Consider the following 576,716-nt stretch of genomic DNA (forward strand, 5'->3'; position numbering starts at 1 on the left):
TAAGTCCACTGTGGGTCTTTTCTGCCTCTCTCTGTAAAGCAGCCATTTTAAAAAGGCAAGGGATTGTGTTATCATTTGGATAAATGTCAAATATTCAATACTTACAGTCAAATCCCACCCTTCCCTCTTTCCATCTCTTCCCCCCCTTCATCTGATTCCCCACTCATTAGTAGTCTCCTCTCCCCCCCCATCACTCCATCCCTCCTCATTTCTTAGTCAGATGGGGCTTCGCAAGGCAGAAGGTCAGAGAAATGTCTGTCTTATGTACACACAATCTCTTCGCCTCTCTAGGTCTCTCCCCCTTTTATCACATATTCACACTTTTTTCTATTAAGTCTCAGGTGCAAATGCATATATTATTAAATGTCTCCGTCTTTCCAGATAGTTTCTCTTCCTCCATCCCTCTTTCACTGACTACAGTACACATATAATTATTCATGCTTGAAGTCCCTAAAACAATAATCCTGCAGACATTGTATAAACAGTAAAGATTACAGCTAACAAGCCAGGCTGCAGTATTGAGGTTTTTCACGTGATGTCATGTGAACATTGCTCAAGAGCTGTCCACCATATTGGACCTGATAGAAACACCTGTTGCTAGGAAAAGGTGTTTTCCCCAACTGGTTGGCCACAGTTCCTGGAGGTTGTTGGTTCTCACTGGGTAAACACAGATGGAAAGACAATGCTTCACCAAAAGCCTCCTAGTGATCACTTTGGTTGCTAGCAGACTGCCACGGTTGCCTGTAGTTTTTCATGTTTGTCTGCAAATACTTGCCAGCTACTAGCTGAGAGGCAGTACAACTTGAATAAGTGTGATGCAAACCGGAATTGCAGAAGAGTCACCTTAAAAGCAAAAGTTGCACCTCAGCACAGCAGCCAACATGTTTTTTATGGCACAACTTTTACTTTGAAGGCCAATGGTATCCACTTCCGGTTTGCTTTGCACTTGTCAAAGTTTCACTACAGCTCAAAGAGTAGCTGGAGAGTGTTTGCAGATCCATCATTTTCATTCAAATTAGGATCGCAGCAATATGCTAGCAACCAAAGCAATCACATGAAGGTTTTTGACAACCACTTGAGGAATACACATTTTTCCTTAGCGACAGGTGGTTGCTGGGGTTGTCACAGACCAGTCTGTAGGCCTGTGTGTCTGGGACTTCAACAATCATTTTCCCAGGGATTGTCATCAACCTCCTTCAACCACTAGCAACTGGTTGGGAAATACTAATTTTTCCATCATGACAGGTGGTTGCCCAGTGGTTGCTGACTGGTCTCTAGGCCTGTGTCCGCAAAAAAGCAAGAACAGAATACAGCAGGATTTTGAACTTTTGCAGAAACCTTTGTGAACAAGAACCTGCATATCATTCACCACAAGTGAACATGTAAACGTGTTAGGTATTTTATAGAAAGAAATCTTTTGACTTAAAGGAATTGAAAATGTCATGGATTGGAGAATATTGAACAATGCTTGTAAACTGCCCCTTCACTGAACTGTCCAGGTGATAAAGTTTTATAAAAATCAGTGGTTTAATTTATACATACTTAACAGTGTGGTCATTTCGAGTAATACATGGCTGTTGTTTTATTCAACTTTGGCATTCAGTTGTCCTAAAAGAGACTCTTTGCTGGCTGTTAGTAAATTAACGTCTTCTTTAATATCATATTGAAATACAAATATAACTTGATAACCATACTAGCAAGTCAGCATTACCCTCTTATCTAAATGTGATCCAAGACAACAACAGTCAAAATGCAATACACTGCAAAATTATTAGGGAGTGCTAATGTCTGATTGTATTTTTATTTATTTTTTGCTCTTGTTGTTTCTCATGCCTCTGATTATAAATGAAAGGCAAAGGGAGGTGTTTAGGCAGTAGCCACTACACCTGTTTTGATCATTTTGCAATATCCGGTGATTCTGAATCTCTTATAGCACCCATAAAAACATTTTTTTGCCATTAGAATCCACTTTTGAATCCTGCAGTCCTTGACATTGTATTTTCTCTGTTTTTGTTCAAGTGCAGAGTAACAAGTGGAATCACACCTGTCTGGCTGGCAAAGAGAAAGGTAATTGTACTATGGTCCAAAAAGCATTTGGACTGAGTGAGTGAGTGACAGAAAAGTGAAGAAAAGGTAGGCAGGGGTGTACAGCTGGGTTATATCCACAAACAACATCAACAGCGAGGTAGAATCAATAGTCCTACACTGTGTTTGCTTTCACTGAGACATAAACAGTGTGACCCCCACAATAACCACTGAGATTAGTTGTCACACCCTTGTCAACTTTGTACTCCTTCTGTACAGTGATGATTGGTTGTGATTCTGTGTGTCCTAACATGCGTGTCAACACTGTATGTCATACTTTTTTTTTTTTTTTTTTAATAGTGTTTGAGCTGTCAGTGATCTGTTTCTCACAAACTATTTTATAAACTGAATGCCTCTACATACTGCACTTTTGGGTAAGTCAAAAGCAGTCCGTCTATAAAAAATGGACATATTATAGCCACTGTGGCATCACACACTGATGCCAGAAGTTACCATATGGATGGATGAGCGAGTGGATTGCTAATGTATCAGCTAGCATCTTGGTGAGCAAGCTGCATCTATAACACTAGAATAGAAAATACTGGAATCTCACTGAAGCCAAAGCACAAACGTTTTGGACAGGAAGTCGGTCACAGTAAGCCATATTATTTGACCTGTTATTCCATTAAAATGCTCAGAAAGACACAAAGAAGCAAAAGCACTCATGACACCTGTCAGTTAAAGAAGAAGGTCCCTAACTTTTAGTCTTAACAATATATAAATGGATGACTTATTAAAAAAAAATTCTCCAACCATAAAGATGTTATGAAGGGGGAAACTATTCATAGAGGCCCACATGTTTTGTTTGGTTTTTTTATTCTAGGTTGTAAAGATGTTTCTCAGTGCTGTTTAGTCAGGCATTTTAACATGGGAGTCTTTATGGTTTGACACACTTTTGTAGCGAGCCTCAAGTGGGTATTATGGTAAGCTTTTGGCACATCCGTGTTAGCTTAATTTCTTTAGGCCCTGCGGTTGCTGTCTGTCTCATGCGCACTATAGTTTGATGCCTGTGACTATAAGATGACAATAAATGCAAAGCAAGATAGTTTCCAACACACGTTTTGCAATTATGTTATTTGCAATAATTTTACTATCTGTTGACTTTTTTTTTTCTCTTATCTTATCCTGTTAATGCTCATACTACTTCAAGAACAGTAACATCCATCTTGTTCTCATTTTCAGGTGGACTGAATTCTGATTGTACACATGAACTATCAGGCACTAATACAGTTTGTTCATTTGCAAATTAAAAATTTTACTTTATACAACTTGGCCTAATACTAATTTATATGATGAACAGGACTGATGATCAAAAGGTTTTATGAAATGATGAATCCAAATTTGAAATTTTCTGTTCAAATCATGATCAAGAAAGATACTATACAATAGTGAGTGTCTGCAGCCACTGTCAGGCACAGTGGAGACTCTGTCATGGTTTGGGGCTGCATTTCAGCCAGCGGTGTTGGGGATCTTGTCACAATTAACAGAACTATGAACACTAAAACTACCATCAGATTTTGATCCTCCATTCAATACCACCTGGAAAGCATCTGATTGGTTTTTATGTTTCAGCATGACAATGATCCCAAACACATTGGCCTCCCCAGATGCCGTTTCAATAAAATGTTGCCCCCATTTCTGATTTTCCTAGCAATATATAAAGAAATGAGGGATATTTCTAGACTTTTACACAGCACAGTACAGTATATTAAAAAAAATCAGACCAGGCTTATCATAGATACATTAATGTCCCCCTGAGCTAGATGTGGAGAATTGTATTAATTTAAACAGAGCGTGAGTTACATTTGCATGGGTTGTTTCAGCTGCTCCACTCTAGCTTGCTCATTTTTCATCTCTACGGCTGATAGCTAACTGCTAACACTCAATCAATGATTTCATGGACTGCAACCCCATTTTGTAATTTATTTGACGCATTTTCTTATTTGTTGCAGTGTAGTTTAATAATGGATGGGTGGATACAGTATGTATAGAAACACAATAGGTTGACAGCGCAATCCTTCAAGTCCCATCCCAGGCTTTCTGATAAAACAGAAGTGTCTTGAAGCTAATTGTTCCAATATGGTAACCTACAAGGCTTCCTCTTATTGTAACCTAGCAACAGATTGTTCTGCCATTTCTTTGCTGTGCTCCCTAACTCTGTCTAAATCCTTAAATGTTGTTTCCTCACATTAATGTGCTCTTTATAAACAGCTTCCTCTTTCCAAACATTCATCTGTGAGTGTATGTGTGGTCTTTGTTTGTGTGCATCTGTGTATGAGCACATGCATGTGTGTGTTATCACCAGTAGAGCAGCGAAGTTAATTGGCTTCAGCTGAGAGGAGAAGCAAGACAATAGCTTTAAACACACACATGCAAACACACGTACATGCACTGTCAGAAAAACTCCCATAGAGACATACACCACACACTTTGCTCAGAAAGACACACATACACGCACGCTTCCTGCTGCATAGCTTGGCTGAATCCAAACACTGAAGCGTGTTGTTGTGTCTTTATTTAGACACATGGCTTACATGGGCCACAACAGCACCTGATAATAATGTCTGTATGTGGGTTTATATGAGTGTTTAGTTCCCTGGGGTAGTATGTGAGCCATAAAACAGACTTCATGGTTAAATGGCCAAGGTGCAAGGCAAGAGAAGTTTACCACCCTATTATAGTTTTACTGGCCAATCTGCTAGGTTGCCTACTGAAGGTTTCGATCTATTGATATGCCTTACTAAAAATATAGATAGATAGATAGATAGATAGATAGATAGATAGATAGATAGATAGATAGATAGATAGATAGATAGATAGATAGATAGATAGATAGATAGATAGATAGATAGATAGATAGATAGATAGATAGATAGATGAGAATTCATTCCTGTAAAGCCCAGACATGCTCAAGCACCTGTACCCAAAATCAAATTCTAGACACACACACACACACACACACACACACACACACACACACACACACACACACACACACACACACACACACACACATCCATACTAATCCAGCACCACTGCCTCTTAGGCACTCCTTGGTGGAAAGAGAGAAAAGAAAGAGCCAAGGAGTAAGAAGTGAATTTAGAGTTGAAGTGTTTTGCAGATTGCACACACAATCTCGAGTCTTCCAGTGGAAATGACTTTCAGATTAACTCCTCGCAAGAAAACATTCACCAGCTGTATAACAAACACTGCCTTATTAAAATATTAGGAATTCAAAACAGTGATCGATTTTTACTCATGTTACAGTATGTAATTTGTCAAGGCAAAGTTACATTGGGATGACGCTGGGAAGACACCTGTTCACCATCATGTTTTGAATTTTGAAAGTCTTTAGGCATGGAAAAGCAGAGTTGAAAAAGGCAACTAACCTAGCTCAAAATATGTACTCGTGTCTTCTATTTTTAGAATAAAATAAAAATGCCAGGACAATAATCTCCTCCCTAACGTCAGCAAGACAAAGGAGTTGATAGTGGACTACAGCATAAAGCAGGAGAGGAACTATCACCCCGTTATGATCAGTGGCACCGCAGTGAAAAGAGTAGACAATTTCAAGTACCTTGGAGTTCACATCTCTGAGGACCTGTCATGGTCTTGCCACACCACTGCATTGGCAAAGAAAGCCCGTCAGCGTCTTCATCACCTTAGATGCTTAAGGGACTTCAAACTACCATCCAAGGTGCTTCGTAACTTCTACACCTGCACCATTGAATCGATCATTACGGGAAACATCACAACCTGGTTTGGAAACAGCACCAAGGATGGGCAGGCTCTACAAAGGGTGGTACGTTCAGCTGAGCGCATAATCCGGACTGAGCTTCCTGACCTGCAGTCCATATACAGGAAACGGTGCTGGACAAGGGCCAGGAGGATAGTAAAGGACCCCAGTCATCCCAGTAACTGACTGTTTTCTCTGTTACGATCTGGGAAGCGGTTTCGTACTCTAAAAGCCAAAACAGAGAGGATGAGAAGAAGCTTTTTCCCACAAGCTATTCGATTCCTCAACGAACATAGCATTTAGGACTAATTTACACAACGTCAGACTTATATGTATACGTATGTGTATATATGTGGACATATGTATGTGTATATAAGTATATGCATGTATACTGTTTTTATGTGTATATGTATGTATATGTATAGATTAGTACTTGTGTATTTATTATTATCACATCTGTATAGAATTATGTAGCATCTGCACTACTGTCGCTTTACACACTGGTTCACTTTAAATTGCCCCTTGTAATTATATTGTTAATGTTTACTTAATTTAAGTTGTTCTTTGTAATTATATTGTTAATTTTTCTAATGTTTATATATTTATACTTTTAAATACATTCTATTTCTGTATAATATATTTTTTAACTATTCTGTAGTTTTGTAATCAGGGTGGCGGAGCAGTCACAAAAGCATTTCACTGCCAGTTGCACTGTGTATGACCAGGTATGTGACAAATAAACCTTGATTTGATTTTGATTTGATTTGAAAAATAAAAAACAGAGGTAATGAGAGCATGAATGTGAGTGTGGATGTTGTCTGTCTCTCGGTGTTAGCCCTGCGACAGGCTGGCGACCTGTCCAGGGTGTACCCTGCCTCTCGCCCTATGTCAGCTGGGATATGCTCCAGCCCCCCTGCGACCCTGAACAGGATAAGCGGAAGTGAATGGATGGAAGGATGGAAAACAGAGGTTAAGCAGGGAAAAACTAATTTAAATTTGATTACATTTAATGTAAATATAAATTTGTCTTATCTTGCTACAAGCTCTGCTCAATTTTTATGCATATTGTGGTTTCACTATGCTAAAGGAGGTGTCATATGTAACTTTGAAAGGTTTCTTGATTGCCCTTATTGTTGCTGACCTGGGGTGCTGTCAGTGAGGAGCTGTCCAAGGTGCTACCTTTGTTGGCGCCAGCAGGCAGAAATGTTGCACATTGGAGTACATTGCCAAACAATTTGCTTGTCATTGCACACTCCTGTTTTTCCCTACAATGTGTCACAGATTGCTCAGTGTTGAGTTCAGCTACACCAGATAATGCCAGTCAAGCCAGTTTCTTTTTATGTACTGGAAGGCATATAGTTTCTCTTTAGCTTTTCAGTATGGTCCTCTTTTTGCTGCCTTTTACTTGCAACTGTGTGTCCACAGTAACTTTTCAGTTAGCTCCTATCCTGCTGGCAGTAGTGCTTTGTTGTGTTTTGTTATATTAGTTGTCCTGCTGAGTCAAATATAAAGAGACATTTACCTCTGCCAAGCGTCCTTCATCTCTGAAATTAGGCACAACCTAAACAAAGTTGCAGCATGCTCTTTTTACCACTAGTGCTCTGTTTCACAGTCACTCTACATTCCAAAGCAGACATTTTGTGATGCCAATAGGCAAAAAAGCCAAACCAACGAGTGACTGAGTGAACACCAGCAAAAGCCTGGATGACGTCTAAAAACAAGGAACCTCATAGTCTCATTACTGGCTTCCCAGTGACTTATACTCTTCTTCCTAAACAGCTATAGTTGTCTCCCACACACTTCTAAGAAGAACTAATCATCCGAGAAGAGAACTGAAAAATAAATGACTCCCTCCTGTTCTTTTCCTTTTCCTCAGCAGAGATAACAGGCCATCCTATCCACCTCCACCCTCCTTTTGTGTCTTCAGGAAAGGTTTTACATGCCCTTTGCATAGAACTTAAATCACTCTGCCTGGTGTAACCAGGATTTATCTCAAGAATTTTGAATATAGCAGTTTTATTAAAAAAATTTGCCTTCACAGGAGCACTGAATCATTGTGAGTTAATTGTAGCAACAGAAGAAGAGAAGGGGACAAATGAAAGTAGCAGAAGCATAAAATATTGAAGTCATCACACACACTGCAGTGAATTTGTCTAACAAAATAATTCAGTGACTGTAATTTTAACAAACTCTTAAACTCTTTTTTCACTGGGTTTCATGTGAATGATATTAACTGGCAGTGAAGCTGTAATACAGCAGTCATAATAGAGCAATTGCTTTGCTCTTTCTAAATCAAAATTGATGTAGGCTGATTGAACCCAAGCAAACCTTTAACAAAACAAATGTCAATCACTAAACATATTTGGAGTTTTAATTTGGAGTGATTTCTTTGAGAAGTTTTGGAAGTGTCAAAGTTTATTTTGTGCATAAAGTAAAATTTATGGTTCATGGTTTAAAAAAAATCTAGGGCACTGGTTAAATCGTTTCAAGAAAGTTGAATGTTGTGTTTTATTTATTCTGAAGTAAAATATAAATATTTATACTTAAAGTAGAAATTTGCCTGGATGCTTATGAAGCAATTAGAAGAAAAATATAAAGAAATATATTTATTCAAAGAATTAAATAAGAAACACTTGGTAATAATTTCCGAATTGAAATAAATTTGGTTCAACTTTATTAAGCTTTGAAAGGTCAAGGCAAAATTTACTTGTTTGGTTTAACTATGAAAAGTGCACAAAAGTGTTGGAATCACTTAAAAAGATAAATGTGAGGTGCTCTTTTTGTTCAGTTTATCCTATGTGTTCTTTTAATGCAAAAGTGGCTCGACATGACATTCAGTGCACTTAGTCGGATCAACTGTTTGTATTGATTAGAAAAACAGCCTGCGGCTAAAACCTCCTCATGAACCTTGAGTACTAATCCTAGAGTATGAATTGCTGGCATGCAGGCAGGGAAATCACTACTTGACCAGCATACCCTGGTCTTTCCAGTACTGTATAATATAGATGAGTGCAGTCATAACACCAGTCTGATTATAGTGGCTGTCAAAGGTGTGCTGCATCAAAGCTGAAATCTTTGCTTAGCCACACGTATCATGGGCCCAATTTAGGAAGATATCTGTGGTAGGACAAGATATCTGTGGTAGGACAAGCTCTCGTCATAACCTCACTGACATTTCCTGGAACCGAAACTATTTGAGAACATCTGCTACACATATGCACAGGCCAGAAGTTACTGTGCAAATGCCCCTGCTACCTCCCATCTGTTACTAAATTTGCATCCATCTGCATGACCAGTACATATAGATCCTGCAGTGCTGATTTTCACAGCATAGACTGTAAATATTTTGTTTTGTGTTACCAGATTCATAAAAGATTTAAGCTCAATTTTTTGAAGAGTAGGTCACAAACAGATTTGTTTTTTTGTTTTTTTTTTTTCATTAGAGCATTATTATTAAAGCTGTGTAATGTTGTTCAGTGACTTGGAAATTGTATATTCCTTCCTTTCTACCCTGGCTGAGCTATAATTGATCTAAAGTTTTGTATATATCAGCAGGAAAACAGAGATCTTGTAACGGCTTCTGTTCTAACATCTCTGACTCTCAATCATTTGTAGAGTTGACGTTTATTAAATTGTGCATTGTGTTGTCTGTAAGGTGATTACATTACCCATTTGGTAATGAATCATTGTCTAGGACATTCCGCAGACCAGGTTTAGCCTGCAGGAAAGGAGTGGTTGTTACTGTGACTGAGATTACGGAGCAACTTTAAAGGCCCAACAAGGTGACAGCCCTTTTCGAAAAGCACATTTTATTACTGTCACATTGTCTCTAGTTATATTGTTTCATTGCTTTAAAAGTAGTAATAAATAAAAAAAAAACAGATGATTTCGAATTACTTATCTAAATCTTGACCTTCTTCATCAGACTTCAGGCACGTTTACATAGGTATATGTTATGGCTATGTTTGCAGTGAGAACAAACTTTAAGTATTTGTGATTCCAAAACTGTTCAAGCCCAATTTTAAGCCCCAAATCCTACTGTGTTATGGAAAGCTTCAGTTTACTGCAGCATGGTTTCTTCTCCTTGGGTCTAAGACAAAAAAAAAAGAAAGACTTGAAGAGGATCTTGTCTCACATTTGGCTCCTCTTACAGAATGATAACCACACACACACACAATCACATACACAAACACACACACACACATACACACACCACAAGCCAAGTTAGAACAATATACTGACAGCAAGACTGTGTCCTCTGTGTGTGTGCAGCACAGTAAGTGTGTGTCGGAGGTATTACTGCAGACATGCTTGGGAGGTTTTCATCTGCTGAAGTCTGTTCCCTAAATCCTGCAGAGAGATAGGGGAGGGGAGAAAACAAGAAGGTGAAGCGGAGAAACCCGACAATAGAGAAAGTGAAGAAGAGAGTGCTGGAGAGAGGTGTTTTTAGTGGAATTAGATTGTTCCTGAGTGTGAGTCAGGCTCTCCGCTTCAGCCTAATGGTGATGGATGGTCCACCACTTTGAAACAATGGGACACACATAGATGTACAGCACAGTGAGACATACACACACTTAGAATACATACTTTCCAAAAACCTGCGAGATTTAGCACTGGGTTTGTGTTACTTGATAAGGTTCTTAGCATTGGTTTAAGCTTCAGAAGCTCAATACAAATGAGTCAGTGTTAAAAAGTGAATATGAACATGAATAAAACATTTAAAGGAAATTTTGTGAAAGGGCAATTCTAAAATGATAGACCTTAGTGATATATTTACTATCGATATGTACAGTACAAACACTGGCTCAGGTTCAATTTGCTATAGTTAACAGAATAGTACATGAAAAGCAGAGATTTTCAAAGCCCTATTTTGAAAAAGAAGGAAAAAATTAAATTGTTGAATAAAGTGCTAACAAACAAATAACCATTTTTTTTCCCCCCTCAAGACCCACATTCATATAGAGAGAGTGAGAGCAAATACAGGAGTAAAATATTCAAAATGCACACAAACACAAACCTCACAAAACTGAGCGAGGAAGTTAAATCTTAAATTTATAACAACACAAGTGATACTAGAACAACCCACACCCGCTCTCTAAACCTCACCATAGTTAGCATTAGGCACACGTCAGATGTCCATGTTGCATCACCTAAAGCTAACCTGAATACCAATGGACTGGCTACAGACTTAGAAATGTATTTTGTAAGACATAAATGCCTGCAGCTTATGTTTTCTTTTGTTGTTTTAACCATCAGCATTAATCAATATAATTGAGTCAAAAAGAGTCAGGGTACATATCAGGATATCTGGGAACTGCACAGAAATAGCATAAAACTTCAGGCACAATTACACTGGATTCTTATTTATTTATCATTTGTAAAAATACAGTAAAATGTATTGTTTTAAAATGAAAGCATTTCACATATTTTTTTATTTTTTTTACCAGTGTTTTTCTGTATTTGCCATTTATGGAAATGTCCAAAAGCTTGCATTATAAACAAATAAAAAATACTTACAGTAAATTAACAGGACATTTTCCTGTTCTTTATGGGTTTTTTTTCTTCTTTCTTTTTTTTTTTTTTTTCAGTATATAGTCAATAGTCAAAAATATGAAACGTGCAAAAAATATGCATAAAAATATACAATTAATATTCATATGCTATTTTGTAATATCAATCTCTCTGCACAAGAATAAAGTGGCCTTCTGGATGTGTTAGTGTGTATCTGAGTGAATGATATATAATAAAAAGCTTCGAACAACTTTTCTGTATTACTCACAATAAACTATGTGCCATATACTGGTGATGAGGAGAAATATTTCCAAGCCTGGTTGATAAAAAGCATTTGATTGATAACATTTGATTGATGTTACATTGAAATCACAAGATTTCCACATTACATGACAAAAAAAAAAAAAAAAAAAAGAAATAAAAAGCTTGCCTCTACTGCCTCGGGGAATGGTAATTACAGTATTCAATTACAAAATAATAAAATCGTATGCTTCATACTTCAGGGAAATGTAAACAGATGTCTGCAAGTTGTAATATCCCATTCCCTTTTATGCAGATCATTATGTTAACTGTATATGTATATACGTTAAAGCTACTTTCTATTACCTAAAAGCAAAAAATATATCAAGGGATCATCAAAGTGGTTGGAGTAAGCGTTAAAAAAATATAACTTTACATAAAGAAACTTTCATTCTTTCAATGTGCAGCGTTATCTTATCTCTCTGTCCACTAAACTGTAACAGCTGTCTTAGGTGAGAATGTTTTTTGTATTGTTTTTTCTTTCTTTCTTTGTTTTTTTTCACATAAATAATATTCTTCTCATACAAAATGTTACACTAGTTCTATCCCTTCTCAGTCGATAATTGCACATAATGATACGCCACACTTTGATTCATTCCAATTTCTTTCACACACCCAATGTTTAGTAAAAATGTAAACTTCAAAGGGAATTTTGATATTTCTTAGAGGTCCATTCCTAAGGAATTAATAATTCTTCCACTCCCTGAGGCATGCATACCTTTGATAAAGCATCCGTGAGTGAAGTGACTTGGGTCATATCTCATTGCTGTCTGCAGTGGAGATTCTTTAAAAAAAAAAACCTTTAATGTAAGCTTCTCTTGGTACAAGACATAAAGAGGCTGCTTATGGTGTGTTACATCACATCGCAGCTCTTAGACATTGTTCACTCATTGGCAAGATGGAAAATAAAGTTCAGGTAGGTCTACTAAAATGAAAAGGAGATTATTATTGTTATTTCTAAAGGCAGACGATATGACCCTGTCTGGGGACCTCCCCATCATTTCACATGCATATGTGAAACATCTGAGGAAGGCAGAGCAACAGCAACGCCCTCTTACAGAACAGAGCAGTCTCAAAGGACAACAGACATGACATTGATTAAATCATGAAGAGAGGATGGCGATGGGTTGCAAAACAGCTTGCAGATCCTCAGTAACTGTAGGCAGGGTAAAGCAGCTTCATTATTTGGCTGTGGCTCAGGAGGTAGTGCAGGTCTTTTACTAATTGGAAGGTTGGTAGTTTGATCCCTGGCTGCTCCAGTCTGCATGCCAAAGTATCCTTGGGCAAGATATTGAACCCTGAGTTATTCCTGATGCTTTCATTGGAGTGTGAATGTTAGACAGAAAGCATTTAGATGTAGAAAAAAAAAAGTGCTTGTGTGAATGGGTAGAAGCAAATGTGTTTTTATACAACATAATTTTTTTAATATATTTTCTTGTTATGATTATTTACTTATTTATTTACTTTTTAATCAAGCCTAAATGGTTATCTTGGTGCAGACAGTGGGCTTGACAGACAGCGAAGACTATCTTGGAATAATATGCGTTAATGTTAAAAATATAAAAAGTCCAGTGAAGGATCTTTTCCAGTTTTCACAGTACATAATGTACAAAAAAAACATCATTTAAGTTTTAAAGTTTTTTGCGTTATTTAAACTTTTGAGCTTGAGTATTGTTAATGATGGAAATACTTCAGCAAAGAATTTTTTTTTTTTTTAAAGCCCTAATGAGCTTTGAAAGTATTTTGAAAATATTCTAGTATGATGGTAAAAACTGTGTTGGTAAGTATGTTTTCAGTCCTTCAGTCAGTTAGGGCATGACAGTCACTTCTTCAATCACTGGCATTGATCAAGAAACTGTCGTAGCAGTGGAGTGAGTATCAGAGCAGAAGTGCTCGCAATTTCAGAGCAAGAAGCTAAAAAATGTGGTCACTTTATGGCATGACAAAGAATAAACAAAGAAAAAGGTGACCATAATCTGATTCATGTCACTGCTGTGGGAGTGGGAGGGTTAAATTACTAGAAGCAGTTTTTTTTATGGCTGGGCCTCTGTGGTTCTTGAATTAATATTGATTTATACAATTTTCTTTGGAGGGATCTTTGTAAATAGAGCAATTGAATTTTTTTTCAAGACTATGGAGGTTTGTGAATAGCTAAACACTTATGTAGTGCCTTTTTCTTTTCTTTGCACAGCAAATAACAGTAAGAGTGATTCTCGTCCAAAAAATTATTAATTTACGAAAGCTGTCTCAATTCTACATGTGATGAAATTTGGAAATTGAATATACTTTGTAGAGCTTCACAACCACTAATACATTCTATATTTTCTTGTGTTTTGGTTTTGCTGTTTTAAAGTTCCAAGAGATAGCAAAGCTTTTACTTGCATACCTATACATGCCCTCTAAGTGTGTGCGTGTGTGTCATTTCTCCTTCCAAAGAATAAAGCAGTGTTTCTAGATGACTGTGGATCAATGTCATATCTTCCACAGATGTTAGCAATGGCTGACGTCCTATCTGACACAATGTTTCTACCTGGCAGTGGATTCAAGTGCTCTCCTGACTTCTGTAGATTTTGGCTCATATTCCTATTTTCTTATCTTGTTGACATTGCCTAATTTGTCTGTTGTGCTACTTTGAAAGCACCACGCATGTAAACTTTGAAAGTTTACATTTCGCAGATCAACATAAAGCAACTTTCTCTGCTTTATCTCCTGGTAACATAATCTGCTATTTCTAAGTAGATGATTTTATCTCAAGTCCACCCCTGCATCCCTGTGAAGAAGGCTTTAATCTAAGAAGGCCTCAAGCAGGCCATCTGAGATTTAAAGTAGACTTGTCTTGTTGCTACAGGAGCTTGTCTAAATAAAGGCAAAGCGGTAATACACCCTCCAGCTAACTACAGTCTCTTAAGAGGTTGTCATGTTCAGTACACATTGATTGCTAATTTTATGTCTTCCTCTTATTTGCAGTTTTCCTCTTTTGGCTTCTTGTGTGCTGTTTGTCTCCTGATCGCTTGTTTATTGATCTAACCTGACCGTTGGGTCTGCTAAATAGATACTCACTCTCTCTCACTCACAGAATGGGATGCATGTGATATATTACACACACACACACACACACACACACACACACACACACACACACACACACACACACACACACACACACACGAAGACCCAGAAACTGATAACATGCACAGTGGTCTTTCTGTGAGTCATTTTGCCAGGGGCTAGGAAACGTGGCACCTGCATGCATGTGTGTTTGTTTGTGCAGTTGTGTATGCATGTGAGTGTGTAAATGTGCGTGCCCCATGCAAATGTAAAGTCTGATGATTAATTCCTGTCATTCATTCCCATATTGCCAAAACCCATTCTCTACATCTTGCTCTTTATCTCTCTCTCTCTTTCATACTCATTTGCTCTCATCAGTGCTTCAAGATTCTCCCTGACATTTTTCCCATAATCCTTCAGTACCAGGAAGTTAAGCCCTGCAGGGGCCACACTGACATTTAGGAACTGCTCGCTAAGCAGTATAGCTGAAATGAGGGCCTTTGCATAGGGAGAGACACTGTACATTAATGCGTAGAGACACACTTTAAGCTGTTTTCATACATTCATCCAGAAACCCTCCTCAGTGCATGTGCACACACAACATAAGTACATGAGTAGAAAAACTTAATTATCCATTTATTTGTTCAGCTGATAGTCCACCTAACCATCGCAGCAGCTGCGGGGTCTAATGTCTTTCCTGATGGAAACCGTTAGTCTTCATATTCACTTTATGTATTTCCTCGACTCCTGTCAAAAATGACACTTCTGCTAATAATTTTATGTCAAGAGCAAAAATGCGGATAAATACAAATCAAAAATCATACCTCAATTGTAAATTTGGCCAATTATTCTATTAGCATAATCTGATTCATCTCTAGACCGCTCTAAGTGCTTCGCAGCTTTTTTTCTCAGACCAGTCAATCAAAGTCGAGCACATGTGCATGTATAATTGTTTATACAATGAGAATCGACTCTTCTAATTTCTAATACTTTTGAAGCAGGCTTTATTGAGTTGGATTTTCCTGTGCATCCTGCCCTTGTTCTCTGAAACCTTTGTACCCTCTATCTTTTTGTCAGTCTATTCATTCATCCATCCCTCCAAAATCCCCTCAGCTTTTTAGTTTTACCCTTAAAGCCTTATTAGAGCTCCTCCTGTGTGTATACACATTCAGCTGTCTGTCTCTCATGCTCTCTATCTTGTCTCCTCCCTTCTCTCATCCCTCGCTATCTGCCTTGTATCCTCACACCCCACACCCCCAAAAGCCGCCTCTGGCCATGAAAAGTTTTACAGATGTGAGTTGGCAGACCTTGTGTGGTTGGCTTTCTGTGTGTGTGTGTGTGTGTGTGTGTGTGTGTGTGTGTATGTTGGCAGACCTTGAGACCTGTCAGTGTCTCACTGTGTCAAACAAGGGTGCTGGCATCCTGCCCACCCCTCACCCCCCATTCTTTCTCTCTCTCTCTCTATTTCTCTCTCTCTCTCTCACACACACACACACGCACGCACACACACACACACACACACACACACACACACACACACACACCCACACACACACACTTAGAGACAGTTGAGAAATCCCCGTATAGAAACCTAAACTGGGCACAGATCAGAATATTGCAAAGTAGTCGCTAACTACCCTGCAGACACTGTTCTTTCAGACAGGCAGAGTTGGCCCTAAAAAGCAATTTTGCTGCCTGGCACTTGATTGGATGCGCCATGCATGTCTGCCATATCTGCCTGGAATACATGCCAATCCACCACCAAGTTAACTTGTTGGCCATATTCTGCATTTTTTGCCACTTTAAATAGTTGCTGCTTTCTAATTTGGCCTGAAAGGTAAATTTAGTGGCACTTCCTGTAACCACTGTATGAGTCACAGCTGTTGAGCCAACTTAAAACTAAAGGTTTCAAAATGCTTAGACCAAAGGGCATGTTTGAGTGTTGGTGTCGGAAAACCTTTCCACCCACACCTGCAGGCTTTTTCTGACTTACTGAGCTCACTTGCATTTTAATTCATGTGTTCAGTGACACACTTACTTACTCACAGTTTGCCTGTGATTCCCTAGGGTGCAGCAGTGGGTATGGTAATATTCATAGAAAATGCCTTCTGTCAACTGCTTTTCAGCCTGTACACACACACACACACACACACACACACACACACACACACACACACACACACACACACACACACACACACACACACACACACACACACACACACACATTTCAGTATATACAGTGCTGTATAGATAGATAAACAGATTGATCGATCATGATGCCAGACATGGCTATCTGCTGTTTTGTAAATCCTGTCTGTACATTTTTTTAAATACCAAAGAGCATTTGACCTTTTTGGCCTTAAGCTAACCCAAATCAAACCTGCTGCCTCTCACGGGGGAAAAATGCAATATCTTAAGAATAGAATAGAGGACTAACCACACTATATTGAAACTGCAATCTAAATTTCATTACATCATTTAAATGTTTTCTAATTAAATGTTTTTTTTTAAACAATGAGACAGATAAAGCGGGTGTTTCTTACAGCCCTGCAAAGCTCTGCTCTAAATGCCAAGTGAGCAAAGCCTCAGGTGTTAACCAAAATGTGCTTTCACAGCTGTTCTAGTGGGGCTTTATTAATTTTTGATATGTGGCCTGCGCCTCACTGCCACAAAGAAAGGCATATTTCAAACATTATTAACCTTTCCCCTGTTTGCTGTGTTTCCAGAATTATCTGTCATGTCTTTTGCACTCACATGTGTGTGTATGACACCAGACTGTATTTCCGGGGAAATAACACTGGCGTGCCTCTTCAGTTTTTCAGGTTGTGGATTTTTTTTTTTGTTATTGCATTGAGATCAATGATTATGTTTCTGTGCACGTTAATCAGTTACAGCCATACATAGCTATACACAGACAGAACCCTTTGTTAAGCTATACTTACTGAATTTAGCAGATATTTTGACTGGCTCTTCTTAAAATATGTCATATATGGCAGAAGTCAAATCCCACTCACACAAACTTTTAACATCATGTGACATCTTGACAGTGATGTGACCTTCCACTATGACACAGACAGCTGCCACAGGAAAAATACATTAAAATCATTACGTCCCTTTTACATCAATTTTGCCTTCTGCTGTTGTGTGCATTTTTTTCTTTCTTCTTTCTCTTGAATATCTCTTTTCACAACCCCTTTCTTTGTGTCACTTAATTTATCTAAGTCTGCCTCTTTTTTTCTTGATCTGGCAGCAAGGAGAGCAGATGGCAGTGGTCCACAACTTAGTTAAGTGGCTGATTTTAATGAAAATGGGCGTACACAGAGAAAGAAAGAAACACGAAGAAAGAGGGAGATTAAGAGAGTAAAGATGAAAGCCAAAAGTCCGGAGCAGAGAATTTCATTGTCAACCTCACCTGCTATATTTTAGATAAGGCTCATTGGATAAGGATACCTGAAAATCAAGATGGATAAAATGCTAGTAACATATATGACTTTTTTTTCTTCTTTTGAGGCAGCATAAATGAGTGGTGGTGGAACAAGAATAGATAAGCACTCTTGGTTTTGTAACACGTGAATATGTTAGCAGAAAGAAAGTGGAATACTAAGGTATTTCAACCAATCAACAACCTCGAGAGCTGAAAAATTAAGCAGACGAGGAAGTGCAAAAAAACTGCAGTTCTTCTAACAGTCATTTGAGGCTGCTTTCAAGAGCTAGTCGATCCCCATGGACCATGTTAAAATGCCCAACTTTACAGCATTAAGAAGCATGTTTACAGCCTGGTATGAACACAGTTTTAGCCTCTGTGGATAGTTTCCCTTTTAATAACTGTATTTTGGGTGGTGTTTTTGTTGTTGTTGGGTTTTTTTCTTGTTCTTTTTTTGTTGTTGTTGTTATATAACTTATCTGGAGTTAGGGGCACACTTGATTGATAGGTGTTCAGACACAAACAGCTATAGCCAGTAGGTGTCTGCTAGGATTCCCATCCACTAATTGGAGTCCGAGAACTGGACCTCTCCACCATTGTTGCACACCATGTGTGGAACATTTTTAATGGACTTATCTTGACAAATATAATGGCTTCCTGTGTGGCACAGCACATCCAATTAATCTACTTTATTAGCCCCAATTATAGACAAGATAACATAAGATAAGATATGCTTCATTTATGGCAAAGTTGGGAAATTCTTTTGGTACAGCAATTAAGTTAAGCACAACAAACATCTTACAGTACTATACTAATGTCTGCCTGCCTGTCTGCCCACATGCCTGCCTGTCTCTCTATCCATAAACTCAGGAGTTCAGCAACCAAACTTGACACACCCCAGACACTTATTGGCTACAGTTGCTTGTGTTTCATGAGGGACATCAGGAAATCCCCCCCCCCCCCCCCCCCCCCCCCCCAAAAAAAAAAAAAAAAAAAGTGGTCTCAAACAACCAGGTTGCCTCACAGGAAGAAGGTCATGGGTTTGACTCCATCATCTTTTGCCTTGTGAGAGTTGGGATAGGATCTTACAACAAAAATGATCTTCAATTAAATAAACAGAATTACTATTAAAAATAACTTGAGTGTAAGAGTGTTGAGTGCTATGTGTGTAAGATTTGGTTAAAATGCTACATAAATGTATGGAGTGGCAATTCAGGAGAATCAGGGGCACCAAGGTTAAAAATAATCAAACAAACAAAAAAAAGAGACAAAGATCACCTGATATCAAACATGAATCTTTAAATGTTAACCAGTAAGAAACCTTCTGCCAAGTACTGTATAAGTTCACCAATACACACACACACACACACACACACACACACACACACACACACACACACACACACACACACACACACACACACACACACACACACACAGATATTTACATAATACAAATCTTAATGTGTGGTTATAAGAAGCAGACAATAAAGGAACTGGAAAAGACGAGGAAAAATGTGACTATGATGGAAATACAATCTACTTATCTCCTCATTTCCTCTGCCTTCCAGCTTTTTACTATCAATTTCCTGTTTTCAGGCTGTTTCCGTTTTGTCTCACATCTTAACTCCCTTTTCCCTTCATTTTCTTCATATTAATCTGTTTCGCTCTGTTTCATCCTCTTCACCCACCAGCCCAACTTCTATTGCCTTTTCAGCATTTTTTTTTTATACTGTATACAAAAGTTTAGTGATGTCTGTCTGTGCTGAAAAAAGGAGAGACTTGAGTTACTGTAACTCTCTCTGTCTCCACTTTGAGCACAGTTAAAGGGGTGGGGGGGGAGTGTTAGAAAAGCTTGTCTTGGGTTTCTTTGCCATCAGCTTTCTCAAAAACAGTAATGAACTGGACTGGCTTGCGCTACAGAAGATTACCTTTAAGACATGATACAAGGATGAAGATGTTATGGCCCATTAGATCAGAATAAGGAAGAGAACATGTACAACAGATAAAAACAAGCTTCCTTTGAAACCAAATCTGTTTTCTACGACCACTCCAATTTAGGCCCCATTCATACAGCCCTAGAGATTCTTTGGTGAATCCTTGGCAGCCTTTTTTCACTAGGGAAAATATCTATTCCCCAGCCTATTGGCAAGTGGTTGCCAGAGGTTGCTGGCTGTCTGTGAAATCACAAGCCTAGAGACTGGTCAGTGATCCCCTGGCAAGCACAGGCCTCATGTGTTTTTTTTCCTCATGGGAAAAAAAAATTGTATTCCCTGACAAGTAGTTGCTCACTACTGCGCTACTGCTTTTGGTGTAGCACATTCTTTGCAATCAATTTCCATTGATGTAGCCAATAACCTCCAGCAACAGCTCGTTGAGGAATACGCATTTTCCCCGAGATGCTAGAGGTTGCCGGGGGTGGCAGGCTGTCATAGATCAGTCTCCAGGTCTGTGTGACTGAGGCCTTGCACTTTCAGAAGCTTTCATGGGCTCTTTATTTTAAACAATCTCACACCTTGTTTTGGAAATGTTTTGCAAATCACTGAAGGCTTTTTCATTTGCTATGAGCTCATCTTCCCAAACATATCATTTCAGGCTTGTTCATGCTGCAGAAAAACAATTCAAACTCGATCTCCTGAATGATAAATTAAGCTGCTATAGTCTATGTTTTCACTGTGAAACGACTGTACATTTGAAAGAACATGAGCTAAAACCTAATGTAACATGCAGTAATAAAAAGATAATGTTATAAAATTGACATCGGCACTCATATTATACCTGTTTTACTGTCAGTTTCATTGTGTTTATATGACAGCAACAGATAAAACAGTGGCTACATAAAGGGGAGGTTGTGAGTTAGATATGGATTCAGAATATCTCTGAACACCATCCCAGTTGGCAGTAGCTTTCACTGATGTTTTTGCCTTGGGAGGAGGGTTTGTTGGTAGTTGGCAAACTCTGCACCTGTTGGGCTCTTTGGCATAGCACGTCAAGTAAGTGACTGAAGGTCTTTTACTAGACTGATAGCATGTCATGGATAGGGGTGGAGGTCATTGGCCATTATATCACAGAGTTTTGCTAACATCCTTTCCTCTAACAGTGCCAGTAAGCCCAGGCTCAGAGCTACTGAAGCTTTTTGCAGACCTCATGTGTCCCCTGAGTTGATATTGCCATCACTGCATTAGAAAATGGCACAAAAAGGACACCGGCTGCAGGACTGTGATAGAAAATACATAACATATCATGTATAAGTTAAGACAAAAGAGTCTCCTAAAGGGGATGAGCCTATTTGCTGCTTTAATCTATTTCAGTTATAAATGCAGCTGTCTTTCATTCTCACCTTTAACTTTTACCTTGTGCTTTTTTTATTAATTTTTTTATTTTATTTTGTTCATTTTAGTCAGGTTTGCACACAATCTCTAAGACAAGTTTACACAGTCTCCAGTGAAATTGCTCTCAGCTGGGGGAAGGTTTTTTCAAAGATGTCAATATGAAGACAGGGGAAATCCAGAAATCTTATTTTAAGTCACTCCCCTTTCATGTCAGTCACAATATATGTGCTCTATTTCAAACTCTAATATTAGTTTTATTACCTTGTGTGCCTGAGTTCTGTCTAAGAAATGAAGCAGAAGAAACTTGGTAGATGACCCTGATGTCCTTGATGACTCCAGTGGGAAGGTACAGTAACAAATATCTGTCTAGTTTGCGCTTCCTAAGACCCTTACTTCCTTTTAATGTAACTGGCTGGCCCCAAGTCCTGCATGGTGAGTGTTAAGCCAGGCTGACCACAGCAAGACCATAAGATGGCTTATTGGGGCACGCAATTGGAAGAGGCCAAGGCTCTGCTTCCCAATTGAAACGAAATTCAGAGGAGACCTTGCGCTGTAGTTGGCCTCAATCCATCTTGTGCACATCACTGAGCTTAAAGTGCTCTTAGAGGAGGGCTTATATGGGGGTGGGGGTGGGGTGGGGGTGGGGTAAGATGACGAATCCACTGCCTTTTAATGCATTTTCTTTGTTCATGCATACATGTATGGCCAAAAAAAAAAAAAAAGTATTCATTCAAAAGTATTCATCAAACAGGTATTATATGGACTGACCTTGTGGAGTTAACTTAACTGGCCTGACATTTCCTTTTTCTGAGCTCATACATATGGGACATAAAGGTTCTCACCATACTTAGCCAATAGCTTCATATTTTACATTAGTAATAATCAAAAGACAAAAATATGGTTATTAATAAATAATGAATGCATGTTTTATTAATTCCCGTAAAATTTTGCTAATAACATCAACATATTTTTTTTTCAGAGAATTTTTTTTTTTCATGCTTACAGCAAAGTAAATAAATATGAGATAAATGAATGAATAGAGTGCATAGAGTGCTTTCTGTTATGATAACAAGTCTCTCTTTCAATTCTAGTTGAACAGCATATCCTGGCTTTTATTGTGAGTGCACAGTCTTATTACCTCCATGTACGTGCCGTTCTGTTTGGAAACACGATAGCTCAAAATGTCAAATATTGACAAAACTTTGTAGGGGAGTAGAGTGGTGTTAACAATCCATTCATAATTGTCTTACATCCACCAAGGTCAACTTAATGATTTATTGGTCAAAAACTGACAAAAAGCCTCACAACTTAAAAACTATGATTCTTACAAGTGTGATTTGTCTATTGTCCACAAAACAAAAGTACCATATAAAGATTTAAAATATTATGTCACATTTGACCTCTGACCTCTCCTTCAAGGTCAATAGATTGATCTGTAGGTCAAAGTGATAATAATAATAATGCTATGTAGAGCTAATTAAAACTATGTTTCTTACTGCCATTGCTTATATTGACAACATATAGGCATATAGGGAATCCTATATGGGTATTCTAAAAACATCACAATACTTTGTACCTCTGACCTCTTCTTCTAATATCTTCATTATTTACAAATCAATACCTATTATCCGTTACCTACATGATGTTTGTGTAATCAAAGTAAACCTCTGTCATGCCACCCTTATCTGATTTTTACTGCACTACAAACATCTTAAAATATTTTTTAAAAGTACAAAGAAAACAAAATGAATATAATACAAAATATAACACTATTCCTTAAAAGTAAATACTGCCCAGAGAGTAATGTTTTTATTGAGCTTTATACTTTTATTGTGTGTTTTAGTGTATATTTTTTGTTTTAGTTATTATGTATATTTTGTATAGCATGTCCAACACTTTAATCAACTGGGGCTGTTTCAAAAGTACTTTAGGAATCAGTTTTGACTTGTCTTGACTCCTTGTTTCGCTCCATGGCATCTCTTCCCCACAGCTGTATTTCCTTGATCTTAGCTCCCCAGGAAGCCTCCTCTCTTCTTCCTCTCTTTTTCTTCGATGCCTATTTAAAACTATGGGAAGAGAGGGTGGGGGTGGGAGGCATGATAAAAAAGAAAGTGCACCCTCTCTTAATTCTCAGGTTTACGTAGCAGACCATAATAATAAAATCATCTTGTCCACAGCTGGCCTTAAAATTACCCTTGCTGGTTCCATTGAATTAAGAAAGAATTAACAGAGTGAGTAGCAGCCCGGTGCTGCTAATCAAATGCACTTAACTGATCATCAGCAAGTACGACCAGTTCTGTAAAGCAGAACTGGTGGCAGTTTGCTGATCTGGAGCGCTCAGGCTTATGTTAACACAATGCCAAGGAGGAAAGATCTCAGCAGTGATCTTACAGAAACAATTGTTGCTGCTTTTCAATCTGAGAAGGGTTATATGGCCATATCCAAACAATTTGAAGTCCATCATTCTACAGTGAGAGTCTATTCACAAGTTGAAAATATTCAAGACAGTTGCCAATCTTCCCAGGAGCGGACATCCCAGCAAATTTACCCCAAGGTCAGACTGTGCAGAGAAAGTGCAAATAACCCAAGAGATACATCTCAGCTTCTACTGTACAGGCCTCAGCTGGCATGTTAAATGTAAAAGATCATGACAGTACAAAGAAAAAGACTGAACAAGCATGGCTTGTTTTGATGGGTTACCAGGAGAAAGCCTCTTCTCTCTTAGAACATGGCAGCACAGCTTAGGTTTACAAAGTTGCATCTGAATAAACCAGAAGACTTCTGGAACAATCACCTTTGGACAGATGAGCGCAAAGTGGAGATGTTTGGCCATAATGCGTAGCACCATGTTTCACAAAAAAACAAAAAAACAAAAACATATCAGCACAAACACCTCATACAAATTGACCAGCACAGGGGAAAAGGCCAGAGGACCTGGTCACCTTGCAGTCACAGAGTCAACCATGAACTCCTCTGTATGTGAGTCAAATGTGAGGCCATCTGCCCAACAGCTAAAACCTGGCCAAAATTGTGTCGTGCAACATGACAACGATGTGAAGGACACCAGGAAATCTACAGCAGGATGGCTCAAAAAGCAAAGCATCAAGAGCGCCATAAAGAAGAGTGGGCCGAAATTCCTCCACATGGATGCAAGAGACTGATTGTCATACAGAAAATCTTTGCTCAAGTCATTGTTGCTAAATATGGGTTTATTAACTATTTACTCATGGGGTGTACTTACACACTGCTTCTGCATTTTGGCTACATTAATAAATGATGTCGCAGTGTAATATGTTTTTTATTATGTCCTGATATGTAAAACATTACAATGGAGAGAGAGAGTGTGCTTTTTTTTTTTTTTTTTTTAAACCATGATTGTATTTCCATGTCACATGAGAAAAGAGTACAAGAGCCAGAATAAGTTAGCATAATAAATTTTCCCCATAGTGTATGGTCAGAAAGTAAAGCATGTTTTTTCTTCAAATTATAATGATCATATAGAGTAAAAGAATGTGAACTCGTCCACCTCTATTTAAATCATGTCACAGGAGAATATGTAACAATCAGCCAGAGCCATGATCGCTCATAAAGTATTTTATTAAACAAATTTAACTACAGAAAAAAAAAAAAAAAGAATATACTTTCATTTAGGTAACATCTTTGGTCTTTTCAGTTGTTAAATGTTTAAAAAGTGTAGATGCCATGCCAAACACGTAATGCTTGGACACACACATAGGTCCCTCGGCTTGACATAATAGCTGATATGCTAGATCACGTTCAGACACTGAGTGTGTGTTTGTATGTGAGTGTGTGTTTGCGTGTGATAACAAGTAGAGGACATGCAGCCTGGAGCAATGAATTCCAATAGATATGTACCCGAAGGATACACACATACGTATTATGAAACCACACATACACATTATTCAAATGGTCACACAAACTTTGCAGCTTGCATACAAGCTGGGACCTAAGCAATGTTTTATTCAGAACAATACAGGAGCCTAAAGGAAATGCTAATAACCAACTTTTGGATCTCCTGCATCCTTCAAACCCAGAGATGGATTGATTGTTATGTGAGTTTGTAAGAGTGTTTTTTTCTCCACAGGTCCTTGCATTCCATTATTCAAAACTGAGCCTCAAACACAAATGAAGCATAAAATTCAGACTCTTTGACAATAAATATAAATCCATGACATTACTTGGTAGGGCTTTGGCATTGTTACAGTAGTCAGGTTGTGCTTTGTTTAAGGACACACATTTTTCTCTTAACCTGTGCCACTCTGCTGCTGTCGTCCCTCATAAATATGATAACAGCAAAATCAAAAATAATAAATAAGAATCTTAACCAATGGAGAACAGAAATATGCAGAGAGAAAGCCCTGTCGAGTGACAGGTGACATTTTCCCTCAGTAAAAGAATTCTTATTCTGTGACTGAAGTATGACCTACTCTAGGTTTTCACCTGACTCCATGCAGCTGCTGAGGATGCCCTGTTACATCACCTACTGTGTTCTTGTTGACCCCCCCTACAAGATGCTGTATTCTTGTTTTCGGTTTCAAACATAAAAGTGAAAACAGAAACAGGCATTTTCAATCATATGCATGCGGATGTGAAGTCAAAAAGTTGTGGAGTGACAGACTCCTCACAGAGTGTGCTTTTGTATCTTCATCTGTGTTTTTGTAGTTTTAGCATTAAGGTCAGTACTAGGTTAAACTTAGGCTTATGATCGAGGTTAGGCTGTGGTTGAACTTCAGTGTCAGTCAGTGTCAGGGCTGTGATGATACTAGATTTTATATATATATATATATATATATATATATATATATATATATATATATATATATATATATATATATATATATATATATATATATATATATATATAAGATTCTTTTAGGTAGTGCAACAAAAAACAGACAATATTTCTAGGCGTCTGACGTAGAGCTGCGGTGACTAGCCACTATATAGAGTTGCTGGATAGGCTGCCAATGTTTCTGTCTAGTTGCTGACTTTTCTAAGATTCAATCTGTGACTTTTTCAACATAAATAATCGTGCTATACTGCTAAATTAACATTGTCTATTAACATTTCAGACGGGCAGGATTGATAATGTTTAGCTGCCTACTTAATGAGTGACTGAACCCATAAATTCAGCAGGAAGTTTTTGCACAGGACAAACGCTTTCCCCATAGATTTCTATAGGACCGGAAGTCTTTTTTTTTTTTGGTTCAAACTACAGCTGTCGTCATCTGGTGGTCTTCAGATGGAATGCAGAATGCAGGCACTTCCACAAACTGCAAGGTCGATGTTTTATTGCATCTATGGTTCCTGCCTGTCTGCAGGAGGGCTGTGTGAAGTTGAGGTAAACATGGCATTGATGGTATCTACACTATTGCGAATGAGTATCTAATTGGAGTCATTTTTAGTGGTGATTAGTATCTGAGTATCTTCTTTTTTTTGATAACCCCATAGTTGCTGGCCAGCGAATATATTATAAGCAAGTACCACACACACATTTCCTACAGAGGCATTTATGTCTATATCAATAATCTAATTCAAAAGCTAAGGAGGAATCATGTAACATTTATATTTTCCATTTGAGCACTCAAATATTCGCTTCCTACACACCCAGTAAAAGCACCAAGTAAAACTGACATTGTTTCTCATCGTCAGGTTGTGATCTTAGTGTTTTTATTCCAATTTGCTTGGCCCACAAGCTTGCCGTTAGCAGTGCCTGCAGCTGTGTGCCTTTGATTTGGATGAGGCATGATCCTAATGCCAAGAGGCCATTTCAGGCAAAGTGAAATGTATAATTTTTTCATGCCAATAAATGACAAAAAATTCTTTCAGTTTCCGCAGCAGACATATTTGGGGTGTCCCACTGCAACCTGAACAAATGACTCTGTGTGAAAGTGTGTGCACTTTTCTTCTCTGTATTCATTCTCTATTCACTGACAAAGAAAGTATAATAATCTCAAGAGCTACTATTTCACCACAGCACAGTCACATAAATGGCTAATAATTGTACGTTATGTAAAAATAATCAGATATTTAATTGAAAGACATATATTAAAGAGCTAGAGGTTCCATTATACCACACACTGGAATAACATACAGCTGATACAGTATTTGCTTCTGTAACTTTACATGTTCTCATCTCGCTCTTTGTATGTCCAGACAAACTGAATATTAAACTATTAATATGGGTTACAAAATATTTTACATTGGTTCCGGTGCCTGTGATAGACTGATGGCCTGTCCAGAGTGTGCCTTGCCTTTTTGCTCTATGAATGATGACATAGACTCCATACCCCGTGCAACGCTGAACGGGATAAGCAAAAAACAACAACAACAACAACAAAAACAGATAGATGGATGAGTGGTTCTAGTGCGTTTGTACATCTGTTTACATGATTGTTATTTTTAAAAAAAAATTCTGAGCACAGCAAGAGGAAACAATAGTCAATAATATTCCCCTGTGGATCACTTATCTATAACACACGCCTTATAAAAGCTGTCTTCACATCAGCCATGCATAGCACTCTCAGAAGCATCTACCACTGATCAGAAACCTCAAGACTCTTGAATATTGTTGTGAAGTTTTTGACCACTGCAGCAAACAGCTCTTCATGCCCTTCAGGCTAGTTTCTTCCAGATCTGTATCAGCCACACTTTTTAATCATTTGTCTGAAGAGAAATGCTTTCATTTTAACAAACGCTGAAGTCTGCACCAACTCGGCTGAGCTTTAACTCCACTAATCATACATTAGCACAACTTCACGTTCTGTTTTCATTTCATAAGTTTTCATTTGTAAGAAAATTAACAGTACAGTAGGATTTTTGATTTTCCACTAGGAAGGGCTTGGTGTAGTTATGTCCTTATGTGGCTGAACATTCAGAACATCTTTGAAGTATTCAAGTATACGATGAGCAATGCAAAGCTATATTTGTAAAATTGCCACCCTGAGCAAAATGTGTCACAAAGACTGGAAGCCGATAATATTTGTTGCAAACTCCAGGCCAGAAGTGATCACATCTTTTACTAGTGAGGGGAAAAAAGGTCATGAATCAGAAGATGGCTGGAGAAAGATCAAGGAGGCAATTTATAACCAATGCCAAAAGCCAGCCTTGAATACAGATAGAGGTTATAAAAGCTAGCAACTGAATCTTCCAGCTTAGGTTTTCTTTAGCATGTAAGGGTTTTAGCAAAGCAGCCTGTGCAACAATTAAGATGTATTTTTAAAAAAAATAATTTTTCATATATGGCATCTAGTCCATACAAAGAGATATTTATACTGTCACACTTTTCATGCAATGAGTACGGGGAGTTGTATGTCCTGAATATTTGAGAGTCTAGACCAAAGCTTACATTTGAAGAAGTTTTTAATTATATTAGGATTTGTTAGTCAGGTTCCACTGGCCCTGACAATCTAAGAGATTTTTTCTACTTCCTACCTGTGAGTGTCTTTCAATATCATTTGGGGAAGTTTGTAGGGTAAGTGGGGAAAATGCTACTTTTTTATTATTATCATTATTATTTAAAAAGATCTCTAAATTATGTCAAATGCCTTTGTATAAAAAAAAAAGAAAGAAAAAACAAACAAACAAACAAAAAAAAACAACAACAAAGCAAATCTGCCAGAACTAAAATGTTATTTTGTCTACTCAAAAACAGGTAAACTGCCAACACCATGCCAAATGCTACTGTAACATAAATGCATGTTTTACAATCTAAAACTGTTTTAAAGCTCTGGTCTTTCTCACTATTTTTCAGACACTTTCTGACCTGGCAGTAAGGCTGTCTGGAGTGTTATAGTCAGTTACTTTGTCTCTGGTGCACCAACCTTTGGTCTGACACATGTGTTGGCAGGTGTAACACTGCTTTGTTAAATCAGTGCTGCCTGTTTGAGAGGTTTTCTCTGATGACTTTGCAGTAGGGTACTAGTTTAAAACAGCCAGCTGGTACCACAATTATGCTTCTGCCAGATTATTAATAATTTTCACCTATCTCCTCTATGTCCTCATGGGAAACAGCCACTTCTATTGTGTCAGAAATTCAACAACAATGACAGTCCTTTGTTTTCTAAATTCCAGGAAAGAACCATAACCTGTCCTTTTTTTTTTTTTCAACAGTACAACAACTGAAATATCTATATTCTGTCCCTTTACTTGTGTCTTTGCTTTACCTTTAAGTGACCATCTTGTCTTATTGCTGTACCACACCACAACAGCCCTACTAAGGCCTCAGTCACATGAGCCTAGAAACCTGTTGGCAACCATACCTCAAAAGGGAAAAATTAGTGTTGCCCAACCATTCACAAGTGGTTGCTAAAGATTGCTGGCAGTCACTGTGAATCTGGTTGCTAAAGCCCCATTCACGCAGACCTAGAGACCGGTCAGTGACCCCTCTGGTATCCACTGGTCACAAGGGAAAAGTTGTATTCTCCAGCCGGTTGGCAAGTGGTTGCTGGCAGTCACTACGTGAAAGTGGTCATAAAAAAGTATATTGTGCTTCACCGAAAACTTCATTGTTATAGGTTTGTTTGCTAGCAGGTTGCTGCAGTCAACATTAGTTTGCATGGAAGACAGTGAATGGTCTGCAAACTACTCTCCAAGCAGTAGTGAAACTGTAAACAATGCAATACAAACCAGAAATGGAAACGGAGATTGTTCACCTTCAAACTAAAAGTTCTGCCTTAAAATCCAAAAACAATTGTTTTAAGATCGATATGAGAACCAACAGGCAGCTAGATGTTCTCACCTTCAGGTTCAAGTGAACGCTTGGGCTACAGAATTTTGAGATAGCAGAGCATTACAGCAGTTATGCCATCTTAGTATAAAAATGTGCATTAATTTTTCTATGTCACTCATAGAGAGAAAATGTTGCACTGGTGAAAGAAAATCCAAGTCAAAAATCATACCTATATTCTTGATTATTGGCTTGGGGTAAGTATAAGGGAATTTCAACAAGAGTGAATCCACTTTATATATAAGGCACCAGATATTAAGCTGCTATTTGCAGGTTAGATGCTCTGAAAGCTTTTGTTTTGGCTTAAGTTTTTGGATTTCTTACCTGGAGAAGAAAGACAAAGACTTTTGTTTAGATGGCAAAAACAAGAGAATGCATAAGCTAGACATTTTCTTCAGTTAACAGTGGGAATGACACTCTAAATCTGGAGCAGTTAAAATTTAGTCCAGGACCAGTTCCCTCAAATGACTAGCTGTAAGCTTGCTGTTAGTCAGCTGGTTTAACATTTCCTTTTCTCTAATGGCAAGAGGACATCACAGGCAGTGCAGAAGAGTGTCCACACCTTTTTATATCTATTCCTCCAAATTTAAGGATGTAATGATATTACTGTCTGTCTTTTTCTATTAATGTGTTTCACAACATCAAGCCCAGCTAATTTGCTCATAGTTCTACATTCTCACAGACCAAGAAATTTTGGCTTCCTACTGTGGCTGTTGAAATATGATTTCTCTGGTTTGACTAAATGATCCTAACTATAACTGATAAGTTAGCCTTATTATCAAAGCCTGCAAGCTCTTGCTGAGCAACACATTACTGCTCTGTTTGCAGGTAGGATATCTATATGTGTCCTTAACATTAGCAAGCCCTCTAGTTCTGTAAGTGAGACATCAAACACCCTTTCTTGCACATTTAGCCATATTTGATTACTATTGAAGGCTGCATTCAACACAGACACATTTTTAATAAGGAATCACTCTCTGCATAAATATCTGAGCAAGCACTAGGTTTGAAGAGGCACCTACAGAAAGTGAAGTGGTAAATCCTTATAGCCTGACCCAAGGGTTACCGCTTTTATGACACGTTCAGTATCGGATTGCTCTGCATGTTGAATAAAAGCTGATTTTTTTTTTTTGCCAAGGTATTTTATATTATTTCACAATTTTAAAATACTGCTCTAGTATTTTCTAGATCAATGTGCATGACTTTTTTTTTTACTTCTATAATAGAGCTTGTCCCTTTGATTTTGATTAATATACTGAGAATATACTGTTGTGTTTACCATTGATGAAGCTGAACCGAGTGAGAAGGCTGATATTCAGTGTCTATCTCAAGGACCATTTGACATGATATATGGTTGCTGATAGACAGCCAGTGGCTTTTTCTATGATCAAACTTGTGACCTTTAAGTCATTGGATGGCATCTCAAACCACTAGGTCACCTTGCCGATGTGACTGTAATACTTCTTGAAACCCTAGACCTCCATCTTCTCCCTTGATGTCTCCTTTGCTGAAAAATATGCACTCCAGTTTCCTCTTTAGCATCACATTTATGACACTCTCCATCTTAAACATGGTGCCCTCTTTCCAGTTATTAGACCTTTAAGCTGAGGTGAAGCTGTTTATTGAGTATTTTAAGAAGATGCATTGAGTGGCAGCTTGTATAACAGAAGACAGAATCTGGACTTTGAAGATGTTTAAGGTATTTGTGAACATTGTAGCACAATTCCTTAGGGCTCCTCAGTCTGGTACCCAGGAGTGTCCTCAAGAAAAACCTGGAAGCTGTCTTTGCAAAGTTCTGAAATGCACACATCTAAACATAACTTACATAACTACTAGACTAATACTACTAAACAAAGACTACTTAAAGAAATTAAAAAGTTTGTTTACGAGAGTCCAGGTTGTGATGATGAATAAAGGTGGTCATACCAAATACTGACTATTTCCCATTTTCCTTGCAAAAGATAAAGAAGACTTTTGCACAGCACACTAGAAAAAAAAAATGTTTTTTTCTGCCTGTGGGACAATTCCAAACAGTTTACATGTTGCGAGATTATTTTCTATAGTTGTATCTAGTCTTCTGAGCGCAAAAGAGAAGTAAAAGCTGAATGTCTGTTCTGGATCTTGTAAGATGTGCAAGGCCAGAGGAACTCCAGCAGTGAGTCAGCCATGTCAGGATCCAGTCCCGCGTGACAACACGTCAGGCAACCATGCACCACCATAGTCCCATCATCTGGGTCCAGCCAAGACAGCTAAAGCAGCAAAATAGCAAGGCAGATCCAGCTTTCCTTCTACTCTCTGGCAGCAGCTGTCATTCCTCCTCAACCTATTATTTTTCTCAGTACATTAAAAGCCCTATTGACTGCTACAACAGGCTAAGTGTCGCAAAGGTAGAAGTAGATACTGCCAGATTAAAAAAATTAAGCATAAATCTGAAAAACAAAAACGAGAAACTAGACTCTATTGAAAAGACCAAAATAAAATGCTCCCAATTATTGATGTGTTAAAAGGATTTATTCATTTGCACGTAAAAGCACAGAGCAAGCAGCCTTTGCAAACAGAAATTACATTTCTATGCAAAAAGAGCAGGGAAGTCACACATGCTCACTGAAGGTGCACATGGAGAGACAGACAAATGTTAGGCAACATGTTGAAACAATGGAATCAGAATCACCCTTTGAGGCGACTTTCCTCCGATTGGCTACCCCTCTCAAACGGAAGGTTTGAAAAGTAAGTAAGAGAGGCTGTTGTGCTTACAGCTGGGCTCGTGTGTCTGAGATGACTACAGGGAACTGACGTACTTGAAGGTGTTTACCCGTGTACTTCAAGTTATCCAAGAGACATATTAATACCTGCTGTGAACAGGGATCTTTGTGTGTCTCCATCATGACAACACAATAATAGCACCCAACGCTCAGACTTTTTGTGTGTGTGTGTGTGTGTGTGTGTGTGTGTGTGTGTGTGTGTGTGTGTGTGTGTGTGTGTGTGTGTGTGTGTCTCTTACTGACTTTGTTTCTCTTTTGCCAGGCTGTTCCTTTTCTGTCTGTCACAATATAACACGTATCTTCTCTCTATCTCTGTTTCTCTCTCCAGATAATTCTCATAAGTCCTTGACTCAGACACTCAGACACAGTATTCATTTATGGAGAACAATTTCAAGCCTGCTGTTCTTCAAACAAAAATGTATGTAGAGGTAGATGTCAGAGCAGTGCTTCCTAAGACTGGAAAGCTTTTGTGATTATTTTTTGTTTGTTTGTTTGTCTTTAAAAGACTTTTGTTTGTTTGCAGTTTCAGATTTTTAACAGCAGCCAAAATACCTTAAATTTCTTTAATTTAGACTGAAATTTAATGTCTCTTTCTTAAGTGAGCTAAAATAGACAAAAATGTTAAAGATATTTAAAAAAAAAAATGATACTGTTCTACAGGTGCTACATATTTTTGTATACCGAAGCTGTTCTGGGTCAAATTGAACCTGTATTTACTGAGATTAATTTTAGATCCACCCGTATGGGTCCCATCAAAGAAAATGGTGATTTTAGGAGACAAGTCATATCTGTGTGTATTTTTTTATGGGACATTGGTAAAGGGAGACATTGATACTGTCATGAGAACTGTCTGTGTTTCCACCACATTTGTTGAGAGACAGGTATCTGCTAGTTTTTGAAGGATCACGGGGGAATCACCAAACAGTGAAGAAGTTAAACAGCATAGAGGAATAGGAATAATGAAGGAATAAGCACATAAGGAACAGAGGTCATACAGAGCTTCGAGGGTGCCTTGAGATATGATCCCTTGGAACCTGAAACAGCGAAGCACGGTGGTGGAGTGGTCATATTGTTGCCTCACAGCGAGAAGGTTCCTGGATCAAATCCTGGCTTGGCCAATCCATGTGTGAAGTTTGCATGTTTGAGTCACTCCAAAATACCAGGAATGGGCTTCTCCCTGTGTTAGGTCAATTAATAATTCTAAACCGGCTATGTATGTGAAGTGGCTAAAGTGCTGTAAGAATGTATATTTAAAGTCTGAGTTGTAAATATAAGTGTTTTGAGTGGGTCAGTAAGACTAGAAAAGTGTTAGGTAATGCGAATACATTATGCGCCTATTTGTTGGTGCTTGTGTTTTACACTTGCATGCAGAAACACCCACAATGTAAGAAAATAACTCAACAATAAGCAGAATACATTTATTCTGAGCTGAATGATATTAAAGCAGAGATCAAAAGAGGGGTTTGGGTGGGTGGGTGGGGGGGGGGGGGGGGGTCATGGGATTATAAAGGTGCCTGACCTGCCATTTTAGTGAGTGTGGGAAACACATGTGCAAATCCCATACAGGTTTCCTACCACTGCTTTGAATGCACAGACTAGTTTACAGTAAAAGTGTTAATTAATATTGAATTAATACTGATAATTATGGATATAGAAGTGAGGACAATGTTTCATGGCTGAAATGGTTATAAATAATTATTTAATAAATCCCGTCAGTTCTAAAATGTTGACATTTTTACTTTCAATAAAAAAATCTTAAAATAATTTTAGCTGTTATGGTTTCATCCATTCATTCTCTTCTGCTTATCCTGTTCAGGGTCGCAGGAGCCTATCCCAGCTGTCATAGGGCGAGAGGCAGGGTACACCTTGTACAGGTCGCCAGCCGGTCACAGGGTCAACGACGAGAAACAGACAACCGTTTATGCTCACATTCACACCTATAGGCAATTTAGAAGTCAACAGGGTAACATCATATACATGCAATAAGTTTAGTAGCCCGATAGGCATACAGACTAAAAAGATAACTACAAAAATTTTTTAAAAATCTAATTAAAAAAAAAAAAAAATAGACCCATCTGGTGAACTCTGTGACTCAGTCTGCACCCAAGCTGTTGAAAAACTGCTTTCCATCTGTCAGTGGAAGTACTTTAACTTTTACCATGACTGTTGCTAGGTAACTTCTTGTCCTTTACCTGTTGATTTGTCAAATACAGGTCATCTCAACAAGGTGGTGTCCTTGAGGTTGCCGTTACATGATTGGAAAGATATCTTCTTGGGAGCACAAAATGGATATTTGTAGTTCCAGTAGCACAATGAGTCTAATTTACAGAGCTGCTGCATGACTCATTCAAGGATGCTAAAGCAAAGGAACCTACTGCTGATTAGTTTTCATGCACCTATAATGAGCTTCCTCATTCTACAGGTATATATATTCATATGTATGGAACTGGGTCAGCTTGAATCAGGCTCGGTTTTTCTGTTGAGGCAATGAACAGGGCAAGTATTGTGATAATAATTCTGCAATGTGCCCATACGTTTTGGCATTTGAGACTAGTGTAAGTCAACAAGCGCAATGTTGAAACTGTCATAACGCTGTTTGTCAGGCAGGCGTTTGGACCCCAAACTAGGACTTGCAGAATAGAACTTAACCGGAAAAGCTTTATTTGCTAATCTACTGAGTGGACACAAAATAAATATGTATCACGCTGGTTGTGCGCCAAGAAGACAAACTCATACCGAGAAAACACAGCAGGTGGGAGGCCATCGACGACAACTACAACACAACAAAGAATTGAAGAACGCAGACGATATATACACAAGGGGTAACGAGGGGAGAGGGGAAACAGATGGGGAGAACAGGTGAACAGAATTACACTAACAAGACAAGGGAAGCAAAACTGAACACAAAGCACACGGAACAAGGGACTGGCAAAGTAAAACAGGAAGTGTGTAAACAAGGAAACAGAAATGTAGACTTGACAACATGGGGAGGCAGGCACACAAACACGGGGAACAAAACACATGCAAGAACACAGAGGGAGGAACTAAACTACCCATCAAAAACTGTGAACATGATTAAATACATTTAAATGGAAACAAGGGCGGGAACCAAAAAAACAGGGATCACAAAATAATAAAGCGACAAACCCTAAAAAAAAGTTCTACAGAACGTAAAAACACTGGGTAACCAACCCAGGACCATGACAGAAACAACCCAGAATCAGAATCAACCTTTATTGCCAAGTATTCTCTGAGTATTTTGGTGCATAACAGTGTAATAGACAGGTTAGAGTACAAGCAAAGAACTCAAGGTTCAAGTTCCCTCAGTGTCTGAGAGCAGAAGAATTCAGAGGGCTAGCACTTTTCTTAAACACCTCCAGAAATGCTGGCCCATAACAAATCTACATGATTGCAAAACTTTTCTCTCTCTCAGTGACCTGTCAGCAAGGGTTAAGAAAAGAAATCTCATATCCCCAGTCTAGCCATCTTTCTGGGACACAGACTCTGCCAAGTCAGACGCTGCCTCCCCTGAGGCACCAACTTTTACTTAAATACTGTAACAAACCAAAGAACTGAGATAGGTCAACACCAAACCAACACAAAGCACCAGACAGCAGCAGCAAAGAGAACTTGCTGCACAACAGGTTTATGGTCCTGTGACACAAATCTGAAACCCTTCACATACACACTTAAATGGGACATGCAAGCACGCCTATTTTTGCAGAAAGCGAAAGGAGAAAAAAAAAAAAAAGATTTCCTATTTTTTTCATGATTTTGTCTTAAAAAGAGAACTAAATTGGACTCTGCTAAAGGTGTTTTGCATAACTCACAGTTCAAAACAATCCATATTTATCTCATAAGCCTCAGTTCTTCCACCCTCCCTTTAAGTCTATGAACCTGGTTGTGCTTTCTTTTACTCACATCCCAATTACTTAACCTGAATATGATTTCTCAGACAGTAATATGGATTAGTGGAAAATATTGACAATTTATGACATAATAATCTTTTTTTAATGACAATAAGTATCAGTACTCTCTGACCTCTCTTTTTGGCCAGGATGAAGGGTTTTTTTTTCATGTTATTACACATGCTGTAATGTGAATTAATTTTTTTTTGTGACAGCTAATTCTGTACTGTGTGTGTTTTTTGGGGGGGGGGTTGTTTTTTTTTTTTGCTTACCAAAGGTGATCTGGTTTAAGTACAACAGAATCCTTATGATTCATTTGAGCATGACAAATTCCTACACCAGGCTGGTTTACTATTTAACGTAAAAAACGCGTGAGTGGTGGGGATCTTCTCAACTAATTCTTGGCAAAAAATAGACTATTTCCCAATATGTTAAGCTATTTCTCTAATTGGCATGCATGTGGCGCATTTTGATTGCTTCCACTGCAGAGCTGCTCTTATTTATTCCAGAAAGCCTACAGCCTTTAATTCAACTGAGGTAATTTTTAATAGAGATAAATAAAAAGATTAGATTACTGCTAACCACTCAACAATGCATTTGAGTTTTTGACATGACTGGAATGCACTGTACGCCACTCTCTGTATCTCCCCCTTTCTCTCCTTTGATGATTTTCCTAAATGTGACCTCATTCTTTACTTCATTAAACTGAAAGCTGTAAATTCAGCCCCTCTCATCCCAAACACACATACTGACACATGCACACATTCCCAATTGCTCCTTATTTATCTGGTGTGGCTACTGACAGCTTCTCGGTTGGTGCTGGATTTACAACCCTAAAATGCCCTGCCTGTGTGTGCAAGTTTCGGTGATTGAGGATGTGGTTCTGTCCTGCTCTGATAGTGTAGAGAGGAAAGACATAGTGAAAAGAGGGAATGAGCTATAGATAAATAACCACTTCAGAAGATTTCTCCTTTCCTGCAGGCAGCGTGTGAGACTGAAGAAAGGGTAAAGTAGTATGTGTGTGTGTGTGTGAGAGAGAGAGAGAGAGAGAGAGAGAGAGAGAGAGCACGACAGAAAGGCAGACAGAGAGGTAGATACAGAATAAAAGAGGGAGTATCAGAGCAGGCACTACAATACTTAGATTCAGTCCATCTCACTCAAAATGGCTGCAGACCACAATCTATCACTGCTTTATTAGACTGCACACAAACCAAATGAACAAACACACACACACGCACGCACACACACGTAGACACACACGGTTCAGTTGAGTGCAGTAGATTTCATCCAAATCACTCCCATCTGAAAGTAATGGGAGCCGGTGGCTAAGGGCCATGTCCACTATACCCCTTTAAAACCAGACGCCATTTCAATATCTTATTTCAGGGTTACTGTAGGGTTAGTTAATACTAAGAGAATTGCTCTCAGACTCATTTAAAGTTTAGTTTTATCAGCTCAAAGACTAAAGATAAATGTTGCTTGACGAAGATGCCACTGTGTTTAAGCGTCAAATACTCAAATGCTCAACAAAGCATTCTGGGTGTTAACTTTCAGAGCGAAGAAAATTTCTATGATACTAGACTGTATAGAAAAGATGGACTCTGGGTTTGAAAAGTGAAGCTAATGTGGAAGTGCCATAAACCTGCATTCTTTCTAATGGCCACGAGAAGACGTCTCCTCTGGTTGCAAAAACATGTCGGATTGCATGAAAGCCGATGAGAACATCTACTTTTCCTTAGATTAATGACATTAGTAAACAGTTTAATGTTGGGTTTACAGCCACTTGGATAAGTATTAGGATAGCGGTGCAATTTTTCTAAATTTGCCTCTGTACACCATTTTACAATTACAGCCATTTTCATAGGCTCAAACTGGACAGTGTCATGGCAACATGATGCCTGTTCCCTCGTTATCCCAGATAAATGATCTGGAGTTGATTCCAAGTGTGCCTTTGGTACCCGTTCATTGGAACTCTCATTATGAGGTCCAAAGAGACTGCAGTGCAAATGAAGGAGGCTGTAATTAGGATGAAAAACCAAAATAAACAGTCAGTCATGTCTGCTTTCAAAAACCCAAGATGGAGACTGAAAATATGATCAGAGAGAGGCTACTGAACAGGAAGTGGCTCTGTCCATCTTTTATATCCAGTCTGTGATCTATGGGTAGCTTCCTTTTCATTTAAGATTTTACAGGGTCTCTAATGTACTGTTTTGAAACTGCTTCAGTGCCTACAAAACAATGCCTTGTAAATAAGTATTTGTGTAGACCAGCAGCTATAAATTTTAATCAGTTTTGGTTTTGCACATCCAAGGTTGCCACATTACATGCAGATGGGCGGACAGTTGTGAAATTACTAAAGTCAGCTTTTCAAGAATAAAGAGAAACTGGGCCATTTTTTTTTTAAATCTGTGTTCAAGTCATTGGAGTTACTCAGCAAATAAAGTATTATGATAGCCTTCAACTCATGTACACAATAAACAGAATGTCAGGGCGTCTGTGAAACCTCCTATGAACATTGACTGAATGTTGCACATACGAGGTTTCTGCTAAACACCGACAGTAATGCCATTCCGCCCCTCATCCTCTTTTTCACCTCATGGCATCTGTATCCATCCTCACAATAACCGAGGGTAAAGCTCTTGATATTGTCTGCCATGTGTGAAACTAATCAGAGCCAAAACCTGGTGTGTGCATGTTTTTATGTTCATGTGTGGGTGTCTGTCTGCCTGCAATAGCCACTGGCACCTTGTTGTAAAGTCAATGATGCTGCTTCTTGTTGTACACTACCCCGTTGCACACAGACGGACACACACACACGCACACACACACACACACACTCGTATACAATCTGTCTCACTCCATACACACCCCATGAGCAACATTGCTTGTATACAGGCAGCTGGTGATGAACAAATATTCTCTCTGTTGTGGAGTGTGTGGGCATAAATGCCTGCATAACTGTGCATGTGTTTTTTTTTTTTTTTTTGGAAAACGGGAATAACTCGATCATGTCGACAGCAGCCGCCTTCCCACCCTCCGGCACTGTGGCTCCTGATTGGATATCTCGTTAGTCAATTACCTCATTAGTGCATGTCCCATTGAGGGACCATGCTCCAGTGACAAAAATAATAAATAAATCCATCCTTTTGTTTTGCTTGGATGCTTTTCTTCACAAGATTCCTTACAAATGGGATTCCTATATCCCACATTTGCAGTTAAGCCGTCTGCTCATTTACTGACATGACCGGTTTATGCTAGTCCCACAAGGATTCAAGTCAAATAGTCAGAATGCACATCTGGCAGCATACTGCCCTGAGCACCAGGCCGCCGTGCTGTTCTTGAAAATATCAGCTACATTGAGAGAGATTCCTCTTCATATTAAATGTCTTTGATTCAAACCTGTCACAGTGGACAGGTCCAGTAAGTTGACAGTGTCTTGATGTAAAACAGTATATGTAATCAATGAGGCCACTACATGAGTGTCTCCCTCATGCTAGTTATTATACAGTTTACTTGTCTCTTGAGTAGGGTCAATAAATAGAGAAGAAAAATAAACACAGATGATTTTTCAACAGCTGTGTAAATGCACAGACAAAAGCATCTGGTAATGGGGAGCCCTGTGTTGCTCACTGCCCTTCTGGTGGCGATAATACCTTGGTGTTAAAAGTACAATTGATCTTGAGAATATCAAACTATTGCTGAATCTGTGCTGAGTCTAAATGGATTTGTATAACCTGCATGGCACTTGAAGTTCAGTGATTTTCTGAATGACTATTTTCAGTACTCTTGCACAGTATATTTCAATTTTACGGCATGCGACAGCTATATACACTTTGACCTGTCTGACCGTAATTGTTAATCTCCAGCATAACCCAGCCTTCACTTAGTGTGTAACTGGTTTAATGTGCAAATGTGACACACAAGTCAAACAGTTACAGCATATCCATGATTGCAAAATCAATAAAGGAAAAAAGCCCACTGTGACTGACAATGACTACTTTTTCTTTTTCAAAATCCCAAGTTTAAAAAAGATTATTGCATGAGAGCAGAAGGAAAGCGATGCTATCTCTTGCAGGTTACTAATGAGTTGCCTTTTGCAGCTTTGCTTACTTGTACTGCACTGTGTGCCATTGCTTCACGATAATACAATCATAACAAACTCAATATATAATCTGCATAAAAGGGCTGTTTAAAAAAAATATCTGGCATGTTCCATTGTGCTATTTACAATTGCCATAATAAAGATGGTAAGCAGAGAAGAAAATTGACAACTGCTATAATCTGATGCCAGCTGTTGGTTTCTGGATCCAAATAAACTGGATGTGTCACCTCTAATCATCAAAAACAAACTTTGACTGTGTTCGCAACAATAGCAAAGTAATGAATAAAAACAAATGGGATTTTGAAAGACAACAGTAATATACTGCTCGAAAAAAAATTAAAAGAACATTTTTTAATCAGAGCATCGAGTCACTTAAAATTCTGGGATGTTGATCTGGTCAGTTAAGTAGCAGAGGGGATTGTTAATCAGATTAAGCTGCTTTGGCGGTGATGAAATTAACAACTGGTGCTGCGTCTCCCAGCACACATTCAAGAACATGGAAGAGATTCCAGGAGACAGGCAGCTACTCACTAGTGTGAATGTCTTTGACCAAACAATCAGAAACAGACTTCATCAGGATGGATGATGTCCTCTAGCAGACCCTGTACTCACTGCCCAGCACAGTGGAGCCCGACTGGCATTTGCCATAGAATACCAGAATTGGCAGGTCCACCACTGGTGCCCTGTGCTTTTCACAGACAAGAGCAGGTTCACTCTGAGCACATGTGACAGATGTGAAAGGGAAGAAGCCGTGGAGAACATTATGCTCCCTGTAACATCATTCAGGATGACTGGTTTGGTGGCCTGCCAGTGATGGTCTGGGGAGGTATATCCATGGAGGGACACACAGACCTCTACAGGCTAGGCAACAACACCTGACTGCCATTAGGTATGAACCCATTGTCAGACCTAACAATGGTACAGTGAGTCCTGGGTTCCTCCTGATACACAACAATGCCTTCATATGGTGAGAGTATGCAGGCAGTTCCTGGAGGATGAAGGAATTGATACTATTGACTGGCTCACCTGACCTAAATCCAATAGAGAACCTCTGGGACATTATGTTTCGGTCCATCTGACACCACCAGGGTGCACTTTGGACTGTCCAGGAGCTCAGTGATGCTCTGGTCCAGATCTGGGAGGAGATCCCCCAGGACACCATCTGTCGTCTCATTAGGAGCATGCCCCGACAGTGTCAGGCATGCATACAAGCCATACAAACTGCTGAAAACCATTTTGAGTTGCTGAAATGAAATTTCAGCAAAATGGACTAGCCTGCTGCATCATTTTTTCACTTTGACTTTTGGGGTGTCTTTGAATTCAGCCATGTTGATAAATTCATTTCCATCAAATGATTTGGCATCCTGATGTTCCTCACACTTTACTCAGGCCATATCAGTATAGATATCCAGCATGACTTCTCCCCCATTGAGATCTGATGTGTTTTCAAACTGTTTCTTTAATTTTTTTGAGCAGTGTATATGTCACATCATTTAAACCATTGCTACCGCTCTGAAGGAGAACCTACAGGGATAAATCAGGTTCAGGTCTGTCAACATCCTTGCTTTGAACAAGACAGCGATGCCTCTTCCTGCTCGCAATATATAAGCTCTTCTGGATAAAGCTTAGTATACAGCAGAATAAGTAAAGTATGTAATGTGAATCTTGGTTTCTTGGGTTTCTAGGACATGCTGGAATACATTACATCTGTCTGCTGTGTATGTCTACTTTTTGGGGCAACTGCAAAGAACTACTGAGAAAAGTGAATTACTCATGAAAGTCTCTCTAGCATTTTCTTCCTCCATGCTCTTTCTGTCATATCCCCACCCACCCCACCCACATACACACAAATTCACACACACATTCCTATTTTATTCGTTAGCCAGAAGAACTCCTCCCATCCTCCTCGTGTCTCTTTCTTTCCCCGGACTTTATCTGCGTTTCTCTGACCTGGCTGTTTTTACCTTACCTTCTTCCCTTTCGCCTTTTCACACATTTTCCTTTTCTCGTTTCAGTCCTTTCACTCCTTCTCCTCCACTCCTTTTGACTCTGCTTTTGTTGCACTGCCTCCTTTTCCTTCTTTGCATCTTTTAGGTCATTCTTGCCTTCTTCTCTTCTCTTTTTCACACCCTTACATATCTCCCACCTAACACCTTTCCCTCCATTCTTTCCCTTATACATCCAACTCCTTCTTCCATTCTACTCTCTTTTTCTTTCTCTTCCTTTCTCTTTCTCTCCAGACATGAATCTCACACATAGCTTATTGATTCCTGAAAGCAACGCAGGCGTACAGCTAACGCTGGGCCCAGAAAATGTGCAGACAGAGGACGTGATACATCCATGTAGATGCATATGGACTATATACACACAGAGACTCCCAGAGACTGCAGTTTTGCACTGAATATTGAGATGATGCCAAAATGATTAACATGAGTTATTGTTAGGGAGAAAGGGAGAGAGAAGAAGGGGGGAAAGAATGTGCCTGTAGATGGCAGAAGAGTGCTTCAAGGGAGCGTTTTAGAGCAGATTTCAAACACACACACACACGCACACACACACACACACACACACACGCATTCAGACAGTGTGTGTGTGTGTGTGTTTTCAGATCACTGTCACGTATTCCTGTTAACGGTCACATAGGTGCATGTACATGGCGTCATTTCAGAATAGAGAAACACACATGCACTGCTTACTCAACTCTTCGCCACACACTCAAATGCTGTAGATTACATTAGAGCTGCACTCAAACTGAGAATCAATGATCAGGAAATCAAAAGCACCGTCACTAATTTAATACTATTAATTACCTACTGGGAGAGAATGGCTTGTATTGTTTTTCTGTTTGTGTGTGTGTGTGTGTGTGTGTGTGTGTTTGTGTCATAATGGCAGACACCAGCAGTAGCAGGAACTACACCCACGTTGATGGGTTAATTATATATATATATATATATATATATATATATATATATATATATATATATATATATATATATGTGTGTGTGTGTGTGTGTGTGTGTGTCTGTCTGTGGCTAGTTTTTTTTGTTGTTGCAACCACATTGGAACTATGCAAGATATGATCAGGTAATTTTACAGATATGTAATTTAGGTTATTTAGGTGACAGAAGTGCCACCTGTCCCACATGCTTGTTTTGTCAGTGTGTTTGGTAGTGTTTGCTTGCGTGCGAGTCATTCTGTCTGTCGATGGCTTGTAATGTAATTTGAATTAATTCTGAGAAAACTTTGTAAGGGTGGAGAGTGGGGTCATGTTAACAATCCATTAAAATTTGACTTGTATCCACCAGTCTTTAAGGTCAGCTTAATGGTTTAGTGGTCAAAAATTGACAAAAGGCCTTATAACTTAGAAGCTATGATTCTCACAAGTATGGTCTGTATTGACAACATATAAAGCATCATATAAAGATTTAAAATATGTCACATTTGACCTTTGACTAATGTAAAATAAGGTCAAACTTTCATAATATTTATTTTATATTTCAAACTATGTTTAAAATTCCACTGCCTTTGTTTGTATTGGACACCTTTAGTAAATGATACTTCTAAATATCACATTATAGTTTGCATCCAAATATGTCACATTTGACGTCTGACCTCACTTTTACATTTCACATCTGCCTTTCTTTCAAGTTGACACCAAAATGTGTTATATCTTTAAAGAAAGTATTGTCAAGAGAAGGAGAATGAGCTGCCTAGTTAGTTAGAAACATACATTAGCATAATATTATATTAAAAGCTCAAGTTATTCATGTCCATTTATTGACAAATCAGTACCTACTATCCATTACCTACGCCTACATAATGTCTGCATAATCAAAGTAATGTCATGCTGCCCTTATCTGATTTTTACTGCAATACTAAAATATGTTTATAAAGAGCAACATAAGCAAAATGAATATATACAAAATAGAGTACAATACCCTTAAAAGTAAATACTGCCCAGAGAATGAGCTGACATGGTGGAGTTTTGCACTTCTTGTGTACAGATTTTTTTTTTTTTTTTACACACACACACACACACACACACACACACACACACACACACACACACACACACACACACACACACACACACACACACACACACATTTCCAGATGAGGTTAGTATTAGCATATTACCCCTGGGGCTGCTTCTATTATTAAACATCTTAAATATATGGATATTTCATATATATTTTTAGGAGTAATGCTATCTAGGAAATGTAAGTTTTGAATATTGTCTGAGAAATGATAATTGTGTTTGCAGTTAGATGCCTTGAAAGCCTCTTCTGCAGTAGATTGGCTGTGCATGTGCATGACTCAGCTTAGAGTTGTTGCAACTAAGTTTTACTGGATCTAATAATATTTGATTATCAGATGAAGATAAACAACAAAAAAAAAAAAAAAGATAAGGAAAAGAAAATTTAAGATAAGGAGTATGCTAGAAGACTAAGTGACATGAAAGTTAATAGAAAACAGAAGTCTGGGTTGGAGATTTAGTTTAGTAGCTTCTGTTCTAGGCTCAACCATTCAAAAACTTCAACTACAAGCTGGTCGTTCTCTCAGCTGGTATGGCTTCAAGATCAAGGTCTCACAGCAATCTCAAGTCTGAACACAACCCATTCATAACCTTGGAGGGAAACCACACGCCATGGAGCAGGAAACAGATAGTTGGAGATCAGTTCTGATGTAATTCCTTCGTCTAAACTGTGAATTTTAAAAAATGGATGTATGTGAGAGATAGATAACTACAGATTACATTGAGCTGTTAAAATCCACTTAAGAATAGATCTTTCTCATCATATGCCATGATTTATTGTAGAATCACTAATGCCAGTATACAATGTTCTTTGTCTCTGCCTATTGAAGCTGTGTATATGTACAGCTTTGGTGGTGTTTTGAATAGCAAATTCACTTACACAAACTTTTAAGCTGGATAACTGGCTGATGGAAAACATTTGAGTATAATGAAGCCAGAATGCATTTCACAGCTTGTTCAGATGAATTATGTATATTTGTATCACATCTTAAATGCAGAGTTTTAGAAGTTTGCTGTCAATAACAACAATTTGATCATTTGCCTCTGACTTTTTTTGATACTGTGAAAGAGAGGACAAGAAAACATTTTACTTTACTAATTTACTACTTACTATATATATATATATATATATATATATATATATATATATATATATATATATAGTGGGGAAGATAAGCATTTGATACACTGCCGATTTTGCAAGTTTCCCACCTACAAAGAATGGAGAGGTCTGTAATTTTTCATCGTAGGTACACTTGAACTGTGAGAGACAGAGTGTAAAAAAATCCAGAAAATCACATTGTATGATTTTTAAAGAATCAATTTACATTTTATTGCATGAAATAAGTATTTGATCACCTACCAACCAGCAAGAATTCTGGCTCTCACAGACCTGTTAGTTTTTCTTTCAGAAGCCCTACTATTCTGCACCAATTACCTGTATTATGTGCACCTCTTTGAACTTGTTACCTGTATAAAAGACACCTGTCCACACACTCAATCAATCATACTCCAACCTCTCCACCATGCCCAAGACCAAAGAGCGGTCTAAGGACACAAGAGACAAAATTGTACACCTGCACACGATTGGGATGGGCTACAGGACAGAAGGCAAGCAGCTTAGTGAGAAGGCAACAACTGTTGGCGCAATTATTAGAAAATGGAAGAAAGACAAGATGACTGTCAATCTTCCTCGGTCTGGGGCTCCATCCAAGATCTCACCTCGTGGGTTAAGGATGATTCTGAGAAAAGTCAGGAATCAGCCCAGAACTACACTGGGGGACCTGGTCAATGACCTGAAGAGAGCTGGGACCACAGTCTCAAAGATGACCGTTAGTAACACACTATGCAGTCATGGTTTAAAATCCTGCAGGGCACGTAAGGTCCCCCAGCTCATGCCAGCAAATGTTCAGGCCCATTTGAAGTTTGGCAATGACCACCTGGATGATCCAGAGGAGGCATGGAAGAAGATCGTGTGGTCAGATCAGACCAAAATAGAGCTTTTTATTATCAACTCCACTTGCCCTGTTTGGAGGAAGAAGAAGGATGAGTACAACCTCAAGAACATTGAAGTGGCCCAGCCAGTCTCCAGACCTGAATCCAATAGAAACTCTTTGGAGGGAGCTGAAACTCAATGTTGACCAGCAACAGCCCCGAAACCTGAAAGATCTTGAGAAGATCTGTATGGAAGAGTGGGCAAAAATCCGTGCTGCAGTGTGTGAAACTTGGTCAAGAACTACAGGAAACATATGACTTCTGTAACTGCAAACAAATGTTTCTGTACCAAGTATTAAGTTCTGTTTGAAATAAGTATTGTATCAAATACTTATTTCATGCAATAAAATGCAAATTAATTATTTAAAAATCATACAATGTGATTTTTCTGGATATTTTTTTAGATTCTGTCTCTCACAGTTGAAGTGTACCTACGATGAAAATTACAGACCTCTCCATTCTTTGTAGGTGGGAAAACTTGCAAAATCTGTTTATTTTCCCCACTGTATAAATTTTTTACCCTGGATACACCACCAGTGACACCTAAGCCCAAATTAACATCACCATTTAACCCAACCCCCATGCACTGGGCTGTGGGAGGAAGCTGGAGTACCCAAGTACACAGAGAGAACCCATGCAAGATCATGCAAAGTCCACACAGAAATTCTACCAGCCTGCATTCAAACCCAGGACCTTTTTGCTTTGAGGTGGCAGTGCTAACCACCACATCACTGGTGTAAGTTGGAAATATTATAATTCTTTATGGAAATAATCAGCTTGGTGTAATGTCTTAAGATAAGATAAGATAAGATAACTTTATGACCATTGCACAGTACAAGTGTGAAAGATTTTTAGTGCAAAAATATTGGCTATAAATTTCCCATTATGTCCAAAGGCGGGTTAACAACACTTAATAGGATTAGATTTCCTCTCAGTGAAATGGACAATACTTGTTAATTGGAAGGTGGGGAAATTGGATTCTTTAAATATAGACAGCAGGCTTAAAGATTATTTGGATTTGGTGTCAATGGAGCAAGCAGCATTGGCTCATCAAGATCTACATCCACCCACATAGTGTCTTTGAGCCTGTTAAGTATGAACATAAGGCTGTAACAGAAAATGATATAAGCATATGTAGACTTTATTTTTTTGAATTTTTTTGCCCTTCCCGCCCCTCATCAGATAAAAATGCAAGAAATAAAACTAAATAAATATAATAAAACAAACAAAAAATAAATATAAATAATAAATATAATATAAATACAAAACATTTTTGTACATAAAAATGTTCTAAAATGTTTTCCTACCCTACCTCTTTTTTTTGGGGGGGGGGTGACATAGACTGCATCGACGTGGCATGCCAAATGTGCCTGAAGTGGCACGCTATTTATACCCACTCGCAAAGTATTATGAGGTTATTTGGTAATGTCTTAGTGCATTTACACATTTCCCCTGTGGACTGTGTTAATATAAAGCGGTGGCAAGCAGCTCTGCAAATATAGGATATTGCCTCTAAACATATACAAGGCATTAGCTAAAAGTCTTTTAGATGCCTTCAGGGGCTCAACAGTGTCACTTCAGCCAGCATTAGTTATACTCGAGTATTTCCTTTTATCATTTACGCCAAATGCCCAAGTCTGTAAGTCTTATACTGATTTTATTTCAAATGACAAATGGAGTCGTTGAGTGATGACTATTAGTTCATCATTAGGTGGTCCATGTCACTAATTGTCAGTTTAATTACCTTTTGCTTTAGGATACCTTTCAAGTAGAGTTTTGGGGGTTTTGTTTAGAATCCATTTGGACTTGAGATTCAGTTTTGGTAAGAACCCATTCCCTGACGCCGATGTAAACCAATGAATACTATCCTTTTCACAGAGCTGCAGTGGCAAAGAGTGACACTGAGTCAATTTTAGACTATTATTTCCGACCAAACGCACGTGAATAGAAGCGGGAGCTTACGATGAGCTCTTGAAAGCAGCATCTCTGTACCAGCGCAGAGGGGAGAGACGCACCAACCCGCACACCAGGAGAAAAGACCACAGAACACCGAGCAGAGGGAACGATGCATGTCTCCTACGGTTTCTGACAAGAAGGATTTTTCATGATCCTTTCCTCGTTTGGTTTCCCACCGAGAGAACTTAAAGACTGGCTCAACATCACGAGCAACCTTCGGTTTGACTTGTTTGGTGAGGATAATAAGACGCAGTGACTGTGATGCTTATTTGAAAAGAAGTCAAATGAACGAGAAATGGTGAGATTAATCAATTTCTTTTATTTCAGGGGGCAAAAGCGCAATTTTTTCCCTCGCAATTGTTTTCGAATAAATAAAGAAAGAAAGGAGATGTAGAGGAGGGAAAGAAAAAGAAGCTTTGACACACGCACTGAAGAGAGGAAGATTTTGTGAACAGACACCCTACAAAACAGATATCCGTGTTCATTTCTGAGATACCAGTGGTAAAAAACCAACAAAAACAACTAAACAAGCAAACGAACAAAACACAAGCGAAAAGCAGAGGGTTTTTTCTCTTCTCTCTTTTTTTTTTTTAAGACAAAACGAGAAGAGACATATTATAGGCTACATAACGGCACGGAAGGAGAGGCAAACGCCAGAGAGCCTAATATTTCAGACTGAAGAGGAGATGCAGCTGAAGGGAAGTGTGGATTTGAAGCTCTCCCTCCCTCTCTATCACTTTTCTGCAATGGAACGGGACGGAATAGAGAGATACTGACGACAAGCACCGCTAAAACCTAGCGGAGAGTGGATTTAAAGACAGAGAGACAACCTGTGCGCCCGTCCCTTCCACCCCTCTGCTTCTCTGTTGTTGTTTGTTTCTTCACCCCTTCGGTGGATGTTGACTGAATTTATTTTTTTTTCGGATATGAAGGATTTATCTAGTCTATGTTAGGAGGCGGCAAAGAAAACGCACGCGTCTCCCCTTTCTCTCCCCCTCTCTCTTTCTCTCTCTTCCTCTCTCTCACCCTCTCTCTCTCTCTCTCTCTCTCTCCCTCCGTTTTCTGGATGTGAAGCAGCATGCGGCCCGGTGAGAGCTTAGAGGGCTCGAGCTCGGCTCACGGAAGATGTATTGATGCTAATAATATTACTAATAGCGGCACGGAACGCTGTCTCGCGCACCTCTCGTCGGCTACGGGGAGGATGAAGAGGGTGACGACGAAGAGGAGGATGAGAGGGACGAACGAGAGGATGAGGGACGGAGGAATGACGGTGATGCGCTGTTTTCTGTGGAGTCTCGTTCTCTGCTCGCTCTCATCGCGCGCCCAAGGTAAGGGGATGCGACACCCGCAAACACACACACACACACACAGGCGCGCGCACGCGCACACACACACGCACAGAGTTAATAAGCGGACCCACACGCAGTGACATAAATGTCCTCAGTCACACGCGCACACTTACGGTTTTTTTTTTCTTTTTCTGTTGCAGTCACAAGCGCGCGTGTGTGTAAAGAGGAAAGTGTGGGTGTGCTTATGCGTGTGTGAGGGGTGTCTGCGTGCGCGTGAGGATGTCTGTTAGGTGTCGGTGCAAGAGTGTGAGTTGGGGGGTGCGCGCGTGGTTCGTGCGCGCGTGGATGTATGGTGTGTTGCGGGGCAAAGCAGAGAAACAGGAATTGGCTTACAGGTAGGATGAAGGGAAAGAAGGACAGATGAGTGGAACCGGCAACAGCTTCTCTCTCTTTCCTCGTTTTCTGGTTGCTTCAGTTTGCCTCTCTCTCTCTCTCTCTCTCTCTCTCTCTCTCTCTCTCTCTCTCTCTCTCTCTCCTCTCTCTCCTCTCTCTCTCTCTCTCTCTCATCCTTCTCTTCAATACAGCCATTGAGCTGGTAGCCAATAAATATTCTTGCGGTAGCTCTTGGGCTGTGGCAGCGAACGTGAGTTGCTTATACCAAAGTGTGTGCGGGAGTGTGTTTGTCTGTGTGGGTGTGTGCATGAGTGTGAACGTGAGTTGCTTCTAGTGATGAGGGCCAAGCCTTACACAGCATTTTATTCCCAAACCTCCTCCACCGTGACCATTTCTTTGCCTCTTTTTTTTTTTTTTTGAAACTGCATTTCAGTCAAAAGATGTTATATAATTCTGGTCCCCCCCCCCTTTTTTCCATCTTAGACACTTTCTGTCCTTGTCCTTGCTCTATCTCCCCTACCTCTCTGCTCCTTGTCTCACTTGCTCCCACTCTTTCCTTTCTTGAGTGAAATAAAATGTTAAAATATTCACAGTGTGGCACCCCCTCTCCTGCCTTCTTTGTCTGTCTTTCCCTGCTTTCCATTTTTAGTCTGTCTTTCTGATCCTTTTCAAAAATGCTGTATGAATGCGCACATTCGAGGGAGCTCACACACTCACCCAGGCAAACACAGTCATAGCTGCGTCAGGTGAGGCTTTTGTGGTGTGGAGAGTAAACCGAGTCTTAATCATCGTATCTAGAAGGAAGGATGTTGTAGAAGAAGGAAGAGATGGATAGAGAAGAAGAAGAAGGGAGAGATGGGGTGTAGGGAAGGTGAGCTGATTGACAGAGAGAGGGAGAAATGACAGGAAGGAGGCAGAACAAGTTTAGAGACTCAGGCAGGACCAGGTTTCTAACTACATCTTCCCTCTCTATGGGCTTCTGATAACATCCAGCCAAGGCAGTTTCATAAGAAAATATGGCTTCAGAAAGGCATAGACTGGGGCTGAAAATTGCACAAAAAGGAAAAGGAAACCTCAAAAATCCAGCTCCAGTGGAAGCTACTGAGGAACCGTTTGTCATTGTCATTGTAAAGTCTGTATCATCCTCCAGTGCGGGGAGATTGTGTGTAGGCTGACTGAACAGAAATACTATGGATTTCTACAGCGATTAAGCAAATCGACACAGGGACGGTCTAGACACGTGGTTTTGCACCATCAGCGCCTGCACGTTTGTAGTGTAATGCTAACAAAAACCCAGGAAACTCCAGACTTTTTGTTGCCGATTTCAAAAAGGCTTTTTTTTTTTTGTTATGGTTCACTTTGATGGACAGATGAGAGATTGTGATTTGTAGGGTGCCAACTGCACAAAGGCAAGAAAGGTAGGATTTCCTCAGGCACAGAAGATCTAATTTTAAACCCTTAGGGGCACAGATCCTGGCACTGATCTCCTCGCAGCTGTCAAGCTGGTGATAGACCTCATAGCAGCAGACATTTTGAGGAAACTTCCTGGGATAACTGTTTTATTTAAAGCAGTGTAAAGAGTAGCTTTTGAAAAATGCTAATTCTTATTAGGATCAATCAAATGTCAAAGGTATAGAAGCTGGCAAAGCAAGCAAGCAAATAAAACCTTGTTTAAATGTACAGAGGCTGGAATAAAAAGTAAATAAATGTGTAATTAAATGTCCCCTTGATCCATGCTGACATTTTCAGGACCAAGGCTTTAAAAAGAAGCTGGAAAATTAAAAGCAGCCACCAGCCAAATGCTGTTACATTTTGGCTGTGTATGGCAAATTAGTCTACTCCACCGGCCATTGGCAGGTAACCAATCATTGTATGGACCTGCAATTCTATTCTAAAAAGCAATCTAGAAGGTAAAGTAATGAACAAGGCGGTAATGGATTCACACGCTGCTGTAGCCAGTGGACAAAAACATTAATTTCTCAACTTGCTTAACACATTTGACACAAAGATACAATGCCATTTCCAAAGAAGTAGCATCTTTTGTCATGATGCGGGACTTTAATTGAGGAGTCTGTGTGTGAATCAAAGTCTTTGTGCAATAACAGGAGTTTAAAGAGGCCATTCATGGAGAGAGCTGATTAAAGGTTTCAATACTCCAGCTTCCATCTGTGTATCTGACAGGTTATTATAAAAATGTTACTCTTTCTTTATTTAAAAAAAAAATAAATCACCTCAAATTAAGTTTATTCTTCATGCCATATCCTGAAAATTTGCTGTACTTGTACTCTGCTCTTCTCCTCACCACTTGTCCTTTCTCCATTTCATCTGTTCAGCTCTCCTCCTCCTCCCCTGCTGCTCTGCTCTCCTCTTCTCATCTCCACCTCTCCTCTCACCCCTTCTCCTGTCGCCCGCTCCTCTATTTTTCTCTCCTCTGCTCAGCATTTCTTCTGTGCTCTCAGCTCTCCTCTAGGCTCCCTCTCTTCATTTCATCTGTCAGATTTGTCCTGTGGCTCCAGAGGCTTAATTTACTCACCAAACATACTAAATTGCACATGTGCACATGCACGCAAGGAAAAAACCCACACACATTTTTCACCGTCTCCCAGACCTAAATGTAATCTGGGTTACATTCAACTTGTCAGAATCAAAACGAGAGCAGTGTCCAACCTCTCAACCTGCATGTGTGCAGCAAACTCGCATTTGAGATGCTTTCCAGCAGTGTCACCAAAGATATAACCTTACAGATTTCTGTAATGACAGTATGGATCCCATCAGGACTCAATTTAAAGGACCAATACTGACCAATCATATAGGAGTAATTATCAATTAAACAGCTTCAAGTCATTGGTGGGGTGGGGAATTGTAAACAGTTTCTACTGAAGGCTAGACTCAGGCATGTGACATGCAATTAACCTGTAAGGCTAAAAATAGCTAATTTAATTTATATTGATTAGCCATAGAAAAGTATTCCTTTGTTCTTCCAACATGACTAAATTGAAATTTATCAGTCATCCCCTGGTAGCATCTAGTAATTTAATGGTCGCCATCAGTGTTAAATTGCAGAGGCTCTAAGGCATGGAGAAAAGGTTCACCAGCCAGGCTTTACAACCCATCTCTGGATATCAAAGATTGATTAGAGCAGTCTGCAACCCTGATGCTGATTATAAGTCACTGATTGATGATGTCCATTAATATGTCACAACTAATCATTTATCTCTGTTAGTTTGTGGTTTAGCATTTTGGTCACTATTATGTGCAGCAAGCTATCACTTGATGTTCTATGTTCCATTGATAATATGCCTTATTGGTGAAACTCTCATGGAGAGAACTTTTTGTCCTTCTCTGCTACGCACACTCACACACACATTTGGACTATTAGCAAACTGTGTTCATAATGAGCCAGAGCGGCATGCTCACACTGAACATTAGCACAGCACAGACTTTCTAACACACATTTAATCCCGTGGCTCATGGCTGGTTTCTCAGGGAGGAAGATGTGTCTGTCACAGAGTCAGCCTCTTGATCGTACAAATACTTTTGGCTTGCAGAGACAGAGAGAGGGGAAGATGAGGGGAGGTTTAATGGTAAGAATGTAAAGCAATGGCCAATTTTGGTTTCTTTAACAAAATTCAGTTTATCCCTGAGCTTAGTGATTGGACAGTGTCTCACTTCTCATCTCGCCCTTTTCTATTGTTTTATCTTGACATCATTCTCAACCCTTGTTCCTGAGTCTTTTACTACTTCTAACCATTTTTACTATTATTTTTTTTATCCTTTTTTTTTTCATCCTTTTTTAATGCCATACCTACAGGAATATTCTGATATTCTGATACTGAAACATGACTAAAATCTGAAACGCCAGGAAAAATAAGCAACATGGAGCTTAAATGTTTCATTTTTAATAATTACAACATCTGCTTGCTGTGTGATAGCTGTAGAGAGATCATGCTCTTGTTAATTATCCTGTTTGACAAAAAAAAAACCCCAAAAAACAGCAAATGTGCTAAGTAGAGTGCAGACTTCCACCAAGCAGGTACAGAGTCATTTGTACCCAGTCTACTTTAATGCACTTGTGTGCAGGCTAATAATCCTCACTTGATTTTTTTATTACCCTGAAGTGCCAGACTTACTGTCATTGCCATTTATGTTTGCTTTACTTCATGCCCAATAACCCTGTAATTTATGCTCTCTTAAGTGTTTTCTGCTGATTCCACCTATGCATCAATTTATGTGATTTCTTTGATAGTTAGAACAATATTTAAAGCAGTTATCACTTATAAAACACTGTTAGTGGTAGGACCTTCTTGGCAGAGGTCTGTGTTCTACAGGGTGCAAAAGTGGAGAGGCAGTGATTACACTAGGTAACAAATTCCCACTTTTGTCTTGTCTTTGAGTTCAAACTGTTTTCTTGTTCTGAACACGTAAACAACTAACCTTTTTTCAAGCTGCTTTCTCCTCAAAAAATTGTCTTTAAAATGGTAAAAATGTTCAATTAAACGAAAAAATAACAATAAATTGAAGTATTTTTGTACTGATATATTTGATGCATTCATGTGCTGTGGCAAAAAAAAAAAAAAATAAATAAAAAAAATCATTCTAAAATCCAGAAAAGCAAAGTTTGACAGGAATAATGGACATTTTCTACTTACAATAAAGAGTTAGAAAAAAACTTGCTAATCAAAGACAAACATCTTGTTACACAGTGTTATCATTACTGCTGAGTGTAAATGTCCAAGTGGTTTTGGAGAGCTGCATTGTTTGAACACGAGATTTTTTTTTAGCAGCTTTCACATTAATGTTACTAATCTAAATGTTGGGTTTGCACATTGGTAAGTCAGGTCGAAAGATGAATCAAAATGAAATGGGTACTGCTTTATCTTTTATAACTGTACATCACACCCGTTTGACTGTTATTTGAAGGCACGGGCATGTAAATCTTAACTAGCTAGTCGATTCATGCTGTGATTTCTTCAAATGTGTTAGTGTGCGTGTGTGTCGTGATGCTTTGCTAAGTTGTTTGTGTTAAAGAAGGGGCTTGTGGTGTCTGCTGGCTGTCCGTCACTGTCGACTGTGGAAGAAAATTATTCCATATGCCAGTTTTTGCATCTGCTGTTGACAGTTGACATAGGTACTTGTACTTTTAGCTGGTTCTTGTCAGTGCAAATGTACAGCAAACATAGGAGAGAGAACGGCAAAACGCTTGCATGCCCACTCTGCCTTCAGGGTGTGGAACACTGGCCTTCGCCATTTTTAACATCAAAGTATCATAACGTCATTGCTGTTAACTGTATATCATGCAGCGCTAAGAGTCCTAAATCTCTCAATATTTTCACCAAGGTCTTATATCTGATGGTGAAACGGGCACCATTAATTTCCCCAGAAAGCTTATTTTCATAAGGGAAGTTTCTTTCCCATGAATGTAATCTTGGGATAACTGTCGCCCCTAAACCCAAAAGCCGATGTGAGATTGTGTACCTTTGATATTTTATAACATTAGGAGGGATTGAACTTTCAGTTACAGGTGCCACTTTTCACTGTTTTTTTATTTAAAGCTTATCCCAGCTGTCATAGGGCAAGAGGCAGGGTACACAAAGAGACAGACAACCATTCACAGCTATGGGGAATTTAGAATCACCAATTAACCTAACCCCACTAATTGCATTTCTTTGGACTGTGGGAGGAAACTGGAGTACCTGGAGAAAGCCCATAAACATGGGGAGAACATGCAAATACAGAAAAAGCCAAGGTGGATTTGAACCCAGACCTTCCAGCTGTGAGGCAACAGTGCTAACTACCACACCACCATGCTGCCCGTCTCAGCTTTAATTAAAAAAAAAAAAGTTAGTATTGCAGCATTTGTTCACATCTATATAATGCCCTGGCTTGTACATACCTTTGTATAAACCAGTTTGTTGAAACCTCCATTTTGATCATTTTGATTTGGTCAGCATCGACATTTTTTTTGTCTATATTTGTGACTTAGATATTTGACTGATCCATATTCAGTTGCACTTTTCCCTCCATCCAGCCTCTGTCTTCCCTAATAACCCATTATTCCTTCCTTCTGTATCCTCCTACTGACCTCCACCCATGCTGAATTTGTAATGGCCACCTTTCTTTCATCTCCCACATCTGCCATCGCTCCTCTTACCTCCTTCATCCCGCTTCGATTTTTTTTCTGTTGTCCATTCCTCTTACAGCGCCTATTCTTCCCCTCCTCCCTGAACCCCTATTCTTTGTGAATTTGATATGTGTTGATTATATTAGCTGGGTACTCACATGTTACAGCTGTGTTAATCTTGTGTTTTTTTTCCTCTTAGCTGGGAACACATTTTATTTTCCCCAACACAAATTGCCACCCAAACGGTGTTTTTTTTTTTTATTGTGTAAATTGCTAGAGCCAAATGTGTTCATGTATTTCAGATCTGTGCCTGGTATGCTTTTAGAAATGTCAGATTGCACATATTGAGCTGTCTCTGCTATCAACAGGCTTGTTAAATTGAAAGAAGTGATAATTTTGCCATGCAAATTGGAATAAAGAGAGAGACTGCACTCTGGTTAGCTGTTCCAGCTGTTTTAGGGCCTTGTGAATCTGTAACAGCTTTCTGTATTCCATTCCTGTTTTCCTCCAAGGTCTATTTTTCATTATACATTATACATTGATTATACAGAATGGTAACACAAGTGTAATAAATTCAATCATATTTCTTTGTAATTAAATTGAAAAGTATGGCACCTTCCTATAGAGGTCACCAGTGATAACATTAATAGACTAACAGAACAAATAATGTAGGAAGTATGTTTTTAATTTAACTCTGAATTTCTTTACTTTCTTTCCAAATGAGGAAAAGAAATATGATTACAGGGCAATCAAACTGGAAAAATCTCTGCTTCTCTAATAATTAAAGGGTGACGTTCAGGAGTATGAGATTTCCACACAATCTGGCACTTTGCATGTCTCCATGTCTCTATCTGTCATGCACACACACACTGCAGCATCTTCATTATTTCAAAGATGATTCGAAGTAGACATGACGTGAACATGTTGAGTAGGCAAGAGCACACACACACACACACCCACAGACACACACAGGAACTTATAAATACACAAAAAAATATTGGGCACACCGAGATAGCATGTGTTACCCTAAGGGTGTGACTGCAAACACACAAGTGTGCACACATGCGCAGGGGCAGGAGGCAGATGCATGTACGCACACACACACACAGACTCTCTCTGATGCGTTACAAGAAAGACAGATGAGAAATTAACAAAGACAGACAGTCTTATATCCAGCTGGTGCTCCCTCTTGGTGTGTGTGTGTGTGTTTGTGTGTCTGTGTGTCTGTGTGATGTACTCTAATCTATGTAAAGGAACATGCAATATTGCCATGGTAGAAAAATGTATTTCATTAAAGACGAATGCTTGAAGGAACATGGGGGATGGCATGGGGGAAGAAAAGATGTGTGGATGCATAAACAGCAGTAGGTCAAAGGTTTAGTCCCTGGTGACAGCCAGAGTGTGTCCGTCTCAGACAGTCCTTGAGGAGGATACCAATGCTCTTAATGACTGTCCTATTCTCTGTAGAAAATGCATACAATAGCTGACATGAATTGTCAACAAAAAAGAACATTCAACTTAAACAAGGCCAGATATTGCATTTACTCTAACCAATTTCCATAGTAGAGGGGGGATTTTATTTTTCCCTACAAATAACTAATATTGCATTTTAAAAACAGAAATACTGTGAAAAAAAATTTTCAAGACATGTAAAGTGAAATATTTCAAGTCTATTTGTTGTAATTTGGATGATTAATAATATATTGCAGCTCATGAAAATCAGAAATCCAGTATCTCAAGCTATTAGATTATTTCCTAAGATCAATCAAAAAAGGATTTACAATTTAGAAAACTTTTGAAAATTACATTCATTTTTATACTCAGTATTGGTTGGGGCTACTTTACCATGAATTATTGCATGGAGGTAATCAGATTGTAGCACTGCGGATGTGATACTGAAGCTGCTTTGAAAATGGCTTTGAGCTTGTTTGTATTTTGTATTGGGTATCTCTCATCTTCCTTTTGATGATACTCCATAGATTCTCTGTGTGGTTTAGGTCAGGCGTGTTGGCTGGCCAGTCAAGCACAGTAATAACATGGTCAGCAAACTATTTGGTAGTACTTTTGGCACTGTGAGCAGTTTCTAAGTCCTGCTGGAAAAGAAAATCGGCATCTCCATAAAGCTTGTCAGCAGATGGAAGCATGAAGCACTCTAAAATCTCAGTAGATGATTTCATTGACTTTGGACTTGATACAGCACAATAATCAGCTTCCACCAACTCCAGCCAATGACATGGCACCTCTAATCATCACAGGCTGTGGAAACTTCACACTGTACTTCAAACAGCTTGGATTCTGTGCCTCTCCACTCGTCCTCCAGACTTTAGGACCTTGATTTCCAAATGAAATGCACAATTTACTTTCATCTGAAAAGAGGACTTTGGGCCACTGAGCAACAGTCCAGTTCTTTTTCTCCTTAGCCTAGGTGAGAAACTTCTGATGTTGTCTTTGGCTCAGGAGTGGCTTTATATTAGGAATGCAAGAGTTGGAGCCCCTTTACTGAAGATGGCTTTTGATGCACTGACACCAGCCTCCGTCTACCTCTTGTGAAGTTCTTCGAGTTCTTAAATCAGCTTTTTTTTTTGACAATCATCTCAAGGCTGCAGTCTTCGCTGTTGCTTATGTACCTTTTCTCACCAGTATTTTCCTTTCCAGTCAACTTTCCATTAATATGCTTCAATACAGCACTCTGGCTTGAAAGGTGTTCACTGTACGTGTAATCAATATGAAATATATGAACATTTACTTCTTTAAATGAACTTTTTCATGATATTCAAATCTTTTGAGATGCACTGGCATAAGCCTGTGCATCGTGCCAGAATCTGTGTAATACATTTTAATTTGACACTGATGTGTAGTCGTGACAACATATTGGTTAAGGATTTAAGGGTGCAGTGAAGTGAAATGAAGACAGTTTAGAATGCTCTTGCATTTTCTGTACAGTAGCCTTGTCTCAGAGGTGCCGAAAACAAGTGAGCACTGGCCGTTTAAAACACCAATGTCATGATGCACAGCTTAAAGCGCTTGTCAGAGGCGTTAATCTCGCTGATGGCACTGATTGGCTAATCATTAGGCCTCCTGGGGCGCTTATTAGACTGATGCCATGTAATGTTACAATGCCAGATTAATGAGTCAACTTGGTGGAGCGGACCAATTTGAATGTCTGGACCCAGGCAACCACAACAACGCAGAACGGAAAAGACACAAGTGGGACGGCTGTTCATCATGGTTTAGAAAGAGGCTCTGCAATCACATCGTGTTAATGTTATGCCTACCAAAATAAAACCTGGCGTAAACAGATTTAGTTACAGTCTTGTCACTTTCATGCTTATTTCTGTATTTTGACTATCAGCCAGTTTCTTCACTGCCTTCCGGGTTATTCATCTTGCAGGTAAAAAGGGTGGTGTCAAAGAGCCTTAAAATCGACTAGAAAATCTTTGTAACATCACATTAAACATGAATGCGCTCTTGATTAAGAATTTATCATTCATCACATTTTATGCTATATCTTCAGCTGAAGAAGGCCAGCAAAAGCTGTAAGGTTCTAATGATTAGTTGTACTGTATGTTCAGCCAGTGAACACAGTTGTATGTGTAAATTGTAGTATTTCCATACTAATGACTATGATACAGATAGAACGATTTAGGACATGATTTGCTCTTTGTGATAGCTCAAAATGACCTTTTCTTTTAGATCCACAAAATGAAACAAAAATATTTCTTTTTCTGTTGCAGTTAGAGATTTTTTACACACTCTTAATTCTTTATAGTTCCTTGCCTTGCCTTGTCTAACAATTAATTGCTGAGTTTCTCTCAAACTCAGCAATTAATTGTAATGAATATCAAATTTTAGATAGCCTTGATGTTACACAGAAACATGTAGACAAAGCGAACTGATGTGGTCAAGTTGGAAAAAATGCTGTTTGCTTTAAAAATGCTATTTTAAAAATGGTTTCTCAGTCTCTTACTGATACTTACAGTACGTTTTATAAGGAAAGAGACTTCAGCACTAATAATAAAAATTACTATTGAATTCGATACACTTTGGCAACAGGATCAACACCAACAGTCTCTGCCTCCTCCAGCTGACACAACTTCACACGTCTCTATTTACAGGAATTTCATGAGGTAAGCAAGCTCCTTTTTCAACAACACTGAAGTTCTAAATGGTTATTAGAAATGCTAACCTGACGGATGCACACATTAATGTACTATTAGCAACTACCCAATAGACACATTTGCTGTCTGTTAAATTATCATTATAGGTTAGGTAGCGGTTAGTGGCTATTGCTAATTAATAAAACAACAATGTAATTTTGAAGCTAGGCACCAAACATTATCAGTCCTGCCCGTTATTAGACAGTGTTTATTTAACAGAATAACAATTATTTGTGTCTACAAATGTTTCTCTTAAAGTCTCAGACTGAAGCAGAGGAAAGTCTACCAGCAACTAGACAGAAACAGTTACCTTAATGACTTTGTTTATCAGCAACAAAAATATGGTGCCAAGTCACCAGAAACACAGGAAATAAACAGGGCTGTAGTTAAATACATTTGCAGTATTGCAGTACAGCAACAGTATTGTTCTAATACTTTAAAAAGTTGGAACTATCCTAACCCTTCAACATTTCATAGATTTTTCACATTTGTGTCTTTTTTTTAAATGACAGAAAGTGTTGCACTCATCTTAAATGATCCTCTAGGAAGCATTTGATATTTATCAACTGGAACTGCAATTGGAGACAGAATGGAAATAAATGGCAGGGTTTTTTTGTGAGAGTGTTTAGTCCTGGTATGTGATGACAGTTGTGCCCATATAAGGCTTTAAGCAAACATCATGCACACACCTTACTAAACAAGCACACAATCTCCTGAGCTCATCATCTCATGCTGTTATGCTCATGACGATTGTGTGTTGTTTTTATACTGTTATATTAATTATCTCCTCTGCTCTTAAATAATCCTACAAGATTCTGTATACTGTATTACATGGCATAAAATGAGCAAGAAATATAGTTTATGGGTTATATCTTTAGTGTTATCATTAAGTTGCATTTGCTTGCGTTAGCACTCTCACCTTATCCTGCAGTCTTTTAGGCTAGGAGTCTCAGACCTCTGCAGGTGATGCATTTCTTCTTGAGTGATGATGTATTTCCTGTCTGAGTCTTGCGCCTTAGGAGCCTTTTTGTACTCTTGTTCATTCTGTCTATGTGTGTGTATTTCCCCTGTGCACAAGATGCCTTTGTGTATGTGTGTGTTTTTGCGTGTGCATATGCAAGTGTGTGCTTGTCGGATTTATTCCCAGAGAAGACTCATTTCCCCAGCAGGCCCTGTCAGGCTGTTTCTGGGCGCACTCGGTTCACAGCTGGAGGCAACTGCTGTCACCTGCTTACCTAACATCTCTCCTCTCCTCTCCTCTCCTCCCCTCTCCTGTCCTCTCTTCTCCTCTCCTCTCCTCTCATTTTTTTATTGCTTACCCTCATGTCAGTCATAATATCTGTGAACTATGTATCCCCATGCAACACTCAGATTCATTTTGGTGCAACTTTTCACAAAGCAGCTAAACTGAAGGGAAATTGGTCCCTTAAAATAGGTAATAAATTACTCCAAAGGGACCACAAACCCTAATGTTTGCACTGAGTCCAGAAGTCGAGTTTTACAGCAGTATTTAGTGCAGGCCTTTACTGAAATAGCTTTCTGTAGAGACAAAACCAAGAAAGCTTCATTTGTGCTTCATATGTGTATATATTCCACAGAGACACATGATCCATATATGCATGCACGGAACCCTAACTTCATTAAAAGATTATGTTTGTGCAAAACTGACATTACGTCTAATCAGGAGAAAAATTAAGGTGTATCCGCAGAGAGATGATGCATGAAGCCTTGCCTAGACAATAGCTTAGCAGGGTGTTGCAGTGGAGAGCAGTAAATGTTTTGATCTTTGACCCTTGCCGTCTGTTCCTTTTTCATCCTAACCCTACCCTTCTCTCTGTCTCACTGTCTTCCTCCCTCTTTCATTCAGGGTTACTAGGTCAGACAGAAAGCAGATGCTTAACTGCATGACCACAACCAAACCTGACACCACAACATTCTGGCACCTGTCCCTGTTAAATGTATGTGGCTCCCTGAAAGTTTTTTTTCTTACCTATGTCTTTGTCCTTTTTTTGGATTTCCAGTGAAACCAAAAGCAATTGAAAATAGTTGGATTTAGCACAGTGCATATAATATTTACCTGATATCTCAAATGTTTATGTTGTAAATGCTGTAAATAATTCAACAAGATCTTCACTGATTTTGAATCCACTTGTATGGGAACTTAAGACACAGGGCATTTATTTGCATTCAAAACCATGATCTTTTCCTAAATTTAACCAAAGTGTAGATGGAGCTGTGGGTCTGAAGCCTGGTCTCTGGTGGGAAATTCACGTGTTTTGTAGCACACTATAAAAACTACTGCTCTCAAACACCTATTGTGTATGGTAGATTTTACAAATGTGGAACTTTGCTCCCACTGACCCTGAACGTATGCAATCTAGCACTTAATTTGCACACAAACATTATGTAGAACTTCATTCTTTGCATTGGTTTTTCAAAGGACAGTTTCATGTAATGCCACAGCATACAGCAAACCAGCAAATGTTATAGGTATTCAATAAGCTAAAAATGTCTTTTGTCTTTGGCAAGCTTCCTGTGATACACTTTGTTGCTGTTGTATTTGCTGCCAAAGTTCCTCTAGTTTTTATGTGGTTTTACAAAAAATGAGGATGTAGTTAAGTGCCTCCTTGGCTTGAAAGTCATAGAAAGCAATTTAATCACAATTTTGTTGCTAATAGAAAACCATAACCATATTTTTAGTTAAAAGATCATTCCTTTCACTCTTCAAAAAGTATATTTGACACAACATATCCAATTTTCTTTGCACTAACTTTCAAGCACATTCACCATAGTTTCTTTTTACAATACCAATTCAGAAAATGGGATGCTGAGTAAAATATAAATATAAACAGAATGCAATGATTTGCAGAACTAATAAACCCATATTTTATTCACAGTGGAACATAGACAACATATCTGAGACATTTTATTATTTCGTGAAAAATATTAGCTGATTTCGAATTTGACAACATGTCGCAAAAAAAAGTTGGAACCACAGCAACAAAATACTAGAAAAGTAAATGGTACTAAAAAGAAACAGCCGAAGGAACATTTTGCAACTAATCGGGTTAATTGGCAAAAGGTTAGTGACGTGATTGAATATAAAATGAGACAATTTCTAAGGTGGATGGAAACAGTCTTTATCTTTCAACTCTGAAAATGGGCCAAACTTGATTAACACCGAGGCAGACAACATTGTTCAGAGCATAGGTCCAAACCATTACTCACCGGGATTAGAAATTAAATTGCTGACTGTATCACTAAAACTTATATATCACTAAAAATATGTCTGTATCCTGCAGTGTGGAAACAAAGACAGTCAAACAAAATTTTCAAACTGTTAGGTCCTCTGGGACTCAAAGCTAAAGCCATGAGGATTATTTGGAGGACACCTAAACATCAGAAGTTTTCCCCACAAAGAGTGACCAGTTATTTCATCTGTTCTCAGAATCAAATATGGACTTTTATGTATTTTGGAGATGTGGTTACAGCCATCCGTTCTTTGTTATGGGTGATTTTAATTTAGATTGGGAGGACAAATCCAAGAGAAAAAAATTAAACATTATAATGCATTAATTTAATTTAAGCCAAATGACAAAGGGTGTAACAAGGATTTTAGAAACATGAAGTACACAATTGGATGTGATATTTACAAATATGCCACAAAGAATAAGAACCTGATTACTAGTCTCTCTGATCATAATCTTACTTTGGTAGCAAGGAAGCTGATTAAAAGTAGATTTAATTACTGTAAAGAAAGGTTGGTAAATATTTTTTTATTGTACTCCAAAAGGTAAGCTACCTGCTTTTGATAAAGAAATAAATGATCTAGAATGGAATGATATAATAAACTATAAAGAGCATTTTCACTGATAAAATTAGTTTTGTTAGGGATCGTTTTACTGTAAAGGTTCAGAATAAAAGCAAAAGAAAACATAATTTGCCATGGCTAAATGAAAACCTGTGGAAAATCATGAGCGAGAGGGATGCTGCAATAAAAAGAGCTATTGAATCGGGAAGGGACATAGGCTAATTTTTAAGGGATTGTGGAATAATGTTATTCAATAAATGAGGAAAGCTACATTTTTATATTAATATACTGGATGCTGCGAAAGGGAATAGCAAGATTGTATGGCACCATATTGATACTTTCAGGAGGAAGAAACCATATTTTTCAGGAGATATCCAGCTTAATATTGAGGGGGAACTAATTGACAACAAGGGTAAGATTGTTGCTACTTTTAATCACTTTTTTCTTGACTCTGTAAATGAGCTAAGTCGGAATTTTAGTGATAGTGAATGCAACATTGTCCCTGTAATAACGGTAGATAAGACTTTTGATCTGTCCCCAACAAATATCACAGAAGTGAGTAAAGATATCAGCTCTTTAAAAAGTTCAAAATGTAGGGATGTTTATCATCTTGAAAGTACTAATACTATGGTTTTACCTATAACTCACTTAATTGATCTCTTATTTGAACACAATATTTTCCTAGTGCATGGAAATAGGCAACTATTACCCTATCTTTAAGTCTGGGACTGCCATGAAGCCAGTAATTATAGCCCCATAAGTATATTGCTAACATTATCCAAGGTTGCAGAAAAGGTTGTAGTCAAGTTGACACCTCACCTTGATACTAGCAACTTTGGCCTACACCCAATGCAATCTGATTTTTGATCCAACCACTCCACTGAAACTGCTACACTACATATGATAAAGCAGATAAAATCTCAATAGACAGTTTTTTGGATTTGAAGAAGCCATTTGACAAAGTTAATGTTTTCATATCAAGCCCTCAAATGAATGTCTTCACATCTCTGTGATAGTTCACAATGTGTTTAAGTAGCGTGCTGTCTGATAATGTTAGGTACTTGTCAGGTGTTCCCCAAGGTTTCTGTGTTGGGCCCTCTGTTGTTTAGCCTCTATATCGATGACCTTCCACAAGTGTGTCAATATGCAAATGTATGCACATGCAAAAACTGCAGAGCTTTCAGTGAAGAAATTAACAATTGCAATGGGAAGGCTCATGGAGTGGCTTGACCAGTACTATCTTACTCCTAGTAAGACTAAAGGTATGTTCTCTAAAACAAAACAGTCTGTTAGAACAGACATTTTTATTAAGGATGAGAAGATTGAAGTTGTGAGTGAGTTTAAATATCTTGGTATGATTCTTGATTCAAATCTAAGCTTTAAGTCTCATATAAAGAAATTTATTAAGACTATTAAATGCAATCTTATAAATTTCAGGCACAAGAGGCTGTGTTTCAATGGACCTACATGCATGACATGATCCTTTCCAATATGTCATATTGTATAAAATGTTGGGGACAAGCTGGGGAAAAAGTTACTAAACCACTGGAGTCTCTTTGCAAACAAACTCTAAAAATGATGCACAAAAATCTGTGCAATATTATCACTGTAAGATTCGGGAGAGGCATCATTTAAAGACATTTGAAATTTTTAAATTATTTTCCAATATGTGTTTGGTGTTTAGGATTTTAAATGGTTTGGCTCCTCCTCTACTGCTTCATTTCATTAACTTTGGCCCAGGAGAATCCATAAAATCTACAGGAATATCTTCAACTAAAGAGTGTGTTGTACCCTTTCATTATTCTGCTTTTGGACAATCAGCATTTGCTGTGAATGCCTCAACTCAATGGAATGCTCTGCCCAATATCGTTGAGAACTGCAGCTCTATCAACAGCTGTAAAAACAGACTGAAATATTTGTTTTCAGATTCACAGACTTGTAAACAGTTGTGTGTGTTTATGGGTTTGTGAATGTTTATGTCTTTTTTTATGCAATATCCTATTGTGTGATGTATGTAGCCTGCCAAGGGACTGCTGATGTAAATTAGCTTTAAGCCAACTCTGGTACAAATTGCAGCATTTATATTAATTCTGTACATGGTCCTTTTTTAAATAAATGGAAAGAAAAAAAAAATTGCAACATATATGATTTCGTCTTCTTTTAAAAACACTTCGATGTTGACTTTGACATCGCTCACTTAACCTAACAATATCTTTAAAAGATAAAGAAAAACCTAGTACTGTAAGTAATTTGGTCTCATAGCAACTCTCAGCCTTGCCGTAGTAATCTGCCAGAGGTAATTTACTGTATATCTTCTAGCAAACAAAGGAAGGAAAAGGCTATTCTAAGGAGTAGTCTATGTCCAAATGCCTGGTAGAGGTTGAGCTGAAATTAGTTTCTGAGATCAAAAGAAATAGAACGATAAAAGGATAAAAGGGTTTGAAAGATAAAAGGAACTGAGTCACTGGATCAGAATCACACCTTTGTAGAACTGAAATCAACAGAATTAAAATCCATTCGACCACAAAGAACGCTGGACTCCACATATGTCACGGAGGTCAGTGTGTTCAAAAGATGTTTCTCTCTACTCCACACAATTGATCAGGTTCAGTTTCACCAAAAAAAACTTTCTTCTGCCACTCCAGAGAAGTCATCAAAGCCAGCCTCCACAAAGGATCTCTGCTCAGTTTTATGTCTGAAGTAAAAATGTTTGCCGTGTGTGTAGTTTGCTACTTAGTTCATGATTTTTTTTTTTTTTTTGTTGAAGTTATCAGAGATAATAAGTGAAGATATCAGGTACAAAACCAACTCAAAGGTTGTTGGAATTTCTTTTATGTTCCATATCTGTTCATTTATTATTTATGAGACTAGGTTGTATGGACTACTTATTATGCATGCTGGCTGACATCAAAGTTTAGAGGTAGCATTTGCTAAAAGTCAAATGTGAGCAAATTCTGCCTGCATGGGAAACAAGCCAGCTGACCAGTTTGTTCTGATCTCAGAACCACTTCAGCTGTAAATTAAAGGAGTAAGCATACTAAATAAGAGCTCCCTTTATTTGCAGACTTTCGACCAATAAAGGACTTTTTGCAATAGACATTGCAATATCACGAATAAAAGCAAAGTGAGCTCTGATTAAGTGTTCAGATATTTACAACTTGAAGAAAACCACAATCACCAAAGTTTATTTATTGTAATTAATTTGATGCCCTTTGCATGTGCATGTAGTGTTTCACTTAAATGACTGTTCCCTTTAAGCCTTCATGCTAGTCTGGTTAAGCCATTAACCTTGCTCTGCAGTTCATTTTATGTTTTCAATTACAGTTGAATGTACAAGCCAGTTGTTGTCCCACATAATGAAATTGAATAGGATTATGGATTATATGGATTACATCCATTAATTTGTTCATTTATCCTCCAGATGTGGGTAAGACAGTCTTAATTGGAGTTTGAGGAATTTTGGAAGCATGATATGCCTCACCATTTAGACAAGATGATCTCATAAAAAAAACCCACAGATCAAACCAAAGTCATATTTCTTGCTAGCACTCTGCCATTTGTGGAGGGTGACATGTTGACTGATGACTTGTTTTAGATGCAAAAAGAGATTGTTTTTATTCATATTGAGAAGAAGTGGTCTGGTGTTGCCATAAAAAGGCTGAGTATGGGGATTTATGTGTTGGCCATGTAGTTCTTACTAATCTGTCCACTATGGTCATGAGGGGTAGTAACTCAAATTAATGATATGTATTACCTTGAGACAGTCATAGTAATTTGTATAGAGCAGTGCAGTTTCAGATTTTATCATACTTCAGCTTTTTCATCCTTACATTTCATATAATTCCTTCTTATGGAGAGCAGAGCTGTAGATATTTAAACATTCTAATATATGTTTAAATCTATGTCGTATTTGTAAACAGCTGTTTTAATTTCTTTTTATGTAGAGTACAAAATATTTTTTCTGAGCAAAAGAAACAACACAGACACCAAATTTAAGTCTTAAATTGATAACAACAGAGCTATATTTTTCATTTTGTTTGTGCATATACTGTAGAAACACTTGACTCTGCACTTAGAGGAATATGGAATTGATACAAACACAAAAATAATGAACAGAAAAATAATTCCAAGTAGAAAAATAAAAAAAATAAAAATCTTTGAACAAATTCTATGCAACTCAGTGTATGGCCTGATTTTCCATGATAGAGATGAGATTATAAAAGCATTTTGCTGAACTGCTGAACTACTTTGGAAATAAACAATTCGTATCAGTGTAACAACACTGTTTATTCCTCTTACTACTATTTGTGGTCAAATGGGATTCCAGAGGCTTACGTAGTCTGGATACTAAAGACAGTTGCAACAATTTTTGAGCGATAACACAGTTTGACATGCATAAAACAATATTTTGCACCAACAAGGTTATCCCCAAAGAGCTATTGGCTGAAAAGTTGGCATACCTCAGCATGACGTGCGGTCCGTCCTTGAAAAAACTGAGGAAACTGGAAAAGTGGAGCACAAAAGAAGACATGTCAGGCCTAAAAAAAAAACTATTTAAAGCACATGAACAGTATCTGAAAGTTATGTCCTTGAAAAACAAGAAAAATATCCAGCAAAAACCTGACACAGGGCCTGAGTGATGCATCTACTGTTCACCTCATCAGCCTCATCAGAAATGGCCTCATTGGACAGGTAGCTGTCAAGAAGCCATTCTTAAGGGAGGGAAACAGGGAGAAAAGGCTGAAGTATGCCCAATTACACAAGAACTGAACTGAAAAATCATTGGCAACAAATCATTTTGGCGTGATGAATCCAAATTTGAAATTTTTGTTTCAGTCTTTGTCAATATATATGAAGGAGGTAAGAAGAGAGGTACAACAGTGAGCAGTGGAGGCTCTGCCATGGTTTAGGGCTGCAATTCAGTCAGTGGTGTTGTGGATCTTGTCAAAATTTATGGACTTATAAATGCAGAAAAGTACCACGAGATTTTGATCCACCACACCATACCTTGTGGAAAATGTGTGATGTGCATCGACTTCATTTTTTTCAGTATGACGATGAACCCAAACACACTGCCAATGCAGTAAAAACATACTGTACCTAGATAGAAAAATACAATTCAGTTCAATTTTATTTATATTGCACCAAATCATAACAATGAATCACATCAAGGTGCTTTATATTGTGATATAAAGACCATACGATAATTACAGAATTATTGTATGGTCAGTTACAACGAAATTCAAGGATTGGCCTCCCTGTACCTCAACATTATCGAAACATTGTTGGATCATTTTGATGGAATGAATCAAAAGGCAACTAAAATCCAATGAAGACCACCACCTTTTTTCAAAATTTTCACTTTGTCAATATAATATATTGTTCATTAATATATTATTTATATTATCATATAAGTAATAGAGCCATTAACATATTACTTGTATATTTAAAATATATTCTAAGTATATTTCCATGTCAGAGACAAATATTTTTATAATATATTTCATCCATCATGTGAAAAGCCATCTGAAGCTTTAGTTACTATATATAAACAGAAAATAAGGAAATTTGTGTTTGGTCACATTTCTTTTTTGAGTCTGTCTTCCTTTAAAAAAACAACCTCATAGGTAATTTTTGCAGGCACGTTTTATTACCAATACCTTTTAAAATAAAATTAATCAACTTCTAGTGGGTGTCCATGAAAGGGCGTGCGAATAACATGTTTGGTTTGGAAATTCTGAAGAAATATGTACATTTCAATTTTCTGAAAAGTCTGTGAGGACCAAATGACATTAGATGCAACCAAAATGCTAAAACAATACATAAATAGACTGGTTCCTTTATAACGCTTTTCTACTGTACTTTGATTCAATTCAGTTTTATTTATATAGAAATCACAACAAACAGTCGCCTCAAGGTTATTTATATTGTAAGGTAAAGACCGTACGATAATTACAGAGAAAACCCAATAATCAAAACAACCCCCTACGAGCATTACTTGGCAAAGAAAAAACTTATACCATTGGAAAGCCTGTTTGTTTCCCCTTAAATGGGGCCACATTTGTAAGGAAAATGCATTTGTGGGCTGTGCCCATGAAAACCTTACCAAATGTTCTCTGTCAGTGCCAAACAGTTTATTCTGCTATTGACGTTTGTTTGGTGTTGTTTATTGGATGATTGAAGTCTGAAGAAACAAGACATATTTGTAATTTAAGAATTTATTAATTTAACAAAGAGGGGCCTCAGTAACGTGGAAGAGCCATACACAGCCACAGCACCTGGCACCTCCTCCTCATGCTGGTCACCAGCTTGGTCATACAGTACACTGCTGAGTGATTCTATCCCATTCTTCAACCAGCATTTGTCACAAGTTAGCCAACGTGGTTGTATTGGCCTTCTGGCACGTACAGCACACCCAAGCTGATCCCACAAGTGTTCAATGGGGATGAGGTCAGGACTTTAGGCAAGCGATTCCATCCTCTCCACTCCCAATTCTGTAAGTAGTCTCTGATAAAGCTGCTCTGTCGGGGCCAGTGCTGTCATGTTGGAGGATGGCATTTGGTTCCAGACTGTGGAGATATTGTAGTTGCAGAATCTCATCTCAATCTCTCTGCACTGAGTTTGCCTCCAATGAATACAAGCCTGATTGTCAGCACCTGGGGTACTGGAAGTTCAAAACATGAGTGAATAGCAGAAAAAGCTGTTTGGCATTAGCAGAGGAGATTTTCAAGTTTCTGGGCACAACCCACATACTCAACTCTGCTGCTCAACCCACAAATGCATTTTCCTTACAAATGTGACACCATTTAATGGGAAATAAACAGGCTCAAAATATATAATAATAATAAGCAAACAAAAGCATGTTTCATATAACTAAAAAAAAAAAAACACTGACAGGTTATTTTGACATTTATTATCATTTATTTTCAAGTACATTTTGGTGCTAATACCTACAAACTTACGCTTTCACGTTCTTGAATGTATAACTTTTGTTGCCCTATATACTTTTTACTTAAAGGTGCTGAGTATATTTCCCACTACTGAAAACATCCACAATCCCACTTTGATGAGAAAATTATTTTAACTGAAACAATGGATTATGGATAGACAACTAGATTTACTCTAAGCCTTATCAAACAGAGCTGTCCACAGTTCCCTTTATTTTTCCTTCTTTTCCTAAACCGATCACATCCTGTACTGCAGGATAAACCTCAGTGATTCTGGCTGTGCAGGGCCCTGGCAGTGCTGCCGGACCTTCTCAGCCAGGCAGAGAGACATGGATAGAAGGTCTTTGTCCATTATGATTTTCACTTTGTAAACACAATCATGTACAGTCTGAACAGGCTTCTGTAATAATTACATGTTGTTAACATAGAACTATAAGCCCATTTATGGCTAAAATGAGTCCAAATCAAAGAGTGGAAAACAAAATGAAAAGTGAATAAGCTTAAATTAAAACAACAACTAAAAACAAAAAACAAAACCAAAACGGAAAGAAAAAAAAATACAACACTGCTTCTCAAAACAGGGGTAATTGAGCATTATTGATCAAATTAGATACAAATGTACATGTCTATTCAGCGTAACATACTGCAGTTTCCAGCTAATCAAGAGTCCAACAAGCCCTCTGACACGTCTAAGTTTTTAATAAAATTTATAAAGGGGCCCCAAATCTTCTCAAAAAGAAATTGTTTAGATTTCCTAATATATACTATTCTTTCCAGTGGCAAATTAGATAACATCTGTTTTAACCACTGGATGGCACTGGGCCTGTTGACATTCTTCCAAGCCAAAGCTATACATTCTTTTGCAGATAACAGGCTTATATCTATAAAGGTACATTCTGTTTAATTAAATTTGTGCTTCTCAGGATATATAGCTAGTAGAAACAATTTAGGATCCAGTGTAATTTGCTTTGACAGAATTTTTTCAATTATATCTCTCACCTCCTTCCAAAATATTGATTTGACTACATTCCCAAATACAGTGTATTAGAGTCCCTTTAGAACTGCACAACGATAAATAAGTACAACGATAACATCTGGGATGTTATCGTTGTACTTATTTAAATGTACAGGTGTAACATACACGCGCATTAACCATTTATATTGTAGTATTCTAAGACGACTATTTATGGACATTGTGTGGACTTTAGCACAGGCCCTTTCCCATTCCTGTTCACTGATATTTGATGACAAGTCCTCATTCCACGTCACGAGTTTATTACTTGAATTTTCTAGTGAGTAAAGGATCAGTACTTTATAAAAGTCCGAAATAATGCCCTTTCTTGATTTGTTCCTAGTCATTAATTTTTCTAGTGGTGTAAGGGGAGGCTTGTTGAGATTGCTGTGACTTGCTTTGACAAAGCTTCTCAGTTGAAGAAATTTAAAATAATGCTTTTTGTTAAGCCTAAATTTAGATTGTAACTCTCCAAAGGACCATAATATATCAGAATTTGATGGGTAAAGGTCACCAATCCTTTTTAATCCTGCCAATGCCCATAACTTGAAAGTGCCACCTGCCCTTCCTGGAGTAAACCACTGGTTGCCCCATATTGGACTAAATTGTGACAAGCTGTTTGGCTCCATGAGGTAGTTTCTAACATCATGCCAGACTTTTATCATGTTTTTCAGAATAGGATTTGTGATTTGTTTCTGTAATTTTTTTGCTGTGTCAGAATATATGAATAGAGGAAGGGTTAAATTTAAGTTGTGGGATTCCATTTCTACCCAGTGTGGGTTATCTTTATCTGCAAAATAAACATGATAGTCCTCAGTTGTGTGGCCCAGTAGTATAATTTAAAGTTGGGGCACTTTAATTCCCCTCTGTTGAATGGTAGGTAAAGTAGGGAGAGGCGTAGCCTGGGTCTTCCATTGTTCCACATAAAGCCCAAAATGGATTTTTTAAGCCAAATAAATAGTTCAGGAGGAGGCGGCAGGGGGATACTTTGAAAGAAGTATAATAACTTTGGGGCAGCACGGTGGCGTAGTGGTTAGCACTGCTCCCTCACAGTTAGAATACCATCTGGAAGGCCTGGGTTCGATTCCACCTTGGCCCAGGCCTCTCCCTCTCTCTGTGTGGAGTTTGCATGTTCTCCCCATGCTTGCGTGGGTTTCCTCCGGGTACTCCGGTTTCCTCCCACATTCCAAAGACATGCACTTACTGGGGTTAGGTTAATTGGCTAATCTAAATTGACCATAGGTGTGAATGTGAGTGTGAAAGGTCGTCTGTCCCTCTGTGTTGGCCCTGCAACAGGCTGGCGACCTGTTCAAGGTGTACCCTGCCTCTCGCCCTATGACAGCTGGGATAGGCTCCAGCCCCCTGCGACCCTTAACAGGATGTGCGGAAGCGAATGGATGGATGGATAATAACTTTGGTAGTATACTCATTTTCAGGACATTTGTTCTTCCCAATATAGATATAGGCAGGGTTGTCCAGTTGTTGATTAAAGCGGTTATTGTTTTCGTTAAGTGCTCGTAGTTAAATTGGACAATCTGTTCCAGTTCTGGGAAAATCTTAACACTTAGATAGTCAAAATTTGCCACTACTTTAAATTGCATAACCTCCCTGATATATTCTATATTCAAAAACAACTCTATTAAGTATTATTTACTTTGTAGCCTGAGACTCTCCCAAACTCTTGGATCACTTCCATTACTGCCGGGACTGACTTCTTTAAATCTGACAGAAACAAGATGACATCATCTGCAAATAAAGAGATTTTGTGTTCAGAGTGTCACACTGTGATCCCTGCAATTTGTAGATGCAGACGGATGGCTGTTGCCAGCGGCTCGATTGCTAATGTGAATAATAAGGGAGAGAGTGGGCATCCCTGGCGACAACCCTTTTTGATTTTAATTGGCTTTGAGAGTATTTTGTTTTATATAATTTCTGCTGTTGGATTATTATATAATATTTTAACCCATAATAAAGTTACTTCCACAGCCCATCCTGTCCAGAATGTTGAAAAGATAAGGCCATTCTACCCTATCGAAAGCCTTCTCTGCATCCAATGAGAGAAGAGCTGTGTCACTAGCATTTTTTTTGGACCAAATAATATTCAGAACCCTTCTAATATTGTGGTATCCTTGCCTCCCCATGATAAACCCGTTCTGATCCTTATTTATTATATCTGGTAGTATTTTTTGCAACCGTTTTGCCAATAGTTTGCAGATGATTTTGAGATTGGAGTTGAGTAAACTAATAGGTCTCAGGTTTTCACAATTATTAGGGGGTTTACCCAGCTTTGGCAGCAGAGTAATTAGAGCCTGATTCATGGAGGGGGGCAGGATACCTTTTTTAAATGATTCTATAAACATGTCTACTAGAGGTGTCAATAGTTTGTCCTTAAATTTTTTATAAAGGTCGATGGGGATACCATCAGGTCCTGCTTGCTTACCTGAGCTCATTCCATCAATAGCCTGTGCTATTTCCTCTTTATTTATTCCTGCATTTAAATCATCCCTACTATCATCTGAAAGATATGTAGCCCGTTCGAAAACTTGTCTAGTTCCATCTGGTTGAAATTTTGTTGGGTGTCATATAATTTCTGATAGTAATCTTTAAAAGCGTTATTAATTTCCCTAGGGTCTGTTAGGGTTTTATCCTGTGTTACAATTGATGTGACCGATGTTGTTGTTTCAAGCTGTTTGATTTGCCAGGCTAAGAGTGTTCCAGCTTTATCTCCCTGTTCGTAAAATGATTGTTTTAATCTTAAGAGACTGGATGCTGCTCTGGAACTGGACTGCTTATCATATTCTGCTCTTAAAGGCAGCAGTTCTCTTTTCAGCTCTGTATCATTTGTTTGGAAAACTCTCTCCTGAGTAATCTTTATTTTATTTCCAGCCGCAGCCTATCCAACTTAGCTTTCTTGGATTTGTTGCCGGTGTAGCTAATAATATGTCCTCTAAGAAATTGCTTTAAAGGCATCCCATCTAATGCCTGCTGTTGTTTGATTCGTATTCAACTGAAAGAACTCATCGATCTGTAGTCCAATATATTTGACAAAATCATCATCCTGCAACCATTTATGTTGGAATCGCCACCTAGGGGGGTCCCTGATTAGTTTCTCATCACTGTAGGTAAGGCAGCATGGTGCGTGGTCTGAGATTACTATGTTATCATACGTACAGTTTTGAATTTTGGATATTAATTCTGATGAGATTAAAAAATAATCTATTCTTGAGTAAGTCTTAAATGTTGCCGAGTAACATGAGTAGGTCTTAGTTTGATGGTGGAGTTCCCTAAAGATGTCCAACAGTCTAAGATCTTTCATAAACCTCTGTATAGTTATTCTACAGTTATTATGCGTCAGATCTGATCCTGTGGATCTATCCATTTCTGGATTAAGGGTACAATTAAAGTCACCGGCAATCACAAAGTGCCCTGGCAGTGCTGAGAGTGAGAGGAATAAATCCTGAAAGAACTCAGAATCATTTGTGTTAGGACCGTATACATTGACCAGGTTAATATTTTCTAATAATAAGGAGCCCTGAACTATCAAGTATCTACCCCTCTTATCTTTAGTAACATTGTTTACCTGAAATGGGACAGATTCGTGAATAAGAGTCATAATGCCTCTTCCACGAGATGTGAATGCAGATGTAAATATATTACCCCGCCACCTCCTCCTGACCCGCCTCTCATCCTCCTCCATGAGATGTGTCTCCTGCAGAAATATTATTTGGGAGTTAAAGTCTTGCAGTTTATTCATGACTTGTTTAACCTTCTTTAAGCGTTGTAGGCCCCTGCAGTTCCACGTAACCATTTTAAGAATTACAAAAATTATTTTAGTAATTCTTGCACTAAAAGTGCAAGAAATAAAGAGGAAATGTTTACCCCATGAAAAACAAGAAATTCTCCTTGAGAAGCTTAAATAGAACAAAACTCCCAACAAACCCCCTGGACCCCAACTGTCCCCCGTTACCCTTCCTTGTGGGTCTAATTATTAGATTTTTAATCATAGAATAAAAAACTAAGAGAAGGGGGAAGCAGGGCAAGGCAGACACAAAATCCAACAGAAATTTTTGGCTCAACAACAAAGGTGGCAGCCTTAGGCATGCAGTATAAAAGCACTGCAAAAATAGCACAGAAAGAGGGAATATTTCCCCATATACTGCCTGTCATATTACTAGGGGATCTAAATATGATGAGGGCTAAATGAACTGTAAACTTTAGCACAATGTGGTTCAAATTGGACATTACAGATCATCTGTTTTTGCTATACCACAGTGCTATGGCTAAATGTTTGACCCCTGTGAGTAAATCACATTTATTTTAGCTGAACAAGTGAACTGTATGCTGGTGTTTCCCCAAAACAAATGTGCAAGTAGGTTCGGTCAACAAAAACAGACCTGATGTTTGTATGGGGTTTTTCAACTGAGTGAAAACCCAGACATATTATTGGTACACCATAAAATTGCCACAATAACTTTTGAACTGCTTGAGTTTTAAAGTAATGGCTTTCATAGGATGCAGAACTTGAGCCACATTAAGTAGTGACTCGCATCACTGCTGTAAAGTAACTTTAGCGAAATTTAGCTGAATTTAACTATAGCACCACTGACATGCAATGAATCTTGAGATAGGGTGAGTCGTAAAGGCTCCACCCAGAAAACCTTTAAATCCAAGGACGCATTTTTGGGCCGCCTTCGTCGTATACCTGTGATGTATCAGCCTCAGAATGCAGCCTGTCTTTTTACACAGCTTGTGTACTTGCTGAAAGAATCAACTCCACACCAAAGCAACAGTTTTGACTAGATCAGTGTTAGCCCCGTGGCCCGACTTTGATGGGTGAGAATAACAGATAGCATAAAATCACTGCAGCACAGGAACCATGAAATAATTAATTAAGTAGTAATAAAAATAAAAGAAAAAAATGTGAAAATTGAGTGACAACGTCAGCAACAATGTTAATGATGGAATGATGATTTCTCATGAGGAATTTGAACACTGGGTGAACTCAGCCTTGGAGATGGCATTTTGAAAGGCTGTCTTATTGTCTTGCAGGCCTTGAGTAATAGTGAGAACAAGCTGTCACATTTGGTTTTACAGAGAAGGTGTTTTCTTTTGCTTTTGGAAATGTTATGTTGCTGCTGATGTGCAGCCACTCAGCTTAATACACTATGATAGAGTGTCAAGTGAGCATGAGCTCTAGACTACTGCTGCCTGAACTGCAAACTTCTGAGAATCTGTTGGCAAACACAACATTTTTATCACCGTGCTTTGGTAGGTTACAACACACAGAAAGATGATGGGATTTAATTTAGTGCTTCATAAAAAAGTGAATCTCTTTTAGGCTTCTGATTGACAGACAGGCACAGATAATTCCTCACTATTTTTACTGTGTCTGAACACATAAATGTGCTGGCTTATTATTCTCCTGCAATACTGAGCATGAAACAGTACATTACAGGCAGGTTTCTCATAAAACTAGGTACATTTTCAGTCCATCATTTTTAGTCCATCAAATTGAAAGAAGCTCAGGTATAGCCTTTTTAATGATTGTCATCCAATGTTGGTTTGCTTGTTTGAGTGATATTACACTTTTGTTTTTGTTTTGATTGCAAATTGGGTGAAGCCCAACAAAAATAACTGAGAATTTCTGAAATCCCCTTTCAGATTGTTCCTATATGCTACCTGTTTGCTAATCACTTAGCAAAACTATAAAAACCAGAGGCTACCATGTGAGTGCATATGTAGAAGAAACTTCTGAAATCCTTAAAAGCCCCTTCATGCAAAATTAGAAATGACAGAAATAGTTTTCAAAAACTATTGAAAATGTTGAATGTGGGGCTAGATGAAATGTTAATACGGTTATACATCAGGCAATAATACATTTGCAAATCTCATTTAAAAATTTCAGTTGAAATAAATATAAAATATATAGCTGTAGGTTTCATCAGTCCAATTTGGTCTGGATTGAAGTAAATTGACCATTGACTGGTTGTTGTTGTCTGTGCCCTTGGGGGCAAGAGTTATGAAAAAGAACACCAGGGGATATAGGTGTAGAAAGTACTAAGTACTGATGTAACTATGGTGGAAACAGTGGGAAGCTGAAATTATAATCACACCTCCTCTTCACAGCTCAGTGGGCTTTCAGGAACCTGCAACGATCACATTTAATACACACACATACACATTCAGAAACTCATATACCCATGTAGAAAGCAGCTGGTAGTCTGTCTGTATAAACACACACACACACACACAAACAAACACAGAGCTCCTAATAAAGTGATATGGCTGCTCAATTTGTGGACATTATCCCAGTGTCTTCTGCAGTTTGATTCCAAATTGCCAGTGGAAGTCAATATTTCATATTTGATTGTAATGTTACTTATTAGCATTGCAGAATTAATTCTTTTTTATTTATGCAATAATACAGTTGTTGCCAAAATTCCCTAGACTTCTGCAAGCACGAACATGCATAAAGGTTAGCACAAATTTCTGCCTTCTCACAGTCTGAACTAAGAGTTTTTAGCCACATCATATTTGTCAAATATGTTCAATTTGATTCAATTCAATTTTATTTATATAGCGCCAAATCACAACAAACAGTCGCCTCAAGGCCCTTTATATTGAAAAGGTAAAAACCCTAAAATAATTACAGAGAAAATCCAACAGTCAAAACGACCCCCTATGAGCAAGCAGTTGGCAACAGTGGGAAGGAAAAACTCCCTTTTAACAGGAAGAAACCTCCAGCAGAACCAGGCTCAGGGAGGGGCAGTCATTCACCGTGACCGGTTGAGGCTGAGGGGAGAGAAAAGACATGCTGTGGAAGACAGCCAGAGATTAATCATAACTAATGATTAAATGCAGAGTGGGGTATAAACAGAGTAAAAAGAGGTGAATGAAAAGAAACAATCAGTGCATCATGGGAACCCCCCAGCAGCCTAGGCCTATAACAGCATAACTAAGGGATGGTTCAGGGTCACCTGATCCAGCCCTAACTATAAGCTTTATCATAAAGGAAAGTTTTAAGTCTAATCTTAAAAATAGAGAGGGTGTTTGTCTCCTGAATCCAAACTGGGAGCTGGTTCCACAGAAGAGGGGCCTGAAAGCTGAAGGCTCTGCCTCCCATTCTACTCTTATGTATCCTAGGAACCACAAATAAGCCAGCAGTCTGAGAGCAAAGTGCTCAGTTGGGGTGATACAGTACTATAAGGTCTTAAGATAAGATGGGGCCTGATTTTTCAAGACCTTGTATGTGAGAAGAAGAATTTTAAATTCTGGATATTACAGGGAGCCAATGAAGAGAAGCCAATATGGGAGAAATATGCTCTCAGTACTCTAGCTGCAGCATTTTGGATCAGCTGAAGGCTTTTCAGGGAGCTTTTAGGACAGCCTGATAATAATGAATTACAATAATCCAGCCAAGAACTAATAAATGCATGAATTAGCTTTTCAGCATCACTCTGAAAAAGGATGTTTCAGAGTGATGCTGAAAAGCTAATTCAAATATGTAGGACTGCTTTTTTGCAGTCCTACATATTTGTTTAATATGTACATTGAAGGACATATCCTGGCCAAAAATGACTCCCAAGATTTCTCAAAGTGTTACTGGAGGCCAAAGTAATGCCATCCAGAGTAAGTGTCTAATTCAACACCACGTGTCTAAGATTTGTGGGGCCAAGCACAAGAACTTAAGGTTTATCTGAATTGAGAAGCATGAAATTAGAGGTCATCCAGGCCTTTATGTCTTTAAGACAGTCCTGCAGTTTAAATATGTAAGGCCTTATAATTAAAAATCACCTCAATCAGAAATGCTGTGTATTTTATAGACTCACTAAGTATTAAAATTGTTTTTGCACCTATTTTCATCTAAAATGTTGTAGATGTTGTGTTGAATCAGGACACCAGTTCTTCCAGCTCTTTTTTGCATCCAATAATTCTAACAATGTCATCAGCAAATTATATGTGGGTGACTGTTGCTCTGCAATGGTAATGGTGCCTATTAGGTCTTCCAGGGCTTGGAGTGGTGGCCCGAGGCCTGGAGTGGTGGCCTAGGGGAGAAGAAGAGGGTTCATCACTGAGAGGACCCTGGTTCAAATCCTCGGGCTGCATCACTGTGGGTCCTGAGCAAGCCCCCCCCCCCCCCCCCCCCCCCCCCCCCCCCCCCCCCCCCCCCCCCCCCCCCCCCCCCCCCCCCCCCCCCCCCCCCCCCCCCCCCCCCCCCCCCCCCCCCCCCCCCCCCCCCCCCCCCCCCCCCCCCCCCCCCCCCCCCCAGGTTGCTCCCCGGGCGCCCTTTGCCTGCCCCCTGCTCCATGCTGTGCTGTGTGTACTACATACTCCATGTGTGTGATGGGTTAAATGCAGAAAATGAATTTCACTGCATGTATGTGACAAATAAAGCTCTTTCTCTTCTGTATTGTTTCCAAAAATATGTTGAAAAGTGTAGGTGAGAGGAGACGGCTTTACAGGGCACCAATTGAGGTGTAGAACTTGGTACTCTACTGGTGGACTTGCTGAAGAGCTGTTGAATGGTGGTAATCGGAATATTGCCCATGTTGTGCTTCTTCACTGTGGCCCATGGGGCCCCATGCTGCACCCTTTCAAATACCTGGAAGTTTGTGAAGATGTGGAAAATTTTCTGTCGGTGCCATAGGTTTTTCTCATGTAGACCACCAAGGTTGAAAATTTGTTTCATGGTGTTTGTCCCTTTTTTGAACAATCCCTGCTCTTCTTTGAAGATTTTCTCTGCCTGTCCTTTCAACCTGTTAAGGATCTTCAACATCACTTTCATTGTGTAGCTGATAAGACTTATGGTCCTGTAATTTGCACACTGCAGGAGGTTCCCTTTCTTGTGCAGAGTGATAATAATGGACTAAGTCCAAGATGTTGGCTACTCTCCTGTCTGCCAGATCTTATTGCAGATAACAGTGAGAATGTTAATCACTGCTTCTCCTCCATTTCTTAAAAGTTCTGCTGGAACATTATCAAAACCTGCAGTTGTCCGCTTTTACAGCATTCTTATTGCTGCCTCAACTTCTTGTAACATTGGGAAGTCATCCTATTTTGTGAATTCTTGCCTCCCCAGCACTTCTCCTAGTTGTCTGGAAGTTGTAGAACTCTGCACAGTATTATGTTCATCTTTTCCTCATCTTTTCATCTTTTCTTCCTTCTTCCCGATAGCTTCTTTGGTGTTCCAATCACTGTGGAAAATCAGGACATCATGCTTGTCAACTCCGTTGATGATACTGTAGCTCAAAGTGTACCATAAAACTCATCCACTTGATCATCATTATAGTCTGAGGTTGAGTAGTATGCTTGGATTGCCATTAATTTGAATTGGCTTGTATGCAGTAAGCTGGACACCAGTCTACTCGATGCATAGGTCAATGTACAGAAATGTTTTGTAGCCTATGACATTCTTGATGTTTTTGTGTGCAAGAAATGTAACCCCATTTGTGCAGAGTCCCAATGTGTTCAGAATGCACTTTGGGTAAGTTCTTTCAGTTTATCCATTTGCATCAGTGTCCCAGTGTTCCACATTCCTACTTTCACTGTGTCACTTCCATGGATCTCCTGTGCATGGCATCCACCAGTAGCATACTTTTTGTGTCCAGTCTGACAGGAGACAGATGGTGCAGGTGATGTCAGATCTGGCATAGACGTGTCTTGGGCAAGTCCTACTTGCTGGCATTGATCCCACCCTTAGCTTGACCACAGTTGATTTCCCTCCATACCTGGTGTTCTGCCCCGGTCATCAACACGTGGTTGTTAAATTCTTACGAGCCCTTCAGTAGCTTCAACAGGGAAGGTTAATCACCTAGTGGTGCCACTAGGTGGTGTCAATGGAGTGATGCATGGAGATCATTAGAAAATGGATGAGAACTAGTGTTTCTGTCCATCCAACTTACAAGTAGGTACAGCTGCTAGAAAACAAAAGTACTATCTCTATCCAGAGGCTAATATATATCTGAGTTGCTATTAACCTAAACCATTGAAAATTACAAAATACTTAGATGAGTTAATGGGTACTGCTATTTTCAACTGCATTTATCTGCATCTTACCAGCTTATTGCTGGTGGTATTTACCCAAAATTATAATTTACCATTTATTTAGCAGGTAAACTTGATAAGTCAAACAATGGAAAATGGAAATGGAAAATCTCATGGAAAGTCATAAGAGGTTTAAGTAACTGTGGACACATGCACCAACACTAAATTTTTCTGTATTTATAATTTAACAGACCATGTCAGGCAAATAATTTTATGTTAACATGATGAAACTATGCAAGTTTAAATGTACCGATCTTGAAAATATACAGTGTAGATACAGGCATATATTTAGCTAAAATGTGTTATATTACTCGCAGAAGATCTGCATAGTGATTCTTGCCTATGGTGGATGATGTCTGAAAATGAAAGAAAAAAATAATAATTTTAATCTTAAAATCCTTTTTTTTTTAAAAACATTTAAACATTTTTTTAAAAATGAACCTTAAATTATTAAAGACTGAAAAATGAACTCAGTAGTATTAGTTGTTACTATGTCACCCCTAATGTGGTGCGTTCCAAAGACAGAGTTTAGTATTGATTTTGTGTAAAAGTTGAGTGTGTGGCTACTTGTGAAGGTGTATGTGCAGCATGCATTTGTGTGTATGTGTGGATATCTGTTTGTGTGTGTCAGTCAGGTGGTTTATCTCAGCTTTGTGAGAGAGGCAGCAAATCTCCCTGTAATTACAATCTGAACAGCCCTGACATTTTACCAAGACTCCCCCAGGTGTGCGCATGAGCTAGTGTCTATGTCTGTGTGTGCACGTGTGTTTGAGTATGTGCTGAAGGCCTTTTGTCTTGTGGGGCTGAAACAGCTGGGTGCTCCTCGCTAATTAACGAGGAACCTCATAATTACTGTTAACTGGCCTACTATAGCTGACAGAGAGTATGTGTGAGAGAGAGAGAGCGCGACAGGGAGAGAGACACAGAACGATAGAAACCTCGAGGAGGATTGTTTACATAGGCAAATATTTCTTCAATGTCAGCTTACTTAAAGAGCTGTCAAAGTGCGCTTAAGTAGGAACACGGTGAAAAAATATTAGCCATAAAAATTACTTTCATTAATTCTCTGAATATAAAACTTCAAACTAATGTGGTGCACAAGGTATTAGCTGAATACTGCTGCCAATCTTAGATGGGTTATCATGACCCTAAGCCCCCTCTTGTTTAAATGTTCTTGGGCCTAAAAGTCCTGCAGTGTTTGCACCTCCATAAGAAAGATATTGTTCAGTGATTTCCTATCAAGCAACATATAAAAGCAGTCATCTTTTTTCATCATCAGCATCACTAAAATATAACATAGGCTGTATACAACTAGACTTCTCCTTTTAAGTAGACTAACAAAATTACATCCCATATAAATTCACTGATACAGCTACGATTCTTCATTGGTTGTTTGTAGCTGCCCTTTTTCTTCAGTCTAATCTTTTGTTCAGTAAAATGACTGAGATTGAGAAAATGAGAAATTTAAAAGACTCAATCATAATTATTCCCAGTGAGTATTTTTATGATAGCAAACGATCCCGTTAAGTGCAGTTATATAAGTGTGCCTACTGTAGAATCAAAACACATTGATGTGAACAAAAGATCTCTATTGGCAAACAGACAATAGCAATGCTATTGAGAAGAATAGGAGATGAAAAGAAAGAAGCCTCAGATACAGAGGAAAACCAGTAAGAACATAGATTATTTTTGTTACTCCCGAGGCTAAATGTCAGTGCTGCCACATTGTTTTCATCACTCAAAAAATATTGCTAGCTTTCACTGTGTATGTATGTGTGTTTTTATACATGGTTGTGATGAACATTTAAGGCCATGTTTTATGTCTCACTGTCTCTATTTGCTTCCTTGAGGAAGAGTTTTAAACACTACCTTGAAAGGTCAAGTAGATCAGTTAAGAGACGACACACACACACACACAAATACACACACACATACACACACACACACACACACACACACACACACACACACACATGCAGAGATTACATGACCTGGAAAACTAGAGACCATCTAGGCAACTCTAAGCATCTATGCACTAATGTAGTTATGATCTGATTAGTTTTTTCAGAGTTTCAAGTGACTCAACTTTTCTCTTATATAAAGTTTATATACTTACATATAGAAGATGCACATGTCAAAAGGCAAACCTTGCATATTGATTTCAGTACTCAGATTAATCCAACGGTCATGATCTCTCTGGTTACTGTAAATCAGTGAGAATGCCTAATCATCAGTGACATCATGTAAGCTGGATATGTCTCTGTGTTGATTTTTTTTCTAAATGATTTGCTTGAGGTCTAAGCAGTTGGCTATTGATCTATGTGTACTATATGTGTGTGTGTGCGTGTGTGTGCATAATGGTCATGTCACGCTATGTTGATTTTCATGTCAGACAGCAGCGTTCTCTTCTCACTCCATTACTTCCCATTCTGTTGCTGTTTGTGTATGTATGCTTGTGTGTGTCTGTCTGTGATTTCTTGTCCAGAACAGTTCTTGTACTTTTTTTTTTTTTCTTCTAGGCTCACAGCTGTTTAATTGTTCCTTTACCCGAGCTTGCAGATATCAACACACATACACAGTGAGGTAAATGAAATGCCAAAAATACTCCTCCACACCATTTTGCAAGCGGACTCTGCACTGTCACAAGAGAGTTGCAGAAACTGCTGAATTAAAATGGTTCCAAAACAAAAACAAGCAACTGCGTTCAAAACCTCGTAGTCATATAAGTACTGACAGATGGAATCTGTTACACTGTATTGTAGCTGTTTAAGCACAAAATGTCACACGTTCTTTCTTATGCAACCGTTCCCTCAAGAGGAGCTGAAGATGACAACTCCACACATTCATCAGGGGTAGCGCTAAAATGCATCCATGCAACCCCAAATTTTGGAACTAGAAGTTCACCTCAGAAAATGTCTAATAAATTGTAAGTGGACGTGTGGTAGATGCATGTTTATCAACCTTCCAAAACCACTAAACATCCACACCATTCCAGATGCAGGAATTTTGCCTACGCTTACATAGGAAAACATCCACTTTCAGACAATTCATCCGTCAGTTGGCAATGACAGTCATATAACATTGTAATGTATGGCCCAGTGTGTTTAGACAACACCCTATAATGTCCTGTCAGCTTCTTCCCACTGGAAAAACCTAAACCTCAAATCTAGGAAGTAGTTCATGCATGTAGGCACATAACCATAGCATCAGGATGTCTGGCCTGGAAACAGGGTTGTTTGTATATCGGGTTTGTGGTAGAAAAAAATGGCGACCAAACAAGACTGTTGGGGACTTTTTGCGTTCAGCCAAATGGCTAAAAAATCAAGGTTTGTACACCTTAGCCTATGACTAAAAATCAAAGAATTCCGTTACTACATATTTAAGAAAAAAAATCCCATACTGAAATAATGCAACATCATTTCCTTCCCCACCACTCCCATGCCAAGCCTCCCCCCTAAGTCCCTAGCATTTCCAGATAGTCAGTAGTGGCATTAGGCTTTCATTGAATATATCACTGAAGGAGAGAGGGTGGTGACTTCTGATGCACTTACAGTCAAAAACACTGTGAGTGCAAGTTTATGGTGACCAAGGTTTTTCTGTTATTTTAACCAACACAAAACAGTACAATTACATGTATGCTGAGTGGCGCTTCAAAAGGATGTTTGCTGTAATCAGAATTGTTATTTATATCAGTGTTTGACTGTATTATTTTAGCAAGATGATCTCTATCTCACTCTCCACTCTGCCAGTAATGCCTAGCTATGGTTGTTGTTGAGCTGTGAAATATTAACAAGAAGGTATCACTGCTGCTTGCCAGTGTTGTTATGTTGTTCTTAATAATATAAAAAATTCATTAGACACCTGTATTTCTTTCATTGCTTTATTTCAAAACATATTTGTTTTCAAGGCACCTTCTTCAGTTTACCTTGGACACAGCCAGAAAATCTCCACTATGCACAGCACAGTTTTGCGTATGAGTATTCTCTGGTTATGCTTTTGGCCTCAGGTTGCCTAGGAAAATTTGGCCTCATGTAATTTTGGTTTGGACTCATGAGAAGGTAAGCTCTACCACTGTTCATCACAGGAAAAAATACCATAGTCTGCTTTAACCCTGTGAGGTCTAAGTCACCTCATGAAGTTAATGACAGAAACAGAAGTCCACCTGGTGCTATTTTTGATTGAAGATAAACACAGTGTAAGTCTGGAGTTTGTACAATCACATCCACCCTAATCACCTCATGTCTGCTCCAATGCAGTTCAAACATATCAGTCCTTTTCACCTCACGTTAACCAGGCTGACTGATGAAATGATCACCACGGGTTGTAGAAAATTCAACATAGCAACAAACAGCATTAAACCAGCAGAACAGAGTTTCCAGTCTTCTAATAATGTGCATAAGTTGCCAATTACAGTGTTAGCTTGCATTTATTTTTTTGGTTGTGAAATCTCTGCAGTGCGCACGACTGTGCTGTCATGCACACTGAGCACGCTGGAGACTCTGTGGTGGCTGCCACTCACTCTTAACCGGTCAGCTCACCAGGCACATCTTCTACACCTGCGCATATGGACTGAAATATTGTAAATATGCAATCTGGAAATGAAGCCAGTGACAGCTTTTGCATAATCATTACACTGCATATGCTCATTACGAGTCCTAATCATTATGCAGGCCAAGATCACCATAAAAAAAAACTCAAATGAATAAATAGTGTTCACCTATCAAAGTTGGGCCATACCACTGATTGTAGAGCAATCAGTCTGACTTATGCTCTCCTGTTTACAGTGTAAGGTGGTTGTAGGAACCACTTCCTGACTGCAAAGTAGTTAAGAGCTTGATGTTTAATGACTTAAAGACTACACTGATATAGTGTTTAACATCAAGGATTTGATTTCGTGAGTTTTCAGGTAATTATTTTTAGAGTTGGTTCATAACATTAGCTCAGTGAGCTCATTTCATTACTTTATTTAATAGATTTATTTAAATGGCTTACATCTGTGACAGAGAAAATAGAGATGTTTCAGCAAAATGCTGTCACAGAGTCCAGTGAGTTGATCCTTTACTCATTGTCTCAGGATGACATCCCCGCCACCACCAGTCTCCTACCTTTGTACATCCAGTGCCTTTCAGGAGTTCTTTTGTGATGAAATATTGTAATTTACTTTCACGGGGAACCTTCTTTCCCTTTCCCAGCCTTGACTACTTTCTCTTCACTTAGTGGTTGACTACACAGAATGCCTTTCAGCAGTCCCTAGACAATAGGAGTGAACTTCCTCTGCTCAGCTGAGCATTATACCTGTAGGTGGAGAGAGCAGTAGCAACAGACTGAAATACATTTTTTTGTCTTTGGTCAAGGCAAAGCAAGAGTCCCACAGCTTACAAATCAATGTGTCTCAGCAGTATTCACATCTGGGAATTCTAATGTCAAAGGAATAATGTTGTCTGTGCTTCCATTTGTTTGTTTGGTGAGCATCAAAGAAAATTTTAAATTCTGAAGAGACTGACAACAAAGTCTTATGTTAACCTCATGTCTTCAGTAGTTAATAGAATCTCACCTTTCACTGTACTTAATTGGAAATTTCTCTCTGTAATATACAAGGTGTGATCAAAAGGTTCTGAGAACAGCTGCATAAAGCCTTATTTAATTTGGGAGATTCCACATTCAAGGTCGTTGTTTCATTCACCTCTGGAACATTTTCAGTGTGGCTGCTATTTTTAGAGCTCTTTGTGGAAATCTCGTTATGTCCCCTTGCACTTGAGCCTATGTGATGTACATGGATTTTCCTCCAGTGTCTCAAAACAATTATCCTTCAACTTGATTTTCTTTTTTCTTTTTTTCTTTTTTTTTTTTTAATGGAGTGAACTGGCACACTGGCATGCACCACAGCTCAGATTATTTCCTCTGACTGGTCTCCCTCAGAAGCCTCAGGATATTACAGTCCACATTGATGTCACACCCTGGGAAACAATTGACAGTACATAATATGGTAAATACTGGAAAAAGAAAATAGGCATCCTTCAAGTCTGTCTTCTCAAACTGTGGGCTCTTCAACTGAAAACTGCTAACAACTGCTCAGCCATATCCCAGACTCAGCTCACTTTCCCAATAATAATCCTTCACAAGTTCAGTTATGGCACACACACAAGAAGTGGTCAGCACTTCCAAGGAATGATTTAAAAATAAAAGTTGTTGAAGCTGCCTGGATATTCCCAAGAAGATGACCATGAATGTTTTACTAAGGCGAGGTTTTTTTATTTTCATGGTCCTTTTCTCAAAAATCTTTTTATCACACCTCATATTAGTGTCCAAATTTATTTAAATATCAGCGCCACTGTAATATATATATAGTAGTGTGCAAAAGTCTTGAGTCGATCCTCATTTCTTTGTCAGTGCTCAAAAAAGTTAAAGGAACATTTTTTAATCTGAGTATAGCAACAAGTCAGTTAAACTTCTGGGATATCAGTCTAGTCAGTTAAGTAGCAGTAATCAGTTTCAGCTGCAACTAGAGGGGCAACAATAAGACAACCCCTAAAACAGGAATAGTTTTACAGGTGGCTGCCCCTCCCTGAGCCTGGTTCTGCTGGAGGTTTCTTCCTGTTCCCTCCCAGTGGCGCTAAGTGCTTGCTCATAGGGGATGGTTTGTTGGCATTTTCTCCGTATTATTGTTGGCTCTTTACCTTACATTATGAAGCACCTTGAGGTGACTGTTATGATTTTCTTCTATTAAAAATCTCATCTCATGGGTCTTAACCCTGTACACATGCACAGAGTCCCATACTGCAAAAAGCCTAGACCTCCTGAACCCTTTCTGTCACTAAACTGTTGAGTTTATTGGTTAGTATCAAAAAAGATTTAGTTAGTTTGTACTGTTGATATCCAATTAGTTACTCCCTTAGCTAGTTAGAATCTAGTATACTATAAAAACTGAGATGGTCAGTTTTAGACAAAGGAAACATGGATAACATATTGATTTTCATGGGTACTCTTGCTTATTGATGAAATTTAAGTCAAAATTACTGATGAGCTTCACAAATGCTGATTATTTGCATAAAGCTGCAGTTAAAATATAATCATACATTAAATATCTATTGTTGTCTTCACTCACTGGCTTTCTGACAGCAGTGAAGGGATCCCAAGGACCTATCCTGGTATCTATACAAAAAGCACTGCTAATATGTAATGATCCCTACACTAAGCCCTTTATCGCAGCAATTAGCTGGATGTCTTTTAACGGCCAGAGTAGAAAAGGGCTTTAGAGGGGGCAGTACAGGTGTGAAGGAGCAGCGTGAATGCAGAGAGGATTCCTTAAATTATTCATTTACTGACTGAATGAGTCAGTGGATTACTGACTGAATGAGCGACATACAAGCTTTTTACCTGCTGGCTGACCAACTGGCTTGACTATTGCAGCAGAAGACTAGCTGGCTGGAAGTGAAACAAAGCAGCTTGCTGATTGTCTAGCTGAATGTGCTTTGCAGAGGATGTGTGTGATACACAAAAGATGGATCCTTCCTTCTTTGGGCTTCTTTGTGGTGAATTTTACCTGTGTGTGTTGGTGTGTATGATGAAGTGTGTGTTTGATATCAAAACAGCTAAAAGGGAAGCTGTTTTCTGAGTGAAAGTATCCATAAGTGCTGGAAACATATGCACATAAACTCAAACACAGTCATTTGATATACCAGGGGACTATATTTAACTGAGAGTGTTTTCTAAACGTGTGTGTTTAAATGTGACACCACATTGCTGTTTCTGTGGATCTGTTTGTTTAGTGTGTGTGTGTGTTTGCTGGAGTGTTTTTATTGTTGCAGACACCTGGTGTTAAAAGAGCTCTAATGCTCTTTCTCCAATCTGACGACAACATCAATGTAAATTGCCCTGGGAGACACATACTTACAAACACACATGAACACAAAAACCCAGCTTGGGGATTTGAAGTGATTTGTTTTCACTCTGCGTCTTGAGGACAGGCAGACACACAAACAACCACCCTGAATAAAACACTGGCAATTTAACCGACACACAGACACAGAGAGACGCAACGCCGCTCGGCGAGCAAGACAAACGGACACAGATAACTTTAACTTAAAGAGAGACACAAAGTGAAAAAAGGCAGGACAAAAGGGTATGTGTGCGTGCGCGTGCGTGTTGTTTAACCAGAGCGCCAGAAAGCTATATTTGTGTGATGGCTGTGAAGTTACTCAGGAGATATAAACACCAAGCATAGCAGATAAGAATGCAGGTTGACTGGTTATCAGTGGGGAGAAAGAAATCTGAGTCAAAGGAAGAGAGGCAGAATACTAGTGTTGTCACTCTGTCAGACATCTGAATGTGCCTTCAGGTTCATATTATTAAGTATTGTAAAAAGGTTATAGTTTTATAAGGGCCTGCCCTTTAATCACTTTCACAAGCTCATGTGGAGAACAGGATTAATTAAATTGTGTGATTTGGATGGAATTTGGTTTGTTTTAAACCTATTCCATGGCAATTTCTATAGGTATTCCCATATCTCAGAGTCATTGTTAATTCCCTTTAATGTGGTCTTGTTTGTAATGCCAGTCAGGGGTACCCAGGGAATTGTTCAAGCCTTCAATCATTTTAGCTTATGGCTGAATACTAAACAGAGAAACAAAGATATTTGTGCTTTAAGGTTATCAAATGATTTCAAATCTCGAGGTTCCACTTCACTCGAAACGGAAATGTACAGGAAGCCCTGCATTGACAGTGGTGTTCGTTTAGCCGGGCTTAATCTGTGCAGTGTGTTTTGCTGGGAAAAAAAAAAAGGATTTTCATATTGCCTTCTGATGTCTTTACTAAAATGAATCTCTAACAAAATCTCAAAATCACGGCTGTCATAGATGATGAGATCAAGAAGACATTTTGAAAAAAAAATACTGTCAAAGAAAATAATTTTAACTACTTCCAAGAGTCTGACAGGACAGAGTGTGAATTTGCGTAATGGAAAGTCCACATGTGGATAACACATATTACTATATTTTCCATTTCATTAGAGGAAGAGAAAAGGCTTTCAGTGATGAGAACCCTCTTGCCATCATTGAAAGCCTTAATGGTATCTCAGAGGAACTTTCTCAACAGCACCAGTTTAAAAGTCTTTCCTATTCTCAAAAAAGCCCTTTTCTCTCAAAAGTAGGGCTGTCCCATATCATACCTTCCATGATAATACCGGTAAAATTTTTGCATGATATAAAAGTGTAAGAATGCAATATAATTTATATAGCAGCACCATGTGTTTATGTTAAGAACCATGACTTTCCCATGACAGTTTAGTACCTAAAAAAGGTTGTACTTTAGCAACTTCCAGCAACGCACTGTACTTTGCAAAATATGCAAGAAAACGATTCCCCGTAAATGTGGTAACAGTAAACATGTTTCACCGCTTGAGGCGACAGCGCACTGTTAAGTAGAGCCAGGCTATGAAGGAGGAAATATTAGCAAATGGTGATGTGTGACCCAAATGTAAACAAGTGACTCAACCAAGCATTGGTAGTTGAACTTGCTAGTTGCACTCTGTGTGTGTGACAGGAAGATCAAACGGTGGAGGGAAATCACTGATGTGGTTACATGATGGAGAAGCAGGTCTATAAGCAGCTGGTTAAAAAGGTACAACATGCCAGGTAGAAAATATTTTGTGTTATGTGACAATATTGTGCAACAGGGTTAAGCAACTTTATTGTTAAACTAAAGTGTTAAGCAGTTATCTTACACAGTTACTTAAATTTCCTAGGGAAAACACTACCCAGGCTATTTTAGTGCTTACATTTGACTTACGTTGTGCCACTGTATATAATGCTGTGTCATTACTATTGCACTATAATGCTGCTGCTGACATGTTGTTTCACTTTTTTAAATTCACACTTCAAATTAGGTAGTGTGTCACCAATGACAGCAGCTCATTGGAAAATAAGTATGGAAAAATGCCCTTCATTTACTTTCACTTATAAATGTTATGTTATAAATGTTGCTGCCTGCAAGCTGCAAGCATCAATAAAATATTGCTCAGTATTATTTTCTATATTATCATAAAGATTATTATCACAAATTTTCTCGAAATATGATGTAATCTTGAGGCTCTATTCCCCACCTCTACTTAAAAGCAGGTCTTTGAATTACATTTGATTCTCATTCATGGCTCAAATTTGGACCGATATGCTTTTGGCTCTGAATTATGAACATTCTCATAGTGGTCTTTTTATGCAAATGTTAATATGTTAATGTTTACAGTTGTTCTGTAAGCATTAGGCAAGCAATTAAGGCTGAAGCAAAGATTTATCAGTTTGATGCTTATCAATGCATTACTTTCAAAATCTATTGATGTTATGCAACATACACAGAATTTTCAGTGCCAGCTTTAACTGACTTTAAATTAGGCTAAAAAAAAAAAAAAAAAAGATTTATTTCTTTGTGACAGAGATCCCTAACACCCCTGACCCTCACACAATTATTCTGTAACACATACTGATCTACACTGTACAATCGTTTTCTAGACAACACAAACTTGAACCCATATTAAACCTTTAAACACAACTAAGCTAATGCCAGAGCAACAGCCCCAGGACTATCAAGCAGACTACAGACAAAAAGGCACCATCTGGGTCAGGTTCAGATTCCAGACGGTCTTGCTGTGAGGCAATGGTGAGCTTTCCTCTGAGCCACCATGAATAATGTGATTTGATCTGTTGTTTAATTATTTAAAGCTGATGTAGAGAGAGAGAGTGAGGGAGAGAGTAGTTTGAAATTTAAAAAAAAAAAGCCTCATATTTAAGTGTGACAAAAAAACAGCCTTTTAAAATACTGTCGCTGTTCTTCTAGCGTTGTTTACATTTTGACTGATTGGATTGTCTTTAAATCGATTGTCTAATTTAACACAGGGAACAACAGGAAGGTCTTTTGAGAGTGGTCCTCATTGATTTTGAGGCAGTGAAACCTCTGACATTGTCAGGTTTCTTACCTCTGGAGTAAAACAGACATCTTGTTTGAACACTGAATCACTGCAAGTGCACTGGATGGCATTATTAATTATCATTAATATTTCAAGACAGAACATAAATATATTTAAGATTTACGCTGCATAATCTTGAATTTTCTAATTAAGGAGAGCCATAAATACACAGTTCATGTTCCTGTTTTTCTTCCTGTCCATCTGTCGACTGGACTTTCCAGTTTTTAACTTGACCAAAGTCACTTCAATAACACAAACACACACACACACATACACACACAGACTCCCCAGTTACATCTTATGCCTCCTGCAATACACTGATAAGGCCGTCTCTGTCTCACTCTCCATGTCTCTCTGATTTTCTTTGTCTCTCTTGCTTTTCTCTGTCTTTTTTTTTTCCATTTTGTGCTGTTTTAGTCCATCTGGCTCTCCTATATATATATATATATATATATATATATATATATATATATATAGATATATCTAGATATATATATATATATATCTGTCCACCTCTCTCGCCCTCCCATCTTTTTTTGTCCAATTCTCTGTCTCTCTCTTTTTATTTTTGTCCCTAAGACTTTCATCTTCTATTTGAAATCATGATTGTTATTTTTCCTTATTTTCCAGGTTTCTCTTTATCCTTGTCTTTCTTTGCTCACAAGATACATAACCATCTCCCTCTATTACCTTCATATCTACAGTATAGTGCAAAACTCACCCCTCATTTCTTTACATTTTGCTAGGAAAATGAGTGCAGACATTTATTGAAATGCGTAAACATACATGGAAATACAGAATATAAGGCAAAAAACAAAAGTTATACAGTTCTAATGAACTTGAAATTCAATATTTGGTATGACAACGTTTATTCTTCAATACAGCACGAACTCTCTTAACCAAGTTTTTTTTAATGTAATTTCTCTAAGTAGTCTTCAGGAATAGTTCTCCAGGCTCCGTGAAGGATATTCAAAGCTCTTCTTTGGATGTTGGCTACCTTTTGTTCTGTTTTCTGTCAAGATGACCCTACAGTGCTTCAATAATGTCGAGGTCTGGGCTCTGGGGAGGCCAATCTATGATCGATGGTGCTCCTTTGTGTGTTCTTTCTATCCAGGTTTGCTTTTACTGCACTGGCAGTGTGCTTGGGATCATTGTCATGCTGAAAAATGAAGTTGTTGCCTATCAGATGCTTTCAAGATGGTACTGCAAGGTGGATCAAAATCTGACAATACTTTTCTGTTTCATTTTTCCATTAATTTTGAAAAGATGTCCAAACACACTGGCTGAAATGCAGACCCAAACCATGACAGAGCCCCCATGGCATTTTACAGATTGCTGTAGACACTCACTGGTACCTCTCTCCTGGTATCCTCTGTATATACTGACAATGATTTGAACCAAAACTTTTAAAGTTGGGTTCATCACGCCATCAGACCTGTTGCCACTGATTTTCAGCTCTTGTGTAATTTGGCATACCTCAGCCTTTTCACCTGCTTTAAGAAAGCCATTAAGAATGGCTTCTTGACAGCCATCCTCCCACTGTGACCATTTCTTATGAGGTGAACAGTAGATGGATCAGCTGAAGGTCCAGATGCATCTCTCAGGTCCTACATCAGGTCTTTGCTGGATTTTTCCTTTTTCTTAAGCACATGACTTTCAGCTACTGTTCATCTGCTCTAGACAACATTTTGGCCTTCTTTATCCCCCCACTTGTCCAGTTTCCCTGCACACCATGCTGAGTTATGCCAATTTTTCCAGTAATAGCTTCTGAAATCAGCTTATTAGTTTTCATAGATTCAACTGAAAACATGGGGACACATTGTATGTTTTTGTGACTGGCAAAACTACCTACTGTAAAGATACAATTTAAAATTGGTTCCTCGCAAAGTTGCCTGATATATGTAGACACAACACTGGTTCATCCCTTGAGTTAGGTGCTTTTTTAATGCTGGAATGAGTCATAGGTTAGTGTTAAGTGGCTGGACACTAATCAAAACAATGTAGGCAACCTTTGTCATAGTAAATAGCACCATAATAGGAACAAGTGATGCATTCATATTCAGCTACATTTCAGACAGTTTGAGCTTGAAGAAGACAAGTTTTTAAAATTTTCAGGCATTTCTTTTTCATTATTCAAGTGCAAAAAAAGCATAATTTACTGAATAACTTGCTTCAAAAATGACTCAATTTATGTTGACTGTGATAATTTTGTCTGTGGGTAGAAAATTGCTGGATCAAATCAAGCCTGCAGTGGGACAATCAGCAGCTTGTCAGTGTGATCACTACCACAATTCAAATGATGCATCTTTCTTGCTATGTGAAGATTGTAACTGTTCTAGTTAATCTTGACTGTGTCTCAGCCAAATGTGTATCTCTCCAAACTCTTGAAGAACACTCTACTGATGGCTGAATTTCAGTACTTTGTTTCTGTTATACTTGAATGACAGAGTCTAATCACTTGGTTTAAATTACGGCATTGGTGTAAAGCCACCTGCTGTAGAAAAGAGAAAAATTTATGGTTACAGAGGGTGTATCTTAGATTTCTTGGACACCATAGCACTCTCTTAAATCCTATTCAATTTTTGTAATATGAGGAAAAAAACTCATTAGATTGAGTGCAAAATAAATTATACAAGCAGCCGCTAATGGACCTCAGCAAATGTAATTCTACCATTAAACTGTAGACACACATCAGTTGTGAAACAAAGACGCGTAAATAACAGGTAGATGGAGTTTCAAGGATAAAGATGCACTGTAGTAGAGTATCATATATTCATATATATTATATATTTTCACAAGGATACAGAGTTGCATGGATACAAATACTGGTATCACATCTTGATCTTACAGTAAATATAAGGAGACTATCAATATTGGAGAATTTCAAAGAAGTGAAATCAGGTAGTTGTGTAACAGAATGTGGGGGGGAAAGAAGGTAATCTAATTTTCTCATTTTATTTGCGAATGCCATCCAGTATAATTTAATCTTGAAAAATGAAAAATAGATTTTGTTTTTCGTGTTATTTTCAGACAATTTATATAAATCTTCATGAAACAAAGAAAGCATGCTATAAGCAAAGAGTCCATGCAAAAATAAACACTAAGACTACCGGGGAAGGAATTAATTTAAAAAATGATTCGATTTTACTGCACATCATAAAGGTAAAATATATCTTGGAATCCACTAATAAACAAAGGTTATACAAACATGTGATTCTAAAATAAAGAAAGTATAAAAAGCAGAGTGCTCACCGTGAAACTGTTTGAACTGGTCATTGCCTCCATCACACAGTTGGTTACAACAAAATAAGAACCACATTTTAATAATTATTGTAAAAGTAGAACATTGAAAATATATCATCTTATCCTCCTCTGCCTCCTCTTCACCAGACCTACAGCCTCTCTCGCTCAGCTGCCGTCTACACTGCTCCATCTCAGTCTGCAGCCCTCCTGAGCTCTGTTCGTCAGGCCTGAAACCCATCTGATTTGAGTGCTCTGCTGTGGATTTCACTCTTTATTTGCTCAGATTAGTTCTCCACACTCTGGACTCTCTGCTCAGTTCAGCTACCGTTCCCCTGCTGTTCCACATAGCCAGCAACCCAATTCTCCAGTCATATGCTCTCCTCCGCTCTATGATGGCTCAACATCCCATCTGTGACCTGTTCAGCCCTGCAGTAATTATTCATCGTTTACTTAACTACAGTATTCTGTATATTAGTCTATCAATCATATCCATCTAGTGCTGGCTCATGTTACAGCAGCCTTCATATTCAAATGTCTGTAAGCAATACATGTGGTATTTTGCACAGATTTCATTGGGGGTCAAAATGACTCCATTTGCGATTTTAGGCATGAGTGGTTGTAATTTTTTTTGTTTGTTTTAATCCCACACATCCTAAAATTCACTATATGATGGATAAATCCATTGTAAGAAAAGTCATGAAATATGAGATGATAGTGTTTTATTTTAACAGAGTCACATGACCCCTTTGTGCAAATTATTGTGTAAAGTGGAAAAACACTGTGGATGGATTGAACAGCAATGGTGCCATAGACTACACTGATTATACTGATCAATGGTGTGTGAATGTCCTGGGTTACTTATGTTTGTATCCATATGTTCACCTCCCTCTGTTTATTCTGATCATCCTAGAGATCCCATTTAAGTTTAACACATTCACACATGAAGTTCATTTAGCTTTCAAATCTTATTGGCTATTTTATACTCTTTTAAACGGTAGTGCAAGCCACAGCAGCTGTTTCCTGAAGAGATGGAGTAAATGAAAATGGGCAAGATGACTCAGCAAACCTCAGCAACCTGATGCACACCTACGCACACATGCTCATGTGTCTTCACGCCCACACAAACGCTGCACGAAAAAAACAAGATACAGACGCATAAATATTTTCAGTGTGTTACTCTACAAACTTTCAGACATCCTCCCCGTCTTGCTCCTCTTTGTCTCTCTCTCTCTCCCACATAAACACACATACACACACCTCCCTTTTTCCACACACAATATGGCTCATGGCACACAGAACAATGAATAGTGCAATGAGTGGCATGTACAGCTTAACTTGGGCTTTGGTGTGTGTGCGTGTCTTTGTGTCTGAGTGTATTTGATGTCAGCAGGGTTGATTCACACTCACTTACCCCCAGACAACTGGAATCATACCACCCGTCTCTTGACGAGCTCACATCAACACACACACACACACACACACACACACACACACATACACACACACACACACACACACACACACACACATACACAAGCACACACACACACACACACACACACACACACACACACACACACACACACACACACACACACACACACAAAGCTAATTAGGAGTCTTCATTATTGTTGGATTATGCTGTTCAGCTCCAGAGCTACAGGCTTTTCTTTATGGGTGCAAAGGAGCTAAGGACTCTTAAGTACATTTAGCAGACTGCTAGTTTGACTTAAATAATGGATTTGTGCACTATCTAACAAAGTGGTGTAGTATTACACATATACAGTTCTTACCTTAGAAATCACGTTTTTATATGGTGGTGGTAGTAGGCTAAGTAAAAGGTAAATGGATATATCTGTAGAAAGACAAATCACATTAGAATTTCCCAGCGCACTGATGGCACCAAGCCACCCTTGCTGGAGATCAAGCCGCTAATCCTGTGGTTGATTCACCCTTCCTCCTGAACCAACTTATAATGCCCAAATGTCTCTTTTCCTAGCTGTGTCTTTCTAGGGCAACTTCAAGCATCCAAGATTAGATACAGTATATGGTATAATCCCTCCACTGGGTTTTAGGTCCACCTGAGGGAAGTATTCAGGAAAAAAAGTTATTAAAATATCTGGTCCACCTTGTTTCACTATTTTGAATATTAAGGAACACTAGGAGCAGTTCCATACATGTTCAAACACAGCAATTTTAAAACATTATAACAACTGTTTTATTTACAAGCTCTTTTTATTTACATGTTTTTTGTCTAATTTTGTCTTTATGCCCCAAAGTTGGTAAAAGCCTACACAGTCTCACCATAATCCACCAGAAGAAAAACATACACCGCGAACATATGGCACATACTATATGGAAACTGGTGTTACGTGTCATTGCTCAAGGGCACTTTGGTAATATTGGGAACTGAACCTTTTCATTATGTTGGCTCTTCTATCCAATCTGCTACACTCAACTGATCCTCTCATGGCTCTCCTTCCCCTCTTAAAACCGCCCTACTCCACTTTGCTTCCCTCATAAAAATCATGAAGTAAAACTTTTTCACATTTCATGATGACAGCATATGTGTGTCTATTTATGTGTGCACATGTGACAGTACACGTTAGTGCAGATGTGTCTGCCTCCGCTCGTGGCTGCCTGGCTGTGTATTTGCGTGGGTGTGTTTGTGTGTATTTTCTAAGTGTATTTTCTTGTGTATGTATTGCTCTTAGTCACGACGCTTCACTTGGCTGGCTTGTTGCTGCCTCCTTACATCATCAGTCCAAAAGATCTTTAAATCTGTACAGCTGCTTCTGATTAAAAAGTGCAATTGCATTTAGTATTATAGTTGGTTACCCCATATGTTTGCTTAGGGAGGGAATCTTGTAAATTGTGGGTATATTTTTCACAAACAAATAAGTTGATAATAGAGAGACACAAATGTAAGTTCAATCAGCCAGTGACCGAAGAAAGTGCTCCAGCTGTGAACACCAGGGCTGGCTGGTTTATATTTGTTAGTATTTTCCTTCTTTGTAGACTATAGCTCCAGTTCACAACAAAAGTCATGTCAAGGCCTTTATATAATAGAGTACAGACCCAAAAATATTAAAGAGAGAACCCCAGTGATTCAAAAATCCCCTATGAGCCAGTACTTGGCAAAAATGGGGATAAAAAAAAAGCACACTTGGAACAGGAATAATACTTTTTTAGAATCACGTTCATGAAGGGCAGCCATCTGCCTCAGCCAGTTGAGGGGAAAGTGGAGACAAAGGATGAGCATGGATGATTACAAACAAAACAACACACCTACAGATAAAAGTATGGTAATGAGTATGCTCTCTTTTAATTTTGAGATTGCACCTATCAGGACATAATAACAAAATAAAAAGAAATCATCTGGTCCTTAGCAAGTCTTAAAATTCAGTCAGTCCAATGTGCACGCTGTCAGTTGTTTTTACATTTCCTGTCTGCCATAAATTTCCCCATATGGCTTGCAGCCGCTCATCCGCACCCCTCTGCAGGATTCTTTGTGTTTGTGTCTTCAAAGTTGCATCTAAACAAACTACAGTCAAAGTGGAGATGTTTGGCCATTTGGTGAAAACCAAACAACATATCAGCACAAACACCTCATACCAACTGCCAAGCATGGTGGTGGAGTGGTAATGATTTTGGAATATTTTGCAGCCACAGGACTTGGGCACCTTGCAGTCATTGAGTTGACCATGAACTCTTCTTTGTACCAAAGTATTCTAGAGTCAAGCGTGAGTCTGTGTGTCTCACAACTAAAGCCTGGGTGAAACTGGACCATGCAACAGGATAATGATCCCAAGCACAGCAGCAAATCTACAACAGAATAACAGAAAAATGTAGAAAGGAATCAAGATGTTGCAATGGCCCAGTTAATGTTTAGATCTCAACCTGATTGAAATGCATTAGTGGGATGTTAAGGGAGCTGTGTATACACAAATGCCTGCAAACATCAGTGAACTGAAGCCACACTGTAAAGAAAAAATGGGCCAAAATTGCTCAACGAGGATGTAAGCGACTGACAGTCATACAGAAAACAAAATAACAACAAAGCAAAAACTTAATTTTTCTCACACTGCTTCTGTATTTTGGCTTAATTTTTGTTAAATAAATAATGAGTCAGTGTAACATGTCATGTGTTGTTGTTCATCTCATTTTTATACACCTACACCTATTTCCTGATATGTAAAACCTTAGAACTGACAGATGGTGTACTTTCTTTGCACTGTGACCATATATTCCTTCCAAATTGCCCTCTAAAAGGATGCTCAAGCTTTCTAAAATGCCACTAAACTGTGTGTGACTTTTCAATATAGAGATCTTCAAACCAGCCCATTATGCAAAACAATGTTTTTATGAAGCAGTGATAAAAACTAAACAGCACCTGGGAAGTCCTGACTTTATGTATCTGCATGACTAACAGTGCAACAAACTCCAGACAGCTATTTTAGTTGTTTTAGTCTACAATGGCTATAATCACAATCAAAATGTGCATGGCAGCCATGCTGTGCAATGTCCAGTATGACAATCAAGATGCTAGCAAAAGTAACAAGTGCTTTGCTTGTGATTATTATATTGCCAGCATGATGTTTTGCGGTTTGATGTGCGTGCTGTAGTGTGGTTTGAAGAAAAACAGCTGGCTGCTTTGTTTGGTTCTACATGGGGGTCTTTAAGATAAATGTGTCGGTGCTGTTTCAGTGAATGAACTGATTAGTCGCTTATCATTGCCAGATTCGGAACTATTTTAATGGTGTTAGTGATGTTTTAACTCCCCGTTTGGCATTAATACCAAATGCATGAAATTTGGAATCCAAGTGTAACACATGCTTGCTTTGTTTAGACGCAGCAGCAAACTCATATGTGTTTTGCTTGTTTGAAAGGCACTGCTCAAAAACTCCATCTGTGATGCAGACTGAAAAGCGTTGGGCTGTTTCTTGCATGATGTACTGAATGCTCATTTAGCCGAGGACATTATAAGATTCACATGAAGGATTGCTTTCCACTGTGGCATAAATCCAAATTTTCACATTTGCTTTAAAGTTGTGGAAAGAATTAAATAAGCCCAGACTACATGCAGAAGTCATTTACTGTATGCACATATGACTTATGGAGTGTGGAAGAATATTGAATCCCAAGTCAAAAATACAATTTAAAACTCTGAAATAGGAATGAACTATTGTCCTGCAAGTATACGTATGCGTGTGGGTGTGTGTGTGTATGTTTCAGTGTTAGAGCCCTAGGTATCAGCTAGCCTAGTTTGAGGTGTCATGCAAACACACAAACATTGAGATAGCATCATTCCTAAGGGGCAAAATTGTGCTGACCAGATGAGTTGTTTTCCTTTCATCTAATGTGTGTGCATGCCTAAGTTGAGGTTTTGGTTGTGGTTGGGGGTATGCAAGTATGATTTTGTTTTTACTCTGTGTGCATGTTGATGGGCCCTATAGGGTCATGGCACTGACTCAGCAATTTAAGAACTTTCATGTGGACTTTGCTGCTGTGAAAATGTGACGAGGACAGGTGCTGCTGGGCTTTCTTTATATGTGACAGGGGAGAGGGGTTTCATTTCACAAACAGAACCTAATAAGTGAAAGTGCTCCTCTTCTATCTTATTTAACTTTAGCTGAATCAGGTTTTCAATAAGCCCTGCTTCACATCTCAGTCTCTTATAATCTATTTGAAACAGTGAATAATATTTTTTTTTTCATTCTCAGAGGTAAGTTTACTAATGAATGGAAACTGAAGAGTTCTGCTAATTTTTCCATTTCATTGTAATCAAATTCTTTTTTTGCCAGAAAGGCAGGAATCGAATGTGCCTTTATTACCAAGTATGTGTGATCCCTTCGTTTCACTGCAGCTTCTTTTTGCTATTTTTTTTGCTGTGAATTTTTTATGAGTCATTAAATTGTAATATTTTCCTGGAAAATCGTATAGTATTACAATGATTCTCTCTAACTTTATTATTCTTTTGCTGCTCTGAGTTTGCTTTAGCTAAAGGAAATGTTTTAACTGTTTATGTAGAGCTGTACAGTGAAATCTTTTATTATTTTATTTTTTTTGTTATTATTTTAAGCCATTCACTAAGAGGCAGGCATTTGAAATTTGGAGCTATGTCTTTTGTATGTAAGAACACTGCGTGTGCGCACTGTGTTTGTGTGTATGTGCTGGTGTTTGTGTGTGTTTCCCTTTCAGGGTCTTTGAAAACTGCAGCTGTGATGAAAGTAGAAAAGAGATGGAAGAGAAATATTCATCTAGCTCTGTCTCCCACCATCCCTCTGTTTGTTTCAGGCCCATTGCCAGACTTTTTTCTGTGTGTTTCACTCTGTTCCCCCTCTTTGTGTCTTCAAGGTAAAAAGCTGCGCCCTCATTATGCATGCTTGTGCATCTGAGCAAGAAAGAAAGGAAGTTTGAGCTTTAGAGTTGTGGACCTGCATGCAGTTATGTTTGTTTGTTTTGTTAGTTTTTTCGGTGTGGTTCTAGACATCAACTGATCTGGACACGGTTCTTTGTATGACTATACACTGGAAATAATTTTTAACCTCGGTTTGTAATGACATGACATTTTCAAAGAAGTGCCTCTTAAGAATTGTTAAATGTGAAGTGAGAGAAATGAAATGCAATATTATAAGCAGAGCATGTAAGAGTGCAGATTAAACTTTGGCATGACAGATACAAGTGAGGGGTTAAAGATGAAGTTATGCTCAGTAAATAGACCAAAGCAAAAGGAAGGAATAAGAGAACCGAGCTGTGGGCACTCTGGGCTGAGACAGACTGGAGAAGACCAAGAGAAAGATAGACAGGGAGAAGAACACAGCACAGTATACTCAAGATAGAGGAGGAAAAATATGGTGGAACAAAAGGGAGACCACAGTACAGTATACTCAGGAGAATGAGACAGTGGGGAAGAAAATGAGGAAGAGAGATGAACTGCTCTGTTTTACACATTTAAACATTAATAACAATCTTCTGGGGGAAAACCATCAAGGTGCTGTCAACATGTTTGAAGGAGACGAGAGATCTTGCAACATGCCTTCTGTTAGTAGTCTCCAGCGACTCAACACAGATTCCACACAGGAAATCAAGTTAAACTCAATACCTAGAGGCTAAGTGATTGATAATAACTGCTCTATGTATATCAAAAGCTAGTACTAGTATTCACAGAGCCTCTATTGGAACATAGACATTGGAAAGAATGGGAGAAGAGGGGAGGCGCAGTGAGAAAACATGCTGATAGGACGCTCATGGGGCCTCATGCATGCACTCATACGTATGTATGCTTTCGTGCTCACATAACAGGACTGACACAAAGATTTTTAACTAAAAAGGATTCAGGTCTTCAGTAAGTTAGAAATCGCTGGCTCTGAATTGCTTGTGTCTTCCAAATATTTTAAGTTGTGTTTAATTGCGTGATTTCAGGTTTGGTTACACAACATGCAAATGTTTTATTTTATCCCATTATTCTGCGTCTCACTGCCATCCTTTCATACTGCTTTTGAGAATAGACCTTTAATTTTTTTTGACACTCTGCTCTCTAACACCTCCGACATTCTTGCGCAAAACTTTGATCCCACTCCTGTCAGTGTGACTGCACACAGAATATTTTTGGGTTTGCAAAGAGTTTTTTTTTTTTTTTTTTTAAAGTATCTTTAGTTGTTTAGTTGCTTTTTTTTTTTTGCTTTTGTTTTTCAAGCTTTCTGAATGCTTTCTGAAGAAAGCATTCAGAAAGATGCTTTCTTCACCCTCGATGCGCTACATTGTCGTGACCAGCTGATATTTTGCTTTTCTTTATAAGCATCTATTCATGTGCATGATATTTTTCAGTTGTTTCTCACAGCCTTTTGCTAGAAATCTGCTTCCTTCCTTTGAAGAACCTTTACTGCATTTACCTCCTCTCCCTCCCCCTCTTCCCCATGCTGCAAAGTTCCCGAACACCATCAGTGCTCCTTAACTTGTTCTACCCCCTATTGTCATTACCTGTGTCTCTCTCTGCATGACCTCAATTCACAGGCAAGCTCACATCTATCGCCTCTCTGTGTCTCTATCTCTGTCTCTTGCCAGGTGTAGCTGTGCTGAGCTTCAGGCTAATGTGTGCGCGCGGCACAATGAGCGCGCGTGTGTGTACAGCTTTATGAAGCATGTTTTTAGTATGTGTGTGCATGCGTTTGCGTTTCTCTCTCTTCCTCTCTGTCCTCAATTTCCTGGCGGCCCTGCCTTTTCTTTTTTTCCTCTCTCTCTCTTCCTTTTGTCTTTTCTTTTTTCACCACATGCATGTGTCTCTCTCACCAGGTATATTTTGTTTTCAGCTTGAGGCTAATGTATGTGTGCAAGAGACAGAGATAGAGAAAGAGAGAGGGAGGGTGCCCTAGTTCTTGCAGTAAAACTAGAGGGGAAATAAAACGAACTGCAATCAAGGCAATAACAGTAAAAATTCTTGAATCGTAAAGAAATGTAAAGAAAAAATAAACCTTGTCTGTGTGTGTGTGTGTGTGTGTGTGTGTGTGTGTGTGTGTGTGTGTGTGTGTGTGTATGTGTGTGCTATGAGGGTCGCTGCCTGTAGTTATGATCTTAATTGTGAAGGAAATGTGGACCACTCCTTCCCAGCTGTCCCTGCTCCTTCAGAAATACTCAATGGCAACTAGCACCCTAGTGGTGCACCAGCAAATGAAAAAAAAAAAACCTCAGATTGCATTAATCAAATGATCTCCTTCCTGGTTTTATTTTGCCTAGTCTGGGAGGTTCCTGTGCTCAATTTCCCTCCATATCTTAAGAGGTTCCCTCGGGCAGACACATCAAACACAGCAAAGACTTGTGAGAAGGGAATGTAATGGAGTCTATTGATGGAAAAGAAAATTAGTACCGAGGCTCCAAGTAAGTCTGTGGAATTGGTGCCCCAATGGCTGCAATCATAATTCATTTATTCAGTATGATTTGTAAAAGGGAAATTCCTCATAGGTTATGTTAGACTTGTGGAACAAGGAAAAAAATAAAAATCCACTTGTGATTGGATATTTTCCAGTTATGAGATGTATCATTTGGCTTCAACAATTAGATTATAAATCCAGGGATATTGAAAGATATTTTAATTCAGATTCTTCACACATACATCCCCTCCCGTCACCTTTTAACACCCACTTGTTACTACCCGCAATGGTAGGCACAAGACCACGTTTGCGACACACAAAAAAAAAACAAATCACACAACCTAAAACTGGAAAACAGGAGTTTCAGGGCTATTTTCAGGCTTCGTTTTTACTTTATTTTATGACTGTTACTTTTCTGTTGTTGTTCGGTTAGGTTTAGACACCAAAACCTTCACATTGTTATACAAATGCAAACTTCCCTTGCTCACAGCAAGCTTCTTTTGTTTTCCTTGGGAACCACAGTTATGCATCCCTCGACAGTGACAACACCAGCAGAGCACATTTTTCTGAAGTCTCGTGTAATCTTTATCAGATATTGAGCCCTACTGAGGGCTTTCTAACTACATGAAGCTTTGAAAAATAATGCTGAAGGGGTACTCAGTGTTTTCAGATATTAACCATGCTAGTCCTGATGCATCCATCACATGTAGTTAGGAATGAAAACAGGTGGCGCAGTGGTTAGCACGGTAACCTTCCCTGGTTCAAATATCCTGACCTGTCGCGATGGTGGTGTGTTTCCTCTGGGTACTTTGGATGCATGTTGGGTTAACTGGAGATTCTAAATTGTTTATGGATGGAAGATAGATAAAGTGCTTCAAGTGTTTAGAATAAAGCGCTGCATGAATATATGATTAAATGTGGCTTGTAGTCTAAAGTGCTCTCAGTAAAGCTCTATATAAATGCTAGTACATTATAGCGTGTTATGCGGTTTGCTTTTATGCTTTCACTGAAAATGGCTAAGCATATATCTGACAGTTACTAAAGTAACCACAAAGCAACCAGATTAAAGAAAAGGCCATTAGCGATGCTAGTAGAAGAGATTTGTATTTCTGGAGTGTGGGAAAGTAAAACTGGAAGGAAAAAGCTGTAATTCCAAAAATTACATGACTGAACATATTTGGGCATCTGAAGTTTGCTTGAATATGTGAGTTTTTAGATTAACATATTCAGAACTTACCTCGAGTTAGATCGAAGGAAATATAAAAGTGTCACATTTTTATTAATTAAAATAAGTGGATGGTTTGCTCGGCATTTAGCATAAAAGCTGGTAACGGAGTCACCACTACCTTGGCCTAAAAGCAGAATGCACAGATTGCAGTTTTCTTGGCTGTGACCTGCTGATATCGATTTTTTGCAGATTCTGTTTTTCTTTCCAAGAATGACAACTGCTAGCATATACAAACAAAAATAAACTTTTCTTCAATGCAAAATATTGTTTCCGTAATAAAATGAATTATTAAGCTTTAAAGACCTTCTCTCAGTGAAACAACTGAAATTAAAGTGCTCTGCTACTGCAAAGAGGCACAAAAATCATAAAGTGAAAATGAGGAGCTGCGCACCCACCTTTGCCTCACATATTTAACTTACTAAACAAAAGCAAGGGCAACAGATTTACATAACAAAACAAATGTCAGTTACTTACATCATTTTTCAGCATGTTTATAAATTCACCAGATAGAAGGAGATCCACGCTTTTCTCTCTTTTTTTGTTCACTTGTCTCCATCATTTTCCTCATAACTGCTTTGATCCTTGTGGCTGCTGGCTTCTGGCTGGCCCTTAGTTCTGGATAGCTTTAGGAACTTTACCTTTGTTGGCTTCTTTAAAATGTCCATGTTCAGCTGGGTGAGGGTGATTTAAATGTCTGATTAGGTTTGTTGCTACGAACCTTTTCGTGGTGGTCCCTCAACGGTTTACTTTGACGGGCTCTGTGCTTTCATTACCAGTGAAGAGCTTCCACGCTAGCCACATGTTATCATGTGGCTCTGAGTGTGCATGTGGCTATTTGTCTGCACAGCTGTGCACGTGTTGCGCATGCAAGAAAGAAACTGGCTGATAATCAAACATGCTTGAGGCTGACGGGGCCGATCACCAGTAAGGATCGAGAACGCTGGAAATTGGCTGATTCTGGCCCCCAGATAGTCAATCAGTGCATCTCTACTCTATACCTTTAGGCTGACTTCTTAATTACTGAGCTTTGGAGGTGTTAGCATGTGATTTTTTTTTAACATATCTGAAAGATGCATCATAAAGAATGGCTTTATTTGAATTGGTGTCACTTTTTTTAAGTACTGAAACTTTAGGAACTAGCTTGCATTCAACATATAGCTTTTTTCCCAAGGGTAATTACTTGTAAAAGAAAAAAAAAAAAGAAAGAAAAACCTTTCTTCTGTCATTTTGTGTTTGTTTTAATTTTAGTAATTAAGATGAATATGTAAGGTAAGATAAGCTACGTTGGTGAGTATGGTTGCCAAATAAAATGATTCAGTAAATATTTGTACTCAGGTATTTCATTGCTAGATGGAAACCAGGAGCCACTGAGATTAATTGGTTTTCCCATGGCAAGAGGTTAATGCACATTCACCACTGGGCTGACAGGGGGACACTGTGAATGATGTAACGCAAAGAAATATTAGCAATCTGGGAAAGCTGCTGTCTCTTCCTCCCCCTCTTTCCTATCTTATCATCTTCTTGTTTCTCCCTCCCCTCTGTGCCTCTCAAGGCTCTCAGTCCCTTTTCTCTCCTCCCATCATTTCCCCCTTCTCTTAGTCCTCATCACATCTGTTTGTCCTCAAATACACTCTCTTCCATCAGTTTTAAACTTATTCTGCTTAGTCAGTCCTTTTTTCATTCATCTTCTTTTGTTCTTTCATCTACCCTTCCCTTCTGTTACTTACTTCATAAAGCTTTTCAATTCCACTCTACTTTCTCCCCTTTTTCCTTACAGTTCTCTTTACTTCTCTCCCTGTGTCTCCCGGAAATGGAGAGAAGGAGAGAGATTGAAGGGAATATGAGATTGAAAAGAGAATAGAAACCTGAAAAGGATGGATTGAAGGGGGGTGGGGGCAGTGAAGAAGAGAGGGAGGGAAAAGCAAGGAGACGATCAAAGAAAAAGGAGACTCCAGAGAGAGTTCCTGAATTAAATAGAAGATTAAATTGAATTAATATTGAATTGAGAGATAGAAAGAAGGAGGGAGGGTGAAGCAGAGGCAGGTGGATGATAAAAAAAAATGGCCCATATAACACATATCAAAGTAACTAGTTAATAAATATATGTTCCATACCAGTGGGAAGATTAATTTATTTCTGTCAGTTTCACTAATGGTATTTGAATTAATATATGCAGCCTGATGAAAACTTTTATACACAGAAAATAATATGTACGCCAACCTTCTTTCACAGACATTATTTTCATTCCTGAACAGAAACTTGGCAGATGATGTAAGCCCCAAAACAGCTTCAGCATAGTAAGGAAAAAATCATAATTACCTACCTACCTACTACTCTGGATATAGAGATGACACAATTTGGTAATATGAGCTTCTTCAGTGAGTATATATGATTGCAGTCAGAGCTGTCATCCATAATGGAATCATAGGCTTTCGTGTATGGTTTCTCTAATTAGAGAAAAAGATGGTACTTTGTGTTGTAAACTAATTTAATGCTCTTCCAGCTGATGTAGTGAAGACTCCTTCAATTAACTCACAAAGTGCCGGATGGTATTTTTTGTATGATGTAAAGACAGCTTTTGAATTCTTTTACATTAGTCGTACTTTAAACATGTTTGCATATTTGAAGTAATTGGAACGGCTTGTTTGGAGGATTTTAATCTTAAACTAAAAATGTTTAGCAAATTCCCGATCAATTTTAGGTGCTGCATTGTCAGCGCAGTGACTGATTGCCAAAACACTTTGGCAACTTTCATGCATTCACCAGCCAAGCTGACATGTTGGCCAGATTTTGGTTGACTCAACATTGTGTTAAATTCAAATTTAACCCTGCAGCTCACAAGTAAAAGTTTTAATCCACAACTCTAAAGGAGCTCCCTTCAGCTCTGCAAACATTTCAGCATCTAGCATTTAGTTAAACAGACGACAACCAAAAACTAACTTGTAGACATACTGGCATGGAAACTAATGGGTCAGACATGTTTGTCAGTATTTGGCACAAAAGCAAATTAAATGATACCGAACCTTGTGCTATAATGTAATAATAAAACAATATTAGTACATGAGACAACAGTACAGGGTAACTTTACCTCACCTAAACAGAAAAATGAGCACAGTCTGGGGTTACAGTGGGATTCAGCAGGTGGGGGAACCCTAAGATCAGTTGTAGTGGCTCAGTGTGGGGTAAAGAATCACAACACAATCATTTCTATTGAGACCTGCAATAGTATTTCTTTGTGTGCCGGCTGTGATCAGCTGTTGCTGCTCTGAGGTTTACTCCTCTTTGTGGATTTACACAACTGAACTGAACAAGATGTAACCTAGTATTTCAGTATCTTAGCTGATTTCCATGTAGTATACTGGATATACTGGCAGTATACTGTTTATACCTAACCTAACCTAACACTGACCATGAGCACCACAGCCATGTGCACCAGTTTACCGCAGAGCTTTAATATAAATTCACCACAGTACAGCAAACTGACCTGTTTATCCTGCACTAAACTGCAGTATTTTCATACAATCTTTAAATAACACAAAGTTAGTCTATCTCAGTTTGTTTTGCAGGATGTTTAACAATATGAAAAAAAAAAACCACATCAGCTTCACATCCAGGATATTTCCAGTTTATCAAATGCCACTGAGCAGTCCTTACCTTTAACTCTAACCTCTCTTCTTCCTCTCCTGTCCTCTTTCTTCCATCTCTGAGCGAACTTCTCTCTCTTTCTTTTCTCTCCCTGGAAATACAGCAGCTGGACCTTTAGCTAGCAGACACACTGTGTGACAAACTGCACACAAACAGTTTGTGTGTTGGCTGACATTTGTTGAGTTGATAGAAACGATGCATTAGAAATTACCTGCCACATGTAGCGCTAGCTAGATGCTCAAGAACCACAACCGCAACTTACGGACAGCTGCACTCGTTCCAGCCCACTGTAACCCCTGAGTACAGCTCTATAAATGATGCATAAATTATATGGTTTTGCCTCTTTCATGTCTTTGTATGCGATAAGCCCTGGGGATACGCCAGTACGATTGCCGCTTATGTGTTATTGTTCCCTCCATTCAGTCTCAGATCGGTAGGATGTTTGAAGGCCCGCAGTGACTGGAAATAAAAGCTTCCCTCAGATGTCTTAAACCTAAAGTAACGAGCCCGTTTTGAAAATGCAATGAGTAGAAAGTACAGATATTTGTGTAACAATGTATTTAGTAAAAGTAACAAGTTGTCAGAAAAATAAATACTCAAGTACAAATACCTGAAAATTCTACTTAAATACAGTAACAAATTATTTGTACTTCATTACTTCCCACCTCTGTAAATATATGTAGGAAGTATGTTTTGCTATGAAGTTAAACATATCAGCTCCAGTTAATGAAGGTTTCAAGCAATAGGACAATTTGATGTGAACAGTTTTTGTGCGTAGGTGTGGTAGTCGCATGAATGGCTAGATTTGATTTCATTCAAGATTTAATTTTTGAGCAACATAAGCAGTTAATCGCCTGTACACCACCCCTGCCAGAGTCTCTAGCGGTAACTAATCAAGCCTTTCCACAATAGCGGCAGTAGACATGAGGTTGGAGAAAGAGCTTCATCATCTGAAAGTTCAGTTTCACTGCCAGACTGGCTGGAACAAAGTAAAATACGTTTGTAACTGTGTGTAACGTCCCCAAGCTTGCTCCTCAACAGCCAAGTGAAAAATACTATCTTTCGTACTTACTGTTTCCTGGAGGTGGACGTGTGTAACTCACAGTGAAAACATTTCCGCACCCTCCGGAGCTTCTTACGGGGCATTTCCCGCAACATCTTAGTTGTCAATCTTGAAGTGATTTGCAATTTTTAAGTCCTTCACAATCAACCACATTGTAAAGTCTTGACTGACAGCAGGAAAACCCTTGAGATGTCAACCTGCCTTGAATAATGGTCTTTATTTTCTGCTTGCCTCATTTGCTTCTCTCTTTCCCACATGAAAATCAGGCATGTAGCCCCCACTCCATTTTTATTTCTGTTACTCTGCGCCTCACATACATGAACACTTTCCTTTGATCCTGTCTATCTTCTCCTCTGTTCATTTGTTGTTCATTTCCATTTCTCTCAGCACCAACTTTCTTGATGACTTTGGGGAACACTGGGAGCATTGGCCATCAGATAAGAATGTCCTTGATCAATATATTCTGTGTGCACGAAAGTACACATAAGCACGCGTCTGCGTGCAAGTCGGCCATTTCTCTGTGGGTCCCGAAGTGTGTACACAGCCTTTTAAGGCATATCTCTTTGGGATCAGCATGTGGCTGAGCACTGAGCTTTTAATACCCTTGCTAAAGCTATAGGCCCCAATGTTCCTCTCCTATCGTCCTCACTCTCTTCTTAATTAAGTTTTTAATACAACTTAAAAACCGTAGAAGGCAACATTACTATTCATGGTAAGAAAGAGGGGAACTAGGTGAGGGAGAAAAGGGGAAGAGGAAGGAGGAGAGCAGAGAAAAGCAGAGCTGAGTGCCGCTGAAAAAGAAAGAAGGGTAGAAAAAGAATGGATGGTGTGTATTTGAGAGAGTTTTCAGTAATACTGATTTAAAGAAGAAGAGTATTTAAAAAAAAATGCTGATGCTTTAAATGCTAAATTAGCTGAGAAAATGTCACACGGTCCCAAAGGCTTGCCTCAGTGGAGATGAGATGGAAATTCTGAATATGTTTCACCGAAGCCGAAAAACTGACTAAGAAACTCAATTTTGAAATGTTAGTTTATCTTATGGGACACAAAAAATAACCATAAGGAAAAATGTATTAAATTAATGCAATAATTTTATATGTACCCAGTGAGTCTGAGATGTAGATAGAAAACAATTTGATTCAGAAGCATCTCTGCTGTTCGGTTAATTTTCACACCTGCAACTTCAGAGTAGGGTTTAATTTATGCACTGTGTTGCATGTATGTAAATAGTGACTCATCTAGTAGGTAGATACAGTATGACCATAAAAAAGTTAATAATGCTACCAGCTACCAAACCAAAACAATTTTGCATGTCTGCATTAAAAAAAGGCATTCCAGATCTTACAGCCCTGTCAGATTAACATCCGGGGAACACCTAGAGCATGTTTTTCAAACCTGGCTGAACAATTTTTGCATCATAGTAGTGCTGAAAGAACTGCCAAGCCAAGCCCCAGCAAAAACCATTACTGGTGAAATAATAATGCTGTAGGTCTGGGTGTATACATTCTGTTGACTCAAATTATTCTCTAGCATTGTTGTGGTTCTGATTCTTTTTCCACTGCTGATGGTAATGATGATTATAAATAATAATGCAAGATGGGCAGAACTGGAAGTAAAATTAGCCCAAATAGCCCCACTTACTTTAGTCATCCATTTAAAGTTGTCCTTTTCACTCTGATTTTATGTCAAATAAGGTTGACAGTAAACATTTAAAATTTGTTTTTTCCATATTTTTTTTTTTTTTTGTTGCTCAAATGTGAATTGAATGTAATTGGACTTTGCATACAAGTTCCAATGAAAACATTTTCTAGGAACAGTGAAAATAACACGCATCGAAATGATGTAGACCACAAATGCAGTACAAACATACGTAGATGGGGAAAAAGTGAACGTAAGTGGCTTTATTTTTGTAAGTACATGCAATTTTTGTCAATTACGGTTTTATAGACTACTGGGCTACATGCACTTTTCATGTAGACACAAATTTCATACAATATGGAAATGGAAAGGGAAGCAGACTTTAAGGGTAAAACATTCCTTTTATGACTACTGGGAGACCAGAATAAACACATAAACCAAACAACACTGTGATAAATAAAACCTTCTTTTAAAAAACTCAACTTTTAAGTTGACCAGCCTGTCACAGAACTAACACAGAGAGACAGACAACCATGCACACTTACATGCATACGGTACCTACAGTATGGGCAATTTAGAATCACCAATTAATCTGACCCCAGTAACTGCATGTCTTTGGACTGTGGGAGAAAACTGGAGTACCCGGAGAAAACCCACGCAAACACAGGGAGAACATACAAACTCCACACAGAAAGGCCCGGGCCAAGGTGGATTTGAACCCAGCACTGTGCTAATAATAATAATAATAATAATAATCTACCAGTAGTGTGGTGTTTACTTATCTACTTTTGTTCTATATTTGTGAACTATGATCTAAAATCATTGCTGAAAAGAGCTGTAAGCTTTGAGCAACTCTTAAGACATTGACTTTATACTAACCCCTGACATTTATCTATAAGAGTGACTCACAGTAAGCACACACACACACACACGCACGCACACACATACACGCACGCGCGCGGACACACACACACACACACACACACACACACACACACACACACATTTGGTCTTTTTAAGGCCTAATGGTCTAATGTGAGCTGTCAGCTGTGGCACACTGTTTTGACTTGTTAGGGATGGTGCTGGAGGGTGGAGAAATTTGTGTGTGTTTTCTTTTAAGTGTAAATTTTTTTGTGGCACTTTTTTGTCTGGAAACTCCGAGGAAATGATGTATGACAAAAACAGATGACAAAACATATCTGTACTTAGAGAGTGTTTGGGATATGTGTGTGTTTATTTAAATTAAACACCAAACACTGTGTAATTGTGTGTGTGTATATATATATATATATATATATATATATATATATATATATATTTATATATATATATATATATATATATATATATATATATATCTTACCCTTTTATCCCATTTCTTTTTTCTGCTATAAACATATTATTACCCATGGCATAATTTTTAGACAATAAGGGGCAATAATCCAAGGTGTACCTACAGTGTTAGCAAGGAAAAGTGAGGCAGAAATCTCAATTTGGCCAAAATATGTCTTCGGCAATTATACTATGAAGCTAACAATATTTGGCATGTCCCCCACATATATAAACAGTAACAGCATTTATAGAATACATACACCCCCACACAAACATAGTTTTGCATGCCTTTAGGGCAGATCATATGAGATTGTTGGTGATTGTTTCAGCGAGAACATAAGTCAGTCACACCCACATACTCTCTCGCTCCCCTTTTTCTAGTATCCTATCTTTTAAGTGCTGCACATTAGATGGGCATCCTAATGAATTCCATTCCTGTAATCCATTCCTATCAGCATTATTTTAATTATATGTTCTGATAAATTAATGTGTACATGGGGAAGTCTTCAGGGAAAATGTATGCATGTTACAGATGTTGTTATACATAAAATGTTAGAATATTGCAATAAAAGGGCCATTAAGGTCGCATGTCTTTAAATCAAATCATTAACAAGACTTTGGATCGTTAACTCTAATTAAGCAAATGAAATCATAAGCAAATATGTAAAATAATCCTTCCATTCTAAGAGCTGCAATGTGGAATCGTAGGCATTACACTACATAGAATACATGTAAACCACGCTCTGATATCACAGGGTGTGTATGTGTGTGGGAGTGGTGAGTGGGTTCAATAGACAGTGAGAAAATATGTGGCAAATCTCAAGGAAGATGGTAAAATCGGAATGTTGGAAGTGTCGGTAAGACACTATCCCACCCTTAAACAACTACCTTCAATTTGCCCGTAAGCAGAACACTTTACCACCAAATGCTTCAGTAAAAGTTTGCAATGCACACCAATTACAGCTGTGGAAAACTCGTGGTTGTACTGGGCAACCCCCAGGTCTGAATATGTTTAGCGATATTAAAACGAAGCAGGGCTTTGCTGTGAAAGGGCAAGCATGTTGAGCCTTGTAAGTTACACTTTAAAAGAAACTGTGAAATTGAGGTCAAAGAAAAAAGTGATACCTGGGTGCAAGGAAAAGTTAACAGCTGTGATTTTGATTTTGCCCTCAGAATACATATTGACTTTTAAGATAGAAGTAGAAGTAGAGTCTTTATCTCTTACTGTCACTTCTTTTAGTCTGTCTCTTGCTGTCTCTTTGGTACTCTCATCATAGCAGACTTACCCTTTGCTATCTCAGTAGCTATCTGTAATGGGCACAACATTCAAAGCAAAGCGGTGGTGTTTGTGTCTGGGTGTTAAGTGACTCGGCATGCCTGGCTCTATGCGCATGTGTATCCATGTAAAATGTCTTTTCGTGGCCTTTCTCTCCCTCGCCTTCTCTTTCGTCTTCTCTCTCTCAGCCCTCCAGAGTAGTCGAAGTTTCCTTCCAGTCAATTGAAGCTGTTTTCATGTCTGGCACCCTGCGCTGCTGCAGGCAATGTTCATGTGTATCTGTATTTAGGGCTAAGGAAGAGTGCATTTTTGTGTGCAAGTTCATGTATTTGTGGGAATAGGCTGCAGTCTCTCTGACAGCACGATGCCTACACAGGATAGGAGGGAAAGAATTTTTACTGTTTATAAATCGACACCAGCATAATTAGTGTGTGTGTGTGTGTGTGTGTGTGTGTGTGTGTGTGTGTGTGTGTGTGTGTGTGATTCAGTAACAGTTAAATTATCCAGTGCAGTATGTGTAGCTTATTAAGCTAGTCATGTGAATCCTAATTTTTCAGAAGATAATTATAATGTATTACTGTGTAGTTAAATAAGCAAATTTTAGGGTGTCTGTGGCTCAGGAAATAAAGGGGGTCACCTACTAACCAAAAAGACAAAATAAGAAGTCCAGAACTGCTTCTGATGTAATGTGTATAATAGAAAAATGCAGTATGACTAGAATAAAGGGCAATATGATTTTGTGTGAGTGTGCCAGTGAGTGGTCCAGTAAGACTAGAAAAGTGCCGCATAAATACGGTCCATTTAAATATACCACAGTCTGTACAAAATCCTAAACCTAACAGTGCAGATGAGAGCACGACCGATTAATACCGATACCAATATTTGCTATTTATCAGTCAATATTCTTTTTTCCTTCAGACACACGAAACACAAACAGATTTCCCAGCATTTGTCATCTGTAGTTATTAATGAGCTCTTACTAAAATAATATGACCTTGGAGCATAAAAATATATATTTTTTATTATTATTACAACCTTTACACTCTGCCCAGATGTGCTCCGATCATCAATCTGATCAGACAAAGCATGAAGCAGAAACAATCCAAGAGTTTGTTAAGGCAAAGAAATGAGATATTCTTCAGTGGCTATTTCAGTCGCCTGATCTCAACCCATTATAGCACGCTTTTCAGTTACTGAAGACAAAACCAAATGAAGAGACCATTAAAGAAAAACAAGAAAGTTAAACAAAAAACATTTTCTACATAATTAGCTTATCTAATTACCCTCATTTTTTTTGTTCAGTTGAATATTGTACCTGTGCTGTTGACATAGTGTCCATGTGCTCAACATTTGTAAACAAACTTTTCTCATGGTTGTTGTTAAACAAGCACCAAACCGAGAGCTTATTTCAAAACAGATGACTTCATTAGCTTTATTGTCTTAAAAAATATGTGTTGTTCAGCATGTTCAGTGTCAGGAGGTGCAAACACCAATGTGGTGCAGTTCATTAGTATTAGTTTAACTGTGACGTTTAAGTTTCTCATTATCAAAAGCTATTTTTGGAGTTATATAATTAATATAGAAATTAAAGAAAAGTGTTTGGTTGTGTCATTAACATGGCTTTAAGTGGAAGAATTTGGAGAGAGATACTCTAGCATGAGTGTAATTTGAACAAATTTCATTAGGATCCACTATAATGGGGAGTTTTACTGTGTATAAATGCTGCTTTTAATTGTTTCAGCTGTAGTGGTTTCAGAGGGGCATTTAGGCATCAAATGAACAACTGTAAATCGTTACCAGCCAACAGCTAGTCGTGTTTGTTTTATTTTTATGTTAATTCTTTTCTGTTTCCTCTATACACTTTCTGTAATAAACTAAATTTGTTTAAAGTAACTTGGTCATATGCATTCAGAAACAGTTTACAAATCTATGTGCTATCTCCTTAATTTACTGTCTATTGAAAATAGATAAGTGATCATATTACTCATATTAACCCATTAAATGTCAAATATTGAATTTTACTCCACTGAGATGAGTTTAATTCCCTTAAAATGCTATTTCAGCAGCTTTTCCTGTGCAAGCAGCATGTCTGAGACAAGATGCTGGATGCACTCAAAACAGGTGTTTTCACATAGGTGTGGTTTTTGACTTAATTAAGTTAATTACATTAATTGGTTAATTAAACACTCAATTACACCATGATCCCCTCCCATATGCCATTACCTTCATTGCACTACACTAAGCCCCGGTCCAAATCCTCCTTGACTTCAAGTGATTCAATGAATGCATCTATCTTCTGGATGGATGGATGGATGAATGAAGTATTTTTTTTTTAAATGCACAGAGGGAGCAATGTTAAATTCCTGGATGGAGAGGTGAAAGAATGAAGAGATGAATCAAACAGAGGGAGGAGTTAACTTTTCATGATAAGCAATCCTGGACCCATTTACTAAAATATTCCATGTGAACATCAGCAGGCAGATTTACTCACCTTTACTCTCTTTTGATGTCACATCTCCCATTCTCTGCCATTTTTAGGTTAATTAAAATGCCCCTGGCTGTGAACATCAACTGTAGTGACTCTGAAAATTATCTCACCTTCCATTTCCCAAGATGACTAAAAACGGTTCAAATAACAGTTTTCCATCCAAGCTTTTATAGGGAAGAGAAGAGAAACAGAAATAAAAGAGACAGCACACGTCAAGCCTGCCTGACACACAGACCATTAACCATCCACTACAGTCACAAGTAGTGTTTTTAATGCTTGAACCTTAATTGCATGACATGTTACTAGTTAAAACACACAGGGAAACACCCATCCATTCATCCCTTTCTGAGTTATATAAACAGCCAAAGTCAAACCACACAGTCACTTCTTATCCTCTCCTTCTCTCTTTTTCCTGATCTTAAACACACACTACCATCCACACACAGACACATGGACCCTCAGGTACACACAGCGGTTCTGGTGTCAGGCACTTGGGTTTATTAATCATATCAACAACAAGTGTAACAATATGATAATTACCCACAGACTTTTTGGTTTGCACATCAGCACTCAAAAAACATACACGCATGCGCGCTGAGGGTCAAAGAGGAGATTAACCCCTCTGTACATATTGCTCAGATGTTGCCCCTTAAAAAAAAAAAAAAACAAAAAAAAAGAAAAATTCTTTCTTTGTGCTTCTGTCAACACACTGCGCTTTTTTAGCCACTATCTCTCACTCTCACACAGACATGCATATGCACTGTCTTACACACTGTTTTCTTGCTCTCACTTTCTCTCTTTTTCTAATACCATTATTGGAACCATCAGCCAGAGTGGTGGCATTTACTGGCCCTGATGCTCCCAGACGCAGACACACAAACGCACGCACGTGCACATGCATACACACATAGTGTCTGTCCGGGCAGGCTGCCCACTGCATGCTAAGCTAATGAGATTGGCATAGTGCCACATTACCAATATCAGGGGCAACCTTCCTTCTCTTACTGGACACACACACATAAATGGACACACACATATACACACGGGCAAGATTCACATTCTGAATCAAACATATGCACTGGCATTGACAGGGATGGGTGATCACAAAAGAAGAGAAACCCAACCACGCTTGCAAAGTTATACCCAAGATGACATTTCTACAGTAAAAACGGAACTGATGGGGATGAAGATGTGAGAGACACAGTTAGGCAGCAGAAGGATAGATGAAAAAAATCCAGAATTGCATGTATTTTGGCATTTTCTTTATTCATTAAACATTATCAAAGCAATTATGCCCCCCAACAAACAAACAAACAAACAAACAAACAAAAACATGTACAATTGGCCAGTTTATATGCCTCTCGCTGATGACAGCTTAAAAAGTTTGCATCATGAGTTGTAGTCTAGAGGTAATAATTGCGTATTAATGTTTAATCTAGTGTAAGCTACTGGGCTGTTTAAAGATATATCCATACTTCCATTATTCCATCTGTCCATGTATTTTCTTCCACTTTTCCAACTAACACGGTTAGACAGGAAACCATTCACACCCACATTTACACCTACGGCCAATTTAGAATCACCAATTATCCTAACACGCATGTCACTGGACTGTGGGAAGCTGGTGTTCCTGCAGAGAATCCATGCAGGCACGGAAAGAACATGCATACAGAATTTTGCACAGAAAAGCCGGTGAATGTCATATTGTCTTTGTTATACAATCATTACTTAAAACTGGATCTCTGGAATGGGGGAGCCACTGAATCTTTTATGTTTTGTGTGTGCGTGTGTGTGTGTGTGTGTGTGTGTGTGTGTGTGTGTGTGTGTGTGTGTGTGTGTGTGTGTGTGTGTGTGTGTGTGTATAACATGTATTTTTCTAGTTTGCGTACTTCTACCTTGAAAACAGCGGTTGGAGATGTCATAAAGAATTTGACTAAACTTGCAATATGGTGCAATTTTTGGAAACTTCAGTCCACAAACAACACCAAAAGTGGAAAGAAATCACTTTGCATTTGCTTCATTGTGCATGAAAGTACTAACATGAAATTTTTATGATATGGTGTCCCAAAAACTATAAAAGTTTAATTCTAAATGATACACTTGTTATGGATACAAAGTGCATTCCAGCTGAGAACAAGAAAACCAATGAGAGAAAACACTGAAAACCTTTTGTGTGTTTATTTGTTGTCTGAATCTTCTAAGGGCCCATGTGAAGCAAACAGAGAAGAGAGGAGAGTGTGTGGTGGTGAAATGCTTAACTTGGACTCTTGGCAAACAAAGCTAGACTGATATTATAGCTCAATAAGAGCAAAAAGAGTTATTGCTTCAGTGGTGTCCCCCAATGTCTTCGAACAGCTACTGAGTATGGCAAATTGTTAAATATTTAGAGGTTCTGCCAGGATTTTGTCAACTTTTGTCTAAAATGGAAACTTTGCAATTCTGCAAATTGAAGTTAAATAAGATAAACTGTGCATAATTGTAATAAATAGAATTTAAAATTTAAAAGGAATCCATTACATGCAAAATACAGATTTTTTGTTGTTAGAGCTGTGCGTCTTTGTAAAACTCATTGTGTGTGTGTGTGTGTGTGTGTGTGTGTGTGTGTGTGTGTGTGTGTGTGTGTGTGAGAGAGAGAGAGAGAGGGAGAGAATGTGCAAGACAGAGAGCACTTGAAGAGGTTTACCAAGGCTTTTTGAAGGTGTCTGTGATGTCTGTCATTCTTTGGCCAGAGCAACAATGCTTTCAGTCAGGCTATTTCATCAAGTCATTAATCATTTACAAAATAAAATAAATGTTTTACTGAGGTCCTTAAAAAAATAAAGAAAAAAAAAACACAAGGGAACATTTGACAGTACATAAGATTGTAATAGAACATGACTTTTTGGTACCCCCCCAAAACAAACAAAAACAAAAACAAACAAACAAACAAACAAACCTGTTATATGTACATGTGTACATGTCATAAGGGTTTACCAGAATCACTTGAAAGCTGTCCAAAAGCCTTGAAAGGGGAAAGCGGGGGTTCTATTCCCACAGTGTATGGTGCAGGTGGAGTGCTGCTGATTTCAACTGGGGATATAGTGCAGTGGAAGGAATAACTTGAGGACCTCCTGAATCCCACTGGCACACCCTTAGAGAAAGCAGTCTGGGGACAAAAGGGGATGACTTGCTCATCAGTGGGGGTGAGGTAACTGAGGTAGTTAAACAACTCCTTAGAGGCAGGGCCCCTGGGGTGGATGAGATACACCCCTGAGTTCCTGAAGGCTCTGGATGTTGTAGGGCTGTCTTGGTTGACATGTTTATGCAACATCGCGTGAAGATCTGGGACAGTACCTCTGGATTGGCAGACTGACATGGTGGTTCCTCCCTTCATGAAGGGGGACCAGAGGGTGTGCTCCAACTATAGGGGGATCACATTCCTCATCCTCCAAGGGAAGGTCTATGCCCAGGTGCTGGAAAGGAGAGTTTGTCCATTAGTTGAACCTTAGATTCAGGAGGAACAAGGTGTTTTTTTGTCCCGGTCACAGAATTCTGGACCAGCTCTTAATCCTCTAAAGAATATTTGAGCGCACGTGGGAGTTTTCCCATCCAGTTTGCATGGGTTTTGTGGACCTGGAGAAGGCATTTGACTGTGCCTCTTGGTAGGGGGTGCTGTGGCAGTATGGGGGTGTCTGGCACATTGTTACAGGCCATTCAATTCCTTTACAACTGCAGTGAGAGCTTGCTCCCTATAGCAATAAATGGGACTTGTTTTTGGTGGGTGTTGGACTTGCTAGGCCTGCCTTTTGTCGTAGAGTTAGTTCATAATTTTTATCTTCATAATTTCTAGGCATAGCCAAGTGGCGGAAGGCTTCCAACTTGATGGCCTCAGAATCTCATCTCTGCTTTTTGCAGATGATGTGGTCCTGTTGGCTTTTTCAGGTGGTGGCCTCCAGCCCACACTGAAGTGGTTGGGAACAGAGTGTGAAGTGGTGGGTTTGAGAATTATCACCTCCAAGTCTGAGGCCATGGTCCTCAGCCAGAAAAGGGTGGAGTTTCTGCCCCAAGTGGAGGAGTTTATCTCTGGGTTCACAAGTGAAGGGAGAGGAAAACGGGAGATTGACTGGTGGATTGGGGTCATGGCTGCAGTGAAGCAGACACTGCACTGGTCTGTCGTGGTGAAGAGGGAGCTGAGTGTAAAAGCAATGCTGTCAATTTACTGATCGATCTGCATCCCTACCTTCACCTATGGTCATAAACTTTGGGTTGTGACTCGAAGAACAAGATCGCAGATACACGTGGCTGAAATGAGCTTCCTCCGAAGGGTGGCTGGCCTCTCCTTTAGTGATAAGGTGAAGAGTGAAATCATTCAAGAGGGGCTCAGAGTAGAGCTGCTACTCCTCCACATCAAAAGGAGCCAGTTAAGGTGGTTTGGGCATCTAACTAGGATGCCACATGGGTAGGCTAGGTTTTCTCTTAGGTGAGGTTCTTTGTTTACTCTTCAAACCCACTGTCTTTCTCATACTCATACCTTCGTGTGACACATTTCTTCTTCCTGTATGATTTCTCTTTTATGCTTAACAATAAAAACTTCTCACCTCTTTTCTTGCCCTCATTTCTTTTGTTTTCTTTAAACATTTCTCCCCCAGTTCTTTCCATGGTCTTTGTATCACTTAACTTTTTTTGCGCTCCCACTTGGCAGTCCAACCTTCTGCCTGTTGCTAAGGTTACCAGACAGTAAGGGAGGTAAGGAAGAAAAATAAGCGAGGAAAGTAGGAAGAAGAGAGAGTGAGAACGACTTAAGAGGGATGAGAGACACTCTGTGGGTGCGTGCATGTGTGTGTGTGAGCGTGCGTGTGTGTGTGTGTGTGTACGTAAAATGAAGAGAGCGTTATGGAACTGATGTCACAGCGTGGGCTTATTCTTTTTATTTAGATTAAACAATCGTGACAGTTAAAATAACAAACTCTAAAACTTTACTGTTGTAGAAAAGACACTGAGCCATCAACTTTAGTTTAAAAAAGGAAACACTCCTGTGCCCTGAATAAACTTTAATTCAATAAGGAGAGATCATTAGGGGAAATTGAACAAGATTTATTGATAATTCAAATAGCTGTTTGGCGATTAGACTCTGACGGCCCATTGAAGCTGAAGGGAATCCCAGTAGAGATAGGAAATAGGCAGAACCCCTTGGAGTCTAGACGCTAGTGGTGTGAAGACCAAGATGGAGGCTTGGAAGGAGCTCTTAGGTGGTGAAAGGGAGGTGGTGGGTTGCATGAATGAATCTGGAAGGGAAAATGACAGATAACCAATGATATTTGAGATACACTGAGCGGAGGCTGATTGGCTCAAGGAAGGCGGGCAGAAAGATGATTGGACTAGAAGAGATGAGGTCAGCATTGCATTTGACAGCACGGGAAAGTGGAGGTGATGTCAAAAAGGGAAAAGGCAAAACACCTGGGAAAGAATGTGGATGAGCGATTTCAGATCTTCCTTATTAAACTCACGCCTAAGCTTCATTATGTGTTCACCTGCTTAACTTTCCTAGATTCCCATCATTGCAATTTTTTCTTTATTAAGCAAACAGTAAAATTGCTTCAATCAATGGAAGTCCAATTGAGCAGTTTTTTTTTTTTGTATGCGCCTGAAAAACTGCCCAAAGACCATCAGTGGATTATTATTAATATTTATTTATTTATTTATTGGTAGTGGGCACGTATGTTTGCTGTCCAAGGTCCTGATTTTTTTCTTCACAATCCTTTGATTTGTTAATATATGATTTCTTTATGTATTTGCTAGAAGTAAAAAAAAGAAGATAAAACCTGCAAATCATCTTTGCTCTAAAAGATCTGAAGTCATCATCAGCTTATAGTGCTTAGCAAATTTATTAGACCACCACCCACTCTAAGGTTTATGCCACAGCTGCCTTAAATTAACAGTACTGGTAATTACCAAAATACATTTGTGTGTGTGTGTGTGTTTCTGCAATGGTTAATCCACCAGCATGCAAAAGTTCTTTAACAAAAATGATATTTTTCTAATTGTTTTGATTTTTTTTTTATTTTAAATCACTTTATTATTTTTTTTAAATAAAATGTCAAATTACTTGTTATTTGCTTATTGCTGTACAGAAAAATTTGTTTTAGTGGTTGAATGGTATGCTTGATTCATTTCAGATTTCCCAGAGTACTCTGGTGTGCCAGCTCAAAGTTGGCTATGTAAATGTGAATTAAGTTTGTTATTTGCCTAATAAATAACAATATATTTTTGGGGTTTTAAACAAATCTTAGCCAGATTTCTAAAATATTTGTCTTTCCTTGTTTTTACGACAGATGTCCAATAAGTTTGTTATACCCTGTAAAGGTGCATTCATTTTCTTTTTGCCAGATCATCAATTTATTGACTATTTGTTTTAGCTCTTTGTATTCCATATGTTTTACCCATACCATATGTTGGGATTTCAGTCTTGTTTAGGGTCCAGGGTTGGCAATTGCCTTTCATTATTGTTTATGTAGATATTTCTGTGTTATGTGAGCACTGTATGGCTGGATTTGGGCACAGTACAGAAATATATAATTTAGTATACTTCAGGCTAACCATCAATACAGAGGCAATTACAGAACAGTTTATCCACAGAGTAGAAAACTCTATCATTTTAAAGGGTCACGTCAACAATCTTACCTGTAATGAGCCTTCAAAAATGTTCTCTATATGACTATTGAAAAACTTTTTACTTATCTTTTTTTCAAATTTGACAGAAGAATCATCATAGTAATCTCATAGTAATCAAATAGCTCCTTTAGTTAAGGTTTGACAAAATACCCTATTGGGTCTGTGAAAAGTAATATCCATTTTAAACCCCCCATTCTTAAAAAATCAAAACACTATAAATGAAGCTATCCTGCCCCCTGACGCTACAGTGTAAACTGTTCTTAATTGAAGTGCACTGACAAATCCCTGGATTAGGATTTTAAAACAAGCATGCAACTTCAGAACTTTCTCTAGTCCTCAGGTGTTTGTGGCCCCACTGATGTGAATCTTGAGTTCAAAATAACTGAATGGGTTAGTATTCCTCACTGGATGACTCTATTTTTCTACACTGGAGGATCTGAGGTAAAAACATAATTTCCCAACAGAGATCAATATTGTTGAATACTTCTCTGAGTTTGTAATGAGCTTCCCAAGGTAGAGGTTCCTGAGGTAACTAAATTTGATCCACACCAACAAATTGTTTATTTTATGTCACTGCACTCTACTCATTAACCATATCACTGTCACAATATACCCCCAACAGTCAAAAGGGTTCAGTCTTGTGAATTAATCACTGAAATAATCAATTTCAAGTCTTGACTGCTTTTGATCAATCAAAGTTGCAATGAGTTGGTTTTACCCATAGTATGTGAATGGTGCCGATATAGTCTCAACAGATGGCCCCCTCTAATTAAAACTATTTTTGCTGTCTGCAACCACAGTTCAGTTGTCATCTTGTTAGCCCAAATAATGATTTATAGAAATATAGGCTGCAAGTATAAGGTCAGTATGTCAGCTGTTAAAGTACAGTAGGGATGTACTTAAAAAAGACTGGCAGATCTGAATTTGTGCCTCAGAGATCACAGTGAGGATTTGTATGTTAAACCCATAATGGACACGAACTGATCTATTTTTATTTCTGAATATTCTATAGCTTACCTCCTTTATTAGTTCATATAAAATAATCAGAAAAAAGGGAGAATGATAAAATCAGGTACAATTTGTGTTATCATGATGTTCACACTAAAATGATCTTTGTCATTTTTTCTTTTTTTCTTTTTTTATAATTGTGTTAATCCAAGAAGTGTTCAAAATGTCATAATTGTGCTTCTCTCCAATATGGTAATCCTGCTGGAGATACTTTCACAGTTTTGGAAACCTCCAGCATTCTTTTTAGGGCTTTCAAATCATTGCCAGGTTTGAGCAAGAACACCAAATATAAATCCTGAGGGGGGCAGGGGGGGATTATGGAAAGCAGTAGTGTGGCCTAATTACACTTTTAAGTTGCCAAGAAAGATTTCAGAAATAGACGCAAATATCAGAAGATAATGGAAATGCCTGTCTCAAAAAGCAACTGCTGAAAAGAGGTTGAGGATTACAAAAAATATATATATTTTTCCTCCATATTTCTGGAATATAAAAGGAGATTGTAGGTAGTGTAGGAATTTGCATCTCAGTTAGAGCATCCACGGGCCCTGCTGAACTGCCCTCTAGAGCAATACTGAATCCCCATTCAGTTTCACTTCAATGTCAGCCTTATTTAACATGCTGTGGCCATCGATATGAATGTGTTTTCTCCTCTGTACATGACAATCTAAGAGACAATCTAAGAAGTAATTGGACAATGGTTACATTAGAGAGGATTATGGTTGTCAGAAACAGAGTTCCACCATTTGCTGCAGTGTTTTGTAATTGCAGCAGATGTTCAGTGTTGTTAGCTTGGCATCAAATGTGTTTTTTCTTGTGAAGTACAAAGTGTCCTAACCTCAGTCTTCTACCACTGTTCTGTTTGCAGAGATATGTTGCTGGTCTTAATTTTTGATGTGTTATTTTAGCTTTTTCATTTTAATGCACTTCACTGACATCCATATTCGGCCATTGTTATTTTAGGAGGTTCTGTTCATTTTGCATAGAAATTTATTTCGCATTTCTGTGACTATTAAATGCAAGAAGGAGGCAGGTCACATGAATTGTGTTGAATTTTCTGTCATTGTTCATTAATTTATTTTATTTTTGTCAGATGTAGGAAAAAAGTTGTTTAAAGAGCTAGTCCAAGGTGCTGTTGCTGTAGCATTTTACAGAATAGGTTTAGTTTATGAGTTTCTCCTTAAGCTAAACAGCGGGTTCAGAATGTGGCAATGATGTCAACCATAGACAAATGCTCATAGAGAGTGGATAATGATAATTCCTAAGACACTATGGTGGCACCAGTGGCAATTTTGTTGTCATATGGCAAAAAGACACAGCTGTAAGCCCTAAAGACAACTAATTTGGTCTCAAGCCAAAATTTTATGAGCCCACAAAGACATGATATTGGACCAACAATTCACAATTTGAATTTTCTGGTAATGACTTTCAAGATTATTGGAGGGCCAAACTCATTGTTGCGCTCCTCAAACCATTCCTGAACTATTTTTTCTCGGTGGCAGGGTGCATTATCCTGCTGAAAAAAGCCACGGCCACCAGGAAATACACTTTCCATGAAAGGGTGTACATGGGCTGCAACAATGCTTAGGTAGGTGGTACGTGTCAGAGTAGCATCCACATGGATGGCAGGAGCCAAGGTTTCCCAGCAGAACATTGCCCAAAGCATCACACTGCCTCTGCCTGCTTCCCTTCTTCCCATAGTGCATCCTGGCCAGATGTTCCCCAGATAAGTGATACACATGCACCCAGCCATCTACATTATGTAAAAGAAAATGTGATTCATCAGCCCAGTGGTCTAGTTCTGATGCTCATATGCCCATTGTTGGTGCTCTCTTTGGTGGACAGGGGTCTGGTCTTAGGCTATGTAGCTCCATACACATCAAACTGCAATGCACTGTGTATTCTGACACCTTTCTATCAGAACCAGCATTACATTTTTCAGCAATTGAGTTGCTGCCAGATGATTGGTCGATTCTGACACTACCATTGATGCAGCAGAACCTGAGGCTCATCAGATATTTCCATTAACAAGTAATATTTACTTCTGCTCTTCCTCCCAGGCACACACCAACCCCTGTTTTTGCTTGTTTGCTCAACATCCAAGCCATATTATTACACCCTATAAATTATAACGGTTTCATATATCACTTTAGTGAGCATACCATTTTTTTTCTCTTTTATATCCAAAGTGGTGTTCATTGTTTCAAATACAGGGTTGTTAGTAGTTGTTTGTCTAACTACCAGCTAGGATGCAAAATCTAAATTGGTAGTCAGTCAAACGTCATGCAACAGTGAACACCAGATACATCAGAAAATTACCATATACTCCAGCCGCCCTCAGTACAACTTGTTGACTGCTATCAGTGTGTTTGCAAATAAGACCACCCCTTTGACAAAGCTAGTTATGAGTCACCTACCAGGTGAGAATGTGCAGAGCCCTGTGGATTTTATGGACACTGCCTGGAAAAAGTAAAGTGTGGCCCTCAAATACCGGTCGACATGCTTTAGCACTTCCACATATGCATTAAACATTATGCTGAACCACTATTCCCCGTTTCACGATTCTATTATAATGGCACAATACACAGGATTTATATTAACTCTAGATTCTACACTACTTTTGCCTCACTAAAATGCATGAAAGTTGAAGGATAAATTTAGTGTTTCTGCAGAATCTGAAGGGAGTTAGATTTTCCCTCCCTCATCTTTTCAGCATATGACTAAAAAGTTTCAGAGTGGTTGAATGAGATTGCATGTCTTGCCATGGCTGTATTAGACTTTAATATCTTACTAAAGGATTCTGAGGTAGTACTTATTGGCAATGGGTGCACCAATGCTTTTACTCTGAAGAATCTATTAAAGTCTAGAGAATACTATACAGTGAACACAGCCTAATTTTCTTTGTGTAAAGGCCAATTATTTTTTTCAGTTTTCGGAAATTAATATTATAGCCTGAAGGAGTGCAAATATTGTAGCTTGTGACTAGGCCATAATTCACATGCATGTTGCTTTTACCTTTGTTGAGATAGTCCACTTAGAATGGCTTAAGGGCTTTTTACTGTCAATTTTGCACAAATTTTGTGTCAGGGTTCCCAATTCTGGTACTGAAATGATTTACTGATAGATCCTGATAATAATAATCAGGAAACCCGCAACATCTTACAGTTGTAAACCAATTTTATCAGATCACCAAACAATAAAGTGTATGCCTCATTATCAACTTCAATAACTCAACAAGGGCTGGAACAGCAAATCAAACAGAGGTAGAAATGTGTCCCTTGATGCTGGCATCAATACAAATCAGGAGTCATGAAGCTGGTGTACCACATGCTTGCCTCTGGGATGGTCTAATAAAGATTCTAACAAAAACCAAAACAAACACAAAATCAATTAATTAATTGTCAGCAGTTTGTGCCCACCCCCCGCCGCCCACACGCACACACACATATAGACTTTCAAAAAACAAAAGAAAACATGAAACCACAAGGCCTCATTTCAACAAGCAGCGTTCAATGAATATTCATGTGAATATGTCCTTGCAGTGATTTGTGATGCATTTTTGCTGTTGAGAATTAGCTAGGTGAATCCAAACGGTGTTGCTTGAAGTAGCGATCTCATACAAGACAAGTTTGAGCTTTATGATTCAGTGACCATACAACAGACTGCAGCCTTTTAAAATATTTTTTTCAAACTCAATGTATGTGGAACTAAAACAGTTTAAATTTGTTACATTTATTGCTACATAAATGCATCAGTACTATGTTAAACGTGTGCACGAACCCCCCTCTCTTATATAACTGATGATTACTCAGCTACGACTTGAGACTCCTTTCACTTAAGAAATGCTTCGTTTCACAACAGCATAGTGAGAAAGAGAAGTATGCGTGTGAAAGAGAGCCTGAGGAAAACAGTGTGAGTTTAACACAGGATTGCCAGTCTCAACAACTAAAACCTTTGTGTGAACATAACTGTGTCAACCCTCTCACTGTCTTAGAAGACACCCTATCCTACTTTGGAGGGTAAATGGCCGACATGGGAGGGTCGTCAGATTTCCACACTCCACACTGTGGAGGCGTTTTCAACATCTTGCATTTCTGTGTAAAAGGAGATCGTTTACACTTTACTTTTCGAAAATGAAAACGATAAAACGACACCATTTCCACTTATACAACCCCAATTCCAAACTAGAAGGGCATTCAGTAGAGCGCATACTTCACCCCGTAAAGAATATTTTACAAAATCCTGGATCCAGATTGTTATCCAGATCACCACCAAAATTTCAACTGTTCTGTGTACCACCCCCAACAACTCCAGTACTTTTCATCAAAATCCATTCATAATTTTTCTTGTTATCCTACTAAGAGACAAATAGACAGACAGACCGACAAGACAGAAAACATAACCTCCCTCCACCCGTTGGTGGGTGAGGTAAAAAGTTGGGACACAATGTAAAATGTCAATAAAAGCAGAATGCAGTGATTTGCATATCTCATAAAACCATAATTAATTCACAACGGAACACAGAAAGCATATCAAATCTTGAAACAGACATTTTAATAGTTCATGAAAAAAAAATTGTCTCATTTGTTTAATTTTACAGCTGCAACATGTCTCAGAAAAGTTGTGTAGCAACCCCTCTTCTTTTAACAACAGACAATAAATGTCTGGGAACTGAGGAGACCAGCTGCTGGTCTTTTGGGAGAGGAATGTTGTCCCATTCTTGTCTGATATGAGATTCTAGCTGCTTAACAGTCTCTGTTGTGTTTTTTTTTTTTTGTTTTGTTTTGTTTTGTTTTTTTCATGATGCACCAAATGTTTTCAATAGGTGAAAGGTCTGGACTGGAGGCTGGCCAGTTCAGCATCAGGGCTCTCGCAGTATTGATTTTCAGCCTTGTCTCTTGTCCACAGAGATTACTTCAGATTCTGTGAGTGTTTTGATGATATTATGTACTGTAGATAATAATGCATTCAAAATCTTTGCAATTTTACTTTGAGGAACATTATTCTGAAATTGTTCCGCAATTTGTAGATGCTTTTTTTTTTTCTTTCTTTTTTTTGGCAGCTTGGTGAACCTCTGGCCATCTTTACTTTTGAGAAACTCACTAACATGCTCTCTTTATATCAGTCGTGTTACTGACCTATTGTCAATTAACCTAATTAGTTGCAAAACATTTATTAATAGTAAAATGCCTCCGTTAATATTTTTTCCATGTTCTGTTGAAAATCAATGATGGGTTGCATTCTTTTTTTTTTACATTTTACAAAGCATCTCAACCTTTTTGTGAATTGGGGTTATACAGTATATGTGCCTTGCCTGGATTCCCCACCTACTATTTTCCTTGAGCCAGTTCATGAAGATGACAAAAATAAAGGTAGTCATAAAGGGATATGAGACTGTGTGCATTTTATAATTTTTCTCTTTGAAAGAACAGCCAAATTCAAAACTTCATGTGTCTGTATTGTCTATGAATGGGTAATAATGATGTACCTCTTTTTAGATGTTTTGCTAACCTTCTTCTTACTGTATTTGTTGATATCGTAAGGGGTTATCATGATTGTAATGAGTCTAGAGATGTGCACGACTAGTCGACTAGACGAACTAATCGGGGGTATTGTCACTAGTTGGTACCAGACGTATACTGTAGTCGGTTAGCCTAATTGTTAAGATTTTAATTGATGGGTGTCGTAAATGGTTGTCCTAAATGTTATGCAGCCATCTGCCACCAGAGAGAGCTGCAGCCTTGACAGCCTCCTAGACAAATAACTGTTAATCTTGGCCTGCTATTTTTATCAGGTCTAATATCGTTAGTTATTTTTGAAGTTTTACAACCTGAAACGCACTTCCCGAGAAACAGACTCATTTCCTTGCGTGCATTTCCGGGTACTTCCCCCAGGTCTGTACAAAGAAGTGGAAAAAAAATTGAGGGACGAATGTATTTGCACCTTAAAAAAAGACTCACCACAGCAAATAGTAGGACTCAGGAGGGGAAAAATGGTTCTCCTACTTATGTTTCTGCATGTAAAATACCGGGACAAGACCAAAAGGTAATTAACACACGCAATGCACCTGCACAAGCATAAATGCGGCAAAAACATCGGCTATCGAAAGAGAATGGCTGGATGAATGTTTTGTATTGTGGTTTTAGTATCATTTTAGATTTTAACTTTTATTGAGATGCGTGTCATGAATTGTAGAACAAGCATCGTTCATAATACGTGGCACAATGCGCCACACTGAATATTAATTAAGCATATTTTAATGATGTAAACATCGTTTGCAGTAACGCATATTTCACATATTTAACATCATTTTTTTTCTTCGTTGTCTCTTTGGAGTATAACGTGCAGTGTTCATAATGCATGATGCGCGGTGCTACGGTTTCAGATGATTTTATTTAGGCAGTTTTTGAAATTGTCCTAAAATTTAACTTGACGTGTTGCTTAGTTTAGTCATTTTAGTCGACTAATAAATTAGTAGCCAGGAACATCCCTAGTGTTTATAGAACTGCATTATGCCAATGTTTACCTGACGAGGAGGTCATATGGAAAAAAAAAAAAAAAAAGATGAAATTAATAATTCTTAATGAATAACTTTTGTAATGGTCATATGATTTTTAAAAGTTGTGAAAGTGACAATGTAATCCTACCTAATTTGTAATCCTAATTTGAAAAATGGCAATTAAAAATGTTTATTTTCATATATAATCTGATAGCTGTGTTTCTGACTTGGCTGAGATGTTTGCTGAAATTGTTTAGGCTACACAAAACATAGTTTAAGTTAGCAACTATTCTACATGTTATATACTTTTAGATATATAACTGGATAACAGGAATTTTTTAGTTAAGAGTAGTTAACTATAGAAAAATGGTTTATGTTTTTTTATATTTATATATATATATATATATATATATATATCAAATGTAAATTAATAAGAACCTTACCAGGAAAATACGCTAAATAAGAGGAAATGTTTGGCCTGCTGCAATGTCCATTCTGCTCCACCTCTCTGTATACACAGTATTTATTCACAACTGAAAATGAAATCGTAATCCTGGGAATGAGTCCCCTAAGTGGTACCTAAGCCCCTTTCAGACATGCACTCCTTTCCATTAATGTGATGGCATATGAATGTGCCATCTTCATGTCTGAAAAAAGCAGGCTGGTCACACTACACTTTAGTTGATGCTGAAAATAGTGGTTGTTGAAGTACTCCATGAATGGCATCCCTTTATTAAGAAATTAATAAAGCCAGTAATGTTATGCATCCTATGACTGAAAACTACCATTGGAAGTCCAGCAGTGGCGTCAAGTAAAATTTCCAGCTGTTGCCATATGGAAGATGATGGATAGGAAAAGGAGGTGAAACGTGTCTGATTTGAATCTGATTTGTTCTTGCGGTTTTTGCAGGGAATACAGCAACTTTCTAGTAAGAAGGAGGAACGGGAGAAAAGACTCTTAGTGTGTGTTTGCATGGACGACCTCATTAGTCACATTGGAGATGATGACACTTAGCAGACACAAATCAATAGTAAACCCCTAAGACAGCAGCTCTCTCCCCATTTCTCTCTGTCTCATTAATTCTTTGTGCTGTTATTTACCTGCCTATCAGCAAGAGATTTATAAAAGCACATCATATGATGTCTATATGTTTGCATTTTTATACATGCATGCAAGAGGTTTGTTAGATAAGCTAGTTTAAATTATCTAAGTCTTATCTAAGTCTCATTAGATAAGCTGACACATCATATGATGTCTATGTTTGCATTTCTACACATGCATGCAAGAGGCTCATTAGATAAGCTGGTTTAAAACACAGTGACCAACACAATAAATACAGTATTAATCTTTACAGGGGAAAAGCCAAGTAGTCATTCAGTGTCTCACTGTCTCACTCCCTCCCTGCCTCACTAGCACACACTCAAGGTTGTATTTACCAAAAACAGTTCTTTGATTAAAATTCTTAGCCCACTCTCTTTGACCCACTTTCTTAGAAAGCAGTTTTTTCTTAATTTATCAGGGAATGTGAGTATTTGCGTATTCCCACTGGCTCCTGTCCTCACCTCTTACTGTTCCTTTCCCCTTCCCTTACTCCAGTGCGATTGCGTAATGCCAGAGTTTCTCTAAGCCGCTATTTAGCCAGCATGCTGCAATCGGAAACATACACACATATTATTGCTTATCACTGTACTACAATATTAATGGTCATTTGCAGTGCACACTGCTAATAGAAAAGAGCAGAATAGATGTTCATCTTCATTTTACTAAAAACATTATGAAAGATTGACATGACAATCTGGGAATCACAAATTAAAATCTATGGGTGAATTCAGAACCTGCAAAGACAAAGGGTAGAAGTATAAGTTCCAGGTTAGGAAAAAAGCCTTTTAAAACTTTACTTCAGGGCAATGTCAAACATTTTAAGCAGTGCTGATTGTCTTTGGCTGATGATTCTGGACCATAGTATAAAAGATGGATGTAGATATTGTGACGTCATCCATTTGTCTTTGAATTTCTGTTTTGAAGCCTCGATGTGACCGTTTTCACCATTGCCATCTTGGTGTTTTGAAACCACATGTGAGAAGCAAGGGGTAGATTTGACTGTGAAACAACCTTTCCTGGGTAATCCTCTTTTGTGAAACTTTCTGAAACCATAATTTGCAAAATGGAGTTAATGTTTTTTTTCAGTATGACCTGGCAGTAGCAACTGAGCCCATAAACTGATTGGGAAAGTCTTCACAGAGTTTAAGTCTGATGGCAGTTTTCCCACAGACGTCTATAAGGGAAAAGTATTTTTGAATCCAGAAGTATTGTTCCCTGACGGCCATTAAAAAGAATGCAAGTTTTAGGTACTTTTATCCTGTCTGTGTTCTAACCATGCAGTTTCTAAGTGAATGATGACCATTGAAATTAAAGTTTGTTTAGATAATGCTTTAAAGGAACTGTCCTAGTAACCACCCAGAGATGACAAAGATTTCTGTCAAATGGTCATATCTGCTTTTAGCAAAGATGCTAAGATTTTCGTTGGGAGTGACAGGATTAGAAATGAGTCAGCTCGGGTTGAGCGGTTTGGAGACAAAATTAGAGAGGCAAGGCTGAGATGTTTTGGACATGTGCAGAGGAGGGATATGTATATTGGAGAAAGGATGTTGAATATGGAGCTGCCAGGCAGGAGGAAAAGAAGACCACAGAGAAGATTCATGGATGAGTGAGAGAGTTCAAGCAGAGGATGCTAGGGACAGGACGAAATGGAGGCAGATGAGCCACTGTGGCGACCCCTAAAAGTGCCATCTGAATAAAAAAAGAAAAAAAAGAAGAGGGTGATATTTGCTTCTAGAAGGGCTTTGACTTTACTCAGTATCACATTTTAAGAAAACACCAATTAAAGTTTGTACATTTATACTATTCCTGCTTTCCAAAAAGTTGGAGGTCAGTAGGAGGTGTTGGAGCACTTTGAAAGAAATGCAGTCACTGAATCAACTGCAGTAGAAGATGTGCATGCTCTTTTACTGTCAGCACATCTGATGCTGATTTATAATTTATCATCCCAAATGTTGATGTTGTTCCGCACATGAGTTTTCACACCAGTATAGGGTGGTAGGAGCGATCACATCACTATCTTGCTTCACTAAACTACTTCTAAACTAAACTAGTAAAGAAAACAATGGCCAAGTACGATAGAACTACGTTAGGGACTTTTGACCATTTCTACTAGTATGTTAGAAACATACTGTCATTAACTATTAATGTTCAGCTGCAAGTCAATTGGGAATATGCATTTTGACTGTGGAAGGCTAATCACATTCAAAATGAAAAAGCATTAAGGTGAAACAGTATTAAGATGAAAGTAACAATGAATTGAAGGGGTGTTGGGTTATTTATTGCACTTACATATAATCTTCTAGGAGGGCATAAAAGCCCTTCACAATTTTAAATGGCCTCAACAGTAAATCTGTGTTTCTACAAGTCACCAACGGTGTGGAATACTAATGGTTTCCATTTAATTTGAATACATTTGAGCTCCACAGAAATCTCATTTGGCCAGTTTTGAGCCTGATAAAGAGATTGGTTTTCTCGAGCTAAATGGTGTAAAGTGGGCTATATGATTGCTGAAGAAGTCTTGTTTGACTGCTAAGGCTTTTTAATACCATCAAGAGATATTCAACATTCATTCTGTATTTTTCAAATTTATTTCAGAATCGCGTTCTGCTTTGATTCTATATATAACTGTTGCAAAGTGCTGCCTTTACCCCTGCAAAGGGTGAGATGTAAGCACACTTTGTACTTTTACACTGCGATGGATGCCCACATACTGCAGCAAGCTGGTTTTAAGTTTGAAACCAAACAGGTAACTGAAAGTGTGTGTGTGCCACTAGTTTAGAAAGTGCCTATTTTGTAGAAAAATTGAACCACCAACTCACCCATGGGGATCGGCGGTGCATCTCCGCCTAGTCTCGTCTTCTGTCTCTCTCTCTCTCTGTACTGATCAGTCATCTACTCTACACTTCCACTGCCCTAGCATCACACCATAAACCAGGCTTTCACTATCTCACCAAATAGTTCTCATCCTCAACATAACTGTGGACAAGTAAAGCCATACAGGCTGCAGCCTTTTGTTAGCTTTAAATGGCCATGTTACCATACACTTAGACACTGATGGAAGGGTTGACCCTGCTGAATAAATCATACCCCAGTTCACTTTTCTGTAACTGCTGAATCTGCATTGAAGATCGCGCAATATTGTTTACCTGTACTTTTGTTCAGCTCTAGATTAATAAATCATAAAACACTGTGTTTGCACAACATGCTGCCATGCATGTCTCACTTCCATGCTTTCCCTCACACTTCCTTGTAAACCCTTGCAGCGGTTTTATAGGAGTGGAGTCTGACGGTAATTTCAGCTGTAATTTAATGTTTACCTCTGTTCTCGCTGAATTTGTTGTTCTAGTGTGGAGGCAAACTGCTCGTCTCTGGACTCTTAATAATATCTAATACTTAAGTGTGTTTACAGACAAGTTGGGATAATTAAAATGTCTTCTTTAATATTTTGCATTTAAAGTTACAGAATGCAGTGTTGTGTAATGAATTTAGTGGTAACAAACCAGTGTTTTAGATTTTTAAAGACGGTAAGTAATTATAGCTACATTATTAAAGTTCATTTCATTTCACCAGGAAATAACTAAGCAAATGTGTGCTGACTCTGCATTCACAGCATTCAAGTGCCTTTTTTTGGAGCAGTGGTGATTAAATGGTCTAAGGCTGATTATGTCCCCGCAGCGCTTTATTATATGAAGAGGTTCTGTCTCTTGGAGTGGCTTCATAAAAGCACAGTAGCATTCGTCTGTATCTTTCCTCATGTATGTCTCCTCTTCACTGCTTCATCTTCTCTTCCTTTCTGATTCCCTCAACACAGCAAGAGTCCCCTCTGTTCTCATCTTTTCTTGATCAGTCCCATTTGTTTACTGTTTTCTCAAATCTCATCTTTGCCTTTTCCTTTTATGTGTGTCCCTCTGTCTCATTCTTCTTCTCTTGTTCTCTCTCTTTATCTCTGTTCCATCGCCCCCTCCTTCCCCTGACTGACAGTGTTATAAATTGATTTTCAGCCCGGTGTGTTCCTTCTGTCTCTCTCTAGGCATTTCCCTTATTTAGCCTCAACCACTCCAGGGTATAGTCTAGACCGCAGGCTGACTGTCAGTCAGTGGCAGCGTGGAGCAGTCTAATTCCTGGTTGACAAGCATTCCTGACAGCAGGAACCAATGGGACGTTTCAAACGTCCTTATTCTCTCTCACTCTGTCTCTCTCTATTGTATTTTTCTTCTTTGATAGCTTTCGTTGTCTTCTCATTTTTCCCTCTGTCCACTCCACTCTTCATTTTGCCATCTTTTGTTTTTATCGGCTTACTGTATTTACCTTTCCGCCACCACTCCTTCATTTTCTTCATCTTTCTTTCACTCAATCATCCCAAACCACCACAAGAAAATTACAGATACAATCATTTTCCAGGGCCATGCACAGCTCATTTAAATTAACTAACATTGGACTTGCGCACACGTGTGCACGCACATACACGGAACTCATTTTGTCCTCTGGAGCTTTGAGTGCTGTTGTGATCTGAATACTGACCGCATGAGTGGTATGTTTGCAAGAATTTTTTATTTTTTTTGGTCAGTTTGCTCCATTGGGAAACCCATTCTTTAATCATAAATAAGAGAGTGTGAGATTAGACGAAGTATCCCTTTAAGAGAATCTGGTACCACAGAGGTCCTGAGAGAGATGATGGGAGAGTGAGAGAGAAAGAGAATTTGATGAAATTTCACCTTCCAAATGAAAAAGCTCACAGTAAACTGTAGGGATTTTAACAGATTTAATGTCAATCAGTTTGTGTAATTGTACAAAATCAGCACACAGAGGCAAAGTAGGAGCCGAGGCAAAGTCAAAATCATGTTTGGCCAAACAAGGACAGAGTTCTTACTGCCTGAGGGCTGCAGAAGGCTGACCGACCTGCATGGGCTGATGTACACACACTGTTCACAGAGGTTACACAGCAACCACAGTTTACGGACATTTATATTTGGTTAACCTATCCTTTAAGCTGATTTCTGTAAAACATGATGCAACAAGGTACAAGCAGACAATGATTCTGCATATTTTAAGTAAGTGAAACTCCATCAAGAAAGAGAGACAGACAAACACAATGAAGGAGACGGGGAGCAATTCAGAGAGGTGGAAGCAAATTTAAAGTTTTTTTTTTCTTTTACTTCAGGGATGGATTTGTGTAATTTCACTGCACTGCTGAGGATATGGCTAATATTTTATTTTACAGGATATATGCACACCCACACAGATATGGCTCATATGGAGACATTGCTGCCACCCCCTAGCAGGAAATGGGGACGCCTAGAAACCTTAAGGGGGTACTGCAGATTGCATTCAAATGAAAAATAGGGTAATTACACATTTTCTTCATTTAGCAGTCAGAACCATGTGAAAATAGCTATAGTGATCATAGAGTTCCCTTTGCAAAATGACAAGCCTAGTAATTGATTTCACCCCTTCAGAATCATCAAGCTTATTTCAGGATGTGTAAAGTCAAATTATCTTACTGAATGGCAATGGCAGATTTTTATTAATTTATATGTTCAGTTTGACTGATATAATTTCCCTAGCTTCGTGATGCTGCTTTTCTCATTGACTTTAAAGGCTCGAGGAGTCTTTCAGCCTGCACCAGCTTTCTGGACTAGGGCGTGCGTGGGTGTTGCCACTGATGCTCTTGAGAAAATAAAGTGCGAAGCAGAAGTCTATTTTGTAGGCTCAAAGACGCCACAATGAAGTGTATAATCATTTGTGGCATTATTTTTCAATTGTGAATGTCTTAGTGACTGCATAAATGTCCTCCTCCATTCCAAATCATTGCTCAGTGACTCATGGTCCAGCCTGTATGTACCTACATTTTTTTTCCATACTGCAGACTCTGCTGTAACAACATAAGAGTTTCAACAAAGCTGATGAGTCAAAACTTTTGACCCTGTGGAAATGAAAAAGAATTTTGGCCTAATGCAGGTTGGAAAATGTCTTTAATATTAGACAGTGCATGCAGGCAGTGGCTGCTCCCAGTGGCTATTCAGAGCACTTTTATTTTTGAAAAGAAATATCTTCATGTGTAATAACAGTGCTTACGCTAAACCTTCGATGAAAACATGTTTAACAAAACTTATATCTCTATCTAGTTGTACATTTAAAAAAAAAAAAAAAAAAAAGGACTTCCCTGAAAATGCTGTGATAAGTGTGAGGTCAAGCCACTTGTTAATCTCATGTTTTTTTTTTTTCCTGGAGTGTATTATCTTAGACATTCAAGATGAGATATTACTTTGAGAAAAGAGATCAAGCTTATATTGTAGACCAGGGTTCATTAAATCCACTCAATTCACGAAGCAGATTTTCTTCTTTGTCTTTAAGCTTTCTTTATCCAGGGAAGGTTTTGCTGAGCACGCATGCTCTTTTCCAGCTAAACCCTGTTCCTCATTAGTACCAGTGCATATACCCACACCTGGGAGCTACCAAGTCCAGCCACAAATCTTTTACTGTTTGCCAATTAGCATCTCGTTTTAAGTCTTTGGGGGGATATGTGTTCCTTTAAATGAATTCCTACTCAAAAAATCCCTTTAAGAATTAAACACACCTGGCCCGTATTTGGCTATAAGTGTGCAGCTGTATTGTTTGTGGAAAGCAGCGTCTCTCCTGAATATAATGAATTTGCACAACAAGTAGGTCCAATTGTGACACACATTTATGGCAAAAAAAAGAAAACTCCATTTTCTCAGTGTTTTCCAATTGTTTACAAAATCAGACTCTATTATATGTGTTTCACTTCTTCTTTTAACCTCTTCAAGTCAGGGTCAAGTCAGCCTGATTGGGTGCCAGTTTAGCTCATTGGGTTAAGTAGGTTGCCCATGTGCTGCAAGGCCACTGCAGAGGCCCGGGTTTAATTCCGCTCTGGGCCATTTCCTGCATGTCATTCCCCCTGCTCTCTTTCCCTCCTTTCCTGTCTGCTTCACTGACTTATTCAGCAATAAATGCTAAAGTAGCCAAAGATGAATCTTTATAAAGCAAAACCAATATATACACAATATAGTTCCTAATACCAAACAATTAGATAAGCATAAATTCTCCTTTGTAGATGTTGTGTGTGTGGTTAACTTGCAAGGTTAGGGTTTGAGAGGATGCTTTATACGGGAGTAGGTAGTGAGAGGGGAGTAGGCTAAGAATTGTGACCAAAGTAAATGGCCTAATGTGTAAAAGGTTGAAATGGCCAGCATATTCAATAAGCTGTGTGAATAATGGATGGATTTGTGCGTATATCCCTCAGAATCTGCCTGCACATGTGAGCTATGTGTGCACGCATGTGTATGTGTGCTCATGTATTCCTGTCTTTCTGTGACCCTATACTTGCGTCTGCGGGCGTGCGTGTGTGTAGAGGGCCTGTCAGTTTCGGTCTGGTAGTCACCATAATTAGAAGTCTGTCTTTTACCCCTGTCTCCTGCTTGCTGTTCCCTCTTTCTTTCTCTCTCTCCTCTGCTCATTCTATCTCTCTCTTCCTTTTACTTCCCTCTTCTCTTGCTTTCGATATTTTCAATTCTTTCTCCACTTCTTTCTCCTTTCTACACTCTCCCTTGCTCCCTCTGAGTGATGAGTTTTAAATCATCCTTTCATTCTTGCACAGTGATGAACGAGGGGAAATCTGTCCTTTTCTCTCTGTTTATTCAGCTCTCCATCTCTGTCCCTTTGTCTGTTTTTCGCTCTTTATTCACCCGACCTGCTATCCCTGGTTTTCTCTATAATGAAGTTGCCTAATCTAGACAAAGACACCCTCAGATTTGTAAATACACATAGGACTGTAGTCATATTTTAATATGATGACCTCATGCGCTCCACTAGTGCGTGCTGTTTCCTGTTCCTGTGTAGGTGGCAGCCAGAGTGTCAGAGGATGATCCACACCTGAATCATCTCCCCTTGATTACTGTGTAGAGGGCTGGCTGTAGCTTTTTAGTGTTTGGGATACTTTCATCGCTTTTTTATAACCTTGCTCTTTGCATACATTGTGATTTCGTGCTTTCATGCACTCTTAACCACTGAGAAAACTGATTGACATTACACATTCTAATTGTTTAGTTTAAACAGAGGCGTTTAAGAGTTAACAGTTTTCTGTGCTGTCTTCACTGTAAGCTGGTTCATGGCACTACAAATGGTTCATTCCTGACAGCTCTACAGCTTTTTTTTTTTTTTTTAGAAACAAAAGCAAGATATGGTACAGCTCAGCAAAAAGTCCAAGAAACTGCTAAATCCAAATCCAAGAACTATCCAAAAGTATATAGTTTAATATGTAGTTGGAATCATTATCATTTGATTAGAGAAAAGACTCAAAGGAAACAAAGACACTTTCAGTTTGTATTGGTGGCTGTTTGTTGTCTTTTATGAACCGTGGCTTCCATTGGTACAAACTCCCTCTGGAACATTAAACTTTATTCTTGTTAAGAACCACATAGGCTTTCTAGTTTTGAATTGGGGCAAAAATGGCAGCTAAGTATGTTGTTTTCTAGCTTTATTTTTTTTTTTTTGTTGTGGTTTTTTTGTTTTCTTCCCCCCTTTTTCCCCCCTTTGACGTGTGTGCAGAAATAAGCAGACAGGGTGGCCAGCGGCAAGTGAGGTTTGTAGTTATGTGTGTTTGTGCACAGGTGTCCTCTCATATGGCTTACCTTGTCCCTCTCGGTTGCTCAACATCTCACCCCTTATTGGTTGTGAAGGGGTAGAGATACCAGCCCTTAATTGGAGCCAAGGCTGCCATTGGTCATTATATCCGTCACTGTGATAGCCTTGGAATAGTCTGGGTAAATGAGGGTTGAACAAACACACATAGGGACACACACACACACACACACACACGTATGTAGACAGACTCGCATCATTTTGGTTGGGATGCTGTCTTGGATAATTGGTTCGAAAAGCATCCAGTGGGATTGTCCCTGCTGTCCCTGTGGCCCTGGCTGCCATGGTAAATAACAAGGCTCATAAACATGAAAGTCAGGGGGATGATCATCCTGATTTGAGCATTGCACTCAGATGAGATTGATGAAAGCCTAGAAGTTTAAAGGACTTTGGACATAGTTTAAAAGCATTTTTCAACAAAACACTTTCATTTATAGCTAAAATAATGCAGCAAAGGCAAACTGCTGCTGCACGAAAAGCTGCTGAAAGCTATTGTAATTTTTTTTTCTCTGTTCTGTCCATGTGGATGTTTGCTGATTATGTTTGATTAAAAAAAAAACCTAACGACACCTTTTATATGAGAATGCAAAAATAAATAAAGCACACATAAATGCAATTTGCAATATATTTTCTTGGCAAGAAGGCACACAGAACAGCAAATGTCTTTGCTCTAGTGTCATTCAGCAAAATAATGTTAAATCCCTACCAGCTACTGTACAATGGTTTCTCCTCTGTGAGCTTACTCTGCAGTCTCACCTCCCTGTGAAGTTGAAGAAGTGAAGAGTTTCTCCATCGGCGATCGATGGAGCATTGCAAATAGTAGCCTGGACCGACTTCACTCCCTGGACACTCCAAGGTTTTCATCTAGCACCTGTAGTGTGTTTGATATAAAAGGATCATTAAGATCAAAGGGAGAAGATAATGATCCTGATGTGAACTGTAAAGTCCAAGGAGATCAATTACATTTACATTTTATAATTTAGGCATTTAGCAAGTGCTGTAACCCGGAGAGATTTAGAATAAGTACAGCAACAGAACTAGCTTCACTTCTAATTTATCAGTACATGCACCTTATGAAAGGAAGTGCAAAAGGATCACAGTTGTTGTATTAAGCATTTCTTTTAAAATATCACCATATCAATACAAAATGGCCATAGGAAACACCGTTTTCTAATTACTGTTAATCAGTACTGTCTTATCCTAGTAGTTCTTGGCAACAACACTTCATCCTTTATGATTACTTAACTCATGGATTAAGACTCTAAGCAAACCTGAACTTGAATATATTCTAACAAATAGATTTCTGAATAAATGACCATGGTGAAAGTGATAATGCGGAATCAGTATTGAAAAGTATATTCGATGCTGTAGTTGATTTAGATACTAGTTTTGTGCCCATCCCTCTCTCTGAACCCACTTTCTTTGTCTCCTCCCACTACTAGCCTGCCACCACATAAACAAAGTCATCTGAAGAGCCTATAGTAGGTCATTAAGATCAAGTGGTTTTTATCTTCTCCATCCATGAAGAATTCATTAACTGTTTTTGATGGTGTATGGTGCGAGTGAGAGCGTAATCTGTGTCGTTTTTCATTTTCAATTGTTGGAGATGTATATCTCAACCAAACAAAGGTAATGGTTTTGCTGCACAGCTATAAATTGCTGAGTCATGCTCAAAGGCAATCTCACTGACTGACACAGACCTTCGCTTGTTGTGCATTTTGACATGTCAGTAATTGATTAACGGCAAACAAAGGAATTGCCAGCTTTTGATCTTGTAGATGCACACAGGATGAATCCAGGAGAATGTACCGGTCACTTATTGATTTCACCTTTTAAGTCAGCTGGAAAGGCTGCTCAGTGGCAGCAGCGTTTGCAGTCACTCGGGGGACCTGAGTTCAAGCACCCCATGCTGAATATGAATACCACTTCCTGGGGTGATGTTCTGAAATCCTGCCCCGGCTCCTTGCCCTCACTCTTAAGGAGTGAATCATAAACTATAGATAAGTGGAGCTACACTAGAAGAAGTTCTGGGAAGTGCTTATTTCTATGATCTGGCAACAGCTACTTCATATATTTCTATTAATACATAATCATACATCAGCATCAAAGACCAGAATATATCAAAATTAAGCTGACCTACTTAATATCACTCATGCTGAGTCGTGGCTTCTTAGTTCATTGATTAAAAGCAATGTTTTGTATTTTATTTTACTTTTGACTTTTAAGTGGTCTTATGTTGAAAAATAATAAATAATTGACGATCAATTCTGAAATGGGGTGGGTAGGTCAGCAGTGTAACCCTGCTGTGTTCATTTAAGGTAAATACTTTTTAGTGTCCGTACGTATGTGGTTTTGTGTGCAGTATGAATGAACTATGCAGTCGTGACTGTGTCAGAATTAGAAATGAACCTGCTCTAACACACTGGTGGTTACACGCTGATGCTATTGTAAATGCATGTGCAGAGAAAGACTCACACCTGCGTTTTCAATAAATAGTTAATCGATAGAATAACCCCTTTGTCACACTGGGCAAACATACAGATGAGCCATGTTAACATTCTAGCATCATCACACTTTTATGTTTAAAAATATTGAATATTAAATATTTTAAAAAATGTTACATTAAAAATATCCTAATTTACAATGTTTTTCTTTTCAAATTCTATGTCACTGCTGACGTTTGACACCTTTAAGTGTTCTCCTAAGTGAAGATGTGCTCAAATCTCTTTTCTCTTTCAGGTTTTATCTACACATGTGGGGGTACAATGAAAGGTCGAAATGGCAGTATAGAATCTCCCGGCTTTCCCTACGGCTACCCAAACGGGGCAAACTGCACCTGGGTCATTGTTGGGGAGGAAGGAAGTAGAATCCAGCTCATCTTCTTGTCATTTGCCATAGAAGAAGAATACGACTTCCTGTCATTGTACGACGGACACCCCCACCCTGCTAACTTCAGAACCAGGTAGAGCCAGTGATTATTTATTTATTTTTTTTAATGTAACAAGTGTTCATATTGTCAGAGGAGAACCCAAACTGTTCAAATCTGAAAACTTTTAAAACTTTAAATGAGCACCAGGGTTCAAACGTGTCCACAGCAAACTGTCTGTGTTCATTCTTTTGTTTCAATCAAAATGAAGCATTGCATAAACCTCTGTTATAGAATATTGTACACATTGTTTTTAATGAGGTTATTACTGAAGCTGAGCTAGTTTTTACTTCTTAAAGCTTAAAGCTAACGTTGCAGAGTTGCACTGACCTTTATAAGCATGATCAAACTTTAGGGATGAAGGAACTAGGTGTTCAATGTAAGGCTGACAACAAAAAGAACCACGCTGGCATACAAGTTTTGAACAAAAAGGTACAGAGATTCATCTCCAATTTTGAGTTTTTGTTTAATTAAAAAAAACAGATATGGACACTGCTATATTGGTGTTGCTTGAATTTTGTTTGAGCAATGCTTTTGTAGTGTACGAATGACCTTTGATAGCAACAGGGTTATGTCCTGCTGTAGCAAATAAATTGCAGATGCTCAATCACTGCCACTGCAGTTTCCCTTTAGTTATTGAATTAGGTTAGTGAGCTCCTCTTGCAAGAAACACAATACCCTGAAAGAATCCTGTTTCAGATAAGCTATTAAACTCTCCTTGTATGATTTTATCAGGCAATCAGCAGCGCCTAATAGCATCTGTCCGTGACTCTATTCACATTCAACATGTTCCTTTAACCCTGAAATGAATTTTTTAGCTATTTTATTAACTGTGAAATGTGAGCACACTATCTATTTAAATGTTTAAATGTCACTGCAGACAGTACTCGGTGTTTAGCATGTTGGTTCACAAGAAAAGTAACTCAGTTATACAGTGTAAAAGTGAAACAATATGTTTGTGATTTATTCATAGAAAATCAGCCCTTGAAGATAGACTTTTAGTTATTTGTCTCATAAGGTAGACGATCAATAACATCTCATATCTAAAGCTACTGACTAAAAATAATGAAGGTAATGACAGGCACCAAATATTGCAATCAGTTTTGTATTGGAAGAACAACATAATAGTCTATCCAGTCAGAGTTATTAGCTGTTGTGCTTCATGCTTGACTAAGTTTTTCCTGTCTTTTATTTATATCACATAAGCAAGCAAAAAATCGCAACTAACTGAGTCAGAAATTGAATTTTTCCACCTGAGACTAATGCTTTCAATCCAAAGCAAGGTAGGCATCACGCAAAAGACACTTCTTGCACTTACCAACCTCGGCCACCTTGGTGAAAGAAAGCTCTGCACCTGGCATCTACAGCACATACAGTTGTACAATTCAGCTGCTGAAATTATTAGCTGAAGCCACCTGTAGATGAGTTTTTTTAACTGCGCTTTTATATATGATGGGATTCCATACGTGTGCATGATTTACATTTTTTAGCTAGTTCCCAAAACGTCTTTCTTTCTGTGTTTTTGCCTTGATTTGAAGTGGGCTAGGCTCGGTTTATAAAAGGTTAAAATCTGATAGTGAAATCTGATCAAACCACAAATGAGATAATCCATATATTACATAACATAAGGCCAGATGTCACAACTGTGTTTTACATATCTCGCCAGTCAAATTATGAACAGAAACTTCCACTGTTGATAAAAAGATTTATTTAATTGCATCAGGTACGTGTGAGGCAACTACCAACAGTATAGTGCTAGGAAATAAAATCTGGTTTAGTTCAGTTGAGGAAAAGGGATTTGGGTCATGAAGAGATGAAATGAGTCGCCTTGATACTTGGTTGGTTGCTGAAAAGCAATTCTCTTGTCATGGGGAATGAACCGTGTTCATTTGCTTCAACAGGCATAATTTCTAATCAGCCAGCTGCACTAATCAACCTTTCTCGGACGTGGCTTTTAGGGCTCAAATTACTATACAGAGTTAATTAAACAAGAGAGGAGTAGAATAGAATAAACCAGAATAGAATGGAAAAGGAAATAAGGTGACTATGTGATTTTTGGGCTCTTTTATAAAATTCTTGTTTCCACAGAGACAAAGGGTGAGAGAGGGACAAACAGACAGAGAGGGTAAACAGACTGGAGTGGGGAGAAAGTGAAAGATGCCCTCTGTGCTCCTATTGGTTGATTAGGATTCCTTGCCTATCTAAGATAACAGAAGATGATATGCTGTGTGAGTGTGCATTCGCATGCTTTCATGTCCATAGGTTTGTCTGTGTGTGTGTGCACACATGTCTGTGAGGAAGATTTATGGTGTGCATAATTCCCGTCGCCCCGCTCCTTAAGTCGAACCTGTAGTTCGTTCTTCTGCTTTTTTCACTTTGATTCTTTCTTTACTTCACACAGACATACACATAGCAATGAATTGTAATTTCGTTGTCACCGTAATGCAGACATAAGTGATTAAACACACTGCAGAATGCTGCATGATATGCGGTAAGTCATTTTATTTACATAGTCATTTGTTCACACTCATCATGCAAATATTTGACCTTGTTCAGCATATTTAGGGGGTGGCACAGTGGCGCAGTGGTGAGCACTGTCTCCCCTCAGTAAGGTCCACCAGCTGACTGAGGCCTTTATGTGTGGAATTTGCAAGTTCTCTCTGGGTACTCTGGCGTCCGTCCACAGACACGCTTGTTAAGTTAATTGGTGATTCTAAATTGGCTGTGAGTGTGAAAGGTCGTCTGTCTCTCTGTGTTAGCTCTGCAACAGTCGGCCAACCTGCCCGGGGTGTACCCTGCCTCTCGCGCTGTGACACCTAGGATGGACTCCTTAACCCTGAATTGCATAGATACATTTTCAATGAGATTAGTAAAAGATGACCTTATTTCCAAAAGATGAATGAAATAACAGAAAATGCTTGAATGTACTTTCTTCATCAGTACTTAGTAACCTCCTTTGTCAACAATCACAGCTTGTAAATGCTTTTTGTAGCCAGGTTCAGGTCTTTCAAATTTTGATGAGGGGTTTTCTCCCATTTCTCCAGCGAAATGTTCTAGGTCTGTGAAATTCTTAGAATGTCTTGAATGCACTGCTGTTGTCAATCTGTCCACAGATATTTGATCATATTTTGCAGAACTGCCAAAGTCATGGCAAAAGTTTAAGCTTGCATTTCTTGAAGTAGTGCATTGTGGATTTTGAGTTGCGGATACGATCATTATAATTGTTGTAAAAGCGATCCTCTTTTCATCTTAGACTTTTTCTGCTCTGTATCTTAACTATATATGTGTCACAGTTAATACATAAAAAAAAATTAAAAGAATTTATGTTATCGAAAATATTAAAAAAATAAAGTCTTCCACTTTTTAGCAGCATAGTCTAACAGCAAAGTAGTTCTTTCAGAAAGGTTTTTCATTTTAATGGTCTAAGCTTGACCTCAGATGTAGCTGCTGAATAAAAATTTTAAAAATTACCTCACAATTGCATGCGTTCTTCCACTTAAAAGCAATAAATTTAATGGAAGTTCTTGAATTTTCTTTTTAGTAATGTTCAAATTACATTTTTACATTTTTGTCACACCTGTCTCACCTCGACTAATTTCTGAAGTCAAAGCATATTTTTAAAAATGAATGACCATTTCCCTGTCAGTTTTCTTTTTGCTGTTATTATTGACAGCATCAAAGGTGATGGTGCTTGTCAACTAAAAATGTAATCTATTTGTGAGTTTTTCTAAAATCACATTAATCAAGATGTAAAAATATTTTTCCCACTGCAAGTTGCCATCAGTAAGTAAAGGTCACCTTCCTTGATTGCTGCATGATGAAGAGCCCCGGTGCAATTTGAAAATAACAGTTCCTCTCTGCCCCAGTCAATTATTTATTGACTCTAGCGGGAAGTGAAAATTATTGACTGTGACAAACTGGGTTTTGAACTTTGGCATGGTCTCACCTGTCTGTTCTCTTCATGATCTAGGTGCAACAAATGGATATGGCGTTCATATGTGCCTTGAGAAAGCCAGGAAACATTTGGGGTCACACTCAGGCTGGAATTTCTGTGTATCACATGCAAAAATACTTCAACTGACAAACTGTTTTCAGTGTCTTGACAAAGCTGTGTCCATATTGAAGCACTAATTCCTGCTTGCTGCCAGCAAACTATTCCAATGCTTTCCCAAGATCTTAAGACTGGTACTTTACAGTCTGACTTTGAACCATTTCCTCTATTTATCTCACCAGAAATGTTCACGTCACCTTTATTAAATAGTCACATGACCATTATTCAACATAAAATATACTGCATTTTTCATGCCCATATGACTAATTGAAGATTTTGTTCAGCTTTGGTGTTTTAGCATGGCTTGGTTTTTTTTTCACATATGATTTACACTAAATGGACCAAAGTCCCATGTAGCCATGCAGTCTGCCTTAACAACCATTTATTAAAGAATGGCTCCTTCTACAGAGCTGAATTTGAGCATGGTACTGTAATAGGATACTACCTTTACACCGAGATAGTTCATGAGATTGCTTCCCTCCTAGATATTCCATGATCACCTGTAAGTGGTATTATTGCAAAAAAAATTTAGGAACCACAGCAGCTCAGCCTTGCAGTTGCAGACTACCTAAAGTTACAGAGTGGGGGGGTTGATGAGAGCTGAGGCACATACTATGTAAAAGTCATCAACTCTCTGCTGGCTCAAAACCTCCTCTGGTATTAACATCAGCACAAAAACAGTGCACCGGAGGCTTCATGGCTAGATGGCCCAATACTTTTGTCCATATGGTAGAGAAACTCAATCGAATTGACTGTTTGTAAAAGTATGCATTTGTTTTTATTTATTTATTTATATTTTATGACTCTACAAATTCATGGGCAATCAGTGGAAACAGTCAGTACATTAGCATGTTTCTCAGTTATATTTGGCAGGTGTTTTGATTTCTTTCAAGACATGCTGCAGGAACATTACAGTAGTCCAGCTATTCATTACGTGTAGTTCATGTCAGTGTGAGGATGAAACACCCTTGGTTTTATTACTTTCTGGGCCAGATAATCAAATAAACCAAAATCCCAAGCCTGCCTTACTTCCTGCAACTAGGAGCTGTGGGTCCTGGTCAAGAGCAGCTTGGGCCATACTCAGCTTTCCCTCCAAATACTTTCCTTTGAATCTGTTCAGCTGAGGAATATTTTAATAGCACCGGATGGTGGGGCAGTGCCCACCCACGGTGCATGTTGTTGGCACCTCTGTTGTCCAGCACATGGATCTGTGCAAACTTCTGTCAAGTACCTTTGCATATCTGTTTTTCAGTGTACTTAGCTTTGGCCACTGGGTCACAAGCAGCTTTTTGAAATGACCAGCTTTCTGTGACTTACTTGATGTTGTGTCAAATACTGAATGTGAAACCAAAGTAAGGTATCAGGTGGCACATAAACTGTTGGAGTAGAAGACGTGACTGGGACTTCAGAGACTTTACCAGCTGTCTGAAAATTAATCATGTGTGAGTGCCAAGAGAGCGTCTGAGAGTTTTTGGCCATGCATGGATAGATGGAAAAAATACAAGTATTAAATGATGGAAGACACAGTAAGTGGTTTTCTTCACCAGACTTTCAGGATTAAAATGAGAAATTACCAGATTGAGGATTTGATCACTGTGGTGTGACTATATGTTCCTTACAGTTACTCAGATTTGATGCAAATATATCCTAAATTAACACTATGTGTCTAAGGAGGTAGAGACGCCGTAAATACTTTCATCTGTTGCCATTATTTATAAAATCTTTTTCGACTTATGTCATATTGTGTGATTTCTCTCCCCTTTGTGTCATTTTTTCTCTGTCCTAATGTACAGTTATTGCTGTTGTTTTGGATATATTTTATCTGGAGAAACCAAACAGAGGGCTTAGTGGCATTAATTCAACTTACTGGGAGTTTTGTGCTGGTTGTTGATACCATGGTAGCTTTACATGTGCAAAATCCAGATATATTTGTTTTACATCAAGTAAATGCACAGTCATGCTCACAAAAATAAAATAAAAAAAAAATCAGAGGTTGTAGCAGGTCACTGTATGAATATTTGATCAGTGCAATCTGTCAGTCTGTCCATTTCATCCTCTGGCTAGATTTGTTGTGTGCAAGCAAATCTGTTTTCAAGCCATTTACTCAAGTAAACTAGGTTTGTGTGGATGCATTTCAACAGTAAAAGACACCGAAGGAAATCTAGATGTAGTGCTTTATACAGCTTGCATGTATACATGTACATTTCTGATCAAAGTCATGGATCCGTTGCCATTTGTTCTCATCCAGGCATTTATGCAGTGTTCAAAAGTCTAGTGACACTAGTGAAAGTATAACAGATTTTTAAATTTCAAATTAAAATGGTAGAATAAGAGTAGGATTGAATCTCTTCTTTTCTTTTTTTTTGTGCTCAAAATCTAAAGAAGTGCTTTCCAAGGATTTTAAATTTACTTCTGGTGATGGTGACACTGTGCATGATGAAAGTGAATGCAGAAAGTCATATACTTTGGCGGGTGGGAGTGTAATCCAGATCATTATCTGACTGTCTTGCTCTGACATAAACACCAGGAAAGAAGTCATGTGTGGTGAGAGTCCGTTTTTATTACTGACACTAAATTTCACTACAGTTTTGTAAGGGTTGAGAATTTACTTGTGGGCAGTGGCTAGGTTTACTGCAATTGATTGTAATTGATGTTGCCCAATCACCTCACATGTAGGCATCTGGTTGTGCAAGTGCAACAGAAATGGCAACCTGTTAGCCAAAATGGGAGACATGCTCTTCCAAAAGACCTGAGAGAGGACATTTGACTTCATTCGGTCAAACTTGCCTCTTTTTTTTTTTATATACGTAATTCCTAGATAAGACTGCTGAAATGGGAATTTTTGAGCCACAGTGTAGAATAAGATAGAAAGACACACAATGGAACGCTATCAGTCACGGACTGAGAAGAGAACAAAAGGCAGCTTTGGAATGGCCTTCAAGAAGCCTGGTGAACTATTCCTGAAAGCTACCTAAAGAAATTACAAGAAACCTGCCTAAGGAGAGTGTCGTGTAGAATAAAGGTACTCATACCAAATATTGACTTTTTAGCTTCTTAGAATTGTACAAACTCTGTTTTTGCCTTATGCTGCATTTCCATTTATGTCTGCGCATTTCGATAAATAGCCTATTTCGACTCAAGATTTTTGTATAGTACTGTAGTTTGGTCACATATATATTTGTTGCCCTTTTTTGCTCCTATGGGGTTAGTGTAGCTTGACAAATTCTTTTTAAAATTCCAATGCAGAGATGCAGCCGATAAATGAGTAGCAGTGTTGTAGCTGTAATACAGAGGACTAAGAAAATAGTTCTCATTGTGATGGTCATCACACAACTCTTAACTCTCTCTCGGAGCCACATTACTATGCATCACATACACGCATGCGCGTGCACACACACACAAATAAACAGAAAAAAAATTGCTGTATGTCACAAGAGAAAAAGCTTGGAAAAGCTTGGTCTGTTAACTCTATTTTTACCCCTTTTGGATTGCCATATACTGGCTACTTTATTCCCTGCTTTCTATTCCTATCCTTCCTGACCCACTTTGTATCTGCAATCCTTTACAGCACCAATTTTACACCTGGCTAAGTCACACCTACCCACCCCCTACACACATAGGACACATCCACAGAAATTGAGACACATAAATGCAGCCACAAACCAAACTTACACAGGTTGTGTAAATAGACAGAGCCATACAGAAAGACATGAACCTGCTACACACAGGCGCGGAAGGAAAACGCACACAAAGGCCATGGGAAACAGCAATGTGTGATTGGTGTGAAAATAAACAAATATGGCCTTTGATGTTGGGACAATATTCCCAAGCAAAACTGAGTTCACTTTTTTGGGGAAGACAGCAAGAAGTGTATATGTAGATGTATGTGTGCTTTAGTGTGTGAGTGAGTGGTTTTGTGTGAGTGTGAACTGAGGTGTGTTTACCCCTGAGGTAGTGGTATTTCATCTCTTCCTGCATCAGTTCTGCCCTGTAGGGGGTAAGAGGCATGTGTGTGTGTGTGTGTGTGTGTGTGTGTGTGTGTGTGTGTGTGTGTGTGTGTGTGTGTGTGTGTGTGTGTGTGTGTTAGAAGATCCAAATAGCTTTGCTCAGGTTAAAAAGACAGGAAGGAAGAGAAAAGGAAGTCTCTTTCTTAGTATGTCTTTTTTTTTTTTTTTTTAAAGATTTTTCTCCCTGCATGCCCTTGTGTATGGCACTTTTTGTTGCCTGAAAATTAGAATTGCTTTGTTGTTGCTAGTCCACTATTTGACAGAAATTGTTGAGGATTTAAATGTTAAAAAAAACTCACTCGAACAAGAACACAGCAGGACCTCTATGTGGTCACTACAGGAGGCTGCGGTGCCAAGTATGCAACACTAAAGGGATTTTGTTCATATCTTAAGAAATTCTTCTGTATTCTTATAAATTACCACATAGGAAAAATATGCAGAGTCTCTTTGGACGTACAAAACTTGCAACAAAACAAATAAACCTGCTACGGGAAACTGCACCAACTTTTACTGCAGTAAACAACATTTTGGCACTGTGGGTGTCCATCAGATAGCCAATTTGGTGCAAACGATCCCTGCAAGAAAACATGAGCAAAAATGTAGTGTGTCCTTGCTTTGATTGGTGTATAACCGCCGGCCCTTGCACAGTATGCAGGAAAACATAGTCGTTGTGAGTGCATTTGTGCTTCACTGAGGGATGCTTTCATTGGAAGTTGCACAGCTAATTTCAGCCTTTTGAAGAAATCAGTAACATTTCTATTTAAAGGTGTTACCTTACTGCATAAAACATGTGGCTCTTTCCTTTTCTTTAAACGCTTTCTCCCCTGCCTAATTCATTGCAAAATATGATTTATGTTTGTTTTATTTAGCTAGCTCGTCACGCCAAAATTCACAGTAATATAAAGAAAACACAGAGAAAGAAGGGTGTCACAAGGTCATTATTCTTTTACTTTAAATTACATAATTCTAAACATTTCTCATTTTGATCTCATATCAGTGACTGTCTGTATCTCTGAACTTCTCTCTTGATATACTTTCACTGCTATCATGTCTCATTCTCACAATCTGTTCCAGTCTGCCTTTCACTGAATGGCTATAATTCACTCTTTCATCTCTCTTTTACTTAATATCTGTTTCTAAACTGCTCTCTGTGTCTCTTTTTTTTATAATTCAACCCCACCACTCCCTACCTAATCTGTTTCTCTCTCAATTCTTCCAATAAATGTCATTAATTCGGCACTGATAACAAGCGCTGTTCTTTCAGCTCAGTCTGGCACATATTATAATTAGAATCATTACAGTAACGTTAACAGTGCAATACAATATTCAGGAGTCAAATCCCCTGGTGATTGAGCTCTCTTGAGTCTTTGGAGCTCCTGTTCATTGTGTCATACTGTGGACACTGTAGTCTGTTGAGATTATGTCTGTGTGCATTTATTACACCTGGGGCTGGTGTTAATTGATTCCTCCCCTTCCTTTTCTGAACGGTGTGTTCGGTCTTATGAGAGAAAATAAGTGCCGTTTCATCAGTCATGTGCAATAAAATCTCCATTACAATAACTAAATTTAAATACTAACAAGGCTACCTGCCAGTGTTTGATGAGGGCAATACTTCAGCAACTGGCATTTCAGTATCACTGTGCTTGTTAACGTCTACTTCTTGTATTTTATAGCCTATAAAATAATAAATGTAAAGGAAAAAATATATTAACAAAAACATATCCACCATAACTCAAACTCTACAGGGAACAAATGAACAGTGTGGACAGATATGCATACCTGAGTGACTGAAATAATCTAGTAATATTAGTGATTTATGTGCATATATTGCATACTTTCTAACAGCCCTGTTATTTTAAAATTTTTCCTGCACTTGACCGATAGTCTTCTACTAACTGTCTTTACAAATTTCTGTAGTCTGATGTGAAGGTGCCTTTCTTTGACAGTTTGACCACTTACTTGAAAGAACAAAGAATAGAACTTACAGCTCTCCAATCAGTAAAAAAAAATCAGCACCATTAAAAACATGTATGAAGTATTGGGTCTTTTTTGGAAACTTTCTCAGCAAAGGCAACATAACAAACATGTTTGTGCAGCATTGTTTCATTGTATGCCTGGATTTTACAGATTGAGCATATTTCCCCATCATTATTGGGCTTCTTTCAGCTGCTCCCTTTTTCACAAGGGGTGGTCACAGCAGATGGATCCACATGTTTGATTTGGCAGATTTTTTTATGCCGGACACCCAGGCAGAAGCAGCCCTCCCAGGGATTTGTGTCTTGAACCGTTTCTTGCACGTTAGGCAAATATGGTAACCAGTACTCTGTGGAGCCACATACTTTTTTTTTGTCATTATTGCATTAGACAGTCATTAGAATGACACTACTCATGGACCACTCAAACTTCAAAGAAATCTTTTCTTTTTTTCTGTGTGCTAAACCCAATGAGCTGTGCAAGGTCCTGGTGAAACCCACTCTGCTTTGGTCATGGTTCAATCTTCTTAACCTTGTTTGTTCTGGATAACAAGCTGATGAGAATCAGGGCTGTGTAACAAGTCAACCAATATACCTTGGATGACTCTTCTGTGTAATAATATTGACTGTCTTGTGTGCTTGAGTGCTTGGTTGCATGTGTGCGTGCTTGTCTTTTCTGTTTATGTATTCAAATATTCCTCATGTTTTGAGACTTAATCTTTCTTTCACATTTTGGGGATGTGTCTTTACTATGGAGAGGGGGTGTGGTGGGAGACATCATATAGTTAATCATATTGTAAATCAGTTTAAACTGGCAGAATTAGAAAGGTAGTATTTATGGTAAAGGTTAGATTTCCAGAAGATAAATGTAAGTCAGTGTACTGTCTTTGGAATACATGACTGGTTTGTGTGTTTGTGTGCACGCACGTATGTGTGTGCACGTGAAGTTCCAGTAATCCCAGTGGCTAAGCTGGTAATCCCCTCAAGCTGCCCATTAGCCCCTTGACACAGACATATACAGACACACACACGCCCACAGACACACACACAGACACTACCTCCGGGGCAGTCACCCAGGTGTCAGACAGACTATTCCTCAGGGAGGGATCACTATGATCAGCCACAGAGCTGGCCCACTGCCCCTGGAGGAGGAATGGAGACAGTGGCTGGCATTACATACAGATTAAAGAGAGGGAGACAAAAGGCGAGGGAGAAATGAAGAGACAGACAGAAAAAGGGATGTCAGAGGGAAATCAGATTTAGATGATTGACAAAGAGAACACGCAAAGACAAAGAATTAAAAGAAAAAGTGATTTTTTTTTTCTGTTTGTTTCCGCTCACTGAACTGGCCTCTGCATCAAATGCTATCTTATCTAGAGATTTTGAAGCTTTGAAATACTTTCCCCTTCCCTATCTGGAGAAGAACAGCAGATTTCTCTTACAGCTGGATATTTTTTGTCTTGTATAGAGCATTTCTTTTCCATTTCTGTGTATCCCCTGATCTTGTTTCTATCACTGAGATGACATCAGGTGATCTCTACAGAAACATTCTCTTTGAGTTAATATCCTCAAACTGATGGTTCACCTGTGCCACAAATGGACTGTTTGAAAAACATAATGCCTTTGTGGATACACTGTCTTTGCTGCAAAGATCCATCTTTTCCTCCCACAGAGCTTGTGATAATCAGTGTGTGGACACTCAGGGCCCCTGGAATGTGCAAAAAAAGAAAAGAAAAAAGATACAGCTCTCACCTGTACGCTTGTCATTGATAAATCAAGACAACTTGTGTATTTCAGGAAACTTTTTATAGGTATATGCGGCATATGGTGAGAATACACTGCCTTGATCGAATCCCATAACCACCCACCGTCTCTTTGGAGTTCAGCCCTGAACGGTGTGGGCAGGAAGAAACATGGTTCTCTCATTAAAGCTCTACTATTATGAGTCATTCAGTTTGAACACTGAACATATATCACCACCAGTCCACGCGGATGTGGGACAACAGAAGAACTGTTCCCTTTTGTATGTCACATAACACAAACAGTAGGACACATGAGCTAAGACTCACAAAACAGGTGTGCCGTTTCTGTCGTCTCTCACTTCTGTCTCCCACATCATTTCTAGATGAAATCTTAGAAGTGTTGTTCTCGCTTGGCTCTTTGGATTTCCTCTGTCTACAATATTTCCTCTTTTCTTTCTTTTAACGTATACTAATAAGCAAAAACATTTTGACTGCCTGCCTAATATTTTCCTCCTTATGTCACAGAAGAAAATTCTTACCTGGTTATTTGGGGTCTATAAGGCCTCTCTGAAAGTCACATGTACTGTTGCACCAGGATGCTAGGTTTCTTTCCTTTTTTTTTGGATTGTTCATCCTGCACTTACAGTGTAGTTACATAAATCATTTTCACTACAACATAAGGTGACTAGGACAACATATAAAATAGTGCAAAGGCTTTCCCCTAGAGCAGAATTATAGTAAAAAATGTGCAGAATACAAACACCAATTTAAATTGTCTTTGTTTTGTTATGCTCCTATTGATCTACTCCACAAATTCAGTTTCAGAGGATTTTGGCCACATTATTGAAGAGGAATATGTTTTAACTTTTCTTGCAGGTGTTCCATTGCCAGGTCAACACCTTAAACATTTTGCCAGGTTCCTCCCCAGGGTCCACTGAAGACAATGTGTATGGTGTGGTAGGGTACTTTATTCTGCTAAAAGAAGCCACTGCTGTAATGTTTAGGTAGTGAATTCCACATGAATGCTTGGACCTCATGTTAGCACTGTTGCCAGGTACACTCATCACTGATGACTAGAGTACAGCATTACATCTGGCATTGCATGGATAGTTGGGGTGCTCTGACTGAATCACTTGGCTATAACAATTTGACCCACATTGACTTCAAGAACTTAAGTGCGCTATTTTTTTGAGGCAATCAACATAATTTGGCTCATTAATTTACATGTCACACTGGTAATCGCTTTCAAAAGCAGGAAAAGACCAAGGTGGGTTGGCAGTTAGTGAAACACAAATGCTATGAACTACTAAAGAAATAACAAAAAAGCTGCACAGGAAAATGACAGGAAAACAGCAGACAACTAAATAGAAAAACACACTAAAAAAATCAAATGCACAGGGACTAAGTGGAGAAATACAAGATGACAAAAAACAAGAGGCAAACCATAAAATGACCTGATCCACACCAGATTAAATGTACACACCAGGGAGAGGTATAATAAGGTATTAGTGGCCTTAAGAAAGACAATAAGAAGGGCAGAAAAAAGGAAAGAGGATTGAAGTGAAAACATTAATCTGCATAAACAGCTTACCTTCTAAATCAGGAAGTAACTGTATAAAAAAATAAAGAACACACAGATAAGGAAACAAAGGAGCAAGCCTGGAAAACTCTAGATCGGAGTATAGTAAAAATTATGAATTGTAACAGAGACAATGAATAAACATAAAGCCCATGACTGCACAGTACGTGTCTCTTTATGAAAAAACTCTGCTTTTGGTGGACCACTTGTAGTCATGGTAAAAAAGAATGTACACTCGCCTTCATTTCTAAAGTTTTACATATCAGGACAAAATAAAAAAATCATCTAGTCCTTAGCAGGTCTTAAAATTATTTTAATAAAACCTCAAACGAGCAAAAAAACATGACATATTGCACTGTGCCTTTTGTTTATTTAGCAATTAGAAAAAGTATGGCTTAGCCTCTTCTCTCTAAAAAGGATATGGCAGCACAACTTTTGCAAAGTTGCATCTGAACAAATCACAGGACTTCTGGAACAATGACCTTTGGACAGACAAAACCAAAGTGGAGATGTTTGGCCATAACAAAATCAACAGCATATCAGCACCAGCACCTCGTACAGTATGAACTGTCATTACAGTGGTGCAGGGGTGATGATTTGGGCTTGTTTTTCAGTCACGGGACCTGGGCGCCTTACAGTCATTGTGTTGACCATGAACTCCTCTGTATACCAAAATGTTCTAGAGTCAAATGTGAGGCTACCTGTCCAACAGCTAAAGCTTGGGTCAAACTGGGTCATGTAACAGGGCAATGATCTCAAGCACAGCAGCTAATTTACAACACAATGGCTGAAAAAGAAAAGAATCAAAGTCCAGACCTCAACCCGACTGAAATGTAGTGGCACCTTAAGAGAGCTGTGCACAAACAAATGCCTGCAAACCTCAATGAACTGAAGCAATGCTTTAAAGAAGAGTGGGCCAAAATTCCTCCACAAATATGTCAGACTGATTAAGCGGGAAAAAAATTACTTCTGTTAAGTTATTGCTGTTAATGATGGTTCTACAATCTTTTGAATCACAGGGTGTACATAGTTTTAGCTTAGTTTCTGTTAAATAAATAATGACATTGTCTAAAATGTGTTGGTTTTTATCTGATGTTGCATGTAAATAATTGTATAACCTGCTGAGGAAAAGCTTATTTTTTTAATTAATTTTTTTTTTACTATGTCCTAAAGACTCAAAAGAGGGTGTACTTTTTTGACTGTATACGCAGCTCTATTTTCTGTGTACAGCAGCAGAACTCTAAGGACCAAATAATTCTTGAACTAAAATAATGAAGAAATGGCTGCTGCACATTAATCCACATAATTATACATTGTTTTTTGCACAGGGCTGTGTAGCCACTTGAGAGTTCTATTCTAATAAAAGACCCAAGCAAAGTAATTTCACTTATTATAAAGCATTCAGTTAGAAATTAACTTATTAAACTCTTAGGTGAAATTTGCTTTTATAGTTCCAATGATTGGAGCAAATGAGCTAAATATTATTAAGTTGATTAAACTGTGCCATGAAAATCAAATATTTGTTTGCAAAATAAGAATCCAATTATGTTGCAGTAGACACACACTGTATATTACTAGTCCATTCCTGCATCATGCTATCTTGATTCTTTTCTACCTGTGTTTGCAGAAACGTGGTCTTTTCTGTCCTTTCCCTATGTCATTTCTTTTTATCTTTATGAGGTAGCATAATAATCAATATGCAGCTCAAGCAAAAGCAAAACGTTGATTTAACAAAGTACAATGAAACTCTGCCAGCTTGGGTACGCTGTCCTTTTGATTTCGAGTTATCTATGTTTTAGCAAATGTTATTTCAAACTGCATGTCAGACTATGAAATGCATCTGTCAAGGTAAAATCCTCAGGTAATTTTTGTCATACTGTCAGCATACTGTGCAACTCATTTGTTGTATTTTGGTGGATGCATCAATCTACAATCTGCAACATGTGGATAAAGGTGGGAGACCAGCAAACTTTCTCAAAGTCCCAAATTTTGCTCAGCTTCAGGTAGCTGGCATTTATCCTTTAATACTGTACAATACTGATCATCGATGACTACAACAACAGAAAAAGCCATATGTGTTGAGCTTAGGCCCCAGTCACACAGGCCTGGAGACTGATTGGCAACTGCTTGGAAAGCAGCAGTTGCTGGGGAAAAGTTAGTATTCCTCAGTTGTGAGCGGTTGCTGGCAGCTGCTGTAAAACCAGTTGCAATGGAGGATTTTTAGGCTTGGCTTCATACAAACTATCAGGTTGTGTCTTGCTTTCAATGGTGAATGATCTCTTTCAGTTGTGACCATTCCCAAGATGCATGTTGGTTCCAAAATTCTTTTGGAAAGCAAAAATTGAAAATTTCTCAAAACAAACATAGGGATCCGTACTTAGTGTATTTTCATATATATATATATATATATATATATATATATATATATATTTATTTATTTTTACAACTTTTCATACTGATAAAGACCTCCGTCATGGCCATTCGTACTCCACCAAATAATTAAGTGATAGATAACATTTCATTACATGAAATCCTGTGTGTTGAGAGAAATTTCTATTTTTTACAATGGGTCCACAGTAAAATAAAAAAAACACATTTGAAATTTTAACTTGAAATTGTGCTCCTTTTTCTTATATTAATATGTCTCAGAAATTACATTTACATTGACAGAAATTGGTATTTCACTGGTCTTGCTCACTTAAGATCAGAGTGGGCTATATGTGGCTCACAGTGTAAAATGAGTTTGACATACCTGGTTGACACTATATGCATTGAAACCACTTTGACATTTTATTTAGCTGTTTGGTTAATTGCTTGTGAGCCTACATGAACATGCAGTTGGACATGTTTAAATCTTACAAGTAATGTTCTAGTAACACTTTCAATCTCCACCCCAGTGAGAGAATTGGAGAATAGATCAGAGACAGGCAGATATAAGGAGACATAAAGGCCCAGACACTGAAAGACTGAGAACAATGCTTTTCTGTCTGCTCTGCTGCGCTCTCCATTATCCTTTAAGACAGAAATACAAGAATTCAATTAAAAAGACCATGTAGTGACCTTAACACACACAAACGCACATGCGTGAACACACACAGTGTTGATGTATCAATTAATCACTGTCTGTCACCTGACCATTATAGACTGTGTATCCTCACTGGGCCATGGGAATTTTATTTATATATTTATGCAGTGTTTGTGTGTGCTCATGTATGTGTGTGCAAGATGTAGTTCCACTCTATAATGACCATTGTTATCCCTCCCCTTAAAATAATGTTTGTGCCAACAGGCCCTCTAATAGTTCTTTTCTTGTGTGTGTGTGTGTGTGTGTGTGTGTGTGTGTGTGTGTGTGTGTGTGTGTGTGTGTGTGTGTGTGTGTGTGTGTGTGTGTGTGTGCGTGTGCGTGTGCATTCAATTCATTAGTATGCAGTACTGTTCTGTACTTGCCTTGTGTTATTAGGCATTGAAATGAAATGACTGAATATGGCCTGAGTCCTGGGGCTCAAACTAACACAAAATCTAAACATTAAACTGACACAATCAAAGACACACAAACACATTCACACTATCAACCCTGAAGACATATGCTCTCAATGTCTATTTCAATTTCCATTGAAGGCTAAAGCCATTTTATAGTGGATTCTTAAAATTGCTATTTTGACTGAAGAATGCTATTTATTTTCACACTGCTGTAAATTAAAGTCACAGACTCTGGTCAGCCCATTGCTATTGATGTCATGGTCTGCACAGGACCTGAAGACATTCACGGGCCTTGCGCCAGATACTCATTCCACGTTTGTGAGAATATATTAAATAAACAGTCTCATTTATTTACCACGCGACACTGAATGCAAATGCTTTTATTCACATTTTATGTCTAATAGATTATACCTGTGCCCCCATATACGCTGTAAATCTTCCTGCTTTTATTTAGCTCTGTAACAATGGTATTTATACTTGTCCAAAACTCTACCAAAACTAATGAGACTATGCAATTTAGAGCGCCCAAGGGGGATTTTTATGGACAGAAGCTATATTTTCTGATTCACAGCTTAACTATTCCATTGAAGGAAGTGCATTTGGATATTAAAACTAACAGATGACCCATCTGTCACAAGTACTGAGGTGAGAGCTGAGTAAGAAGTTGAGCCAAGTTGCTGATATCTGAAATTTATCATTGCACTCAGAGGTGCGTATCACTCCTGCTCTACAATCTGCAGGCTGAGATGGGTCTTCTGTCATTTAGGCTTCTAATTTCCAGGGTTTCGATTTCCCATTTTACTTCTAAAGCAAAGTTGAGCATCTATTCCTGTATATAGGTAGTAAACTATATTGATAAAAGTACTCGGCCACCTACACATGGAAACTCATGCCATGAAGCTCCTGGCACACAGTTTTTGTGCAGATATTGATGCAGGAGGAGGTTTGGAGTTATTGAGTCAGCAGAGGGTTTGTGAGTTTTGCACACTGTGCACCTCAGCATTTGGCAACTTTCCTCACTTCTCCTTTTATCCATGGCAACGCAACCAAAAACACCTGATCAAAGATTAACCGGTGTGGCCCAATGCTTTTGTCCATACAGTATTTCTTGAAGAGCAAAAAGTGATTCCTTACCTTACAGATTATTGTTTATGTTGTACTGCACTGTTAAAAAAACTCGTCAAATCACAAAAATATTCTAGCAGCTGGGATACCAGAAAAATTCCTTTAAAAATCCTGCTGACCGGTGTAGGTAGGGCTCGAACTACCAACTTTCTGACCAGCAGGTGATGTGCTCCACCCCCTGAGATACAGTCAGGCCAAACCACCTGTTATTCCTCATTGATCTCCCATCCAGTGCTATCTAGGCCCGACCCAGAGGAGATCAGGCGTGATCAGGCATGCTCAGCCTGTAAACTGTTCTTGCAGATGTTATATACTCCACCCATCCATTTTCTTCTGCTTATCCAGCACCAGGTCGCGGGGGTAGCAGCCTAAGCAGAAAAGTCCAGACCTCTATCTCCACAGCCACCTCCTTCAGCTCATCCAGGGGGACACAGAAGCGTTCTCAGGCCAGCTGAGAAATATGATGCCCCAGGGCCTCCTCCTGGTAGGACATGCCCAGAACATGTCACCCAAGAGGCGCCCAGGAGGCATGATCTTGTTCTTTTGGTCACTACTTAAAGCTCATGACCATTGGTGAGGGCAGACACATAAATCTAAATTGACAGCTTTGCTTTCATGCTGAGCTCTCGGTCTTTATCACGTCCGCATCACTGCAGCCAAAGCTCCCTCTCCCACAAATAATAATAATAGTGAGAAGAAGAATAAATTCTGCAACAAGTGGAGAAGTTTAACTGTCGACACTTGACAAAAGGGTCTTGTTCACGAGTGAGGGGAGATAGGAGCGGGAGATTGACAGCCAGAATATTTCCATGATTTCATGACACAGAAAAATTCCTTTCCTTTTTTTTTTTTTTGGAAAAAAAGCAATTTTTCCAGCTCCCCAGCTGATTTGACAAGCAGCGGAAATGAGCTTCCTCTGATGGGTGGCTGGCCTCTCCGTTAGACAAATGGTGAGGAGTGCAGTTATTTGGGTCGGGGGGGGCTCAGAGTAGGGCCACTACTCCTCCACATCGAAAGGAGCCAGTTGAGGTAGTTCGAACTTCTGACTAGGATTCCTCCTGGGTGACATGCTACTGGGAACAGCCCCGGGGGCAGACCAAGGACATGCTGGAGATATTATATCTTTCGGCTGGCCTGGGGACACCTTGGTGTTCCCTCAGATGAGCTGGAGGAGTTAGCTGGGGAGAGAGTGGTCTGGGCCTCTCTGTTTAGGCTGCTGCCCCCACACCCGGCCATGGATAAGTGTAAGAAAATTTTTAATTCTTTCCCCATTATTTTTCTGGGGAAAACTTCCATGATGACACAACGTATCTGTTATTTAATGAACAAATCCAAGATAAAACACACAAAATGAAAACAGGTTTTATTGTGCTTAATTTTAATTTGGAAATATTATAAAAGTTAGTTCTCATAATCAACAAAAATGGCTAAAAGCCTTCAGGTAACAAGCTGTGGTAACATTGAACCACTCACTCATTATACACATGTACATCCAGGTGTTTACCTAGAATTATGTTCTGTGTGCGTGTGTGTTGATTTATTATTGTGTGTCCACTGCGTGGGTCTGCTGTTTGAATCTATGACAGTCTGTGTTGTGTGGCCTTTTGTTGCCTCCAACAAGTGAAAAAGATAGTTATTACCACAGGCAAGGTTACACCTCAATAGAGACAGATCACACACAAAGGAATAGTAGGCTGTTTGTTGCAGTGAAACATGAAAAATTGATAAAAAATAACCATAAGCTGACCTCTACAATCCAACCCTTAAAACAACAGTTTTAATTAGCTCAATTATCTCTAGCTAAAATGCCTCTTTTGCACTTTCTTTTTAGTCTAGTATAATTTAAGGCTTCAGACTGTGCATTGCTACACAATTATTATTGTGGTAAACACAGTTTCTACCCAAAATCAGTGAACGGTTAAATTAACCGATCTGACAGAATGACATTATGCCCAACACCGGCAACAGAGACACAAATACAGATATTTTAAAAACTGTACTCATTTGCAGTGGGTGATCTAATGATCTGATATTGTCCCCAATTTTAATTTGGCATATGACCTGCTTTTCAGAGGAAAAGTCTCTGTCTTTGATATTCAGCTGCCTTTCCATTGAGTCTCCTGTCCCATTGATAGACATCATTTGCAGATCCTACCAGAACTTCCAGCTGCTGTGAGCTCACTAAGCTCATATAGCAGAACAAGGGTGCCATAAAGTTTTCCCATCTGTCTGAACAATACGTGGCATTGGAGTCTATTGGTGGGACAAGAGACTCATTGGAAAGACAGCTTAATGGATTCAAGGACAACCAAAACAATGACCTCCCAACTTATTTTGAAGACACATCTGGTATAAGGTGATGTTTAGAGCTAGCTTTAGCAGTTGTGCTTTGGAGTTGGTGGAGTTTGATCTAAGCCAATGTAGAGTCCACTGAAGTGTGAATGTACGTGTGTGTTTCCTCTGCCATCATATTTCTTCTTCTACATTCTCCCACCGTTTCTCACATCCCATTTCATCCTGTCTTTCCTTTTTTGTATCCCTCCATCCATATATCTCTCTAACGACTGTCCCTTTAAGGTGCTGTCAGTCATGACACCTCCCCTTTAAATGCCAGCAGACACCTGCAATCTGTCTCTACCTATCTACAAAATACAGGTGTATGCATTTGCAGGCACACAAACTATTTGCGTGTGTGTGTTAATGTGTGCCCCTTCCATTATATGCATTCATGTGTTTGTTTGCCCTTTTCTGTGTATGCGAGTCAGGTTTAATGGTAAGCGATGGTGTAGCCAGCAGCCTAAACAAGCTTTAGCTCACGGGGGCAGCACTCACTATCTATCTAGCTGTCTGAAAGAGAAAGAATGAGGCAAACAGAGGAAATGTGTGTGTGTGTGTCCGTCCATGTGTGTGTGTGGTGGGTCTTTATCATTTAATAGTGGAAGCAGCATCTCCTTTGAAACACTAGAAGGATACTGTTTAGTGTTGTTAGTGGAAGGTCTCGTGAGCGAACCTAAGATAGTTCAGTATAAATAATTCTTTAAAAGCCCTAGTCCTTCCTGCATAGTATGAGGGTGGCAAAAGAAATTCCTTTGCAAATGTAAGCTATTGTAGGTATCACCACAGTACTCTACTGGCCTTAATTCTAAAACAATTTCTTGCACAGAGGCTTAAATTATGCAAGCTAAATGTTTTTCCCTTCCCCCTTTTCTCTGTAGTTTTCAGTAATGTTTTTATTTCGGTTTCTCTGTCAGCAATTTTATGCACAAAAGTTCTAGGTTGAATTTCATTAAACTTGCTAGAGAGGTGAAACACGGGTAAAAGAAGAACAAAAAAAAAAAATGGAGTGCAGATCACTTTCCTTAAAATTGTGAGATAGGGCATTGGCCTTGGCAGGAGATTGCGCTCTCTGAGTGCCCTTCTAGTTAAATCAATTTGGAGAAGTAGAAACAGAAAGCCAATAAGAAGGAGAAAATGTTACTATATTGCAGTGCTGTTATGAAATTCTAATTATTAGCCAACCATTCCACACATACATGAAATACTGACACTTATAGTCAAACATTTTTTTAAAAGAGCTAGAGCAAGCAGAATTCAACTTCACAATTATTATCAGTGTGAGTCTTGGTGTGTTTGTCTTGGAACCTCCGGGGCTGACAGGAAGGTTAATCCACTATTCAACCCCACTCAGAGTGCCTTTCCTTAGGGGTGCACACAGAGCACCGATGGCCCCTGTCACCTCCAAAGACGAGAACCCCCTGGTCCTGCAACACAAAAGGATTTATCATCCTGGGACATCACTGCAATGCTGAAAGAGAATGAAAGGAATGGATGTTTGCACTGCTGGATGCCAATAAATGTGACAAAGAGAGTCTCACAGATATGTAATGAGATATGCACGAGCAGATGCACGCTGGTAGCATGAGAGAAGATAAAAAGAGAGACAGTAAATGCAGGCTTTTGCCTGTTTTTAGTTTTAAGTAATGTGTATGAGTGAGCATGAACGTAGACCACGGGCACAATACAGCCTGAGGTCCAGAACTGCCCTGTGAACCATCCTAAAAGGAGCCATGTTCTAATGGTTTAGTTACGTCATTACTGTCTAGGCTGTCATACGAGGAAAACAAAGGAGAAAATGAATGAATGTTTTCATGTATAAGACAGTGTGTTTGTTGGTAAATAGTAAATATTAGCCTGATCGTTCTTCATTCAGTGATGCAGTTCTGTATGCAGCAGCATTAAAGTTTCATCAGTGACCTTTGAAATGGTGAATATTAGATTACTGGCAAATAGTAAGCAAGTGTAAAAGTTTGTTTTAAAAAAGAAAAGTTATCAAAATGTTTTGATAACTTGTTTGTTGCAAAAGGTTAACGGGATTTAGTTGTTTTATTCATGGTTAATTAAAGGTATTCAAGGTAAACTCTAAGGTATGCTAAGATAACATATCTTTGTTTTGTTACTTCTGTTCCCTTTCTCTTTGTGATGAATGGAGCCAGACATATGTATATGGTTGTCCATGCTTGTGAATGTACTTGTATGCTAATTTACTGGCTTGCATCCCACCATATCAAGGACCATCCTGCAAACATAGGTACACCGAAATGTGCACACAATTCAGGGTGGGTAGTGGATGCCAAATTTACAAGACACAAGAGCAACTATTGACCACATGTAGTGTGTGTGTGTGTGTGTGTCACTAAGGTAAGTGTTGTTAATCAATCACTCACCACAGACCCTGAACTTTGATCACCAGCGAAGGAAATAAATCTACTGGACATGAAGTGGAAGAGGGGATGAAGGTGAAAACGGGGAAGAGTTTATGTGTATATATATATATATATATATATATATATATATATATATATATATATATATATATATATATATATATATATATATATATATATATATATATATATATATATATATATATAAATACCTCTCAAATCCTAAAAAAAGTGTCATGTAGTGCTGCATAACAGGCAGGATGTGGACCCAGAATGCAGGCCTCGGGAGACAGAACATAAACTGAACAGGCAGCTTTAATGTTGAAGACTTTCCAAAATACAGAATGCAAAACAGGGCAGGGCTGGAACTAGGAATACAAGCTAGGAGACTGGGGAAAAACACAGAACACGGCAGCACAAAGCACTGAAGTACGAGGGACGATGCAACAATAAACAGTGAGAAACAATATACATGCTCACAGGATAATTGGAGGAGAGATAACAGGTAGGACACAAGGCTGGAAACTGCAGACATAATGAGGCGGGGGAAGTAAACACAACACATATTTCCCACAGAAAACATACAATAAAACAGCAAGACCCAACTGAATGGGAAACAAGGGTTAACTTGACCTAGGGGAGAGGAGAAGGACTAGGCAGGGGAACATGGGTAAGATGAAGGACAAATGCAGATGAGACTGGGACACCAAGGAACACTAAAGGGAACTAGAAACGACCTGCACGCCAACAGCAACTAAAACTTCTTTTTTTTGTAATTAAACAAATACATTTATTGTTATTTGTCAGTTCGTGTACTGTACATTATTTTACTGGTACTGATTTGCAGGTTAACAGATTACTCTAAAAGAGCAGAAACGTGTAGAGCAAAACATGAGCAAAACAAAAATTTTCTTCAAAGAAATGAAAACATCTGATAAGAAACTAAAAACATTAATATAAAACATGATAACACAGTTGTCATGTTTTGGTCACAGTGATAAGCATGGTTAGCCTCTTTATTTTTCAAAAACAATAGGAATACCGTCACTATTGTTCATTAAAATGCAATTATCTTTTCAATTTTAAGCCTTGATAAATATTCTACATCTAAATTAGGTGACAGAAATGTGACATCTGGAGGATCCACATTTTTCACTTCTTTCTTTGAATTTTTTTAAAATTATTTATTTAAATTTAATGTGTTCACCTTTATTTAAATATAGAACCATGTGTCTCCCTTTTTGATTTTTTTTTAATAATTTCTTTTTGTCATTTTATGTTTTATTTTGCAATTTTTGACCTCTTTGTACCTTTAGTTTCCCTCCAGTTTTCCTCTTAAATATTTCCCCACATCTCTTTGTTCCCTGCCAGATAGCCTTTTTTCCTCCATGTATTGAGGCTTTCTAGTCATTTCTTGTCATCTCAGTTTTATCTTGTTTGGAGTTTGTATTTGTTTCTACCAGTTCCAAATTGTTCCCTAGTGTGCACCTCTCTGCTTACTTGGTTGGACTTCGCTTGTCTTCTGCTCGGGTTGGACGAAACTGTTTGCTATGATTACTGACGTCCAATGTACGGTATGATCTAAACCTAAGTTTTCTATATGTATCTCCCTCCAGTGTTGTTCACTTGGTCCTCTGCCCCTGTGAACACTCAGTGCTCACCCAGAAACATATACATAAGAAAACACAGTGATAAGCACTGTTTAGACTGAACCATTAATGTTTAGACTGTTCCAGTGTGATATAGAAAATATCAGATCTCAATGTAAAGAAAAATCATGCTGGATATCTATACTGATAGGGACTGGTTAATGTGTTAGGAACAAAAGGGTGCCACATTCTTTGATGGAAATGAAAATGATCAATCTACAGAGGGCTGAATTCAAAGACACCTTGAAAATCAAATTGAAAAAAAATTATGCAGCATGCTAGAACATTTTATTGAAAGTTCATTTCACCAACTCAAAATGGTACTCAGCAATTTGTATGGCCCCCACATGCTTGTATGCATGCTGGGCATCACTGAGCTCCTGGACAGTCTGAGGTGCAACTCGGTGGTGTCAAAAGGACCGAAACATAATGTCCCAGAGGTGTTCTATTTGATTTAGGTCAAGTGTGGGAGCCAGTTAATGGTATCAATTCCTTCATCCTCTGCCTGCATGCTCTTTTGACATGAGACCAGGCATTGTCGTGCACCAGGAGGAACACAGGACCCACTGCACCAGTGTAGGGTCTGACAGTGGGTCTACCAGTGGTCTACCAGTGGTGGTAGACGTGCCAATTCTGTTACTCTATGGTAAACGCTAATCAGGCTCCACAGTGCCAGGCAGTGAGTACAAGACCCACTAGAGGATGTTGGGCCCTCAGGCCACCCTCATGACGTCTGTTTCTGATTGTTTGGTCAGAGACATTCACACCAGTGGCTTGCTTTTGTAAGGCTCTGGCAGTGCTCATCCTGTTCCTCCTTGTACAAAGGAGAAGATACCGGTCCTGCTGATGGGTAAAGGATCTTCTACAGCCCTGTCCAGTGGCCTCCACCTGTAAAACAATTCCTCTTTTGGGGGCTGTCCCCCTCTAGTACAGCTGTTGAAACTAATTAACAGACCAGATCAATATTGCAGAAGTTTAACTGACTTGATCCTATATTTGGAGTAAATAGTGCTCCTTTAATTTTTTTGATCAGTATATATGTGTAAGCAGAAGTAACAAAAAAAACTGCTATCATAAAATATTATGCTCTTAATGGACTGAATGAACTTCATGGATACTAGGCGTTTGTGTAAGAGAGTGAGCTTGTGTGATGATCACATAAATATCAACTAGAGACTGCATGATGAAACAGCATTGAAACACAAGAAACTGATCTTAGGAATAAAGTAAATGCAGCCATCAAAAAACAATATTTGAGTGGTTTGATTAAAGGCATGTAATAACAGATTGTGGCAGCTTTAATTTCACTGTCATTTTAAAATTAGATCCTGGGTAATGCTCCATGGCTTTTAAGTTATTCTCTTTACACAATGATTTTATTTTGGTTGGACTGTAACTAATAATATTGAAATATAGAAAAGCATCATCAGCATACTGTAAAAAGTTCTAGGGGTCAAAATAAAACAGCTTGGACTATGAAAACCAAGCCTATGCATGCTGGGCATCACTGAGCTCTTATATTGGACTGTTGTGTTAAATATTATTTCAATCCCTATAACCTGTATGCCTGTGTCTTATATTGTTATAATATTTAATACATCAGACAAGTGGACACATTTCCACAGTTCTGTTTGTCTTCTTCCTTCTGGCCTTCCCCTGCAGCACTTTTGCCCTGTTTTTGACTTGTGGTTTGATGCTTGGTTTGCCAGGAGGCAAATAAGTGTCTTTGACCCATGAAATCATTGTACCGATTGGGTGATGTTCATGTGATGTTTCTGCTTATGTGAGCTGATGAGAATCAGCTGAGATAATGTTGTGCCACTGTGTTGCGGAAAGTCTAAGGCATAAAAACAGGCCGTAAACATGACATCAACATCTCAGTTAGTTTTGTACTTTGGTGGGCAGCTCATGTTTACTTGTGGGATGATGTGCAATAACCATTTTTGGCCTTCCATTCATGCAAAATGAAGTGAAAGAGGTTTTATTTATCAAACTGAGTCTTAAATTCATCAGAGAATAACACTTCTGATCATCAGTGTTCACTTTTACACTTCACTGAAACAAGGTCAGTTATATTAAAAAATGAATGGTGATTTTAAATGTAAGTTTACATGAAAGATGCTTCCACCACTCACATGAATATCTACCCCAGGCACATGTCAGTGTAGCTGGGCTAGATATCAGACAAGTCACTGATATGTTTAAATGATGGCATTTATATCATATATGACTTGATCTCAGAATTTATTTCACGCAACACAAAATTTTAAACGTGTATTAATTACTCAGCCAAGCCCTCTGTTTTAATTTTTTACAGTTTTACTTTTCCACATCGCTCTTTCCTTCATGGCAATGATAATAATTGAGAATCTCTTTCCCTTGTTGGCAATAAAAATGCCATCACACAACATACAATGAAAGGAGGGGGAAACAGAAAGATGGAGAATCTAAGGGAGGGGGTTTGCCAATCACATTAGCCATACTGTGTTGTTGCTTCTTTTACAGAACTTCTTTTTCAGAAAACGGTGTATACATGTGTGTGTGTCTGTGTGTTCTTTTATGCATTGCCTCTTATGTTTTTGTATTTGTGTGTGACAGAGAAGGCACTCTGCTGATATTAGCTTCATTCAGTCACTTGCTAATGTGATTTCACTACACACAAAACACACACACACGCGCATGCACGGGTATACAGTACTACACACACTCCCACAGGAATAGACCTTGAGTGCCAGACACCCACTGTTCCATCTTTCATTCAGTTTCTGTAAGAGAATTTTGGTTTTACCTCATAAATCTGAGAACACATAAATCCTGTGGCTGGGCTGTCCCACATATTGAAAGATTCAACTGAGGATTTTTTTTTTTTTTTTTTTTGGGGGGGGGGGGGGGGGGGGGGGGGGGGGGGGCTTCAATAATGTGAGAGCCAGAGCTGGAAGTCTACTTTGTTAGTACGCAGGTCACATTTTTAGGATGGCCAAGCCATTACTTACACGTTTTCAGGTGATTTGCCTTAGTTTCTACTGGCACCGGGATTCTCAGTTTGTGGCCCATTCTGCATTTCATACAATAAAGTTTTGAGTCACCCCTCATTACCTCCGCCAAGGAGGTTATGTTTTCGGTCGCGTTGGTTTGTTTTTCTGCTTGTCTATCTGTTTGTTTGTTTGTTTGTTTGTCAGCAGGATTACTCCAAAAGTTATGAATGGATTTCAATGAAATTTTGTGGAGTGGTTGAAAATGACAAGAGGAAGAAGTGATTAAATGTTGGCGGTGATCTGGATCACAATCTGGATCCAGAAATTTTTTTAAGGATTCTTCACTATTGCAGGATAGGGGGTCATTGTTGTCTGGGAAAGATGAAAGATTATTTCACAGTATTTAGATACACGTATTACAGTGTCAGTGACCCTATGGCCTTGGCAGAGGTTTGCGCTCTCTAGAAGTGCTTCTAGTTTCTTTATATTTTGCTTCCAAGGTGCCAGTCTTCCTTGTAATTTTTAAAGTGGTAAAGTAATTGTGCAGGCTTTCTGGAGGTCTTTCAAAGTTTTTTTTCTGGACATTGCTATTTGCAGTCCAGTCCTTGTACCTGACCATCTTCAGTGGAACATTTTGTTTGCTTGTTTGTTTGTTAAGCCACTTAAGGCTGATCTGGGAATCATTCAAGCATAAAAAATAACAATGAACTCAAATTATGAACCACTGTTGTGTCTATATATATAAAACAGCCAACTTAGCAAAGAAACAAGTTTTATATTGTATCTTTAGGCACTTTGTTGCTAGCAGCATGTTGCAAAAACACATGATTTGTCCCCATTTCTTTAACCAAATCTATGAAAAATCCCCAAGATAACAGAGATTCTCAGGCTTAAAATTGTATTTTTGCACCAGCAGGGTGTTTACCAAAGAGCTACTACAAGTCTCAGCATGGTGTGCATTGTTTCCTTAAACAATTCCAGGCAAAAGAAGTAGTTGCGGGCCTAATAAACTATCTACAGCAGATGAACTGTTTCTGTAGGTCATGCCGTTAAGAAATCCAACAAAGACCTGACACAGGACCTAGGAGATGTATCTGGCCCTTCTGCTATTCACTTCAACCTCCTCAGAAATGGTCTCAGTGAAAGGGTGGCTGTGAAGAAGCCATTCTTAAGAAAGGAAAATGGAGAAAAGTTTGAGGTGTGCAAAATTACACAAGAACTGGACTGAAAATTAGTGGCAACAGGTCTTGTGGAGTGAATGAAGAAGAATAAATGAGTGGTGACAGAAGATATTTGCATATACTGTAGCTTACATCATCTTTTGATATAGCAGCAAGAAACAAGACCGAGGGAGTGTTTCTTTGGAGCTTTGCTCTAGACATCATGGCAGACTATAGCTGATCTTGAATGCAATGGAATGCAATAGCCACCTGTTGCCACAAAATGTTAATAAATGTGCACCAACAATTACCAGCATAAACCATCATGCTCCTAACAGATGCATTACACATGCTAACCAAGAGTGATGTGTACATTTTTTTTAATTAATTTATCTTTTTGCACAGTTACATGCGTCATAAACTGGCATATCAGAGAGAATTCTTTTAGGCTTCACCTTTGCACATTTTTAATTTATTCCCAATACTTGACTTTCTGCTTGTGTGGTCTCTTATGACTGCCACATGGCCAAGCACTGTTTGGTATCAGTGCTGGTAATGTGAGATAAGAGCTGTGACACACAAAACTATCACCCAGAAATGTTGTGTTCTCTGAGAATAACAATAATAAGAATAATATTAATGAATGATGGTGCAAAAATAAGAAAGTTAGATTGCCGTCTCTTGTTTCACAGGCTGTTTTGTTTTTTGTGCATGTATACAATACATATTGAATACTGATGTGGATATCTATTGTCATTGGTTCTGCTCTGAGGTCCAGAGATTATTTGCTACATAGGAAAAATAGCACACTGCAGTATATGTGTATTGATAGCTTGTTGAAATGTTGTTATCACTGTAATGTAGAATTCCTTCTGTAAAATCAGATCACGTTGAACTGACATATGACTAAATGTGTTTCATCAAGGGAAAGAATGATTATTCACATGTAAAACACAGTAAGAAGATCAGGGGACAGCTTTGGCTCAAGGGGTAGAGCGGGTTGTCAGATAATCATAAGGTCAGTGGTTCAATTACAACATCTCTAATGTGTGTGTGTGTGTGTGTGTGTGTCCCTGGTCAAGATGCTGATCCTCAAATTACATCCATTGGTGTGTGAGTGCAGATGTAATAGGTAAAAGTCTTTTAAGGCCAATAATGAAACACTGTGTGAATGGATGAATGTGGTTTGTAGTATAAAGAGCACTTTGAATGAAGAGTAGAAAAGCCATTAAGTGCTGAACCATTTGGACATTTTGTGACTTAATTATCCAAGAGGTTGCTAATTAATCAACTTTATCATGTATATTGTTTGCCACAGTGATTAAAATGCAAAAAACCTATATCACGTGTGCACTCATAGTGCACTTAGTTTGCTATTGCTACACTGATTGTTACACAATAATATGATATTACCAAGGTTCCTACGACTACTGCCTGAACTTTGTGTCTTACTGCTTTTTCCTTTTGCAAACTTCACATGCGCACGTGCATAAACTGCTGTATTGTTTACAGTAGCATTACAAATAAGACTTAATGTGAATGTGCAGAAAGCATTTGGTTTTGAGTCAAAGCACAGTGACACACTGTGCATCATTATACACATATCATCATAATGTTCTTACTACAACAAAGGCAACACAGTAAAGACAGATAAAATGGAGAGGGAAGTGAGGCCAAAAGGGCCAGTTAAATAATGCTGAGGAAAAACAAACAGAAGAACAAAGAGGGAGGAAGACAAAGATTTACTGACTGAAGATGAGATCAGAAAATGTCCAAAAATAGAAGTGAAGCTGAGGCAGAAATGCACAGATGAGAAATAGATTAGGAATGGAGAGGAAGATTAAAGAGATGGTTGGGTACTTTTAAGAAGGTGGCCATTTGCACTTTGAATGGTTTTGGATTAGAAGGGAGAGAACAAAGAAATAGAAAGGGAGCGAGTCAGTTGAGAAATGAGAATCAACATGTGAGGCTGGACGGGTTAAAACGATTCAGGGGGAAACGGACAGCAGTGGAAACCAAGCTGACGGGAGAGATGGAAGCTTGCAAGAAGAGGTGCAGGACAGTTGGGGGTAACCAGAAAGAAGTGTAGGGAGAATGATTAGTGAAGAGGGAGTTTACAGGAGGGGAACAAATCTGAACTAACAACTGAAAAAGTGGCGCATTGGGGATTAAAAAGGGAGGCAAGATGGAAGTGAGATGGAGGTACAGGAAGATGAGAAGAAAGCAGAGGAGACAGCAGACAATGAATAAATATGACAAGGAGGTTGTGAGGGGGTAAAAGAAATAGGATAGGGAGATTAAAAGATGAGCGGTATAAAAGCAGACCCATAATGGAGCATAAAAGCAAGGTAGGTGGCACAAGAAGAAAATGAAAGGGCAGAGAGGTAGAATCGAGAGAGAGGAGGATTCTGGACTTAACTGTGGTTGTTTTGCTGATGGAAAGCTTAATAAATTAATATGTGGAGACAGAAAGAAAAACGGGAGGACAGATTGAGAAGAAGAATGAGTGCAAGGATGGAAGCAGGAGAATGCAAAATTAAAGTAACTCTCTGCGTGGTGTGAATGTTTTAAAAATTTAAAAGCACTTTGTCATAACTGGGAATGTGTGTTATGCTAAAGTCTCAATACTAGATAGAGGTCACAGTCAGACATAATTTCTCTTGTTGCAGTAACATTAAGCAGATTACTTTTAACAACTCACAGGTGCGCAAGTGGCCACACTGAATTTGTCTTCTGGGTTATAGTAGGTGTATTCAAGTGTCATGTTTATGTTATAACACATGCACAGTGAGTGGGGAAGAACAAAACACAGTTAATTAATAAGCAGCGTCCTGATTGTTACGAAAGGGAGCGAGCAAATAAATGGGAAGTATGGCTAGAGGAAATATAGATACAAAGAAAGATTATATATATATATATATATAAAGAGATTAGAAGAACTAAAGAGGAAGGGTAAGAAAGGCGATTTAGGTGGATAAATGCCACAGACGGAAGTGGATAGAGGAGATGAGATACAGGGGGAGAAAATATGGAAGGGTGGCGGAAGTGAAAGCAGAAGGGAAAAAAAATATGAGTTTGGTGACTTAACACTATAGAGGAACGGATGGTATGAGTGGATGTAGGCAAGGGGAAGAGAACGAGGAGGCGAAAGAAAGAGGAAGGGAGGAAATGGAAGAGGGAGGGATGTGAAATGAAAGGAAGAATGGTAGCTGCGGGACACGAGAAAAATATGTCGCAGCAGCAGCGAGACAGTTTGGCTCTTTTCCATACCTGAAAAAGAGCTGGCCTTCCAGTCCTCCTCTTCGTTTCCTCCTTGTTTATTTCAAGGAATTCTAAAAGCTAAAGGCCCACCTACGAGCGGTTGTGTGTAAGCGTATTTTTCGAGGTCAGACTCAAACACGATGAGTGCACATTTAAAGGGGCTTGACTTCCTACTTGACTCCTGTTTTATTGTTTACTGATCTGCACACAGATCCATTTCACTATTACTAGCTGGCTGACCAATTTTGATAGTACACTTTGATCTGATGGTTTGAATTATTTGAAAGCCCCCATTAAAGCAGGTGTTTTAAGAAGAAAATGGAAAGGGTTTTTATGTTCTGCCTCAGAGACTCTATGCCAGGCAGTTGTATTGGTGAGGACTAAGAACAGGTTTCAAACCATCTTTACTGTTTTCCATTTGTCCTCTCTGTCAGTATGGTACTGACCTCGGAAAAATAAATAAGTAAAACTACAGAACACCTACTGTATCTACTTACTTAAACGTAGGTTGTATATTCTTTGTTAAGCAGTCAACAAATACGGATATCATTCTTTTTTCTCTCCTTTAAGTAGAAGATGAGTGCTTTTTTATCTTTTGTTGGTTTATGTATTTTCTCATATTTCCTCATATAAATTGCCATCAACAAGGCTTTCATCTATTCTATAAAAGAGAGTGGCTTGTTTCTCTCATACTTTGAAATTCCAGTAATTTGTTGATCATGTCAGTTTATATATTTCTGTTTTTCTGCAGGTTAACAGGTTTCCAGGTTCCTCCTCCAGTCACCAGTACAGGGCATGTCTTCTCTTTGAGATTGACCAGTGACTTTGCTGTCTCTGCACATGGCTTCAAACTCAACTATGAAGGTCAGAAAGTGTCTGTTTTTGTGTTTGCCTGTCTGACTGGTATGTGAAGAATGAATATGTTTTCTATACACTAGATAAATTAATAAGAGAAGCTGAGAAGCTCTCTGAGTACTAAATATCAGGTCAAAGTCCATGGGATACATCACACTGTGGTTATACATTTAGACGTGTAAGAAAGGTGGACACTTGCAACAAACACTCAAGTCTGAGTGAGCCTTTCAGTGAAGAAATAAATGAGGTGGTCAGTTTGCTAGACACAGTGTAGACTTAAAATTCCATACACAGATCATTTAAAACATAAGGTCTGGTGCTTTCATTGATGACTTCAGTTCAGTTCCCCTGAGAGACATCCAGACAGAGAGTTTCCAGGAAGAATTGCCATGTCCTAAATTCCATCCAAATTTTTTGACTCCCTCCCACTCAGCAGAGAAAGGGACTCCCTAATGCGTGACAAGTTCACTCCTTTTCCAAAAAGTAGGCTGTCATGAGAGAGAGGGAAGGGTGAAGAGAAATGACAAAAATTTGGAGCTTACCGAAGGTTATATATCGTAGATGTACAAGGACAGAACAGAGGCTCGATGGTTGGGCGCTAAAAAAGTCTAAAACAGACGCATACGATCTGTCCTTAAAATACATTTTTTTCCCACACACCTTTCAATACGTATTATTTAATTTAAATAATTCCTGTTAGTTTTTTGTAAATAAGTTTGAACAATTTAACTATTGAAAAATGCGGGGTTTCATGGTGGTGTCGAGGAGTGGAATCAAAAATTGGCCCATTACGAGGGTAGCTACTTTGCCCTCTTCCTCTGGGGTCTGAATAAACACCATGGTGCCATTTTCACACATGAGAAAAGAGGTCTAATTGTTTACACAGAACTCACTGTGTATCAATACCATATGCTGGGAGGATTCAGATAAGAAAACTTGAGTAGTTATGATTAAACATTAAAATCATAGCATGTCAGTATCATAACAGTCAGTTGCAATGTCAGTTAACAATGCAGATATACTTGGATGGTGTCTAAAATGCAGTCATGTAATTCTGAATTTAATGGTTCTGCTGGAGTATTAACACTGAATATGGATTAGGATTATAGAGAAAGCACTGCAGGTAGTGCTGAAGTTAGGGTTTCAAGAAACTAAAACCAGAGTAGAGAATGTGAGAAGAATATATTTACCATTTAACAAAATATACATTTAAACCAGTTATGCAAAAACCAGTGTGCAAAAATGCCCTTACTTTGTATCAGCTTTGTTGCTGCATATTATACCTCTGCTTTCTTTCCCAACGTTTATCACAAAACATTACTACAAATATCCAATCAAAGTAAAATGCTGAAAACATGAAATAAAGAGTGATTTATAGTCAATTACACCCTTTTTTGAATACTTTTTAGTGGGAATGTAGCCTCTGAAGAAATGGTGATGCAAAAGATAAGTGTTACAGCAAGTCTAGGCACACACTGTGTGCAGTTCATCCATAGACAGGACAAAGCATGGCTGGACAATTAATTTTAAAGTTAACTGGCCACCTCTGGCATAAATGATGAACACAGGTTTGAACGTGAAGCCAACACGGAAGTGCCTTAAGCTACCATTCTTTTTAATGGCCACTGAAGAAATAGCTGTGGTGTCAAATATAGAAGTCTATTGGAAAATGGGCCTCAGTAAACTCTGACAAGTTTATGGGCTCAGTCACATACTTCAGCTCACAGGGAATAAAACTTTGAGTCTGTTTTGTAAATTTTTGTCATTCTGAGTTTCAGAAAGGATGAATATCCAGGATAAGCTCATTAGCTAAGGACTTGTGATTGACAAGTTGTTAGCCAATGAGCATTTCACAATCAGACCCCCCCCCCTGATCGTCACATCTGGTTTCTAAACACCCAGATGTGACAGGCACAAACACCAGTGGGTGACATCATTTTAGCCAAATTCATATTTTACTTCATCCGTGGGTTCATATTGTTGTAGCAAAATGCACAATGGCTTAGAGAGGGGGAGTACTTCTTGTTTTTCCCACAGAAAAAAAAACACAAACCGAGAGTCATTTTAAAGCACAAGGGCTGTAGCTGGTAGATTTGATTTACAAGAGGACCTTTAAATTAGCTGAAAAACAGGAGGTAATTTCAGCTGTTTTATTACTGGCAACAAGGTTAAAAATTACCTACATATGTGCTCCAGAATGGATTAAAATCACTTACCAGAGCAAGACACATATATTAAAATACCCCCCCCACACACACACACACACACATATAATGCTCTGCGCATTCTGTGCAAAATACCGCACAATATAAACTGTAAAAATTCATTTAATAACTTCTCATTCAAAGCTACATCTTTCTGTACATCTTTATTTATTATATTCATCAAATGTCTAGCTCCTACATTAGACACTCAAATAAATTCCTAATTGCAACCCTTGCTCTTACTTTATCCTAACTCTAACGTTAACTCTAACCTGAACCACTAACCCACTGTAAGCCTGTCTTAACTCCTAAACCTCTTGAAAGTGTGTCCCAACATTAAAACCATCCAGAATGTCCCTGCTTTCCCAAAATATCCTCTCCCAAGGTCTAAATTGGTCCTAATACAGATAGATGTTTGTCACAGCTGTTTGCTGTTCAAAATTATACCCTCCTCAACTGTCAATGTTTGTCTGTGCATTCCTCTGTGGGCCTTTGTGCTATTCTCTGTGTAGGTAGAATTGGCATACATCTTATTGATATGTGTGTCTGGTGTGCTGCACAATAACAATATCACTGATTGCAAAGTGCCTGGGCCTAAATCTCCACACATGCTGTGCGTGTTTCTATGTGTGCCGGTGCCACTTGTTGTCGAAGCAGTTGTCCCAGATTTATTCACTGGCACAAATTTTTACTTGCTTCTTGGCCCATGTTCATCCTGCGCGATAGTGTGTCTCTATGTGGATGTTTATGCAGGCACGTGTGTGTAGCTGTGATAGAGAAGGAGTTTGCTCTCAGTGAGAGCATCCATGGGACTTAGCTGAAGAGCCCCTGCTGTTGATACATTCAGATGTTTGACTTGGTGTGTATGTATCAACGCGTAAGGGGGGTTGTAAGAGCCGACCACACTCAGTCCACACTTGCAATATTAGACTTATGTGTGGTCCGTCTTCTATTCATATGGAACTTTTTTAGACTGTCCACAACAGAGAGCTAGGCTGTAAATTTATACAACAAGGAATAGATTTTCTCAGAAGGAATTATCCACCCTGGTTTGGACAGTTTTTGGCAAGTCATCCACAGTCCATGTAATCCTTCTGCCTAATCTGTTTCTGGAGCCATTGCAGAGTTTTGAATTTTGCAGGTTTTAAAAAAAAAAAAAAAAAAACAATGAGCAAAAAAATACCTGCTCATTATCTTTATTACAAGCCATGAAAGCGAGTTCATCATGGCAATATCGTCCTGAAGCAGGCACTTCACAGAGGCAGTTTTGAATAATTTGGCAGCTGTTTAAAAATAGGCTGTTTGTGAATGCATTTTTGTCAACATAGCATGAAAGATGCATTTATAAAAGCTCGCAGGTGCGCAGTTCAGATCAACATGAAGACAGTTTGAAGATGGTCACAGACCTCAATGGTTTTACAGCTGATGTGATCCAACAAGATTGTCTTTAGTTGGTTGAAATGTTGATTGTTTACCTGATGGATTTTGTATCCCATCTGGCCTCAGAGTGCCTTGGAAGTCTTCCATCAGACATGCAGGAGAAATTGGAAGATGTCTATGATGACAGCAAGCTCTGAACTTTACTGCCTTGCCTGTTGCTTAGGTGTATTCTGTGAGAACTGATAGATCAATTAATATACTGTCTACCTGTGTAGCCATGAGATAAATTGTAGTATAGCATGCATTACACCCACTTTGTAAAGCAGAAAAAAAAAAAAAAGCTCATTCACCGATCACTGTATAGGACGAATTTTGCGTTTGGCAGGGCAAAAGGTACAGTAGTGCAGCTTTATCCTTGGCAGTCTGCCTGCTTGGTGGGATACACTTTGATGTGATTGTTGGACTCCTTGAACATTTCTTCCTCTTCATCTGAAGGCTGTCAGGTCATAACTAATTCATGCTTTAGCACATACCATACAGTGTGTATATGTGCGTGTGCAAGACAGAGAGAAAGACAGTGATGTATTATTTAGCATGATGTCGGAGGCAGTTTGATATTGTGCTGATGAGACGGAATCACAGATTATCAGAGCACTTAGACACACTCATACACACACTTACACCCTGTTCTTTCCCAGCATGATCGATGTTGAAGTATAATTCTTTTTTGTTTCCTCTTACTCTTACCCCTCCGTCCTCTACTGATCCACCTTTTGCTTTTTCATCCTTTATTACCCATTCTCATTCTTGTTTTAACCTCCCGAGACCCTGTGGCCTCATATGGGGACATTACATTTAGTAAAGTGTTTCGGGCAGCATGGTGGCGCGGTGGTTAATCCTGCTGCCTCACAGTTAGAATACCATCTGGAAGGCCTGGGTTCGAATCCACCTTGGCCCAGGCCCCTCCCTCTCTCCGTGTCTGGGTACTCCGGTTTCCTCCCACAGTCCAAAGACATGCACTTACTGGGGTTAGGTTAATTGGAAACTCTAAATTGCCCATAGGTGTGGATGTTGTCTGTCTCTCTGTGTTGCACTGCGACAGGCTGGCGACCTCTCGCTCTGTGTCAGCTGGGATAGGCTCCAGCCCCCACGCGACCCTGAACAGGATAAGTGGAAGTAAATGGATGGACAGTAAAGTGTTTGATAGTTTGTTAAATACTTGGTGACCGGCGTTATGGTGTAAAATAAACCCCCTGTCCCCATGCACTTACATACATTTTTTAAAAGTCCTTTTTTTTGTCATAGCTTGTGCTTAGTTTGCATACAAACTATTTTCAAATAGCTGGGAAACAATTAAACATGCGTCTCAAACAAAGCTGGTGTCTCATGAGGTTAATATGGTTCGATTTGATTATTTATTTATTTATTTTTACTTGTGGTATTATCTTAACTGTATTAGGAAAACCAAAGAAGGAAAAAATGAAAGGGTCAAAAAGAAAATATAAAACGAAGAATAAAAATAAAACCTAAACAGCGAGTTTTATTTGAATATAAAATCTTTCTAATCTTTGGGGCAAATTTTGACTTTGCTCTGAGGAACCTTTTTAATCCTTAGATTCAGAGGGCTGTCTGTTCTTTGATCTGCTATTCCACCACTAATTTACTCTGATAAAACTTTCCTCAGATGATTTATTGATTTGACTGATACAAGATAACAACAAGTATGTGAAACAATTCATAGTAATTGCACCTAGTATTGCACAAAGTATATTTATAGGAACCTTTTCTCTTTCATTTTAGGGCAAAAATGTTGCTTCTTATTGGAGTAACTTACCTTCAAAACATCTCAAAAGTTAGTTTTAATTCTTCTTCAACATAATATAAACCAAGTGTTGTCCCATTAACCCTCTATATCCCAGTGCATTCCAAACTCCAGAGAATTCCAAAAGGGGGAAATCTGATGAAGACTCTAAACACCTACAGTAACTCTAAGCACAGATCCCCGACGTAATCATTTTCTTGAGAACATGTAGTGGAGAGCATGCTCTTCATCCTAGAACATGCTACCATGCAACTAATAAGTCAGCAGAGATTTCATTTCACGCCCCTCATCGCCAACCTCTCTTCACTACTGCTGTTTTTCCTCAAAGCCTTTTGTCCTTATGGCGTCTGCACTGCTTGTTTTTCGACTCCCCTAAGATGTAACATTGAGATGTTTCTTTTACCTTCATTTGCAGTTACCTGGGAGAGTTTACATGTAGTGCCTCAAGAAAAGGCATAAGCAAAGACTTATAAAATATGAAAGAGTGAGCTTAAAGGGAAAATACATTCAGCTGGTTAAAGATGCAAAACATGCTCCAGATGTATTTATTTTTTTTGTTTGTTTTTTATTCTGAACAGCGGGAGCTAAGTTTCCTCAGAAAGTTATCCAAGTAATTCAATCTCAGAGTTATATCAGTTAGATAAATATATCAGTCTAAATGATCTAAATGAAAGATAGTAGTGATGACCACTCTTTTTCCTCCCAGAAAACAAGAGTCCCCCCACCCACCACTCCACCCCTCTCTCCCCATTTGGGCAGTTGGTGCCAGGTGGTTAAATACTTTGGGTTCTCTTACTGGCCAGATGTCAGTGGCATCAATGGACCTATTTCAGTCTGGGCATTTATCCGTCAGTTCCACATCTGTACCATAGCCAACGGAGTGAACCTCTTGTCTTGCGCTCATTTCCTGCACCTTCTCTTTCATCATCATGACGTATTACCCAGGATCCACATTTTCTTTGAAAAACTTACTGGAACTTTCTCATTTAGTGTGCCTCTATTGGTAAATGCTTGTTGTATATTGCTCACATTTGAGAGGATACAAAAACAGATTTTGCACCATTTTTGATATAGGCTACTCTGACTTTTTTCAGTCATTACATACAGTATGAAATGTGCGACTGTATGTGCAGCTAATTGGATTCATTTGTCCAGTGTGATTTTTCATTTTTCTTTTTAATCTGTCATTTGATTTAGAATAAAAAGATGACACTTATTGTGGACACACATTTTGTTATTGTTAATTACTGGAGCCTATCTAGGTGGACATAGGGGAAGAGGCAGGGTACACCCTGTACAGGTCACCAGCCAGTTGCAAGACCAACACATAGAGACAGGCAACCATTCATGCCTATGGGCAATTTAGAATCACCATTTAACCTAACTCCAGTTACTGCATGTTTGTGGACTGTGGGAGGAAACTGGAGTACCCGGAGAAAACCCACGCAAACATGGGGAGAAGATGCAAACTCCACACAGAAAGACCCCAGCCAAGGTGGAATCGAATCTAGGACTTTGTTGCTGTGAGGCAGCAGTGCTAACCACCACACCACTGTGCTGCCCTATAGTAGAAAAGCAGTCCATTAAAGAAGAAGAACATGATTAGTGATTTTACATTTTCACTGTGAACCTATTCATAAGAAACAAAGCAAAATAAACAGAAATCCATGTTTTTTTTCTTAAACGGACTGTTTTGTGCTTTTTTTTTTTTAGATAGTCACCAGTAAAATGTGTGTGTTAACCTACCAACATCTCAGAATTATTAGAATGTCCATTTTCACTATTTTTTTTTTTTTTTACCCTTGATGAATGCATTTCTATCACCCTATTTATATTAGGAGCAGTGAACATGGCGAGGAGTATAAGCTGCTCAGAAAATAAGATAAAAAAGAACAAAAAAGGGCAGTAATATAAACTGGGATATTTGGCATTTGGCATCATTGATCCTTCTGGTACCCTAAAACATGTGGTCAATAACCACTATGGCCCTCTGTTGGATGCAGATGCTCCATGAAGGATACATGGAGTTTTAGTTAGAACATCTTCTAATTGTTTTCCACATTATTATTCAGTAAACGTGAACATCTTTGAGTCACATTTACAAATTGTTTCGTCTCCTTCGCCAGTAATATTTCAGTATTTATAACTATTTACAATTCACAGCAGTAAGCCCAAGCCAATAACATTCAGTTTGCAAACTGATGAATCTGATCAGACTGCTGGATGCATTGCCACTGAAACCAGCTCCTCGGAGGAAACACTTTATGAAATATGAATTTTTAACGATTGTCCAGCTCGTGAAAAAAGTTCTGCTGAACACTGGAAAGTCACTTCAAATCTTAGTTAAAAGCATTTGCATCTATATTTAGAAGCAGCCACTTATGGAGCATTCTACCATTTGTTCCTCCCAGTCTTTGATCTCTTATCAACACTTGATTGATTGATTTTGACTCTAGCTTCTTTAACTAGAACATGATCTGAGTGAAAAAGTGTGTGTTTGTGTGCAAGTTAGAGTGTGAATTAATAGTGTGATTACTGTTTATGTTTGTTGATGTTTGAGTGTGTGTGTGTGTGTGTGTGTGTGTGTGTGTGTGTGTGTGTGTGCGCACATGCATTCGTATGTGATTGAGGCTCTGGCTGTGGCTGCTCTGATCTTTATCAAAGAGACCTGAGGGGACTGACAATACCCACTCCTCTATTTATCATCCTGCCATCTGCCTGTCTCTTTGCTTTCTCACTTTTGTCATTCGCTCTTTTGCTCTATCCATTCAACTCATTTCATTTCAGTTCAGTTCAATTCATTTAATCCAGATCAGGTAATAGCATCATGGAAAGGAGAAGGTGACCCTAACAGTGGAGGTTGATTGAAGGAACTACACCTTCACCTATGAATATGTGTCAAAAGATAAATCCGGCTTGTACTGTAAAGCTCTTTAAGTGATCAGTAGACTATAAAAGGAGTTTATAAATTTCACCTTAGCAGTATGCTAAACTTTTTATGCTACATTTCAGGTTACAGATTCCTTACAAACACAAGTAATTCCTAAATGCAACATTTTCTTAGGCAACAGGAGGGGGAGCTTTGACTCTGTCTTCTGCAGTTTCTAGGCGTATTTTCCTATTATCACCTGTGGGTTTTTGTTTTTTTTTTGTCCTCATGGTGCCAAAGTAGCTCAGGTCCATCAGACCCATTACTGGCTGGGGGGGGTTCATCTGGCAAAATCTGGGGACACCTTGGGGTCTTCGCCCTGCAGAGCACATTGTCCTGCTGGGAGGGTGGGCTTGATCTGCAACAATGTTCAAGTGGACTGCACATAGTTCCAAGTAACATGCATACCAAGAACCAAGGCTAGACAGCAGCTGATTGAAATCCAATTAAATTATCCATTTTATTCATTTTACCTGCCACTTATTTCCACTGTAGCTATTCATGGTATGAGTAGTTCTAACTCAGCCATTTGCCATTCTTTCATTTTCTGTTTGTATTTTTCTTATGTTTTCTCCTTTTTCCCTACAGATAGTACATGGTTTAACACATATATTTATCATACACATTGCACACAAGTAAATATGTGGGTGTGCCCACATTTGTACACAAGTATGGCTCAGTTCATACATTTAGAACACAAACCAATATATCACTTCAGTCCCATGAGGAAAAAAAGGTTTTACAATCATATACTGAGGTAATTTGCGTGTGTATGTGTGGGTATAATGTACAATGTATAAGTGTCCCACATATTCCCATAGCAGACAGTTGTGATACATGTGAGAGGTGACGGAGATGAATGATGACCATGTAATGTGTAAGAGTAACAAAAGGCAGCGTGGAGAAGGGAATGAAAAGAAACTGAAGGGATGAAGGAAAAACAACAGAGAAAAAAAAGAAGAGAAGAATAAAATGAGAAAAGCAAATATGTGCCATACTGTAAGAGCAGGAAAAACGAGGGGATACAGGGAAGGACGAGAAGCTCAGTCTAATAATGTAACGTGCTCTTTCTAGGTGAGCAGGAGAAATAAATGTTTGCTGTGTGTGTCTGTGTGCTCACGATCTACAGAGTTTATTCATCTCCTCACTGTTACAACTTCTGCAAGGTCAGCTTCAAAACAGCAGTATCAGTTGAAACTATCACACATACTCGCTTTTGAAATCTTTTGAATCATACAAATGTAAGCACACTGGTCAACAGGGTGGGGCAGTAATTAGTAATGTCATCTCACAGAAAAAGGTTCCAGGTTCGAACCCTGACTGGGGCCTGTCTGTCTGGAGTTTGCATGTTCTCACTGTGACTATGTGGGTTTCTTTGAGGTACTTCCTTCCAAAGACATGCATGTTAGGTTAATTGGTGACTCTATATTGGCTGTCAGAGGAATACAGCACTGTATGAGTGCATGGTTAAATATGGCTTGTAGTTTAAAGCACCTAGAGTGGTTAGCAAGATTAGAAACACTATATAAATGCTAATCCAGCACACACACATATATCTATATAGGATTTTTTTTTTTTTTAGCTATTTTTAGCTTTTATGGAAAAAACAGGGCTCCACTTGCCATTGTCATCAGCAAGTGGTATTAGCTCATTATCTGGATCATTGCATATAATTATGTAATGGTATGGTATACGATAACTTCCAGATATCTGTGTCAAGCCTTCACTGGCTAGCCACACAGTGGATCAATTTGATGTCTGGATAATGCAATTACAATAAATTGCTGTCAGACATTTCGCTGTCTGACTGGGAAGGATTATATAGGTTCCTCTAATGGCAAAAGTCCAGAAAGTGACAATTTAATGTGTTACCTGGATAAAACTAACTCATTTTGTGATGTATTTATATTAAGAAAGTGTCAGATGTTTTATTTCATGGGAAGGATAGATGTCTATCATCAAAGATTGTCCACAAACGAGTCATTAGTTTAATATCTAATACAATTAGATAAAGGTATGAAGTCTTTCAGTGCTCAAATTGGCAAGGTAGAGGTCTGACACTAAAAGAAGTCCAGAAAATGATATATTGACCTCATATCTGAATGATTTTAAACACATTTATGATGGAAATATATGGAATAGCTGCCGCACCCCTCTGTGCCGGGACAGGGTAGAAATTACATCGAATGATATATTGGTTTGATATTCAGGTCTGTCAGACAAACACTATCCACCTGACTAAAATATATCCTGGTACAGAGTTAATATAGGTGTGCGTGCTGTGCTGTGTGTGCTTGTGTGTAAATGAGTGTGTGTTGATAATAATATGGCCACCTGGCCAATGCCAGTCCATTATTCAGTTTTATATGAGCCAACCAATCAAACGGCCTCCCTTCAGGGTCTCCACCTCGGCCCATCCAATCAGCTCCTTCTGCCAAGCAAGAAGGAATATCACCTGATTAGCATAAAGGCAAAAATGATCAGGGTCATGCTGACATAGCAGTTCTTGACGCCGTGAGGTAGACAGAGCTGAGTGGCAGCATTTACGCAAAACATATCCCTTAACGCTGTCAGCCAGTCAAAGAGGATTTTCACCAAATGTATCGCCATCCAATAAAATGTAATAAGGAACATCAGCAGAATGGTCTCTAACCTCTTTGAGTGGCCTCTCATCAGCAGATTTTATTATTTAAGGGCATTCCATGGGGTTTTTCACTTAATATTTAATCATCCAATTAATTGTTAAAATGACTATTAGCCGTGTATTCTCCTGCCACTGTGCCCTGCTTTCTATCAGCAGATTTTGTTATTTCGCTGCCCTACTGCTTTTAATATCTTAACTGTTTCTTAATAAAGTGAGCAGCAGTATAACAGTGGAAAGTGTAGCAACACAGCACAACTAGTTTTGTGTGAGAACATCTGCGCCATTGAGTTTAGGCTTTTTTTTTCCCTCTAAAATTGATGGCTGAGCATTTGATTCTTTTGGTAATTAGCGGCTTAGAAAAGTCTTTGCAGGGAAAATGTTAACATAAGCAATATAACCATATAATGGGCCTTGTTGTGAAGAATACAGGATTGCTGATCAAACTATTTCTAATCATTTGACTACTTGCTGTGAAGTATTACCCAATTTAGTCAACAAGCATCCCTGCTAAAAGATTATAACGTAACACGAAGGCTTAAAAACAGAAGTCAGTGTCAACAAACTCTGATTATGATGGTTCTATTTTGACTCGAGTGTCTTGACCTCTTTTCTTAATCCATTCAACTGCTTGTTAGTGCTAATTTCTAATCAGCATGGCAGCAACTCAATTCATTTAGGCATGTTGACATGCTCAAGATGACCTGCTGCAGTTTAAACCGAGCATCAGACTGGGGAAGAAAGGTGATTTAAATGATATTTGAATGTGGCATTGTTGTTGGTACCCCGTGGTCTGGTCTGGCTATTTCAGAAACTGCTGATCTACTGGGATTTTCCCACAGAACCATCTCTAGGGTTTACAAAGAATGGTCCAAAAATGAGAAAATATCCTGCGAGCAGCATTTATTTGGTTAAAAAGGTTGAGTTCTAAAGAGAACATCCAGACTGCTTTGAGCTTATAGGAAAGCAAGAGTAACTCAAATAATCACTTGTTACAACGAAGGTAGACAGAAGAGCAGCTCTAAAATCAGATGGGCTACATCAGCAGAAGACCACACCAGGTGCCACTGCTATCAGCTAAGAACAGGAAACTGAGACTACAATTTGCACAGGCTCACCATACCTGGACAAATGAACACTGGAAAAATGTGGCCTAGTCTGATAAGTCTCTGCTGTGATATTCAGATGGTATGGTTGGAATTTGGCATAAACACGAAGGCATGGATCCATCCTGTTTTATAACAACAATTTAGGCTGCTGGTAGTGGTGGTGGTGTAATAGTGCTCTATGCCCAGTTTCTGATGGCTGCTTCCTGCAGGATAACGCACCATGTAACAAACAATTTCAAACTGGTTTCTTGAACATGATATATGTTCACTGTACTCAAATGGCCTCCACAGTCAGCTGATCTCAGTCCAATAGAGCACCTTTGGGGCATCATGGCATCATGGAGCCAACAAATCTGCAGTAACTGTGTGAGGCTATCATGTCAATATGAAACAAACAAAACTAAAGGTACCTTCCATACTGTATGTAAGATGTATAACAGTCCTTCACTAAAAAGAAAACGATCTCTCCTGAGGCACTCTGTGTATTTTAACATTGTGCATACAACATTTTGTTGTAATTCGAATAAAGCAAGTAAAAGCGCAGCATAAATCTAGAACAGAGAAACCAATACTCACATAAATACTTGAACATTTTGATCTCATGTGATTATCTCTGAAACACAAGTCAAGTAAATCTCATTAAAATAAGCTTTTCACTTTGCAGTAGCAAGGAGACAAAGTTTCTGATACCTGTCGTAGCACATAGTGGTAATGATTTAGGTTTTGTCTTATGATGAATTAACTTACAAGTTGATTCCCTGGTGACTGTGCACACCACAGAAAGATGCATCACACACAAACATGAACACAATTCCATCATGTGCTGCTAGGGAAATATGTAAAGTCATATGCAGAGGGAACACTTATTGGGTTGTGTCTGATGTTAGATGACGGTACACAGTTGTTAAAAAGACTGGTGACAGAGGAGAGCATTATGACGAGAAGAGAGATGAAAGGAGAGGAGATTAAAAGGGACAAGACTGATGCAGGTTGAAAGAACTAAAATGTTGAGGTCTTGTGAAGTGCACTTCAGCATAAAGGCTGGTGCCATGCTACACACTCTGATATCACTTCAACTTTAATCATTTTAAAAGCCAATATGCATGCATCCATTGATAAGTCCTTGGATCAGGACGCATGTCTGTTGTGTAAACCATTCAATGAAAACTGCCTTAGTACCCTGTCATATAAAGATAGGGCTTGTGGTTCTTGAATCCGTGTTCTTGTTGAGCCTTAGGCAAACTTTTTTTTGTCTGCAGGGTGGAACCTGTTGATTTTCCCAGAAGCATTCATTAACAGTAGTAGTCAGTTAGATGTTAGATTCAACTCATTGTCATTGTGCTCACAAGGCACACGACGAAATAATCGTTCCAAATCACTCATCCGGAGACGAGCATCTGCGATCATGCAGCCAGAGACCTGCGCTACTCTTAGGCAGTGTGGTTTAAGTGTCTTGCCCAAGGACACAACACAGCGCAGGGACAGGGGCTCGAGCCAGCAACCCTCCGGGTGCAAGGCGAACGCCTACCCACTGCGCCACTGCCACTAAAGCCCTGCTTATACAAGAACATTTTCAGATGAAAACTGAAAAGTTTTGATGTGCTTTTTTGTTTTGTGGCTACATGTGTATTTGTGATGTTCTTTAACTTTTTATTGCAACTGCAGAAAGAAAAGACCACCTGGAAGACATATGCAAGAGTAGGAATGCAGGACCTTTGAAAATCCATCTTTTGTACTTAGGTTTCATTTTGACTTTCCACACACTGTTTAGTTTTGGGCACCAGACCTACTTAAACACTTAAAAATATGATCTTTTTACAATAACAACTTCACCAGAGATGCACTTATTCACACAACCATTATAGGTCTTCTACATAATCTTAATTGTTTTTTATTCATCACTGATTGTAGTAAGTGATAGTACACCTCCTGGACTACTGGTAGGTACAGGATTGCGATATCTTTGGGAGCTGTTAGAACTAACAGCTAGCACATAATGTCATTTGAAGTTAAGGTGAGATTTCTTTAAATTTGTGTAAGTGTGTGTGTGTGTGTGTGTGTGTGTGGGGAGGGGGGTGTTTATATGAGTCCTGGTATCTGTCAGTCACCGTTCCAGGAGGTCTGAAGATGTTAAATTTAATATGTCATGCTCCAGTGACCACATCTACTAGATATCACACAAAAGGTAGTTAGCTAGCCTACCTCAAATGTGCAGCCAAGCAGCACACATACACGCACACACAGATGTGAATGATAATCCACACCCTTGCCCCTCACACACATACACACTGGCAATTATTGCCTCCTCTGTACATAGGCTGCCAGTTAATGTTTGATATACCACTTAACACCGTTACCCTTGCATACCTCTGATTTCCTCTCTTCTCGCTTGTTGTTCTTTTGTTTAAGGACAAGTGAAAGGTTTTTCTGAAGGTATTTAAAAGAGACAACACTGCTAGTGATCCCTGGAGACAGCAAACTTCACTGCATCACATTTTGATCCAATAGCATTGCCACTAGAAATGTGACCAACCAAATGATATCTGAGGACCTTAAATTTAAGTCTGATTTTTATGGCAAGAATACCAGTAGATAAATCCAGCAGAGACCCAGCTCTAAGAATCATTTACAGTGTCACCTGTATAGCTTAGGGTTGCATTTGCACCATTTTAATATGTTTGTGTATTAACTATTGTAAGCACTGCCCCCCCAACACACACACACACTGTAAATAGTTAGGTAGAGGTTCATGTTTCTTTCTTTCTTTTTTTGAAGAGCACAATTTAATATAAAAACAAGCTTATATTGTGGAAAGGTGACAGTGGATGTTACTTGGGGCATAAGGTGTCAGTGTGTTAGGCGAGTGGGTTTGAAATGGCAAATCGAGCTGACTGTCTGCTAGCTTTATCCCATCAGGGAAACCACCAGTCCTGTACAATTCCTCATATGCTATCCACTTCTCTTTTGTCATCTTTTTTTAAATATCAACAAAATGTGTGTGTGTGTGTATATTTACACACTAGTGTGACACATTAGATAAAAAGTGTGTGTGTATATATATATATATATATATATATATATATATATATATATATATATATATATATATATATATATATATATATATATATATATATACACTTTTTATATGTTATAAGTCACTTAAATCTTACTACTTCATACTCATATTTTACTCATGAAAGTGCATTTTTGCCATAATAAGGTACATATTAGTGTAAAGTACATAAAAATATACTGAGAGACAAAATTTGATTTGCAAAGAAAGTAATAGCAGTAGTACTGTCATCAGTGTCATAGAGACAAAGATTGCTGTGGTACTGATCAACACAAAATGGCCTCTGAGTTGGCATGCTCCTTTATTGAGTTCTTTTCAATGTTGGCATTTGCATGTATTTCTTTTCTGGAAAATCTTTATCTCATGTTGTCTCTTGCTTTCCTTAATAGATATTAGGGACACACTGCAAGTTTTTTTTTCTGAAATTTGTGCCAATTTGCTTCTTCTGTTTGGCTAGCCTCTTCTGTTTCTTTACTCTCACTCTCTTGCTTCTGTCACGAACTGTGAAGCAAACCCATCATTCCAGATGACAGCAGTGTAAGTGCAAAACTGTGTGTGCAAGTGCAGATGTACATGCCTGTATATGTGTGTGTCACTGTACGGCGCAAGTTTAGCAGAGTGACAGTTATGTCAGACACATAATGATTTCCTATTGGCTGGCAGCCCCTGAGGCCTAACGACCCGTTATTGATCTGACCAATTAGCATTCACACCTTTAATTAATACTGAAGCCTGATGTTTAGACACAAGCACACACACACGCCTGCACTCACACTCACGCGCGCACACACACAGATACAACAGACTTTTAATTAATAGTAAGAAGAGGGGTGGCTGTGAGAAGAGATAAGAGAGGAAGAAAGGGACAGAGGCAGAAGTGAAAGATGAATGTGTGAAACAGAGAAGAAAACTACAGAAAGCAGAACGCAGATCAGTACTCTTACTAAAAATCAGTTCAGGACTCTGACATAAAAGCTAATGGTAAGGCAGAGCTTAATGGCACTCTGGCTTTTAATAATACAAACAAGCTTGCCTTCATGCATTGAGAGGACTGTTATTATTTTTACTTCTCTGCGTTTACTGTTGATGCAGTTCAGTCTGTGTAGCATACAGTTTTTTTTTCTTTATTGCAATAAAGTAAATTTTCACTGTGTTGGACACAAAGATATACTTCCCAGCACAAAGCATATCAAAGATCTGAACTGCCAAAACACCCAGTGTGTTCCTTTAATACTGTATGACCATCTTCTACTGTAAGTCAATTTAATAAAAGAAAACATGTCTGTTTCTTGTAATGCCCATATCACTGGACAGTTTACCATTTTATTGGATCAAGTCTGCTCGAGCTTATTTGTTCTGGGCTTCAGAAAGACAGAGTCAGCCCTTTCAGGTCAGATCAAATGATAGCTGATACTGCAGGGTACTGCTTTAGGTTCTGCGAAAAGCAAACAAACTAGGCCTTGATTTTATTAATTTCCAACAGCCACGGCCTGTAAATGCAGGATAAATTTGCAGGAAATTTTGAGAAAAGGGGTGTGTGTGGCATGTTCTGTTTTTTGTATGTATGTGTGTCAGTCTAATGAAGTTCTGTTGGCAGGATGTCTTTAGGGAGATATCTAATGGTTTATTGAACCAGGCCTCAGAGAAACATTGATCACAGCATCAAGGAGTTACACCCACATGGATACACAGATACAAAATACACACACCTATCCTTGTACGGTATATGCACGTGCAGTGACATGCACACACTGGCCCACACACCAACACCGACACCAGACAGCTCATGCATGCAAACACACACATACACCGGTGAAGTGGAGGTAAAGAGCTTATAATTGACATCCCCATGTTTCTTTGTGAGCAGTCAGACTGCTGTCATTATCTGCTCATTCAATTACATACAGGGAAATTGCAAGGCTGGAAAAAAACCTAAGTACATCTTTTCAGCTAATGTTCTTAGATGGATATTCCATCCACAAAAATGAGGTAATTGTGTTGGACAGGGTTATTGTCTACCTCCAAAATGAATAACTTTGTTTTACCCTGCCACATTAAATTGCATCCTCATTTGGGTGAGTCTAATTCTGGCATATGGAAATTTGTAGTCATCTGCAATGTATTTCAAAGGAAAACCACGCTACTCACTATATTTGCTTATTATGAAAGTGGGTTCTTATTAGTTCTCTTGATTAAATTTTACATGCAGTAATTGCATCTATAGTAGTCCCTTTAGTGATATATGTGTGATATTTACTGAGCAGTATCATAAAAAGTAGACAAAGAAGGAGGCTTTAATTTTAGCCTAACTACTAGAGAAACCAAAGTTTTCACACCACCGTCCACCACAATAAGTCATCATCATGATCATCATCACCGTGGTGTTTTAATTGCCAAATATGCAATTAAATTATATGCAATATTCAGAAAAATTTTTGTATGAAAGCAGCATTTTGGCCAGCGTCTACCAACACTGGCTGTTAGAAGCTCTTCATGATCTCAGTGAACACAGATAATTATTGCTCACACTGAACATCAAGGCACCACTAAGGCAACCCTCACAACAGCTTTTACCTTTAGGGAGAGTGAGGTGTGTGTGTGTGTGTTTAATTGTTTGTGTTCTGGGGTGGATTAAACCCAGAGAGACGTTAGTGGTCTGCTGCTCTGAGTCCATAATGTCTGATCTACACAGTTGTGTGTGTATTAACTGATCTTCACAGTCGCCAGATGATCTAAAGCTTTGAACAACTGTTAGTCTGTCTGCGAGCTCTCTATTTTTCCCGCTTTAACTCTTCCTCACAACCTCTCTGTCTCCCTGTGACACGCACACACCCACCTTCTGCTGCCACTTAGTCCTTTGGCCCACCATTAATGTTTTCAGAATTAATCATAATTGGGCCATTTTACCCATTTGGTGCAAAGTGCGGTCCCACAAGCAAAAAATAAATTTAAAAAGAAGTTAGAATCTAACTTTTTTTTAAAGAAGATCTTGCTATTATCTATTGAAACCACAAATAATATTTGAGATTGCAGCAAGCTTAGTACATCTATGAAATGATTAATTATAAGGCATTTTCAGTTGGAAGATAACTATCCTGAACCCTAAGCCCTATATTTTGGCTTCAGTTCATAGAGCCATTCATTTTCTTCACCACTTAGCCCATTAGTGTGACACATTAGATAAAAAGTATATAATGTGATCTAGTTTGAGTGCTAGCTGAAATGATTAAAGTTCAGCAACGTTGGATTGTATGTTTTATACCAAGATTAGGCTATAGAAACTGAATCAAATACAGTTGTGCTTAAAACATATAGAAAAAACAGGGTGGTAAGGCCTGTGACTCCAGGCACCATGAATGTTCTGTACTCTGTTCTATACAGTTTGTGAAATGAAGTTTAGTGTTGACAGCGCTGGTGCAGCACAAATTGCATTTTTTTTTGTATTAATTAATTAATATTTGCCTGTATGTAACTCTCAGTAAAGCTTTTCTGCTCTGTCAATCATCAAGATCTAATGTGTAATATAAGTGTATCTCAGCTGTTTCGAAGAAAACGTTGAGCTATTGTCATACTGTAGCCTCGGCGTTGTCGTCGTCAGCATCTGTTCAACAAACTCGAGAACGATGTGACCTAGAATGTTCAAATTCACACTATAGATTCATCTACTAAAAATCTTGGATGAGTTTGAATCTCGGTGACCATCAAAGGTCAATTCTTTTAAAAATCTTGTGAATGCGATAACTCGAGAATGAGAACATCTAAGATGTTCAAATCCACATCATAGATGCATGCTGTTTGAGCTAGACCCATCAAACATCACACACTTGTGATTTTACTATAACAGCCCTTTATGACCACAGTGTATCTATAGCTGCTCCCAGCAGGATAACACACCGTGTCACAAAGTTCATATCATCTCAAACTGGTTTCTTGGACATTACAATGAGTTCACTGATCTCAAATGGCCTCCACAGTTATCAGATCTCAGTCCAATACAGCACCTTTGGGACCTTGAGCACCTTGTTGAGTCTGGGCCATGAAGAATGAAGGCGGTTTTGAAGGCAAAAGGAGTCCACTCCAAATTAGCAGGGTGTACTTAGCAAAGTGGCTGGTGTGTTTATTTGGTAAATATTATCCAAATTTACTTTCATACTGCACTTTAACATTTAGTATTTTATAAGTGCTTCCATGCCAATTTGGCATTTGATATCCGTGCTCATTTAAACTGCCAAAATGCCAGGTTTGGCTCAGAAAACTGTATGTCAGGTACTGAACTGCTCATGTTAGAGAGAAACCACAAACTCGGGTCTCTGGTGTAAAGAGTAATGGGCTACCCATACAAAACATTAAAGAAATCCTTTTTTAGGACTTTCACAGTTGTATTTTCAAATTTGCTAGATTGCTTCCCAAACATGGGTCTGGCTTAGTCCCTTAGGAGACAATTAAGCTACCAATGTACTTTTGCAACATGATTAGAACAGACAAATTGTGCCAACATCATCAGGTTGTCAGTTTCACCAAATGCAGAGCTGTGGAGTACTTTGAAACTTTCAATATTAAGTGGTCATGTAATCACATCTCAAGTGGATGATTGGTGCAGGAAAGACAGCAACACTAATGGCTTTAACTGTTATGATCTATAGAGGTGAAACTTGGCCATTACCTTTATACAAGCACTACCAATATGTACATAATGAATGTACCTTCATTAGATCAAATACTGTAGATGACGTGTTACTTGGAGAATTACATGAAATGTGTTTTTTTTCATAAGGACCATTCTTCTTTAAGTGATTGGGATTATCAAGAGTTTTACACAGATATATATATATATACATATATATCTGTAAAACTCTTTTCAAGTACTAATCAACTCTGCACTCTACTTTAAGTGAGACGTTCAGTTTATCACATTCTATAAGGTTTTATTAGAAAGAAACAAAGGGGTTATATGTGTTTGTATCCACATATACATAGTCAAAAACAGAAAAATTTCCCATCCTTCCAATCACTCTGTATTTGCTCAGCATCTGCTAAGCTTGATTCTTTTAACTGCTATTTTACATTTCATTCTGTCAGAGAAAGGTGTCACTTTTTTTTTTTTAAATGGCAGATCTTCTCATCTTGGCATTAATCTTTTCATATTAAAATTCACAAAGCCGTGTAGAATAATTTTATATTATCCTATTCATGATTGTTAAGTTGTCATAGTTAGAATTTCAGGAAACAGCTTGAATCCTAGTATGACAGTTACTTGACAGCTCTGCAGCAACTTTCTAACAATACAGGGATTGTTTGTGGGGGAAAAGTTCCACTGTCAATATTATAAATATATGGATGCATTATGGTTGAATAAAAAGGGAACAAACATGCCTGACATTTTTCAACCAAAACATTGCTGTGTTTCCAAAATTATCATGAAACTACTTCAGATTTTACTTTTAAAGTTCAGTTCAATTCAGATCAATTAAATTTCATTTATATAGTGCCAAATCACAAACAGTTGCCTCAAGGCGCATTATATTGCAAGGTAAAGATCCTACAATAATTACAAAGAAGACCCAACAGTCAAAATGACCCCCTATGAGAAAGCACTTGGTGACAGTGGGAAAGAAAAACTCCCTCTTAACAGGAAGAAACCTCTGGCTGAACCAGGCTCAGGGAGGGGCAGTCATCTGCTGCAACTAGTTGGGGCTGAGTGGAGAGACAGGGCAATTGACGTGCTGTGGAAGAGAGCCAGAGATTAATAATAACTAATGATTAAATGCGGAGTGGTGTATAAACAAAGTAAAAAGAGGTGAATTAAAATAAATGCATTTTTTTCTCTACAACCAAGGACACATTAATAGATATTTTTGATGACATATAGACATCCCTGCATGCATCCCTGATGACTGCTTCAATAATGTTGAGGTCCAGGCTCTCGAGAGGTTAACTGATGACTAATAGTGTTCCACTTTCTATTTAGGTATGCTTTTACTGCATTGGCAGTAGGTTGGGGATCATTGTCATGCTGAGAAATTAAGCCATAACCAATCACATGCTTTCCAGATGATATTGCATGGTGGCTCAAAATCTGATGGTACATTTCTGCCTTCATAATTCCATCAATTTTGACATGAACTCCAACCCCACTCATTGTATGGCAGCCCCAAACCATGACATAGCCTCAACCGTGTTTTATAGGTAACTGTAGACACTCACTGTTGTAACTCTCTTGTGACCTCCACTGTACATACTGACAAAAAAATAAATCAAAAATTGGATTCATCACTCCATCAGTCCTGTTGTCACTCATTTCTACTCCAGTTTATCTATAATTTGGCATACATCAGCCTTTTCTCCCTGTTTCACTTCCTTAACAGCCACCTTTCCACTGAGACCATTTCTGATGAGGCTTCAGTGAACAGTAGATAGAACTGAATGCATCTCTCAGGTCTTTTGTCAGGTCTTAGTTAGATATTTTCCTATTTACTAAGAACATGACTTTCAGATACTGTTCATCTGTTATATTTTTTTAGACCTGACACTACTTTTGTCCTCCACTTGTTCAGTTTCTACACACCATGCCGAGATATGATGTTTTGTTTATTAAGCCACTTATCACTGACCTATCTGATCAAAATCTTAAGACCAGTTAAAAAAATTGCAAGAATTTGCATTTTGCACTATTGGATCTTAAGAAGGTTCTAAATAGAGCTTCACAATGCTAAAAGAAGAAATCGGCGCAAGAGACAAAAACTTTTGAGCAGGGAATTTTTTGAAAACTGCATTTACACTCAAACATGATTTTTTCAGCTGATCAAAAGTTTAAGACCATTGCTCAAAAAAAACAGAAAACCCCCTCAAAGCAGAAATCAAAGTGTCAAAAAAAGGGCTCAGTAATGAGTAGCTCCACCATTCTTGTTGATCACTTCAAACAATCGTTTAGCGTTTATGCTTGATGCCAGTGTTTCCAGGAGGCAAGTGGGGATGTTGCTCCAAGTGTTGAAGATGGGTTCACGAAGGGCATCCACTGTCTGGAACTGATGTCCATTTTTGTAAACTTCCCTTGCCATCCATCCCCAAATGTTCTCAATTGGATTTAGATCAGAGGAACATGCAGGATGGTCCAAAAGAGTGATGTTATTCTCCTGGAAGAAGTCCTTTGTCCAGCAGGCATTATGCAGCATTGTCCTTTTGAAAAACCCAGTCATTACCAGACAGACGAGGGCCCTCAGTCATGAGGGATGCCCGCTGCAACATCTCCACATAGCCAGCTGCTGTTTGACGCCTCTGCACAATCTGAAAACATCTGAGATGAAAACATCTCAGGCGGGATCTCCTTGTCATGCCAGTAACGTCGGAAGCCATCAGGACCATCAAGGTTACATTTTTTCTCATCAGAGAAGACAACTTTCTTCCACCTTTCAATGTCCCATGTTTGGTGCACCCTTGCAAAGTCCAAACGGGCAATTTTGTGGCATTGAAAAAGACGTGGACTTTGAAGACGTTTTTTGTTTCTGAAGCCCTTCCCTCGCAAATGCTGTCCGATGTTATTGGGTTGCAGTCAGCACCAGTGGTGGCCTTAATTTGGGTAGAGGATCATCCCGTGTCTTGATGGACAGCCAATCGGATCCTGCGGCTCACCGCTGGTGAAATTTTTTTGGGTCTACCACTTGACTTTTTTGTTCCATAACCCTCAGGATCATTTAAAAAATTCAAAATGACTGTCTTACTGCGTCCAACCTCAGCAGCGATGGCACGTTGTGAGAGGCCTTGCTTATGCAGCTCAACAATCCTACCACGTTCAAAGTCAGTGAGCTTTTTTGCTTTTGCCATCAGGAGAGCTAGACAGAGTAAAGACTTGACAGAAAATGACATGGAATTCAAATTTTTGCACAGCTTTTGGCTTGTAAAGGCTATGGTCTTAAACTTTTGATCAGCTGAAAAAATCATGTTTGAGTGTAAATGCAGTTTTCAATAAATTCCCTGCTCAAAAGTTTTTGTCTCTTGTGCCGATTTCTTCTTTTAGTGAAGCTCTACTTAGAACCTTCTTAAGATCCAATAGTGCAAAATGCAAATTCTTGCAATTTTTTAACTGGTCTTAAGATTTTGATCAGATAGGTCAGTGTTAAGTGGCTTAAACAAAACATCATCAAAACACTCGGAGCACGGTCAGATATGAGGACTGAGTGAGAAAGCAGTCAATGTCAATGTTTGAAATACCTTCAGAAAGCCTGGAGAGCTATTGCTCAAGTCTGGCTTCTTGGAAGCAAGCTATGAAGAAATGAGGGCAGGCTCAAGACCTGTGTACATTACTGTGTACAGAAGTGTAGTATAGTGTGACCATTCTTAAACTGAATTAAATTGAATTGACAATAAAGGATAGCTGTCACATTTTTAATCTATATTTTTTATTTTCAAATCTCCTCTTTTCAATATTAATTGTGACAGTTTCACAGAAAATCCGGTTTTTTGTTTCTCACCAGTTTACATCTAATTCAAAATGACATTTAACTCCAGCAACTCCAGAGGCTTCTCATTCAGCTGGTAATGGTAATATATCACTGCAGACAGGAAGCTGCCAATCACATTTCGCCAAGCTGTATCAGAATACTAATGTTTGGCTCACAAATTTCATGTGCACACATGATGGAAAACTGATTTGAAATGAAAAAAATTATGTATTCAGAATTAAACCTTCTGCAGAATAAACTTTTAGTGAGAAATAAAAATGAAAAAAAAAAAATCACACTGATGTATAAAACTACAACATCTCTATTCTGGACCGTTTATTTAAACCTATTGTCTCAGGATTGTTCTTATTTATCATGCTTTTAAAGTGCTTTAGCTTACATTAGACAAATTGATTAGACAGATAAAATTATGTTTGTTATGTAAAATAGAATTACGATTATACTGTCACAAGATTCATATCACACAGTATGGTTTATGATCTATGACGAAGGCCGTAAAATGGTGTCAACTTATTAGACAAAAAGTGTTTTATGACACAGGTCCTTCACAAGTCTATAAAAAGAGTTGGTCACAATGTTAAAATGAATCAAGCTGACAGGCAACTGACTTGGTAGTGAATAGGCGGTAAATCTAAGTGCCTCAGAAGAGATACTTGATTGTTACACAACTCCTTAAAAACTTTAAATCTTTTTGAGTAATATGTCTTGAGAACAACTTGGAAAAATATTTTTTTTCCTTTGTTCTGCATAGGTGATTCCTGTGGCATATTCTCTCCTTTGTATTCAAGTGTTTTACCTTCTACTGTATTATGCTCTGAAACTCTGAAACTTCATCTTTTATAAAAATTACTGCTGACTGAGGTGTAAAACCTCTGAACTCACTGAACCAACCGTCTGCTTCTATGCCTCTTTTTCCTGTCTTCCTCTCTGTCCCCTTCTCCCACTTCACTGTCCTTCACTCCCCCTCGCCAGTCTTCCAGTCTGCAGTGTCATTTATCTCACTAAAAAGTCTAAAAGCATGGCAGCATTCTCTCCCGCTTTTTACCCACTACTCAGTTCTTTCCCCCACTTCTTCCTCTCTTTCTTGTGCTCGCTGTACTTGGAATCAGCTGTAATTGCTTATCTAGGGAGAAATAAAAGCTAGGTAAATGGTTACCTGTGTGAGAGAGAGTGTGTGTGTGCTTGTGTCTGGTAGAAAGAGTCGCTGCATGGTCCTTTACATGCAGGTGTGTGTGTGTGTGTGTGTGTGTGTGTGTGTGTGTGTGTGTGTGTGTGTGTGTGTGTGTGTGTGTGTGTGTGTGTGTGTGTGTGTGTGACAAATGTGAATAGTTCTACAGATGGCCTATAAAAGCAGCAGCTTGTAATGAAGCAACTGAGACTGAAATCATGGTTATGGTAAACTGGGGAGAGACTGAGATGGGGAAAGAGAGGCAGAGATAGATAGATAGATAAAGAGAGAGAAATGAGAGGAGGAAGAAGTGTGGGTATGAGAGAATAAATAAGAGAGGGCAGGCAGCAATAAACCATCGAGAAGAGCATGGCGTAGCTGCTGGCTACTGCATAAACTAGTGTAATGAAAGTATCTGATGTTCACAATAAACTAGGCAGGAAAGAAAGAAAGGAGGAACAAAGAAATGGACATAAGGGTTGATTTAAGAGTTGGTTTAGTAGTACCGGTTAAAACAGGGTAGAAATAGAAAGGGTCAAACAAGAGGGATGCCACTGAAATTTTTAGTTGAGGATGAGATAGGGGAAGTTGGGGGGAGGGGGTCAAGTGACAGGATGAGGCGCAGAAGAGGAGAGGGGTAAAAACACTGGAAGTGAAAATGGAATCTCAACAAGGGAGCTCAAACAGATGGAGAAAATGAGTGGGAAAGAAAACAGTAATAGTGAAAATGGATAAAGGGGAAAACTGTTTGAAGATGAGAGATAAATGGAAAAAGTGATAGAGACACCGATTAGACTCCACGTGGCTAAAATGGGAAACTCTTGGTTGGCGTGTGCCCTAGATTGCACCCTGAACCACCAATGTTAATGTTTGTGCGTGTGTGTGTGTGTAGGTGTGTATGTGTGAGTAAATATGTGCCTGATAGGATGCTCAACAACAGCAAACATCCTGACACGAAGTGGGGCCACGCTGACTGGTAAAATCAATAGGCCAACAGGTCGCAACACTAGGCCAACCTGACATCCAATCACAGTACAGCACAGGGGGTTGCTATAGTGATGGATGACCATGGTTTTGTGTGTGTGTGTGTGTGTGTGTGTGTGTGTGGACGCACTAATGTCCAAGTGTGTCTTGTCAGTGTGTGTTTCTCTGTCACTGCGTGTGTGGCGATAAGGAGAATGGCAGTTGGAGGTGGGAGGGAGGGGCATCTATCAGGGTCTTTAGCAATGCGGTTTTGCTCTCTCATTGTTGCTTTCTCTCATGCCCCTGGGCACTGCAAGTAAACAGATATACCCTCAAAAAAAAGGTGAAACTTCATATCAACCTATTACAGTATTGATCTCAAAAGCATATTTTTGTGACAAACACTTGTATGCAGAAATGATTTCTGCTGTATAGTTCTGTCTGTTTGTTAAATGATACACATGCTCGGTCTACTGAACCTCATTACATTTAATATTTACCTCTGATATTAACAAAAGAAATTTGCAAGTTTATTTTAAAGGAAAATGAAAGACCATTGGATTGTGGCCATATAAAAATTCCAAGTATAAATGCCCACATAATCACCAGCACTGTGGCTAAAGAGGAAGGAAGTGGATGTAATTGAAAAGTTAAGACCGTAAAGTCATTTTATAAATGAAACCATCAGCTGACAAATTTAAGAGTCATATCATCTATTCATTTACTGACATTAAATCTTCTCTACCTGCGTTGTGAATAGTAATTACAATATTTCTTTTTGCTGTTGGTATGATAGAGAGTGCCCTGCAGCTGTACTCTAGCTTTTTACAAGCTTATTGTGTATATTTTAACAGTTTGAGGAGCAAAATCGAAGGTTTCTTGTGACATTTTAAGAATATGTGCCTCTCATTTGGGAGCAATTGGAGCATCCGCTTCCTCACCACCACTGTTGATTTCTGTTTTTCTAATCTTTTCTCTCTTCCTTTAACTTTTTCCTTTCTTGCCTCTTTTGCTCCACGTGTCCTGGTTGTTTCCTAGTCCTATCTGTCATGTTGGGCATCCCGTTTCTTTCTCTCTCTGCCCCACCACCCTCACAGTTCCAGCCTCCCCCTCACCCCTATCTGTCTTGTTCCTGCTCCCCCTCCCTAAACCCGCATCTGTCTGAACTGTTTCATAGTTGTATCAATCAAGTTCAAACAATAAGACCAGAGTTGCTCCCTGTGCGCCCATCTACTTCCTGTTTTATGGCTTGTAATACCTCTTCTCCCCCCCTCTCTTGCTCTCTCACTCCCTCTCACTCTTGTTTGTGCATCTGTGCATGCAGATGTTTATAAGCCTACAATTGTGCATACGTCTTTGGCACAGTACTGTAAATTAATCTAGAGGGAAAAGTGGGATTGAAAAGAAACTTTCCCATTTCCACCCTCCATTTCTCTAAGACTGAGTTTTGTCTGCTTTGACTGGGAAGGCAATCCAACTGCCCATTTGCTGCCATCACGCACAACAGTGTGTATTTGTAAAGACCAGTAGGCTCCTAGCTATGTCTGTGCTTTGAGCAATACTCTGAATAGGCTGTATTTAAACTGCATCACCACAATGCAAGTGCCTTGCTTTTCTGACCTCAGAACTGTTTTTTGATGACAGACGCACTGGGACCTGGCTGTAATACCATGTCTACACAGAAGACAGAGTGTGAGCAGCACACATTAGCAGAGCAACAGCAACAGCAGCAGCTCTGATTCAGTCGCAGTATTGAGCTGTGGGTCACCTGTATTTTGAAAGCCCTCAGAGCACAACACATGATCACATAATTATTGGTGTCTCCATGTGTGCGTGTAAAATACAGGAAACTAGACTACAAGCATAAAAACATGTTTGGATTATGAGTGTAAGCAAAGCAGTGTAAAATGTTCACTTGGATTGGCTGAAATTGATTGAACAGTATCTGTTTAGTCAGATGTGTGAGTGCATGTTCTGACAGACAGAAGTAGATACATCACTGAACAAGAGTTGGACATATTATCTGAGTTATGTCTGAGTTAAGGAACATGTATAGTTAAATATTTTAATCCAATTAATCCCAAAACAATACTGAAAAAGTCTTAATCTTTCTCTCTTTTTTTGACTTCTTTTACAGAACTCCACAGTTCATCTTGTGGAAACCCTGGTGTCCCACCCAAAGCAGTGCTAAGTGGTGGAGGAAGATTTGCTGTAGGAGACAGTGTGCGGTACAGCTGTGTCCCTGGTTACGTCTTAGATGGTCATGCAACACTCACATGCATCACCAATGCTGGAAACGCCGCCGTCTGGGACTTTCCTGCTCCCATTTGTCGAGGTATGGATTGCACTTGTTAGTGTTTTTGTGTGTGCGTGTGCGTGTGTGTGTGTGTGTGTGCGCATGACTAGATATGAAGAGTTTTATTTCAGTATGAAAATAAACTCAAAATCTGACCCCTACTCTCTAGAACTAAAGTACATGTCTCAAATGGGAAAAAAAGAAAGAAAAATGCTGAAAATGTTCTAATTAATTCTAGCAATTTTCAAAATATGAGAAATGTTGACCTCTATGTGGAATTTTACGGGGAAGAAAAAGAAACTCTTCATATATTTATGTGTGCTTTGTAAGCGTCCTTGAGAGAGACATGAAGACAGACAGACTGCATGTGGGCAGAACAAGGCTTGTGTGCATGGGTGTGTGCAGGCACAGGATGACGCAGGCAATTCACGAATTCTCGTGTACAAGTACATGAATTCTGCTGTGTGAGTGTGTGCGTCAGATATGTGTGTGGAATGGAAGCAAAAGTGTAAAGTTTTCTAAAGTTTGCTATTTTCTATTTGTAGATTTTTAATTATTGTCGTTTGCCACACGGCAGCATTTATGAGATTTTATAACAGATGCGCACAGTTAGCTTTACACTCGAACAACCTTAGTTTTGATTTTTTTGGTGTGATTTTGAATGGAGCCCACAAAGTGTTGATGATTTTGGTTTTGACTGACTGTTATTACATCATTTTCTTCTTAATAAATTAAACAACGCATGTCAGTAAAGATTTTCATAGTCCAATGTTTAAATAAACATCATCTTAAATATATTCTTTTACACCTGATATAATCATAGAGAAAGATCATAATATCTATGGTAACCTTCCAGGAATAGCAGATAGAACTGGCATGCGTGGCTGCATCTGGCACTGGTCCTGGCTTTCATGTTAATAAATGTGCTTTAGCCCTTCTTAAAATGTACACATTTTAATTGTAATACTTCTGCAGTGGACGTGCTTGCTTTAAATTGTGTAGAATCTGCAGATCCCCTGCTGCTGAAAGCTCATTATTTTACTTTGCCAATCAATGTTGTTGAGTCCCAGTGGCTCTCGTTGCCCCCCGTTTATAAAACTCTGTGTTTCAAGTTCACCAAACAGGCAACAAAGGCACACTTTTCTCGGCAGCTTGAGGAACAAAGGCAATAGTGCATTGGAGGTACAACTGACAGTTTAAAGATGTTTCCATATATGCTCAGCCTCAGGGGACCCAAATCAAAAGCACCGTGATTGTGTCATTTATTACTGAAGTTATCTATTGAGTTCATGTTTGCCGTGGGCCCTAATTAAAAATATCACATGCCATCACTGGGGTAGGGTCATTCTGTCACTCATTTTGCAGGACTCAAACACAGGCATGCTAATATGTCCTGAGCATTGCATGAGCTGAAGTGTGTACTTCCTGTAGTGTGTGGTGTCCATAGTTCTATGTGAACATGTTTTTCCAAATAAAAAAGATTATTACAGTTATTCAACCTTTATTTTGATAGAGGACTGAGACTAAATTCTTCATATATTTTTGATGGAAGACAAAATGTGAGGTCAGATCCTGAATCTGAAATTCAAAATAATTGCATTATTTTAAATTTCAGGGTATTTGCTATTATTTAGTATTTCAAAATGCAGGTGCAGCAGTAACCCACTGCAATCACTCCACCTTTCATTTATAAGAGTAAAATCTATTTGTTTATTATTTTTATTCTCTGTATATGCACAGATATATTTTCAATGACAGTTACAGTCCACATTCAGAAAGGCCTGCTATTCTTGAGAGATCACTGCTTTTAGCTGCTCTTCACAGGAGGAGTTATGTTATAGAAGTGTGTTCTCAACATTTTTCGCATACATTCAGTCGCAAATCATCACACATTCTCTTTTCTTCACTGTTGAAAATATGCATTCACTGTGGTACTGCTACTGATATTGGTCTTATCAGATAATATACCCCCAGTATTTATCAGGCTTCTTTTTATATTTTTTTGCAAAGGCCTATGGCCTGTTTTTTTCAGTATATTTTAGTCTTACTGATGTGCTTTTTTGTTTTTGCTTTTTGGATTATTCACAGGAGGATAAGCTTACTTTGTCAACCAAATTATAGAGAGATAATACCATTATGAATTGAAGTCATGTTATACGGGTGTTGTGCTGTACCTTTTACATTACAGCCCAGCCTTATGTGCATAGTGATTTTGTCTGAAGGCAATTCTATTCCTTAAAAATGAATGCTTCTGAAATAAATGTCTTTTAATTGACGGAAAGACACAGTCGATGCAGTCAACCCTCTGTGACAGTATTTTAAAAACCATCCAGGAAATCTCAGAATTATCTTATGATGAACAAATCCAGTGTGTTGTAAGCTTTAGCTCTATCTCCCTCAGTCCAATTACAAATTAAAAAAAATCCTGCCTGATAAAGATTTAAAGACCACACCTTTTGCTTTTGTTTCCTGTGCTTTGACTGCTTCAGTTCTGTCTGTGTAGAAATCAGTCACCTACCTTATCTTGCCTGCGCTGGTTCAAAGTTTAGCAGAGGCATCCCTCACTAGTAAAAACATGAGAGGGCATGGTTTCCCTGTGCTTAGCTTTATTCTTCATTAGCAGAGTACAGGAATTTAATTCAAGATTATTTTATTTATTTTTTTAAGGCACAGGGAAACTAGCACCAGGCGACATCTCTGAAATTATGCCACTTTTAGACCTCTTACTTATGCTGACCAATCATTTCTCTCCATTGTTAAAATCCAAAGGGATCAGGAGTTTTTCTATTTTATTTTTCTGTAGTTTTTTAAATAATCCTCATAAAGATACAAGAGAACACAGTTTTATTTAATGAGCTTTTTCTTTTTGTTTTCTTAGTCTATGCATTTATGTGTGTTTACGACTTGTAATTTTATCCAGATATTCACTGCTTTTATTTATATAATTTCTCTTTCTGTGTTTTATTTGGTCATTGCAGTGTTTTGACTAGTTTAAGTATCTCCTAATTGTCTGACTCTGCAAAGCAATTTTGGTGAGCATTTGCTACTTTTAAATGAGCTCTATAAAAAAAAAAAAATTAGTTAAGCTGATATACACAGAGATAGTACAAGGATTTCTCCTTACAGCTCGACCATGAACTGCATTCTTAAAAAGTAAAGTTCATTTAATTTCAAGCTGTTTAATCAGTGATTCTTTACGCTTTCTTCTGTGTTCAATCCAGTCCAATAATGCTCATGACTGCCAAGTGACATCAGTGACCTGAACTTCCACAGGCACAAACTTAATTATAAAACTGAACTTTGCTGTTCCACCTGAATGCTTTCTGGTTGTAGATCTGATAAGCATTACAGAGTCAGTCATCCAGAAGCGGAACACACAGGAGAAACCACTTACACTTCTCATAAAGGACCATCATCATTTGTTTGTTTCTTTAAATGAAATATCTCACTTTCCAAAGTGGAAATAGAATTGTTGGACAAACGCACCCCTTTTGTAGTTTTGCCTCTGTACACCACCACAGTGGATTGTAATTAATTAAACAAGATGTGATTGAAGTGCAGACTTTGAGCTTTCACTGTAGTAATGTCAGTGCAAGTTAGGGAGAGAATCAATAGGTTGGGAAAAACAAAAAAAAAAGAGAGAAAGAGCAAAAACTTTAGAAGCAGCCAAATCTACAGTCTAGTACATTCTAAAAAAAAAAGAAATGCACTGACCAGCTCAGCAACACCAAAAGGCCTGAAAGACCACAAAAGACTAAGGTAGATGATTGTAGAATCATTTCTATGGTTATGAAAATTTATTTTACAACATCTAACCAAGTCAAGGAGGTAGGTTAATCATTGTCTGCAGGGCTACAATCAGCAGGCGCCTTCATGAATGAATGGAAATGCAGAGGGTTTAAAATAAGGTGCTGCCCACTGATTACACTCAAGAACACGAAGGCCAGATTAAAACATAAAACATCTAAAAGAGCCTGCACAGTTCTGAAAGCACTTATTTTGAAAGATGAAACCAATATGAACTTGTACTAGAATGATGGGGGGCATACACCACATGGTGGAAACAATGTTATGGCATGGGCATGTATGGTTCCCAGTGAAACTGGGTCACTAGTGTTTATTCATGATGTGACTGCTGAGAGAAGTAGCAGGATGAATTCTGCTCAGATTCAGCCTAATGCTGCAAAACAGATTGGATAGCAGCTCAGTGTGCAAATAGACAAAGCATAATGCAAAGGCAACCGTACAGTTTCTCAAGGCAAAGAATGCAATATTCTCCAATGGCCAAGCCAGTCACCTGATCTCAACCCACCAGAACATGCTTTCAACAAAACTGAAAGCAGAAAGACCCACGAATGTGATGTCTGTGGGTTTTAGACTTCAGGCACTCACCTGCAAACAATTATGCAAAATTGTAGTTGGGTTCATTCTTAAAATTTCTCTTTTCTGAACAACTAAAAACAGCAATTTAACAACTAATGAAATGATTTTACTCACCCTAGTACAGTTGAGTTTTAATTTTATTTTGGGCAATTTCTAACTAAAACCAAAGGAATAAGTGCTGCAATCATTTTATAACACGGGTACTAACTAACTGTTTTGTAGTAATAGCAGTCATTTTTACAGTGTGCTGTGACACTGACACAGAAATGCACAATGTCTGTTTTTCTGATATAAAGGGAGCAGGAAAAAAAAAAAGACACTGTCAATTTAAGGATGAGACCTTGTAAAAATGTGTCATGTCTGTGTAGTTTCCCTGATTAGAACCGCCTTTTGTGCACATCCAACAATGTGATGAACTGTTGCACAACATACCTTAGTGCACAGGAAACTACGATTTGAGTTTTCTGAGGAAGAAGGTAGCATGGAGAGCAAGGGAGGGAGCGGGGGAAATAGGGGAAATAATAACCTCATTGCTGGATTAGCAATGTCTCTGTCATGATGTCAATGAGGCTAAGAGGAGCTAAGCTATTAATACGTTCACATCAAGTTAGAAGCACACACTTACATAACTAAACAACATCCCTTTTAGTTTACACTTGTCTTTCGCTAACACTCTCACACACACATCTTCCCCCTCCCAGTGCCACCTTCTCCAAATCATACATCATAACAGGTCTCACTACCAGCTTGTAAGCCTTCCCTTTCACTCTTGCTGCTATCCTTCTGCCACAAATCACCCTGACACTCATCTCCACCCACTCCACCTTGCCTGTACTCTCTTCTTCATCTCTTGTGCACTTTCTATGGCTTTGGCTTCAGGGATTTAAACTCATCTACCTTCACTACGTACTTCTACTCTTTGCAGCTTAAATGTTACACCCGTCTAACTCTCATTCACATACGTGAATTCTGTATTGATTTTCCTCTTCTCGCCAGTACATACCTCCATCTTTCCAGGTCTTCTTTCTCTTTCACCCATCACTGTCCTCATAGATGTCCTGTACCACCCTCACAAACTTCTCTGCTATTCCTGACTTCCTTTCAGTACCACGGTTCCTCTCTTGGCATCCTATCATACGCTTTCTCTAAAGAAAGCACAACATGAAGCCATACTGCTGTGTAGTGATTGTCACCTCTCTTCTTAACATGCACTATATGGCCAACAGTATTCGCTCATCTACCTTCACATTCATATGAACTTGAGTGGCATCCCATTATTAATCAATAGGGTTTAATATGATGTTGGCTCACCCTTTGCAACTATAAAAGCTTCAACTTTTCTGGTAAGGCTTTCCACAAGGTTTAGGAATGTGGTCAAAAATTCCCATAAACATTCTTCCAAAAGTGCATTTGTGAGGTCAGACACTGATGTTGGACAAGAAGGCCTGGCTCACAGTCTCCGCTCTAATTCATCCCAAACATATTGTGTTGATTTTAGGTCGGGACTCTGTGCAGGTCAGTCAAGTTCTTCCATACCAAACTTATTCATCCATGTCTTCATGGTCTTTGTGTACTGGTGTGCAGTCATGTTGGAACAGGAAGGGGCCATTCCCAAACTGTTCCCACAATTGGCATCTTAACGTGGTAAGGGGCCAGAACCTATCCCAGGTAAAACTGTTCCCTTGATTCCACAACTCTTATGACAGAGTGATTAAGGGAACAATTTTCCCTTGCCTGGGATAGGGTCTGGCCCCTTACCCAAGACCCGTTTGCCTTGGGAGACCCTGCCGGGGGAGGGCAAAACAAAAAACGTAGACCGTGGGATCAGTGGGACACACAAACCCCTCCACCACGTTAAGATGGCAATTCGCGGAGGGGGATATGTTAGGTAATACCCTGATCAAGAAAAATGTAAAAACATATTGTTGAGTCACAGTATTGTACACAAATATTGTAGAGTAACATGTAAAGGCACATACAGTATGTACTATTGCAAGTCTATGGACCGATGAGTTTATATGTGCATTTATGCATTGCGAGTATGTGTGCTTTGTTTGTGTAGAATTACTCAGAGGACAGAAGCATCCAAGGCATCCACCTTCATACAAATATACACACAGACATGAGGAAAGCTGGCCTGGAGAAAATTTCATCATGATCTCACAGTCTTTATGAATATTCATGGTTTGGGAGATTATTTGCTTGAGTGTCTATTGTGGGGGTGGTTGAAGTGAAAGACCATCAGTAAGAATAGGGTATACCTGTATGTTATGAAGATTCTCTGTGGTGAAAATGTGAGAATTTAGGAGAAATGGGTTGTGTGCATGTGTCATGATGTGCAATACCTGCAAGTATACCATAAACAGAGAGAGAGAGAGAAAGAAAAAGAAAGAGGGCAAAGCAGAAGGGAAGAGCCAGAAGGAATGGAAGTAGGGGATTGTTGTTGGAATTGAAAAAGTAATAATGTGACAAAACTTGAAATTAGACTGGCTGAGAAACGGAAATGAAATGAGTGTGTGTGTGTGTATGTGTGTGTGTGTGTGTGTGGGGTATGGTATGGTGGGGGGGTGGATGTTTGTTTGTGAGTGTGTGTAGTCAGCATAACGAGACTGCTGCTGCTGCTTGGGTGCATGTTTTGTGTGCTTATAGGAGTGTGGTGATTACTGGATGAGCTCATAGTACTAATTCTGCTGAAGTCTGATCACGCACTTGATTTTTCTTGTTTGAAAAAAGAAAATTGAATGTGTGCACCAGGGAAAATGTATTCAGTGGTTGGGATTTAGCTTCACACTGTGCATTTAGGGTATACACACACACACACACACACACACACACACACACACACACACACACACACACACACACACATATATATATGTATATGTAAAGAGAATTCATTTTAGAGTTATTAATTTTACAGCAATTATTACAATTGTTCTAATGTCTGATTTTACTTTATGCTGGCAGTGCTATAATGCCTAAACCACACATAATGATATAGTAATGTGTCTGCTGGGTGTATTTTTTCACTAACATAATGGTTTTCCAGTTGAATTAGAGGTTTAATACAGAGCAGAATTTCAAGAGAGAAGAAGAACAAACCCTTTAGCTTTTCTTTGACACTGGAGTGTTTTGATGACAAAAGCTCTGCAAATGAGGCTACTGATGATGAGGAATTAGTTTTGTGCCACTCAGGAATCAGATCATTTAAAGCAGAACTACAAAACGGTATAGTGATTCAGAGCAAAACAACCTCAACAACCTCCTTTACATACACAAGTAGTTTTTTGGGCCTTATTTCCAATTTGGAAAGCCAGAATATCTCAGCAGTGTGTATTGTCCTGGAAAAATATTGAAATGTTTTGGCCATGGCTAGAGAAAAAGAAAGACGTGCCATGACTCCCAAAACCTGATAGATGCTCAGCTTATGATTAATTCGGAGTGTTGCATGGATTGTTTTATAGCCATGTTGCTCTTACCAAAAGCATTTGAATCTGATTAATGTTTATTGCGCTCACTCACTTGTTGGGTTTTTGTGTATGTGTGTATGTGTTGTAGAGAGTTTTTTTCTTTGTTTTGCTGGTTTGATGTAGGGATTTTACAGCTATTTTGCAGTGTTTTCCAAAAAAAAAAAAAATAGCCTATAATTTCAAAGATAGTCCCCAAGCAATAGCAATCACTGAAGTACTTATCACGGCCTCAAACTGGACAACAGAAGCACAGGAGAGAAATTTCAATTTGACCCACAGAATCATGGTGTTAAAGCATAAAATGAAACCAATAGATCAAACCAAAAGCATCACATGAAAGCTATGGTCTACTACTCAGCTACAGTTATAAAACCTCAAGATATATTAGTGACATAAACAGAAAGCAGAATGCCAGGCTTAAAAGACCATGACAAGGACATCAGGTGTGATAGCACAGGTCATCATTTTACACGTGTCTGACAGAGAATAAGGGTGGGCAGATTTTTAAAAAATAATCAGCAACATAATTCCTTCTGATATTGCTGCAATGCTAGGTGATTTACGTTCCATATACAAAGTCCATGTAGACGCAAAAGGTGTGTGCCCATGTGTTTATACACAACCCCCTCAAGGTCCTACCACAGTACTGTAATCATGTTGCAGTCTGGGCTTTGACTGGGCCATTGCAACACCTTGCTTCTTCTCTTCTTGAGTCATTCTGTTGTGGATTTGCTTGGAATCATTGTCCTGTTGCATGACCTACTTTGCGGGAGGGGTTCATGGTTGACTCAGTGACTTCAAAGTGCTCAGGTCCAAATCAACACCTCTCCACCACCATGCTTGACAGTTAATATGAGGTGTTTGTGCTGATATGCTGTGTTCAAGCATCTCTACCTTGGTCTCATTTGTTCAAAGAAAACTGATGCAGAAGTCTTGCAAACCTAAGTCATGCACATATATATATTTTTTACAGTAAAAAGGCTTTCTCCTGGCAACCCTTCCAAACACACCATACTTCAGTCTTTTTCTAATTGTCCTGTCATGAAGTTTAACGTTTAACATGCTAACTGAGGCCTGCAGAATCTCAGATGCAGCTCTCAGGACTGCAAAGAATCCTGTGAAAATTTTTGAAGATGTTTGTGCTTTTTTTCGGTAGCACTGTGCCACCGTCAGTACTTTAAACCCTGAGGAAGTTGGTTGTTTGACTTCCACATAAACTTTCTCTGACTTTCACGATTCACTTTATGTCTGTTGGCTTGTGTCAGAGTGGGTGTGTGACTGCTTCTCACAGTGTGCATGAGTCTCAGTGTTTGCGCTGTTGTGTCTATGCTGCATGTGTGTCTGTGCTTTGCTCAAGGCTTACTAGAATTGTTGTTAAGTGGTTACATTGTCACAGTAGTAATGTCATCTTCATTACAGTGTTAGCTTTCAGGTAGCATGTTTTTATGCTTTCTTCTTCTTTTTCACCTCCTTTCTTCTACCTGCTGTCCTCGCTTCTTATTTAATTTTTCTTTGTGCCAAGTAGCAGTCTGACACAGATTCTTTCACCAATGAGAACTGACCTTGTTATCCAGCAGTATAGTAGATGACATGCTTACAGACATTTCCTTAAATCCTAGATCTTATATAACATCACTGCTGTAAGGTTAAAAAAAATAGCTATAATTATGTGAATATAGTTGTTATAAGTCATTTATACATTATTTAAATGCTTAAGAAAATGTTATTTTCTCCTGCAGTTTTTCTTTGTTTTGAATTGTGCATTATTCCATGCATCTGATGTTCACACAGAGTAGGAGATAGGAAATAATTCAAGCCTTATTCTATGTCTCTATAATGGGGCATATCTAAAAGCTCTAAGACTTCAGTTTGAGAAAGACCAAATTTACTTTGGCAAATCTGCACCAGAAATAACCTTTTCCTTCAACTTTCACAAACTTTAAATAAGGAACATGCAGTTTTCCCTATTAAGAACAAGGCAAAACGACAAAAGGAAGACAGTGTAGTGAACATAACAGTAAGCAGGAGGAAGTTTCAGCTGAAAAAGCAATGGTCAAGCTATAATTTTTAATATAATCAAGAAAATCAATTGTAATACTAATTTTAGCACTAATTAGCTTCAATCAAAACCACAGACATGATTAACATTGATAATTTTGTTACATCAGTGGTCTTTTGGGAAACTTTGGATCCTAATATTCATTTTTGTGTTAATTTCATTCACCCCTTCCATGGCAGCAGCTCTCTCCAATAGCAGCTTCCTCCCCCAGTAGGACAGTGCAACTTGCCCCTCCACAGACTCTGTTCAGCAACAGCTCGAGGAACATGAAAAAGAGCTCACCAAGCCTCCTAATTCCCTAGATTCCAATTCAAATGAGCATTTCTGGGGTGTACTGGAGCAGGCCTGATCCACAGAGGCCCAACACTGTAGCCCACAGGGCCCTAATCATCTGCTGCCAACATATTGTGCCAGACACCACAGGACAGAGGTCCCATGCCCATGCCCCAAAAAGGTTAGAGCTCTTCTGGCTGCACAAGGGAGACTTAGACATTATCAGGGCTATGGTTTACATGTTGCTGATCAGCAAGCATCTGCTCATCATTCTTGTCACGCCAGCTGGTTATTTCAAAGCATGTCTATTTATACATGCATTTATGAAGCAAGCTTCATGTATCTGCAAGGCGAGTTTCATGTAGCATATTCAACACTGAAAAGTATAGATGAGTATGCATCTAAAGCCGAAATTAAAGTAATAATTTTGACACAAATTACAGTAAATAAAACAGCAGTGACCAAGACACAGTAACCATAGAAATGAATGTATATTTAACTTTTTAATGCAGATTCTTTCACACATCCTGACACCGAGTTTAGTTTTCCCTGTGACAACAACTCTAATGACTAACTAAGCAGGATAAAACAAACCTGAGAAAAGCCTTTGCTCATGATGTTTATTTCAGTGACGGGAACATGTTGGTTTCTCCTTCTCCCCGTCTTTCTGTCCCTTTCTTTCAAACTCGAAAACCCACACACACACACACACACACACACACACACACACACACACACACACACACACACACACTCTTCTCCATGGTCTCATTATTAGCTTGCTAATGGTTCCCTGTGGATGTAAAGCTCTGCTGATCCAAGCAGCTGGAGACACAGACACACACACACACACATATACAGCCAAACAGACACACGCATACACAGTATATTGTGCATGCTCAGGTAGAGAGTAAGTTAATCCAGGACCATGTGTACCCAGCGGTGCAAAAAATTTGACACATTTAATAATTTAATGCCCTTCCTTACCTCTCACCACACACAAACGCAGATCCATTTTGACCGCATTGCTAATCCATCTCCGTGGAAGTATGGGGATTTAATTCTGTAATATGTCCTGTACTGATATTGTGTGTCCTAAAGTACTGAAACAGCAATTTATAGACCAGTAAACTGCCCAAGTTCTGTGGGCATATTTTACATTTAATTTCTTAAAACTTGGGTATAGCGTCCCATTGCTAGTTTAGGGGTTTTACTTAAAAAGAAAAGTTCAGTCAGGACCATTTTAATCAAAAGAAAATAGTTCATTTCTTTTGCAGCCACCTGCCCAGCTGCAGCCAGACCCTCGGTACAGAACAGAGCAGAAATCAGTGACAACAGACACGACTGTGATTAAATCAGAAACATGAAAACCATGAAAAGGAGGACCTGGGGTAGAAGTCCGTTGCAAAACACCATGCAGACATAGTAGGAACTAAAGATGATTCATTTGACATTTTCTTAGTACCTTTGCACATTTTAACCCTTTCATGCAAAGTGGTCACTACAGTGGATGGCTGTTCACAGCTGTTCTCTTGTATATGCATGTGTTTTGTAGTTATAGTTGCATATCAGCCAACACAGTGGATGCTTGAGCATCATCCCATTCACTGCTGCTGTAATTAACAGTATCAGGATTAGTCAACGCTAACAGTAGTGACAGTGGATGAAATATCATTTTCTGTTACTGGTTTGTTAAACACACATTTCTCTGGTTCAAAAGTCAAATTTATGGCGTCCAGCGGGGTGGACATGTTTGTAACTCCACGAAAAATAGGTTCATAAACAAAATTTCAATTGTATTTTTTTTTCTTGACTAGAGAGGAATGAAAACACTCAGGAAAAATGTTTTGACTGAGGTTCTCTTAATTCATGCATGAAAGGATTAAAAAAAAAAAGGAGCCTTCTCACCAATTGCAGCTGTTTCTTGGACTAAGTAATTCTGACAAAAACTGAATTTAATGCTGTTTTTTTTTTTTTTTTAACAATTTCTAAAACTTACAACTTGAAACAAATAATTATTCTGGAAAATGTAAATAATCTTTAAAAATCTCTTATGCACAGGAAAACAGGGGTGACAAGACCAAAATTACTGTGGCTGTGAGCAATGAGCTTGTAATCTTGTTGCCTTTGAAGTGGTTGCTTCAAAGACAGGGGCCAGGTTTGCCATCGTTGCTGTTGTCAAAGCAATTTTGCTGCATGGAGATGGCAATAAAATGAGAATAAGATGGAATCAGTCTGCTATCACTTTGCAGTTGAATAGGGCTAAGTTGGCAATTGCATACAATCTGTTGGTGTTAATATGGCAATTAACTGTGATAAATCTATGAAAATTGCAAATCTACATACATAGCAGGTCCTATTAACTACTTACATTCAGAGTCCAGCCAGAACCTCATAAATTTGAAACAGAAATTTAGAAATTCATCCACAGATACTGGCAGTCACTGCAGGACAACAGTTTAAATGTAAAATGATATAGGAGCTCTGCAACCTTGCTTTTATATAGGACTATAACCACAATACAACCAGATGGCAACCAGTTAAATTGAGCCCCCTATTGCAGAGACACTTCACAGATGAGTTGTACTCATCAGACTGACTCAGATTGATTGCAACATGTTGGCAATCTGTCTGCGTTTATAAATTATAAGGCAATTATCAGGCTGTCCTAAAAGCTCCCTGAAAAGCCTTCAGTTGATCCAAAATGATGCAGCGAGAGTACTGACAGGGACTAGAAAGAGAGAGCAGATTTCTCCCATATTGGTTTCTTTCCAGAATTCAATTTAAAATCCTTCTGCTTACATACAAGGTCTTGAATAATCAGGCCCCATCTTATCTTAAAGACTTCATAGTACTGTATCACCCAAATAGAGCACTTCACTCTCAGACTGCTGGCTTACTTGTGGTTCCTAGGATACTTAAGAGTAGAATGGGAGGCAGAGCCTTCGGGTTTCAGGCCCCTCTTCTGTGTAACCAGCTCCCAGTTTGAATTCTGGAGACAGATACCCTCTCTATTTTTTTTAAGATTATGCTTAAAAGGTACGCTGCAATAGGCCTAGGCTGCTGGGGGTTGGGGGAGTATTTCTTTTTCATTCACCTCATTTCACTCTTGTTTATACACCACTCTGCATTTAATCATTAGTTATTATTAATCTCTGGCTCTCTTCCACAGTGTGTCTTTTGTCCCGTCTCTCTTGGTTGTCTGCCCCTCCCTGAGCCTGGTTATTCTGGAGGGTTCTTCCTGTTAAAAGGGAGTTTTTCCTTCCCACGGTCACCAAGTGCTTGCTCATAGGGGGTCGGTTTGACTGTTGGAGTTTTCTCTGTAATTATTGGGTCTTTACCTTACAACATAAAGCACCCTGAGGCTTTATATTTGTTTGTTGTGATTTGGCGCTATATAAATAAAATCGAATTGAATTGAACTGAATTGAATGATTTGCAAATGTTCACCAATCCTTCCCAGAGAAATTACAGTCAGTCCGAGTTGTTTAGAGACCGGGTGAGGGTGTCACTTGGTTATTGCAACTACTTGCAATCAGTGGCTGAATGCAACCACAGATTTTTGATGGCCATCCTATTTTTACTTTAATGTGACTCAGCAATTATCGCAACAATTTATTTTCAAACTGTACACATACTCAGTACACATTTAACACCAGTTGGGGCAGGTGCAGAAAATAAATAAATAAATAAAATAGTACAGTGAAAACATTAATGCATTTTGTAGTTTAAAAAAATGCACACAAGTTAGTAACAAAGTGTGGGTATTGCATAGTTTGAATACTGCAGATATGAAGTATTGAGTGTCTGTAGATTCAGCACTTTCACACCTTAAAAATACAGTGGAACACTGTAAAAGTGATTGTTGACTCCTGCTGTTAGGAGCACATAAATCTCCTGATTGTAGTGGCTTGCAGCACGACAGCAACACATTATATATTTCTTAAAAGAGAAAAAAAAATCTTGCAGAGAATAAAGAATTACAATGAAACACTGACTCTGCACTGATAGTATAGTATTTCTACCTTTTGCTTTATTTGTAATGAAATTTTGCCAGACATGTCATGAAAACACATACACAGAGGTATCCAAATGTCTCAAGTATGGATATGTACTTTGAATGTGAAACATCATCAAAAGAGAAGAATGATGTGCTAAAAACTCATCCAACAGTAAACGTACAGTAGAAGAAAACACATTTGTGCTAGAACGAGGGCCTTGATGAAATATCAGTTTTATGTGTGAAGCCATAAGACTTCATTCATGTCATTAGTGAGGTTGTTTTGAAGTGGGTAGAGTGAAATGTACAGTATCACCTGGAGTGCCAAATATGAGTATGTGAGCAGTGTTTTTTGTTTTGTTTGTTTTTTTCCCCAAAAACTGTAGTTATAAACTGAGTGTAAACCAGAAAACATGCATTCAGTTTGCCACACTTGGTAAGTGAACTGGAATAAATGCCACCTGTGATTACCATTAATCATCACAAGTGAATCCCACTGAAACTGTGTTTCCTTCAGTAAGAGCCTGTTTACAGTTTAGCAGAGGAAATGAGATCTGCAAATTGCATCTAACTAGGTGAAAACTGTTTAAGGTTTTGCCAAAAGAGTGATTGATTCAAAAAAAAAGTGGGTTCTGGACGCACACGGAGCGTTTGGCTCAGAGAACTGAATTTAGTTTAGTTTTAGAAGTTCATCTGCTCACTTCCACAGCTCGTCACTTAGGGCTAGACATTAAGGCAGATTATTTCCAGACGCCCCAAAATGCAGATTACATAGAAATATAGACGCTTTATATATTAACATTTTTATGTGGCAAGTAGTTAAAGGTCTGTTTTATTTATGGCGTCATATTTTGACATTTGAAGTTATATTCAAAACACTGTTCACAGCAATAAAACTCTCTCTCTCTGCACCTCTCTGCCTCTCTCTCACAGATCAATGTACTGGTCTTGTAGTGACACTTGAAGTACTCTTATCTCTCCTCTGCAGACCTACTCAGTTCTTGGTACCTCTCTTCACCCCTCCACTTCTTTCTCCCCCTCTTTTTCCTCCCTGCCCCCTTCTTTTTGCTTTGCACAAACGGCACCTCTCCTCTCCTCCTCTTCTCTCCACTTCCCTGCTCTCATTGATGCTGATGATGGGAGCTACCTAAACTTGGGTTAACGATGACATATGAGCCCTCTCTTGCAGGTCATCTGCAAGTACTGTCCTTGGCTAACATTTTCACAAGCAAGACTGCTATGAGGGCAGTGTCTCCTTTGCCTTCTGTCACATCCTTTTTTCTCTTTTTATTTTTATTCTTTTGCTTATGCAAGCTCTGTTTCACATACTGTACATGTGACACATTTTGTGTGTGTGTGTGTGTGTGTGTGATCTTTAGTGTTTATATTTGACTACACCTAACAAACATTAAAGTAGGATGACATACATCACAAAAATCTGCAGCTTCAGCACAAAACTATTTCACTAAGACACCACTGATTTATTAATACAACCTGTTAATTTATTCATCAACACAGTCATGTTAGCATCAGTGCTGTAAACATTACATCGTTTGGATACGTAATGTGCAGAAATAATTCATATTTATTTAACCATAAGACACTGCTGATGCTAGTAAAACAATGGCACTCCTGCACAGTGGTTTATCTTAAAAGCATTCAAATTTAGCTGGAGGAAAATTATGTTATTGCCTAAAAGGTACAAAGTGGCTGATCTGTCTAAACATATGTGAGCGATACAAAAAAAAAAAAAAAACATGCAATGGAGAAATATAATTTATGCATGAACAAATATGTCTTCACGTTTTCTTCTCAACAAGAGAATTATGTGCATGCCACTTTAGCTCACTGGGTTGAGCAATGGGTTTAAATCCACCCCAAAGCCCTTAACGTGTGTCTTTCTCCTGGTTTTTCTCCCTGCCTTCTCTCTACAGTCCAATCACAATAAAGGCTAAAAAGACCAAAAAATACATTTAAAACACCCTATGCACTAGCCACAGTAATAATTCACTATAAATGTAAAATGATCTTGCATTTAGAAATTTAGTCTTCCTGAAATTCCATCATGCTTTTCTTCCAGATTTCCCAGTTGTGCTAATAATGAACAGAAGCCTAAGCGTAAAAGTAATGCCAGACTCCAGTGCACACAGTCTGAAACCTTAGCGGAGACAATTATGCCATCCAGTGCAACAGCATCTTACTATAATACATGAAATATCAGGAATCGAGCAGCCAAACTTGGCCCACAGGTACATGTTGGACCCGTGTAGTTTGGTCTGTTTGGTCAGAGAAAAATAGAAAATTACTTCTTTTTAACATCTAAGCACCTACAACACTTCATAAAGGCATCCTGTCATTTTAATTTCACAACAATTTTTTGCATGATGTATTATGACCCCATCAGGTTACCTAGCAACACACTAAAATGGCCTATCTTTAGCATATAATCATCTAGCACTCCTATTTTATTTATTTTTTTACTATTTTTCTCAAACAGTACTGTAGCATGGGCTTGTACTAGTAATGTAAAATACATTGGTTTAACAACACATTTATTTTTGAAAAGAATGTAAGGGTGGTGAGGAAGGCAGTCAACTTCAAGCAAGTCAGTGATTATGAATTAGCAACTAATGCAACTTCAAAAGCATTTTTGCCCCTAACAGCTCCAGATAGCTTTGCTTCAACAGTCTGTTTCATTTGCTAGCATGTGAGCCCATATAGCAATCTTCTTGATTCTCTATTTTATCAGTGATTTATTTATTTCTCAAAGATGTTATCCATGCTGTGCTCATTGGCTAATGACTTGTGATTGACAACTCATTAGCTGATGAGCAAGTGGTTTCACAGTCAGATCCCCTCCATGTCACGTCCATCCACTAATCTTGAGACTTTAAAACAGGACTTCAGAAACCTATGGATGGTGTCACGGTAGCAACATCCACCTGTCTACGCAGCTAGCGCAATTTTTATGTCAGCTGTAACTGTAATGTCATTGGTTTAAAATATATTTGTCATGATGGCTTCTCCTTTGTTAGTCTGCTGACACTGTAATCCACACAATACGCTGCACACCAAAAGCACCCAGGCACTCTCATATGCATGTTTACTCAGCCAAGGTACAAGACACACACACACAGAGAAATGTGCTTTCACATTGTAACACACACAGAGAAATATGCTTTCACATTGTAACACGCACATACACACACACACACACACACACACACACACACACACACACACGCGCGCACACACACACACACACACTGCATAGTGGCAATACTGTAGTCAGCAGGGGCTCATTTAGCCACTAAACGATTCAGGATCTTCACATTGTGAATGTGAGTGTGAATGTGTGCATGCGTGTGGCATGTGTGTCTGAAGGCTTGTGGCAAACAGTGCCATGGATTTTCAGGACAGCAGGTTTCTCTTCTTGTTTTAAGCCCAGCACTGCTTCTGCTTTCCCGTAACCCATAGCTCTGTTTTAAAAAGATCATTTCAGTTCAACTCAAAAGGACAAAAAGGTGTCATAAACTTTCCTGTCAACTGTCAGACATCAGGTAATATATCCCCTCAGCAGGATGCAAGGAAAAAAAAAAAAAGCAAGAAAGTCCACCCTGGCACTCACCTCTTAAACCTACTGGTTTACTAATGTAGCCCTCACCATACACAGGCCTTGGCAGAGTCTGGACCTTCTGCATTAAGCTGGCTGTGTGATGGGACCAACATGTGTTTTTTTTATTATTGTTTTACACATGTAAGCACACCAACAAATGCGTACTCTTGTGTTTTTCAGAGCTGCTGGAGCTGCTCAATTGGCTGCAATGGAGAAACATACATGGTTATTGGTTTTTGAATGCATTTGCTGTTGTATAGGGTTCTGCAGTGTGAAGTTGTCTTGTAATCAGGGTATTTTTTAGAATGCTCTCACTGTTTTTGGTTAGAGGCCACACAAAAAAAATTGATAGCTGTACTTCCATACTACAGTAAATGTGTGTTAGGGTATGTATGAACCTGTGTTTATGTACTTCAGTGTTGGCTGAAGAGAATTAAGATTAGTCATGGCTGCTTAGTAACATACTCATGGCTGTTGTGACAAGCGAAACAGTCTTTTTACATGGACAATAGGACAATAATCATGGTTGCCACAATGACACAAAGAAGCTGCTGTTTATACTAGCAAATTCAGAAATTTCATTGTCACGACAGGAGAGATTTGCTGGAGCCATTCATTAGTTTTAAGATTTAAACATAAAAGAAAGGAAATTAAATGAAAGATGGCAAATTTTGCCAATATAATTATTGGTATGAATGTAGGATGGCCTTGATTATGAGACAAGAAGAAGAGTCTTCTACTTATATCAGTAAAACCCTTTTTTCTTTGAAACGTAAAACATGAACACAGTATGGTCTTTACATTGTATGGGCTTTACCTTTACAATATAAAGCGCCTCGAGGCGACTGTTTGTTGTGATTTGGCGCTTGATTAATAACATAAAATTGAACTGCATAAAACATAAAGCCCATTTGTCACATTCACACTTGCTCTTCTCAGCCTTTGAAAGTGGTCGGAATCAGTTTTCAGACACTGACACATGACGGGTGTAATTGTTGGCTTGCCAGATTTTCTCTCATGAGAGAGTTTTAGTAATTATAAATTTGTACAAGCCCAGAGAAACTGCCTCAAGTTTAACTGGGCTTAAAAAAAAACTCCCTATTTATATTTGTCATTTCAGAACAATGTATAAGATTTACTTACTTTACATTTTGCTTCTCAGACAGATGTAATTATTCAGTAGATTGTGTGTGAGGCAGAACACAGACCTTCACTATCCAGCAACATGTAAAGTTCTGGATCTGCTGACCAAACTCCCACTTCTTTCCTTTTTGCCCTCTCCCTCGCTCTCTGTCACTCCCCCTCTCCCTCTGTCTCTTTGCTGCTTTTTTCTCCTTCTGTCTCTTGATACTTTGACAGGTTAATGCTCAGCTAGCATATCTGGCTTATGCGCATGCACACATGCACGCACACCGCCTGAGGTGATGTGTAACAGGGGATTTCAAGGGGGACAGCGGGATAGACAGTTTAATCTGAGAGGGAAGGAGGGGTGGTGAGAAAGCAAGAGGGAGAAGGAGATGTGGAGAGATACTGTGAGCAGAAGAGAGACAAAGAGGGGTAAAGGTTATGGTCAGGACATCTCTGTGAGAAACAGGGAGTGGGGAAAAACTTTATTATTCCTTCACATCAGAGAAAAGGAGTGTCAAGAAGTTAGTTGGTGAGATCCAGGGCAAACGTTTTGCTTCTGTAGGTTATTTGGAGCATATGCCTCAAATTAGGGGTATCTTGTCATATTGTATAGTTTAAGTGCTATGTGGTAATAGCTAAACAATCACAGAATCTGCTTAGGAGGTTAGAAGAATGTTAGGTTTAATATAATGTGCCTGATCTTTGGCAGTGATTATGTCCGTCTTTGTTTTTTAAGCCATCTGCTCAGGAGACATCTGGTGGTAAAAGGCCCTTGTACACCAGCCTGCTATATGTCAGTTTATGATGGATCTGCCCATGCCCAGATTTATTATCTGTGTGTGTGTGTGACAATGTGTGAGTGTGTGTACAAACTTGTGTATAATCTCACAGCTCATCGAGTGTGATGGTAAATACCCAGACAACATAGTTCCTATGTGTACATGTGCATTCATTCTGGGGGCATTTGTGTGCGTGTGCATGCATGCAGGTGTGTTTGTTCACCCGTGTTTGTCTGTGCAGATGTGGGTGTGTAGGCTCATCCCAGCTCCCCTTGGGACAGTGCAGTGCTGACTGACAGTTCTATCCGTGGTTGTCATGGCGATGATGATGGATGTGTTTTGGGTTACCAGGGAGACCACTGTTTAGGCGGTCTATCTGCATGCATAATATAGTTTTAGCATAAAGAGATGCTGTAGCTGACAGAAAGATAGAGAACAGGAGCTATGGTTACCAGAAATAAGTTAACTAGCAGAATTTGCTTCTTGGAGCTGGTGTTCCACATATGCTGTAAACATTTACAATCGTAATGTTCTTGAAGATCACACAGTAAATGGGAACAGGTTTTATTTTAGGCGGGACGAAGCCTATTTGCAGATAGAAAGATAACACAGGCTGACAGGGAGATGGGCAAGTCGGTGCTAAAAACAGTTCACATCCTCTGATAAAGATGAAAGAGTTTGTACTATGAAATTATAGAATTTTAACTATCCTGCACCTGCAGTGTTGAATTTTTAACACCTTCATCTGCAGAAGTTCTGTCACGAAGTTTTTACTCTTACAGTGAACGCATAGAAAACGATCCGACCCCTGGTGGGTTCAGAGACATGAGATGTGTTTGAATGTGTTTCCCAGAAAAAAAGAAAAAAAAAAAAACAACTTAGAAGCAGTTCTCAGGGCTATGCTTATGGCTTACTAAAAACAGAATCATTCTTCCTTCTTCTTTCAAATTATTTAAAGTGTGCTTTTATTTTTGCTTGCACAGTTTGGATTTGTACAGTACTACACAGAGCTATAAATTCTATATATTGTGAGCTGAAATATGTTGTTTAATTATGTTTGCTGCAGGAGCACATTTGTATTTTCAGCTCCGTGTGCAAATGATCCATCCTCTTTTATTCCACTGCTGCTTAGGTGATCCACAGTGCAAGTACATGACCTCTTGTGGTTGTGTGAGTAACTGCATGTAAAATGTGGTTGTGTCACATCAATGTTTGCAGGACTTATCGTGGGGGTGACAAAACTGGGGAAAGTTTGGCTCATTAAGCCGTTACTTATTATCCCACCTTTGTGTCCATTTTCTCTCTTCATTGTGGCTGTGCAGAGAGAAAGATAATAGGAACTCAACCACAGCAGGAGCTACAGAAGCACTTCTGTGCAGCCCTCAAAAAAGCCAGCATTATATCTCTATTTGCTGGTCAAAAAGAGCAGGATCTTCCACTGTGGTTCACAGAGGAGGGGTGAAACACAGGAGAAAATGTCAAAGATGATAAAAGCATGGATAAGAAGCACAGACGAAAGCTGCAGTATCAGGTTTAATTGCTTTTAACAATTTTTTTCACGTCACTACAAAAAGCCACTTTGCATATTATGACTTCTGTTTTCTCAGGGTCAGGCAGAGGTGGAAAAAGTACATAAATTTTTCGCTTTAGTGGAAGCACAGATACTTAAAAAATACTCTAGTAAAAGTACTGATGCATCTTTTTAAAAAAGTAAAACAATACAGGCTCTGAAATGTACTCAAAGTATAAAAGTGACAAGTAGCTTTGGAGGACATTCAGACAGTGTAGCTATATTAATATAATAATAAAATAATATTAGGATATGGGAATAAAAGCTTTATGCCAACCTAAATTCTAATTCTAATGCTCAGCTTCAGCTTGAACATCTGTTATACAGAACACAAGCAAAGAAAACAAAGGGAACTAAGGGAAAAAAAAAACAAAAAAACTAGTTCTATTTGCTGTTGCCTACATTGCAGATGGGTGACTCTGCCTCCACATGCAAACAGAAAAATTTGTATAGTCGGGGGTTAAAGTGGGATTTGGCAGGTGGGGGAGCCCTAATATACAGTCATAGTTGTCAGTTGTGTATTGTGACCGCCAGCTGATTTTCTTTGTATATAGGCTGTGATCAGCTGAGCTGTGATGCTACTCTTTGTGGATTTTGTCAGCTCAATCCATCGAGCTATAAGCTGATGTTAGACGAGCTTTCATGGCTGATTTCCAACCCCTAGACAGTGTAAAGCTAGTAGAAAGGTGCAATTCAGTGAGTGAATCTACTCAGTATCTTCAGCTTAAATTTAATTTAATGTCTGCTACTCTTTATTTAACCCAACACTGACCACGAACACCACTGCTTCTCTGTTAACAAAGTGCATTATGGGAAACTTCACTGCAGCACTGCAAACTAACCTGTTTATCCTGGACACCTTTTTAAATTTTTTTGCAGGATGTTTTGCAATAAGAAACTTTAATTCATGTACTGGTCCAAAATCTGTATAAAAAAAAAAAAAGAAAAACTCTAAAATGAATGGGGACATTACATGTAACCTTTAAATTTCCACGTTATGTGACGTCACTGAGCAGTCCTTACCTTTAAAAATAATCTCCCTTCTTCCTCTGTTGTCTTTCTTACATCTTTCTCCATCACTGAGTGAAGTTATCTCACCTTTTTTTTCCTCTTCCTGGGAAATGCAGCAGCTGCGCCTTTAGCTAGCAGACACACTTGCTGGATTTTGTTGTAATGTTAGAAATGTTGTATTAGAAATTACCTGTCACTTTAAAAACATTACTCCCTTTATGTTCCATGAACACGGTGACTCACAGACATCGAGAATTGTCTTTTTATGTGTTATTATTCTCTCCATTTACGTTTAAATTGGTTTAATGTCGGGAAGGCATGCAATGAAGTGGAATAATAACTCGCATCAAATGTCTTAGACCTAAATTAACAAGGCTGTTTTGAAAATGTATGGAGCAGAAAGTAGAGATGTTTGTGTAAAAAAAAAAAAAAAAGGAGGTTGTCATAAAAATAAATACTCAAGTAAAGTACAGATACCTGAAAACATACACAAGTATGGCAACAAAGTATTTGTACTTCATTACTTTCCACCTCTAGGGTAAAGTGCTAAGACCAACACGAATTTAAATGTAAAGCCAAGTAGGCCCCATGACTGGTTGTTCAACAAATTTAGACAAAACCAAACAACTGCAGATGAAACTTAAAAAATAAATAAATAAATAAATCAAGTGAACTACATCTAAAAACAGTTTTCTCACACTGGATATCAAGCTCCATCTGTTGGTTTAAAGGTGGTCTTGTACTGCTTCACTGGAGGCACACTGGCAGTTCACCTATGCTGCCAATTAGGTAAGAAAATGCTGCATATAGATCACACAGAGAAATATCACCCAGGGAGATAAAACTATGGGCGGCTGTGGCTCAGTGTCAAAGTGTCTGTGGGCAAAATACTGAACTACACATTCATTCTCAAGAATGTGTGTGTCTGTGTGTGAGTCTGTGTGTGTGAATGTGGCTTGCAGTATGAAAAGCACTCTCAGTGGTCATTAAGACTGTCCATTTACTACACATGCAAGATTTGCTTGTTTAATGTAGCTTCAAGACAACTACTAGGTATGTCTGCATTTTAGATTTTATATAGCCTGTGCAGATGCTATCGAAAGTATTACAATCAGTTTTTTATTTATCAGTGAACTTCATACAAAGAGCAGCAAAGGCAACATTTCTTAAAACGCCATTTTCCCTTAAAACAACACCAATTCTCCTAGGTGCATTTATGCACAGTTTTTGAGAGAGTTGGCAGGTTGGTTGTTTGTAAGCATCTTGGCAAACTTGCCTTAGTTCTTGGACTCGGGGTGTTTCAGTTGCTTCAGTCACTTTATGTACATAAATCCCAGACAGACTCCACAGTGTCAAAATCAGGGCTCTAAAGAGGCCATTCCATCTGCTGCAAGACTCCATGTTCTTTTTGTCCCTGAAGACTGAGCTTTATAACTCTGGTTGTATGTTTGAGAATTAATATGCAGAATGTATTTTGGACCAATCAGATGCCTTCCCAATGGTATTCTGTGATGGGGAAGAATTTAAACAACCAAGATGCCAGCAACTTTTGCACAGTGCAATCTATATTTACAAAAATATGTTAGATATGCACACTCATGCTGTCTTACATGAAAACGTTTGCGTACCTGTACACGGGCACGTAAGCATGCAGTTAGTGCTGTATGTCACTTAGATATACATACACAGCTGCACACTGGGTGCTGGTATGTGTATCAGTAGTCAACATGCATGACTGGCTCATTCTCAATCAGACTGTTCACCTATGCATGACTCTGAGCTCCACGCCCTCCATCACGCACGCGCGTTATTTTCCATACAAATGCAACTGTGTGTTTATAAAAACAAAGTCACAATCGCAGCTGCACTCATGCTCACAGAAATGCAATTTAATGCACACAAATGCTCACGAGTGCCCATGTTATGAAAAGCACAGTGGATGAAATAATTACATGCATACAAATAAAACAGCGATGCACAGACGAGACTAAATGAAACACATTATTAACATATCCCCGTCAATGATGAAATATTCCAGCAATCAGTGTTTCCGCATCATACAGTAGTGTTAAAAGGCTGTCTTTCTGCTCTTTTGTTTGAACAAAACAAAAATATTCTGGTAGATCTTGAATGATCAGTGAGTCATGAGCCCGTACTCTGGCAGGGAAAGTGTTAAGAATGCTTGCCTTGCCATCTGTCTCTTTTTATTCACTCACCTTTTCCTATGTTAATAGGAAAAGGTGTGTTAATGTGTTAATGTCAACAGTATCTGCAACTCCTATTTTTTGCTTGTGACTCCATATATAAACTACTTCTCAGTATTTCCTCCATTTTATTATTACTTGTTCATTATATAACTGGGTAAACTGGTACCAGCAGTATCAGCATGGATGTAGACACGTGATTCTTTCTATATTACAGAGGATGTCACATATATCATTTACCCTTAATTAACAGCTGTACTGAACGTGTAGCAGTGAATGGCACTAATGCATGCACTGCTCCTGAAGTTGCTCAAGAGGCAATTCAAATTATTTGTGTAGCAGTGCAAATGATATAGTCAATTCAAATGCTGACATATGGTATCTGTAGCAGTGGGCTGTATACTGGGTATATCAACTGTCTGTATTGTGTATCTCCTTTACTGGAGGGTTTGAAAACTTAAACTTCCCAAGGCAATGCATGTTTTAAACACAGACAGACATGTTGTGAATAAGATATTAGAAGCATGTTGCATTGCATTTCTCCCAGAGGAGAACTTTAGCCTCATAAATAATTCACAATAACACATAGTCTCTCATGAATGCACACTACCCACTAACAGCAGTGCACAGATGCACATGCTCATGCAGGGCTTTGCGCGTACACACCCCCACACACACAAAAGGCCCTTCCTGTATTGATCTCTGGTTATTTAAACTGCTTGAAATGTATTGTTCCTGTAAGAGGGTGGATTGGACATCTGCTGTTAGAGACAGAAAACAAAAGGAGGAATGAGCAGAAAGGGTTGTAAAGAAGAAAGACAAACTTGCAATATTCGTGTGAGTAATTACATTGATTTAGGCTAAAATTCATGGTCAGAGAAGGCGAAAACAGGGAGGAAAAGCAAAACCGTGAAAAGTCATGGGAAATCAGAAAACAAGGTACTTCAGGCAGCTGTAGAAGGAAGGCTTCCAGCACTTTGTTCTCCCTCCTTCCATTAAACATTGAAGAGAGACAGAATGAGACAAAACCACAAGTGAGGAAGATTTCAAAATGGGGTATCAACCAGATACACAGATGCACAAATGCATACGGAGGCAGACCTACAATTTCACACACTTAATCCTTGGGTTTCCATTATATATGCTCCTCTTCATTTTTGAATGCTAATGTCACATTCTGTCACAAATTTTGCAGCTGTGTTAGTTATTTTTGGTAAGTGATATCATTATTCCCTAGACAAAAAACTTCATTCTTAGCACAGCAAGCACTGGAAGAATGTCCCCCAGTTTTAAGGTTTCCTTTAAGCCCTATCCTTGAAAGACATTTCCTCATCCTTCAGTCCTTAAGAGCTCCCTGCCCACATCCCTCACTAACACACAGTAACACTCAAATCTCTGTATTTCTCCTAGTAATATAATCAGAAATTCTTATTCTTATAAATCATTCTCTGTGTCGATCATTTTTCCTCCTTTCCTGACTCTGTCTGCTTAACAGTTTTTTTTCTTTCTGCACATCTCTACCTCTGTCTTTGGTCATTATCTGTATTCATATTTCTCTATCTTTCTGCTTATCTCACCATTGTTCTCACTAATCCTCTCAACCGTTGTCTTGATCCATCTCTTCTATCCAATATTCATCCATCTTTCTTTCTTTCTATCTTTCCCCTGCACCCAACGCTCCTGTCGTGTCTTCTAATTGGTTTTCTTTCCTTCCAGCCAGTCAGTTCTTCATTAAATAATCTGTCATCATCATGGTTATGTCTGAGATCTGTCTTTCCCTCAGCTAACATCTCTCTCTCTCTCTCTATCTGGCTATCACACTCACCCTCTGCCTCTCACGCCTTTATTGAGACTCATCAGAATTTTATGACAGCTGTGTGATAGATACCACATCTCAAATGTAACTTAATGCATCTATATAGATTTGTCTGCCCTGTAAGAGCTCTATTGTTTCTTCTGCTGTGTCTGGTGATGGGGATAGATGAGAACATTGTTACTATCTAACTCCATTAGAGAACTCTCCAACTCCCTTACAGCATACTCTTTTTTTTTATAAGGATCTCATATTTCTTAAATTGCTTTATTTACATGGCTGCAACATTTGTTTCAGTGTTTAAACATTCTGCTATAACACACCAAACCACTGTCTGCCAAATCCTCCCACATGATCAGGAGTTGAGGAACCAGCACTGGCACTCAAGTACAGGTACATCTCAGGCCCCTGGAAGTTCTTATTGATATCAGATATTAAGATGTCAGCATGTTGCAACAAGCTAAAGTGACCTATTTGTGGCATTTATACATCTGTAACACCTTATTCAGTAAAAGCATGATGCCATTTTAATCTCATGACAGTAACATCTAATTTGTATCCACAAAACTTGAATAATGGATGAGAGCTTATCACATCGTCACGCTGCCTAACAGCCATCCAACAATTGGCTAAATGGACCCATTTATAGCTTTTATAAAATTTATACATAGCATCTATAAAAAAAGCATTGTATCATTTTGACTTAATGACTATAGCATCTCATTTATATCCACAAAACTTTAATTATGCATGCTATATTGTGACCTCATCATGTTCAGTAGCAACCACTTAACAACAGGATCAACTCACAGACTAGTCAATACTGCATGGATGTGTACTAGTACACATAATGTGCTGAACAAGAAGCCATATACAACTCCAATTCCAAAAGGTGCTTCTAAATCCAAATTTGATGAAATGCCTGTTTTTAATGCAGGGATAATGGGCATATTGATATTTGGCCTTGTCCCTTGCCCAAAGATATTTCTCCAGATTCACAGAATTCTTTGATAATATTATGTACAGATGATGAGACATCCAAATTCTTCACAATTTTATGCTGAACATAAAATGTTCAGCATAAAATGTGTGTTTTGCAGATTGGTGAACTTCTGCACATCTTCTTGTTCCTCCAACTGTTTCTTTTAGTATCATGTAGTTTTCCACCCTTTGGTTGCCCTCATCTCAACTTTTCTGAGACATGTTGCTGCAATCAAATTCAAATGAGCTAATATTTTTCATGAAATAGTAAAATATCTCAGTTTAAACTTCTGATATGCTTTCCATCATGGTCCTGGGTCAGTTTAACCAACATTTGATCTCTGGTTTGTTTAGTGTTTATATTTACTTCATGCATTCTTTAGTGTTTTTAGTTTTGCTACTAGTTCTCAGTTGCTTTAGAGTTTAGTTATTCCCTTAGTGTCCTTTGTATTAAGTTCATTCATGTGTCTGTGCCTTTAGTTATCTCAGTTCCTGTTTTACTTTAAGAGTTTGTGTTCCTTGTAGTTTGCCTTTAGTTTTGTTTCCTGTGTCTCATCTGCTGTGATTTAGTTCACCTGTGTCTTGCTCTCCCCAGCTGTCTCCACTCTCCCCAATCACCCTTCTGTGCATCTCTGTCTCCCCCGGCCTCATTGTTTCCCAGTCCCAGTTTTCAGTTTTCACTTTGTGCCTTGTGTTTCACATTTTTGTGTCGCCTGTCTTCAGCCAAATATACGGCTTGCTTTGAGTTTCACTCACTTGTCTCCACACATCTGCATCTGGGTCCACCCTTCATCCACCCTCCACATGGTCAGTGTCCTCCACTGACTGTGACATTTTCTATATTCTGTTGTGAATAAAATATGGCTTTGAGATTTGCAAATCTTAGCATTTTGTTATTTACATTTTACACAGTGTCCCAACTTTTTTGGAATTGGGGTTGTGATTATTGAAATCACAATGTGTGTATTTATTTTGACTTTTTTTCTAGTGAGTCTGGCTAAATAAAAAATTGTTCATGAAATTAAAAAAAAAAAAAAAAGGAGGTTTACGATATTTCTTTAAAAAGAAACCAAAACAAATGCATAAATGCACATAAAATCTAAATGATCACATAAACCATGGGCATTTCTTTCCATTTACACCAATGAAATATTAACTGAATGAGGATGTCAAAGTCTAGTTGTTAGACTTTTCACTCTCCTTGTCTTTCCTTCCTGTCTTTGTCTGTCTTCTGATCATTCTTTGACCCTTCTCTTGTTTCTGCTTTTCCTGTTTTTTGATGGCGCACTTGATCTTCCTTGCATGAAAGGTTTTATTCACAATCTCATGCACACGCATACACAAACACACCACACACACATGTCTGCATTGTCATAGACTGGATAATCTGACCAAGTGGACAACTATGCAAGCTGCTTATGATTATGTTTTTTATTAGTCAATTCTTACTTCACCTTTTCTGTAATCAAAGAGGCCTCTTATTAGATGTTATATCAGATATCATACAGATCAAGTCACTTAATATAATCTTTTTTTGATTTTTGAAATTCTTTCTTGAAATGATAATACTGTAATAACAGAAATACAGTTTGAAATTACTCACAAGAATGCACAGTTACATATTTATATAAGTGTATTGATTTATATAAAAAGTGAATTAAAACTGGGAATAGGAGGTGGTTAGTTTGTGATATCACTCATTACTCTGACCTGTTCTTGTATTGAAGTTTGTGTCCCAGTGGCGAGTGGGTCATGCTTGGGATTTTCAGGTTTTTAAGTGGGTCGCAGCACTCTTGACTCCACTGCTGTGTTATATAACACAGCCTATGGGTTCATACGTTCATCAAGTCATTATCATTACTTTAGAAAATGTTCTCAACACCCCTGACTGTTTCACTGTATTAATCTTTCTCTCACTAGTCATGATAATTGGTCAAAAATGAAAAGAGCCCATATTCACTTTAGTAGGTTTTAAAAGTATTTCTATAACATGTACAGTCAGTAAGAGTATTAATTAGCCGTGAATCAAAAAAAGGTCAGATACACATGGAGAATAACTCATGTAGTTTAATGGTGGTCCTCACATGTGATGAGGGTATATTGATTACATAGGGCTAAATATCAACTTTAGACTATCATACTTAGACTTTCTTTGTGGATGTGGTTGATCTATGAAAGGACATGTTGCAGTCACCTTTTTGTTAAAGTCTGTTTAGAATATGGATGAACTGTCAAAAACTATTTGGAAGTGGCCATTTTAAGTTTTGTCTCATAAGCATTTTTGAGAGGCTGTCAACACTGGAGACGTGGCATTTTGCTATCAAATTCGTTGTGACAGTACCTTATTACTGTGACTATAGTTGGTGACAGTAATCTAATAAGTCCTTTCAGAAAGACACATCACTTTTCATAGTTTGTCATTTTTATTTCATTTTATGGTTTTCTGTGTTTCATACTTGTATGTGTCCTCTCTAATACATCAGTGATCTTAGATACCATTGCTATTCACACACTGAAAGTTAAAGGTACCCTATAAAGTTATCTTGTACATGTCCGAGCACATTCATAAAGTACAAGTGGGTCAATTGTAAATTTGATGTCCGTACAACTTATTACCCAAACTGCCCCCTTCCTCTTTATGTGACTTAACCTTGATTGCATTATTTAATTAAGCTGTAATAACTGCATATGTTTTCATATTTGTTTGAAAGTATACTACTATGTTTTCACCAATTTGTGGGTCAAGTCTTTGATGCAACTTAATTTGACTGAAGCACAGTACAAATTTGTATTATTGTCCTCTGTAGTGGGTAGGATTCAAATCTCTGTATCAGTTCAGTATATAAAGCTAAACATTGACATTTGATGGCAGTTTTGGCTTGCCATACATTTTCAGCAGGATTGTGAACCGGCTAATCACTTTTTAGATATATGAGTAATTTGGTTATAATTAAGGTGTATGTTTAAAAACATGCCCTCACTGGTTGCACTAGAACAGGAAAGGATATACTGTAAGAGCAAAAAAAGATACAAGAAAAATGAAGTGAATATGACTGTAGAGGAGACAGGGGAAATCGAATGTATTTTGTCAGGGCTGTGATGCATTAAATTCTTAGTATGCAGCTATTTGTTTAAGATGTCAGGGATGACATTCAACAGTCACAAACAGCGAAGGTCTCTCCCATATACATGGATGAAGGCACATCCAAAGAGGCAGACACATGAATGAGAGACAGGTGAATGCACTCTTCCACACTATCTAACATGCACAGTAAAAAAAAAACTCACTCATTCTCAGAAAATAAAAGACAGGAAGAAATGGGATGCGATGATTGAGAGGTAATTAATACGTCACAGTTTTAGGAGTTTGTCATTACAGTTGGTAATTTAGAAACTCTGTTTAATTACCAGATGAAAAAATGGGTAAGGCAGATCCATCCATCTTAGTACTGCTCTGAAGTATCTTTCATTCTTGCTCTTATTGCTCATTCTCGCTGTAGTCATTTACTTCAACAAATCTTTCATTTTTGTGACCTGGCATTTTGCTGTTATTCATACTTTTTTTTTTATGTTGGGGCATGGGGCTTCCACTTCACAGCTCCAATGGGTCCTCCTGAAGTGCTCTCAGTAAAACACTGACATGGAGCTGATCCTGTCATTTATCATTGTCAGTGTTTCGGAATATCATTTTAACTTCCTCTGCTTGGTTGTGGGAGTACTTAAGAAAAAAAAACATACATTTAGCAATTGCCAAGTTATCTGATATCATAAGTCTGAGACAGAAGCTAAGTGGGGTGGTCACAGGGGTCAAACAGTAATGGTTAAAGAATAATCACAAAATAATTAGCTGAATTTTCTCCTACTTTATTTGTAACCAGGATTCTAAATATGATTCAGTAAGTCAGGGTCACACGACTAACTGTAAGAATGATAATTATGGTAGCGATCTATCTATCAATCAGTGCCTTCTCTCTTTATGGCTCAATCTGTTGATTTACCATTTTATCACTCTTCTGCCCTAATTGGTCTAAATGTCAGAGTGTTAGTTGACTGGCAGGCAGCATCTGTTCTCTGATTTGTAGACAGATGGTGGGAGGAGTTGAAGGTCAGCATGGTTACTAGTTGTGTGTGGGTGGGTGTGCGACCTGATCGCTATGACTGTTCATCTAAAGTGTGATGCTTCCAAGAAGAGCACAGCAACCAATATGTTTATAGAAAAATTTAAGAGTTACAGAAAAAAACATGCTAGAAATAAGCAGGTGTAGAGAGGAATAACGGAACCCACAGGAAAAAGGGGATACTGTAAATATGAAGTTTTAAATCCAAGTTACAAAGACAGCTACACAGACAAGTCATACAAAACTGAATGTGGGTGTTTGCTTCCTTTAAAAGTGGTGTAACAACTATCACTTGTTGAGTTTTCAAAAGAAAAATGCAGTAGCGCCAATCCAAAGGCACAATGTAATTTTACCTGAATACCTTAAGGAACCTCCTGCCCCTCAGTGTCCAGGAGGTCACATACAGAATCAAAGCAGGATAAATGTAAACCCCACAAAATCTCACCTGTAACAATAGTAAAAGAATTGATTCAGCATCTTTGTGACCATCTCAAAAGAAAAGCTGGAGCTTCACAAAGCTGGTGTTTGTATAGCAGGGCAGCCATGACACAATGGCAGAATCGAGGTGTGAGCAGGATCAGTTCTCTAAATGATGTCTTTTGCATCCAGACTGTTTTGCATTTGCCAAAGAAAAATACTTTTGTTCCACATTTTTGCTATGTCGCAGAATAGCAGCCAAAGAACATGAGGCCGGATGGTGCAAACACTGTCCTTTTTATGCATCGCTTTCCATATTCACTTATAAATCAATGCAAAAATAATTTACTCAACAAGTACTTTAAGACAGGCATTGTTCCTGGAAGTCTTAAAGGTTAATATCTGTTTCTTTTTTGCTTCAGTGAACTGAAGGTTACCCTTTAAGAATAATCCCGTATCTTATTACACATGCTGCAGAGCTGAAGCATTATCAAAGGCAAATAGTGGTCAAACTTCTTGCTGGGAGAAAAAAATAAGAATAAAAGAAAAAGGAGCATCTTAGAAAATCTGTTTTATTTGTAGGTAAGCCTTCAAAATAATCAGGCTTATAATGAAGAAAATAAATAAATAAATAATGAAGAAATGATTAAGATCCTGCAACAGGTCAACATAGAAAACATAGAAAATCAAACATAAGTAAATTTGTGCTATTGCTTATGTTAAGCTCTTTTGCATTAGAGGTCACATTCCCTTGAGCTGTATCACTTCTACTGAAGCACATATTCAAATAGCACTTAGATAGATTAGATCTACTCAGTAGAGACTTATTAAAGTTAATCAGCTTGAAGCCATTGTTCACCTGTTTGAAATGTGGCTGTTTCCCAGGTTTCCAGTAGAACATCAGTGGGAAACGTGACGCGAGAAATTAAACTGTCAGAAGTCGTATTGTTACTTTAATAAGAGAGGTTTTTTTTTTCATTGTTGCTAAAACAATGAAAAAGCTGCTAAACAAAAAAAAAGTTTTTAAGAGGTCAGCGCATGTCACCGGAATCCCTGGATCAGTTGTATCCTAAGCATGTTCAGGCAGATCAAGCAGAATAGTTAAATCAATAAATTGAGCTTTGCTCACTCAGAGACAGAAAACCTCACAGATTGAGAATTTACAAAATACTCCAATCAGCAAAGCTTTTGTCGAAAGAAGGCTGATAGTAGAGGAATAATGATCTCTAACCCACTTAACCCGGGGAAGGGAGACAAGGCCGGTCACTTGAGGTGGACTGAGACACACTGGGTTTTTAAAGTAGATGACTGGAAAAGAGTCCTGTTCACTGATGGATCCAAGGATGAGATTGTTGGCACTAAGGGCGTAAGGAAGCATAAACAGAGAGACTGAGACTGCATCAAACCCACATGGGAAAATGGTGGTGATAAAATCGCCACCTGCACATCAAAGCTTTGAAAAAACTATTTGAAGAACAAAGAAGACTAAAGATCATTCTCACTATGATGGGCTCCATGGACACCTGACCTCAACTCTTCTGAACATATTGTTTTTATAGTCCACAGCTTAGCCTATTCTTAGCTAATTTGGTTATGTCCCTAAACTTAAATTATGATGGTGTCAAATTAGAAAACTGTTTTATCATTGGTATGGTAATTTGTAATGGATTTAGGTAGCAAAATGAATGGGAAACTTAAGTCTTAGGTCCTCTGTAAAAACAGGTTGCATTGGAGTGCTTTTGTTTTGTTCAATTTAAAATGAGATTCTATAAGTTTAAAGTCACATTTATTTATTTTTCCATCCAATTGTTTTCATTGCAAAGCTTATATGCACATTGGTGCTGGATTGTATCCAAAAGCTAAGCTGAACTGCATTTACAATGCCAAAGTTTCTCTTAGTTTGGCATGTGTGATGGCATTGCCTGTGAGGTCTTATTCTTACACATCCATATCCATTTAATGGGCTCTGGCTTGACTGGATTGTGAAAGTGACATTGAGACCACAAGTGAAATTGCATCCTCTGTACAGTTAGGCAGCAGGGGACACGCAGTACAGCTGTGTGATGAAGCTTATCTGATAACACTTCTGAGCAGAGGCTAATTAGTTACATATAACCGGTGGGTCTTCTGTGTACATGTGTTCTTTGTGTAGTCATTCATAGTAGGTAAGCTGAGGTTATGAAACTTAAAGAAGGGGTGGTGAGGGAGAAAGAGAGGTGGTGATATATATATTCAACTTTACAGTACAGGGGTGGGGGCAAGAGGTTGATGGATGGGTGGACGGATGTAGATAAGAGAGCAGAAGGGATGGATGGATACAGCCTGAAGACAGAGGGGAAGAGAGGATGATGTAGATGGCCCATAATCCTTAGAGGCTGACAGCACACGGGGTCTTCTGTGATTGAAGTCTGTGCGCGCGTGTGTGTGTGAATCTGATGGTGATAGTGATCTGCCTCTCAAAGTGATGCAGGAAAGGAGATGGAGTTATGGGACAGAAGGAAGGAAAGGGGGAGGTGGGGGTGCAGGGGGACAGAGAGTGAAGGGAGAGGAGAGAAAGAGATGAGGCCAGAAAAGCCATTAAACATAAAATCAATCAGTAGGAAGACAGAGCGAGGGAGTAAGAGATGGAGAGTGAAATGCAAAGAGAGTAAGATCTTAAAGAAAGACGCAGGGAGACAGAGAAGGATAAAGAAGGAATCCTCAGATGACTGCGATATTGATGACAGCACAGTAGGGAAGACGGGATGAACGGATGGGAGAGAGGGAAGCAGGATAAGGAGGCTAAGAACGAGTGATCAAAGCACCCCGGGCCAGTGAGAGAAGGAGCGAGAGAGTGAGATGGAGAGTTAGGAGGGCAGAATGATGAGGAAGGAGAGGGAGAGTGAGCAAAGATGAATCGGAAAAAGAGAATGAGAGTAGAACTGCGTGGGGTGGATAAGGAGTGTGTGTGTGTGTGGGGGGGGGGGGGGGGGGGGAACTCAGGTTGGGACATTGCCTGAAATGTCCCTTCTCACACCCCCTTCTGATGTGTTCTCAGTACTGGAAGTATGAACACTCACTAGCTCTAAATTCACTGGACATTATTTGTGCTATCCTCACATGGACGCTGTTCTCATTACACTAGAGAGCTAGAAGGCTAAAGACTGTTGAATGTCTGATCTAACTGCATTAGACATTTGTGTTCTCACATACATCTCTGATGGATAATGTCTGGACAAGTTCGGGACTGCAGTGCATGGGCGAAAACAGCTTAAATGAGAGGAGGGCAGAGGAGGACATTTGCTGTTTTACTATGAACAATAATCTTGATGCAGCAAAGGGAAGAGGAGGGTTGTAGCAAGCACAGACCAGTAGGGAAGAAAAGAGAGATGGTGTTACAACAACAACCAGAAAGGGAGCGAAAGGCGGAAAGGCAAAGAAAAGGCCAGCACCAACTCACTGATGTGATAAGAAATGAAGGCAACATGGCAAACAGTACCTCTCTTTCCCTCTCTTTCTCTCACACTAACACATAAAGCACCCTCTTCCATACACACAGACACACTTTCCCTCCCCCTGTGGGTCAGTGCACTGGGGCATGAGTATGTGTTGCGCCTCCCCAGGTTACTGTCTGAAATAAAAGCAAAGAACAGATCACAGCAGTGCACACAGACAGCAAAGCAGTCTCTACCTATAGATTTATTTAGGTTGACCCCCATGATGGGATCACAAGATAGGTTTTTTTTATTCTTCTTTTTTAATCCCTCACCTGTAACGTATCACTTGAAGTAAAAGCTTACCAGCAAAAAAAAAAAAAAAAAATGTAAATGCACCGGACCCCAATATTGGGGGCTTACTGTTTCATATCACATCCATTGTATTTTACAGTGTTAGCATGTGTTAATGCTTTTGATGGTTTTGTCTGGGTCTTTTGTCCCCCCATTTGTTCTGGCTTGCATTAATGGTGCTCCACAGTAGTTTAACGTTCCATGGTTCTGAAAGTTGTGGTGTACAGCACGTATCACCCGATGAAACTGATGTCAGAATACATTCACGTGATGCGCAAAGTCCATCACATTTAATCTTAATGCTTATTTTTAGGTATATGCAAATCTGTTAATGGATGTCGATACATCAATCTTTTTTTTTGTTGTTTGTTTGTTTTTAAGATAAGGGGACAGCACAGTGGTGCAGTGGTTAGCACTGTTGCCACACGGCAAGGGATTCAAATCCAGCCTGGGGCCTTTCTCTGTGGAGTTTGCATGTCTTCCTGTGTGGCTGCGTGGGTTCTCTCCAGGTGCTCTGGCTTCTTCCCACAGTCTAAAGACATGCAGTTAGTGAGGCTAGCTTGACTGGTGATTCTAAATTGACCATAAATATGAATGTGAGTGTGAATGGTTGTCTGTGTGTTAGCTCTGCAATAGATTGTCCAGGCTGTACCCTGCCTCTCACCCCATGACAGCTGGGATAGACTCCTGTGACCATGAATAAGTAGAAGAAAATAGATGGATGAATAAGATAGGATTTGGGAGTAGCCACAGTCCTTAATATAATAGCTAATCAGTACAGACAGCACAGGTTTAATCTTAGCAGCTTTTTAATTTATATTTTAAAAGGTCTTTAGCAGTCCTTTTGTAATAATTTAATAATCATTCATGTATATTTTTGTGTTTTACGGGATCTCAGCTTCTGTTTTATCTGTAGATGCAGCAGTCTCCTTCATTATCAAGCATATATTAAATTAAAGGCTTAAATGATTTGAATTGTTGATCAGACTCATATGTAACAACATTCCATTCTTAGTCCCACTGAAGATGTGGACTCCAGAATGAAAGTTTATTCACCAACAGGCAAGCTACCTTGGGTTTAACTTTGCACAAAACTGAGTTGCCTAACCAGAACCTATGGCCCTTTGTCACTGGTGACTGATGACATAGGGGACAACTAGCGTCAAAGGTTGGGAACATTTTATGACAATTTAGCAACAGTAAAATAGAGGCAATGAGTAACTTTGTAGTAAACCAAGGCAAATGCGAATGGAATAGAGGAGTCAAGACAGCAAATAATGAGATCCCAAGTGGTGTCTGGTGTAGTCACCCTAAGGTGTTGTTCGAAGGCATCTTTTGTCTTGGTCAGTGTTAGAGGATTTATGTGCTGAATTGCATCACATAATCCTGAAGTACAACCATTAAGGTTTAGCCTTCTCAAGAAGGCCATTTGATGAGAGAAATGGAAATTTTGATTATTTAATGACAAAGCGTTGAGCTTGCAAGTATATGAAAACATTTGGTTGAATGATGTTAAACATGCAGCACGGTGGCATGGTGGTTAGCACTGTTGCCTCACAGCTAGAAGGTCTGGTTTGAATCCACCTTGGCCCGGGCCTTTCTGTGTGGAGTTTGCATGCTTTCCCTACAGTATGTTTGCGTGGGTTTTCTCCAGGTACTCTGGTTTCCTCCCACAGTCCAAAGACATGCAGTTACTGGGGTTAGGTTAACTGGTGATTCTAAATTGCCCATAGGTGTGAATGTGAAGGTGAATGGTTGTTTGTCTCTCTGTGTTAGCTGGTGACCTGTACAGGACAAGCGGAAGAGAATGGATGTATATTAAACTTTTTGACTGAGATATTGAATGAGATAAATGAATCATTAAAAAGGAGGTCTTTGAAGCACATTATGTAACTGAAACTGATTAAATGCTACATCTATCTCGGAAGGCATGAAAAGAGAGTTGGGTAGTTGCGTCCTTGTTTAAATATACTAAGAGCCAGTGTCTCCTTCACAGGATTCTTGAGTTAACTGCTAACGACAACAGGTCAATGTTATGGGTGAGACTGTATAGTGGACCATATAGGGCCATTTTACAAAGCAATATTAGAAAGGAAGGACACATTTGGAATATATCCAGGAATTTTGATACCACTTTGATTTTATTTTGTGTGGCCTGCCACACAGATGGGTAAACCAGACCTAAGTATCATATATATTTTTAGCTCCATCAATTAAAGGGTTAAAATTAGAAAGTGTTTTAATTGTGTTGTATTCCTTTTATACTGCATCTGAGAAAGACAGGGAAGTGATAGGACTAGAAAAAAATGTAAGGCTAGGCACAGTCATATTTAACACTGTCACACAGATGTGTCACTATGATTGATTGGGCAGGAGCAAGCAGTATCCAAAATTAGCAGGTGCAACAGGGAAATTTGACTAGTTTCTTGTCATGTCTGCTGCACACCAACAGAAGGTAATCAGAGTTGGCTATAGGTATCACACTCTCCCCTGTGTGAACACGCAACAAATGTCTCTTTTTATTAGAGCAGCTGCTCCTGAAGCGGTCTCTGACCAGGCCTGCCATTACTAGATGACACACAACAGAATTAGCGAGGATCCTAACTGCATCATGTGTCAGCTAAAATGATCACATTCCTAATGAGTTACAGGTTCCATATTTTTGCACAGTAATGCAAATTTTTTTTTTTTTTTTTTTTAGCTTTTATCATATTGTTCATATTAGGGTTAGACCTGGGTTAAATCACAAAATCGCTTAAATAGATCCTGTGTGACAAAGTGAAGTAGGCCATAGCATCAACATAAAGCAACAGATCATGATCTAAATGAACTCAAAAATAGCTGAGAAACAAAGTCACTGGCATCTGTCAGTCTGGAAAGCATTACACTTGGGGACTCCAGTGAACCATGGTGAGAGCCATTATCCACAAATGGAGAAAACTTGGAACAGTGGTGAACCTTCCCAGGAGTGGCTGGCCCACCAAAATTACTCCAAGAGCGCATTGATGACTCATCCAGGAGGTCACAAAAGAACCTAGAACAACATCTAAAGAACTGCAGGCTTCACTTATCTCAGTTAAGAGGTCAGAGTTCATGATTTAACAATAAGAAAGAGACTGGGCAAAAATGGCATTCATGGGAGAGCTCCAAAGCCACTGCTGACCAAAAAGAACACAAATGCTTGTCTTGCCAAAACACATCTTGATGATCACCAAGACATTTGAGAAAATATTCTGTGGATTGACGAGGCAAAAGTTTAACTTTTTGGAAGGTTTGCGACCCATTACGTCTGACATAAAACTAACACAGCATTTCACAAACAGAACATCATAGCAACAGTTAAATATGGTGGTGGTAGTATGATTGTCTGGGGCTGCTTTGCTGCTTCAGGACCTGGGCAACTTGCTGTAGTTGATGGAACCATGAATTCTGCTCTCTACCAGAAAATCATGATGGAGAATATCTGGCCATCAGTTTGTTGCGTGATGCTCAAGTACGCTTGGGTTATGCAGCGGGACAATGATCTGAAATAAACCAGCAAGTCCACCTCTGAGTGATTAAAACAATAATGGTTTTGGAGTGGCCTAGTCAAAGTCTGGACTTAAATTTCCTTAAGATGCTTTGGCATGACCTTAAACAGGCTGTTCATGCCCAGAAACCCTCCAGTGTGGTTGAATCAAAATTATTCTGCAGAGAAGAGTGGGCCAAAATTTGATGGCCTTTTTTTCCCTTAAAAAAAAAAATCATCCTTAAAAAACTGCATTTTGTTTTTACTTGTTTATCTTTGTCTAATATAAAAATTGGTTTGATGATCTGAAAAATTTAAGTATGTCAAATATGCAAAAAAAAAAAAAACAACCAAAAGTCAGGAAAGTGGCAAATACTTTTTCATAGCACTATATTATATGATACTGCCTTGTTATATATAGTCAATAATACTATATTTTTCTTTCTGATGCTAACTTAAAGACAGCTCCCAGCTCTTTTAAATCACTTTCTTGTCTGTGGTTTGTGAAGTGCTGCAGCAGCAAAACTTTATTTGACGTGAGCTGCTGCCTCCCATCATCACACAGCACGCTGTTGGGATGCTTTTTTCACTGAGTGCTGCAAACTCATCAATTCCAGATTCAGTTTAATTTGTCTGAATCCTGCATTTTTAACATCTCTATATGGGCACACGTTCTTGCAAATAAGATAACATATGGTTTTGGTTATTGCATTTGACTGTGTGGAGTTATCAGCTGATGTGCTGTGAAGACTAGCATTGTTGTCACTGGCCTCAAATTGACTGCTTCTACACCTGACTTTACTGTGGCTGTCAGTGTCATTTATCTCTGTTTTGACAAGGTGTCATTTTTAAAAGTGACTTCTAAAACTGGTACTCTTTGTAGTATACAGTGGTGTGGGATATGTTTTGCACACTGCATATGTTTGCTGTATCAACAGTTCTTACATTGCTTGGCTACTGAAACTGGCTAGCTAGCTACTTCTAGATGGTTAATATTAAGCTCAGGAGATACCAAAAGGAGAGTGTGCGTCACACATACACACGCACAGGACACACACATAGGAAGGCAGGGGTAAAGACAGAAAAATAAAGATGGTCAAAGATTGTTTTTTAATATCCATATCAGTGTTTATTAAAAAACAGATCAGGCATATATCAGACTCACTGCTTTACTGATGTGTAGCAGTTCAGTTTGCACTGCTTTATTTTATTTTATTTATTTTAATAAAGCATTTATATTAAAGCACGTAATATGTGCTGCAGATAAATGCAAGATAATTTTTTATTTCATTTTACATGCTAATTTACTTTTCTTCAATAAAACACACATCAGTGCACCTTGAGGATATTCCACCTGTCTGTCAACTGTCACGTCTATAAGGTGGAGCACTGGTGGAGGTGTGTTGATGTGTGCGTGTGTGTATGTCTGTGTATGTGTGTGTGTGTGTGTGTGTCCACCAGCGCTTGTGGACGCCCTGCTGTTGTCATGATAAATCAGTGACAGCTGTCATCCTGCAAGCAGCTCATTCCCATGGTGTGGACACACACACACACACACACACACACACACACAAACACAAATAGACCACTGCTTCATTGCACTCCTGCAAATGTGATGGGGTCTCAGCAGGTCTTGGTTCGGGGTGTTGGGTCATTTACACAAATCTCCTTACCTGTCGAGCTGAGGAATGAGAGTCTGCCTGGAGAACTGAATGGTCTGTCTGTCAGTGCCTGCCCTGCCTGCCTGCTTGTCTGTCTGTCTGTTTGTATGACTGACAGATTCAGGGGCCTGCGTGAATTGTTTTAAATTAATAAATTGTTAACAAATTAATAATGCATGTCTGTGCTTCATTATAAGTACATCAGCACCTGCAGTTCGGGACAATGCACAACATTTTTTTTTTTTTTCCATCTCTGCAAATGTAGAACACCACCTAATGTTTTGACACGGGCACCATTAATAATGACACGGAAACAGTGGAAATGTGTATTGTTCCCAACTTCATACCTTGATCTATTTTTTAAAAAGCCTTGGTGTATTTTAAAATTCATTTTAAACCACTTATTTGATTAATTCTGTTTCTCATTTCCTATCTGGTGGCGTTTGCACCAAATCTTTGCTTAATTCAATCTGATCTCTATTTTTTTTTTCACTCTAGTTCTGTTTGTCCTTGTTTGTTCCTATTTATGTTCCCCTGTTAGCCTCTGTGTATTTCCTGTCTCTACTCAGTGTTCTGTCCGATTTCTAATATCTTTTAGTAATGTTTCTATTCATTTCTATGGGTTATCATCTGTTGCTAGAGTGTGAATCTTGGACCAAAGTTATTCTCTTTACCCATCCTGTGGGTGGAGTGTGGTTTGGTCCCTACCTTATCTCTGTCATCTGTACATGCATCCCCCAGGGCAGCACTGCCTGGATGAGCCAGAAAAGCGTGCATGTATACCTGACAGTGCCTGTCTACACTCTTATAAAAGATATGTATTTTTCACTATATCAGTGAGTGCAGTTCAAGGAACACACATTTGTTATTTCTTTGTCATGTCTAAATATTAATTATGCCAACATGTGAGTTCCTTTTAATTCAGTGTCATCCCAAATTGCACTTACTGGTGTCTAGGAAAATGCATGCCTGCTTTAAGAGTGTGCTACATGCAGTATTGCCTCTTTTATGTATATAACTATAAATTATACAGGTATAATTTATACCATGTTTACAGTTGGACGCTCTCCGAAAAAAAGGTTCAACATTGTATCTTTTCTCACTGTGGTACTGGCGACGCTCAATTAGCTTTTGATAAATACAGTTTAAAATGCAAAAATTATATATATATATATATATATATATATATATATATATATATATATATATATATATATATATATATATATATGGAGAGATTGGGGATTTAAAAAAAATAAGTATTTTGAAAAAGTGAATTGAGTGAATTAACTTGCCATACAGCCAATGTCCCAGTGACACAACAAGGTCCAATGTAGTATGTTTTTTTCTCAGCGAGTGTATCTGTATAAATTATATGTGTATAATTTATGCCGTGTGCACAGCGCAATCCATGTGTCTTTATCTGTTATACAATAATCAGTACTACTGTCAATTTTATAATGCTATAAATCAGATGTGATCAACAATTAAAGAAAATCAGGCAAATCAATTTTCACATCTGTTCCACATGTTTTGAAACAAATCAAGGTTTAATTTAAACAGCCAATTGGGAAACATTCAAATCTAAAGTTTTTAGGTGGTGATTGGAGGAGACGAGAGCGGAGCTCAGGAATTGGAGAAACTGGAAACTTATCTTATTATTGGAGGAGAGGACAGCAGCTCTGGGTGTGACAGGAACTGCAGCCTAACCCCTAAACCCCTAATTCTAACTGGCTAAAAGAAAACAATAACTTTCTATGACATGTACAGGCTTAAAGGCAGGTAACTTATAGTCCATAAAGGACTTCTCAGATATACACTGTATGTGCTAATTTTCATATCTGAAATACGATGTGAAAGCTCCATATTTCCAAAATATGGTTTGCTAATATAACTTGAAAGTTTATGTGTCATGAGAAAGTAATCCATTTCTAACAATCAAGACACAGCATAACAATCACACAATAGAGCAAAGAGTGAACCTGTAATACTAAAATTACAATAATTGAGAAAAATCACTTCTTAGAAGGAGAGAGTTGGGGAGTTGGGCTGGCTGAACTTTAATTTTTGAGTGGCTAAGAAATAATGTTATATTGAGAATTAGATCTTAATTGCTAATTTGGTAAATAAGCTGAATCAATTATACTAATTTATTGATTGATTCACCCAGTCTAAGATAGTAGTGAAAATTGAAACAATTAATTCCAAAAGCAAGAAATTCAATTTAAAAAAAAAAAAAAAAAAAAAAGTCCGCCCCTCGGTCCCTCCTCCTCTCCCTAATCCAGGTTTTCTATTTGTCACTCTGATTTGATTGACAGCTGAGGACACATGTGGGGGCACTGTGAGGGGCGGCAGTGGGGTGGTGACCAGTCCCGGTTACCCCGGCAACTATGGTAACCAAGCCGACTGTACTTGGATCCTATTGGCCGAACCTGGCGACACCATCTCTGTCATCTTTACAGACTTCCAGACAGAGGAAAAGTATGACTACCTGGAAGTGGAGGGATCTGAACCACCAACCATTTGGTGAGTCATTGTATTTACTTAATCACACATGTGTTTATGTCCCCATCACTGTATTGCTGGGAAATGTGTAGAAATTGTTGGCATCTTATGTTGCGGTCATTAATTACAGTATAGAAATGATCCACAATTCAGTGTTACATTTCAGAAGAAGGGCATATTTTCAGTTTTGAGATGCATACAACCAGCTCTGTGATTTAAAAAAAAATTGAAAGTAAGCTTTAAACATTGTTACCCCTTTTATGGACATGAAGGAAATGCAGGATCAATTACTCACCAGTAGAGCCACTGGTAGCCAGTAAAAGAGAGGCATAGAGGTAACAAAGTGGTATATTTGTTGTGTAGTCTTGTAATGTATGATAGTGATGCTGATTCAAATTAGATTTTTTTTTTTTTAAAAAAAGGAAAAGATTTGGTTGACATTTGTGATCTGACATTTCTGCAAAAGCCGGTGTAGTCACGTAGTTGCTGAGTTTATGGTTCACTTCAACCACACTTGGAGGACAGCAATAAAAAGTTAGAATGGGTAATAAAAAATAAGTTAGAACTCAACTAAGAATGGGTAATAAAAAGAAAACATTATTATAGATATAAAAGTGCAGTTTTTAATCACTTGTTTTGGAAGTATAACAGTTTTGACCTATGACCTGTCTAAGCGTGTGGGCATGAGTTTCATGTACAGTATTTCTGCATGATTCTTGTATACCTCACGGAAATTAACCGATCTGTGCGAGTTTTAAAACCCTGTGTTTTCAGATGTTTCACTCATAACAATATTTTATCGCTCTGGCTGTTTATTGATTGTTGTTAAATTAGAGTATTGATCAACCATTGCTTTTGCTGTAACCAATTTGAATCTAATCATGGTCTAGGATTGTAGTGTGTGTGCCTGTGTTATTGAAGGAAGTAATAATGGCCTGGTACATGCCTTTAGGAAAGTGTAGGTATGTCTAGACAGGTGCTTACTTGTGTGTTACTTGGAATGATCTTAAATAGAACACAAGATACCTGACATGCAACGCAGTAGAATATGTGAGTCCAATACTTTTTCTTATTTGAAAATAAACAAACTGTGCTGGTTACATTTATCATGCATCACACATTCTGTTAGTGGTAGCATTAAGGTAAACTTAAAAGAAATTCACAAGTGCAGATACATACATATAGATGGAGTGGACATTGAAAGAGTTTATGTAAATAAGTTCCTTGGTCCAATAGATGATAAAATAATCTGGAAATCTCATATAAAACATGTACATAAAATGTTTCAGTATTTGAATTACCATGCAGAAGTTCACTATCATTGTTATCCATTTTGCAAAAAGGGTGATAATGATAATATATAATATTGCATGCAGAGATCATATACATCCACTATTCTTAAAATCAGAAATACTAAAAGTTACTGTTCTGATTAATTTTCAATTCAATTCAATTCAGTTTTATTTATATAGCGCCAAATCACAACAAACAGTTGCCTCAAGGTGCTTTATAAGCGCTTTGTAAAACGCAACAATCAAAAGCTGAGTGATAAACTGAAGCAATGTCCCAACATGACTCAGATTAAAAAGTTGAAAAAGCAGTGCAAAAATATTGTTTTTGCAAGGTACAGAGAGAAGGCAGGGCTTTGAGGGTGGTCTCACCCACTATTTACACATTAAGTGTGTATATGTGCATGTTTGTGCACATGTATGTGTATGTACTGTACGTAAATCTGTAAATATGTATATCTATTTACTTTTTTGTTTCTGCTATAGAATGAAATCTGCACTTATATGCTTAATCATTAAATCATCACTGATGTCCACAACGAGAAAAAAAAAAAAAGTAGCATTTTTAGATACAATAATTTGAAGCTAAATTTCAGCAAGCATAAAGCCATTCAGATCATTTGTATCTTGCTTTCACGTTGAACTGGGGGCAAATACAAAACCTTACTGCTGTAAAAACTCAACTTCTCAGGAGTATTTACAACCAGTATTTATGGCTCAGTTAGCTGGTTGGCCTTTGGGGGGACATGTGGTGTTGGCTGGTAGTATGTGATTTAGTCTGACTGCTGTCTTGGCTCATGTAATATATTACTGTTTAGTTATTTACTTGCTGAATTAACTTTGGAGTCCCATACAGCATACTAAGGTCATTGTGTTGATGCTCTCATATCATGGGTCTCCTCTAGCATTCAGGTTGATAATGCAATCATAGTTTTCTGCTGAGAGGAAAGTAGAGATAATCTGATGTACAGCCTTGAATAAAACTGTTACCAACCTGCCCTGTTGCTAATGGCATAACCTGCTTAACATTTATAGTTCTTGAAGGACGTTTTAAAGGTCTTTTTTGGATGTTGACTGCTTTTTGTTCCATTCTTTATCAGGATGATCCTACATTGCTTCAATAATGTTGAGCTTCGGGCTCTGGGGAGGCCAGTTCATGACTGAGTGTTCCACTGTGTGTTTTTCTATCCAAGTATGCTTTTAGTGCATTTGTGATGTGTGTGGGATCATTGTCATGTTGTAAAGAAAATCATACCTCAGCCTCTTCTCCCTGATGAGGCTTCAGTGAACAGTAGATGGAGCAACTGGAAGGCCAGATGGATCTCTTAGTCCTATGTCAGGTCTTTGCTGGATTTCTTTTTCCTATTTCTTCAGGTTATGACTTTCAGATACTGATCATCTGCTGTAGATCATGTTTTAGGCCTGTCATGTCTTCTTTGATCCTCCACTTGTCCATGGTGTCCATTGAACACCATGATAATATATGCTAATTTTGCAGCTAATAGCTCTTTGGTGCAAAAAGTATAGGATAGTATAGTATAGTATAGTATAGTATAGTATAGTATAGTATAGTATAGTATAGTATAGTATAGAACTGTTTGCTCAAGACTACTTGAAAAAATACAGCAAAGTCTGGTTCCTTGGAAGCAAAACAAAGCATTGAGGTGGGGTAGGGGTGGCTCAAGATTTTTGCACAGTACTCTATGTATCTGTATTCCTGTCTAGCATTCCTTGTATTGTGGTGAGACAAAATAACAATTTAATGTCACTTTGGTCTTTTGAATAAATGCAAGGTTATCTGTCCAAAAGGTTACTGAGCCTAAACAGTAAGTCTCATCCTTGAAGCCCTTTTTTCTCCTGTTGAACAGCAGCATGTTATCCTTTTTTTACTACTTGAGAAGTAAAATTGGTTGCAAATCAAATAGAACTGATTTTGCAGTTAGTTTCAGTTCAGAGGATGAAAACCAATCACATCTATTCACATGTGTTGTGCATGTGTCTTGTTCTCTGCTTATGCATCTGTGCTGGTTAGATTCATCGTCAAGTGTGTATTTGCGTCCACAACCATGGGATGGCAGGATGTGTTCTTCACTGTCTCTTTCTGTACAGTAGAGTCCTTTTTGTCCTCACAGAAATTCTTGAAGCTTGATATTGACAAAAAGTGACTGTCAACAACACTGTTTCTATGCCCCTAGTTTGTTAAACACTGTTTCTTTTTAATCTGTGTTATCAGAATGATTATGATTATGGAAGGGAAAAACATGACATTAAAACAATTGAGCAGGTAGCATGTTTTATATTTAAACTGAGCAACACCCAAAGGCAATTTTTGTTATAAGAGATTTCTGTTGACGCACTGCATGATGTCCACAGGAGGTAATATTTTCAGAGCATTTGTGGAAACGGATTACACAGACATTCTTTTGAAGTGATCTTGACAATGTGAATGTCATTAGCACCGTTAGCATTCAGCAGAAGGGAAATCAGGCCAGCTGTTTCTGGTTAAATTGACAGGAGCCTGTTGACAGTTGTTTTTCCTTTGTAAATGGTGTTTTCCCAAAGCCTATTTGAGGTAACACATCCAGATTGCAAAACATGGCCAGATGCTTTGTTTTACATTTGCTCGCTTTTGAGCTCATTCAGCAGTGGTTCAAGCCATTGACAACAATATTTGTTGTTTGTTGCATTTAGGACCTTGTGTTATCAATCTACCACTGGAAAGTACTTGGAGCTTTTTTTGGATTTGTTTTTTGTTTTTATTTATATATTCCTGTGTTTTAAAGAAAAGATCCTGTTCCTTTAAGAGATAATATGGTGGCTCTTGCAGCTAGGGCAAGTTTTATTACTAATTATGATATACTGGCTGAATTTAATTTTACGGTGTACAACCATAACACAATTCCAAAATAGAACATTTTAAGACCATTAAATATCCAAAAGCCATGTTACAAATGCATCGGAGCATGTCTCAGCTAATCAGAGTACCCCTGAGAAGTCCCAGGATTCATAGCAGCATTATAACTCATGTGGAAGGGGTGGGACCCTTATTATTTATTGTGGACAAAATAAACACCTGACTGATGTTACATCGAAGGGAACGTGCTTTTTAAATAGTTTCAAACAATATTTTGGTATCTAGCAGGTATCAGTATCAGTGTAGGTATTTTTGGATCCCTAAACTGGTAAAATAATTCACGAAAACAGGCCTGATATGTGCTACTTTTTCACTACAAGTTATTAAAAACATTTGGCATATACAAGCAAAGGCCTAGAGCACTTTAAATGGCATCATTAGCTGTAGCAGAATGTAAACTATTGACTCTTTTGCTGCATGATAGTGCTTATAAATAGCAGCCCTTGATACCTGATTTCCTCAAAAATTGACTCACTCACCAAGTACTAATATACTAATTTCCATAGACAATTTAGGGAAGAAGCTAATAGCTAAAATGCTAATTTCCAATGCAATTAGAACAAAAGCTAATGGCTAATTTTCCAGTAATAGTGAGCGTTTGGAATAATTTGCTATGTGTTTATCAGTTGCTTTGGGGCTATCAACAGCATTTTCACACTCACACCAACATATTCAGATGCAGCCTACATCCATATTCACACACACTGTCATTCCTCGCTCACGTTCACAAACATGCACATCCACTGAGACCCTCTGCTTTTCAGACACTTATGTCTAATCAGTATGCAGAGAGGTTTGCTTGCGCCTATGAGAGAAGTATATCGCTGTGAACTAAATGCCTGTAATCCTAGCCTAGCACTACTGACTCCAATACACACTCTTACACACGAAAACACACACTTATTATTTTTTGTTGTTTCAGAGTCAGTTGCCCTTGAAACCAAGTAAAGCATCTTAAACAGAAAGATCTCTCTCTCTCTGTCTTACTTTCTCTTTCTCTCTGTCCCTCTCTTTCTGTCACTCCATTCTTTCATATCTGTCTACCTGACTAAGGAAAATAGCATACTGTTTAGTGCACTTAGGTGCCCCTACTTGACAGCTCATCACAAAATCCATGGTAATGGTGGACCAGGCTATTCAAAGTCTGTCATTTATCAATTCCCCACTTGTCTAGAAACACTTTTTAGGGCCACTAAAACTTAATTTTTGTCAGCTTTGAGATGGCGTTGAAGCCTCATTGCCAAGAGCTCGGCGTCATATCACTGTAGGCAGGTTGATTTACTGGACAGTTAATTGTGGCCTGACACCACAGTATGATACAGATATTCACATGCAGGCATTATACAGTATGCCCAATATCCATTTTGCAGCTTTACATACAGTATACATATGTACATAAAAAACAGCTAGAGCTGCTCCTACTTTTCATTTCAACCTCTAGCACTCTGTCATAGAAAAAAAAAAACTTCAACTGATGATCAACTCTCATAACCCGATGGAAAAGTATGGTGAGGCCTATTATCATATCTGAAACAGTAATGCATTTAATGGGACAACATGCACTCAGTAATACAACTGCAAAATCAGACCTTAGAGATCCCAGTGATTGTCTGCAATGTCAGAGCATCTCAGAAGTGCCTGATGTGCCCACTAAATCATATGAGTGTTAGATGAAATCACCAAATTAAACATAGCTTTGTTGTTCTTGTCGCATTAGTCACTTGATTTGCTTACTCTGAAATACAGTTAATTTTTCCTTTATACTGTGTGTAGATGTACCTGTCATCGTTGCATATTTTAATAGTTAATACTCTCATATTATAAATCTTTAACTTCGCATATTTAGATCTGCAAGGCCAATATCAGCTTTGCTGACTGATAACAAGAGCTGTTAAAAGTCATATACATCCAAGATCCACACACCATAACCCAGGAGTTTATAACATGCTTTCTTTATAACTTTTTTAATAACCTTTATTTTTTGTTTCTGTTTGTTTCCTATGATTTTTTTTTAAAAGGAAATAACAGAAATAGCTTCCACAGGCTTTGGCCAATATGGCCAACCTGCTGATAATGTTTGATTTAATGGAGAGTAACAGCTAAGTACTGTGCGACTGGAACATGTCCAGGTTTGTTACAGAAATATGAACCATATTTCTGCCACATCATCAGTGAAAATTTACTCATTCTGTACAATGTTGAAATTGGTCTGTTCTTTTACATGGCTCAGCCTTATATTGTTCTCTGTCTTTAGTCTATACAAATGTCATAACACGTCATGTTTTTAGGTGAGTTTACAGGAGAGGTCTGCTGTTCTCACAGCATTAGCATCCATTTGAAAGATAGAAAAAGAAGCTCTGTGAACAAATCTAAGAGAGAGAGAGAGTGTGTGTGTGTGTGTGTGTGTGTGTGTGTGTGTGTGGTGTGTGATGTTATGCTTGCCGAGTGCTAATCAATGCTGCTGGCAGAGAGGATGCTGAGATAGCGGCAGCGTCCCGAATCGGAAATGGAACAGTGACCTTGAACACAAACACATACCTTCTCTGTTTTTTTTCTCACACAACACAACAAACAAACACACATATCAGATCATTCCAAATATGTATCTAAAGATACAGGAATACACAAGAATATCAATACACAGGTACTGGGAGCCACGCAAGTCGGGTTCCGGACGTTTGAATCAAATTCCACACGCCGGCGTTCACAAAGCTCAGTATTTCTGATTGGTCATGTGCTGTCTATAATGATTATGACCCCTGCTGGAGAAGCACTTTGTCATTCATAATCTTTGTAAGTAGCATTCAGAAGCACCAAGCTTTGCAAAAGTGTGCTATTGTAAACTTTGAATTGGTGCATCCTCAGATTTTTGTTGTGTATTTTTTTCCTTGCCCAAAATGAACTGCAGAAAATCACATCAGCAACTTATTTGAAAGACTCCATTACCAGCCAAATTCATAGGCCAAAATGACTCTCTTAGAGAGCTTGTAAACAAGTTCATGATGCAGACTATTTTCCTCTGAATCTATTTGCAACAGGGCTTATAGGTTATAGTAGTGACCTTCACACTGTTCCTCTGAGGGCATCAATTTTTAAATCCAATTTCTGGTGGCCCATAGCATAATTTAGGTCTACAAGGCTATTGTCTAGGCATGTCAAGGCAAATTCACTCCATTATTAACCCACACCTTTGATGGGCTTTGAAACAAATTACTGAAATCTTTTGGGAAAACACCATCTTATTTGTGGGACCAAGCACAGAAAGAGAATAGAGGAGATGCAAAAAAGAGAGTAGAGTGAGGGAGTTGTCATGCTGTTTTAGGAAGCCTGTGTCAGGTCACGTAGAAGAAGACAAGAAAGGAAAAGAGACAGGAGACAAGAGATGAATTGGTAGAAAAGAGGAGTCAAAAAGGGCAATTGGGGTGACATGAAGAGCCAGGAGAGAAGGAGTGGAGATGAAAGGTAAGAAGGTGAGGTAGAGAGGAGACTAAAGCATAGGTGCAGAATCAGGGACAAGGGGTGGGGAGATGAGAGTTGACAGGAGAAGAGAGGTGGAAAGAGGAATAAAGGGAATGGAGGGAGAGACACAGGAAGATGAAGCCATCACAGGGGCTCATGGGGGAGGAAATAGGTTGTAGCCAGAAAGAGATGGACACCAAGTGGGGCTGAGAAAGGCAGAAAAGGACAAGCAGGGGAAGACGTGTAAAAGCTAACTTTATATGACAGTTGCTACCTGTACATAAAACCAAATATGATCATGAGAGTAGTGCAATTTAACTAAAGTCAGGAAAACAGCAACCACCGGTTTCTTCGACTTAGGTCATGTGCAGCAGGTTCACTGTAAGATTAAAATGTGTGGGGAACTGTGAAATTAATTTCATTATAGGAGGATTGTTAGAGATGTAAACACCATATGCTGACTAAATCTGTCCATCTGAGATGTGCCAATCTGTGCAGTTTGCAAACTATATGGAAGCATTCATTTTTAGAGCTACTGTCTTTTTTTCATAGCTGGCTTCAGTGTTTCAAAATCTGGACAAACTGCAGGACTCTTATTAGTAGCTGGTGAAAAAGGCAGCCAATGAGAAATATAGTTTCCATTTTGTGAGGGCAGTTTGTGAATTTCTGAAAGTTGACTAGGGAAAAGTATATGACAGTTAATTCAGTCAACAGACACTATGCAAGATTGCATTAAGATGGATATATTAAGATAAATCTTCCTCTGCTGCGCATGTAAACAGCTTAATCAAATTACTCTTAGAATCAAAGTAAGGTCTATAATTAGATTAGTGTATGATAATTAGATTATAGTGTTTATGCAAACAAAGTCACGTTATACACATTCACGCAGGATTAAAAACACTCAAAATAGGTCATTTCCTCTCTAGGGCTGTGAGGCATCTTCAACTTTTGCATTTTGTTATACAGAGCATCAAGACTGATCTAAATCTTGAATTTTCTTATGTTTGTATTTATTTAATTTTTTTCTTAACAGGTATTTTACAGCTAAACTGAAAAGTAGTGGAGGCATAATGTATCAATTCAACAACATATCAGCCACTTGGTTAGGTACCCTTCTTAGTACTGGGTTGGTCTCCCTTTCACCTTCAGAACTCCATCAGTTCTTCATGGCATAGATTGAATAAGGTGCTGGAAACTCCTCAGAGATTTTGGTCCATACTGACATGATAGCATGACGCAGTTGTCAGCTGCTCATCAATGAATCTCCTGTACCCCCACATCCCAGAGTTGTTCTATTGGATTGAGATCTGGTGACTGTGGAGGCCATGTAAGTACAGTGAAAAGACTGTCAAAAGAAACCAATCTGATGATTTGAGCTCTGAGATATGGCCGTGTTAAATTGCTGTAAGCAGCCAACAGAAGATGGGTACACTGTGGACAGAATGGGGCTGGACATGGTCAGCAAGCATACTCAGTTAGGCTGTGGCATTTAAGTGGTACTCATTTGGTACTAAAGGGCCGAAAGTGTGCACCACCACCAACCTGAACCGTTGATACAAGCTGGGATAGATCCGTGCTTTCACGTTGTTTATGCCAAATTCTGACCCTACCATCCGAATACAGAATTGAGACTCATCAGACCAGGCAATGTTTTCCAATTTTGGTGAGCTTTTGTGAACTGTAGCCTCAGTTTCCTGTTCTGACATGAGAGGAGTGGCAACTGGTGCGGTCTTCTGCTGCTACAGCCCATCTACTTCAAGGACAGGGTTTTTAAGATTGTGCATTCAAAGATTCTTCTGCATGCCTTAGTTGTAACGAGTGGTTATTTGACTTATACTCAGACCACCATGTCTGGCACGTGATTGCTTGCATAGACATTTGCATGAATGAACAGTTGAGCAGGTGTACATAACCAAGCGTCTAAAAAAGTGTTGTACCTGTTGATTGGCATTAGGTCATAGTATATAATTACATGAAACTACATGAATCATCAATAGAGCTACAATAGAAATGACAATACTAAAATACACTCATCCCATATGCCATCCACAGGTGTAACACCAGGTCTTATCATATCAAGGGACAATTAGTTGTTTCTGCCTGGGTTTACTGAACCCACCACCAGTAACATGTACTGTACCTTGGAATAAAGAGTACCTGTTACCTGTTAACATTCAGGTACTCTTTATTCACAGACTTGAGGGTGATCAACTTCCCACATCACCTGATTAACTACCACCCACATGTATTACCTACAATGCAGATATTTTTTTTTTACCCCGCCCACCGGAGTGAGGAACGGGTTGTTGTTTTTGGTCTGTTTGTTAACAATAATACAGAAAACTACCAGTTCAATTCATACCAAATTTGCACAAACGATGGCCAGCGACCATTAAGTTTGATTACAATTTCACCATAATTGGGTCAGGTTTAAGGTAAAAATTCCAGAAAATTGAAAAATACCTAGCTTTAACATAGGATTCATCTGATATTTAGTACACAGTTGTGGAGAGCCAAGAACTAGTACCAAACCGAATACCATCTGGATCCGATCCAGAAGCTGAAATTGTAGGTTCTCTAATTTAACACAAGAAGCTCATATTTTTGGCCATATCTCAGCCGAAAAAAGACACCTCATTCTCATCTGTTGCAGTAAGAAGTGTACAGTGGTCGCTCCAGAAATATTTTTCTGCAGGTGCTAAGGGGGGACTAAGCATTTTACTGAGGGTGCTCTGAAGGATCATTTGTTATTTCAGTTCTCAACACACACAGACACAAGCTATTTTCTTGGGGGTGCTACGGGGGTGCTATGACTTTTCCAGGGGGTGCTATAGCACCCCCTATGCCCCCCCTGGCGCCGCCATTGGAAGCGTATCACTACTGTCCGTGTACATGTAACATTAAAACTTGTGCCGGGGGTGTGGGTTTGTTGTGCCCTGCACCACTTGTTTTTTTTCTATATTTACATATTTGTTTTTTCTATATTTGCATTGCATTGGATTGTTTCTTCTTTTACAAAGTAATTTTTCAGAACAATTTTAACAAACAATACTTCCAAAAAAAAAGGGGGAAGAATTGCCCGTTTCAAAATGTAGTTTGGACCCCACTGTTCCAGTATGAATGGCACCCATAATTTTTCATCCCTCAACTACTGCCTATGGCTGCCAAATATTTTAAAATAAATTTCTCTATGGAAACAACTGTGCAGTTAAGATGTTCTTAACTCCTTATTTGTTTAATTTTTAAGATTAAAATGTTACAAATGCACCAAATACAATGCCATGTTCAAACTTATTTTTTTATTTTTATGTATCTAGCTTTGGTAACGTTAGCAACAAAGGCTCAACATCAAAGCTTTGGTCCTTGAGTGCAGCTCTTATTGTTCCACGGAATAAGAGATGCAGTTACTATTTAGAAGAAGAGGCTGGACATTAATTTCATCAGAACAGGGACAGTTTTTTTTTTTTTACAGGTCAGACATACTAGCCAGTGAAAATTGACATTTACCATTCCCACAGCAAATAACCTTTTCAGGTACTGTGAAGCCAAACCCAAGGGAGCAGGCATGAGGTCGAGGACCACTGGAGCATGATGTATAACAGCCAGGGCATTGTAAACTAATTCCATCATCAGAAATGCATTGTGCCTCTCATTCTGTGGACTTAAATCAGCCTGTGTTGATGAGAGTGTATTTGTGTCCTTACTTGATTGCTCTGGTATTTAATTATGTATGTACAGTAAGCCATAACATAAACCCATCTGCTTAATAATAGCTGTGATTCTTTGGGGCATGAACATGAGACATCTGTCCTCTGCTGTTGGTGGACCATTTGGCTTTTCTGGGTTGCAGCAAGGGATCCTATATGGATTAGGCTTCTTCTGGTGCATTCAGTGGATGTTCGATTAGATTGGGATCTTGGGATTTGGAACTTGGGCCAATGCTTTGAGCTCTTGGTTGGGGTTTTTGAGATTTTCCCGAGCAGTTTTTATGGTGTGACGGCACATATTATCCTGCTGGGGGAGATTGTTACCATGGAGAGGTGCGATTAGCCCATGCTTAGGTTTGTAGTTAGCAAAGTAACATCCAGATGAATGTCATTTCAATAAACATTGTAGCAATATGATCAATGTTACTCATTGTTGTAGGTTGGCGTGTGTGTCTGGAAAGTGCCGTATGCTGAATAGTCAACTGCTGAATGGCCACTAGTAGTTTCAGAGCTAAAATTATAATGTGATAATGACACCAACTCCTTGTCTCTGTCCCCCTTTTTTCCTCATTGTGTGTCTCTGCTCTGATTACTGTGCTGTCCTGCAGGCTACACACACACACACACACACACGTACTCACACACACACACACAGAGTTTGAGAAGAGGCAGCAGCCCAAGATTGCAATGGCCTCTGGGAAAAGTCTGAACTAAAAGAAAGGAGTGAACACACAAAATGACAAACTCTGGAGAGAGCACAAGCAAGAAAAGAGAAGAGGGACACAAGAGCAGAGGGTGGGGGTGGTGGGTGGTGGGGGTAGTGATAAAGAAATTAATTGTATTTAATTTAATGGGTATTCTGGGCTTTCTCATCCATTTCCTTGTTTCCCTTTAAAAAAAAGTGGTGGATTCATTTTCCACATATCGTTGGGTTACATAACGTAATCCCTGGTTCTTTGATAACAGAGTGAGGTGTTTCACTATGGGAATCGCCTTGGCGTGACCAACTACGGAAGCTCCAATGACACCACGTCTGTCTGCGACAGACCTGTCAAGCCGTGCTCAGGGCCCCGCCCCTCCTACTATCACGGCTGACCAGCTCCTCCCTACTCATTCTAAGCAGATTTCTTTCCGTGCCCAAGCAAGGAGGGAAGTGATGGTGAAACACCTCACTCTGTTATCAAAGAACCAGGGATTACGTTATGTAACCCAACGTTCTTTTTCTAACTTCGTTCGGTGTTTCACTATGGGAGATATAGCCCACTCCCGGATTGCGCCAGCCCTCCCGAAGCTGTGCTCCAGTGCTGCCCAGGATCTCAGCTCAGACCTGAGGCACTAGACTCCAGGACTGCCTGAGCCAGGGATGACTGAGCGACATCCAGTCTATAAAACCGCACAAATGTGTGTGGTGTAGCCCAACTCGCTGCTGCACAGATATCCTGGACTGACACCCCTCTGAACAAAGCCCAGGATGTAGCCATGCCCCTAGTAGAATGAGCTCGAAGCCCCGATGGGGGCTGAGTACTCTTACAGCTATAGGCTAGAGTTATAGCCTCTACAATCCAATGAGACAGCCTCTGGCGGGACAAAGGCCTGCCCTTGTGGGGGTGGGCCCAGGAAACAAACAGCTGATCAGATTTCCTGAACCCAGCTGTTCTGTCCACATATGACCCCAAGGCCCGCACAGGGCACAATGTGTTAAGCCTGCGCTCCTCTACAGAGGAAAAAGGCGGGGGGTGAAATGCCAGCAGTTCTACTGTGGGGCACCTGTATGATGACTCTATCACCTTAGGGACAAAGGCTGGGTTTGGCCTCAGGCATGCTTTAGTAAGACCAGGGGCCAACTGTAAACAAGAGGGGTGAATGGACAAAGCCTGTAACTCACTAACTCGCTTGGCTGTAGTTAGAGCCAGCAGCAGAGCGGTTTTAAGTGAGAGAAATTTCAACCCTACAGCCTCGATTGGCTCGAAGGGGTGGTAGGAGAGTGCATCCAAAACCAGTGATAAATCCCATAATGGGACCAGTGGCCTTGAGACTGGGAGCTTACGGCGTGCCCCCTTCATGAAGCGACACACAAGAGGGTGCTGACCAATAGGTTTATCACCCAATCCCACATGGCAGGCTGAAATAGCTGCCAAATAGACCTTTATTGTGGAAAAAGCTTTCCCTCCGTCCAGCAAATCCTGAAGAAAACACAGCAACTCCACCACAGAGCACTGAAAAGGGATAACCTGCCTTTCATAGCACCATTCTTCAAAAACACGCCATTTACAACTGTAAAGAGAACGTGTGGAGGAAGCTCTTGCATTCTGAATGGTGTCAATAACCTTCAGAGGCAGACCCGCAGCATTCAAATTCGACCTTTCACGGGCCAGGCCCACAGAGCCACCCGGTCTGGGTGAGGATGATATATCTCCCCTCGCGCCTGAGACAGAAGGTCCCGGCGGATGGGGAGCGGCCACGGTTCGCCCGCCAGGAGCTGAATTATTTCTGCTAACCAGTGTTTCGACGGCCACCGTGGCGCTATTAAAATTAGCGACAGCCCCTGATCTCTCACTCTGATTAGGGAGAAAAACAGTGGGCAATGTGTGTTTTCCTGCGAGGCGAAGAGATCTACGGCAGCCCGGCCGTATTTCTGCCATATCTGCTCCACCACCTGCGGGTGAAGTCGCCAATCTCCGAACAACGGGTTCCCTCTGGACAGGAGGTCCGCCCCCCTGTTCAGAATACCCGGCACGTGAGTTGCCCGAAGGGAGAGGAATTTTGTGCTGCTCCACACAATTATTTCCCTGGCCAGTCTGTGCAACTGCAGGGAACGAGTACCACCCTGGCGGTTGATATAAGCAACTACTGTAGAGTTGTCTGTTTTCACCAAAACATGTCGACCCTGGAGATACGGCAGAAAATGCCTTAGAGCTAAGCGCACTGCGTGCAGCTCCAGTATGTTGATGTGAGCTCGAGAGAGCCTCCGAGACCAAACACCATTTACTGCCCTCCCCATCATGGTTGCGCCCCACCCTGACAGAGATGCATCTGTGGTCAGGGTCATCCTGGATGACACCGCGCCCAGAGGTACTCCCGCCGCAAGAGCTGCTGGGTTCCTCCAAGGTTGGAGAGCCGCTATACATGACGGTGTTATTTTTACACTGCGACCGAGATGGCGGTGAGGGCACAGACGTAGGGACGTGACCCAACGCTGAAAATCCCTCATCATAAGCAGCCCCAAATGCACCACATTTATTACCGAGGCCATAAGGCCGAGGAGGCGGAGACAGAGCCGGAAACGCACGACTTTCCCCACTTGAAAGAGGGAGAGGCACTGAGTGAAGGATGCGATCCTGCGCTCTGAAAGCGTGACACGATAAGATCTGGAATCTAAAATGAGCCCCAGATATTCCGTATACTGTGCGGGTTTCAAGCGGCTCTTTTCCAGGTTGATTTTGAAGCCGAGCTCCGTAAGGTGGTTTGCCACCACCCTGGAATCTCTGATCGCCTGCTCCCGCGATCGGGAGCATATCAGATAATCGTCTATGTAAGAGAATATTCTGATGCCGCTGTTCCTTAACGGAGACAGCGCTGCCTCCACACATTTGCTGAACACCCTTGGGGCTAATGATAGCCCGAATGGGATAGTCTGAAACTCGTATGCTGCGTTCTGATAGGCGAACCTGAGATATTTCCTGTGTGGAGGATAAATGGCGATGTGAAAATATGCGTCTGAGAGGTCGATTGTCACAAACCAATCGTCTGGGTGAACGGCCCGACAGAGCGCTTTGTGTGTGAGCATTCTGAACGTGTACTTTCTCAAGTGTTTGTTCAATACACGTAGATCTAAAATGGGCCGGAGAGAGGAACCCTCTTTTTTTGGAATGAGGAAATAGCGGGAGTAAAAGCCCTGCTGAGCCTCCTCGCTCGGGACCGCTCTGATCGCCTGTTTGCGTAACAGGGAAGCAATTTCGTCCTCCAATACGCTTGCTGACTCTCCCTTGGCCACTGAAATCAACTTTCCGTTGAATTTTGGTGGTTTCATTGCGAACTGAAGCCTGTATCCTTGGGAAATGGTGGCCATAACCCAGGGATGGACTGCGCATGCGCGCCATTGCTCCAGCCGCGCAGAGAGCGGGCCCATGAACACGTGTGACGTCACCTCTGCCTCCCGCATGGAGGTGTCCCCCTCGCGAAGAGCGCCAGCTCCCTCCGCAGGGAACGTAGTGACATGACAGTGACTTTCTTTCATTTTTTTCATTTTCTTTAAACTGGGGGGACATTCTGCCCTTGGCAAACTGCCTGGTTGCAGGAATGCACACTTTATTTCTTTTTGAACCCCCGAAACACAATGAAGTGTCTGAAAACTTTGGGCAGTGCTTGGTGACACTGATAGATTGCTTTGAAGTGAATAATGAAACCGGGGAAGTGCATGGTGACACTGCGACCTTTGACCCCACATCTCCTCTCTCTGAACTAGGTGTGGGAACCGAGAGAGGGCTCCTGATGAACTGGGAACCCCAGGAGCCTCTGAACCATGAACCCTGGGAGGTGTGGTTGCCTCTTCCAGCACCTTCCTCCTCTTTGAGGGAGGAGAGAGAGGTGATGCACAACGTTGCAGGCTTGCTAGGCTGAACGCTTCTTCTTCCCTTCCCCGGGGTGTGACGTTCGGTTCTTTGCAGCAGCTGCTGCAAAGGAGTGTTTGCCCCAAGGCCTTGGGTTTTCTGCCTTGACCTGGTGGGAAGGCTGCAGTCTTGCCGCTTGCCTCTGAACTTTAGCCCCACTCTGCCTACCCCTCACGGCTGCAGCTGCTGCTGCGAAGCCTACTCTAGGCACCTGGTGAGATTGTGGGTTCACTTTTCTGGGTAAGCAGAGATTGAAAGCTTCTCCCTCCTGCTTTCTGAGAGTGCTTGTCTCTCTCATTTTCTCCAAAGCTGGGCCAAAGAGACCCTTGGCTGGGTCATAGGCTGCATCCATGATTTCAGCCTTCTGAGTGTCTCCCAATCCTGACAGGTTTAGCCATAAAGCTCTCTCACCTGAGACTGCAAGACCCATTACACGCCCACAACCCTGGACTGCTCCCCTGGAGGAGCGTAGGATGAGATCGTTGACCACACAGATCTCATCCCAGAGGGCCGGGTTTGGAGACCCCGAGTCCAGTTGACGGCCCATGTCCTCTAAAATCTCTGCCTGATAAGCTGACAGCAATGTAACCGCATTAAGGGAACACACCGACTGTGCTGAATATTTGTACATCCTTTGACAGATGGATGCGGTGAGGCGATCCATCTTACTGGGCAGAGAAATATTAGAAGAAGCTGAAACTGACCTGCGGTTAGGGTGAAGGTGATAAGCCACTGAAGGCTCAACTGCTGGGGGTCCGGTCAGCCCCAGCTCACCCATTCCTTGCATCTCCAGCTTAGAGCAGCCCTGGGTAGGAAGCTTGCTCTTAAAAGGGCTAGACCAATAGCGACTCATTTCTTTCATGCAAGCAGGCACTGCTGGCAGAAGCTGCTTTGCAGGTGGTGAGGCTGGAGGGAGCCTCTTGCCATCATACAGGTCACGTTCTGCCCCTTCAGCCGCCTGGGCTGCTGGCCATGTGATGCCCAGCTTGGCAGCAGCCCGTTTGCAAACATCATACAAGTTGCTGTCCACTGGGGGTACAGCTTCAGCCCCACTTGGGGGCCTGGACTGCTGGGCAGGGAAGGTGGAGTCATCCTCCTCTTCCTCCATGTCTTCTAGGCCGAGGAGGTCGGAGTTGGCATCGCCATCCGCATCCTCATCCGCCGGCTCACCCTCAGTTGGGTCGAGGAGCCCCTCGAACAACTGGGGCATAACCGGGGACACTTCCTCCATTATGTCCGCCCAGCTCGTTGTGGCTGTCGGCTGATGGATATCAATCGTAGCATTGTTGGCTGACAGACAGGGGTCCTGGCTGTTAGCCACTGCTACTCTCAACCTCCTTTCCAGGATTTTCTCTGGCATCAAGGCGCAATGAGAGCAACCTTGCGGGTCCGCCAGAGAAGTTTGAGCATGCTTAGCACCCATGCAAGCTATGCACATCGGATGAGAGTCCCTGCCCGAAATGGAAGCACCGCATGATGCGGGGCATGGGCGGGATGCAGCCTCTTTGGCCTTCGGTTCTGACCCTTTGGCGGGGGTAGGAGCCGTAGCCATCGTGGTCGGAAAGATGGTGAGACTGAGCTATACAAGGCTCGTCGTGACACGTTAGCCTGTTTGTAGCTAGCGCTAGCAACGGGGTTAAGTCCGAGCTAGTCGCCGTGAGAGTCAGCTCGTCGTGACACGTTAGCTGAGCTCTACCAGTTGATCCAGCTAACAAATTAATGTTAACTGAAACCTAACACTGTTTAGGGTCGGTTAGCAAATTAATGCTAGCCAGACCTAACACGGTACTGACCCGCTAACAAGCTAATGCTAGCCGGACACCGAAAAGCTCGCCGTGACGCGTTAGCCCAAGTTACACACACACACACAACGGCTACCCTGCTAATTAAAACCAGGTGACCGCTGAAGACAGCTCGCCACGACGCGGTCGCTGTCCAGGGTGTATAACTACCAGTACACTTCTTTCGAAGGACTTACTCAGCACAATCCAGACTGAAAACTGGAGAACTGCGTTCGGCGACGTACTCCTCTACGGGACGCCTGAGAACTGTTAAACAGCTAACCAAGCCAGCCTGGACGCGCTGAGGGAGCCCGATGTAGTTTCTCACGGGAAGAAAGCGAGAATGAGTAGGGAGGAGCTGGTCAGCCGTGATAGTAGGAGGGGCGGGGCCCTGAGCACGGCTTGACAGGTCTGTCGCAGACAGACGTGGTGTCATTGGAGCTTCCGTAGTTGGTCACGCCAAGGCGATTCCCATAGTGAAACACCGAACGAAGTTAGAAAAAGAACCAACATTGTAAGACAAACAATGGAAAAAAAAATAGATGAAGTGATTTTTAAAAAATACAAAAAAGCAGTTAGACAAATAAACAAAACAAATAACAACAAAACCCACCAAAAATCTTTGATAGGATGCCTGATTCTTTATTTTTATTTATTTATTTTTTGAGGGGGTAGGACTGTGCTTTAAATCACACCAACAAACAAAAGAAGCTACCTAGATTTGCAGCCTGCTCACCCTGCCAGCACAAGCATAAATTACCGGGCAGATGGTATAAAATATTTTACAACCTGTGCTTTCCTCTAAACAAATCTCAGCTGTTTGTGCTAAAAAAAACTGTTATTGGTTAAAGATTCTATTCAGTTAGCAGTCTGGTGGTTATCAGTTCTTATAAGTAGTTCTGTCAGAGCTTAATGTAATTATTTACAATTTAAAAAAAAAAAAAAAGTACAGACATTTGTTTGTGTACCTGTATTTAGGTGTACTTTTGAGATGCAATACATGGTCAAAGTGTGTGGACACATGGATTCCAGCCCTATTTTTCAGAATTTTATGGGCAATGACCTGTTATAACAGCACTTTTGAGAAGGCTTTTCACAAGATTTTGGAGCCAGGCTGCAAGAACGTGCTGCTGCTACCGAGTGCTGACGCCCGGCTTGTCGTTGACATTCCAGTTTATCCAAAATGTGTTTAATGGAGCTAGGGTCGGGGATTTCCTCGACACCAAAGTCGGTGCTGACCGAAGGGCCTCGCCCTAATCGGTACCACAAAATTGGAACATAATTGCATGGTGTTGTATTAAAAATCAGGAGCTAAGGGGCATAATCCAAGCAATGAAATCCATCCAAAGAAGTGTTCTCAACAAGTGATTTTATCATTTAACACTCTCACAATTTAGTTCCTACTTGCTAAATGCATAAATAATTAAAGTAACAGTGGATTTTGCAATATGGTACAGAGCCACCCACTCTTGTTGTTTTTTTTTTTCCCCCGGCCCTACACTCTTCATTTGAACAAGCCAATTTAACAAACACCTTGCTGCTTTATGAAGTGGCGAGCAAGGAGGAGAAGAAAAATTTAGATGAGATAAAGGAAAGGGAGGGAGAGACAGAGCAGGGTCCTGTTGTGAACACTGATTACTCTCTGCCCACTTGAAATTGATGGAGAACGACGCAGCAGGCATGCTCACGCAAGCACGAACCCCTACACGCCCACGCACACACGCACATGCACGGAAGCATAAATACACAATGTATATAAACAGTCTTGTGCACAAAGACACCCACAATGAGAACTTCTCCGTGTCTCTGCACTGATTGATGATGACTTCACCGCGACTACATTTCATCCCCGAACTTCTGCAGAATGTGTGTGAAAGTGCACTTGCACTCTCTCTCCAATTCTTTAAACTTTCATATGTATTTGAGATTTCATGTGTATGACAGTTCCCACTTGTCTTAATTAGGGGATCCTATTGAGACAGATAGTCTGATTAAGTAGCATTCCCCTTGTATCTTATGACTAATAACACAGGTGCATACAAGCACGTATTATATGTGAAAACACAAATGTTAGCAATGATTTTTGCTTGCGTATGTGTTGGTTGCAGCTCTTAAACTGCACATGAAGCTGCCAGCGTATATGCCCATCTGTCTACTCCAAGATGTCACCTGTGAGATCAAAACTTCCTCAGTAGAACATCCACAGTGAGCAAGTTTAACTGCTCATTTAAGAAGACTGTATAGACTTCATTTTGTCCCAGAGCAGCTGAAATAAATCTTAAAGTGAAATGTTCTGTTAATTTGGAATTAATTTTTACGCAGAGATCAGGAGACATAGCAACAGCGTAAAGAAAAATCCAATTAATGAGAACTTTTTACTGCAAAAATCAATTAGCTTGACTCAACTTAAATATAATAAGAAGATTCCCTACAATATGTTGACCAAGCATTCTAGCGCTGAGTACTCTGGTATTGCAAAGTAATTTAAATCTGTTAAAATTTCATCTCTGCATTAAACTTTGTGTCAATATAGTGCATCTCAACAGGTAGCAAAAATAGCTTGACCTTAGTGTTGCATCATTGTCTTTAGCTGTGTATTTGAACAATAGAAAAAAGAATACAAAAAGACCTCAGTATTAAATTCCTGTGACTCGTCCTGGGAATTGTGCAATATAAAATGAAAATAATGTTGCTCCATTTGCAGCGCACACTTGTTTTTCCATTATTTTTTGGTATTTTGAAAACATTTTCACTTAGAGTGTTTCCAGAGTGAAGCTCTGGGGTATGGAGGGATACCGCTCTTCATTTGATTAAAATTTGCTTCCTGTCAGGTGTTCAACATGGCAGAAAAAGACATTTATTATAATTTTTTATTTGTTTTCTATTATATTTAAATTACCCATATAATCTGCTCTACATTAATTCATTTTGTGTGTGTGTGTGTGTGTGTGTGTGGGGGGGGTTGACTACCTTTAAATGTGAGGATGAATAATAAAAAACTAACAACATTCCTTTGTCAGCCTATGTGTTTCTTCTTCCTTTCTTCCCTTCTTCCATTGTTCTCTCTGTCTCTCTCTCTCTCTCTCCCTGACTCACTGTATTTTGGTCATCGATCTTTGCCTCTTTCCACCCAGTGCTTCTTTATTTCCTCCTTCTCCCTCTCTTTCATTCCCATACTGTGAGTGGAATAGCTAGTTTGTGTTTTTGTGGAGGAAAGAGGCACAGAGGATGGATGGGACGATGGTAGACCCAGAGATGTAGAGAGGGAGAGATGCTCTTTTGGCCTAGTGTATTTAATCAATTATGTTCTCTCACTCCCTCTGGCAACTCTCCACTTGATATTTTCTCTCTTGCAGACGCACATGCACACCCACACATACACACCAAACTGCAGAAATGATCTCACACACACTCTCTTCTTCTATCTCAGTAGTTATTTTTTTGCTTTATTTTTACCTGCAGTTATTGTCGCTAAACACAGAACTCATAGTCATATTTTTTCATTACCTACTTGGCCAGATTGATCACTTTCAGACTGAAATACAGTTAGGTCCATAAATTTATGGACATGCCTTTTGTAGTTTTACCTCTGTACACCACCACAGGGGATTTTAAATAAATATGTGTGTTGAACTTTAATACAAGGGGTTTTGCAAACATTTGGCACTAACTGTTTAGAAATTAAGGCTGTTTTTTGTTTTGTTTTGTTTTGGCCACAGCGACTTTTGTTGACAGTGTAGAGACAGGAAATAGGGAAAAGATGCGGGAGCCGCAAGATGGCATATGGATGTAGCTGTTTTTATGCCCATTGCTCAATTTTCAGAAGCTCAAAGTTAGTTGAACAATTGACTGACGAGGCATTTCATGGCCAGGTAAAGCCTGTTTCCTTGTTATTCCTTGACAAGTAAGACAGACATAATATCTGAAGTAGATTCAAACTGTTGAAATTGTATTTTTCAGGATTTCATTGTAATTTTATACATGAGGCCCAAAGAGATGTCAGTGAAGGTGGCTGAAAAACCAAAATAAACCAATAAGAGCTATAGCAAAAACTTTAGGAGTGGTCAAATCTGGTTCATTCTTAAAATGAATGAATGCACTGACCAGATCTGCAACACCAAATGGCCTGAAAGACAGAATTACTTTGATGGTTATGAAAAAACCTTCACAAGTCGAGAAGGTAGATGTGAGACACCTTCAAATGATACTCCCTTGATGATAGTCAACGTGTCTTCTATTTCCAGTGAACCAAGAGTTACCCTCATGAATGAATATAAAGAGGATTTACAAAGGGTACAAACCACTGATTACACTCAAGTACACGAAGGCCAGATTAGGCTTTGCTAGAAAGCATCTAAGAGTCTGCACATGCATGAAAAAAAGTCTTTGGAGAGATGAAACCAAGACTAACTACTACTATGAATGATGGGAAGAAAAAGTATGGTGAGGGAGAGAAACAGCTCGTGATCTAAATACCACATTGTCAAACATGGTGGAAGCAATGTTATGGCATGGGCATGTACTGTATGGCTGCCAGTGGATTGATGGTGTGATAAAAGTAGCGGGATAAATTTTGAAGTGCACAGGGCTGTACTCTCTGCTCAGATTCATCCAAATGCTGCAAAACTGAGCAGACAACCCTTCACAGTGCAGATGGATAATGACCCATGGCATACTGCCCAAGCAACCCAAAGGTTTCTCAAGGTAAAGAAATAAGACATTAACAAATTATGGACCTAAGTGTAATTTGTATGCAGCTCGCTATGAAATTCCAAGGACTAATTGTAAAACATTTTTTCTCAAATGGAGTTACTGCATTTTTCATCTGTTGTTGCAGAAGAAGTAATTCCTTAAATTTACCAGTTCTCTTTTACAATAGGGACTTCTTGAGTTCAAAATAGGAACAAGGGGCTGTCTCACACAGACTTGCTCTTTGAGCATAACATAAAATTTTTTGGAAACATTTTGTCATTGCTATCTAGGCTCAGACCAGTTCCCAATAGCAAGTCACAGCACTTGTTTAGACTTCTTTAACCTTTTATTGTGTTTTTATATCTCTGCTCTTCGGTGATGCTGTGGCTCAGGAGATAGAGCAGGTAATCTACTAATTGGAAGGCTGGGGTTCGATCCTTGGCTGCTCCAGTCTGCAGTATCTTTGGGCAACCCCGAGTTACTCCCAATACATTCATCTGAATGTGAAGGTGTATGAATAGTTGAATGAGATGTTGTATAAAAGAGGGCTCAAATAGAATAGAAAAGTGCCATATACAGTGACTTGCAAAAGTATTCATACCGCTTGAACTTTTCCATATTTTGTTACATTACAACCACAAACATAAACATATTTCACTGGAATTTAATGTGAAAGACCAACACAAAGTGGTATACAATTGTGAAGTGGAAAGAAAGAAAGAAAATAAAACATACTGTTTTATCACATTTCCACTTTTATGCTTTTGAAAGTGGTTGTAGACCTTCAGAATAAGCCTGTATTTATCCTGTGTACTTTACTTTCCTGTCACTGTCAAATCATAGAATCGGATACCCTGCCAGACCACGATCTTTAAAGAAGATGGTCTGTAATAACTCAGGGCTGCTCTGAAGTATTTTTATAGCAGATATCTTGGGAGAACACTTAATAGTCACAGACATAATCCATCTCGATAGATGAATGGTTTAATAATGCATTACAAATTGTCCACATGGGGAAGATCAGATCAGCTAGCTTCTCAGCTGACATGTTTCATATATTTATTTATTTATGTATTAGGTTTTTGCTACAAGCCATGTCTTAATCTTCAATTATGCATGTAAGTAGATGGTAAGCACAAACGGTCGTTTTTCATTTTTCACGTACAGTCATGCTAGGGACCTGTGCAGCAGCAGTAAGAAGGTGCTTCCAGCTGTTGTGACTTTTTTTTTTTTCACTGCTGCAAAAAATTGTTTTTCTAGTTATACTTTCATTTCAGTTTGGAGTTGTTAAGGGACTCTTGAGCATTTGATTAAATGTTTTAGTGTCACACACATGGGCTTGCTGTAATTTAATTCTTGTTTTAATATTAAAGCAATGAGAATACACACATAGCACGATGATGTCATAGGAGCAAGAGACTGAAGACACAAGACACAAACAAGACACAAAGAGGAGTGCTGAAGATCTAAAACAAGAGAGCCACATTTTGAAACCTCATTATATGGCTATGATCAGATTTAGTCCATAATATTAAAAATTATTGATAAACAAGTCCTAATTTATACTGGATAACTGCCAAGATAACTATCGTGTCAGTGTCGTGTGTCTCTTACATGAGAAAAAAGAGGTTTTGTTTTTCAAATTTTCCCCATTCTTTCCAAAGCTTAACTAAGTAGTTTTAAACTATATACGCAAACTCAAAAACATAAAAAATAAAATGTTTAAATTACGACGAACATCTAAATATACACCCAAGTCTCCTGAGTATCAGGTATATTACCTGTCACCAACCATACCACTGCTTAACAGTGACTTTATATCTATTTCTAGAAGCTTAAATATATGCGTGAGCTATGCCAGCACAACTACTTAATAAGGTGGTAATGACCTAATAAGAGCATGTCTACATTTCTCATCAGAAATACTAAAACAGGGATACCATGAGTAACTGTTATTTGCACTGGGTCCTAGAGACGTTGATGTGCACAAACCTTAGTAGCTGAGTAGGATGCATTTGTGGTTGCAGAAAAATAAATTAAAGTGTAAGTTATGTGTTACAGCAAGTGTAAAATAGATGCATCTGAGCAAAGTCCAATTACATGTGTGGTTTAAATAATGTACAGGAACAGCAGGAGCAAGTTCTTGCTATAGTGACACCCTTTAGCTGTGGACATATTAAGCACTGCTGTATAAAAGTGCGACTAAATGTAAAGTAAGGTTGTATTCAGGAGAAAAAAAAAAAAGAAAATCCATTCATTCATGCATCCATTTCTTTACCCACTTACCCAATTCAGGATCGCATGGGGGCTGGAGCCTATCCCGGCTGTCATAGGGTACAGGCTGTTTTTAAGTTGCTCCATGTGGGTTTAACCTTTAGTTATTTTTTTTTTTAATCATATAATTTCAGAATGAATCAAGGATGTTTAGATCAGAGCTCTGAAAGGGTCATACCACATGTTGACAATGAAGTCAGAAGTCAAATCATGTGCCTTTCTGATGATTATGACTTTCTGGTGACACATTTATGTAGTACTCTGTTATCTGGAGGGCTGTGACCACTGTTAAACAACCTCCCCAGCTCTGTTACTGTATTGTTTTGTTGGCTTGAATGCAAATCTGATAGTTTGTGTGTGGCTTTACAGACCACTTTTTTTGTGTGTGTTTTTGTGTGTGTGTGACTAATAGCCAACATCACAGAACCCCACTGATCTGGGGCACAAGGTGACCCTCCCTTTGTTCACACACACACACACACACACACACACACACACACACACACACACACACACACACACACACACACACACACACACCTTCTAAAACACCTGCTCAGCATTCTTGTGCTCCACTTTTTACCACTGTTATTAGAGGGTATGGGTGCTGGATAATAGTGCATGCAATATAATGCTCCTATCCATGCCATTGTGTGTGTGTGTGTGTGTGTGTGTGTGTGTGTGTGTGTGTGTGTGTGTGTGTGTGTGTGTGTGTGTGTGTGTGTGTGTGTGTGTGTGTGTGTGTGTGTTGATATTAATGGAGTGCAACGGTTTCTAGAGGGGGACAAGTGAATATGAGAGGACAGTCCACTTCTCTCTCAACACCATTCATATGTGTGTGTACCCATGTCTCAAATGTAACATCCAAGGTGATAGTACTAAAAATATCTAAAATGTAATGGCAGAAAAGCAGCACCTGTTGCTTGACACTACAAGATGAAAGCACCATAAATCAAAGAGTTGGTGTATGCAAAGTGGTTAATTTCCAGCAGAGATTGTATTTGAGGTTTAGATATTTAAAGCCATACAGAGGAAAAGCAGTCACTTCCTCTAATGCAGCCAGTAGTGACCTAACACTTCACTTTCCCAACCACAAGAGCCTTCTTCACCTTCTCAGCCAATTAAGTGGTCTTGTTCTCACCACTTGATGAAAGTGTTGCAAATTGGGTCCTATCTGCTAGTGCTGTGTGCCATCAAAGCCTTAATTCAGCTTGCTAAAATGCAAAAAAGCTAATATTTTTAAAAGTGGTTCATTGAAGTCTGACATTTAGCTAGGTGGTAAATTTGCATTTACTACCCGTCCATTAGATACAATGTATGTAAAAACAAGGAGAGAAAAAAAAAATCACAAATAATTACCATCATTATAGCAAATAATGTGGTGATAATATGGACCAGTACAACACCAAATGCTACCGGCTTCAGTTTCAGAAAGTAGCATAAAGACTGATTTCAGTATTTGAGTTTATGGATTAAAGTACTATGCAAAAGTCTTAAGTTACCCTTATTTTGCTAGGAAAATGGGAAATGATTTGTTGAAATTTGTATATAAATACATGGAAATACAGTATAGGAGGCAGAAACAGAGTTCCATTCTAACAAGCTTGAAAATCAGTATGACCACAATATGACTAATATGACCCCCTTTGTCTTCAACAAAGTCTGAACTCTCTTGGGCAAACTTTCTTGGAATTTCTTTATGTAATCTTCAGGAATAGTTCTCCAGGCTTCTTGAAGGACACTCTAAGCTGCCTTAAGTTCCATTCGCTGTCAAAATGATCCCATGCTGCTTCAGTAATGTTAAGGTCTGGGCTCTGGGGAGGCCAATTCATGATTGCTAGTTCTCCATTGTGTGTTTTTCTATTCAGGTCTGATTTTACTGCATTGGCAGTGTGTTTGGGATCATTGTCATCCTGAAAAATGGAGCCGTTGCCAATCAGATGCTTTCCAGATGGTATCACATGGTGAATCAAAATCTGATGGTACTTTTTTGTGTTCATAATTTCATCAATTTTGACAAGATCCCCAGTACCACTGGCTGAAATGAAAGTCCCAAACCACAACAGAGCCTCCACCATGTTTTACAGATGGCTGTAGATATTCAGTGTTGTATCTCTCTCCTGACCTCGCCCATGCAGACTAATGGCGATGTGATCCAGAAATTTCAAATTTGGATTCATCACTCCATAAGACCTGTTGTCACTGATTTTCAGTTATACCTCAGCCTCTTCTCCCTAATTAACTGTTCACCTGAACAATCTAATGTAGGTCTTTGGTGGATTTTTTCCTATTTATTAAGGACATGACTTTCAGGTATTGATCATCTGCTGTATATAGTTTTCTGGATTTGCCACTTTTGTCCAGTTTTCTCAAATTACTTTTTAAGGACACACTGTACACCAGGGATCCTCAAATCCAGGCCTCAAGGTCCGGTGTCCTGCACCGGTGTCTCTGCTTCAACACACCTGAGTCAAATATAGAAGTCATTAGCAGGACTCTGGAGAACTTGACTGCACACTGAGGAGGTAATTCAGCCATTTGATTCAGGTGTGTTGGATCAGGGACACATCTAAAACCTGCAGGACACCGGACCTCGAGGCCTGGATTTGAGGATCCCTGCTCTACACCATGCCAACATATGCAGAATTTTCAGCTAATGGCTCTTTGGTAATCACCTTGTCGGTGCGACAATATTTTTTTATGCCTGTCAAACTGTGTAATCGTTGCCATTTTTTGTAGATTCAATTAAAGAAATGAGAACAAATTATATATTTTTGTGACAGGCTGCTAGTAATAAAGTGTCTGAAGATACTATTTAAAATGAGATCTTTGTGTACAGTAGACACAACACTGGTTCTTCCCTTGAGTTAGGCACTTTTTCATGCTTTAATGATTCAGAGGTCAGTGTTAATTGGTTTAACAAAAAACATTTCATTGTAAAAGGTCACTTACAAGGACTGGACTGAAAATTGATGAAAAAACTTCCAGCGCCCCCCAAAAACTTTAAAAGACCTTCAGAAAGCCTGGAGAACAGTCGCTTGAGACCATTTTTTCAAATATAAGGAAATCTGGCTTCTTGGAAGCAAAATACAATGAAATAAGGGGTGACTCAAGACTTTTGCACAGTACTCCAATCCTGAGCAGGTGGTTAGTGGATATAAACAGTGAATAAGAAAGCAGTTCCCTACTTAATCAAGACCAAGTAAGGTACCCTCGAGTATGCACCATAATTCCCAGTTACTTCAGTGGCTGCAGAAATAGGCTGGTTGAAATTCTGCAAAGCACTGCATGCGATTCATTCTGTGTCATTACACTCACCACTAACTTTGTTCAAGACAACAACTCCACATACAAGACTTCAATTAATATTTTATGATTTTTAAAAGGCATGTGATCCTATGGAAGTACAGACTCGGTGTAAATGCACAGCCACAAGATCCTTTGTGCTTTAAAACACAAACTCGGATCCTTCAGTTTTTGATTGTTTATTTGCTAAAAATGTTTAGTTTTCCAAAAGGTGTTACAGCCTTCTGAATATGCCAGCAGCTGTGAGTGTGGTATTGGATCAGCTGTGAGTGTGGAGCAGTGTTTATTCGGAGATCAGAGCTCCATCCTCTCAGCTGAGATTTTGTATTTTGGAACTGACTGACCATCCAGCTTCCATTCACTGTAATCGAAGTTGGAGGCTGCGTGTGTTTTCTGTTCCCTAATTCTTAGGGAAGCTAACAACATAATATTTGCAGTGAAATGTTGCGTAGTCTGATGTTTAACTGCTCAAACTATAACCTAAAACTACCGAACAGCTTAAAAGCTATATTCTTCAGGCAATCTTTCTTTGACAACATGAGACGTTGTGAAGCTTTAACATATTCCAATGATTCGCACAAGTTTGTTGTGTTTCAGCTCAGTGAGAACCAGTATAACATTATACGCATGAGTTTACAGGACCAAAGGAAATTCACAGTCATCTCTGTATCTCAGCTGTACTGTTTCCAGGTTTTAGAATATCTGCTCTTTAATAGGGGACTTTAGCCAATCACATGAGTGAGCCTTTCAGATGAGTGAGTATAAAGACCAATGAGTCCAGTGTCAAGTTAAAAATCAGATCTGCATAAGCTGCGTCTGGAGAGCTAGCTCTTTGCTGCAGGATGAGGATTAGGAGCAGGTCCGTGTTTTCAAATCTTCCCCAACAGTGGAATAGACTTAGCAAATATTAGGTTTCATACCCGACAGCTGTAGCCAAACATTTGTTCTTTTTGAGAGCCTAACACTGGCATTACAGTTTTACTGCAGTAAAATATAGGGGCCAGAAAGCTAAAGCAGGTGAAGCATGGTGTTTAACCTGTGGCAGGTGTGGCTCAGGTAATAGAGTGGGTTTTCCACAGACTGCATGCTTGGAAGTTTGATCCTAGTCTACTCTGGTCCTGTCCTTGTATTGTGCATGCACTACTAAGCGTGTGTCTGTGCGTCTTTCTTAAAACAAACAAAAAAAAAAAGGTGAAGGAAGGGTAAAGGCTAAGGGTTTCTAAATATGTCTGTGTATATGTAAGGATACATGTTTTATTTCATTAAATGTGTTCTTTCTATCTTTCTTTTTAGGTTATCGGGCACTAATGTCCCTTCTCCCATCGTCAGCAACAAGAACTGGCTTCGGCTTCATTTTGTGACTGATGGCAACCACCGGTACCGAGGATTCAGTGCACATTATCAAGGTAGGATGGGTAAAATCTGATTATCTTCACTGAGGATCATTTAAATGCACGCTTGCACGCACACACGCACCCACATGCAGATACAGTATAAGTATAGTGTGCTCATTTATCATAAACCGAATGGGATGTACAGTACATGCATAGCTCTCCCTCTAATGACAGCTTTCTTCAAGGTCCTGATTTTGCCTCTTTTGCCTTTTTTTTTTTTTTTGTGGGGGGGGGCAATTTTGTGTTTGTGTTTCCGTCTCTGACAGTTGGTCCCCATCATCCATCTCTCAGCCTCCCTCTAATTACGCTTGTTGACTCCAAACATCTTGCCTTTTCTCTCTTACATTTTCTCTCTGTCTCAATCTTACTGCATCTCTCGCTCTCTTTCCTTTCCAGCTCACTCTTCTATTTTTTTTTCTCTTGGGTAACTGTTTATAAGTGCACAGTTAGATTTCTTTGACACAAACCCTAACTGGTGGAAAACATTTGGAAATTCATTTGGCAGCGTCCATGTCGCCCAACAGTGATAATGAGAGCTGAATGTGTGGAACAACTGCACACAGATTGGAACAGATAGTGTTTTTGTTTGTTTTGTTTAAACTTGCTTTCTTTACTTTCCAGTTTTTTTTTTGTAGTATTGGATTACCTCTACTACTTTCACAAGAAAAAAAAAAAGGACAGTGTTTTGTAAATTGCTGGATTCATGGTGAATAGAGTCAATTTGGCATCAAAACATAAGCAGAATTTGGGTTTTCTTTCTAGGCCAGAGGTATGTTGTGTGCATGTAGAAGTAGAAAACAATGTTGTTGTATGGGCTGGTATTAATTTAATCATAATCTATTCTAGTCATAATATTTAATAACATGTTTAATGTGCAAAATTTGACTAGTGCAAGCTAATGGCATGGTAGCATTTCAGTTTGGATCTATCCATGCGTCATTGCCCTGGTCTGAGTGGGCAGCCAGCACACGCATAAATCTCAGTCATGCTTGACACCAAAATTTCACTGTGCCACTGGATTATTACTGACACATTCCCTACTGTGCCTCACGTCTTTCTTCAGCACAAGCTGAGAACAAATCCTCAAAATACCAAGCACGCTCGGGCAAGAAAGAGAAGGTGTGCACCTCTCCAAAATGCCAGCTCTCAGGAGTACAGGAGTAGTGTCTGCTCCATGTGCTGCTCTGAAAACTGGGCCCTGTTTGTCGAGTTTCTTTGTCAAGGTAAAACAGTGTTTACGCTCATGTCGAGAGAATGCACAAAAAAAAAATCTGCATGTGTCTGAAATGACACACTCGTACGCACCCAGTGACGCAATGTGAATGTGTTTCACAGAACCTCTTTGTATCTGCCTCACTCCCCTCCCACCATTTTTCCACAGTGAATTTTTCAGGCACACTGGTAAACACAGCGATTTCTCTGAATAGCAGTCCTGGTGACCTTCTGAATGCTTTTGAACTGGTATTTGTTTTTCTTTAGGTACTTTAGAGTTCTGGTCTCCCTGTGCACGCTGAAGTTTGGAGAAAATTTGCGTTGTGTGTCGGCAGCATGGTGGTGTGGTGTTAGCTCTGTTACCTCACAGCAAGAAGGTCCACAGTGTGAATTCACAATCTGGGCGGAGTCTGTGGAGTTTGCATGTTTGCCATGTGTCTGAGTGGGTTCTCTGGGTACTCTGGCTTCCTTCCACAGTTCAAAAACATGCAGTTAGTGAGGTTTGGTTAATTGCTCATTCTACATTGCCTAAAGGTGTGAATGGTTGTCTGCCTCTCTGTGTTAACCCTGTGACAGACAGTTGACCTGTCCGGGGTGTACCCTCCCTTTTGCCCTGTGGCAGCTGGGATAGGCTGCAGCCCCACTGCAACCGTGAATTGGATAAGCTGAAGAAGATGGATGGATGGATGGATGGATGTGTTGAATATGTCAAGGCTTCAACTCAAAGCATGATTAACACCAAGCAGATCGATACATATTTGTGAATACAGGTGGCTGCTGAATGGATTTTACATTGAGAATTAATGAAGGATCATAATTCATTTCAGCTATTAATGTCAACTGATAATTATTTGTGTATGATTTTGTATGAACTGTGGGTCATCCTGGATCTGAATCATATCCAGGAACATTATTGAATGTTGGACATGTCTCCCCTGTCAACAATATGAATACGGTAATATACTGTACCAAAAACTAGTAGAAGTAAAATTATGGTGAATGTAAATAAACATTAAAATTCAACTGGAAATTATTAAAGTGAAAATATAGCATATAACAAGTTATAGAAAAGAGAATTTAAAATTTTAGGTTCAAGTGATTATCACCCCATTCTTCTTTTTAAAACCTGTTCATCCTCCCTTTCTTGTCATATGTTTCTTCTCCAGTCTCCTCTTTTCCTTTTTCTTATCCATCGGCTTTCTTTCTATACTACTTGATTGACTGATTGACAACCTGACCACTCCACTTGACATTTGCCTTTAATTGGTTTAATTGATCCTAATTAGTTGAAAAGGTTAATCAACATGTTAATGAGGGGTGTCAGTGTGATAAGTAAGTTGATTAATTAGTGGACTTTTTTTAACAAGATTATGATTGATTGGCTACTCTCTGTCAACTGCCAGTCATATCCATTACTTGGTTGCTTCAAAGTTATTAGCAGAAGGACGGGCTGGGTGGCTGAAAATGGTAAGTCACCTAAAATCCCACAACGTTCCCAGAATTCTGCCAGATTAACGTCAGAGAATATCAACATGAGACACTGCATGAGGTGGCTTGAAATATAGCACTAGTACTTTTCCATATTGCAATAAATTATAACACACTTGATGAAAAAATGTATTGGTATTATCTACTGTGCATGTTAAGATTGCTTCATTATACTACAGGAAATGAGGACGGGCCAATCTTCAGAATGCAACACTGTTAAAGGCGTGATTGGCAATGCTAAAATATTGATCTTCAGTTAGATTAAAATCTTGTGGAAGCACGTGCAAAATATTTATGCACATCACTGGAAGAACTGATTTTAGAAGATGATTTCATTTAGCATTTTATTCTGTTTTGCTTCTTGTATATATTTTTGTGAGTTTTCTTTATTGTTAGATTTACTCGTGGGGTCATTATTGCTCATTATTGGTTAGACACATATTTTTATGCTATTCCATTTTTCTTACTTAACTCTACAGGACTTCCCAAATGATATGTTTTTCATTGTCTACAAAAATCTGCTTTTCTCCAGGAGAATTCATTATCAGGGTTAGTTTAGTACAGTTGCAAACACAGTATGAAAGCCGTTCAACATTACACTAAATGACTTAATCAACAATTATGCTTTTGCTTCATTTTGTTCAGTTTACAAGACACTGTTATGAGACCTCAGAGGTCCGTGTTTGGCACTAGGTGCTGCCAGCCAGTTGGACAGAATGTTTGTGTGTCTGTAAGGTCAGACACTTAACTCATCAAAGCCCTCTCCCTCTGCCGTGGTCCAAATTATGAGGTTCTGAATTAATAATAATCTCCTAATGATTTATATTCAACTTTGCAGAAAACGGGCAGTAGGGTTATTGAGGCAGCAAAAAACAAAGAAGAAGAAGAGAGGAAGTGAGAGAAAGAGGGTGGTATAACAGTGAGGAAGTCCAGAGATGTTATTAAAAGAAATTGTGAGGCAGAAAAGAGACAGAGGAAATTGGGGTTTAAGGACAAAAGTCTGGTATTACATTATGGCTAAATATCAAATATGTACAAATATAAAAATTAATGTTATGATACCATAACTGGCTATAGCAGACCACTTCAGAGGCAGAAAGTATGTACAAGATCACCTGTGCTTGATGGTGTGTGTATGTGTGGATGGTTTTGTTCATGGTTCTTGGATATTAGAAGAGCCCATTCATAAATTAGTGTATTTAGATAGACAAAGCCTGCAGCTCCAATGCATGGCTTAACCAAATGCACCAAGTTAATTGCCCATTTAAATGCTTAATTGATGCTTCAGAATGATTCACAGTGGCAAGGTTTTGAAACATGCCATAGGCTTTATGTTGATAGACCTAAATTAAAGGAATGAACCATTTCAATTCACATATCTCTCCGTAGAGCAGAGTGTTCTTTTAAAGGGAAAAATCACTCCTATTAACATAATTTACATTTTAGTCACAGGCAGCCCTTTGAAAGTTTACAGAAATTATTTAAAAACCTAATATAGTGTTTTTTTTATTTTATTTTTTTATTATAGTTAGTATTTATACATTTACACAAGAACTCCAAACAAAGTGGGAAAACTGATTTGGGCTACCATCTGCAACTGTCTTTGTCATATAGCACAAAACAGGAAATAGTCTGGTTCAGATGCATTCTCACCAAAGGAAGTACTTTAGGGTTTGGGCCTTGGTAATGCATGCAGGAGGTGACATCCACCTGCCAGCTGTGAGTTCATCTGTTTCAGATGTTGACAGTTCCTGACAGGTGACAGTAGCTGTTAACAGTTTGTTCGGTGCTGTATAAATAAAAATTAATTGAATTGAACTGAACTGAATTGAATCTGGCCTTTTTACACAATCAGAAAGTACTTTGACCTTGTGCTAAGGAGCTTGCAGTTTAAGGACCATCCAACCCAGCTGAGTCAAAATTTCTGTTCTCTCATACAGCTCCACTAAGTATGGTCAAGAAGAGTTCATGGCTGCATGCGCCTGTGTGAAAACAGCTTATGTCATAGTTAATCTCCGTACTCCTTACCGTCTCCTTCACAGCTAAATACAAGCACAGCCATCAAGTATCCATTAGCATGTTTAATTGAAGCTCAGTAATTATTCAGCTGTGACAGCATCCCTGGGCAAAAGTAAATGCTATTCACCTCAGGACCAAAATACATTTAGAGATTTAGCCCCCCTAAAAGTTATTTGTGATTTTGGTGTGTGTTTTGAAACATGTTATATACTCCAAATGTAGTATTTCTTTAGAAGACAAAATCAAAATTGATGTACTTTCTCACTGTGGGAGCTACTCTAAGTGCATTCAAGTGCAACGTATCATCTTGGGACTCAAGCTATGCGAATGACTTACTCTGGGTTGGCACTAAAATGCCCAACTTGTATACTTTTTGTATACTTTTTCCTCGAGTCGAGTTACTGTTGAGTGACTGCAGTGTCTCAGCCTCCCACCCCCCACCCCCCAACAATATAGCATATAACAACAACAGCAACTGGCAAAGATGAGCATTCACATCCCAGAACTGCTTGCCCAATTCAGGTTCGCACGGGTGCTGGAGCCTATTCCCGAACCCCAGATTTTCTTGCTGGTGCAGTGCTAACCACTCAGATAGGACATAATAAATAACAGCAACAACTTCTTTTCTTCTTGGAAAATAACGACTACTGCTGAGAGGGTGGGAAAACAAGTTTTCATGAATGGCTAAGTGAAAAAGTTTTCTGAAACCCAGCTGTTACACGGTTGGTGATGGTGACTGTGGATGAACAACCCATCTTCTAGATGTGACTGAGTGCATAACAGTATGCCCCCCCCCCCCAAGAAATATACCTGGGGCTAAAGCTGAAAATAGGAAGTTCAAAGTCATCTTCCCTGTTAAATAAAAAAGGAACATGAGCAGCTCTCCTCCCTCAAAGCTATAAACCAGCGGCTCAGGTTGTCAATTAAACCTTGAGTTGTCAGTGGCCACAGAAAAATTGCAATAACAAAACAACATTACAGGAACTTTAACCTTAGGTTAACTTTTATAATTTTCAGGGTCATGTGTCTTGGGGAAAAATATTCGCATTATAACGAGGTAAAAAGATGGGGACAGTTTGTGAGCCAGATGCCACACATGATTTCAGTCAGCCAGTGAGTCACATTTCTACTCAGCAACGCAGCCAAGGCACAGTCAGTCAGCCACAAGTAAATACATTAAATACAAAAATATGAAGCTTGTAATAACTACTTACCTAAGGACAGTGGGTAGCCCTCTGTTCTCAACCATTTATAGACATAAAGTATTAGGTTTAATAAGCTCTATATTTTAAAAACAACAATAATGGCAATGCTGTCCTTTAATTTTAACATCTACATTTATCAACATGTGAGGATGTTGACGAGTACACCTCATAATAGCTTGACACATAGTGGCTTATTTCAATAACCAACTGTGGCAAAAATGTAATCAGGTGATTCAGAGGTCACTGGCCATCTTTTATGCTAATTTGGTATGAGTTGGGCTCATGCCGTTTTGTTAAGGGACAAAGCCTCATAGCCCTACAATTAATGTGCTACAATAGCACACACTTACTTGTTCAGGTTAAAAAAAATTGCACATTGGACTCATTGCACTGAGCCAAGTACTCTGCATATCATGTTCATATTTACACTTTGCACATCTCCCCTCTCCCCATCAACCTCTACATACTTCTTAATTTTCTTTTAATAACTTATAAATAGTTTAATATACATTCCTATTTGTATATATTTGTATACCACCTCACCATGATGTAGTTGGAAGATTTTTGTTTGTTTGCTTTTAGTTTGTTTCTTTTTGTTTGCTTTTATTTTTATTATCATTTATTTATTTTTCTACAGTAAAATGTAAAATAGACACTGTAATGATTTCGTGCCAGTTCAGTCACTGAAAGGCTAAGCTAGGGGACTGCACAGTTGGCTCACTCCTAGAAAAACAAACGATCCAGCTTCCAGGTACAGCTGCATTTGATCATTTATTTACATGCTTCAATAATCCATTCAAACGATTGCCTCGGAGTAGCTCACTACTCCAAGGCAATCTATACAAGGCAAGGCAGTTGACATGCAAGAAAAGGAAAGCAGACAGCAAAAAAATACACGCTCCCTACACGCCCCCTCTCCATCCTGTCACACTGGTGAACAGGTGAATGTACATCTTTGTTTCTTTTGTCTTCATTCAGTGAGAACTGAAATTGTCATTGAAGCACCTTCTATGTGACAAGTGTGACACGTGCAGAAGAAATGAAGGAAAGTAAGCTAACTGTAGTCATTAGCTTTTCAACTGAAGCAGCTCTGTTCAGTTAGTCTTTTTTCAGCAAATTTACTCTCATGCAACATTTTATGACTTTCTAATTTCATCTTAATCAATTCCAACAGCAAAAACTTATAAAACTTACAATATCCTAACAGCCATTCAGTTAGCCAGATAGCCTTTTTTTTTTTTTGCTGGATCCCATTGAAGCAAATTGAACTGTATATTATTACACTTTAGAAACTAGCTAGATTCCTGCAGAGTAATTGTCATTCACAAAGTTATCCATATCCAGTCAATCAGATTTTTAATACTATCGGCGGTCAGCCAATCGCAGGCCAGTCAGTGAGCCATCTAGTGAATTGAATGGTTGCCAGGGGTTCCATTTACTGTACAAATTTTAGTCTGAACATTGAGAACTAATGGCTGGCTCTTATTAATGAGCATTAACATTACAGAAAGCGAAGGTGGAGAGATCCTGACCATGCTACAAAGTGAGGATCTAACAGTGAACCTGAAAACACGATGATTAAAAGCATTAAATGATCTTTACCTACACTAGAACCGGCCATTTTAAAATATCTTAAACATACAAGAAAATTTGATCAGCGTTTCAAGCAAAATGGGCAGGTACATACAGAGAATAGAGTGAAAGTTAAATATTAGTGAAAAGCTCTGATTCACGAGGAAGGTCATCTGAGAATCATATTATTTCTAAATGTGATGCACATATATGAGTTTTTCCTACTATTTGGCTTGACACGTATCTGCCCCAGTTCTGAAATTGACTACCCCCCCCCCCCCCCCCCCCCCCCCCCTCTTTTCATCATTTCACAGCATACTTTCTGTTTTCCCAGAATAAAACTGAAAATGAGTCCAGAGGCATCACACTGTTATTTGGTGCATTTTCAAATTTTTGGAATGGCAGATTCCAAAAAACTGGCTTCCCAAACACTTGTGCCAAAATATAGCTAGGTGTACTTATTCTCTTTGTTCCTCGAGATACTCATTTAGTAATGGGACTAATTAAAAAAGCTAACCAAGACTTGGTTTGTTAGACGCACAGTTAACCCAAACCAGGATGCCACAGTAAAGCCTGTAGAAGGTTAATTTTTTAGAAGGCCTAGTCAGATCTGAACTTGTGTTGCTTTCAGTAACAGTAACACACCTATATTTATGGAAAGACATAAGAGACTACCCAGCTTTGTAGTCTGCAGGATTTGTTGTACCTAAGGTTTTGGGAATGAGCCAGTTTAGTTTGTTTAAACTATGAGGTAACTAATCCATAAAGATGAATCCTCAAGACATAATGGAGGGAGAGGTTTGCGTGACTGCTCTCTTTGACCTTCACCGGTCATGCTGTTTGAATTCTAGGTAGCACCTCTAAATCAATAGGCTGATTCTGCATCCAAAATTTTAATGTTTAGAAAGCATTTTTAGCTCCCGCATCAGCATAATGAAAATGTCACACAAACTTCTAATTTCTGCATTTTATTGGGATTTTAACTTCAAACCCAATGTGTGACAGTTTTTAGCACAGAAAATAAGGGGAAGGCAATCAGTTTTAGCAGACTCCCTCTTGAATGAAAATGTAAATGTAACTCAATTCAATTCCAAGTCTGAGGAATCTCTGCAAAGGCCTCACCTACCGTAGTCATTCATTTGGTTGCTTGCGATTAGCCTGTTTGCCCCCTATTGGCCTGTCAATGTGAATGAGGAATACTGAGCTCCCCTACCTCCTCTTGTATGCATTGTGTTTTAGAGAGATTGCGTCTGTTTACGTGCTCATAAACAGTGCCATAATTCCAATCTGCTATGGCTGGACACGTACTTGATTGGCTGTTTGCATACTGGAAATGCTTCATTTTGTTGTTAAAACATAAGATATGTGCTATGTGGAATTCTCCAGCATTTTCCCTCTGTTATTTAATGTTGTTCTTTCAGTCTTTGTGGCCCTGTGTTCAGTTTTTTTATACTAAAGCCATCCCAGTGCAATGGGAAAGTAAGGCCCCGAGCATAGTTGAAGTTTAACAAATACTGAAGAGTTACATTAATTAAGTATTCTGTTGACATTCTTCCCTGCATGGTTCTCTGCTTTAATGCCTAACCTTACACCCTCAACACCTGGCCGAGAATTTGTGTGTCGCTGTGTGTGCGTGTGTGTGTTTGTGTCGGTGGGTGGGTGCATGTGTGTGTGTGTGCGCAGAAATTTTTGTCAGTGCTATTGTTCTCTGCTCTCTATACGATTCTTTACGGTTTACCAGTGTGCGTTCCCGTTTGCCCAACTTAAGCTGACTGATCTATCTGTTGTATGCTGATGTCTCGTGCAGTTTGTGTCTGGTTGGATTCAAGCATATGTTTGTGTGCATGCCTGTTCGCCAGTTGTCTATGCATGTGTCAGGTACGAACAATCTGTTTCCTTCCCTGCGGCACAGCCCACCAATCACATCCCTCCATCATCTCTCTTCATTACGTATTCATGAGTTTCTGTGTCTGCGGGGCTGTGATTGGCTCTTAATGAACAACTGACGGCGTTATCAGTCAGCTAGTGCTATGACAACAAAATAAGTCAATCAGTACAAAAGAAACTCCAGTCAACCCATGGTACAGAAACATTAGTCACCTCTAGCAGTTAGACAGTATGCCCCTCAGGGAGGTTGACATATTTGATATTGTTGACTGCATGGTACCTTTGATATGACTCTTGCAGCGTCTCAAACCCGCTCATGATCAAGTGCGCACATCTTGAAATTCTAAGTGCTCTGCATAATTACAGCCAAGGAAGAGGAGAGCATTTAGCACATGTAGAGCATACAATTTAGTTTTTGTGTAAATAAATCCCCAAATCCTTTTTCTTGTCAGCCTTAGCTTAAGAACCATTAGTCAAACCGAGTACAGAGACACTGCTGGCCTCAGGGGGATCATATGAGCTCATAAATCTATGAACTACCCCTTAATCATCTTTTATATTATTGTGGGAGCTTGCATTTTACCAGTGCTGGCTTTCATTATTGAGTTGGTGTTCTGCTGTTCCTATATCAAAAGGGCTGTTAGCACTGGGATCATTACTGTAAGGCTAGCTGGGAATGTACTTTGTTGAATTAATGCGAGTTGTTTGCACAGACACACTCTGGTGTTGTTCAAGTATTGCTCATCGGTGGTTACAAAAATACCAGCTGTAATCAAGAGAATTTTACAGTAATGACAATAATTCTTATCTTCTAATTACACTCCCTAATTGCATATATTCAAATTATTATTAACTAGATGTAGAAAAAAAAAATATATTAAGCATTACCTACCAAGTCAATATTTCTATTAAATCCTCTTGTCTACCTAATGCAGGTGAACAGTTGGGCCATCTGTACTGAACATGTTACATGTAGTTTATATAAAATATCAACAGAAAGCTTGGTTAAACAAAGCCTTGTTGCCACAGACTGCCTACCCAGTCTTTTAATTTATTAGTCATTTGTAGATGTCAGCTCCATTAAGTATTATCGTGTATTTGGTTTTAGTGAATTCTATTTAAAATTCCTTATGCCAACCTCACGTTAACCATGGGGGTCTTTTGAGTGAAAAATATAACACAGATACATCTATGCTGTAAATCCTTCTATGATATTTTTTTTTAGCTCTCACTCTAGACAACAAGAAATATTTGCTTTCCCGTGTGGGTACATTAAAATACCTGAGATGGGCATCTAGTCAAAAAGCTGGTAAATTCAATCAAAGTGCATGATCTGTTTGAATCATCGGCACAGAGGCTGCCTCTCCGCTCCACACTACCAGTTTAAAGAAATATGAAATCCAGACAGTATTTTAGGTAAAAGGTTAGCAATATTTAAAAAAAAAAAAAACAACATACTAAGTCATTGATCTGGCAGCAGGCTAGCTGTAGCTTTTGGTATTTAATTTTAGTGTGCTGGAGGAATAAGAAAAAAGATTTTAACTTGGATCTGATAAGCACCAGGGCCTACATCACACTCCAGGAGGTGCTTTTGCTATAATGTTGTTGTTGTTGTTGTTGCTTCAGTGTCTGATTCATGACTGTGAAACGTAAGCTGGGCTCCTGGTTGTGCTTTTGCTAGTTGAATATAGTTTTCTTAATATGAAATACTTTACTCCGTAAATATGGTTTATATAAATGCATCTGCCCTTCCATCTGTTGTTTGCAGTAGAGCTGCTGCTTTTAGGCTAGAATATTAACATGGGCGTATTTAACTTTGATACATAGTCATACAGGACAGGTTTTATGATGCATATTAACAGGGCTTAATACAGTGAATGAATTTGCACAGGCAAAAACAAATTTGACTTTTAACTATTTTTGGCCCGGACTTCCATATTCGGCTGCCAAACCGGGGAGGACGCATTACCAGCCTGATTGTAAGACTTTGATCTGTTTAACAACTTCCTCAGTTGTCAAAGGCAGCACGAGTTTGCCAGCTAATGTTCTTAATTCATGGCAATCAGGACATTCTCAAATATCAGTTTTATCTGAAGGCAGTAACACAATTGTGTAGTTTTATTGCTTTTAATCCCTTTTTCATACTGTGTTGTTATTAGTGATATGATTTTTCTACATCAGATAGGCCACCCAGTGTCAGAAAAAGTCATTAAATCTTTGCTGTCATGTGTGCATGCAGTGGAATGGAAAATGTATTCACTTCACTCTCATCATGGTTTCTTGCCAGCCTTATTTTAAAATACAGCTGTTGTTTCAGAATATTTATGAAATGACCTTAAAATATTGGGATGAGCGGGGGTTTCATGAATCACGGCTGTTAAAAATTATTTAAATAAAATTCGGTAAAATATGCTTTTTATCTAAGCGATAGCTGCTATTATATCAGATATCAAGAATGTCCCCCCTTAAACAGCTTTGACTCCGCTGTCAGGAATAATAAATTAAACTCTTTGTGTAGGTGGATTGCTGTGAAGTCAGTGTTTTTGCATTCTGTTTATGTATGTGTGGTGTACAGAGGCTGCCTTAAGCAGTTCTGAGACATAAGTTGCTTGGAGAAGCCTCATTAATGAGAGAATTTATGGCACAAATTATTCCAAAATGGAAGGGAAAATTCACATTTGTTCCTGATCTGTTTGACATATTGATAAGTAATTTAAAAGCCTTTCCTCCAGCAACCTCTTGCCAACCGGCTGTGGCGTACACACTTTTCTCAAGCAACCAGTGGTTAGTAGGGGGGGGGCACTGATTGGTCTCTAGGCCTTTGCGACCTGTTGGCCTGTGTGGCCATTTGAGACGCATGTTCATGTTCAACAAGTACTATTTTAAACCATTTCAGCTATGCTATATTTTTGTCTGCTGGTGTTTAGACATACAGTAATAATATCTTAATGTTTTAACGGCTCCACATAATAGTATGCTGTACTTTATTGTTTTGCCTTGCTTAACAACACGTACTGACATCCATCCATATTTCAAGATTATATAAGTACCTAGCATTGATTGTAAATAAGGATTGATATCTCTTACCCTTGCCATGGATACACACACTTTCAGTTGGACCACTTTTAAATTAACCTGCTGATAAGTTAACACAATAATACACCCCCGGAGCATTAAGTTGTAGTGCATAAATCAGTATGGTGAGCATGGAAGTGTTATGCAGTGCGTATAAATACACACAGCATAACACTAGGATAATTCCTGACATAAAATGCACATTATGTGATAGAACTACATTTAATAGAATACCATTGATGTATGTGCATATGTGTAATCATTGTACAGTATAACAGTAGGATAATTGTTGAACATTAACACGTCTGCCATTTGTCATCCTTCAGCGGATTAGTGAAGCCATTGTGAAAGCAATGTCTGTCAGCCGCTCTGTCAGACATTCATTAAAGTGATTTGTCACTGTACTTTATCATTCAGGGCAAGATATATTTGTTTTTTTCATTATTTATGCTGATAATGTGTTCATTTATTTTAACAAAGGGGAGCAGGAAAAAAAAATCACATCTGAAAGTAGTCAAATTTCGGTTACCCATAGTCTTTTACTGTTACTGCTCCATACATTCATTAATTAACCCATTAATTTTGCTTCTGTACTTTGTAATCATATATTCTAAACTGTACGAATGCACATGCCCAACATTGCCTACCTTGCGATCAAATGATGTCACCAATGTTAGAAAACAGAGCACATGTTGACAGGGATCCCTCAGTTTGTCTCTTCTTGTCTGGGAGTTACTCTGATTAAAGGAACCATCTATTTTGTAACGTGCCATTATCGGAAAGCTTTGATTACAGAGCTGTATCATTGTCATTTTGATTAAAGCTGCAATTTTCCTTTACCAGCTTTTGTTCAAAATATGATGGGGCTTCCAGCAAAACAACCTCACTTCTGATGTATGTGTCTGAGTGACAGAGAGAGAGAGAAAGATTAAGCTTCTTATGAACCAAAAAAAAAAAAATCCTGAATGGTGCTTTTGTTGAACTCATTTCTCCAACTTTCTTTCCCCTTTTGGCTTCCCTCTTTCTGTGTCCCCTTAGCTGAATGTTTCCACCATTTTTCAAGTTTACTTTGCATTTATAACTTTTATTTTCTGCTCTGCTCTTCTCTCTCCCAGTTCTGTGAGGGAGAAGAATCTGCCATTCTTATAAAAAAATCCTTTTTTTTTAGGTCAAAATTTTTCCGACTTTATCCGATCTGTTCTCTGATTTTTTCCTTCTCTTTTCTGTATTCTGTTCTCCTCTGCAGTGAAGCGATCAGTAGATTTTAAATCGCGGGGCGTTAAATTATTCCCTGGCAAAGACTCCAGCAACAAGTTTTCAATATGTGAGTTCACATCTTGATGTCCCTTTGGCTACTAACTTGTAATAGCTTGGTTAGCTTGGTCTGGCTTTTTTTATGTTTGATTTTCATTTGGTTTTACATTTGTTAAGTTTGTCTCTTAATAAAGGCTAATATGGTCAACACATCTGTGCCTCTGATTATTAATAATACAGAATTAATGCTGTCTTTTATCTCTTAAATGACATGTGATTACAACAATTTACAAAAAAAACAAAACATAATGCTGAAGTTTATTACTGATGTGAAAATTAGAACTTTTTTAACTCACAAATGTGTTGAAAAGCCTTTACAAGAGCAACGCTTTTGCATTCTGCTTGACTGCCGCGTGTTTTGTTGTTTGATATTTTGTATATGCATTTTGGTCATGCTGTCTTGCTTCTTCATTGCTTGCTTTGATATAGTTAATCATTGCTTGTTCTGATAAGTTTAATCATGGTTTGTTTTGGCTTGCTTTAGGCTCAAGGAATGTGACTCAGCTGTAGTTAATATTGTTTACCACCCACTCCTGCCTCTTCTCTTCTCTTCTCTTCTCTTCTCTTCTCTTCTCTTCTCTTCTCTTCTCTTCTCTTCTCTTCTCTTCTCTTCTCTTCTCTTCTCTTCTCTTCTCTTCTCTTCTCTTCTCTTCTCTTCTCTTCTCTTCTCCTCTCCTCTCACACCCTACATTTTTGCAAACCTTTGTTAACGGGTCACTGAGGTCATCAAAGCCATTATTGGGTATACATTTAAAAAGAATCTCATGTATTCCTGTACTTATTTAGATCTATATTGTGTCATAAAGTATAGTATAAGTTCAAGAACTAATGTAGTCCAGTTTTTTTTTTTTTTTGAGGAGCAAACCACAATTCCTTCTGACTTTGTGAAATACCCACTTATAAGTCACATTGGAAACTAATGCAGTAGGCATCCTGGAGGGAACTGTGGTAATAGTTCCTATGGTTCCTATGTCATTTCATGCACTGTAATATAGAAATGGCTATATGGAGATTATTTTCTTTTTTCTAGTTTTCACCACTGACATCGCACAAAAAGCAGAGCTATTTCCTGGAAATAGAGCTTTGTTACACATGTTTCATTTTTCACCATTTAGCTTGACATATAGATTTATATTTTGGGGAAAATCCAACCTTCTTTCACACTTCTTTACTACTAATATGGTTTTCTATCATCCACATCACATACAGTGCATACACATAGATGTGATAGAAATCTTTTAAGGTTAGTTATCTGGGCACTATAATGGTGATGATGGTTATTTACTTTTTTTGTTTGCCACCTAGTTTAAACACTACACATGCGTGCACAAATTTGCATGTGAAGGTTCAAAGTCATGCATTTTTCTGCATACCTTAAAGGACATAAGAAGATATGCACATAAGCTGTTAATACAAGGGCAAGACACTAATGCAGTACATGCCAAAACACCAAGATGATGACCTTGCTTGTTTTTAATCTGTTTGCATGATTGTTAATTTTGAATTTTTAAACACCTGTGATTCATTTGCTCGTTTTCCTTATTTGCCTGTGTTTATGTGATTGTATGTTTGTGTGTAATTGCCTTAAATGCTGTTTGAGGTTGATGGGGAAGCGATGGCTGAGCTAGGCACATCGCGGATCCATCAGTTTTCTTGACAGGTTCGAGAGTCATGGTCAAGGTTTGATTCTACAGATGTGAATTTGTATGTTAATTAGTCTGGTTCTGACTGGTTCAGATGCTAATCTGCTCTGCTCTGGCTGGCTTAACTCTTCAGCGAAGCATAAAGCCTGTCTGTGTGTCTGTCCGTGTCCATGTACACATGCGTGTCTCTGTATGTATGGTTCTGTATATGTGCATGTATGTATATGTTTGTGGGTTCACATTTGTGGGCTTTGTGTGTTTGAGTGTGTGTACACAGAACTGATACTGTAACCAGTCCCTCTGTTGTACTGTTAATAGTCCAGATGGTCAAATTAGCCGCTCCAACAAAGCAACAAAGTATCTACTCTAACAAATCCACATGGATACACACACACACACACACATACACACATCAACCAACCACCTGCTGAGTTTGTTGATACAGACTACACATGTATATACATGTTAGCCAGATAGCCCAGACAGCCTGGGTGGGAAGGTGTTTATGTGAAAACAAAAATGGGCAGTATTATCACTTGGCTGGTGTTTGTCACACCTATTTGAGATTTTTTTAAGATAAGATAAAAGTTTTTTTTTTCTTTTTTTTTTTTTAAATCAGTTTTTACCAACATTTGTCTTGCAACAAGAGTCAGAACAGCACATGTAAATAGTGTTCTAAGGGAGCTTTTATTCCAAAATAGTGAGATAATCAACTTTATTAGAAAATTTTCATTTAAATTAAGATTCAGGAAATTCTCTATTGTTTGCCTTTTATTTAATGAGACTTTTTTTTAAAACCTGTGTTCATTGCCAAGAGCCTTTCTTTAGATAATTGGAACAGTTACTAATTAGAGCAGCAAAACTTCTACACATGGACACACAAGACCACATAAATTAAAAAAAAAAGATAATTAATCATTTTGATATTGTATTTATCATCCAAATAACACAAACAGAATAATGTTCTTCCTCTCGTAATTTAATCATACTAATTAAATTAACAATCAAGAGAAGAGTGCAGCACTATTGTCTGGTTGATGCTTTAAAAATAAGCTCATTATTATACAACACTAAAGTATTATTGCCTCTAAATTGAATATCAGTCCTTGCATTTGAATATCAAAATACACCATGGGCTGTTCTATTTGCTCTATAGCTGAAATAAATAAGCACACCAGGCTGATTTCTGCCTCTAGTAATATTCTGCTGACACTAGACATTAGGAAAGGATGACAGACTAAGAAAAAAAGGAAAAAGCAGGCTCAAAAATCCTCAGAGGGGCCTAATTTTGCATTCACTGGTCTGAATGAAAAATGCGAGAAACTCAAGGGTAATTTAAATAAGTTCACCCTCACCCTGATCTCATTAAGAAAATATTCTGTCACGTGAGTTGGAATAAAGCATCAATGGAGTGCAGCCCATTAAGGTACTGTATTACTGCTAATACATTTTTGTTTTGTTGTGAACTACTAAAAGCCGCTCGGTGGCTCATGATGCATCTGCTATTTTGGTACCAACTCAGCTGGAAAAGTTTTAAAATGATAAAAAATGACACAGACACACACAAAAGGGGGTTTTTTGATATACAGATGGGGTAAGGTACACAGAGAGACAAGAAGAGATTAAGAAATGTTTTAAAAATTGGAAAGGAATGAACGAAAAGGGAAAAACAAACAGCAACAAGCATTTACTACGTACAACAGCAGCATTGAAATTAAAGAGAGAGACTGAGTAAAGATGCATCCTGTCAGATGCACGTTTGTCCTGATGTTGCCATCTTAAAGTGTTCGTGCAGTTCTGTCTGTTGTCTCTGTTCTACCTCTGTGATGTTTGGAGGGTTACTGTCAAGATTAGCTCATGTGTGAGAGAATTAAGATCGTGTCTGGAGTGCTGTGTCATCCTTTTCAGCCCACCTCACCATCCAGCAGCCTGTCTGTTAGGCTATCTCCTGGTCTGTCTAACTTCTTTTTTTTTTTCCTGCTGATTCTAAAGGGAATGAGTGATAAGGGAGGCAGATTTTCTAAGCTGAATCTAAAGGCACCCTCGCATCTGCCATTCAAAAGAATGACAGATGCGAGGGTGCGCTGAAGCAGTGCCGTGTTGATTTGATGGTAAATTTCAAATTATAGTGTGTTTATGTGAACATAAAAACGAATGAGTTTCATAATATATAGCAGCCAGAAAATTAAACCCTTCCTTCAAAGAAAGACTCTGCTTGTTGAACTTGTGTGTGTGGACCAAATGCATCTTTACTGTCAGTCTTTATCTTAACTGTGTATCCTTGGCTCTCCACCTGTCTGTCTCTCTATGTAGTAAATGAAGGTGGTGTGAGACAGGCATCTAACTCCTGCCCAGACCCAGGAGAGCCAGAGAATGGAAAACGCCATGGCAATGACTTCAGGTGCAATTTAAACTTAAAAGCAAGCAAACACTGACATAGTTCCATTTTGACAGAAATGCACAAATGTACAAATTTGTATTCTATTTTTATGTTTTTCTAACACTATGTATGATTATGTGGGTTTTTTGCATAGCATTGGGAGTGTGGTGCAGTTCAGTTGCGGAGAAGACTATGTTCTGCAGGGCAGCAAAAGTATCAGCTGCCAGAGAGTGGCAGAAGTGTTTGCAGCCTGGAGTGACCACAGACCAGTCTGCAAAGGTAAGAAATACCATTCTCACCGATACTGATGGGGAAATCTGCTGTAATTACAATTGTGAAATAAGGAAACTGTTATGCTTAACTGCCCATGGGTCATTACATGTGCATGTGCAGCTGGGGTCAGTGAGCTACCTTGGCTTACCTTCAGTTTGAGTTGAACCAAGCTAAGTTTACAGTGGAATGAAAATCCCATTTCTCTTTCAAGCCGTTGGCTATAAAATTATGAAACAAAACAAACCCTAATCCACTGTTTGCAGTGTAGCGACTCAGTAACATGCTACGGCTGTATGCTTTCATCAGGGGAGCTATGATAGTGATTGTTCAGGACCTCAAATGAAGTAAACACAGTAGGGTGTAAACACTCCTCTAAACAAGCACCAGATTTGATCTTAATTAAAACAGCACAGAAGTTAAAAAAAAAAAAAAATCATAATAACTACCAATGCAGGTTTTTTTTAGGTGACACAAGTTATGCAGTCTGTCTGCACATGGTTACATACTGTAAGTGACTACAGATTTTAAAGTCTTATTGACCTTCTGGATTTTTTATTTTTTTTGGTAGTGTTATAGCCTCAGACTTACAACATTCTCTCTCTCACACACACACACACACACGCACATACACACACACGTGTGCGCGCAAAGAGAGAGAGAGAGAGAGAGAGAGAGGGCGTCTGTCATGTTAAATGCCAAAGTCGTTTGTCACGTCTTCCTTCACTTGGCTTCAGCCCGTGGCTGGAGACACATACTTTAACATAAAAACCAATATTCACCAGGCATGAGCATGGGTCTGTGTGTGTGCATGCATGCATGTGTGTGTGAGAGTGGAATATTCAAACCTCTAACTAATAATTACTAACCTGTAGATGCAAAAGGAACTAAGAAGCCACAGTAGAGGAAGTGGGGGCAGAGAAACCTAAGAAGCGGCAGGGAGAAGCTGTAAAATGTCACAACTACTTTATGCTTAAATTATACCCTCAGTGGAAGCAAAACTCACTGAATCCAACACAAAAATTTGCATATGAGCAACAGCTAAATTTTGGACAAAAGGTGATTTGCACCCTGGGATTCGGGGGGGGGGGGGTTTGTAGTGTCTCACTCACAGATATCTGAGCTGGACCTACAGGTGTTAGCCAGCTGTTGGTCCTGCTCTCTTGCCCGCTGGTTAAAGGACACCATCCGACCTCGTGCCTTGACTTCAACCTCGGGTTTCTCATGGGGAGGTGACTGTCATTGAGGTTTTTGTCACTGTGTGTGCACAGATCCTTTTTAAGCAGGAAGGATATATCACGTATAACTGCCCCACTTCTGGTCTGGTTGGTTCCTACCAGTCACCCTTATTATCATCTAACCCATTTTTAGAGATATTACAGTGCTAATACCTTTTGATTGGCTCTTTATAATCGTTAATATCTAATAGGGAGTCATTATCACTAAATACTTTATAATGAGCAATTAAATACAGCTACTGACATTAAGCCAATCACATATTACATTTACCTGCATGTGATGATGGGCTAAGCCTCCCCAAAGGGTGACTGACAATGACATTTAAAGTCACTGATGTTGTCCCTTGGAGAAGTGAGTGGTTAAAAGGGATGACCTCTATCACTGGGAAACAGAGCCATCCATCAGCAGGGATATTTGCAGGAAAAGCAGGTGGGCAGAGTGAGACGTTTCCACAGAGCTGCTGCAACTTCGGAGTAGCAGGTGTGCATTGTTAAAGCTCTGGTGGATATAATACACAGTAAAAAAAAAGAAGAAAAAAAGAAAGTGGAAAAAAAAAACGACCATGAGCAACTTTTTGACAAAGCCATGACAGAGTGCACCATCCTGCTTCATGGCTGTTGCTAAGTAACTAGTCATTTTTTTGCCAGTTGATCTTTGTTGTTTTAAGCATCTCACAATGGAGGGCACTGTTACTCCAACATTGTCCCCACCTAGGCAAACAGCAGGAACAATTATGATTAATATTCACCATTCTGGACATGATTTCTGACGAACTATAAACATAGATGCTGCTGAATGATACTCTACTATTGTTGAAACAGAAGGCAGAACTTTTCCGTGGCGCTACTCCTCTCAGTTCTGATGTGTCTAACTTTTATCCACTGCGTGTCTTGGTGAAGCAGTGAGGGAAAAAAAAAAAAGGCGTCCATATTCAAAAGTTCCATAAATCCAAGAATACCAATGCCGAGGTTGTTTGAAGGACAATATATGTGTAATACGAGAATCCCATCTTTCTGACAACAATGCCGAGGCTTATTTTGAGCTATATGCCAAGATCACAGAAAATAGAAACCAGGAAACACTAACCACAATACTGTGCAATTGTAAACATGGTAGATATACATTGAAAGCTTGAAATAGGGTGTTTTGATGGATTAGCTCAAAAGCCGGCAGTAGAATGTAGAGACTTCTGTTCCATCTATAAACCTATTCACAAAAATCCCTTAGGGACAAAATCTAATATTGAAATCCTGAACCTTCCTCTCGTGCCTTAAAGGCAAGAGAGAAAGGTTCATCCTGAGCTAATAGACTGTGAGTAGAATCACCTTTGCTGTTGTCTAGGAGTGGTCTGTTACTATTATCATTATTTGATACCTTTTTATTTTCTACCTTTGGCAGACTCCTATTTTAACAGTCAGTAGCAGTGCAGCGGTAGGTGCTATTTCAAAGAATGTGGGAAATTTCTGGGCCTCTTACTCTGAATACAGCTGCATATGTGACCACATCATTTTTGCAGTTTTAGTGACAGGGGGACCAAGAAGGGGGAGCTGAAGCAGGTCTACATTGTTAGTAAAAGGACTAATATGTCAACAGCTGTAGTGATAATGGGTTTTATCAGGAATGGTTGGGTTAAGGTTTGTCTTCATCAGCTTACTTCATCTTCTGTGTAAGCAGAAGTTTCTGGACTTTAAAGCCATTTGATTATATGGGAAGTAACATTATGCAATCAACTATTTTTATTACAGTCAGTCAAACTGAGGATAGCCTGGGCTGGCCACAAAGTCAAGCTCAGTCCAGCTGATAACAGCTGATCTCAGTGCAAGCCATTTTGCAACCCACATCCACTCGAGCTCATGTCATGTCTGCTGTGTCATGGACCGGGAGATATTGCTGCTGCTCTACCTGCATCCAACTTTTAACATATGTGCATGGAATGACAATGAGGTCCCAGAACAGAGGCATCCAGCTAAATATAAACTGCTGCAGATGGAAATAGCAATCTTGTTTTGACTGCAGCAGTCCTAAGTGAGCTATATTTCTCTGTAGTTAAGTGAATACTCCAAACAACTGTGTAAACATGCAGTTTGTGTGACTTACCACTCCAGTAGAAAATCATAGAAAATTGAGTTCATATTCTGATAACCAAATTCATCTGTTGGGTTAACAACAGTGTTTGAAGAGATGCTCTGAGGTGGTGGAAATTCAAATTCAATTTTATTTAAAAAAAAAAAAAAAATGTGCCAGCCAACAAAAAAATTGGGCTCCAACTATATACAGACAGCTCTGCACTGCTCTCTCCACTTTGGCGCCAGTGTATTCGTTTTAAGTGACGCTATTATGAAACAGATGCAAGCACAAAAAAATTGTACTTGATCCCAGTGAAAATGGCCCTGTGCCTCTCTTTGGACCTCTACTGCCAAAGGTCTGCAAGAAAGTTCAACAGGTAAGCAAGTAAACATTTGATCCTCACAGAGAAAAGTGTCCCTTTTTAGGCAACTATATTTCATCGTGTTGAACAAAATGGAGTGAGATAAGGGCTGTGTTTAACTGAAAACAGCTCAAATTTGACCTTTACAGCCAACCAGCCAATAGCTAAAGTGGAAACTCATGAATAACATTGAGAGAGGCAATCTGTCAGGAAGCATCAAGCCAGCTAACTTATTAAAGGGTCACTTCTGTCAAACACTTAAATACAGCTAAATGTCTCTTTTGGAACATTATGTGGAAAATAAAGTGGTTGCAGAAATTTGCCATCAGTAACCAACAATATAACCACCAGAAAGAGATTGATAAATATAAACAGACCAGTAATCACTTTATTAGATACAATAGGACAAATACAAAACCAAATAAAAAACAATAAAATAAGCCATCAAACTGCAATGTCCCTCTGTCCACCACTTTATGAGAGAAAGTGAGAGATGGAGAGAGAAAGACAGAGAGAAAGAGGGAGTCAGTCCATGTGGCACCTTGATTAATGGACAGATGGCAAGGCCACTGAGCCAACTCTTTCTCTCTGTCTGTGTGTGTGTGTGTGAACTCCAGGGGTGTTCAGTTGATCTGCCTGAATATACTGACTCAATGAAGGGTGCTATATATCAACGGGATAAACACAGACTCACATGCACATATGTTGATTTCCAATAACAGAGAAGAAAAGGGGAGAAACTGTAATGTGGAGGCATTGCTTTATGTGTGTGTGTGTGTTTTTCTTTTTTATAAGTGTGGCTTAGTGTCTGTGTATCTACCCAATTTTTTGTGTGTACCCATTAAAGCTCCAACCAGAACGAGGGCCCGTCGAACACTGTGTGCCGGCTTAATGATGTCATCAATCATTGTCTGTGTCCATTGGTCAATCTATCTGCTCCTGTAGGCAGCCGTTTAAAAGAGACAGTTTGACCATCCTGCAGAAACTTCTGATCTCTAATGTGACTCAAGACGGTGCTCGGTGTAAAATTTGACACATGCAGCTTTAAAAAAAAAAAAAAAAAATCACATTTAAACTCAAATTTGCTGTGTTGGTTAGTTTTGTAAAAACACTGCTAAATGGAAAAGTTTATTTTCCTTATTTTCAATAAGAAAATCACCCTGACCCTTTCCACAAAAAGCAGTTGAGGATTTTCTTTTAGATTACCCATGCCATTGGATAACAAACTAGTCACAGTTACTTTACTAAGAAATTCCCTTTTGTGGGGATGTTTCCTCAATAATTAGCCAAATCGCAATCCTTATCTCTTTATTGGAAAAAACTGAACTGTCTTAAAGCCTTTCAGCTTTTCTTCACAATGTCTTTGAACTACAGCAGATCACTATCATCTGGCATTGGTAATTTGCATCTTAGGTCTCATTCACCAGGCCTAGATACTAGTCAGCAACCCTGGAAAAGTGTGTATTCTCCATTTGGTTGGCAAATGGTTGCTGAACGTTGTTGGCTGTATTGCTGGCTGAACTTGGTCACAAAGAGGGCACTGCACCAAAAACTACCTTGCCATTGCTGTGGTCACTAGCAGATTCCTGCAGTTGCTTGTATTTTGTATGGAAGATGCCAACACTTGCCAACTACTTGTGGAGTGTTAGTGAAACTTAAATGGGTTTACATCCAGAGTAAATCTGTGCCTTACTGCTGTAACCATTCAAAATTTTCACTTTTCACAGTTTCAAAAGTGTTTGCAGACAAGTTGACTTCTTCCATGCAAATTACAGGCAACTGTGGCAATCTAATAGCGACCAAGACAAGCACAAGGAAGTTTTTAGTGCAGCACCATATGCCTCTTTGTCACCATTTTCACCTACCGACTGCCAGCATCCTCCAGCAACCACTCGCCAACCAGTCAGGGAATACACATTTCTCCTGAGTGCAAACCAATCTCTAGGCCTGTGTGACTGGGGCAAATGCCTATCTCTCCCACACATACTTTATTAATGAAGTTCTTTCATGAAGAACCCACCACAAATAGGAAGTTAGCCATTCTTTATAAATCTTTTTACCCTTAGCTTATAGTCAGATTAAAGTGAGCTTAAAAGATTTGGAACAGCATTCCAACCTTTAGTTAATGAGTTGTTAAATCTGATAGGTGGTTTAATGCTGCAGGCTGGCATTCCTTTCAGCTGATGCCATGAGAATACTCAACGAAGTAGAAAGCAATGGTTCATGCCTTCTTCCGTGCATCATCAATAAAGTTGTGGTCATGGCATTTATCTTCAACATAAAGCAATTTAGCTAGAACTACACAAGTTTGAATTTGAGCTGATGATGCGCTCTAATATCACTTACCAGGTTCCACTTTATAATAGCTTCATATTAACAAGAAGTCGTAAAGGAGCTGTAAGAGCTTATGCAACATCTGTGCTGCATTGTTAAACGCAGTTTGCTAAATCCACAAAGAGCAGTAAACCTCAGAGCCAGTAGCACCACAGGTCAGACACTTTAATGTCTGCTTGTAAGCAATTTATGATGGACTTGTGGAGTGTATTCAGTGTCACAATAGGACACCAGTGGCTGATTCCTCAGGTTAAAAGCTCAGCGTGATATGGCATTAGATAGTACTTGATACTGCCTGTATGCAATATGTAAACCAAAGTAATAGTAATTTAATGGTAAAGGTATACTTCCATCAGTCTATCAGTATCTGATTTGATTGTATTTTCTATGTGTCATTTCTCTCATCCAGTACTCTTTTTGCTGTCTCACTGAGATGCAGTGAGGTAGAGGGCCAGGAAGATAATCTGGAACTGCTAAGGGTTAAGTGTCCTTGGTATGCTTCAGGAGGTATAGTAGATAGAAGCTGAGCCTCCACTGTGGGGACGTTTCACTAACCACAAAGGCCACCCTGCTGAGAAAGCAGAGTTATAGACCTTGAGTGTAAGGCAAATAAGTCTGGAGAAAGCTCTTTTGAGTCAAAATATTGTGAAGCTAAACAGTATTAAAATTCAAAAACATTCTCACAGCAATGTTCCCAGTGCTTATGGGGCACGTCAGTTATGCTCTGAATCCATAAAACAAAACTTCGGAGAGATGTTTGCAAGGGCGTTGGAGCTACTCTATAGACTTTGGCAATGTGATCCTTGCCTGGAACACCATTTAATTTTGGTTCACATCCCAATGGTTTATGCGGATAAGCGTGTTTCTCTAAGTGTGATAGAGTGAGAGACAGAAAAAGAGAGGGAGAGTCCTGGGGGACAGTGCTTGATCTGAAAATATAAACACAAAAGTGTATATGTTGTTACAGACACACAAACTCGGTGCTGTTCCTGCCTAAAGCATTTGCTTAACCGTGCTCTCGAGTTCAGCAATATGCATTTATCATCTTTTTTTCTTTTTAATTTGATCTGCAGTTCATTATCACTTCAATGATAGTGTGGCTCCTTTGGCTTTAAACCCGCTGTACTGAGTGCCAGCAAAAATAATGAAGGGAGGAAGAGAAAGAGATACAGAGACAGACACATAAGTTGCACAGACTTATATGCATTACAAGTCCTCTATTATGAATACATGCCAAATGTCTTATTCAAGTATACTATGTTTATCTTAGACCTATTTGACCTATTTGGCATTTAAAAAAAACCCCTCTAAATATCTATAAATAGAAATCCATATTTAAAAGAAAATAATTTTTTGATACCTATATTCTACAAAACAGACTCCAGATCAGTATACCAAGATGCCAGCCAGATACACACATTTGCCGTAATGTTCTCTACTGCCCACTTCTCACCTGTGGATCCCAAACTCTGGGTACAGACTAATATCAAAGCAGCCATTTTGGCACGAAACAGCAGGTAAACACAGGTGTTAGTAATTGCAATAATGAAAGGTCATTTGTATTGAGGTACACAGTTTTAATTAATGTGATTAGCAACATCTGTGTTTACCTGTGATTCCATATAAAAATGTCTGCTATAAAACAGGTTTATTGGACTTATGTTTTGGACTTTTGGTTGCATCACACAAACTCTGTTTCCCAGTTACGGTATTATGAAGTAATATCTTTGCAGAAGAAATATCCATAGGCGTGTGTTTAAAGTATAAGTACATTTTTACTATGTGAGCCTTTAGAAGAGTTTAGTGAAGTAGAAAATATAGCAGTTGACTCTGACAGGTAGTACAAGGTAGCATTAAATGGAAATATAACCACAGTGCCCCTCTGATAAGTGAAACCTTCAAAAGACACAAGAAGAGAAAGCAGGAAAAAAAATTAGTACAAAAGATATTGAAGAGGCACAGAGAGCAAATGATAGAGTGTGATGTAAATCATGAGCTACACTCTACGGCTCATAAAGGGACTAATACATGGGAATAAAAGACCCAGAGAGACAGACAGAGCAAAAGACAGACAGATGCAGGCTGAGAGACGGATGGAGTTCAGTGTAAGTTATGAGATGTTAGCTCCTCTGGTAATTCTGGTGATAAGTCTCCCTGCACTATTGCTATAGCAACATCGTGCCCATTTTGCTGTTGGCACAGTGATGGGCTGGCCATTCGTTCAGGACACGCTGATTGAGCTGTCAATGCACTCGCAAACACGAGCTTACACACAAGTTAGAAGACATTCAGATAAATCATTTCTCACGTGCAACCCTAGCGTGCACACACACACACACATTTTTATCTCTACATATCTCTCAGTGTATAAACTGCTGTGATCTAAACACAAGAAGAGGTCAACTGAGGATGCTTTGAGAATTAGAGAAACAAGAAACAACTGGGTCCAGTCAGGGGGGATTCGGGCAAAGATCTAGTCGACAGAAAGACAGAGAAACATAGTAACAGAAAAGAACTATATAAGGTTGTCTCTAAGGGGTGTTGTACTTGTTCTGACACTCTCTTACAGCACTTCACGGTTACAGTCCATTACACACACACAAAGAAACCTGTGCAAACATGCTGTGGTTTTATTCCTTTATTTGTCCCTTTCTTTCATTCTGACCACTGAGTTACAACCAGGAGCGGGCTATGTCTGAGAGTGCTTGAAAGTTTCCATTTGTGTGAACCGCGTGTGCTCTGTGAGGACGTATATTAACTCGATTATTTTGCAACAGTAGGTGCATTTGCTTCTTGCGCAGCTCATGTCAATATAAGCACGGCTGAATACGCACATTTGTCGCCCGTTTCTAAAATGAGACCATCGTGTTTAAGCATTCGTGCTTATTCTTTTGTTTAGGTCTGTGTAAATGTGTGTGTGTGTGTGTGTGTGTTTGTGTTTGTGTGGCTGTTAACTGTACGTATTCTTATGGCCTGCCACTGAACAAACTAATTAAGGAACAAACGGTGCTTCAAACCAACCAGAAAATTACCTCCCAACTCTAACAGGACAACCCAAGGACAGACAAGCAGGTTCTCTATCACATCTAGTCAGAACACAAAGCCTAATAAAGGCTTAGTGGGTTTATCGGACACCTAGCATGTGTCATTTTCAACACTTCACTAAGTGTAACTTCAGCATTGGTGTTTGAGTTTGTAAGAGTTTCCAGCACAGGACCTGACTACAAGAAGTAGGATGTTTCTATAGATCAGCGCAGAGAATCCCCACTTGACACTTTTATACCTCTGGTTGACCTTTTTTTTTTTTTTCACCTCTTTGTTCATTTTTGTTTCTTTTCTTTGCTTGCTTTAAGATAGACTGTAATTATAACACCTGTAGCAAAGTGAAGTTGTTGACTTTCACTGTGAAGAGCAAATTGCAGATGAATGTATCTTTCACTCAATACCACAGTTCTAGCTAATCCTATGGTATTTCACACCCAATAACTTCCAATTAAGCACTGTTATCCAGGGAGATGTTGCTGGCAATATCAATACCATCTATGTGACCTTCTGTTCCTCTTTCTGTACCTGTCTGCACTTGACTCGTTTCTTCTTTCCCCTATCTGCGCTTCCCTTTCCTTCCTGTCACAGTGCTTCTTCCTTGCACTTCTCTCAGCTGTGTTAAATTCACTTTAATTGCTCTCTGCTGAACTTCAACTGTTACCCACAAATGATACACATTTGCTGCAGGATTTATCCTGAATATGTCTGGCTAAGCATCACCTAAATGGTTTAATTATAAAGCTAATTGTCACCCTGTTGTAGTGCGGTGACTCAGCAGTCTACAATTACTGTTGGTAATACCAATACTAATTCTACAGTTGCCTCTAAAAACAATGACATTACGTTTTGTTTTGTTTTGTTTTGTTTTCTATCCATAGTGAAGACTTGTGGCAGTAATCTTCAAGGGCCATCAGGAACCTTTACATCTCCTAACTTCCCAATTCAATATGAGAACAATGCACAGTGTGTGTGGATAATTACTGCCTCAAACCCCAATAAGGTAAGTCTAAACTTTGATTCTGTCTCTTTCAAACTCTCAAATTCATAATTTGGTGTGTTTGTTGCATTAAAAAAAGTCTGAAGATAGATCAATTCATTGTAAAACAAATATAAGTTATAAGTGGGTCACTTTATAGACTCTATAGGGACGGGAGTAGACTCTTTAACCATAGCAACCTATGGCCTTTACCTTTACATGTACATACAGACCGAGTAATAAGTAAAATATTTCCTACTTTCTAATTGTAGAGTTTCAAGTATTTGATTATAAAGCAGTTTAACTCAGCCAGCACACTTGGAATGCATTATTATTATTATGTGAATGTGTATATGGAAGAAGCAATACTTTGTATTAGTGCTGTGATTTTATCACTCCCTGCATGCTCAAGCTAAATCTGAGAAGACCCGGAGGTTTTAAGTTCCAAAAGTGGAACTTAAAACCTCCGGGTTATAGGTTTGGTGGAATGGGGGCTTATGAAATCTTAAACAAGCGACAGCAGCACCGACACAGCCAGGAGTGGGAGTGCATGTGAGCTGAAATTCTGCCTTACTGTAAAGGATATGCACCGTGCAGCAGTAGGTAGAGTATACCTGCCTAGCAGCACAGCCTAAGTTTTCTTCCTGAACCAGCTTGAAGGTTTCGCTCCATTTGAATTTTATGCATTCAGTTTAATTTTAATTGATTATAATTCAGCAGTTTTCACAAGAATTTGCAAAGTTAGTTTAGAAGCATTTTTACATAATTGAAATGAGTTGATAATAATTCATGTAGGAGGTACTGTAAATTATATGCCAGGCAAAGCGTGTCTGTATTTGATTCTGATTGGCTAATCCACCACAGAGGGGCAGATGATGGGTTGGAGGTTAGATGGATATCTGCCATTGGTCGCTTTATGTCCCACGAGAAATCCAATTGGTATTCAGACTCACATCCTTATTCGACTCGGGGCTCTGTTGTGACCGCTCTGTCGTCAGTGGCAACACCTGCGTCAGCACAATAGGGACAAACAAACACGCACACGCACGTAGACACACATACGCTTACATATATAAGTGCTCAAATACACACTGCATAATTTTTGGGACTGGCACACACACACACACGTACACAGTCACTTTGTTGGTGCTCAGAACCTTTCCGTCTCTGTCTCCCTCCTGCTCTCACACACAGCGCTCTCTGTCACTGCCCAAGGCTTCTGGTTTTATGGTCTAGAGCAATGCATTCTGTGTTGAAGGCTATACTGTGTATGTGACAGTTGAAGGCTACAGCACTAAGGCCCTTGTGGACGCCTTGTGTTTTAGGTGTGTGCGATGTGCGACATGTGTAAGAAGTGTGAAAAATTACTGTATATCTATTGTATTATGAATGCTAATGGATATTGCCAAATATGTAAACCTAAGCAAAGAGCAGATGAAGTAAAGTAAAAGGATATTTTGTAGCCCTGCATCTTGAAAGGCTTTACAGATAGTGCTTTGTAATATATTGTAGAGTTCATGCCATATCATGTACATGTCACACGCCATACTGAATCACAGACTGCACAGCACCATGTTTTTTTTTATGACCCTACATTAAAGCAAAGGTCTTCAGGATTTGTATTTTCATAGAGCATCAGTATTGACATGAGGAGGAGAGGCATCCTTTTAGAACAAACACAATATTTATACGTCGAGACCACACAAACCACATCACCCGATTCAAGTCTTTTACTCAAGCACTATTACTGTAAACATCTAAAGCACAGCAGATTAAAATGATTCCAAAGCTAAACAGCCTCAAAATCTGTGCAGCACACTTAGTTTACAGCAGAAACAGGTGGGATCTAATCCTGAAACACCTGGTTTACTTTTATTGAAGTGAATATCCAACTTTAAAACATGAACTATGCCTAAAATTGACTTCTTCAGATTGCAGACTACCAGTTATACATGGTTTTTTAAATCTGAGGGTTATACCAGGACCTGTGATTAAATTTCTGTAACAGCACGTCTGCAAATTGGTCTAAGACAATAAAACAGAGACTTGTGGATAATGATAGAAAACAAGAGGAAAGGATGAGCATGACAAAGAGTGACAAATCCTTGTCTGACTACAAATCACACCTTCATTTATTTTTCATCTGTCTTGGTGAAAAAACTCTACGTCTTGCTTGTGGATTAGTGTCTTACTAGACTTTTTTAAAATGCAGTGTCACTTATTTGAAGTGTATTTTGAAATAATAATAATAATAATGTTGGTTAATCCAGCAGAACAGTTTTAAGGCATTTGGAAGTAAGGTCAATAAGTTTTAAAATAATTTTTCCTCTGTGCAAAACCAGAGAGGAAAATAAAATCAAACAGTTAAAATGTAACTGAAGTGCAGCCTTCCAGCTTCAATTCAAAGGGTCTAACAAAACTATTGCATTAAATGTTTAGGGATTAGATCCATTTTTATATACAGTCCCCCATTTTCAGAGGCTCAAAATTAACTGGACAACGTGAGTTTAAATATAAGAATTGTTTTTAATACTTGGATGAAAAGCTTTTGCAGTATGCTTTGGATCGTTATCCATTTGGACTGTGAAGCACTGTCCAATTAGTTTTGGAGCATTTAGTTGAATCAATTAGCAGCTATATATGCCCAGCCCATAATATTGCCTCCATCACATTTGAGGTATTGTGGTATGCTTTGGATTATAAGCTGTTTCTCTCCTTCTCCATACTTCTTTCCTTCCATCATTCCGATACAGGCTGATATTGGTTGAGAGTAGATTCACCCTGAGCACATGTGACAGACGTGAAAGACTCTGGAGAAGCTCTGGAGAATGTTATGCTCCCTCTAACATCGTTCAGCATGGACACACAGACCTCTACAGGCTAGGCAACGGCACCCTGACATTATGTTTTGGTCCATCCAACACCGCCAGGATGCACCTCAGATTGTCCAGGAGCTCAGTGATGGCCTTGGCCTAGTTGTTCAAAAATAATCTGACCGGATTAATCCAAATATTAAAAACTTAAACCATGCAAACGTTCTGCCATCTGGTGGTCATTTTTTAATTTCCTTCTCAGTTACAAGTCAGGCCCAGTGGCATAATGGCATAAAGACAGTGCAGAAAGTGTTACTGCAGAAAAACAAAGAGGAATGGTTGCATTTTGAACCATGTTATTTTGGTAAAACCTGCTAACAGCAATAGGAGTAGCCAACTTTTTCTTACTAATGTATTTTTTGGTAGTGCAGTTGTTTATTTCATGCCTCACAGTGCATGACATATCATGCATATCATGACAAAATAGGCAAGATAAACAAGGTTGTGGATAAAATAATGAATTTACTGCAAATGAGAAGGAAAAAAAAATATATATATATATATATATTAATAAAGCATCTTTTTTGTTGCACTCCCTGCATCCCAGTTAAAGTACTGGTAATCTGGATTTGGTAATCCCATAAAGTCTGTACCTGAATCAACCAGGACAAAAGTGAGCTGGATTACATAATCCAAGGATGGAAAAAAATATGGATTACCAAAACCAGATCATTTTTGTCCTGATTACACCTTTCGAACAACCAGGCCCTGGTCCAGATCTGGGAGATCCCCCGGGACACCATCCCGTGTCTGATTATGGGCATCCCCCAATGTTGTCAGGTTCATGTAGTGGCCATACAAACTATTTGGACTTGCTGCAATGAGATTTCTGCAACATGAACTAGCCTGCCACATCATTTTTTTCACTTTTGTTTTAAGGGTGTCTTTGAATTCAGCCCTCTGTACATTGATAATTTTGATTTCCCTTTAATAATGTGGCTCCTTTTGTTCCCACCACATTGCCCAGTCCACACCAGTATAGAGATCCAACATGATTTTTTTCCCCCCATTGAGATCTGATGTATTCCTTTTATTTATTTTGAGCAGTGTTCATTATTTTTGCTATTTCAGAAAAACATGAGGGTGTTAAAGATTTGCTGTACCCTGTATCACACTATCAACAAAGTTTGTAATCTATTTTAAAGGTTAAGTTTAAACAAAAAAAGTACAACATACTACTACACTGCACGGGATATTGATCTGCAATTACTGCAGTCACTTCCTCCAGTTAAGACTGTGCTCACAGTTGGTGTTGAGCACATTTCAGTTAGCGTTTGTAAGTTCACATTGGTTTAGGAATTCACATTCTGCATGGTTCAAATGTTTAGTGACAACAGGAAATTGCGGATCCAGAGAAGCACCTCGTAGAGTAAAAAGGTAATTTACTGGCTCAAAAGCAGGCTTACGTATGTTGGGCAGGTGACAGAGGCAAGCACACAGTTGGGAACTGGCAGGTAAACAGGTAATGGGCAAAAATGACTGTGACAGAATGGGAGCAGTGATGATCTGGTGTACTGGCAGTAAAAATCTGTTCTCAATTAGGGACCTGATGTGGGAATGAGGGGCAGCTTAGCAGACAGGACAGTGGTAGGTTGCTCTCGGCATGAGGGAAGGCAACAGCATAACCCCAAACGCCTCATAAGAGCAAGAGGGTGTAAGCACCATAACACATTCTGAACAAGGGAATAGTCCCAACTGATCCTGTCTCCACAGCTAGTAGAACATCCTTTTTCTTTTTTATTACTTCCACACATTTCTCCCTGTTTCAACTTGTACTCTTTCTCTCATTCTTCCCATCTCATCCTTCTCTTTGTCTCCTTTTTTGCACTGCCCACTCTCCTCCTCCTTAACTCCCAGAGGCACTGTCCTCAGAATTACCCAGATTCTTCATTAAAGAGCTCAAGCTGAAACCATCAAATTACTACTGAGAAAGAGAGAATACAGCGAGTGAAGAGGGCACTTGAGGGGAAAAATCAGTTTTTCACTGTTTCGCTCGTATCTCTTTCTCCATTGCGCAAATTCTCACAGAGTCGCCCTTACACTCAGAAGGTAAAGAGACATAGTTTCCAAAGCTCACCCACTCTTCTTCTTTCCCTGTCTTTGCAAGCCCCATTCCCTCCACCCCCCCACCCACCCCCCCCCCCCCCCCCACCCCCCTCTCTCTGTCAGGTTAAGTGTTAATGGGGTTCTATAGCTCTCTGATGTTATTGCTTCATTTAGTTTTGGCAGAATGAGCCTTTAGAGCCAATTCATTCTCTCCTGTTCTCATTTAACCTTGGGGATGCTAGGACAGCGTGCCCATTACTAGACTTCTCTTCTCTTCTCTTCTCTTCTCTTCTCTTCTCTTCTCTTCTCTTCTCTTCTCTTCTCTTCTCTTCTCTTCTCTTCTCTTCTCTTCACTATTTTCTCCATCATTTGGTTTCTTCTTCTCCTTGAGTTTCCATTTCCTGTGATATAAGTGAATCTAAATATTTCTTTCAAATTATCATTTGGTTATGATGCTTTAGATTGGATAAAGCTCTTCACATATGTGCTTAGCTATCTTTTAGTATATTGTGACAGCTGGACACACACGCCTAAAACAGGTGCCTTTAAACATCATCAAGTATGTGCTAGTTTTCTGTTGCCCCATTCACATTTGCATGCACAGTGTAATGCATAACGCATGGATACAAGAGGACTACTGCAGTGCTGCCATGATGAATATTTAGTTAGCAGCCCTATAATAAACACAAAGGAAGTGCATGCAAGGCCATTCAGTTCAAAGAGAGCAAGGAATTGTTTTAGGTAGATTTTCCATTAATATTGTAGACATTAAATTCAAAAATGCCCTGCAGGCTTAAAAAAATCCGACATACACTGAAGCCAGCAGGCAAAGAGGGGAAAAAAACACTCCACTGGTTTTCTTTTATTTTCTGTCATTAAAATGGTGTGCTTCTGCATCTTCCTGACGGGATGAACAGCATAGCACTTTTAAGGGCTCAGGTTAAAAATGTTAAACATTTATCACAAGAGAACTGTGATTCTAATGCTTTCTATAGTTCAGTAGTTGCATAGCAACAGTAAAGGGCAGGCACAGCCTTTTCCACTGCTTCCTGTTCCGAGTTGGTATCTGGAAAGGATGCACCTGGTAGTATTAGATGAATAAAGTATAAGTAAGGGGCAAAACACTAAGTGGCAATGGACTTGAACCATCAGTCTTCATCAGCTGCATCCCAGGTCTAATCACAATGGCACGATTTATACTGAACACGCACGTTCAAGGGGAGCGTGTGGATCAGGGTTTATGGTAATGCTGTCACAGACAATCTTTTATTCCCTAGCCCGGTCAATGCCCGCTTTACATCACTGACTGTGTCAGTCACCAGGTGTTTCACATATCCCTACAGTAACTTTATCTTCAAGGTATCTCTAGCTCTTATTATGGTATGAGTAAGGAGGAGCTTCCCTCACCTCATTGTCTCCACGACAACCAAAGGAAGTGCTTTATCAAGCAGAAATCCAATTCTGTCGCCTCATTGGCTAGAAGCCATAGACTGATAGAAGGAAGACATGCAGCGGCCAATTAGAGAGAAAGCGAGGCCAAGAGAGGGAAAGACAGAGAGAAGCAGCTAGTGAAAAGAGAGAGACAGAGAGATGGATGTTTGCATGAACAGCAACCAATTAAAAGAGGGGGAAAATATGTAGAGTATTCAGTTTCATCTATCCTAAAAACAAACTGAGTACACTAAAAGTAAAACAGAACACACACACATAAGCAGTAACCGTCACACTGCCACTAATGAGGTTCCAATCTAAGCTGACTTCAGTACAGCATTGATAGATGCACACATGTACGGCCATGCGTGGATGCAGTATAATGTGGTTATGGCATAGCTATGTTTAATGTTGTGTGAACAGTGCTGATGTGTCATTAGGACATTCTGTAAAGGACATATACACTGCCTGGCCAAAAAAAAGTCGCCACCAAAAAAAAAAGCTCACACACTAATATTTCGTTGGACCGCCTTTAGCTTTGATTACGGCATGCATTCACTGTGGCATTGTTTCGATAAGCTTCTGCAATGTCACAAGATTTATTTCCATCCAGTGTTGCATTAATTGGTCACCAAGATCTTGCAGTGATGATGGCAGATTCTGACCACTGCGCAAAGCCTTCTCCAACACATACCAAAGATTCTCAATGGGGTTGAGGTCTGGACTCTGTGTTGGCCAATCCATGTGTGAAAATGATGTCTCGTGCTCCCAGAACCACTCTTTCACAATTCGAGCTCGATGAATCCTGGCATTGTCATCTTGGAATATGTCCGTGCCATCAGGGAAGAAAAAATCCATTGATGGAATAATCTGGTCATTCAGGTAGTCAGCTGACCGCATTCTTTGAGCACATAATGTTGCTGAACCTAGACCTGACCAACTGCAGCAACCCGAGATCACAGCACTGCCCACACAGGCTCATACAGTAGGCAGTAGGCATGATGGGTGCATCACTTCACCTGCCTCTCTTCTTACCCTGATGCACCCATCACTCTGGAGCAGAGTAAATCTGGACTCAGCAGATCACATGACCTTCTTCCATTGCTCCACAGTTCAATCTTTATGCTCCCTAGCAAATTGAAGCCTTTTTTTCCAGTTAGCCTCACTGATTAGTGGTTTTCTTAAGGCTACACAGCTGTTCAGTCCCAATCCCTTGAGTTCCCTTCGCATTGTGCGTGTTTGAAATGCTCTTACTTTCACTATTAAACATAGCCCTGAGTGCTACTGTTGTTTTTCTTCGATTTGATTTCACCAAACGTTTAAGTGATCGCCGATCACGATCATTCAGGATTTTTTTCCAGCCACATTTCTTCCTCGAAGACGATGGGTCCCCACTATCCTTCCAGTTTTTAATAATATGTTGGACAGTTCTTAACCCAATTTTAGTAGTTTCTGCAATCTCCTTAGATGTTTTCTCTGCTTGATGCATGCCAGTGGTTTGACATCTTTCCCACGACCACGCGATGTGTCTTTCGACATGATTGTTTAAGAAATGAGAACTCATTGCACCAGTTTTGGTTAAATAACTTGTTGCCAGCTGAAAGATAATCGCCCATGCAGTAATTATCCAATTACCTATTTGCTTGGTTAAATCCAGGTGGCGACTTTTTTTTTGGCCAGGCAGTGTACAAGGAGTTAGAACAGTTTATATGTAATGCTTCTTACAGAGGGCTCACATATTTGGGATTGTTTACTCAACAACGAGGAAGCAACTATATGAGAAATTTGGTAGTAGATACTAGGGCTGCAACGATTTATCGATTAACTCGATTAAATCGATTATAAAAATTTATCGACACAAATTTACTGTGTCGATGCTTCGTTTAAACTCTGCAGCGCTCAGCTGTCTCGGTGTAAGCGGCGCTCCTCACTAGCATTAGCAGCATTAGTGCTGACGTTTTTTTTGTGGGTTTATTGGGGGCTGGCAAACCAACATAGAACACTCCAGTCCACCTACTGGACTGGAGTGTGAATCACTCACGTATACACAAGCACACATTCTGAAAAGCTCTCCGTCGCTGCGATGGATTTCCTTTAACACAGAGTGGATCATCACTAGAGTTGCCACCTGTCTCGTAAAATACAGAACCCCGTATGTTACGGGACTCCGTGGAATACGGCTCCGTAACATGCCGTGTTCCGTACTTTACGGGACGGGTGGCAACTGTCGCTGACATGCATTTCCACGCCTCCACTGCTCTCTGTGTGTCTGTGTGTGTTGTGCTCGCTGACAATTTCAGCTGCTATTTTTGTCTTTACTTCAGCTGTAGCTACCAGAACTGGTTTGCTAGCGAGCGCGGGCCATTAGCACTAGCGATGGTTCGGTACCGGAAGGCCCGCCCCCCAGGACCGAGGGGCTCCTTCAAAATATTTTTTATACTTTAATCCCTTATTAGTGACTAAATATAGACCTGCAGTAGAAACGTATTTTCGAGAATGCTTGTGAATACAAAGCATTACACCATTACTCACACATGCGCCATGGCTCCCGCAGCCACTAGTTTTTCAAAACACTCATAGCAGGCAGCGGTTTTAACTGCGCAAGCGCAAAGAGGCGAAGCTGTGACGGTGAGCTCAAGTAGTGAAAAAGGAAACGTTTTTCCAGCGTCCAAAACAGCAGCTTTTTCTTTTAGTAACCACCATTAAATCTGTGAAACAGCTGGAGGTCCTTCATCAAGCACCTGATCAGCAAGTGTTAAGGTGAAGAAAAGAGAACTTTGTAGCTGCTCCATTCACCGCTGTTTGTTCACATGGCGAGAAACTGCATTACGGAAGTTAAAATATGCAGATAAACTGTTAATAAAAAAAAGTATTTCTTATCCGATTACTCGATTAATCGCTGGAATAATCGATAGAATACTCGATTACTAAAATAATCGTTTTATGCAGCCCTAGTAGATACCATTATCATAAAATTGTCTTTGCCTGTAAGTACTGTAAAAGTTGGTGAAGAAGTATAACATGAAAGATTGAACAGTAATGGGACCTCCCTGCTTACTTTGAGATATCAGTCTGTGAACGTTGTGTGGGGCGCATTGCAGCTAGGATTTCATTTTGACATGTTTTTGACATACACTTAACAAGTGAAACCCACTCACCTTGAAAATTTTAGATGTGTTTCATTGCGATTCTTTACCTGGGTAAGTTTGAGGATTTTTCCCTTTTATCTGAAAGCTGCTGTGGAATGCTTGTGGTAATCTATAACTTGTCTCTCATCATCTGGCTCAAAATCAAAATATATCCATATACAGTAGGACTCCCATTATTTTTCCACAGTTTGCACCTGCACTTTTTACTGTCATTACATTATCTCCACTGTCACGGTTAGGTACTGAGGACTGAAGCAGACACAGAGTGGCGGGTTTAGTGCAAGGTTTATTTACAGTGACTCAAGAGCACAGAGCAGGTAGGCCAGGCACGGGGAGGGGGAAGAATGGGACGAATGACAGTCTACTGCCAGCTTAAGTAATGCAGGAGGATGAGCTGATCGGCAACAGGTGTGGAGATTGCTGCTCTGAAAACCAGCCCACGAGGGAGGAGACCTCTCTACCACTCCAGAGGGACGCGCCCACCAAAACACACACCAGAAAGAAAGAGGAAAAAACAGAAAACACACCCACTAGCCCGGGACCGTGACATCCACTACCTAATGCAACATCAGCAATGCCTTCAGTACTTTCAATACTATAAAAAAAAAAAACAAAAAAGAAAAAAAACACACCAATGCTGTCATATTTTTGGCATAGAATTTTGTACCAAATCACAAAGAACGTGTATTGATATCTTGAAATGAAAAACAGATGAATGGCATCTGCACTAGCATGGCATCCATGCATTAGTGCAGGTGCAGAAGAAAAAGAAAAAAAAAAAAAAGCTCCATAAAGGTTGTAAGCTCCTAACCGGTGCAGTATTGCAGGATGTTTTTCAGACATTCAGTCGCATTCCATGAGTTCAGTTAGCACGGATCTTAGCACAGACTTTTGGGAATGGAAATATGTCCTCTTGTATCTTTCATATTGATAGTTCATGGGAATCAGAAGATGAACCCCAAATCTTCAAACTTGCATAGCTAAACGTTTAATTGTGCTTGGTTCATGTTTGCATTGTTTCTCTAGCTAAGTGTTTCAGGTATAGCAACAACTACATGCAACATTAAAAGAATGCAACATGGCTTCCAAGTATTGTGATCATTATCCTTGCAAAAACATGATATGATGTCTTTCTATAAAAAAAAAAGTACTGTAAGAACAATCCTTACATAAACTGGGAGGGACTTCTCAGATTTGCTGTTGTTTTGAGACCCTGCTTTTTAGTTCATGAGAATACAGTGATAAGTGTGTGTGAATATGGTGACTGTGTAATCAGAGAAATGGATACAGTAATCTCCACAAAGCTGTGTCTGTTTGCTTTTTGTGTGCCTGTGTGTATGCTTTCCAGAGAGATTTTAACAGGTTTGTAGGTAATGCTTTAATCCAATCTGCTGCCTTACATACTGATAAGACTGAGTCAGCATCTTGAGCAGTGGGGAGATCGCTGCTATGTCTTTGTACAGTATACAATCTTGCTTATTTCATTTCCAGTGAAATCGGGTGATGGTGCTGTTATGCTTATGCCAGTTTGCATAATTTTATTTCGGTATGGTTACATTAGTTGTTCTCAGACAAAAGCTGCACAAGTATTACATGACATAGAAATTGGCCCCATATACTAAAACAAATCAGGTGCCACCTCTAGCGTATAAGAGTAAAGCAGCAGTTGAGTGGAAAAGCATTGCTCAGTTTTGCCCTCTATTTTTTCATAAATTCATTGGCTAAAGTCCTGTAAAGAATAAACTGTATGCTTCAATATGCTCAGTAGTGGAATCATGTTCCTGGTTTTTAAGTTGCAGAACTGTAGTGATGACGTCCTACTCAAACGTAATAAATACAGTTATGGAGGATGCTGACATGCTTTTAAATTTGCTTAGTGTTAACACGCCAGCATACAGAAAATAAGACCTGTATGATGCATTTGGATGCCTTTGAAGTGCTCCAGCAGAATATTCATTCTGGAAATCTGGAAATTCCTCACAAGGAGAGAAGAAGAGTAGGGCGGAGGCAGAGTGAGGTTTCAGTCTTCCCCTGAGGGTCAAGTCAGAATTTTAGTTTGAAATATTCCACCACTGTACTTTGCTAGCATCAAAGATGTGCTCATTATTACCCCCATTTCCTCTCTTCCTCTGTCCTCTCCTCTTCCATCTGCCTCCATCTTCTTCATTCTCTCTATCAACCCTCCCTCCGTTCTCTCTTCTCCTTTGCCAAATGTGGTTCTCTCTGGTCTTAGATGAAACAGAAAGTGTTGGTTTAATAATTCCTGATCAGAGTTTTGAGCTGGGTGCTGGTCCTCACTGCTTCAAGTGTAGCGCAGGGGTGTTCCTTATGTTCCTTATCCCTCTTCATCTTCAATACTGAAATGAAATCATGCCTCATTGTGTGATGCATGAATGAATTCTAATGACTCACATATACAGTAGTATGCTCGGGTATAATTAAGTGACAGGGATGACTTTGAATATGATCACCGGTAAAAAGTCTTAACATAAAAATATATGGAAATATGATCATTAAGATATGTTTTGCCATCATTTATATAATTTATTATCAATATTATGGTCGTATCTGTAGTTTTGATTGTTTTTCTATATATAGTTTCTCTTTTTTGTTAATTTTTAAAGAATGATCTTTAATTGTATTATCGCTGCATTTACCTAAGCCTTTTTATTATGTCTTTGATGAGAAAATGGCTCAAGCTAGTTTTAGGGCTATTTGACACAAATGATGATAAAAGTCACAATTTTTTTAAACGAATCTGGAATTTTTTGAGCCAAAAGTTGTGCTGGTGTGAAGCTGAAATTTTAGGAGACAGCTCAGTTCAACAACCTCTAAACTGATGCTTGTTTAACTGGAATCAATAAACATATTCCCATATTGGGTGCTGAGTTTCTGAACTTTGCTTTTAACGTTGCTTCTTTTTCTTGTTGTTGTGCTTTTAAAAAATAAAGTTATCTATCACTTATTGACTCTCCATAACTTGAAACTCACATGTATGTGAATATGCTTGTTTTTTCTTGCATGTCAATATTAGGTCATCCAGATCAACTTTGAAGAGTTTGACTTGGAGATTGCCTATGATACTCTAACTATTGGGGATGGAGGGGAGGTTGGTGATCCTACAACTATTCTACAGGTGTAAGTATTAATACTATAATTATATACTAAAGTCACCCCTTGTTTCTTTATATTATACTTCCAAGGAGGCAGACTTTCTTGTAATTTTTGACGTGATCTTTTCTACTAAAGTATAAAGAAATGAGGGTTGGCTCAAGACTTTTGCACAATATTGTATATTACACTTATTAATTAGCTTTCTAAACAAATAAAAATAAGTCATTACTCATTCTTGAGTCAGATGTGGGCAATCCTGCATCCTCCATCATTTCTTTAACAATACCAGCATGGTGGTAATTGTTGTATAATCCTTTAATCGTTTCTAACTATAGCTTGTTACTTAAAAAAAACACTGAGAAAAAATTTGTACAGGCAAATAAATATCACTGATATGTTGCAGAGTGTGCAGTATAGAGACCAGCTGTCCCCATAAGCAGCAGTGCTATTGTTAGTCTGTCTCAGGGTAATCAATGAGAAAAGGACTTTTTTTCTTGTACTTTCTCAGTTTTCATTCTGGTCTTGATGCAAACCGTCAGCATCCACTTAAGTCAAAAATGTTCATCTCTTTGGCATGAATAGTTTGATCATAAAATAGAAATCAGCATTATTTATTCACCCGTATTCTTAAATTTGTAAAATGTTCTGTAGTGCCTAAAAAGATAATAGCCAGACCTTTCACAAAGTGGGTGATTATGGTTCACTTTGTAGATGGTCACTGTTAGCCTCGCTTGTAACACCCTTGTAGCACTTTGAAAAAAGGTTGCATATTATCAGAGTACTCAAAGCAATTTGCCATCCTCGGGCAGGATTCTGCAAACTCTGGTGCAGTATGTTCCAGCAATTTGTTCACACTCAGAGAATCACTTGAGGATTTCATTATAGCTATGATTGCAATGATGAAAATTATACTTGTTTTTATAATAGTAATCATGGTGACAGTGATTTAATAGCAGTATATTTTGTGCTCCAGCCTATCAGGTAGCTTTGTTCCTGACCTGATAGTCAGCATGACCCACCAGATGTGGCTCCACCTACAGTCAGATGAGAGTGTTGGATCTATCGGCTTTAAAATCAACTATAAAGGTAAGTAATGAGCATGCATTTGTGTCTGTGGGAGAGGAAATGAGAAGGAAAGTGGGTGAATTAAAAGCATTTAAATGACCCGTGGAAAGATTTTCAAAGGCTTCGGTAAACTTATCAGACTGTGTTTGTACACCGAGGATGAGATGGGGGTAAAAATCCCTCCTCACAACAATGCGGAGTAGTTGCTGGGTCAAAATAGTTCCGTTTTTACCTGTTTATTGCAACTTGGTAATGTGTGAAATTTTAAGCACACCCACTCTTCATCATACACTAAAATACAGGGTGGTACCATCTAAAATCACATGTTGGTCACATGACCATAACACATGAAGATAATATCCAGTTGATAAATAAGTAACCATTATAAGGCATTTGTCATGTCGGGCTGTGTGGCTGGAGGGGTTAGACCCAAAATGCAGGACAAAAACGAACCTACACTGGGACTGGACGGGAGCTTGACCTAAACAGGGAGACACAGAATTGGGAGCAACGATGACGACGTGACAAAGAACAGACAAAAACTGCTTAAATACACATTAGGTAATAAGGGCAAGAGGAAACAGCAGGGCACAACAGGTGAAGCAAATGAAACTAATAACAGGGGAAGCAAAACTAAACACAAAGCACGGGGAACACAAGATTGTCAAAATAATACAGGAAGTGACTAAACAAGGAACACGCAGACTTAACACGGGGAACTGGCACACAGACACTAGACAGAGATGCAGACCTGACACAGGAAAACACAAGGGACTAGAATAAACTGAAGAATACGAAAGAAAATCAATAAACATAATCAGAGAAATAACTGAAACAAAACCAAGAAAACACAAAACACTGGGCCACCGGACCGGGACCATGACAGCATTAGCCTGAATCTCTGATTCTACTTACCGTATTTTTCGGACTATACGTCGCTCCGGAGTATAGGTCGCACCAGCCAAAAAATGCATAATAAAGAAGAAAAAAACATATATAGGTCGCACTGGACTATAAGTCGCACTTTTTTTGGGGGGGGGGGGGGGGTGATAGAATCCGAGACCCAGAGCACAAATTCCATCTTGAACGGCAATTTAAAATAATAATGGATTAAAGAACAGGACGAACACGGTTACGCCTACGTTATGCTAACGTAGCACATTCAGCTACATGACGCACAACGAACACGTGTTCGGTATGTTAACGTAACATTAAGTTATTCAGATAGCCATAGCATAAAGAACATACTAACAAGTTAACCAAACCATCAATCCATTGAATTCTTCATCCTCGGTGTCACTTCTAAACAATTCCGTACACTCCATAGACGAAGTGCCGCTTCCTCTTCTGTGTCGTGTTAGTCAGACTCGTCGTCAGCTGCAGTTACAATTATTCCAGCCTTTCTGAATCCCAACAGGATGGTTTGTCACTGAAGCCCATGTTTTCTTGATCCATCCAATGACTTCCAGGAAAGTTGGGTGGCGCATTCTCCCAGTTGCCGTTAAGCTGTGCTCTCCATCCATCATCCACTGTGCCCACAGGTTACGCAAGACTGCCTTAAAGCTGCAGTTCACGGAGATGTCAAGTGGCTGGAGTATTTTGGTTCATGTGTTATAAATGTCACATATACGTCGCTCCGGAGTATAGGTCGCACCCCCAGCCAAACTATGAAAAAAAGTGCGACTTATACTCCGGAAAATACGGTATTTGGTATTTAGATAAGTCACATCTTGTGTACTTAGAGTTTGTTCTTATAAGTTTCTGTTTAATTTTACTTACATTTTGTTTTGACTTTCTAGGCACTAAAGTCCTAGGCCAGGGCAAAAAATGCAACCAATGGATGACTTCTGATGTTTATAAGGCTTACACTGTATGTGTTGTGTCGCGAAAACTTAGGAAACTGATCTGTGTGACTGAACAAAGAAATAACAATAAATTTTGTAATAGAAATTTAATTAGTGGTAAATCACCTTCTGTAAAGGTTTTGTCCTCATGATGCAAATTTTTCACTGCTTTGTTCAGCGGAAAATATCTTTGCGTCACAATTCCAAGAAAGTTGGAAAGTTTAGTTTCTTGAGGTCTATCGTTGATAATCCCTTTAATGGAAGCAATGACTTCCCTTGATCAAACAGGAAATATTTGTAGGTGCATTGGTCTGCTTTAAAAATAAATGCTTGTCTAGCAACATCTGACCTTCATCTTAATAGCAGTTAAGAACAAAGTGTTTTTCTCATTCTGTTGAATCAGCTCCTGCCATACTAAAAATATTAACCTTTCCAAAGTTTCCTGTTTGATGGATGTAGTCTTCATTTGATCACAGTACATGAAACATAGAGAGGGGAGCTTTGCTGCAGAAATGAACTTTGTGTACCTCATTTGGGTGTCATCAGCCGTGGATTTATTGTCATAATGAGGTCACAGTGCTGAGTCTGGTAATGCAGTGAATTCCAGAAGTGGTGTGACAATGACACTTGTTTTGATATATCTCTGCCCTTTATGCTCCTTGAGTTTCATTGGGAAGTTCAAATGATATAGTGACAACAAAGTGATTAAAAGAACATAATATCAAAATTATTAAAATAGCAAATTATGAAATACTACAGATCTGTCTCTCTTAAAGGAACTCTACAAATAACAATGTATTGGTGGCATTTTTTTTAAGTAGTAAATAAGACAAAGCACGGCACAAGACTGATAAAAAGTTAGTTTAAAAACTAACTTGAAATCATATCACTTTTATAAAGGACATAAGGTTCCTGTCTAAGTGATAATTGTGCATATATTTCCCCTTAGAGATTAGTAGAAAAGCTAATGAAGAGAGCCACCATCTTAATGCACCCATGCTGATAACATTGCTCCATTGTATGGGAAGGATGGTTGGATTTCCTTTCTTAATCTGTACCCAGCAGTACACAGAAAGTATACACAGGCAGAGCCTGAATAAATTATGTAAGAAAGTACTGCTGGCTGCTCCCAATATCTACTGCCTATCATTATTTGATTTTTTTTAAGTGTGTCGCCTTTAATTACCAACATCCACAATTCATCATACTGATAAAAAATGTGTTTGATATTCTTGGATTGTCATACCCCACAAAAAAAAGAACTTTAAATGTGATTTTTTTTTTTCACTCAAACCCCAAAAACCATGAAAAGTTGTACCAATTCTCAGTCCAAGATAAATGTGTTTGTCTCAGAGTGCTGGCTCCATCACCCACACGATTTAAGGTGGTGGTTGTTTGAGATGTATGTGTGTTTTTGGGTTTTTTTTTTTTTTTTTTTAAAAAAGGGGCACACTGTGTGTGTTTGTAGAGTACATTTGTGTTCCTAAAGCCACATCCCATAGACCTTGGCTATGAAATATAAACATTATCAGTAACTCCAGCCTTGCTGCAAAGCCACCGACACACCGACAATGTATGTGCATGTGGGTTTCTGTGAGTGTGCATGTGTATTAGACAGGTCCTCCATCAGTAAGCCAACGAACCTCTACCAACAAGTCACTCACCTCTCTCGCTCCTCACATTCTCCCTCTCTTCCCCTTCTCTCCCTGTCTGTCTCATTTTTCCTTATTAGCCGTCTATCTATCTATCCACCATCCGCTCATTCCCTTCTTTCTGAAATCACAACATTTTCTCTGTCAGTTGCTCTCTAATGCACTGTTGTTTGGTTTCCCTGCTTCTCCCTTTTTCTGTGTTTTTGCTTCTCCCATTTCCTGTGTCAGACATCCCTTTTCTCTTCTGTTGTCTGTCAAATGACCAGTCCTGCATTTTTTTTTCTCTTTTGCACGTATTCCCTCCCTGTCTATCTCTGTGTTTCTGCTTTTCTCTTTCTCATGGTCTCTGTCTGTGTCCCTCTCTTTTTCTTGTCACCATTCATCTATTATTAAAGCCAAGGTCACCAACCTGGCAACACTTTGACTTCACTCCTACTGCAGAGCATACAAATCACACACACACACCCACCCACACACACACACGCACTCTCATACACACAATTGAGTTTCCTATATCACTATAGGACATTGTATTTACTTACATAATTCCCTGCAGTTTGACAGTAACCATTACTCCAGCCTGCTATACTCTAACATTAAAGCACGTGTTCAACCTAAAATTCTTTGGTTTACATGACTTCATGGTGCTTTTTGTCCCCTAAAAGGAGGTTAGTCCTCCTAGTATGACAGTGTGAACATACACTATATTGCCAAAAGTATTTGCTCGTCTACCTTCCCTTCCATATAAACTTGAGTGACATCCCATTCTTAATCCACAGGGTTTAATATGATGTCGGCCCACCCTTTGCAGCTGTAACAACTTCAGACCTTTTGGGAAGGCTTTCCACAAGGTTTGGGAGTGTGTTTATTGGAATATTTGACCATTCTTCCAGAAGCACATTTGTGAGGTCAGACACTGATGTTGGAATGAAAGTCTGGCTCACAGTCTCTGCTCTGATTCATCCCAAAAGTGTTCTATCTGGTTGAGGTCAGGACTCTGTGCAGGCCAGTTAAGTTCTTCAGCATCAAACTCACTCATCCATGTCTTTATGGACCTTGCTTTGTGCACTGGTGCACAGTCATGTTGGAACAGGAAGGGACCATCCCCAAAGTGTTCCCAAAAAGTTGGGAGTATGACATTGTCCAAAATGTCTTGATATACTGAAGTATTAAGAGTTCCTTTCACTGGAACTAAGGGGTCGAGGCCAAGTCCCGAAAAACAACCCCACACTATAATCCCTTCCTCCAATAAACTTTACACTTGGCACAATGCAGTCATACAAGTACCATTCTCCTGGCAACTGCCAATCCCAGACTCGTCTTCCGGATTGCCAGACAGAGAAGCGTGATTTTTCACGCCAAAGAACACTGCTCGAGTCCAGTGGCAGCGTGCTTTACACCACTGCATCTGATGCTTTGCTTTGCACTTGATGATGTAAGGCTTGGATGCAGCTGCTCAGTCATGGAAACAATGAAGCTCTGTACACATTGTTTTTGAGCTAATCTGAAGGCCACATAAAGTTTGGAGGTCTGACTCTGCAGAAAGTTTGCAACCTCTGTGCACTATGCACCTCAGCATCCACTGACCCTGCTCTGTTATGTTACGTAGCCTACCACTTCATGGCTGAGTTGCCGTCATTCCCAATCACTTCCATTTTGCTATAATACCACTAACAGTTGACTGTGGAATATTTAGTAGTGAAGAAATGTCACAACTGGACTTTTTGCACTGGTGGTATCACTGAGCTCCTCAGAGTGATCCATTCTTTCACAAATGTTTGTAGAAGCAGTCTGCATGCCTAGCTGCTTGATTTTATATACCTGTGGCCATGGAAGTGATTGGAACACCTGAATTCAATAATTCGGATGGATGAGTGAATACTTTTGGCAATATAATCTATTTATATCCCCACATTTAGCAGTCTAACCTGTTTTTTTCAGTCTGTCTTTCAGTCAGTTACCAACTATTGCATGTCAGCTATTGATTTAAGGGAGCATGGCGACATTATTGACATTGTTCATATTAAAGTTTCAGTGAGTTTCTGCCTACTCTGTGAATATAAACATTTATCATAAGCTTATGCTGTGTATCTATATGCACAGTTCATAATGAGGTGTCAGTGAGGTTTGGGGGTTGAATATATTGCCATATCTGAGTATTTGTTTGTGTAGGATTGTTGTCTGGTCCTTACTAGATTATAAAATGATTTAAATACAGCCTCAGATGAACAACAGCACATGGCTTATCACACCATGTCATTATTTATTTAATGTTGCTTTAGTTCAATGAGGTTTGTGAGCATTTGTTTATGCACGGCCCTCTTAAGATCCTGCCTCAACATCTCAATCATATTGAGGTCTGAACTTTGACTGGGCCTTGATTTCTTTTCCATTCTGTTCTAGATTTGCTGCTGTACTTGGGATCATTGTCCTGTTACATGACCCAATTTGGGCCATCCTTAGCTGTTAGACATATGGCCTCAAATTTAACTCTAGAATCCTTAAGTATACAGAGGAGTTCATGGTTGACTCGATAACTGCAGGGTGCCCAGGTCCTGTGGCTGCAAAACAAGCCCATCAAATCTCCACCACTGTGCTGACAGTTGGTATGAGGTGTTTGTGTTCGGTTTTCTCCAAACATTGCCCTGTACATTATGGCCAAACAACTTTGGTTTTGTCTGTACAAAGAACATTGTTCCAGAAGTCTTGTGATTTTGTTTAGATCCAACATTGCACACCTAAGCTGTGCTGTCATGTTCTTTTTTAGAGAGAAGAGGCTTTCTCTTGTCAGCTCTTCCAAACAAGCCATACTTGTTCAGTCTTTTTCGAACTGTACTGTCATGAACCTTAACATGCTGAGGCCTGTAGAGTCTGAGATGTAGCTCTTGGGTTTTTTCTAGTTTTTCTGAAAACTGCTCAATCTGACCACCCATCCATTCTCTTCCACTTATCTTGTTCAAGGTTGTGGGGGGGCCCTGAACAGGAGGCAGGGTACATTCACCCTGTACAGGTCGCCAGCCTGTCGCAGGGCTATCACAGAGTGCGATAACCATTCACACCTATGGGCAATTTAGAATCACCAATTAACCCAACCCCAGTAACTGCATGTCTTTGGACTGTGGGAGGAAACCCACAGTCCATTTGGACTGTGGGAGGAAACCCACAGTCCAAATGGGGAGAACATGCAAAGAAAGAGAAAGGTTTGAACCCAGACCTTCTAGCTGTGAGGCAGCACTGCTAACCTGAATTTAGGGGTCAATTTGCTGGGAAATCCACTCTCAAGAAGATTGGCAATTATTTGGAATGTTTTCCACTTGTGAATAATCTTTCTCATTGTGAAATGATGAACTTCAAATTATTTGGTAATAGCCTTATAACCCTTCCTAGATTGATGGGCAGCAGCAATTGCTTCCATGAGATCAATGTTGATGGCCTTTCTCCTCTGCATTTGTTAACACACACCTGAATGCTTCAGACCAACAAACTGCAAAAATGTCAGCTTTTATAGAGGTGCTCACACTTACTGACAAACGTGTGTGTGTGTGTGAGAGTGTATATACGTGTGTGTGTGTGAGTGTCAATAGAAACTTGCCACAGCAATGCTAAATGTCAGTAAATATGATTATAGTCTCAGGTTATCTTTAGAATTTTTTATATACTTATTTATACTTATATATTCTATATACTGTATTCATTTACTTATGGTACGTCACGTCACTTATGTCACTTACATCATGGACTTTAGTCATACACTATTACCTTTACCACTCATATTTTTTGTATAAAAATAAAGAAAAGAAATGAAATGAAATTTTGGTATGAGGTTAGCATGGGTATCAGTGCAGGTGTAATAAACAAATAATTTTGGTTGTAAAATCTGTTTAGATTCCTTGTACGATTGCAGAGGGGGTTTATTTTTGAGCTTTCAAGTACTGAGTGAGATTTGAGAGCACCACCATTGCTTTCTATAATTTAAACCCATCAGCTGCCAATTGGATTGGTGCGGCAGTCAGCACTCCACACAGAACATACCCTCTGGTTCGCTTTGGCGTACTCACTGATCCTTACCATTTGAAAAAGCACAGGAACTCAGTGATTCTTGCTCCCCATCAACTCACTAAGGGACTGTTTTGATAAGGAATGTGACAATTAAATTGAATGCCAGCTGTGTTGAGGTTTGAGAATCAAGACATATTGTATAAGCTACCAGTCAGGACTGGTCAGGACTAGACAACTGTCAGTATTCACTTCCCAAAGCCCATTCTGATTATGTATATGAGCTGTGTATTAAGTTTGATCAAGTGCTTAGTGATCTATGTTACCAGTTTAATCATATATTGTGGGTCCATAAACACAGTGCACAAATCTGTCTGTGAATATATATTTTTTTAATTTACAGTGGACTTAAATGAACAAAGTGCAAATACTTGAATCACCTCACTTCCATTCTCATACAAACATATCTGAATGGTGATTTTGACAATTGGTTTCCAGCGATGAGTCATTCCCCCCAGCTCCAGCTTTTTTAAGTGCATCATTCTCACATTATCCCATCATCCTGTGTTATATAATGCTCGTCTTGGAGACTTGAGAAGTGCAGCATAAACATCCAGTGCCTGCTTCATGGCCAGCTGAAAAAGAGGGTGGAATCATCTCATGACAAATGTTTTTAATTTACTGCAGTTACATGTCACCGGGTTTATCTCAGTGTGCTATTAGCTTATCTGCTGTTACTGTGCAGAAAAGGCTGAAACACATCGTCTAACGTGCTCATATTCCCACACCTGAATTTGAGTGTTAATGTGACATCGCTCTCCGGGCTGCTGTTTTTCTGCTCTGTTCTCTACTCTCCAGCCTTCAACGGGATCCCGTCACTAAGCCATAATGTCAGCTCTTACTTTTGAGATTTTTAGATTAGATTTTTCATCTGCTCTTTATGGTTTTTAATATGTGATGTGTTTTATAAGAGGGAAAGATGTCAAGGTGGATTTTTATGGCACAGTGACCCTTGATTTGTTGGATCCTTAATGTATGTGTGTGTGCTGAAAGGGACAGAGAAAGGCAGTGTATGGTTGTCAGTGATTTCATCTCTGTCTGCAGTTGTGCTTCCATGCATTTTTAAGTGTGACAGGAGGTTTGCCTAATACACTGCTCTTTGCCTCTATCTATAATGCATTTCCAGTGTTTACCATGCCATGCTTTGTCTATCATTTGTCCAGTCTTATTCATCTTTTTCTCTTTAGCTTGAATTACCACATCACAGAGCAGTCTGTGTCTTCATATGTATCTGTTTTCCCTGTGCACCCCAGATAGTTGCATGAGAATCGTTTATGGACTAATCAGATTGCACGGTTATTCTAAACGGAGAGTGAAAGAGAGGGAGGGAGTTTGCAATGATGCTTCAAAGACAAACTGAGTTATCTTATACATATTATTTACCGGTGGACACAGTATTTCTAAGAATAACAGAAACTGCGCTGAATCTTGCAGTGCCCGTGGTATTTCAGTCCTGTTGTGTATAGTTCAGGTAGTGAGAAGGACTCTCTTGATCACACTGGATGAAACAGTATTCATTCAGAGCGGCAGAGGGACCATAAAATACAAATTCATGAAATATTTATTCACAACACAACCAGAAATGTGGTTCAATTTTACAGTCAGTAACCTGAGTATTGGGGTAGTGAGTCAAAGCTAGATGCATTTTTTGTAAGCCCGTGTGTTCCTGAGGTAACTTGTGAAGGGCAGGGCTTACTTAATCACAGCTCTGTAAAGCGTATTTAATTTTCTATTCATGAATTATTGACTCATGTAATATTCAGTCCGGGCAGTGCTGTTGAAATGCTATATGTGCTTTTCCAATGTAGTCAAAGTTTGCAAAGCATTTAATTGTTTCTTACATTACGTCTTAATAAATTATATATATTTAAAATCAAGCATGGCATTGGGTAACTGAGCAGGCACGGTTGGTGAAGAATTGTTTTGCCTGATGGCTGTTTCAGATGTCAGTTTCCAAATCCGTGTGATTCTCTAAATGCTGGGAGAGATTAAACAGACACAGACTGATTTGGAAATGTTTGCTTACGAGATGTAATTGTGGCCCTCACTGGTCATGAAGTAACTTGAAAAGCTCATTGAGGAGGAGCTCCAGATGGTTTTTAGAGCTCATTAGGCTCTTTGCGTTTACTTTAAACTGAAGAGAGATTTATAAAATGGTGCTTTGACTTTACTTAAGTATATACTTGGCAGCCTTTTATTGCTTTGCATTCCAGGTTTGATTTGATACTGTGCACTTACGGCAGTTGGGTGTTTGCCTTTATTGAAAATTTTCAGATTTGTTTAATTGCTCTTTTAGACTTTCTGGGATGAGATTTTCAGATGGATAGAAGTAACCTAAACATCTCTAAAACAAATGAAAGTGACAAAAAAAATTGCCTCTGCAATATGTGCAATATGCGTCTTGTTCTCTGGCCTGCATTCTTTTTTTTCCCTTTTTCTTTTGTGCAGGCATGATTGCAGCAATCTTTCTGAAGCTCGCTGATAACTATTACAAGGTCATGAGGCAGAATGTGGGCGTGTTGCTGAGGCGTTTTTACAGCGGACTAAAGTGATATATTTCTGCACCATAATGTGTAAATATCAAAGAATGCACCCCAGTTATTATTTGTCATCCTGAAGTCCAGTTTGCAGAGATTTACTAGCATTTCAAAGTTACCATTTGTGCCCATTTTGTGCACTTTGTGTAACAAGCACTGACAGAGATCGTGTGTTTTAATGAGAATGGAAAATTGATGTCTTTCTTATACACATCTCCTATCGAATCAATCCTCAAAAGCTCCTCGGTGGCCTGGTTTGGAACCTGAGAGAGGCAGAAAAGAATGTCAGTATTGTGAGTGTAATAAATGAGATCATTTTTATTCAACAGAGCATCCTCGCTGATGTCTACAGTGTGAACAAGTCAATTTGAGCCACTCCCTTTAGGTCACAGAATCAGACAAGTACAAGCTAATTAGACGGGCTAAATTTCTCATTTCTTCTTCACACTGCAAACCTTCTTGAGAGTACTAATAGACTTTCCACTCAATACCTCTTTTTCTGTGGCTGTAACAGCTGCCTTAGATTATTGTTTGCTCTGGTTTAATGTGTTAATGCTTCTTTGTTTTGTTTTGTGATCTTTGATAAGGCAGAACAGCAGCAGCCTTGGGTTGCAAGAAACAGTTTATAGCATATAGCAAAGAGTAGTCGATGCATATAATACATTAAGCATTCATTCACCATTAGCAGCCTAGTCTTAAGTCACATTTCACAGTTGTCACAAAAGAGAAACAGCCAATAAAACCTTTTCCCTCAATCTCATTATCCTTTCCAAAATCTATTACCTTACTCTTTCAGATCTATAGCAGGTAGTGTATTTTGCACATTATCCTTTTATGTGTGAGTATGTGCCTGTGTATCTTTGTGTGCGGTGCCTATATACACTAAAGAAGATGGAAAAACACCTGCCTAATACTGTGTAGGTCACCCTTGTGGCACCTAAATGGCTCTGACCGATCAGGGCATGAATGAAGGACCTCTAGGGATGAGTCCTGTGTGGCTTGTTCTGACAGATGCTACACCTATAGAAGCCTATAGAACACCTATGGGTCTTTTTTATGGTGTACTGTCCTGCTGGGGGAGGCTGGAGCCATCCTGGAATGGCCTCCAACAGTGTTCAGGTGGGTGGTATTTACAGTAAATGCCAGGACCCAAGGTTTGATCAGTGTTATTCATTTTGTTGTCAGTGGTTTTATTGTTGCAGCTCATCAGTGTGTGTATTCTTATGGACAATATGGCATGATCTGGAATTTAGCAAAATGTGCAAACCAGACATAATGGTGAAGTTACACAAACGTACACATTCACTCACACACTTAGATACTCTTTGAGGAGCCTAATCCCCTTTGTGAATCTGTCAGTCTTATTGTTACAAACACAATAGGATTATTTATAGGTGTGTGTGTGTGTGTGTGTGTGTGTGTGTGTGTGTGTGTGTGTGTGTGTGTGTGTGTGTGTGTGTGTGTGTGTGCGAGTGTACGCACATGTGTGTGTGTGTGTGTGTGTGAGAAAGGAAGAGAGAGAAAGATGTGTGATGGAAAGATGCAATGGAAGAGACTTGGGCTTGCATGTGATTGGGTTTAATTCTCTGTGTTGCATGCATGTACAGTTGTGTGTGTGTGTGTGTGTGTGTGTGTGTGTGTGTGTGTGTGTGTGTGTGTGTGTGTGTGTGTGTGTGTGTGCGCGCACGCATGTGAAGAAGAAAAGCAGTAGCAATACAGGAATGTTCCGACGGCGTGCCGCTTTCTCGCCAAAGTAATTTGATCTCAATTCTTTTGCTGTGTCTGTGCATCTGCGTGTGTGTTCACATGCAAGCATGTGTGTTAGGCAGGCTGTGATTGGTTGAGTCTGTGGGTCTCATAAAGACGATGTCATGATGGAAATTAATGCAATACATCACAAACACGCACGCAAACATGCACACAGACACACACATTCATAGTAACAGTGAAATACACACACACACACACACAAGACACACACCTTTGCTTCCTGCCATGGGCCACTCCTGTAAATAACACTAAAAACAGGAAAGTAGAGCAGGGGATTAAAGGAAAGGAAGGCTGGGGAAATGGAAGGTATGTTTCCAGATATCCTGTATCCAACATATTATAAAGAATTATGATGACACAGTGGCGCCTTTATGTAGAATCAAAGAAAGAAGGATCTGTCCAACATTATGGTCAGACTGAATATATAAAAAAAAGATGTGTCATGAATATTTGCGAGCTCGGGGGAAGAAGGCAACAGAAAGAGATGGATACAAAATTTGCTCTAGGCTACATGAACTGAGAAGCAGACGCATTCCAGAAATTCGCCTGACTCAGCGAACCAAGAGCCAATCATCTTCAAGAAAGACTGGGTTTGGTTGGCAGTGTGTTTCTGTTCAAAATGGATCATGAGCTCTTGTAACCTGACATAGTGTTGCACACAACAGAAAGATGACCACTGAGTATTTGGGACTGATAGCAATGCATGGTTGCACAAATATTGTTAATAAATAAACACTTGGTGTGTTGGTTGTTAAAAACAGTAACTTTACAATTTAGCTAAACTGACAAAACTAAAGCAAATGTCTAAAGCTGAGTTGTAGATTTAAAGTTGGCCAAACCTTGAAATTGGATTCATTACAAAAATAGTGACAGTTATATGTGGGACGTGACACTGCCCCTATTAGCAACCTCTCTGTCTGCAGTGCTCACATATCTTTTCAGTAAAATTGGTTTCTATTGTTGGGGTGTATGCTTGCGAGCACTATTGTCAAGCCTATTTCTTTCTTTCTTTGGTATGTACTACTACTTTCTTCTTTTAAGGCAAAATGATCAAATTACTTGCATTTCATCTACTTGGAAGGTTTTTTGTTGCCAGTTTTCATGTTATCTTTTTATCATTTTTTTCACAGTGACTGAAGTATATAGCATATGATCTTAACGGTTTAGGTTAGGATTCCTGTCAACATGGGCTGTTTATAGCTGTCTTTTGGGACCATGTTGCTGCTCATGTCTTCTTTTGAATCTGTGTCATTCCAGAAATAGACAAAGAGAGTTGTGGGGACCCTGGAACTCCTCTCTATGGAATAAGAGAAGGTGACAACTTTTCAAATGGAGGAATCCTGAGATTTGAATGCCAGTTTGGCTTTGAGCTGATTGGAGAAAAAACCATCTCCTGCCAAGACAACAATCAGTGGTCTGCAAACATCCCCATATGCATATGTAAGTATTAAAATCATTTGTAATTGATTTCCAGGTATGTGACAGCATTGGATTGAACTAAAAAAAAAAAAATGGCATGTGCACTGCTGTGATGTTGATAAATTTCAGTCTGACCTGTCACTAGGGTGACAGTACAGAGTTTATTATGGCCTGGGGCGCATGATGACCGATGACGCTGTGGAGATGAATATTTAACAGAAAATTTCTCTCCCTGCATGCCTTCCCCTTCCCTCATATGCTTTCTGAAAACTGTCTGTCTCTCTGTCTGTTTCTGTCTGTGATTTTGTAATTCTCTTCCTCCAACAGTCCCCTGCATGTCCAACTTCACTGCTCCCTCAGGAACTGTCCTCTCACCAGATTACCCAGAAGGCTATGGGAACAACATGAACTGCGTTTGGCTCATCCAATCAGATCCAGGCTCCAGAATACACTTGGCATTTAATGACTTTGACCTTGAGGCACCTTACGATTCCCTAACAGTGAAAGATGGAGAGACAAACGATGCCACCGTCATTGGGAGGTTCTCTGGAGCTGAGAGTCCTTCCCATCTGACGTCTAATACCAACACACTGAGACTGGAGTTTCAGGCTGATCACTCTATGTCAGGAAGAGGATTTAATATCACATACAGCAGTATGTATTTCATTCTCCTTTTTTGTTTAATTCCACTCAAATATGTAATTTTGTTTTCCCTGTTGAAAATAGAATTATCATAATGTGCTTTATATGAACAAAATCCAAGTTAAGCTTGAAAACTTGTTACAGCGTGGAAAATGTAATTTATAGTCATCTTTGTTTTCTAATTTGGAAAGATAGAACCCCAAAAGACCGAGACACAGGCACTGTTAATTTTAAAGAAATATAGTAAGGGTGTTATATGACTGTACTTTGTACAGTTCTGTGCAGAACTCTTGAGCCGCCTCACATTCCTTTATATTTTGCTTTCAAGGAGCCAGACTTTCTTGTATTTTTTTAAATGGTCTTGAGCATTAGTTCTCACTTTCTGAAGATCTTCCAGAGTTTTTCTACAGCTGCTTTTTCACTCATTTTCAGTCCAGTCCTTGTACTTGACCATTTTCAGAGGAATGTTTTTTCTCTTTGATAAGCCACCGACTTATGAATCAAGCATAAAAAAAGCACCTAATTCAAGGGATGAGCCACATAACAGACAACTTAGCAAAGAACCAATTTTAATTTATATCTCTAAGCACTTTCTTACAAGCAGCCCAACACAAGACATTATTTGTTACAATTTCTTTAACTGAATTAGTGAAAAATGGCAACGATAACATAGTTTGACAGGCATAAAATAAGATTGTTGCACAAACAAGGTGATTCCCAAAGTGCTATTAGCCACAAACTTGGCATATCTCAGCAAAGTGTGTAGTGTTTCCTTAAATAAATTTGAGGAAACTGGACAAATGAACAACAATATGCAAGTATGAATTTGATTTTTTCCGGTCCACACAAAGGTCATAAGTATGCATACAGGCTCAAATATACACATACAGCCCGACTAATATTTGGTTAAGTGTCCCTTACCAAGTTGCACCTCAACCTGACCCTTTTGGTAGCCATCAACAAACTTCTGACATAATTCTGGCTGAATATTTGATCACTCTTTTGTCAGAATTGGTAGAGTTCATTTAAATCAGTTAGCTTCCTGGCATGGACCTGACTTTTCAGCATAGTCCACAAATTTTTTTGTACGGATGAGGTCAGGCCCAATTCTTGTTTTTTAAAGTACAATTTTAAAGTATAATCATTCCACCCTGGAAAAACAACAGTTCAAAGAAATCATTAAAAAGTCCAGATTACCAGGACATTCGTACCTGTGATAAGCGTATGCAATCTTTCAGTTCCATTTAAAGCTCTACCGACTGGAGGTTTCAGTAGTGCTAAAGATGAAAGACAAAAAGGGGGGCGTTTGTAATCGAGGAGGGGTCCTGTGGTCATTATTGCAGCTAAGAATAGAGGTGTAGGTTGTAGAACAAAGAAGTAGGAAAGGCAAGAGAAGCTTTAAAGGAACATTTCTGGGCAACTTTTTTGCCTCGCTTGTTGTCAAAACTAGACTCAGATGACAAGATGGATACATTTTCATCTCTGTGCGTCCAGTACAGAGAGAGGTCCAGGATGTATTTAGGCTTGAAAGACTTGAAACAAGAGGAAACAGTTAGCCTATTTCCGTCAAAGTTTAAAAAAAAAAAAAAAATCACCATCCAATAACTCATAAATGGTCTTTTTTTAAACATCATATCTTGTCTCTTTAACCTGCATCAGAATAAACATTAGCATTTTTATCAGCAGTTAACATCTCAGAAGATCTGTCTGCCTTACATTTTTGTCATCTGTGCAAATTTTTGGAACTGATCAAAATCTATGCTTAGGTGCATTGCTGACTGGCTTATAAGACATCAGGATACAGCGTGTAGACTAAATAAGAAGATTTAGCCCCTGCTTTGCAGTCTTTGAGCTAATTTAGGCAAAACACGTCTGTATACCGGGCAACAGAAATGGAAATTGATATTGATCTTCTCATCAGACTGGGTTTGACAGCATACATATTTACCAAAGTGTTCTGTCCACAAGTTTTCTCACAGTCTATCTGTGATATAATCTCACACCATTTTGTGTATATGTGACTTTTTATTATTTGCCTTGGATTTGTAATTTTTTACATTTCTTTACCGCCTGAAACTGAAACTGCTTAAACAGGCAAAACATGAGCATTTATAGGTTGGTTTTTACACAGGGGTCCAATCTGATGTGCCAGACCATTATCGTTTTATCAGGAAGTTACCTTAGATCCAAACCAGGCTTCACGCAAGCATACTGTATCATGAGCAATGATCATATGTGCAGGAATAAAAAACCAACAAGACTGTTTTTTTTTTGATATTTTGCTGGCAAGAACTGAACAGAAGAAGATGTCAAGTTGAAGCAACAGATCTGTATGATCAGTTCTGAAATATTTCATCAAAATGATGAGCAAAACATAGCCTGTGAGCGGCTGTAAAGTATAGGGCTCGTATTCCTTAATAACATTTCTCGTGTGTGTATCTGTCGCTCTATGTGAAGTTGTAGTCTCCAATATCTCCGTCATCATATCTGTGTCTCCTTGTAACTTTTTTTTTTACCACAGCATTTGGTCATAATGAGTGCCCAGACCCCGGCATTCCCATCAACGCTCGCCGCTTTGGAGACAGCTTCCAGCTTGGCAGCTCCATCTCTGTGGTTTGCGAGGATGGATTTATCAAAACCCAAGGAACTGAGACCATCTCCTGTCAGCTAGAACGAGGAAAAGTCATGTGGAGTGGGCCCATTCCTAAATGTGAAGGTAAATATTGGCTGGATTGCTGCTTAAACTATTAACTGGGGAACAATATGTTATCCAAGATATCATGATTAACGCTGTAAAAACTCTGTAGAGGCAGAAATTATGTGCTGTCAGTTCAACCGAAGGAAAAAATATAGAAGTGGCCAGTTAACCTAAACACCCAGGGAAATAACTGTTAATAAACTGCTGCCACACACATAGTTTACTAGCTTATTAATATTCTGACTGTAGTAGTATTTAGGAATTCAAAATCCTCTTTTGTAACATGTGGGAACGGTGCAACAGAGATGACCTGTAACACGAAAGTAATCCCACTACATGCTGTATATGAATGTGTTAAAAAGAACTGTTAGAAAGTTCTTCAAATGTCAAGTAAGGTCACAGCATAGCACTTTGCTTGAAGTTATTTCATATCATTCTGTTATATTATTATGTTTAACTAAAGTAGCTCAAAGTCTAATCAACAGCTTACGTAAAAGTTGTTGAGTACTGGAGAATAAAACGTGAATTTGACCTATGATTCTCAGATGGAACCAAGAGATTATCACCAGCACACAAGTGCTTTGAAATTGCTCCAGTGGTAAATATAATTAACTCAAGGTATTTTCAACACAGCTATTCGTGATAGAGCCTTTGATAGTACAAAGAAGGGCTGCGTTAATTATGCGGCAGGTCATTTAAAGTCCCTAGATCCATTGTATCTAATGTGTGCCTATAACTACTTGGATAGAAAATCCACTTACTTACTTATATTTAGGAGGTACAGACCAGAACAAATTGACTTGAGACACTTAGTTAAACTTTAAATAAATAAAAAAAAAGACTACAACAGAATAGCTCTAGGCTCATACTACATTGTAATAACTGTCGAGTGACTGCTGCTTTTAAGTCTTCATGTATATTTACATAACATGAATATTTTATGATATCCTTGCATGTATAGTGCAATGACTTAGGACACAATTTATCTGTATTTTTATCAAAAGATTTAAACCTATTAGATGCTTCAGCAGATTCACAGCCAAGTGCAAGAATCTGATGTGATTTTTTTGGGATGTTTACTTATTAAAGCTATACTATCTATATGTTTTATATGCATAAAATTGTTCTCTTCTCTTTCCGCCAGCTCTAATAAGGATTTTAGCAGATTTTTGGTTTTACAACTTTCAACATGCTGTCAGCCAACAGCCAACATTGTTAGTGTCCAGCTGGTGAACAAAATAGAACTTTTTTTGCAGTTAAAATTAAAAACAAGTGTTGTGGGAGAGTGGAGCAGAGCTTAAAGCTGAGTTAATATTTGACTTTCATTTGTAAACCAAACTTCAAGTCAGTACTAATTTTTCAGCATGTCTGTTTGGTGTGTGAAGCAGACATGTTACCTTCTCACTCCCATAGTCTATTTTTTGTTCCATCTCCCTGTGCTCTCCTTTTTCTCTTCCCCACACTCCCAACCAGTCGCAGGTTGCTGTTTCTTCCTGTTTCTTCCTCCTACTGCTCATAGGAGATTGTTTGATTGTTGGATGTGCTCTATAATATTGTAGGATTATTACCTTACAGTATAAATTACCTCGAGGCAACAGTTGTGCTGTGGCACCATGTAAATAAACTTGAATTGAATTCAATTAAGACTTGGACTCAATGGACAGTAGATGGCATTTGGCTTATCGGTCAGTGCTGTCTTCACATCTTATTGTCCTTCTGTAAAGTAAATACATAAATTCAGTCTAATGAAATCTCTTTTCTCTTTGTTACTTTCAGTAGAACTATAGTCTGTCTTCTGAAGAAACCATAAAATGAGGGCATGAGTATGCTCTTGCAGCACCCCAGCATAAAAAAGATGGATATGTATTTAAGTTGCCTACTTGGAGCTTGATTTACTAAACTTGACTAAATATACAGTACTATGCAACAGTCTTGAGCCACCCCTCATTTCTTTATATTTTGCTTTCCTTTAGTTGAATCTTTTGAAAAAAATGCCAAAGGTAACACACTTTGACAGGCATAAAATTGTATTTTTGCACCAACAAGGTGATTCCCAAAGAGCTATTAGCCAAAATAATTGGTATATTTTTGGCATATTGAGCAGTGTGGCCTTAAAAAAAAGGCCTAAAGAAATGATCTGCAGCACATGAACAGTATTTGAAGGTCATGTCCTGAAGAAATAGGAAAAAAAATCAGCAAAAGCCTGACAAAGGACCTGAGAGATACATCTGATCCTTAAGTTGATCCATCTACTGTTGGCCGAAGCCTCATCAAAAATGTTCTCAGTGGAAGGATGGCTGTCAAGAAGTCATTCTTAAGGAAAGGAAACATGGAGAAAGGGTAGAGTACAGTGCTGAGATACAGGAGGGAGAGAATAATTATTTGTCCCACATGGCGAAGCCAAATGCCTTCTGAAGAAAACTTTTATGATCAGATGAGACAAACATTGAGCTATTTGGAGTAGTAAAGGTGCAGATTTTCAAACCTAAGAACACTTTACCTGCTGAATTTGTTCAGTATGTTTTCTCACTTAGAAAAAAAATGAACAGTCTCTAATTGTTACTGTAATTTAATTTTAATGAAAAGAGACAGAATATCAACCAAAAATCCTGAAAAAAAAAGACATTGCATCAAAGTTATAAGTTGATTTTCATGCCATTTAGTGAAATAAGTATTTGATCCCCTACAATCCAGCCTTTAGCTTCCACAAATTGTGTGTCCATGTGGCACACAGGTTACCATCAATCAGTCAATCAATTGCAGATACTCCTCATCTCAACTCATTTGTCTATAAAGCACACCTGTCCATAGCAATTATTTCTTCCATTCTGACCCAAAGAACAGCAGCCCCACAGTCAAGCACAGAGGTGCTTACATTATGCTTTGGGGATGTTTTTCTGCTAAGGGTACAGGTCGACTTCACCACATTGAATGGCCAATGGATGGGGTCATGTACCTTAAATCTTGGACAAGAGCCTCCTTCTCTCTGCCACAACACTGAAGATGGGCCATGGATGGGTCTTCCAGCATGACGATAACCCTAAACATACAACCAAGGCAACAAGGGTTTCTCCACCATATACTAAGTCATGTTTTGCTTGGGGATCAAATACATATTTCACACAATGACGTGCAAATCAATTTATAACTTTTATGTAACGTGTTTTTTTTTGTTTTTTTTCTGGATGATATTAAAATGAAACTACAATAAAAAATTAAAGAGCATCCATTTCTCTGTAAGTGAGCAAACTTACAAATTCTTACAAATAATTATTTCCCCTACTGTATGCCAAATTATACAAGCACTGGACTGAAATTTAGTGGCAACAGGTCTTATTGAGTTATGAATCCAAATTTGAAATATTTGATTCAAATCATGAACAGTATCTACAGAGGAGGTCAGTAGAATGTGCCCACAGTCACGGTTGAGGCTTGGTCATGGTTTGGGGCAGCATTTCAGTATCAGTTATGGATTGGCCTCCTGAGGGCCCAGACTTCATCATTATTGAAGCAGTGTGAGATCATCTTAACAGAAAACAGAACAAAAGGAAGCCAACATCCAAAGAGGAGCTTTGGATGTACTTCAAGAACCCTGGAGGACTATTCCTGAAGACTACTTAAAGAAATTGGAAGAAAGCTTGTCTAAGAGATTTCGGGCTGTGTTGAAGAATAAAGGGGGTCATACCAAATATTGACTTTCAAGCTCATCAGAATTGTACAAACTCTGTTTTTGCCACATACTATATTTCCATGCATGTTTACATACATTTTAATAAATCACTGCTCCTGTTTCCTGTTTTTCTAGAAAAATGTAAATAAATGAGCTTTTTGCACAATACTGTAATTTAATTGTCGCACACTAATTTGGACACAGTGGGTGTGCTGTATGTCTTTTCTCACTTGCCTCTTTATTTCCCTCTCACAGCCCCATGTGGAGGCCACTATTCCGCTCCAAGTGGAGTGATATTGTCTCCTGGGTGGCCTGGTTATTACAAAGACTCCCTCAACTGTGAGTGGGTGATTGAAGCAGAACCTGGACGCGCCATCAAAATCACATTTGACAGGTGTGTGGCATAATTCTTTGATTCTGAATATTAGAAAGACTCTCAGTATAACAAGCAACAGTGAGGATTTAAAGTTTATGGAGATTCACCTACAATATAACATAACTCTTCAATTCTCTAGGCTGTAAATTTTTTGGTATTTTGACCGGGAAGGCAGGCAATATTTTTGTTCACATTATGTGTTTTTTGAGCTGGGAACTGCTGGTAGAGACAAGACATGGACTTCAGGAAAGTCCTTTTAAAAAATATGTTTCACCGGTTTACATATCTCTTTCATTTTCATTTGCTTGTAAAGTGCATTTATATAACAAAATTGTCTCCACAACCTGTAGATGGCATGAAACCTTTAAAGATAGAACTTTTCATTGTCTTATCAGTATTTAAATCCCAATCAGCGAAACTTGATGTCCTGACATTTTATCTTCACAGGTTCCAGACGGAGTTGGGTTATGATTTCTTGGAGATCCATGATGGTCCAAACCTTCTGTCTCCTCTGGTTGGCTCCTTTAATGGTACCCAGGTGCCCCAGTTCCTGTTCAGCAGCAGCAACTTTCTTTATTTGCTATTTACCACTGACAACAGCCGGTCAAATGCTGGATTCAAAATACTCTATGAAAGTAAGTTAGATGCACATGCACTATGTATGTATATATGCATATGTACATATGCATTTATGGCGACAAACTTTACACAAAAATAATTATGACTGTGCAACTCCTTTTAATAAGTCCAAAAAATACAAATGAAGATAATGCATTTACAATTGATCCATCCATTAAAAGATTTTATATTGTATATTTTTTGGAGAAACATTATTTAGAGTATGCTTCTGTCCACATTCATTGTGGATCTGCATGATGTCTCAACATCACGCTACCATGTCACAAAATGAGCTTGCATGCGGTCATTACCCACAGAAAAATTAGAGACCATCCTCCGATTGGTTCACAACAGCTGCGATGCATATGAGACACCAGACCACAAAAAACATCCATCCATCCATCCATCCATCCATCCATCCATCCATCCATCCATCATCTTCCGCTTATCCGAAGTTGGTTCTTGTGGGCAGGCTAAGCAGGGTATTCCAGATGTCCTTCTCACCAGCCACACTTTCCAGTTCCACCTGTGGAATCCCAAGGTATTCCCAGGCCAGATGAGATATATAATCTCTCCAGTAGGTTCTGGGACTACCCCAAGGTCTAGTGCCTGGAAAATCTCAAAAGGCAGGTGCCCAGGAGGCATGCTAACTAGATGCCCGAACCACCTCAAATGGCTCCTTTCAACAAAGATTTTAAAGAATTAAATGTTTATACAGAAGATAGGATGTAATTTATACTAGGAATTATAAATTGGTGTTGACTGCCTACCCCTCCACACCCTTACTTAGCGTCCATTTACTCAGTACTCAGCAAACCACTAGTATCTTCAAACTCTGCCTTTGTTTTTAATCTAAAGTATACATCTGTAAGTTTGATAATAGATGGCATATAAACAGTAGCTGAGGTAAATAAAACCACTTTTGTTGTAGTTCGCCCTGCAGTGGCTGACACCAGGACTGCCATGAAGACAAACACATTACAGTCTGGATTGCACTGCATGTTTTTGATTTGTTTTGTTTGTGGAAAATCAAGCTGAGTTTTGAAAACAAAATTATTATTTTCAGGTGTTACAGTGGACAGCTACTCATGTCTGGACCCTGGCATCCCTGTCAATGGTATTCGGTATGGACAGGATTTTTCCATCGGATCCACAGTGTCGTTTGGTTGTGATTCTGGCTATAGACTCAGCCATGAGGAGCCACTAGTGTGTGAGAAGAACCACTGGTGGAGCCACCCCTTACCTACATGTGATGGTAAGTATTCCAAATTCTTCTCATTTAGAACACAATATAAAAGCTGTGATTTATTTCATCATCAGGTTATAGTGCATGCAGGCATGGTAAATGGTCCTTATTCTACATTATGCATGAAAGCTGATTCTTGGGTAACTCCGAAAAATAAGATGTCTTCCTTTTGGTAATGAAATTCCCACTTTGACAGTGACAAATGCAACTGTGGTCAGAGGTTTACATGCACCATCTACCATTCATGGGCATGAATGTCATGGTTATCTGGGGCTTTTAATTATTCCTTTGAGCTGTTCTTTTTTCCAGGATGGAATGATTGTACAGCATACATTGTTAATCACTTAAAAAAAACGAGAATTGGGTGCAGATGCTTGAATTTATTTTGGATTTTCTCAAATTCACACACGGTCAGAAGTATACATACAGGTTCAAATATATTCGATTTTTAATAAGTAGTGCTGAAGGTTCTTCAATGTCTTTTAACATGACAAAGGCCAAGGCTTGATTGAAATTTGTAGTTACCCACATGGACCTTTATGATCAGATCACACAGTTATTTGTCCACAATGACAAGAGGTATGTTTGGAGAAGTAAAGGTGAGGCTTTCAAACCTAAGAACACTGTACCAAATACCAAGCATGGTGATGGTAGCATCGTGTTTTGGGGCTGCTTTGCTGCTAGTGGTGTTGTACACTGCACAAAGTGGATGGAATAATGAAGAAAGAGGGCTACCTCCAAATTCTCATCCAACAGCTAGATGGCTAAAATCGTGACACGTTGGTGTTCCAACAGGACAATGATCCCAAACACAACATTTATGGTCTATGCTTAAAAGCTGGGTCCATGCCAGGAAAACAACCAGTTTAAATTAATTCTACCAATTCTGCTAAGAAGTGTGGTCAAATATACAGCCAGAATTATGCCAGAAGCTTGTTGCTACCAAAGCATCTGGAGCAACATGCTAAGGTACATTTAAACAGATACTAGTGTATGAATATATTTGAGCCTGTATATATACTTTTGACCCTGTGTGGATTAAAGAAAATCCAATATAAATTCAAACTTGTGCACCCAATTCTTGTTTTTTAAAGTCATTAAATATGTATAACGTACAATCATTCCACCCTAGAAAGAAAACAATTGAAAGAAATCATTAAAAGCCCAAAATTACATGACAGCCATGCCCACGATGAGTGGATTTAAAATTCTCACCATAACTGTATATAGTATACTGGACCTTTTATGTTTATACTAATGACAAACAGTGTTATATAGAAGTGGGAGCCATTCCCTGCTAGATAAACTCATAACATTGAATTATTTGCTTTGTTTTAATGTGCATTATTATCATAGCACTATATTTTACATCCAATTCAATAATAAGGTTCATTAAATGAAACCAAAGCATTTGTCTTAACACTGGTGTGGAGACAATATTCACAGTCTGCTCTGTGGGAGCGTATACAGAGTGTGGCACAAGGTCCACTTTGCTGCTGTCCTGGTAAGGGTATTTTAGAGTACAACTGCTCACAAATGGCAAAGACAGTCTGTAGAAATCTTCACTTCTACAGACCAAAACATTTTCAGACGAAAATAGATTATCTTGCTTATCTATTACAATAGACACAAAGTGGCTGAGGTGTGTGGAAAAGAGCACAAGTTGAACCACCATCCCTGTTTGGGGAGCTGAGTCACATCACTGGTTGATCACATAGACTCAGAGACACAGGGACAATTTGCAGTGAAGGCTGCTGTGGCTGATAGGAGATGATTTGAGGAGAAGATTAGAGATCCGTGGGCAAGTACTGTGCATATGTGTGTGTCTGTGTGTGCACTCATGGGCACTGTGCACATGCATGTGTGTGTGTGTGTGTATGGTGCTTTTATCCATGAGCCTCCTGTCACCTCCTCTTCTGTGTGAACCATGAACACAGGAATGTTTGAGGTAAGGTTGACGAGAGCCTGTGTTGGCTGTCACATCCTCTCTTTTCTCTCTCAAATGAATTGGGAGGGGGTGGGGTGTGTGTGTGTGTGTGTGGGTGGGGGGGGGGGGGGGGGGGGGGGCAGGGAGAGCAGGGAAACTGTCTCTCTCTCTTGGTGACAGTCTCACTCTTTCTCTTATTCCAATCATGGTGGAGCAGGAGGGTACGGTGAAAAGAAAAATGCAACACTGCTGCATCAGTTATGTGTTGGCTTGGTTCGGCTTATTGGCTCATTCACTTGTGAACCACATTTGAATTGCACTGTTCCTGGGACTGGCAGCAGTTTCGTCCTAGGAGGCAGTTTGAGCATACAAACATCAAGCAGGCTGCCTGGAATTTGCAGGCCGAATGCCATTACACTGTGTTTACACAATATGTACCCATACAAGTGTAGGAACTATTTGCTGCTGCAGTTGGTAAGAAATGGGATACAGTGATGACTGACAGCTAGTGCACATTAAATTCAAGCAAAACATCACGAAAGGCAGCCGACTGAGCCTTGAAAGCTTTTTTGAGAAACCAAATGTTGGTCATACTCTACATTTGAAGAGATGAGGGCAAGCTCTAGTGCTACATTAGATGAAGTATATATTGTAATATGAAAGGCATAATAACAATAATATTACACCATCCCGGCACAATGGCTTTGTCTTTCAAGCAAACATATATGTGCCATTTATGTTTAAAGAGGACCTGTTATGCCCATTTCCAGCTCCATATTTTTATTCTTGGGGGTCTATTGGAGTAGTTTTGCATGAGTTGCAGTTCAAAGCATTTATTTTACTCAGCAACAAAGGATCAGAGGCTGTACAAAGGTCCTGAGACCTTTGAGCCAACTTTCTTCTAAATAGCTGCCCCTCGCAAGAAAAATATTTCTGTATGCTCACAGTCAGAGCAGTGCATCTGACATGACCATAATAATGATATCTGCTCTCACTGGCAACAGAAGTATAAAAAATGTTCTAAAACTGAGCCTTTTGACCATTCTGAAACCTGGGCTTTTGGATCACAGAGGTTACTTGTACATAAGTATATCAACCTTATTAGTTGAAACCTTTGTTTGACTTAAGCGTTCCCCATTATGCACCATTGCAGTACATAAGGTATATGGCAAAGCATATAAAGGAGATCTAAAATACAGAGAAAGAATGAAGTGAATGGAAAAATAAAAATGTAATTCAGTGTTTCAAATTTCTCATGCTGGCCAGCCTTCAAAATAAAGAAGTTCTGGCAGAAAATGTTAATAATTAATAGTGCCCTGTATGTGTGTGAGTGTATGCTTGAATCTGTGTGTTTGTTTAGTTTGGAAATAGTCTCACTCCTCACTTCTGATTCCTCTTGTTTTTGGGGCACTGGTCTTGTTAAAGCCACAGTGGTTGAGTGTAAAGTTAGTGATGCCCTGTTGTGGTTTGAGCACATTTTCAATTCCTGGCTTACTTGTTGTAGTGGTTGTAGCAAGAGTCAGCAAGAAAGCAAGCAAAGCAAGGGTTTGTACAGATTTTATAAGCCGGGAATGTTATTGTCAGAATCGGTGGTTTTCTGCTCCACTGTACAATTCCTGGTAAAACTGTCTTGTTCACAGAAATTTAAGCAAAATTTTCAGGTTTGACCATCTTCCTGCTTCTCTTGCACTTTGGAAGTAATGTTACGGCATTTCATAGTTGTATTGTAAGAGAAGATGACTGTTCAGCCAGCTCTGTATAAGATGAAGCAACTGGAGTGACAAAAAAAGCACCTGGCAACATACTGTCTGCGTGTATTAGTATGCATAGAATGAGCTAGAGCCTGTTCCAGTCTTTTCTGGACCTGGTCTGAACTCGGCATGTCTGCACAAGCACAGGTCATACTGTGGCCATACTGTGAGATTCTGAAAGTTTTAAGTAGTCTGTAGGAAACATTTGTCCTGCTTCACGGCTTTGAATACCGCTGGCTTAAATCACGTGAAATAAAACTCAACAGAAAAAAAATATTTCAGACAAAGGACATTTTACAGTTCTTGCACACAATCACTGTACCCATTACACAGCATTAATGTTGTGGAAACGCAACATAAAAAATATTCTAGCCTTTCTTTTCTTAGGATTATGTCTCAGTTTCCTGACACTGCATTGCAAAGCAGCAAAAGCTCGCAAATAAGTTTCAGTTTTCCCACTTACACTTATTGTCCAGATGGCCGTTTGTTATATAACAATAAACTTTGCATTTTAGGTAGTAGCTTGAACTATATCAGCAATTAACCCCCACACATTTTATTTTGTCTGAAAGTCTGAATATGTCTTTGCAAAGAGGCAGTGAAATACAGTGTGAGTTTGTGAGGTTGTAATACATCGCCACAGTGTAGAAGACATTAAATCACCCATATCAATCTTGAGGCTGGAGGTCATTGCTAATCAAAAAAAGCTGTGGTGTATGTGGTGTTCTGCTATAAATAACCATAATCATTTAGTGCATAAAACTACTGATGCACATGTAGATCTGCATGTGCACATGTTTTTAGAGGTCCATAGAAAGCTTATCTGAATCCAGGTTACCCAGAGTCCTGTCATAATTAGGCAAGAGCTGTTACTGTCTGGTGAGCATGTCACATTTTGTACTATGCAGCGTATTGTGGTCACAGTCAGAGTAGCTGCCAGACTTTCTGCAGCTTGAGGAGATCATCTTTATGTGCACCATCACCCAATTTACATAAACTGCATACAGTTCAAGTCATCATTTCTGTAAGCTGGAAAAACACACGTACAGTTTTTGTCAGCATTGTTATTCACCTTTTTAAGGAATAGTGTCCGTCTATGTTGTTAATCATTCTCCGGCACTGGTTTGTTTCAACATTAAAATATACCACAAAAACAACAAATGATGCAGTATTTATGATTCCAGTACAGTGTGTGGCATATTTTACATAATTTATGTCATTATTTTATGTCTGTGCAACAGTGGGAGGAATAAATCAGAAAAATCTGACTTCAACATTTAAAGTAAAGTTGTAAGGGAATGCACAGTGAAACAATGTTTTCCCTATTCCCCATTGTATGAAAGCACACAAATTTGGGAGCTCACAGTGCATGCAGACCAGGGTTATTATAGTTAACGAAAACGAACGAAATAACGAAAACTGAAATTGAAAAAACATTGTCGTTAACTGAAATAAATAAAAACTATAATTAAAAGGAAAAAACGATAACTAATTAAAACTGAATTGTGAGTTTACAAAACTAACTAAAACTAACTGAAATTATCGATAAACTGACTTTCATTTTAAGCCTTGTGGATTGATATGAAATCATTGTTTCCGCTCTCCGAGTTTAAGCTGGGAGCGCCACAGGACAACTGTGTGAGTGCGCATGTGCGTGCGCTCACCGCGCTGGTCCGCAAAGTAATTGCTGCGGTCTGCCGAGAAAGCGGCAGAGTCCCGTATGGAGGTTCTTTGAGTACAAACACCTGCACACGACCACAAGGTAATAACACTCACAATCCAGCTACACAAGCATAAATGCGGACATGAGGTCGGCAACTTCTGTAGGTTGTGTACAGAGGCCGCAAAGACCCTGCAGGTTTAATTAGCGAGCATCTAACCAAGCTAGCTCCAAAACAGAAGCAGCATCAGGTGGTGAGAACATCAGGATGCAGATGGATTTGAGCTTTGACTCCTTCAAAGAGTTTGTTTTTGTTTAACACCACATGTAGGCGTTATTAATCTGCTGCACTGATGCTGAAGTTTATTGTGGAGTTTATTGTAGAATTTATTGAGTTTGGGAATTCATGTTTTTCTTTGTTTCTCCCTGTTGATGTTCATGTGTGTCCTTAATATTACACAAATTTAGCATGTCTTGTGAACAGCTGGTTGTTGAATATATTTCTTTAAACTGTATCTTTTGTCAAGTTTTCATTACACAATAGTCACTTTTGCGCCTTGAATCTTGCACCTGATTAGGTATGAAAATACTAAAACTAATACTGAAACTAACTGAAACTAACTAAAACTAAGCATGAAACCAAAAATAAAAACTAATAAAAACGAGCAAAACCACTCTGAAAACTAATTAAAACTAACTGAATTAGAGAAAAAAAAGTAAAAACTAACTAAAACTAAACTATAATGTAAAATCCAAAACTATTATAACCCTGATGCAGACCTTCCTACCCACTTCTGAGAAGATGTCTCTCTCTGTCTCTCTTTATGCTCCCTCTTTCCCCTTTCCTCTGTCTTTCTCTGCCCCTCTTGCAGTATTTGAGTGTGGGTACGCGGGTGTGTATGTACTATAGAAGTGGTATTAAAGGTCTACAGGGAAACATTATCTATTTTAGCTATCAACAATCTGATGCTAACCTTCTCTCTGCCTCCATCCCCTGTCTCTGCTCATCTCCCTCCTTCTGGCTCTCTCTCCCACTCTGTCTCTCTCAATCTATCCAGCTCTATGTGGTGGAGATGTTAGAGGTCCCTGGGGCACCATCCTTAGTCCCGGCTATCCAGACAGCTACCCTTCATCTCTCAACTGTACCTGGACTGTTGAAGTCAGCCATGGGAAAGGCAAGAGACACACATGCACACTCCTTAATAAAGACAGACAGAGTGAGAGACAGTACAGCAAGCTCAGTGGTTCAGTTCCCGCTATGCTATATCCACAAACTTATGTTGTTTTCTGTGGTTTATAAAATATTCAGAGGGCCATATGGAGAAAATTTGGGGAAAGCATGTCAAAAATAAAGTAAAATGTTGTCAAAATAAAATATTGTCAGATAAAATAATATTGTCAAAAATAAATTATTACCAATTAAAGTCTGCATATGCTGCTATCCTTGTAAAATGTCTCATAAATATTCTAACTCATGGTGCATGAACCATCTGAGCATAAAACAAACTTTGAAAGATTGTTTCCTCCTTCTCTCAGTCTTCCAACTTGTCTGTGCATGTTTCTCAAACAGGAGTCCAGTTTCAGTTCAGTTCTTTTCACCTGGAGGACCAACATGACTATCTCTTGGTTACGGAGAATGGGAGTTTCCTGCAACCTCTGGCTCGTCTGACCGGCAATGAGTTGCCTAGCAACGTCAATGCTGGTCTCTATGGCAACTTCAAAGCCCAGTTGCGATTCATCTCTGACTTTTCCATTTCATACGAGGGCTTCAACATAACTTTCTCTGGTAACGTTCTTGACTGAAATTTAATCACTTTAATCCAGCAGGTCTACATTTGTTTACCCTCAGTTTAGTCCGTTCAAGGGTTTCTGTTTCTCTTTATTTGCATGCAGGAATGATGCTGTAATGTTTGAAGTATAAAACAAACCAAATGCAAAACAGTCGAGTAACAGCGAGCAGTATGAATTGTGCCAATAAAATAGTTACGCTGGGCCTCTGCCAGGTTCACCCTAGAAATTCATGCAAGGACCTAAGACACCACTGTGAAATTATAGCTTCTCTTTAAAGAGAAGTGAGCAGAGCAACATTTATACCAGAAAAGACAATTACTGCCTCTTAAAATGAATGTTGTAAATTATAAGTCATTGCTTTACTCCAGGTTGTAAAGTCACTAAAGAAATGCCATTAAGTTCATTTATGTGGCAACTTATCACAGACTTCTTCTAAATAATAAAAATGGATAGCAATGGTGTCCATAGGCTGTAATGTCTGAGAGGCCCACAATGACAAAACTTCAAACTTCTTTAGTTTAAAGCTTAAGATGAAGTGTGAGTGTTGAGATATTTTATGTCTGTAAAGACAGTATAATATTCCTGCATATTTGACACCGGTCTATATAAAACCTTGGATTGTGCTGTATTACAGCTTGGTGTGGCCATAAGTTAAACATTGATCATAATGAGCCTTCTTTTATGGTCAGTGGTTCAATCTTATATTGTACCTTTAAACTATAGACTGCATATAAAAGATGGATGTGGCCACCATAACTGCATGCACTAGCTGGGAAGTCTCAGCTAATTAGCACTAAGTAATATACAAATAAAATCCTACACACTGACTCACCAAAACTGGAGCACAAACTTCTTGGACAGACTGATGAGTAAACACACAGAAAGCCTCGTTATGTATGAGACAATTCCTTTTAAAATGCTCCAGGAGACACCAACACCACAATTAGCAGAGATGACGTCTAGGTGGCATTTATTTCTGCTGGAAAAGTCAACATTTTAACATAGGAGTCTATGGAGATTGACTCACTTTTAGGGTCAGCCTTAAGCGATCTTCAAGGAATTGCAGTTTTTTTGGCACTTGCATTGTTGCATTGGTTTCATCTTTCACAACTTCGCTTTAAACCCACTGACCCCACTTACTCTTTAATGGCCAGTTCAGAAATGCTTTTGCTCCAAAGTGCAGATTTACTTAGCTTTAAAGATCTACTGAAGAGAAAAGGTATACAGTACAGTGCAAACAGCGTGGGATCCAAACTGAATCATGCGGCTCACTGCAAGTCACAGTCATAAAAGTCTGCAGGGCTGGCCTGGACATATTCATACGTTTCCCACATAATTCCCTCGGTCACAAAGCTGGACTGACATCCAAGGAAACCAAGCTCATGCATCAGCATGCATCACACAGTGACTGGAGATTTTGATATACTTTCAGTAAAATGTGATCAATTGCAGCAACTGACTGAAAATTGTCACAATTATATGTATCCAAAATTCTGAACAACTTCTTTTGTAAACTTTGGTTTTAAAAGTGTTCTAGAAATTGGCCTACGGAATACTTTAGGGGCTGAAAAGTGGGGTTTTTTTTCCCTGCAAGTGGGTAAACAAAAATTTTTTTTGTGCCAGCTTTTTACATCTTAACATTCAGCTGTGTCTTCTGCAGTTATTCACCTCTCAAAAATGTGTCTTCTTGGGCCACATATGCATAACTCAACCAAAGGAACTGGTGTGCTCAACTCTAAATTACTTAAGAGTGTGATAGTTGCTGTGCCAAAAACCCAACTAACAAATAAAAAACAACAACAAAAAGAAAATGGAATGTTATGAATAATACAAAACTGTCGCTGTATTCAGTTTTAGTTTTCACTATCTAAACTGACATTTTACTCCTTTCTTTGAGGACTATCTTTATAATGTTATACAGACATAAGACATGAAGCCCCTCAGTTCATCAACAGTCAAAAACATTCTGTTTTAACTCCTCTCTCTTTAATGCCACTCTCCATTTAACCCACTGTCTTCTGATTTGCTGCCCCTCAGCAATAAACATTAGGTGTCAACAGCAGCTGGGTGTGGCTTTTGTACTCACAGTACCTAAGATGACCATATTAGGGACATCCTGTACCAATGACATCATTACAGAGCTAGAAAAAGATCAAATGTGATATTGTGAAATTGTGCCTAACTGTCCTTTCGGTGCCCTCTCATTGACTCTGGAATAAAGGAGCACTAGCCTGAAGCTGACTACACTGAGTGATTTTTTTTTTTTTTTTTAAACTGCCACCCAGATGGCATAAGCTGATTCTCGGAGTGTAACACATGGGAAGTGTCATGAGAGATTTGACTTGGCAGTCTTAACATTCTCAACATGCAGTTTATTTCAGCAGCACACTCTAAAAAAAAAAAAAAAAAAAAAAAACACATCACATCATCAGTCTTAGCCAACTGAAAATAACTTTGAGTCTCTACCTTGCTAAACACACTCTCAACAAGTTCAGTTCAGGGCATGCTGGAACAAACTCAGATTGACAAGTTGTGCCCTTCTTGTTCATTTCTGTTGTCATGCAACAATTATATTTTAATGGACTGCATATTCAAGAGTTTTTATCACAAGAATTACTGAATTAATTAAAAGGGCTTATCCACTGAGAGCATGAGAGTTCATGGCCATGAATGTATGAATGCATTCATCTTTTGGGTAACATTAAATTGTCATGACCTTGGCCTTTTATGTAGTTATTTACAGCTTGAAGATTTTGCATCGCTTCCATGATTACATATATTCTCATTCAATTGTTCAGAAAGCTATCAATAAAGTACACATTTTAGGTATTTACATAAATTATACCATATCTCCTGCAAATAGTATGTATAGTGTGCTGTTTGTTATTTTTTTAATCATGCATTCAGTATAAATTCTATTTTTTTTTCCCTGCAGAATATACGTTGGAGCCATGCGAGGACCCTGGCATGCCTCATTTTGGCAGGAGGAATGGCTATAGTTTTGGTGTTGGAGACACTTTGTCTTTTTCCTGTAATATGGGATACCGCCTGGAGGGAGCACCAGAGTTAATCTGTCTGGGAGGCGGGAGACGAATGTGGAGCGCTCCTTTACCTAGATGTGTTGGTACGTGATAATGCTACTGCTGCTATTGGTTTAATTATCACTGGTCTGATTTTGTGGGTCTAAAAAGTTACTAAACTTTATACTAAAGCTGTGCAGATATTCCATATTTATTTTTTGTATTCCTCTGAGTCACCAAGCTCTCTGAATTGCAAAGGGGCCACAATGGTTTTAACGGGATTGGCTAAATTTTATTGTCCCTAAGGTACACTATATTGCCAGAAGTATTCACTCACCCATCCAAATCATTGAATTGAGGTGTTTCAATCACTTCCAAGACCACAGGTGTATAAAACTAAGCACCTAGGCATGCAGACTACTACTACTACATGTACTTGCAACCCATGAAACAGATGGTGGACGCCAGGGTTATAATAGTTTTGGATTTTACATTATAGTTTAGTTTTAGTTAGTTTTTACTTTTTTTTCTCTAATTCAGTTAGTTTTAATTAGTTTTCAGAGTGGTTTTGCTCGTTTTTATTAGTTTTTATTTTTGGTTTCATGCTTAGTTTTAGTTAGTTTCAGTTAGTTTCAGTATTAGTTTTAGTATTTTCATACCTGATCAGGTGTAAGATTCAAGGCGCAAAAGTGACTATTGTGTAATGAAAACTTGACAAAAGATACAGTTTAAAGAAATATAGTCAACAACCAACTGTTCACAAGACATGCTAAATGTGTGTAATATTAAGGACACACATGAACATCAACAGGGAGAAACAAAGAAAAACATGAACTCCCAAACTCAATAAATTCTACAATAAACTCCACAATAAAGTTCAGCATCAGTGCAGCAGATTAATAACACCTACATGTGGTGTTAAACAAAAACAAACTCTTTGAAGGAGTCAAAGCTCAAATCCAGCTGCATCCTGATGTTCTCACCACCTGAAGCTGCTTCTGTTTTGGAGCTAGCTTGGTTAGATGCTGCTAATTAAACCTGCAGGGTCTTTGCGGCCTCTGTACACAACCTACAGAAGTTGCCGACCTCATGTCCGCATTTATGCTTGTGTAGCTGGATTGTGTGTGTTATTACCTTGTGGTCGTGTGCAGGTGTTTGTACTCAAAGAACCTCCATACAGGACTCGGCAGACCGCAGCCATTACTTTGCGGACCAGCGCGGTGAGCGCACGCACATGCGCACTCACACAGTTGTCCTGTGGCGCTCCCAGCTTAAACTCGGAGAGCGGAAACAATGATTTCATATCAATCCACAAGGCTTAAAAAAACCCCCCCAAAAAAACAAGTAAATGAAAGTCAGTTTATCGATAATTTCAGTTAGTTTTAGTTAGTTTTGTAAACTCACAATTCAGTTTTATTTAGTTATCGTTTTTTCCTTTTAATTATAGTTTTTATTTATTTCAGTTAACGACAATGTTTTTTCAATTTCAGTTTTCGTTATTTCGTTCGTTTTCGTTAACTATAATAACCCTGGTGGACGCAGTGGTGAAGGTAGCCATCAAGCTAAAGAAGGAGTCTAGATGCAGTTGACAGGTACTACCAAGTTAAGTGGAGGCCAAGTGGGGTGTGGTTATGGCAGGTAGAAGTAAAAACTCCGGAGCAAGACAGTTAGCCTCTAAGCAATTCTGGCAGATTTTCAGATGACAAAGGAGGGTGAAGTGGTGCTCTACACACACTGTATACAATGGGGATAGGAGGTCAAACACAAACTTTTGCTCACTTTGGGCACAGCAAAAATAGTGAGACAAAAAGATCGAAATTTTAGATTGCATAGTTAACAAACACACAAGGAAGTGCATATGTGATCTTTGTTCTTCCACCTTTGATGTGAAAGTTGTAATGGACCTCTGGCTGTAGCTATAGTACCATTCTTTTTTTTAACTGTTCCAAAAAATATATATTAAATAATAACTCTAAACTTAATAGCACTTCAGAGAGCAGCATTTGTATCAGCCAATTTCCACTTAGTGGATGAACAGCAAATGCCAGTGATATTTCTTTAGGAGTCCCAAGCAGACTGACATTTATGTCCTGTTCACCTTTTATAATTTTGAATTTTACTGACAAGGACATTATCTAAAATAATACCGATTTTTTTTTAAAGACTGGATAAAGTTACTAACAAGTTCTAAGCACAATCTCCATTGCGGCTGGGGTCTGCCATGCCAGGCAAGACCCAAGGTGCAGGTTTTGTAGAGATACCCCTGATAAAGTCCAGCACATAGCAGCAGGGTGCAAGATGCTAGCTGGCAGGGTATACGTGGAACTCCATAACTTAGTGGCCAGCATAGTATACTAGAACATCTGTGCCAAGTATGAAAGTACCAAGGTCAAAATAGGATACATCCCCAGAGGTGGTTTAGAATGACAGATCCTGTGGGACTTCCAGTTACAGATGGACAGATTGGTGAAGGCTAACCAACTGGACATAGTAGTGCTGGACAAGCAGAGGGAGAATGCTGAAGTGACAGATGTAGCAATACCAAGTTATAACAACATCAGGAAGAAGGAACATGAGAAGCTCAAGAAATATGAAGAGCTGAGAGAAGAGCTAGAGAGGATGTGGAAGGTGAAGGTAACTGTGGTCCCCGTGGTAATCGGGACACTTGGGGCAGTGACCCCCAAACTGGGGGAGTGACTCCAGCATATTCCAGGAGAGACATCTGAGATCTCTGTCCAGAAGAATGCAGTCCTAGGAACAGCTAAGATACTGCACACGACCCTCAGGCCTCTGATAGAGAAACTGAACTTGAAGCACAAACAAAGACCAGCCATAGGGCGAGTGGGGATTTTTTTTTTAACCTTTTGAGACAAGAAATGTCAAAACAGGCTTTATCCTTAATATTTAATTTACGTCAGCAAGGAATTGCTGAAACTAGAAGTCAGAACACAGGCTGAGAAAGGCTTTTACGATGTGATAAACATGCAATCACATTTACAGTAGGTTTATGCACCATATTGAACACTAATGCAACTCACTGTAGCTGCTGCAGTATGCCCGTTTTACACACGGCAAACAATAAATGTGAAGTAAAAACTGTGAGTGTGTGCATGCATATAAAACTGAGAGTAGTGGATTTATTGTTGAACAGTATAGTCTGCACGACACAGATTGTACTAAAGCATGCCTGTTTAAATAAAAAAAATGTTTCATCTGTGGAGTGGAAAATGTGTTTATATGTTTGGTTATATCTTATTTTTAAATAATCAATGTACAGATAAGCTATTGAAGGGCAAAATAACGGCTTTCTCAGTAGGTTTTAAAACCATACTGCATACAATATAAACAAGCAGTTCATATCTTAGCTGTCACACACACAAAATTTTTGTCAAGGAAAATGCATTTAAGTGTAATTTGTTTTGGCTGATAAAGCAAGATGAAAGCAATCACACTGATTAAAAAAGAAGAAATACACAAAATGTCATGCTTTCTTCCTCTTTGTGTCAGTTTTGGGCTATTTTGGGTGAATAAGGAGATTGTCAGGAGATTGTCTTTGATCAAGGCACTTGCCTCACAATTGCTACCTCGCCACCAGAGAATTGCTACTCCCTGCTTCTAAATAGATAGGATAAGTCTAATTTAAAGCACGAGTTTATCAGTGGGAATCATTATCGTGTACTCTTAACCTCAGGGTCTTCAAGCATGAACTGTGTAAAGTAAGATTTGATTTGGGTGCAGATGTAGTATAAAAGCCCATAGCAAAAGACACTACATTTCTGCACTTGCTCACAAAATTTGTTAATTTACACCTAAGATTTTTGAAAAATTACAAGTGAAGAAAGCCAGAGCACTCCAGGTCTAGTAAAAAGCATTTAAACATTATACAACGCTTTAATTTGAGGCTACGTGTGAGAAGATTTTACTCTCCGATCTAATTTTCAGCTTTGCATGATGTTCTCAGTGCCATTGTATAAGGCTTTGGTTCTTTGGTTCTTTCATTAACGTGACAAAACTGATAATGCAGAGAGCTGGGAGTGGTGTTGCGTGCCGCTGTTCTGTGGTGTAGTGCAGTTTGCTATATTAAGTTTCTCCGTATTGTGTTGCATTGCTGCATGATGGTACACATCACAGGTGAAGAGGAGAGGGAAAAGGAAAGATTAGAACACCAACAATGGGGGGTTTTTTTCTAATTTTTGGCTACATAAAGACTTTTTCTTGTCTTCTTTCATTAATAAACACACAGAAGTTTGTGCATGTGTGTGTTTGTTTTTTTGTGATTTTAATTAACTAAGAAATGTGCAATGCAGGCATAAAGTATAACTTTGGTGAGCTGACTTTGTGGTTTTATGAGTGTCTCTTTTTAATTCTTTGCAGCTATTTTTTTTTTCCATAAAATGCTATCTGGAAAAGAGTTGGAGAGCTTCCAAAGATGTTTCTTTGCCGTTTCAAAAATCCAGTGTTCCTTTGTCGTGTTTCTTTTTTTACTCTTTTATTATTTCTGAATGCCATCACAAGCAGGAGGGGAAAAATAAAAACAGGAAAATAAAATAATAAGAGGTGGAAGAAAAAGAGAGCTCAGGAGAAGTGTAAGAGGAAAGTTGATTGAAGTAAAGGAGAGCAAAGGAGGCACTATTCATAGAGTAGAAGAGAGAGTGCAAGAGTGGGGGAGTTACAGAGGAAAGAGAGAGGGTGAAGAGGTAATTTTCTAAATGGAAACTATAGCAGTGTGATTTATTGACGATATGGCAGCTGTAATACGACTATTACACCAGTGGAGACAGAGAGGGAGAACGTTAGGGAGAGGCAGTGAAAAAGAGCGGAAAGGGACATGGATACTGTACATGGAGGGCATGTGTAAGAAGTGCAAAGAACAGGTAACTTCAGGTGAAGTTTGTAACCTTATTATTCTCATTAGCTGATACAGCTGGCTATTTAAAATTTAGAAATTAAGAAAAAAATAATTTTATCTATTTTGTTACTATTATTATTGTTATCATTGTTGTTGTTATTATTATTATAAGAACAGCCTGTGTTCTCCATAGTTGCACAGACAATGGGCAAAAACCTTTATCTGGTCAGACCAAACAACTTTAAAAGCCACAAGCCTCTTAAATAAGCTGCAAAACATAGTCTTTGTTTATGAAATTAAAGTTTTAAATGCAGGTTATTTTGGGGCACAACAAAAGCTTCTTCACATGGCCACTCCACATCCTTATAAGCCTCTTAAGAATTAAACCATGTCTCAACATTGTGCTTTTTTTTAATTTATTTATTTATTTTTTAATTGTCTGCTTTCTGTCTTCAGCGGAGTGTGGCTCTTCAGTCATAAACAATGAAGGGATACTGCTCTCTCCAAACTACCCGATGAACTACGATAACAACCATGAGTGCATCTACAGCATTCAGGTAATACATTGTAGCATTTCAAAATATACATGAAATGTGTTTTTATTGAGCAAAATGATAGTTATTGACCACTGCAAGTATTTAAAAGAGGTAAAATTTATTATCAATCTTCAAATCTTTGTGAGTCATTAGAGCTCATTTTGATTTAATGTTGACCTCAGGTTCAAGCTGGGAAAGGAATCAACATCTCTGCTAGAACCTTTCATCTTGCCCAAGGCGATATACTCAAGGTAAACTCGCTCACATATACGCATTTGGTCATTGCTATTGTTAACAATAAACAAATCGATAAAATCAGTTCATGCCACATGTATCATACAAAGTGCATTATGCTGTTGTTACAGATTTATGATGGTAAAGATAACACAGCCCATGTTCTCGGAGCATTTACTGGGTCGTCCATGTTGGGCTTGACGCTCATTTCCACGTCAAACCATCTCTGGCTGGAATTTTACAGTGATGCAGAAAACACAGGGGAAGGATTCAAACTGGTGTACTCAAGTAAGTTTCCAGTGAACATGGCTGATTAGTATAGAGCTAAGACTTCTTACATTCACACACCAAAATCTTGTTGACTTCACATTGTATGAAGCTGTCCCCAAAAGACAGGTTTGTCATAATAACCAGCGCATTGGAATTTCCATACAGTTTGAGCTGCTATTAACATTTTCATTAAAAACCATTAAAAGTTATTTCTAAGGCTTTGGGACTCCAGCAAACAACAGTGAGAGCCATTATTGGAGAAAACTCAGAACCTTCAGGAATGGCCGGCCTTCCAAAATTACTCCAAGAGGACATCGACGAGTCATTTAGACGGTCACAAATAAACCCAGAACAGCATCTAAAGAACTGCAGGCCTCACTTGCCTCAGTTAAGGCCAGAGTTCATAATTCAACAATAAGCAGGAGACTGGGCAAAAATGGCATCCATGGGAAAGTTTCAAGGTGAAAACCACTGCTGACCAAAAACGACACAAAGGCTTGACTCACATTTGCCAGAAAACATCTTGATGTTCCCCAAGACTTTTGAGGAAATATTCTGTAGACTGAAGAGACAGAAGCTTTTTTTTTTTTTTTTTTTAAAGGTTTGAGTCACAGCAACTAACACAACATTTCATAAAAAGAACATCATACCAACAGTCAAACATGGTGGTGGTAGTGTGATGGCCTGCGGCTGCTTTGCTGCTTCAGGACCTGGACGACTTGCTGTAAGTGGTGGAACCATGAATTCTGCCAATTACCAGAAAATCCTGAAAGAGAATGTCCAGCCATCAGTTTGTTCGCTGAAGCTCAAGTTTGCTCGGGTTATGGAGCAGTACAATCATCCAAAACACTCCAGCAAGTCCACCTCTGAATGACTCCAAAAAACTTTTAAGGTTTTGGAGTGGCCTAGTCAAACTCCGGACTCAAATCAGATTGAGATGCTTTGGCATGACCTTAAGCAGGTCGCTCATGCTTGAAAACCTTCCAGTGTGGCTGAATTAAAAGAATTCTGCAAAGAAGAGTGGGACAAAATTCCTCCACAGGGATGTGACAGACACTTGACTGCAGTTCTTGCTGCCAAGGGTGGCATAACCAGTTATTAAGTTTAGGGGGATTGCTTTTTTGTTAGACAGGACCAGGTAGGTTTTGATAGCTTTTTTTCCCTTAATAAATGAAATCATCATTTAAAAAAATGCATTTTTGTATCTGCGTGGATTTGTCTAGTATAATTTTTTTGTAATAATCTGAAACATTTAAGTGTTACAAATATGCAAAATCTAAGAAATAAGGAGGGAGGAAATATTTTTTCAGGGCATATTAATTTTAGCAGTATGGTATTCAATAAGGTCAAAAGGGATTGTACACAAGAATCAAAGCTTCTCAGTATCTGACTCAAATTAGTCACCAGTTTGATGCCTCATGATAACTGCTGATTTCTGACAAATGTAACTTAGCAACCAGTTTAACTCTAAATGGAAGCCATCACAGAAGTGGATATGAATTTTTCCACTGAAATGATCACAAGAAACATGTCACGTTTGATTAACAAAGCTTTCAGCGTAGGATGGAGTGGTAAAGGTGTGTTTTGATGTTCACCAAAGCACACCCACATTTGGCAGTGCCCTCTTAGATGCGCAGTTGGAATTCTAATTGTTTAAATGGTGTCATGAAGGGTGATAGCTTAGCTGATTTGCTTTGAAGTTGTGTTGTCTCTGTACTGTGTAAGCACAGTGGATTACTTACTCAGACCTCTGCTGTTTTCAGACTTTTGCGGGTAGAAGTTATTTTGCCATATAAAACAAAATGCATTAGCTTAAAGCACACTGCAGCAGCAATTTTGAGATTGTAGTACTATGCCTCTGTTTGTTTAGAGTTACATTTGATACAGAGGCTGTAATTCAATAAAACTCCTGAGATGTGGTCGAATGAATAATGCATGGCGGTTTGTTTCCTTATACATGTCTAACAAACAGAGAACAATTTTAGATGGGAAATTGTTCACACTTGATTTCAGTATGATGACAAATGTGTTTGTGTTGCTAAATAGTAGGTATGGCTTTCCAAATGGCCATTTTTGAGGATTTAGACATGCACCTACAGCAGTCTGCCAGGAGATAACTCAAATTCCGGTGCACCTTGTCTTCCAGGTAATGCCGTAGATCAAATCCTGGTTATGGTCTTATAAGGATAAGCTAGTTATATACCTATTCATATTTTGCTCTCCAAAACTGTGTACAAATATTCCAAATATTACCATGGAAACTGAGCTTACGCTGACTGTGGAAACAACATTAAATTGGATAAGGTGTATACGCACTCCAATATCACTCCTAATAATGGTATGTCTCATGTATCTTTTTCAGTTTTGTTATTAAAATGGGATGAGAGCTTAACAGGATCTGTGATATCAGCAAGCTCATAAACAGAATCCTTGAGTGGGCCAGATATTAAGGGAATATTGCTGTGCATCTAAGCATCTAAATAAAACTAATTCTCTTTTCTCTTGTGGGCCTTAGATCTCCCTTAGTGAGTATTTTAAAAAGTACATACTGTAAAGATCTTTCTCAGTTTTTTTTTTTTTTGTCTCTTTCTAGGTTTTGAGTTGTCTCATTGCGAAGACCCAGGCGTGCCTCAGTTTGGCTTCAAGGTCAACGACCAAGGTCATTTTTCCGGGAGTAGTATCACATATAGATGTGAGCCTGGTTATACTCTGCATGGGGCTTCCGCACTGAAGTGTATGACAGGTGAACGGAGAGCCTGGGATAACCCTCTGCCTTCTTGTATAGGTATGTCTTGCACTTTCTGAAGCCAGTAACACTCTGAAAGGAGCTCTATTGAAGAAACACATATTCCTACACACACACACACAGATATTTGAAGACACAAGGAGGCCTGCGTAGATGCATGGTGCTCCAGACTTTGACTAACATTCTTTAATAAGCTTGGGCGGGAGAGGTAATTTTTTTCCAAGACTTAAACTGATGTTGTTGCATTTAATGCTGTGCAGTGTGTTCCACACCACTTCTGTCTGATGCTGTTAAGCTTCCCAGTTACCCAGTAGCTGGAAAACATGATGGTATTGTTTCAGTACAGAGCCTCTTTTAACGTTTTCACAGGGGGAAAAAAACATGCAGAATCTTTCTAATGAATGAACGGCAACATAATTAGAAAAGGCTTCACTTGTATGTTCTGTGTTCTTTAGCTGGAATGGCTATTTATCCAGAATTCTGCTAGCACACACACACTTTTAGGTATCGGGAAACATTACTATATCAGTTTTTTTCAGTAATAGATTAAAGTGACTCGCAGCTTTATGCAACATTTGATTGCAGGATGTTAATTCAGTTATCTGGAAGAAAAACAGATGGGGGCCAATTTCCTGCAGAATCACCTTCTTGATTTTCCCTGAATATCACACGCTGCTGTAGTTTTAAGTCCCAATGAAAAGCTTATTTATTTAGCATCATGCCACCTGGAATCCCTCTGCCCAGCTGATGCATTACTTTTTCTGCTGTGAAAAATTTTATTTCTGTTCCTGGAGGCTGCCCTTATATTCTCCCAGTGCTGTGTTACTGTATGTACTCAGACATGCCCTAACATAAAACACACATAACCTCCATGCAACTCTGGGCACATAAAGGGCTGAGTGACAGACAGAGAATTTCTTCATAAACTCCATCCATCCATCCATCCATCCATCCGTCCAAACTTTTCTTCCACTTATCCAATTATTCAATTTGATTTAGCGTTGTATAAAAGCAGGAGGCAACTTAATATTGACACTTTACTAAATACACAGTTATGCCATTATTACATTTTTAATTCGTTTTCCAAGGTTTCAGACTCATAGAAAATTATAAAACCACAGTTCACAGTATTGATATCAACAGGTCAACCATAGTCTTTCACTGGCTATGCAATTTCAGGCTTCTCGCACTCACACATAAACAAACGCGTACAGTATTTTTCAGTGTATTGGAATGTAGTACCTGAAATGATTTGGTTTTAATATTATGAGGGCTTAATTTGGATATACTGTTATTCCTACCAGTTAATACATGGTTAAATGATTGCATCCTCTAATTAAACCCAAACAAATGTTAAGCTAAACAAAATGGCTGCGGCTGCTTTGCATGGGAGTTTCAAGCATAGCAGCCAGTCCAGTGTTTTAGGACCTTTTTATTCCTTCATTGCTGCCTCTGAACTTTCTGATTTTGGATTCAGACTAATAAGTCTCCCTCCTTCACACTATCAATAATGAAAGACTCATAAAACTACTGGCTGAAATGCTCTGACTTTATATTTTAACAGTGACATACTGTGACCTCATCTAACCTCCAGTCTTAATATTATATTTCTTCTTATTATTACTCATAGGTTTTTCTTCTTTACCCCCTTGGTTCTTTCCTTTTCTATCTCTCTCTCACTCTCTTTTGCCTCTCCTTTCTGCCTTTTCTCCTTCCGAGCTCTTAATATTGCTCCTATTACCCAAGATAATATATTCCAGTGATGAGGGGAGGAGAGCCTGAGGGAGGGGGGACATGGAGAGGGAGGAAAAGCAGAGAGGGGATGAAGATTGTGAAAATATATAACCGAGAGAGACAAAGAAGGAAGGGGGAATTATTTTCTGTTATATAATGTGTTGTGATTTCTTTAGGGAGGAATGCAAGATCAGCACTTTGTGTCTTCTTCCTCCTCTCTTCTGCTCTTCTCTTCATCTCCTTGTGCATGATATAGAGTGAGAAAGACAGAGCGACTCAGTGGATAAGAGTTAGCTTCTTTCTTTATCCATTTGTCTCCTTGGTGATCGTTTAATCAGTGGCCTCTGAGGTGCACCTAGTGGATCTGATTGCCTTGACAAACAATTGCCACAGACAGATAAATGGTTGACTTGTCAAAGCACACATACACACACATCAATTGGCCGCTGGTTGGGCTGCAGTGACAGGTTTGTAATGTAGTCACAAGTGGACAGGAACATTTTTACACCATGTTCAAAAATAACTGTGTCCAATGTTTCTTGTCTGTGTGGGATCCCTGTAGCGGAGTGTGGTGGTCGTTTTAAGGGTGAGTCTTCAGGGAGCATTCTCTCCCCTGGATACCCTTTTCCATATGACAATAACCTTCGCTGTACCTGGACCATCGAGGTGGACTCAGGAAATATTGTGAGGTACAGGGGACCTTACTAAGGCTTTTGATCAAGATGTTAAGCATACTGTAAACTCGTGTGTATATTACACTTCTTACAAATGAAAATTCATTTCAAATTTTGGGATTGGCAGTTGGTGTGAACATTATTCACATGAAAATACTCTCTTTTTACAGTCTCCAGTTCTTGGCCTTTGATACTGAAGCCAGCCATGACATGCTGAAGGTTTGGGATGGACCACCTGAGAATGAAATGTCTTTGGCAGAGCTGAGTGGGTCTCTGCTCCCTGAGGGAATCCACTCGACACTGAACACAGTCACTGTTCAGTTTGAGACTGATTTTTACATCAGCAAGTCAGGATTTTCCATACAGTTTTCTAGTAAGTGTTGAATAAAAATATAACTAGAAAGGTATATAAAACATAACAGAAAGTATCATCTAGGCTACCATTGTTGTGTCTGTGTTCTTCAATAGGTAGTTCTCTGGATACAGAGAATAAAATCTAGTCTGCTTAAAAGACCTTCACTCAACCTGATTTTTTTTTTTTTTACCTATGTAGCACCCATTAGTTAGTTGAAGTAGTACTGTTTTTATGCACTGGATTAAAGTGTTAGATACCTAGTGTGACACCGTTTTCTATAATTGCTCTCCTTTTCCCCTCTGTTCACTGCTTTGTTCCTATCCCCTATCTGTCCAGGCTCAGTAGCTACAGCCTGCAGAGACCCAGGTGTACCAATGAATGGCAGTCGTAGTGGAGATGGCCGTGAGCCGGGGGATTCAGTGTCCTTTCAGTGTGACCCAGGATACGAGCTCCAGGGGGACGACAAAATAACTTGTATACAAGTGGATAACAGATACTACTGGCAGCCCAGCCCACCTGTCTGCATAGGTGAACACTCCAACTGTATTCTACAGGGACGCATAATAAATGTACTGCATATACAACTGGAGTTATTGCATAACTCAAGGACACATCTGTCTGTGACTTATAAGAGAGCTGTATAAAAAAAGGGTCACATTTCATTCAGTTCACATATTTCTATTCTTCTGCTTTTTAATTAAGTTTTTCATTCAGGAGCAGTTTTTGCCAAACTGTGTTGAGTGATACGCGATGCGTTTTTCATTCTGCATGGTTGAGCTTGAGAGAATATTTAAATGTTATGACATTTTAAGGCTTTATCAAAATGGATGTCAATCTTGACCTGTGTTCCTATTATAGCTCCTTGTGGAGGAAACCTTACAGGCTCCAGTGGATTTATACTCTCTCCTAACTACCCACATCCCTACCCTCACTCAAAAGACTGCGACTGGCTCATTGCTGTCAACCCAGACTACGTCCTGTCACTGGCCTTCATCAGGTAACCTACAATGCTACTTCCCAGTTCAATTCAGTTGAGCTTTTTAAAACCTCTTGACTAGACAAATGTTACTGCAGAGTGAAATGTGAAATGTGAAATGGAATGACAGAAGACTAAAAGCCTGTCCAAGCTGAGCTGGCTCAATTTGAAGGCAGACAACCTGGATGTCCTTTTTTGCTGCCAGCAAATTCCAATACAAAATTTTATGGCAATCATTTTAGTTTGGACAAAGTGTTCGACCAACAGACCAAAAGACTCTTTTGATTAAGCATGCTAAAAATTTGTATTTCAGGTCTTTTTCCTACAGGTAAACAAGAGTAAAATGAAACAATCAGTATGAAACAGCTTATATTTGCTTTGTGCAAGTTTCAAAACCATGTAAAATTATTACTTTTTTTCTAGAAAAGGGAACTGCAACTTCTACCTTTAAGTGCTAAACTGCTTTGAAAATCTATTCAGCTTTCATAACTTTCAAAAGCTACGCTTGCTTTGTAGTATGAATGACAAACAAAACAACTCTAAAAACCACTGAATTCCGGTAGATACTTTATCTTTGAATTTCTGTTTACATTTTTTTCTCTCATTTGTCCCTGTCTTCTTCTACCTTTAGTTTCAACATTGAACCAAACTATGATTTCCTGTACATCTACGACGGTCCAGACAGCAACAGTCCTCTCATTGGTAGCTTCCAGGACAGCAAACTCCCAGAGCGGATAGAGAGCAGTTCAAATACAATGCTTTTAGCTTTCCGCAGTGATGGATCAGTTTCTTACACTGGATTTCACCTGGAATACAAAGGTATAATGGTTTCCTAATAGTACCACATCCCTCATTTAAATTGAATTTTTACTGATTACCTTTTACAGAAAAAAGTACATCAGGCAGCGCCTTAAACCACACATTTTGCATACTCACAGAAGTCATATTAATAATTCAGGCAAATTTTGATAAAGTGTGATAGGTAAAGAAATTTGAAATATAATTACAATTACAGAAGAGAAAGGAGCACATTGTCTTTTTTTCTGCATCATCTAATAGTTCACAATACTGTCTGGAGTCACCTCTCATTTCTTTATGTTTTGCTTTTCTTTAGTTGAATCTATGAAAAATGCCAAAGATAACACACTTTGACAGGCATAAAATAGTATTTTTGCACCAACAATGTGATTCTCAAAGGGCTATTAGCTGAAAACTTGGCATATTGTGCAGTGTGTCCTTAAAAATTTTAAAAAACAAGTGGAGGACAAAAGAAGTGGCAGGCCTAAAAAATTATCTGTAGCAGATGAGCAGTATCTGTTATATGCTTAAGAAATAAGAAAAAGTCCAGCAAAGACCTGACACAGGACCAGTTGATCCATCTACTGTTCACTGAAGCCTCATCAGAAATGGTGTCAGTGGAAGGGTGGCTGTCAAGAAGCCATTCTTAAGGACGAGAAACAGGGAGAAAAGGCTGAGGTATGCCAAATTACACAAGAACTGGAATGAAAATCAGTGGAAACAGGTCTTATAGAGTGACTAATCCAAATTTTACATTTTGGATTTAAATCTTTGTCAACATGTACTGACAAGGTCAGGAGAAACAGTGAGTGCCTACAGCCATCTGTAAAACCAATGGAGGCTCTGTTATGGTTTGGGGCTGCATGGATTGGCCTCCCCGGAGCCCAGACCTCAACGTTATTGAGGTAGTGTGTGATCATCTTGATAGAGAACAGAACAAAAGTCAGCCAAAGAAGAGCTTTGAAATGTCTTTCAAAAAGCCTGGAGAACTGTTCCTCAAGACTTTTGCACAGTACAGTACATTTACCTAACTAGATGTCACCTGTGAATATGCTCTGTATATGTACAGTAAGTCTTAAGTTAATATGTCCTTTTTTTATTGGGAGGATACTATAAGGAAAGTTGACGACACATTGCAACTACAAGGTTTTTTTTTATAGCCGCTTTGTTATTATCGGTTGTTTAAAAAATAATTTTACTTAGCTTGAGGTGATTGCATCGGGAGCTTTTTCTGTCATTTGTGTTTTTCATAAAGAAGGCGATTTGGGAAATTACTCCACAGTGAGGTTTCCACAGTAAACATAATAGAAAATCATAATGACAAAATTTCTGCAGAAGGTATCAGGAATATTTTCCTTTCACATTACACTAAGACCACTGCTCGCATTGAGCGCACTTTGGTGCATATACATGTGTATCACGCTGGATTCAAGATGAAAGACAATTATTGCTCTCTGCATAAAGTCCCTGCTGAATCTGTGTCTGTTGAAATAGTCTGTCAGAAAGGTGTGAGTTTGATTCACTTGCACGAAAGAGTCAACAGTGACTTTGTGTGGACTGAGGAATTAAGCCTTAAGTTGATGCGGGTGGCCACTAATCTTTTGGGAGGGGGGCCAAGGCCATAATTTACAAGGTTCGTGTAGCACACAAAAGCCGGGGGATGAAGTTATCGTTCTTGCTCCATCTTGGCAAAGACAGCTAAGTCAAACAGACTGTTACAAAGGCCAACGGAATGCCTGCCTCATTTGATTATTGCAAGGGACTTAGTTATTATTAATTTGCCCTATTATTCATGTGTGCCTGTCTCTTTTCCTTTGCCTCATCCTCTCTCTAACGCACTTTTTTTTTTTTAAACTCCATCTAGCCAAGCTGAGGGAATCTTGTTTCGACCCAGGTGTGGTTCTGAATGGGACCAGGTTGGGATCTGATTATAAGCTGGGTTCTACTGTCACCTTCTACTGTGAAGCAGGATATGTACTGCAGGTAAAAACAGCTGGATTGCTGATGGCTTGACTGAATCTGAGGTTTGGGAGTTTGTTGTTTGTTTTTTTGTTAGCTTGCTGGATGAATTGTTCGTTGGCTGGTTGAATTGCTGGGCAGGTAGAAACTTGGCAAACAGGGGGTTGGTTGGTTGGGTTATTAGTTACATGGACTGGTTTTCCTACAGTATTTTCTTTTTTGTTTGTTTATAGGGCTATTCTACTCTAACCTGCAGTATGGGTGATGATGGCAGACCTGGATGGAACAGGGCTTTACCTAGCTGTCAAGGTAAAACACAAGTTGGAATAAATATTTCCTGCTGAATTACACACATGACTCAGTCTGTTAAAGTAGAATTGATTTGTAATTCAGTGTCACACTGCTTTTGTTATGTGTTCATGTACATGTCTGAATCTCCAGCGCCCTGTGGAAGTCGTTCTACGGGATCAGAAGGCACTGTTTTGTCTCCAAATTTCCCAAGAAACTACACCTCTGGACAGACCTGTGTCTACTCTATATCTGTACCAAGAGAGTTTGGTAAGCTCATCAGCCTATGCAGTACATGCAGCTGTTTTCATCTGTATGTAAACAAGAAAGTGGTCAGTGTTAAAGCAGCAAATTCTTAAGTTCAGAGGAATCCTGTGGTACCCTCTGAAGGACTCCTTTGGTGTTTTGAAAGCATCCAAAAAAAACCCCAAAATCAAAAAAAAGCCATTAATTTATCTCCAAGTCTGAGTTTTATAATTGTAATGACATTTAAAGATGAGACTGCCACATTTGATTGGTGTTCTTTAAGCCAAACATAAACAAAGATATGAATATTATAGCAGATTATTCATGTTAAAGTGAGTCTGTGTGGTGAATATGGTCATTGGGGGGTTCTGTTGGAATTTTTGCCTGAAATATTAACCCTCCTGTTGTCCTCATTTTCTGTATACACCCCGTGTCCTCCGGGTCAAAATGACCCGTCTTCACTAAATCCCAATATAAGCAGCTTAATTGAATTTTAAACACCAAATTTCATCTTGCATATTGTCATTCACCACAAAATGTGTGAATACCTGAGTTTTCCCTCTTCACTTGAATTTCTATATTTCTCTTCACTTGAATTTCTATGACCTTTCTAAAGAAAAAAATGTGCAAAAAGGAGTTTTGAATTCATTTTTTTTCATCCCAATGACTCAGTGAACAATTTAAAACAATGTACAATGTATAATGTACAAAAATATAAAAATAACATAACCCATTCAACTAATTAGGTGAAGAGGTGAAGAAATTGTCACATGTCACATTATGACCCCTCAGTCCCTCTGTCACATCAAGCACAACTCGCATGCCCTGGTTCTTCTCTGGGCATCCACTGGTCAGCTTCCCAGTATAGACTTGCATTTTCCAAGCATAGCTTGATTTGGCATCGCAAACCACCCATGACTTGATCCCATATTTTGCTGGCTTGTCACTTTTATTACAAATATGAAAACAGATTACCTCTAAATGGAACCGGTTGCTCGTCCACTGTTACGTCAGGCCCTGGATTGTAGAGGTAGGGCAGCCGCTCCACCTACTTGTCCCATACCCCATACCTCTCTTATGGCTGCAAGTTTGTCTGTCACACGTCTTGCTGGTCTTGATTCACGGTCATCAAATTGTAGCAGTCTTGAGTAGGTGTGAAAGAGTTTGAGTGGCATTGTGGCTTGGAAAATTGGCCTTCCACTCTCTACATCCCATAGACTAGCTGCAGCCTCACCTCGGGACCTGTATACACCTGCTAAGATTAGCAGCCCTAAGTAGGCCTGCAGGTCAATCTCATCCATCTTTTTTCAGCTGTCTCCATATTTGCGAAAACCCTCCAGATTTGTCATCTCCAGGATTTCTGTTGCTGGTGTGATAAACAGGTAGAATGTAGAGACAATGTCATGGGCATGAGAAATGGCATACCTTGTCGGTCCTGGGGTCATCTTTATGACATTTTGTTCTGCATGTCTGCCGTGTTGGTCATATGCTGCTGAGGACCATGTTATTTTGCCATTTTTTGAAAGGAAAGTCTCTCTTTCAGCTTTAGGGTTTTCTTCTTCTTCTGAAGATGAATCATCATGCTCTGGGTTGTATTCCTCCCCATCTTCTTCGGATACATCCTCCACTTCCTCTTCTGAATCAGAGTTGTCTTGCTGGACATCTGAGAAAATCAGCTCTATAGCCTCTTCAACGTTATAACGCACACTCATGGCTTCAGCACAGACAGAATTCGGGATCCTGTTATCTGCGGCACCTTTATAACCTCTGGAAATAAACAGGTGGTCTTTTGAAGTCTGCGAGAACACCTCCTGATTTGCCTTGTTTACTTCTGCTACTGATTGATCAGAGACACAACTAAACCATTGTAACATTCTGTGGTTTTTTAAATAACTCTGTGACCTTGATTTCAACTCTATTTGCCTCACGGGTCATTTTGACCCGAAGACCACCTTTGTAACTTTTTTTGTACAGCTTACATGGAAATGTGAATAAAAGCAACATTTCACTTTTTCTACTGTTGGGGCCAATCTAGGAAAAGTCATAAAATTTCAAGTTAAAAAAATAGCATTTAGTGGATTTTTGGGGGGGTTTTAACACAGTGGTGGGTCATTTTGACCCGAGGACAACAGGAGGGTTAAATATTGGCATCAAATTGCAAATTTGTTCATATCACTCAAAAGTTAAGCAGAGTACAGAATTACATTTCAATTCAATCGAGTGCAAATTAAATATACAGTGTTATCAGTGGAGCATCATTATATTTAAAAGCTAGCAAGTGGACACTAAGTTGGATTTGTATTGTCAAAGTAATATAGTTTGATCATAGAAATGGGCAACTTATGTGTCTACAATATCAGTTTTTAAAATCATAAATTAACATCATGGCTGACTGATTATTAGAAATACTTGCTCATTGAATGTGAATTAAGCTTTAATAAACAATTAGTAATTGGTGGATTATGTCCAGTTATGCCCTGTGGTGTTACAAATAAATCTCAGCTTTCCCTAAGGCCATGGATGGTTGATGTCTCATTATATTTGTGCTTTTGCATTTTTTCGCCTCCATGTAGAAATCCTGACTGAGAAGAGCTAACATTTGGTTGGCCTGCATGTTGTATAAGACGCACAGACAGCCTTCCCAATCCTCCCACACAGAGCAAGAGACAGATTGTTTTGTTAAGTTGCAGCACTGCCCATATTTTTTTTAAGCAGCTGTCATTCTTATATAAAATATTTTGTTTTTAATTACAGCAGTTGAATGCTACAAGCTGGAGGTTTGCAGTAACTGCGCTGTCAAAAGTGCCTGATGATCAGTGATGTAGGAATCAAAAACTGGGCTGGTTAATGGTCAGTGTTGTTTCTCCCTCCATGCGAATGCCTCCTTCAGTTTTACCAGCATGTAGGGAAAACCCTGGGCATGTGTGCCTTTGGAGATGCTATACCTCCTGTTGATTGATTATGTGGCAGAGGACACCCACTCAGGCAACTCATAAGTGGGCACGGGAGCTCCACAGGGATCAGCGCCCAATTTTTCTCCAACTCCAAGAGGCCTTTCATATGAACAATTAAACATTTTAATTCACCTGATTCCAAATCAGTGGATCAATTCAGACTTTGCTGGACATGTTACGAGCTGCATGGCTGACATGATCTCCAGTGTATGTGATTTCAGTGCAGAGGCATTTCAACTGCCAGTGATCCATGAGGTTAACAGAGCGAAGCACAGCGCTGCTGTGATTATTTATATTCCTTTGTGCCCGTCAATGTCTCTGTCTTTGTGTGAGCTTTTTATTAGTACATCTATACAGTATGAGAAAGAAATTCACCAGAGATACCTTAGGTGTGTAAGCTATTCCCTGTGTCCCATAATACGTTATGAAGTTATGAATCTGTGTGTGAATGTTGATGCATGTATCCTGTATTTTGAAACAGTTTAAAGTGTGAATTACTCCACCTGCTGTGAAGTATGTCAATATCACAGCAAGGACTGAGGGAAACTCTAATCACTCTACTTTCCTAAAAATCCTCACATAGTGGGACTCTATTTTATGATTTTTGCAGGCAGGCAGAAAATGTGACAGGCTGATAAAACATGACAATAAGAGGGTAGGTTACCATATAAAGCTAAACTCTTTCTTAATGATCTGTTTTAATCCCCTTTATAAAGGCAGGGAAATTCAGTGCCAACTGAAAATCCATTGTTTCTGTCCTGCTTTTCTCGTCAATAAAATAACATGAGGATTTTCATGAAAGCAGAGAGGATCGTTTGTGAGCCAGAGCAATGTTTCCTCGAAATTTAAAAGAAATCCACAGAGAGAAACAGCCTTGTACAAATTGACCAGTGACCTTCTTATACCAGCATATCCTTGGCAATGTTCAGATTTAATCCTTAACACCTCAGCCTTTGAGCCCAAAGTGAGAGGAAGGTGCACGGGGTGGGGGTGGGGGGGTAAGGGGGGCATGTGGAGGTGTATATATAGGCATGTGAGCAGGGAGTGGAAGAGAAAGCTCCAAATAGGTGTAATTTATCCCAAAGGACATTTTTTTTTTAGATAAGACATGTGCTTTAAACAATACAACTACACCCAATGATTTGCATCTTCAGGTTACTAATGATTGGTTGGATGATACAGTGATCATTCGAGACAGAGCAAATTGTACACGATTGAAAAAATACTGAACCCCAGCCCTCTGGGGACTGTCTAATGCTACCTGCCGATACAGCTGCTCTCTGAAATTCATGGTGTAGTTTAATCTTTTGTTACTATATGGCAGTACTGGGTTTATTTCCTTCCCGCTTTCCTACACATCTGTCTTACAGCTGTGGCATGTAAGTAACTGCCAAGTGCCTGTAGGTTTTCCTTGCTAGTAAACATGTGATTGGATCAGTCTCAGTAAGCTGCGTGAGTGGCACTTCAGACAGGTTTGACAGGTTACCACCTTTGTTATATGCCTTTCATTCAAACTTGTAATACAGAAAAAAGGACGGAGAAGTGTGTCACTCCGCTAGCATGTATTACCAAGTCTAAGTCAGTTTTTGCAAGATTACCATTTCCCACTAGCTGACAACACTGATACACTGTTAACAATTGATGGGTGGGCAGAGAGGAGAAGGGTGTGGGTGGTGAGGTGGTGTTGACTGCTGCATGATGAAGGCAAGGCAATGTTTTGACTATTAAGTGTTATATAATTTTGTGCCAATAGTTGGCCTCAAATAGAAGGTGACACGGCAGCGTAATAAAATTTAAATTAGGTATTACAGGTTAATTTTATCATTGGAAGGTCAGTGGCAGACAGTGGCATGGAATAATAATTTGCCACCATTCAATTGTGGTAACTCATCTCTTTATCTGTCTTTTTTTGCCCCATTTTTTTTGCCTCCAGTTCTCTTCGGTCAGTTTGTGCTGTTCCAGACATCTCTTAATGACGTCGTAGAGATCTACGATGGTCCCACTCAACAAAACACACTATTGTCCTCTCTCTCTGGGTCGCACTCTGGTAAGGATGGTTGACTTCATTTGTGAATAGATGAGCAGACAGCCACTCAACCTCAGCCCATAACATGCCCTGTTGTTTCCACCCCATCTCTAGGTGAATCTCTCCCTCTGAGTTCAGGAAACCAGATTACAATAAAGTTCACCACAGTTGGACCAGAAACTGCTAAGGGATTTCACTTTGTCTACCAAGGTCATTTCTGAAGTCATTATTGAGATTATTATTGCCAGCAATTTTTTTTTTTGTTACTAATTCACTAAAGCCAGAACAAATGGTGGGATACTAGGACTGGCAAACTGATTATATACATCATCCTGAGCATGCATTTTCTTGCCCTCTTTTATTTTTATTTAACCCTTTTTTAATCTGAAATCTTAAGTAAGTTTCTAGGCCTCTATATGCAGTGACAATGGTACATTTCATTTTATTCAAAGGGGCATTTTTCTTTTTTCTTTAGCTGTACCTCGAACGAGCTCCACCCAGTGCAGTTCAGTCCCTGAGCCGCGCTTCGGAAAACGTCTCGGTAATGACTTTGCGGTGGGCTCTTTAGTGCAGTTTGAGTGCAACCCTGGTTACACACTACATGGCTCTACTGCCATTCGTTGTGAGAGTGTACCGGACAACCTGGCACAATGGAATGACACCCTGCCAACATGTATAGGTAAATATGAATCAGAAAATTAGACACAGTATACAAGTTTTTTTTTGTTTTGTTTTGTTTTTATGAATGCAGTATTAGCATGACTATACAAGACACTACTGACTGAAAAACAATTTAAAACAAATGCATACTCCTGAAATCCAGCATGCACCATAGTCCTACAGTATCTGTTGCCCAGATCATAGGCTCTTTGGTCTCTCTTTCTGTAGTGGGCATGGTTGGCACAGCTAACTTTCTCTTCCTTTCCTGTAATTTGTCCACAAAGTGTTGTTTTAACCTCTGTTTTTTTTTTCTCTCCTTTCTCCTCTACTATGCTCTGTATCCTCACTCCTCTCTCTCCCAGTTCCCTGTGGGGGCGTATTGACCTCTCGCCGTGGGACCATCCTGTCGCCTGGCTACCCAGAGCCATATGACAACAACCAGAACTGCGTGTGGAAGGTCTCTGTCCCAGAAGGAGCTGGAATACAGGTAGTAACTGTCACATGCTGCTTGCTGGCTGACCTATGTATCATTGGCTTAAAAGCTGAGCAGGCAGGATCTCAGGGAAGATAAGATATTATTAGAAGGATGAATGGATGGATGGTTTCTGAGAGAGGGGCCATCCAGAGATAACTAGATAGGATCTAATCATGAAAGATAAGGCCTGATTGCATGTAAGCTAAACCGCTCTCACGGACAAATACAAAGGCAAAGATGCCTTTTACACAAAGTGCAGTCACTTGAAATGACAGGCACCTCACAATGTTTGTGATTTCCTTTAGTGTTGTAGTCAAAATGTTTGTTGCATCTGATTTAACAGTTTAGTAATAATTTTTTTTTGAAGCAGCTCTGTCTCAAATATAGATTTTTTCTTGATTTAACACTGAACATTTAGATTAAAAGACATATGTGAGTTTAACTCATTTCAATTTACATAAATAAATTGTTAGCCATTGTGCCAGTTGCAGTTTCATGACAATCTAGGGTCTTTTACTCAAGACATTTCAAAAGATCTAAGAATTACTTCTCTAATTTTTCTCTTTTCTCCTTTTTTGTCTTTCTCTCCAGATACAAGTTGTGAGTTTTGCTACCGAGCATAACTGGGACTCTTTGGATTTTTATGATGGTGCTGACAATCACGCACCAAGACTGGGAAGCTACTCTGGTAAACTTTTTTTATAGTGTTACTCAAATAACACTCCATATTACTGGGAATAATTCAATATTGAATGCACTAGAAATTGCATAGTCAAAGAAAATATGGGATTTTAAGATCTCAGAAATCATTGCAGTAATTTTGAAAACAACTCCAGGACTATACAGCATGTGGAAAAGCGCTCTGGTAGGTGTTTCTAGCACATGTGGGAGATCCCACAATTATGCTGTTTAGTCTAAAAGGAGTGCAATACATCCTGTGGATGATTTATTATATTTTTCTATGTTTACTGCATGACAATACATTTCTACACCAATCACCACCAAAATATTCTAGCCCTAACACCCAGTTTTGCATTATTGACAGTCTGTGGTATGCTGGGAGATTATTGATGAGGGTATTGTGTATTAAGCATTTTAGGCCTCTTATGGAAGTCTGATATCAGGCACTTGAATTTCCAATTGGAAAATGTTATGCTGTTCATCAAATATTTGAGATAATTGGAGGAAGTTTGCAGTACTGTCAACAATCAGGCTCAGGATGTTAGGATTGTTTTTATGAGGAAGTAATGTTTTTAAACCCGTAAGGGCACGAGATGCTACACTTGAGTATATCAGAAGAAATATCATTTTAAGATCAGGACACCTTTACAAGCATTCATTCTCTGTACTGTATAAGGAAACAATGCAGAAGTAGTTAGCATTATGAGCTGATCATAGGAAATCTTGCCTGACATTTAAATCCAATAAAATTTAAAATCTGCTCATGTGGCTCCCTGCGAGTTGAGCTGAGCTGCATTTAGAGTCTCAGCAGGAGCCGAGTTACATACCCAGTAACGCCTGTGTCAAAGTCTGTCTTGAAAGACATGTAAGAAAAAATGTCTTTCGTAAAACTAATTGATCCTCTTACACATTAATTCCCTACTAGGAATAAAGATGATCTGTCAAACTGACTCTTTATAGAATTATTCTCATTTGTAATTGGTCCCAAAATTTACTGCATAGTGTTATTAGCTAAAACTTTAAGATAACTTTTCTATGCTCTGAAACATTATCAATAATAAATTCAAGATGGACAATAAGACACTCTGTCTGCTGTCAGGTGATTAACTGTGATAAATTGGTGAAAATCACAGATCTCTTGATCTCTCAACTACGTTCACATTAAAAAAAATAATAAAAAAGAATTCACATCCACGGCTTATATTCTGAGTCCAGCCAGAATTTCACAGGCTTGTAACAGAAATTCAGAAATTCAGTGGCATAGTTGCTGCAGGATGGTTATTAAATTGCAACATGTCATAGGCACTCAGCAACCTCACTTCAATATAGCACCCAGATGGGTTTAGTCCCTTATCGCAACCTGATATGTCGCCGATGAATTGCATTCGCTGGCGCAGACTGACTCGGATTGATTGCAGCTTGTTGCCAATTTGTGTGCATTTATAAATTAGAGAGCAATTATTTGCAAACCTGCCAATCTGTCTGACAGTGATTGCAGTCAGTCTGAGTCAGACCACAATCACATTTCAAACAAAAGCGATCACTCAGGAGTCGAACATGCAACATCCTCAATTTCTGGGTGACCAATTCTTGGCTGAAAACGGTTACTGAATGCAAAAAAATTCAATTTGCAATCACCGAGCAACTACCATTTTTTTCCTAGTTGCAAAGAGGTTGCTGACCTATTTTTACTTTTGTGTTACTGAGCCATAAAATGGAAAGTGCCTCCAATGCCCCAGCACCTGATATTCAACCAAAAACTGTGCTCAGTTTGGATGAAACCTGGATTCTGGATTCCCTGTTTCATATAATTTAGTTCATTGCTCAAGGGGGAAGTCGTAATCTTCAGGGGAAGTAATACTGCTTTTAGGGAAGCAAAGTCATGTGAATATCTCCTAGTTGTATCAAATAATCAATGAGAGGACTTGACATTTTCATGGCAAACTCAATGAGAGATTATATGGTGAACAATTAAAATAACATTATTCTATCTTGATTTCATGGAAAAAGTATAATTAATGAATAAATCCTTGTAGAGCAATGATAAACTTTTTTTATTAGGGTTAATTACAACTCTTAATTAATACTGTCATACATCCTCAAATAACTGTGATAGTTAAATCAATCCAGTTAATTATTTTTTGGGGAATTATTTTTCTGGGGAAAAAAAAAAATCACTTTTTATTTTCTGTTGTGACAATGAATGATAGCATATAAACAACTTGGGGGGGGGGGGGGGGGGGGGCTGCAGACTATTTGAAAACCTACTAATTATTTTGCCTCACAACAGGCAACCAGTAACATCTACTGACCCGTTTCACTACTGATCCACAGGAATGTCTCTGCTTTGTAAGTTTTGCTGGCACACCTGCCAGTGAGCAAAAACAAAACGCAAATCAAGCCATTTTCATTCCGACGTGGCCGCTGCAAAATATAAATCCACAAGTAGCTCACATCAGGAAATGTTGCTGCCATTGTTACATCTTGAAGCATGCCAAGGAAAATAAATGGCATTTCTGCTAATAAGGAGATTGGCGCGTGCTCATATTACTTTGCATAAAAGATCATCAAATATGTTACTTTTTGAAGGGCCCTGATTATACTGACGCATTGTGCCAGCTTTGCTTCAGTATTGCAGTCCCATTTTTTTTTTTTTTTTTACTTTGTACTCTCCCCTGCCACGCTAAGTAGGTCAAACCAACATTTGAAAAGTGGTTTCAAATAAAACAGATGTCTCAAATAAAAGTAATTCCCTTCTCCCTCCTTCGAGAGCACTTCACTAACACAAAAAAGTAAAAATGTAGGTTTGGGAGGCCTTTGTTGTTTCCTTTGCTGTCAGATAACTAAGAGCATGTGCTTTAAAGGCCTTAGTTGAAAAATGAGGAGAAAAAAACGTGATCATGGCCCTCTGTTCCTCTTCTCTTTTTCTCCCTGCTTTCAGGCACCACTATCCCCCCTCTTCTGAATAGTACATCCAACAACCTCTATCTCAGCTTTAGCTCTGATATTAGTGTCTCAGCTGCTGGATTTCACCTGGAATATACAGGTACATGTATATCTTTAAAGCTGTTTTATCCGAAGTCAATGCAGTGTTTGCAAAAATAATAACAGAACCTTTTTATAATGTTATTTATTTCATATTTCCTATTAGCTATTGGTCTGGAGTCATGCCCAGAGCCTCAGACTCCAAACTATGGAGTTAGACAAGGAGACAGATTCATGGTGGGGGATGTTGTGCAGTTTTCATGTGAACAAGGATACTCTCTTCAGGTAAAAAAAGAAAATATTCATACTAACCATTTCAGATACAGAACATAATCCACCCATGGACTAATAGCTTTTTAATGCAAACTAATTTCCAGATATTGAGGCTTTTTATGCAAAATCATTCAGCTTCTCCAATGTGCCACCATTCATTCTTTTTATCCACTGGCTGCATAAACCAAAAACTATTTAAAAGAATCAAAAGGAAACCCCACTCTCAAGTGGTTTTCTCAGCTCTTGCTAAACACACAACTCTGGTGTGGTTTGCATAACTCCTGAATAATGTATGTCTCTGGTGTGGTCTACCCAATTTCTGTACAATATTCTGTAGAGTTCTGTCTGCCTTGTGCTTAATATACAGATCTGTGCTATTAATGCAAATGTCTCAATGCACAGTAATTCATGGAAAAATGTAAAACAGAACCATTTAAACCAATGCAGTTATTGGTGGTGATTTCTTCACTCTTCTTTAATTAAAGAATGTGGTTGCCTTTACTATTTTAGGGCAATGCCCATATAACCTGTATGCCCGGACCAGTTAGAAGATGGAACTATCCTGTCCCGCTGTGTATTGGTAAGTGTTTCCTCTACATTACATCTATCCGTGCACACATACACATATGCATTCAAGCCTGGACATGCTGGAAAACATGCACGAATTCAGTGCTGCAGAAATGATGCAATCAGCCTCCACCGCCGTTTCTGGCTCTCTGGAAAATAAGCTGTTTGATCAGTTTACTCTCCTGTGATGAGCTGATTATTTGGTATTCTGTGCAGAATACTACTAACCCAACTCTAAGTCAGGTTCTGCCGTAAACATGCAGAGTGAACCGAAGCATCGACGTGCACTGAGACAAAGTAGAGAAAACAAGCTCTGGACACATTTCTCCTTAAACAATGCTAATTGGTTTAGGGAGAGTGTTAATTAAAGGCTCATAATGCCAACATTTTATTTAAAATAAGCAAAATATCAGGTTATAGATATAAAATCTAGAGTCAGTAGCAGTGTCTTTAAAAAGGAGAAGCATGTCTGCTTCCTTCTGTGAGGTCAGCCTCCTGCTTTTGATGTGCTGCTTTCAGCACTGAAACACTCTCTTCCATTTTTCTCTTTTTTTCTGTGTGTGTGTGTGTGTGTGTGTGTGGATGTATAGCCCAGTGTGGTGGGTCTATGACAGATGTAAGTGGAGTGATTCTAAGTCCTGGTTACCCCGGCAACTACCCCAGTGGATTAGACTGCACATGGACAGTGAACTTACCTGTCGGCTTTGGTAAGAAACACTGTCAACTTTGGAGTAGAGTTTAAAAATAAAAAAAATGGTTTCTTTGAGTTTGCTAGAGAATCTGTTTTGTCTCTCTGTGTCAGTTCTTTCATGTATCTGTGTTTTCTTTTATTTCGTTACTTGCTTTGTTAGTCAGTGTTGGCGGCCCCTGTTGATGAGATAAAGTACAAGTATTTTTCATGGGGCTTAATTGGTATAAAATCATAAGCTGTGTTAATTTTTTTTATTTCCCAGGCATCCATCTCCAGTTTTTGAACTTCTCTACTGAAGCAATCCACGATTACTTAGAGATCCGTAGCGGAACACTGGAGACGGGCACTGTCATTGACCGATTCAGTGGTCCAGTCATCCCCAAACCTCTGTTCAGCACCACCCACCAAACCAGCTTTTTTTTCCACAGTGACTATTCACAAAACAAACCAGGGTTCCACATCACGTATCAAGGTAAACATTACTTCTAAAAGCACCTCTCCAACATCTTGTTTACACTGATTATTTCCTAAGCAAAGACAACAGGAGCACACTGCGACTGTTGCCGACGTGGAAACAACTTGCCTCACTGTGACTTAATTTCTCAGGAGCGATTACTGTAACAACAAATTTATCTAGTAAGATAAAAATGTTTCTTGACTACAGAAGCAGCCTGCCAAAAAGATTACTGGGTGCACGCAGGTCCTCAATTTGGATTAATTTCAGTGATGAGATGAGTTTCATATTTATTCTGTCTGGCATTAAAATGGTTTGAGCAGTCTTATATTTATTATGACAAATCTTGTAGATAGCCTAAATATGTTTCGCCTAATTCCATTAATGTGAAAATTACAGTGGCTGATGAATAATACCTTTTATCTCTTGACAGCAGCACTGCCACAGTGTTTTAAAACAGGAAAAATGTGAATACCCTCGATTTTACTTTTTCCATTACCATTATTTCTACCAGTGTTTGTCTGTCTCAGTGACATGTTTTTCTTCGAAGCCCTGGCTATTGTAACACTGGCTGCAGATGATTATGCAACAATTACATTTAAACTTCAAGCTGCCAGATTGGATGTGAGAATATTTTGGCAACATCTAAAAAAAAGAAGAACTAGCTTCTTTGATGCAGGATGACCATATCTTTTTTTTTTATTATTTGTTTTTATATTTCATTACAATTTTAAATTCTAGCTGAAGATTGCAGCTTTATTTAAGCAAGCCAGAGGGATACAGAATTACAGTAGTCATTTTTTCTTATTTTAACTATATGCTTTTTTGTACTGACTGGCTATTCCTTATACAGTATTAGAAATGATATATTTATTGTCTATTTTTATTAATTACTTTTTAGTTTTTAAACAAATTGACAGTGTACAATTGAAACTGCAGTTCATGCTGTGACTCTTAATCATAATTTGCATATTACAGGAGTAAATTTGCAAATCATTTATGCATCATTGCCATTTTTGTTGAATAAGTTACATTATCTCTGCAGCCTACCAACTCCAGAGTTGCCCAGACCCTCGACCATTTCGAAATGGCATCGTGATTGGCACAGATTTCAGTGTTGGGATGACGGTATCGTTTGAATGCCTGCCTGGATACTCTCTGATTGGAGAAGCTTCACTCACATGTTTACATGGAATTAGCAGGAACTGGAACCACCCTTTACCACGATGTGAAGGTAAATTACCTGGTTATTCTTGTGTCTATTGGTATTTTTATTTGGTTTTAGATGTTCCATATTTTCAGCTAGATTTCTTGAATGCCAGCCTCTATAGCAGGGGATCAGTCCACCAGGGTCTTAGCCCTTGGCCACCACCCGGCACACACTGTACCCAAACACTATGTTTACTCCTGCGGGTGGTGGGCCTAAAGGTAGGCAGACCCATGTCTCTTCTACAGGCTGCATACAGGCAGGCCCCATGGGCAAAGGCCCAGCCACCAGGCACTCTCCCTCGAGCACCCTCCCCGGGCCTGGCTCCATGGTGGGGCCCACTAACCCTATCCCAAAAAGGGTAAACTGTTCCCTTGATTTTTCTACTAAGGGTCAATGGAATTGCTCTTTGTGTGGCCACTTATCCAGGACCAAATTGCCTTGGGAGACCCTGCCAGGGGGCAACATAGCCCCTGGGATCACTGGGATACACAAATCCCTCCACCACGATAAGGTGGTGATTCCCACTGACATGCCATCTGTAGGGGAAGCAGAGTCTGGGGACAAGGGGGTGAGGTCACTAAGTTAGTTAAACAACTCCTTGGTGGCAGGGCCCCTTGGGTGGATGAGATTCGCCCTGAGTTCATGAAGGCTCTGGATGTTTTAGGGCTGTCTTGGTTGACACACCTCTGTGTCACATAAAGATCTGGTACAGTGCCTCTGGATTGGCAGACTGTTGTGGTGATTCCTATCTTCAAGAAGGGGGACCAGAGTGTGTACTACAACTACAGTGCCTTGCGAAAATATTCGGCCCCCTTGAACATTTCAACCTTTTGCCACATTTCAGGCTTCAAACATAAAGATATAAAATTGTATTTATTTTGTGAAGAATCAACAACAAGTGGGACACAATCGTGAAGTGGAATGAAATTTATTGGATGTGTCAAACTTTTTTAACAAATAAAAAACTGAAAAGTGGGGCGTGCAATATTATTCGGCCCCCTTGCCTTAATATTTTGTAGAGCCACCTTTTGCTGCAATTACAGCTGCAAGTCACTTGGGGTATGTCTCTATCAGTTTTGCACATCGAGAGACTGAAATTCTTGCCCATTCTTCCTTGCAAAACAGCTCGAGTTCAGTGAGGTTGGATGGAGAGCGTTTGTGAACAGCAGTCTTTAGCTCTTTCCACAGATTCTCGATTGAATTCAGGTCTGGACTTTGACTTGGCCATTCCAACACCTGGATACGTTTATTTGTGAACCATTCCATTGTAGATTTGGCTTTATGTTTTGGATCATTGTCTTGTTGGAAGATAAATCTCCGTCCCAGTCTCAGGTCTCTTGCAGACTCCAACAGGTTTTCTTCCAGAATGGTCCTGTATTTGGCCCCATCCATCTTCCCATCAATTTTGACCATCTTCCCTGTCCCTGCTGACGAAAAGCAGGCCCAAACCATGATGCTGCCACCACCATGTTTGACAGTGGGGATGGTGTGTTCAGGGTGATGAGCTGTGTTGCTTTTACGCCAAACATATCGTCTTGCATTGTGGCCAAACAGTTCGATTGTGGTTTCATCTGACCAGAGCACCTTCTTCCACATGTTTGGTTCTGTCTCCCAGGTGGCTTTAAACGAGACTTTTTATGGATATCTTTGAGAAATGGCTTTCTTCTTGCCACTCTTCCATAAAGGCCAGATTTGTGCAGTGTACGACTGGTTGTTGTCCTATGGACAGACTCTCCCACCTCAGCTGTAGATCTCTGCAGTTCATCCAGAGTGATCATGGGCCTCTTGGCTGCATCTCTGATCAGTCTTCTCCTTGTTTGAGATGAAAGTTTAGAGGGACGGCCGGGTCTTGGTAGATTTGCAGTGGTCTGATACTCCTTCCATTTCAATATGATTGCTTGCACAGTGCTCCTTGAGATGTTTAAAGCTTGGGAAATCTTTTTGTATCCAAATCCGGGTTTGAACTTCTCCACAACAGTATCTCGGACCTGCCTGGTGTGTTCCTTGGTCTTCATGATGCTCTCTGCGCTTTGAACAGAACCCTGAGACTATCACAGAGCAGGAGCATTTATACGGAGACTTGATTACACACAGGTGGATTCTATTTATCATCATCAGTCATTTGGGACAACATTGGATCATTCAGAGATCCTCACTGAACTTCTGGAGTGAGTTTGCTGCACTGAAAGTAAAGGGGCCGAATAATATTGCACGCCCCACTTTTCAGTTTTTTATTTGTTAAAAAAGTTTGACACATCCAATAAATTTCATTCCACTTCACGATTGTGTCCCACTTGTTGTTGATTCTTCACAAAAAATTAAAATTTTATATCTTTATGTTTGAAGCCTGAAATGTGGCAAAAGGTTGAAAAGTTCAAGGTGGCTGAATACTTTCGCAAGGCACTGTATAGGGGGATCACACCAATCAGCCGCCCTGAGAAGGTCTGTGCCGGGGTGCTGTAAAGGAGAGTTTGTCCATTAGTTGAGCTTCAGATTGAAGACGAAGAATGTGGTTTTCAGAAGGCTGAACCAGCTCTTCATCTTCTCAAGGATATACGAGTGTGCGTTGGAGTTTGCTCATCCAGTCTACAAATGTTTTGTGGACTTGGAGAAGGCATTCAACCGCATCCTTCGGGGTATCCTGTGGGGGATACTGTGGGAGTATTGGGTGTCTGACCCATTTTTACAAGTCATTAATTTCCTGTACAACCACAGCAAGAGCTTGGTCCACATTGCCAAAGTCGGACTCAATCAGACACCCACTCCTGGTGGGCGTTGAACTCTGCCAGAGTTGCCCCTTGTCACCGATAATGTTCGTAATTTTTATGGACAGAATTTCTAGGTGTAGCTTGCACTTTTGTGGCTTCAGAATCTAATCTCTACTCTTTGGTATACTTTGTGGTCCTGTTGGCTTCCTCTCTGTTGGCCTCCAGCTTGCACTGGAGTGGTTTGCAGCTGAGTGTGAGGCGGCAGGTATGAAAATTAGCACCTCCAAGTCTGAGACCATGGTCCTTAGCCAGAAAAGGGTGGAGTGCCCTCTCCAAGGAGTTTAATTCTCTCAGGGTTTTGTTTATGAGTGAGGGAAGAGGGGAGCGGGAGATTGACAGACAGATTGGGGTCGCAGCTGCAGGGATGTTGTCACTGCACTGGTCTGTTGTGGTGAAGAGACAGCTGAGTGTAAAAGGGAAGCTTTTGATTTATTGGTCGATATACATCTCTACCCTCACCTTTGGTCATGAGCTTTGGGTAGTGACTGAAAGAACAAGATTGCAGATACAAGTAGTGGAATTCAGCTTTCTCTGAAGGGTGGCTGGCCTTTCCCATAGAGATAGTGTGAAGAGTGGACTCATTCAAGAGGGGCTCAGAGTAGAGTCTCGACTCTTCCACATCGACCCAAGCCAGTTGAGGTGGTTCGGGCATCTGACTAGAGTGCCTCCTCGGCGCCTCTTGGGTGAGCTGTTCCAGGCATGTCCTACCAGCAGGATGCCCCAGGAGGCAGACCCAGGACATTACAACTCTATATCTGGTCTGGGAATACCTTGGTGTTCCCCTCAAATAAGTTGGCTGGGAAGAGGGAAGTCTGGGTTTCTCTGTGGATGGATGGATGGATGGGTGGGTGGGTGGGTGGATGGATGGATGGATGGATGGATGGATGGGTGGGTGGATGGATGGATGGATGGATTGATTTCTTGAATGATTTTTCAGTTGAATGTCCTGCATCTTTTTGGTGTGCCTCCCATATGTGCTTTTCAAAAATTCAAAAAGAAATATATCACAAGATACAATATATACAATTTGTTTTGAAAGTGAATAATCAATTTCTATGAGTTCTGCTTATAATGAATATCTCATTTCCTTAGACAAACAAAATATACATTTTATATAAAGAATTCAAATATACACATGCTCTAGTAAGATGTGGTGCTCTGGCTGTCCTTCACAACAACATATTCTTTTAATTATATACAATTATTGATATAAATATTGTTGTAATGATTGGATTATTATTTCACTATTTAACAAAACAAAGGTATTTTTCTCTGAACGTTTTTGGTGTATTTCTACCTCTAACCACTCGACTTCATATTCACACATGAAAGAAGGCACAATTTTTTTTTCTTGATAATCCTGGTTCCATGTAAATTTTAACAATTTTAAGTAGACAAAAAAAAAACCCAAACATACAAAGCCATGTTGTTCTTTGCAGTGGTAACATCATGTTATTGATGAGCTTGACAGCTGAGGGATACCTGAGCTGCTGGACAGAAATAAAAATGTAATGACAATTTATTAGAGGTGTTATCCAGTGGTAATTACATGACTGATAGAGACATTTGCTTTCTCAGTGATCCAGACAATTATTGAAGCTTCACAATGGCAATACTAATTTGCAGGTAATTTATTAAGGGTAATTCTGTTAATATTCTCTCTCACAGCGCTGTGTGGTGGTAACATCACATCATTAAATGGAACCATTTACTCTCCTGGCCACCCCGAGGAATATCCAAATTTCCAGGACTGTGTGTGGAGTGTTAGAGTTCCTCCTGGACACGGGATTTATATCAACTTTACTGTACTGAGCACAGAGCCTATATATGACTACATTACTGTCTGGTAGGTGCTATTTACTTTTTCACTTAACATGTTTTATATTTGCTCTACTTCTTAACTAATAGTATTCATGCTCATTATTGCTGTTCTTTCCCTTCTTCTCGCTGCTTTATTAAAGTGTTTAAGTAAAAAATGTTTTAGATTACTGAATAACCATTTCATTTATACAACATAAGTTCTGTTTTATACACACACGCACGCATTCTTTTCTTTCTTGAGCTGGATGTTATACTCTTTAAAAATCATGTCAGAGCTAACCACTAATTGGCTAAATTCCTGCAAGGTTACTATGACTGCCGACACCTTCCCATGAATATAAAGTCACTCTAACATAATTTCCTTCATGTCATGGTTTACCCAGTTTTACTCAGGCACAGGTCTTTCTCTCTTTAAGCCTGTTCTGGACACTATCTTTAATGCTCGCCCAGTCTTATATTTTATGTACAATACAGCTTTCTTTTCCTACCTAACCATCCTTGACTTCCATCTTCATTATTCTTCTTGAGGAAAACAGCCATCGGCAACACCAGACATTTTGTCAATGTGGGTGCTTAAATGGTGCTTAGATACCATGCTACATAGATATCTGCAGGTACAAGGTGGTAGCAGAACCATAAATAGACTGCATCATCTATTGCCACAATGCTGCCCTTTTTCCAAAGTCCCTTCTCTAAATCCTGTTTCCTATAAATAGACGGCAGGGTGTAACGTCGCCTGGCGCACGGACTTGTGAGGCAGGGCTAAGCAAAGGGAACACAACAACAGCAGGACAAGTTGTGGCTTACTGCTGATACATTTCCTTGCAAATCATGTATTTTTAGACCAGCACAGAAGGACCAAATGTCTGGGTTGTTCTTTTGTTATCCTGTCTTTCTGTAAGCACTGCCAACCTTCCAGATGTCCGGGTCTGGCTTTTTTCTTCAGCCACAAGGAAACTGTAAAATTGTTATAACCATAACTTTCTTTCCCATTTAGAAAGTCTGAGAACTCAGTGCAACTTTTCAGGTCAATAGAAAGTATATTAAAGAGCTGATTTAACTTAAGATGCTTTTAATTTAGATGTGAATTTAAAAAAGGGTTCTTCCACTCGACACACCAGTTGATATGTCAAGACCCCTTTATTGTCTGTAAAAATAGGAGAAATCATTAGTTAGGATTGACTAGAAACCCCCCCCCATTCTGTGAAAAATACTTTTACGGCGTAGTTTTTCTCAAACATGAGGTGAAGAAGCCTCACAGGACTGCAAATCTGTCAAGCTGTCAAGTGTTTTTTGCGATAATTCTCACCACAATATCCAATATTTGCTTAACTTACTAGGAAAAGACAAGTTTTCAAGATCAGTTGATGAACTGATTTGTTTGTAAAATGTCAGCAAAGAGCAGGAATAAGCGACTACAAAAATGGTATAAATTCTGAAGAGAAAATCATGTGCAATAAATGAAATACGAAAGAGCAAATCCTTAAGTTTAAAGTTTTAACCAGGTATTAAAATTCCAGCTTAAATTCATGTAAAATACTAATCAACTGATTAATTCCATCATTCCTCAAAGTGCTACTGGACAGTGTATAGCTCAGCTATGTCAAGCAAATCTGTAATTTCACACCTACTACTTTATAGTTTTGTTTGGTATCTACACAAACATGACATTGCAGACCTTTTTCTTTAGCAGCTATTCACTGAAAAAAAGCAGCTTGTTTTCTTCAGCAGTTGGTGTGTGATTTGTTTAGCTCATGCCGTTAGTGTATAGCTCAAAACCACGGTATCCAGCCTGTCTTTCCTACACCACAACACAGTTGAAGCATGTGCCGCCCACCCACAGCTGATTGTGTGAATTCCATGAATTGGTTGCACAGCATGTTTCTGACCCTTTGGTCTGTCAGAAAAGTGGACAGACTGAAGCAAAGACGGCAATAGCACAAGAATGCGGCGCAAACTCGCAATCTTAGTCACACAATCATAATGCTGGCTCCCCATAGAGAGCACAGTGTCGGTGGTAGAGGTGTGATTTTCACAGCGGTCTCCTCAGTCCAGAGCCAGTCGACCTGACAGTCGCTTAGTCTGCTAATTGGTCTCAAACAGGGAGGCTTACTACAGCGTTTCATTGCAAAAGTTTCCATATATGTCACAGATGTTTCCATATATTGTGCAGCTTCATCCTCAAGGCCTATTCCGTACTGAATGTGTTGCCATGACACACTAATAAATGTTAGTGAGCGAGTGCATCAGCTGTAATCAAGCAGTGGAAAGCACTAAGTGCAACTGCTCTGATGACTCCGAGCCACCCAATGCGAATCAGAGAAGGGGATGATTCTGTACATAACCTGACAGGTATAATTAGTCTCATCCAAAAACACTTAACAGCAGGAAATAATCATTTAATTTAACTTCATGATTATACTTTTTAATCACAGATAATGAGTCTGCTATTGGTTAGTTCCAGTCTGACAGCTGGCGCTGTCATTAAAGGTGAAATATGCTCACTGAGAGTCTGACCTGCCATGTGATAGATAACCTCCTGCCTGCCTTCTCTGCTAATTGTGTAACTTTTCATGAATGCCAGGCCCATATTAGTGGGAACAGTAAAGCCAAGTCTACACCAGGACTAACATTTGTTATTCTTATGATCTGACAACAGTTCTGTCAATATTTATGAACTCCTCCTAAAGCAAGAACAGCAGAGCCATAGATTTGTGGATTGTGGTCTTATCAAGAGCTGTTACTTTGTAAGAGCATTTAAATCTAAAACGCTGAACATTTTTTTTTTAGCTAAATGAGCTTTCTGACATTGTGGTTTGTATTGTTTTGAGAAGGAAGATGGGCCCCATACCCATGCACAATCACTTTAGGCGCCAGCACTTTGTTGCACAATGTCCATCTGCATTTGCAGTTAATGGAGCAGGTCCAGTTTTGGCTCATAAAATTCGTCAAGTCTCTTCTGTCTTTGTTTCTAGCCTTGGAGCAACCATTTCCTGAACACAAATAGCCACCTAACTGTCAGAGATGACTGTAATAGCTTATTTAAATGATATCTTAGGTGGACGATCCTCCCCATTGTTCTATAAAGAAAGATCAAGTCCATTCATTTATAGACCTTTAGTCTCTCACCACCTCCTTGGTAACACAGGTTTTCTGTATCTTTTGTGTGTGTTTTTCTCTGTTGTTCACCATAGGGATGGTCCAGATCAGTCTTCTCCTCAGATTGGCCAGTTTAGTGGAAACACAGCTTTGGAGTCTGTCTACTCAACGTCCAACATCATCCTTATAAAATTCCACTCGGACTTCTCTGGAGCCGGCTTCTTTGTCTTAAGTTATCACGGTAAGACAGTGACCACATATTACACAGCTAATGATAATATCAGCCTGCTGTAGAAGAGGAGCATGTCATTTGATTGTCTGCTCAGTTACAAACGATGCTCTCATTAGTTCTTTCCTGTCTTTGTTGTCCTGAGGTATGATAAAACTGCAGTGCAGTCATTAGTTCTAGCTAATACTTTTTGTTGAACTGAAATCTCTTTGACTTCACAGCCGGTAAGTTCTGCTCAGATCTACTTCCCTTGACTCATTCTGACTCATGAAAATTGATCTTCCTCTCTTGGTCATATCCTATCACAGTGATTAGTCATAATTTTGCTATTAATAATTTTAATGTTATGAACTGAGTTGATAATAGCAGCGCTGTAGAGACGTTCTCCTTGAAATTTCTAAACTCATTGGCTTTTAGTCATCATTTTCAAACCTCTGTCTTTCTAGCTTTATCTTTGAGTGCAGACTACTGGGGAATTTCACTACACCACTATTCCTTCTACTGTGACTGTCCAGTTATTTTAATTGATAGAAAATACAAAGTTTGTGACGTGTGATTCATGTTTGGGCAACACTGAAAAGCTTTTCAGGTCTTAGTTGCTTGAAGAACGCATTGTTAAACTTTTCCAAATGTATTAAGAAACACTCAGTAATGCTTTATAATAATTTATAGTTAGAATGATTTTACTGTAATACAAATATAAATACAAAATACAAATCTCTGTGTGTTGGTTCCCCCATGAACTCCTCCTTCACAGTCAGGAGTTAAACAACCACTTCTTATCTATATCAGATATTATGACATCATCACGCTGCCTACCAACCACCTACTAACAGGCTAAAATGACCCATTTGTGGCTTTTATGCACTGACAGAACCTTATTAAATCATCATATTATTTTAACTTTACAATAATAACATTTAGCAAATGTTAAATATGCTAATTATTGATATCTCCAAATTGTGATGTTTGCAATATAAATATTACATTACATCATTCTACACATGAAGCAATGAAATCAGTTTTATTGTATTTGAGTACAGGGACTATATCAAAATTGGATATTGGATAAATAACTGCATAAATGTACTAAAGAAAATGGGATTTCAAGCCATGTGAATTAGTCCAGCCTACAAAATCACCCTTTTTCCAACGTGTCATTATATGCATTTTTGTCAGGTTTTTGTTATTATAGTTTGTAGTACTATGTCTTTCGGTTTATTGTGATTCAACTTTAAAGCATGTAAATATACCACCATAATGAAAATGAAGTTATGAAATTGTTGTTTGCTATGGGTGTATATTTGAACAAAGTCTACCAATTTTCATTATACACCTAATCTGGGTGGACAGTGTCTGGGTGTTGGGCAAAAACAAAAACACCAACGACCAGTAATAAGTGCATCGTTAACTGCTAATAAATGGATAATAAAGTAGTGTTGAGCTTAAAAAAGAAAAACAAAAGCTTAGTGAAGGTTTAGCAGTGATCCAATACGTTTGTTTGTTGTTGTTTGCTTTTGTGCTCCTGTTTTTCAAAGAGTTGCTCCTGTTGGACTGACAGGAGCTGTTGCAAGGATTTTTTTTTTTTGTTAGAATAAATAAACAACTTTTCAGCGACTTAAAAGTTCATTAATCTTGTTAAACTTCCAGTTGAGTTATCGTTTCCTGTGTTTTTAAAAGTTGCTGTCAGATTCAAAGTACTTTGATAACTTTATCTCTTAAACGTGATAGAAAAAAAAACAAAGTAAGGCATAAACCTGCAATTTACTCGTAGTCATGAAAAAAAGTGTGTTGTAATGTTAAAACAATTCAGCTAGTGAAGGTTTGTTCTTTTACACCCTCTCAATAGTCTAGAAGTGTTTTGGATCTGTCGTACACGCTTCAAAACACAGTCATTTTCCTTTCACAGAGATTTGGAGTTTGTATTTTTCCTGGTCCTCAGCTGCTCTTTCTCCATACCCAGACTGTCTATGTCATTTAGTTTTTCATTTCACTTTAATCTTTGTGCTGTGCCCCTGTATTTCACTTTCTTTCCAAATCCTGCTGAAGGTGAAAACCAGCCCACTCATCTAAAGTGCCTAAAATCCCTACACATAGCGTACTGTATGTAAAAGTAACTTATAATAAAATTCAAAATAATGTTTAGCTGCAGGGAAATGCATAACTCTATTTTTACATTAGATAAAATGAACTTATATTGTCTTTTAATTTTATTTAATGTGTGAATGCATATTTTAATAGACTATTGTTTTTGGTGCGTGTCATTATGTCACCAAGAGTTAATTCCACAGTGGTTTTACTTTAACTAAAAGATGACAGGCTTTTCTAAGGATGACAAAATAATTTTAAAGGACCTCATGAGCTCTTGACAGCCGTCATAATGCATTGTCATTGACTTGAAGATGAGGCTATTTTTCAAAATGAAACCTAGTATTTTAGAATAGCAAGAACCTCAGTAGGCTGCAAAGAACGGCTGCTCAGATTCTTTATGTCAGAATGGTTTGGCTCATGAGAAACTGCCCGTTTTGGTGTAGTTTTAATTTGACAGCTTCAAATGAGTCACTTTTCTTTTTCTTTTTTCTTTTTTTTTTTACTCTTTTCATCCTTCACAACAGTTTCTTATTGGTTCTCTCGCATTCTCTCACACATGAACAAACATCCCCACGCCTTCTTCTCCACGAAGCCTATGTTTGCCGCTTCTCAAAAGTTTCTGTTCAGTGCTCTTCAGTGAAAATATGTCAGGTTGTTTTTGAACAGGCTTCCCTTCTTCAGACAGATGACACGTTGTTAATGAATTTTTGTTGGCAGGTTTTAACTGTCAGTTGTCACACTCACACAGGAACAGCACCATCTGATGGATTCAAGTTTACTTTCAATTTCCACTTTATTGGATGGTGAAAAGCAAAAAGTGACAGGGAAGATGGATAAAATGGAAAGGGGGATGACATGTATGGCAGTAGTAGTTAGCATTATTTTGTCATGTCTGTTTTCGAGAGAATATTAGAAGAAAACAAGAAAGATGGCGAGAATGAAAGATGAGAGCAGAGCAGCCTATTTGATCATCTGTACAGATCTTAAATTGGTGGGTAATAATTACAGGAGGAATGGGCACCTTTTATGATTCAGTGCACTGAAGTTTCCTTAAGCAGGAACTTGTCATAATAAAGTATTGTTCCTAAGTTTTCTTTTGAGCGTCCTTCAGTGACCTGTACAGAAATTGAAAATGCAGTAGTTTGAATCAGAGATAGCTACTAAAGAGCGAATTTAGTTTGAAATGCCAAAAAAGAAGCATCAGTCCTCTGTTTGGGGATATTCATCTATGTCAGCACTCCCATCCTTGCCTGGATTGCCTACCTGTTATTCTTCATTTCCATCAGTCAACTCAGTGGAGTGGATTGATTCAAAGGTGTGGACCCAGACAACTTGCGTACAGAGATGAGGGCCATGCAGGGGTGAATAACATCATGAACATGAGACTGAGAGAGCCAGTGTATGTGACATGCATGTAGAAGTAGCTATTTAAAATGGTCTGAGAGCTAAGCGAGATCAATGGCTGCTAACAGTGATCCTTTCCTCACGCACAGAAGCAGACATTACTGCGCACACACACATGCACATGCACTTGCTCAAACATTTACACACATGCTGGCACACACTCATAGACCACAGGGCTTTGATATGCATTAGAGCATCAGAAACTATTGGCAGGTCTCATTTTCATAGTCAATTTCATCTTGACTTACAGCCCTTAGCCCTCTCTCTCTCTCACTCTCTTTGAGTCCTCCCCTATTCCTGTCTGTGTCTATTTTCTTTCTCGCTTTTGCTCTCTCTGTTCGCTCTCTCTCTCTCTCTGTTAGTGAGGGATCTACAGTCATGCAGTAATATTGATTACCGCCTTCAGCTCAGTGGCTGTAAGTTAGTTCCTTTTTATGATTCAAGACAGTGCTGTATCTGTGTAGCCGGTCTGTTCTTGATTCCATACTTTGCCCACCATTTGAACTTAAAAAGTTCAGTTAAACTGATGCAACCAAGATTGAATAATATAAACCAGAGTAGATTATGTCACTCTATTCTGTCCTTTCATTGCACTTTCACTGCAAAATGTTTTTGTTTTTTTCTTTCTGTCTTGAGCAACATGAGTTCATTGATCTCATTTTTTTCCTACATTGTCCCTTTTTCTGTCAACTCTCCTTTCCCCTTCTGTTATCTCCCAGCCTACCAATTAAGGGTTTGCCAGCCTCCTCCAGAGGTTCCCAATGCTGACATGTTGATGGAGGACGGCGAGCTTGAGATAGGTGAGCTGTCTACCTTCTATGATCCCAGATGTGTTACTTTGATGGATAAAAAGCACAAGATAACAAGAATGACGACTTCATTCAAGTGTTATGTTGTGTGTATGTATTCTGTAAGTCATCTTACATTGGTGGAAGATAGGATCCAGTCCTCTTCTTCTACACTTCTACATTGAGTCCCTTCAGCCCCTTCATTAGGTACACCTGTTTACCCACTCATTAGCGCAAATATTTAATTAGCCAATCACCTGGCAGTAGCTCTAGGATTTAGAGAAAACTTCTAGTGAGCAGCAGTTCTCTGGGTGACGATGCCTTGTCGATGCCAGAGGTCAGAGGAGAATGGCCAGATTTCTTCGAGCTGATAGGAGAACAACAGTAACTCAAATAACCACTCATTACACAAGAGCACCTCATACAACATGTCAATCCTTGAAGCAGATGGGATACATCAACAGAAGATCACACCAGATGTCACTTCTGTCAGCTGAGAACAGCAAACTGAGGCTGTAATTCACACAGGCTCACCAAAATGGGACCATAGTAGACTGGAAGAATGTTACCTGGTCTGATGAGTCTCAATTTCTGCTGGAAAATTCAGATGGTAGGGTCAGAATTGAATCATGAAAGCTTAGATCCATCCTGCCTTGTATCAGCGGTTTACGTTGTGGTGGTGGTATAATGGCATAGCTGATGTTAAATGGGCCCAAAGTCACCAGATCTCAATCCAACAGAGCACCTTTGGGATGTGGTGGACCCAGAAACAAGAGATAATCTCTGGGTGGAACGAGAATTAACCCTGTAAAGCATGAAATGTGAAATAATTGCCAAAAGTTCAAAAACCTTTTTGAGAATGGGAAATTTATTGAACATTCTGGTAAATAAATATTAATTTGCATATATACGTTTTAATTTTTATCGTATTTGTATCATCTGGCTTTTTTTTCTTTTGCAATTCATTGCTTTAAAATGTATTGTGCAATTTTAGCTTTTTTGAGGGGGGGGGGGGGGTAAACTGCAGAAATCTCAAACTCTCAAAAACTCGTATCAAATATTATACACCTGGCATTAAAGGATTAAGATGGTTCTGAAGGCAAAAGAATGTCCAACTTGGTACCAGCAAAGTGTACCTAATAAAGTGGCTGCAGTTTAAAGTCCTGCACTGAAAATGTGACTCCTTACACACAATAATATTGCATGTTTTTTATTACTGATCCATTAATGTGTTTCAATTTCACCGCTAGCATATCATCACGCTGGAGTTTATTTTAACTCTTTGTAGACATTTAATTTATAACAATTCTTCATCTTAACAGGTTATATTTTATATTTTGTATTTTATATTGAAACTTCTAATTCTAGTAAAGTAATTAGAGTGTAGGTAGTGGAATACAGAATATTTCTTTGAAATGTATCAGAGTCCAGGTATAAAGTCAGTATCAGAAAAGGGAGTTGCTGTGGCACTCAGTTAAGGATAAAATCATGTAACAAGAGTTCCCAGTGCCTCATTAACAACTTTTTTTAAAAATATTGACCCTGTGTTTACCCTACTGCTGAGTACCTGTTGGATAAGCATTTAGAGCCATGTAGTGCTTACTTTTGTACTTTTTCTAAGTATAAAGTGTTGTGAAATAAAAATGCTCAAGCACTCAGATCTACTTTGTTAGAATTCACCACTGATGCTATACTGGAGGAGACATGAGTAATGTTTGCTCTTCAGCAGCTTTGTTTTCTATATAACAATACCAATTGTGTTTCTCCAGGCGACATCATCAGGTACAGATGCCATCCTGGATTTTCACTGGTCGGCAGTGAGATTCTAACCTGCCGCTTAGGAGAGAGGCTACAGATGGATTCACCACCTCCAACGTGCCAGGGTCTGTGTGTGGCAGTACAAAACCAGTTTAAGTTTAAATGACTATTTTCAGTTTGACACTGTTGAAAATAAAAGTGTGTACTCATTCAACATAAGCATTGCCCTTGCTATTTTTTTTTTTTAAACTTACAGTTCAGTGCCCTGCACATGATGTGCGATACGACTCCTCAGGTGTCATCTTAAGCCCTGGCTGGCCAGAAAGCTACCCTAACCTCCAAATGTGTTCCTGGAGCGTTACAGTGGAGAAAGGATACAATGTCACCATAACCTTTGAAAGTTTTCACACTGAGAGGGAGTTTGACGTGCTGGAGATTTTTGATGGTAAAAAAAAAAAAAAAAAAAAACCACATTAAAGGAACATAGAATTCAGCAACAAGTGCAGTTTTTATCAGAGCCACACATCACACTCATAGACACATTCTTGAAAGAATTCACACTGCTATATCAGAGCAAATGTCACTGTATTTTCATGGTCTCACTCCTTCTCCCTCTCTCTGCATCCTCCCATCTCTTCCACTTCATCTTAATCCCTGTCAGGTCCCACAGCCAACAGCCCCACTCTGGCAACACTGAGCGGTGACCTGCCGACACCCTTTAACCTCACAACCTCTGGTCACCAGTTCTTAGTCCGCTGGTCTTCAGACCATGGCACAAACAAGAAAGGCTTCAAAATTCGCTATGTTGGTGAGTACCAAAGTATGTATCCCAACTTTATTTTACTACTACTTTTTAATATAATGCATGGAAATAAGGACAACAGCAGATAGAGGCAGACAGAAGGAGGTGTTCAAAGCTCTAAGCTGCTCCAAAGTATGAAATATAATTTGTACAATAAATATTTAAAGATGTGAAAGTGTGAGAGCTTATGGGCAGAAAGTTCATGAAGAATATCACAAAATGCCACTCACCTGTGTGCTTTATTTTTTAATCTTTAGCCTATTTTTTTTTTTCTAGCAACCTTCTGTCTGTCTCCGAAAGCATTTTACTGAAATGCATTATAGGTTGGTTTCTTAAATTTGATCTATGTGAAGAAATCTTGATGAGCACAGATGCTCTTTTACAGCAAGCTTTGCATTTAGGCAGTCTCACACCTGGGCCTGCTGAGTAGCTTTAGACTGTTGGGTAATGAGGCTTGAGTGCTTTATTCAAGGACATTCTTGACAGTTAAAGGGGAGGAGACAATTTTACCTGTTTAGTTTGCTTATTCACTCCATATCCTGTAGTCAGGAGGTTGTTTCTTTAACCTTTAAAACACCACCGCGCTCTATGATGAATTATATGCTGAAGAATAACATGAAAAAAAAAAAAAAACTTCCAATACGCTCACATTCAGTAACCTTCTTTGGTGGCGGTGATTAATGTGAGCGTCTGCAAGAAATGTTAAACATATGCTGTAAGCTTACTAATACCAGGGTTCAACTTGGGCAATGTTTTTAACTTGCAAAATCAGGCCAGTGCACGACAATGCACTTCCTCCTTTGAGAAAACATAATGTACTGAAATTTTAATTACAATGAGAAAATTGTATTCTCTTGTCAAAGTAACATTTTCTCATTATATCATTGTCATTATAAAAAAAAAAAAAAAGTCCATGTGAGATTAAGATCAGTGGTTTAATGCCATCAATCTTAAAACTAGTACAGAGGAAAGAACCATCTGATGAGATATTGTCAACTGGCTGCTTTGCTATATGCTGATTAAACTTTCAGTGCTTTTTAGAAATAAACTGTGTCAGACAGGCTTAATTAGAAATCACTGTACAAAAATGTACAAAACTTCCCTGGCACTGATTTTACCCCAAGAAAAAAAAAAAAAAAAAGGAAACAAAAATCCCTCACTAACTCTTAAGTGGTGTCAGACTATTTTGGTTCAAAAAGCAACCACACACATAGTGGGCCAGTAGCAAGCTAGAGGGACATACAAAACAAGCTTATCACTAATACATAAATCCAGTTAAGTTGTTTTGGGGTCCTTGCCCAGCTTGCAGAGTTGCAGACCAGGCACCTTGAACCCAGGCCTGGGTAATATTAATATAATATGACTGATAAATTAATTAAAAAATATACGCATACACGCACACACACACACACATGCACGTTAGAAGAGTGAATCATGCAAAGCTGCTTTAGTAGTCCAAGAATAAAAATATGGAGGTGGAAATGAGCCTAATAGGTCCACTTAAACTTGACAGGTTTTTGGCGGTTGCAGCAGGATTCCCTCCAGATGCCATTATTGTCTGCAGTAAAGGATTAATGTTTCCCTTTATTGAGAATATTTAATACGTTTCCTATAGCGATCAATTACTTTGTGGGCAGTGTGTCCAGTAATGTCTTATATCTGTTCTAACGCCACTCACTGATTGTTCAGTGAGAAAGCTCTGCCAAGAGAGATTTTGTGTAATTATAACTGACATTCATATAGCTGTGAGATGGATCCTAATTGGGTGAAAAACTTTGCCTTTTAAGATTGCCTGGAACGGTATGCGATGTGTTATGAACATGGCCGTCGATATCTTTAATTAGCTCCCCCTTTTTCTAATTCATGGATCATTGAGAAAAAGCATCCAAGTCCTTCTCAAACAGCAAAGCGTGTCTGTACATGATAATTTTGTAAAACAAAATCGAAGCCAGAATCGCTGCCTTCAAAGTGACTCACATTGACACAACTTTTAGGAAATTATCTCAATTTCTGTAATTTCATAACAGCAGACTGAAATGTGAAAATCCCTGCTAATGAATTTGTCATTACTGTGGATCTTTATAATAGTGTATACCTGCATGCAGACATAGTGCATTAATATCTAATTTCTTGGATTCCTAGATTGAAGAAGAGTGTAGAGCAATACTGTAAAATAGTATAAATATATTTTAATGAACTTTACTTGCTTTGTGTTCATTGTAGAGTTTCCCTCCTGCTCTATATCAATTTCAAATCCTTGTTTTCCAAATGTGCTTTTTTCCACTTCAGCTCTGTACTGCTCCACCCCAGACTCTCCCCTCCATGGCTCCATCTCCTCTCAGAGCGGCGGTCACGTTAACAGCGTGGTGAGGTGGGCTTGCGACCGTGGATACCGTCTTATAGGCAACGCCACAGCAACCTGCCGCCGCACATCACTCGGCTACCATGCCTGGGATTCTCCCGTACCTGCGTGTCAAGGTGTGTTTGTCTTCGTGAATGTGTGCATATTTAAGAATTTTGTGTATCTGTCTCAAAAATTGGGAAGGTTTCTTTTTTAATTCTTTGAATTGAGCAGGAAAGTGGAAAAAAAAAAAAGCCCTCTAAATTATGTAGATGTAGTAACCCATTTTTTAATCTAAAACTTGTAACGTTTTTCTTTTTTTCTAACTTTGTTTCTCTTTTTCTCTTTTATGTTTATATTCTCAGCTTTTACAAATGCATATTAAAATCTTGATGCCATCGTTATGTTGCTGGCGCTATTGTCTAACCCATGCTTCAAATAACCATCGGAAGGCACAGCTCATAGCTGCCAACAATAGAAAGTCAAATGAAGGATGTGTAGCATATTGTTGAAACTGAGCAATGTCACGGCGCAGTGCTCTACAAAGCAGTGTATTTAAAGCCATGATAAAGAAAGTTCTGCCAGATGGATATCTGATAAAAATTAATTGAAGATTGAAGATCGAGCATCTCTTGATTTTTTTTTTTTTTTTTTTCATTTTTATTTTTAGTTTAATAGCTTAATTAAAGGAAGTCTTGGAGCTGATTTGCAGATATACAAAACATTCAGTGGTTTTTGAATCCCCATAAACATTTCAAAAGTGCACATCAAACCTGCCTATCTGACAGGCATAACTGTGCGTTTGAGTTTTTTCTGCATCGGCTTGCTTGTTGTCATCTTACTAAGCGTGTATCCGCCCTCCCTTAGCTGTCTCATGCGGGGTACCCAAGGCTCCTATAAATGGCGGTGTTTTAACATCTGACTACTCCGTGGGAACAAGAGTCTCCTATTTTTGTAATGATGGGTACAGACTCTCCAGTAAAGAACTGACGTCAGCCATCTGTCAGCCTGACGGAACATGGAGCAACCACAACAAGATGCCACGATGTTCTGGTTAGTAACACCCACATACCAGTGGAATATCAACAACACAAATGCCAAATCTGAGTAGCATCACAAATGTAAGCATATATGAATACAGCAAACAGACCAAAAAAATGTGTTCCTCATTCAAATTTTATGAAGCTTTATTTTTCCCTTCACTCTCTGTCTGCCTCTGTAGTGGTAGTGTGTCCCAGCATCGGGTCATTCTCTCTGGAGCATGGCAGATGGAGAATTGTCAATGGGTCACATTACGAATACAAAACACGTATTGTGTTCACCTGCGATCCGGGATACTACAGATTAGGCCCTGCCCATATCGAGTGCTTATCCAATGGGGTGTGGAGCTGGAGGAATGAGAGGCCGCACTGTCAGAGTGAGTAACAAACACATAATGGAATAACCACACTAACTATCTCACCAGTGTGCAAATGAATATATATAATATAAATTTGTGCATTTGCCCTAGTAAAGACACACTATATGAAAATGGCACATTTTATATATAGAGAGAGTATTGAGTATTAATGAGTTTACTTTAGTGTGCTGGCAGGTTGACTGTTTACTGACAAAGTGAGCCAGGCTGTTTTAAACACTCAGTGTTAGTAAACTAAGCTATACTATGTGTAGCTTAGTTTAAAAGTACTGGGCCACCTACATAGTACACCTACAGGAGCTGCTTGTCCATGGAATTCCATGCCACGAAGCTCCCCACACACAGTTTTTGTGCTGAGGTTTATTCCAGGGGAGGTTTGGAGCTCTGCAGTTTTTGAGTCAGCAGGGCGTTGGCGATTTTACATGGTCTGCCACTTCATGGCTGAGTTTCTGTGGCTCCTAAACACTTCCACTTTGCAATAATACCAGTTACAGTTGATTGTGGAATATCTAGCAGGGAAGAAATTTCACAAATGGACTTGTTGCAACAGTGGTAACCGTGCAGTACTGTTACAGTACGATGCTGGAATCCAGTGAGCTCTTTAGAACTACTCATTCTTTCACGTGGTGCGTGATTTTATACACCTGTGGCAGTGGGTCTGAAAACACCTGAATCCAAACATTAAGAGGTGTAGCTCAATACTCAATAAGTCCATATCATGTAACATCACAAACAGTCTGGTTAACAGATGGGGGTAAGGAGTGAAAAAAATAAACCAAAAAGTGAATTTAATCTAAATGTAATTTTGTGTGTTAAAAGTGGAAACTATTAAACGTGTTGTACTCTAAAGTATTGTGGAATGGCAGCTAGATTTGTGACAGAAAGTTAGTAAGGACCAAAACTGGATTAACAGTTCTGCACAAAAACAAAACAAAACAATGATATGAACTTATTTTTTGTTTTGTTTTGTTTTGTTTTCAAAAGCCAAGGATCGAGGTGTTTTACATGATTTGATTTGATTTAATTTCATTTTGCTTTTTATTTCCACTAATGTGATGACAGTTATTTACAAAGAAAATTCTGCTCTAACTCTGTGCTCTAACTCAGAAGAGTCACGGTGACATTTCTAAACTGACATCTATTATTTTTCCAGTGGGGATTCTTTGACATTTTGAGTCAATGTCATTTTCCTTTAAAGAATTCTGTGACATTCTGGGATTTGCTATTATTTTCCTTGCCAGGCCTTTCAAGGTGTGAGGACGAAAAGGGGAAGACAAAAAAAACACACTATTGGCACCAAATTTACCTGATAAACAGTTTGCCAGCATTGGTAGCATTTCTCACTGAAGCCAATGAGCTCTAGCAGCTACACAAATTAACTTGGTACTAAAGTGGTGCACAACTGCTTTTAAATTGCTTGTGCCTGACCGTGTGCTTCAGTTATCTCCTGCGGTGAGCTGCCATCCCCGCCCAGTGGACAAAAGATTGGTACTCAGACAACATTCGGTGCTACAGCCATCTTCACCTGTGATGCTGGCTTCATGCTGGTGGGGTCAGCTGTCAGAGAGTGCCTGTCATCTGGGCTTTGGAGTGGAACCGAAACACGATGTTTAGGTATGTACCAACAGATCTAGGAGTGTGTTGAAACACATAATATAAATTATAGTACATCTAGACGCTAATCTTCAGACTTCATACAGGGTACACTAGCACAGACACACACATACACTCACACAGCGAAGCACCTCCATCAGAGAGGGAGCTGGAAAGATGTGAGTTTTCAAGTCAATGTAATGAGAACAGGTATCGACGGTAGGTATGTGCCTTTCCGCCTCATGTCTGGCTGCACAGCTGCTTCATTCTGACCTCGTCCACCTCACAGGCAAAACTATCAGGAGCAAGCTGCTGCTGTGCGCTCGCTATAAATTCATTTAGAATTTTCCCTTTTTATATAAGCCAGGAAAAAAAAAAAAAACTGCTTTCTTCTGTCAGCGTGCCAGCCAGAGGTAACAGATGTTACCACACGATGTTGTCACTTCTTCATGAAACCTCAGTAGAAGCAGCGCTTCCCAGAATACTTCACAGGCTGAAGGGGGGGCATGAGACGCAATTTATAAAGGAATGGTTCAATGAAACTTAACCTAAACTGATGAGGAGGCATGATTCTGTCAAGAAATAAATAAACAAAGTCCTGAGAAGTGCTATAAACAGCATTTTCCTTCAATGACTTTTCTTATTAGCCTTGATTTGCCTTCACTGTGCATATTTTGCAAATTAAAAATGCACAGCCGCATTTTGCTGTTTTTAGCCATTTTTAGTAGTTAAAGCTAAAATGAAAAAAAAAAAATGTGAACTTTATCATTCCCATAATCCAAGCAAAGTGAAGCAAACAAAAGCACCATACCCACATTTAAACTGTTTAGGATTCTAGGCGGGTTGGTGTAGTGGTATGTGTTACTCAAAATAAAAGGACTTCTGTGTACTCTGACTTTTTTTTTTGTTTGCCGGTTTTAACTGATTTCCTTTTTGTCAACACACAGTTTTCAGCAACATAGTCAAGAAAGTAAAACGTGTGACCTACTTGAATAATGCCCTTTAACCTCAGTAATCTACACCTCAAATAGAATTTGAAATGGCAAGTTATTATCAGGCAACCCGTTCGTTTCTCTTCTGTTCCACTTCCCTGGCTGTGTTTAAATCGTTGGCATTTGCTGACACCAGGGACACGGTGCAGGTTTTATCTACTGTAAAGAACAAAATCAATACTCAATCCAAAATCCCTGAGAGCAGAAAATACACATTCTCTTTCAGCTTTGTGAAACGTCCTTTTAAAAGCATATTGGGGTAGCTCCATGCGTCAGTCAAACCTATGTGATTGAACCTGATGAAGGAGTAAAGAGGGCCCCATACTCTTCTTGTTAAGCTTTTACCAATTTTGACTGTTTAAAAGCACAACGATGTCTTCATTTGAAAGCTGATGGTGTTATAAAGGGCAGTGATGCAGCTGTGAAAATAAATGTTGCAGTGGCAACTGACCAGCTGAGCTTTGATCATAACTCAGAAATTGATCCAATTTGCTGTGTGTTTGCTTAGAATCACACAATGAAACTGGTTCAGTTTGCAACCACTTGAGCCAAGCTACCGTATTATGTAACCTCAAGAGACATTTTATAGGTGCAATAAAACTGTAAGGTATAGTATGATTTTGAAGTATTTGAATATCTGCAGAACAGCCACCCATTGTAACACTAGGGCCTTAAATATTAGTGGAAAAATTGTGTTAGATACTAAAAGTTGAAATGGATGAAGTTGTTTTAATGTGTGCAATCTGTGTCTAACTCAGCTGGTCACTGTGGAATCCCAGAAGGCATTGTGAACGGCCAAGTCATCGGGGAAAACTTTGGTTACCGTGATACAGTCGTGTATCAGTGTCTCCCTGGGTTTCGGCTAATAGGCTCATCGGTTCGAATCTGTCTCCAAGACAACCAGTGGTCTGGACAGCTACCCATCTGCATACGTAAGAAAAAAACACACAAGCTCACACTCGCCTTTAAAAAGATTCTGACACGCATTTCTCACACATTGAATGAGCTCTAGAAACACACTCTTACCCAGTGTGAAGACACACACTAAGGTAACCACAAACGTGTTTTAAACAACACTTGTGTCGCTCTCATGTATCTCTCTCCACATGTTATCTCTGCTCATCTATTACTTCCTTTAGCTTCTTGTGAACCACAGTTTTTTTTTCCAGTAGTGGAACATGATCAGGAAGACTGTAACAAATTCGGCTGTTTGCTTCTACAGATAACGAAAAAGAAAAACTGAAGTCAAATAGAGGCAATTTGGAAGAAGGGTTTGATAAAGAGCTCAGCAGTTCATTTAAATTTTGGATGTTTTGCTTGCCTGTGGAGTTGAAGAATCAATATCATACATCTTAGAAATCACTTTGGAGGCATACCAATGAAAAAGGCCTCATGTTTGACAAATTAAGATCTGCTGTGTGATACAACATTTGTAAGGTGTTGCAGTAGAATGCCAAAGCGAAACATGCAAATTGCCTTGGTAACTGTGAATTAAGTTTATAGAGTCTTGATGTATGATCTATCGGGTTCTAGATTATGATTAATGTTGCTCCAGCACCATCAGTGCAACTGACCAATTGTGATGTCATACCTTTGCAACTCTGTGAAGGAACTGGAATAGACTGGCTTTAAGAAGTCAGGCAAGATGCAGGTTGTGGTAAATGAATGAGTCAAACACATTGACACACACACACACACACAAGGTTTTTACCTGAATGTGTCCCATGTGAAATTAAAAGTCCTTGTTGATGTATTTTTAGATTATGTTGATTTCATTTTCATTTTTTTAATTATTCCAACAGTACTTAAAAAAATGGGTGACTCATGCATGCAGTGGTTAGTGATGTCAGCTTATAGTAAAAAGATAAGAAAGCTGGGGCCTCTCTGTGTGGAGTTTGCATGTTCTCCCTGTGGCTGTGTGGGGTCTCTCCAGGTACTCTGGCTTCCTCCCACAGTCAACTTGCATGGCTTTAGGTGTGAATGTGAGTGTGAATGGTTGTCTGCGTATCTGTCTTGACAATATGATGGACTTACAACCTGTCCAGGTTCTCCCCCAACTCTCACCCTATGACAGCAAGGATAGGCTCCAGCCCCACCCCCACAGCCCTGATATGGTTAAGCAATTAAGAAAATAGATGGATTATAAATTCAGTTTTTAGCAACATTTTAAGCTGCGCCCACACTTGCTTCATTACTGTGAAGCTGACGGCTGGTTGCTTGCAGACGTTCCAGGCTCTGGTTGCTTAGGTGAACATCTAAAGTATTTACTCCCAGATCATAAGCCAATCACCGGTATCCTTTGCTCTCATTGGTAGTTGCTTCAGTTGCTCACCTCAAAGTTGAGAAAAGTTTATCTCAAGTCCCATGCAGAGTCTTCCTCAAAGTGACCACTTTTGCATTTTTGTCACACAATTCGTGAGAATTATATATGCAACATAAACATTTCCTGTTTGGGGGAATTTGAGTGTTCCCATAAGCTTTTTTCTTTTCCGTATGAGTTTGGGTTAAAAACACACCCTGTAACAAAATTCAGAGTTCAAAATCTTTTCAGAAAGCCCTGAAGGCAAAATTTCTCTCATCACCATAGTTTTTCAGTGTTAGTCTTCTGAGTTGCAAAAAATTATGGCAGTATAAAATTATCAGCTGCAGTTACTGACCTGGATTAATGTTAGTTGTGAGGTTTGTAGGCGCAACCCCAATGTAGCAAAATCTAGATGATCAAGTAAACCATTACAGCTATGCAAGATGTACATCTGGTCTAATTAGATTTTCCTTGTTTGATTTTTTTTTTTTTTTTACCGTTGTTTTCTGGGTTTGTTTTGGGGTTTTTTTTTTTTTCGTTTTTTTTTTTTAGATAAAAACAATAAGGAGCTCAGTTTAAGTTCAACTGCTTAAACTTGCCTTGAAAGCAGTACAGAAATATTGTGGATGACTACTGACAAAACCTGAACGAGGGTGAGTCAGGAGTCTAGATCTGGATATGATCTGATAAAGCACATCATTTTAAAATAAACACCTCCAGCCATATATTTAATGGTTCAGTAAATATGAAAATAAGAATTGTTGTGCTGTTATTATCAAAACTGTTTTCACTTGATCCCCAGCAGTGGATGGTTTTGAATGATTAGTGACTCATGAGTCACTCGTAAGTTCAGAACAATACTCTTACAGGAAAGAAAAATTAGAAGAAGAAAATAGATTCACTTTGTGGAATTTATGGTTGAAGGTCCTAATAAATATGTCAAACAAAGAACTTGCTCTTTCCATATCATATAGGCCTGTTTCGATTAAAGCTGGTTATTACTTCTAGTACCATAGCCAACACATCATTTGTATTTGAGAACTATCCTCATTCGATGTATTCACACAGCAGACCAACGGAACTGTGGATTCACACCAGAAATCTTATATAAAGGGCCAGAGGGTTAAAACTGCCAGTATGTCCTGAATGAGATAAGTACTTGGGCTTGAGGAGACAGAATGGTCTGACTTGCCCAGACTGTGAAAATCTAAAATTGGTTACTTGCTGTGAGCACTGTGAATGTTTTCAGGCATCACACAGGGCGCATTTTAAGGTGGTGATGATGAAGCCAATTAAAGGCGCCTTTTCCCAAAAGAGGCAGCCTATTTGTTCCCTAAATTAAGACCATCCTTAAAAAGCAGAGGCAGTGTCACAGTTTCAACATTTCTAGCGTAGACGGGGCATTTGTTTTTGATTATTACTCATTAAAAAACAAAACACTGTTCCATATATAGGGCCTTTATTATATGCTTTTGTTTGTGTGTGTCTGTGTCTATGTGGCTGGGACAATGTCTGTATCATTCTGTATATCTGCGAGTGTTTCTGTGCTATGCTGTTTTTATTGAGGTTATTCATGCAGGAGTTATTGAGGGAAATCATTTTACAGCCAAATTATACTGTAATTATGGAGATGAGAGGCTCTTGTTTAGAGACACAAAAACAGAATGGTAATGAGACTATGGTGTGTGTGTGTGTGTGCGTGTGTGTGTGTGTGTGTGTGTGTGTGTGTGGCTGTAGCTGCAGGGCATGCTGATGGTGTCAGATAAATTTGTATCTTAGGCATGCAAACAAACTTCTGATTCTTACTGATCAAGTGCTTTGCCTCCTGCCTCTCTCGTCTACTCTTGTCTTCATTATTTCTGCTCTGCTCTCCTCAGCTTACCTGTTCTTCCTCCCTCCTGTCTTCTCCTATAGTGCCCTCTTACTCTCTATTCCTTGACTTTCTCCTCCACCATGTTTTACCACCAACTTATTTTCTTTTGCTTCGGTTAGACTCCTCTCCTTTCCAAACGATTTAAAGGTTCATAGTTTGAGAGGTAGATAAGAGTGTCTGTCAGTAACACTAAACTGTCTGTTTGCACGAACATCACATGAACGCTAAGAAGCCCCAGTGAATGAAACAAGTTGAACAATTATGATGCACAGTGGCAAACAGAGGACACTCCATTTTAACGCTGAAGATGGCGAGACCTAATATCTCCAAAATAATGACCCTAAATTAGGATCCCAGCTTTGCCTTCTCAGTCATCTGACATTCTCATAAATATTTATGAATGACTGTAGGAAAGGCATACATAATTGGCCCAAATCTGTGCTTGATGTGGTTTTCTAGCCAGAAATACAAAGCTTCAGATCTTCATTTCTGGTCTAGATGATATCTTGCCGTAGCTTTCATATCAAAAAAGGCATTTTACATGATTGGATTTTTGTAATTTAATAAGAAAATGGCACAAAAGTGGTACGAAATGCTTTTGCAATATAAAGTTGTGTGTGAATCACATAAGTAGGTAAGCTGCAGCTGTGTTACGTACATTGAAGTATGAAAAAAACCTCAAAGAAATAAAGATAAAGAAATTGCAGCCATGCTTTATAAAAATCTTCCGCAACATGTTAATTGTACTGCATGAATTTGGAAAGACGCGTGAATCTATATATACACAAAATTCTAAGTGATTCTAAAGGAGTTAGCATTCAAAACCTTCAAACATTTAAAAAGGAAAAAAGAAAACAAGACTGGGAATACTCCATATGTAATTTTTTAATTGTCAACACCATGAAATGCACTATCAAAAATGAATCAATTAACAAGATGACAAGTAAACAAAACAGGTGTCACTGTTACTGGCACAGCTGTAAATACACTAATTGTGTCTTGTCGAGACTGAAAACGGTCCCAAGCAAGCGCGCTGATTACTTCTGTTTGTTTATTGCTACAAAGCAAACATTTCAACTGTTTCAGGAAATAACAAAGCTGCTCTGCAACATCAAACTATATATCTCAACATGTGTTTTATTTTTTAAGGATTTATGTGTCTAACAGAGCAAACCTTACATGGGATTCCACATGAATATGAGAACAACAGAATGGTGCCAGTGTGTAAGAACAAATCTGTATGCAAATAAATGTATTCTTGTCTTGCGCTGTTTTTCCTTTAGCAATCAGCTGCGGCCATCCAGGAAGTCCCATATATGGCCGCACAGTGGGAAATGGCTTCAATCTCAACGATGTGGTCAGCTTTGTTTGTAATCGGGGTTATGAAATGGAGGGGCCTGCACGTGCTCAGTGCCAGGCTAACCGCCAATGGAGCCACCCACCCCCAACGTGTAAAGGTGGGGAGAAAAGTTAAGTGTATTCACCCCTAACCTTATTTATCCCTAACCTTTGATACCACCTTAGTCCCTATCTTTATTTAAAGGTTAGTTCCCTTTCCAGTAGCAACCATTATTATTTACACTCATCATTTTCATCCACCTCAACTCTACCTCTAACTTGGCTCAGCTTAATCCTCTCTACGATCATAATCATGTCAGTAATTGCTACCTGCACAGAGAAATTTCTTGATAAAAACACACCTTTTTTGCCTTAATTTGCTGAAGTTTTGAGGTAGATGTTGAGCTCTCCATATCTCTAACCTGCTCCTGGCTCCAGTCTCAAGAATGAAAACTTGTTTTCAGTAATCCACAAATCTCAGTCAGTCAGAGCAACTAGAATAGCTTCGCTCACACGAGTTTGTACACAAGCTATCGGCGTTCTGCCCAGTTTACTGAATGAAGTGCCAATGAACTGGGTATGAATTAAAATGCAGCACATTGATAACAAGCCATAACGCTGCTTGAGCGCTGGATCCATTACAGACAAATCTGCCTGACCACCAAATCATCCCTTACTATCTATTGCATTAACTCTTCTAAACACCACCTCTGACCACCACTTTTTCCTTCTTCACCATGTCCTCCTTGGTATGCCCTATACTACTCTGCAGAATTCTTTCCAAACTGGGAAAATGAAGAGGGGGAAGAGAGATTGCCCTCTCTGGTTCATGCCAAATAACACATGCTTTTCTGTCTCTGTGTCTGTTTGTGCTTGTGTGTCTCTGTGTGTCTCTGTGTATAGTGGTCAACTGCTCTGATCCAGGTATCCCAGCCAACTCAATCCGGCAGAGCAAAATAGAGCATGGCAACTTTACTTTTGGCACAGTGGTTTTCTACGACTGCAACCCTGGGTATTACCTGTTTGGATCACCTGTACTGACCTGTCAACCTACTGGACAATGGGACAAGCCTCTGCCTGAATGTATAGGTTTGTATCTTTCTCTCTGCCTTACAGTCTGTGGACAGACAATATTGCAGCTGAACTGGATCTAGAATTTATTAGAAGGATTCTTGTGTGTTTCATTTTATCACTTTTTATATTTTACTTTTAAGATCCCCTTAAAGCTTAGCAAACAGTGCCATGTCTGCTTTTTAATCCTTAATCCTTACACATAGTTCTTTTAATCTGTCTTTACTTCTTGACAGCAGTCAGTGCACCTCCTCTCACAGAGCTGTGTTGAGCTGTCTATTGTTTTCTTCCTTCCCCCCCCCGTCTCACTTTCTCTGGATCTCTAGTTGTAGATTGTGGTCATCCAGGCTCTCCCCCAAATGGTGTGCTGACTGGAGATAAGTTTACATTTGGTTCAACGGTTCGATACTCTTGTCTGGGCGGAAGACAGCTGAAAGGAGAATCATCCCGGACTTGTCAGCTCAATGGGATGTGGAGTGCCCCCATGCCATTCTGCTCTGGTAACCATTTTAACCTCTATTGAATATACAGACTTTAACGTCCACCCTATGAGAAGGCGCAATAGATAGATAGGAGTTGCAGATGAAAAGGGAGACATCTAAAACATGTAGACTGTGAAGTGTGGCGAGCTTCTTGCTTTTACATCCAGCAGACACAGCTTCCTGAACCTTTGAGTCAGAGGGGTAATTGAAGCGATGGGTGAACATATGGAAGGAAGGCTTGGCACCAGAAAAGGGAGCATATCTGTATCTGTATCTGTTAAAAGGGCTCTGGACAGCAACCTTACCCTACACTCACAGTCACCTCAGTCATGGACTCTTAACCATGTGCATTTTTCTCCTGATCATCTAATTGTGAGCCAGTTTCAGAAAATTTTAAGCAGTCTTTTTCAGCACCTGATGATGCTGCGATCAACAAGAACTATAGGTTCTTAAAGTACATATTCAGATACTGGAATCTTTCTGCTTATGTGTGGTTTTCCTGTGCATTTTCTCAAGCATAGGCCATGTTTTCTTTTCCAAAGTGAGTGGGTTTTATTAAAACATTGCAGAGTGTAGATGCACCACTCTCATTGTTCTGTAAAGTGCTTTACACAAGCATTCTGTCCCTGCTGTATTGGGTGTATATGCATATCGCACTATTTACTGAGCTAGATTGTCTCGCCAGACAGAAAGCCTCCTTACCTTCCCTCATGTGTAAACAAACCATCTAAGTTATGTGACACTCAGTTGGCCTGCTGGGGACATGATTGTGGCTCTCCAGACTGAGAGGCTCCCAGCTGCCGCTTATATAACGAAACTGAGTGAAAATGCATTCCAGACGAGTTGACTAAGAATACATTGTTATTTACAGCAATTGCCCGAGGAGACACGGGGGTGAGGCAGGGTAATCGTTTAAGAAGCAGTGATTCATGTTTTTCACCTGGTAGGTCTGTACCAGATATATGCAGACATGAGAGTTCAGTCCACAGTAGTACAGCTTATTCTGTGATTCTGCCTCATGATAGCTGATGAGATTATATATATATATATATATGAAGTAATGCTGTTTGTGATATTTAATGATGTTTCCAGGCTGTGAGCATAGTCCTGCTTGAGCTTAGATTTGCAAATTCAATTCACAAGCCGACCTTGCCACTTGTCTTTTTATTTATTAGGCCTATGAATTGAAGGACCTTGGCTTTTGCCTTGCTAGAAACAAAAGACTTGCTATGCTACAGCTTCTAACAAAAATGTTCAAACAACCTATGTTATTCTAATAATGAGCATTCAAATGCCAAGGAGAGGTTCAGACTGCTTGGAATTTATTTATTAACAATTCAGACTTGACTGAATTTCTATAATTGAGCCTCTTTTGGATTTAACTCAGAGTCAAATTGTGGTTGTCTGCTATCTCCAGAACCCTTAAGGAATACCTGAACATCTGAGGGTTTACACTTACATGCTCCCATGCTGAGAGTTAGAGATTTCTTTAAACCACACATGTTTGTCTATTAAATATGAAGCTATGACTAGGAAGGCCGGTGGAACAGTTTTTTTTTCTCTCTTCAAAAGTGAAACATTCCTCTAACCTCTAAAACCTCCAAAATTCAGGTATTAACATGCCCTCTATTTGTTTGATCTGAACAAAAAATTTTAAAAAAACAGCGAAGTGAAGGGATGGTGGGATTTCACAGGACACTGCCTCTTCAGTAGGTCACAAATTACCACTTTTACTCTCAATTCCTTGTTCAGATTGAGCCAATGAAATGTTCTAATTATTTGTCTTTAAAAGTCCATCCATCCATCTTCTGCCGCTTGTCTGGGCCCAGGTCAGGGGGGGGCAACAGCCTAAGTAGAAAAGCCCATACTTTTCTCACCCTAGCCACCTCCTCCAGTTCATCTGGGGGGACACCTGGGTGTTCCCAGACCAGCTGAGAGGTGTAATCTCTCCAGTGTGTCCTGGGTCTACCCCAAGGACTCCTCCCAGTAGGACATGCCCAGAATAACTCAACCAGAAGGAATCCTAGTCAGATGCCCAAACCACCTCAGCTGGCTCCTTTCGATGTGGAGGAGTAGCAGCTCTGCTCTGAGTCCTTCTCAAATGAATGAACTCCTCACACAATCTCTAAGAGAGCTCATTTCCGCCAGTCATTTTTTCAGTCACTACCCAGAGGTCGTGACCGTAGGGACGTAGCTCAACCAGTAAACTGACAGCTTCACTATTACACTCAACTCAGTTTTTACCACAATGGACCAATACAGCATACACATCACTGCAGACGTGGCCCCTGTCAATCTCCCGCTCCCCTTTTCCTCACTTGTGAACAAGACCCCGAGATACTTAAATTCCTCCACATGGGGCAGCAACTTGTCTCTTACCCAGAGTGGGCACTCCACCCTTTACCAGCTGAGAGCCACAGGCCGCCACCTGATGAAGCCAACAAAACCACATCATCCAGAACAGCAGAGGCCATCAAAGTGGAAACCATCAGCCACTTGGCTCCACCTAGAAATTCTGTCTGTAAAAATTACGAACAGACATATTTTTAAAGAAATGAATGGACTTTTCTTATATATTACATTTCTGCTCTCAAAGTGCTTTGTACAACATGCCTCATTCATACCCATTCATATAAGCACAAACACATCGGAGAGCAACTTGGGGTTCAGTATCTGGCCCAAGGATACTTTGGCATGCAGCAGCCAGGGATCAAACCACCAACCTTCAGATTGGCAGATAACCTGCTCTACCTCCTGAGCTACAGCCACCTCGAAACATTGTTGTCAAAAGGTTTCATTTATCCTCCCACATATTCCTAGTTGATGGCTAGTGAAGTATGTGCATGCAGATTAACGTGTGTGTGAGACCAATGAGTGACATTTCAAAGTCACCTTGGGGTCTGACGTTTTCCCAGTGCGGTATCCCACACATGTGTGCACAAACATTTCTGCACTCATTCTCGCACTACCCTGGTTGTGTTTTCTGCCTAAACAGCATACACCTGACTTTGGACTCACATCTGTGTGTGTGTGTGTGTGTCCACTGGAAGTGGAGTACAGTGTCTCTGATGTGTGTAAATGTAGGAACTCCCTTCCTTTCCTTTATGTTACTATTTTGTCAAATTGCTGCAGCAGATGACAACGACGTATTGAGCAGAGTATTATTTATTTACATCTGAGAAACTGACTCTAAAATCCTAAGGCATTACAAAAGATGTTATATCATCAAATGTTGTGTCTGAGCTACGTGTAAGCTCAATTTAGCAGCAAGCCTCTAGATATTTGTACTATAATACAAACAGAGCCAATGTGAATTGAGGTTATTTTTTCATAAGTATGAGGGGGGAAAAAACACAACAACACTACAGATACTCGTACACTTTGAATTAATTGTCAACAATAAATGTGAATGGCAGTAACAAATTAAAAATTATATTAAAAATGTAATTAGCTATCCAAATCTAACAGACATGAATCAAATTATATTATTCACACTCACTCATGATCCAGTACAATTTTGAGACCATTAACAAAATAGGCAGTACTGATCAGAAATGTCTGAGCAGAAATATTAGACCAGGCCTTGGTATTTGTGCGATAATGTGTGCTTTTGTGTGTGAAAGTGTGGGTTCCCATGAGTGTGCTCTACTTGTCAGACACAATTTGCTGACCAGGCAGCTCTACAAGGGCAGAGCTAGAATCTCTCACACACACTCACACAGACGAACACATACACTGCTCCCTATTTACTCATCAGCACATATGCGCGCACTCTCTCTCACACACACACACACACACACACACACACACACTCAGAAAATCTAAAGGCACACTTGTCACACATCTGTATGCACCCCACTGGTATTTATAAGCAGCCATTTCATATTTCTTTTAAAATCTTTACTCCAGTTTTCTAACTTAGCTATATAAGTAATGAACCAAAGTTTTTTTGTTTGTTTGTTTAGTTTTTTCCATTTCTTTTCTTTGATAAGTTGAAGGCATTTTTTTAAATACACTCTTTACCCAGCTAGTATATAGTAACTCGAGGATTAGGATCCTTAAGTCTCATCTTTGAGTTAGTACAAGCCAACAGGGGAACTGTGACGGACCTAAGTTTTCTCTTATTGTTTGTCTCCATGTAGGTGACACAACTGGTTCTTGTGGTGACCCTGGCATTCCCTCTCATGGTTCAAGAGAACAAACAGATTTCAGGATCCGTTCTAAGGTCTACTTTATCTGCTCAGAGGGCTATGAACTTATTGGTTCTTCAGAGAGGATGTGCTTCCCCAATGGGACCTGGTCCGGCACACAACCCTTCTGTAAACGTAGGAGGATGCTTCTGATTGATCTAAGTCTACCCTAACCCAGCGCCTTGTCAGCTATTCAATTATAGATCCATGCATGTCTCCAAGTATCCACTATCCTAGAGTTTAACCTTACTGAGGTCCACAGGATTTTTCTCTGTCTGATTCTTTTTCCATTCCTCTGTCCTGCAGCTGTTCAGTGTGGTAACCCTGGCACTCCCAGTAATGGCAAAGTATTTCGTTTGGATGGAACAACATTTTCTCACTCTGTCATCTACTCCTGCATGGATGGTTACCTGCTCACTGGTCCCACCACCAGGCAGTGTCAAGCCAATGGTACCTGGTCAGGCGCACAACCCAACTGTACCAGTAAGTTACCTGCTGGGATTTGGCTGATAGACTGACATGTATATTTACAGATAGGTCAACAATATCTGGTGTGATATAGGCAAATATGATTCTGTAGATTACATTTGTGTGTGTACAATATTTTGTCCATGAAATCGTGAGGTGACCTTGAAGTTTAAGAGCTTTCAACTGTATATAATAATTACACTCTGTATAATCAGAGTATTAAATTTTTGCTTTGCAATGACTTAAAAGTCTACAACCCATAAATATCACCAAATACTGGGTGTGAGATTATGAGGCAAAGGCAACAGTGTTTTATGCCCACTTTTAAATTATTCTGTCACTGTGTAGGAGTAATGAAATGAGCCTGAGATCTTTATGCTTTTCCTACAGACATTATAGAGTAACTAGAATAACCTTGATCATTGTTTACTTAATTTGCTTTTTGAACTCTGTGGGAAAGATTTCCAACATTCTGTTCTCATATGAGATGTAAGCAAAGCCATAGTTGAACAAGTGTTAATCAGTGCTGTATGTTTACCTCGTGCTAACAATTGACTATACATACTAAAAGATGCTTATTACATACATTCATATATTGTGTCCAAAAGCAAACTATTTCATTGAAAATTGAACACCACATAAAGAAAAATCCTATATTATATCAATGTTTTGCAGCATCCAGTGGCATTTACTACTTTAATGCACTGTGCACTGGAAGTGACCACATGCTAAAAATGCTTAAATCAGAATTTCTAGAAATTCTTAGATGTGGGTTCCTGGAAGGAAAAAAATATATAAGAATACCTGATTTAAAGGAAATGGCTTTTACAGTAGACTACCCCACATCTATTAACAGGCATGACACTATCTGGGGTGGGTATAGAAGCATTTAAGCTGCCTATTAGACTATGAAGGACAGTGCCCTAAAAGTGCAGTCTGGGGAATCCTAATGCTCCTTAAAAGAGTCCCAGGACAACTTCAGCTATTTTTAATATCACTGTTGTTTCATTCATGAGAAGTGAAACCCACACAGAAATGTGATGAGATCACACAGTCTGATCAGGAATTCGATATCAACTGCAAACTCACCATTTTGAAGACAAGATGCTTTATTCTAGATAATTACTTCATTGTGGCTTCTCTTGTCCAGTATAGCAGTATTTTTAAACTGGGATTCCTGCGGTATAATTATAATCTGATCTGTACTGATTTAGGGCGGGAATATTTTTCACACTTCACCTCCTTCGTGCCCTAACTTACCTTTCCTCTTTCTTTATCTGTTAGTTTATTACTTCTGTCACCTTTGGTGTCTTCTTTCGCTCGCTTTTTATTATTATTAAATTACCTGTGCGAAAAGAGCCTAGATAAAGGAGTAAATTTTCAAATTATCTTGTGCCATAGCATGACCTGTAAAGCAATCTTGATCTCTATCCCATTTTGTCCACTCTAACTGCACTTGTTCACCTCCGTAGTGATAAACTGTGGTGATCCTGGTGTGCCGGCTAATGGCCTTCGCTATGGAGAAGATTTCACCATTGGTCAGAATGTTTCCTTCCAGTGCCAACCAGGATATAGAATGGAGGAGGATGGATCACCTGTGAGGATGTGCACCCAAAATGGGACATGGAGCGGAAATATGCCAATATGTACAGGTAAATTATACATTAAAACCCTTAATTCTGGTTAAGCCCTTAGCAGTACTTAAGGTGCTATTACAACCATAGCAAAAGAGACCTTGTATATTGTGTCCCAGTTCAGATACTCCTATTACTACACTCGTATTACTATGTACTATTTCTGTTCTATATCCCATTACTGTGTGTATATTATTTATGTAGTATATGTTGTGCACTACATCTGCACTGCATATACTACATAATTGTATCAGGCATAAATATTCTTGAGCCTCTTGCTTTAAATTAAATACAAAATATAATGCATAAGAGAACACACACATGCAGTTTAATGCAGTTTTCTGTTATGTTGTTTTTGATATTTTATGCAAATTTAAGTCCACAAAATTTTATATCTCATTCTATGTGTGTTTCATGCAAAAGTTGTACTTTATTTACTGCATGTTACTATCAAACAAATGTTAAAACAATGATATTGTTTAACGCCTCAGTTTCACAGTTGAGCAACTGCTCGGCAGCCTGCAATCAATAGGGAAAAACATTTATTCCCCAGTGGGATGGGAAGTGGTTGCTGGAGGTTGCAAAGATTGTGCTGCTCTAGAAACCTCCTTGTGATCGCTTTGGTCCTGAGTAAATTGCAGCAGTAGTAGTTTACATAGAAGACATCAACTTTTCTGAAAACACTCACCATTTACTCTCCTAGCTGTAGTTAAACATGGAAACGTGCAACACTAGCCGGCAGTGAATATTCACCTTCAAAGTAAAAGCACATTTCATGAGGGGCACCTTTAACTTTGAAGGCAAACATACTCCATTTCTGGTTTGTGTCAAACTGTTTAGTTTTACTACCACTTGGCAAGTAGTTTGAGTGTTTGCAGCAACACAAACTGCTGATGAATGCTACGAACTGTCAGCAACAAGTAGGTCTGCAGTTCAATTTCACGTTAGTGGCTGCCAGCACCCACTCGTCAACCAGTTGCAGAATACAGACTTTTCTCTAGTGACCAGTGGTTACCAGCCCATCACTGACCACTCTCTAGGCCTGTGTGAATGGTGCTTTAATCAGAGCAGTTCTTTAAACAGAGCTATTTTTGGTCATCTGTAGTTGATAGTATTTTCTTTAAAGTATACTGGAAAAAACAACCACAATGAAAAACACTATTACTATGCAAAGGGGATTCTGCTACAGAAAATTTCCAAAATGCATTTACTATGACACAAGTGCTTTAGTCGCAAGTGAGCTCTAAGTACAACTTAAACTATGTATAACCCCAGCTTTATCAGTACTGACAGCAGATTCTGCTAACTTTGTAGTCTGTACCTCTGGAAGGAAAAATAACAAATGGAACCAGTCACATGCTTCAGTGGCACCTCCACTGCAGCTATTAATGTATCATAATCATGATGAATTTAAACTGAATTGAATGTCAGCAGCTACAGGATATAATTGGAATTAGTTCAAGATAAGAATATGTACAGGTTTGCACTGCAATAAAATTATAAACGTATTTTTAAATCAGTAGTCGATCAGCTACTAGAAACAAAACAAAAGTCTTATTTCCTTAAGTGAATTTACAGTGCAGTCATGTTAACTAATAAAGAGCATCACCTCCAGCCGCTACAAACACCCTCCCACCTCACTCTCTTTCCTTCCCCCTCTTTTTCACCCAGCTGTGACCTGCTCGGCTCCCCCTGCCATCAGTAACGGAGTACTGCAGGGCAGTGACTTTGAATGGGGCAGCAGTGTGAGCTACAGTTGCTCACCTGGATATGAGCTCTCATTTCCAGCTGTTCTGACCTGTGTCGCCAATGGCACCTGGAGCGGCATGCTCCCACAGTGCTTACGTAAGCTCATGCAAACACTCACCCACTGAGCATCCATAACTTGGTATAAGAACATATATCACTTCCACCAATCACAATTGGAGCAAAAATCTCCATTTGTCCTTAAGCTTCCAAAAAAATTGAGTACATGTCAGCATTTCTAGTGCTACAGTTGAAATGGGACTTTGTTCATTTGTTTTCGTGTTTGCAGCCAAATTTTGTGGTGACCCGGGGACTCCAGTTGGTGGTTTCAGAGAGGGACGAAGTTTCATCTATCAATCAGAAGTGTCCTTCAGCTGCGCCCCGCCTCTCATACTGGTCGGCACAGCAACTAGACTTTGTGAAAGCGATGGCACCTGGAGTGGAACGCAGCCGCGCTGTATCGGTAATTCATTCATATTCAGTTGACAACCACAGAAAACATTCAGATCGTTTAAAAATGGTAATTATGATCCAAACATTTGCTTCCTGTGTTCCCAGTAGTAATGCACTTTGGTTTAACTTGTGGGAAGAGATTTACATTTACGCAGTGACACTGCAGTTCTGAACTTTTCTAGACATTACTCTACAGAGCTGTGGGAGGCCCATGCAGTCGGACAATGAACAGCCTTTAACCTGCCAGCTTCCTGGTACAAAGTCTGTGTGGCATCCAATTGTGGGCACATGAGAACACAGCATTTGATAGAATTCACAGCGAGAGAGTGGTCGTCATCTGTGCTGCCTCCTGCATGCGCTAACAAGCCAGCTCTCTGACCGAAACCAAACAGAGTATTTCCAGTAGTGAGAACTCAGCTGACATGTTGAACCCCTTTTGTGAGCTACATGTGACAACGAGCGGCTTCAGGCAATGTCCTGACCTGACATTTTCTAGAGTCCATCTGCTCTTGTTAATTATTTTAGTCTAGAGGGCCTATAAATTTCTCTAAACTTAATACACTTTGCTTGCACGTGAACTTTTGAACAAGGTGTTAAATATTTAGTTTTATGTTCTTTTGATTTACCGTAATAATGTGATCACTCAGTTTTAATTGCAGCAATGTGGTGAAATGACTTTAGGTCTTGGTTAGAACTGGCTGTAGTTGGATTGTAAGCTCTAATTGGCACAATGTTACATTTAAATAATGATCAGCCTAATGAAAGAATAAGTAAACAGGAGAGGATCAGAAAACAGCTTCTACTTTAAGGGTTTAATATTTAAACTGAAACTTGGTCTGATCCAAAAGGTCTATAGATTCAATGCTCAGACCCATAGGTCTTGGAATCCTCAACACTGCATTTCTGAATAAATTTGCAAGTTTATAAAAAAATCACCAGTGTCACTGTGCCCAACTAAGTCCTCAGCATGATCAAAATACAATACCAAGGCCTATAACCTCTGCCAGAAGTTTATATAAGATTTTACTGATTGCTTTTTAACAGTTCCTGACTTCATCATCAATCATTTATCCCCACATGAGCTGGAGCACAGCCTAGCATCCCCAGGCAGGGGTGTCTCACCCACTTCAAAGTCTGGGTTAAAATTAAAAGGCGGTGTTGGTTTATCTGACAGAGCTTCCAAACTTCTGAGAGAGATTTTGCAAGAGATGCAAATGCATATCACCTTTTTTAATAACACAGTTGTTTGTAATGTTGCCCCTTTACATATGTTTCCTTTTTGATTAATAATATAACAACTTGATAATACGATTTTTTTTTTTTTTGGACATTTGCTAGCTGTTCTAGTGTTTGTCTGATAGCCCACTTCCTAATGATCATGACAATTAATGATCTGTCATTATGAATTTGACAGCCTCATTTTTGTTTACTCATGAGTATGCTGTGCTGAGCAACTGCTGTTCTATAAAAGTTAGTGTTACATCGACTTATAGGAATAGCAATGAATAGTGATGCTCATAGACAGTCTTGTAAGTGGAAAGGCTGGAGGACAAGCTTTAAAGGAGAACTCTGATGTGAGTGAAAGTTATATAAGGCAAAACCAGAGTTTGTACAGCTCTAACAAGCTTGAGAGTCAATATTTCGTGTGACCACCTTTATTTGTCTACACAGCCTGAACTGTCTTTGCCAGCTTTCTTGTAATTTCATTAAGTAGTTTTCAGGAATACTTTTCCAGGATTCTTGAATGACATCCAGTGCTCTTCTCTGGATGTTGGCTGTGTTTTGTCCAGCCAACATCCAGAGCCACCAACGTGTTATACAGACAATGTGGACATTCTGACCTGTTTCAACCGATTTTCACTCCAGTTCTTGTGTAATTTGGCAAACCTCACCTTTTTCTACCTGTTTCCCTTCCTTAAGAATGGCTTCTTGACAGCCACCCTTCCACTGACACCATTTCTGATGAGGCTTTAGTGAAGAGTAGATGACTCAACTGAAGGCCCAGGACATGACTTTCAGATACTGTTTATCTGCTGTAGATAGTTTTTAGGCCTACCACTTCTTCTTTTGCACAGTTTGTCCAGTTTCCTCAAAATTTTTAAGGGCATACTGCACACTATGCCAAGATATGCCAAGTTTTTGAATAATTGGTCTCTGGGAATCTCCTTGTTGGTACAAAAATATGGCTTAACAAAAAAAAAAAAAAATGCCCTTCTTAAAATAATCAAATATAAGAATTGGAGTGGAAATGATTGAAAAAGCAGCCAATGTCCAACGTAAAACTTTGAAAGACCTTCAAAACTATTGCTCAAGACCACCTTAAAAAATTATACAAAAGTCTGGCTCCATGGAAGAAAAATCTAAAGAACTGAGGGGTTGCTCAAGACATTTGCACAGTACTATATGTTGTTGTGTATTATGCTATACTTTAAAACATCTTGCCATGCTTTCCTTCTCTGGTGGCACAGATCAAGTAAAAGTTGAAATATATAAATATACATATATAATGTAATATATTGTTTATGAAATAGAATTACTTGTCACTGAGATCAGTTTGCTACTGCTCAAGGTTCAGTTAGCAATATATTAGACAGAATTCCTGTCTTATATATTTAAAGTTCCTGGTTTAAAAGTCAGAGTATATGAGAAACCCATTTTAGAACTTACAGCAAAAGTGCTTGCTCATAAGTTGAGTCAACAGCAGTACATCCTGTAACTTACAGTATTTAGTAAAAACCTTCAAGAAGCAGACATCCGCATCCAACTTCAAACAAACGGCTGCTATCCGGGGATTAAGAAGAAAATGAGAAGGGATATTCACCACACTTTACAAATGGTCCCAGTGAGTCAATTTACCAGCCCATGCAATGTTTAGAGCAACACTTTGCGTGTCTGATTCAGAGCAGGTGCTTACACATCAGGCATGGTAAGGAATTTTAATAAATGAGAGCTATTGTAAATGCAAGCAGGGACCTTACTTTTTTCCTTCCTTTGCAGGACTCGATTAGGGGTACATCCACTAATTTTACAGCTGCTCAAATGTGAAACAGACGATCTAAAAACAAAGGGCTGCCTTTGAATTGTTACCCCATCAGATGTGAAGACTTCATCTATGACTGCTGGAATAAGAACTAGTTTCAGTGTGCTGCTGTTTGAAGGGAGATCTTTCTGTTCTGTATCACAATTGCTTTCGTAGACTGAGACTGTTAAACACGCTCAACCATAAAGTGAATCTCAATGCTTTTTTTATAGTTAAAGTGATCTGAAGTAAGTGTGTGTGTGTGTGTGAGTGTTTTAGTTGATTTATTAGTTTGTGATTTCAGCTGTACGTTAGTGTGCGATGTGTATTACTATGTGACTGAAGCAGAATGAGTTTTGAACTAAAGCAGCCTGCTCTTTAAATAAGACAGATGAGGGAAGAAGCGGTGGGCAAACAGAGATATAGTGACATGGAAAGACAGAAAAAGAGGGGAAAAGAGCAGTTATAAAGAGAGGGACAGAGGCAGAAGAAGACAACAGTGAAAGAGAGAAAGAGGGCAGACAGAGAGGTACAGGGGAGAGAGAGAGAGAGAGGTGGAGAGTGAATCTGTCATTTCGGAAGCTGTATTGAATCGAGCTCTGCGTCAGGATGTGCTCTACATGCTGATGACCCTTCCACATACGCGCACGCAAACACACATACACACACACACTCAGAGGGGGACATGGTTCGTTTTCTGGCAAAGTGCTACTGCCCCCTGCTGTCCTGATGGCATATATAATCCACTGTTACCATGACAACAAGGGGGAGGAAAGGGGACTTGAGATGGGATGTATAATTCTGCTGCTAATTTGTCTTTCTCCTAGATTTTATGTGTAATTACTTCCACTCGTGTGCTGATCTTTTCAGAACCAACCAAAACCAGCTGTGATAACCCAGGAACCCCACGCTACGGCTCCTTGAATCGGACGTATGGTTTCAAGGTAAATCTCTACTCGCAGACTAACAGTGTATGTGCCTCGCTACCCAAGAAGTGAACTCAGTAGCTGATAGTAGCTTTTGCAATTTAAAGAAAGAGAAAGGAAAGAATGAAAGGCAGAAGAAGGAAGCAGGAAGAAAATGTTAAGACACTGAAGTGCAGTGCTTTAACATTCTTATCCACTATGCAATACCATCAGGGAGGCATCTTGTCAGTCTTAAACCCATTTTGCAGGATGATAATGACTCCAGACATGAGGCTGGAGTCATAAAGAAGTATATTCAGGGACAAGAGGAGCAAGGAGTCCTACAGTAGTTGATTTACCCCCCACAGAGGGCTGATCACTAACAGTCTGGGATGCATCTAAAACTGTTTGAATTCACAAATCCAACAGTCTTAGAGGGCAACCTACCAAAATTAATTTGAATTAGCTGTTAACTTAAAAAATCAAAATAATATATCTTGAAGGCCTTAAAGTTCTTTGACAGACTTACTGATTATGAAAGCAGGAACTATATTTTAAAGGGGTTGCTACCTGCTATCACGGAGGAGGGAAAATATCTGATGGTTGATAAATATTACAGTACTGCCAGGTAGAAAACTTCATTATATGTCTCACTTCTTCTTTTTGAAGTGCTTTTTTAAGCATTTTGCCTTCATTTGGTAGTCATTAGTGTACACATGACAGGATTGGAGAAGAGGAAGAGAGGGGACAATGTATAACAACTGCCAAATGGATAAACCACATTTTCTCCATTAATCCTAATACAATGCAATACTGCAGTGTATTGTAGGTATGACCTGGAAAAACTCCTTAACATCAGTTTACCAAGGAAACACTGTCCATGGAGTCCAAGTTCTTTTATTATTTATAGGCTACACACAAAAACCAAGTAGAAAAAAATAGGTTCCTTCCTTCATAAACATAAATTGGACCATAGAAAGAGACTATAATTTTGAAATCCAGCACTTCATTCAACTAGTCTCAAATTAGCTCAGGTTGAACTTTGGAAGACTGGATATTTGTGGAGATGATACTAATATTTTCAGGAACGTGAGGGATGCTTGAATTTCAACACTTAATGTTACAGGCACTCTACACTCCATCTGCACATCTATCTGGCTATATTTCTGCCAAGGCCCACTCAACAAGTATTTTACTGTAATTTATATTGTTGCATGCAGTATTTCTCAGCACACTAATTCATCTGTTAAAATATAAATGACATTTATAATAGCAGTACACAACTTTGAAGTTCCTCTAAAGGTATTCAGACTCCTCTGCACCTATTAAATCTGTTAAATTCTCTTTAATGGCTTCTGTCTGTGTCTTTATTCCTAGGTTGGGAGTGTGGTGTCATTTCAGTGCCAGCCTGGTCATTTGATTCAGGGATCTTCCTCCAGAACCTGCCAGCCTGATCTGACATGGAGTGGGGCACAACCTGAGTGCATACGTATGGAACACACTGTTTCAATTTGTCAGCTGTTCACCTTTTCATTCCTTCAGACTCTCACTGAAGTGTAACAATGTATCTGTCCGCCCCCCCCCAGCCCACGCCTGCAAGCAGCCAGAGAACCCGCTCCATGTGGACGTGGTAGGGATGGATCTTCCTGGGTTTGGCTACACCTTGGTGTACAGCTGTCAGCATGGCTACTTCCTGGCGGGGGGTTCTGAACACAGGGTCTGCAAGAGTGACGGCACTTGGACTGGGAAGATGCCGATATGTCGAGGTAAGTAATTCACTTCTGTTTCGTTAAAAAATGTACTGTTACAGTCATTTTCATTGCTCATGTTTGCATTAAGTATATTTGTTCGAGCTTATCTGAAGCAGTTTAGCTTAAATGAACAGATAGGAGTGTTTGAGCATGTTTTGCTCAAGGAGACTTTGTCAGTTCACAAACAGGGACAGACAAGCCATCTGGAGTAGGATGAGATTTCCTGTTGAGTTGATCAGCCTGTCGATTGGTGGTCAGCCTGTAAAAAGATAAAACCTGTCCCATGGTGTTTTGTCCCTTCACTAGATTTGCCATGCATGCCCATAAAGGTGAAGGCATGCATTCGTCATGCTTTATCAAGCTTAAATGACAACCTTGTGAGCCATCACAGAAAAAAAATTACAAGCTAAGCATCCTGTACGTAGATAATACTATAGAATATTTTGAACAATTATCCACTGGAGCATTGATTATATCAGCGAAACTTGCATCAATCCTATTGCAAATATGTAATGCCAATATGTGCAGTTTTCACTCCTTAAAATCCTTTATCTTGTGCTATATTTTTCAGTCTTATTTACCAAGACATGCTTTTCCTGACTGTGCAAAGAAAACCTGCAAACTTCTTTTCTGAAACCTTCCACCAAGGCTGACCACCCAGCTGCTCTGAAGTAGTCTTTAAAATTGGAGCACTCCTTAATCCAATTTAAGGTTCCAGGACAAATAACCTGTCCCTTGCTTGCATGTATTTCTTGCCAACAATATCTGCACCTTGATATGATGATACAGGCTGGTCTGAATGGTCAATACAAAACGTGTCCTTAAGCCAATTTTAAAAGGATCTGATCTGCACAGCAATTATTGGTCATTAACTCTATTTGCATTTCAATCTACAAAAAAAATTAAAGAGGTTTATTTTGCACGACCCTTTTTCGGCTCATTTCTCACTCATTGTGATCAAGAGTGACTGCCGCTGCATTCTAATTTGGTTACTTGTTAGTATGAATTGCACTCTCCCCTGTACATGTATAACATGGTTCATTAGGATGTCGGCTGAAAACTAAAATATTTTAAAATACTTCATGCTGCGTCCCCACTGCCCTGCTTGTGGGTTTTGATATGACGTTACCTTCTCCTTCTGTCTTTCTGTTACGCGTGCAGCCGGAGAGAAGAAGAAACCTGTGAAAGCAGTAACAGGAACCCCCAGCCCCAAACTAAACGGTCAGTTGTACTACCGTCTTTTCTATTCCAGGCTATTCCAGCCTTTTCATTCCTTGTCTATTGTTGACTTATCTGTTCCATTTTAATCTGGCTTAGTCTGTGGTTCAATAAATTCTGCTCAGCTCCTTTTCACTCTGCTAAGTTCTGCTCCTCAGTGCTACTCTTGTTTTTTCTTATGTTCTTGTCAATTTTATTGCACTTTACTGCTTTCTGTGGTAGTTCTAAATAATTTATTTTTCCTCACTACACAGAGAAAGGTAAATTAAGTGCTGTGAAATTCTGATCTTCTCTATGCTCTTCTTTTTCTGCTCTGCCACATTGTATGCAATTATCTGCATAAAATTCACACACTGTCTATTTATATACACCAGTCTGCCGCAACATTAAAATCACCTGCCTATTATTGCCTCCCGTTGGCAACCAAAAGAGCTCTGTGTCATGAACCTGGGGCCTGTGGGGCCTCTATTGATATAGCTGGTTCTGCTGTATTCTGAGGATTCTTGATCTGATATGAAACTGGGGAGTCTAGAGGCCTGGCCAATGCTTTGGTCTCACTGTCACGTTCCTCCGGCTGTTTCTGAGCAATTTTTGCTGAACTCCCGGCTGGGAAGAGGTGCTGGAGTTGTGTTCGGTATGTGACAATGTAGGTAAGGTTTCCAAGCAGAAACATAGTCGTGAGCTGACATGAAATGTTAATCACTTCTGCCAGTGGCTTTAATGCTGTGGCTGATTGGTGCAGTCAGTTGTTTTGTTTTGTTTTTTTGTTTTTTTTAAAGATTGAAACTGAAGAAACGACCGGACCGTAATCTAATTCATGCTCTCATCTCTTTTGTAGTTCCGGATGATGTCTTTGCTCCTAACTACATATGGAAGGGTTCCTATAATTACCGTGGGAGGAAGCAGCCTATAACACTGAGCATCACCAGCTTCAACTCCACAACGGGGAGAGTCAATGTTACCCTTAGCAACGGCAATATGGAACTGCTCCTGTCAGGCATGTTACATTACGGTTAATTATTCAGTAATCTACATAAAGCACTTTGTTTACCTGTCAGAGAGAATCGGTGCTATGACATGGCAGGTCATGACAGGACATTGTTATAATAAAATGTAATTGTGATACTAAATGATGCTGTATTGATCTATTGACAAAACTGTCAGCAAGTAACTAAACAGAACTGAGAGCACTTTTATTCTTTATTGTTGGTATCTAAATTTCATTTCCTTCTTGAGGCTGCCATGCTTCTTTATAATGTTTTTGTACCCCCCCCCCCCCAAAAAAAAAAAACTTACGTACTCACTCAAACGCACAGACAGACACTTACACGCACACCTACCTCTCAGGGTCCTACAATAGCGTCAGCAGGGGGTTAAGACCCTATTAAAACACAAATCCTGTTGAAGCTAGAATTGCTTCCTGGAGTAGCAGAGAGCACAAACACCGTATCACAAAACCGCGCTGCTATCAGACATTCGTCTTCTGGCTTAAAGGAGCAGCTTTAGATCAATAACAGCTAAAGCTGCACTCACACAGTCACAGAAAGGCCAGTGGCCAGTTACATAAAACTTGCATGTTTTTTGTTTTTTTCTGTTTAAGGCGTAAAGTTTTCCTTTCCTAAGTAATATTCCTAAAGGCAGGAGGAGTTCAGTGTTTTGAAAAATGTTCATACTTTATACTTTCCTTCCAAAAGTGAAGCTAGATGAGTATCAATTGTATTTCAGGGTATTAAGTTCAGAGCTGGAGTTCTAGTGTGGTTAGGCCAGCTAGCAGCAAAGATTGGAGGCCTGAAAAACAGGTGTCTCTTCCCGTATCGACACCTTTTTATGAGAACTGAATTTATTGGCTTATCTTCTGTTTCCTGGTTTTCTCCATTTTTTTTTTCAAATCCATTCATCCATCTTATTTTAAAGCAATGTTTTTCTTTATTTTACAGCTGCATTCAGTTTGCTATATTTTCTTTTTGTCCCAATAAAATGTCAGAACTAATGACATGTATTTATCTGACGCACCAGAGAAAGTAGAAACACATGCTGTAGGAACTAATGATCTGTAGTGAGCAAGCCATTATTTTATTTGTTGTAGTGTAAACAGTGTGCTTATTCTGTGCCCTCTAGGAGTGTACAAGGCTTCTGAGGCCAGGCTGTTGCTGCTGATGTATCAGGTGAATTATGTGAACCAGGGAAACCAACTAAAAGATTCAGCCATCTCTCCCGCCAAGATTATAGATGATTCCTGGACCATGGATGGATTTGTAAGTCTCAGCAGATAAAATCAACCTAACCAGATTCAGTTGAGCTGGATTTAGATTTAATACATTATCAGACAATCTAAAGAGGAGATTGCAATGGAGAATATTCGGTCAGAGGTGTTGGAAGCTGAATGAATACCACGTTTAAAGTCTTAATAATCAATTCTAAATAGTAAACTAACTGAACATTATTCTGCATACTTCTAAGCACTGTTGTGGAGTACAACACATGTGGAGCACATACTGTGTGTCTGTAACTACATTTGTGTAAATATATATTCATAAAATATTTAAACTAGACGAGTACACTCTCCAATCTCATTGTACATCCTGTATAATGACAATAAAGGCATTCTATTCTATTCTATTCTATTAAGGCCAATGTCATATTTTGCAATTCCAAAGACAGTCCTCTAGATTGGAGCCAACATCTAATGTGTCCTTTTTCTGCCCGTGTTCCACCTCTTCACTGGGTTTCGTGACATTCTCCTTGGTAGTTTTTGTGTAATCTTGCCAAGAGACAAGCAAACAAGCAAATAAATAAACCTCACTGAAAATACACCTGAAAATACCAAGAATGCAGCAAAACCCAAACATCATCTGGAATTCATTTGCTCTGCAGTGTTGACATGAAACCAGAATATAACTATTCTTTGTCCCTCTGTTTTTTTCTCTCCACGGTTGTTTCCCCATCTCTCTCATCTCTCTCGCCTAAACAATTTCTCAACCCCTCTTTCTTTTTAATCTCCAGGTATCAGCAGAGCCTGATGGCTCTAGTTATGTATTCCAGGGTTCCATTCAGGGAAAAGACTACGGACAGTTTGGACTGCAAAGATTGGGTAATTCTCCCTCAATTCTGCCAGCAGCACCAAATAATACCGTCTTCTTTGAAATTCAGCTGTGAATGACTAAAACTGATACTAAAATCAGGCAAACCACTTCACCAAACTAATTCAGAAAGTAATCTGGGAGCTTCTAGTGGCTTTATTGCTGCCACTGGGACAGCCGTGCAGTAGTTACATTCTCACCAAGTGCAAAAGCTGCTCTTTAGACTGACAAATGTAATTAATTATCCAAATTGAAGTAATTATTATCCTGCTACATCACTGTTGCCTGTCCATTGCCAATTACCAGAACCCCTGCCTCAGATATCACAGCTACAACTAATAGAAATGTACCCGCAACAATGTTTATTCCTTCAAAACAAAACAGTTTTATCAAATCACCCAAAAAAACTGATGTATTTCCTGTTTTTTCACAGGTCTGAATATGTCGGAGAGTCAAAACTCACCACCCCCCCAGCTTGGTACCAACAGCAGCTCCGTGGCCATCGCCATTCTGGTGCCTTTCTTCGCTCTGATCTTTACCGGTTTTGGCTTTTATCTCTACAAACAAAGGTATGTGTTCAAAAAAAGCAGACCTGCACGTATCCCTGTGAAGTGTCATTCAGTTGAATTTCAGCAATAGAAAGGGACACGTTCCTGTCATTGCATCGTTATTCCACTTCTGTTCTCCATTAAAAACATACAAAAAGTAAAAAAAGAAAAAAAGGCATTGTTAACGTTTTAAGAAGCTGTCTAATTCATGATAACAATACCTGCCTCGGTGCTTCGGCTGTTGAGGTGCTCAAAGACAGTTAAGTCACTGTCTGTTGCAAACTGTGCCACAAAACATCTCTGTTTAGGAGGTGGTAAATTGGATTTTTTCAGAGATATGGTTTAAGCACAAATGACTGGTGTTCGCATTGTTAACAGATGCAAATAACTCCTGTTCTGCTGTTAATATCTAAAAAAGGCTCGCTGAAGGAATTAGTTTTGGATGAGCTGATTGGAATCTCACTAGGCTTCCTAAAAAAGTACAACACACTCTCTAATCCTTCTTAAGGCTTGTTTACAATGCTTCTGCTCTCAAGACTGCATTCACTATTGTCCGCTGGCTGCTCAGTAATGTTAAAATTAATAGGCAATTAGAACATTTCTCTTCTTCTAATGGTGTGTTTATGATTTCTTCACCATATTTTTTTTTCCCCACAGAACCACACCAAAAACACAATACACAGGATGCTCAGTCCATGAAAACAACAACGGCCAGGCGGCCTTTGAGAACCCCATGTACAACACCAACGCCAAGGCTGTGGAGGGGAAGGCTGTTAGATTTGATCCAAATCTAAATACTGTATGCACCATGGTTTGAGGATTGACTGACCTTACTTGAATTTAATGACTCAGATCTCTAATGGGACCACGGCTGGTAAGAGATGACGGAAAGGCAAAGCTGTGTGCTTCGATGCAAACTTCACCGTGAACAAGATGGTCTGTACACTGATTACAAAAGACCTTCATTCCCAGTCCAGAAACCTAATCTACCCCGGCTCTCCAGCTGAAACCAAAACCCAGCATTGGTTTCCGTCACTGACAGCTTTTTTGTAATCACAAATGATATTTGAACAAATATGAACACAAAAGTCTGCTGCCCCTGATAGATGCAAGCAGTCAGCGTGAACTCACTGGGAGATGTAACATCAAGCGATGGAAAGGGATACTACTGAATGGAAAACCATACTGGCTATTATCTATCTCTAACCCCAAGACTCAGCAGGTCATGGATTCTTTATAATTGGATTCCAAACCAGATACATCCATTATACTCTAACCCCTTATTTAACCTCTCTCGCTATCTGTAATATCAGTACTAATGATTAAGCCATGACCTGCTAGTTGGACATCATGACATGTTATCACAACCCAGTGCCAAATTTTGTATGTCATACAAAGTTGTGAAGAGGAGGACCCAGGCCTGGGATCTATGGCCACTCGTGCCTGGAGAAAGAGAGCGCACATCATCAGAGCCCAGCTGTAGTTAGAAATTATAGAGATACTCCACTAGAAATATTTTTTCATAAGTAACATGTTGTCAAACAAACTGTAAAATCCTTAAATATGAACAAAAAACAAAATGAAACACAATGACCGCAGACGGGGGGGGGAGATGTGACATGAAGATGATGTCATAAAAGACACTGTGATGTTAAGAAAACTGTTTCTAGCTATTTGGGTTTAACACTGACAGTTTAAAAAAAAAAAAAAAAAAAAACACTGTCACCAGCAGACCATCAGTAAACTGGACTAACGCTTTGTGAAGAGGAAACTCTCTAAAACGACCACGGAATACAACACTAACAACCAGACAGGACAACCTCCTGTCTCCGTTACAACCAGAGGCTGGTATTACCAGCTGGCATTTGTCTTTTTTTTCTATTGAAATGGGATCTAAGATGGCTAATGTTAGCAGACAGTTGCAAAAGTTGCTTTGAAAAGAGACTAACTCCTAAGCGAAGGATAAGGGCATCCTTGGAGATGGAGCTATAATCCTAACTGAACTGGGATTAGAGCACAGCAAAACTAAAAGGAGTCTAAAGGGGAGCTAGCACTTAGAGAACAGATGAGAGACTGTCTCATCTAAAGGATAAACTGCCTCTTCCCATCCAATGGATAAGAGAGGAGGCTAAGGAGATGGAGACAGCCCCTAACTGAACTGGAAGTAAAGTAAGAGAGTCATTAAGAGAAAAAAGAAGATTTTAAAATTGTAATACAACCAATGGGAGGCTGTCTAACCTGAAATCATTTACAGGGAGAGGGGCAGCCCTCCTTCTACATAATGAATCAGATCAGACAGAATATGAGGCGAGACGTTCCTGATCCTGCGAATTTAAATGGATTTTGACCAGAAAGACGCCGAATGGATACAGAGGACTCTGATGGACTAACAAAGAAAAAGACTTTGACAAACAGAGAAAGCTCTGGCACTAAAGCACATTTCACAGGAACACTACCTGTCTACCCACTGAGAGACGGACTAGCACAGGGATGGAAAGGTTAGAGAGTCAGAACTGACAGAGTGAATGACAGTCACAAATGATGACAGGTACACACATACAAAATCTGGAAAGTCAGGTAGAGAAGTGGTATTAAGACCCAGCGGTCATACAATGAGACAGACAGGTTCAAGAAAGATGAGCCGGGTCTTGGACTGTTGGAGACTCCGTCGTCTATGTAACCACTTCACAGACAGTTTAAACACAGATTTACAGGCTTACAGAAGGACATACAAAGAGACAAGCTGAGAGACAGGAGACAGAGACAGGCATAAACTGATAGGCTAAAAGAAAGACAAACAGGGTTGTAGCCCTACGATTGTGGACACCGTTCCACTGTAATTCTGCACTCTGAGAGTGCTTATCTTCTTTCTTTCTTACTGCTGCAGAATCTTCTGATCTGTAAATCTATTGCATATATATATTCGGGAGCATTCACCACCTATATTTTTGTGCTATATATTTACCACAGGGGAGGGGCTAAAGGGTAAAGACAGATTATAGCAGAGTTTTTAGAAAAAAAAAGAAAGAAATACCAGAATAAAAGACATAATTATGTGCTATTCACAGAAGTCACAAACAGTATTTTGGTTTCCTTGTAACATTAAGCTGTTTTTTTTTTTGTTTTTTTTTTTTTAATTTGTTCTGTAATGTGAAGACCCTCTTACATGCATTGTCTTTCCCACTGGGGCAATCATGAGCATCAGTGGTATTGTTGTTGTCATTACTGTTGAGATGCGAGGTTTGCCAGCAACAGTTTTGCTCGTTAGATGGTTTTATTCCACATTTATCACAGGTGGCAGATTTCTAAACCCTGATAGAGTTTGTACGTTGCCATTTTTTGACGCCTGCATTGGAGACATCGGCCAATAAAAATACATAATTATCTCCATTGAGACACAGACAACATTTTAAGGATGGAACTGAAGCTGGGGTAACAGCTGGGGTTTTTAACATAACTGGTGCAGAGAACTGTGAATCAAAACTCTGTACTAATGTTTTTGAAAATAACAGGTTATCTAGTTATTTTTTAAAGTCCATAATAGATTAGTAGAACACTTCAGCAAACCTTTTTGTGATCATGGCAGCACAGGAACTTGTGCTTTTAATGGAGCCCATTTATTTGATTACACATGGCCAAACTCTTACCCAGCTCCGTCTCTGCATGTTGTGATCGTCTCCTACAATTCAAGGCCAAAACTTAATATTGAGCTAAAATGCATTTAATAATACTAATGGATATAACTGCTGGTGAATTGCCCAGGATGGTTGTTTACTAACAACTCACTTCATGTTTCCATTATTATGTCTTATATTAGGAAACGATGAATTAAATTGGACACGTCTAACTTGTAACGTTAAAATGACAAATTAAGGTAGCTAAAATGGCAACTTGTGTCACATGTGGTGACACATCAGCAACTCTGCAACAAATCTAAATGCACAGTATGAATATTGGTGAGCCCAGAACAGAGTTTAAGGATATGTATTAAAAGAAAATAGACAAAATGATGGCCTGCTTGCAAAGAAATGGAGCAGAGCTACTATTAAAAATATATACAGTTCACACTGCACATTGCATCTGAACCCTACATATTGATTTGTTTTCTTGCCCAGCGTGTTACTCAGGACACCTTCAGTGTGAACCGTATTTGAGTCACACCACAAACAGGCCTTAAGTCTTAATTTTGATTTACTGAACTATCCTAATTATTTTTAGGTGTGTTCTTTTGTGATCTATTTTGCCCTTGTTCTAAAAATCAACATCAAGTTTTAAACTGAAGCACACCCTTTGACTCTTTAGGTTTAAAAAGAAAAAGAAAGAGTTTGCATTACCTTTGGCACTTCTGAAGTCTCAAACACTTGTAGTGCAAGAACAGACAGATTTTAATGACCCCCGCACATGTGTGTGTTTGGTGAATTTCAAATCTTATCTAACATGAACGAACCCGTTTAGGATCATTTTTCAAGATTTTTGCTCATTTTTATTTAATAAAAATAGCCATATATTCTCAACTCAATATTCCAGTTTCAGTATCCCCACCCCCGCCCCAGTGTGATCTGCCACCTTTTGATAAACACTTGGCAACCTTTACTATATTTTGCCCCTTTCTGCCACTGTTGTTGCGCTTGATATGAGCCTTTCTGGTGATTTCATGTACCATAAATGAACCACTGCTGAGGGATGAGTTAGATGTCTGAGTTTTTGTGTGAAACCGTTCAAAGTAATTAACTATTATGGGGGAAGGGTCTGGAAATAAAGCATAAACTATATTAATTGGTCCTTGGAGCAGGCAGGAATAAATGTATCAATCAGCATTAGTCCCTGTTTTGCAGCTCTGTTACTTATTACAAAAGTGCTCATTTTTTTGTTTAGTTTATTTGCTGTTTTTCTTTTGTTTTGTGTTTTGAAGACTCTGGTTTAAAGAGTGAGAGGCTGAATTCTGTTAGTCTGGGGTCCCACACATGATGGATAACTAGACTTTTTAATGAGTCTGGGTGCCAGGGTGAGCAAAAAACCTCCACTTTGTTTTAAGAACCCCCGCTGCTGTGACCACAGGCACCAACTGCAACCAGCTGACAGAAAACCCCTTTTAAAGTCATTACTGATTTAAAAGCAACGGTAGCTGTGGCTTCATGGTTTATCCACGCTGTGACTGTGCCGCACTTCATCGCTATCACGACATTGTTTCTTATTACAGGTTGGATTGATTGTTGCCGCTCTTGTTGTCGCTGTTGCTGTTGTTGCCGTTTCTTCAGTATGAATCTGACACAGTGCCTACCAAAAACCACGGGACCCTCCCTTCCGCTCCGTTTCTCACACACGCACACATACGAACACACACCTGCTCCAGCGCGTCCTCCCCCCTACCACCACCACCATCATCAGAGGTCATTTTTTTCTAAGCTTCAGTCTATTTTGCCACAAGCTTTTCCTACTGACTGACCGCAATAAGACCCTTGTGATTTGAAAGACTTAAAGCCGTTCCTGCCTGGGGACATTGGAAATATTCACCATTTGAAAAAAAAAAAAACAAAAAGATGAAATATAGAATAAAAAAGTGTTTTGTACAGAAATATATTTTTATGATGAAATTATTTGTAAAATGTATGACTCTATTATGTAAATTTTCAATGCAATGTAAAATTAAAAAAGGCTAATTGCTTTTGTAAAAAGTGTGTTTTCCATTATTGTCTCATTACTTTTAATGACTTTCTGAAAACTGGAAAGTGTAACCACTTTAGCTGAGTTATGCACTGAAAACACCTGAACATATTTCTCTTAAAGAGGAAAAAAATACATGCGTTGAGGCTACAGTTTAAAATTTGTGAGATTAAGTGTTGCAGTGTGAAGTGATGTGGAACTTAAATGTTGCTTTAGCTGCAACATTTAAGTCAGGAAATGCCTTGCAGGGGGAAATACACAATGTGTACTGAAATGTAGTTACAGTGTCTCACCTTGAGACGAGCTCCCTAAACTTCTTCCATTCAAGAACTGTGGAAGTTCTTATCTTTGGATATCCAGTGTTATTTGCTGCTGCACTTTGCTAGAAAAGCAGCGAGTAACAGGGAAGCTGACAGCACAGTTTTCACAGGTCAAAAGAATTAAGCAGAGCTGGTCGGCACGCACAAATCTGTTCAAGCATGTGCAGGCATTACAATGGAAAATGAGAGGAGCCACTTCATGTTCAGATGTAGCACTGTGGAATCGTTGCACCAAACATGAGTTTGGTGAGAAAAATAAGCATTTTTTTGTATTTCTTATGTTGTCCTGCTTGTGTTTGACACAGTAAGAATCTGGATTTACTTCATTTTTTAGATGTATACATTAGAATGTACGATTTTAAAATATAATTCATGTTACAAATTTTGATTTTGCTTGACTTAAATTTGTTTACAGCACAAAACAACCCCCCACCCACCCATATGTTTCCTATATTGTAGGATACAGCATATCTGCGTATCCGGGTTGAGGTTGTGGGTGCAGCAGTCTCCCTGGCCACTTCCTTCAGCTCTTCCAGGGGACACTGAGGCACTCCCAAGGCAGCTGAGAGATATAATCTCTCCAGCGTGTCTGGGTCTCCCACAGGGCCTCCTCCTGGTGGGACATACCTGGAACACCTCACTCAGGAGGCATTTTGCTCCTTTTGATGTGGTAGAGTAGTGACTCTACTTCAAGCCCCTCCTAACTGACACAGCGTCTCACCTTATCTTTAAGGAGAACCCAGACACTCTTTGAAAGAATCTCAACTGCTTGTATCTGTGATCGCACTCTTTTGGTCACTACCCAGAGCTCGTGGCCATAGGTGACGGTAGGAATGTAGATCAAGTGGTATCTCCCATAACAGGCCTGTATAGAGTTTGTATCACTGCTGTCGCCGCACCCATGCAGCTGTTGATCTCCTACTCCACTTTCCCATCACATGTGAACAGGACCCCAAATATACTTAAACTCCTCTGTTTGAGGCAGTAAGTCGCTCCTGACCTGCAGTGAGCTCTCCAACCTTATCTGACTGAGAACCGTGGCTTTAGACTTTAAGGTGCTTGTTCTCCCTGGACGGAGTTTTTCAAAAGTTCCATTTTCACTGAACTAAAATGTAATTTACATGTGAACAAAAGGCTAAAGGCCAAAAAAATTACATTTTCCAAAATATCAGCATATCTGTGGACAAGGCCTTAACTGGGCCACTCAGTCTGTTGATGTGAATCATGATATAATTTAAATAAATGGCTTTTCTTCTCAATCTTCAACAGCCTTCTCAAGTAGCGTCGTTTCATTGTTGTTATAGCTCTCAAGAAATGTCAAAAAAATTATTTTGTACAATTCCAAGGTGTTAGTCAGGTCAGCTAGCATGACAGCACTTAGTGCTGTGGTGATAAGAATATTAATCTGAATAATAATGTCTGTCAGCTGCTAAGGAGCTCTTCTTCAGTTGAGGCCTGCAGCAACTTGTAAACTGCAACAGCTGCCTTTAGTTTGGCTAAATGTTACTCTGAGGGAAACAAGTGGTGGAGGAGATGCTACTAAAATCCACTTGCTATCCAATGAGGTTAAATCCATACACTAAGTCCACAGTAAGCTGCATAGTTCCTGAACATATTGCAAAGCAAAGGTGTCTATTTTTGGTAAACCTAAAGTAACATTTTTTTAAAAGCTTAAGCTACTTTTCTCAGTAGGTCATTTGCAACTTAACCGTTTAATTTTTATGGCAGTAATCATTTTAATGAAGTCTGTCTTGCCTTCAGGTCTGAAAAATCAGGCCAACACATCAGTAATAAAAACTGCATTTCTACAAGTGGCCACTTGAGGCTGTCTCCAAAAGCGAGTCAATGCCATAAGCTCTGACTTTACAGCATTAAGAAAAACATGTTTACAACCTGCTGTAACAGACAGCTTTTCCCTTCCAAGATAGGTTCTCACTTCACATGAACTCTGCTTACATAATTTTTTATAGCTCATCCCCCTCGATACTTGACTCAAGGACTTGGAGCCCACTGGAATCTGCCAAACAACACAATCGAATAAAGAAGCCAAGAAGACAGGATCTGCTGTGGTTAAAATAGTGTTTCAAGATAGTTTAGAAAAATAAAATAATTAAAAAAAAAAAAACTTCTAAAAATGTGCACGCAGGATTTAAGTCTGTGTGGGTAATGCTTGGAGGATTCTTTTACTATGTTTCATCGGGTCTCTTATTAAAATGTTTATTAGTGCAAACTTTGAAGTCTCCAATCATTAAATCATTTCTGACCTACATGTCCTTCCATGTCTAAATCTAATCCAGTGAGAGATAAAATGTCTATTTGCAATATTGGTGAGTCCTCAGTATTAGCAGAGATACTTATAATGGATATTTTGATATTTGATATTAGATAAATGTGAGGTAATGTGCTTCTTATTTTATTTCTTTAATGTGTCCACTAGATGGGGCCAGGTGAGCTCTGTAACTTCATCTTGAGCAGCTCACTAAGTCTGTGTTCTTTCCTACATCACACCTTACTTCAACTGATTGGACACAATGACGCACAATAAAGTTAACTCGTTTTGCAACGGCACAATTTTCACTCCACATCAGCAGGAAACCAAATTCATATTCAGAAAGCATGGCCTAGATTTTGAACTTTGTTTTTCTTTTTTTAAAATGGTTTCCTGAAACCCTTTGATGTAAACGTTGTTCCAAAGCCTGGATGAAGATCAGAACTGTTCACACTAGTTAATCAAACTGCAGCAATCTGGCCATTTTTCCAACTATGTGTGCTCCAAATCTCAGTAAAAGAATAAAAAATTTAATTTAAATTAAGTTAATTTATTTGAAGTACAAAGAAAAAAAAAAGGAGAAAGTATTTGTATAATTCCAGTGTTTGATGTGTGCAATTACCCTTGATTTTCTTCAGCTTCACTGTGCTGTCAGTAGATGGAGCCAGGTGACCTGTGAAAGAGCCTCCTGCCAGGATTGGCAGCCTTTACAATGTGCCGCCAATGCGTGGTGTGTTATTAGAGTATGTTTATATATTTATGAAACCCAGGAATATGCTGTTAGGCAGTTAGTACTTTCATGATATATTACAAACACTGCACAGAATTAACAGAATGAAATGGGAAATTTAAGGGTTCATATTATGAAGCAAATTGTGGTTCACATATTTCATAGACCAAACAGTAAGCCTCTGCTTGAGGTGTTACAGTATTTACATGTACGTCCCTCCAGTCATATAAACTGTAAACTTTCCTGCTGTGACAGGAAAAACAATCAAGTTTTCCCACTTCACACATCATTATACAGGAGGTAAAACAGCAATAACAAAACTTAAATTCCACAAATAAAGATTTGATTTTTTTTGTTAATTCTATTATTTTTATTTATTTACTTATTTATTTTTAGTGCCCACTTTCTGCACATCTCTGGTCTGGGTTGGCCCGACTTCTTCCAGTAAGCGGGACCAGTTGTAGTTGTATTTAGCACAGGACAGCAGCAGATGGCGCCAGCTTACTGCTAAACTTCTCCATAGTTGTTTCTGTAGAGCAGCTCTCTCAGTGTTGGCAGCGTGCAGCTGCAAAATAGTGGCACTGGTGAAGCAACCAACCTACAAACCTGCCTGTCATTATGACAAAATTGTGGAATATTTCACCAAAAAAAAAAAAAAATGAATGAATGAATGAGTTGTTCATTATGAGCTACTGTATTACAAACTGTGAGAAATGGAGACACTTTAAATGTGACTGCTGAAGTGTTTCTCAGGCATAAGTTTATCACCTTTAAACAGTAATACTGTCCAATACTACAAAGCATGATGTCATGGTTTGATGCGTGCATTTGCACTGGGTTTTATAGGCTGTGTGTCATCAGTAGATGGAGCTTGATGACCTCTGGTACTTAATTATTGTACCTAAGTCAAAAGCATAAAACACAACAGATATGATGCTTAACGTTACAGATGGACGAAGCTGTCTCACAATTCAACCAACTTTCCTATTTCTTTTGGGCACAAAAAAGTAAATTGTATAAAGAAATTCCCCCAAATTGACGTTCCTCTTCTTTAAATTCAGTAACACCTTCCTTTTACACCTTCTTTTTTTAAAAATACTTTTTAATTATGCCCTCTCTGGTGGAGACACAGTGTATTAGTCTAAGTGGGACAAGCTCAGGCTGCGGGGTCCAGGGGAAAGGATAATGATGCAGTGAAGCTCCTCGAGAAGTCCTTTGGTGTATGAAGCCCTTGTGTGCCCATGTGAGTGTAGAGCAGAGCGCACTGAGAGGGTAATTGCAACAAAGTCAAAGACAGAGACCATAATTTGTCCCCACTGATCCATTAATGGAAAGAAGCGTTGTTTGGGTCCAGGTGCAGATTTAAAGGATTCATCGGTGTATGTTTAGTATGTTTGTTTTTTAGCTTTTTTTTTTTCGTTTTCCTTTTTTAAGCGTCTGATTTCTTTAGGTTCTATATTTACTTTTGTCTTGAGCCATCCTGCAGCTTTCCTATTGGTGCTTTGAGACGGGATACAACTTCATCACTAGGAAAATACATACAGGTCATAATCTAATTCAGTTTGATGCTAAACACAAGGAGTAAAGAGTGCTTTTAGATATCATTTTAAAAAAGTAGAAACTGAGTATTTAATAGTATGTTTGGTTTGGCTAAATAATTCGAAAGCTTTGAAATTCACAATTTTTAGCAATAATTAAACAATAATCAGTTTTGATTCTTTTGTCAATCTTTTTTTTAATTCCTTTTTTTAAAAAAAATACTCTTCTGATCAGCCAGCTTCCCGCAGTCTTCTGACACAGACCATTCCCTGATTTTCTCCAGCTTTCTGTCTTCAACTCCTCTCAAATCAATCTGGGATTAAGCTTGATTACATGGATACCCCTGTGGGACGCTTTATTTCAATGAATTAGTCGAGTGAATGAACAGAACTGCAACAGAACGGTATTTTGTACCAGCCACATAAATTATGCATAGGCCGCGGATATCAGCTAGCCTTGATCATCTTTTTTATGGTTTGAATTCATAGTGAGAGAAATTGTTAATTGCCAGCCTTGTCACATATAATCGGGGATGTGTTTGATATACAGTCGGGATGCGGTCTATATATGTTGGTTATTTATTCATGTGGTGATAGAGGTAATGCGAGTCTAGGAGACCTAGATAAAATGTTTTTATGCTGCTTTAACTTTTATGCTTCATGATTACTGCCAGAATTATTGTGGACAAACAAAAAAGTCCTGGTCCAGCCAGCAAACTTGCTTAATTTTTGTTTGTTAGTCTATCTGCTGGTCACAATTCTGTTAAACTTTCTTGTGGCTCCACATAATGTTCACAGCTGAAGTGACGCTTCATTGGTAGTTATAATAATACACTGGAAACAGCACGTTTTTGAATTCTACAATAAATCATGTGATGTCACACTTGTATAAGTTTAAATGTTAATGGGCTAACTGAAGCTGACCACACTGATAATGTTCATTATTGTGACAATGTTCACTTGCAAGTTAATAGGTAACAAAAAATTCCACATTTTTCCCAACTGGAAATTATTCACGCACAGTTAAATTTGTACACACTCCCCTGTTATTGTTAAATGCATACGAATGTTAAAATGAGAGTTCACTGAGTCAGAAGGCCTGAAATATTAAAAAATGGAAAATGAATGCAGCATTTTCCATATAGCAGTTCTTAATGTGTCTTTGCCTAAAGTGGATTTGGAGTAGCCAAAGAATGGGATGTGGGGTAGATACCCACCTGGGTTTTGATGGCAGCACTGCCGGTCAAATCAGATCTCTAATAATAAATAAAGAAAAAAATAGAGAAGAAGAATTTTAGGGTGTCTGGTCACACGTGTGCAGCGCCCTGAAGCGCTGTTGTGACTAAATGTTAATTATCATTTGGCTTAAAGGCTTTTAATCCTGATCTTCCTCGGCCTTTGGATTACACAATCTAACGATATTAAAAATTTAACTTTTCATGATGAACCAAATTGTCTGTAAATCCTGCATGTGATATCATACACGGATAGATGAATGGACGGATTTTGAACATATGTTTGGTCACAGCTGTTTACTTTTCGCCAGTGTTCTACCGTCACTGCTTGTATTTACCAATTGATTAACATGACATGCTCAGCCATGTCCTACATTGGGAGGCTGCAGTGTTAGATTAAATGCCGGCTAGATCCTCATCAGGGGAAAAAAATCAATGGTTGTTGTTAAGGGCGAGTAGTGTGCGACAAGAAGAGTGGGGGATGGAGGATAGTAGAGTCACTTTACATGGTGTGTCCTGGGCTGCTTATACTGTGGCGCCTGCGTGTATTGACCTGGATAGGAAGCCTGGGTAAGGATTAGAAGGAAAATTTGTCACTGTACCACTCGGACTTGGGCTCTTTTAGAAGTAATCGCCTCTTGACTAAGCCAAGACACTCACATGTTTGCACAAATTTCCACATTAGTCATCTAAAGCGTGCTTTAAATTTATTTATATTTGAGTTTGGAAATATATTAACATTTTCCAACCAGCCATATACAGTCAAAAAAACAAAAACAAAAACAAAAACAAAAAAAACACCACACATGCCAATGCATTTGCCAAGGTGTGTGTGTTTGTGTGTGCACTGTTGTTCAACATGACAAAAATGAAGAACATGTAGAAAAGGCTTGTAGTGGATGACTGCATACAATAAAAAAAAGGCAGTAAAGGCATTAAGTCTATCATATTACTCATAAACACATTTTCCTGTTATTTCTAGCTATAACATTATAGACAAACCTTTCAAAATCAAACATTAACTGTGATGTGTATGTGGCATACATTTTAAAAGAATTAAACAATAAAAACATGGAAAACCTGATGTGCAAATAAGACCTGAGCTCTGGTGCCAGTTATACAGAGACTGAACGGTCCATAACTGAGGTCCCAGTACGCTGCACTCTCGAAGCACTGCACACAAGACGACCCAGTGAATGATGTCATTTGCCACTGAGTCCACAAAATCTTGGGAGATTTAAATAAACCGTGTCTTTGAAAGGATAACGGGAAGTTCCCATGTTTAACGACAAGGACAAAAGCTGCATTTTTTCTCTTGAATCTGACTCTTCTCTGGCATGGACCTTCTGTGGCAGGCTAAGGAATGTGATCCCTCTGAAGCTGGAACGCTCCCTCTGATTTTACCTTTTTAAAGAGAAAGTGAACCAAGTAACTCAGTCTGCCAGTCCACAGCCTCTGATCTCCATGCAGTTTTGCACAGGTGTGTAAACCAAGACAGCTCAACAACCTCCAGAAGAGCTCAAGGTGAATCTCATCCACTTCCAGGGCCCTACCGCAGAAAAGCTGAACTACCTCTATCACCTTAGCCCTGGTGGTTCCTTTTGTCTGTGGATTATGTCTCAGGAGATCCTTGAAATATTCTTTAAGTATTTGGAACAGTCTAGCATTAGTGCAGCATGTTTAGAACCAGTCAGAGAAGTGCATCTTAGCTGGCTTATCCAGTTTTTATCTCAGAGTTGATTGGAGAGAGAGAGAGAAAATGTATCTGTCACGCATGCTCATAATTTTCAAAAAATATTCCAACTGTCACATAAAAAAGTAAAAAGATTTGACAATTTTTGGTCTTAAAATGTATATTTTATATTACATTTTATATTTTAGTAGAATGTAATGTGATTTTAAATTGGCTATAGATATGTGGCATATGTATGTGACTTGTAGTGTAAAGACTATTAAGCTCGGAGCATAATGCAACTATATTTGATATCTTTTCACCTACAAGTGATTCCGATTATTCTTTATTTATTTTTTAGCAGCAATGCTTTCAGGATTAAATTGCATCAAATAAATGCTCATGTCGGTGTTTACATGAACACATGAAGAAGAGCACATAGTAATTCTTAGCATGTTAAAAACTGATCTAATCATCTGTGAAGTGCTTTCGGTTTGACGCCTTAACGACTACAAAGTAAGTCGCTGCCTTTTGAGTCCTGCCAGACCATAGTGATACTGTTGGCCTGGCATATGTGACGATAGGCTCTGCCAGCTACAATGTTTTGAAGAAATAAGTCATGTGTAGTAGCTGTACTGGTCCTGCTTGTCATAATGTTGTGTCATTTCAGTGAGTAGACTCTGCTAGCTTGGAAGCACTAATTAGGTACTAGCAAAATAAACAGGAAAAAAAATCAAGATTGCTTTGTAGATAATGCTTTACTGTACAGGACTGCAGTTAACCATTGTTTTTATTATCAATAATGATTTTTTTCCATTTTTGATTGGTCATATGCAACTTTGCAATCCTAAGTCATGCTTCCATCTTATTTTTAGAGAAGAGGCTTTCTCCTGGTAACCCTTACAAACAAACCATACTTGTTCAGTCTTTTTTTGTCATGAGTTTGAACATTTAACATGCTAACTGAGGCCTGTAGAGTCTGAGATGCAGCTCTTGCATGTTTTTTGCAGTTTCTCTGAGGATTGCATGGTCTGACCTTGGGGTGAATCTACTGGGACATCCACTCGTGGGAAGAGTGGCAGTTGTCCTGAATGTTTTCACTAGTCAATAATCTTTCCAACTGTAGAATGATGGACAAATTGTTTGGAAACAGCCCTATGACCCTTCCCAGCCTGATGGGCAGCAGCAATTACTTTTCTAAGATCACTGCTGATGTCTTTCCTCCTTTGCATTGTTTTAACACATACCTGAATGCTCCAGACCAGCAAACTGCCAAAACATCTGCTTTAATAGAGGTAGCAGCAGCTGACTGCTACTAATCTTCTATGGAGACAGTAAGTAAGGGTTTTTCACAGGACTGCTTATGCACTGTTGTTCAGTTTATGGTAAATAAATATTATTATATTATCATCATCATTTGTTAGTGTGGTGCAAAGAGCCACTCTGCTTTTTTAAGATCATAAATTAAATCCAAATCAAAATAAAATCAGCTGTAGCTGTGCTCCTGGAGGGTGAAAGTCAACAAAATGTTTTTACCTTGACTTAAATTGGCATTAATTCTTACCACACTGGATGTGAGCGTTTGTGTAAAAATCTTTTTTTTTATTTTTTTTATTGGTGCGTATTTGTTAATTGCTGATATAATTTTGACACCCATCTTGTAATTTCACACGATAGTAGAAAATGACACAGTGGAATGCACCGCTAACATTTCACTGTACTTTTGGCATTTTGGGTAACAAATAAAGCCCTAAAATCTAAAAAATAAGTGCACGCTGACCATTTACACTAGTAATTATTCACCAGCTACTTTTACCGTGACTCCACATTTGATTGTGTTTTAGTCACTGTTGACAAAACAGTGGAAATATTGACTCCTTCCCACTGTGTATTTTACTCTCTCTTAGCTCTACACACCTCACACCCTGTCGACTGCGTGACTCTCAGCCACTCAAGGACAAAGAGGGAATGACTTCACTGTTTTGCTGGTGTATGTCTTGTGTTTCTGGGGCAACAAGGAGATTATTACTGCAGAAAAGCTCTGGGTGCTGCTGGTGGTGCCAGATAATTATGCATAAACAAACGAATCTCCGGAAAAGGTGTGCTGCCAAGGCTCTCTGGCCATGTTAGAAGTGAACTAACATGGGGGAAAAAAATGGAGAATTTCATATCGGTTGTTGACTGGGAGTAGTTTCACATTATCATACCTCCAAACGAATGAATGCTGTAAAGCCTGTTGTCTTTTGTATATTTTCATCTGTAAAGCTTTGTATACTGTGTCACGTCTTTTGTGTTTTTAACTGAACTATCGTTATTGTATTGTTATTTACCTTTTATATTAAACTAAATTTATTGAGAAGTGTTTTCAGTACAAAATCAAATGAAGCCAATATCCATGATCGACAAAAAAACACCTGAGAGTGAGCTGATGGTGCAGCTGAGCTCCTGTGAAGTGCTTGTTAACAAGTGATTTATGAGTCTGGCTTATTACTGTGAGATTTCATTGATTTGTGGAAAGTTATTGTGTGATTTGCACAGAAGAAGTCCAAAGGTTGGTCAAAACTGATTTACTTAATGTTTAATGAGACTTGTTATAAATCTTGCAGTCACATACTGTACACACATATAGATGTGCTGTATGGTCTAGGTGGGAGGATTGCGCAGTAATGCATTCGCACAAGCGAACAGTGAAGAGTTCTGAAAACTTGAAATGATCTCTTTCTTCACGGTAGTCTGCAGTTTGTACCCTCCAATTTCCATCACTGACTTCCTGCATTCTTTGTCCTGAGAAACTCTTCCCCTTCATCGTAGCAATCTCCAGATAAAGCAAAACGATAGCTGGAGAAGGACCTGCTGGGGTGTGGGATTGCTTATAGAGAAGCGCCCGAGCGCTCGTCTGCTGGATTTGTTTGACTCGGGTAATTGAAAGTGTTTTAAACTATTATAGCAACTGGAGGGCTTGTTTAACTGTCGAGCTGCCAGTCAAGCGGGTGGGCCAAAAGCCCGAGCCCGTCAAGGCCTGTCAGTCAATGGAAACGAGAAGTGTCGGCTTAATGGATTTCTCCACACTGCTCTGTCTGCACGCCCAGCAGAGCTAGGAGAGAGGGAGGAGAAGAAAAAAAAAATCAATGCATTGTCATGTGTGAGTGTTTGAGCCATCAAACGACCAGGTGGATTGGAACTGTATTTGCCTTGTGTCGATGTTGAGATGCAGTACAGGGAGCGAGCAGGAGGTGTTGGTTAGAGTGTGGGTAAATGCAGTGCCTCTATCACATACACCAGTCTTTGTGTGCGTGCGTGTGTGTGTGTGTGTGTGTGTGTGTGTGTGTGTGTGTGTGTGTGTGTGTGTGTGTGTGTGTGTGTGTGTGTGTGTGTGTGTGTGTGTGTGTTGCAGCTTCCTAAGAGGACCAGGCTTTCTGAGATAGACAGACGTTGTCTTCTTGTCTCCAGAGGCTTTTGCTGTGATTTGAGGTGTAAGAGGGGTCATATCACCCTCACAACAAGTTTGCTTTTCACTTTGTAGTCTGTCCACAGGTGAAAAAATGCTCTTTTGTCTCTGTGTTTGTTGGTTGTTTTTTACAGTGTGGTGTGTGGGTACATGTAAGTTTTAGTTTTATATATATATATATATATATATATATATATATATATATATATATATATATATATATACTGTATAACACACACGAAGATCTGGCACAATATTGACTGTTGTCCTGTGATCCTGTGATGTGAAATCAAATGATTATATAAACATGTTTAATGGAACTGTTTCAGTGAAATTATTACTGGACTGTTATTGTTAATGTTATAATACTAGTACGCTAATGTTTAATGATGATAATAATATAGCTTAAACTAATCATATCTAATAATGAAGATGAAATGAAGGTAACAATAATTTTTAAAAAAAAATAACATTACTGTCAAACATTTTCTCATTTTTTTTACCTTATTTTTCATTTTTTCTCTAGAAAAAGAGATTGACGAGGTGAAATATTACGTAGTGATGTGTGATATCACCAAATATTGGTACTTGAAAGTATTAATAGAGGCCATTTCTGTCTGACACTGCACTGAATGATTTTGGTCATTAGCAGTGACATGAAGCATAAAGATCTCATATTTAACAACTTTATATTAGGACATTAACTGTGTAAGTCCCCAAACTTACAGTCTAATCTAAACCAGTGTGTGTATTTGTTTTTCTTTGGCCCCTTTGCAAAGCACACACACACACACACACACACACACACACACACACACACACACACACCTTCCCGCCTTATAAGCACATCAGAGGTGTATTCATTTTATCATTTCTAGTTTTGGTCACAGTGAAAGGCTGCCATGGCACGTACCTTTGCTTCATCTTACTACCACCTAGTGTAATTTATAGCCAGCAGATCTGACTCCAGCGCCATCATTTTTAAACGCCCCTCCTTTTATCTCTACCAAATGATCGTATTAACCACTGCCAGAGACTAACACAATGCAGGAGGAGATGTCTGTGCTGAGCTAAACCAGACTACCTTCTGAAAGGCATCAAATCATTTCACCATGTTGAGAGCGAAAAGTGGTAATTACTTGTAATTGGGGCTTCAAATTCTTTGCTCGCTCGTCCCTCTTTTAGTAAATTGGATGATTTCCTTTTTTTTCTGCTGAGATGATAGATACCTCAGAACCTTTCAGCGTGGGGGTGGTGGATTTGGGCAAATTGAAAACAGTTTTTCTTCCATTTGAAATATGTTACTGTTCTATGTTCTTTTCTTTCTCATGTACTGCCTCACACTTCCTCACAAGGTCTGATATTAGTTAAAAAGATATATTATTATGTTGTATTTTCTCTTGATTACAGTTTCTCTCACTCTGTTTTTAACTGTCGTTCTCTGCAAATTTTTGCCAATATGAATGATTTTTCTTTATTGCAAATGTCATTATATATAAATGAGCTTTTTGTAGAGTATATACAGTAGCAGCCAGAAGTTTGGACACACTCAACCATTCAAGTCCAGACTTTTAACTGGTATTGTGTAGTTATATATAAAGCCTTTCAGTATATTTATGGTCATAGGTCTAAGAGTACAAAAGTGAGGGAACACACCAATGTTTTCTGTGGGCTCATTAAGCAAATAATTGCTTTCAATTGCCGTTTACACACCACCTAGTATGATATGATATAAATCCTTAAAATCAAATCATCACTGTTTAATAATACAATCCCTACAACCTGATGAGACAAGATTTGGCAAACATGTTTCATTACTTGTAGCATCTTACAAATAATCAAACAATTACAAATCTGTCGGAGCAATGCAATGGACCGACTAAGATGTTTGGAATACGCAATACAAAAAATACACATAAACATTTCTAATTATGGAGAAAAAATGCTTTAACACCTCATAAGTAATCAAATGATTTAACTGGATTTTGAATGGAAATTCTTTTTCTGATTAGCACACTAATTGATGTGTTGCTAATCTTCCTATGTAAAAAGAACTAAAGTGTGCAAATAGGAAAATAAAGGAATGTGTGGCAAAATGAAAGGCGGGGGGGAAGAGAACGAAAGATTTGACACAGCGCTGGAGGACTTTTCCTTCTTGTCTCACTAAATCAAGTTGTGGTGTCTCAGCGATATTTAAATTGTGCTGCATAGAGTTGTTTGAGCCAGTGTTACTAGATGTGGGTTCCCGTGTTTCACACACATACACATCGAAAGGACTTGTGAACAACTGACCTTGTGTAATGTTTTTAGATTAAAAAGCTGAGGCTGAATAGAGGCAGACAGTGTTCTGCACTGGTGTGAGACTAATAATAAAGAACACAGAGGTTCTGAACTGAGTAATCCAATTTGACCTTGTCTATGAATTGACGGTCCAGTGAATAACATTCTTCTAAGTGAGGCTCTGGCAGAACTCATGACCCACTTTTAGGGTCTCAGCTCACCAGCTGAAAAACACTGCTCAATGACATTCAGATTGGCTGTGGAAAGAAAAAAAAAAGACGACAAAAGCTTTTTGTTTGAGTGTAACACTAACGGCTGTGAGGCTGAAATACTAACAAATCAAATCAAAACAAACCTGTGCTGTTCAACCCATAGGTCCAACAAAGAACTGTGGGTTGAAACCCTAACCCTACTGGTAGGAAAATTAGCTCATCGTTTCATGGTTCCTTTACCAAAAGTGCCATAGAATTCAGTCAAGCTGAGTATTATTTACATTACCTAATGTTAACAAGCTGGGTAGACAGAAATGATGTGACAAGAGTTGTGTTTATTTCACATACTGTGGTGAACAACCGTGCCATAGTGAGCTTAAGTAACTTTAGCTGGCTAACATTAGCAGGGTTAGTTCACCAGCCAGCTATGCTATGAAAATGAAGCCAGTGAAGAAGTGACTAAAACCTACATTCTATCTGAAGGCCACCTGATGGCAATAGCTGTGCTTGCAAAAAGATTTCCAGTCTTATAGAAGTCTATGGGGAAACAGCCTGTCTGTCTTAACCTGTGTAAATACTTTCCTGCTGAGTTCGAGCTCAGTCTCTCACCTTGGGTCATACTGAAGAAAAAGAAATAAAATTATTTTTTTAAAATATTGGTCAGAGAATTATTCAGGGTATGCTCACTGGCTAACAGCTAATGAGCATTCAGTTTAACAATCACAATTTTTGAAAAAAGTGAAGAAAAAAAAAAGCTAATCTAGAGGTTTCAAAACAGGACTTCAGAAACTTACAGTATGGATGATGTCAGGGTAGCTATGCCCACCTTTTATACTGTCGATGGTTGCATTATCTAAATGCATCTTCAACTTACTTGTTTACAGATGTTAATAAGGCCATTAAATGGCCATCATCAGTTGATATCACTTCCAGGATATCGCCAGCAGGTGGCCTCTTATACCAAGAAGCAGGCTGTTATCGGCTCAATTTATCGCAGTTGGGTGAACTAGCTGATAGGTGGTATGTTTCAGCTTTAAAAGAGCATTTACGAGCTCAACGAAACTCCACATAAGCAGGCAGGGATGGTGGTGGTTTACTTTCATTTTTACTTCAAACACTTGCAACTGCTAACAGCTATTCATTGCTTCTGGTAAATAATAATTTTTAAAAACATCTTCACAAATGTACCCTGTATGTGAGAAGATTTACAATGGCACAAGAGGGCAGCCTTCTCTGCTGAGGTTTTTCGCAGGTACTGAATAAATTTTTTCGACTTATAAGGACTTATCAGAAATTATATCTTAATTTTTTAACTTGTACTGTTACCCATATAAACTTGAGATAATTACCCAGTGTATTTTAATTTACTATATTTTTACCTGGTTTAAAAAAAAGGGTTACATCTCTTTAGATGCTGACATGATTTCAAGGCAACGCAAAAACCCACTTGAAACAAAATTGGATTTTCTCAGTGTATCTGATAAACCTTATGGCTTTATGCATATAATTGCCTCATACTCTCCATACGTTTTTTCCCTAACACTGTATGACTATGTGAAGCTTATAGTAGAGGGCCCACTGTGTCCTGCCAGCAGTGGAAACATCAAAAGGGGCTATTTGGTAGAAGCTGGGGTGGGGGGGCTAAGCACATAGGCTTGCAGGAGGAATAACACAGAGTGAGGTGTTATTATTACAAGGCTGATTTAGGACTATTATGGAGAATCTCTTTGGGGGTTTCAGTGCTAACCACCGTGATGCATGTACACACACTCACACATGCTCAGAATGTGTGTCATTTACATATCAACTTCCCTGGTGCACATTTGAAAGAAAAAGTCAATTCTCACAACATAGCACATGCTGTTGTGAGAATTTGCAATCGGGAGAAAACATATACACAAACATATGCATATAGAGAGCTTGGAGGGAGATGGATTTGAACACTAAGAAGGGAGGGGTGTGAGGTTGTCTGACGGCAAGTAAATCACATGTGACAGAGCCCAAACTCAACCGAGGTGTGTCTCTTGACACAGTGTGATGGGGCACGCTCTAATGCATTACTGTCCAGCAAGGCTTTGTGTATGCAGACGCTTATATGTGTCTGTGTGCGCAGGCGAGCCTGCGTAAGTGTGTGTGTGTGTGTGTGTGTGTGCATCTGGGCCCTCTTTACTGCAATGTTGTGAACAGCCAATCATTTCTTCCAGTCTAATTAGCACACATGTAAATTCAGGGTAACTGTGGAGCACATCCAGGGACAACCAACTGCAACATAGCAGCCTATTCATGATGTGAGGGGGTTACTTTGTGAGTGTGTGTTTCAGGGATTATACATGAGAACGCTGGCGTAAGAGAGGTGTCCACAACTGGAAAAGTGCAAATCTTGGCCAGATCTTGCTATCATATGCCTGCCCCCCACCATCACCACCATCACCACCACCACCACCACTGCCAGTAACCATTTCACCATCCTCATAGCCATCCTGCTCATTTCAGCCTATGATATGTCACAATGAACACATAGATTGTTTACATTTTTTCAGAGTGAACATTAGTTAAATTAATGAAATAGGCCCATCAACTGTAATACCTCATTTACAAAAGATTCTTAATCTTTATGTGATTTGGTATTATTACAACAAATTATAGTTATTTCAGAATAATTAATAACACAACTCTTCTGTATTGGAAACACTCACATACACACAGGATATGGTGGGTACGTATCACACCTGATGCAACAAGACATTGTTTCCTCGTTGGCCTGCGGGAAGAAGGACAGGAAAGGATGGAGGGACGCTGGATCAGAGGGGATAACGACAGGAAGAATAAACACATGAATAAATAACAGCAAAAGGCAAACAGAGCCGAGCCATCAGTCCGATTTGGCCAAGGCTTGTCGCTTGCTTGTTCACTCACAGCTGGGAAATTCACGGTAACTTGGTTTGGTTGGGGGGGGGGGGGTCTGAACATTGGACTCACCTCAGTGTCGGTAGGAGCCAAATACATGTGGCACATGTCAGTGTTCAGGGTTTTTTTTTTTTTTGCCCTCCTTGTATTGCACTGCAATAAGAAAAGGAGGCGTTGGCGTATGTGTGTGTGTGTTGGTGTGTATGATACGGTATATGGTGTTTTTTTGTCCTATATAGCTGACTGGCACTGGACAAAATTATATAATAACAGCAAGAAATGGCTGTTTTAAAATTACAAAATAACAGATCCTAAAAGTTCCCACCAGTGAATAATGTCAGTCAGCTCCCAGAAGACTGAACCAGTCAATAAATAAGTTGATCCAAATAGAAGATTAATCATAAGTTGCAGCCTGAATTAAAAGCCCTTTGAGAATTTAACATTTTATGTCCATCAGGCTTTACAGTTCACCCTTGGACTAAAGGTAGGATGTATAGCTGAAATGCAGCACAGTAATGGACTCCCTGTGTTAGGATTGATGTATCTTTGTCATATGAAGAAGAGGAGGCGGTTGAGTACATTAGCGAAGCTGAAGCAACACAACCCTCACACACTCATAAGTTAGCAGAAGCAAGTTTTTTTTCCAGGATCTGTCCGACAGTTCAGACTCTTGTACGTAACTCCCCAAGGAGACTTATAGGGATCTATTTCTCTGGGCCTATCTGTGTGCACAAGCAGTAATAAATACACATCTTATATGCGTGTGTGTGTGTGTGTGTGGGTGTGTGGGGCTGCGTGTGCGTATCTGCATGGCTGACTCAAAACCGACCCTTTGAAGTGAAGTAACGATGAGGGGAAGTTAATTACGTCCCATTATGCAGGCTGGGCGCGACCATGCACCAGTTAAGGCCATGTTTTTCCCTTTAATTAAGTAGAAAGCCAAGCGCTCGCCTGTCAGGGAGCTGCTAAAAGAGCATTTCAGAGGAAGAAACCCTTGGGGCGCTGATGAGAGGGCGCTAGGACTGGCCACATGTTAATGGTGAGGTGTTAGCATCGTAAACCACGTTATCACTCGCCACTCTCAGTAGTCTTGCAGAAATGTTTAAAGGGAACTCTTGGAGATGGTCTCCAGGGGAAAACTAGCAAAGCTCCTTGACTTTGAGAGTTGGTGCTTCGGCACTACAAAGTGTACAGGACCGGGGGAAGTTAAGGAACTTTTTTAACAGCTTTAAAAAAAAAAAAAGTGCCTAAGCGGTAAGTTCTTAATTAGAAAGTCCCTTGGATGGCTGTGGAAATACAGCAATTCAAGAGAGCTTAAGAAACTTGATTATCATTTCTAGTCACAGATTACTTTCTGAAGTTTGACACGCAGGTTAAAAATGGTTCTATCAAAGCTACAGTTAAATGAATTCACAGATGAAGGAAGTAAACAAGTTTCAGTCACGAGTTCATTTATCCATGTAAATATGGATAACGATCTTCATATTTTGAAGATTGTTATTTAAAATGGAAAAAAATATTTTCAAATATTTTGATCTTTGTGCAAATATGGATGTTTGTTTTTTTTCTTTAAAGCAAACATGTAAACTTTTATAAACTCTTTAAACTGAAACTTTTAAAACTGATGATTTGGTGTAATATTTTACTTAAAAGATCAGATTCAGGTTTGAAGTTGAAAAACAATATGTTATCCAAAGATTAAAAAAAGAAATAAACAAAACAAAAAAAAAAGACTTGCAGAAGAAATGCTGTGACCTGTGTATGATTTTGATCTCAAAAATAAGACATTCAAATTGCTCTTTGTGTCATGTCCAGCCATTAGGACTGCTTTCTAGAAGTGATTGACTAATATTAACATGTATTACAAAATCAGCGCACAATTTTATGGCCAGGATGCTTTTCAAACCTTTTTTGAGGGTTTTCCAAAATAAAAAGTAAACTTTACCCGATGTCAGCAGTAAGCCTGATCATAGATCATTTTTGTCGTACACAGTAATATTGTTTCAACTGAAGCTGATAATGAAGCTGTTTTGCAAAAGAGAAATCAAACCCAGATTCGCACAACTCACAGGTATCAGAACGCACACTTGCAGATGTAATTTTCAGTCTTTGGCAGACAACAACTGAACATCTTGTTTGAGTACCTTGTTGTCACCTCACCGTCTTTACCTGACTTTAATGACTGTAATTGTTTGTCGCATACATTTAATATTCGCATGCGGGATTTATAATGTTGATTTCTTGATAAATGACTCGATTGCAAAGAATTAACCTGTCAGTTTCTCCTGGCGTCTGTGACTAAAACTAACACTGCAGTCTCTTTAATTGGTGTGTGTCTGTCTTTTCTGTCTGTTCTCAGTAGGACAGTGGTGCTGTGTTGCAGGAAAGCATGTTTCCAAGGCAAGCAATTAGATAGAAAGTGACAGCACGAAGTATGATGATTACTGTTACACAAAAGGCACATTTATCCAATTGAGAGAATAACTGGGATAGATGATTTTTTTTTTTTTTTTCTATGAGCGCCATTATTTTGGTCACTTCACTTTATTCACTTAGCTAATCCTCTCTGACGATTTTCAGTCTTAGACTGCCTCAGCTGTCTCTTTTATTTTTCCTGCCTCAAATATTTTATCTGATACCATCTATGGTGTCTGAGGTTTCATTACACGTGTAATACGTCTTGACAATTCTCTGAATAAAGTGTGTATTTTTCCTTTGCTCCACTCTTTTCTTGTGGGATAGAGTTAGTCCTCTTAATATTAACTTAATGTTTAATGCAATCAAATCAGTGATGAATATTTTCATTGTGTCTCATCAGTACCTAATTATTCCTGTTTAAGATGTTTGACCTGCTGCCGCATGTCGTTACATGAATGTTTCCACCAACACCTGAAATAATTTTATAATTCATGCAGCGTTCATGCAAGAAAGTTAATTAACATGAACCGCAAGTTCAAGTGTCGCCAAAACACAATGCAGTCGACTACCAAAGGGTGGTGCTAACCACAAACTAAATTAATCTACACATTTTGAAAGTGAAATTATGGCACACCTGGTACATAGTAACAATAAAATCTATCTATTATTCCCTTTTATGCACATTTTATATGTATTGTCAGATAATGGCATACATGAGGTAGCGACACAAATTTAGGTCTTACATTTATAAACACACACACACGTATGAGGACACACTCTTTCTCACTCCACACTTATTGACCAGTCTGGGGGGGGGGTCAATGACTGCGCAGATGACAACTGAGTTGTTATTAATGGCCACTGCACTCCAATATCTCCGTGTCTGTGCTGGGAAAATGCTCTGTAGGCTGCCCGCACTCTTCCCCCACACTGGGCTCCAACTGTCTGGCTCCACTGTGTAAAAAGATCCAGGCTTGTCTCTCTTCTTTACCCTCCCCTAGCCCCTTAAAACCAAGGAGAAGGAGAGAAAATCAATAATAAAATTGCTTCTGTAAGTTTCCAACTAGTTGTTACATTTACAATAAATTTATCAAATACTTTTTTTTTTTTCTGGGGAAAAGTGCATTTCAGAGGAATCACACGATTAAGTTACACGCACAGTCATTTTCAGGGAGAACGGATCCTTTTCTTTGCAGACACTTAAAACACTTTAATGAACTAATTCCAAGGTCTTGCCTCTCTGAGACACTTTTGTACCACTGTAAGCAAATTTTCTTTCAACGTGATTTTTCAGTTAAGTCAAAATTTCTGCTGTGTGGAAAAAGAAAAAGGATATTTTCCCCAATTACTCCCAGTTCAATAACTTTCATGTTTGAACTAGGATTTTTCCACACAAGAGCTGGAAACCCATTAAATGAATTCAGCTAAAGCAAACTATAGCAGACGAAATCAGGGTGGCATCTGATTGTGTGTCCTGGATAAAAGACAAAGTGTGCAAGTAGAGGAGGAGGAGGGCCTGCAGCTTCTCACACAGTCCGCTTATTGGAGAGCTGTCATCTGTGGCAAAACTCCAACCAGCCATTTTATTCTCTCAGTACTCACAGCACAGCCTCCTTTTCCCTCTTCCCTCTTATATCTCATGGCAATAACCCCTTCATCCGGTAATCTGTAACCATTATGTTGTTTTTCGTGCTTTTCCATCTTCCCCTGACTTTTAGGTTGTCTGTGGCCCTGTCACCACCCCGGCTGCCACCAATCATTCTCCCCATTTGATTTCTCTCTCTTGTTCTTTTCTAAATTAGAGTTTGATTAGATTTGCCTCCTCTTTGCACTCATTTACTTGATAATATGAACAAATGCACAAAGCAAAGAAACAGATATGCATTGCTTCCAGATTATGAAGGTGTGAAGCTTTTTTTTTTATTGTTGTTATTCCTGACATGTGAAACTGAAATTCATTCCCTTTTTTTGGTACTATTTATTGGGGCAGACACAACTTTTGGCTTGAGGAAATCATTTTCAATATTTCTTTATTATTATCTGACATTTCAAGAAGGAAATCTATGAATCAATTAATCTTACTGAAAGAAATGGAAGATTAATTGATTAAGGGAAAAAATGTTAACAGTCATTTTTATTCTCTCTCTCTCTTTTTTTTAATAGATAGAAGGTAGTAGAGGTTTTAACACTCCAGAAACCTCAGTTGATATATTAATTTTTTCTCTCATACATGCATGCACTTGGAATTATAGACAACACAAACCACATCTACTCATTTGAAATTTGGGGGATAGTAGCAAATTTGCAATACTATCAATTTTATGATCCTCCGCTAACCCTCGTGTTCTCTGTATATCTTTTATAAACACTGAATTTACTGTCACAATGATATTCATTTTCTTTCTTCTTTTTGTCTAACTAGTGTTCCCCCCTTGTCACATCCTCTTTCTCTCCTTTACATCCTGCTCTCACCCCCTTATTTCTCACTCCATCAGGGTTTATTCTTCCCGACCCTTGTCCTGTTTCCATTTCCCCTTACTCTCTCAATCCTCTATCCTCCCCACTCCCGCTCTCTTTCACCCCCTCTATCTGTCTCTCTCTCTGGATGGGTTCCGGCTGCTAAGCTGGTGGGGCTGGTGGCCGGTGTGACGGCTCGGCTGTCTGGTGTCGCGTGCGATCAGGGCGGACGTCGCGCGGCGAGGACGATCGGAGCTGAGCGCCTCCGCCTCACCGCGGGTCACCTTTCACGGGCAATTAGTGTCGGAGCAGAGGCGTGCTTGCCGCTTGTCGGCCCCGCTTATTGTGAAGATCAACGGCAATCAGTCTCCACACTCCACTCTGCTCTCTTTCCCTTGCTCCTTTCACATTTCTGCCTCCAACCCCTCACTCTCTCTTCCCCTTGTCTTTCTGTGTTGCCGCTCTATCTCTTTGAGTTTTCCCCTGATGTGCTTTTGCAGCTCTCTGGCTAATGGCTGTTGTCTGGCAATATGTTATCCGACTGTTCAGCTCTCTCTTCATTACAGGAGCTTTTACTTATTTGCCTTTTGTGGTAAAAAATTATATAATGCTATGAAGACACTCCGCAACTGAACGCTTGTCTTACCCCTGCTCTGCCATTATTATTTTTTTTCTGCAGTGCTGACTTAGCAAGAATGTGTTCTCTCTTCTTTCTTTTTTTTTCTATTAGGGGCTTTCTTTTTATTTCTTAGTGTTTAACTCGTACATCATAAATCTAAGACGAAGGTCTGGTATCACTCAGTGATCCCAGACCACAGAAGACCGCAAACGTCATAGACTAACAGAATAGACTGTGCAGTGAAGCTGGTGTGGAAGTGCCTTAAATCTGCATTCTTTCCAGTGGCCATCAGGGGGCAACTACTTTAGTAAGGGTAACAACCCGCTTACTGATGACCTCAGATTTTCTGAATGACTTTAAGGTCTCAGTTGCTACTTTGACATTTTACTGAATACAACATGAAGTTCATGTTGATATACACTGCTCAAAAAAATAAAGGGAACACTTAACACAATATAACTCCAAGTAAATCAAACTTCTGTGAAATCAAACTGTCCACTTAGGAAGCAACACTGATTGACAATCAATTTCACATGCTGTTGTGCAAATGGAATAGACAACAGGTGGAAATTATTGGCAATTAGCAAGACACACTCAATAAAGGAGTGGTTCTGCAGGTGGGGACCACAGACCACTTCTCAGTACCTATGCTTTCTGGCTGATGTTTTGGTCACTTTTGAATGTTGGTGGTGCGTTCACACTCGTGGTAGCATGAGATGGACTCTACAACCCACACAAGTGGCTCAGGTAGTGCAGCTCATCCAGGCTGGCACATCAATGCGAGCTGTGGCAAGGTTTGCTGTGTCTGTCAGCGTAGTGTCCAGAGGCTGGAGGCACTACCAGGAGACAGGCCAGTACACCAGGAGACATGGAGGAGGCCGTAGGAGGGCAACAACCCAGCAGCAGGACCGCTACCTCTGCCTTTGTGCAAGGAGGAACAGGAGGAGCACTGCCAGAGCCCTGCAAAATGACCTCCAGCAGGCCACAAATGTGCATGTGTCTGCACAAACGGTTAGAAACCGACGGTATGAGGGCCCGACGTCCACAGATGGGGGTTGTGCTCACAGCCCAACACCGCTTGGCATTTGCCAGAGAACACCAGGTTTGGCAAATTCGCCACTGGCGCCCAGTGCTCTTCACAGATGAAAGCAGGCTCACACTGAGCACATGTGACAGACATGACAGAGTCTGGAGACGCCGTGGAGAGCGATCTGCTGCCTGCAACATCCTTCAGCATGACCGGTTTGGCAGTGGGTCAGTAATGGTGTAGGGTGGCATTTCTTTGGAGGGCCGCACAGCCCTCCATGTGCTCGCCAGAGGTAGCATGACTGCCACTAGGTACCAAGATGAGATCCTCAGACCCCTTGAGAGACCATGCTGGTGCGGTTGGCCATGGGTTCCTCCTAATGCAGGACAATGCTAGACCTCATGTGGCTGGAGTGTGTCAGCAGTTCCTGCAAGATGAAGGCATTGAAGCTATGGACTGGCCCGCCCGTTCCCCAGACCTGAATCCGATTGAGCACATCTGGGACATCATGTCTTGTTCCATCCATCAACGCCACGTTGCACCACAGACTGTCCAGGAGTTGGCGGACGCTTTAGTCCAGGTCTGGGAGGAGATCCCTCAGGAGACCATGGGCCACCTCATCAGGAGCATGCCCAGGCATTGTAGGGAGGTCATACAGGCACGTGGAGGCCACACACAATACTGAGTCTCATTTTGACTTGTTTTAAGGACATTACATCAAAGTTGAATCAGCCTGTAGTGTGTTTTTCCACTTTAATTTTGTGTGTGACTCCAAATCCAGGCCTCCATTGGTTAAGAAATTTGATTTCCATTGATGATTTTTGTGTGATTTTGTTGTCAGCAAATTCAACTTTGTACAGAACAAAGTATTCAATGAGAATATTTCATTCATTCAGATCTAGGATGTGTTATTTGAGCGTTCACTTTATTTTTTTGAGCAGTGTAGTTCCCTTTGAAGTCCAAAATTATGCTAAAGTAGAGTATGCTTTAGGGCAGGTCTAGTGATTGAGTAGGTGCTACCATATGAGTGTGCAGTGTCCCACGATTTCTAAGAGCCACAAATGTTCAGCTCAGGGTGATGGGATTTAAATTATTACAAAATCTTAGTCCAATCATTAAATCCCCATTTTATCATATATAATCCTGTATATTGGTACCAAAAAGTGCTTAGTAACAGTAGAAAAGCACTATGTACTATACCCATGAAAGATTACAGACAGTCTCTGTAAAATATTTTCCATATCCTCCTTTAAACAGATTTAATATAAAGTCCAAGTAAAAATGCTTGGTAACTTCATTTGGTTATAATAGAGTCACATTTACCAATACAACATATTTTGACAAATTTATGCAAAATCTATTTTTTTTCTTTTTGTTTGCAGTTTTCTCTGGATCATTTTGTACTACAGCAGATATCTGTTTAATGAACATATTCCTTTATATTTTATTTTCTGTTTGGCTTGGGTCCTCTGTCAAACATGATATGTGACTTTGCATCCCAAAAAACATTTTTAGAGTTCTACAATTTAAAGATATGCATTCCAACATTTTGTATGTTAGTGTTTCAACTTTCACACTTTTCAAATACCCAGAAGAAAGTCCTCGATATACAATACCGTTTTCTACAACATGGGGAGGGGCTACTTTTGTTGGTTCTCATATTCTCAAAGAGTCATCACAGTGGGTATATAGCTCCACCTGTTTGATTTGGCAGATTTTTACACCAGATGCCTTTTCCAACCCCCCCCCTCACATATAAATATAATTGGCTCACCTCCAGTCTCCTGGAGAGGCCGCTGAGTTGGGTATCCTTGAATCCCCTCCGCTTGCTACCTGTATAGTTCATTGGAATTTTCACTGGTGAACGAGAGGGTCACTTGCCTGAGTCTTTGGTCCAGGGAACAGGTCCTGACTGTTGTTTGCTCCATCTATTGGGAGATGCCACTCCTCAACCTTCCCAGGAATGTCTATGCCAGGATGATGGAAAGGAGAATTTGTTCGTTAGTTGAACCTCAGATTCAAGAGGAACGATCTGGTTTTCATCGTGGTTGCGGAACGGTGGACCAGCTTTTATCCTCTTGAGGATATTTGAGTGTGTGGAAGTTTGCCCATCCAGTCTACCTGTGTGTTGTGGACCTGGAGAAGGCATTTGACCGCGTCTCTCGGGGCATCCTGATAGGGGTGATGCAGGAGTATGGGGTGTCATGCCAGTTGTTACAGGGCATTCAGTCCCTGTACAACTGCAGCGAGAGTTTGGTCCGCATTGCTGCCAATAAGTCAGACTTGTTTGGACTCTGCCAGGACTGCCCTTTGTCACAAATTCTGTTCATAATTTGTATGGACAGAATTTCTAGGCATAGCCAAGTGTTGGAAGGCTTCTGCCTTGGTGACCTCAGAATCTCATCTCTGCTTTTTGTGGATGATGTGGTCCTGTTGGCTTCATCAGGTCAGTTCCGGCGCCACCCCATAGCGATCGCCAGCAGCGCCTACCGCACTACTCCACTTGTGGGGTAATGGGCGCCCTCTGCCTGCTGTGTGGTGCATGTTGCTTTCTGCCATGGTCTGACAGGCGGGTTTTAACAGAAGGTCCCCCCACCATCACAGGCACACTCAGAATTTCTTTAAAATCTTTAGTTTGAAAAACATGGAAGAAACTGAAATATTACACAGCTTCTGCTTACCTTTATATTTCCCTTGTTTCTCCTCTTCTTCTTTTCTCTTTTTCCTAAACTGCACACCTGATGGCTTTGACCTTTTCCTTTCCATTTTCCGTAATTCGCACTGAAGCAGAATGGGTTATCACCGCCGCCCATCGCCAGGGTTGCCAGATCTGACTGACAGTTGCCAGCCCAACACAACAAAACCTCCATTGAAACTCATGTTAATAGCACCAGGCGTGATATATATTTAAATATACACAGCTTTGGGTGAGTTGTTAAAATTTTGGCTGCTTTTCACCATATTTGGTAGGCTTTTAGGAAGTTTTTATTGGAAAATTATATCTCTATATAGGTTTATAATTATATAGACATATCTATATAATTTTCCAGCCCAATGTGTTCACAAGCTGCCCAATCTGGCAACACTGCGCCATCCACCAACATTTGTCCGAACCCTCTAGATTCGTATTTGTGTTATTTTTTCATCAGGATTCAGCTTCACACAAATACTGTGAATTAATGACCATATTTACAGAATTATAAATGAAATGTGCTTTGTGTTCTATCAATTGTGTGCATCTAATTTTATTAGTTTCATTCTAGGCTCAGATTCATTCTAGGCTCAGCAACCGAGATGACAGAATCCCCCGCCTGCCCCTTTCCTTCTGTTACAACCTGTCAGACCATGGCAGAAAGCTACATGCACCACACAGCAGGCAGAGGGCGCCCATTACCCCACAAGTGGAGTAGTGCGGTAGGCACTGCTGGCGATCGCAATGCGTCGGGGGGAGGGGGGGCGGTCATGCCGTCTCTGTTTGCACGGAAATGCAAGACGTTGAAAACGCTGAAGTTTTGATTTTAAATAATTTTGCTCTAGCAATTTAAGCTGGGAGCGCCAACGGGTAACTGTGTGCGTGCGTGTGCATGTGCGTGCGTGCATGCGTTCACCGAGCAGGTCCACAAAGTAATGGCAGCGGTCGGGCGAGAAAGCAGCAGAATCCCATATGGGATTTCTTTGAGTCCGGTACCACAGATAGAAGCAAGTGTCTTGTTGTGGATGATGAAGAAATATACGGAGAACTTCTCAACATCAAAGTCCACCTGAGAAGCGCACAAGGTGGCTACACAAACAGCTCTGAACCTACCACGTAACCTGACGTGCACCTCTGGAGAAATGTGTGAGTACTAGTCGGGTCCACGCAGTCTGCAACCTTGGGATTAACCTGTTCAATCCTTGTGTATTTCTGGCTACTTTTCGCCGCAGTGTTTGAATTTATCAGTCAGAGAATAACAATCAGGAATAATAATCAAAGCATCAATATAAGGACTCACAAATAGCAGCAAATTCCTGGAGGGAGACTGCTGAAACGATCGGAATGAAGAAAGTGAAAAAAAAAACAAAAAAAAAAACAGGAACAAATATGTTTGCAGCCAAAAAACTGAGCACAGCCAGGACCCCCCAAAAAAAGAAAAAAAAAAAACACCAGCACGGGACCACAAGGTAATTAACACACATAATCCAAGCATAAATGCGGACATGAGTTCGGCCACTTGTAGGTTGTGTACAGAGGCTGCAAAGAGCCTGCGCTAAAGTCTAATTAGTGAGCATCTAACCAAGCTAGCTCCAAACCCAAAACAACCAGCTTCAGGTGGTGGATAACATCAGCATGCAGCTGGAGCTGAGCTTTGACTCCTTCAAAGAGGTCGGTTTGTTTTTGTCAAACACCACATGTAGCTGTTGTTAATCCACTGCACTGACGCTGAAGTTTATTGTAGAATTTATTGAGTTTTGGAGTTCATGTTTTTCTTTATGTTTCTCCCTGCAAATAGTTGTATGTTGAATACATCTCTTTAAATGGTATCTTCTGTCGAGTTTTTATAACACAGTAGTCACTCTTGCTGTCATGGTCCTGGGCCGGTGGCCCAGTGTTTTTTGTTATCTTTTTGTATTGGTCTTCAGTTGCTTTTTCTTGTTCCTTATGTTTTCTTGGTGTCAAGTCTGCGTCTTTGTCTCCCTCTTCTGTCTTCCTGTTTTACTTTGATAGTTGTCTTGTCCATGTCTGTTGTCTTCAGTTTTGCTTCCCCCAGTCTAGGTAATCAGCGTCACCTGTGTTCCCACCTGTTTCCTCTTCCGTCATCAGCCCTTCTGTGTATTAAAATCCCGTGTTTTCTCTGCCTGTTGTCGTGTCGTCTTCGTTTGTTCTCCGGCTGTGTCTCTTATTCTTCCTGGAATTAAGTTTTGTATATTTTTTTGATGCCTCGGTTTTTCTTGCTTCCAGCTCTGCCTAGTCCGGCTTTATGTTGTACCCCTGCAAATAAAAAGAGAATTACCTTTTACCTCCGCCTGACGAGTCCTGCTTTGGGGTCCCTCTTTCTGCCTGCTGCACAGCCTGGACGTGACACTTGCACCTTGAATGTTGCGCTTGAAAAAGTATGAAAATACTAAAACTAAGCATTAAACCAAAAATAAAAATTAATAAAAACAAGCAAAACCACTCTTAAAACTAACTGAATTAGAGAAAAAAGTAAAAATGAACTAAAACTAAACTATAATGTAAAATCCAAAACTATAATAACTTTGGTGGATACAGGAGTTATAACCCTGGTGGATACAACTCAATGTAAGTAAATCAAGTAAATTAATTTTATTTAATTAATTATTTCTTTGATGACATTGTGCTGTTTTATCAAAGCCAGTATAAGATGTTTTTTTGAATGTGGTTTCAAAAGCCATTTAAAAAAAATGTATGAAAATAGTTCCATTAGGATGGTGTCCTTGCTTTTTTAAAAAAAGTATTTAGACAAATCATAAGCCAGTGAACATAATGTGGACTTGAATGTCATGACTGTCCACGTGCATGGTACCACTGTGTGGTACTGCATCTTTCATCCTAAGGCAAATAATAACGCCTTGCTCTACAAAAAAATTTGGTCTTTCAGTTTTCCGTCAGTTGCCTTCTAATTGCTCTAGCCTTCAATTTTATTGGACATATTGATTTTCATTTATTTATTTAGTTCACATAGCTCGCTTGTTGCATGCATACGATTCAACAGTTCTTGATTGCTCTGAGTCCCTCTCTCTCAGTATCTAGTAACAATGTTAAAGTCAACCCAGAATTTCAAAGTAACATCAAATGTTTTTCATAGTGGGGTCTTTGCAAAAAGCTTTTGAGAACTACTGCAAGAAAGAATAGTTACAGCTCAGCAGGTGCCACAGGAGTGTGTTGTGTGCAGATGCATGCGGAGCTATCAGCAAAAGTAAATGTGATTCTTAATATACATTGTGCCCTCCATACATACATTATCCTGTGAAATTATAGTGCATGTGCTGTAACATTTCTGCCATATTGAAATGCCTACTTTCTCACATTCAGCTATAAACACAGTAGAGAAAGAAATCAAGGAAAAAGGGCAGCCTCATTTGCATATGGGGCTTCATTAGATAAAGCTAAGGACAGCAACGAGTGCATCTTGAGCCATAGTGATGAATAGCTGCTGCATCACAAAGTCGCCTCAAAGTAGTCTCATCGTAACCCTTATTTGCATCAGTGCCAATTTTATATATGTGTGTGTGTGTGTGTGTGTGTGTGTGTGTGTGTGTGAGTGTGTGTGTGTGTCTGTATATACAGTATCAGTCAAAAGTTTGGACACACCTTTTAATTCAGTGATTTTTCCATTATTTAAAAATTGTCTGCATTGTTGATTAATACTAAAGTCATCCAAATTATGAAGGAATACATATGGAATTATTTAGCAAACAAAAAATTTTTAAAAAATAAAACACAATATGTTTTATATTTTAGATTCTTCAAAGTGGGCACCTCTTGCTTAGATGACAGCTTTGCACATCTTGGCATTTTTTCAGTCATTTTTATGAGGTAGTCACCTGGAATGGCTTTCACTTAACAGCTGTGCCCTGCCAAGACTTAATTTCTTGAATTTCTTGCCCTCTTAATGTGTTTGTGTTGTGACGAGGTAGAGTTGGTATACAGTAAATAGCCCTATTTGAGTAATGTTCTAAGCCATATTATGGCAAGAACTACTCAACATACTGGACAAACATCCCTCACACAATTATCAAAACGACAGTCCATCATTACTTTAAGAAATGAAGGTCACTCAATCCGAAAAATTTCAAGAACTTTGAAAGTATTCTCAAGACCATTGAATGTTATGATGAAACTGTCTCTCATCAGGACCGCCCCAGTAAAGGAAGGCCAAGAGTTCCCTCTGTTGCACAGGATAAGTTCATCAGACTTACCAGCCTCAGAAACCGCAAGTTAACAGCATCCCAGATAAGAGCCCACCTAAATGCTTCACAGAGTTCAAGCAGCGCACACATCTCAAGATCAACTGTTCAGAGAAGACTGCGTGAATCTGGACTCTATGGCTGAACTGCTGCAAAGAAGCCACTTCTAAGGAAGAACAACAAGAGGAAGAGAATGGCTTGGGTCAAGGAACACGAGGAATAGACATTAGAGCAGTGGAAATCTGTCCTTTGGTCTGATGAGTCCAAATTTGAGATTTTTGGTTGCAAATGCCATATCTTTGTAAGATGCAGAAAAGGTGACTGGATATGTGTAGTTCCCACCATGATGTATATGGAGGAGGAAGTGTGATGGTATGAGGGTGCTTTGCTGGTGACACTATTTGCAATTTATTCAAAATCCAAGGCTCACTTAACCAGCCCGGCTATCACAGCATTCTGCAGCGACATGCCATCCCATCTGGTTTGTGCTTAGTGGGACCATCATTTGTTTATCAACAGGACAATGACCCTAAACACACCTCCAGGATATGTAAGGGGGATTTGACCAAAAAAGAGGGTGATGAGTGTCGCGTCAGATGACCTGGCTTCCACAATCACCTGATTCTGGAGGACCACAGAGTGAAGGCAAAGCAGCCAGCAAGTGCAAGTCACGACCACTGTGGCGTAGTATCTACTACACTGTAAACCCAGATTTTGATTCGACTTAAAAATATTGAGTCCATATTACATAAAATTATCTAGAATGTGAACATTACTTGTTAATGCTGAGTAGACTGTACTTTTTGATGGTCTATCTTATTGTAATTATGTGTTCAAACAACTTAATATCATCAGGTTTTGCACCTGCTTAAAATATAGCATAGTGGTTAGCACTGTTGCCTCACAGCTAGAATGACAACTCGAAGGTCTGGATTCATTTCCACCTTGGCCCAAGCGTCTCGCTGTGTGGAGTTTGAGAGAGTAGATATTTGGTATTTTTGTTTTTCTCTTCACCCTCCGGTTCTCTGCTTGTAGTTTTTTTTTTTATTCTTCCATGGACAAATGTCATTTGTAAATGTTAATGTACCAGTGTTCAGTAGGGCTGAGTTTTATCATGTTTGTTTATTTACCAAATTTAAACAGACACAGTTCAACATTGTAAGAAATATTTTTGTTACTGAGTAGCACGGTGGTGTGGTGGTTAGCACTGCTGGGTTTGAATCCGCCTTGGCCCGGGCCTCTTGCTGTGTGGAGTTTGCATGTTTTCCCCCTGTCTGCGTGGGTTTCCTCCCACAATCTGAAGACATGCAGTTATTAGATTAATTGCTCACAGGTGTGAATGGTTGTTTGTCTCTCTCTGTGTTAGCCCTGCAACAGGCTGGTGATCTGTATGAGGTGTACCCTGCATCTAGCCCCCCCCCGACCATGAAAAGGATAGGGGGATTGATGAAAAGACATTTTAATTTTACACAAACTATAAAAGATAAGTTTGGTCAATTAGAACATACAATTTAGTTCAATTGGTAATGGAGTAGTGCTTACTTAACAAGCTGAGTTAAATAAATGGGTGGTGATTGCTTAAACTAAGGATCTTCAGTTACATTCAACTTAGATCTTCCATTCCATTCCAAAAGGGCCTCAAGTACATTGAACACTTCTTCAGCTGTTTCATCACTAAGGTGAGTTGCTTTGGTTTTTTTAAGTAGATTTTTAAGTAGATTCAGTGTATTCTGCTATTGTTAAAACAAATTTGCTGCTATTTTGCGCTGTTGCGGTTGTACTGTGTGAATCTATGTAGAAATCTTTTTAATAATAGTCTTATATTTGGGCCTTTTGCCTTCATTCACACTGAGCAGATGGCAGATTGAAGAGAATGATCTTATGCCTTATCTGAAAATGTATGGCACATAGATATGGATACCTACTGTATGTGCCATTTCTGGATTCTCTAGAAGTGGTGAATTTCTAATTTATTCTGTGTTCTTTCATCATTTTCAAGGTTTCCAGTTCCATACAAGGTAATTATATATATGTTTATTGATTTATTAAATTATTAATGGTGGACAGTTACCATTATTTGTGTCCTCATGAGGGACCTCTGGTAGTATTCTGCAATTTAAATTTTCTACATCTGATGGTGTTAGTGAGGCTGTGAAGAGAAAAAAAAGTTGTGATGAGGACAACCAAAACTTTTAATGTGAAGAACAGGTGTTAATTGCAAGTTGATTAAATGCATAAAGCAGAAGTCTGCGCTTCATCCCAAGAGATAATGGACTTTCCTCTCAATGGTTTCATGTATATGTACTCTAGGCTCCGGCACTTTTGTGGTATATCAGGGTTTTTATGAATCCCAAATGAATGACATGAAGACTAAATAAATTACAGTGCATTACACAGTACGTACCACTAGGGCCACACAATTAATCCATTTTAATCACAATCACGATTTTTGCCTTTCCGCAATTGAATGAACGCGATTGACTGATATTCAAAATGCATACTCCACCAACAGTAGGCAAAGCAAAGGAAAAGGCAAGTGATGTTAACCAAGAACAAATCATATGCAAAGAGTGCTCCAGAGTTGCATTTACACCACACAGCAACACAACTAACTCATCCAACCACCTGAAAACACATCACAAAATGGAGTATGATGAAAGCCAAGAAAATAATGCAGAGGTTGCTAACATGAATCATCCAGCGTCAACTCAGAAAGCAAGCCCGTACAGTACATCAGCGTATGCCTCAAACACCCACGTGCAATGCATTCACCAACACAGTCACAGTTGGCCAAAGAGATGTGTCCAATAAACACAGTGAGTAGTGAAGACTTTGGGAAAATGGTCAACATACTTAACAAACATCTCTCGCACAATTATTTTTTCAAGGACACAATACCTGCACTGTATGCAGAAATGTCACAGAGGAAATGTAGTGCGATATCAAAGCTGCCGAGCCACAAAGTCACATCCATCATGCAGGCACAATGAATGGAGTGAAAGAGTGTTTTCCTTTAAGCAGATGTTTATTATGTTTAAAAAGATGTTGTAATTAACAGGAATGTAGCACAATGTAAATGTGAAAGCAGTTTGGTACAACATTTTAATGTATATATTTCTTTCCTATAAGAGATGCACAGAATTTAGGTGAATAAGGACCAATTTTTTGTTTTGCTGCAAAGATTTGTACATTAGCAGAAATGTTGCACAACATGAATGAAGCAGTTTTATGTTTATGTGATAATAAAAACACTTTGGCACTTTTCAGTAAATAATTATGATCTCAAAATTGATTAAAAAAACAAAAAATCATGTTTATCATTTTGACCATAAATCACACAGCCTACATACCATCAGAGTCTTTACAGGTGGAACATGTTGACAAAAATATTGATATTTCAATAAATCAAATTAATTCCTTTTGGGAAACACTGATGCACTCATGCCAGATGTCAATATTTTATTGAAACATAAAGTACAAGTTCTCTGTCTCCCGCCGCCACTTTGACTTACTACTTCGTGACTCCTCACGGTGGCACTTATCAAATGAATGAAGGTTAAATAACCTGAAGTAAACTAATTTCAGTAGAGGAAACTCACCGTGTCAATGACAGTCTGATTGCAGCATTAAGTAAGGGTCCTATAGTTGTTGTGATTACAAACAAAAGACTTGCTGCTCGCTGGCGGTGCTTTGTCTGCTGACTCTATGGAGCTGCAGATATTGTGAGATTATATCCTATTATAATAAGGATTAAACCCAAAAACCTAATTCTCCGAATCAAAGCACAAAGAACCAGTCCACGAAAGCCAGAAGTCCTCATTCATTTTTTTCACAAGGTCATGGCTAGCAGTGCAGCAGACAAGTCGCGGACCCAGATGCAGCACGCAGGAAGCGGGAAGTGGAAATGGAACAAAAAGTGAACCTTTATTGGTGGCTGAACAAGTTACAAAGAATACAGGGAATGCAGGGAGGAAATACTAATAGAAAAACAAACACCTAGGAAAACAAGGAACAGGGAGGCACACTACATGTGTGGGGAAATCAGACAATGACGTGACAAAGAACTGAAGAACACACAGACAATATATATACCAGGGGGTAACGAGGAGAGAAGGGAACGCCAGGGGGAACAGGTGAACAGAACAACACTTGACGAGACAAGGGAAGCAAAACAGAACACAAAGCACATGATACAAAGGACTACCAAAGTAAGACAGGAAGAAGACAAGCAACAGAACAAAGACCAGAGACGACACGGGGAAAGCAGGAAAAACACAGGAACAGGACACGGAGAAGAACACACACGGGAACGCAGAGAAGGCGAGCAACCAGGGGAACACCGGGAAAAAGGGAATCTAAAACAAATAAAGAACATGACACTACACAAAAATAAGAAGGCCTGAAAATGCAAAACTGCAAAACCCACAAAAAAAAAATCTAAGTCACAAGCAAACTAAAAAACACTGAAGAAATTAGGATCACAAAACACAAAATACTGGGCCACAAATCCAGGACCATGACACGCTGCACAGTTTAGCATATTCTTAAATGAAAGCATCATTGGATGAGCTATACAAATGCTTTTATTTGCTTAAAGATTAAAATTAACGAGCTAAACAGTTGTTACTAGAGCTGGCAAAATGGTCACCTGCTAAACCTTTCATCTCCTGCAGCTTGCAATTTTGATTGACTGTGACAGCGATACCTGTTAAATCCCAGAATTCAAATATAAATTGTAGCTATACAATTTATATTTTATATTAGGACACCTTTAGTAATCCTGGTCTAATTAAAATTTAGTTATTCACACTGTAATCATCAGAGGAGCCTCAATTACCACCTTGCTACCCAACTTCTTCTCTGCCTGTTTGATGGAACAACTATTGGCTAAATAGTGAGCACTAGAAAAAGCTTCAACACTATCATAAAGGTGAAATATATCAAAGTCTGCCTCTTTCACAGGTGATCAGTGCTGAAGTTAAATATTCACATTTGGGATTTTTTTGTTTAAAAAATTTATTTGCTCTCCAGGAAAAAAATAAACAGTAAACATACTAAATAAATCATATTTTTTTCCTTTTCCATTCCTCACTGCTCTCTGTTAGCCCCTTTCACACACACACACACACACACACACACACACACACACACACACACACATATATATATATATATATATATATATATAATAATATGCAGTTTTTTTTTTAAATATATAAATAGACCCATGGGCAGTTGCGTCTCCCAGACCTCATGCCATGCTGCTTTTGAACGCAAACCTGTGTGGATGGGCCTTGAACAGCTGTTTCATCTAGTCATCCAGGGCCTGACGAGATTTGACTGGTCCAGTCCCAAGTGAGTCCTGCATCTCAGCGGCTAGCCATCACCCTCCATAAACACACCAAGCCCAAACAACGTCAGATGTTGGCTTGCATTTAAACGATGGCCGTTCTGTGAAGGGAGGCGGGTGGCAACAGAGGGAGAAATAAACAAACTAAAAAAAAAAAAAAAAATCAAAAAATAAAGTACTCATGAAGTGAAGCTTTAAAGAATCTCAAGAGATTAGCTTTTTTCCCTTTTTAAAAATCTGATTGCTGATGATGGGTTAAGCTGAAATTGCAGACGCACTGATACCGTATCACTCTCTTCTCTCTGTGTGTTTACTGGTAGACTTTTTTTCTTCTTTATTGTCTGATTTTACAGAGGAAATCTGTTGGCTGGAAATATTTGTTATTTAGCACAAACACATGCTGAACATTATGTTATCTATTAAACGATCTTGAGTGACAGCTGACTTAATCCCATTATTTATTGCTACACATGTAGTCATGGTAAAAAAAAACAAAAAAAAAACAGTACATCTTTCAATTTTGAGTTTTTGCAAGGTTTCATTAGCTAAATGCAACCTGAGATGATCAACAGCACATGACAGATGTCATTATTTAACAAAAAACAGAAACAGTGTGCACAGCCCATGATTCAATAGCCACCTATAGCTGCAATAACTTGAAGTAATCATTTTCTGCACGACTTTTTCAGTCTTTTGCATTGTGGAGGAACACTCCTTTTTCCAATGCTGATTCAGGTTTGCAGACATTTGTTTATGGTCTTAAGGTCGCACTCGATCTGACTTTGACTGGGTCATTGCAGCACCTTGAATCTTTTCTCTTTCAGCCACTCTGTTGTAGATTTGCTGCTGTGGTGGGATTGTTGTCCTATTGCATGACCCAATTTGAGCCAGGCTGTTGGGCAGATGGCCTCACATTTGACTCTAGAATATTGGTTGTACAGAGGAGTTCATGGTCAACATAACTTCAAGGTGCCCAGGGCTTTTAGATGCAAAACAAACACAAGTCATTGCCTCTCCACCACCATGCTTGACAGTTGGTACTGTATGAGGTGTTTGTGCTGACATGATGTGTGCATGGTGCCATGCATTATGGCCAAACGTCTCCACTTTGGTCTCCTCTGTCCAAAGGGTATTTTTCCAGAAGTCTTGCAGTTTGTTCAGATGCAACTTTGTAAAACTAAACTGTGCTGACATATTCTTCTTTTTCTCTTTATACTACTATGAACCTTAAGATTTAACATGCTAACTGATGGCTATAGAGTCTAAGATCCAGTTTTGGGCTGTTTTTGAGTTTCTGGGCTGACTTCTTTGTGTATTATGTTTGATTCTTAGTTCACTTATTACTTTAATTTATTTTCATGCATTTCCTTAGTATTTTGAATCTTTAGTTCTTAGTTCCAGCTTCTAGTTGTATTAGTTTATTTGATCCTTGTCTCCCTTCATCTCTTTGTCCTGTTTTCACTTGTGTTTCTATTTATTTCCTGTTTTACTTTCTCACCCAGGCACTGTCTCTAGTTTTACTTCCTGACTGTTGTTTACCTTCATTGTGTTTAGTTTCCCTCCTGTTTCCACTTCCCTCATTCCCTCGTGTATTTATAGCTTCAGTTTGCCTGTGTTCTTTGTTGCATCATACTCTCCCCGTCTTGTTAGCCCCTAGTGTGTTTGCCATTGTTTTCTCCAGTGCTTTTTGGATATTGTTTTGTCTGTGTTCTGGATGGTATCAGCCGCAGTAAAGGATTGTTTTTTTTTTTTGCTAACCTCCAGTCTGTCTCTGCAGTCTGAATTTGAGTTCAGTCTTCCTGTATTTCATGACAGTTCTTTGCAGTTTCTCTTCATGGTCTGACCTTGGGGTGAATTCGCTGGGATGTCCACTCCTGGGAAGATTGGCACCTCTCTTGAATGTTTTCAACTTGTGAATAATTTATCTTGCTGTAGAATAACGGATTTCAAATTGCTTGGGATTGGCCTTATGACCTTTCCCGGATGGGCAGCAATAATTGTTTCTCTAAGATCATTGCTGATGTCTTTCCTCCTTGGCATTGTTTTAACACGCAGCTGAATGCTCCGGAAAGAGTAAACTGCCAAACCACCTGCTTTTATAGTGGTGCTCACACTTACTGATGATCAGTTGATCAAGGGCTTATTGATTATTAGCACCTGGCTGCTACTTACCCTCTTAATTCCTATAGAAGCAGCAAGGGTGGACTTAGTTTTTCACACACTGTCTCTGCATTTTGGCTTAGTTTTTGTTAATTAAATAATGACAGAGTGTAATAGGTCATGTTTTGTTGTTCATCTGAGATTATATTGACCTAATTTTTTTTTTTTTTTTTTTTTTTTTTTAGCCTGTCATGTCTGGTAGATCTTGCAAGCAGAACTGTGATCTGAATGCGTTGTTGTGCCAAACATATTTGCTATTTCAAGATGAGCTCTATAGGTTCTCAATAGGCTCTTCTTGTTGTTGTTTTAACCCTTTATTTTATTTATCTGAGTTATTTTTCCACATACTATGTAACAGCCAGAGCTGACAGGCTGAAGAAGAGGAAAATAAAGAGAAGAAAAAGGGAGAGAGAAAGGGAGCAAAAAAAAAAAAAAAAAAAAAAAAAAAAAAAAAAAGGGGAAAGAGCACAAGTCTATTAATCAGATACTTCATCACTTTAACATATAAAAAAATACTATCAATACTTGCAAAAATAAATTTGTGTGTGAAAAACAAAACTAACAAAGCATGTTACGCACACCAACAATTTTGTTGAGTTGTGATTGAGTGGGCGTTTGTGTCTGTGTCATGTTTGTGTCTGTGTCATGGAACGTACTTACCAATGAGGGCAAAACGCTGCAGCTCCACCCATCAGAAGCCAGAGGCAGGTACGGAAAGCCCCCGGAACCCCAGGCCACCAGCAGCCCACCAAGAGCCAGGAAGACCCCCGGCCACTCAGTCCAAAGACAACCGCACACCTACCCCAGCAGACGGGAGAGGGTGGTCTCAGACGGAGCCCCCCCAGTCGAGGAGCGAGGGCTCCAGGGAACCCAAGGCGATGAGAAGCCAGCCCCCCCCCAGCGGCCAGCCCCCTGCACTGGCCGGCGGCAGGGCTCCCGGGCCCACGGCACCCAAGGACCGCCCGACCCTCCACAGAGCCCCCCCCCACGCCGAAGAATTGACCTAATTTTAAGGCCTGCTGAGGACCAGATTATTTTTTTATTGTGTCCTGATATTTAAACCTTAATGTTTAAAGAGAGTATACTTTTTTTTTTTATCATGACTGTAGTCACAATCGTATACATGTAAGCACATGCAACATAGTGGTGACCAGTCATTTCACACCTCTTTTTCGCATTCATAGGTGAGCTCACGCTTGGCTGAAGCCAATACTAGACTTACTATGAGGATACTAAAGAACAGATTGCCTTAACACCACCATTCAGGCTTTATTTCAGTGTAGCAATACTTAAGGGTGAAGCTATACCAGCTTTCAGGACTACCGTGCTCTAAATCTTAAGTACCGGCCTTTTTTGAAAGGAGGGGTAAAAAAAAAAATCCCAAGAGCTTGCAAGAAGGAGTTTAATTTCTATTCCCAGGCGCTGATTTATGTGATTTTTGAGGAAGTTTTGCTAAGCAGGCTAATGAGAAGCACAGTGCTGTTGAATGATTTAGTAGGGAGATGGAGCACATACTGAGAGAAAGTCTAAAGACGGATTCTCTTTTTATTCCCTAATTGGTGAGAGGAAGAAGGAGGTAGTTTTGCAATATGAAAATGACAATTAATAGTGGGTTGCTTACTGTACTGGTGCTGTATGCTTCACAATTAGACACAAAACTGCAACAGGGGATCATAACATGTCTTTTTAATGGTCTCAAGGATAAAATGTTTATTTTTAAAGCAATAAGCAAACCTTTGTCCTCTTCTGACAGGGTGTATTTTAAATGGGTTCAAGAATTTTATATTTGGACTAAAGCAAAATGCACTGCTGGACTGTTTTGTATCAGCTCAACACCAATAAGTGGTTATACTGCTGTCAGTAACATACCATAGAGCAGAGGATATCTACATTATTGGAACGCTGTTACAGCCTGCATTCAGTAAAACCTCATATTTAGCACTTATAAATTAATATATAATTAGAGTTTGTGGATTTTTATGAGTCTTTTTCAACATTTCTTTTGCCATGATCATCTAGATGAACTACAACTAGAAAAAAAAAATCTAACAAGGAACTAGCTGGATTGAAAATAAATGCATTGCTGCTGGTTGAGGATGGATGCAGACCTTCACAGTTGCCTTTTATCTGTGACTCTCCTGTTCCACCACATCCCAAAGGTGCTCTGTTGGATTGAGATCTGGTGATTGTGGAGGTCATTTGCGTACGGTGAACTCATTGTCATGTTCAAGAAACCAGTTTGAGATGATTTAAGCTTTGTGACATGGTGCTGGAAGCACCCAGAAGATACGGTGTAGTCATAAAGGGATGCACATGGTCAGCAACAATACTCAGGTAGGCTGTGATGTTTAAACAATGCTCAGCTGGTACCAGTGGGCCCAAAGTGTGCCAAGAAAATATCCCCTCACACGATTCCACCACCAGCAGCAGCAGCCTGAACCATTGATGCAAGGCAGGATGGATCCATGCTTTCATGATGTTTATGCCAAATTTAACCCTACCAGACCAGAAAACTTTTTTTTCCAATCTCGCGTTGTCTAATTTTGGTGAGCCTGTGCAAGCTGTGGACAGGAGTGGCATCTGTTATGGTCTTCTGCTGCCGTAGCCAATCTGCTTCAAGGTTAAAGGTTCTTGTGCATTTATGGGTGCTTTTCTACATGCCATGATTGTAACTAGTGGTTATTTGAGTTACCACTGACCTTCTATCAACTTGAAGAAGTCTGGCTATTTTCCTCTGACCTCTTGCATCTACATGTACAAGGCCTTTTCTCCCAGAGAACTGCAGCTCACTGGATATTTTCTCTTTGTGAAACTGTTCTCTACAAGTCTGAGAGATGATTGTATGGGAAAATCCCAGTAGATCAGTAGTTAAAGAAATACTCAGACCAGCCCTTCTGGCACCAAGAAACACACCAAGTTCAAAGTCAGTTAAATTTCCTTTCTTCCACATTCTGATGCTCAGTTTGAACTTCTGCAGATTGTCTTGAGCAAGTCTACATGCCTAAATGCATTGAGCTGGTGCCATGTGGCTGATTAGACATTTGCATTAGCAAGCAGTTGAACAAGTGTACCTAATTAAGTGGCCGTATTTAAAGAGTGTTCTGCTTGTCATTAATTACTACCAGTGTTAGTCTGTTAGTTAGTGAGAAGAGGAAATTATTTTTCAAATCTTATTGGGTAGGATTTTTTTTTAAATTTTAAATAAATGCTATTTTAAATGTCAACCACAACTCGGCCAATCAGCAAATGTTAAATCCTAGATCTTAAAATTTTGTGCTTTCAACTTTTGCATAAAAAATAGATTACTTACCATCCTAACAAATTACAAGTTACATAATTCTATTTCGATAAGCCATATAGCCGTGATGCAGAGCAACAAAACACAGATGTTAGTTTGCTACACTGAGGAGTGCCAAAGTGTATGTGTGAAAACAAGGAAACTCACACCACAAACTGTTGCCCATTTGTTTGATGATATTGTTAAGAAAAAGAAAAAAAAAGCTCACCAAACTCTGGACAATTTCTTTTTCCCAATTTTGTTGAGAGATGTTAGAGAACAGGACAGGGAAATACTATCTGATGGAAAATATGTGATATACATCCTGAGAGGAAGACTCAAAGATTAAAGAAATAAAATAACTGCTTATTCAGAGACAAAATTATTGAGGAAAAAATGGCAACTGGAGTCTTAATGGACAAATACTGATTAGTGGGGAAAAAAAGGTAAGTAAAGATAAGTAGGTAACTTGATTTCTGCCATGTGATGTATACATGGGGAAATCTGACTAGTAGGTACGTAAGGACTGCTCTCAAAACAGGTTTTGATTATAAGTGGATTTGCTGTTCTTCTAAATACGAACTTTGACCCCTTACAAGTGTAGCGGAAGGAGGATTAGGCTCATGTTTATTCAGCAGGTGTAACAGCCTCTGGGACAAATCACACTCAAGAGTGGCTGTCGCCCCTGGAGACTGAGAGAAACACCTAAGGATGTGGAGCTAAATATGGAAATTGCAAGACATGCTACAATATTGCATATTCACTCTTGTGCAGTTCTTCGTAATAAAAGGAGCTCCTTGTTTGCATTACCAACTGTAGTGCCCTTTATTTACAAATATAACTGGAGATTTGAAACCACCGCTATCTGAGGAATTAATATATAAAAACCTCAAGTTGTGTCTTTGTTAAATTTCATGCTTTTCTGTTTTGCCAATATGCCTGCAGAGTGACTGAGGGCTGCGTCTGCGTTTTGTGCCTGCCCACCACAATGCTCTGTTTGCTCAGGTTTGCTTAACTGAGGCTGAAGTTGTCACTGTTAATGTGGGTTTGTATTCAATCATCCTGTCAGCTTCTGAGAGGTGTGAGTGACAGATTTAAGAGGAAGACGAACTGGGGGCTAAACTCAAGGAGAGCGATTTCTTTCCACTGAACGTAAGATCTCAGACAGATGGGTGTTAGCTGCCGAAAGTTAGACAACACCGTCTGGTCCAGTAAACGCATTGACAGTGATCAACAAAGAAGTGTTGTCTTACCTTTTTTTTTTTTTTTTTTTTTAAATCGTCTTCGGTCTCAAAGATCAACTGCTCGGCTCTGTTCTTTCTTGCATTCGTCAAATGTTCACTGTCTTTTTGTGTGTGTGTGTGTGTGTGTAAAGCTGTTGAAGTAAATGAGATTTCCCAAAGAGCTATGTTCGCAGAGAAGCACTCAAAGTGATATTGACATGTTGTCAAGCAAGAGCCTCTCTCTGAGGACATCTTGGGTTTTGACGGGCCTGAGCTGCGATGATGATTTTTTTTTTCTCCCCCCCTTCTGCTGTTGAGTAATTTCAGCTTGTCTCTTAGAAATGATTTGATTCTCCTATTTTTAGTCCAAACTCCTATTTTCCTCAGTCAACTCAGAAAGTTGTCTAGAAACACCTGCTTTGAGGTTCCTTGGAGATCACCTGTCTGCAATCTGGTCAATTGAGGGTTTCTCGATTGAGCTGGAAATGAGAATCATGGCAGGGGATAAAGAGGGAAGTAAGGTGAGACTTGTTGTTTTAAAATTTGACTGGAAGATTGTTGAAAGATTTCTTGCTGTTCAGTGATCTTTAAGTAGAGTCTTTGTCTTTTTCCTGTAGGTGGATATTGAGAGTATCCTCCATGGGTCTGTCGTGAAGAATAGCACAGCAGACTGAATATGTCCGACAAGGCTTTGAAATGCTAGGCCAAGAAATGAGGTTATCAGTCAAAACACAGGCAGCAGTTCCTCGAGGAAGAGATGCTCAGTCACTCAGTGTACCTTTGCTGTCCTGGAACATCAGTGGCTGGGATTGCACATTTAATACTACATATGTCTACTTCTAGTACTGCTTTTTTCCCTTGATGCCTCACTACTTATGTAATAAATAGTTGCCATAAATGTCAAACAATGGCTGTACCAATATCCAGATGCCATATAGTTCTCTTAATCGTTATATTTTTATTGGTCTTCCAACTTATTTCATTGCACAACTAACTGCAGGCCTGTTTCCCATATTTTGACTTGCGGTGAACGTTAACATACATTTTTACACACACTGGCTCGATAATTTAACATTTAAACCTGCATTTCCTTAATTTTTTTGGGTCACTAGGTGGCAGTACTATAAATTGAACACTTCCCTATTTACATGTCAAGATAACATGTTCCTTGTTGTTCATGGTTCACCCTGACAGGAAACATGTGCCTCCTTGGCCGATAGAGGTTCCAATTTCTTCACCAGCTTGTCACAAGTTGTCAGCTTCTCACCTTGTGTTAGTGATTTAGCCTAGCTTTTTTCACTGAAGATGAGGTTGGGGAGGTTGATTAGACTGATCTGATTCAAAACAATGAGCTGAAAGATGCTTACATGTGCCACAGAACAAGAGGAAAACCTCAGAGTTTAGCGGTAACTCCCTGAGGGTCCATCACTACGATGGAGTCATTTAACAGATTTCTCTCTTTGTCCATATAAAGATAAGACTAGTGCTGATTTGAATCTAACAAGGGCTACATGCGCAAAAGGCAGTACGTTTTGTTAATTAGTTTCAAATGTATCTTTATGCTATCTCATCTACGAGCACATCTAGAAAATATCCGTTACACTTTTATGAATATGGCTTTATGGAATATCCCTGACTGTCCTGGTTCCATGTGTGAATCGGGTGATAATGACATAGGACATTTTTGCAGTATGAAAAAGACATATTGCCTTCATGTTGCAGTTACCCTCAGGATGAAGATGCACAGTCAGAGCCCTGCAAGGTTGAATGGTCGAGGTCATCAGGCAGCTGGGTGACATATTGTGCTGATATTTGGCTCTTTGGGCACCTCGTGGGCCTTCACCCCCACATCTACTCATCCCTTCCTGAAGCACATGAGGCCAGACTAGCTCAGATGAGGAGCTCATGGCTGTTGACCATAAAAAGAACATCAGGGCAATGAGGCACAAAGAAAAGAAGGGGAAGTGGAAGAAGGGCGTAGAATACAGAGGTAGATGAAGATGGGGAAAAAGAGAGGGAAGTGAGAGTGAGTTGGGTACAACTACTGTAAGCTGGAAAATGCGAGAACCTGATGAGAGCAAAGGATAGAATAAGAAGAAGGACGCAAAGTATAAGGCACAGGGAGACAGGGGAAGAGAAAGAGAGATTGTGCACTTGGGCCAAATGGGAGCTACACTGCTCCAGCTGTGACCATAAAACAGCAGGTGGATGCCATCATTAGGTGTCGCAGATAAAGCTGTGTGGCTCTGTTGTTGCCAGGCACTCATCCACTGTAGAATCAAGCGTTCGTGCCATGACATAAAACATGACACTGGAAAGAAGAAGAAAAGCCAATTACACAACTTAAGAACAAAAGTGCAGTGCAGTACATTCGCCTGTTTGCAGTACTGGCTACATGTATACCTTTAGAGCTGAAACTGAATGAGTTTGATCTTGCGTCTCCACTGGGAGTTTTCTTGTGTTTTGCATTCAAGTAAATGGAACATCTGGGAGTTTTGTTACAATACTACACAAATAACATAGCACGTACTTCCTGTATATCAACTGCAGTGTTTGTTCTTTCATCAAAGAAATGAAATGCTTTTGAAGCTATATATTTCTTGAAACACTCCTCACGCCTGTTCCAACTTATCGGCATTTTACAAAACCACTTGATCCTATTTTAATTAGGACTGCTGTAATCTAATTATGTGAAATGTTTGCAAGATGGTGCACCCCACCCACCTTCGTCTGCTCTTGTTTTTTTTGCTCTGTGTAAGATGGTGCAAGAGATTGGAATTTCGCTGGAAGTGTATCTAAGAGCTGTCATCTGGGATGATAGTTTGATGGCAGATGAGAGGTGCCATTGCAGCACCCTCCAGGTGCCCTCAGGGCTAAATGGATGGCTGCAACATGGCACTTTCAGAAGGTGCTTCACTCTGATTTGTCTTCACTAGCTGTGTTTTTCCTGGCATTAGCAGACATGTCTATTTGGAATGCACCATTCTTTTAAACTTTCTATGTCCCAGCTTTGCACTCACCTTCACTCTTCATCTTATGGCATTCCTGTGCAGTATAGTATTCACAGGCTAAGTACAATGCACTGGCAGTAAACTGTGTTCAATATTAATTCTTTAAAAGAAGTTTAAAAATATTCTGATGAACTTTTAGTTCTCATCCTCATTTAGATCGATGACTGACATGCTTGAAATCACTGAACTCTTAAATCCTTAATGAGAGATCATTCCTAACTCAACTTCTTTGCTCTTGTTTTTGTTTTTGCTCTCTTTTATGAATACAATATATTCATTCAATTAACCGCTGTAGACAGAAGAAACTTGTTAAATTGAAATATAGTCAATCAGTGCTAACAACCACTCACTGAGAATCGCTGTGATGTGGATGATCTTCCTGATTCTGTTGTTTTGACTGCAGCAGCTCATGATGCATCTTTTGAGTTTTTGATTGGTCTTTCACTGGAGTTCAGTCTTTTTCCCTCAGTGGCCTCAGCGGGGAGCGAAGTGGTGTGTGGAAGCATGTCATCCCCTGATTTCCTTTTAAAAAGCCGACCCTGATGCTTTTAAATACATCATCAAGGCAATGGGCTGTCCAAGTCGGTTACAAGTTAACCAAATAAACACTGACAATGAAATTAATAATGCATATTGTTTGCGAATGCCTCAGCTGGATGATTTGACTGATGTATGCAAAGATGGTAATTTATTGAAAGTAAATTCATGTAATTGTGCAGCGGAACTTGATGAAGCAAAAGAAGGTGTCAGCACGGCTTCCATCATCATCAGAAGAAAGAAATCATTAAAGAGCAAAAACAAATCCAACTTCAAAGGACGGTGCAGAACAAACACTTATTTTATGGATGTGTTTCATTTAGACCAAAGTTCAGAACGGCTGTTATGGTAAATATGTCAGATTTGTTGTTAGTTGTTTGTGGATGTGATAGTTTTGGTTTATTTATTTTTCTCACAGTCCACAGGGATATAAATGCTCACTCTGCACATATCAAAGAAGTCAGTGTAAATTTGATTTGAAGATCAGGGGAAACAAGAGCTAAAATGTAGTTGTCATTGTCGAGACATATTTCCGCAAAGAGAAGCTCCAGTGGCAAGACAATCACAGCGCCTGACTTGGTTAAAATAGTTTACAACTACACTAATCTCTTTAATAATTATCATGTCAGTAAAATGACACATTGTAAGAATTGTGCATTTTGCTGGCTACTTTTAAGGAGGACAACTGCCAAACAAAATTTCTGTGTTATAGTAAATATTTAAAACAAAAAATAAAATAACACTTGTAGTGCATATTAGTGGCAGTAATATAATCTGGACCAGATGAACTGTGTGACCTGTGGTTCCTAGATCTCATAAGACAGTCATAAAGACATCCTCAAGTTTACTGGATCCGTATTCTGTATTAAAGCTTTGGAGCTGTGTTGCAATATGAGAAGGAAAATACATTTATGTCTATGTCCTGTAATTTAATATACTACTTTTCAAGACAGGATCAGTATGATGGATGAGTTATAACCAGTAGAAGACCAACATTTTTCCTCTACAAAACTCAAACATTCAACTGGGTCCCAAGTGGCTAAGCCCAGAGCTTTTGTTCATCTAATCGTCCGACTGCCACACTCTTACTTTTTCCTTTTTCATATAGCTGTATGCACTCTAACAAAATCCAGTGGACCTAATTTTTTAAGGTCTCAGTCACACAGGTCTGGAGACCAGTTGGTGACACCTTGGCAACCTCCAAAATTGCATATGCCCTGACTGCTTGGCAACTAGTTGCTTGAGGTTTTTGGCTGTCACTAGGTGAAATCAGTCATTAAAAGGGTGCTGCACCAAAAGCTTTCCAATGGAAGATGCCAACTTGTCTGCAAATACTCTCCAACTACTTGCTCAGCGTTAAGGAAACTTGGAAAAACAGAGAACATTTGCCTTCATAGTAAAAGTTATACCTTACCACTTCAGCCTGCATGTTTCAAAAGATGCAACTTTTACTTTGATGGTGAATGATCTCAATTTCTGGTTGGTTTCTCAGTGAATAGATGGCGAGTGTGCAGGCAAGTCAACGTCTTGCATGTAAACTAGACCACGGCAATCTGCCAGCAATTTTACAAGTGCCAGCAGTCTATTGGGTACCAGAATAACCAGTTTTTCTTTGGTTGCCAGACAGTCACAGACCAGTCTCTGTGTGACTGAGGCCAATGTAAGTCAGTTACACAGCAAAATAACCTCTAAATATGAATATGCAGAATTTGTAGGTGAGGGACAAGAATTGTGGTACTGCAAGTTTTCTGATTTGGTTTCAAACAGTCCATCCCTTACGAAAATCCACTATGGTTAACTATGGTTTTTATGCAAATGCATAAAAACCATAGTTAACCATAGTGGATTTTCGTAAGGGATGTTGTTCCCACACTTGAGCAATAGTGCTGATGATCAATGACAAAAGGCTTGATATTTTAGAATTGGACAATATATTTGCAACACCAGAGTAATTACTATTAGACAGCTATTTTGCAATTTTTAATCATTACTTTGAAAAAACAATTAAATTGCAGGTATAGCTGTGCTAGTCTGTGGTAATAGCAAAGGTTATCTCTGTCTCTTTTTGTTTCTTTGCACTACCATAGAACTGGGCGCGCCTTTCAGATCAACATTTAGTTCACTGACTGAGATGCTTGAAATCACTAAACTCTTAAATCCTTAATGAGAGACCATTCCTAACCCAACTCCTTTGTTCCTATTTTTCTTAATGAATGAATACAATAATTAATGAATGCAACTAGTGAAGCCAGTACATATATGTAATGGTAAAGTTAAATTTATACTTAGCAGTTAGTGATGCATCATTGTAGAGTCACTGCGGTCTGATGGCACATACATGCCATAAAAAATATAGGCTTGACAACATTAAAAATTACACTAAACACTAGAAATTACTGTAGGAACTTGCCAACAGATAATATACTCAGGTCCCTCCATTTTTGTTTATTAATAGTTATTTTTTTAGGTTTCACCCACCTTTGGCTGGCTTTCGGTACTGTGTTCAGTCCTTGTGATGTCAATGACATACTAAACAAATCTATATTTAGACTGGGGAATTTGTGGGCCAAACGTCTTTAAAAACACCTTCCCCTGTACACTTTCATTTGTTCTTCCCCACCATAAACATGTATGTTTATGCAAATCACAGCAATTCACACAGATTTCATTACTGTACACGTGGCTGATCTCAGAAAGAGTAAAGCAAAAAAAAAAAGACCATTCTCTTTTACAATATAGATATAGTATAATATAGAAATATTCATCCAATTAGCTATTGTAGACAGAAGAAACTCGCTAGATTGAAATATAGTCAATCAGTGCTAACAATTACTCACTGAGAATTGCTGTGATTTCTGAAAGTGCTGCGTATTATTTCCTGGAAGGCTATAAATGAATCTTTAAATATCAGACAGAAGCTGACAAATCACTCATAACTTTGTTCATATCTGCTTCTACATCATAATGGCCTACTTTTGCAAGGATCTGTCAGATAAAATGTGACAATTGATGCTGAATATTAATAACATATACCATATGTTCTGGACACATATTATCCATGCATTATTAAAAGTGATTTTCTGTGTCAGCCATTAATTAAAGCTTGTTTAAACACAGTAAAACAATGAGATGCTGGACATGATTAAAGAAACTGTAGTTTGCTGAAATTATATAAAGACTAATGAGATAAGAGAATAAATTATTGTCAGTCAATGTCTTTTACATTCTTTGTTGGTACTGGTGAGAGAGCTACTTCTGATTGAAAGAGTCTTTGTTGTAACTAATTTGAATATTTGAATTGTTTGCATATTAAACGTACTGGCATTTAAAAGCTCACGATGGTGCTGTATGACTATGATGTCTGTGTCTGGATGTTGAGGGCATCCTAAACAGACTTACGCAGACGTCTCTCTTTGTTATCCGCTATCTCATCATATTCTCTAAGTAAAGGTGTCACAGCTGAGAGTACAGGAGAACAGGATGGAGGGCCCAACTGCAGAAACACACCAAGCAGGCAGTAGCAGTTGACTGATTTTAATTATGACTAACTGAAGCTTATAGGCAGAGCTGCACAGGTCTGAATGCAGAAAACACTGAGGGACAGTTACTGATGATAGGTGGAATGCAGTTGCTGAAAATAAAACAAAAAAAAAAACACCAGCATTGAAAAACAAGAAGTGCTACTGTAACTGGCAGTATATGATGTGACAGGGTCAGTGGTGAAATGGAAAGAGGTGTGTAAGTGAACAAGAGGTCAGCTGTGAGGGAAAGGCAGAAAAATGAGTTAATGGATAAGTTAAACAGCTGACCTGAAAAGGTAAGAGTCTTTTTTTTTTCTTCTTTTCTTCTTGATTTATGTAGTGCCAAATCACAACAAACAGTCGCCTCAAGGCGCTTTATATTGTAAGATACAATAATTACAGAGAAAACCTAACAGTCAAAACGACCCCGTATGAGGGGGGTACAGTAAGTCTGAGGGAATCGAAGAGTCACAGTTGCCTAGTGCAGCAATAGTGGTCATCTTCCATGTGTGCTTGTGGGCATCCTTCATCTTCTTTAGCATGTAAGAATAGATTTGCACACACTCACAGCCCTATGGTGCCACCTTCTACTCTAGAAAAAAAAATGGCAGCATCAGCCACCTACATCACCTATGGCACAAAAAAAAAAACCCAAAAGAAAAAAGTACCACTGCGTTTTCAGAATTTTGGTATCAAAAGGTGTTGCAAGTATCTGTTCTGGTGCCATCCATAATAAACATGGCTTTGTTTCTTGGGTCCTACGTGTACCTCCTCCGCTGATGTCTAGAAAAGTTTGGGACTACAGTGCACGTGTGAAAACAACTTCTGAATGTTCCTGTGCATTTTTTAAGTGCTAAAGTTTTAAAACTTGTCCCTCTAAACTTGAACTTCTGTAACATCAAAGATGGGCTTTTTGAGACAAAGTAGATTTATATTAAAAAAAGAGATAAACTGAGCCTGTACCCAGTGGCACATTATGGCCTGACTTGGTTGGCTGTTGAAGTAGAATCAACTGGTTTCAAAATCCAAAGCCTGTGTTCCTCTGTCAAATGAAAAATTGGAAAAGGTAGAGTGAAATCTCTCATCAGTTATTCTTCTCTGTCTTTTGGCATATTAATTTGATTTCAAACCGCCAAACATGGTGTCATGGTTTTCTGACAGGGCCTTGGGAGAGAGTTTATCTCATCATTAATTAAGTATCATATTTCCCTACATGCTGCCTGTGCTTAATTAGGAAGAGGGGGTCATTTGGGAGGGCTTATTAACTGGAACAAATTTGTTAAAGGAAGGAGACCGAGACAGATAAAGAGAGGGAGAGAGAGTGAGGGGAGAGGGGCGCCTCTGGGTTCAGTCGTCGCTGACAAGGCTTGGCTTCAGTGATTGATAACTGCACCAGTCACTGCTCGAGTCAAACTGGGAGAGATGAAGGAGTAACTGGGGAAGAAACAGAGGGGAAGAGAGGAAATCTAGGGGGAAGGCAAAGGCAAAGGGGTGGGGGCTGGGAGGAAATGATTGGAGACATATGCTTGCGCTCAAGCAAGATAGAGTTAGACAGAGAGGAGGGAGATGTAGGACGAAGAGGGAGGGACGCTGAGATATGAAAACAAAGAGCAAAACGGAGAGAAGGGGATGCTGGGAGATGAGATTGATTGCAGCACTGGGCCACATCACAGAGGCTTTATCGTATCCCAACCTCCCCACTATTCACCTGGTACTTGCTAGTTATGATGGAAATTGGGCCAAAATATTAAGTGCACTGCTTGAGCATGTGATATTCTCAACTCCAATCGAAATGCTGTGAGTGTATTCTGCATGCATGGTAAAAGCCAATACGGCAATGGTGTCAGATTCATGGGTGACACTGTTTCCCATTTCCCTAATTCGCTCCGACAGAATGGGTTTGGCCAGGCCAGTAAAACAACAGATGTTTTGCTCAAATGTGACAAGTGGACTGCCAAAAATTCCCAGTGGCGGTGCATGTGTTTGGAGCTGACCTAGCACAAGTTTTAGCAAACTGGGAACAGCGGGGGATGATGAGACTTTCGGGCACAGCAGACGATCAGTAGTGGCAGGGCATCAAAAATTTAAGCCAAACCAAAAATAGAGGAAGCTTTATTTTATATGGTGCCTTACTCTTAAGTTTACATTTAAAAAAAATATGCAGAGCTAATTCACAACTGATCCCAGATCATTCTGTCTCTCAGTTGCTTAATTGGAAACCGTATGTGGTGCAGTCTGCCATTCTTGGGTTGACAGGAGATGCATGTCATGCTGAGGGATTGAGGCATAGAATATATAAAAGACACAGTAGTTAATGATAAGCATGATGATAATGGAGCACAAAATTATTTTAAATACCAAATTAGTAAGTAAAAATCATTGCAATCATTATAGTAAAACATCTCTGTATTCCACTTTTAGAGGCTTTTTTGTTTTTTCCCCAATTATAGTTACATTGACACAGGATTGTGCCTTTTTCCACAGCTCTGTTATCCCAGTGTGGAGTTGTGGCTCAGCACGGCAAATACTCTCAACCTACCTTTCTACATATCTGTTTTGCACCACAGCCTGTCCTCCGATTCATACAAACAGGGATAGAAAAATACTACACATAGACCACAAAATTGATAGTTGCTCAAATCATGACAAAAACAGTTGATATAAAATTCATTATTAGAAAGAAGCAAGCATTCATTTTCATGTAATTACCCTACTTAGCCCACTTGAATGTCTTTGTTAAAGGCTTACAGCACAACTCTTAATTCGCTTAGTAAGTTAGAGCTTCAGTTTGAGGTTGGCTGATTTTTTTTTTTTTTTGTTTGTTTGTGCCAGAAAAATCCCCTTTAATCCAGTTCTTAGCTAACAATCCACTCATGTGAGAAAGAAAGTTTTTACAGGACTCTGTGCAGTAGTGTGAAAAACTATGTACTCCCTTACTGCTACCACAGGAATTAAGAGGGTAAGCAGCAGCCAAGTGCTGATAATCGAAGGCACTTGATTAACTGATTGTCAGTGAGTGTGACCACCTCTATAAAAGTTGAGGTTTTGGCAGTTTGCAGGTCTGGAGCATTCAGGTTTTTGTAAACACAATGTCAATGTTAGTGAATGGCCAGGAAATTCACACCGAGGCGAGACTGTGGAAATCAACACATGGGCTACATCTGAGACTCTACAGGACTCAATTACCACGTTAAATGTTAAAGTTCATAACAGTACAATTAGAAAAAGGCTGAACAAGTATGGCTTCTTTTGCAGGTTTGCCAGGAGAAAGCTTTTTCCCATCAAAAGTTTCATTTGAACAAACCAAAAGGCTTCCAGAACGATGTCCTTCGGACAGACAGAAACCAAAGTGGAGATGTTTGGCCATAATGCACAGTGCCTCATTTGGTGAAAACACCTCATACCAACTTGCCAAGCACGAAGGTGGAGGGGTGATGATTTGGGCTTGTTTTGCAGCCACAGGACCTGGGCATCTTGCAGCCATTGAGTCAACCATGATCTTCTCCGTGTACCAATGTGTTATAGAGTCAAATGTGACCCCATCTGCTGTAAACCCTTTGTATTTCCATTCATGAAGGCGTCTCTTAATTATACTTTGACAGTGATACAGCTGCCTCCTCAAGAGTGTTTCTGACTTGGTTAGACGTGGAGTTGTTTTTCCTCAAACATAGAAACGATTCTGTCATCATGCACTCTCATTCTCTTTTGTAGTCTTTCAGGCCTTTTTGTGTTGTTGAGCTGGTCAGTACATTCATTATTTTTAACGATGGACCAGATCGTTGATTTGTCCGCTTCTAAAGTTTTTGCTGCAATTTTTCAGCCTAATGATGGTCTCCAGCACTTGCACTAACATCTCTTTGGGCCTCATGGGTGAAAATCTATAAAATCAAATTCAACAGTTTGAATCAACTTCAGATATTATGTCTGCTGCATTTGCCATGAAATAGCAAAGGGAGCATGCCTCACCTGGCCATGAAACTGCTTGGCAGTCAATTATCCCATTTTGAACCTCTGAAAATGGGGAGCTATACAAATAAAAATGGCTGTAATTCTTAAACAGCTCATGTATCATTTTTTTTAACCCCTTAAATTAAAGCTTAAATTTTTCACTTTAATCACATATGGATCGGTTGATTTACAATCCACTGCGGTGGTGGTGGTGATGCGTCTTTGTCCCAAACATTATGGAGGGCACTGTGTTATGTGATGAATATTATGTTCCACAAAGGTTTCCATTTTCATCTGGACATGTGTACTGAATAGTAACCAGCATTTCAAGGTACTTCTGTCTCCTTTTAAAAAGAAAACAAAGCAAGAAAATCTGTGCCAATAACTATCACAGTATATTTGGGGTTTTTAGAGAAAAACAAACTTTATTAGTCTGAGCAACACTTTTGTGTAGCTGCAGTGCAAACTTCTGAGAGCCATTAAATGTTGAGTGGACTGTCTTTGAAGGCAGGGGCAAATGCTGCTTCATTGATTGACAGGGTTGGCCTTGCCTTAATAGAACATAATTGGGCAATTTTGAAGGGTCTCTGAGAAATGACCAAATAATAACACATGACTTGTCTTGAGACTTGTTTTCTCAGATAATTGTGCAAAAAGCATCTGGCACACCATTAGTTCCATTTTCACATTAGAATAATAATCCTTTTGAACTAATAAACTCACTCAAATGTCTGTACTTGGGTGGTGAGGGCTGTGAAAGAAGTGAATACTGTATGCTCCACAAAGAAAGTGGGGAGAAAGGGGATTTGGGGGACAATGTGTAGTCGTCATTGTTGTGACAAAAATGACATTTTCACCCTTCACATTTCACAGGCATTCACCTATCAATTCAAACATGGTTTTTCAAAAAAACAAAAACAAAAAAAAAAACAATAGTAGATTTTATACAAAAAACATTTTAAAAAAGACTTGTCATTGTGACTCCTCTCCTTTGGTGTTTCTAAATGTCACAACATAATGAAAGTCAATTCTAAGAGATTACACTAAATTAAAATATAACACAAGACCTCAAAAAAAAATCCATCATCATGATGAATCAGTCTTTTCTGGTGTTTTTTCAATTACCAATGCTAATTGAGCTGCAGATGAATTTTCCTGCAAGTGCCAAAGAATGTTCACAAAAAAAAAAAAAAAGGTCTTGTGCTTTGCCCTGCCTTCATACCTTTAATGTGTAGAACAATAATGGTCCCCCTGGGGGTTGTTATTGTTTTGGTCTTTGTAGCAATGAGAGATTGCACCAATATCATGTCTCAAATTAAAGGATAATTAAAAAAATGTTCTTTCAAAGTTATTGCCGTCCATAAAACTTTGATTAGGCAAACATTAGCCACATTAGGGCTTAATGGCCATTGCCCCTGTGATTACCATCAACAATTTTATGTACTGCACAAAGCATATGAGCAAATGAATAATTAAGGATGGAGAAAAAAAAGGAGTTTGAAACAAGCAATAACATAGCTAATGTTGGGTTCTCTTTTTTTTTTTTTTTTTTTAAGTACAGCATGTGGTAGGTAAAGTGAGTCTGTGTGATTCAAACAGCCTTATTCTCTGTAACCACATGACAGAATCTTATAAATGACTCAAGAAATGAAAATGTTTTCCACTGTCATAACACACTTAACCTTCAGTTTAAACACTTAAATACATTTAAAGTTATCCCCCCCCAACAAAAACAACTTTTTTAGGTGTAATTTTGCATCCTTTCCTTGTGTTGCATTGCACCTTAAATACAAATAGGAAACATATCATAAGTAAACATGTTAGAGGTTAAAGTTCACTGCTAGGATCCAATCTTGATTTGTTCAAACAGTAATCTAGAATCCTAGAGTAGTATCAGTAATATCAGCAGGCATTCAGATGCATTTTTTTTTTTAATCTTATAGGTGACTTAAATGATGTGTCTTTAAACAGTAGCCCAGGTGCACATGAATGCTGCAAACAGGTTTTGCTTGCTTTTCATACTAAACCCAAATCACTTTCAGTCCAGGTGCTGAGGGAGAAAATCCACAGCCCTTCTCTCCAAAGTTTCTCTTGCAAAGTTATTGTAATCTGTTGGCAAATTTCCCTTCTTTCTCTCTCACTCACACACACACACACACACACACACACACACACACACACGCACACACACACACGCACACACACACACACACACACACACACACACACACACACACACACACACACACACACACACACACAATGGGAGATATCATCCCCGCACTCCAAGATTGGGTACCAAGCCCCAAGAGCTGGTTTTAAATGTGAAGGGTGAAGTTTTGTTATTTTGACCATTTGTTATTTTCTGCAAATGCATGCTCTAAATGACAATATTTTTGATTTGGAATTTGGGAGAAATGTTGACAGTAGTTTATAGAATAAAACAAATAGTAAAATCAGAGAAACTTAATTTTTTCCAGAGCTGTATAAAAACTTAGCACAAAAAGTAAGGAAATTGGCGTTTGGTTGATTATTTCTTTGTTGTAACAGTGCTTCTTGGCAATACATCTTATATCGTTGGAAAGCTGTTTATTTCCCCTTAAATGATGCCACATTTGTAAGGAAAATGCATTTGTGGGTTGAGCAGCAGAGTTGAGTATATGGGTTGCACCCATGAAAAACTCTTCTCTTCCAATGCCAGTTTATTCTGTTACTGACTCTTGTTTTGAGCTTCTGGTACCCCAGGTGCTGACAATCAGGCTTAGAGCCAATATCAATGCAGATATCTCATATATTGTGATATCACCATATCTCCACAGTCTGGGACTCTATCCTCCAGGATGACAACGCTCGTCCCCACAGAGCGGGGTTTATCAGAGACTACTTCCAGAATTTGGGAGTGGAGAGGATGGAATGACCTGCCTGCAATCCTTGCAGTCATTGCGCACCTTGTTTCTCTCAGGCAACAGTTCAGTGAATATTTTTTTAAGTTTATAGCTTATTTCACATAACAAACCAACCTTTTATTAGCCTATCATAGCATGATAATTAAACATGATAATTACGTGTTTTTTTGTTCAAATATATTTCCAAGCACTGGCAAAATAAAATGAGTTGTTAGCACTGTACAATTTGGTCAATGCAATAATCATTCCTGACGATTTCATAAAACCAGTTTGTGGCAGTTTTGCACCATGTGCCTCTTTTCCTTCCATCTATCTCTTCCAAAGATTCACCATGCAAAATAGGAAGAGGCTTGAGTTATCGTGTGTGCCGTGCATTTTACATTTCTCACAGTTACTGTGATTATACTGACAATAGACCTGGAATGAATGTTGTGATTTAGATGAAGCTCAAACACATCTGATGAACTACAGTATCAGTTCAGAAATCCCGGTAGGGGTTTTCAAACTTTTAACCTGTAAGAAAAGAAAAAAACAAATGTTTTTCTTTTTTTTAATTTCTTTTTTTTTTTTTTTTTTGAAGCAGAGCTTTAGTCTCTTCAATGCTCAGTTTTCACACAGTATTAATTCTAAAATGGAGGGAAATGAACACGGTTTTCTTCTTGCCCACTTTAGAATGCATAAATGATTATGCTTTCATGTTTTTTCATGATGCTAATAAAGCAACATTGGCCTTCCATATCACCTGAAAAATAAGTCCAAGGACAATGGGCATTGCTTAGGAAAGGCGTGGCTGTCCACTTTGAGAAACGATGGGACTCAACAACCAAGATTAATGGAACTCAGATGGCTTTTAATTAGAGCAGCTGTGGTCATTAATTATCTGCCCACAGCACAAATATTTTTATATTTGGGCAAAGTGTTGATTTATTTGATTTTGTTTGCTGGTGGATCTAGATGAATGACTCTTCATTTTAAATTTTGCTAGCGCTAAAAGAAAAGGAGAGAGGAAGAGATGTTCCCCAGTTAGCCAGTCTGTTTCAGACATAATGATGATGATGATGACATGACAGCAGTCATGAGCATAAAGCACAGTAGCTTGATATGCAGTAAATAAATTGTATGACTGGTCGTACATTATGCATCATAGCAGAAAACAAGCTGTGTCTTGTTTCCACTGCCTTTACAATCTTTAGAAGACTATGTTTGTTACAATAGTACCTGACTAGTGTTTATATGATTCATAAGTACGCTACTATTAACAGATGTAGAGTTTAGTGAAAATCTAAAATAGATTCCTTATGCAATTTATTCAAATTCGTTTGTTCGGTAGATTTGTCTTTGAAACAACTTGTGTAGTTAAGCATTTAGCATGTCAGGCAAGTTTTAACACCAGTGCTTTTGTCCATATAGTGGAAGTTGATTCAGACACACAGTGCATGTGTATGTAACTCTAATGTTTCATTTTAAATGATTGCCAAGCTGTTAGCAAGACAAACAAATGGATGCGTCTGAAGACGCGCATGATGCATTAGCTAAAAGTTAAGGTGGAGTGCATTCATTATGCAGCACTCTGTGGTCTTAAAGTGATTTTCTTTCTACTTGTCCTGAAAACCGGGTGACTATCTTTGATAAAGAATCTCTTGCAAAAAACAAAACATAGCTACATTTCAAAATTCATCCTCTGAGCAGGCTGAAAAATCTGTCAAACACCAAACATGCTGATTTCAGGTATTTACAGCCTTGAATCTATTTTACGCACCATGACAGAAACCCAACAATGAACTGACTTTTTTTTGTTTCTTTTACATTATATGAAGCAATACGCCATTTAATTAGTGTACATTTTACAAGATTATTCTAACAGTTTGGACACTGAGCATGTTGTGTCATGTTTAAGTCAACTTATCATAAGAAAGACATCTGAAACTTTGTACTATACCTGACCAGAACGGCGAATGACGTTCATAAACATTCCTAAAAATGCACGACAATGTTCTCTGCACACCTCTTTAAAAAAAATGGGCAACCCAAACAGTGACAGTTTATGCATTTATGTAAAATTAGAATGTTTACGTATCTATGATGTGACATGATGTGTCAGTCACTTTGAGATCTTGTTTGGAAGTACTTATAAAGATGAAGGATCTGGTTTGCACTTTTAACATAATTACAAACCTCTGAGACAATAAGTGATCGTAATGAACAAATAATCCAAATATTCATCTGAACACGAGTTGGGGAAACACAATGGCAAGAGCAGAAATTAAAATTTCATTATTTACTGCACTCGAGCTTGGAAATGCAATTAGTATCTGCACTGCGTGGCCCAGGGATATTTACTACTACTTTATTGTAGTGTTTTTGTGTAGCAGGCTTTGATACTATAACTTCTTTATTACTGCTAGCAGTCTGGCATGCAGTCATTTCTGAGGTTCAACATGTGAACCTGTGTGAATGCAGAAATGATAGAAATGATACATCATGCAGTGACTGCTCTTCATGGCAGATGAAGAAAATTGTTTTTGTCATTTTCACTCCTAAATAGTCATCCCAAGCGGCCTTTTTGTAAATAATGAGCTAACTTTATTGTAAGCAAAATTTAAGTGGCTATTTTGTAAAAGATTAAATAAAATCTCATTTGTATTTGCTAGTACCCATTTGGACCCTCTTTTGCCTTCAGAGCTGCCTTAATTCTTCATGGCATAGATTCAACAAGGTGCTGGAAACATTCCTCAGAGATTTTAGTCCATATTGACATGACAGCATCACACAGTTGATGCACATCCATGAAGTGACTCTCCTGTTCCACCACATCCTATTGGGTTGAGAGCTGGTAACTGTGGAGGCCATATGAGAACAATGAACTCATTGTCATGTTCGAGAAACCAGTTTGAGATGATTTGAGCTTTGTGACATGGTGCGTTAACCTGCTGGAAGCAGCCATCATTAGATGGGTACACTGTGCTCATAAAGGGCTGGACTTCATCAGCAGCAGTACTCAGGGAGGCTAAGGCACTAAAACAATGCTCAATTGGTACTAAAGGGCCCAAAATGTGCAAAGAACATATCCCCCCCAGACCATTACACCACCAGCAGCAGCCTGAACCACTGACACAATGCAGGATGGATTTATGCTTTCATGTTGTTTACACCGAATTCTGACCCTACCATCTGAATATCACAGAGATTCATCAGACCAGCTATTTTTCCCCAATCATTGCGGCTGTAATAAGTGTTTATTTGAGTTGCCTTCCTGTCAGCTCAAAACAGTCTGACCATTCTTCTCTGACCTCTGGTATCAACAATTTTTGGGGGGCATTTTTTGGGGGGCATTTTTACTCAAAGAACTTCAAAGAACTGCCACTCAGTTTTCTCTTTTTCAGACCACTCTCTGTAAATGATGGTTGTTTGGGAAAATCCCAGATCAGCAGTTTCTGAGTTATTCAGACCAGCCCATCTGACAACAACAATCATTCTACATTCAAAGTCAAATCGCCTTTCTCCCCCATTCTCATCCTCGGCTTGAACTTCAGCAGGCCATTTCGAACATGTTTACATGACGAAATGCATTGAGTTTGTGCCGCTTGATTGCACAGGTGTATCTAATAAAGTGGGCAGGGAGTGTACATTCCAGTTCATCGTAGTGAGAAAAATCTGATCAATGTGTGGAGTTGTTGTACACGTTGTTGTACAAGATAAGAAACACACAAAAAAAACATAGTTCTGTTGGTTTATACTATGCATTTAATCATTATTAATCTCTGGCTCTCCCCCACAGTGTCTTTTGTCCTGGATCTGTATGTTCTGCCTGTATCATGCAAAAAGTGTACACCGCTGTTCATCAAGTAATTCAATTAAACTTAGTCATTGATCTTTTGTTTATAAAGTTTCCTTGTGAAGTCTGAGTGCTGGTAAGGTTTTAATGTCCTATTATGCACTGAATGCCCAAGATTATTAAATACGGAAACTACCTGTTTTTTCTTCTTTCTTTTTTTTAACTTCTTTTTTGATGAAACACCAGCAGCAAACAAAACAAAATAAACCCTTATTTACATACAACATTCCCTAAGCCACTGCTTTTCTCATATGTGCAATTAAGGACAAAGCTGCAAGTGTTAATTTGCTTGATGTGCACTTCTCACAAGCAGCAGTGCCAGCTAAAACAAAACACCACCACCAACCAACAACAACAATAACACCTGGAGGTTTTTATATTAATTCTGGTTAACAAACACATCCTTGAAGAGGGACAGTGTTGTTTTTCCTATCACATATTCCTTCTCCATTCTCTGTGTTCCTAGATATAATATGCATATGAACACTGGAGCCTGTCGGATATAGGAGATCAGACGAATCTCAGCGAGGATCAAAGGGAGCTATCTGATCTCATAAAATCATATTAAAACTGGTTGCCTCATTCCAAGACACCACATATTGATCACAAAGGAGACAAGTTGGAGTTTTTTTTTTTTGGTTCTAAATAAAAATTGGCGGGCTGATGAGAAGTGAATCAGGAAATGTATGCATGCTGGGGGGTCATTAAAATTGCATGGCAGTCTATGTATTGCACAAACAATTGGGTGCTTAACTCGAGGGCAGAGAAATAAAAACAAGAAGAATGCATGTTCATAATTGCTCCTTGCATCCCTCCCACCCAGCTAAAACCCCGCATCCTCTTGGGCTCATTCATCCTTCATTGTATTTATTTCCTTTTGTTGACAGCGCCATTTTCGATACATGCACAAGACAATAGGCAGGCAAAGTATCAGTAAAAATAACCCTCCTGTCAAGGTTGCAGAGCTGGTTGCGTCTCAGATGCTGTGTTGGAACTAGGTGTACAGAGTGATTTGATTATACTTTGCAGGCGGCGTCGTTGTTACCCAGTTTGACTAATAAGTACTTTTCAGATCTGCCCTTCTCCTTCCCATTCAGCAGGAGTGCTTCGGTTTCTCTTGGAGTTAACCTTCACACACTATCATTACTGTCACTCTCTGCTGAAACTTCACAGAGCAGCTGATGCGTGTGTGCGTGCCTGCACGAGAGTTAAAACTCACTGTTTGTCTTTAATTCCTCTCAATTACAGGTTCCCCTGATGTTGAAGCTGCCCGTTTCCACTAACGCAAAAGCAAATGCAGCCTTTTTGTTTTAGTTTTCGTTTCAACTCTGAAACTATGCTGACTGGTAAATTTGGAAAAAGTCAAAATGAGTCAACGGAATTCATTTCAGTTCAAGTGGAGATCCCAGTGATGACACATACTTTACATCACAGTTACATTTTGATGACTTGTTTCCATATAACAAGATGTTGTGTTTTTAACCTGTTCTTACTTCCTCCAAGCTCAGCGTATTTTTCTTAGTACGATATTTAGTTTCCTTCTTCCTTTTAAAGGTGTTGGTTTACTTCTTTGTTTTTTCTCAGATAGCCTCAGTGCAGGTGTAGCAGCATTGGAGAGCAGAGGCTCACAGTGCTGTCCAACATCAAAACAAGTTAATCAATCGGACAATGGTGAAAGGCGAGACTTACAACAAAATCAATTCACTCTTGTCAATAGTACTTTATCAAGCTTAAATCCTAATTGAAAATATACTGCATTGCAATCCGCTAATATGAGTCAAAGGCCAGGAATATTGGCATAACATATGACAGATGTCCTCGCACACAAAATTTATAAACCTGAACTGGGGAAACAGCAAAAAACAATCAGGAATTTAAGACATGTTTGTATTATAAATGTATCCATATAAGACAGTCTGATATATTCAATCAAAATAACCTGTGGAGGTTAATCCATATATTTGAATGCATTAGTAACTTTTGGAAAAGAAATCTGTATTTAATTCACTTAACAGTGACTTTCTTCCTAAATGCAGAAACCTCAGTGTCCTGATTCTACCTCTTTCTTGACTTCTGGAGAACTGCCAGATAAACAAAAGTACTTTCATTTTTCTTACATGGCTCCCTTACTGCTATGCACTGCCTAACAAGTTTGTACCACAATTCCCCCTTGCACTGTATGTTGCAAAAAGGCAGAACACATAAAATAAATTCAGGCGCCCCGGCTCTTGTAAGCCGGACTCTCTGAGCAGGTGGTAAATCAAAATGTGCCAAATGTGCTAAGTCAACATGGTTTCGATGAATGTAGAGCATTGGGTTGTAATGCTTTGGGGATATATGTAATCAGTTTAAGATGCTGAATATCTAGGGATACAATTTGTCTGAGTGAATCAGATTGGACAGTAAAAACTCAAACATTTAGCGTTAAAGTAACCATTGCAAATAATGCCATTCTCTTAAGTTATTCACCAAAGAAAAGAACAGTACAATTTTTTTTTTTTTTTTTTTTTTGTAAATTGCCAGGGTAAGTTACGTTTGCAATGCATGACTTTCATCCACTCTGTACACTTGGCACTTCGACATTGGGCCTACTTGAATGGCATGTTCTCTGAGTGTCCTGTACTGTGTGTGTGTGTGTGTGTGTGTGTGTGTGTGTGTGTGTGTGTGTGTGTGTGTGTGTGTGTGTGTGTGTGTGTGTGTGTGTGTGTGTGTGTGCGTATGTTTATAATACCTTGTGGGGACAATTTTCCTGACATATACTACGTTGTGGGGACCAATTGCTCCTTGTGGGGACAAGGTTCCAGTCCCCACAAGGGGAAACCCTGTTTTTGGGTATGGGGTCAGAGTTAGGGCTAAGGTATGAATTGAGTTTAGATTAGGGTTAGGGTTAGGTATGTGATGGTTAGGGTTAGGAAAAGGGTAAAGGTAAGGTTTAGGCTGTAGAAATGAATGGAAGTCAATGGAAATTCCCCACAAAGATAGCAAAACACACTTGTGTGTGTGTGTGTGTGTGTGTGTGTGTGTGTGCGTGTGTGTGTGTGTGTGTGTGTGTGTGTGTGTGTGCGCAGCTGGCCCTGGGTCTGGGGCATGATCTACCTTGGCCCCTGTGGGATATGGCTGCTGCCCGCTGGTCATTGCTGTCTCCCACGAGAGGTGGGTGCCTGTTTGTTCTGGGGTGCGTGGCCGGGTAGTTTGGCGTGGATGTTGGTCCGCTCCCTTGGGAGTTGTGGCCCCAGGGGCCTCGGGTCTCTTCGGTGTGGGGAGTGGCTCTGCTGAGTTGTCGAGCCTCAGGTCTGCTGAGCTCCAGCTGGACTGTGGTTGGTCTGGGTCTCTTGGGTCTTTCTCTGACTACCTCTGGATTCCGGAGACAAGTACATGCACATACACGCGCATATGCGCGCGGGCACACACACACACACACACAAAAAGTTTGAAAAAACTCAGACACACAAACAAACCTGTTGTAGTGTGTGTGTGTGTATACCATTTAATCAGCATTTAATCATTAGTTATTATTAATCTCTGGCTCTCTTCCACTGTGTGTCTTTTGTCCTGTCTCCCTCCCCTCACCCCCGGCAGGTTGCGGCAGATGGCAAACCTTCCCTGAGCCTGGTTCTGCCAGCGGTTCCTTCCTGCTAAAAGGGAGTTTCTTCTTCTCACTGTCGCCAAGTGCTTGCTCATATGGGTTCGTCTGATTGTTGGGGTTTTCTCTGTATTGTTGTATGGTCTTTACCTTGAGGCAACTGTTGCTGTGATTGTACGCTATATAAATAGAATTTAACTGATGTGAATGTTCAGTATGAAAATGCCTCTCAACTGATAATAACAGATTTGAGTGGCCTTGAGATTCTGACTCTGACTTGACTTTGTGCAGTTTGTCGCTCTGTGCTCTAAGTATGCTATAGTCAAAGATACAGCTACTAATTGTGCTGACTTTTGTAATAAGCATATTATTTCCTCACTGAAGTATTACCAAGAAGTTACCCCGCAGGATAGAGATTATCATGTTTATCATGTTACGTGGAAAATTTGATGTAAAATCATCTCTTACTCCTTTATAAATATCTTCCCTATAAAACACCTCTTTTTCCTCTTTCTTCATTTGCTACAGTATCAATCATGTCCTTCTTTCTGCTTTCTTTTTTGTCTTTCATTCTTGCCGTCTCTCCACAGCATTATCCACCCAGTGTGACTTCACCCATCCTGCCCTCTGGTGACACAGCCTGCCCTTGTTAAGTGGCTCCAGTCCCTCTCCTCGTTTACAGGTGAAATCTATTCTCACATACAGGCCTCAAGGGCCCAACTGGACTGTAACAGAATTTCTCCACCCCCGCTGGGCCCCAGCCACAAAGCCGAGAATAAATGGCTAAGGTGCCAGGGCTGGACAGAAAAATCAATGCCTGTTTATACAGACATGACAGTCCCGGCGCCCAAGCAATTCTCATGCTTGCTCCTCTAGACGCTGTGTTATACTGTTTTTTTTTTTTACCTTCTCTCTCTCATGTGTCATGCTCCTTCCTCTGCTGAGGATAAAATGTGTGCACTCTTGAGTGGATGGAACAGTAGCTGATGCTGCTCTGGCCATTTTGTCCCCAATTTGTTCTCACCACATGTTGATGTATTGCATGAGGTCAGCTGAATGTTTTTGATAGACTGACTGTCACAAAAACAGTTTCATTGATGTTTAGCTGATTAAATACAGAACACCCTACAGCAGGATGCTGTTTCTCAACTGGAGGGTCACAACCTCCAAAGTATTTTACAGACATGTGCAGACAGGGTCACACAGTGGACATGGCCATGTTTAAATGGTTCAGATATGTTTTTATTCTTTTTTCCCTATATGACCACGGGCTTTATGACCTTCATTCACCTTAAAAAGATTCCTTATCACTAGGATTCCCTCTTTGATTCTTTTTTCTTTTTCTTTTTTAGGATTAAGCACAGAGCTGAAGCATCAAGGAATGGTGTGCATGCAGATAAAGCACACACGAACCAGTTTTTTTTACTAGTCTAAAATGTGTTATTATTAGCTACACATAGATAAAAATAATATTCGAGAAACCATTTGTGAATCAAAATACCAAGTGGGCAGCAAGAACTCTCTTTAGATTCAAGATTCAAGATTCAAGAAGTTTATTGTCATGTACACCGCAAAACACTGTGGTTATGCTGAGCAATGAAATTCTTACTTGCGACTGCCTTACAAACAATTGAAATAAGCAACTAAGTTAAAATAAAATGACAGTGTTTGAAAACTAAATGTGTTTGGGTTTTGAACTGTTGGTCAGACAGAGCAATCCTTTCAAAGATTAATACTTACACTTCCTGGGAACTGTGATGGGTATTTTCACAGTTTTTCTTAAACAATGAATAAAATAGGAATTAATTGCAGCTTTGATCTAATGCCAATAATGCAGCTGTTTTCAAAGAAGAATAATTGTGGCTAGAGTTGTCCATTGATCTAAACCTATTGATCGTCGAGTATTTGAAACTTCTGAACTTGTATCAGTACTAATGCAGTACTGTGACAAGCTGTGTTTTCTCTCAAGTTGACATGCACTGTCCACTTCCCACATAGCCCCGCCTCCGCTCATTCTGCTTCTCATCACATGTCATGTTACAGCATTGTCTTTATCTTTTAGCAAGGTCAATTTATACCCCTGGTGTTGTGGCATTTCTTTCCCAATGGCATCAATATTTTTGAAGGTATTGTAATTGAAGTTAAAAATTCCAGTGTGGTGACAATGCTAAAAGCAGCCATGCTTTATTCTTATTTACACTGCTCGCTACTTTTCACATTTTTCATTCTTCACTAGTACTTGTTTTCACTGTTGCTGATCTATTCAGCATTCTTTGCCTTATTCTTTCTTATTGATTTTTTTTGGATGTCTTTGATTATATCTTTGTTCATTCTTGTGTCTGTGCTTCAATTTTGTGTGTGTTGCATGTGCTTTGTGCAGTGGGTTGTGTGACTCTCAGGGGGAGGTAGCACATACTTGTAACTCATTCTGATTTATGCCCCCTGTCTAAATAAAAACATAAATCACAGCACCTGCCACAGAAGTCACTCTCGCAGTGGTCTAGCTGGTCCAGCTCTGCTCTGGGTTACACTGTTTTACCCCAGTGACAGAAACACAATTGATTCCCTCATTGCATCAATTTGTCGCCTAATCTGGTGATATGTTGATAAATTTTACTGCTTTGTCAATTAATTTTCCTGAAAAATGGCTCCGGCCGTGGTGGACACATCAGTACTAAGGCAGTGAAAATAACGGTGACAAAATTAAGTGATAAAATTAATTGCCCCCTATCCCGTCTTGTGAAAACATAACTAATGAGGGAGGCAATTATAGTTGCATGTGGTCTCCTTCGGGAAAGATGGAGGGGGTGTTTGAAAAAATACTTCTATGGTAATTAGACAAGTGGGAGCAGAAGAATCTGGGGAAATGGTCATCTGAAATAGGGGGTGACTACAGAAAGATAGCACAGTGGATAGATGTTTGTTTCAGCTCTCTGTCACCGTTGCGAAGGACAAACAAGTGGAAGAACCCTTTCAAATAGGAACATTAGTCAAATCAAGTGATAGTATTAGTAAATCCCTCTCTTCTGTGACTAATGACTGTAGAGGCATGCTGGCTTCTCATTGCTTACTATATAAAGCAGAGACTAAAATTATCTCCAGTGTTTCCTCACCTAATGATTTCTGCTATGACTTTGATGCGTATAGTTTTTGGTTACTTGAGTCTTGTAGAACTGGCATAAATTTGTGATAGATGTTGTTGTGATTGTTGTCTACAGGAGAAAGGGTGGTTTATTAGCAGGTTACTTCCACGCTGTTATTCCCAGAAGCTGGAGAGATGCGTTCCATGAAAGGTTCGACATTCACGTCAAGCCTTGTTATTGTACCATCAACTTTGTGCTTGTTATCAGCAACAGAAGTTGTACATGACTGAAATAGGTGATATATTTACACCCGGTTTACATTTAAATTTTCCCTCTTCTTTTTTTTTTTTTTTTTTTTTTAAGTTTAGATTTAATATAGTTCATTGTCCCAATGGGAATGCAAATCATAGTCTCACAGGCTCCTCGGTCAATGAACAAGATCGTGAAGAATATAAATAACTAGGCACCTGCAATTAGCATGAGCCACAGAGTTTTGTACTCTGAGAACTGTTTCCATATATGACAACCGTTTCTATGGGCTTTATGTAAAGTAAGCAGGACAGCACATAAAGCCTTGACTGTAATCATGGCTGTATATATACCATTTTTGTTGAGTTTAAAGGGGGATGGGGTTATTCTGCTCACTTCTGCAATGTGAATCATTGAATTCACAGTTCAAAATGATCCTTATTTATCTTATATTAGGCATCGATGCATCTCCTCAGTTCATGTCTCAAATTAGCTGTTTTAGGCCTTAGTCACACAGGCCTAGAGACTAGTCAACAACCGCTGGTAACCTCTGGTTGCTAGTGAAAAATATGTATTGCTATGTTCTACACTACCTCCTTTCAATTGCTTTGGTTGCTAGCAGGTTGCTGTAGTCGCCAGTAGTTTGCATGGAAAATGCTGACATGTCTGCAAACACTTGCCAACTACTTGCAGCAGTGAAACTGTGAAAAGTGTGATGCAAATGGGAAACTTAGACTATTGAATGCACATTATTCCGTAGTGACCAGAGGTTGCAAGAGGGTTGCTGACCAGTCTCTACCTGTGTAGCTCTCTTCCCCTCCCTTTGAAACAAACTTTCTTCTTATTGGCTGCCCCTCCTAAATAAAAGTTTTAACAGCACGTGTGTGGGGCTGCGATGGTAACACTGAGATGACCATAGTAGGATATTCCAAAAATTATGTTCCAAAAGTTGATCATTTCCAATTGAGTGGGCTGGGAGTGCAGCAAACAAATAAAAGAATGCTCAGCTCTCAGGCTCAGGGTGTTTTTGTCCAAAGGATCCTGATCTCTGAGATTTATTGGATGTGTATGGAAAATATGTGTATGGAAATTAAAGGGTGAGAGTATTAATAACATAATAGGTCCCCTTTAATATAAGTCCTATCCTTATCACTATCAATTGTGATCATCAGCTATAAATCAGTCTATCAAGTTTGAATGCCTAGGATGTGTATTTTAGATGTGACTGGAGCTTTTTAGTAAGCCTAAATGTATTAAGCTCATAAAAGTCTCAGCATTTATATAACCATTAGATCCTTAAACTTGAAACCTGACCCTTAATTGTCATTCTTCCTGTGCAAGTTCTGCTGCATTACTTGTAGCAATTTGAGAGGCTTTAAAGAAGTTATCACAGCACACAAGAGAGGCATTAACAAAAGTGTATTAGAATGGAGAGTTCATTTTAAAACACTCTTGTGTCTACAAACAACCTGGAAAGCCACTCTCAAGAGCACAAACATCATTAATATCTTCATTAGGAAGAGGTTAAGCTATTGAATTTTGAATGCTAGGGATACACAACCAAGAAGACACATTAACGTGTAATAATCACTATTTCTGGGTTGCAGTTTTTTTTTTTTATATCTTTGAAAAAGGTAATGAGATACCTCCATCAAATGAATTCCCTGTGCAAAGGCACTATTTCTCAAAGGAGCTATCTGTAAGGGTGATTTCCTCAACAGTCGTATCAGCACTTGGGCCACCGAATATCTCAGAGAAGTGATTTTTCTTTAGTTTGTTTGCTGTTTAGCAGCAAAATATGCACAAACACGGAAAGCATGTTTTGTGTTTATATGTAAGTTGTATGTGTCTTTGTGCTTCGGAGGGGTTAAGAAAAAGGAAGCTATAATTCAACCAGTGTATTTTTATGGACCATGTTGGGTGAAGATGATTTTATAACTGTACTTTTTTTAATGTTTACATTTAACTTTGTTAATGTTATGCATGGAAATGGGGAAAAAATGAATTAGCAATGTTGCCACCTGAATTTTGTGTATTTATAGTCCTTTCTTTCCCATTTTCAGTTGTCAGTCTGTTGCCCTACCAGTTCTACACTGTTCCGTCTTCATTCACAGCTTGCCTCCTCGTGTGTCTGTATTTGTTTATACATATTTGCTACCTTTTGGGTTTTTGCTGTGTTTCCTTTTTGGATTTTCTTTTGTTGTTTTACTGACTAGTATTCTGTTACCTCATTAGCTTGTTGTCTTATATTTGGGTCCTAAATCTGAAACTTAACTTTTTCAACTATTTGCTTTTAAAATTCAGTTTCCTGGAAGCAGCCATCAGAAGTTGGGTACATTCTACTTGAGTAGGCTGTGGCATTGAAATGATGCTTAATTGGTAAAAGGACCATGAAAGTGTCCCCCACACCATTATATCACCACCACCCTAAAGTGTTGACACAAGTTATGCCAAATTCTGAACCTACAATCTGAATGTTACAGCAGACACTCATCAGACCAGGCAATGTTTTTGGTTTGACATGCTGTGTGTTCAGAGATGTTCTTCTGCATACCTTGCTTGTAATGAGTGGTCATTTGAGGTATTCTTGCCTTCCTATCAGCTCAAAGCAGTTTGGCCATTCTCCTCTCAACTCTGGACAATTCTCTGTAAATCCCAGAGATGGTTGTGTGGGGAAATCCCAATAGATCAGCAGTTTTTGAAACACTCAGACCAGACTGTCTGGCACCAACAGCCATGCCACATCCAATGCTCAGTTTGAACTTCAGCAGGTTGTCTTGACCGTGTCCACATGTCCAAATGCACTGAGTTGCTGATGTGATTGACTGATTACATATTTGTAGGACAATAGTTAAAATTTTCTGTTAATACTTACTTGTAATAAGGACAAACCAAGTTAGATGTAATGAATTTGAATATTAAAAGCCCAAACAACATTGACTTGATGGTGCAGACAGACAATTTCTTTGGTTTGCTCCAATATGTGCAAATAAACAGGAACTTTTTTTAAAAAAAGGTTTTGTATATTTGACCCCAATGAGTAGCTGTGTGTGCCTTCTGACTAAATGGTAAATGGTTCACTCTCTGAGAGGAGGGAGAGAGAAATGTGCATGTCGAGAGAGACAAAATCGCAGCAAGTCAAGTCTACTAAAGGATTAAACAGAAGCTGCCATTAAGAATAGGTGTCTGTTTAAAATATAAATCACCCACTTCTAGTTCAAGTTGTTAACTAAATAATTCAGCACGAGGGATGCATTATCGACTTGATGTAAATGTGATATGAGTGGAAATCAAGATGTGTGACTGAGATGATAATTGATATGATAATGGAGTTGGGAAAAGATGGGACAATAGCAACAAATAATAATGAAAAGCTAAATAAATGATGGGGTTAAAACTGTTAGTGCAGTCGACTGACACGCTAGAGGAACTTCACTGAGGCAGCTGGGGGGGGGGTTGTAGAGGGGGCATATAAGAAGTGTAACGCAGAAGAAACTGACTGCCCGAGACACTTAGAGCACCAGTTTAGTTAGTCACAAGTTGCACAATGGTGAGCAAATGAGAAAAGATGCTGAAATACTCCCTCTTGTTGAAGGCCATCATCTCTCAAATGAAATGAAACAGCTGCCCTTTTACCCCCAGCATCTTAAACATCAGTAATTTTTTTGATTTGCATGCGATTAGGTTCATAATGGGGCCAGTATCTTTAATGAGATCAAAAACTTCTGCTATCAAACACAGCTGATGTGGCCTTCAACTCTGCCTTAGACATTAGCTCCTCTTTTACTTTTTTCATTCCCTCAGCATGGGAATAAAAGGATGAAAAAGACGATGGTGTGTGTGTGTGTGTGTGTGTGTGTGTGTGTGTGTGTGTGTGTGTGTGTGTGTGTGTGTGTGTGTGTGTGGGGTGGTGGTGGGGTGCATTAAAACTGCTCAAGTGCAGAGAGCAGCCCCATCTGGAAGATATCGGACCTAAATGAAGTTGTACAAAACCATTCCATTGATAATAAAGCTAATTTTTATGGCTCTGACAAGTATGTAATTATGTGCAGTGGTGCTTTTCAGATTTTATCACAGTCAATAAACTACCACGCTAATTTCATTCCTGTTTTGACATATTTACATGGAAATATTCGATTTGGGGGAATTAGGGGCCTTGAAAGCCGCTGATAGATGGCTTTTAATGATCTGTGACCCTCGGCCTGTGGGCTCATCTGTTTGTCGGCCCGTCGATCTCGCGGGAGATGTGCTTGGTGTTCTGATCTCCTTAGACGGAGTGCCATCCAGACAGTGCCGGCCAATAAGCCCTCAGCACTGGCCCCCTTTTCTTGTTGGCTGATTTGTCAAGCCTGCTGATCTGGAAAGATTAAGAGGAAATAGTTGTTTAAGTGCTCCTTTTCATCTGTTATTTATACATCATAGATATTATCAGTAGACTTTTTCTTTTTTTTTTTTTTTTAACTGACCAGCCACCAGTTTAGAATCCTTTAATATGTGGTTCACATAAAACTGCCGCATGTGTTTCCAAACTCAGCCCTTGCTCTGAAAAACACAGCATCGCACGCACAAGGAGGTCAACCCAGTTGACCTGTGCTCAGCCTAGTGGTGCAGATAAAGAGCAGCTGGCATCACTGGCCAGATTCATTCTGCTGCTACAGGGGTCTTCAGGGGTGACAAGGTCCACTCATGGGTGGTGGAAATTGGTGTCAAAAGTGGGAACTTCTCCCCCCTTCCTGTTGCAGCTAAGCACGTACAGCGTCTCGCAGGAGGGGAGCCACTGTCATAAAAAGTCCATCAAAAGCACCAGTAATTACCCAGGAAATTGACAGTGAAATTGAAAAAGTTTGTGGCCACGAAGGAAGCCCATCCCCCACCTTCTCCACCCCACGATTCCTGCCCTGTGACAGCGGCACTTTTGCTATGGTGATGTGTTGTTTCCGGTACTGACACTGTTTGCTACAATAACCTACACTGTTGCACTTCTGGTTCATCACTCACTCCATTCAAAGTTATCCAGCTGTTTGTGAGCCGGATTTGCTGCGAGCAGCTGCAACCTGAGTTCAAATGACCCCTTTCACAAACAACAATTAAAACACCTAGAAAATGTAACAATGCTGAGAGGGTGAAAATAACTGGCATTGTTACTTCTAAGATCAGGGGCACCCTAGTCCACTTTTCCCTGCAGCCCCTTTGTGTGGCAGTGGATACAAAGTGTTATATCGCCTAAAGCTCAGTATCTTGCGTTGGTTAGCAAACCAAGCAATGGTGTTGGTTCTCTCCATAGAAGACATCAAATTAGCTGACAATCAGGACCCAAAGAGCTGTCAAATTCACATTAATTCATTGTTACTGTTGTCACTTTGGATTCACATTCAAGAATTGTTTAAATAATGACATCTTTTAAAAGTAAAATCACATTTCAAATTGTTCCTTCAAGGATATAAATTAATAAAAATTAAACAAATGTGAGCATATTGTCCAGCTTTGTCTATTCCAAATTTTATTTTATGGCACTGAAGAATACACAGCATTCATAATAAGGTGACATTCACGAAGACTCAGTGTGCCCGGAGCGTTGGACTCAAACCCGAAAAAGAAGACACATAAGTACATTATAATGCAGCTTGTCAATAGTAATGAAACTGTGACATGTTCAAGAACAGCCATGCGCGAGGACGCCACATTGTTCCTCTGATTTTAATGCCAATCTCCATAATCAAGATGAAACCACACACTGCCAAAACTGGCATAATACGGGCGCTCGCCGATGAGTGATTGATTGAATATGAAATAATGAGGGTTTTCTGGTGCTCTACTGGTCATCTAAAATTCTGAATACAAATCAAATGGAAATTTTATGCAATGAGATGTATTAATGGGATTCTGGAAGTGTTTTAAGGTCTTAATGTACAGCAATAAGCCGCATAGGTTGTCTCAGGGAGATGAAAAGTTGTTGCTGTTGATAGGCCATTTTAGTGCATTACTGTCAAAATAATGCATGTCTGTCCGCATATATTCCAAGGCTCTATTACGCTTAACTTTGGATAATTACGAGACGGCTGGTTTTTGTGTGCACGGATTTCCCTTTTATACTAATAAATAATGATTATTGAGTGCACCATTAATGTCACTTAAGTAACTGTGAAAAGCTGTGGATTTTCCTAACATTGGTTTGAGTTGACTGGTTTTTCTTTAGCCTTATTTGTAATATGGATTAAACAGTTTGTATGTTTCCAGTAGTAAAATACAGGTAGTCTTTATAGTTCTGTTACGAATATTATTTCTTACTTTAGGGGGAAAAAACAGATTTCAGCCTCTATCTGTGCTATACTAATGCTATAACAATTATTTACAGCATCGTATGATTTGATAATAACAGAAGTTTTTGTTCATTTATCTAGTAAATGACCACAAGGAGCAACCAGTATTATGTATATTATTAAGGGCAGCTGGGGCAGAGAGGTTCTGGATGTCATTCTGCTTGGTTTATTTTACTGATGTTAAGCGATATTTACAGATTATGGTCTGCAAAATTGCACATTAGAAGCCCAATTAACATTTTTGTTGCCCACGGCATTGTGGAGTAGATTGCAGCTGGCACCAGAGAGTACTGTCAGTTTCCCGTGTTGTAATTGTAAACTGTGTTTCTCATGCAAAAAAAAGAAAAAAATTAACATGGGTAGAAAGGACAATACCGCTCATCATGTGAGTAGTGCCCTTGTTAATCTGCCTGTGTTCATTTAAATCTCGTTGAAGTGTCCATCCAAGCAATTAAACTGAGTTTAAATGGAATGATGCTGGTGTGATTTCAAAATGGAGTGTCATCTGTAAGCCGCCTCATGTCTTTTAGAGGCGTGGCCAAAGCCTGGTGTGTAACCGGGGATTAAGATGAAACCTTGCCAATACACAAAGGATGGTCAGTACGCAACACAGCGAATTGTATTGCACTGTAGAGAAGAGAAGAGCAGAATGATATAAATAAATGGCTCAAATACCGATTACTAATTGTTACACGAGTTGCCACCACTGAAGAGCTAAACAGCTTTTCTGACTTAGCTAATGTAGTGCTACCATGTGTAGGTTAGAACTAAAAAGTTGAGAAATATTTATAATTATTTCAATGTGATGAGCCATAATACTGTCTTGGTTATTTTCTTCTTTTTTAATCATTTGTTAAGCTACTGAATTTTTAATGTAAATAGATGAACATGAATTATGCATCCAGGAGACTGGATGCTGCCTCTGTCACAAAGATTGTGTATACTGTAAAGATAGGCAGACAGGTATTGTGTGCAGGGATTTCTTAATAGGTGTTCATATCAGTCATTGTACATGGCATCCTGATTCTATATACTTGGAACCCTGATAGAGCATTTATTATTGCTGTCAGTGTAAGGTTTATAGAATAATTATGAACAATTATTACAAGTAGGAATATTATGAACTTAAACATAACCACAGCTTTTACAAGAATACTGTAATGTATTTTTAATTAAATTAATATGCACAATATTTCCAGTCTTGTGCTTTTCTCTTCGGACACAGGTAATCAAACATAACAATCCAAAAGATTTAACATGCAAGATTTAAATCCCCCTTCCACTTAGCGCTGTTTGGCCAGGTGTGCCATGACTTCAATATTTAATATGAAATAAGCTCAAATTTCAGCTTCCTGGAATCTACCATAGTGGAGTAACATACCTTTGTAGGGAATTTTGATTCAGAGATCAGGCATGTGGTTGGCACACAGTGTTTCTAGGATATTTTTTTTAATCCAGTTCATTTTTATGCTTTTCAATCTGAAACAGCTGCAGCAACTTTGGGGGCAAACGAAAAGCTGGAATGGAACCGATCCTGATCATCCCGCCCCACACAGTGTGATCTCTACTGTAACAGGATCATGAGCGCTAAAAATGAAGATCAGATACTGATTTGTTGGGTGTTTGTGCTTTACACTGTTTCAAGATGCGGTGCTAAAAATCAGAGGGGGGGGCAGTTACTTAGTAGAGGCAGGGACATGTAAAGCAGATGGCGGGAAATCCTTCCCATGTCCCATGGAAACTCACACCCTGGTTGTGTGCAACTATATGATCAATTTATATTTATATTTATACCAAACTTTTTTTTTTTACCTCTACTTCATTTTGTGAAGCTCATTCTGATTAAAAAAAAAAATCATCTTTTGCACTGAGACTGTGTCGTACTGTTTCCCTTGATTTATATGTAGATTGTTGTGTAGACTGCAGCATATGTCAGGGAAGATCAAGGGAAAAGACAGTCTTGTTTGTTCATGTGACAGACATTAGTGACTATTCACTGGTACAGACTGAACAGTCTAATCGTAATAATTCACTTCAGTCATACGTCATTTCCAATCACGCAGGTTCCTGTTAATTCAAATGAGAGTTCAAAATGTGCTCAAGTTTTACATCATAATTACAATAAGTGCAATAATTTGCTCATCCTAGTCTTTCCTTTCACAATATATACATGTATTGTATTAATGTGTTGTATTTGCAAGTAAAGAACTTTTCCTGCACCAATCCTAGATTTAAAACTGTGACTTTTTTGGTTTTATCATAATTTGTGCCCAAATGATTTCCTATCCTTTTCTTGGATGCACTTACCTGACCTAAGTAATATTTCAAAGTGGATTTGCTCTTTATGATACTGACGTAGGCTGACTCTTAAATACTCTTTAAATGCATGTTTTATGTGGATGACGATTACTGCGATTCCACTTCTGAGCCAGTTGTGTGCCAGTGATCTCAAAGGATGTGTACTCGTCCCATCTTCCCAGACTTTACCTCAGCATGACACCTAAGTACAGTTGAACATTTTAAATATTTGACTTTTTTCTTTTTTTAACAGTCCAGTTATGTAGATTTAGAGCAGGGTGAAGTTTTATTTTATATCAATAAAGACATCTAGCAGTAACTTATTTAATTTTTAATTTGTATAGATGACTCCACGTGACCCGTGACCTTGAAGTGGATAAGTGGTTAAGAAAATGGAAGAATGGATGGATATTCCAGGATAAACTGTAAATACAGAAGATCATCCTTTTTTACACCTCACTAAAAGTGCAGCATTTGAAGAGTGACGTTAAAGATAAACTGAAGAATTTTAAATGACCAGGATTAGAATCATGAAAGTGCAAATACATTCTACTGTACTGTAGTTGTATTATAAAACTAAACTTAGTATCTGTCCCTTGGAAACGTAGAACTATGTTTGTGTTAAGAAAATAACTAATTATCTGTGCCCAGCTGCTTTGGAAGATTTGTGAAAGAAACACAATTAAGTAAGGGTTGTTTCCACTTTATTAAATGCCACTTATCAGTCCTTTAAAACAATCTCTCATCGTCCTTTCATGTCCTGTTTTTCTTACAGCTTTCTCCATCTCTAAGAGTGTCACACATTAAAGTAGAGCAACTGTACATTTAGCTACCAAGACACAATGCATGCCAAACTGCAAAGAAACCATTTGTCTTTGCAGATACATGTTGAGCTGTTTGAAAAGTTGCATCTGAAATTACTTACATTTAAATAGTAATTTCAGGCAAGTGGCTTTGTTTATGCTCACTCCTCTTCACTAGCTAGCTAGAGGCTACAAGTGCAGCTTTACATTTGCACCATGAATGCATCTAAATCTCTGTTTCAACTTGTGTCAAAAGCGCAGACTTCAAATATATATACCAGTTGCGTTGATCGGCCAAGTTAAACCAGATTTACGATAAATAATTCACGCCATGCTTTATTCTGAATATTGCCATCACATCTGATGCCTGTTTGGAAGAAGCTGTAAAAAGAAAAAAAAAATGGATATTCACAAGCAGAAAGTGCTTGCCAGCCAAAAAAAAAAAAAAAAAAAGAAAGAAAGAAAAATTACATTAAAAAAAACCATGTAAAATGCATGTAAAGCATGAAAACTACTTCCTGTTACAATCATGAGCGCTTCACAAAAACAGGATACTGAACCACATTTAATGTAAATATGCTTTTTAAAACTTATATTAAACACTGCACTATTTTTTTTAAAGAATTCCAATTTAAAGCTTTCCTAATACTTTAATCATATTTATTTTAAATTTAAACATTGATATGACCATTTTTAATATTTCAATATATTTTAATATATATGACTGTTTTAACCTGGTTAAACTGAGTAAGAGTCTCCATGCTGTCAGCTGGATGCAATGTAGGGCTGCGGCACATGAAAAATTAGCGCACTCTAAAGTATTATGCATTAATCTGCCTATCGCATTTAATTTCTCATTTATTGAAAGTAGTGAAATGCCATTCTGGCTCACTTTAGCCCACGCCTATGAATGTATCTTCAATGCATTTGGGAACGAATATGAATATGAAACTGCTATAACCCTCATTATGCCACATATTTAAGTTTGGCTACAACTACAGCCTCAAACTTCTCTCATTTAAGCAAAAACTTAAAGCTCTTTAACAAGATTTGATTGAAAAAATATGAAATCAAAGATGTTATAATGGTAAAAAGATTAACAGGATAGATACTGCATTAACCCATTTATGATTGTGTCCTGTCAAGATAGCACTTGAATGTCCTGGTGAGAAGTAAATGATTTCTGATGGCTATCCAGGCTTTTTCCTCTTTTTAAAGCCCAGATCAAATAGACTCACTCTTGTCAGCGCCTAAGCGGAAGAGCTTCCCATATGAAATAACGATTGATTGACAGGCAGACATAAGCTGGCTTTTTAATTTCCATGCCTCACTTCAAATTAAACCTCCACCTGGGATAAAAGCATAGGCTATCCCGCATCAAGAACTCCCAAATGATAGGAAATGGAAATTCTGATTAGCAAAGGACGAAGGATTTTCACTCTGCTTGGTTTCCCAATAGTGCTGATGTCTGACTTTTTTTTTTTTTTTCCAGGCAGATAAAATAGTGATGACAATTGTCTTTTTAGGGATTTTGTCAGCATTAGTTGAACTGATAAAACACATATGGATTTGAGTGAAGTATTCTATTTTGCAAAGCTGTGATCTTACAACTGTGTATCAAAGTATTTTAAGCAAAGCTAAAAGAACGGCTAAACAAAAAAGATGTGATTTTAGGATTATTTTTGTTGTCTTAATTGTTGTTGTTGTTGTAATTCCTATTTTACTTTGATTTCAAAGCGCACAGAAATGTACAAAGAACACATTTACATCGGTCGGGTGCAGTGAAGAATAAATTCACGTATCGCCGCTCTATTTTAAAACACGCATTGCCTTAATATAAACAGCTTTGTGTTGTGTGGGCTTCTGTATGTGTGACAAGACTGAGTAGCCACCAGAGAGTAATAGTAAATGCGCTGCAACTTTTACTGTGTGGTTTTTATGAGACAACATACATTAAACCCGCTGTAGCTGCAGTAAATAAAGTGTGTTGTAAAACTGTGTTCGTGAAAAAGCTTGTAAACATAAACAGCTGCAATGAGGTCAACATCAAAGTAATTGTAATGCTGTATGAGCGATGAAATACAGCTTAATGCTCCAGGACAAAATAGCTTTGCACTGCACCTGCTGCTGTACAGTACCACTTAAAGATGTGTGGTGGCAGTACAACAGAGGAATTACACAGAGCCTCAGCAGGCCTTTGTTATTCTATTCATTACTTAAATCCCCTGTCTGTTTTCTTGATTTAATACGTATGCAAATATTTATTGTTAAAAGTGGCACTTAGGTTGTGCCTGATGCTTCATATTACTGCAAAGATCACTCACAATATAGTGCAGAATAGCGGAACAAGCAATGAATCACTGCTCCCTTAAACAGTTGAACATTCAAATATGTGACACAGCAGAAGGAAAGCCAGACAAATGATGCAGACAGAGTATCAGAGAAAAATCAGCCAAGCCATGACAGAATCAAGAGCGACTGGACTTTCCAGTATTTCCAGTGATTGTTAGCTTCACTTCATTGTCTGCAAATATCTCTGAAAACCCTCAATAAACCCTTATTGAGCAGTTTCTGGTGTGTAAACTGCAACTAAAAAAATGCAATCACCCAAAATCCTCATTCAGCTAACCTCTTGGCTACGAGGGGAAACCCCCGCTAGGTGCGGCCACACATGCCCGGGGGTGCAACCTGGTCAGCCAGCCAGTGAAACTTACCCCCCCTCATCTTCTGCCATGTCCAGTGTTCACTGCCAATGTTCAGTGTGACTGTAAGCAGTAGCGCCCTTTCTAGAAGCAAAAGTGTAACAGTGAAGACAAGTGTGGACAGACACTGTATGATGCGCAACATTATGTTAATTGTCACAGACCTGCAATTAACATAATGCATTTTAATTTGCCCTCATAGTGCCAGCTGCATGAAGTTAATCATGCAATTATCATGACTAATAAAAAAAATCAACTGTAAACATTAAAGTTAAAGATATATAATTTTTAAAAATGTAAAACTCGTTATTGAATTGTATACTTTGACGTTTTTGTGGTGATTAGTCAACAGAAGGCTAAAATATCTGTATGACTATTATGATGTCTGTCTCACTGTTATGTCTTTTTGGCTGGAAAAAGCAGCTGGAACGCATTGCTTTAATGTCCCGTGTTTTTGGTTTTGATTTATGCACACCAGCAGCAGGAGAGAAACTTTATTTACCAAGCTGCTACCCAAAAGTCTGCCCTCGACAAAATAGCAACGTACAGCTGATGCTAATTGAAGTTTATTGATAAATGTTTTAAAGCCGGAATCCACTTAGCTGTTTGAAAATTGGCCTCAGAAAAAGTTACACATTTGCAATAAGATCAAGGAATTTAAAGATCTGATTTTCTGCAACTTTCCTTAAATTTATTTGCTGAGACAGAAATGACAGCCAACTTTGAGATTCTTTTTACTGATCACGTTTCATAATGTTTGGCAAAAAGGGCCTGCACCATTACCAAGAGTAATATCATAAGTTATAAATGAAGCAAACGGCAAATGGCATAACACATCAACACTCAAGGCTTCACTGCTCATTTAAAGCTGTTTGAGTGTCACTGCACACTACATAGGCCCAGACAGCATTAGACAGAGAGCAAAATGAGCTTGACGTGCACTCCTCTTCCTTCAGCATGACTTCATTTTGTACTGTGACTCCAGCTTTGCTGCAACCCAACTCATGTCAAGCTATTACAGACCAACTCCACACACATCCTTGCCCAGATAATCAGTGGAAAAGTTGACTCGGCCCCATCATCATCAGATGTTTTGTTTCTTTCAAGCATGTTTTAAGGATTAGCACATAAAAGCAACTGAAGGCCGTGGTCTGTCATGATCACTGTGGGGGGATTTGTGGATCATTATATGAGCTGCTTGCTAACATGAGGCTTCAGGGAGAAAGCTGAGCCCCCCTACCAGGGAACTTCATCAGGGGTCTGAAAAAGTTTTGTCATTTGATGTTTTGCATTTTGTCATTAGCAGCCGTCCTTTATCATTAACAGTGTGGCTCTTTGGTTCACCTCGTTTTGCTGGCTTCATTTAACTCTTTACATTGGGGCATACCACTTAGAAGTTCCTATGGCCCGAGACAGAAATAATACATATTCTGCCATACCAAACCTTTATTAAAAGTGGGAAAAGAGGGAACAGTTAAGCAGGAAAAATACTATTTTGGGGTTTTTTTTAATGTGTGCAAATTTTAATTTTCTCACAAGAAGAGGGATGCCTCCATTCATTAGTCCAAATCTGTACCCATGTTGACATGGACTGAGCATGTGATGCCACAGCTTCTCAGAGAGGTTAAGCATGAATTTTCTTCTTTTTCGACCATTCTGTTGTTGATTTAGTGAGTTTTAGGTCATCGTCTCTCATCTCTCTGCCTCACTCAACCCCTCCTATACTTCAAGTCACAAACCGCTGCCCTGACATCATCCTGTAAAATTTCTTGATATAATTTTGAATTCATTCATTCATTGTAATGTGTCCTGGCCCTAAGGGCAGAAGACCAAACCATGATGCTCCCTCCTTCACGTTTCACGGTTTAGATGAGGATTTGGTGTTGGCACGCAGTGCCTTTTGTTCTTACAAAAAAAACATTGTGGACTTTGAGAGTTCAACTTTTGTCTCATTTATCTGTAAAACTTAGTTAGAGAAGTGCTGTGGATCCTGATGCGTTTTTGGAGATCAGTTCTCCTCACAGTCTCCTTCCTTTAATGCAATTCTTAAGACATAAATAAAGCATTTTATAAATTGTAGACATTTGTGCAGGGCCCTGTATTTTCCTGCATTTGAAGACAGTTTTCCTTACTGTAGACTGATAAATTCCCACGTCTTTAGCAATATATCTGATATCTCCAAAGCTGTGTGACCTTTTCTTTCAAACATATACCCCAAGCAGCTCACTTGAGTAACTTGTGTCTGGCCTGAAAAGATAGGTCTGTTTTTAGAAACACTACCATTATGCATGTCATTATTTTAAAAGTGGGTAATTTACAGTATTTTTGCACAGCAATAAACAGTCATTCCACAATTCCAGTCATTACAGGCATAGAGGTACATGCACGGAAACACATACAGAAACATACCGATTATCTCTACACTTTTATTAGATAACCTTCTGCACATCTTACAGGTTGTTAGGGGTCAAAGTGCAGAAAGACAGAAATTAGCCTGAGCAGTTTAAAGATATAAGCAGTATGTACAAAGAGATCTACATTTAACTCCCAATGACCTAATTAATATGCCATGTAAGCCACTCAGATGATATTACTGAGAGAAAGCTCTGCAAAGGCCATAGCTCATTCACACTTCTGTAAGGTGTAAGAATTGAACTTCAGGTGAGCTTTTAATTTAAAAACTGTTATTTTTTTGACTACCAGTTCAACATTTTTACAGTGGATTTTGCTGTCTTACTGCCCGCAAGGGTAACATCTTAGTTCCTTCACATCTGAAGTACTTTCATCTACATACTTTTTGGAGGAATACATGAAGACACTGTAGCTGCATTAATAAAGGGCAATATGCACATTACTTGATTCATGACCACAGCAGGGTCCCCAAGTTCAAACTTTGACTACTGGATGTCTTAAATGTTTAACTGCAAATAAGCTGTTTAAAAAAAAAAAAAATCAAAAGAGAAAACCAGTTGCATTTTCGTTCTCAGGAATTATGATCTGAAGCAGGCATTCCTTCTGCTGGCTGGCAAGGAGTCACCTGTAAAGCTTGCCAATCACTGTGACTGGCAGTTCTCAAGTTGAAGTGTCTAATTTCTGTATGTTTTTGATTGGTTTGTCAGCTTTTATCTGGGGACCCTATTTGGTGCATATATTTATATATATTTTTTTTTACAATGAAAGGACATGTCTGTCAAGATGACTGACAGGCCTCAGGCCCTGTGTGGAAAAGCGATGATTCCCAGATGCTGTCTCTGCAACTTTCCACTAGAATAGAATGAAAATAAAATCGAAGCATATACCAAATGATGCACAGTTGATTGTATAATTCAGATACATTTCTTAATTTTTACTCACCTATAACATCCCAGTGTTTTGGTGGGTTTATATATATTTAAAAAGCAGATGTTTTCTTCTGTCTTCATTTGCTGCTTTTACGTGAAGCAGAAATAACATGTAAATGCTCACAAAAGGGGTCAACTAGAACATCTTCTTTGATTGTCTTCTTCAGCAATAATTTTTTTCAGGACAATGCTAAAAATCATTAAATCATCATGAAAACCTTTACCAGACTTACTATAAAGCACCAAAAAGAAGAGACAGCTGCAGATGTCCTGAACATAGTATCAGTATGATTTCCCTCTTTGTGTCCATCCGTGGATGCGTGTCCATCATATTTAGAAACGTGTTGTTATCTTGTAATAATGTGTATCCTTTATTGGGGTGCGGAAAAATTAATTCATATTCATTTTTGATTTATTTTTTCTTCAGTTAAACAGATATTTTGATGCACCATAAATAATAGTCTTGCAGTGTGTTGAAAGAATCACTGTATTGTGATATAATTGTTACCAAGGGCAGCATATTGTGATACTATAGTATGATCAAATGTGGTGATTTCTACCCCTATTTATTATTCCTGTTGACATCTTTCCAGTGAACAAAAACATTTGGCTCTCCTGCAGTTCCCTGTTTTACTCCCTTAAGCCTGTTCCCTATTGTACCAAGCTCAGCAAAGCTGTTCATTAGTGATCTAGTAGGATCATTAACATAGTGACACTATTGGACCTTGCTGTTAACATAAAGTGTCCAAGGTGAAATGGTACACAGTGTTCGATTTCAATTAATATGTTGCTCAACTTGGATTGGGAATGCAATTGGAGCGTGCATTAGTGGATGAATTTACTTGGACACCTTGAGACAGATGAGGTTGTCAATGCATTGAATTCCTTTGTGTTCTTGGCAAATGTGGCTCTTGGAGCACAGCTGACATTATTTGTGTAACTTTTGAACTAAGCCTAATATTCTTGCACACACTACATCTAAGCAGTTACTTTTAGCACACCTTGTTAAGTCATGCCTTTTAGAACAGTCCAGATGTGATTAATTAGGGCTCAAGCATGTTTATTATTATTATTTTGGCAAATGAGTCATGTTTTTGAGGGCCTAAAAATGCTCAGAAACTCATGAAATTTTGCATCTGAGGTTTTGTATTTTATTGGTTTCACATATGGAGAATAGAAAATGGTGCCACCTCAGCACCACCTATGAAAGTATTCCCAGCACACAGATTAAGCTACATGAATGAAATTTGGTACACTCATGTAACATCCCAAGAAGCACAAAAAAGTCGATGGGACCTATAACCCAAGCCTAACAGCAAGTCCGCTATTTTGATTTTATTACACCATTTTGGTGATTTCCAGGCCTTGTACTTTTTTCAAACTCCTCCTAGGCATTTTATCGGATCACCTTCATATTTCGTCAGTTTAAACTACAGACCTGAATAAATCTAAATCGGAAAGCTTGTGAGTTTTTGTTGAAGGGTGTAGCCGTGGCACCATGGCAAATTTCGATCATTTGCCATGAAATTTTAATTGGCTGTCCTTCACATATGCATTATCCAATTTGGCCCAAACTTTTCAAGTGTGATAATGGCCTGTCCCTGCAGACAGCAGTGTGGAAATATTTAACAGTAGTTGCAGCGCCACCTAGTGGGAACAGGAAATGCCATGTTTTTAGTGGTTTGTGAAGAGTCCCAACCTGCACACATTGATAGTTATTCAGAAATTGTTATAGAGCCATCTAGTGTGAATAGGACATGTCATTTTTTACATTTTGATATACTGGGCCTCCCAGTTTGCCCCATCCACCTGAAAAGTTGTCTAAATAAACATAAGACCTTGATGATGCCCTGGTGGCGTGGCGATTCACCATGAAACGGAAAGTGGTTGAGAGGCTTGAAATGCTTGAAAAGTCATGAAATTTGACCCACACATCCAATGTGATGAAGGCTTTGATCACTGATCACTGAATGTGGCAAAATGGCTCCACAGCACCACCTGTAAAAAAAATTTAAAAATCAGCCCCAGGGCTAGGTTTCACCAGTGTTTCTGAAATTTTGCAGCCATTGTTATTCATTATTCATTATGTAAAGCAGTGTGACATGTAATTAGTGGGTACTCGCCATTGCCACCTAGTGGTCATGGGAGACGTTCAGTAACTGAATGACACAACACCCAAGCAGCCTGCCATAAGATCACTGCTGCAGTGAGCTTATGGGTTAGACAGCATTACTAATCCTCATGTGCAAAAATAAATTAAAAAAAAATTTTTTTTTAATTTAACTTTAGGTATTGTAACTTCAGGATGAAGTAATGTAAGCAATATAATTTTGCTCATATCTTCTTGCTTTGCTATTCATACACATTATCAATGATAAATCTCACTCCAGAAGTTCTACCTACACCTGTTTTAAATCCTTGGTTTCTGATAACATGGGTGCATTCTGTTGTCAAATCTAAAGTCTGAAGAATTATTGCTCTGATTTGTGATTCAGAACTGCTTAATGAATCCCTTTAATGTGCTGAGTTTAACCTTTTTTCCATTAATTTAACCAAATCAGATCATTGCACCTTACAAAAGAAATAGCTGCTTTTATGTTTTTTTGGTTTCAGTTGTAAGAGTTATAGCAATCATATGCCTCATAGTGTGTGCAATTCACAGGCTCTCTATAGGTGTGAATATAGCACATGTCTGTTGTGTTCAGAGAACTCTGCCACCAAATTCCTATTGAAAACATGCATCTTTGTGTGACTTTTCCACTACATGTGCATGTGTGTGTTCCTTAAGCAGGAGGAGAGGACGTTCTTCCATCTGACCCACAGCTCCACAGGGCTTTATCTCTACCGGTGTTCCACATTATTGATAGCTGCAGTGATATTGACAGGCGTTGTGGTGGTAGGAAAGGGAAAATAGGAGTTTGATATGACATATTGTGCCTCTCAGCAGGTCCCATAAATAACTTTGACACATTTTTGTATGCATGGGAAGGCCTCTGATTCAGCCTCCCATAAAAAATAAACTTCTATTATGGAATGTATTTGTCAAGTGGTGCAGTGATGGATGGACTAGTGTTTAGCCCTTGGCAGGTGGATGGGACCCACCACAGTAAGCAACAGCAGAGGTTTGGGGGGAGGATTTGCTAAGGAACCGGAGGTGTGAGGTGGATGGGTGTTGGTGCAATTATTCAGCATGAAAGGGGATCATTTCAGCACCTGCTTTCTCTTTCCCATCAGCTGTTATTGTGACAGGATCTTGTCCTCTTGTACAGTGAGAGGAGAAATAGAACTAAAAAGGCGTGGGCAAGATGTCTTTGTCCCGGAAGAAGTCAGTCTAAGTAAATCTGTATTTTGGGACACCAGGTCAGGACTACCTAAGGGTCACAGAAATGATTTGAGGTCATAAGACAATTAGGAGGTCACGATTATTAGGTCGTCTGCTCAGTTATTGCAAAAGCCCTAATCACAATAACACAGTTATGTAACATGATTGCTCATTAACTTTAGAAACATCATGCTTTCACTGAAACTACTAAACTCTTCAACATGGTGTGAGATACAGGCTTATGTGGAAGTTAGCCCCAGAATGGATTTGTTTCACTAAACCCATCTTGCAAGGATAAGCACCAGCTCCCCCCAAGGTGTAACCAGGGGTAACAAGAGGAGTGCACTATACTTGAAGCACAAGACAAAACGAGAGTAGTCGTATGAAACAATAAGCAGCTATCAAGCAATCGTCTTGTTTTCAGAATTGTTTGATGTCAAAACCATAATCAACAATAAGATTTTATTAATGGTCTAGTGCCAGTCTATATGTATTTTTTGCACTTCCAATCATTGCTATTTTCTTATAAAAAAAAAAGCCCTTTAAAATTACACGTGAACAAATTGTTGGTTAGTATAACTTATATTAATTCCATGACTAATGGTTTACAGGCAGACACTGCTGTTTGTAGGGTGCACGAGGCAGAAAAGTTACAAACCAATGTTGTAAATAAATAAAAATGTTGGGAAATAAATGAAATAAAAGTACACCATATTTAAAAATTGTTTTGTTCTTTTGACTTGTTGAAAATCTCACAAATCTCACAAATGTAAATGATCATTCCCAACTACCCATATTATCTTCTTTCATAATACTGTAATTAAACTATGTGAATGCATATGTGAATTTGCCTCTGTTTTTCCTACACATTGTAGCAATGGGTTTTTGTTGTCTTCAACAAGACAGTGAAAGGAGAACAACATCCCACATGCCCCCTTAAGCGTTGTTGCTTAGCGTCATTGATTCATTTTTCTGCCTCAGGGCCCCACTGGGCATGTTGGATTTCATTTCATGTCTTCGTCTTCCATGGTCGTAAAGACGTCTTGACACAAATGGAAAAAACAGACACGCAGGCACATACACACAAAAATGGGTGTAGCAAATAGGAATCTAATCTCACCAAGTGAGAGTTTATTCAAGGCTCCTCAGCCGAACGCTCATGTAGGGTAGTTCTGCTATTCCTGCTAAACATATTTGTGCATTAACAACTCGCAGTAAGGGTCAGTAACCCCTTTTTGATTGCCATCCATCCATCCTCTTATCCATTTCAGGGGCTGGAGCCTATCCCAGCTATCATAGGTGCGAGAGGCAGGGTACAGCCTGGACAGGTCGCCAATATGTCGCATGGCTAACAGAAAGAGGCAGCCAACAATTCGCACCTATGGCCAGTTCAGAATACCAATTAACCTAATCTTTGGACTGTGGGAGGAAGCAGGAGTACCTGGAGAGATGCAGATGCAGGACCGTCTTGCTGGGATGCGACGTGTTAACCACCACACCACCTTCTTGCTGTGACATGCTGCCCTCTTTTGATTGCAGGGAGTAAAATAGTGTTAGTATACTACTGATTATAGGAAACATTAACAAGGTTATTCTTGCTAATTGCTTTCTATGCTTTCCAGAAACAATAAAAGAAATAGAATGAGTAATTTGCATATTTTAAGGTGATTTTATTGCTTCAAAGGTGCACAGTGTCAGTGGTACTTGATAAGGTATGTGGGGATGTGGGAGAGCAGCTTACGACAAGCTTGTGAAAATGAGAGCAAAGACTTAATGTCTAGTCTAGTGCTACAATAATAGACTGTTTTATTGTGTCTGTATTGATGACATTTGACTTCAGTGCCTACAGCATTACTTGCGTACATCAGGGCAAACTGTCTTTTGAAAGCCTTTATTAAGCACAGGACTCAATACTGTTACCTCCACTTACATGCTGAATCAGATCATTAAAAAAAAAGAAGAAAAAAAAAAATCAGGTAAATCTGTGCAGTGGGACTCGTTTTTAAGCAGTCGCCCGTGAACTTGCTGAACCAGAAAGCATGTGATGGAGAACACTTAGACCCTCTCATCCATTTCACATTTGTTCCAATCAATTATTGAAGTAGACAGCCAATTACAAATGAGAGGATTTGAGTGCCCAGCTTTCGTTTCTCCAAAGGCTTGCATTAAATGTCTCTTGGTGGTGAATAATTAGTGCGATTAATTTACTGTTGGGCGCAAGAGGTATTTTCATCTGTCCGTTGGCAAACGACCCTCCCTTATATGATTTAAAGTATTAAGATCGGGGGTGGGGGGTTGGGGGTTGGGCTCGTCAGCAAGCTAAAACAGGTTGAGATGAAGTTTTAATTGTGTTTTGATCCATGCGATTACATATAGCATTCTAGTTTTTAATCTGCAATTACTCCCTTCTTTGTCCCTCTAATTGGGATGGTTGAGTACCATTGCATGCAAATGAGGGTAGTTATAAAGAAGTTGAGCGCAAAAAAAAAAAAAATGCATCTAACATATGATGTTCTCACACCCTAGTAAAAAAAAAACAAGGCCTTTTTTTTAAACCATCGCCCTGTTTGCGATTGAATACGCTTACAATTTGTTTAATTTGATGGCGAGATTGACAGCAAAGTAATTTATCTGTCTGCACTGAGTGACAGGCCATAATGGACTGACATTCCATGGTGATGCTCCGACTCTGGATAATTTCCAGTTTGCAACTCATCAAGAACACCCACACTATAATGAAAGGCTGAAAAAGGATGTGATGAAACACTAGATTTATTCGCAGTCACAATGAAGCTTTAGAGACGCATCAGCTTTTTAATGTGCACGGATTTGCATCCCATGGAAAGCCCCCTCGTCATTTCTAAATGTAGAGCAAGCTATCTATAAAAAAACGCTTTGTCCTTGCTCTCAATTACAATCTGAATGAAAAGAAACAGGTAGAGGACAGAAACAGCAAACTCCTGGGTTAGTGAGCCTCCCCCAGGATCAAGGGAAGCACAGGTGCACAAGGTCAGCACCCATTTTCTCTGGAGAGTCCCTTAAGGGCAAAAGTGCCTATGATGGAATAGAGTGGCAACAGAACAGACAGGACAACTGCTGTAGGCCCGCGGCACTCAATCATTCTCCCAGTCCAACAATAGAGCTCCATATCGCGAGCTCCCAACAGACTGCGAGCAACGATACTTCCACCTGGTAACTTCAGGTTTTAGACTCATTTGTACTTCTTCTGTATGTCTCCAGAGATTGAAGTTATGTACCCATTCAGTGCATGCAATGCTTAGTATAAACAACCTCACTATTTTAGTCTTATTATCTGCAACTCAGAGGACTTGAAAAGGAGATGCCTTCAAGTTACACTGGCCCTCTGTCCCTTTCAAAATCCTAAAAAGTCAGTGAAGCTTGAACGTGATGTCATCAGATTACAGCAGTAGACGCAACCTTCATACCTTCGTGTGTACTTATGCCGATGCAGCAACGACTCATACACTGATCAACATTAAAACCACATTCCTAATATAGTGTAGGTTGTCCTTGGGCTGCCAAAGCAGCCCTCACCCTTTGGAACTTGGACAGAAGAACTTTGGGGATGTCCAGTGGTGCTTGGCATCAGACTCCTTTGGATCCTGAGGGTAAACACTCTCTTGTGTTGTGCTTATTTTAGGGAGAAAATGCAAGATTCTGTTTGTTCAGTGCAAGCCATTTACCCATTTGTCTCCTCCAAACTACACCCATTCAAACAAGACGTGTAGTTTGAAGTTAGCAGATGTTGTTTTCACTTCTGTTTTTCTGAAATCCCGAAGATTTGAACAGTTCGTGCCCAAACTTAAGGTATCTAAAGCAGCTTGATCTGGTGTGTTACTTTATTAAATCAATGGCCCTTAAAAATAATTTATGTATAAAGAGGATGATTTGTTTTACCACCCTTAGGTTGTACCTGGATTTATGACAGAAGTTTGATAAGCCTGCATCTGTTATAAAAGTCAGAACACAGAGCTGATAACTAATGGGATTTTATCTTTTGAATAATTAGATAAACACCTTCTAAATCCTTATTTTTCATTTTAATCCTTTACGATGAGATTTGCTAAATAACAGAAATTCGAAGTGTTTGCGCACTGTGAATGCAGACGCTGTGGACGTGTGCCATTTAGTTACCCTCATGTTGTTGCTCACAGGTTAAAAGGATGTGATGTGTGTAGCATATGCAAGGCTTTGCATGCAGATGTGACACCATATGTCTTTATCTGACGGAGGGTTGACGCTCTGTCAGACCCATATCATGCTAATTTGAAAATCTGGTCCCTACATATGCACATAAGCCATGAGCAGAATCAGACATCTCTTTGTATTGTGTGTGTGTGTGTGTGTGTGTGTGTAGTAGTAAGATCTATTGTTTGACCCGCACCACTATCAAGAGAAACAGGCACACACTCTACATCGACCCTCGACTACTTGTTTTATTCACATCCCTGAATCCGCCCCACTAGTATTCCATCATTTTGATTAAAAGACTGATTCTGTACTGAAACTATGCAGAAGTTGGAAGCTCTACCAGCCAGTGACATTTGAGGATTCATATATTTTCATAAACTTTTAACAATGTCAGTGGGACATGTCTTCAATCTTAGCCTCACAATGGCAAAGGCACTCAATCTTTCTTTAGGTCTCGACAGAACATTTGAATATGAGCACAGGGTTATTAATGTAACAGTTCACAGGGAAGGCATGGGAAGAGTTTCTCATAGGTAAGAATTGAAAGAGTCCCACACCTGCTAACATTTAGGTTTCGAAATCTAAGAGGATTTTTTTTATTATTTTAATGTTTATTTTTTGAGGGGTGGGATGGGGTGTGAGGTGTCCATAGTTTTTTTTTTCCAAGTCTAATTATTGTATATTCATCACAACACTCATATGAAATCATTTTGTTAACACAGCGTGCCAGTGAAGTACACATTTTCTGTAATGAAATGAAATAGATCTCCCAAACTAACTTTTTGCAACCAACAGGAAAGCAGTGATGTGTGAAATGGTGACACATCACATCACATGTGTAAGTTTTTTTGTATTCAGTGTTTCCAGGGTTGTATTTTATAGATGGTCCATGCACATTCGTCATCCAACTGCAGACAATGAGCTGACGCCAATTTCATGTCCAGCTCGAATAATAATGAATGAAAACAGCTGTAACTTTTTGTCTGCAGGTGGAAAGAGGTGCTGTTTGTGTTTTTACATTTCAATTATGAGTTATTGGTTTGTGAAGCTTGACTTGGATTAATATTTTTCCAGCTACAGTGAAGTCAACAACTTAGATGAGCACACAAGTTTATTATCATCGTGTACAGAGCTTTACAATTATGAGCAAAATGATTATCACCATTATTTTGATCAGTATTGAGATGATGATTATCTGGCACGATTGTTCCTTCATTTTAGTGAGAAAAATGTTTTTATTCCACTTTTGTGTACACACTGCTTTCACCTCTATGTTCTACATTCCCACTATTGTACAAAATAAAATTGGTCCTCCTTATTCCGCAAAATTCAGTGTATGCCTTAAAAGAAAAATACAAAATATCAATTAAAAACCAAAACTTAAAATTAAATCAACAGGGCACTACTTTCACCTTTTACAATGTGCCACAATCCTGTAAATCTAAATATATTTGCAGACAAATAAGGTGTTTATTTATCTGAGTGCATCTCAAAATATAAAATGCAAAATATAAAGCCTGTGACTAAACCTTGTAGCCAAGTACTCAACAGCTGTGAGCTGTGAGATTAGTCTTAGAATAAAGGCACTGTATGAATGAGTGTGATTGGGTGAATGAGGTTTGTCGTGTTTTGATTGTAGAAAAATGCCATTTAAGTATCAGCCCATTTACCGTTTTCTAAAATTTAGATTTCTCTGCTTTGGAATCAGTAGGGAAGTTCACCCTCAAATGAGGTTCATCAAAGCAGTGGCATTGATTGGTGGGAGTTTAAATCGGGAATGCAGTAAAAAAAAAAAAAAGCAGTTGCTGGTTTTTTTTTGTTGTTTTTTTTGTTTTTGCAGGTGCAGCACTCGTATCCCACAAGTACATCTGCTTGACTGTTCTGTTGTACTTTGTTTTATAATAATTTTTTGTGTTTTTCTACATTTTTTTTTCTTTGTTTCCTCCTGGACAGTCACATCTTCCTACCTTTGCTCCTCCTGTCTCCTTTTTACCCCCCTTTCCTCTCTTTATCCTTGTGTATCACAGCATTCTTGTCATAAGAATGAATTGAATTTGTCCCCTTCACTACAAACAACAATAGACAGAGTAGGGACCTTCAGGAAAACAAATCACCACCTCCTGTCCCCTTTGGGGATTGAATGTTTGTGAGGCTACTGTCTGCATGTGTGCATGTGTATTGCTGATGAGGCTGAAGGGGCAGGTGAGGAACAGACCTATGCCAAAGAGGTACCCAGGGTCATTTATTAACATGTCATCCTCACAGTGTCTGTTGAACCAGCAAGAGATCGAGACAAATGATGTTAATAATAATAAGTAGCCCTGTGGTAAAACTAGGAGGTCTGCACTGCTGTCCATGCTGGGCACCTGATGCTTATTATTAAAATTAAAAGGTGATAAGTCAGAGTCTGCAGCGCTGTATGTAGCAATGCAAAAGGCATCAACTGAACAATGGGACTGTGGTTTGTATATAAAATGAATGTATTAATTTATTTTATTTTATTTTATTAATGTTTCTACTGCATCTCAAGGCATTATAGCCAGGATGCCATTATAAATAAGTGTCACTGTAACCTATAGGAGTTGTGTCAAATGTTAAAATTAAAGGTGCATACAGTTTCAAAGGACAGGCTTTGTGACAATAGCCAAAAATATCACAGATCCATCACTAGATGCTCCAGTTCATTGGGCAGAGTGACTAACTCAGCCCTTAGTGTGACATATCCGCATTCAAGGACACTTCTATATCCTCAATCATGAAAACTGCATTACTCAGGTATCCTGAAATCTCATGTGGGCTCACCATTTGTTCAACCCATGTTAAACCCACAGTTCTAAACAATGAGTTATAATAAAAGATGCCACCCACTCCCTCTGGATCCTAGGTAGTTCTGAATGTCTCTCTAGATTTGCCATAAATCCCAAATTTGGTAGGGATTCATCACACAGTACCGCATATTTGTGCATCGTTTGGATTCTCCAGTTAGATTGTTTATATTCATACTAGTTTAATCTGCATGTCAGAATGATACTTTTATTGGTCTATATTATGTCATCTAGTTTATAACAAAGCTCGTCTTATTTTGTTAGAGCATTCAGAATGTGTTGTTTGTTAGAGCAAAGCTGATAAGGGGTATCTTTCCTGATGTTATAATCTAATTTTAGCTACAAATAGAAATAGTGGTATTAGTAGATGCTTTCATTTGATCTGGAAAATTACTTTTTTCACTAAAATATCTCAGGACACATTTTTGTTTTTTTGATTTGACTTTTTGGTTGTAAACGTGATGCAGATGATATGCATCAGTGTCATTGTGGAACCAAGCTGCTCATATCATAACTCGGTAAGCTATCTAAAGCTGTTCTTACACGCAAGTGTATTGTGGACACAGTCTTGCCTAGAACACAATTCTTTATTGCCTTTTTCTGTATTTTAACCTCCGAAAATACTTCACATGACAAATTAAAAAAAAAAAAAAAAATTTTATTTAAATAAATAAATAATATATAGAGTTTTCCTACATTGCCGGCGCAGTCCAGTAAGAGCATAGCAAACAATAGAGGTTTGTCGACAGCTTTTAATTTTCAATCACAATTAATCAGCAGCAGAAAGAAAAGTTAAACAGAAATATCTGATTAATTTTAGAACGTTAGAATGTACTGCATGATAGGATTAATAATATGGTAAAACACTGAAAAGGTTTCGGTACTATTCATATCCACATCTTGTAACATTCACTGGAGCCAGTCATTTTCATGCAGCATTCATAATTTTATCACACAAAGGCATTTTGTAAAAGGGGACAAGCTCAAACCTTATTCTCACATAATAGCCCCATTGACAACATAGTAATTCAACCTTAGTGCATGACCACTGGAGGCCTGTTTCAGCTATTCAGACCACAAGAATATTCCTTTTATGACCATGTTTAATTAATTGTGGAGGAAGGGAAGACACAAAGACAAAATGGCTTGGCTTTAATTGGCTTGACCGAACATTTTCATTACAGAGAGGGTATATCTATCTCAGACAGTTTCAAAGACAAAACTTGGTCTTTTCAGGAAATATTGTGCTTTATGGGAGTGTGGTGATTTGTGGCTGCTTTATGCATGAAAAATAGGGAAAGATATAAGTGGAGAAATGCAATATCTTTCATTGCAAAGATATGCAGTAATGCAGGAAATACTAGCCTATTCACTTAGCTGCTTGATATGACATAGTTAAGTTAAAGTTTTAAAGTAATTAAATGCAATGTCCAGCCTTGTATGGCAAATACACACACACAGCCACTGCTTTAAGATTAGCTGAGCATGGCTGAACATCCACGATGCGACTCTCCCGTTCCACTCCAGTTTAAGATGATTTGATCTTTGTGACATGGCGTCTGTTGGAATCAGCCGTCATAAGGTGGGTACACTGTGGTCATAAAGGGATGGACATGGTCAGCAGCAATACTCAGGTAGGCTGTGGTGTTTAAATAATGTATAGCTGGTACTAAGGGACCCAAAGTGTGCCAAGAAAATGTCCCACCCACACAATTATACCACCAGCAGCAGCCTGAACCACTGATGATCCACGCTTTCATGCTGTTTACGCCAAATACTGATCCTACCTCACAAATGTTGCAGTAGAAACTGAGACTCACCAATCTCTGTAAATCCTAGAGATAGTTGTGTGGGAAAATCCCAGCAGATCAGCAGTTTCTGAAATACTCATCTGGCATCAACAACCATGCCACAATCAAAATCACCTTTCTTACCCATTCACACTTGTTTTGAACTTCAGTAGGTCATCTTGTCCATGTCCATTTTTCTTCTGTTCATTCAATTCAGGGTCACCGGGGTGCAGGAGCCTATCCCAGCTATCATAGGGTGAAAGGCGGGGTACATCCTGGACAGGTCGCCAGTCTACTGCACGGCTGTGTGTGTGTGTGTGTTTGTAAATGCAGTTTAGTAGTATCAATTGTCAGCGCTTTGTTCCATTATGGCCCATATGAATGTAGGTGCTTTAATGTGGTGTTTTGTGCATATGCTCTAAGCTTTATCAGATATCCGTTTAATTTGTTAAGTAAAGAAGCCCGGTGAATCTGCATTTCCTGAGGCGCTGTGAGTGAATTTAGCATTCCATTAGCTGCTACATTTTACAGCTGTCATTCAGATTTACCTGTGGTTATGAACAGATATGCTGCTGCTATTGTAAGCCTTATCCCAAAGCAATAAACTGCATGTTCATGCAAATTCAGAGGCGTTCAGTGGTGATTATGATAAGTGCAGTAATCTCCTTATCTCATCACAGTCTCTTTGGTTACTGAAATGTGCTATGAAATGCATCAATACACACAGAAATTGAGCAAAACTGCAACTAATGCCACAGTCTTTCTTCCTTATGTTCTCCTTACAGCATTATGCTGATGGTGTGGAACTACACTAACTACATCAATCACAAAGTTGGAAATCTGCTAAAAGTGCAGTTACCGGTGCAGTTATTTTTCGCAGATGCAAAAGAAATGTGTAAGCCTTGTTTCACACTTGTTTTTACCAGCTGGCTGCCATAGCTTTCCATACGGCACCAGATCTGACAAATACTTGCAGGTCACATTTCACCAACCAAAGGAGCGCTTTGTTCAGAGCCGGTCATTCTTTGTATTGCATGATGAGGACAACAACAGCAAATCTGCCCAGCAACAAAGAGACAATGATCAACATCAATATTTCATAGTATTTCAGTCACAAACTTAATTTTTAATAGCCTGTCAGTCACTGCTACTTACATGGTGAAGTAACTCAGGCCTGCTGTTCCAACGAAAGGTTGTGATACATTCTGTTATTTGCTAGTAAAGCACGGCAGTAACCCTGATGACCTTGCAATAAATTACACCTTTTCTTCAATATGAGCAGATATCTGTTATATCATCTGTGCAAGGACACTGGCTACAATAGCAGCAGAGTGACAGACACAATAAATAACATTTAAGGACTCAACATGTCACCTGTAAATACCCATAAATGCCATTACCTCACTTCATAGCATGTAGCCATAAACCGGTGATGAATAGAGTCTTCCAGTGCATCAGTACAACAGGTTTCTAAGAGCCCATTGATTTTGGATTTGAAAGTGAGTGTTAACGCTGAGCACTTACAGCAACTTGCTGACAGTACAGCAAACACTCCCACAAAAGCTATTAGCACCTTGTTAATGCTTTCAGTACCTTTTCACATAAGCCAAGGTCACATAGTCGTTTCAGTTTTGTCACGTGTCACAAACAGTCTGAGATTATATAAATAAAAACATATGGAGATGGGTGGAAAAAAAAAAAAAGAGAGAAAAGTTTTGTGGTTAATTATGCCACATAATTCAATTTTGATTAATAATTAATGTCTCCTTTCCTAACTAAATATCTATAATTAATCAACAAGTCATAGCAAGAGAGTAGGCTAATTGGTTTGAAAACACAAACCTGAATACTTAATTCATAGAGGAGGCTGACATCGCTAATTGCTGGAGTAATCAAAGCTCCACCCTTTGGGATTTGACGAAGAGATTGGTAAATGGGGGTTAGCGTGATCCTTCATAGCATTATCGTGACAGCTCCATTTATAACCAGATGAATATCACCAATGACAAATACAGTAAATGGCAAAAGGCTTGCTACATTAGGCTGTCGGAATGATAAACTCGACTGATTGAACCATTCAAGGGGTTTCACTTAAGACTAACTTGTAGCTGTTTCACACGTTACTCTTAAGCAGCATGCAGTCGATGTAATAACTGTCACCTGTGTCTTGCTGTTACTGAATGGGCAAAAAGATGGCTTCAAAGCAACACCAGGGCAAGACAAATAATTTGTTGGAAAAGCCCCTGAATGTGAGGTAAAAATGTGTAAAACATCAATCCACTTTATTCCGCTTATCCTTTTCAGGGTCGCGGGGGGTTATAAACTAAATAAAGCAGACAACATGTCAATTAAAAATCAGTGAAAAGAGGCCACCATAGAACTGAGAAACTGTAGACTGACATATAAAGAGAACAACCCCTTAAAAGAAAAAAACATAAACCGTGTTGCCCTTGAGCAAGTTCAGTATTTTCTCCACATGTGTAGAAATGTGTCATACAATTTGCCAGCTCAACTGTTGAAACAACTGAGGTACGATCATAAATAATACAGGAGAGTTTTCTTTCCAGGATTTCCTTGTAAAGTAAGAATAGTTTATATGAAGCTTTATATTAATTTTCAATTGTAAACATTTAGGAAGCAGGAATGGTTGCGTGTGGTACTGGCAGGGTTGCCAAAAATTACAGATAATACAGAATAAAATACAGAATAATGAGTAAATGATGAATGCTAAAGTCCACGGGAAATAAAGGTAAGAAGAAAACTCAACAAGGAGTCTTTGATGATGAAACACACTAGGAATATCTGCTAAATACACATTTTTATTCAAATGAAATGAGGTAAAACCAACCATTAAGTTTGTCTCCAAAACTTACCATAGAGTTGAAATAACACACGACTCCTGTTAATGGCTTATTTGCATGGGATGCATCTCCCAAAGTTTGAAGATGGGGCTGTCATACTCCATTTATGTATTGTCATCACACTGAAATGCCGCTATCCATTACACATAACCTCCAATAAGGATACACTTGAATGCTAACTTTGCAGAGCTGAGATTTTAAGTGTGATCTCAGTTTGAGGTGAAAGCTGATTTTGACCTGCTGGATCACAGATTACCACTTTGGAAATGAATGTGTCAAACTTTGCTGACAATCTCAGGACTGTTAATTCAGATGAGACTGCTTGTACCTTGGCTTATTTTTATTGAGCCTGATTTTGTAATGACATCGGTGCAGATAGTTTTTGAAAATCGCTGCCACCTTTAGCACTCTTAAAATCATCCAACCTGAAAGGCACTATTGTCTCCTTAACAACTTGTGGCACGTGTTACCCACACTTTTTCATATGTTCCTTGTGTGTGGAGAAAAAAAAAAACTAATTTGCTTAATTCTACGTTTTAACATCTTACACTGATCTTTCTTGAAATGGTATCCTTTCTTTCTTCATCTACTAATTTTTTTATGTCAATTTCTACTTAAAATGAGCATCTATTTTTGTCACCAGACAAGATTTATTACCACCATGCAGGTTACAGTGAACTTGCCTGAAATTAGAATACATTTTGTCCATGACATGGGCACATCCATGGAGGGGCTGCAACCTTGTAGGCTGTTTCCTGCTCAAGGGAAAGGCACCTGTGAGTGTGTGTGTGCTGTGAAGGATACTGTATATAGACATATATAGTGTATAGAAGGAGCAAAATCCTGGAAAAAGTGAGAGGAAGTCAGAATGTGGAAACGCAGGTGAGCAAGGGAATTAGGGATATTCTTGGGCAGAGTTTAGGGGACACTTCACTGATGTATCTCCACTGGCCTGAATTCACAGTTGGGGTGTTTTATCTGCTTAGCAGTGTCACCTTCAGAACCTGGCAAACTAAATTTGCAATGCTGTGTAGCAGCTACATCAATACGCTAGCCTCACTTGCTTTAAAGTTGCTGGGTTAGAAATACAAATCAGATAAAAGCAGTTTTAAGCAATTCACGACTAAACTAGCCTTTTGTCCTTTGATTAGTAAGTGCTGAATAGGCGTAAATAGTGGTAAGTCAGGTGTGCCAGGTTTGCATCGCTGAGCTATTACTGGACAGAAACTGACTGAGAGAGGTCAACTGGTCAGCTGATGCCTATAGCATGCACTTAAAGTGACAGTGTACAGCTGCAGCTGCCAACGTGTTTCTGCTACTGTTTGTGTAAAAAAAATAAATTTTTGCACACACATTTTAACACATTTTTTAACACACATCACGTGAGATGCTGAGGATATCCTGAACTTTTCTGTCAGTAAATACTTGCTGCTGTTAGCCTCTGTTAGCTGGTGTTAGTAAAACTTTGAAGTGGATGTAACATTGCTGGACCGTGAGGCTTAGTGAATAAACTCTCGTACAATATGAGAATGTAATCAAACTGTTTATCAGAGGGAAATGTGATTTTTTTTTTTTTAGGAGACTAGGGTCTAACATTAGCTGGCATGTTAGCTTATCTGCTGACAATATAATGGCGACAATATTGGGAATAAATAAGCATGTTTATAGATGTCTTAGTGTGTTAGAGCCCTGACTTCAGTTCAGGAGATGAGGCTTGAGGTGAGGAGGAAGAGGATGACATTTTATTAAGATGCTGTGGCGTTCTCTCTTTCCTTCACATTTTCACTTCTGTGAAGGGGACCCCTTCTTCAGTGATTAAAAAATAGATATGAACCTTCATATCTTGAGTCTGAAGGTGGAAGCACAAATTTCAATGTCCCTCCACAGCACACAAACACCTACGACTTCTCCGCCTTTGGCGTATGTGGTCGGCCACTAGCCACACAAAATGCCACGAGTCGGCAGACAGATGTCCTTCTCGGCCACAAGACGTAATGACACAATATGTATATTTATGAGTACAATATTCTTTTTTTCTTTTTATTTATTAAATAACCTCAAAAATTACTGACTGTAGCTCTAACATATCATCACAGAAGCCAAAGTATAGTTGCTGGGATTTGCTTATTTGCGGTACTCGAAGCGCTCCTTTCCTGGAGAATTGATCTGTGTCAACACTGTAAAAGAGAGTGGTGATATACAGTATTTTGAAAAGCTGACATGCCTGTATCTGCTGTGTACATGCCTACTCACGGCATATTCTTTTGCAGCTGAGCCAGGGAACTTTTTTCACACTCACCATGCGTGTTTCTACAAAATAAAAGCACCAATCTTTAGAGACGTTTCCTCTCTCATCGCCTGTGTAGGAGTCAGATTGCTTTCCTTCACACTAGTTGTGGAGCGCTTCATGGGGGTCAAGAGGCTTCTTTTGTTAATTGATTGTAAGTGTTGTATGACAGCTCCCTTGATACTGGTGAACAAGTCTGACATGGGACCTGGTCAGGAGCAGCAGTGATTGATCTGTGTGATCAATAGCCTGGTTAGTGCAAAAACAGGGTGTCTGAGAAAAGGTTCATATTGATTGCTAATGGCAATGTTTGTGGGTTTCCACCTGGTCTGATTATTTTCTAAGGCATTGGCAGCTGGTAATCCTTTGCTGTGTGTCTTTTTTTTTTTTTTATCACTTATGGTAGAAAATGGCATTTGGACTCAACACAGAGGTAAAATTTCCCCAAATGACATAACAAAAGGTTGTTTCTTCTGGAAATTGCTTTTGTTAATGCAACTTTAGTCCCTTTCACAAACCAGTCTGTTTTCGGCTACGCTGTTTACAACCTGTAACCTTCTATCAGGGCTGTGAAAGGAAGTTGATAAAAGGACAATGAAAGAGGATGGTATTACGATGGAATGTAACAACGCCATAGAGCAACCATTAATCTGCCCCCCTTTTCCCTTCACACTCTACTTATTTGACCATTTCCCCATCACTGCCAACTTCAGGAGCATCAAATTACAAACAAAAAAAAAAAATCAGCCTTCGTCACAGCTGAGGCTCATGCACGCCAAGTTGGCAGGCTTTGGCGGCGGGCATCATTCGAATGTGTCTGCTCTGATATTTCCCCTTTATCTCCCATGACCTGATAATGTGAACCCTCTAATGAAGCTATTGTGTGCCTGTCCAAAGCCATTGTCTTCCAGAGGGAACTTTCTTTTCTCTATTCGACATGTGTTACCCTCACTGATGAGCACACCTGTAATGGCCACATCTCTGGCTTCTGACTTTGTATGCCTTATCATTGTTCTCAGTTTTGGTCAGGTTCCTACTATCTGCGCAGGTAATTTATTCTTCTCTTCCGCTGGGTTTTCTCAGTTTATCTTTGTAATTGTGGTTGTTTGATGCCAAAATCTGCTTGGACAAAAAGGTTAGAAACACTGATTGAAGTGTTAAGACTCAATATTTACATAATAAACAGGAAGTTTATATTTGTATTGAGACCTTAATTGGAAATTCTACACTTATTTTGCAATGTGTGTGTGCATGCACAATAAGAAATGATCACATGTTGAAGATTATTTTGAGCATTTTTTTTTTGTTGCCCTGAATGGGTGCGTATAGTATATTTTCAAGCAGATGAATTCTAGCGTGAGAGAATTAATTGAAAGAAATCAACACCACAAACTCCAAGCTTCACTGGTATAAATACTAGTATAATAAGTGCGTTGACCAATATGATTTCTCTTCTCATTAGTAAATCGTAAAGATGTCCATATACTTTACGTAATTCTGCAGTAGGGTCTCCTTGTAGTTGTTTATAAAGGTTGTGTTGTTCAGTTGTCTCAAAATGTCTTGCCTGTGAGTTTCTCCATCCATAATTATTTCTGACAGTTTCGTGTGCTTTGTATATACCCTTTAAAGATCCATTTTGTGCCATTAGCTATGCTTGAGCTTCGACTCACTGAATATTCATTATATTTATTGCATCGAATATTAGAGGTGCCTGTGTAGTATTTTCTTATACTTGAGCTGATGGCAGTATAAGATCTGTTGAAGACCTCTATTTATAATATATATACATGCATCTTATAGTTGAGCAACTTTGCATATTTCTATATTTTTTATCAACTGTTTGATGTGTGTAATATATGGGTTTTGATTGGACATTATCGCCATGCAATGTGACCATGTGACCAACAACCTGTGATTTAAGATGGCGTTTCTCTGTCTATTATTGTCTAGCAAAGTGCATGTGTGCTCAAAACATTACACACTATTGAGATGCAATAAATTGGTAAAATTGGACTTCTGTTTTTTGGCCCAGCATCAACCCCATTTTTTGGTGTGGATGTGTATTTCTTTCCAATTAGCATGAATTGCAATTTTGTTTTACATTATTCATTAAGCGTGACATCATATTAACACAAATCGGTATCTCATTGGGTGGGGAGACAACCAATTAGTAGTAAATTATGCATCTGTCCCACTGGCATAGCAATAAAGTGAATCTTTTTCATCTTGATCAATAAGGTATAGCAGTTAATTCAAGAATGGTTATTTTTGTACAGTGACTTTTCATTGATGAAAAGGTTGCTAGCTATAGGAAGACAGAAGATAACTATTTTTATAATTTAAGCAGTTTTCACATATATGCTGCAAACTTCAACTTTTCTAGTCATTGCCTGTTGGAAATATATATAAGGGGACTGTAAATGTCCAGCACAGTTGGATCAGATATTAAATTATCTTTAACCTGCCAGCTCTGTAGTGCAAAGTCTGTGTGATGACCAACTAAATAGGTAAAGATAGGTCAATGGGTTTGCAGCAAGTGATCAAGACAATGGCCATTGTGTCCTGCCTCTTGCATGCTCTACCCAGGCAGTACCCATATCTAAACCAAACTCATGATTTCCAGCAGCTGTCTGTATGGCTGAAGCAGACTACTTCCTATTGTTTGGAATAAGTTCGAATGGCTAATTTCAGACAGTGTCTCCACATGAGTCTCCTGACATTATCCAGAGTTCATGTGTGAAAACACTAAAACAAAGCATGCATGTAATTTAGTTGGATGAGATCTGTTGTGCTTTAGCCACTCGAAATGCTGGACTGACTGTGACGTAATTTAAATTGGACAGTATTTTTCTCATTGTGATGAAACCAGCTGATTGATTTTTGTCCACAAAGTATAAAAGAACAGAAAAATTGAATTTTGTATTTTTCCATCACTAATGCTGATCTAAGCCAGTGTCTGTTACTGCACTCTGTATATTTTGTTACCCCATTATTGTATACACCATTTTACTATGAATTGTGTGTGGAAAGAAAACATACATGAAGGTGATTTACATTCATGTCTAACACACCTGTCAGAGACTGAACTGACTGCTCACATTCATGTTTAAATGTCATATTCCGCCACATACCCCTGACAAAGTCAGAGATATTTCTTCTTTATCCATAAGAAAAATAAAACACAGAAGCATGGATGAGTATGCAACTGCCTTCTTTCATTTTTCACTTCCTTATGTAAACATTGTTGTGCTAGAGGAATATCATCTTTCTAAGATGCAAGAGTAAATTTTTCTTTCATGCCAAGATTTCCTGAAACTCATACCAAGAGTGACACACTCAGTGTGCTTGCAGACAGTGAGAGCCGAGCAACGAACACACCTTTGATGAAACAAGCAGCAAAGCCTTTGATGTAGTGTGAGTTTATGAGGCTGATTCCAGCTGCTTTGTGCTCCTCAAGGCCGTCCTCCTACGACTTCTCCCACCAAATTAGAAATGGCACCTGTACACCTCCCTTATTCTTAAACAATCAGCGTTTGCTGTTTTCCTCTTGTTTGTCTACTGCATTGCCACATAACATATTTGTTCCATTATGTACGGCTCACTGTGGGGGTTGTACAGGATTAAGCAGTCGAAAAAAGAGAACTGCATTAAAGCACTGCAAGTCCAGGAAAAAAAAAAAAAAATCCTCTATTTTCTTAGCCCTTACATACTATTCATATTTCCTACAGTCACAGTAGGAAATATTCCCGGTCAAATTTGTCCTTTATCTTGGCACAGGAATGCTAGACCCCCCAAGAATTACCTTTTTTTTAAAAAAATTATTTATTTTTTGGCCACAGAGGCTTTTATTAACAGTGGAGAGTGACAGGAAGTTGGGAGGGGAGGCACGGGGGAGGACAGGCGGGAGATGGCGACGGGCCGGGACTCAAGCCTGCGCCGCCCACACCGCTACGTGGTCTATGTATGTGGCCCCCTGCTCAACCTCTGAGCCACCCCGGCGCCCCAACTATGTGTCCTTATAGTATGTATATACTAAAATATATGATATTAATCAATGGAGGATTAGTTTCTAAGAGCATATGTTTTAGGTATTACTAATAGCATCTAATAGCGTCTACTATCACACAAAAATCATGCCATATAAGGCAAGAATATTTGGAAAGTGTTGGAATTTATTATATAACCATGTGTAACCATTACAGTTGTTAAACGCCATCCTCACTGCAGTATCATTAAAAAAAATCCTCATAACTACCATCTATAATGGTCAATATTAATTTAACACTAACACTAAGAGCACAAAACACAACAATTGGTCATTGCAAACTAGTCTGTGCATTCAAAGCAGTGGTAGGAAAGCTTGTCTGTGTGGGACTTGCACATGTGTTTCCCACACTCACTGAAATGGTAGCCCAGGTGCCTTTATAATTGATTTGACCCACACTGGTGGAACAGCCTCAGTGTTTTAAATCTTTTCATTTCTGTGTATTTTGGGTCACTTTAGGAAAATACATCACATTTCAGAATGGCATTTGAGGTATTTATACTGCTGTGAAATGTCAAAACAGATCAAATTTGACTCAAACACTATGTAAACGTTAACCACTTATCCACCTCAGGGTGCTGGGGCCTATACTAGCTGTCACAGTGTGACAGAACTGTTCTGTACATTAAATCTTACTCAAGCTGAAGTACACTATCATTACAGTATTGTTAGCTAATTGTGAAGAAGTATTAAATTAATTACAGGTGCACTGGTAGACAGGTGCATTGTGGTCATAAATAGTAACTATCTGCAATCAAGAAATGATAAACACCTATTTCAAAGTCAGAAAAAAGGAACTTGCTTTGCTACAAACTGCTTAATATGCAGTGAGAAAAGATGGAAAAAGGAGTAAAAACTAAAATCAGAAGTGAAAATTGAAAAAAATAAATAAATACACAGTAAGCAAGAGGAAAAATGTAAAATGTTTGAGACTAATACCATCCTGTAATAACCAAATTTGATAGGAACTCTATAAAATGCCAACTGTAAAAGAAGAAAAATGAAAATATTTTGACCAAAAAAAATAGCATAAAACATCCAAATCCAGGCTCTTAAAGTAGTTTCAAAAAGTAATAAAAGGCATTTATTTGGTGGATGCTAAATACACGTGTAAATACAGCTTGAACCTTTTTCAGGATCTAAAAGTGTTATAATTTGTAAGTTTTATAGGATTATAATATTTAGCTATTTTGGAATGTGAAATTTTAAGCAGTAGCCTCATAATCACATTTATTTCTATTTTAAATTTGGGTACTTTTATCAATATGAAATGCATATGTCAGTCTTTGTTTGTATGCTTAATGTATGACTAACTGTCAATAATGCAGTAAATAGTTTAATATTTACCCCTGAATTCAACTGGACTAAAAATATGTCGAGCATAAATATTGCACTTCAGTAAATGCAGTTAGTTTTCACCACTGATTATTTGTTACAGATTTATTAAATGGCAGAATTCCGTGTGTGTTTATTACTGTAATTTTCAACCATGACAGTTTTAAATATTCATTCATGTTGAGTGCTACTATATATTTCTAAAAGTGTAACTGATGTTACAAAAATGTTCTGTCTTGCTTAGTCTGTGCTGTTGTTTGTTTGCACAGCAGCATAGTGCACACAGCATGGAGGCATTTTATATTTTTCAGGTGTGCCTCCTTATGATGAAGCCACTACAGAAGTCTCATACTATCAGGAAACAGCTGTCCAGCTCTAATCTTTTTATGAGCGATATGCTGTTTTTAATGAAAGCCCTCGCAGCTCTCCACAATCAGCTGGCCATATCAGAGCTTATATTTCATCCTGCTATTGTGATGTCATCACCAGGCGCAGGCATAATACATAATTCCCTGTGTTATGACAAACTGTGGCCTCAGGCCAGAGAGGTATATGAACGCTTTTGGGCCCATGTCAAGTCCATGCCATTTGTGCTGGAACAATCGCTTTCGGCTTGTTGGTTGATCATATGAAATAAGGGCTGGCATCAAACAACAAATAGGTCAGGGCTATTTGAATAAAAAGTGAGGAAGTCAAACGAATGGCTTTGCAGCTTGAGATGCCTGTATTCTCTCTTACCCTCTCTCTGTCTCACTCCTTCTCTCTTACATAAAAACAGTACACTTAGTTCTCACATTAGTAAAAAGCAGAGGTAATTTTAAGAACGGTGATATATCCTCCTTTCAAGTATAGCCTGACCAGCATGTAACTGTCATGTAACTGGGAAATACTTATTTTAACAGTGTGTGTTCAGAAGCCGAACGCGTTGGACAAAGTGAAAATGTATTTAATGAATTTACTTAATTTATTTGAAGTCATCAGGGGAAAATAAATGTACTAAATGGGTACAAATTTCATGGAACGCCATACAGCTTTTAGTTTTAAAATTGTTGCTAACCAATTGTCAACTAGTTATAACCAGTAGTTTCTCTATCCTATCTGAGGTTCTTCCCATGGATAGAACTCAACTTCATTATCTTCGGCTGCAGCTGAAGTGGTAGTCGCTTTGCACTATGGGAGATCTCCTTAAAGCGCCTCTCCAACCAAAACCTGCACATGGAGAACTGGTTTGAGCTCAAAGAGGCTCCAGAGCTGAAGAAGACAGTGGAGTTGGAGTCCATCATGGGAGGAGAGACAGGTGAATGAAATCAAGGACCCCTACAAAAGCAACATGGCCTGCAGGTACTTACATAGAATACTTACATATACTGTAGCACTTTTACTATATTTGTTTCTGGCCCAAGATAGCCAAGTGACTGCGAGACAGACACTGAATTTACTAGGGCTATAATGCAACCATGTCTAAAACTAAAAAATAAAATAAAAAAAAAAGATTGATTAAGTTAAATTCTAATGCTGAAGATTGTAGACTGTAGGTCTAACTGTACTTAAACAAAACAAAGAAATAAAAATCCTTAAATTCACCATGTTTGCGAAAGCTTTTTTCACAGGTGGGTGAATTAATGTTGCCTCTGAAATGCTCACAATTGTGATGTTTTTATAAAATAACAAGAAGTCCTTTTTTTAAAATCTGCCAAACTCTGAATTTACTGCTTGAAAACCCAAACACAGGCAGACAGTCAATTCAGGGAAGCAGAGTCTTTGCTGTTGTTCGCAGTGAGCCGGCCCCACCCTCCACTGGCTCTCTCTCAGCCCCCAAAATCTTTATCTGCTACATGATGCATGAAAGCACACTGTCTTCTCATACAACTTTACATGACCCCTGACCCCATCTGCACAGATGCAATATGGCCTAGCTGCCACCATCCATTTTGGCCTGTGGAGTGGATTCAATGAATTTTTATTATGCTGCATGTGTATGTCACTCGGTTTGACTCTTTCTTTTGATCCTCATCGCCACCAATGTGTCTTGGAAATACATCACTTGAAGATGTTAGATGTTTATGCCTTTTGCAAAAAAAAAAAAAAAAGAGCTACAGTCTCACGTTCTATCTTTTCATTTGGTATTCTGAAATCTGAAGTAAAATCTGCACAGTAGGTAGTACATATTGGTTTTTTATTTGTTTTCTTACTTCAGATGACAATTCCAGCAGGATTGTGACAGGCAGATTTCCAGCCAGGCTTTCTGGCAAACAGCAGACTGAAGATAGATTTGAAATTCTGTCCTTTATAAATTTTGGCTATCTCCGTTGAAAATCTGGCATTGTCGTTTATTAAAAGCTTACATGTGTTCAAATTGGTTCTGTCCAACAATTTTTGCCTGTTCTGCTGCTTTTGGATGCCCGGCGTTGGTTTTTGAGTTGGACCGATATCTCTCCGTGTTGAGAAACTTTTTTTTATTTCAATGTGAATATTTGCGGATTTAATATATTTCAGGATTGCAACAGTTTGATTTCTGCATCAGCCTGCAAATTGCAAATGGTGATTTTTATGGGATTGCACTTGAATGATGCTTTTTAGGACTGTCAGTCAGTCTGCACCACTAAGAAAAAAACTGTATGTTCATCTACCTTATACAGTGTCTTTTTTTGTTTTCTTCTGAAGCCTCTCAAATTGTCAGTGCCAGGCAACAGCTATATGTTCCCCAGAGGGAGCCCAAATATCCAGGGAATCAGGCGTCATTTAGCCTGTAAGAGCCTTTTTCTTTCCCTGACACTCTGTATTGCCTTTTATTTCCCCCTCTCTTCTGCTCTCGCTATCCTCTCTGCCTCCCAGCTGTACAAACATTCAATCTCATTAGGTGGTCTCATTCATTCTTTCCTCAGCCTCCTCACTTCCAAGCCCACTGTTTTTGATGAGTTTTTAATCTTTTGTGCTTTACTGGACACTGATGTACAGTATACAGCTCTGTCTATGTTTATTTTCACTGTTGATAATTACATGGAATCAGTTTATAATGCATCGTCTATTGGCAGAGTACAAATACATAAAAAAAAATGTGAATATAATCTCTCTCAGCTTCTGTCAGTTTCTTCATACCTTGTCCAAAATTGTCATCTCTTTAATTGTACCATATAACACTTCCTACCTTCCTGACTCTCCATTGACCTCACATCAGCCTTCTCACTAAAATCATATTCAGCTGTCTTTTTGTCATCATTCTGAGGAATCTAAAAAAAAAACAAAAAACAAAAAAACACCAACTTTAGGATAAAATTATTATTCCACATCAAAATTATAATTCCACGAGCTTGAATGTAGTCACAATGCTTAGAAATCTTTAGGCGTATTACAGATTATATGTTAAGTACTATGCTAATGGAATACTAGACGATTTATTTTACAATAATACTATTTTTTTAGAGCTAGATAAGCAAGCATCTGAAGTGATGGAGTTGTTGCGTATGATTTTAGCGGTGTAATGAAACGCTTCCTTTTGCTGGAGACTGAGTGCACTTTCATTTCAAGATCATATTGGACCATTTGCTCCCTTTACAATTCGCAGCCACTGTGTTTTGGGAATGAAACCATTTATATCCTCGCTGGTGGGTCCCAAGCAGATACATTGTTTAACTGTCACAGATGACAGGGATAAAGCACGGATAAGGACATAGTACTGTAACATGGTGCGTGTGTGTGTGTGTGTGTGTGTGTGTGTGTGTGTGTGTGTGTGTGTGTGTGTGTGTGTGTGTGTGTGTGTGTGTGTGTGTGTGTGTGTGTGTGTGTGTATCATTGTAAGTGTTTATACGGTTCTACTTATGAGAGTGACTGCATAGAGTACCACAGACGGATCTTTTTTACTGCACGGTCCCAGAGTTCTACAATAATGTGCACAGAGACAAAAAAGATTTAAACAAGCACAGTTGCTGTTTGTGCTCCTGTACCCACACAACACTATGTGCACAAAGGTTGGATGAAGTGAACTGCAGAAATTTTATTTTAATATGTAATCACTATTCGTTTCTCTTGTTTTTTTCTCAAACAAGAGAAAAGGGTTATTATTGTCTGGTAAGTTAAGAGTGACAGAGCACAAATAAATGCCATTGCATTGATGTGTCACGGTACTTTTAGAGACATTGTAACTGAAAATCTGTCAAATTTACCTTAACCTGCAGTGCTTGAAGGGCATAAATGATAGAGTAAGTCGTAACTTTCTGGGCTTTTCTTCTAAGCAATTCTGTTCTTCTAAACAGTACCAGTCAAAGGTTTGGACACACTTACCCATTAATTTGAATGGGTAAGTATGTCCAAACTTTTGACTGGTACTGCATGTCTTCATTAGAGTTTGTGCCTAATGATGTGCTTTCTCTCAGGTTTTGTGTTTGCTCCTTGGACAGCAATGTTCAATTCACTATCACTAAAAATAAACTACTTATATCCACAAAGGACAGTTTATTTATCGTGCTATAAAAATGACGGACTTTATACCCCTGTACATCTTGTTTAATATCACTGCTTATGTAATACATTCATACATATCCTTTGTATAAGTGAGTGTGTGTGAGAGGAAAGCAGCAGCTGCCAGGATGTGATGACTCAATTTCTTGACAACCCTGGCACTGAGCAGCTATTTGGAAAAACTGAAGGAGATACTGGCTGATGAGGAACTGCAACTACCTATTAATTTGAGCAAGGGGAGGGCGTGTGGGAAGAAGAAGGTTGCACAAAAAAAAAATGTCTTTGCTAGCTTGAAAGCAGAAATCTAACAGAGAGACTGTTCCGCTGCTCTATTGTTTTTTTGTTTTTCCAATTTGTGGAATTTAGTAAAAGTGCAGTTTGCTTATCAGTTTTCAGCCTGCAACCTATCCTAAACTTTGGGTGACTTTAGGATCAAATTCAGGTAAAATGTGAACCATAAAAGAAATGAGAGGGTGGGGAGATTGTTCAGCTCCAGCAATGGGGTACCAACTGAGAAGTAGATGTATTTATATAAATAATACATCCATATCACCGTCCTTCAGCTGCTCGTTAACACAAATATCTAATCAGCCAGTCAAATGGCTGCAACTTGATGCATTTAAGTATATAAACATGGTCAAGGCAGCCTACTTAGAATAGAGAAGAAAGGTGATTTATGTGATTTGTTGAGGTCAGAGGAGAATGGCCAGAGTGCTTCAAGCTGATAGGAAGCCAGCAGTAACTACAATAACCACCTGTTACAACCAAAGTATGCAGAAGAGCATCTCTGAATGTACAACACTTCAAACCAGATGGGCTATAGCAGCAGAAGAGCACACTGGGTCCAGCTCCTGTCAGCCAAAAACTGGAAACAATTTGCACAGGACAAAATAGACAACAGAAGATTCAAAAACATCACCTGGTTCGATGAGTCTCTGTTCCTGCTGTGACATTCAGATGGTACGATCAGAATTTGGTGTAAACAACAAGAAATCATGGCTCCATCCTGCCTTTTATCAACAATTCAGGCTACTGCTCATGGTGTAATAGTTTGGGGGGGGGGGGGGGGGGGGCATTATTTAAATGTCACAGCCTACCTGAGTATTGTTGCTGGCCATGTCCATCCCTTTGTAACCACAGTGTAGCCATCTTCTGATGGCTGCTTCCAGCAGAATAGCAATATTTGTGTGGAGGAAGTGCAATATCTATTTATTTTACTGTTTGTTATTGTTACTGTTACCGTTTTACCAGTGGGTTAAGAGATGAGAAATCAAAGCTGCCAATTACATTATTGACTCAAAGCAAACAAACAAAAGTATGTAAACATATCAGAGACTCCACTGAGAACTGTTTCAAGGTCATTCAGTGGACATAACGGTGTCCTCCATACGTAGCTTATCTTCACCCAATCCCTGTATCACATCTGACAGAGAGAAAATAGCCACATTCTATGTACAGTACAACACACACTCAGTAATCTAGTCGCTATGAGATATAGATAACCCCAGAAACCACAGGTAACACACAAACAAATCACAAGAAGTTCACTTTATCAGCAGCCAAAGGAGACCTGGCAACCTGTCTCCTCGCTATTGTTAATCGTTCTTTCTCTCTCTCTCCAGCCTCCATCTGTCTTTCCCCCCTTTTCTTCCTCCCATGATCTCTCTCCTTCTCTCTCTCTTCCTTTTCCTTCCCACTTCTTCTTTCTCTCGCTCACTCCTTCGTTGAAGCCCACAATTTAATAACCTCAAGTGCTGTCAGAGGAGGCATTGAAAAATGGCTTCTATAAAACATAACGGCCTTAATCAGAGTGCGCCGAGGATTCTCCCTGCTGCTGCTGATTTCCCCCCCTCCTCCCTTCCCCCCAGTCCCCGCCTCTAATGAATTAATGTTGAAATATGCAGGGGCTCAGTAGTCATTAGATGTGCGCCGTGAGACGTGATTTAAGATGGCTGCCTTTATGTGTCTGCCAGGCAAGATGGAGCGGGACGGGCCTGGCTGGACAGTGATTGTCTTGACTGACTGAGCCAAAAATGCTTTAAGACCACCCTTTGTTGAGGGTGATAGGTTACTGGACAAGTATTTCTCCCAGCTTTTTGTCATCCCAAATTATGTGATTAGGAAAAAAAAAAAAAAAAAAAAGAAGAAGCAAGGCTCTTCAAATTTTTAGGCATGTTCTTTTTGTGTGAATGTGACTGTATATCAAGAGGACACAGCGATGTGGGCTGATAAGTTGAGGAGATTCATATCCTTTATCCAGTAGCCAGCCAAATAAAGTATTTTTTTATCCAGTTTAGCCAGGTCTCTCTTGAAAAAGAGATTTTTAATCTCCATGAGACTTTTACCTGGATAAATACAGTAGCACAGTGTGCCAGGCTTTAGCTATAGCATGCAATTCAGTGATTATATGGATTTTCACTGCACCCACAAAGCGTAGATTAACCACTTGGACGTGCACGCTTATCGTGTGATGCTATTGCCCATAGCTGGGCAGTGTCATCACATTGATTAGCTCAATGTGTGTGGTCACACAGGTATCTACATTCATTTTGATTTTTCTTAGAAAAAGCAACGGTGTTACTTATAGCATTACCCACAGCTCATCTGTGGAAATGTCCCCAAAAGTCGCGTCAGAACGCAGAATACCGTGATGACAACATGGAATTTCAGCCATCATTAAGGTTTTAAGTTACTCTAAACTCCTCTCCTGCTTTTCCTTCAGTCAAATTCTCATCTGTGTTTCCAAACTACTTTCAGGAGCTGGAAGCTCTTGTGTATCCGGCTGTAAAGGGAGCGATTTTGTGCTGTTTCACTTATAAAATCTTAATCAATGTCATCTGATCATGCTGTAGGATGGGCTATTTTGGCTGAACACTTGGTGCATCAAATTAACAGCTGTCAACTGAGGGGAAAAAAAAATATATATATATATATTGTGAAGGAGGACAAGTAATACAATGCACAACCAATAACAGATGAAATTGTTGCCACAGTAAGCTGATTTGATGAGGAGAAAAAACACATTTGCCACGTACCCATCGAAGATTCAGGCCATGACTGACTGACCTTAAGATTAGAGGTTAAGGCTACAATTTCTGATTATTTTTATACTTTTATAAAGCTTTTTATTATTAGAATTTGATTTGTGTGTTGTCAGAAAAAATCCACCACACAGCAGAGCTTCTAAATTCCTGGGGGTCAGGGTCCCCTGTGAGAGTGAAAAGTATACAATGACCCCCTCATAATCCTGATACTGATTCAGCTGGTTTAGACTCTGTCATTTAGTGATGTGGACTGAATGTTTTTCTCCTCCCAGTTAATTAACTAAGAAGCCAGCAGATAACTGGCTACACCCTGAGAAGGGAGTGATTTAATGACGGATTGATGTGCCGTGTTACAGTCATATCAGGGTCTAAATGGCCCTTTGAAGGGAGTCATGAACACAATAGCCTGGCAGAAACTGACCCCATCTGTGTATGTAGACCCACCGGCCACTTCATTAGGTATACCTGTTCGACTGCCCGTTAACACAATATCTAGTCAGCATGGCTGACATGGCACATGGCAGCAGCTCCATGGATTAGGCATGTAGACATGAAGACATGAAGTTCGAACTGAGCATTAGAAAGGGGAAGAAAGGTGATTTAAGTGACTTTGAACATGACAAGGTTGTTGGTGCCAGACTGGCTGGTCTGAACACAACCATCTCTAGGGGTTATAGAGAATGGTCTAAAAAAGAGGAAACATCCACTGAGCAGCAGTTCTCTGGGTGATAATGCATTCTTGATGTCAGAGAACAGACTGACTGCTTCAAGCTCAGAGGAAGAAGACAGTAATTCAAATAACCACTGATTGCAACCAAAGTATGCAGAAGAGCATCTATGAATACACAACACTTCAAACCAATGGGATTATAACGGCAGAAGACAACACTGGGTGCCGCGTGTGTCAGCCAGGAACTGGAAAGTGAGGTTACAACTCACACAGGCTCACCAAAGCAGGACAATAGGAGATTGAAGAAACACTGCCTCGTCTGAGGAGTCTGCTGTGACATTCAGTTGATTTATTTCAGGAAGAATGTTTGTAGGCAGAAGCACCAGCTTATGTGTGCTTAGCCCTCATACATAAAACAATTTTTATCCAACCACATTTGGAAAAAGAAATATTCCTCTTAATTCATAATAGGTTGTTCTCAACTGGAACAAATCCTGGACACCTGGAGGTAACAGGTGTTTTTTTTTTTCTACTTTACTGGTGTGATAAGTCTCTATTTCTGCTGTGAAATTTGTATAGTAGGATCTGAATTTGGTGTAAACAACATGAAAGCAAGGCTCCATCCTACCTTGTATCAACAGTTCAGGCAGCTGCTGGGGGTGTAATGGTGCGGGGGATATTTTCTTGGCAAACTTTGGGCCCCCTAGTACCAACTGAACATCATTTAAACACCATAGCCAACATGAGTATTGTTGCAGCCCTTTATGACCACAGTATACCCAACTTCTGATGGCAGCATCCAGCAAACCTGCAGCAACTGTGTGATGCTGTCATGTCAACATGTACGAAAATCTCTGGGAAATGTTTTCAGCACCTTGTTGAATGTCATGAATTAAGTTCTGAAAGCAAAATTGGATCCAACCCAGTTCTAGCAATTGGATCTGATATGTCAGGTTTAGGATTCATACTACACTGTTTTGTTGACCCTTAGCTATGGGTCACTGCACCTGGGACTCCCTGGATGTTGCTTTGTGAATTACTGGTATGCACAAGAGAAGTAGAAGAAATATTCATTTTTCTTGGACAATATTAATCTTTTTTTTTTTTTTTTTTTTTTTTTTTTTTTTTTTTTTTTTTTTTTTTAGCCTGTCATGTCTGGTAGATCTTGCAAGCAGAACTGTGATCTGAATGCGTTGTTGTGCCAAACATATTTGCTATTTCAAGATGAGCTCTATAGGTTCTCAATAGGCTCTTCTTGTTGTTGTTTTAACCCTTTATTTTATTTATCTGAGTTATTTTTCCACATACTATGTAACAGCCAGAGCTGACAGGCTGAAGAAGAGGAAAATAAAGAGAAGAAAAAGGGAGAGAGAAAGGGAGCAAAAAAAAAAGGGGAAAGAGCACAAGTCTATTAATCAGATAGTTCATCACTTTAACATATAAAAAAAAATACTATCAATACTTGCAAAAATAAATTTGTGTGTGAAAAACAAAACTAACAAAGCATGTTACGCACACCAACAATTTTGTTGAGTTGTGATTGAGTGGGCGTTTGTGTCTGTGTCATGTTTGTGTCTGTGTCATGGAACGTACTTACCAATGAGGGCAAAACGCTGCAGCTCCACCCATCAGAAGCCAGAGGCAGGTACGGAAAGCCCCCAGAACCCCAGGCCACCAGCAGCCCACCAAGGGCCAGGAAGACCCCCGGCCACTCAGTCCAAAGACAACCGCACACCTACCCCAGCAGACGGGAGAGGGTGGTCTCAGACGGAGCCCCCCCAGTCGAGGAGCGAGGGCTCCAGGGAACCCAAGGCGATGAGAAGCCAGCCCCCCCCCAGCGGCCAGCCCCCTGCACTGGCCGGCGGCAGGGCTCCCGGGCCCACGGCACCCAAGGACCGCCCGACCCTCCACAGAGCCCCCCCCCACGCCGAAGAAGCCAACGCAGCCCCGCACCGCACCCCCAAGGGGGGCAGGCCAGTACCCACGCCAGAACACCCAGCCCCACCCAGGAACCCCGAGGCACCCCCATCCCAGGGGGGTAGGGGGGAGGAGGCAACCAGCAAGGAGCGGCCAGGAGGCAAGGCACAAGGCCCAGACCCAGGTCCAGCCATACATACAAACACACCCAGACACCCGTGTACACATTTATACACAGATACTCATACATGCCCATACATACTTACCCACACACAGATATGCCATACATACACATTCACTCACCCACCCATACTCACGGAGACGGTGACAAATACACAAAGACACACATTCATCCATAGCTACCCACCCTCTGAAGGCGGGGCAAGTGGAAACCACCCCAGGGCCAACAGCGACCCCAGGACGCCACCAGCCCGGTCCCCAAGGAACCACCCGACCCCTACCCCGGGCGAGACGCAAGAAATCGGGGTGTAAGATGACCCATCCACCCCTCCTCCTCCCCAACTTGTAGGTCTATGTGTTAATGTTTGTGAGTGAATGAGGTGTATAGGGTGCAGTTAAAATTGAGGGGACAGTTATGCCACAAGCGCCAACTGTTGGTCGTCAGCGCTTGCCCACACTGCCCCCCCAAAACCCTCCATGTCTAAAGTGCAAATAAAATTTGGAGACAGACAGTGACGAGGATCCGAGTGGGGCCACCTCAGCGGCCCATCTCATCAACCTCTGAGTAACATGCCTGCCCCAAAGGTCCTATGTGTATCAGGGTGTAAGTGTGTATGTGTTGTGAGTTATAATGACTAAAGTGCAATTAAAACGGAGAGGCAAGTGGTGGTGCAGCTCTCCACGTGGCCTCTCCATCCTACATCTGTGAGTGATGTGTATTCTGTGTGTGTGTGTGTGTGTGTTTGTGTATGGGGAGGGGGAGGGGGGGGGGGGCATATGACCAGGAAAAATCCTGGAAGAAGAGAGCCAGCTGGCCGCTGGCTCAATAGGCACCCCGACCTCCCACACCCCAGCACAGGGCAGGGGGAGGTGAGCCCGGGGCCGCGGTGACAGCATCCCGGAGCACTGCAGCACCCGAGGTTGGCGCCCTCGCCCCCACCGCAGAGGGCGGCCCGCTCCTCCTAGATGCCCATTCACTCAACAATAGACACAAACAGGCGACAGGACATACTGGCCTGGGCATGGAAATGCAGTGCCCAGTCCCCCCCAACCACCCCACCGCGGCCCCATCCCCCACCCCACACCCCTGCAATGCAGGCACCCCAGGGCCCCAAAAGCGTAGACCGGACATCCCGACGTCAGGCCAACCCACCCCACCCGGCGGCGCGGCCGGGACAGCAGAGGCCCCCCCCGCGCCAGGGGGGGCCCACCGGGAGCCGGCGCGGCCCCAGTGCCGGGGCCCCAGACCCCAGCCCCCAAGCCATACAGGGAAGACCAGCCAACCGACCGAGGGCCGGCACCACCCCCCCAAGCACCCCGCCCACACCCCAGGACCGAAGGCAGCACCATCCAAGCCCCCACCACCATCAACCAGGACAGGCACACAGACATCACCAGAAGGTCGCCCCAGGACCCCAGCCCCAGGAGGCTACCAGCTACCCAGGCCCCCGGAGTCCCCCCCCACCCCCCCACAAAGCACATCAGGAGCAGAGCCCGCAGCCCACCACCCCCACTAAGTAATGGAGCTGAGCAGTGGGAACCAAAGAGAGTCAAATTCCTCCAATTTGTTTTTAGAAGAAGCAGACATTCTCTCTAAACTAACATGATCTACTAATAAATTTCTGTACTGAGTAATACATAGTTTATTTTTTGTCTTCCAGTTCATGAGGATCATCTTCTTAGCGATGCACAAGGCAGTAAGAACTATGTGTGATATATTTAACTCCATAATTAATTCACTGACATCACCTAAGATGCATAGTCTGGGGGAAGTTGGGATATGACAGCTAAACCATGTGGATAGATCTTCACAAATCCTCTGCCAAAATCTCTGAACTGGTACACAAGACCACAGAGCGTGTAGATGATTATCCTCTGAATTGCTTGTACAGTGGGTGCATATGTTTGAGTGTGTAAGGCCCATTTGGAACATCCTTTGTCCAGTGTAGTATGTTCTATGGAGAATCTTATATTGTACAAGTTGTATTTGGGGTCTTTTAGTCATTTTGAAGATATTTAAACATATTTCTGTCCATAAATTTTGATCCAGGTTGACAGAAAGATCACGCTCCCATTTTGTAATTGGGAGGGAAACTGAATCATCAGTTTTTATTAATAATTTATATAATTTTGATAACAATTTTGGGGTACAGAGGTTAAGAAATTCTGTTACCCAAGTAGGCATTTCTAGATTCAATTGATTAAGGTTAAATCTTCCCTGTAGGACGGACTTAACTTGTTGATATTCCAGAAATCTACCGTTGCCAATTCTATATTTTGATATAAGTTCTTGGAACGTGATAAAATTTCCATCTTGGATAATATGTTCTAAGTTATTTATACCCTTATCACGCCATAACGGAAAATTCAGCATTTTCTTTTTCTGACAAATATCTGGATTGTTCCAAATGGGTGTTAGTTTACAGGGGATGAGTGAAGACTTAGTTATTTTTAAAAATTCCCACCAGGCTGTCAGAGAGGTATTTATACTAAGGACTTTATAGCAGTTATGATGTTTAATACTGGAACTAATGAAAGGTAAATCTGAGATTTTTATTTTTCCACAAAACGCCTGTTCTAGATCCAGCCATGGGTTGTCTAATGAGTTGGATTTGATCCACTTTGAAATATACTGCAATCTACTGCTTAAGAAATAGTAATAAAAGTTTGGTAATTCTAGACCTCCACTGTGTTTTGGCTTTTGTAAAGTTTTTAAGCTTATTCTTGACGGTTTGTTTTTCCATAAAAATTTTGAGATGTTTGAATCTAGTGACTTGAACCAAGGAATAGAAGGTTTATTAGGGATCAATGAAAATAGATAATTAATTTTTGGTAAAACCATCATTTTAATGGCAGCAACTCTCCCCATAAGTGATATAGGTAAACTGTTCCAACGTGTGAGATCATCCTCTATTGTTTTTAATAAGGGGATATGATTTAATCGTACCAAGTCTGAGAGCCTGGCGGAAAAATTTATGCCTAAATATCTAATATTTCCTGACTTTAGTGGGGTCCTAGAGGTTCTCTGGAAATTACAATTCAGAGGCAAAACTGTTGATTTACTCCAATTGATAGAGTAATCAGATATAGATGAGAACTTATCTATCAGTGTGATAGTCTTCAAAAGAGAGCCTTGTGAATTCCCAAGGAAAAGTAATACATCATCAGCATAAAGGCTAAGTTTATGGTCCATATTTTCAGTTTGAATCCCTTTAATATTTGCATTTTGACGGATTGCTGCTGCTAGCGGCTCAATGAAAATTACAAAAAGAGAGGGAGAGAGTGGGCAGCCCTGCCTAGTGCCCCTCTGCAGACTGAAACTTTGTGAAATGAGATCATTTGTCCTAACTCGCGCATTCGGAGAGCTGTGTAGTGTTCTGATCCAGTTTATAAAGGATGAACCGAATCCAAATTTTTGCAGAACTGCTAGTAAGAATTTCCAATTTACCCGATCAAATGCTTTCTCTGCATCTAAAGACACGATTGTCGTCTCTAATTTGTTAATAGAACAATAGTCTATTATATTTATCAGTCGACGTGTATTATTGGCTGAGTGCCGACCCTTGATAAAGCCTGTTTGATCTGGATGTACAATAAATGGAGTAATACTTTCTAATCTTTTGGCAAGGGCTTTGCAAATTATTTTAAGATCTACATTAATGAGAGAGATTGGCCTGTAGCTGGATGGGAGTGTGGGGTCTTTGCCTGGTTTAAGAAGCAGGCTAATGTTAGCAGAGTTTAAGGTTGGAGATAAGATGTGGTCATTCTGAATCTGAGTTACCATTCTGAAAAAAATGGGAGCTAGCTCAGACCAAAATTCTTTATAAAACTCGGCTGGAAAACCATCTGGGCCTGGGGCTTTATTATTTGGGAGATGCTGTAGGGCTTCACTAAGTTCAGACAATGAAAGAGGTAAATCCAGAGCTGCAGCCTGGCTGTCATTTAGTTTTGGTAGATTTATATTATTAAGAAATTCTTCAATTTCAGTATCAGATGGGTTAATCTGTGGTGAATATAAGGCTTCATAGAAGTCTCTGAAAGAGTTATTTATTTGTTGTGGGTCATGAGTAATAATACCAGTCGAGTCTTTAATAGAAAAAATAGCTGTTTTTTCTTTATTCAGTTTTAATTGCTTGGCCAGGAATTTTCCAGATTTATTTCCATGCTCAAAGTTTTCCAAACGCAGCCTCTGCAACATAAATTGTGTCCTTTTATCAATTATTTCATTTAGCTCCAGTTTCAGTTTCCTCAGGCTGATAATTGTATGTTCTTGTGGTGAAGCGGCATAAGCAGTTTCTAAAGATTTAATTTTTTGTTCTAATTCTAACACAAGTGCTTTTTCTTTATTTTTCCTATGCGAGCAGTAAGATATTATTTTGCCCCGCATTACTGCCTTTCCTGCTTCCCAAAGAACACATGGTGATATTCCTGGAATATCATTATATTCTAAGTATGCTGACCATTCCTTTTTGAAATAATTAATAAAATCTTCTTCTTTAAGTAATGATGTATTAAATCTCCAGTTCCTGATTGGTGGTGTGACTCTTTTCTGTGTCAGAGACATAGACACCGGTGCATGATCGCTAATAGTGATAGGGTGAATCTGAGTGTCTGTGATATCCATCATTATGGAGCTGCTAACTAAAAAGTAATCTAAGCGGGAATGAGATTTGTGTACTTGTGAGAAATAACTATAATCTCTCAAAGTAGGGTGATGTGAACGCCAAGCATCGCAAAGTCCAAAATCCTTCATGTACTGTTTAAGAATGTCTGCAGACTGCCAGTTCCTCTGACTCGCTGCTGTACTGAGCCTGTCAATATCTGCATTAAGTACCAGGTTGAAGTCTCCTCCTATTACAAGTGTGGTGTCAGAGTGATCTGAGAGTGAAGTGAACAAAGCATGAAAGAAGGAGGGGTCATCAACATTTGGTCCATATATACTAGCAATACATAAATCTGTATTCTGTATAGATAAATTAAGTATTATAAATCTACCTTCAGGGTCTATTGTACTGTTGCTAATGTTAAAGTTTATCTTCTTGTTAATCAATATAGCTACACCTCTTTGTTTGGAGTTATAGCAGGCTGAGTACAATATTAATCTTGATGTAATAAGTATAGTGTTGCACATGTGTTATGCTGTTTGTACACTTGTCTTTCCTCACATGGTAATAGGAACATACTGATGCTGTAACATGTTCTTGAATAGAAAACTAAAGATGTTAAAGATGTTAGTCATACATCTCACCACTGTGCTCTACAGAATTCATGAGAGCCATGATACGTCAAGACAAGCCTTACCATCAAACACACTTCAGACAGATATTAAAAAAGGAACATCAAAGTGAAGATGCTGTAACTTTTCTGAACATTTTTGACAATGTTTCATTACTGCTGGGCAGGTCTATAATCTATTTCCTTTGAGACTTCCTTCTTAAGTCAAGATCACACAATTACGAGAGCTCTCATTCTGACGGCGGGGCGGAAATTAATTAATAAATAAACACTGCATTTTTACATTCATCAACACGCGGTAAGAATAGCTCTAATTATCACAGGTGAATTAACACTTTCATATTTGTGTCAAATAATTAATTGTATCCCTTAACAGCAATTCCCTGGGGAAGTTAAAGAAGAGAATGGGTAAGGTAAGAAAGAAAGAAAAAAAAAAAAACAGTGTGGACCACCAAGAGTGTTAATTGCTGCTTTCAAAGCCTTGCATCAGTGTTACCGTCTTTCCACGAGAGTGTACAGTGTCCCACAGAGATGATGTAGGTAGAACCTTGTTACAAATACATAGATGTCAAGTCTTGATCTACAGTACCTGGCAGGGAAGTTCTCTTCATCTTCACTTAACCAGGCAAGCTGACCGAGGACAAGCTGTATTTAGAGCAGCAGCAGCAAGAAATAACTGTTAAATGGCAGGACTGATTCGTCTGTATGTGTGACAGTTTTCCACCAATTTTGGGCAAGTTATAAATTTTGGCTTTGAGCATGATGTCGAGCGTATGTTTATTCGCAGGTATACCTATCACTTATAGCAAAAACTTCCTGTCCTTGCACCTTTCACTTGTAAAGCAGTGCTAAAAAGCAAGACAGGGCATACTGAGTCTCTCAGTAACAAGCTTCCTGTGGGGAAGCGGAGAAACAATAAGGGTCAGAGACATTGTAAGGGACAGATTCATCATTTGTATTCCTCATTACTAATAGTATAGTGGCTATATATTACTCGCTTCTATTCCTGAGAAGTGAAGGATCTATAAAACAGCCAAACCAGGAAGTACGTTCAGCCAACTGTGTCTTTGCATTGCCATAAGAGGAGTGAAATAAATAGCTTGGGTGTTGCTAAAGGCATTTTCACAGAATCAGTCTATGTAAATTTACCTTAATCATGTCACACATTTAGAAAGGTTCATGGTAAACAATGCTGCAACTTACAAATATATTCCTCATCATTTCTTTGTTGATTAATCTTTTGATTCTTCGGAGTTTCTGAAAAATTCCTATTACAATCTCTAGATCAAAGTGAGATCTGAGTAAGTAAGCATGTAAACAACAGGTAGAGGGAGTGCCGTTACAGCCCTAGCTTCACATAAATGGGCAGCTTCTCGCTTTCTCTCTTTTTCTTTCAAGCTATTCCAGAAAATAAAAGATGACTGAATAACCATTTGACAAAATGGGGCAGACTCACTCACCTTTAATGTCCTACCATATACTGTTTTCTCTGAGTGACAGAATTGCTGAGTGGACATGCCCTGTGTGGGTGCTTTTGACTGTTTCCCTTTTTGAGTGTTAATGTCTGAGTGAATATCCTTGTACCTGTGCTGTGACTGAATGACAGAATGAGTGAGAGTGAGTGAGGGATTACTTCATGCATATACTCTGCTTGTGTATATGCATGAAGTGTGTATGTGGTCAACCCACTGGTGAATACCACTGCATTAGCTAGGCCATTAGCGCATTTAGCTGTCTGTAATGCCCAAGTGTTAGTGACACGTTTGGGTCCCCCTTCCACTTAGGCACCACTTTTGATAGACAGGACTGACATGCCAGGTGACAGTAATATGACTGTGTGGTAGCAAGCATTTTTCTTGTTGACATAAAATCCCATGAAAAGACAAAGCCTGTGCAGCTTATTTATACTGTCCGAGAGCTGTTAAAAATCCACAAATAAGCCACACAGTTTACATTGCACATCGCTCCTAGTGTGTATTTTAAGTTTCCACATAAACTATTCTGCTGCTTTAAAATATTAACCAAAGTGCCACATCCGCCACTAAAAATTGTTCCTAAAAAAAGCAGCCGTTTAAGTATTTTTTGCTAAAGATTCTTTTGCCCCCTTTCTGATTTCCTGGGCTTTGCATATTTGCCACACTTAAATGTTTCAGATCATCACATGATTAGACAAAGATAACCTGAGTAAATACAAAATGCAGTTTTTAAATGATGATTTCATTTATTAAGGGAAAATAAAATACCTGGCCCTAAATCTCATAACTGGTTGTGCCACCCTTGGCAGCAAGAACTGCAATCAAGCATTTGCGATAACTGGCAATAAGTCTTTCACATCGCCATGGAGGAATTTTGGCCCCCTCTTCTTTGCAGATTTGTTTTAATTCAGTCACATTGGGGGGTTTTCAGCATGAACGGCCTGTTTAAGGTCATGCCAAAGCATCTCATTCTGATTTAAAAGTGGACTCTGACTAGGCCACTCCAAAACATTCATTTTGGGGTTTTTTGAGCCATTCAAAGGTGGACTTGTTAGTGTGTTTCGGATCAATGTCTTGCTGTGCTATATAAATAAATAAACTTGACCCTTGACCTTGCTGCATAACCTGAGTGTGCTTGAGCTTCAGGGCATGAACTGATGGCCAGATATTCTTCTTCAAAGAGAGCAGAATTCACAGTTCCATCAATTACAGCAAGTTGTCCAGGTCCTGAAGCAGCAAAACAGCCCCAGACCATCACAGTACCACCTCCATGTTTGACTGTTGGTATGATGTTGTTTTTATGAAATGATGTGTTAGTTTTATGCTGGGACTCATACCTTCCAAAAAACCTCATTAGGGATCATCAAGATGTTTTACAATTCTTAAATGACTATAGGTGTAAATATCTTATCTGTCTCTCTGTGTTAGCCCTGTGATGAACTGACAAGCTGTCAAGTGTGCACTCCACCTTTAGCCCTAACACAGCTGGGAAAGGCTCCAGCCCCCCTGCAACCTTGAATCTGATAAGCAGCTGAGAAAATAGATGGGTGGCTGACTGGATGAATAGATTATGTGTGATAAAAAACATGAGATTCATGTTTAAATACTGCAGCACCCCAAGTGCTAATGTAACTGCTAATAGACCCTAGTAAGTAGTAGTTTTCAGGAATAATTCTCCAGACTTCTTGAAGGACATTCAAAGCTCTTCTTTGGATGTTGGCTGATCAACTGAAGGGCCAGCTGCATCTCTGAGATCCTGTGCCGGGGTCGTTGTTGGGTTTTTCCTATTTCTTAAGGACATGACTTTCAGAAACTCTTCATCTGCTGTAGATATTTTGTTTTTTTAGCCATGCCACTTCTTCTTTTGTTCTCCACTTGTCCAGTTTCCTCAAGGTATGATGACATTTTAAATCGAAAAGATTAATAGTCAAATCTAGACACAACTGTGTGGTGCTAATTGTTTTATTCTGTTTATTTTAGTGAGTCTTGCACAAGCTGCAAGCTGCATTTGGCTCATTCCAAACAGGCATGTTTCGAACAGGCACTGCAGCAGTTTGTTTTACTCTAATGAGGGAGTCTGAACATCAAACAGGCGATATGTGAAGGTTTCATCTGATCACAACCTGATGAGCCATCATTCACAACAGGACTCATCCCACAAATCGTGCAAAGAGTAGTGAGAGTGCTGCATGAGAAAACCAGAGCATCTCACAAGCAAAACAAAAACATGAATATACACTCAGTGAAATCTAAGTAGTACACTTGCCACGTAAACTGTTGAAACTGTTTCCCGTGCTTATTATTCTTTTTAGCACATTTAGGAAGGTATAGTCACAAAAGATCAAATGCTAAATCCAATTTTCTTTCACACATCTGAGGTAAAGAGTGCCAAGGTTAGAAGACACCAAATATTAATACCAGCAATAGATAACCTGCAAGGAGAGTGCATACAAATTTCAGTGATTAGAAAAAGAAGTTTAAGTTCAGGGTTACATGAAAAAAATATGTGATCATTGTGCTCCTCTAGCATCTGACCACATGTTCTCACTGTCACTGTCAGATTAATTCTTAAATGTACAGTAAAACCATGTGTAGATGATGTCAAGTGCTCCTCAGTCTTGGTTCAATATACTGCACACTTCCAGTTCACCATAAATGAGGCCATTTGATGAGCTAAGTTTGGACACAAGGGCCTAATGGCTGTATTAAAGAGGAGACTTGGGAGGATGGATGGCCAGACATCAGTCACTTTAATCACCTTTTTCATTATTCAGTGGATGGGTGCCACCTGGTCATACATGAATGGTGTCAATGGGATCTGGAGTCTGAAGAAGGGTGAGACATACCTAACAGGGAGCTGTGGAGAGTCCAGTCCACAGAAACCTTTTATTTTCAGCAGAGGCAGGAATGCGTTTGTCTTGCTCAGTGACATCTTTGGAAATAAGGTCATTTTGTAAATCTCATTTATTGGAGATTAAAGTAGAAATCTGTTACTTCGAGTTCGGTGTTTTATGGTTTTTGTTGCCTGAAGTACTGGGGCCAACTGTGAAAACTTAGGTCGTAGCTGAGTCTGAATCTAGATCTAGATGTTAGATTCAACTCATTGTCATTGTGCGCACAAGGCACACAACGAAATGATCGTTCCAGATCACTCATCCAGAGATGAGCATCTGCGGTCATGCAGCCAGAGACCAGCGCTACTGTTAGGCAATGTGGTTTAAGTGTCTTGCCCAAGGACACAACGCAGCGCAGGGACAGGGGCTCGAACGTGCAACCTACCCACTGCGCCACTGCCACAATCTAGTTTCTGCAGCAGAGATAGATTATGACTCCTCTGCATAATAGATTTCCTATCAAAGTAGAAAAAACATCAAAACTCATCTAATTGCTCTGGCGTTCTTTAAAGGTGAACAGCGATGATGTTAAGTGTTCGTCTCCTTTGATTTTTGAAAGGTAGCAGAAGTAAAACTGACTTAAGCCCCAGTTTAAACATTTGAATTCTGGGTAAATGTCAGTATGCAAGAAAGGTAACTCATGCCTACAGGATGATCCACGCCCTCACATTTCAATACAGTCCTACCGTCCACTTTTCACAGGCACACAGTACAGAGGAGATAAGAGAGAGAATAAGCTGTCAGCAGGCTGAGTTCACCAGTCCCCTCTATATTCTTCACATTACTACAGAGGGAACAATGTGTCTGCGGTGGCAGGTGGCCATAGTTCATAATGTGCTGATGCTGACCAAGTGTCAGTTTGATCCATGGGATTGGTGAGTGGGACGGGGCTGTGGCTCCTGAATCCTTAAGCAAGCAACTGTGTGGTGCTCCTATGGGGACGGTCGGAGACATGATACAGATGAGACCGGCAACTATCTGCCTAATGGCAGATGGATACAAGGCAGAGAGAGAGAGAGAGAGGAAAAGAGGGATGAAGAAGGAGAGAGACAGCATGCAGGACAGATGAAAGGTTGAGTATCACATTTGAAAAAGGCACAAAGGCAGATACTGCACTTGTCATTCCGTGTTATTTGTCTTCATAGGCCAGTAACCCTAAAACTAATGTACTGTATCCGTCCCACAAACAGCAAATGTTTGCGGGCCATTCTGTTTAAGGGCAGTCGTAACAGTTGATGTCGTATATTTGAATGCGCTGCTGAGACTGAAGCTTTGCAAAGTAGTCCTCAACACACTCTGCAAGAAATTTTGCAAAATGTATGGCAATAAATTGGGCACATCAATATAAGCTAGCAATAGATTTCTAAAATGCATTTTCATTTCTTAGAGAGCTTTATGTCATGTCATCTTTGAGGATGTTATTGCACACTGAGGTGGCTATAATCCAAAGGGGAAAATGAATATGCTTTTTGTAATTATAGATGGCCTAATGATTTAAGATGCTGACCATGTACCATCTTGTTCAAGCACGCCAAGTCTAAGTTGACCCCCACACCCACACCCCCACACCTGTCCCATAACACACAATGACAGATAGCTGCTACTTAGCAGCTATCTGTGGTTGTGCTAAGTAGCAAACTAATAACATATTAGTAATAACATATTTCACTCACAAAAAAGTGAAGCACAAACATATTGGACACTATTTGTCAAATAACTTAATCAAAAGACTCCAAAAGGCATCAGCAAGCACAGTCGAGAGGTTTCATTCAGTAATTTGAATTGGGGGGAGGTGAGGCCTACAGACAGCTGTCAGCTAATGCTCCCCGTTTCAGTAGATGAGGCCTCGACAGTATCCAAACATAAGAAGTCATAAGAACTTTACTCATATACAAGTTTTTTTTTGTTTTGTTTTTTTTTTTTTGGGGGGGGGGGGGGGGGGCTTACCCATAGAGAAACAAAGAAACATTTTGCTGCTGTTAAATTTGAAATGGGAATATGTGGAGACTGATTTGCTTTTGAGGTTAGCCTCAAGTTGAAATTCCAAGAACGAGCCCTTAATGGCTTAATTTCTCAGCCTCAGAGGTTATGGCAATGGCAAGTGATACAAACAGCTCATACCGATGCTGAGCAGTGAAAATGAGGCATCTGTTCTCTGGCTGCAAAACGTTAACACCACGAGCCTTACAAGATTCTTACCAATAAGGTAAAAGACTGTTTTTTTGTTTTTTGTAGTTCATACAGATCGCTGTTCATACAGATTCACTTAGTAGCTAGTAAGTTGGTGAACATGATGGAGGATTCAGTGTTTAAAGAGAAAGATAATTTCCTCAGGACTTAATACAAATGTCAACAAAAAAAGAATAAAATGGCTAAAAGAGATGTAACATCTATAAGCACGCCCACAAATTAATGATAATACTACAACCTGCTAACTGCTAGATTTTTTTAATAGCCAGCTGGATTTCCATATTAAATTAAAAGCCATACTATGGTAAGATATTTTGCTAACCCAGACACTGGGGAGGGCACAAACCGGTGTACTCCTAGCGCTGGTCCCAAGTCTGAATAAATGGGGAGGTTTGCATCAGAAAGGGCATCCAATCCAATCTTTTCCAAATCAAATATGCAGATCATCAAGAATGAGATTTCTATAGCGGATCGAATGGGACTCAGATTAACAACAATCGCCTTTGGTGCCAACAGGGTGCTGGGGGAAACTGAGCTACTGTTGGCAGAAAACAAAGGACATGCAGAGGGTTGGCGTGGCAGAGGAGGATGCTAGGGTGAGATGGAGGCAGATGATGTCCCTTTAAGGGAGCAGCCAAAAGAAGAAGCTATATCACCATGGATTAAACTTTGCTTATTTAATTAAGGTCTGATGGTTATTTGCAGTTTAATATGTGGTGCCATCAAAATGAATGGTTAAACTGTTGACTGGACAGCTTGACTGATACGTAAGGGTCCATTAAGATACCATCAGTCAGAAAACATTTTATTTCAGCTGTTACTCTCTATAGCTGTGGTATAAGTATTTTTTTGCATCTATGTGCAGAATTCAAAAGATATACATGAACGGTGTGTCATATACTTGGAGTTGATTTGCAGAGACCACAGCAGGTTAGGTGGGGAGATGTACTTTTTAGCGCTGACACAAATAAACTGAACTTGGGGGGGGGGGGGGGGGGGGGGGGGGGGGGATCGTAGTTAGGACACAGTTGTTTACACAAACACACTCACACACACACCTTAAGGCAATGTCTGCAGTGAGCAATGAGCTGAGTGAGCATGATCAAAGCAACAAAGTACAGCAGAAGAGACACACACACTCGCACATCTTGAGCAAAAAAAAAAAGTGTAACTCACGCACACATTGACAGAGCTACTTTATCAGTCCCAGGATCTGACTCAACAGCATTTACATATTCAACAAACTGTCACATCCACAAATGCACGCTGGAGCCCTGGGCATTTGTTTGAAATAGATTAATATATTAAGTGATGCATGAAGTATGTGCAGAGTGACAATAAATTCATTGTTGAGATGATTCATTGTCATCTAAACAATGCAAACGATAAGCTGTTACTGTGTTTGACTGTAGATCTAATAAAATATGCACTCGGTAAAGCTTGCTTGTGTGATTTTTGGGTTTTTTTTGTTTTTTTATTCAAAACTCAATGGCTGGTCAATGAACCAGTAATGAACATCAGTGTTTTTAGTTAGTCAGTGTTGGAAAGGTCAGATGATGATGATGATGATGATGGTAGATAACAGAGGAGGAAGAGGAAAATTCCCCAAATATTAAATTTTTTGAAAATGTCTCTGTAGTGTTTGAGTGTTTACCCTCCACAACATCCCTGACCCAGCTCATCGGCTCTCATTGGCCCCCCCCAACACACACACACACATTCACACTCTTCTTTCTTTTCCAAATGCACTCTCTCTCACTCTCCCTCTTTCTCTCTTTTGGTCCCGCCATGCGATTTATTGCGCAGGGCAGGCAGACAGCAGAGAAACCTCCCTGTATGGAACGATCTGTCATCTCAACATTATCAGCCAAACACACCGCCTTCCATATTGTGCTACAAGGGCTTGGGCAAATTGCTATTTTTATGGGACATGATAAAGGAAATGCTACCTTATGTTCACATTTTTTACTGCCCGATGTTAGAGCAGGACATGCAATGATTCACTATATTGGAAAGTAGTTTGTGTAGTTTGTAAGGTGCGCGTGTGTATGCGTGTGTGTTGCCAGGTGGGTGGGTAGGAAGAGAGAAAATGAGCATTAATATGGCTGTAAAATTGTCAAGCATTAGATAGTTCTATAGCTTGATTGTCATGTCAGTCATAACAGCAAAGAGGCACATGAGTCTTGCACGGCTGGTTTTAATTAAAGGAAAAATCAAGAGTGATAGATTCATCTCATTTACAAATGGCAGCACTACTGTATTCAGATTGTTTAATCTCGGTTTCAAATAGAGCACACATCTGTGTATATAAATTGTTTTTTTTTCTCATTTATTTAGGTCAAATCCTGGTTGTCACATATCAGCAAGTTCAAAAGTCAGGATGGGCTAAAAGAGCAAAATAAAGAGAGGGCAAAAAGCAAATTTGAAGGCAACAAGCAAACCTATTACCATGTTCTGTGGGCAAGATGAGTGCATGTTGACTTCATCTGTCTGCTCTTTTTCTCCTCTCTCTTCTCTTCCCCTGTCTTTTCCTCTCCTTCAATCCTTCTCTCCCCGAGCCCTCGGCATGCCTGACAGCCAGCGCTGCACCAAACTGACAGGCCCTCAAACCGTGGCCAAGAAAGCGAGCGTTAATTAAGTCATTGCCGGACTGTAATTTCCTTGAGAAGTAAAAAAATTTCTTCACACGCGAAAAGGTTACCAAGACCTTTTCTGTGTCAAAATTACCATGCGTCATGAATATTAATGCGCTTAATGAAGACAACCTTTGGTTCATCAAGAATGTTCCAGTAGCAGGTGCCAAGCTGATAAACTCACTTGGTGAAGGCTGTTTTTTTTTTTTTTTCACTTTTTTTTCCTATTGCTTTCTTCTTTTTGCAGTTTTATGTCAGATCCTTAGAGAGTCAGTTATTTAAATCAACATCTTCCTATCAGAATTTTCTGGCTCACATGAAAACACATACACATTAACACACATAGTTTTCCTTTTATTCACTTTCAGGTGTCCTTGGGCTTGTCTCTCTGGCCTGCTGACTTTGGTTGTCAGATTTCCAATGAAAAGATTGGTTTCAAAATGTTTATTCCTCAGTCTCAGTTGATTTCACACGTCCTCTTCTTTAGTCAAATGTCTTAAAGTTCAAATAATTTTGATATTTTCTTTAGCTGCTCAAGTTCAGTCAAACCCTGTAGCAGGATAATTATACTCCGTCCTTGACGTGTTTCCGACTGGCTTACTGACTTACTTTCATCACTAAAGAATGTTCAAATATTGTAAAACACAAATGAAAATGATTATGAGCCCAAATTTTAGTGTAATAAAGGTTCTTTTTTTAGTTTTGTGGTTTTCTTTTCGGACAAAGCTCATGGACGCTTGTTGTCATTAGTATTCTGCTGAAGTTCAGTGGTGATGTTACTGAACATTAGCATACAAAAGTATGTAAGACGCAAAATTGATGGGCCTATGGCACACTTGCCTGAGATGAGTACAGTGAGCTAAGCCAATTACTCAGTCAAGGTTGACTGAATTAGCAACTTAGCTCATTGGCAAGCTCTTTAGCTCATTAGCTAACTAGTAGGGCTGTTCCTGGTGATTAATTTTCTAGTTGTTTGAATAAGAGAAAAAAATTTGACTAGTCGGCTAGTCTCAAAGACACAAAACCCTCAGAAAACATTCGGAACTGAGCATACTCTAATGGAACAAGTTACACACTGGCTAAACAAATATTTTGTGTGTTGTTTAGGAGCCGTATGAAACCATTAATCGTGTTCCTCACTGACATGACATGACATGACACTTTGTATCGTGTAATATTGCAAACACACAAAGTGTCAGATTAGCCTTCCGAGTTTGGCTAACGTTAGCACTGCTAGAGTTTTAGCCTTGGTTTCTTCCAAACCCTGGTGCAAAACGTAGTTACACCTGGCTTCAGTTGCTTGATTATATTCCAGTTTATTCTGACACAGCCGACATACAACAATAAACTTAATTTTATATTCAATATGACCTAAAATGAGCGATTGAGACCATGACCTCAACAGGAAAGTGTTTGCAGATGTCTCATCTGTAAAGACTTCTAGGCCTGGAAATCTGCAACTACAGCTGTTGCCATCTGGTGGCCTTCAGAGAGAATGCAGGTTAAAGCTTTTTCACACTGGCCTAATTTTTCCGACCCAGAAGGTGTGTCCATCTTTTAAACTCTACGGTCCAGACCTTAACCCCACTGAGAATCTTTGGGATGTGCTGGAGAAGACTGTCCCGTCATCAGTACTGGGAAATCTTGGAGAAAATTAATGCAACGGATACAGATTTTGTGACACAGCAAGTGGCATGCCATCATCAAAGCTAAAGGCAGTCCAATGAAACTTTAGAGTATGTGACCCTTTTTTTGGCAGTATATATACATATGTGGAAAAACTGAATAGTTTATGTGGCTATTTTTTTTGTGTTGAAATGTTAATTTTCCCTCGTTTTTACTGACGCAAGCTACTACTGCCAGACAGTGGCAGTAATGAACTTTAGAGGCTATTTGCCAACCACAATTAGACATTAAAAAAGAGTAACTTTTAAACAGTTAAAGCAAGTTATCACAAGCGTACCATGACTTTTGAGAGCAGTGTGTGGGTTTTAGGGAGAATGATCCAATAGTTCACACTGACTGTAAAACTGCATTTTTTGCTCTCCTTGCCATTACTGTCCCATGTTCTGATTTAAAAGGCTTATTTGACTTATGAGGGAATACAGTGATTTGCACGGTTTCTTGATTTTTATTCAAGATTCATCTTAACACATAACCCGACACATCCACTAGTTCGTGGACAGTGACTTATCACTGGTTTCTGCATCTGTCATTGCCCACTTTATCACTGAGTGTCACTAGTAGCTGTATCAACACACATTTATTTTCAGTGATTTAAAAAATACCAGTCATTTATAAATAGTAATGGCCATGTTACATTTTACTAAGCAAGAGGAAGTCACCACGTGTCATCTACAGAGCGTTTGATCTCTCAGCTCTGTGGATGAGCTGCCCCTGCACTCCTCCTCCTCCTCCTCCTCCTCCTTCTTAGCCACGCCGCTGCCTATTATTTCAGTTGTGTAATTGAGATGCAGAAACATTGACAGAACTCATTTACTGCGATGGAGAACTGTGTAATGTGGAAGGGAACACAGATTATTACATCAACCCGCACACACAACAGCAGACAGATGCACATGGCTGTAAAAGAGAATGTAATTTGGCACCGTGTTTCGAGAGCTTCTTAAATTGTTCTGCGAGGATGTGAACTTGTAGCCTCGTGTGTAGCCAGGCAGGCAGAAGTGACCAGATGTGAAAACGTGTCGGGCGACTCCTTCCATGCACAGTTAGAGTTTGTGCACAGGTGTTTATTATGAGAATCACACATCAGTATATGTGTTAGGGACTGGCTGTTGAAATGGGATTACATGTTTATCCATCTGGAAATATCAACAGCATCTCTTGAATCTTCTTTCTGTCTCTCTTGAACATCATTCCGCCTCTTCTTCCTCCATCAGGATGACGGAGACGGTGGTTCATCCTCTTGAGACAAAGGACCTCAGCCACACACGTGTGGACACACACACACTCGCGCACACACATACACAAGAGCACCGAGGTCTGCTGTCATACACCTCTCATTAATTCCTACCTGTCAGCCGGCTCCCCCTACCGTATCGGCCCCCCGAAAGGTGACAGCTTTCCAATGACTGACAAAGGCTCTTTAGGTGATACAGAAGATCCCTAGCAACCGCTGGCTTCTGTAAAGTGCCCCTCAAATGTCACTTTTGCTGCTCAGAGACGTGCGCACTCACACACCCACACACAGTATTTTTAAAACAGAGGCCTGCTCTCAAGTCTTCAACCATCTTTGACATCCCGAGGCTATGGATGTCACAGAGGCCTCAGCTCTTAAAGCTTTTAACATCCGAGAGAGATGGCGTTGTTTGACAGCGCTATTGGTGGATGCCATTGTTGCGTGTCGTTTTCTCCCCAAGTGCATGGGATTTGCTTGTTTTTTCTGTTGTAAGAGGCAGATAAGGAAGAGCGAGAAACAGAACCAAACTTTCCCTCTGTGTCCATTCAGCTGTCATGAGTTGAGTGGCAACAGCAAGCAATATTGGTGTCGGCTCGCACTAGTTGGTAAGGGGTCAAGTACAGAGAAATGCTGGCTTCTTGTATTGACGTCATTCAGCTGTCGAGGCTGATTCCATAGCACAGCAGTGCCTGTTTCCAGCATTGTCTGTATTGCAGAGGTGATGATAGTAGGCAGAGGCATTTGAAATATATGACTATTGTAAAACTTCACACCTGAGACACTAGGAGGTGGGTGAGAATAACTACTTTTGTCAATGCAGAGCGAGTGAAAGTGTGTCATCATAACAAACCGAGATTCGTTATTTTTCCCAACACAATATTAAACATAGTTTTCATCTGCTATTGTGATCGTGGGCAAATGGAGATGAATGTACAATACACATGAATGCCTTCTTATTATGGCTTTCAGGCTGGACAGTGTGTCAACCTGCACTGCTGCAGTTGTTCTCTGTGGTTGAGCTTTCTGAAACAAATGCCCCTCTGTGAGACGCCAGAGTAAACCTAGAACCACAAGATTTCCATGACTGTTACAGTCTTGCCCGTCCATGTAGTCATATCTAAGATTTGATACCTTAGAGAGTGTTAGGTGATTAGTAGCTGGTGCGTTTGCAGTTCTTCAGTGGACATAAACATTTCCAACTTATTCTTATCCCAGAAGATCAAATGCTGCCATTTCCTCAGACATCACAGAGCTACACCCAGGGTGTCTTTGGAATAGGTGTCTTCATGTACTAGTTGCTGCCATATTTAGTGATGAGATACCATCCTCTTTTAAAGAGCAACAAAGTCTGTGTTGGGAGACAGAAGAGATGGTAGTGGTATCAGTCACAGGTTTTTTTTTGAGCTTTTGTCAATGTCTTTACCATTAAATTATGTTATAAAGCAAAAAAATCCCATTCTCAGAAAATATGGGCTTCTAATAGGCAGAATGACAAGAAAGCTAAATTTAATAGAATAAAAAAAGTTTAGCTTTGTATTTCATGCTTCAACAAAACTGTATCATTGTTAGGCTTAGTAAATTATTCAGGTGTGGGTTAAAATTTGCCCCTTCACAGTATTAGCCCTGCATTTTTTTTTTTTTTGGTTATTTAAATGTGACAAGATGCACTAAAGAGGTGTCCGTGGGATTTCTGTCATAGACCCCTGCATCATGGCACCAATGACAAAGTGACACCTTGTGTGCATCTCTGGGAGAGAAAAAAGGAAGGCTTTTGGTGACATCACCATAAGCCTGTCTCTTTGCTGACATTTTATATATTTAATAAGCTAAAGTTCCTGTGTTTAGGCAGTCTAACTGTATAGACAACAGACTGCAACAGTTATATTGTGGATTGATGGTTACTTTAAGGTGTTTTTTGCAGCTAGGACAGGTGTTTTGTTCCCAGTCCAAATGACAGAATGTATGAATTTGGAACAGCTTTGATTTGCTACTCTGACAGGTGTCTCAGGCATATAGAAGTGCCTGCAGAGGCTCATGGGTATAGCAGCATGTTTAAACAGTTTGCCACAACAGCTGGCTGGAAAAGTATGAGAAACAGGAGAAAGAAAATGAAGGTACGATAATTAAAAGTGATGACCTGAACGTGAACCTACAGTCCTGTTATATCACCAAGTGGAACAAGATTTTAGAGAAAGTATTTTGGATGCTCCAACTTTATCAGTCAAAGGGAAACTATGCTATATACACGTGTCCCTTTTAAGCAATATGGTTCATCAAAGCAAGCACCCCCAACTTAGCTTTTAAATTGCACTTCACAGATCGGTTTAAAGATGGCAAAATTAAAAAGTAATACACGAGCAGAAGGGTTGCAAAATCCCAGGATCCAAAAATTAAAAGTAATTTACTAATGGTGTCGATAAGACGAGCGTCAGTCCGGCGTTCACTGCTGAAGTTTAAAACAGGAAATATATGTGAGAGAGTGAATGAGGGACAGAGCGCAAGCTTATCAAATTAACAAATCTTACACACTGTGACTCAAATGAAAATCACAACAGGATGCCGGCACTTAGAGACGAAAAGCCGCTGCCCAGTATGCTGTTCAGTGAAACTAAACTGGAGGTGTTTGTGTGATTCAGAGGGGAAACCATGATGGTTACATAAGTCAAGGAGTTGACTTGTATAGTAGTAAATTTTCAATGAATTTACTTTGTTGTCCTATTTGTTTTTGCTGCTCTAGAGTAATTTCTCATCTGCTGCAAGCGTGAAATAGAACTGATATGAAAAAATACTTATTTTTTGCTAGGTCAGTGAAATTTAGCCAATAAAAGATCATATTCATGGCCTTTGGCCTCCACATTTAACCAGATGGCCAAATGCTGTTTTTACTGATTTTCTGTGTAACATCACCAATGTTCAAGGCTTATTCTGAGAGTGATGAATGTGTGTACATTATTGTCGCACTAAACTAATATGTATTGATAGTCATATTCACCATTTTGTATGTTTATTGAATTTTAGAGCTTGTTAAACACTTCACGTGACTCTTGAAGCCTGACACTGTCATTCTTCAAGTGGAAATCTTAGCAAGAAATAAATGAGTAAAAGCAGGTGCTGCTAATAAGAAAAAGTGCACCACAAAGCAATTATCACGAGAAATGAAGCAAAATGATTTCACATTCTTATGCGCGCAGCGGATGTCGCGAAGGTGGAAATTTACCCCATCAGTAAACCAGATGATTACATTAGTACAACCGCACAACCACAAAGTGACAAGCGCTCAGAGCAAACAGTCACCTTCTGCACCGACTTAGGTGGATTCATCATGCGGCCACATGATTTACATCTAAATAAAAATGGTGTGTGCAGGTGAAGATTTGTAAGACTGGGTGAGTGTAGCATTAAGATGTTTATGTATGCCTTAAAAATTCTCATGGCTGCAGTGCTGAAAATAAGCTCTTGATAGGAAAGATATGACAAGGTTTGCATTGTTTGTTTTTCAAAATGTTTTTAAATGCTTTATTATGATCTTACTTATTGCCCTATATCTGTCCTTTTATCTTTTTGCAGCGCAATTCTCTGCTTGGGAGTCAGCAAAGTTGAACTTTGAACCTCGTTACAAGATGATCACGGTGATTCCCCCAGTTTTACAATATGCCCGTCTGTGGCAGCATCACCCTTTAACAATGAGGGAAAAAATGTTGAAAATATATGGCTCAAGGTTTCCTGCAGAAATTAATTATGTAACCTATTGTAGCATACCTCCAAAGTTCACGGTGCATGAAAAACTTAATATGCATGGCCTTCACCTTTACAGGCTCATAAAATTGTAGAGTTGTGCTTAATTTTTTTTTACAGTGTGACAGAAATAATTTATTAAGACCGGCATATGATAATAACACTCTGCATGGGAGAGATGTTAAAAAGTTGGGTTTGATGTCCACTCACACAGCCACAGAAAGGTCAATAATACTTTTTAATATGCCTCTAATGATATTCATGTTCTTAGTCATCACCTTTAAATTGGATTTTGTGGCTAGCAATGGAATTAATTCCGCTGTCTAAAAAAAAAACTGAAGTTATGTGTGTCTGTGTAAAACACATTGTAACAGATATATTTAGGCTTACAGGACAACAAATACTACATGCACTTTTGTGATTAAAGAGAGTTTGATTTCTCTCAAACCTGCTATTTCTTCTCAATGGGAGCCCATGCTGTTTTTTTTTAAATAAATATATGTTGTTAAATGTAGGAATAAGCAAGGGAACGTACTTGTTTTAAAATGTAGATTACACAATCTGTGAAAGTGGCCCTAGAGCATGTTAAGGATTTATATTTAATATTGTATATTACATTATTGTCAGTCAGAATATATAATGAATGGGTGAGTGTGTCCAGACCTTTGACTGGAACTGTATATGTCCTACCTGTGTGAAAATGAAGAAAGGTAACACCCCACCCCCATTCAGCTGGACTGATCAAGTTAGGGTTGTGCTTGTTCTCCGACCAGGGCAGGTCTGGCAGCCCTGCCTACTACTTGATTAGGCCACTCTGACAACCCAGCAGCCTGGTAAGGTCAAGCCCTACAGAGTGTCAGAGAGGTGGGATGATGATGTATCTCTCTGATGCCTCCGTTTTTACCCTCTTGACTTTGTTGTTTTTCCCTTTTCTCTTTTTCGCCCATATGTTGGGGACACGTCTCCCATCAGAGCTGGACATTTAGACTGTTAACCGTCTGTGCGCCTGCAACAGCGCTGGGAGAGCATTGTGCTTTGTCTCGTCTTGTCTTAGCTGCTGTTTTTGTTGCAAGAAACGAGACACTAAAAAAACAAACTTGGTGGATTTTCCACCTGCTTCACCTGCTACACTTAAAACAACAACTGTTGCTTTGTTTGACACAAAATCGTTATTTTAACATCTGTCCGAATATTTCAGGGGCTGGTTTTAGAACGATACAGTGATTACTGAAGTGTAGATGTGTAGTTCATTTTTGATTAGCTATCTCACAGTTGGTTTGAGATGTTTCCTGTTTGTCTCATAGAATTTTTCATTTTTTGTTTTTGACAGATTTTGTATGTTGTCAGCTTATTTTTAACAAAATGTTGACCTAATTTTTCTTTTTTTAAATTTTAATGTGACATTGTCCTTTGCACATAGTGTACAAATGATAAGGCACAGTTGTTTGGGATGCTACCCCAGTGGTTGGGATTGCACTGGTGTTTTGTCTCCTTTCATTCATATTATTTATTTATTATTCAATGAATTGGAACCAGGGTTGGTTTTTATAATTTAGGCCACAGAATTATGTGCATATATACATTTACGTTCATAATTTCTTGGACAGTGACAGTTATTTTTAGTTTTGCCTCTGTACACCACAACAGTGGATTTCAAGTCAGACAGCCATCAATGTATGATTGAAATGCAGAGTGTCAGCATTAATTCAGGGGTTTACAAACATTTTGCATTAAATGTTTAGGAATTACAATCATTTTTATATGTGGTCCCCCACTGTGGTGCACAGATGAAAAATTTTTGAAAATTGTGTCTTTAGCCAACAATTTGTGGACCCAATTGTTTATATATATTTACCTCTTCTTTCAGACATTTTCTACCATGCAAGTTTTTATGACATGTTGTGATTTATGACATCTGGAAGAAAGTGGATTTATAGATGTTCGGATTGTCCACGCTTAAATGCAGAGTCACAAACTAAGTAGTATAGCATCATATAATGTTGCTGTTGATAGCTGACACAAAAACAGAAGTAGCTGCAGAAAGAATGAAAGAAAAGAAGTTCAGACTTCACTTACTTAGCTCTACTCAGCTGACCAAATACTGCATGAAGTGGGCGATAGTGTTGGATTGTTGCCTCCCCAAAATGACTGAAATGGTTAGTTGCACAGTCAGAAAGGTATGAGAGGACTTTTTGTTTTTCACAAGCAAGTGGCCGTTCAACAAGTGTTTCTGACTTATACAAAGGCAGCTTTTAGAATACAGCAGTCCAATGAACTGACTTTTTTCTATAGTAAAATTCATGTTACTTTGTTTTCTTTTAATGCCAGATTTGCACTGGGTGTGCCTGCTATACAGTACATGACAGCATTGCCTTTTGTGCAAAAGCAACCAAATTCTTTCTCTATAAAAAATTGTTTTTAATTTTTTCTTTTTAATTAACAGTCTTTGCTATCTATCCCTGGAAAAGTTGCCTAGTCATTAATAGAATTCAGCAACTTTAACAATATTTAAGTTGTGTGTTGTCATTTCATTTTTTTCAATTTATTATAAAAGCATCACCCCTGGAATCATGCACAAGTTTAGTAGTTCACAGGCCCACAATATGTTCACACAATGTATTTATTAACTTACATGAACTGCATTTTATCACAAAAACAAAGAGATGCTCTGTTCTCCCAGGTGACTGCATGTGGCTTGTAGGTGACAACAGCTGCTGTGATCCAGATGTCTTGCCCTGAGCCATTCGTCCTACGCGCTGCTTCTTCTGTAGGTGCGTCTCTTCTTGTTAGAACATAAGCGGATGTTGGACCTGATAATTTTGCAGATGGCGCTAGTAACACAAGAGGTCAGGGGATTGGCTATTTTCGGCGTGACCTCAGCAACATTTTCCATCATGTCTGAAAACAAATGGGTATAAATCACTAAATAAGCATGGAAAGTGCTTCTTCACATATCCGCATGCCTCAGATATTCAGTGACTAAGGATACAAAAGGATGCCTCTCTACCAGATTTCTCTCTTTTCCCCTCTTGGTTTTGCTGTGTGCCTTTGCGTCAGCGTCTCCGTATGAACAACAGGGAGGGAGGGAAGAAGTTTGCGTTGTGTGTGTGTGTGTGTGTGTGTGTGTGTGTGTGTGTGTGTGTGTGTGTGTGTATGTGTGTGGGGAGCCGTGAGTGTCTGTGCTCAGGTGGCAGATACCCTCGGTAAATCATTTCAGATCCATTTATTCAGAAGCCTGTGTGCAGACGACACCTGCACAACGCTGCCAAAGAAGTGCCACAATGTCAGCCACTCCGTTTGCAGCTCTGACCCCACCGGCTGGTGTGTGCGTGAATGTCCATGTGTTTGTGTGTTTGCATGCTATATGCTGTGTCTAGTAGTATTCAGTGTTTGTCTATTTATTTTAGGTAGGAGACTCTGTCAAATGTGTCTTATTCTGAGTGGGGAAAAAACCACAGCAGGGAAGACTTTTGAATGCCTGTGTTATTGCTGTGTTGCTTTCAATGACTGCTGCCTTAAATCTAGCTTCACTCCCGAGGATAAGTAGTTAATTTAATTACTTTAATGAACAAACTGATGGTAAAAACGATGACGCTTTGGTTCCTAAATAGCAAATTAATTTTTTAAAACGCCAGAGATCAAATTAATGGTATTTTTAGCCTGGATTTATATTTTTTGATATGACAGCTGTCTTAATCTGTGTTCAAAATGAGTTCGTTTGCGTGTGTCATTTGCACGCTGACAGTCAGTTGTGACAGTTGTAAAGTGTTCTTGAAAAAGCACCCGACGTGGACACTCAAGGCAGCCAGACGAAAGATTTGCAGGCTGTGATGTCTGTGTGTCAAATTACTTATCTCACTAAGCATATGCTGGCACTTCAGAATCATATACTTCAAACCGGGATCCTTCAAAAGCATCAAAAACGGACTGTCTTATTCAACACATCAGTCATGTAGCCAACAGCAAAATGAGCGAGATGTCATTTGCACTCTACAAAAAAAAGCTTCCGGAGACATTTAAAGGCACTCTCGATGACTGTTTCAATTTGGGAAGAGTGTTAATGATATCGTCTCAGCTGCCTTTTGTGCTTTTTTTTTTTTTTTTTATGAAGATACAAGTCCACGACAAAGACTACTTAGATGTGCACTTCAGCTAAAGCTTTGCCAATTATTAATTTGAGTCCTGAAGACAATTAGTAAATCACTGCAGCACCCATTATCCAGCTGTTGCCCCAGATTTCAGGATTTTTGAAGAGTGAGGCAATCTCGGGGTCAGTTTAGCCTGCCACTAATGACAAAACCTAAAATAATGATTTGTACTTTCAAACTTTCACAGGTTTTGTGCCAATAACAAAGTCATCTTTTGTTTTTGTGAATCTGACATAAAATTATACAAATAATTTTGGCCTCCTGCTTGAAAAAAAAACACAAAATATCTTAGCCAAATGCTAGCTAAGCTTCCTCCTTTCCTTCATTTGAACTCAAACCCCACCCCACCCCCCACCCCCTTACACCTCAGCTCACACACAGACATACGGATGCAGCGCACCAGTCCTTGAGCTCGGTGCAAATATCCCACTTGGTTTGTACTGTTCCAAGTGTTGCAGAGGGCTAAACTATTTCATTGCGTTAATTGGCCAGTGTCATTCCTGGCGTTTGAATAAACAGAGAAAAAGAGGGAAAGCTGAGACAAATGGTGGCTAATTAAACTGGTGCACGTGCGTGTGTGTGTGTGTGTGTGTGAGAGAGAGAGAGAGAGAGAGAGAGAGAGAGTGCTGCGGAATAAGAAGCCAGCTGACAAAAAAAAAGAGTGACGAAACACCCCGCCTGACAAAAGCAACTACTTTTTGTGATGGAAACTTAAGATGAATACGGTTAAAAAAAAAAAACATTCTGCTTTCTTTGAAATCCTCAGCCTCTCTAATTGGGTTTTATTTAACGCTGACTGAGACAGAATGGAAAGTAATGATTTGTCACACATTAAGAGCAGGCAATTTTAAGGTTTGGACTGGAAGTATTTTTGAGAATTGTCATTAAAAAAGAAAAGAGGGGGGAAAAAGCCTGTGAATGTGTATATTAGTGCCATTTCTGCTTTCTTGACCCTCACCGCTGCAAGCAATCTGATAAAACAAAACTGAGATGAAAACTAACCTTAAAGTTAACGAAAAGAGAAGAAAAATAAAGAAGGAAAAACCTTAAAATAAGCTGAGGCACGTTTGAACTACAACCCACAGGGGACTGTTGTTTTTCAGAGGGAGCAGGTTGGTCCACCACATCATCCCCTGGGGAGATGTCCCCCTCACCATCTCTCTGTGTGTGTGTGTGTGTGTGTGTGTGTGTGTGTGTGTGTGTGTGTGTGTGTGTGTGTGTGTGTGTGTGTGTGTGTGTGTGTGTGTGTGTGTGTGAGACAGACTCACATGTGTGGGTGTGTACACCTATACAAACCCTCAAACACTCGCCCAGCCCCCACCTCGCTTTTCTCGCATTTGACCACTTGTCAGGAGATGTTTATGGGCCATTGTTTGCAGTGCTGATGATCATTGTCACTGGTTGATTCCATTACACGTAGCCTTCTGATGGATGGGGCCTACTCTGGCGTCCACTGATATAGGTGTCCTTGACCACTGGGGCAGACGCAATGAAGTAGGCATTGAAGAGGAGAGTTGATCTTTTTTGTTTATTATTTATTTAGTAGAACGGGTGTTTGATACAACCACATTTTGAGGCCAAACATTGGGAGAAAATACAGGTTAGGTTGCTCAGAAAAAAAATATTTACAATGAGTGGTAAAGTTTATTTTTTTAACTTCATCATCAGCTTTATTAAATTTCAGGCACATGCCAACTGCTGCTGTTTTTCTTGGGAGACCACTGCACATTGCATATATGAAGTACCAGTGACAACATGTATGGCGTCATACCACTCAGGCATTAGAGAAATCAGTATAAT

The 576,716-nt window shown here is 39.2% G+C and overlaps 1 protein-coding gene across 1 annotated transcript; it reads left to right on the forward strand.

Moving 5' to 3' along the window:
* The first annotated feature begins 50,189 nt into the window (after positions 1-50,189).
* On the forward strand, positions 50,190-432,038 carry csmd3b (CUB and Sushi multiple domains 3b). Its single transcript, XM_030740552.1, has 72 exons — positions 50,190-50,275; positions 145,118-145,340; positions 177,782-177,894; positions 205,774-205,971; positions 249,009-249,216; positions 278,524-278,636; positions 292,329-292,406; positions 296,353-296,440; positions 296,574-296,698; positions 306,614-306,735; positions 319,245-319,348; positions 320,298-320,410; positions 333,506-333,688; positions 333,995-334,321; positions 336,831-337,025; positions 340,933-341,071; positions 341,501-341,688; positions 342,738-342,926; positions 349,314-349,430; positions 349,826-350,041; positions 352,982-353,170; positions 358,372-358,472; positions 358,634-358,702; positions 358,817-358,973; positions 361,549-361,740; positions 363,998-364,124; positions 364,280-364,482; positions 364,801-364,992; positions 365,323-365,461; positions 366,072-366,259; positions 368,103-368,221; positions 368,431-368,506; positions 368,639-368,755; positions 373,619-373,732; positions 373,826-373,921; positions 374,187-374,390; positions 374,734-374,858; positions 375,438-375,534; positions 378,469-378,573; positions 378,679-378,797; positions 379,296-379,365; positions 379,943-380,059; positions 380,306-380,515; positions 381,543-381,731; positions 386,144-386,321; positions 389,491-389,636; positions 393,839-393,919; positions 395,677-395,790; positions 395,922-396,110; positions 396,327-396,473; positions 398,757-398,945; positions 399,676-399,861; positions 400,031-400,225; positions 401,666-401,839; positions 403,569-403,742; positions 408,269-408,442; positions 409,227-409,412; positions 409,721-409,894; positions 414,019-414,201; positions 414,373-414,549; positions 416,007-416,186; positions 417,840-418,013; positions 418,204-418,377; positions 422,257-422,330; positions 423,669-423,780; positions 423,878-424,057; positions 425,204-425,263; positions 426,099-426,257; positions 427,379-427,515; positions 428,264-428,351; positions 428,774-428,909; positions 429,546-432,038. The coding sequence occupies exons 1-72, from the start codon at positions 50,197-50,199 to the stop codon at positions 429,703-429,705; spliced, it is 10,734 nt and encodes a 3,577-aa protein (XP_030596412.1). The 5' UTR covers positions 50,190-50,196; the 3' UTR covers positions 429,706-432,038.
* The last annotated feature ends 144,678 nt before the right edge of the window (positions 432,039-576,716 follow it).

Source organism: Archocentrus centrarchus, chromosome 11 (assembly GCF_007364275.1).
Source record: "Archocentrus centrarchus isolate MPI-CPG fArcCen1 chromosome 11, fArcCen1, whole genome shotgun sequence".
Classification (NCBI taxonomy): Eukaryota; Metazoa; Chordata; class Actinopteri; order Cichliformes; family Cichlidae; genus Archocentrus; species Archocentrus centrarchus.

What these genes read in the sequence shown, in the direction of transcription:
- csmd3b (XM_030740552.1), top strand. Translation starts at nt 50,197, where the DNA reads ATGAGGGACGGAGGAATGACGGTGATGCGCTGTTTTCTGTGGAGTCTC. An exon ending in ATTTTCCATACAGTTTTCTA is followed by an intron (nt 364,483 to 364,800) that starts GTAAGTGTTGAA and finishes CTATCTGTCCAG; the next exon opens with GCTCAGTAGCTACAGCCTGC. An exon ending in CTTTGTCTTAAGTTATCACG is followed by an intron (nt 389,637 to 393,838) that starts GTAAGACAGTGA and finishes GTTATCTCCCAG; the next exon opens with CCTACCAATTAAGGGTTTGC.